This window comes from Callorhinus ursinus, unplaced genomic scaffold (assembly GCF_003265705.2).
Source record: "Callorhinus ursinus isolate GAN/ISIS: 27379988/994484 unplaced genomic scaffold, GSC_fseal_2.0 scaffold10, whole genome shotgun sequence".
In the NCBI taxonomy this organism is placed as follows: domain Eukaryota; kingdom Metazoa; phylum Chordata; class Mammalia; order Carnivora; family Otariidae; genus Callorhinus; species Callorhinus ursinus.
The window spans coordinates 73,232,075-73,806,732 of NW_027397072.1; the positions used below are offsets into that span (position 1 = coordinate 73,232,075).

Below are 574,658 nucleotides of genomic sequence, written 5' to 3' on the forward strand. Positions count from 1 at the left end.
ATCCTGCAAACTTGTGATGCCTGTTCATATGATACAGATACGAGGCGGCTGATCAGGATGCAGGTGGCGGGCATCCTCACCACGCAGCTACCCCCGCTGCCTCCTTCCGCCCACCTCTGGGCTTCAGCACCTGCCTAACCCTCTCTGCTCCACCCCCTCCCCCACTCCCACCAGTCTGTTCCTGGGCCCCTTCCTCCTTCCCACCCCTCCCCACTTGTGGACCCTGCCCCAGTGACTTCTCAGGCCTCTCTTCCTGCACCGCTCCCTCCTCACTAGGCGCTCAAAGCCTGTTCTGGGGTACACTGTTGGAGGAAATGAACACGCCGTATTCCTTCCAAGGGTCTCTTTATTCAAGACCTTTATTTCAAACTGCCCACAACTTGGCCCAACCCTCTGAGGCTTCCTCCGGAGGAGTGCTGCCAGCCGAAATGCACTCGGTGCCTGTGCTCTTCCCAGTAACTGACTACCAATCTTTGGGCACCCCGAGGCAAATCAACGGCATTTGCTTTTCTCGTTTAGTTTTTCTCTAACAGAATTTCAGAATAAAAATAGATCTTTATCAGCTATCTATATTTATACACACACACATCGAGGCAGAGATCCTTCCACCAAGCAGTGAAGGATCTGGTGTCTTCTGCAGTGTCCCTTGCGATGTGGGAAGGCCAGGAAGGGGGCAGGCCCTCTCTGGGAGGCACCCGGGGGCGCGCAGTGCTGAGCCAGTGTGGCCGAGGAGGGTGGGTCTCCAACAGCCCCTTCTCCCTGAGGAGCAGACTGGGCAATGACGAGCCAGGGCAGCCCTCACCCGGTCTCTCCGCACACCTTAAGAGGAGAGAGACGTACCAGATGGAGCTTTAAAACTAAAACCCAAAGTGCAGATAAAAAAGGAATTCCCTGATAAGGCCCCCCACCAGGGGGTGGGGGTGGAATAACTTCTTGGGGAGAATTCCAAGAGCATCATGCAGCAGGGCTAGGGGAACCATCAGGGAAGATACCCACCCACCAGCCCCAGGTCCCCTGCTGACAGGGATCTGCTCTGTCCCCTCCACTGGTCTCCAACCACAGTCCCCACTGGGCCTCAGGCAAGGCGGGGGGGGGCACCAAATGGCCTGTAGTGGAAATGGGCTGTGGGTGATGAGAAGTACTGGGGTCAGTCCCAGAGACTGCCCATCTGCATATTATTAGCCCCAGAGGGTCCTGCATTGTACCCATTGCCCAGAAACCTAAGGCCTGAAGGAGTATGTTGATGCAAGGTCCTGCTGCCATGTTTGTATCCTAGGGTCTACAGCCTCGGGCCTAAGGAGGCCGCTTGGGCTGGTGCATAGTTCCATAAGGATGAGTATGGCAGAAATGAGAGGGGAGTTGGGCTGGTGCTCACTGCCCCTGGCCAGGCACCAGAGGCCCCAAAGGCACTTGGCAGCGGAGAGGAAGAGCAGTGGGGCCCAACTGGTCTCATGGGGCAAAGAGGGGCATCCTCCAATAGCTCAAACCTGGGAGAGGGACCCAGAGATCCTATCCTTTCCCACCTGCCAGCAGAATCTTCAAGCCCTGACTGCCCGGGGCAAGCCCTGAGAGTTATCCAAAGCCCTGTCCTGACAATGGAGCTGAGACCAGGGCCCTGGAGCTTCCCGGGCACAGAGCCACAGGTAGAGGTGAAGGTCAGCTGTGAGGCTTCCCCCATCCGTGCTCTCAGGGAACAAGTCTGGTCACCAAGACTCTAAGTCACTTGGGGTTCAAGCAGACCAGCTCCCGAGGCACTGAGTTAGGAACTGGGAAAAACCCTCTTGACCTAGTCAGAGAGCAGTTTGTGGGGTTCATCTTTGGTGTTGGAGAACAGGGAGCTGAAGTTCGAGGCTAACACCAGTGCAAAGTCACTGGGAAATCCAGGATCGGGGATGTGGAGGGTGGCAGGCACAACATGGGAACTTCTAGACAGCGGGGGGGTGGTACCTAGGAGACACAGACCCTCATTGCACATTGAGATGATGCATGGACACTCTGGGGGAGATGCTCCCACGCTGGTGTGGCTTCCTAGCTACTTCCTTACTCAGAAGCGCCACCAGGGCTGTCTGAATCCCAAGGAGCAAGGGATTTGCTTTCGATGCAAATCTGGTCCACCCAGCTCCAGATGAGCAGTTCCCAGACCCAGCGGGCCCTGGAGGGAAAGCAGGGCTAGAGTGGGGGAGGCGAGGAGAACTAGGGCTGCAGCCTGCAGAAGTGTTCCCTAGAGATGTATTTCCCTGAGGCCCCACACCTCCCTGCTGCCTGCCTGCGTCTGTGCCCCGCCCCGCCCCACCCCCACCCCCCGGCCCCCTAGGGTGGCTCCCTCCCACCCCACCCCTGCAGTGCGAGGTCACAGCTCTCTGGGGATGATGGAGAAGGGCAGCACCGGGCTGCTGGCCTCCAGCTCGAGGGCAGTGAGGAAGCAGTCGACGGCAGCCTCGCTCTGGCCCTGGGCCTGCAGCACCTCGCCCAGGCCCTGCCAGGCCTCGTGGCAGGTGCTCTGCCTCTCCACGGCGTCCCGCAGCACCTTCTGGGCCAGACTCTTGTGGCCCAGGCGACTCAGCATCAGACCCTGGGGAACAAGCACAGGGTGAGGTTAGTGAGGGCGTCCTGGGGCAGGAGCATCCTGGCCATCTGGGTGAAAGGGCTCAGACTGGCGGCCTTGGGAACCGCCAAGTGACCATTCCTGTTACTCATGCAAATCCTGCCCAGCCCTGCCCTAGCCCCGCTTCTAGCCCAGCCTGCCGGGCAGCCTCCCAGGCCCAGATCACCCACCACGGGAGCTCTGTCCCCCCCGGCCCCGAGGCCCCGAGGATGGGCTTTCAAGTCAGCAGACCTGGCTTTGTGCCTCCCCATTACAGCTGGGGATCCTGGCAAGTCTCCCTGGCCTTCCGTTTCCTCAGCTCTGAGTGGGAAAGACTGCAGGACCCGCCGCTGGGGCTGTCAAGTTGGCGGGAGTCAGTACATGGAAAGCACTTGAACAGTGTCTGGCCCGTGTGAGCTCCTAGTCAGTGGGTCTGTTACCCTGAGGCCTTGCTGCTGCACCGTGGAGCTACCCGTCCCCCCCCCCGCCCTCCCCCAGGCATGTGGAGGAATGAGCGCCCTGGCTTCAGGCTCTACAACCTGAAGGCAGAACCCTAAGCTTATGGGTGGGTGGGGGCAGCTCCTTGGCCTGCATCAAGCAGTGGTCTTCCTGGGGACATCTGGGTCCTGGGACCTCCTGCCCATCCCAGGCTGGCCTGGCCCGTGAGGGTCACAGGAGGGCGGGTGCTGGGTAGAAGGACGCGCTCTGGTGAAAGGGTCAGGGGTGGCTAGGAAGCTTGGTGTTGCTGTTTGCCTCCAGCAGCCCTGCTGGCAGAGACAGGAAGTGACAGGAATCGTCTCGAAAGTTTGGGAAGTGAAACTGGGACAATGTCCCTTCTATGTCCTCTTCCACTCATACTGGGAAGGGTGCAGGGAGGTGGGAGGACAGGGTGGTGAGTAGGGGGGCGTACCAGGACCCCCCTTTGGCCTCCAGTCCCAGAAAGGCTGCTTTGCTCCATCCCACTGATCTGCTTTCCAGCCCTCAAATGATGCACGGGATGGCAGCATGGGATGGGGGGGGGCCCTCCTCTCATTCACAGATCTGAGGTAAAGCCTAACACCAGCTTCCTGGACAGGCGGGGGCTGGGGTGGGGGAGAGGAGCTGCCTTCTATGTGCCTGGAGCCCCCTCTCGGGTGCCCGCCCACTGATGGCCATGTACATTTTTAGCTGGAACATTTTCCTCCTCACCACGCTCCTCAGAGTTAGGGCCTCTGTTGCCATGGAGACCCACCGGGGAAGATGCACACGCCCGATTTCATAAAGTCCTCTGAGAGCTAGGCAAGAGTGAGAGGTGGTGCTCAGGAAGCCCGAGGCAAAGCCTCTCCCTCTCCGGAGGTGCTGACCAGTGGTCCTGTGGCTGGGGAGGGGGGCAGGAAAGGAAGGGGGGGGCTGGATTCATAGTGCCTCTTCAACCCAGGGCACCACACAGATGGGGTGGAGGACAGGGGAGCTGTGGTGGGGCCGCCCGGGACCAGAGGGCAGTGCCCGGGCTGGCCACCAGGGCCCCGGGCCAAGCTGTGCTGCCTGCATGGCCTGGGAGCTGGACCCTGAGCAGCTCCCGATGGAACAGGGCCCACAGGGAGGAGGGAAGGCAGGCGAGACGACAGGCCGCCAGACATCAAAATTAAGCACCAAAAATGGAAGGTTTGCACCCTGTGAGTGCTGCCCACGAAGGAGCAAGAGAGGACAGATGGGGAAGGCCAGCGGGGCCTCCCAGCCAGGGGGCGGGGCCGCAGTGGGGTTTCCACACTCAGTTTTCGAGATCAAGCTTCCACAGGAGATCTTGTTTGAAAAGAGGGCTCTCCCGCTAAAAAGGAGTTCGAAAACCCCTGCTCTCCAGCAGTGTGTGGGTGTTTGGGAAGGGGCCAGATATATCCGCAGGCGGAATAGGGTGCGTGCGTGTGTGCGTGTGTGCGTGTGCATGTTTGTGTGTGTGTGTCTCGAGCTCTGCTGGTTTTACTCTCAGGAAGGTTTGCAGCAGGCTCCTCCGCATGTTTCATGTAGAGAAAAAAGCCAGGGCACTCCACAGCCAGAAGACCTAGGCTGGGCTGGATTCCCAGCTTTACCACTGACAAGTGCAGCGACCATGGGCCAGTGGCCCATTTTCTCTGAGCTGTGGTTTCCTCATCTGTAAACCAGGGAACAGAATGGTACTTCCTGGTAGGCAATTGTGAAGAGTCTGCAAGGATGAATTTGAAATCATGTAGGCAGGGTGCACGGTGGGTAGACAGCAAAGGGTTAGGATGAGCAGAGGGTCCTGTCGGAGTGAGGAGTAGGGGGTGATTTCTCTACAGGGCAAGGCTCTCTGTGGGCGAAGACTGGGGACTGGGGTGGGGTTGGATCACGTCCCCCATACCCTGGGGTGCTGACCTCAGAGCCTGAAAGGAGACACCAGGCTGGGGTCAGGCTGGGGCCCCGAGGCCCAGGGCCTGTAATAGGATCTGCTGCCACCTGCCTGAGACACCAGTCTGTTCGTGTTTGGTAGCAACTCGGAGCTGTTTGCTGCCTGACAACTGGGCAGGGCCTGCCTCAGGAAGACGTGAGGTCTCACCTGCTCTGCCCCCTGCCTGGCGCTGTGTCAAGGGCCTGCCATCACCCCCCCCCCGGCACCCCCACCTCAGCCGCCCAGAGAATAGGTCTCCAGGGAGATGGTGGGAACACTGTTCTATCCAAATGTCCCCGATGACTCTTCCCCACTCTGGCCAGGGGGCACCCTGAGCCAAGAGAAACCAGACCTGCTGGTGGGTGACAGCCTCGGACCCTCACCTGGGAGATGCCATAGCCAGGTGGCCACCCGCAGCTGTTGGAAAGCAATGTGTGAGTTGCTTATGGCCGTTGAGCAATGCACTTCTGAGAGGGGGCCAAGGTTACGACCACTCAGGGAGGGCAGGGCTATGGGGGGAAGGCCCCAGAAATTCCCAACTTCATCCATTCCTCCTTCCCTCCCTTCCTGGATCTGGCCTCATCTCAACTACCCAGGACCCTGCTCCTCCAGGAAGCCTCCGAGGATAGCACCTCCTGGCCATGCCATCACCTTGAGGTTGTGCTTCATTACTGGTGGGCTCTGGCGTGCGGCCCATCCTAGGCTCAGAGGGACAGGGTCCGTGGCTCCTGTCTGCTAGGTTACTCCCCACAGGACAGCAGCACAACAGAGCTCAGGTGGGAGGGTCCTGGGTTCTGACCCAGGTGCACCAGAGGCACTTAAGGTGCGCATGCTTACCGACCTGCTTAGGGCCACAGGACAGGCAGCCTGAGGGGCCCTCTGAGGGGGACCCTCCCTGTTGGAAGACAAGGTTCTCTGTGGGGGTACAAAGGCTGCAGCCTGGGATGGGGATGAAGGAGGAGAAAGGTCCCTCCACCCCTTCCTTTTTCAGAATTGCTACTGCACACCATCTTACCTCATTAATTCAGGGCCTGACGCTGTCCCCCAGGGGGAGGGGCAGCAGAAAGGTCCGGGCTGTATATGTCTTTTTCTTCTTCTGGGGAGGGGGGAGGCCTGCCCTGGGGAAGCAGCCCCTAGCACTAGGCCAGTGGCAGGCCAGGCTGAGAGCTCCCTCCCAGTCCCTACCCTCAAGTATTTATAGAAGTTATTTTGGGAATTTTCTTTCTGAGCTCAAGGCACATTCCTGGGATTCTGTAACAGCCTTTCCAGCTGGGAAGCAGGGAATCAGCTGGAGGCTGCTGGAGCCTCCTGGTCCCAAGAGCCCTCTGCCTGGGGACCCTGGGGCTGCAGGGAGGAGCCTGGGGTGGGGCCACCTCTGAGGTTGCTCCCTTCACCCACCCGGAGGCTGACACACCCTGCGGGGGAGGCCCACATTCCAGCCCGAGCTCAGGAGCTCAGGCCCTCTCGGGATGCCAGGTTCTCCCAGGTGTTAGCCTCAACCTGTCCAACCAGACTGGGAATGAGGTGTCTCTCCAGGTTGAGAACAGAGCCCACAGATCACCACATCCCTCCTGGAGCTGGGGCAGCTCCAAGGCCCCAGACCGGTCCTACCTCTCTTTTGGGAGAAGGGGCACAAATCCTTCTAGACCCCACCCAACACCTGGTCGACAAGCTCTCCTAGGCTTTCATAGGAAGAGGCCCCTGCTGAGGGGGCTGACAGACTCACTTGGAGCCCAACAAGGTGGGGGCTTCTGGGGCAGCAGAGGTGGCCGTGCTCATGTGGCAGAACCCATTCCTCCCTTCGTGCTCCTGCCTACCCCTGCACCCCTCAGGTGAGAGGATGAACGCCAGCGGGTCTCTCGGCTGTGGTGGGAGTTGTGTGTCTTCAGAGGGCCATGGACAGACTCAAAGGTAAACACTGGCTTGAGGAGAAAGCACGTCACCTCCTGGGGGGCTCTGCCTTTTCTCCTCCCACATTCTGGGCTGGTTTCAGGTTCTGGGCCTCTGGAGGCTCTGCCCACGCTCGAGCACAGCTAGGCCGTCAGGGCTAGGTCGGGAGCCTGGACTTTGGGTGCTCCAAGTGAACACCTGTGATGGGCAGTGAGAGTGGGCGCCATCGCAGAAGCTCCCCTCTCTGGGCAGGCGGCAGAGCTGAGGGGAGGGGGCTGCTGGCCTACTGGACGAGGGGAAGGCTGGACCCTGCTGCACCCTCCAGACATGGGGAGTCTTTCAGACCATTGATTTTGGAGCTAAATTGAGCCAACAGTGATGGGGGAAACAAAGGCAGAAGAAAAATTATGAAATTTCCTTACCACCTACAGCCCATTGACAAGTCCTTGAAACAGGGACAGTCCTCTAGGGACTCAACTGCCTCGATGCTGACACTTTGCTAAGGGCAAAAGGCAATCCTAGTAAGACCCCTTCCCTCCAGGATGCTGTAAGCCTACTTTAACGTATAAAAATTCCTTTGGAAACTTCCTTTCCCTCTAAACCCCCAAGACACATGTTGGCAATCACCCCCCCAAGCATAAGGCCCACCGATATACAACTGAAGGGTCTCATGACTCAGGTTTTATCAGATGGTAATAAATGACCTTTTCCCAACAACTGCTAGCCCCTCAAGGTCCTGGAAACCTTGCTTCCAAAATTCCTTAGAGACTTAACACTATCCCAAACCCCCTCCCAACTTGAAAGTAAGTAACGCACCACTCCTCATGACCCCAGTGCAGCTCCTTCTGCCCACGGGTCCTGTCCCCTGTGCTTTAATAAAAGCACCTTTTTGCACCAAAGACATCTCAAGAGTTCTTTCTTGGCCATCGGCTTCAAACCCTAATGTTTTTCCTACATCAACAGTGCTTAACTATCGTTCCGATCAGAGCCTATGACAGGGGGCTTCCCTTCCACTTCCTCATCAGGGTTGCTGAGGACTTCAGGAGCCCACACTTAAGCCCAAGGCTTCCGGAAAGTGCTGAGCCAGAGCCAAGGGAACCCACCTTCACCTTCTCAAAGGTCTCTGAGCCTGGGCTGAGGGTGCGCAGCGTGGGCTGGGGGCCGTGCCGGCCCAAGAATGAGGTGGGTAGGCAGGGGCGCGAACCCAGGTGAGGCCCCTGCTGGGGGACGTGCCCCACACAGTGAGCCTCCAGAACTCCCTTCTCCCTCCGGCTTCACTCCACTTTCCCACCGGGGAATGCGCTCCTCAGGCAGGACTGGGGTTGGGACGAGGGAGAGAACTCACGATAAAACCACAGCACGAAGATGCCAAATGGCCAACAAGACTGTTCCTACTGAACTTTCCTGCCAAACAGAGCAATGTTCCTTGTCTACCGGAGCTGGTGGGGCAGGCGCAGATTCCGTGGACAGGGGCTGTGTGTGTGTGGGTGTTTGTGTGTGTGTAAAGGACTCAGGGTCCCCGCATGGACAGCACAACACAGCGCGAGGCTTCTGGGCCTTCCCCGTTCCTTCAGGCTGCCTGCACCCTCTAAGCCACCTGCCATAGCTCAGGAAGCCAACAAGGAGGGAGAAGCCTAGAGCAGGTGGGGTGTCCCAGACCCCGAAGCATCAGGCCCCAGGAACCACAAACCCTGCAGTTGTGTGTGCTTGCTGGCCTCATCCTGCATCAGGGAACCTTCAGGGGGCCGGGCCCTGGGTTTCACTCTTCAGCTGCTCAGGACACCTTTCCTCCTTCAAGTCAGGAAGCGGAGGCTGAAGCAGCCTGGCCCGATAGAGGCCAGAGTGGAAGGCTGAGCAGGGCCTCCCCAGAACCTGGCCCTTCCTGCTCCTCCTCCCCAGCAGCCTCGGGGCCCCAGCAGGCCCTGTCCACTGACGAGACCAGCCGCGAAATGGCTCTCGCCCTTACCTCAGACTCTGGCCCCTACTGAGCAGGCTTCTCCGGCTCTCACCTAAGTCAGCGTGGCCTTGCACTGTGGATACTCTTGTCCCAGCCACAGGGCACTTGGGGCTGGTGTCCTGCACATCTCTGCCTTGGCCAGAGTCGCCTGATGGGCTCAGTGAGGACTGAGAGGCTCCACTACAGTGACTCTCTGGGGCTTGGCTCCGGGCCTCTACTTCCCTCTGCAAACCAACAGCGTCCGAATCTGACCTGGGAGCCGTGTTTCAGCATGGAAAAGGCAAAAGTAACCGCAACTACTGGGCCATTAACTTACAGAATTAGTTAACCTAATTCTAACAGGAGACCTAGGTGTTCAGCACGGTGATTACCGTTTGCCAGACGAGGACACTGAGGTGCCAAGAGGTTGAGGAACTCGGTCATGGTGGAGCAGTGAGTACAGGCAAAGTGGGGCTCAAGTCCAGGTCAGTGAGACTCAGAGGCTGTGCTCCCACCTCCAGACACAAGCTGGCTCTGATACTGGGGCTTAAAAACCATCCCGGCCAACCAGCCCCAGGCACAACCTACAGGCAGCTCTGAGGCCCCCGGTCCCTGCCCAGCACCCCCTTCCTCAATACCCTGCTGGCAGCCCAAGGAAACCTGGACCAATGACCCCTGCCCCACGGCAGCGAGGTGGGACATCCTGGCCAAAGGTGGAGCTCAGGCTTCGGCCATCTGCCGACAAGTCTTCCACATGAATGGTGACAAAAACGCCAGATGTGCTGATTTATCTTTTCACAGTGCTTAGGTCATCTGAGCACTAAAATCCTCCCCCGGAGGTCACAAGGGCCTAAATTATTATCCCCATTAGACAGAAGCGAAAACGGAGCCAGTGAGGGGAAGTACGGGGCTTGGTAGGGCTGGTAGGGCTGGCTCAGGTGGGTCATCTCTCCAGTCCAGTACTGCCCTCCAGGATTGGGGACGGGGGTGGCGGGAGCTCTGTGCAACCAGACTTCACCTGTTTGGCCTTAGAAAGCAGAGCCCTGGTCCTGGCTGACTCAGGCCCCACCTTAGGGAGAGGCAGGGATGGTGGTGGGCCGCTTCTGGGACATGGGGGATGTCGTGGCAAGCCCCAGCCTGGGGAAAGAGGGACCAGAGGTTCTGGGGCCAAATGGGGCTGGCCACACGCTATGGCCATGCCCCTGATCCCCCAAACCCACTTGAAGAACGAGCCAGCAAGCTCCACACTAGGAGCGAGAGGGAGTGAGTGCAGGGGACTAATTCACTGCCACACTCTCATCAGGGCAGCAGATGACAGAAGCGCTGTCTTCCTATCTTTCCAGGAGCATCTGCACAAAGAAGAGGCTGGGCCATGAAGCCAGGACTGCTTCGGGAATTACATCACAGGAGCCAAAGTTCATTTAGGGCAGTTTCCCTCTGTGGCTGGGGGGCCCGGGGAGCAAAGGGTTCTGGGGAGACGGGGCAACAAAAGCCTGGAACTCTGTCCCAAGAAGAAAGCATGACCACGGGCAGGGGCCAGTGAGGAGCCGGAAGGCCTGGCCAGAGAGGTGCCAGGCAACCCCAGAGCCTGTGGCTGGGCGAGCGGGGTGGGGTGCCGCCCACAAATGCAGGGGGCAGGGAGGCAGCGTGCCTGTCCACTCGCAGCCGAGGCCCTCGGGCGGTGTCCTGCAGGGAGACAGGCTGCATCAACGCATCCGCACTCCTGGCTCTGCCAAGGGGTGGCAGGAAGAATGGTCGGTCTGTGGCCAGGGCTAGTGACCCTCCCACCATTAAAGTGAGGTGACCTCACAGTCTTCTTGGGAGGGCTCTCGGTGACTTGACCATTCCATTAGTCGCTCCGGGCTTCCTTGCCTTGCCCAGGCATCCCTGTTCCCTCGGAGATGCAGAGAGCCTCCCGGGAGGCGGCAGGGCAGAGACAGGCTCAGAGAGAGAAAGGGTGCAGACTGCCTCAGATTCCTCTCCACCAAGCCCATGGAGCCTTCTCTGAGGCACAGTGTCACCTGGGGGCCAACTCCTCTGCTGATCTTGGGAAGATCTGCCTCCTTTCTCCTGCTTCCTCAGGTCAGGCAAGGAAAGTTCAGGTTTCCCCTTCTTAACGAGATGCTTTTGCCCGTAAATTCAGGGCTGAACACCCAGGCTGAGTGAGTAGGCTCTCTGGCTACCTGGAAGGGAGGCCAAGAAAGAGCTGGTAAAGACTGTTGGGACCTGCTCCTGCTGGACCTGCTCCTGAGATTTTGCTGGGAATTTCCATCTGCAGAGAGCATGGCTTTTTCTTTCTGCCTCTGGCAGCCTCCTGAAGCGAGCTGGCCATCCATGAGCCCCGCGGAGGAGGCAGCCCACAGGGCCAGGGCCCGATGGCGCAGACTCCTCTGGGGCACTGGTGGAGCACGGCTAAGCCGCTGTCTCCGTCCCGCCTGCTGGGTGGGAAAGCCTGAACTGAGCCCAGGATGGAGCCTGAACCATGGAAACACCTCCCGTCCCCGGCAGGGCACGGGTGGCAGCAGGATGGGGAGAGTGGAGAACCCGCTTCTGGGCCAAAGTTCATTTTCTTAGAAACGCCTGAACCCTGCCTCCTAAAAGCAGTAGCCTAACACTCCCGGAGGCTTTCTCTGGCCTGTCCCCACATCTCCTGTCCCATGCGCATGGCCTCAGGGAGAGGCCGTGAGGCCAGCCTCCCCGTGTTTGATGATCCTGCCCTCAGGACTGTAAGGCTGAAGCCGGCACCCACACAGCTCACTGAGGGATCCAGAGCTCTTCCAGCCCAGGCTGTGGGTGGCTGTGCCCTCAGGGGAGGGGCGCCTCTCCTCTCCTTGCACCGATCAGAGGCTGATGTCTTCATAGAACCATGGTGGTGTGGCAAGGCCAGGATGTCCTCCTTGGGAACCTGCCTTGGCAACGACTGCACTGGGTGGGGGAGGCGGATACCAGTTCCCCTCCGTGTTCCTTTCTCTGGATAATTCTCTGAGGATGCACCAACCTCCAGAGTTCACAAAGGCTGAGACAATGGATGTGTCTCTCCCATTCTCTACTATTTTTACAATGAAACCCTTACATAAAGGCCAAGTTGACTTCCACTGCCAGGCAGTGGCTCCCCTCATGTTGCACCATGGTGAAAAAGATCCCAAGGTCACACCTGTGCTCAGTGAGAAAAAAGTGCTGTGATTGATTAGCAATGTCTGTCCCGGGTGAGGGACTGGAGAGTAGGGGCGTACATGCTGTTTTGCCTTCTCTGACATTGCACGGCAGACCTCTGGAAGCACTTTCACATGCATCACCTCCTGTGATTAGCCCTGGTCTAGGAACGACAAAGATTATTATTCATCTGCCGAAGGAGACATCAGGAACGTGGAAGTTACGTGTGTCTTCTCCTAAATCACCCTAGTGAATGACAGCCAGAGCCAGGATGAGATCCCAGGTGTCCTGAGCCTGAAGGCGGCCTAGGGATGACTACTTACATCAGGGAATGCTGGAGATCAACATGCCAAAGTGTTCCCGTGTCTTTGGGGAAAGAGTGCTTCGTGAATCTTCTCCAGACTTGAAATCTGCCGTTCTTCATGCATATGTGTAGGCTGCTGGCAGAACAGAGCCTGTGGAAAGCGAACGGGCTGCCCACGCCACAGCCAACTGCCCCTCTGCTTGCCTGTAACTTTAACAGTGGGCAGGCCTGGCTCTGACTCGCTCTCGTTTCATCACCTCAGCCGGGCACCCCGGGAAGTGAAAAGAGGCCATTTCAGAAACATCTGGAGAGAGCCACTCTGGGCTGCTATTCGGTTACCATGGAAAAACCTGCCTTTGGAACTGGCTTCAGGAAAATAGCTACCAACAATAATGAGCATAAGTGAAAAATGGTACACTGTTACTGGACTTCATCGGGTTTTAGGGACTGAGACGGCGGGCTACGATCCGCGAGCGCAGGGGAAGGCAGACATCGCTGCCTGGCCGTAGGCCTAACGACACAGCCCACATCCTCCCTCCCACCACCCTCATCAGGTTTCTGGATGTGACCTCCAGGGAGGCAGCATTTATCACAGGAGCTAATGTCTGAATTGCGGGAGGAAGGAGGATGTGCTTGCAAAAAAAACAAACATTTGCTGAGCAGACTGCAAGGCAACACACAGCCATGTGGAGGGGAACGTGGGCCAGGGTGTGACATCACCGCGTGGGCTGTCTTCAGCTGCTGCGGAATATTCACATGGGCCCAAGGTAGAGATCCTTTAAGAAATCAGGCAGCAGGAATAGTAGCTGAGCGGGGAGGCTCTAATCTGTTTTCAGGGGCTCTTGGGGTTGGGAAGGACCTTATGAAGGTGACCTGGCCCAGCTCCTCCCCCAAGCGGGGTTTCCATTCTCTTGCCGCTGTCCTCACCAGACAACTCCCGAGTTTGTTCTCGTCCTATTCTGAGGGCTGTAATGTTCCTGACACTGAGCGGAAATGGAACTCCCCGTGGCCCCTCCTTGGGAAGGAATCAGACCCCTTTTGGCAATGATAACCCTGCAGCCATTTGGAATCATTCTGCCCCCTCAGTGCTCTGCATGTGGCCGAGGTTGGTGACGTCCTCATGGGTGCTCCCCTCAGGGAGCGCTCATGGCGGGGGGCGGGGGCGTCTGAGGTGGGACCTGCACCCTGACAGGGGAAGACCGTGGCGCTAATGGGGTGCTGCTAAATTAATACTTCAAAAATCACTGTGTCGACGCGGGCCTGTACACTTTCAGAGCATTATGTTTATCCTGATAAGCTGCTCTCTGAAAGTAGCGAAGGGAGAAATAAATAGATAAAAGTAGCTAAGGAAGGAAGGGAAAAACGGTTATCTTGCCAGTCTACTCTACCAGCTGTCAGAGCAGGCATTCAATAATGGTTCCTGCACCAAAGAATCCCCATTGCACAGATAAGTCAAACCGAGGTTCAGAGAAGGGGGCCGACTTGCTCATGCTCACCAAGAAAGAGAATGGCAAGGCCGAGCCAAGAACACCAGCATCCCGCTCCCAGCCTCCAGACCTTCCCACAGAAAGTCACCGAGCTCTGGGCACCCAAGTCCTGAGTGCCACATCCCAGGACTGGGGCTGCTGGGTCCTCTTACCCACCCCCACCAGGGGCCATTTTCCATGTGTGCTCAAGTCAGGCCTGACATGACCGCCCAGCCCATGACATCTCCTGAATGCCACCAAAGAGGCACGGAGCTCCTCCAAAGTGGGAGAGGTAGCCCAGTGATCATGGAGGGCCCGGGGAATCCCAGAAAGCAGAGCATTTTGCGTAGAGTGTCCAGGGCAAGGATCCGATGAGGAACCCCTTTGGGGTTCCACTGCTTTACAGAAGCTTAGAGCAAAAGGGAAGTCACAAAGAATATCAACCCGTCCTAGATTTTTTCATCAGCTCAGGCAGGCTCTGATTGAAGGGGAATGGCCTGCCTCGACAAGCCAGTTGTCTCTCCCAGCAGAGCTGCGAGGAGGCCACCTCCCCCCCACCCCGACCAGACACCAGGGCACACGCAGTGGAGGGGGTGGGAGGGGAGGAGGGCCCCGAGGCCTTTTTCGGGGGCCAGGGGCTGACTCACCAGGCTGTGCATGATGCGCACGCCGTCGGGGTTCACCGTGAGCGCCTCCTTGTACAGCTGCTTGGCCTCCTCCGAACTGCCCTTCATCTCGGCTAGCCGGCCCCGCATGTGGAGTACCGAGTGCGAGGTGGGGAAGAGACCCGCCGCCTCCTGGATGCAGAAACCTGCTTCCTTGAGGTGTCGCTGCTCCATGAACAGCTCAGCTGCGAAACCAGAAGGACAGTGGGAGGTGATAGTGGTAGGAAAAGTCAGAGGCAGAGGCCCCCTCCCCGCATCCGACCATCAGCCCCCAGAGTTGGAGGGTCTCAGGTGATGGGAACCATCCCTGGAGTCATGGCATGGGCCCCGCTGGCTCCGGGCTGTGGGGGCAACAGCGGGTAACGGTTTCCGAGTGCCCGCTCTGTGTCAGGCACCGTGCTACCCGCTCCGCACAGACCGTGTCCGCGGACATTCCCGAGAGCCAGCACACCAAGTACTTTTATTGCCCCGCTTCAGGGAGGGTGTCAGTGGGCACAGAGACATTAGGGAAGTTGCCTAAGGCCACAGGGAGACTCAGTTGTAGGCCCGGGGTTGGCATCGGGGTGACTTCCAAGCCCGGCAGTGGGGGCACAGGTGGTATCTGTAAAGGTCAAGTGGCTTTCTGCAGTGTCTCTCCACCCGACGACCGCGAGGCTGGGAGTGGGGGATGGAGGCTGATCAGGATGAGGCAGGCGTGTGCTTCCAAACAGCCTACACTCCTGGAGATGGACAGTGCGCCAAGGCCTGCTTCTGCCAAGTGTCTTCTCTCATTTACTCCTCCCAGCAGGTGCTCTCAGGGCTCTGCACTAACAAACCAAGCTGGGGGGAGGGGGGGAACCTCACTCCAGTCCCTCCATAGAAAGAGGCAAGGCAGCGCTGGACTCCCAGTGCAGCTCCAGCCTCCCTCTGAAGCCCAGGGCTTTCTGCCACACCGAGAGAATAAGGGATGCCCATGCCTCTCACCAACAAGCTGGGAAGACCTGTCCCACAACCAGTTTGCCTTCTTCCCCCAGATCAGTGGAAAATGGGGCCATCTCTGATCCCAGGCCAGCCCACATAAGGGCACATCTCAGATCCACACTGCACAGGTACACGCCCACAGCAGGCACTTTTTAGAAACAGGCTGGCTGGGCTGGCAGCTCGGCCTCATGGCCCACTCAGCCTTCCTCTGGTGGCAGCCTTGGGGCTCGGCTGCCCCTCCCAGGGCTGGTGCCCGTGCACAGATGGGAGCACAGAAGGGCACGCAGAGCCTGGCTTGTGATTCTGCCAAGAGCTGTTCCCAGCAATGGCCAAGGGCTGAGGTCACACTAATTCAGGTTAGGTCTAGGGCGGGGTGGGTAACAGACATCCCAAAAGAAGCTCCCAGAAAGAGGCGGAGAAGCCGGACCCAGGCACCACGTCTTCCTGTTCGGACAAGCAGCAGGAAGGAAGCCTAAGGCCTTGACTACAGCACACGGCACTTGGGGCAGTCAGCATGAATGTTGCCTAAGGTTCATTGTGTAATCAAGTAGCTTGCCACATCCTACAATACTACAGAGGCCTTTTTGCGCAAGGGAACTCTTTTTCTCTAGTGGAGATGAGAATTTGGAAGAATTAAGTAAACACAGAGGAGCCAGGCCCCCATGATCAGGCCAGAGAGAAATGCAGGCTCTTGTCCCCGTAGACAGCCTGAGCGGCACAGTCCCAAGGCAGAAAGCACGGGAAGGTGAGGCCAGGAAGGGTGGGCTTCGAGCCAGGGCCTTGCAGGGAGGGCTGGCCCGCGCTCAGGGGTTTGTCTAGCTCGGCGTAGGCTCTCCTCTGCTCTGCTGTTGTGTTTCCTTCTGGAGATGCTGCTTGGGGCTCTGAGCAGGCTGCCTTCATAACAGAGGGTCCAGTGTGCAACTATTAAGTCCTGACCATGTGCCTGGCCCTCCCAGGAGAAAGAGTGGAGGTGGGGAGAGGTGGGACAGCTGAGCAACCAAACTGCAGTGAGCCAAGGCAATGGAGTGACAGGTGCCAATTCTGAAAGCTCCGGGCATTCCGAAGGGGTCAGGTCAGCTGTGCTGGTGTGGTCAGGGAAGTCTTCCTGGAGGAGGCAACATTTGAGCTGGGGCCTGAAGGTGCAGGGGCAGCTGGACTGACAGAGAGAAGGGAGTCTGTGCCAACCCAGAGGGCTGGGCTCCACCGTGGCCGAACTCCCCAGGGTCACCGGAGGCGAGGGGAGAAGCAGAAGGAAGTGTGTGGTGTGAGTGTTGGGGTAGGGAGCCCGCTTCGTCTACCACCAGGAGCTCAGCTCAGGGGCTAGGCCCTCCACTCCCCTGGCCCTTGCCCAGCAGGTCTGCCCCAGCTCTGGCCCACCTGCCGGCCTGGTCCTGCCATGGCTCATTAAGCTGTTTACAACTTGCCGGCCTGTCTTCTGAGTCTCTGTCTCTGGAGGCTGTTTCTGGTCTCTCCCTTGGGGACCCCTCACAGTGCCTTCATATCAACAGATTTCAATTACAGGGATCCCCACCTCCCTCTTTCCTCGGGGCCCTGGGCCTTGTTGGTCTGGCCACACACCAGAGAACATGCCCGGAAAAATAGGTAGGGCTGCTTTGGTCTGATGGACTTCATTACCAGTTAGGCAGGAAACCAGATGACACAGAACAGAGCCAGAGAAGTGAGGTCTCTTGAGGGCTCCTGGCTGCCTTGCACAGTCCCGGGCATGCTCAGCCTCCAGGGCGGGGCCTCTGACCTGCAGCTGGGCCCACAGGTCTGGGGGCTGCAGTTGCACCCCTTCTTCCTAGCCTCACCATCCCTGGGCAATTGTTTTACCAAACATGGTGCTCCCCAGACAGCCAGCCACGGCTACAGCAGGAGCCCTGCGTGCGGCACCGTGCCTGTCCACTACCCCAATTTCTGGATCTCCCAGTCTTCACTGCTGGGGCCCCCAGGTACCCACCCATCCCGGCCTCCTCTCCGGCCAGGGCTGGAGGCCTGCTCCCTGTTACTGGACTTTGCTTGAATTCTCACAGCCCGGGCCACCACCCCGGCAAACAGACCTTGCTGTCCCCAGTGTCGAGGGCCCCGCTCCCATCCCCTCAGCGCCTTCTCTCTCCCTCCATCCCGATTTTCCCACTTCTCTCAACTTCCCGTCTGCCTACCCGTGACCTCCCCTCCTGCCTCTGTGTCTCAGCTTTTCTCCCTCTTCCGTCCATCCCTCTCCACCCGCCCCCCTCTGCGCTTCTCTCGGCAAGCTCCAAATGGAAAACATCTGTTCCCTGGAGCTTTGCAACAGTCCCTTTTATTATTTTTTTTCTGAGGCATCCTGATCTAACCCTGCACCTAGAGCCGGTTCCAGTCTTTCTGCCAGAGCCAAGCCCCACCCCACCCCCAGGTTGGGGGATGAACTCACTCTTCATGGGCTATTTGCACGCCCTCTGGGCAGGGAGGGCCTGGCCCCGGGGGCGGGGGGGGGGGCTCCTCCTGAGCTGAGGGGCAGGATGAGGGAGGGCCCAGGGGCAGGTCTACCGTCTTTCAGGGGCCTCCCCACGTGAGAGGTGCTTCCTAGAGACCCTCCATGAGACCTCAGAAGGGAGGGGCACCCAGGCTAAAGGCAGAGCCACCTCAGGGAGAAGCTCAGGAAAGAAGTTAAGGTTAGGCCCTTAGCTAGCCTTGAACCCCAGAGGGTATCACCAAAACTGCCCCCTAAAGGACACAAGCGTCCTCCCCATGGAGCAGACCTTCAGGACATACGGACACCCAGAATAAAGGAGAAGGAAGAGAGGCAGACAAGGAAGGAGTGCGAGAGGCGGCCAGGGAACCGAGAGAGTAACAGAGGATCAGAAGGTCTAAAGGCATTCTGCAGGGGGTCTGAGACCCCCCCCCACCCTAGGGACCCAGAGAGGGGCCCGATTTTCCCCAGGCCACAAGGGAGTCCAGGCTGCAGGGCCCGGGCTCGCGACTTCCTGTCCCCGAGTGCTCTCCTCAGTGACTTGGCAGCTGGGCGGAGGGGGTGCCGGCAGAGGAGGGAAGAAGAAAAAGCCAGAGCAAGAGAAGAGGGGACGTGGGAAGAAGGCACAGAAGGCAGGAGGGAGAAGGGTGGGGAGTTGGGACAGAGGGCAGCGTGAGGAACGATAAAGAGATGAGAGACGAGCGAACGAAGCACAAAAGGAGCGCGCAGGACCGCGGGGAAGGCAAAGCTTCTCCCTTGACTGTAGTCTTTTATTTTTTTTTCTTTTGGAGGGAGAGAGAGAGAGAGAGAGAGAGAGAGAGAGAGAGAGAGAGAGAGGGAGAGGGAGAGGGGGGGGGGGGAGGGCAGAGGGAGAGGGAGAGAGAGAATCTCAAGCAGGCTCCATGCGCAGGCTGAGCTGACACGGGGCTCAGTCTCACAACCCTGAGGATCAGGACCTGAGCCGAAATCAAGAGTCGGACACTTTAATGTCTGACTGAGCCACACAGGCGCCCCTCCCTTGACTGTAATTTTATAATGAAGATGATCTTTAGACACAGCCCTGGCCACCCCATCTCAGTTCCCCCGTCTGCCCAGCTCACAGCTGGGGCAGCTTTTACCTACCTGTGCCCAGGGCCTCCTGAGGATTGTCCCCACAGGTGGTCCCCATTCTGAGATGCCTTGGGCAAAGGTGCCTATCTTACAGGCTCTCTGGGCACAGATTCAGCCTGGGCCAGGGGCTGTCCTGGCTCTTGCTTGATGCATCTGTTTAGCAGCCGGAGCTCTGTGCCCCGTGCCTAGATACTGGGAATCTGCCATTTGGGAGCTGAGACTCAGGCCAGCTTCCCCTGACTGAGTGAAAGCCCATGGCCGCCTAGGAGTCCCCTGGTCCTCCAGGGAGGGGAACCCTTCCCTACATCCATCTCCCTCCCCCCAGCACACTGTTAGCTCCCAGAGACACGAGCTGCAGTGAGAGAGGGAGGTGGGCCATCTTGCTCTTCCGAAAGGCACCTCTCAACACGCAGGATGTGGGGGCATCTGGGAGGCCTCGTGCCTCTCCCGCTGTCACACAGACCCGCTGTCAAAGAGGCAACATTCCCCGAACGCATCTCTCAAGGGGAAGCCCCCCTGTGATGCCTGTCACATCTGACCGGAATGCGCAGAGGCCTGGAGAGGACAGGGAGGAGAAGAGGAAGGGTACCATTTCCCAAACCAAGGGGGGGTCACTGATGGAGCCCCAACAGCCCGGGGTGTAATTTATCCTGAACACAAGCTGGGAGACCAGCCCCTTCCAAAATGAAAAAGGAGGATGTTCTTCCTTCCTGCACATTTGCTGCAGCTGCTGGAATCATCAGGCGGGGTGGATGGGGGTGGGGATGCTGGTGACGATACTCGCAGCCTGGGTCAGACTGGGGGTGAGGTTAGGGAGAAATTTTTGCCTCGGTGATTTGGTCCTGGCAGCCCTTCATTCAGTAAGTGCACGGCACATGCTTGCTGCTGATGCTGACGGCTTATGGTGTGCAGACTGCTCCGGAGCCCTCCCATGCTCGGAAGGGACAACCTGGGACACTTTCTTACTTCCCTTTCTGGCTGTGGTGGCTGGCCCTCAGTCTCTTCTCCCTTTCTCCGATAATGACAGAGCCCCTGATTTTTCATGAGGCATACGGACAACCAGGACAGTGACATTTCCCAGAGTCCTTTGCCGCCAGGTGTGGTCATGTGACTAAGTTCTGGCCAATGGATCATGACGGGGACTGATGTATGCAAATTTCAACATATGTCCTTACAGAGAGGGGGTGTCCCCTTCTCCCACTCTCCCTGGTTATGCCTTGGAAGGTGAACGTGATGAGGAGCCATGATGGGTCACAGGGGTGAGAGCGACACTCCATGGAGAACAGAAGCAACAAAATGGAAAGAACCTGGGTTCCTGGACCAGGGGAGCAGAGCTGTCATCCCAGTCAAGGGCGCCATCTCTGAACTGTTTCAAAAGGACAACAAAGTGTCTACCTTGCAGAAGTCACTGCCATTTTGGATCAGTCACACACACCCAAACCTGTCTCCTAATGCCACACCGCCCAACCCTCACCTGGCACCACATTCAAAGCATTCAGATTTTGTTCTCAGAGTTCTCTGGGGGCTGAATATCTAGGATAATGTCCGGAGAACAAAGGCTAATGTGCAAATTACTGAAGGGCATGTTTATACTGATAATTCCCAAGCCTGATTACAAGCTTCATGAAGGTCATGAGTTAACCATCCCTGGAGTTACCAGAACATACTAGCACCCTGAGCATAAAGCTGCATACCTGAGCAATGGAAAGCAGGCTTGTGAAATGCAAACACATGTTCATTTGCTGATGGTAGTAGACAACATGCATCAGTAAAATTAAGGCCTTGCTAGCTCCAGAGTAGGCAACGCACAACTCCAGGATCTGATCACCGCGTTACTGATACACATGGTGAAGGCCCAGTGTGGGTACAGCCTTCTATCCCAGGCACATGGAGGGGGCTGGGGCTCCAGTGTGCACCTTGGGAGCCGTGCTGGTTCCATGTGTTAGAAGAAGGGGGCTCTTTGCCTAAGGGGAGGCCTTGTTTTGTATCCCTCTGGCGTTTCAATATTCCTCTCGCTACTTAGGATGCAACAAGCTGGCTGGGGAGCAGGGCCCTCACACATCCCTAGCCTCCTGAGGGACCCTGATATGCTAACTGGGACAATGTTTGCATTATTAAAATGCTTCCCTGTTTAGCCTGTGCATCCTGATCCAATTTCTGCCCCCAGATTCAGAACCTCTGGTGGTGGTCGGGGCGGGGGGGGGGGGGGGGGTACTGCATGCTAATGGGGCCATATGTGAAATCCAGGCAGCAGGAAGCCCCAGATCCTCAGTGAACCACTTTCAGCCTCTGACTTGCAGTGTCCGCTCAGCTCAGGAACTTTCTACCTGCAGTCTCTTCTGCGTCTCCCCTGGGGGGCTGTAGGCGCCAGCCCCTGGGGAGAGATGGGCACCCATCAGGGTAACAAGAAAACAGGGGAGGGGTTTCACTGAGCACCTACTATGTGCCCCACACGGCACTGACCGCTTTACTCACGATCAGGATGGACCGTAGGGGGCTGGCATTAGAACCCAGCCCTGTGTGATCCTGAAGCTGCCTGCATCCCCAGCAGTAACTGACCCTCACATTCCACGGTGCTAAAGGTGCCAGTTACCTCTCAAGAGGGACTGTCGCCTGAACAGCCCCCTCAGTGTTACCAGCCCTCCGCCATCGCTGAACTACACCACCAGACCTCCCCTCTTCTCTAGCCATTCTGTGAGCTCTCTGGGGCTTGGGCTAGTTTTACTAACTAGTTTTATTCGGGAGAGGCTGGGCAAGAAGGACGGACAGGGCCTGTCTTTGAGACTAAGGAGGCTATCCATCTGTGTGGTCTTTCCTCAAATCTGCTTACATTTGTATTTGCTGCCAGAGAGCCTCCCTACAGGTAGGTAGGCAGGCAGGCCCTGTCGCCCTGTCGCCCTGTCCCCATGCGGTGGAGGAGGAAACCCACAGCCAGACAGATGAAGCGACTCTTCTTGGGCCAAGCAAAGAAGAAAGAGGTGGAACGAGAGCTCCAGGTTCCTGATCCCCAGGCCTTTCCGTGAGTACTGCAGTCTATGCAGGCCTTGTCAGGGGTCTTCATAGCCCCACACCACCCTCCTCCAGGGCAGGTCACAGCTCTGAGAGCCCTGCAGGCAGGTGGCTGTCACTGGGGCCAGGAAAACTCACCAGCCTGGAGCCAGATCTGTTCCAGCGTGGTCCACAGCTGCATGGGACCCTGCTTCAGGATGGAGCTGGGCACAGTCAGCTCTGACATGGCCTCCTCTAGCCGGGAGGCTGCGATGGATGATGCCCGCCGAGAGCCTGCAGAGCAAGAGGGGAGGCGGCTGAGCAGTCGCAAACCAGCTCGTGGACGCACTGGGAAGGGCCCTCCTTTGTACCCTCAGCCACGGCTGGGATGAGGAGCTTAGGAGGGGCAGCCAGGCAGCAAGCCCACTCCTAGGAGTCTATCACTGAAGAAGACAGTCCTAAATGTTGGCAAAGGTGCCTGGAGTACTGAAAACAGAAATGACCCGAATGTCCAACAAGGGGAGTGATTCAAAATACGTGCGGGTATCATCATCCAAAACCCCGCAGCCATCACACTAATGGCGCAGAAATACGGAGATGGACGCAGAAGGATGCTCACGGCACACAGGTGAAAAAAAAAAGCAAGCTGGAAAATGGTACGATCACATTTTTCTAAGAAAGAAATAGGGGCCTGGGAAAAAGGTCTGAAAGGCCATTATTAAGGTCTGGGTGGTGAGACTGGAGGATTTTTCTCTTCTCCCTTCTCTTTGCTTTGTTTTCACAGGTACATATTATTATTTCTTCCATAGGAAGTTCCCTTTTGAGGCTGCGCTGTGCTAAATCCTTGGGTAGCAGCGGCTCGGGCCGGACCCTGTGTGCTGTGGAGAACCTCCCCCGTGGCAGTTCTGGGTGACTCGGGTCCTGCTCAGGATATATAAGCCATGGACATTTATGCTTCACATGCAGGTGAAACGTGAGCACTTTTTTTTCCTCTCTCTCTCTCAGGGGCAATAAAGGCTCCAATCAACTCAGGAGACCTTGGGGCACACCACGGATGGTTTCGGTTTCTGAGCCGGGTGCATGTGGAGCCCTACTCATTTGTTCATGGTTTGTCCCCCCTTCTCTGCGAGGGTGCCATGCCCTCCTTCACCGTTCCCTCTTTGGAGTCAGCAGCTCCACAGTTAGCCCAGTGCCCTTCGGATGTGCCTGGAAGTCAGGTGCGGGGCTAGTCATGGGCAATCAGCTCCATCAGGGACGACAAAGGTGCAACCTGGCTCATGTCCACAGAAGTGGACAGAATAAGCAATGCCACCAAATACAACTCCCTCACACTCCGTTCCTGTGACTAGTTCTTCTTTCTGTGCCTTTGCTGTTCTGCTTTCATCAGTCCTCATTTGAAAGAGTCCACTCTGGGCTTAGAGTTGTAAACTGACGCTCAGCTCATTCCTTTCTAATTGACTCTGTCTACTAAGGACACTTCAGTGGTAGACCCTTAGCCTAGAGGGAGACAGTTTCTGGGCTCTACAGCTGTTCCTCCACCCTGGCTCTCCTCTCTGCACCGCCCCCCCCCACCCCCGCTTGCCTGCTTCAGCTGCTCACTTCCCACCCCAGAGCCAGGACGGGTGGGAAGGTGCCAGACAGGTGCCCAACGGCAGCTCCTTAGCTCCTCAGCACTAGGCTCTGGGGCTGCCCCTGGCTGGGAGCGGGGTGGGTTTGGCCAGGCCAGGCAGATGCCACTCTCCCCGTTCGTGCTCAGGCTGGGACAGTGGACCCACATGGACAGCTGCCCATGGGCACGTTCTTACCAGAGTCTGCGTCATGGGCATCAGGCAGAGTCAGGTGCATGCCGCTCTGCTTCTTCAAGGTGACGCCCTCGCCGAGGCTCCCATCCTTTTCCAGGCCTCTGAAAGGCAAGGGAAGGCCAGGCCCCGATGAGGTGGAGGGCTGGCAGGGAGAATAAGGGAGCCTTATGCCAGGCAGGCTCCGGAGCTGAGAGTTTAGGCCTGGGAACTGAGTCAAAGCTGGGACCACTAGGAAGGATGGAGACCATCAGAGTGGCAGAACACATCAGAACTCAGGCTTGGGGTTCTAGAATCTGGCTCACTCTAGCAGCTACAATGACATGCTGTGAATCCCCAGCATGTGTGTACACACACACACACACACACACACACACACACACACACACACACACTGCCACTGTGTGCCCGGGGGGTCATCAGTCTCCCTGCTATTCCTTAATGCCACCACATTTCATCCCCACAGCTTACATTTGCTCACGCTGCTGCCGCCAAGAATGTTCTTGCTATTCTTCTGGTCCACCCAAAACCCTCCATCCTTTACAACTCAGCCCAGTGCCCTTCACCCATCCAGACAGCCTCCGGTGGCTCCAGGACCCCTCATGGGTGCCTCCTCCCTTGCCCTCCGTCAGCATGCAGCCAGCAGCACGTGGGTTAGAAACTCTCCCTCCTCTGAAGTGTGTGATGCTAGAAGCTCCCCCAGGCCAACAGGAGGTTTCTGCTACCTTTTGCTCCCCTCACAATGTCTAGCGGAGTGCCAGGCACAGTGCTGGCACCAAGGTCTGGCTCCCAAGGAAAGCCTGGCCTTCACGGGCCACCAGAAATGCCCCCAGCCCACCCCCCAGGGAAGGAAGCCCCAGATGCCACTCTGCCTCAGGCCACCAGGGTGGCCCCAGAAGAGCCGGCGGCGGGGGGGGGGGGGGCGGCTGGGGTGGCAGATAAACAAGCATGGTAATCTCCCCAGGTCCTCGAGGCTCCCACACTGCTAGAGAGGTTCCTCTTTTCTCAGACTGGGAGGTGGGGCAGCCTCCAGCTCAGAAAGGCAGCACAGCCCCAAGCCACCCCTGCCCACTTCTGGGGTCGCCCTTGAACCTAACTGGGGAAGCTTAGAGAAGGCCAAAGTGGAAATGGCAGGAGAGAAGGCAAGCCCAGCCTGGGGCCAGAGGCTTCTTCCCTTCACCGGGGTGCCCAGACGATGGTCCCACCAAGAATGCCAGGGCCCCGTCCTTGCCCATTTAAACTCGGGCTCACACTGGCTTGGGCTGGGGCCTGCGGGTGCATGGCCATCATGCAGACATGAGAGGAAACCTTCCACAAAACACAGTGGACCCAGGCTGGTGCCTTTCCTCCCCACCCTCCTCCACTCCCGGGAGGCACCAGAGTGCAGTGCCGAGGAGCCAGAGACGCGGGCCACCCCTCCTCGGCTGTGTGACCATCAGCAAAGCTACTGAGCCAGCCATTGTAAGCCTTAGTTTTCTCATCTTGTTACTGTGTGCAGTAATCCACAGGGGAGGTCGGTCTAACGAGTTTCCGCGAGGAATACCGGAGGGAGGTGGGACAGCTTCTTGTCCCACCGGCCCTCCCAGCCCCCGACAGGGACACCCCTAGGGCTCTGGAAACAGCCCATCTCAGGGATCTTTTGCCACTTGAGTCTAGGCCAACGTACAGCATCGCTCCTGCCCTGAAGAACCCGGTGGCCAGGTGCGGAGGAGAACCCATGATGAGCCCTTAGAAAGACCTAGTTCAAGAGGGTTGAGCTGAAGCGTCAGAGGCGGGGTGACTGCAGGCTCCGCGAAGGCAGGCATCTGAGCAGGGCCAAGGGGGTGTGGCCTGGCCTGAGTGGAGCAGAGGAAGGCCCGCGGGTGGGGGTGGGGGGAATGGCAGGCCAGACCTTCAGGCTGTGGATTCTGGCCTCTGTCCTCAGCTGCCCCAAACCAGATTTCACAAGTCCTAGTTTCTGCTCTGTGGCTCCAGGTTCAGAAAGCAAGCCCCCCATTCTGTGGAAAGCCAAGAGGATATAGCATCCCGCCCTCTGGTCCTAGCAATTTCACTCCAGATAGCTGGCCCAGCTGAGCCCTACCCCGCCCTGGGTGGGGAGCTATGGGAGGTTCCCCAAAAGAGGTGCCTATGGAACCCAGGAGGAGCTCCACTGGGCCTTCATATCAGAGATGAGTGTGTGGGTGGTGACTTAAAAAGACCCCAGCGTGAACCTACAGCCCCAGCCCCTGCGAGAACAGATCTGCTGCCTGAACGGGAGGCACAGGGCGGGGGCCCACATGCCGGGAGACAGGGCCACAGCTCAGAGGGGCCCTGCCAAGACCACCTGGATGAGCAGGCAACCCGCCATCCAGCCAAGGGGAAGTCCCTGCCACCTCCAAGGACCAGCTCCTCTCCGTAAGGGGAGCCAGACTGTGGACCTGCCCGAGTGGCTGCAGCCAGTGAGCGGCTGGGCAAGGAGCATCTCAGGGCAGGTCCCCCTCACACCAGAGTCTGGGCCTCACCCCGACATCACCCAGCGGCCAGACAGCTCCCCATTCCCTTTCTGAAAAGTCCCAGAGCCTCCTTCCGGCAGCTTCCACTCACTGGGTCCTGCTCTGCCCTGGAATCTCCCAGGCCTTCCGGCAGCTTCCACTCACTGGGTCCTGCTCTGCCCTGGAATCTCCCAGGCCTTTCAGAGGCCTTCAAAGAGAGGCAGACCCTACTTTGCCCAAGGGTTTTAACCCCGTTGGATTACCCTGGGGCCTCCTCTGTAAATTTCACCATTAGAGAGGCATGCCTCTGGGGACTGTGAAAGCCTTCTGGGCTCCCAGGGTCCTGTGAAAATGCAAACACATCTACCAGAGGGGGTCTTCTGGGAGATGACACAGTTAGCAATTCCAGGGAAGGGGAGGGGGTGAGCACCAGGCGAGCAGGACGATGCGGTGCACCTGCCTGGCACAAGGCTCTTTTCTGCTTTGGGCTACAGTGTCCAAGGGGATTTGAGCAAAGACTTTCAGCAGCTTCAACTGGACAAGAATGCCTGGTCTGGCCCAGGAAAAACCTGGAGCCCAGGTTGGGGACTGTGGTGGGAGACAGGATGCATGGAGACGGTGGGTGAGTCGGGGGTGGGGTGAGGAGGTGGGGCAGGCCCTTCAGGAACTCAGCTTCCTCCTCCTCTTCTAGCTTCCAAATGAAGCCAGGAAGCAGCACCGGGCTCAGGAGGGCTGGCACTCAGGGACCCAGGTTCAAGCCCCAGCACGACCATTTACCAGGTGAGTGACTCTGGCAAATTCTAGAAGGTCTCGGAGTCTTAGTTTCCCTCCTGGGCTGAAAGTAAAGTCTGACAGCGTTTTAAGATACGAGCGGCCATCCCAGTGCCTGGCCCAGACGCTCAATAATGACTTCCTTCTTACTCCTCTGAACTTCCGCTTCCTGAGCAGGGTCCTTCTGTCCTCACAGAGGATTGTCAAAAGGTTAAAATTAGCCTACGGATGTAAAAGGCCCCAGAAGCAGCAAGTAGCACACTCTGATTCAAATACCGTCACCAGCCCCAGGCATCATGGCCATTCGGCTGTGGGCTGTTGCCTGGGCAGCCACCCCCCGCCAGTGCTGTCATCCACCCCCTGGGCAATCCCCGGGGATGACGACAGCCACTCACCCCATCTGGGAGAAGCTGTACAGGGTCTGCCACAGCCGCAGCATTTGTCTGCAGGTCACGAGGGCTTCCTCTGGGCCTTTCAGTACCTGCTCCAGCTTCACCTTGGTGAACATCAGGCTGCGGGGCGGGACAGTGGCAGTTAGCATGAGCCTGGCTTTCCTCCCAGGTTAGGACCCCAAGGGATTCTGCCCCACCATTCTGCCAGTCCCCCTCACCCACTTGGCCTCCCGTCGTAGACCCTCCTGCCCCAGCCTCTGAAGCACTGTCAAGTGTGGCTACGAGTCTTGCTTTGTTGGTTCTTCCTTCCCACACCCACAGCATGCACTGTCCTCAATGAATATGTGGCCATCCTTGTATTTCCACGCCCCACAGGGCCCCGATGGGCCCTGTATACCAGAGACAGACGCAGAAGGCAACTCTTAATCAAGGCAAGAAGCTAAGCAAGGAACTGGCAAAGAAATGTCCCCTAAAGGGCAGCACACAGTAAGTGCTCAATTAACATCTCCTCAGTTGAACTGCAGACTGTTTCCTGACCCTGGATACATGAGGACAGTCAATTCTTTATCAAAGAATTCTTCACTGGATTTCCAAAAATGGCCAGCTCCCCTTATATGTGCAATAGGATTAAAGTGCCACCAGATCCTATCTGGTCACCATTTAGAACACAGTCACTCCGCAAAGGGAGAGAGCAACCTCACAGTCTCTTTTAACTAGAAAACTGGGAGTCCTCTGAGGTCAGGATGGTGTGGGATGTGGGGATGTGGCCCTGATGGGGGCTGGGAGGAGAGGGAAGGGGCCGGCCCCACCAGAAGGCAGGACCACAGGAGGGGGGCCGACTACTTCCTCCCTCTGCCTTGGACACAGCAGAGACCATCAGAACACTGCTCATCAGAACCAGGGTGGGGGGCCTGGGCATTCTGCCGTGCCAGGTTTTGGCCCTTCAGTTGTCGGGGAGTACTGGGGTCCCAGGGGAGGGAGGGTCAATGCAGCTGGAGACACTCAGGAAATTCAAGGCAGTGGCAGTTTACTAACGGCTATGAAAGTCCTGCATTCTTTATACCGTGGGTCCTGCCAGGCGCACTGATGCACACCAGCTGCCTGGGCAGTGGTGAACTTGGCTGAGCCACTGAGGCCCAAACAAGGCTGTGACTCCGGTTCTCACCGGGTGGTGAGCAGTGAGGCCTTTTCATCCTGGCATCGCTGTTGGACAAACGCACGTGACTGCCAGGCCCTGTACTTGATCGCTGCCTGGTGGTTCTGCTGGCCCATGTGAGGTTGGCACACAGGCCCTCGCAGAGGCTGAGTCCTGCATCCACACAGCGCGCATCCTGTGATCCGAGGCTGCAGGCACCATACGGGGAGGCCAGCCTCCGACTGCGAGCTTTCCCCTCTGACCTTCTCCCTCACTCGGAGCCCCGCCCTCCAGCCTCACCTCTCCATGTTCATGCCCCCTCAAGTCTGACCTTAAATTCCACCTTCCCAGACGCTCAGGATGCCTTGTGCCCTTCTTAAAACATCTCCTAATGAATCGCCCAGCTGGCCTACAAAGTCCCAAGGGTAGAAAGCATGGTCCTCACAGCGTGGAATGCATGGGCCTGGGCAGGAATGTGGTCTCTGCATCTTGGTGGGCAGCTGCTGGGGAACACGGGCCCTGCCATCCCTACTCTCCCCTCCTGGATTCTCGAAGGGTCCCAACACCCTGTAAGTATTAGGAGCCTCTGCTTTAGGAATTTGGAGTAGAAGACACAATTTCAGCCTTCAAGGTAACCACTGGTGCTAAAAATGACAAAAGTGCCCAGATAATCAGGTGCAGATCATCAGGTGGTAATCAGGTGGATCAGATTCAGTGCAGGGAAGGTAGAGATAAGGGATCTTGCTGGGGCTGGTGTGTGATGAAAAGGAGGGTGGGGGGGGGCAGGGTTGGGAGTTGGGGGAGAGAGGTGAAGAGTTGGGAAGTGGGGGGAACCAGACGCTGGAGCAGCTGCTGCTGAGTGAAAACCCCTTCCTGCAGACATGGGGAACATCCAGGCTCAAGTCAAGTCAAGAACATCTAGGCAGGGCCACTCAGGGCTGGGCTAGGCTGCTTCCCGGGACAGTTCCCTGGGCAGCCCAGCCCGGAAGCACTCCCCTAGCACCCCATCTCCCCCGACATGCCTCCTCTTCAGCTCCTCTCTGCTAGGCCCCTTCCCCCTCCGGCTCTCTGCATCCCAGAGAGCCAGCATGAGCGGCAGACCCGACCACACCATGCGCCTAGAACAGAAGTGGCTGCAAGCTGAGCTGGCAGACAGTGACTTCTACCAACACAGGCTGTTATCCTCGCGGCTGCTGACATTCCATTAGCGTGAGTGACCCAGCATGGAATTTCTCAACCAAACCACATCCTTTCTGGGCTGGGGCAAGCGCTCCAACAGGCAGTCACCCTCTGGTCGCATCCTGGATCTGGGAGGCTCCAGATTAGCTCCTGAGATTTCCTTAGTTTCACAGCTGAGCACGCCCAAGAGGGATCTTCCTCAATAAAGAAACCTGCCCGGACTGTCCATGACATCAATCCAAATGCTTTTGTGCAGCGACCTTCCATTCCTGCCACTCCCCCCCATGCCCTTGGGTGCCCGGGTGCTGCTCATATGGGTATTAGCAGCAACCTGAACTGGGGGACAGGCTCCTGGACTCATCTGTGCCCTGCTGCACATCATCGCCCTTGCTGGGGACACACCCTTCCCCTCCAGCTTCCAGCCAGCTCCTAAGCAGAGATCACCCTCGGACTTTCTGTATGTCCCCATGGGGGCTGTACACACACCCCTCCAGGATACTCTTCACTCTGTTGGACTTGGTCATCTGCACACCTGCTGGCATGCCTCTAATTCACCACTGGGCTCCCTCCCCTCCCCTTCTCTGTTGCAGTACAGGGCTCCCTCTCTATCCTGTGTGCCGGGATGCACGGGGGGCCTGGTTCTTCCTACAACAGTACGAGAAGGCTGGCTGAGCGCTGGTGGGCCACTGTGGCTGGTGGGCGACACTTCCCAGCCCATGCAACACGCCGGAGCCTCACCGAACACGGTGCTTCCAGGCAGGGCTTTGGGGAAGCTGCTGGCCATGGGGGCTGGGGGATGCAGGGGGCGAGCCTGGGCTCCCCACCCCTTCAACCAGCCCAGCCCCTGGCAGGCCTGTCTCATATACCAAATGAATCTAAAACATCATTTGAAGAAAAGATTCCGAGACTTTAAAAAAACCCACTGTCTTAATTCAGTGGTTCTAGTCCCCCTCAGAGAAGCCCCAGCATGATCACCCCTGCCCTTCTCTGAATAGTCAGGAGTCTTTGCTTGGCATTTAATTACGTAATCTATATCTCTAGATATTATCTATTTATGTACATTATCATTATCGATATACTCATCTTTTTGCCACATAGGCTTATGAGTTTAATCACGAAGATACATTCCTATCGAGCATTTTTAAATTCAGATAATCTAGAAATAGTCTGCGACCAGCCCTGCCTACAGATGGGAAAACCACCATCTATTCTGTCCTGTGTCCTGCCATGCATCTCCACCTGGATGGCAGGGACTTGTCGGCCAGGGCCCTGCTTCCCGCCACATCAGGGTCCTCCCCGCCTCTCCAGGGCCCGGCACACAGCTGAGCACACAGTGTCTACTTAATTTTGTGAAGATATGTGTTGGTACAACCATCTGGCCACATTCGGGGTCTCGCAATCCGTTTTAAATCTGATTTCTGACACCGCCACTTCCCACTGCTGGGTCCTGCTTAGGAAGGAGGGGAGGAATCTGTTTGCTCGATGCCTCATCACTGCAGAGCGGGTTATGGTGCCTCACAATGAGCAAAGTGCCGGCCAAGTCCATTTTTAGCTGTCTGGAAGTCAAGTTTTACAGGGCCTGGGGAGGAGCAGGGAGAGTTCTGGGCAGGACGTGAAGGCGTCTGGCTCCTTAGGACTCAGGGTCTTCATTGAGGAGGACAGTCACCTGGGCAGAGCCAAAAGCACAACCAAGGAGGGTCCCTGAGACCGGAAGGCCCGGGATATGGGCCTCTATGGGCCCTCTCACGCCCGGACGAGAGCCATTCTGGGAGAGGGATGGCCACACTGCTGACCCTGCACGGTGATGTCGTTCAGAGTTGGATGCACACTGGCCCAGGAGTGAGAAACCCGAGCCAGAGTCCCAGCTCCACTGTCACCCAGCAGGGCATGTCACAGGTTCCAGTGAAATCGGAGTGACGTCTCCCACCAGATGAACTGCAATGACCTAAACGCAGCCGCTGAGAAACGCACAGCTGCACTCAGTCCTCAAGCACAGGCTGGCCCTGAGGCTGTGGGAAGGGACTCCTGCTCCCAAAGTGCAGGCCTAGCAGACCCGGCAAAGCGATTTCTAGGCCTCGTGTCTTGGAAGGCTCTCAGAAAGCCCCCGACCTCTGGGGCCTGTTTGACAAGGCAGGCGGTACTCCTCGTGGCTCCTGGGACTGAAGAAGGGTGCGGTGGAGGCGGTGGATGCAGGCCCAGCCTACTAGGTCCAGGTGAAGTGGCCGTGGCCGTAACCCCCTCTTGCGGGCACTTCCCTGTTTGTTAAGCTGTGGAGGCCCGTGTGGAATAAACACCGAGGTCTTACAGGACTGAGGGCCCTTCCCACGCCTTGCATCCGAAGGCAGATGTGAAAGTGAGTGTTCTCTCTGCAGAAGAGGAAGGAGCAAGAGTCCTTGTAAACACACCATGTGCTCTGTCCCCCCCCCCCTCCAGGGGGGAGGCTGCTAGGGCTACCGAAGGAGTCCTGGGTCCTGGATTCCACAGTCCCGCCCAATCGAAGTGGCAGGTGTGCCCTGGTCCTCGTAGGGAGGCCCAGTGAGACCACAAGGCCACTCTCCAGGAGCTCACGCCCTCCCTAAGAATGCCACCAGAGCTTGCATAGTCCACCTTGGCCACCTCATGCCCAGGCTCGGGGCTCCCTCTGCCACCACCCCCACCACACACTCATCCACCGCCGTGCTCTGGTCAAGGCGGGGACCTACCACCTCCCGTGTCACCTGCACGGTCCAGCACGCTGGGGGCACAGGCAGGCACTCAGCCCACCTGAATAGGACCAGCCCCTGCTAGACCATGAAGCACCTCAGCCTTGAGGGGTCTGTCTGCCTTTGGATGAGCCCTCCTCCTGGAGAGGGGAGAGATGGAGACCAGCGAGGCCGGCGTCTCTGGGTGTTCCCACACAGCATCTCTGCCCATCTGCCCAGCCGCTCGGGCCAGGGGCTGATGGAGGAAGTTCTTGGGGGATGCACGGTCAGCCTGGCATCTGCTGCCTTCTCCTCCTCCCTCCCTGCCTGGCCCCTGACCCTGGGGCAGGATCAGCCTGCTAATGATTTGTCAAAAGGATTACGATTTGGAGCCGTTCCCACCTGAGGCAAAGACAGATCATTTTTTCCCCCACTGCCGTAAAGAAGAGATATCTTAGGGTGAGCCTCCTCAAAACTGGGTGAACACGAGCCCTTCCAAAAAAAAAAAATATTTGTGGAAAAGAATTATTTAGTAAATAGGGGATATATTTGGGAAGATGGCTCGAGCTAAGCAAGCACTGTCCGGGGGTCACAGGTCATCTTGTCCATTTCTCCCTTTCCAGGAGCCTCGGATCATTCTCTCCTGTGTCCCCTCCCTGGCTGCCTCCCACAGCACCCGGCTCCTGGTGCTAGGGGAGTATGTGAGGAGCAGAGGCGGCTGCACGGAAGGGCCTGGGCTGTGTGGGGCGCAAGCACAATGGGTTCACATTTTGCCTTTCCTCTTCCTGGAAACGGCTCCCTATAAAATCACGCAGCACATGCAGTACACGCCCGAGCGCAGCCACCTCCGGCCCATGGCTCGCTCCCCAGCAAACGGGAGCTGGTGCTGAAACAACCGTGGGCACGGGACAAAAGCAGGTACACGCCCAGGCCCCGGCACCTTCCGGTCATGGCACCACCCAGGAAGGCCTGCTGGGAGGACGAGGGGCAACAGAGCCCTAGAGAGGCGGTCCTGACGCACAGCCACCCCACAAGCCAGGTCTCCCCGGCCCACGCCGTCACTGCGCGTCTTCCCTAGCAGACCCTGTGCCCGGCAGGGACCACGTCTTTCTTATCTTTGCACCCCCAGTGACGGACCTAACGTCACTCAACAAATCTTTTGTTGAATAACAGGAGGAGTTTGAGCCACAAGGGCTCCCGGAGGCCTGGGGAGCTGCGGGCGTTCCCGGGATCAGAGAAGTCCAAGGAAGAGAGGCTGCAGCGTCCTGTGGAACTGTCCATTCTTCCTGGTCCCACCAGGCCCATGCGTCTGGCTCCTGGCCATCGTGGGAGCCCCCCAGAGTGGGGGAGGGCATGGCGACAGGTGTGGCAAATGCACCCAAGGGGCAATTATCTCTTTACAGGACAGTAATTAGTAATTCCGCCCGATGGCTGCGCGGTGCTGTTTTAATGAAGAGTTCTATTTTTACAGAAAACACATAATTGAGTGAAAAGCAGGCTATTCTTTGAGTCAGGCGGCCACGCCTCTGGAAGGTCTAACTTCCTGGGGCTGGGAGGCCAGAGCCTGCACACCGCACGGAGAAACGCAGGGAATGGGCCATTCTTCGCGCCCCGCGTCCAGCTGGGTGCTGAGAAGCAGGCTCCACGTCGGATGACCCAAGTTCAAACCCTGGTTTCCCCTTCTTCTAGCCATGGGGCCTCCGGGGCAAGTCCTTTTACCTTCTCAGAACTTCAGTTTTGTATCCGTAAAATGGGAATGACAGTATCTGTACACCTGGGGGTGGGGGTGGGGCTGTTCTGGGGGGAAAAAATGTGCAGAAAGGCCTAGCGGGGGGGGGGGCTCGCACTTCATAAAGTGCCCAATCCAGGTTTGCCCCACTTGCCATCATTTACCCAGGCCCAATCGCGTACAGCTGCTTATTTAGGCCCTTGTTTGGAGGGGGGGGGGGGGGGGGGGGGGGGGGGGGTTGTTCTTCCTCCCCGGGTCCCTGAGAAGATGGGGACTTAATGCTTGTGGAGTGTCCAGAGCAGAACTGCCAACCGAGAGCAAGCACCGGGCGTCCTGCTCTCTTATTATTACCGAAGCTCGTGGGGTTCAGGCAGCTCAGGGCTGTTCAGCCTGCCCGCCACCTGGCTTGGGTTCTAGCCCCCGCTCTGTACCAGCTGTCTGACCTTGAGATGCCATCTAGCTTTTAGCTTTCCCAGTTTTTTCAAGTACGAGGGCTGTAAAGAGCAGAAAATAAACACACCCAAGCAAGAAAACAGGGTAAGTGGAGTGAAGGCTGCAAGAAGCCAACATCTGTGTGGGGTCCTTCCTTCCCCGCAGAGCAACGAACTAAACCACTCCCACGGTCTACCCATCGGAGGGTCTACTGGGGTGCGCTGGGTGTCCAGCCGTGGGGCCCCCGCAGGGAGCAGGCGGGGGCGGGGTGTAGGCCACAGTCTCTGCTCCAAAGGCGCTCTCACCCACAAGGGGAAGTTCAATCAGTGTATGTAAGGCAATCAGGAAACAAACCAGAAGAGAATCCAGTGCTCAATCGAGCAGTGCAGTTTTCAGTTTTGGCCAACCGGGATGAGGGGTGGGAGGCTTCTAGGCAAAGTCGAACGGGTGGGCTGGCCCAGCGGGGGTGATGGCTTGGAGCGGGTGCAGAGGCCCCACCCCTAGGACAGGATGGGGGCAGGGAAGGAGCGGGCCCTCTGGAAGGAGTCAGCCCACCCCCTCACCCCCATTCGGGCTGGAGTCACCTGGCTCCAACACCTGGCTCTACCCAGTGGCCCAGGAAGCCAGGCGGGTGCAGGGCGACACATGTCGCACACACTCCTCCAAATTCCACGCCTCTGGGAGACTCCACCAGGGAAAATAACTGGTTAAACTCACACACATGCTCTTTGAGGGTCTTATTTTAAAGTGACTCCAACAGGTGACCTCCCTGAAAGGCAGAGGGCCAGAGTGAAGCCCACCTTTCTCGCCCTCCTAGAGACTAACCCCCAACATGGAAGGGACCCTGACGGCGGCTCTTAGCCCTAAAAACCAATGATTTCCCCTTGGGTCTGGGGGCATTAACTGACCTATGTCCCCTCATCCTTTGAGGCTCACACTGATCCACCACCTTTTAATGAATTCATTCAAAATGAACTAACTTTGAAGTATGAAACATCAACAGCCAGCAAGCTTCTGCTTCCAGAAATGAGCCCCTCCTTGCTTCAAAGGCCCTGCCCCCGCCTGGAGAACAGCCTCAGGGCATTTCTGAGAGTGAGCCTGCACCTAAGCACGCCTGTGGCTGGCTGGATGGCTAAGCATTCTTATCTGTGCTGACCCACGGCTGACCCAGCAGGCCTCCAGGCCCTGCTTCCTTCAGCTGCCGCCTACCTCCAGTTATCTCCAGCTGACTCTCCAAACACAAACGCAGGATCTTGACAGATAAGAACACAAACCCTGCAGAGCCCTTCCATGACCATTCAGGAACTTCCAGAGAGAAGGTCTAGGTAGAAGAAAGGTAGGGTCCCAGCCTGGTATAAATCACCGAGAAGCAAACACCTTGGTCTTGATCTGTAACCTCTGCCCAGGGAGCAGAACCCTGGGGGACCCAAAAACCACCCACTGCAGAGGGGAGGCCAGCCCTGCCTCATGGGGCGGAAAGGCTTTGTCTTGGGGCTGGGCCGCAGTGCCTGCCTCCAGCAAATGCTGTAGGCTGGGAGATCAGGGAGTGAGGATCAGGAAACAAAGAGCTAAAATCACTTCAAAACAAATTAAGAATTCCTTTGGGGAAAAACAACAACAACAAAACAACAACAAAACACTGCAAATAATACCTTCCTTTCCTCTTCCTGAAACCAAACAAGCTGGGTCATCAACCCTCCTGTCTGAGCATAAGCAGACTGGCAGGGGGAGACCGAGGCCCCTGACTGTAGTGTCCCACAGAGCAAGATCACAGGAGGCTCCACAGAACAACCAGCAAAGGGAAATTGCTGAATGTCAAACCAGCTTAGCTGATGAGGAACTGACCTTTGGGGAAGAAAGTGCCGGTGCCAGTGATTATGCCTGGCTTAGCACTTCCCTCAGCCCCAGGGCCTGCAAGTTTAACCCCTGGCTCTTGTCCTCAAGGTGGGGGAGCTGTGCTAGCCAGAAATGTTTAATGAATCCAGCAAAGTGATAAACTATGTTTGTGTTAATACCTTTGATTCCAGCCCCCTCACTGGAGTGTGGGTGTTGGTATTTTAAGTGTCTTTTTGATCTCCTACAAGTCCTTAATAAGAGCCTTCCAATAAACACACCAGGTTTAAGTCAGAAATGTTAACACAGTCCCGGGACTCTGATCCTTCTGCCTGGTGGAATGCACCAACAGAAATAACCTGAGAAAAAGGTGAGGCAGGCCAGGTAGATCAGAGAGGTGCCCTTGAGGCCACAGTTAGCCTCAGCCAGAACCAGCCAAGGTCTGGCCCCAGCTCAGCCTAGTTATCAGCTCAAACATTTTCCAAAACAGCCTAGGTTTCCTGGGGGAGATGGCTGTGTGATAGTTTGTTTACACACGGCGAGTTCCAGCTTGTGGAGAGGGCCATATTATTCCTGCGCTGGGAGCTCGGACACACCTTCCCCTAGGATCTCCCAAGCCCCACGGGACCTGGGCTGGGCCAGGCAGAAACTCCCGAAAGGGCCTGACGGGACCCCCAGGGTGGGGCGGGAGGAGGTGGTCTTGCCAGTTGCCTCCACTGCCACCCGCCACTCTACCCATGGTCTGGGTTTTTCAAAACCCAGTCTGGCCGGCTGCCAGGTCTGGGTGGGGGCGGTGACTGACAGGCTGGTTATTGGAAAGCTCCCATCATGAAGCCTAGGAATTTTGTTTGGTTACCATGGTGACCTTCACTACAAGCGCACTGACTAAAGCACAAGGAATCTGTTACCTAAAACCAGGGCCCCTGGAGCCCCAGCTTCAGGAGCCATGCTTATCAGTGGCCTGTTCGCCTTGACCCCATACCCCTGCCCCCACCCCTCCCCAGCCGAGCCTCCCAGCTGCCTGCCGAGGCCAGGACTAGCACAGGCAGCCGGGGAGCTCACACAGGAGGCGACCACGCACATTCCGGCCCGCCCGGGCCTGGCTTGGAAACCGGCTCTAAATAGGGAGTTTGCTGCCCCCCTGAGGACCCCTGCAGGCCGGCCAGGGACGGCCCGGCCAGCACACGTGTCCAGGGCTTAGTGGGAAGCCCTCAGGATCTCAGGATGCTGCGCAGGGTGTCTGGTTGCCCCCATGCCAGGTTCACGCTGTCCCCGCGGGGCTGTCGGTCTCTGCCTCATCACGTTTCTGCCTTTTATTTATTTTTTTTTTTTTAAGATTTTATTTATTTATTTGAGAGAGAGAGAGAATGAGAGAGAGAGAGCACGAGAGGGGAGAGGGTCAGAGGGAGAAGCAGACTCCCCGCTGAGCAGGGAGCCCGATGCGGGACTCGATCCCGGGACTCCAGGATCATGACCTGAGCCGAAGGCAGTCGCCCAACCAACTGAGCCACCCAGGCGCCCACGTTTCTGCCTTTTAAACCCAAGCTCCGTTAACCAAAGGGCATCCCGCAGCACGGAAATCAAGATCCTCTTTGCTTTGCTTTCTAATGCCTGAATTTAGGGGGATTTTCAGAAGTTCAGCTCCACAGGGCTGGGTTTTTCTCCAGCAGTGTTCAGCCGGCCTGGCGGAACGGTGGCCTCCCGTGCAGCTAAGGAGCTCCCACACCTCTCACGGGGCTTGCCGCCTCTGCCTGCGCCTCCTGGGCCCGGTGCGAACGGCGCTCTCCCCCAGCTCTGCGCCCACCACGCGGCCCGCCCTCGGGTCCCCCGCTGCTGGTGCGCTGCCTTCCAGACCCCCTCCACGCTGCTGCCCTCGAACATGCTTCTGAACCCACCGCCAGACCTTCTTTTGTCTGAGTCTCGCCACAGGCCTTGGAGGCAGAGGCTAAGGTAGGACAGATGTCAGGGTGTGGCATTTGAGCAAGTCCCTGGAGGTGGCACAGGTGAGAGACAGCACGACCGGGAGGGCAGGAGCCCCACTGTGACCCTCACGTGGGGAGAAGCTCACATGGGAAGGGCTCCATTCCGCCCACTGGCCCCTTCCCCCCCGCCCCGTGCCAGACCCCCTCCTCCCTCGACACTGGCCTTTCAGCCTCTTCCTTCACTAAGACAGCCGCTGGGAGCCAACGCACGGGCAGGTTCTGCAGAGGACAAGAGCCTCTGAAAAGCCTCAGCCCCTTAGAGCAGCCTTCGGGGCCAGGGCGGGCGGGGGGGCTCCCGGTGGCATACAGACCTCGGGCTCTCACGTGGAGACCTCGCTGGGGACATGGAGGCCAGGCTGAAGGGGGATGGATTTTGTTTTGTTTTGCGGCCATGGTGTTTACTGGACCAGCTGGTGAACTATCTGCTGTGGCAACAGCTGGAGCCGCACACCGCTTGTTCCGGCGCAGGAAGCAGCTAGAGAAGCAAGGTGCAGTTGCCGTGGAAGAGCAATGACATTTTTCAGTGATCCCTGGCCGGTAACGGGCTCAGTGACATTTCCCGCTAATCCACGCGTTTCTGTACTGTGCCGTCCCATCTGTGGGGAACCAGTCGTGCCTTATTCGCAAAGAGCTGTGGTCACGCTCTATGGTCACTCCGACAGAGCTGTGCGGTCGCGGGATCTTCCACGCCCCCTCCCAACCTCCTGTATATATGTATCTTTTTTAAGGGTGGATTTTTCTTTCTTTTTTTTTTTTTAAGATAGCCGAAATGTATTGTCTCAGTTTAGGAGGCCAGATGCACCCTTTATTTATTTAATTTATTTATTTAAGTCAGTTCTGCAGCCTTTTAGGCCTGGCTTCAATCAAGACAGGGGTCCTCATGGCCCTGGAGGGGAGGGGCTCATGGTGGCTTTGAGATAAAGAATCTGCCACTGCTTCTCTATCCCTACTGTCTCCACACGGGCAGGCTTTGCAGAGCGAGGTACCACGGAGAATGGGATGCTCTGGTCCCCTTTTTGCAGTGACACAAAACAGAAGAACCCCAGGGCTGGGACTCAAACTCTTTCCCTCCTTAGGCTCGGACCTCAGAGAGGTCTCCCTGCTGCCAGCCCCATGGCCCGAGCTCCTGATGCCCTAGCAGTGACCTTGTGGTGTCTGGATGGGGCAGCTCTGTTCTCATGCAGAGCCTGCCCCTTCAGAAGGCTCCTGCTGGCAGAAATAGGGACACAGGTGACACAGTTATCCTACAAACTGACCATGAACACAGTCGGCACTGGGGAGGGGCTTGTCACCTGTTTTGGGTTTAGGGTCCCATAGAGGATCTGGTGAAAGCCATCTCCCTGGACACAGGCGCATAGGCACAGCTGTTAGGGTTCAGGTCTAGGCATTCGGGGAGGCCCAGAAGCCCACCCATGGGACTCACGAGGGGGAGTCACCAACCTCGGCAAGGACGACCTCTCCCCACCCCCCACGAAGACACTTTCAGCGAGTGAAGCATTTCCTTGTGAAGGAGTCGGCCCCTGAGTGAGGTGGGGGTGGGAGGGAGGCAGCACCCCTGAGGGGAAGGGCACCCACACTACCGACAAGGGGAGAAGGGGGCCTCCTCACCCAGCCCAGGAGCCGCTCCCCTGCGGTGGGCTGGGGGTTGAGGGAGAGCCAGAGCGCCGCCCTCCAGACCCAACACTCCCCCTCCCCGACAAGCTGTGGGCTTGTCAAAATTTTCAAAAAGCGCTGTTAGCCTCCCCACATCAGGCCAGGGGACGTGATTCTGCCAGCAGAAAGCATTTGGCCCCAAAGTTAGGAAGAGACAACGGGAGCAAGATGCCAGACGCTGGAATGGGGGGCTCCTTGCTGGGGCCGGGGGCCCGAGGAAGGGCCAGGCGGGCAGCATGAGAATGCCCTGCCCCGTTTCCGTCAGGACAGCTCTGTTCCCCTCGGCCCCCAGGTAGTCTCCACTGGCAGGTAACACTGCACCTGGGAAAAGGACTTGCTGGTCAAACAACATCTGATGGCAGGCCCAGCCTCTCTTTCTTGGGACACACACTCTGACCTGGGGTAGGCCCAGAACCCCCCCCAACGCTAGGAGTCTAAGATTTTCCTCCGCACAGTTTCTGTTCCCATCAAAGCCTAACTGACAATAGAGTAAACACACACACACACACGCACGCACGGCTGGCAGCAGACAGTGGGTCAGACTCTGCCTGACAGTCGTGAGAATGGAGCTTGGAGAAAAGAGCGGTAACTGGTAGTGGGAGGTGAGGACCTTTGTCCTGTGTATATTTTCACTAGAAGTGAAAAAAAATAAACTTCTACACAGTAGGTGTTTCTGTATTGTGCTTGGGATTAATGAGACAAGGGACTTCATCTCTTGTCCACACACACTATTTTATCTGTTTTAGTATTCCCTAAGCTACCTGCCTTTACAAGGGAACTGATTTCAACTTTAGTAATCTCCCAAATGCGGGGCTGAGGCCAAGAGTCGGGGCCATCTCCTGAGCACAAATGGGCTCTGTCGAGTTGGCCATGCATCAGCTCTGCTTACACCTGGCTGTGGGCACCTGAGTGCCCCCCGAGACAGGACGGCAGGGGGACAGGGAGGGTCAGGAGTCAGGGTGCTGTGGACAGAGGGTCCGGGTGGACTGGGAGAAGCAGGGCTGACCTGCAGAGGGAGCGCTGCCCTTGGCTTTATTCACTGGGGCCTGCTCTTCAGTGGGGCACACTGGGGAGCTTACCGTAAGGGCTCTCTGCTTCTCCCAAAACACCCTTCTTAGCCTTGGTGAGAACAAAGCCATCCTGTAAGGTCTGCAGGCAAAGCTACCCATGGCATCCTCTGAAGGAGGCCAGTGGCACAGGAAAGCCAGCTCTGTCCCCAGCGAGCTAGGGACAGACAGAGGCAGATGCCCAGGCTCCCCACATGAAGGGAACCTCCTTGGGCTAGGATAATTGCAGCTTCCCTTTATCACCTAACATGGCTGTGGGGCCCGCCAATTTCCCCTGATGCTTTGTGAGCCCGTCTCCATTGCCAGTGTGAGCCCCCCTCCAGGGAGCCAGTACCGTGCTTCCTTCTGCTCTCTGAAGCAAGACTGGCTGGCTCTAAATAGCCCTTCTTCAGACCCGAAGGGGGAATATGGCGGGAATGGGGGTGCTCAGGGGCCCCTCATCCTGGGCTCACAGGGATTAGAGAAACAAGGTCTATTATACCCAGTGTCACATGCCTTGGGGGAAGAGGGCAGAAATCCAAAGATGACCGACCTCCTCATTCCCTCCTGCAGAGCAACGCACCCTTCTGCCTCATCTGGCCCAGCACGGCTCTTGTTCCCCAGTGCCCTGGCTGGGTGGCAGTGGGTCCTCCGTGTATGGGGGGGGGCAGGAAAGTCTCATCCTGCCACACCCACCATGGCCTGGGCCAAATGCAGCGTGAACCCTGCTCTAAAGAGAGGGGCATCTGGGCAGTGTAGCCTGGTGGGGGGGATGTGGAGTTGCTGAGGATGGAGGGAGAGGCCAGGACTGCTCTAGAAGGAGAGAACCCCTTTCCTCCAATGCCCATAGCCTGCTTGCAGGCAGGGAGATGGCTCACTTGGCCCCCGCCAGCCCAGCCAGCGTTAGAAGCTCATCCTTGGCTGGCTGTGCCAGGGTTATGATTAAGTTACACAAGTTAGTGTCCCCATGAGGCTCAAATGCAGAGCCCAGGGTGGGGTGGAAGCAGCTCGAGCATGTGCATTTGAACACAGTCTCCTCTGTGGTCCACGTAGCCCCCGTGGGGCCCGCAGCTGCTGCACAGAGCCACTCCCCGCCGGCGCCTCCTGGCACTCAACGCCAGAGCCCTTCTCTGACCCCATGGGGCCTCGCCCCACCTTGACCCTCCAGCCAGGGGGTGTGCATGCAGGAGGCACTTAATCAGTGTGTGGCCGGGTGGGGGTGTGTGAGGGCACCCGTGTCTGCGGCAGGCCAGCCCCCAGCCGTGCCCACAGGGAACTCACTTGAAGTTCTCGGGATACTCCGTGATGGCCATGTTGACGACGTCCAGGGCGTGCTGGTAGTGCTTCTGGGCCGAGAAGAGGAGCGCCAGCAGGTGGAGGGCATTGGCATCATCCCGGCACACTTTCAGGACCTCCTGCAGCTGCTCCATGGCGCTAGAGATCTGCCCAAGAAGACTGCCAGCTTAGTGACCTTCTCCAAAGCCCAACCTACCCCCACCCCTCCGGAGCCTGGGGCCAGCGCTGGCCAACGAGGGCATAGCGGACTCAAGTGAGATCCTGGGCCTTGGGGGGCAGGGCTGGTGCTCTGATGAGAAAACACAGCCCTAAGTACCATGGCAAGAGGGATCTGCTGTCCCAAGTCAGGCTCGGGCAGCCAGCTGCTGCTCGGGGGTAAAGAGGAGCAGGTTTATGGTGCAGCACTGAGGATCTGGGTGGATGCGGGGCTCTAAGGAGGCCACCCAGGTCCCTGCGTGCAGACCTAGAGGTGGCCTCTCCTCTGCACCTGTGCACGCAGGGATGGAGGCCGACACACAAACGCCTCTTCCTACCCAGAGGCCCACCGTGGCCAGAGCTCCAGCTCTGGGGTCAGGTGGGGGCATGGATGCCAGCCCTGCCACCCCCTTGCTGGAGCCTTCGGGCGACCTGTCTGAGCTGTAGTTCTTAGCTACAACGTGAGGAGGACGGTCCCGCCTGTGCCAGTGGCCGCGAGGGCAAGACTACGTAGGAGAACGTTCTGCACAGTCCTGCACGTGCGCGAGATGTGCCTGTCCCTCCTCAAGCCTCCAGAGCCCAGGCAGCCACGGAGCAGTAAGACGCTCCCTTCTCATCCTGAGGGCTGTGTTCTCTCACGCCCTCGGGGCTGGAGACTGCATCGGCTCCTGCAACTCTCTCCACATCGGGGGCCCTATCCTGCCAGGAACCTCGGGAGTCTTTTCTAGAAAGTCTTGCTCCTTACCACACCTCAGACATGGGCTGCCTGTGCTCCCCAAGGGGCCTGTGGTGCAGGCGAGCTGGGGCCTTTGGTCCCTGGCGCACGGTCCCCCAGCCTCTGCGCCCGCTGTGAGGCCTAGTGCCAGGCCTGGACTCCGCCCACGGAACCTCCTTTTATGGAAAGTTCAAGGAAAGGGAAGGAAGCCAGGTTACCGTGGCCACTGGTTCAGCTTGACTGTGGTTCTGCAGGGTGAAGCCCATTATCCTGGGCCGAGCATCCAAACCCACAGCTGTCACTGCTCAGCTGTCACGTGCTTTGAGCAGGATGGGCTGGAGGCTATCAAAGACCCAGGTGGGCCAGGTCTAGCTGAGAGTCCATGCAAGGGTCCTCAGCTCCCTGAGGCTCCCAAGATCTCGGGTCCTCCAGGAAACTGGGTGCCAGGCTCCACTGGCCTGGCCCCGCCATCTCTCTGGGAGGACAGACACCATTCACCAGAGGTGGCTGAATAATTCAAGATTTTTAAAAAAATGTACCACCAAAGGTTTATCATGAAGTTGATTGGCAAGAGAAGCACCGGTGCTTATTTATAGAGGGCTAAAAATAAAGTGCTCTCAGGTATTTGCACCTGTGTTCTTTGGAACACCAGAGCAGAGTGACGTTCTTTGGGGAGAGTGGCAGAGAGGTTCCAAGGGCCTCACCCCGGACCTGGAAGTCAGGAGCCCCCTGGGGAAAGCTTGGTGGAAGGTGAGGACATAATGCTTCCTGCGGTCCCTCAGCAACTTCTCAGGAGACCGAACTCTTCAAGGGGGCCTGAGGGCAGAGAATAGTCCCTTCCTGGGTGCCCACCAAGGGCTTTACCATATTTTCTGACTTAATCCTTACCGAGTCCCTCGGAGGTGCAGTACGAAGGTGCTCACGTAACAGACAAGAAAATGGACTCAGAGAGGTCAAGTCCCTTGCAAAGGGTCACGTGGCTGGGCAAAGCAGGAGCAGCTCCGTAGCCCTCAGGGACCTGGGAGTTAGGAAATGCGACAACCCACCTGGCGGACAAGGGCCAGCTGCAGGGAAACATAGAGGATGACTTGGGGGTCACCGGGCGCCAGCTGCTGGGCTCTGTATGGGGAGAGGGGGTGACAGGTCAGTGAGCAAGGACTGAGCACCCGCTGTGTGACGTGGGCCTCCAGCTTGCCAGCCCTGTGCTGGGTGCTGCAGGGCGAAATGTCGGGGGTTCTCAGAGGGTGCCCGGTGGGGGAGGACGGCGGTGGCAGCCCGTGGGCAGCAGGCTCCAGGAGAGCTGGCTGAGGCCCTATGGTGGCCTTGTACAGAGCCTGGAGCCTGACCTCCCCACCCTAGGACAGAAGGGAACACTCCTGTGGGTGGAGGGGCTGGGAATGGCCTCTCTGGGAGAGAAGCCTTGGGAATGAATTGCTGGCCCTTGGTAGCTCAGTGGGGACTGGCCCAGATGGGACTCTGTTACCTCCCTGGGTTCAGGAATAACCTGCCCCAGAGAGGGGTTGGATGTGCTAATATGTTCCCATAAAGATGGCTCAAGGAGTCTAGGGCAGGCCCCAAGCCAGCAGCTTCCACAGCAGTATTCGGGGGGAGTAAGACCCCCAGGGCTCAGAGGGCAGAGCCCTGCGCTGGGCTAGAGGAGCGGGGGTAAGGATGCTCAGGCGGGGCCCAAGGCTATGGAGGAGGCAGGGGCTTAGCAAGGATGGGTCCGAGGGAGGGAGGGAGGGAGGGCCACCACAGCGGTGGGGCTTCTCTGGCATCCCCTTCCGTCCTTTCCTCCAGGACCCTGGCTGCCAGGAAATCTCTGCGAGGACTGGCGTGGGGGTTCCTCACAGGTCAAGTCAGAGAGGGGCTGGCAGGAGGCAAACACCAAATTTTGAGCCCCTGCTACACTTAAGGCACATATGCAAGGTGCTTTTCTAGCTTTGTCTCAGAATTCTCACACCAGTCATGGGCTCTGATTCCCACCTTGGAGCCCTGAGCTCCAGAGGGGAGGGGCTGAGCCTGGGGGCACCCTACCATCACCGAAGGGCTCAGCCTGCCCACCCAACCCCAAAGGCCTATCCCTGCTTCCCGCAGGAGCTCTCAGAGCCCTGGTTTCCTGTCAACAAAACGGGGCCAGAAACCTTCATTCGGCCTCCAGCAGAAGGTCCAGGAAGATAAAGCGCGTGAGCGTGCCACCTGGTGCCTCTGCCGGGGCCGGGGGCCCGCCTCACCTCTCCAGGGTCTGCAGTGCTTTCCGGTGCAACTCATCTTGCGTGGATTTCAGAGTCGCTGCAGGGGACAAGACGGAGACACAAGCTCTGCGGGGAGACGCCTGACGAGGGCCCTATCTGGCAAATGCTTGCACTCAAGCAGCTCCGGACTACTGCCACGCACCACCCTCGTCACTGGGGGAGGGCGTGGGTGTCGGCCTGGCCCCAGCTTCCCAGCATGTGTCTTGGAACACCAGCTCCTTCCATTCCTTTGCCTTCTTTGTACCTGAGCCTTGAGAGACAGGCTCCATGGGCTGATGCCTGCCTCCTTGGGCTTACTGACCCACAGGCCTCTTTTTTAACCATTTTTACAATTTTTCAGTGTTAGATTTTAAGGGCAGGCGTTGGAACCCTTAGCTGCACACGGAACCACCTGGTAAGCTTTAAAATGACTGTCACCCAGGTCCCAGCCCAGCCCCGGTCAGATTACTCTTCCAGGTTTAGTCTGCACGGGACCCCATCGCGCCCCTGCCTGCAAGCACACAGAAGTAGGTGGGCTGCCTCAGTGCTGGGGGGCCACGCGGCTGAGCTGGCAGGCTTCGGGAAAGAACGACAGGCTCGGGGCAGGAGGAGTGGAATCCAGCCTCCAAGCACAAGTATTTATTAAACCGACTGTGTACCCAGCACTGTGCCGTGTGTCAAGGGAAGTTTAAAAGACCCCAGAAGGGCACAGCAGTGCTGAGGGTAAGAGCAAAACAGGATAAAGACGCTGTGGGATCCGGGCAGGCAGCATAATTACAGACTGCGAGCACACAGGAGTTCCAGAGGAGGGGATCAGCTCTGCTGAGGGGCTGGGGCTGGGCCTTGAAGGGTGCATCCATGAAGAGGGCATGTGTGAGAGTGATGAAGGCTGGGTAAAAGAGTGGAAATGGGACTGAGGGGTGTGTGAGTGTGTGTACCCACCGGAGATGTGCCGGGGAGGGGGCGTTGGGCACTGGTGGGACGAGATACCCGAGAGGCCACCGGGAAGCCTGAGCCCCCCAAGCAGAGGCTCCGGACCCAGGCACTCACCGTCAGTGGCCTGCAGGCTGTATGTGAGGCCCAGTGCCAGGTAGCCCTTGGCAAGGAACTCCCCGGCTTCCTCCCCGAGGTCGATCACCACCATGGCAAAGCGCTCTGCCTCCTCCAGCTGCAAAGAGGAGAGGCACAGGTCACTGGGAGGGCTCTCCTGGCCTCGGTGTGCAGGCTGCTCAGTCACCAGCCCGGGACACTCAGAACTGCAATTCCTCATGTGTGGGCAGCGCGACCAGAGGCCAGGTGGCTTGTCTGAGACACACCGCCACTAAGTGGAAGGAATAAGGCTGTTTCCTCTGTCAGCAACTCCCTGGACCTCTTCCCTGCAACCCAAGGGCCTGGGCTCAGTGTCACAGGGTACGGCCTCTCACAGGGAAAAGCTTCCCTCTCCCCAGACAGCCTAGCTCGCTAGAGTTTACTCTGCCAAGAGCAGGGACCCAGGGCCAGGCCAGTCTGTGACAGCTCCTTTCACCATCTGGCTTCTGTCTGTGCCTGCCCTGTGCAGCAGAGAGAGGGAAGCTGGGGCTGGGGGGCAGGCAGGGCCCTGGGCCTGGGTCCTGGGGACACCGCCAACCCTGCAGAATGGACAGGCTGCCACTCTGGCTCTGTCTGTGAGCTCGCGCCTGGACACGGGGAGCTCAAACTTTTTAGGGGAAAAAGGCCCAAGGTTGTTTTTGTCCTGGGAGCAGGAAGAACTGTTCCAGTTGGAAAGGGACCAACCGATGCACGTCACGTGGGCACACACCATCACACAAGTCATGTGACATGAAGAGGGGCACGCACAAGGCAGCCCTCACAAGCCGTCTGGGGCACCCACAGTGGTCAGGCCACTCAGGGAGGCGGGAGACAGCTGGGGGGGTCTCAGCCGTGCCCACGCATGGCCCACAGGCCTCTAAGAGCCCAGGAATGCCATCCGTCCCTGACGCCTGTGACACCCACTGGCATCAGTGTCACCGAGAACAAAGACTGGCACCACCCCACAGCTAGGGGGCTGAAAGGACCATACCCAAAGCCCCACTGCCACCCAGACATCACGGGCCCCTGTGTGGGGCATCTTGCCCATGGCAGAGGCCCATCAAGGAGCTACATTGGACCAGGGAGTGAGATTCAGACCCAAGTTGGCTTCTGGCATTCACGCCAGGGCTGCTCCTGCCCGCTCTTGTCCTTGCCACCTCATCCTGGCAGGAGAGGGGCAGCTCTGTGCATCTTGTGGCCTGACCACTGGCCACAGCCGGGGCGCCGGTGGCCCCTCCATCCCTGGAATATGGAGCTGAGGCCCTGAGACAGAGGCCATCAGCAGAGGGGAGTTGGGTAAGCCTGCCCTCTGCGCACAGCCAAGGGAAGCTCCGTGCAGGAAAAGGGCTGAAGGAGCAGAGATCCCACTGTGCCCGGAAGGGAAGCAACAGAACCCAAACACAAGGAAACAGAGCATGTGAACTGACAGCCCAGACAGAGATGGCGGGAGGGGGGGCGCTGAATCCCTCTGAGGCCTGTCCACCATCCCTGCCTAAGCCGGCCTGACGCATGCTGACCAGGGCAGTGCTCCAGTCCCTTCATGGCAGTGCTCCGGCTGCTGGCTTAGGCAGCGGGCCACCTCCAGGTTGGGGGGCTGGTCACTGAGAGTAGGGAGTCTAAGGACCTAAGCTCTGACACCATCAGGCCCCAGGACTCAAGGTTTGGGGGAGGCCGTAGCTCAGGAAACCCCTCCGCTGCCTGCTGCCCAGCCTCGGCCGGCCAGGCGGGCCCACGGCTGTAGCGGCTAAGATCCGTGTCCTGCAGCACCTGGCCCAGCGGGCCCTGGGGCAGTGGGGGTGGTTTGGGGGGGGGGCCTGGGGGCCTACAGTCAGAGCCGGGTGGAGAAAAAAGCACTGAAAGATGAGCTCCCAGACACAGGCTCTGGTCCTCACCCAGCACCTGACAGCTGCGGAGCCTGGAGCAGATCACTTAGTTTCTGTGCCCTAAAGGTCCTCTTCTGCAAAATGGAGACTTGGACCCCTCCCCCTACAACTGCTCCTCAGCACAGACCTCCACCGAGGCTTCTGCAGTAGCAGGGTCTGTGATGGGCCTAACTGGGGAGCCCCGATGACAAGGGAGGGGGATGCCCGGGTGAGTTCGCATGTAATCCCCGCAGGCTGACCCCATACGACGGGGTGGCTCTTAATTAAGGCTGCACTGTGTGATGCTGGCATGGGGCTTGTGGAGCTCCAAGAGAAGGGCAATCATGTGGCTGTGGTTGTCCCAGGAAGACTAAGACTCATGGCAGACGGGGGACAGGAGTCACCAAGAAAAGGGTTAAGTAAGCAAACTGCACCTCCCCCACCCAATATCCCATTGCTGATGCAGCTCATCTCATACACTGTCTTTAGGCATCATTACGCCCCATTCAAACAGGAGCGGGCTGGTTTCTAAACGACCAAGTACAAGTTATAGAACCTAGAAACCTATTGCATCCATGTATATACAGTCTTCCCATGACCATGTCCTTCTACTGAGCAAATGCCAGCTTTTATCTCTTGTAACTCATGTAGGGAAGGTGCTGGGAACAAAGCTCAACAGTTACCGGCAAACAGGGAAAAGTCACTCTCCAGTTCATACACATCATATTCTGGGTTAGTAGAGCTCACCATACTTTAGCTTTAAAAGTGCAAATAGGGGCGCCTGGGTGGCTCAGTCGGCTAAGTATCCGACTCTCGGTTTCAGCTCAGGTCATGATCTCCGGGTCATGGGATCAAGTTCTGGGTTCGTCATGGGATCGGTCGGGTTCTGTTCTGGGTGTGGGGCCTGCTTGGGATTCTCTGTCTCCCTCTCCCTCTGCCCCTACCCAACCCCCTCTCTCTCCCTCTCTAAAAAGTGAAAATGGGCACCCTGAGTGGCTCAGTCAGTTGAGCATCTGACTCTCGGTTTTGGTTCAGGTCATGATCTCAGGGTTGTAGGATCAAGCCCCACACTGGGCTCCATGCTCAGCAGGGAGTCTGTGTGAAGATCTTCTCCCTCTGCCCCTCCCCCCCCACTTGTGCACGGTCTCTCTCAAATAAGTACATCTTAAAAAAAAGAGGTGCAATCATACATCCTTAGCTTGTCCAACTTGTGGTCCACTCTGATCCCCAGGTCAAGAGCCTTCCTCGGCCAGTACTTGCCAGCCTTGTCCATGTAGTTTAAGCACAGTGTCAGCATTTGTCTCAAATCAAACTCACAAAGCTTGAATGTACCGTGCTCGCTTTGGCAGCGCATACACAAAGCGTGAATGTACCATTTTCCTACATAGCCAACACTATTTTGGTCTCTTTTACCTACTACAAAGCAGGCTTTTTGTATGTGAAGTCACTGCAGGGATAATGAAGGAAAAAATGATCAATTCTTGTTAAGTATGACAATATACACTATGATAACATATGGTATTAATATACGTGGGTGCTCTAACTGGCCAGTGAAAGGAAAAAAATGCTATCAGAGCAAAAAAACCAAAACAACAACAACAACAACAACAAACCCAAAACAAAAACAAACTCAAAATTTACATTTATTTTAAATATACCTTAAAAATAACATATATTTTGTGTGTGTATATATTGTATACACACACAACACACACACAAATACATACACACACAATGCACTGTTCCCCTTCATCTAAGACACAGGTGGCAATCCTAAAGCCCTTGAGAATGCGGCTTTGTCATTTTTGTTCTGAAGTACTAAAAGCCCACCCAAGTCCAGAATCAGTTCTACACTTATGAGTAAGCTCTCCACGTAGACAGCAGGGCAGCCTGGAGGCTAAGAACACAGACACTGGGGCCAGACTCCCCGAGCGCAAATCCTGGTTTGGCTCCTTACTAACTGTGTGACCTTCGGCAAGTCCCCTCGCTTTGCTGTGCTTCAGTTCCCTCTCCTGTAAAATGGCGCAACAAGTGTCTGCCTCACAGACAGACATCAGTTGCTGGGAGGGCTGAATGAGGTAAGACACAGTGAATGCTCAGAGCAGTGCTTGAATAAATGTAAGCCATTCTGATTAGTTATTTAATCTCTACCTGTCATTGGTTGAATCTTCCAGAAAAGGAGACTCTACACAAGGATCAGCCCTGTGCAGTCCCCTGCGTCAGCTGGGCAGACCCTCAGACTCTCTACCCATGGGTCCAGGACACACATACACCCACTAAGCTACTCTTTGTCACAATACTCACCCCTGCTGTGGGTAACACACTTGGATATTTCTGTCCTATTCTCTGATAGCCTATTTCAATTTTTTCTTAAGAAAGAATTCTAGGGGCGCCTGGGTGGCTCAGTCGGTTAAATGTCTGACTCTTGATTTCGGCTCCGGTCATGATCTCAGGATCCTGAGATCGAGCCCGCAGTCGGGCTCTGGGCTCAGCCAGGCTCTGTGCCCAGCGTGGAGCCTGCTTGAGATCCTCTCTCTCCCTTTGCCCCTCCCCCCTTCTCACGCACGCTCTGTCTAAACAAATAAAAATAAAATCTTTAAAGAAAAAAAAGAAAGAGTTCTATTTCACAACTCACTAACAGGTCTCAACTTCCAATGTGAAAGGACAGCTCTAATCCAGTGGCTGACTGAGTTGCCCGGCGCCCGCCTGTCTCCAGCCACCCCCGTCATCTTTCTCCCCCGGACTACCTCACTTGGCCTTTCCAATCTCCAGTCACTTCCGCCGGTGGCCTCGAAAGTCAACAGCTGGTGGCTCTGAGGTTGGGACTGCTGTTTCTGCAAGATTAGCTCAGGTTACAAAGCTGAGCCCTCCTTGCTCGTCAGAACACCTCCAAGGTGACGGGTTATTTATTTATCTTTTAAAGATTTTATTTATTTGACACAGAGAGAGACACAGCGAGAGAGGGAACACAAGCAGGGGGAGTGCGAGAGGGAGAAGCAGGCTTCCCGTGGAGCAGGGAGCCCGATGCGGGGCTCGATCCCAGGACCCTGGGATCATGACCCCAGCCGAAGGCAGATGCTTAACGACTGAGCCACCCAGGTGCCCCGGTGACGGGTTTTTTAAGTTCTTTTCAACCGTGTTCCTTCTAGTGGTATACCGCTTTTTAATATCTCACCTACGGCAGCCCTGTCACTTCGCCATGAACCCTAGGTAGAGGCCCCCCCCCACCATGCCCCTGCCCTTCTAGAGCAGTTTAGTGCCTCATGGTACAGGTGTTACACAGTTGAAGGTTCTGGGGTACAGGGAGCTTAGGGGACCTATCCTATCCAAGGCCACCTGGCGAGTGAGTGACAGGATTGAGTGTCCAACCCAGGTCTCCTGAGCCTACATCTGGATCTTTCTGAGCTGCCTGAGTCACGGCCGCCCTCTGCGGTTCTTCACTTTCTTCCTCTCTGACCGTTTGGGAAAAGGATGCACGGAAGGCTCTAACGTTTGGACCCTTTGCTTGGGCTTTCCAGAAGTAAGGGCCTTGTTCCCATGACTTCACAAGTTCCGACGGCTCTCCAGGCTTCCTAATTTGGTGCCCACACAGACAGGCCTCTGGCTCGCACACGTTGCTCTTGCTCGGCTGCCTTCCACTTCCCAGGTTGCCTCATCCATCTTGCACTGGGCCGAAGAGGTTGTACCCTGGGCATTTCAGCCCCTTCCTCCCTTCCTGGGAACCGGAGAAAGTTCCTTTCTGAGCTTGCCGAGCTTGTTGAAACAGCACCTCTTGTTCTCCTCAGGCCCTTCCCCGGGGGGCCCGGGACCTGTTGCTAACCGCTGCACTGAAAATGCACTTTTCCCTTCCTGAGAGGAAGAGGACGAAATTTCCTTATTTTCACATACAGTGGCGGGATGGCTGGCATTCTTTCCTCCCTGCCTCATAAACACTCAACTCCACTTCCTGGCTCTGGCCACCCCTGGATCTGAAAAAGGAAGGTAAAAACACAAAAGCACCTCCCTTCGGAGAACCCGCTATTTCAAAGGGGCTGTCACAGGGGCGGCTGCCGTTCATCAGGTACCTACAGTGTGCTAGGCAGCGATGCTCCTCGGCTCTGGTGTTCAGATCCACCTGTACAGGGTGGGTGTGACTGCTCCCGGGGGACAGAGGAGGCACAGAGAGGGCGGATTACTCCCCTAAAGTCACACAGCTACTAGCTGGGTGGGCAGGGATTTGAACGCTATGCTCTCTGCCTCCAAAGCCTGCACTGTTTCCACCACTTCATCCTGCCCCCTCAGGGAAGAGGCCGAGAGACAGCACCACAGACCTTTCCGAAGAGGAGCATGGCCTGCTTTCCCACTTCCTAACTCCTCTCTCGTGCGGGACACGCAGCGCACATGCACACTCCTATCCTCTTAGGGAAGCCTCAACTTTTTAAATTATATACATTTTAAGTAGTTGTGTTTGGAGAGATACTAAAAAAAATATTTACAACTCTTTTCTTCCTGCCCCAAATAACTGGTTGGGGACCTTGGCAAGACAACGGCTGTGCCAAGGCAGGAGGCTGCCACGCACTGCTGTCCCTGGGTCAGAGCCTGGGATGCCCCCCCCCACCCAGGGGAGCCTCAGGCAAAGCCTCGGGGCCAGTGCCCTCCCACCTGCCCCCACTGCCTGCCCCAGGTGCAATCACCTTGCAGCAAACCCCATGTCAGCCAGCCTGTGACTGTGTAGGTCCCTCTGCCTGGTGCACCACGACCTGAGGGCCACCTTGCTTTCAGACCCAGGCTCAGCCTAGGGTGTCCCACGCTGGCTCTGGGCATGGGGACAGGATGTGCGGACAGCAGGTGCTCCACCTCTGGGCACATGACCACCCCGGCTGGTTTCACCCAGCACAGCTCGTTTTTCAGATGTCCTAGTTTCAGCCTCCCTTCCTGCAACCGGGGCCAAGTTGTCCACCCCCAGATTTCTGTCCCCTGTTCATGGAGCTTGGCTGGCTAATGGCTAGGCCTGCTGGGGCCGCTGGGAGCCAGGAGAACTGTGATGGCAAAAGACAGAGGTGGCCTCAGACGCCTTTCAGGAACCGTGCTCTGTCCCAAGCACCAGCACCCCTCTGATCGTTGAGGTCAGACCCATTCTTCCCGCTTGTGGCCCCAGAATAGAGTACTGGGCCACCCTTCTCCTGGCCTCCTTGGAGAACAGGCTGCCCTTAGCTACACACGGTCTGCTCTCTGCCCAGCGCCAACTCGGGAACCTGAGAACCACTGAACCAGAGGCAGACTTCCCGCACCCGTCCCTCCCAGCCAGCTGGGGCGAGAGTCATTCTTGAAGATATGAGTGGACATCTAACCACATGCAGGGTTCTTTGCTGGGGAGAGAGGCTCAGGGTTGCAGACATGGTAAGTAACGAAGCTCCCCAACTAGTTGGGAAGAGAAGTACCATTTAAGGCAGAATTGTTGCCGAGTGGTTATGCTCATTGGCGAGCAGGATCTATCCAATAAGCACCGGACGGGAACTCTGGGCTGGGGTTTCAACAAGGAAGACAGTTTCTGCCCTCAAGAGACACTGGGGATTATAATGTAATCTAGGTGTCCAAGGCAGGTATAAACGGGGCTTTAGGGAGGTCCAGGGGTTCCAGGTTAGGGACGGCTGCCAGGAGCCACCCCTTGTCCCTCCAGCGGGACCTGGCTTGAGCCTGGACCCAATTTAAACCCTGGCTCAAACCAGCTCCCAAAGCCATGCATGCTTCTCAGCTGAGGTTAAACAGCTCGCCCTCCTCCCCGATTCTGTGACAAGTCTGCATGTTTAAGCCTCCTTTTGGGCTTTTCTATTTATGTTGTCATTGATGACTTTGCTCCTAACTCATCTGATTTCAATTTGGACTGATTGGATCCTAATTTTATTACCATGTAATCTGAATGCATGTAATGACTGTAATTATGCCGCTGAGGGAAACAGCTCCTCCACGGCGGGAAGGCCTAAATTTAGGCTTCCTGGCAAGGGCGGCTGCTGGCGGGGTGGACACCCATAGCCACCTCAGAGCTGGTGGCCTTGGGGAGGACAGGGGCCCTCCCCTGCCGCAGCTCGGTGAGGCGGCTATCTGGGGCTTTGTGAGGCCCCTCTGAGGAGCCCTGGGAACACGAAGGAGTGTGAGCGAGGGGTCGGCGAGCCCACCCTCTCTGCGTGCCCGGGATCCCACCCCAGTCCTCTGCTGCAGTGCACAGTCTGGGTGTCTCTGCTGGCACCCGCATTCCACCCACGTCACCACAGCTCCCCACCTGTAAGATGCAGGATGCCAACAGGCCCCCTGCAGAGACGCGGGGAGCAAGGGGTTTCCCCACCAATCACGGGGTGGGGAAAGCAAGCCGTGATGGAAGAACCTACCACTGGCCTGAACCCTCCACGGTCCAAGGCTGCCTCCTCCGTGCATCTCCCGATCCGTCCAGCCTTCTACATACTTTATATCATTTACGCCACATCTGAGGAACAGACTGTTACTGTCTCCGTTTTACGACCGAGAGAAACCGAAGCACAGCAAGCTTGTGTACCAAGACCACCCCGGGATGGGCAGGGAAACTCTAACCCACCTCACGTTGCAGCCGCTTCCTAATGCCTGGAGCCTTCAGAGGTGGTTCTGCCAGATTCCCCACCCCGCCCCCCAAATAAAGCCACACTCGCGAGTCTGGGGTTCGACGCCATGCTTCCCCTTCCCCACCATTCACAGTGGCGCCACGGTGGCCAGGGGGCGCCTCAGCTACAGGAACCTGAGAACCAGGAGACAGAGGGGAGGGTGCTCTTTCCGCCCTGCTCCTCACTCTGCAGCAAAGAGAGGACAAGACCCACTGGGGCAGCGAAGCGGGGACCCAGAGAGGGTCGGGGCCTCGTGTCCAGTCCCTGGGAGACTTGGCAGGAAGGCTTAGAACATGGAGTCTCCCTTCCCAAGGCTGGATGCCCAAGGAGGGGGGAGTGGCGGCAGGAGGTGGACAAGGCTGCTGATTCGGAAGCGCCTGCTGTACGCCCCTGGGGCCTGGAACAAGCTGGGCACCCAACCATGGTGAGGGTGGGCTTGGGGGGGGTGGGAGAACAGGCAGGGGAGGCCTGTGTGTGGGAGCAGCGCCCTGTGGGGAGACGCTGGGCCTGGAGGGCAGCTGAAGGCACTGGAGCTATTTTGCCTGAAGAGAGGAAAGGTGGGTGGGGCAGGAGAGGATGCATTGGACCTCAGGAGGCTGATGTGGGCTCAAGGAAGCGGGGACCCTTGGAAAGAAAGCTCCCAGTAGGAGGAGACACCTTTGCAGAGGCTCCGCCCCAGGACACCACAGGCTCAGAGCAACCACCAAGGGAGCCTGGGGAGGGGAGGGCCCCAGGCCCAGTGCCTTTCACGGCTCCATCCTGCTGGCCTCCTCGAGGACCTCGGAGCCCAGCTGCAGGAAAGCCCGGCCCGTGGGGAGAGGGTGTACCTGACCGTTCAGCCACCTCAGCAGAGCCCTCGGCAGGAGGCTGAGCACAGGGCAGGGACCCGGGGGGCTGGAGCCGAAAGGAACAAGGGGGCCCACAGGTCCTGCCCACACAGCACTGCCCCCTGTAGTAGTGTGGAGCCTCCATCCAAATGATGGCTGGCCCAGGTGCTCTAAGTCCGGCCCACGACCGCACTGCTGGGCAGCTGGGGGGCCCCCCCTCTCCTTTTGACTCTACATCTCAAGACTGAAACATAAACCCGATACCAGCCTGAGTTGGGGGACTTACTGTTGCAGATCCGTCTGCTGGGTTTCCTCAGAAGACTCCTCCTTCCAGGCCTGTCTACCTCACAGCTCCTCATGCATCCCCCCCACCCCCAAACACACAGCAAGATGTGCATGCCCCGATCTCATGCCCACTGCCACCCTTCTGCAGGAGTCGCTGGGACCTGGGCTCTGCCCCCACAGTTCACTCACCCAGTGCAGGGACCCGATGCAGACCTTGGCGGCCATCAGGGGCACGGTGGGGTCCGAGGGCCGAAGCTTCATGCACTCCCGCAGCAGTGACACGGCGTAGGCTGACTGCAGAAGAAAGGGCAGGTGACACCATCACTGGCAGCCCTGGGTCTCGACAGACAAGGTGCCTTGTGCCTACAGTGGGGGGCATTCCCAAATAGCCAGTCCTTGCTCTTTCCTCCCAAGAGGCAGGAAGAGGGCCCAGCGGGAGAAGCCCAGGTCATGTTGGCAGACAAATCCCTCCCAGGCCTCAGATTCCGCATCTGGAGAATGGAGGCTATGAGTCTTGCCCAGGTGATGTGCCAATAGCTCATGTAACAACAGGTGGAAGCACTTCTAAAGGAATTCAAATGTGAACCACAGACATGATAGAGGCAAAAATGGGCTCTTTCAAACTTCTGAGTTCAACAGCCTTGGTTTCTAGGTGACAAGATGAGGCCGAAGCTCCACAGGACTTGGAGGCAGGGCCGTGGTAGGGAGTTGAGGGGGGTTGGACATAATGGCTGGCAGAGGAGAAGGAGAGAAGCTAAGCTGGCAGAGGCAGAGAGAACCTCCAGACAGGAATCTGGGGCCCCTCAAGGCTCCAGCGACTCAGCCACAGAGACGGGGCCGGAATGGACCTCCTGAGGATGGCCACGTGTGGAGGGAAGGCCAGTACAGGAGACCATCCACAGGCAGGCAGCAATACTACCAGTCACAATAATGAGAAAAAGAACACCAGCTAACACTTATTTAGATCTTACTATGCGCCATGCATTGTTATAAACCAGAGCTCAGCAAAACACAGCCCACGGGCCAAATGTGGCCCTCTGCCTGCTCCTGTGAATAAAGTTTGACTGGAACCCAGCCATGCCCATTCACGTATGTATTGCCTACAGCTGTTTTTCTGACAGAGTGGGGAGTTCCCACAGAGACTGTTTGGCCTGCAAAGTCAAAAATGCCTACTATCTGACCCTGTACAGAAAGTCTGTTGTCCCCTGTTCTAAGTGCTTTATAGATTTAGTTTTCCCAACTCTCCTATGAGGTAGGTGAGCCATGTCCCTATTTACAGATGAGGAAACTGAAAGGCAGAGAAGTTAAGTAGCTTGTTCAAAGCCACAGTGCCCATACATGGCTGAGCTGGGGTTTGAACAGTCTGGCCCCAGGCTCATAACCACAGCTCTACCTGGCCTCAGGGACTTGGGGCTTCCAGAACAATCTCCTGCTGCACCAGTAGTGACTACCTAGGCAGATACAGCAGCCTCGGTCTCCCTGCTACACACACACACACACACACACACACACACACACACACACACACGACACACACTCAGGGCTTCTGACTGTATCCAACACTTTCCCAAGAACTCAACAGTGACACGCCCTGCCCCCCAGGTGTGCACACTCCATACTCGTGTGACCCCAAGCTAGGGTCAATGGTAGGCAGGGGCATGTGTGTGACCACAGTTCCCAGGTACTAAGCCCTACTGTGAGCCAGGCTTCCTCATCATTAATTAGCTTTCACCCTCCCCAGCAACTCCAGATGTACCACTGAGGCAATGGGGGCTCTGGAAGGCTTAACCTGTTCAATCTCAGTGTGAGAGACTGGAAGAGAGAGAGCCGGAACCCCAGTGATCTGCGTCTACTCTGGACCCCCAGCCTTTCTCTAGCTACCCCTCCCTTCCCCACCAGCTAAGGAAAAACTCTTCTCAGCCCAGACATGACAGACTGAGGCTCTGGGCTGAGGCATATTAGGCCAGTTCCAGGGGTTTCAGCCAAGGGCTAGCTCTGTGCCCAGTGCTGGGCGGGGGTTGTGGGGTCACATGGCTCTTGCCTATCAGGTGCCTGCAGAAAGGCCTGGGGAGAAGACAAAAACTGTCGTTCCCCACTGCTCTCTCAGAAAGCGAGGGTGTGAGACCCAGCACAGGCGGGTGTCAGCAGATGACCTCTTCCAGCAGGCTGGGAGACTGCGCTGGACTGTGGGAAAGGGGGCCTCGTGAGGGGCCCAAAGGAGTTGCCAGGCGATCCTGTGAATACCACTCCCAGCCCGCCAGCCATGGCGCCCCTCCATACACCACAGCAAGCCCCAGGCTCCCCTTGGCCTCCTTCCCTGGTTGCTGACCTCTGCAGGGTTGAAGGTTCTCCAACTGTGACATGAAGGTTCTACAACCCTGATCGTCCATGTTCACTCCACACAGACCATAAAGCATTGCTATTTCAGGAGCCATCAGAGGACTCCACAGTAAGGGCAGGCAGCTTGGTTGGTTTTTTGTTTTTTTGGTTTTTTTTTTTTTTTTTTTGTCATGCTGGTTACCTAGCAACGCAGCAATGTGACTGCTGAGGAGACCAAGAGAAGGAGAGACCTAAATCATGTCATGGACCTCATCCTTTCTTCCTGCAGGCTGAGGTGTCAGATGTACACACATCCGCCCGGCCACACCTTTGGCACAAGTGTGGGGACAGAACCTTGATTCCTACCTTGGGCTTTGGCAAAGGCCAGCTCTGGCCACTCTGCTGGGGGGCGCTTCCTGGGCCAACCAGGCAGACTGAGCTGGTGTGCAGGGTTCCTGAGGGGGTGGACAGTGTGCTTCCAGAACAATCTCCTGCTGCACCAAATGCAGGCATGGGTATAACCCAATGTCTCCAGCCTGTGCAGCCTCATGTGTGAGGAACTCACTGATTGCCCCAACGCCCTACCTGTAAGCCCAGCCTCGTGCCCACCTTGCTGGTCTGTGAAGGAGCCAGGCTGGGACACCAACTCCCTGGACCCTGGGATGTGCTGGACTGCATGTAGACCTCTCTGAGCCTGGCTCTTCTCAGGAGGGAGGCTGAAGATCCCATACCTCCCAGGCTAACACCTTCTCCCTCAACTGGGGAGTTTACTGGCGCACCACCAGAGATTAAAGCTAGCTTCTGAGTATCCTACATTCTTCTGAGGAGGGCTCCCCAGCTTTTCTTGGGATCTCAAAGGGGTCTATGACTCACAGAAAGATTAGGACCACTGCCCTGGCCCTGGGCCTCTTCTCCTGGCCCATGCTCACTATTGTAAGATCAGAGGTTCTTTGTTTCCCAGAGGCAGCAAGAAGCTGTCATATGCCACTGTGAGCTGTCTGTCCAGGCTCCATGTGAGCTCCAGCCCCACCTCCTTCCCTTCCTCAGGCCTCACTCTATCTGCAGCCTGAACTCTCCCCCGGCCTTGGCAAGACCCTGCTGAGCACAGAGCCAGAGTAGACCATGTCTGTGCATTTAGGATGCTCTGGTGGGTGGTCAGCGTGATGGGGGTGGGGAAGAGCTTTGGGAAGGCCCAGTGAGGGTTGGGGGGTGGGAGGCTCCCCACTTGATTCTCACTATACTCCCCTGGCTCCTTCCCACCAATCAGGCTGCAGCACCGGCTAGTCTTCCTCTTCCCTGCCTAACCTTTGCGGGGGTGGTGCAGGCAAGCCGAGGAGGGCCCTCCTCTGAGCGGAGCTGCAGGGCTAGAAATGGCTGGTGGCACAGATGGGTGGTGGGGGGGCAGGAATTCCCTCAGCCCCACAAAAGGGCCCTGGGTGTTTACAGCTCTTGGAACGATTTGCAAGCTCCTGCCACCTTCTTTCCTGCATTCATAGCATCCTTGGCTCTAACACCCTCAGCACCCAGCTCCGGAAAGGTTTTCCTTTCATGTTACTGCCGAAAATAGAGGCTTATGTAAGTGTAATTCTCATCAGGGAAGAAACCAGGGGGTGCTGGAACAGGGCTTGGTGGGTAGAGAGCAAAGGCGGCCCCGGTGACCGGGGATAAGGCCAGTCCCCTTATGCTGGGTAGACAGAGCCTCTGTCCCAGCCACGCCCGCTGGCACAGTTCTCCCCCCAGACTCCCTTGTGGGTGCTGCTGCTCTGCTCCACCCTTCAACCCTTCCCCCTAGGCAGGTCCTTCCACGGGAAGGCCCTTTCCTGACACCACACCTGATGGGCAGGAAGAAAGCTACAGCCCAAATGAATGCGCCCCTCGCTCAGAACCCGTGTCCCATGCCTGTGGCATGCAGTTGCACTCTTCAAGTCACACGTGGAAGTGCTCTGTTGCCCCATGTGTGCACGTGTCCTAGGAGAAAAGCACCCACAGACCCACAGTTGCACACCTGTAACTCCCAGGTGAACACCAGATTCACACAGGGGTCTGTGTGTGACCCCCTGCGGGCCCTCACTCTCCCAGAGATGAAAATCCGATGCTGGAGAACATTTCTGACTCACCCCCGTGCCCTCTGCCAGGCCCCGGAAGGGACTGGAGGAGAGCAGAGGCCCCAAAGGCAGGTGTGCAACCTCCCCCACCCAACACACGCCCTGGTCTTACCTTCCCACAAGCCACCATGGAGAGGGCCACTTGGTACCAAAGGTGAAATTCTTCAAATGCAAACTTCATGGCTCGTTCCAGGCACTGAGGGGAGGGGGTCAGTCAGCACGTCGCCCCCAGGGATCCTCCCACCCCCAGCCAATCCAATACCCCCCAGGGCAATCACTGCCCAAATCACTTCTTATAGGAGGCTGCAGGAGGCCCATACTTGGTTCCTATCAGAAAACTCCAGGCATAACCTGCCCCTGCTAACGGGGCAGGTTATGCCGTGTGACCTTCTGCAAGTCTCCTACCCTCTCTGGCCCTTGGTTCCTACCTCCCTAACATGTGACTGCCTCACAGGGCGATGGGGAAAAGGGAATGAAATTGGGTCTGGGTTTTTAACATATAAACATCCCATAAAAATGGTAACTGGTATTTATTATTGTCGTGCATGGTACCACTCTCAGGTTTTTACACGTATTAACTTATTCACTCGCCCCAACAACCCTGGGAGGTGGGTTCTCCCATTATCCCCATTTCACAGATGAGGAGGCTGAGGTTTGAATGACTTCCCAGAGTCACAGGGCCAGTAAGTGGCAGAGCGGGCTGACTACAAAGCTGCCCAAGTGGAAAGGCTTTTCTCGGTTCTGCTGTTCTCTATGACGACTGAGAAAACTGACCGCCCCACCGGCCTGTCCGATCCTGGGCAGCCCCAAATCAGGGGTGGCCTGGTGAGATCCGGCAGACGCTACCAAGTGCTTCCACATGGTGGAGGCAGAAGCCAGCATGTGAGGCCACGACTTGCCATGGTCAGGCGGGGCAGGGGACAGACGTGAGGTTCCGGGACCAGACAGCATGGGCTTTAAGAGCTCAATGGCTGGGTTCACGTGCTGTCTCAGGTGCACCCCCTCCACCATCTAGGGCAAGAAACAACCTCTCTGGGCCTTGCCTTCCTCACTGGTAAACTCGAGAGAGCACCACTTCAAGAAGGTATCACCTAAAAGCACCTTGCATGGTGCCGGGTACAAGCAGGGGCTCAGCAGATGTCACCAGCTCTCCTCTCAGGGGCCCTCCTAACGGGAGGCCACATTTCCCACGGGAAAGAGAAGCTACTGCCAAAAGGCCCACTCCGTACAGGAGGGGCCCCAGAGCCACCTTTGATCCCAGCCCAGATGTGAAAACTCAAAAATGCGTGCATGCCATTCGCCTTGTGGGGAATGGAGAGAGGTGCAGTTTGGTGCCCTGGTGCCCCTGCCTTCACCCCAGAGAAGCACCACCCCGGGAGTGCTGCCCCACCAGGGTTTGCTCAATAGAATGGGCTTGCTCTATCCAGCTTGGGTGGGAGGGGGTCCAGGGCCCTGACACACACCAAGTTCAGAGCTCTACCAGCAGAGACAGTCACATCCAGTATCATCCACGTGGGAAACTGGGGGATGGATAATTTCCCCCTTGTGCTTCTCTATACAATGTCTTGTGTTCTTTCAAAAGAAAAACACATGAAAACGCTAGTAAAACAACCAAAACCAAAACCAAACCCACCCATCCTGCCAGGGAAGGGCAGCTCTCCCAGCCCTGGAGAAGGTCCTAAGCCTCATCTCCCAAGGACTGAGCTGTACCCCTTGGCGGAGGCAGGGAAGGGACAGTGGAGGAGGTCAAATGGTGGTTCCACCTGACTTCTGGGGGGGGGGTCGCTGTACCTCGGAGAGCATGACGTACTGGCCCCTCCTGCCCAGCGTGATGCTCAGGAGGTCATAGATGGCTGCAGCATTCCGCAGGCTCACCGCCCGGTCCTCCTCCTGCTCAGGTGCCCGGCTCAGCACTACATCCCGAGTAGCCTGCGGGGCGACGTGGTTGGGGAAGGAGCGAGGATGGAAAATAGGCAGCTGCCTGCCCCCAAGGCCCGGTAACCATTGTCCTTACACTGCTAACCCAGCCCGTGCTCCCAGAACCTGCCAGGGCCTTTCCGCTGTCCCCACGAAGGCACCCACGAAAGGGAGAAAACCTCTACCCATAGTCTAGGTTGGGGTGAGGGACCAGTTCCGAGGGCTCCTCGTAGTCAATGTTTTAGTCCGCAAAATCTCAAACCTATAGAAAAGTTGCCAGGGTGAGGGTACTGACCACACGTGCTTTGTTGCTCTCTAATATATGATTATAAGGATAGAGTCATGAAGGTAAGATGACCCTTGACCGCTATGTACAACCACAAGAGGAATACCAGTATTTCAGGAAACGTAAAACGGACACCTCTACTATGAGCTCACAGTCAGATCTCCCCCCTGCCCACCAATGGCCTTACTAGAAATCTTTTCGTCCCAGAACCCAACCCAGGACCTGGCCCACATTCCGGGGCCGCGTCTCTTCAGTCTCCTCTCATCCAGAAGGGCCCTGCAGCCCTCGTCTTTCAGACACTGGCATTTTTTGAAGATAGAGGCGACAGGTTCTGTGAAACAGCTCCTTGTGAGCTTGTAACTGTCCACTCACAGAGCTTCAGGTAATATCTGGAAGTGTCTAGATGACGTGGGTGGCTCTGCTGCTGGGACTCGCAGGAGGGGAGCTTGGGCTGTGGCCCCTTGCTATCCCTCTGATAAGGACCTCCTGGCCCCATACGTCCTTCCCGTCACCCCCGTGTTCAAACCAGACCTGATCCCTGACTCCTTCTCACCACAGAACTCTCCTCTCAGAGTTCCCTAAGAAACCTCTCCCATAACACATGGCCTCTGTGCTCGGTGTCCAGCGCTCAGGAGTTCAGTGTTCAGAGCTGCCAGGTAGCTGCTGGGCAGGGGGAGTGGGGGGCCTGGGGGAGCAGGTAATGGGAAAATGTGCTCTAGGAGTAGGAGATTCTGTACAGTCCGAAGCGGGGAGCTCTGTATCACCAAGCCTGAAATCTCCCCACTGGGGATTCGGGACCCTCTTATTCTGTGGCCTATGGTCCCACTCCCTCTTGTAAACCCATACTCTGGAGATAACACTCAGGCCTGGGAGTAATTCAACACGAATCGTAGGGTCCCTGAGCTGAGCAGCCACAGGGCAGTGACCAGGCTAGGAATGCTCTATGAACGAACACACACACACACACACACACACACACACACACACACACACCCGCCCACCCCGAGGGCTGTATCTGAGCTGAAGCGAAGCTCGGTTCCAGCCAGATGCTTCTCTGCTGGCTACTCCCAGTAGCCCTCTCCCTCTGTAGTAGGGGCTGAACCCCCTTTTGTGTGTTGGGACTCACCCTCTTCTACTCCCCCACACAGGACCTCAGAACCAAGGATGCTGGGATAAAAAGGAGCTGCTGGCCCTTAAAACCAATTTCTCACTGTCAGACCCAGATCATCCTTCCTGTCCACAGATGGTCTTCAAAACCTCCTTCCAGGCAGGATTACGAACCCCTCCTCCCGGTCAGGGGCTGAGGCCCCCATGGGTGAGGGGCCATAGAGGCAGAAGAAGCCCAATGGCCTTCAGACTGCAGGATCTGAATGTGTCCTGTTGTGCAGGCCTGAAGTGCGTTCCAGAGGCTTCTGGAAGCCAAGATACCTCTGAGACCCAAGGAAGTGACTCACCCACGGGGGCACTTCCGGAAGGCAGGCCAGCAGCCAGGGGCCCTGATGGGTGCCCCTCCTGCCATGGCAGGCGAGGGCTGCCACCACCCCCATGTCCATGGACCCGCCCCAGGAGAAGGCACGGGATGTCAGGGGATCCCCAGAAAGGATGAGCGCCGGTGCCAGCCTGATAAACAAGAGCTGGTCGGGAACTCTGAAGGGTTAAGGGGAGAGAAGTAGAGAGGGAAAGTGCCAGAGAAATCCCACTCCTTCCCAGTGAAATCCACCCACACAGGCACCATCAGGAAGAGAGAAGAAATTCTGAGAGGCTTGGCAGGAGCTTCCTGACAAGGCGGAGTAGGAACACAAAACTGGCCATGTACCTCCCCGCCCCTCCACTTCCAGCCCTCCCCTCCAGAACTCCCCAGCTCCGGCCCGCGAGGGTGGGGCCCCGAGAGGCGGCCCGGCCAGGCAGCCAGGACAAGGGTGGGGGCAATGAGAGGACACAAGGTCCGGTCCTCGTCCTCAGGGAGGGGGCACTGGAGCCCAGAAGCAGCCGCAGTACTTGTGCTCAGTGCAAGGGACCTAGAAACCTGGTGGGAGAGAGGGGTCCTGATGGAAAGGGGACAGCGCAGGCAGCCTGCAGCGGGGCGGTGGGGGCGCTTTTCTGTGGGGTACAGGGAGAAGCCTGGCTGGGCATATGCAGGATCTGGGAAGCTATCCGTGCAGACTGGTCTTATTCTGGGGATGGTGAGCAGCGAGCTGGGACCGCGGGCCTCAGCTCTGGTTGGCCTGTCCTTGAAGAGTAACCTATGCAGACCCCAACTCCCAGCCCCCTCCAGACTGCTCCAGCACAAAGTCAAACCTCCTTCTCTGTGGCTGCCACGAGGCCTGGCCCACCACCTGGCCAGCTTCTCTCCCAACCAGCTCACGGTCCCCCCCCCCCGCTCCACAGAACGCCCCGCAGCTCCCTCTCCGCGACAGGGACTGTCTATGCCCTCGGTCAACCTGGATGCCTCCTGGCTCCTCACAGCTCAACTCAGGTACCCGTCAACCTGACCGACCCTGCCGGGCAAGGCTGCCCCCCTTGTCCTCTCCTCGCATGGGGCACATAGCCCAGCCCCTGTATACCCAAGAGTTCCCTGGTTCTTGGGGCAGGGACATGCCTCACTGTCTCCACACCTTCCTTGGTCCATGTTTGTAGAAGGAGCGATGTTGAGCAAGATTTCTGGGCTTGGTGCGGAAACGTTCTCCTCTTGCCTTCAACCTTGACCTTTAAGACAACAGTAGTATCTCTGACTGTGTGCCTAGGGCTGGATTTCCAGCACTGGGCTGGGATTAAGTCAGAAAACCGGAACAGAAGTGAGCATGTACTCAGCCTGGGGGCTGGGCCTCCCCAGGAGGCAGACAGCAGGGAAGAGGTCTCCTGGGTGGTGGTGGGGGGGGGGGTTCCCCAGGAACTGGCCTATGTCAAGAGGGAAGCAAGGTTCCCCAAAGGAAAACCAAAAGCAGAAGTTTGCCCTGGTTGCTAGGGCTCTTGGGGAGGGCTGTGGTAAAAGGCTGTGGTGGTGTTCGCTGGGTGGGAGAAGGGGCAGAAGGAAGGAAGCTGTGGGGGCTAGTGACGCGGCAGGAATTCACGTGCAGCACTGAGGGCGGGGGCCTCAGACACTCCGGGGGCTTCGAGTTGCTGCCCACGTGCCCCGGGTGTCCTGTTCCCTCCTCCCCTGGGCTCACCACCCTCAGGCCAGCGATGCTCCCAAATTCACCAGCAGCCTGCCTTGAACTAGTCCCAGCCACTCTTTTCCTCCACCATTCAAATGGCCTCGCTAGGAAATCCCTCAGATCAAATGCAGAGAGAGAGAGATGAATGTGCCTATGACCTATAAAGCACAGACGCAGACACTGAATATTCTTCTTACCACCATCATCCTTACTCCTCTGGGAGTAATCAAGACTCTTCTCCCCTCGTTCCTCCCTGCACCATCTCCAGGCCCCCACCTCTGGGGATGCCTCGCCCTTGTTTGGACCACACATTTTGTCCTAGGCAGGGCTCCTGAGCTGTATGGCTCCTAACCCAGGCCCTCTGGCTGTCCCCCCCAAGTGCAGCCTCCTCCAAACTGAGGACACTCACCCCAGGCCCTCTGCAAGCCAAAAGAGGAAAATCCAAAAAAAAAAAAAAAAAAAAAAAAAAGGCATGCCCCTCCCTACCCCCCTCCTCTAACAGCTCATCACTGCCAGTGTGACCCATATCAGGTCTTGGGAGAAGGATCCATGAAGCAAGTCTAGGGCCTTACAGGAGGGCTGGTGGGGAACTGCCATGTCCCCAGGCTGGCCAGCCCATGTGAAAGCCAAGGCAGGCAACGCTCCCTCCAACAGCCATCCCTTATGTGTGCCGCACATTGGCTTCTGAAGGTCACATCCGTCACATCTCATCTGGACTCACAATAACCCTGCGGGGGTGCAGGAGGAAACCACGATGCCCTCTTTGCAGATGGGAAACGGAGTCCCAGAAAGTGAACTAATTGTGCGAGGTCCCCGGGAGGTAAGGCTGCACCTTCAAAGGCCAGTCCAGGATGGCTTCTACTGCCTCATGGGCCTCTCCTGGTCCCGACCCTCTGCTGACTACGAGGCCTCAGACTGCACTGACTTTCATTTCCATCCAGCCCCGTTTCTCCTTTCTAATCCTCCACACAAGCAGGGTGAGAGAAGAAAAGGGAGAACTTGTGGACTACTTTGCAAGTGGCAGCTCATAATGACCTCATGTGCTATTGTTCTATCTCACAGATGAGAAGACTGAGGCCCAGGGAAGCTCCCCCAGGCATACAGATAGGTGGGACCCAGCTTAGAACCCGGACATTCTGACTTCACCCCCAGAGGCCTCTGAAGAAGTGTCCAGTAGCCTTGTCCATGCCATCAGAGGCCCCAGGATGGCTCTGCTTATATGGTAACCAAAGCAAAACACCAGGCTGGGCCTTCCCAATCAGGGAAAAAGCCCCTTGGGCAATGTGTCCAGGGCCCTGCTCCGCCCTGTTCTTAGACACAGCTGCTCTACCTTGGCCAAGCACCCAGTCTCAGGGCCTGCTGCTGGCAACCCCCCAAATCACCCCAGAAAGGAGTTCCCCAGCAGCATCTGTGACTGGCACCTGCCCCTCTCCAGAGGGCGCCGTCATGTTCCGCTCCTGCTGTCCTGCCCCACCAGCAGACGGAATTACCATGGCTTGCAGGCTGCCAGTCCACAGAGCCAAGAAATACCATGCTCAGTGATGTGGCCCATCCACCCAGAGCCCTGGGCCAGGCCCACGCCGGCGCCCACTCTCCTGCCATATCAGGCTTCGGCGGCAGGAATCACACCCTCTGGCTCTTCCTGCCAGCAAGGGCGAGAGGATCTCCCACCTCTACTGAACCTCCTGTTCTGAGCTTTCAGCAGTAGCAGACCCTTTACCGTGGCAGCCTGCAGCAGAGCAAACGAGGTGCCAAAAGCCAGAACAATCTGTGCTCCTCTGCCGAGTCCCAAATGGAACCGAGCCCAAGAAGCACTTTTTTTTTTTTATGGTATCCTCAAACCAATTTTTCTCCCAACCTGATCCGAGCCTGATAATTCTCTAAAATGAATGAATCGGAAGCAAGCATTTATCAGGACAAACAAACCCGTGTTGAACATCTCTAATGTACCAGGCACCTGGGTGGTTTGTTTTCTGGCTTTTGCTGTGCAGAAAAGCCTTATTAGCCTCATTTTACAGATGAGAAAACTAAGGATCAGGGAGGGAAGAACCTTGCCCAGGCCCCGCAGACTGGGAATGGCAAATTCAAGGCTCAAACTGCTGGTGTGACACTGGACATGGCACAGTTCACCTGTAGGCTCCAGTCCCCAGAGGCTACCCGTCCACCCCACTCTCACTCAACAAAGGACCTTTGGGGCCTTTTAGTTCCTGAGCACCTGATACCAGTAGCAACTTCTCCACCAGCTGAATGAAACAGGGACCCAAGGACTCAGTCTGCCTCTGCATATATTTTTATGCCTAGATGAGTATTTTAGAAAGGATCAAGACTTCTGTACTTCCTGGTTCTCCAACTGTTTGAGAAAATCAGACTAGTTTTGATACAGCGTTCTTTAAAAACTAGAATATACACTTGGGGTTCAGGAGACTGGGGTGATTCCTTCTGATGTGAGGACGAGGGTTTCCTCCAGGTCCCTGGATACATCTCCAGTAGGTGGGAGTACATCTGGGACGGGGGCAATGATTGAACGAGATGGGATGGATGGACAGATGGATGGAAGGATGGATGAGCAAATGGGTGGGTGGATGAATGGCTTTTAAAATGTCCTTTTGGCCCCAAAGACTCAAAACTAGGTCCAAAACACAAATCTTCTTCAACCAGTTATCACTTGCGCACGTTGCATTTCTGTGACAGCATTTGTAAGGTTTCTATTTACCTCTTGAAACACAAGGATGTGGGGGGTTCTCTATTCATTCTGATCATGCTCGGTTAGCCTGTAACAAAAACCATATCCAAGGTAACAGCCCCACACTCAGGACTGCTCGTAGGCTACTCCTTTGAGTTCTAAACCGCAAAATAGGGGCTGACATGCTCAAGAAACCTGCACAGGTGCTCCAGCGATCCTGGAGGTGGAAAGCTTTGATGATTATGTTTCCTGGGCCTACTGTGCTGGAGTAGCTTTTACCGCAGCATAATGGATTCTGCAGGTATTAGGCAAAGCTAAGTAGCAGCCAAGGCAGCCAGCTGCTGTTCTAGAGGCTTCTCCCTATCAACTGCGGCCAAACCCAGGCAGCCCCAAAGGGAGATGAGGAAAACCCTGCAAGTACCTGGGGGCCAGGCTGAGCCCCAGGGTTCAGCGAAGGGATCAGAGCCTGGGAGGCGGGCACAGTGGTGACTACACCTGACGGAGAATGGGACCCGCAGGGAAGGAGGGTATGAAACGAGAGCAAGAGAGAAGCCAGAGGCTAACTGGTCACTCTGAGAAACAGCTCCAAGCCACTGAGGCCAGATCCAGATCCCAGGAGGAAAGCTCTGTAGAGGAGACTCCAAAGCTTTCCCCCCAATTCCTGAAGTTTCTAAACGGGTGACAGGGGTGTGAGCAAGAGGAAACAAACCAGCAGGCCCTGGAGGAGTGCCTCCTCCCGGCCCAGTGCACAACTTCCTCTGCTTTGCATGCTCAGGGAATCCCCAAGACGCCGCCTGGCAAGCCGGCCCGCACCCTGAGTCTCTGGGACAGGCCATCAAGTCACACAGCCTCCTGCAAAAGGGCAGGAGCTGCTAGGAGGGAAATCACATATTTAGGAAAATTCACCTTGGCTCCAAATGTGGGCCGCCTTTTAGTAAAAGGCCATTCTCCACTCTGAGATAGGGGGCAGCTTGAGGGTTTGGGGTGGGGGCAGGGGGGATAACCTAACGGAAAGGCATCTGAACTCTGGTCCTGGGCACCCAGATAGGGCAGAGGCCACGGAAAATGGCTGGGAGAGACAGAGTCCAGCCTCAGCCCCCCTGCCATCTCACGCCAACAGGCATGTCCCTGTCGAGAAAGCCCTCCCTGAGCCTCGTTTCATTTGAGTCTCAAAATCACCCCCTTGGCCCTTTTATAGATGAGGAAACTGAGAACCAGAGCAGCTTGGAAGTGGCAGAATCGGGACTGCGGTCCAGGGCTTAGGCTCTGTGGCCCGTGCTTTGGAAGCTATGTAGGGAGGCAGACGTGACTTGAATCACGGCTGTGAGGATTATTAGTATGTGATGTTGACCAAGACAGATACCTGTCCCGAACCTTACTTTTCTCATCTGTAAGATGGGAACATATTAGACTGAAGCGTATGAAATTGTTATCTGTCATATGGCTCAACATAAAATGCCTCCCTCTATGAGATCATCAGCTTGGACTCTGGCAGAGAAAGGACCTAAGGAATGTTTTCAGCTTTCACCTTTTTACCTCCCACCTGTAATCCTCAGCACAGGGAGAGGGATTTCCCCAGACAGGTGACTTCAGTGGAGTTGCAACTGAGGGTGTGGGTGGGGGGATGGCTCAGGTGTCGGGGGAGGGGGGCAGGGAGGGGTACCGGTCTATGTCTGATGTTCCATCGTGAGAAACCGGGGCCCAGTCTGTGGTCAGAGTGGGGGCCCATTTTCTGTGAAAAGTGCACTGTTCTCCCGTGAAAATCAAATCTGGCACTCGGTATTTCCATCCTCACCTTAGGCTAACCAGTTAGATGCCCGTCCTTGGAGCAACCACTTTCCCCCTCACCTGCATGACCCTGTAAACCTTTTAGTACCACAGCCTATAGCTGACGAAGGCTATGACCTCTCGCCACCCCAGTCCAGTGCCCCACATCCTGCCTACGTGCTGACGGGCCCACTGACGTGGAGGAAACCCGCTGACCAAAGCACTCATGGCCCCAGCTATTCAAGGGTATATTCGTTTCCATCTGTTCGGGGACCCAGCTCATGGGGGCTTGTTTCTTAAACTCCTACTTCCACACACTGCTCTCAGATGTGCCAGTTTAGCAAAGTTAGTTCTCAACCTGGGGGGGTCCCCAGCTCGCAAGCTCTGAGAGGCCCCTCAGTTAGAGGGCTCAGACCCAGCCTTGGACTCCTCTGCAGCACGCCCCCACCCCTGGCTTCTGCGGCTCCTGCACACCCCTCTCCGCCTCGCCCAGACCAGTCCCGGCCATCCTTCTTACCACTCCCTGGACCACACCCCTCTCCTTCACTGAGGCTCAGGGCCCATGCGTGCATGTGTGTGTGTATGTACATACATTGGTGCGTGCTTGGCTCATCTCCCCGCCTGCCACGGGAGGAAACGGGTCTCGTGAAAACAGCCAAAGAGCACTTCATGCAGGCTGTGTCCAGCATGCTTTACCCCTCCTCTGCTTTACTTTTTTTTTTTTTAAGATTTTATTTATTTATTTGAGAAAGAGAGAATGAGAGACAGAGAGCACGAGAGGGAAGAGGGTCAGAGGGAGAAGCAGACTTCCCGCTGAGCAGGGAGCCCGATGTGGGACTCGATCCCGCGACTCCAGGATCATGACCTGAGCCGAAGGCCGTCGCTTAACCAACTGAGCCACCCAGGTGCCCTGCTTTACTTTTCCATAGCACTCAGACACTAGGACCCTGGATAATGTAGTCGCTAATTAATTTATTGTCCACCTCCCTCACTAGAATGTAAGCTCCATGAGGGCAGAGACTTTTCTCCATTTGTTTGCTGCCGTGTTTCTGGCTTCTAGCACAGGGCCTGGCACAAAGATGGTAATAATGAACTGGGGTGTGAATGAGTGAATTCACTGAGGCTCAGAGGTTTTAGATTTGCCGGTGGCCCTCAGCTAACAGTGGTAGAACTGGAAGCACCTGCCCCTTCCACCCCCTCACATCAGTCCCAGAACCAGCACAGGGCTGCCCAATACACACTGCTGACTCACTGATAAGCGTCTTTTATAATCCTGGAAGAGATGTTGGGGACTCCCAACTCAGTCCCTACTCGGCCTCCCGAAGACAGCCTTGTGCATCAGACTCAAACCTAGGAAGTGAGCCTCACCCCTGGGGCGGGGGGGGGGGGCAGATGCAAGAACCTTGCTTCAGGGGCATCTGTGGGAGGCTGAGCTGGGCCAGGACTTGGCGGCCTGTGCCTGAGTCCCCGCAGCCCTCCTCCCACCAGGGCAGAGAGGGAAAGGCCTGGAGCTTACCATGGACTCACTGATGAGCAGCAGCAGGAGGGCTTCCTCTATATTATCCTTCGGGCAGTAGAGGCTGAAAGACACAGACGGCAGCACCACCTCCAGCACAAGCCTCCCCAAGCACAGCGGCTGGCCCGCCACCCCGGCCCTTCGGCCCCGGAGTCAGCAGCGGCCCCGGTAAGGTGATGCCCTCCTGCGTAATTCACAGACACCGGATACTACCTGCAGCTCTTTCTCAAGTCCCAGAGTTCTGCATCTGAAAGGCTGGGGTGAGCGGCGGCGGGGCCAGAAATACTGCAGATGCTCTGCGGGAAGAGATGTCCCTTCCAGAGCCCGGGGCTGCATGACACAGCCGGGGCAAGGAGCAGGGGAGAGCCGCTCAGATCCCGTTGTCAATTATTTAACAAATAAGAGAGGAGGTATATGCAGACTAACAGGGAAGGCAGGTAACCTCCAAATAATTCGACCTTTGGATGCCTTCTAGAACGCTCCTCCCAACCCCTATCCTGAGACCGTTTTCCCTGGTCTATTTGCCTCCTGCGGATAACTGAAGAGCCTGCCTGACAGTGAGCTCGGTGGCAGCCGGGGGAAAGTGCAGGGCAGAGGGAAGGGACGTCGGAGCCCCAAGTGTGGCATGAGACCGGCATGGTCCAGCAGAGCTTACTTGTCTCCTTCGTAGAGGTGAGGTTTCCGCAGGGCCTGCGTGATGAAGGAGTTCTCCTCCTTGCTCATGAACTCAGGCAGCGGGTGGGACAGGGGGCTCCAGTAGCACTCCTCACTCAAGGAGTGTAGCAGGACCCCCGCCAGATGCTTGGCCGCCATCTGGCAGAAAGGGAGGAACTCAGACCCAGAATGCCCCCCACCCACCACCCGGCCAAATCCGCCAGCCCTGCAGTGCGCTGCCCCTTCGGAGGCCGACCACTCCACTCCACTCCCAAGGAGCCCCCTTGGGGGGGCTCTCTGTTCTCTCTGTTTCCAGCACTGAGGCCACCCCACCCCTTCTGTTGGTTTTTGATGGCTTCTACTTAATCTTCTGTCCTCTGTCCTCTCCTAGACGGGAGGTACGTTTCCTCCTCCTCTGGCCCCAAGGAGCCCCCAGCACAGCTCTGAGTATTTAGCAGGCCCTTGCAGAGTGTGAAGCCACTGGCCTGGGCAGCGCTCTCAACCACATACCTTCCTGATACTTGATCAAAAATTCTAGAGTGAGAAGCAGCTGTGGCTCTGATTTGGGGTGAATTAAAGCCTAAGAAGGTAGGCCTGAATTGGGGCAGGAAAAGGAGTCCAGGTTATTTATTAAAATCATAAACAATCCCTAAGAGTTAGCCTACCACCTTGCTAGGAAGGGATGACATTGGGTTTTAACTCTGATCTAATGCTAGGGGCTCTGTGCAGTGCTGAGATAGGGATGCTGAGGGTGCTTCCCGGGCTTGGTGGGAGAGAATGCTGAGCTCGATTAAACAATGTCTGCCATGAGCACAGACAGGGAGAGGAGAAGCGTGCATGTAACATACTGTCATCGCTCATTCAGAGGCTGCCTGCTAGCGCTTCTGTTGTTTCCCACTGAAAAGTGGCCCCTGTATAAGCCAACCACAGCCAGCCCCCAGCCCCGAGGCATCGCTGTGTTACCACTTTGAAGTTCTGAGTTGCTTTGGTCTCCACGGTGCGTAGGACCTCCCGGAGCTCTCTCATCCCTTTCACGATGTTCCTGGGGGAAGACAGCAGAAGCAGGGTCATTCCCAGCCTAGTTCCCACACACATCATCATCAAACCTGCAGACTCAAGCAGGAGCCTGCCCATTTGAGCTTTACTTGAAAACACTCAACTGGAATGAAAAGGTCAGAGCTGTGACACCAGGATCCTAGGAGCCCAGGACACTGTCGATCAAAGAACAGGAAGGATCCCTCTCCTCCACAGCCCCCCAGGAACCCCGGCTTCCAGCTCACCACCAGAAGGGGACCAAGATTGAGTATTTCAAACAAGATGTCATTTGGCCCAAAAGCCTTGGCTGGTGTCAGACTGACTTGAATCCCCCTCAAATTTTCCATCTTCCCCCAGCACATCTGGTCAACGCTGGGGTCCACCCTCACCTCTCAGTCCCTGTCACCAGGGCCCTGGACCAGCCTGCATCACCTGGGGCCTGGATAACCACAAGGGCCAGTCTCACCTCCCCATCAACCCCTGCCAGCCCTCTCGGCCCCGAAATAATTTGCAAGCTTTTTTAAAGTGTGACCCAGAATAAAAAAAAAAAAAAATACATTTTAGATTGTAACGCAGTATGCACACACTTTCCTTACATAAAACGGAAGCAAGTTTCTTGACACACTACTTAGCTCTAGTGTGTGCGGGCCACTCTGGTGTTTCCAATTTGACGTCTTGCTCTGTTTTTTAAATTCTGGCTGAAGCCCACTAAACAGGTCTTGCAACCCACTGATGGGTTGTGGCCTGCAGTTTGAAACACTGCTCCACTGCCCCTGGAGGGGCCTGTATGCCTGACACACAAACGTTATCTTTTACCACACCCACACCCCCTCAAGGCTAGCCCCTCTGTCAGCACCCCCAGGGCTCACAGAATCCAGTCTAGGTCTTCACAGTGGTGTCGTGGGGCTGGCGGGTCTGCTCCTCGCCCCTCACCCATCTCGTCTCCTGCCACTCAGGTCCTTTTTGAATAACCGACCATATGACCTATGTCAAGTCTTGTCACAGACTCCTCCCACTGCCTTAAACAGCCCTTCCGCATTCATCCTCAGAAAGCCTTTCCAATAACACTTCCTCCTTGCAGCCTTCCCAGACCCTTCCCCACACTCGCGCCTCCAGCCTGCGTCCCTCTTGCACCCTGTCAATTCCTCTTTTGAAGCATGACCTTGCATGGTCGTTTTCCGTTTACGGGCTGACCCTTCGTGCACCGTGCACTCGGAGGGCAGGGCTCCTGTCTTTCTCCTGAAGCTCAGCACTAGCACAGCTCCTGGCACACAGCAGGTGCTCAGCAAATGTTTGAGCCCTGCCTTCCTCCTTTGCTCTGGGGGTTCCCTGGATCACAGCTCACAGGGGAAAGCAGAGGCCGCCAGGTTGGCAAATTTAGAAATGAAGACCACACAGACAGGAGAAAAGCCAAAGGTGGCAGCCAGGAAAGTTCCAGGTGCCCCTCCTGCATCTTTCAGGCACAGAACAGATTCCTGGGGGCTTTGGGGCCTGGAGCCATAAAAGGACAAATAGGCAGACCAAGTCCCTGCCTTCTGGGAACCTCTGGTTTCAGAGAAGAAAGCAAAGATGTGCAAACTACCAACGTTATACACACAGACCCTCGTTTGCAGGGCTGAGAATGGAGACAAAGACCACAGGGATAGAGTCAGAGGCACAATGACCTTTCCCAGTCTGTCCAGAGCTTCAGAAGAACCAGGAGGGGCTAACGGGCCAGGGAACCACAGGTGTCCTGAGAGACAGTTCAAGTGTGGGCGCGGCCACCGATGCCACGAACTGAGGACGGGCTCGCCTCCCTGGGCTGTGCACGGTCTCCTCCTCTCCCAAACCGGGCCTTCAGTGTGGACAGCGTCTCCCAGACTTCTGTCATCTGCATCCCACGGTTACAAGTTTTGCTCCTAGCTGCACGTCATCAATGTTTTTTTTATGCAACACTTTTCTTTACATCTTCTTTTTTACTTTAGGCGATGTATCTTAATCAAAAACACCTGGAATCATGGATTTGGTGTGCTAGTTTTTTTTCTTTTGCCAACAGATATTAAATATAGAAGTACTTACAAAAAGTCAGTCTGTGTATCACTCCAAACCACCTTGTGTATCACCAGAGGTACATTTTGAGAAACAATAGATTAGAACACAGGTTCTCAAAGTGTGGTCCCTGGACCAGCAGCATCAGCATCCTGGGAGCCTATTAACAATGCAAAGTCTGAAACCACCCCCCCGCCCCCACTCCAGACCCGCTAAATCAGAAACTCTTGGCTGAGCCCAGCAATCTGGTTTTTTTTTTTTTTTAATGTTGAGTAACTTCTTCTTATAATATTTTGAATGTCACATCATGTGCTCCTTTGTCCTCCAGATAATGTTGATTTCTACCTCCTCACCCCATCTTAAATTTTGAGGTAATCAAACTACAACCTGGGTACGTTTAGACCATGCATTTTATCTCCCTTTCTGTGGGTGGGATTTCTAATATCAGTTCGGTTTTCAAAGCCTTTACTATGTTGCTTTGACGAAATTCTGTGTGTGCCACTCAGGGCTTATTTTAGCAAGTGGATCATGTTTCGTATTATTATTCAGCTCCTATAACCTTTGCAGTGAATTGGGTTTGTATTGTGCATGTAACACATGCATGCAGGGGTGAGCCCTAGAACTTGTGCTGGATCACAGAATAGAGAATGCTCACCTCCATCTCTTGACTTTACAGGCCCCCCCCAACACACACACACACACGCGCGCGCGCGCACGTGCGCACGCTTCTAGGATCCACTTTTCCTTGTTCTCTTTCCAGAAAGATAGGAATTCTCCTTGAGATTCCTGCTGTCTGTGACCACTGACTAGTTCCATAACTGAGGTCATCTTCAGGTCAAAGCTAGGAAGTCACCATCCAGGAAGTCAGATGTGAGTCTTCATGGGCAGAACCCAGCGTATGCAAATCAAAAAGGGCCTCCTGGTTCAGGTTCTTCTCCAGGACCATGGTGGCTTCCATGGTGTCCAGGGTTTTGCCCCATTCATCTTGGGATAGCTTCTCTAAGTCCTTCCTTGATGTGGTCTCTTCTCTCCCTTTAGTTGTGCAGTTTGCAATGTCCAGCAATCTGGGTTTTATCAAGTTTTCAGGGGGTTCCCAAGAACCTTCAGTTTTGAAAACCACCGCTTTGGATGAGCCTCAGTGTCTTCCGGTTCTCCCATGCTAAGAAGCCAGGTTCCAGAAGGGACAACCTGACACGGAAACCCTAGCTTTGCAGCCAGATCCTAAATCTGTAATCTTGGGAAAGTGTAGCAGCCACTCCGAGTCCTCGCCTCCCTGCCCACAGGAGGAGGATTCCTCATGTGCTCCTAGTGCTGTCAGGAAGATGAACGTGTACGAAGCCCAAACACACCCAGGCATGTGGGGGAGGCGCACCAAATAGTTATTTTCCTCCCCCCTTTTACTTTGGGTCCTAAAGATCTTATTAAATTATGTTTTAATCTGCCACGTTATTTTGCTTGGCAGTCCAGGAGTGAATGAGTAGGGGGCGGAGGACCGACGTACCTGAGGGGATCTCCCAGCTTTGTGTCCACCTGTCTCCTCCCGTGACCCCTGCCCCCACAGGGGACATACACACAGGATTTCCCTGGGAGACACACCACACCCAGGGACAGACTGGGAGTCCCCAGGAACCCAAGTAAGAGGAACCTGCAGCAGAGGCCCTTCAGTCCCACTGAGGCCTCTGCCTTAGAAAAGAACCCAGTGTTAGCCGGCCGGAGGTCAGGCCAGCTGAGGCGAGAGCCCAGCACCAGCCGCCACCAGGAGGGAGCAACAAGACAGGCTGCATGGGCTTCCAGAAAAGAGAAGAAATGGCTGGCTCTGGGAAGTCTGCAGGAGAGCAATGCCCTGGCAGCTGGGCCAATGGCCACAGGCTGGGGCAAGGCTGGGCCCAGAGGCTGGACCCTGGGACTGCCCCAGAGCCGTGGGGCCCAGAGTCAGTCCTTGGTGGCTGGGACCTGTGGGTGACTTTCCATTCTGTGGGCTCCCTGCCACCTTCCTCCCTGGCAGCCCGGCTCAGGCTGCTCCCAGGAGCCCAGAGCCAAGAGGGACTACCGTCTCTTTTTCCCACTCCAGCCCAAGGACTGTCCTCTCTCTGCCTTAGCCCCCACATCATCGACACTAGGCGAGGGCCCCCAGATCGAGGCACTGGCATCGCCTGGGGGGGGGGCGGGTGCAGAGAAATGCAGACTCTCAGGGATCCTGCCCCCCCGCCCCCGATATGCACACAATGAAGGATTCAGAACTGCATTTTCTCAAGATCCCATGTCCCAAAAGTGGTGTAATTTTACTATTTTCAAACCTGTAAGGGATTCTGGCATCTAAATCAGCTCCCAGGAATCCTTTCGCAAGGCAAGTCATCACTCTCAGGCATCTTTTGGGTAAATCCCAATTTTTACGGAATGCCCATAAAGAGAAAAACCAGCACAGAGGCTCCGGTGGCCAGGGCTGTACGGGGAGAGACTTGGGCTCCCAGCTGGCCCTGACCTGTTCTGAGATGTCGGGAACAGCCCTCTGCCTCAGCTTATGCCTCCGGGAAATGGGAAATCAGATGGGGTTTCTCCCACCAGCCTGAGCGAAAGCTCCCCGTGCCAGGTAGAGCTGGGGCTCTGCCCAGCCCCGTGAAAGGGCAACTTGAAAGATCTCTTTGTTCTTGGTCTCTCGCACTGACCTTTCAGAGCGGAGCTGCCACTTTCAACAAATATCCAAACAGGGCCTCAGACCAACCCTGGCCCCTATCAGGCTGCGTGTGGAGAAGCCAGGAAGCCATTGATCCCAACTCAAGTCAAGCCTGGCTGGCCGGGAACAGAAAGACAGGTGTGCAGGCAGGGATGGGTCATCGAGGGAGGCCTCCAGGTGGGAGGCGCGAGGAGGTGGTGAGCCCCTGGCAGCCCCCTTGTCAGCAGCAGGCAGCGGGCAGATTTTCCCAGGTGCTCTGTCTCACTCCATCCTCACAGCTCCTGATGAGGCTGGTAAGGCAGGCATTGTTCTCCCAGCTACCAGCACAATGCTTGGCACAGAGAAGGCACTCAAGAAATCACTGTGGAATGAATAAACTCTCATTTTTCCAACAAGAAAATGAAAGCCTGGTACACACCCGCCTTTCCGGACTATCGCTTCCCGAGGGGAGGGGCGGGCTCGCCCCAGGCACCAAGGCTTCAGACTTTTCTCCCTTTAAACTAAAAAGATTCCCGAGAAGGACAAGGCTTGTCTTTTGACCCAGCAGGGTTACACTTTCCCTTCCTGGCTGTGTGAACTCGAGGACTCCCGGAATTCAGCTAAGTGACTAGTCTTCCCAGAGTACCTACTGTCCCCCAGTGTCTGGTTGGTCATCAGCCCTGTTGACAAGAGACATTCAACAAACACTCGCGGAGTGAACGGAGAGCAAGAATGAGGGAATGAAGTTCTCATTCGTGGCCCTGCAGGTAAGGAGCACGCGGCCTGTTAAATCAGCCACACTCTTGAATTTATTCAGAGCTTAGCAAAGTGTTTTGCATACAGTAGGTCTGCAACAAATATTGTTTTGTTTCGTTTTTTCGTTTGATCTGAAACAGAGAAAAAGAAACGGCGTGGAATTTACGGTTGAACGGAATCCAAACAGACAACTGTGGCATGGGACCCTGGCCAGAAGTCCCCATGTCAGGGCTGACACTGATTACGTAGGAGAGGTTTCTGGTCAAGGACTGAGAAGAACACAGCCAGTTGGCAGACCCCACCAGCTGGAGGGTTGAATCAGGAGGCAAGGTCAGGTGAAGTTCAAACACCTATCAAGCTGTCCCCTCCTGCCATAGACCCATAGCATCAGTTTCAAAAACTAGAGCTCTCCTCTTCACCCCAAGTCGCAGAAAAAGGTAGTGACGCTTCCCTTGCAGGGCACTGAGGACATCCGGGCAAAGAGATCTTTCCTGTCTAGCGAGGTGCGGGATGGGTAGTGAGTGGGTGCTAACAATAAATACGGGCTGTGCGTTAAGAAAGCCTGGGAGAGTATATGCTCTCCAATGGGCCTCAGGGGCTTTCCTGTGCCCCAGAGTGACACAGGTCACTAGGAGGCTCTCTGAGGCTTCCATGTTGGCGGATTCTGGCCCCTGAATCCTCCTTAGAGCACTCTGTCTCCTGCCCTCCCCAGCCCTGCAGAGAGTGGGTGGCTGTCAAGGGTAAGACAAAATTGTTGCTGACTGAAGACACCCCTCACGGGGTCATACCACACAGGAGGCCAGGCCCTCTAAGGCAGAGCCCCTTCCTCACAGCCTGCTGCTGCCCTCTCAAGTCAGCACCTAGCTGGCAGCTGCGCACCCACACACACACTCACACACACCCACAGCCCTCAGCGAGGGAGAGTGCTTTTTATAAGGCTGAACAACCTGCCAAGCCCCAGGAAACTCCCTTAGAAAGCACACACACTCCCTTCTCTATTGTTTGGTTTTGGTACAGTGAGCACGTATTGCTTAAGTAATTTAAAAAAAATTTTTTTTTTTTTTTAACACGCACAAAACATATAGCCCACCTGGTTCAGTACACATGGCTCAAGCTCACTCTCAGCCCAGAGCCAAGAAGAGGTTCTGCAGGTCTAGGTAGAAGGAAGGGGAAAAAAAAAACAAAACACTCCAAAGAGAATGGCCCCTTGCCCACTCTGGGGGAAGAAGCCTGCAGCTCATGTTCTTGTTTCTTGGGAGCTGCCCAGAGACTCGGGTCCTAGTGAGGTCAGGGCCCTGGACGGGGACAGTCAACTTTCCTGCTATTGCGTTGCCCCTGGCTTCCCTTGCACCTCACCCCTGGAGCTGCTTCATGCAAAGGAGAACCAAATCTCTCCCATAGCTAGGACTCTGGGCCCCCGCTGCCACCGTCCGAAGCCACCAGAACACATTCGAAAGGTGCCCTCTCCTGGCAGCTGGTGTCTTCGGAACTACCCGGGACAAAGCTCCGATCAGAGTCCACGGCTGCCCTCTGGTGGCAGCGAGGGGAATCGAACTGAGGGTCTCAGACCCCTGCCCTCTGGACGGGGCCTCTCTCAATTCATAATTTTCCTTTTAGGGTAAGGCCCCTAGGGGAAAAATGAATGGCCCTCAAACCTACTAAGTCTAAAATACTTAGGCCCAGGCTTAACCAAAGCCCAGAATAAGAGAAGAGCTGTCGGAGGTCAAGCAACCCCCGCACGCCCATTTTGCACAGTGGAGAACACCACACCCTTTAAATTATGTCAAATCCTCACACTGAGGGACAAGGTTGGACTCTGGGAGCAGGTACTGCTTGTGGCCTTGGGAGTGGGGCACCCCCAGTCCACCCAGGGCCCACATGGGGATGAGTGCCAGCTCTTAGATTCTGCCCAGAAGCAGATCCCACCATCTCCCCCTGCTCCTCAGGCCCCAAGGGAAGTCTTCTAAGGCCGAGAAGCTCCCTGGTCCCTGAGAGCCCACCGTATCCCAGCAGCACCCCCACCTCCCTAGCACCTAGCAATGTCTGAGGGCTACATTCAGCTCCTTGACTGCTCTGTGCTGGAATGGAAGCTCCCGAAGGAGGGGAGCTCATCCTGTTCCCAGGTTTAACCCCATGAGTCAGGTGGGGTGCCTGGTGCATGGAGGGCTCTCAGAGGCTACCTGTGAAAGGAATGCTTGGGCTATTCTCTGGGGTGTTTTTCCTTAGCCCCCCCCCCCTTACTGGGCAATGACCTCTCTTTACGTGGGGAAGGGTTTTATCACCTTCCCAAACACCCCAAGAGCCCCAGGTGAAGTGGGGGGAATTTACCAACAGGAAATGGCCCTGGAGCACCTCTAAAAACTTTTCAGAGCTGCCCTGGAGGAGAAGACCCAATGTCAGACATCGGGGTCCCAATGTACCTCCGAACCTCTGCCTCTCACACCTTAGGCTAAGGCAGTGGTTCTCAACTGGGGGTGATTTTGCCCTCCGCCACCCAAGACATTTGTCAATGTCTAGACATACTTTTGGTTGTCACACTTGGGGCAGGAAGAGCTACTGGCATCTAGTGGGCCGAGGCCAGGGATGTCGCTAAAGCCTACAACATACTGGTATCTGGCTCACAATGTTAACAGGTCAGTACCTGAGAAACCCTGGATTGAGGCGACTTTTTTTTTTTTTAACTTCCTAACAACAACAGATATATATACAAAAAACCACTGGAACTGGTGATTCACCTAGGAAGATGGAACTCTGACCTGAAGACCATAATGAGTAATTATGAAAGATCGTACCACTGTGGGTGGGGGGTAGGCAAGGCCTGGGACTGTGGGGGGACAGACCCTGCTCAGCACCAGGCTTGCTGGCTCTGGGCAAGTTACTTCTCTCCTTTCCTCAGTAAGTGGGGACATTATTAATTCTTCTTCATAGGATTCTGCCTGGCATGCAGTAAGTATTCAACAAGTATTAGCTACTGTTAAGAGAAAAGGGGGATAGAAATTCTTTAAAGTCCAGCCAAGCACATGGGGCCACAATCCCTGCTCTAAAAATAGCTGTCACATTCCCGGGCCACCTCTGGGCTGGATGCGGGCACAGGAAATGGATGAAGGGGCTGAGTTGTTGCCACATGTCCCGGGGACTGCTGCTCAACACTCAAGCTTTCAAATGTTTGGGCTGTTTGCTTGGAAAGAAATGATTCAGTTTCCATTGATCTTTATTTGGGAGGCACAGGGGCGCTGGGGGAGGGGGAGGAGAAGAGTCAGCATCCTGTCTTTCAGGACTAAAATCTGGGCTTCAGAAGGAAAAGAGGGCGCAGGGTGGGGAGCAGAGTGACAGAAACAGAATGGTAACTGGAATTACTTGGGCTCTCCTGGAGGGGTGAGGGTTGGTTAATGCCCTGTCCACTGCCGGTGGCACCACACACACACACACACACACACGCACGCACGCACATGCACAGCCAGTGTGTGCAGAACACAGACAGGGAGGAAGAGGCCCACTCGGGGAGGGGTGGGACCAGCTTTGGGAAGAGGAGCCACCTGCTGAGAATGGTGACTCAGGGTCCCAGAGGAGCAGAGAGAGCCCTGAGTCAGCATAGCCAGGATCAGCCCAACCATCACCAGGGCCGTCCTTCCCCCACACCCCCAACCACAAAACTGGAAACTACATGGGTTTCGAGGCTACTTGGATCCGAAGCTGGAATCCCAGTGTGTGAGGTGGGGTAAGTTACTCAACCTTGTTGAGGCTCTGTCCCCTCTCGAGTGACCTGGGGTCACCTGACTTCCTTCACGGGACGCTGTCCACTGAACACATGCACACAGCAGGTGTTTGATAACTGCCGGCTCTCTCCGTCCTTCCCTCCTGGCTGTCCTTGACTGTCACCTTAACCTTGTCACACCTGGAACACGTGTGGTGTGGGGAAGGGGAGCGGGCAGCCCTGAGGGGACCGCAGTGGAGCGGGGGTTCACAGCAACACCCCCTGTGCTCTGAGCTCAGTACTCAAGGTGCTTTTCATTCCTGCCTCTCCTTGGATCCTCACCGCACCCCAACCCCCCCCCCCCATGCAGGACAAACAGAAGCCCCCTGTTCGAGGAAGGAAGCGGAGATGGGGGTTGGGGGGGAGAAGAGGAACTTGCCCAGGGTTGCTGGGTGGCCTCCCACCCCTGGGCCCTGCCTTGGAGACCTCCAGATGGCCAGGGCGCCCCCTCCAAACTCTTCCAACTGGAAGCTGAGGCCACACCTACCAAGCCAGCGTGCACTTGGAGCAATCACACAGGAGGTGGGCGCACCTGGCGGCAGCAGCAGGGGCTCATTACCCCTGCCGTTTCTGCTGTGGGCAGGGCAGCCTAATGGGTAGGAGCGTCAGCTGGGTCCTGCATGTGGAGTCCTGGCTCTGCCCCGGGCAGGTCACTTATGTTCTCTGTGTCCCCACGTCCCCCCGTAGAACGGGGATGCAACAGCCCATACCACAGAGGGCTGTTGGGAGGACCAAATACACACGAGGCGAAGTGCTTAGCAAGGGTCTCCCGGAGACTCAGCCTGTATTCAGACAATGAATATCTGTTAAATGCAAGAACGAAGGAGACACTGGAATCCCAAAGGTCTACTCCTAGGGTGTGCCATACAGAAGAGCACCTCTACCCTTCGTGCCTACAGGCGGCCTTGGGAGGGAGGGCCTCTTAAACACGCAGCAGGCATCAGTCAGCACACATTTCTGTAAAGGGCCAGGGAGTAAATATTTTAGGATCTGCTCTCTATTCCAGTCTGGGTGAGAGACAGTAGGTCCACATTTCGTGTGGCTATGTTCCAATAAAACTTTATTTGTAAAAACAGGCGGCAGCAGCCCCGTGCTGCAAAGGTTCCGCCGAGGGGGCATCTCTTCACATCCCCCCTCAGCCCCGAGAGCCGCACCTGCAGACCGAAGGGTGCCCCGGGGTGGGGGCAGGGGCAGGGGCCGGGGCTGTAGCTAGGGAGAAGTAGCCAGGTGGCAGTTGCCTGGGCAGCAAAAACAGGAACCGGCCCTCTGGGCTGCTGTGTCTCTGAAACTGAAGCTCAGCAACCACAAAAGGAAAGAAGAGCACAAGCGGTGGAGGTAGAGCAGAGGCGGCATGCTTCCCAGGGTCCCTGTGATGAGCTCCGGTCCCCAACCCCCCCAGCCACACGGTGGGCTGAGCCCAGGGCTCTGCGGGCTTCCTGCTCCACACGTCCCCAACAGGGACACCCCTGCTTCCCTGGCCTGTCGCAAGAAACATTTTAAACAACAAAAACAAAAGGTGTGAAGTTCAAGCTTGGGCCAGCAGCTTACCCAGCTGGGGACTGTCATGAAAAATAATACAAATCAATGATAATAATGCTTCTGACTTTCCAAGCAGCTGGAATGGATCAGGAGCTCTGGGAGGTATTCTCCCCCGAGAGCAGGGTGACAGCCTGCCTCCTGGTAGGGACCCTTCTACCCTGTTCTTACCATTCAGAAGACAGGGACTCGAGCAGTATCCCCTTGTCTGACGGTGAGGGTAGAGCAGAGACAGAGAAGGGGCACACAGGCCTCCTCCAGGCCAGGGGTCCAGCTGGGGCAGGACTGCCCCCCTCCCCAGGTGTGTGCCTCTGCCTACCTCAGCCTGACAAGTTGGGAACACATCAGCTCCCACCGATCCTCTTGAGAGAGCACACACCAGCACACACCCAGATCAGAGAGGCCAGCCTTAATGTGACGAGCGTCAGGAGCACCCCCGGCCCAGAGAGAAACGTCCACTCCCACTCAGCTGCCAGCGACCTACCCCTTCTTCAGGTTTGTCACATAAGCGCTCTGGAGGGCAGCTTCCAGGAAGTAGGTGAGCTCATAGTCAACCGGGTGAGAGCCTTTCAGGTGCCGTGCCGTGGTGTTATTTGTGATCTGGGAAGGAGAACACAGAGAGAGCCACTGTCTCAGAGTTCTGAGTCAGAGGGGCTGGGGTGAGAGTCAGCCCCGGCAGACCCGGCGGCCCCATCACCGGCGCCCATCCCTAGCTGCCTCAGAGGCACGCCCCTCTCAGACCAAACCCAATCTAACTTGCTTTTGTTTAACATACGTCTGAAACACACTCTCCTCCTTCAAATGCTGGATGCCCACACAGCCCTGCAAAGCTGGTTTTGTCTGCATTTCATAGACATGGAAACTGAGGCTCAGAAGGTGCCTGAGGTCACAAAGCCAGCATGCACCTAAACCTCAAACTTAGGTCTGGCCAGTTACAGGCTCAGGCTATTTCTACGACTTCTTGGTTCACCCAATCAACAAACCCTTGAGTGACTACCATATACCAGGCACCGTTCCTGCCTTAGAACCATGGGATGTCAGAATAGCCCATCGGCTAAGACCCCAGGTTCCTGGAAAACCTGAGCAGCAATTGTGTTATTAACCGACCTGTCCTCAAGCCCCAGCTCTAAGAGGATCATCTAGCCCCACCAAGACAGGCCTGCCTTTCCTATGCCACCTCCCTTCCCTGATCCAAGAAACAAATCAATGAGCCATCCACCTTATCTTTAAGAGAGCTTCTCAGTTCCTTGGAGCTTGCGGCTGGGTCTTAGGAGGGACACACAGCATTCCTGAGAATGCACAGGATTCCACGGCCTGCCCTCCCTTGACCCGAGATAACCAGCTCCCAGGGCCTGTTTGTCAGCCCACTGCCACAGGGCCCTGATTCCGGCCCTGCACACCACAGCCCATCATCGCAACCCCGTTTGAAAGTTGAAAGCCTAGGCTTCTGACTGAATGGGAGACTATTTCATGAAAGTTTTCTCTACACCATATACAATTCTAACGGGAAGGGCTCCTGAAACTCTGCTGTCTAGCAGGGATCCACGTGACCTCAGCAGAGGTCAACTCAACCACGCCAAGTCTCCGAGTGGACTTCTGCCAGGGAATGTGCTCGAGTGCTGTTTTCCCTGAGTCCCTCAATCACTTCTTCCTTCCTCCTAAAATCCAATCAGGCAGAGGGGCTCTAGGGTAGTGACACTCAACAGGGGCACGATTTTACCCTCCAGGGACATTTGGCCTATCTGGAGACAGTTTTGGTTGTCACCACGTTCTGGCTGGGAGGCGGGGAGCTGTTGGCATCTGTAGAGACCAGGGATGCTCCTGAACATTTTATAATACACAGGGCAGCCCCACACAGCAAAGACTGATCTGGCCCCGATGTCCGTAGTGCTGAGGCTGAGAAACCCCGCTCTGGGGGAATCAGCCTGGCCTGAGGATGACTCCTCCAAAAAGGCCTATCACAAGACAGGTGCTGGATTGACATTTTGGCACTTGCCAAAGTAGGTGAGGCTCTGGGCTCTGACTCTCAGCTCATGACACCGACCCCAGGCGCCTCTGCCGCAGCACCTGCCTTCTAGCACCTATTAACTGTCTACTGAACGGAATGTCTAGGCATCACCCCTGAATTCTCCCCCATGAGTGATCAGAGCCACACTCCCAAGGTTCCAGTCCTGCCCATGCCGCTTAGCAACTGTCTGAACTCCTCCCCAAATCCGAGCTTCTCACTTGGGAAATAGGAACAACAGGGCCTCTCCCAGCCAGTGGGTGTGAGGGTTAAATTCGAGAATGGCTGTAAGGTACTCAGAGTACTGCCCGACACAAAAGCAGGAACTCAGTGACCATTTGTAGTATCCTTGTGAAATAGAGCTGTCTATGCTCCTCCCATTAAACCAAGAGCTCCCCAGAAGGGAAGAGCCGGGGTAACATCACAGTATACTGCTAACACCACAACTCTGGCCTGCAAACAGTTCATACAGGCCTCCCGCAAGGGGAAGTGGGGAGAAGGGGAGGCCTGAGGACTTCCAGACCCCGGCTGGCTGGCCTCTGCGGGCCTCTGAAAGGCCCGGACAATGGGCTCCAAGGCCTCCCCTCTGCCTGCCGCTCCCCCTGCTTGTGCTCTCTCTCTCTCTGTCAAATAAATAAAAATAAAATCTTATAAACAAAACAAAACCAAAAACCTCATCTACTAGATGGGGATAAATACCTGCTCCACAGAGTTGTGGTGAGGATTACGTAAGTTTAACGGGTGCAGATAGGCTGTCACATTTGGTCGTTCGAGTTGAGCTCACCCAGGAGGCTCTGGGCTCCCTGGTGCAGACTCTATTAAATCTGTCTGCTGGAGGCAAAGGGTCTCGTACTGACAGAATAGGTCTACTGCGAGGAGCTTTCCAACCACTGAGGTGGAGGGGCGCTGGAGGGGTGGAGGGTGCCTTTTCCCAATATGCACAAGGGCGATCCACGGGCTTAGTGGGGGCCTGCTGTGATAGGTGTTCCATGGAGGCAGCTAGAAGCAGAGTGCCATATTCTCAGCTCACCTTCTCCAACTCCTGCAGGAATACCTGAGCGATCCAGGAGGCCCTCTCGAAGCAGGTGATCACTTCCTCCTCCCTCTCAGTCAGGCGGTGGCGGGAAGCGATGGAGTTGGGCAGGCGTTCCAGGGAGAGGCCTGCGGGAGGAGGACAGCACCTCAGACCTGCCCTGCCCTGGCCCCCTCCCCGACCCCAGGCCCTGCTCACGGGCCCAGCGGTGGGCTCACCCCGGGGGAAACCCGGGCTCAGGGGCAGCCAGTGGGGGGCGAGGTCGGCGGCAGGGAAGGAGGAAGCTAAAGCGGTGGTATTGGTGGTGGCTGGGGTCAAGCTGCGGGCTGACAGCGGGCACCCCCAAACCCCACACGGAACCACATCGTGGCGCTCCCATGTCCAACTCCTGCCCACCCTTCCAGGCCAGCTCTTACAGGAACCATTTCCTGACCCTCCTTCCAAGTCGCTGGCCGGAGATACCCGCTGCCCGGGCCCTCGCTGTTTCTACGCTGTACTGCGGGTGCTGACACCCAGCACTTCTCTCCCCCCGTGGCTGAAAGCCCCGCGTGGGCAAACTGTGAGCCTTTCTGCACCACCTCTGCAGGCCCTACCGTCTGCCCATTGACAGAGGCTGGAGCTAGGCACCCTTCCACAGAACCAGTTTGGTCCTCGCCTAAGTTACTCACACGTGGGTCAGCCGGCAAGCAGACAGCTGCCGCCTCTACCCCCAAGGCACGCACTCCGTTATTTTTTTTTACCACAATGAATTTTTTTTTAAATAAAATAAAGTAAAACCATTGCTCTAAAGCAAAAACAAAACAAAACAAAACAAAACACCCCCCCAAAAAAGCATAAACGAACCAAAGAAAGGGTCAGAAGCCAAGAAGGGAAAGCACTGTTATGCCTGTTAGCGGTGGATGCCATAAAGGAAAACAACTATATTTGCATCAGTTTTTTTTTTTTTTAAGACAAGAAAAAGACTGAATAAATTCATGGTCATGGAGAAGAAAAGTCTAGAGTCAAGATGAGACCAGCCTGAAGAGGACAGACACTGTCTGAGCACCCTGCCCAAGGCTCTACCCCCTGAAACGTCCCAGTATATGCACCCGTTAACACCCCACCCTGTTTTGGGTCAAGTCAGTCTCAACTGTGTTTCCGTCACATGTGACTAACACACAGACCTGACTAGAGAGTGCTGTCCTGGACCGGTGCTTCCTCACGGGCAGCAGCCAGGTCTCTCTCATCTTCGTGTGCCACACTGTACTTTACATGCAACAGGTGCTTAGGATGAACTTACTGGAGAAGCTGTAGGAGTAGAACCCCCAACGCTCTGCTGCCCTGCGCCCCACGGCCAACCGATGACCGTGCCCTCAATACTTCCCTTCCCCTTCTCTGCCTCCCTTATTTTAGGCTTTACTTCTCGAGTGGATGACCACATCAGCCTCCCTGGCCTCCCTGCCTCCAGTCGTGTTCTAATGTGTCCTGCACACTGCTCCCAGGGTGATCCTTCCAGAACTCTACTGCTTCAACCCTTCAGTGGTCCCCAGTGCTACAGGGTGAGGTCCAAACTCCCGGTGCTCCATACCAGCCCCTCTAGGATTCCATCCCTGTCACCGGGCCATCCTTGGTGCTTGCCATGCGCTACAGGCTGAATGTTTGTGCCCCCAGCCTCCAGGTCCTATGTTGAAGACCTAGTGTCCAAGGTGATGGTATTAGAGGCAGGGGTCTGTGGGAGGTGATGAACAGGATTCGTAGCCTTATAAAAGAGACCCCAGAGAGCTGCCTCACCCCTTCTGCCACGTGATCACAGAGGAAGTCAGCAGCCTGCAACCCGAAAGAGGGTCCTCACCATAACCCAACCATTCTGGTGCCCTGATCTCAGACTTCCAGCCTCCAGAGCTGTGAGAAATAAACGTGTTGTGTATAAGCCACCTAGTCTGTACTTTGTTAGAGCAGCCCGAGCTAAGACACCACAGCTGCCGCACCCACACCCGACCTCCTGTTTCCAACTGCTGACCTTGTTCAAGTTTTTCCTCCTGCCGGGAATGCACCCCCGCCCCACCTAATCCCCCAGGTCCACCCCAAATCACCACTTACCTTCTGCCCCTCCAAATACTGCCTCCTCTATGGAGCCCCTCCTAATATGCCCTGGTATGACCAACCCTTCCCTCCTGGGGCCCCAGTCTATGCTTGACATACTCCTGCTCCACCATTTCTTATACTTATTTCTTCGCACGCTTGCCCAGTCAGACCGTATGCTTTTAAAGGCACAACCATCTCACGTTCATCTTTCTACCGATTGGGTGGGCACTCAGCAAGCACTGGCCGGCTGGCGGAAGACATGGCAAGCCCGATCCTGCCTGACAGAGTGCCAAGTGCCCTGCAAACACAAGGTAAGGAATTATCGTTTTGCATGGCTAGATCCCAACTCATATGGATTTAGTGACCTTGCCCTCTGCCAGGCTGGGGCATGAACGGGTCCAAAGGTTGGGGTGACTCGGCCTGGGCGAAGGCAGTCACAGAACGTGAAGGCCTTTGCTCAACACAAAGACTCAGTGACCAGGGTCACTGAGTGTCACCGTGCCTCCTGCCAAATGACTCATAACCAGGAGGGAAAAGCTCCTCACTCGCGAGCGCTAAACGGGGCGGAAGACTAGTGGGAGTCCTGGAGGAGACGCAGAAAGAAGGCACAAGGCAGGCACCACTGCTCACTGCTGGTGCTGGCCCTGCCCCTCCTCCCTAGCTGCGGGGCCTGTCCGCCCTGCAGGAAGATGGGACAAACCAACTGTTCAGAGGCCTGGCCTGGGAGACCAAGGGCAGACGGCGGAAGGACACAGACATTCCAGAAGCCCTACAGTGGATCTGTTTCAACACGGTCACTCTGTGGCTATGTGAGAGACAGGCTGCCTGTCTAGGCCGGGCCCAGACCTGGGATGGATGATGCCAGCCGCCTGGCCGGCTCAGGCTGCCTCCAGTGGGCTGGCCACTGCAAAGTGGTCAATTGAGTAACATCTGTCAGCGGAGCCTCCACTGTCCACCGTTTCATTTGTTCCTCGTGCGCCCAGCAGGGGCCTCTCTGCCATGCTCCTCTGGAAATTCTCAGTCCCGTCCTCCTGGAAAACTCGCAGCGAAACCCCCTCCTCTCTGAAGGCTTCGTAAGCCTCCTGACCTGAGAACCAGCAGCACATTTTCCCTGCATCTCCTTTGCATATGCCTTTTTCCTCCCCTGGAACCATCCTCTCTGCCCATTCCTGATTGCTCTTGGCACCCAGTGAGAGCAGGGCCTGGTGACTGGTGAGTGGATGGATGGAGCTGAATGCACCCATTCACTTATGCCGAGGAGAGAGCCCGCGGGCTTTCTCCTGCTCCACTTACAAAATGGTTTTTTGCTGAATTCATAAACAAACTGTGGCATATTTATACAATGGAACACCACTCAGACATAAACTAAAGGACAAACTCTTGATATACATACAACATGGATGAATCTCCAAGAAATCGAGTTGTGCAGAAGAAGCCAGATATCAAAAAAGTCCATGCTATAGGATTTCAGTTACATGACGTTCAAAAAAGGGCAATATGATCTGTAGTAATAGAAATGAACCAATCACCAATCATTGCCGGGGGGCTGAGGATGGGGGTAGAACGAGAACCAACTGTTAAAGGGCCTGCAGGAAACTTCTGGGGCGATGGCAATATTCTTTGTCTTTACTGGGGTATTGGTCACATGGGTATTTACACCTGTCCAACTCACCAAATTATACACCTAAGATCGATGTACCTCACTGTATGAACATTGATCAAAAATAATTGGTTAGGATGCCTTCTCTGAAGGAAGCAATTGTGAGAGCAGAGAACTGAAAGATCAAAGTACAAGAGCTATGGTCACTAAGGGGGTCGGTCCTCTGTGAAATAATCTCCAATACACATACAACCAAAAAGCTTCCTGGAGCTGGCAATGGCTTTTCCTAATGAGAGTCACAGTCTAGGCATCCAGTTCTGCCCATAAAAAGGGGCTTCTTGACCTTACATTTGTTTTTTGACTCCCACGAAGGTCCATTTTCCTGTCCACAAATATCTGATGGGAAACCCACTCCAGTACTTGGGTCCCTTCACCCTCTGCCCCATGAGCGTTTCTGCACCAGTGGCCAAACCACAACACTTGATCCAAGATGAGACGGGCTGCTCCTGAGCCCGGCCCCCAAAGGACCACACAGCCCTGTGAGTGGGCAGAAAGCCAGGGGCTGCCAGGAAGCCCAGGGCACTGCCTCACAAGTCCCACTGGCAAAGGGGCCTTTCTGTGAAAACACCCAGCTCTACAAGCCAAGGGAGGGCCCCTTTCAAGAAGAGTGCTTGCTTTTTCATTAAGTCAGAACTTTTTGGTTTGGAGGCAAGCTGATCTGGTTTAGCCCTGGGCTCAATATCCTGGCGGGTCCCTGCCTCTTCAGGCTAAGATGACTCATCACATCACAGATGGGCGTCTTTCCAAGAAGCCCCACCCTTGGAGCCCTGGGCCCTAGATGCAGAGGTGGAGAGCACAACATTTCCTCTGCAATGGAACTTTCCAGCTGGGTGGACCCCTTTACTCCCTCCTATGCAGTAGGTCCAAGGGCACAAGGCACCCACAGAAGGCTAAGCCCAGACTTAGGTACCTGGGTTGAGGAGAGGGAGAGGAAGAAATGCAAGTCATTGCTTCAGCCCTCAGGGAGGAAGCCTCATGCCAGGTAGGGAAGAACCCTTATAAATCACACTCAGAAGCAGGGCACTGTGGGAACACAAAATGGTACAGCCGCTGTGGCAAACAGTGACAGTTCCTCAAAAAATTACAAACAGGGGCACCTGGGTGGCTCAGTCGTTGAGCGTCTGCCTTCGGCTCAGGTCATGGGGATCGAGCCCCGCACTGGCCTCTCTGCTCAGCAGGAGGCCTGCTTCTCCCTCTCCCACTCCCCCTGCTTGTGTTCCCTCTCTCGCTGTGTCTCTCTCTGTCAAATAAATACATACAATCTTTAAAAAAAAAAAATTACAAACAGAATTACCTTATGAGTCCAGCAACTCTGCTTCTGGGTGTAGACCCAAAAGAACTGAAAGGAGTGTCTCAGGGAGGTATCTGTACACCCATGTGCACGCAGCATTAGTCACAACAGGCTAAAGGGAGAAGCATCCCTGGGGTACACTGATGGGATGCATGGATAATGAAAACATAATACATGCCTACAATGGGATATTACTGAGCCTTCAGAAAGAAGGAAGTCCTACCATAAGCCACATAGATAAACCTTAAGGCCATTATGCTAAGTGAAATAGGCCAGTCACCAAAAGACAAATAGTATATGATTCCACTTCTATGTAGAACCTGAAGTAGCCAATTCATGGAGACAGAACGGAGAACAGCAGATGCCAGGGGCTGCAGAGAAGGGCAAATGGGGAGATGTTCAGTGCGTACAGAGTTGGGGTTTTGCAACATAAAGAGTTCTGGAGACTGGATGCACGATGTGAATGTTTGTACCACTACTGAATTGTATGTACACTTAGAAGTGATCAAGATAGTGAATTTTATGTTACATGTATTTCACCACAATTAAAAATAAAATCTTTAAAAGTTAGTTAAGATACTCTATTTTACCAATGTTTTAAGCTACAGTCTTAACCTACAGGGTTATATTAGTTTCAGGTGTACAACACAGTGATTCAACACTTCCATACATCACCCGGGGCTCGTCACGACAACTACTCCTTATTCCCCATCACCCGTTTCCCCCAGCCCCAGTTTGTTCTCTACAGTTATGAGTCTGTTTCTTGGGTTTGTCTCTTTTTTTTTTCCCCCTTTGCTCATTCTTTTTTGTTTGTTTCTTAAATTCCACATTATGAGTGCAAGCATATGGTATTTGTCTTTCTCAGACTGACTTATTTTGCGAAGCATTATACTCTCTAGCTCCACCCACGTTGTTGCAAAGAGCAAGATTTCACTTTTTTATGGCTAACATTCCATTGTACCTATATACCACATCTTCTTTATCTATTCATCAATCAATGGGCACTTGGGTTGCTCCGTATCTTGGCTATCATGAATAATGTTGCTATAAATATAGAGGTATGTATCTCTTTGAATTAGTGTTTTTGTATCTTCCAGGTAAACACCCAGTAGTGCGATTACTGGATCATAGGGTAATTCTGTTTTTAACTTTTTTTTTTTTTTTAGATTTTATTTATTTGCGAGAGAGAGACAGAGACAGTGAGAGAGAGCACAAGTCAGGAGGAGAGGGAGAAGCAGGCTCCCCACAGAGCAAGGAGCCCGATGCGGGACTCGATCCCAGGACCCTGGGATCATGACCTGAGCCCAAGGCAGACGCTTAACCGACTGAGCCACCAGGTGCCCTCTGTTTTTAACTTTTAAGCTCCATACTGTTTTCCATACTGTTTTTCCACCAGTTTGCATTCCCACCCACAGTGTAAGAAGGTTCCTTCTTCTCCACATCCTCGCCAACACCTGTTGGTTCTTGTGTTGTTGATTTTAGCCATTCTGATGGGTGTGAGGTGCTGTTTCAATGTGGTTTTGATTTGCATTTCCCTGGTGGTCAGTGATGTTGAGCATCTTTTTATGTATCTGTATATTTTACCAATTTAAAAAAATGGAAAAAAAAAAAGGGAAAGTGGACAATTTGATTCCATGTGCCAGTCACCAAAAAGTACATATGCTTTGATCCAGTAACTCTACTTCTAGGAATTTATCACTAAAAAAATTAATGACATATGCAAAAATTTAGTTTCAAAGATATCTATGGCAGCACTGTTTATAATGGCAAAAAGATGAGATTTAACCTACAGGTCCAATAACGGGACAAGTTTGCTAAATTACAACAAAAGATTCTTACATGTGATACTATAAAGCTTTAAACAGTGATGTAGACATGTATTGGAAAATGGCTCATAAAATAATCACTTTAGAAAACAGATTATAAAATATGACTGTATGAACTTATTTTTGTTTATAAAACAACCACATATAAATCTACAGGAAAAAAGACTGGAAGGATATACTCAAAATGTTTATAGAAGCCCTAAGTCTCAGTTTCATGAAACACAAAATGGGATTACTATCAATGCCCAACTCATGGGGGACCGTGCAGTTGAAATTTGGTGGTACTATATAGATTAGAACACATGCTCTCAGAGAATGTTAAGTGAGGCTCATAATGACCTCTCTGGAAGGGATTTGGTCCTTCCCTGGGATGACAAACGAAACCTCTAATTCGAGGAGGAGAGATTCCTTCCAACACCCCTCAGTTAAAAGTGCCAGAGTCCACACTGGATCCAGGTCTTCTGGCTTCTACAATGTCTGGGTCTCCCCCTACCCGCTGTCACCCCCAGGGGTTCCCAAACGTTGGACTTCTGGCCAGCCCCTGGTAGCCCACCTTTCACATGCGTATCTGATGGCTGAGTTATAGCCGTCCACCCTGCAAGGGGACAGGCCCTCATGTCGGTGCTGGGGACTCAAATGCACCCCTCAAAGCCTGACTGCACTCCACGCCCCCAGCCCAGGAAGGCACTCAGCAAAGGCCAGGTGCACACACAAAGAACACACCTAGCCCCTTCTAAGATGCCCCAACAGCATTCCCCTCCACTTCTCTCCCTCTGGAGGCCGGGCCCTCGCTCCCAGGACTGCAGTGTGGGGGCAGGGCAGCCATAACAAGAGTGCTGACCCACTTCCCCACAAGGCCAGCGACCCACGCCCCCTTTGCAAAGGAAGCCAAAATCAACAGCTAATTCCTGCCATACCAGGACTAAACCGCGCCCCCCAGACAAAATATGCGACTGTGTCCTGCCCTAGGAGCAGCCTGGTGTCTTCATTTTCAAAGTTTCAATAAGCCACAAGTTCCCAGGTGAGAGCAGAATAGCTTGGGGTTGCACTAACCGAAAGAGAATAGAAAAACAAAAACAAAAGCTCGAGGACGGAGGAGAAGAGAATTTGTGGATCGTCATTCTCACGGTTGCTAAGTGGTTTGTGGTTTTGTGTGTGTGTGTGTGTGTGTGTGTGTGTGTGTGTGTGTTTTACATTTTTACTTTCCACAGCACCTTCACCACTTAACAGCTAGCTAGCTGTTAAGTATTTGGGGAGAACCGAGGCCATCTTTCTCCACAGCCAGGCCCGTGTTCTACCCGTCAGCTGGCGGGCAAGCCTGTCCAGAGGGTGGTCTGTGGCCTCCCTGGTGCTGGGCCGTGAGCGAGAGGGGGAGAAGGGCAGGACTCATGGCTGGGGAAATGGAGGGTCATTCCTCCTTACATGTCACCACACAGAGCTAGCGCCAGAGAAACGGAAGTGACACAGGCCCAAGGGGAGAGGCAGCCCTTTGCCATGGAACAGCCCTCCGGGAGGTGCACAGTGATAGCGCGCCTTGGGGGGCTGAGCAGGTGAGCTTGAGATGTCGACAGCGCAGGCCCTGAAGCTCTGCCTGCCCATCAAAGCATGGCTACCTAGGGCCAAAGTTCTAGAATACCAGCAAAGAGACATCCTGAGCTTTATTTATTTTTTTTTAAGATTTTATTTATTTATTTGACAGAGAGAGAGGGAACACAAGCAGGGGGAGTGGCAGAGGGAGAGGGAGAAGCAGGCTCCCTGCTGAGCAAGCAGCCTGATGTGGGGCTCCATCCCAGGACCCTGGGATCATGACCCGAGCCGAAGGCAGACGCTTAACCAACTGAGCCACCCAGGCGCCCTCACCCTGAGCTTTACTGCAAGGCTCTCAATGCCCCCTCATTTCCCAGTCAGTCCCACACCCGCCACCCCCTTTGCTCTAAGAAGGTGTGATCATGCCCCACCTCTCAATAAGTCACCTCCATTTCTCCTGGGCCTTCTCTTTGGACTCTTCCTTTACCTGGAAGGCACCTCTTCTACTCATCTGCAGATGATTCCTCCATAAATTCAGGTTCACCTCTAAGCTAACCTAGAAAAGCTCCACAACTAGCTAGGGCTCATTCACTTCCCTCTGCAACAGAGTGGTTCAATCCAACAAGTACTTTTTGGGCAGCAGGGATGGCCCCAAATGCTGGAGTCACAGGGAGCCTGAGTTCAAATCCTGACCTGGTCACTACTGGTATAACTTGAAGTGAGTCAGTGCTGCCTGAGCTCTGGGATTCTGCCCTCCATACCTCTCACCTACTTTGGTAAAAGCACCCTGATTTTCCTTTGAGGAACCATTCTTCCAACTCAGTCCATAAGATTCAGGTGGAGAAATCCCACCTCTGGCACCAACCCAGAAACCTAGTTGAGACCAAGCCAGGTCAGTGAGACACTCTCTCCTCCTGCGGTTCTAAGTGCTATGTGCCGAACCATGTAAACCTGGAGCTGTTGAGAAAGAAATCAACACAAGGAGCGCCTGGATCCAGCTATGCCTGATGCCCAACTACCTGCCTTGACTTTCTGGTTACATGGGTGCATACATTTCCAGTGCCTCCCTCCTTTTTATTGTTGCTTTTCCAGCCAGTTGGAGTTGCATTTTTGTCATTATAACCCTAAGTCTGATTATATGGAAACTGATCCCCAGAAGTATGATGTCAGAGGGGATAATTTCTGAAGTGCAAGACTGGCTGAGTTAAGGTCAGATATGAGTGAGGATTTACCATCTCCCAACTAAGAAACTGGAATTCTAGATACACAGCAGCAGTAGTGCCCATTGAAATGCAGCCTATTTTGTCTTGAGGTGAAGACTGGAGCTTTAGGGCATCTGGTAGAACATTTCAGGATATTAGCCTATGCTGGATACTTCTTAGGGTCCACACAGTAAAGCCTACAAAAAAAAAAAAGGGCAAGCTTCACTCCCGGCAATCCCTCAGGACAATGCAGCTTTGTTAAGGGGCCTGTTTTGCTTGTGGACAACAATCAGAGGTGGCTGAGGGTCAAGTCAGATAACCAGGGTTGAAAATTCCTTTTTTTTTTTAAGTAGGCTCCATGCCCAGCATGGAGTCCAACACAGGGCTTGAACTCACAACGCTGAGATCAAGACCTGACTGTTATAAGAGTTGGACACTTAACTGACTGAGCTACCCTGACACCCCAGGGTTGGAAATTCTCTGCTCCTGCTGAAGGTTGTGCCATAGGAAACGGGAAGACTAGACCCTATTGAGAGCTAAGGCTGGGGCTTGGGAAAGGCCTGATCCCCCATGATCTCACAAGGACCCCGTGCTATGGCTTTCATGTGCTACTACAGAGCCAAATGCAGCTTGCGGGCAAGAGGTGTGAGCACCCCCCCCAGCCCAGCCCACTGCTTACCCACTAAACTGAGGGCTGGGGGCTGAGAGGGGCTCTGAGGCCTGCTGCAGAGGATCTACAGCCAACGGTTTTGGTGTCAGTAAAACCTCTGGCACTAGTTTCTTAACCATGGAGATGATCTGATGCCAAATGTCCAAAGGAGAGCATTAGAGCCAGACCGACCCCAAACCTGGAAAACAAGGCCTCAGACCGCTCAACTCTTAAGGTGATCCCAGACATGTTACCCCCATTTGGAAGTGGGCTGCTAAGAAGCTGCAGCCCCAGAGGGGACTTTGCAAATGCCACAGAATAGAAGTGGGGGCAGCCCCATGGCTGGGGCACCATGGCCAGCAGGAAGTTCACTGCCCTGCCCACAGCAGGCCATAGAGATAGGCTACAGACTAGCCACCTCTGGGGTGTTTCCATTTCCTGATTTTCCCAAATGGTAGACTCCACTGACACTATGACCGGTCTGTTCAGGGACTGGACAGTTAGAGCTTGTGACTCATCAGTCTGGCCATAGCTACCTCGTACTTAGCTCCTCCTCCAGAGCAGCTGCTTCTCCCAGAGCCACATCACACCAGCAGCAGACTTTGCTCACCTCACTGCCACTCCCTCAAGGGAAGGGACCCTAACTGTTCATCTGTGCATCCCTGGCAGGTGCAGGCTGAATCAACTGGGGCAATTTTTATTTCTCCAGGAAGACATGGGCCAGGGACCATGAGGGGTACAGACACCTGGCAGGAGGAACATACTGACCGAACTGGGGAGACTGGGTCAAGGTCCAAATGAGCTTGAAGGAGGAAGAGAATGCTATAGGCTGCTGGTGGAGGGAAGCCTGCAGGTGGTGGAGGCACCTGGACTGTGCCTACAGGGAGTGTTAGGGTTATCTCTGTGCACAGTAAATAAAGAAGCGGCCTGGTGGGCATGAGCAGCGGCTCAAGAAAAGGAAAAGGGGCAGAACTCTGTAGATCACGTTGGACACCAGGAGCAGACCTCATTCAGCTGGAGCATGGATGGCTCCAGGAAGGGAGAAGAGGGAGAGAAGATGGGGGGTACAGAAAAGAGGACCACCTGTCCCCCAGGGGCTTCCAGTTCAGCAGGGAGCTAGGACTGGCAGCCGTGAGCATGCAGAATCAAACAAGCAGGCTCTGTCCAGGGCTTCACAAGGGTGGCAGACAGACCCTCTGAGAAGGGCCTCGAAACCAAATTATTCTTGATTGTTTTTTAATACAAAGTAAATGGAAGATGTTCCCCCCAAACAAATCAAGATGGTGGTGGGGCAACACCATGAAAAGTAGGTATCTACTGGGGCGCCTGGGTGGCACAGTGGGTTAAGCATCTCACTCACGGTTTCGCCTCAGGTCGTGATGTCGGGGTCGTGAGACTGAGCCTCGAGTCAGGCTGCGCGCTCAGCACGGAGTCTACTTGAGTTTCTCTTGCCCCCTCCCTCTGCCTCTCCCCCCACCCCGTGCTCACTCTGCTCTTTCTCTCTCTCTCTCTCTCAAATAAATAAATCTTAAAAATAAAATAGAAGCTGGCAGAAGTCACAAGGGGGCCGCTGCAGGGCCTGGGGAACAGGGTGGGAGAGCAGACTTGCCACTCCAGTCCCCGGTGACTGGTGTCGACCCTGAAAAGGAAGTTTTCTGACCAGCTCACGCAGCAACACCACTGCCCCAGGCTGCTTCCACGCTAAGCAGACCCAGGGAACAGTGGTACAAGGCTTCACCGGGGGCTGTGGCTCCTAGTCAACCCAGGGCTAATGGACACCAGGAGACGCTGAAGCCCCCAATCTAACCAAGGCCCAGGTAGGCTCCCTTGTGGGCCACCCTCAGGGACAGAGAAGGACAGTGCCCAGATGCATCGCCCCTCCTGGCTGGCCCCTGGGTTCTGCAGGAACTGCCGGGAACCTCTCCCGTCAGGGCTCCTGCACCACCCGTACTCTCCTTGTCTGCGTGGACCCGTCTCAGTGGTAACTGTAATCTGCTCCCCAGGTGGGTTCCTGGGTCACAGGTAGGACACAAGCTTGAAAGAGACAACCACCTGGCCATCAATCTAAGCTCTGCTACTTACAGGCTGCACGATCTTGGATAAGCCTCAGTTTCTTCATCCATACAGTGGGCATAACAATTGCGTCCCACCTCATAGAGTAGAGATGAGGATGAAACCCCTTACGGAAGCTGGAGGGTCGTGGAAGCCGCATGCAATACACACACAGATGCAGGTACCGTCTCTGCATTCCAGACGAGAGAAACTCAAGACTACTGCAAGTACCCCTTCTCCCAGATGCCTCTGTTGCTGTTCAGGGCCCTGCCTGGGACTCAGAAAGCATCTTCTGGTCTAACCCACGTCCTCTGACTTCAGAGGAAGGCCTAGTCCTTGTGAGTGATGCCTCAGAAGGACACAGGTCCTTCTGCCATGAAGGGGAAAGTGGGTGAGTTGCATGTATTTTCATGTCTTTTGGGCCCTGAGCCTGCTCCTGACTCCCCTAACAAACAGGAGCTCCACGCTGGAGACACCCATACACATGCCCCACTGAGCCTCTGGGCCTGGCCAGCTCAGGCTCCCCCATGACACACGGCCCCATCCTCCCTCCTCCAGCCAGGTGTGCCCAGAAAACCCTCTGCCCCACTGGACGGTGCCAAGGTGGAGCCACAAAGCAGAACCCAGCACAAAGTGGTAAAGGAGCTGTGGTGTAATGGCTTGGCCCAGCAGGCTCCTGGGGGCGGCCGCCTGGAGACGGACAGAGCCTGAAGCGGCGAGGCTGCCTCGGGTGGAGCATTCTAGTTCAAACACAAGCCGACCGCTGTCCTCGGTAAGTCGCTCCACTTCCATCAGCCTCGGCTTCCACGTCTGTAACAGGAGAGATTGGCCTAGACTGCTTCTATGAGCGCCCTCAGTCCAGGATTCTGAGCAGCCCTCCCAGGGGGTATCTACGAGTTCTGGCTGCCCAGGTTCAAATCCCAGCTCTGCCATTTCCAGTGAAATCCATGAGTCCCTTCACCTTGTCAACCGTAACTCCTCGTCTGTAACAAGGGAATGAAAAGAACACCTACTCAGCGTTACTGGCTGGATTCAGTGAGGACAGGACGTACCTGGCATGGAGTGAGGGATTATTCGTAACTATTATTATTCTGTGAATTCTGCGGCCTCCTGCCACCACCATCCTCTCAATGGACTGAATGTTTGCGTCTCCCCCCCAGCTCACATGTCGTACGAAGCCCAAACCCCCAATGTGACGGTGTCTGGAGATAGCGCCTTCCAGAGGTAATCAGAGTTAGATGAGGTCATGAGCGTGAAGGGATTAGTGGCTTTATAAGAAGAGGACAGAGAGAGATGGAGGAAGGGCCACGTGAGGGCACAGCGAGAAGGTGGCCATGTGCAGCCCACGCAGAGAGCCCTCCCTGAACCTGATGGGACCTTGATCTTGGACTTCCCAGCCTCCAGAACTCTGAGAAGTAAATCTCCGCTCTTGCAGCCACCCCGTCTGTGGTATTTTGTTACGGCAGCCCAGCAGATTAAGACAACCCCATGACCCGCCATCCCCATCCCCTACTCTCTGCATGGGAAAACCCACTAGGTGCCCCCAAACCCAGGAAAAATCAACATCATGCACACCCTGGAGGCCACATGCATGATCGCAAGCACACACAGGGTCAGGTAAAACTCAGCATGCCAAGCGGCAGGGTGCAGTCACTGCAACAGGACAGGGAGGACAAGCAGAGAGGAGGCAGGCAAGTGGGGGGCCACGAGCAGTCAGTGAGAGGCGGGGAGCTAGCACAGGCCATGACCGAGCAGCCCACACCGGTGGCTCTTGGCTCCTTACCTCCCCTGCAGGACCTCTGACCACCAGGACTGTGTTCCCCCAAGAAGCTGGAGGCGTGCTGGAAAGAGTAGAGAGCAGGAAACAGGGAGCAGTAGGTAGAGCCAAGTCTACAGGAAAAAGTGCTGGAAAGGGCCCCACAGAAGGGTGTTAGGTTTGGGGAGTCGGTGGCACAGTGGTTTTCAAGAGGCCCAAAAGACCCAAATGCTAAATGAAGCGCACCCCCATGACTGGCCCATACTGGGGCGCAGAAAAAGGGATGAGAGAGCAAAGGGAGAAGAACCCACATACTGGGTCATCCCACATGGGCCCCTGCCCTCCCACACGCTGCTGCTGCGTCTGTCCAGGGTGACAATCTCGGCAATCTGGGATGATGTGAACAGTCTCTCCAAAGAGAAAGGGACCCAGGGGTGGACACACAGCCCTCAAGCAAGAGCCAGGGTCAAAGGAGGCCGTGCCCTGCCCAGACGTCAGTCAACCCCCTGGGATCCTAAGGAAGACAGGGGAGGTTCCAATCCTGGTTCCACCACAGATCTCTAGGCCTCAGTTTCCCCATGTGTAAGATGGAGAGAATGTCCCTACCTGTAACAGAGAAGGTGACAAACACTCTACCATCTCAGACACCCAATCCCCCTGTGGCCATAAGCATGGCTAGACTTTTCTCTGGGGACTGGTTGGTGCTGAACTAAGGAAATGACCAAACATCTAAGACTCCTGACAACAATCTGGGCAGAGGGGCTCCTGGGACACCTCACTGCCACCAAGGGCCAGCCCTTAGGGCACAGATCTGGGGAAGGGGGAGCCTGAAGCACAAGGTCTGGGGTCAGGGTTTTACTAACATGTAACCCCTTCAGGGTCAGTTCCATGACACTAGATAGTGTCCCAAGCGAGCCACCACCCACAGCCCCGTATCATGAAATTTCTGCATCACTGACCCTGTGTGCCTCAGGCCTCACCAGAACACCCCTCACTCCGGGAACTGGTTCTGACCTGCCCATCCCTGGATGCCACCCACAGGTGCCCACAAATACCTGAGGAGGGACAGGCTGCTCTATACCATCAAGCACCCGATTGGTAGCCAATGTCAGTCACCGGCACTGGCCTGGACAATGGGATGGCCCACTGTTTAGTCGTTCTCAACCTCGTGACCCAGTCTCTTGGTTGTGGTAACCCTGTGAGGGCAGGTATCACAACTCTGTTTCACACATAAGTCAACTGAGGCCAGGAAAGGTAAAGCAGTAACTTGCCCAAGGATGTGCAGTGGGGTGACTGGTTCTTGACAGAGCCAAGGTGAGAACCTGAGTCCTCTGTCATCTGGCCTGGTGGCTGCCATCAGCCAGCGCGCACTGGCATGCCTGGTCGCCGCTGGTGTCCACCTGCTGGGTCAGCGCCAGAGCGCTGCTAGGGGTTATGTATCCTGGACACTGGCCCTGCAGGCCACTGCCAACATGGCATCTACTCCCTTACGGCCGCTACCTGCTCCTGGTACATGGGGTCAGAGTGCAAGGAGCTCAACGTGGTGGTGGGGAGCCAGGGCTGGCGTTCTCCGGGGCCCCAGCCAGGCCCACACCTACCTTTGATGACAAAGGCTTCTGCCAGCAGCCGCATCTGATACAGTGGCTTGTTCTCCATGGACATGTCATCAATCCCGGCCCGTGCATACATGCTGATGGCATCTCGGTACGAGCCCTCCACGTAGTGCAGCTTGCCCTGGATCAGCATGGCCTCACACAGGTACTGTGGCTGCAAGGACAACAAACCCATTAGCAGGCTCCTGCCTGGAAGCCCCTGCCCCACCCACACCCCATAACCTGGGAAAAACGCCTGCCTCCTCCCATGGAGCCATGCCGACTTGCCGAAGCCCCTCCTCCGGGAAGCCCTCCCGGGCCCTCAAACACGTGTGACATCTCCCTGCTCTCCACACCTGCAGTCTGTGGCCTACACTATGGCTCTCATTGAACTTCTTATGTGAGTGCCTAATTGTGTGTGTGTGTGTGTGTGTGTGTGTTTGTGTGTGTCTTATGCCCCCAACCAGACTCCAGGCAGCTTGCAGACTGGGCTCGGTGTTCTCTCTCCTGAAGCCCCAGAGGCGTCGGCCCCAGTCTGGTGCTCAGGAACTCAGGCATTGGTTCTCAACATGAGTCGGGGGTCAGGGACCCAGCCAAATGTTGTGGGGCCTGAAGCTCACATAACTGGGGGTTTTTCTTTACGTGCATATCTGTACAAATATACAGTGAGGCGAAAGGCTGTGGAAAGAGCCCATGCAGTAAGGGGCCAGCAGCTGAAGCCCCAGCCGCAACAGCAGGACCTGTGTGGGGAGAACGGCCCCATCAGCAGAGGGACAGGATGGCAGGAGAGCCAAGGCCTGCTGGGCCACTGTCCTCATCTCAAGTGCAGAATCAAGTGCCCGAATTCAAACCTGTTTTCTTCCCTCTCTTTCTCCAGTGCTGCTTATGCCCCAATCTTCACCCCAGGAAGTCTGGTCGGCCCTGCTCCAAAGTCCTGCCCCTGGACGTGCGTCCAGCCTTGCTCCCAGATCTCCCACTCTCTGTGACCACTTCTCTAGCCCTCTGCCTCCATCTCTGTGCTCAGCCGGCCCATCGCCCCTTTGGGCCGGGCTCTGGGCACGGCCCCCATCACCCACCAGCAGTTCTGTCCACAATGCTTCTTGGAGATGCAGGCTGGCCCCCAACCCAAGCCTCTGTTGCCAGCAGGAAGGTGCCACCCCTTTTTCCCTTTGGGGAGACTGGAGTCTGGGGAAAGCCTCCACTACTCCCAACTACCTACTGCCCTCTCAGAAGCCAACCAAGAGATATGGAACACACCAAAGCCAAATTCTCCTTCTGCACTGATGTTTTAGTCATTGTAAATACACATTTTTCCCTTGCCTTTGCTCACATAGCTCCCTGTCTGGAACAGTCTCCCCCTCCCTTGGGTCTATCCAGATCTCTTCCATCCTTTGGGAGCTTGCTCAGGCCCACCATTTCCTAGAAGCCTCCCTGAGCACCAGGGGACTCCTTCTGCTGCTGAACTCCTATAATGCATCTGCCAAGTGGACCCACTCAGCCCCTGTAGGCCTGACCTGCCCTGACTGTTGGTTAATTCTCCAAGGCTGAATTTTTTTTTTTAAGATTTTATTTGAGAGAGAGAATGAGATAGAGAGAGAGCATGAGAGGGGAGAGGGTCAGAGGGAGAAGCAGACTCCCTGCTGAGCAGGGAGCCCAATGCGGGACTTGATCCCGGGACTCCAGGATCATGACCTGAGCCACCCAGGCGCCCTCCAAGGCTGAATTTTTCAAGTGCATCTGCTAGTGTCCCCAAATAGGCCACCTACTCCCTCCACCAGGGCCACAAATTATGCATTCCCAGAACCTTGTGGCCCATGGTCTTCCCTAGCTGGGCAAAGATTCTGCTGTTCCCCATATTGGTTCCAAGCCACAGGCCCATTTTCTCACAGCTCGGGCTCATTTTCACCATTGGTGAGGGCGAGACAGTGACACCCACCCCTCACCTCCCATCACAGCAATGCCAAGAGCATCAGAGTAATGCAAGTCCAGAAAAGAGCTTTGAACTTTTCTTTAGAAAGGAGTTAGATAAATACAGGGCACGAGTCATTGTCATTATTATCCTGCCCCACTGTAAATGTGGAGAAGGGCAGCTGAGCTCAGAAGGACACACTTCAGGGTGTGATGACAGGGTGTAGCTCACGGTGGTTCCTGGTGGACCAATGGCAGCTCAAAACAGAGCTTCCACCAAGCTGGGGGAAAATTAAGGACAATGTGAGTGCTTCGTATGCTAAATTTACACTACTTAAAGAGCTTCCCTGAATGGGTCTACTTGGCAGATGCATTATAGGAGTTCAGCAGCAGCAGGAGTCCCCTGGTACTTCTAGGAAGCTTGGGACCCATTAATCAAGTCCAGCCCTTTTGATTGGCAGATGAGGAACTGGAGGGCCCAAGAGATCAGGGTACATGCTCCAGGTCAAACAGCTAGTTTATTTAATCCACCTTGCCCACCTCTCCCCCCATCTCATCAGGGCTACTCAGGATACTCAGCACTCCAGCCGGGGCTTCATCTGCTGCCAGGAAAGACCATCCCCCAGCCACACCCTGGCCTTCAGGCTAGGACAGAGAATCCCACAAACTACTTTTAATATTTTATTGTGCCTAATCAACATCAAGTTTTTGGCTCTGCCCTGGATAACCGTGACAATCTGAGTGCTATACCGGCGCCCGTGTATGTCTTTGATTAATAAAGCACGGTAAAATTTGTTCTCCAGAAATGTGATTTGGCATACAAATGATTTTCCTGAGAACATATGTGGACGCTATTCAGCCCATCCAAAGAATGAAGTACTGGCATGGGGAAAGCTCCAAGTGAAAGTTCTTGTCAAATATGGATCCTATGACTCTAGTAAGAAAAGAAGGCCCGATATGTGTGTATGTGTGTTCGTTAATGCACAGAGAAAGGCGCCTAGGACACACACCAAATGGTGACCAGCGCTCAACTCTGGTTGATGGGGTGGTATGGGGAAGGGGGTGGGCATGGGGGTGGCAAACAAGAACTTTTATTAGTCAAACTGCTCGTTTATTTAATGACTTGTTAACAATAAGCCTGAGTCATCTTACTGTAAAAGCAATTGTTAAATAGTTAATGGAGTCTGGAAAAGAGACAAAATTAAAAGGGGTTTTGTGGGGGGAGGGGAAGCTTGGGACCCATTAATCAAGTCCAGCCCTTTTGATTGGCAGATGAGGAACTGGAGGGCCCAAGAGGTCAGGGGACATGCTCCAGGTCAAACAGCTAGTTTATTTAATGCAATACAAAACCTCCCAGAGCTACAATAATCCCTGCTGAGGAGTCTGAAGGCAATATCCTTAACCTCCCAGTACACTTCCCCCACAGAAAAAGCCCCACACTTCTTGGCCTGGTATTGCAGTCCCCGCTCACTGGCCCCAAAGTACCTCTATAACCTAATTTCTCCCCATTCCTTTCGTTCCTGCTGATTGACATATTTAATGAAAATCTTGTAAGAGGAATCATTAAATGATATATTGCTTCCTTCTTGGAATGCCCTATCCTATCTCTACATGTTAATACCCTCCCCCTACCTTCAAGGTGTAGCCACCCCACCCCCCTGCAAAGAGTCCAATTCTAGTACTATCATCACCCTGGGTTGACTCCCCACCTCACCCCAGGGCAGTATCCCCCTTGAACTTGCCTCTTCATGTACAATACTCCTCTGGTATGTGTCATAGTCCACCTAGGACAATTTGCCAGGAGGACTTATTTTCCCAGTAAACCTGCAACCTCCCTGAGGGCAGGGTCCATGCTGGATTCATTTTTAGCATCCTCGGAGTATAATGCCTTGTGCACTCGGTCACCATAAAATTTTTTTTTTTTTAAGATTTTATTTATTTACTTGTCAGAGAGACAGAGAGAGAGAGAGAGAGCACAAGCAGGGGCAGTGGCAGACAGAGGGAGAAGCAGGCTTCCCGCTGAGCAAGGAGCCCGAGGTAGGACTCGATCCCAGCACCCTGGGATCAGGACCTGAGCCAAAGGAAGATGCTTAACTGACTGAGCCACCCAGGCGTCCCACCATAAATGTTTAAGTCAATAAATGCATTACTTTGGAACATCTTTTGAAAAATCACGTCCTCTCTGGGTCTCTAATGACATACCCAAACCTCTATTATAGCTCAGGATACACTGTAATCCAGACCCATCTCAAACTTGAATATACACAGGAAATCACCGGGAGAGCTCGTTAACATGAAGATTCTGATCCAAATTTTGCATTCCCTTGATGACACCCATACTACAGGTGGGTGGACCATGCTTGAAGCAGCAAAGGTCTGGAGAGAGCTGACTATATTTCCCTCCATACCTCCCCTTGGTGCCTTTTATAGAGTAGGTGCTCAATAAATGCACACAGACTTAAACTGGCTTGCCCTGTTCTGAGCTCTTCTGTTGCTAGCCAACTTCACGTTTCCCTGTTTCCAACTGGATCACGGGCTCACTGAGGTCTTATTTCCCTGGGACCCCCAAAGAGCCCAAAGGACCAGGCGTGTACTAGGTCAACCAAATGCTGTCTAATGGAACTATAACTTAAACCACGTGTATAATTTAAAGTTTTCTACTCACATTAAAAAAGGCAAAAATAGAGCGCCTGGGTGGCTCAGTCAGTTAAGCAACTGCCTTTGGCTCAGGTCATGATACTGGAGTCCTGGGATCAAGCCCCACGTTGGGCTCCCTGCTCAGCAGGGAGTCTGCTTCTCCCTCTCCCTCTGCCCCTCCCCCCTGCTTGTGCTCTCTCTCTCACTCTCTCTCAAATAAATAAAATCTTTAAAAAAATAAATAAAAGAAATATTTTTTAAAAATAAAATAAAAAGGCAAAAATAGATGAAATTAATGTTAATAAGATATATGATTTAACCTAGTCTATCCAAAATATTATCATCTGAACACATAATCAATATAAAGAATTAATCATCTTTAACATTCTTCATTTCGCGCTACGTCTTCGGATTCCAATGTATGTTTTACACTCACAGCACATCTCAGGTTGGACTGGCCCCATTTCAAGGGCTCGAGAACCACATGCGGCTGGTGGCCACTGTCCTAATCAGTGCAAAGCCAACCTCTAAGGGAGACTTGCTGCTCAGATGACCAATTGACTCAGGGACCCTGCTTGACAGCAGATGGGAGGCAGGAGAGAGGAGCAGAGGGGGCTGACCACTTACAGACAGCCTCCCATGGTTAAGGATACTACTCAGATGGTTTCTGGCTTCATTCATCTTCGGCTCATTCTTCTCAGGCAAAGGGATGGAGTCTTTTATCTTGGTGTGGTTCTCCTTCAAACACTGCTCCAGGAGGGCCTCGGCCAGGAGCAACTTCCCAAAGTCATCTGAAAAACAGGGCAGGGATTCCCCTGAACATGGTAGATCCCCTGAAACTAGCCCACGTCCCTGTAGCCACCCAGCCACCCCCGCCCCAGCACAGGAGCAGCCTGAGTCTGAGAAAAGAAATAAAGACCCAGTTTTCATAAAGTTAAACAGCCTTGAGAGAAAAAAAAACACAGGCATTCTATCATGCTCACAGTACAAATTGCCCCTTTGGGTTTATTTTCTACAGTTTAGTGGCTGGAGAGGCAAAGTTCCCAAGACTTGGGACAAATTCCCAGAATTTCAGGTATTAAAATGAAGGACAAAGTCACACCCAGGCCCCATTGTGGGCAATAAGTTTTTAGACCAAGAAGGAATTCTGCCCCCAAAACAACCCAAGAGGAAAAACATAGGAGATGGTTTAATGCATTTTCGTGAACTCCTAATTTCCGTGTAACCGTAGTTGGTTTTCTCCATTTTTACGGTATTTTAACATAACCAAGGCTAACCTAGCAACGTAAGCAAAGAGTTAAGGCAGGAAGCAGATGTACTGCTGTAGCAGGGCAAAGCCTTGGACATGCCTAGTCCTGGCACTTTCTGGAGTTCTCGCACATATGTCAGCCCATCGCCAGACCTCACCGCTTGGCAGGGGAGTTTGTACTGTTTGGTTCTATTTGCCACCTCCCCACACCTCCCCACACAGCACCGAAAACTCCAGGCTTGGGACCACCACATTCCTGCTACCTACAGCAGAGGTGACAGGGGAATGGGTGGGAGGCCCTGGGCTCTGAGGTCGAGTGTGGTTTCACGACCACACTTGGGTGGCTGTGCTCAGTGTGACTGGTTCACTGCCCCTCCCCTGCAACCAGGGTGAGGACCAGGCCCAGCACTCAACAGAAGTGCCCAACAAATAGCTGCCAAGTGAACTGGATCCTCTTCACGCCTGGGTGAGGAAGCCAAGAGGCTCAGGGAGTCACATGCCAACCCAAAATGCCTCCGGGAAGGTCTGCTTGGTCCCCAGCCTTCACAGAGCTCTTTCTACTTGCCAGGATGGCATTCTGAGACCCACCCAGGAATGCCACTCACTCCTTACTCTCAGGACCACTGCAGTTTGCTCACAACTCAAAGCCATGGACCCCAAATCGCGGGCCTCTGAAGAGTCTCTCCCCGGAGAGGAGATTCCCCGCAGTGAACAGCCTGAAAGCTCAGATCCCAGAGAACAGTCCCTGGAGGTTTTCCCTCTGAGGACGCCACAGCCTGTCAGCGATCCTTTGCGGTCTCCCTCATGATTTTGAAAATTAACATTTGGAGGAAATGGCCAAAAAAGTACTTTGTCCAAGCTATCATCCATCACTGGTGGAGCAGAAGTTGGTGGGACCTCTAGAAAGGGCAATTTGATGACGTATATAAAAATAATGTTTGTGCACCCCATCAACTCTGCAATCCCACTGCTACAGAGGTCTTGGCATGTGTGTAAAATGACTGATATATACGGTCACTCCTGCAGCGTTTTTTATAATAGCAGAAAATTAGAGACAACTTTTATGTCCATCACCAGGAGGCTGATTAAATAAAGCACAGCACTTCCATAAAAAGGGATAGCACTGCCATAGAAAGGAATAAGAAGCCCTGTCTGTGCTGTTAAAGAATGAACTCCAAGACAAATCAGTAAGAAAGCAGAGTGCACACAGTGGACACAAACGTGTGTTTATGTATAAACATGTGACTCAGGATACATACATATCCGATGTCCTTTCTGACTTACAGGGAAGGTGGCAGAGACAGAGGGAGGCTTTTCACTCTTTACTTTTGGGTCCCTTTGGAAGGCTGACCCATGCGAATATATCATCTAGTCAAAAATAAAATCCAAGTCAACTCAAGAATGAAAAGCAATCTTCTCCATTTCCAAATGTCAGCTAGGAGGAGGGCTGGGGTGCTGAGTGCTGGGGGACTGAGCAGCATTCCCGAGCTGTGGGCCACAGGGCAAGTGGCTCTCCCTCTCTGACCGGGTTTGCACCTGTTCAACCAGAGGTAGAGTTAGGAACCTGCTCCTTCTGAGGGAACTGAGGCCCTCCCTCCATAGTCCCTCCTGGGCTGGTTCCTCGCCCACCTGCAGCTCCCCACTGGGCCCACCCAACTGCCAACTGCGGAGCTCCCCCCAGACGCGCTGGCTCTGTTGTTCCTTTCAAGCCCAGAGAAACCAGCTTCCTTCCAAGCAACCCTGAATCTGGAAATATTCCCCAGGGCACACATCTCTCCTCAAAGGAATGGGCGTGTCCTCAGAACAGAGTTGCTCAAAGTGTGGTCGGTGGACTGGGGTGGGTCTGTGTCTGTCACCCAATTGATAATGTGACAAAATAATTTTGAATCTGCTGACTTGAATAATAATAAAAAAAAAAGAGAGGCCGCGGTTTGTATATCTTACGAAAGCATCAGAGCCCAACAAATTGGGAATTAAAAAAAAACACAACAAAACATGGAAGTCATCCTTCACCACAGATCGCTTGAGAAGCACTGCCCTGACCCCTTTTACTGCAAAAGAGGGGTCAATATTTGCTGAGGGCCTACTGAGCGCCGAGTATTTTATTATACAGTATCCTTTAATCCGCACGGCCCTAAAAGGTAGATATTACTCCCGTTTTATAGACAATAATAAAGATATGCAATATTGCTATGGTCCCAGCCCCCCAACAACATCATACCACATTCCACGACACAGCCACCGGACAGGCTGTCTCCCCTGCATCCCGTGTGGAGCAGAGCTTCTGGTCGTTTAGAAATAAAGAAGTCTAAGGGCTGTAAACCGCACGTTCAAGGGTAACAGTAATTCCAAGTAATAGGACTCTCAAATAGGAATTCCAATAGCAATTCCAAGGGCGGGGATAAGAATTGTTCCTACTGTCACATACCCGTGAGTTTCAGACTGTTCTATAAATTAACACTTCCGGTCCTTCTCAAGCCTTTTTGCACCCTGCCCCTTCACCCCCCCGACCCGGGGTCTGTGTTTGGTTTAGCAGACATTCGGTAGGTGCTGGGAACTGAACTGCTTTTCTTTTCTTCCTTGCCCACATCGCTTCCCTCTCTACTCTGCCTTCCTTCCCCTTCTTCTGGCCATCCCCCCATTCCCAACTGGCCAATCTATGGGACTGAAGACTATTTTAGAATTAAAAGTTCTAGATTTCCAGTTGTTCAAGAATCCAAGTGGATTCGAGGCTTTCTCATGCTTCCTTCTCTGAAGGTAAAACGTGGCTTTTTATCATCTTGTCTGAAACCTACTCCCTATCCTGATTTGGGTAAAGTGTTCCAGCTTCTTCCCTCCCGAGAGGCATTAGGAAGACTTTCCTGACAGTGAAACAGATTCTGGAAGCCTGAACACGGATTCGTGCAGCCCAGCCCAGTCCCCTGGCCCTGGGCAGAGGTCCAGAGGAGGCCACCACTGAATGGCCCCTCAGACTCCTGACCCACCTGGTTTTGTAGGCCTCTGGCAGCTAGCTTCCCATCTGCTCTCAGGGTGCCAGGTCACAGGGACCCACTTCAAAGATACCTGCCCCTTCCCCAGAAACCACATTTGCAGGGCGGAGCCCCCTCTCCACAGCCTGCTGATCCGCAGTCAAGAACCCTGGGGCCGGCCAGGTCTGCCCTTCCCCGTGAAGTCCGATGGGGGCACAGTGGTTTCTGCAGCTGCTTATCACACAGGACCGCAGAGGGCTGGGAGCTTCTAACCACAGAGAGAGGAGGAAGAGGCCAAAACTACTGAGAGGCCACCTGCCTCGAATACACCCCCTCTAACTCCAACTGAAGAAATGCTCAGAACGATCTCCAGTTCAGGGAAAAAAAAAAAAATCATTTCGTTAAAAAAAAAAAAAGATGGGAGTGACTACAGATTAAGAGACTCTAGATGGATGGATAAATAGAGGAGCCGACATGTGATAAAGTAAGTATAGCTTAATTCTGCTGAATGTTTGAAATTTTCATAAAAAAAATACTGGGGGAGAAAAGAGACACCCCAACTACGAGGCAAATGCAATGTGTAGGATCCCAATTGTAGCAAATGAACTGTAAAATTAAATCATTAGAATTGAGGGGCGGTGTGTGTGATAATGGCATTATGGTTTTGTTTTTTCAAAAGAGCTCTTATTTGGCCAAAAAAGAAAGGATTATACAATGGATTACATAAAAATAGAAAACTGCAAAAAAAAAAAAAAAGAGAGAGAGAGAAAGAAAGAAAGAAATTTCAACCCACTATCTAAACCATCATCCTATCTCACATAAAATCATCTTGTCCATGACATTCTGACTTACTGAAATCCTAATTTCTCTTTAGAATTCCTTTAATGTAACAGATCTCTGATCTTAATTAAGAAAAATGACTTTTTGGGGCGCCTGGGTGGCTCAGTTGGTTGAGCGACTGCCTTCGGCTCAGGTCATGATCCTGGAGTCCCGGGATCGAGTCCCACATCGGGCTCCCTGCTCAGCAGGGGGTCTGCTTCTCCCTGTGACCCTCTTCTCTCTCGTGCTCTCTCTCTCTCATTCTCTCTCTCTCAAATAAATAATAAAAATAAAATCTTTAAAAAGAAAAAAAGAAAAATGACTTTTTTTTTTAGGATCCTGCACTGGCTCCCGATGGTCACCATTTCTTTACGAATGTGCTTACACACTACTGTAAATAAATCTCTTCACAACTGAAAGAAAAAAAAGAGTTCTTATTAATAAGTACCTACTTCGGTATTCACTGCGGGGGGTGGGGATAGCTTGGGGTGTAGCTCAAACAAGATCAGTCTTGGGTCCATAATCACTGACGCTGGTTAATGGATACATGTTATTCACTGTTCTGCTTTTCTGAGGTTTTGGAAATTTTTCATAGTATTCATGTCTTTTTCTTTAACCACTTGGATGGGTTCTTTGTTTTTACATGAACCAACTCCATCACAGCCAGCCACACTCTGGGGTTCCCCTGCTCCATCCTGACCAAATCTAAACCGGATGTGTTTGAGAGAAAATGTACCAACAGTGGCAGCCATCTTCCCCCAGGGCAGGAGCAGCCTCCCCAGAGAAGAGGGGGGAAGGGCCCCTCTGCCTGAGCATCTCCTGACCTTTCACTCTCACCGGACCCCAAAGAGGACCTCCCAGTGGGTCCTCCCCTCCTGCCCCCTGGACTGAAATAGATGGTCTGGGAGTGTTTTTTAGTTTCTGTAGGAAACCCTGCAGATACAAGCAAGGCTCAGGGCCTCAGTTTGTAAAATGGGGTTCAAATGGGGTTTGTCTCCCCATCTCAATACATTCCCTCTCCTCTCCCCAAATAGGTAACTGCTGAAGCTTCTGGACACTGATTGTAAGAGTCTAATAGGCCAAGTAGTACAATAAGAATCTCCCTCCTGGGTTGAAGGGGGTCAGTGCTATACTGCTCCAAAAAAACAGGCCCTCAATCCCTCGAGTGATCAAGGAACCCTGAGGAGAGAATCAAAATAGCAGACAATCCAAAAACTGCTCTGCACATAGGTTTGGGAGTCAATTTATTTTCCTTCCTCGTGTGCATCTGTGTGTGCCTGCATGTGTGTTGGGATAGTGTATCCAGATTTAACAGTGGGAGAAAAATCATCTGCAGAACCAAACCCAAAAGTTGGCAGAAGAGACCCCACTGTACCCCTCAGTCTCCCTCCTTGTGCCAGGCAGTCCCCACAGTGAGGCCAAGCCGGGGGCCTCATGCCCCGCCCCCACCTTCCCTAGCAGTAGACTTGGTGGCGGCAACTGAGGCTTGCATACAGGCTCTGCTACATACACATTATGTGACCTCTTTGGGCCTTGCTGTCCTGATGTCTAAAATGGAGACAATAACTCCTGCTCTCCCCATAAGGTTGTTTACAAGAATTTAAAAAAAATAGGGAAAGCATTTTATATCCATACCATACCATTTATAAACTGTACCGTATCAGTGTTCCCCAATAATGCTTCAGAGAATATGGTCAAGGCAAGTTTGAGAAATGTGCTATTTATACTCCAACCTCGACTTGTATATCACAGGCAGGTGAACATATTAAAGGCTCTGAAGGGGCGCCTGGGTGGCTCAGGCGGTTAAGCGTCTGCCTTCAGTTTGTGTTGTGATCCCAGGGACCTGGGATCAAGCCCCAAATTGGGCTCCCTGCTTGGCGGGGAGTCTGCTTCTCCCTCGCCCCTTCTTCCACTCGTGCTCTCTCACTCATTCTCTCTCTCTCAAATAAATAACTAAAAATCTTAAAAAAAATAAAGAAAGAAACACAAAGACTCTGAAAAGTCCTACAGTTAAAAAAAAAAAAAAAGTCTGTTTAACACCACGGAATCTATTAGGTCCAGTTTCTTTACTTTTTGGGCTCCCTAAGTTCTTTCTTCTTGGGATACCAGTTAACTTTGTAATCTCTTTGAGACCTCTAAAAAGCAGTTTAGGAAATACAGACCCATATGAATTTGAGGAGGTCAGGTTCCTGTCTTGGCCCAGCATGTTCCTCTGTGGGGCCAACCTTACTCAGATTCCCATAACTCACCCAGGCCCCAGGGCTCTTTGTGTGGGTCCGTTTCCCATTCCCACCCTCAGAAGCCCCACCCCACTACATCACCCCTCACAGGGGACAGAAGGAGCACCTGTAATCTCTCTATTCTGCCCTGGGAGAGGAGGGTTCACCTGCTTCTCCCTTTAGCTCTGGCCTCTCCCCCTCACTGCCATGCTCAGGCTGATCTCAAAGCCCCAACCCAACTGTCCGCCGGTCTCTGTCACCCTAGCCCCCTCAGTGTCCTTCTATCCTCCCTCCCCATTGGGCAAACACACTCTGCCCTTCCCAACACCAGCCTGAGGCCAGCACACATTCCGCCGCTTCCCCAAAACTCCTTTTCCTCTGAGCTCCTTCATCTACCAGACGATTGCCCTCTGGTCACCTCTCTGCCCCCCCATCCCTTTAGGCAACTCCTCAGGCTGGGATTTTGTGCTACACATCATTAAGAGATAACAGTACCAGTGGTTAAAAGGATACACTCAGAAGCCTGGGTTCAGATCCTGCGTCTACCACCTACTGACTGGATGATCAAGTTATTTAACTGCTCAGGGTCTCTGTTTCCATTATCTGCAAGGGGGGCAAACAAGAGTGCCTGCCTCGTGGGGTTGCTAGGAGGAATTAATGAACTGACTGAAGTGCTTAGTAGGACAGTGCGTGGCACACAGTGAGTGCTGGGTAAGTGTTAGCTATGACTACTATTATTCTCATTATGATCCCACAGGCTGGGCAGTCTTTAAACCTCTAAATATCTGCATTCACTGACTCCTTGCCTCCTTCCGCAAGGCTCTAAAGGGGTGGTGCACAAAGAGGGCTCAGGGAAGGCTCCCCAGGCTGAGCTGTGGGCACCAGGAACAGGATTTGAGGCTGGAAACTGGGGCGGGGTGTTCCCCTACTGCCACATCAGGGTGCTTTCCCGCCCCAGCATAAGAGCCCAGCCCAGCCAAACCAGCCCTACTGCCAAAGCCACCGAGTGCCAGGGCTAGATGGGTCCCGAGTCCGACCACAGATGAGGAAACTGAGGCTTACCAGGCCTCTTTCCCACCTCACCACCCCACCCCCCCGCCCCGCGCGCGCTCGCCAACGCAACCCTGTCTGCTGTGGACAGAGCACCGTTGTCAACTGGACTCGGGGTGTTGTGGGGGGGGGGGAAGGGAAGGGCAAGCAGAGACAGACAGCCTTCACCTGGTGGAGTTGAGGGACCGGGGGCGGGGTGGAGGGATGGCGCAAGAGTCCAGCCCTTGCCCTGAGCTGATCCGTGGCGATACCACCATTTCACAGTAGACGGAGTTGCCCTCATGATCCCAAAGGGCAGGGAGCGAGAGCCGTTTCTCTCTCTTCCCCAAAGCGCCCAAACCTGCATGTGGTTTTTCTCCTGGGGCATAAGAACCTTCCTAATTACTCTGGCTGCTCCTACCACCAGCACTACAGGAAGGGTAATACCGAAGGCGGCCGTCGCCGACCCGGGGGGCAGTCGGGGCCCGCTTCCTGGAGGAGGCGGCGCGTTTAGCGCGCCGGGTACTCGGGAGCCAGTCGCTTCCCTCACTCACCGGTGTCCAGAGAGGTGAACACGGCGTTCGGGCTGGTTCGCCGGTTGCCTCCGCCGCCGGGCATGACCAGCGTCTGCAGCTGCCGGACCAGCTCGGGCATGCGGTCCCAGTGGCCCTCGGCGCGGCAGCGCTCCAGCTCGCTCTCCATCTTCAGGTGGGAGCCGTGCGCGCCCTTCGCAGCCATCTTCGCGCGGGCGCTGTCATGGGAGGGGCGGCCGAGAAGTGGAGACCCGGCCGGGGGCGGCGTCCCGGCTGGGGCGCACACGCGGGCGGGGGCGGCGGGGGCGCGGGAGGCGGCCGGGGCCCGGGCGGCAGCGGGGGCCCTGGCGGCGGCGGGCGGGCGGCGGCGGCGGCTGCAGCAACAGCAGTAGCGGCACCCAGCGCACCGCCCGGCGCCTCCGGGCTGGGGCTCCGGCTGCGCGGCCCGGACGCGTCCAGGAGCAGCCTCCGCCTCTGCTGCAGCAGCTCCTGGCGCTGCTGCCGCCGCCGCCGCTGCAGCTGCTGCCACAGCCCCCGCCCCGGGCCCGGGCGCCGCCAGCTGCGGACCCGCCCCTGGCCGCTGCTCCACCTCCGCGGGGGCGTGGCGCGGCCTCGGCGAGCCGGGCGCGCGGGCGGCCAGCGCGGCCACAGCAGCCAGGCGCGCGACGAGCGCTCGCGGCCGCCCCGCCGCCAGCGCCAGGCCCCCGCCGCCGCCGCCGCCGACTCGGCGCTCACTTTAATACTTCGCGGGGCCCCGGCGCCCGAGGGCGCCTCGCTCCCCGCCCTCTCCCCATCCCATCGGGGCTCTTGGCCTGGGGACCTCCCCCGCCCCGACGCCCCGGCTTTGTGTGGTGCCTGGTCACCAGCGCTGCCCCGGGCACGTCACAAATCCGGGGAGAGGCCGGCCGGCCTGTCACCCCAGTCTGCGAGAGTGAACCTCCACGGGGTGCCGGCCCTGCCGGGGCGCGCGGCCCAGCGCGCCACCCTCCGGGGTGCTCGGGGCCACGGGCGGGGGCCGGGGGCGGTGCTCAACAGGCCCGTTCGGAGCCCCTGCACTCTCTGGGCGCCGGCACCCTGAGACACTTTTCATTTTCTTTTTTAACAGCGGAGTTCCTCTTTCCAGCCTGACTCCCTCGCACGACCTGGCTGGCCTGCCCTCTGCGGACTCCCGATACCCTGGAATTCTTAAAGGTGTTAAGCTGTTTTCCAGCGTGGTATTTCTTAATTCTGGTGTCTGAAGGCTGTGATCAAAACTCAGGGCAGGGTTTAGCCTGGCGCTGTGGGGGACTAAGAAGTTCAAGGGATTACAGGGTGGCCCGAAGGAGAAGGGACTGGTTAGGGTGGCCCCGCCTCCGGAGCGGCTTGCAGTCCAGTGTGGGGGTTGAGGCCAACATGCTAGAAATCACAGCGAGACCAAAAAAACTCCCCTGTGTGTAAGTGACATGTTGCATAGTGCAGACGGAAGACTCCAAAAGGAAAGTCAGGGCAAGCTTTTAACTATAGTGTAGACCCCGAAGAGGTGTCCATCTCGACTGTGGGAATACGCTCCACCACTTTCAGTGTCAGGAGACCCCACTGCTTGGTGCTTCTGGACAAGGGTAACTGTGGTAAGGTTTCCGTCAAGCAGAGCTCAGGCTCCCGGTGCCTAGGCCCGGGATTATCTGGTGAAGGCCAATCTTCTGCTCTTCACCCCCACAACGCCCGGGTGGGTGGATACCCTCCAATCCAGGTTCCAAATGCAGCTACATTCCTTGCTGGGAGACAGCATTTCCTGACCTTGACTGCTGCACTGAGCACCCCGGGGTCTGTTCTGAACTCCCAGGGGCCAGGAAATAGACAAAGGAAAACAGGGACAACTCTGGCTGTTGGAATTTAGGGCCAGTTTACTCCATTTACACAAACACCAGGCCTATTCTTGTCACCTCCTCTAACTGGCATTTGGTTAGCCTTGGGCTGCCCTTGCTGGTCACCAGAACCAGCTTTCAGTTGGAGAGAGTTGTGCATGTCCTTTGGATGAGGGTGCCCTGAGAATACACTGTGACCTGCCCCAGGTCTGACGTGCCCCAGAGTCAGCCCTGGGGCGGGCAGGGGACAGCAGAGTTGAGGAGGGGAAGGCACCCCTGATAGAAATAAGGAAACCTCCCTTCCTCCCCTTTTTCTCCCTAATCCTTTGCCAACCCTGCCCCCAGGTTGCAGGACTCCAGGGAACTAACTGAATTGCCGCTTGTTCCTTTGAGTCTTGCTCCAAGATTTGTGTGGGTGTAGGGCATGGGAGAGAGGAACACAATATCGTGGTTAGAGCTTAAAATGAGCTGCTCCCCAACACTGCAGCCACACTCCTGATCCTTTTGTGGTTCTATTCCAGCAGAGATAAGCCCCCAGCCTGCTAGTGACCAGCATTTTTCAGGGGAGTAAGAGAACGTAGGAATGAGAGCAAAGAGCAGCCATGATTGTATTAGGAATATTTACCAGAATAAAAGGCATGTAGAAAGTGTGGTGGTTGTTTTTATTTTTTAATGATCTGAAATCTCTCAGATGAGAGTTTAGGACAAATTCTGATAAAGATTGTCATCCTTTGCCAGCTGGAAAAACTTGCTGATCAGAAGAAGCTGGGTTGATTGCTTAACAGAGTGAGGGAGGGCGCTGCCTGACAGTCTCAGCACCTCAGAGAGTATTGGAGTTCACAGGAGGTAAAGGACCTGCTAAGAAAGGTGTAATTTTAGGAAGCAACAAGGATAGTACTGAATGAGGGACTAGCCAAGCTGACAGAAGACTCCACTAGTTTGGCTGCTGCTCCTCGACAAGGTGGGGAGGCTCTTGTCACTGGATCACAGGAGAAGCTGTAGTAAGCTATGGGTCTCGATTCTCACACAGTTAAGGGCTTGGAGACGTTTCTCATGTACTTAGAAGTTGAAGGTCTATGATACTTGGTTAGGCCCAGAATGGGAGGGTACTGAAGAGCTAATCTGAATTCAGAAAATGTCTGTTCATGTTTGGGTTCCCAGGGAAAAGGTTTGGTTAGCAAGGACTTGGGCAGATCAAATTTATGGCGTGCACATTGCAGAGAAGTGGGGAATATTCTGTGTGCAGTGGCCAGTGAGACCCAAGGATCCTCATAATGTCTTAGTTATTGACCAGAAACCCTTTGCACAGCTCTTTGTCTGAGTAAGGGATTTTCCTCCTTGGGATGTCTTGTCTTGGGTAGGGTACTTCCTTGACCAATTGTTGGCTTTTCTATGGAACCCTTAATGCTGTCACTGAGCTAAAAGAGTAAACAGTAGGTGAATCAGCATCGGAGCTCGCCTCATCTTTGAACACAACAAAAGATTGTCCACCTATTGAATAAGAATACAATTACAAGGCAATGTAAGTCTCTTGAGGTTCTGGTTGAGGACTTGTGAAATGTAGGAGGGTAGCCTAGCTCAGTAAACTGAGGCATAGTGGTCATCCGGGTACTATTGTTGATTTTCCCTGGAGAGGACAAGTATTAACTTTTTATTTTTATTTTTTTATTTTTTTTAAAGATTTTATTTATTTATTTGAGAGAGAGAATGAGAGAGAGATAGCACGAGAGGGAAGAGGGCCAGAGGGAGAAGCAGACTCCCCGCTGAGCAGGGAGCCCGATGTGGGACTCGATCCTGGGACTCCAGGATCATGACCTGAGCCGAAGGCAGTCGCTTAACCAACTGAGCCACCCAGGCTCCCGACAAGTATTAACTTTTGATTTAAAGAGACACCAAAGAGGGGCACCTGGCTGGCTCAGTTGGTGGAGTGTGCGACTCTTGATTTTGGGGTTGTAAGTTCAAGCCCCATGCTGAGTGTAGAGTTTACTTAAAAATAAAATCTTAAAAAAATAGACACCAAAGAGAACACAACATGGATCCACAACTGTAAAACACATGATCTCGGTAGGCCTTGAAGATGGAATAGTACTTGAGTTTAATCCTAATGCGGAGCAGGCAGTGACTAATTGTAGCCCTGGGGTCCTAAACAAATCTGTATTCCTGCCCACTGGGTTTTTCAACGAGAGGATTAAGAGTGTCATAAAGACTGGGACAAGGTATGAGGCTCCTTTCTCTTTAAGGTGTTTGATTCTTAGTTTTATTCCTTCTTTTATTGCCTTGTCTTAGAGGCTATTAGGCAGGTTTGGGTAGAGATTGAACCTTGATGGGTTTAGCTCCAGTAGAGATCAGTAGAATTTTTGCTGATAAAAGACTTTCAATCTGCCTGGTTTACACACAGAAGTACTCATAAATCATTATCGGAATGAGCCAGGATCTTATTATGAATAAGGAAGTCCCCTGGGACGAAACCGGAAGGAAGGGGCCGTCAGGGAAAGCATTTCATATGGCAGTTCCCTTCACACAGTAAATCCCTTGCTATTAAGTTAATGAGTGTGGTGTTCCCTGGTTAAAGTTTTGAGGCTGATGGTTATGGGCTGGGGCCTGGGGAAGGCATGATGAGGATAAATGTGGGACTGGAGTAGTTTGAAGGCTCCAAGGAAAAGATTGTGCAAATGTGGTCAGCTTTAAGATTGTTACTATCCTGCCCATACCAGTAAAACATTTGTAAGGTTGTTCTTTAATTTTTAGAGAAATGTTTCCTTGTGGGTTTAAGAGTAGAATGAGAAACTGAACACCTTCACTGATATCTTCATTGTTCATTTCTTAGTTCTAGAACTTTTTTCAAAATATTCAGCAGGGTTGGGAGGTCTGGCCTTGGGGCTCTTTCCCATTCTACTTTTGCTGGCACGTTATCGCTCCTCTATTTCTGGTTCAAGGCCATTCACAAAAAGTAAGAGAGCGAGCAGGGTCACATCTGCTTCAGGATCAACTCCTGCATGCTGTTGATAGGTATTAACCTACTCCTGAGGTCTCCATCACACTTCTCCTTTTCTGGCTTGAAAAACGGAACCAAAGCACAATCTGTTTTCACAGGAAAGACAGAGGATAGCCTCCAAAAGACCCTGACCAACTCTATAGCTTTCCTAAACCAGTTCGGTTCCCTGTGCAACTGAAGGCCTATTTAGTCACCACTGGGGGTCTTCCCATTCTGACTTTTTCATTGAACTCCTTGCATCTGACGTTCCGACTCACATAGGAATGAATTGGAATATATGTGGCTGCTCTGGGCTCTAAGTTCCTCAAATGAGCCTAAATTCCTCTAATGTTTTCTCTCTGTTGTCTAGGCCCTGCAGAGTCTGTGATGATGGTTTTCAGCTGAGAATGAAATAAGAGCTTAACATCTACCATAAGAGGTTTTCTCTGTTTCGCAGGAGGTTTACTTTAAAGAGGTAAGTGAGCTCTGGGGTACCTGGCTGGCCGGGAAGGAGGGGGAAGTGGGTCAGAGGAAGAGATAGAGGGGTAGCAGGACATGGAGGAGCATAGCATGCGGGAAGAGGATAGTAGGCTTAAATTGTGGTTTGGGGGGAATCTGAAAGATTTAACTTGTTCACATTTTTCTTTTGCTTTGGCCAAGCAATCCATTAAGGGAGTAATTTTGCAATCCAGTTTCTTTTGGATGCTTCCTCGTGCTAATAAAAAATAACGAAGACCATTGGATGCTTGGAATTATGTTGCCTTTACATTCTAAGGCACCTCTTGAGTAAATAATTTTGTTCATATCAAAACTCCCTCGTGGTGGCCACTGTAATTCTAAATTATCCTTGGTGAAATGATGCTATTTGGAAAGATAAGTGCACAAATTTGGGTATAGCCTAAATACATGTAAGAAGCAAAAGTCTGGCCCAAGGAAGGCATGGACTGAGGTTAATACTGAGACAGAGCCACGAGAGCCTGGAAATGGTCAGTCAAGAGTCACTTGTGCATCCTGTGGCTCAGAGCTCCCAACGTCACAGCTAGACCTTCTCCATCTGCAACTCTGATGAATTTATACTTCCCAGCAGATGGTTTATGTGGAGAGATCTTTGTTGAACCTCAAAACAAGTCTGAGGAAAGTTCTCATAAGTGGCCCAAGAAAAAATTTGTCCCTGGGCCAGGTTAGGGACATACTTATTGGGACCCACATCTATCCTTGCCACTGTCAACCTGGCTCTTACAGATGCACAACCAAAAATGAGCAGGATGGAAATAGACAAGGAGTAGTGTCGTTTGTAATAAGGCAGATACCGACCGAGGAGAAAAGATTTTCCAGTATGGTCAGATAATCAAAGGATTCCTGAAAGGGGTTCCTTATTCCTGGAGACAAACAGACCCTGTATTTGGGGAGCTCAGGCCCAAGGCAAGACTTACATCTCTCACTGCCGTGGTCTAAAAGACTCCTGAGGGGCTCGAGGGCCTCAGAGGAGCATCCTTTCTGAGTCAGGGTCTTGACCGCAGTGGCGAGGAGGTCTCGGCAGGCCTCATAATCGAATGCCGCTTCCCAAAAACAGTGTCAAAACAATTTTGTGAGAGTGCAAAGCTGAGTTTGTTCTGATCGCAGGAAGGGAAAACACAACTCTGCCTAGTCATAGTAACGTCTGTACTGGGGGGCCACATCGGGATATTTATGAAGGGTTGGGTCTATTTTATGGCAGCTTTTCCAGTGAGGGGCTTGATTGGGACTGGGCACAAATCACAATACAGTAGGTGGGTATCGGTGGACGGCACAAGGTGAGGGTTTTGAGGCAAGGGTTTCAAAGAGTCTTAGAGAATAAAAAGTGCTTAGATGCAGTCTATTGAAAAGTTGCAAAGTTCGTTGAAAAGGTTACTTCTTGTGGCGCCTGGGTGGTTCCATCTGTTGAGCATCTGCCTTTGACTCAGGCCATGATCCCAGGATCCTCCTGCTCAGCATGGAGCCTGTTTGTCCCTCTCCCTCCGCTCCTCCCCCATCTCCTGCTCTCTCTCTCTCAAATAAATAAATAAAATCTTGAAAAGAAAAGGTTACTTCTTGAGGGGCGCCTGACTGGCTCAGCTGGTAAAACGTGCAACTCTTGGTCTCAGGGTCATGTGCGTTCAAGCCCCACATTGGGTGTAGAGATTATTAAGAAAAAAAAAAAAAGGTCACTTCTTGGAATTTCTGCAAAAAACAATAGTTGTTTACAACTTTTCTCACCCCAGGCAAGAGTTTCCTACCCTCGAAAACTCATGTCAACGTCAACAGTAAGCCGAGTGCAGGTGGTTTTTATTTTCCTGTGTACTGATGCAAAGAAGTATTATGTTTGTTTATTACCACATCCCCTTACCCCATCAAATCACTCTGGTTTATACTCATTGTGACAGTGCTGGGAGTAATTAGACCCTCCAGAGGTGGAGACATCTCCTCCCCACCTCTACTCCCCTCTTCTCTCATACTCTTGTATTTGCCATTCACCCCCCACCCCCAGAGCCTTGTGTTCCCAACAGGAACCTTGAAAACCCTATATTTCTTCATAGCTAACAGTCCTTTCATGCGCTCAGATCATCAGTGAGTGTGATACAGAGCCTGCCCTGTCTTCTGTAGTCACGTGCCCCACAGTCCTTATATTTGGACATCAGATTTCACTTATGACGGTGGTTGTTGGCTCATAGCATTTCTGGCCCATGCTGTCTCATGTCTTAACAATTAGTACTGTAGACTGACCAGCCGAACCAGCCCTCCTAGAATGTTGCCATGAAAACTCTGCTGGCTGTATGGTTGGTCTTGCCCTTTGACAACCGCCAGAAAAACTGCAGGTAACCATTAGGTGAGGGACAAGGCCCTTACAAAGGCAAGCTTCAAATCCACGACTTCTTCAAGCTTTTGCACTCCGTAATTATTTATCACGTTCATTTTAGAATCCTAGAATATTAAAAAGTTTTCTCGGGCCTGGGAGATGAGAGCTCCGGAATGTCTTCTGTCCCCAGCCCTCCTCCGTTTCATGATTGAGGTACTAGCACCTTCCCCATGCACTCACTTCCCTCCTGCTTCTCCTTGGTGCCTTCGGTGTCATCTTGCAGGACTGCCACACTGGGTACCCACCCCACTGGGCCCACACTTTCTCCTAGCCTTTGCCAGTGCTGGTTCTCTGCCCAGATTCTGCTATCTTGGAGGTGAGAAGTCAGCCCAACCCAGGAGCGCTCAGAGCCTTTCAGCTCATGTTAGCTGGTCTGATTTTAAGCTCCACCACACCTAAGGCCAACCTGAGTGTCTGCCCTTCAATGATTATAGCAGTTTTAGGCCTTAAAATGTAGCTTTGCTCTATCTACTTTTCAAATCCTTCTTTTTCAGATTTTTTTTTCTTAGTAATCTCTGTGCCCAACCTGGGGCTCAAACTCACAACCCTGAGATCAGGAGTCACATGCTCCACTGACTGAGCCAGCCAGGTGCCCCCTTTCTTTGTTTTCTACCTTTATCAAAACATTTTTGTTGTGAAAAATAACACAATTAAAGGAAAATGCATAAAATATAATTATTATGAAGCGCTTTCATTAACTACCATCTAGAAAAAAGTAGGGTTTTACCAGCATCCCAGAAGCCCCCACTATATCCCTTCCCAAATACAACCCTGTTCTTTCTAAATGTAACTACTGGCTTTTTATGGTAATTACTTCAGTGCTTTTTTTGGTAATTTTGTTCCTTTATAGTTAATTACTTTTCATTGCTTACTCCCAGCTTCCCTCTTCCCTTCCTCTCTTTCTGTCTTTCTTTCTCTCTCTCTTTCTTTCTTATTGAAGTATAATGACATACAATGTTATACAAGTTTTGGTGTACAACGCGTTGATTTTTCTCCAACCTCTGATAACGGATATCCGATTTAGAAAAATCCTTTTAATCGTAGTTTGCTAAAAGTTTTTTTTTTTTTTGTAATGATGATTGGAGTTGAATTTTATGAAATTTTTTTCTGTTTATTGAGCAGTCATATTATTTTCCTCCTTCAAATTTACTTATATGGTGAACTATTTTGACTTTCCAATGTTGAAGCATCCTTGTGTTTCTAGAATAAGATCAACTTAGTTGTATCTGTTTCCTGTTACTTCTGTAACAAATTCCCAAATACCCAGTGTCTTAAAATACCACACCTTTATTATCTTACAATTCTTGAGGTCAGAAATCCAAAGTGGGTCTTGTGGGCTAAATCAAGGTGTTGGTAGAGCTGCAGTTCTTCTGGAGGCTCTAGGGGAGAATATGTTTCCTTGCCTTTTCCTGTTTCTAGAGGCTAGTGAGTTCCTTGGCTGGTGGTCCCTTCCTCCATCTTCAAAGCCTATCACTCCAATCTCTGCTTCCATGGGTACGTCTCTCTGACTCTGACCCTCCTGCTTCCCTCTTACGAGGACTCTTGTGATTACATTGGGCTTTGCAAAGTCCCTTTTGACTTGTAAGATGACATTGTCACAAGGTTTTGAGGATTAGGAACGAAACATCTTTTGGAGCTATTATACTGTCTACCACATTGGTTATAATGTATTTTCCTTTTTATATGTTTCTTGATACAGTATTTTATTTAGAATTTTTGTATCTATGTTCATGAGTGAGATTTGGCTAAATTTTCTCTTCTGAAACTATCCTCATTGGCTTTTGGTATCATAGTTAAGCTAGCCGTATAAATGAATTGGAGTGTATACCATTTTTTTTCTATTCTCCAAAGCGTTTGTATATATATAGTAAGCATTATTTTTCCCTTAGCTATTCAAAGTTTTTAAACTTTGATTCAATTTATTTAAAAATTATAGGACTTAAAATTTCTATTTCTTCCTAGATCAATTTTCAATAAGTTGTATTTTTCTAGGACTACATTCATTTCATCTAACTTCTTGCATTTTCAACATAAATTATTCATAAAATTCTCTTAGTATCTTTTTAGTGTTTATAGAATGTATAGTGATACCTGCTTTTTTCATTGCTGGCATTAGTTATTTATGCATTCTCTCTCTTTTTAATTTTTTTCTCTCTTTTTCATTGTCTTGATAATTTCTAAGGATTTATCAGTTTTATTGGTCTTTTCAAAGACCCAGCTTTTGGTTTTGTTGATCTTCTCTATGGCACATTCTTTTCTGTTTCTTTAAGGCAGTTACCCTTATTATTTCATTTATTTTACTGCATTTGGGTTTCTTTTGTACTTCTTTTTTTGTTAAGATTTATTTATTAGAGAGAGAGAGGGTGCAATTAGCGGGGGAGGGGCAGAGGGAGGGGGAGAGAGAGAATGCTAAGCAGACTCCACGCAGAGTGCAGAGCCCGATGTAGGGCTTGATCTCATGACCCTGAGATCACGACCTGAGCCAAAACCAAGAGTCAGATGCTTAACCAATTGCGCCACGTAGTTGCCTCTTCTTTTGGACTTCTATAAGGGTTAGGATAGGATAGGTTCAGTTGAGACAACAAACAATCCTGAAAAAAACATCTCAAGGATTTCTACAACATAGTTTATGTCTCAATCATTCTACCTGTTCCGTCCAGGTTGGCTGGCTTCTTCTTCGCATCGTCTTTACCCTGGGGCTTGAGCAGCAGAACAGCCACTGTCTAGAACACTGACAGTCATCATAGCCGAGGGAAACTGAGACAGTGTGGTGAACTCGATGTTGAATCTTAAACCTTTTGTCTAGATGTGACACATCACACTCCTGTATGCATTCCATTGACTAGAGCAAGAAATAGGGCTAAGCCTGATGTGGATGCCCAGAGTTGGGTTAGTGAATTTTTGTGAATAATAATATAGTATCCCATGTCTTCTTTTTCTAACTTTTTGAGAATGAATCTTAGCTCATGAATTTTTTATCTTTCTTACTTTGTAATATATATGCATTTAAGGCTATACACTTCCCTTTGTCACCTATATCTCATGGGAATTGATACATTAAAAACTTTGTTAACATTTGGTTCAAAATATTTTCTAACTTCCTATGTAATATATTTGACCTATGTGTTATTTAGAAGTGTTTCTTTGGCGCCTGGGTGGCTTAGTCGTTAAGTGTCTGCCTTCCTCTCAGGTCATGATCCCAGGGTCCTGGGATCGAGTCCCACATTGGGCTCCCCGCTCAGTGGGAAGCCTGCTTCTCCCTCTCCCACTCCCCCTGCTTGTGTTCCCTCTCTCACTGTCTCTCTCTGTCAAATAAATAAATAAAATCTTTTAAAAAAATCTCTAAAAAATTAAATGTTTCTTAATTTCCAAATAAATGTGGAGTTTTCTAAGTTGTTTTTTTCTCATTGTAATTTCATTGTATCAGAGAATATATTTTATATAATTTTAAGTCTTAGACTTCTTTTAGACCTCACTTTAAACCACATGATCTTGTGAAGAGGACCTCAAGCCTCATATGAGACCCTAGCCCTACCCAAAACCTTGATTTCAGCTTTGTGAGTCTCTGAGCTGTGAGCCTAATTGGTCCTTACCTGGACTTCACGTCTACACAACTGTGAGAAAATAAATGGGTATTGTTTTAAGCTGCTGAGATTGTAGTAATTTATTACATAGGAATAGAAAACTAATACAGTGTTTCTTGCTAGTGGATAAATCACTCTTTTTTTTTTTTTTTGTCCCAAGGTGTCTTCTCGTGTTTACATGTGAAGGAGATTTTTAGCTGGTTGTAGAATTTTAGACTAGCAGTTTACTTTTAGCCTTTCAAGATACTACACTGTTTTCTGGTTTCCACTGTTGCTGTTGAGAAGTCAGTTGTCTGTCTGGCTGTTGCTCCTCTGCCCGTCTTTAATTTTTTTCTTTTTGTTTTGTTTTCTGCAGATTTATTTTAATGTGTCAAGAATAGATTTCTTATAATTAGTTTTGCTTGGGATTTGTTATTCTTTGTGATTCTGAACTTAAAGTCTTTCATCAGTTGTGGAAAATTATTTTATCTCTTCAAATATTATCTCAGCTCATTCTCTCTTCTCCTGGGACTCCAACTAAATAAAAGTAAGATCCTCTCACTGTATTCTCTGTGTCTCCTACCCTGGCTTTTGGATTTTCTATGTTTTCTCTCTTTATTTTAGATCGTTTCCTCTGCCGTATTATCTTTTCTTTTCTTTTCTTTTTAAGATTTATGTATTTATTTTAGAGAGAGAGCATGCAAGCAAGGGGAGCGACAGAAAGAGAGGAAGAGATCCCTCAAGCAGACTCCCCACTGAGCACGGAGCCCAATGCTGGCTTTATCCCAGGACCCTGAGATCATGACCTGAGCCTAAATCAAGAGTCGGACGCTCAACCGACTGAGCCACCCAGGCGCCCCATCCTCTGCCATATTTTCTAATTCATTGACTCTCTCTTCTCATGCATCTAAATTGTTGAACCCATCTCTGGAGTTTTTAACATCTCTTACTGTATTTCTGCATTCTCAAATTCTATTTGATTCTTTAAATAATCTGCCATTTTATCACAGAGAGAAATCTTCCTTGACTTCCCACATCCTCACCACAGGCCTGTTCGCATGCCCCCACCACATGTGCTCACATGGCAACCTGGGCTCTAACAGGCACTTACTATATTATCTTACATTCTCTCCCCAACTAGACTGAGAGTATCTTGAGGATGATGGATATCATTTACTCTGTATCTCCAGCATTTAACACTGTACTGGAATAATAGCAGTCACTCAGTGTGGTGAACTTTAACTACAACAACCTCCCTGACCACCTAACCCTGCCCCCATATAAGAAGATGGAAAACCTTCAGGAAAGTCTCCACAACTCACAACTGTTTGTGTGAGGAGATTCTCCTAAAGAGGGAATGCTAAGAGATGCTCATTTCTGCATCCAGGCTGATGAGGGGGAAAAGCGGAAAGCAAAACAGACTCAGAAATAAGAGGCTGAGGAGACCTCAGGTGAGTAAGTCTCAGAATGAGCACAAGTTATAGGGCAAACTCAACTTTTCCAGGCTGTGGAATTGGCTGGGTCTAATCCCGTTAGACCCAGACCTCCAAGGAATGAGGGGCTCCTAGTCAACATCTGGGTGGTAGTGCTATAGTGTATCTAGAAACTCAAGGCAGAGTGGCTTTTAAAAAAGGAATGTTGTACAACCAGTATGCTGAAAATGCAGGATTTATGGGTTGTGTCCACCAGAGCCACTTTATTTTTGTCTTCCACTGCTTTTAATCCCTTCCAGTGGGGGTTAGGTTGGTCTTTTCCAAGACTGTATATAAAAATCCTGCCAAGCTCATAAATTTTTCTCGGCACCCTTAGGTAAATGTCCAGGGGTCACTTTAAGTCATAAATGCAGGCTTAAGTAAGTAATTAAAAGGGTCCAGCCCAATATACTAATCAATATATAAATCTTCACTCAAAGATAAGATTTCTCTCCCAGTCCCCCAAAGCTAGGGCCTGTGGCAGGTGGGCTGTGGGCAGCCTGGGAGGGAATTGTGTTTAGCTCCTCCTCTTTCTTATTCACTTCTTCCTCCTCTTGCTGCTGTTTCTGGCCTTTTTTTTTTTTTTTTTTAAGATTTCATTTATTTGAGATAGAGTGAGCGAGCAAGAGAGAGAGCACCAGCAGAGGGAGAGGTGGAGGGAGAGGGAGAAGCAGGCTCCCTGTGAGATGCAATGTGGGGCTCCATCCCAGGACCCTGGGATCATGACCTGAGCCAAAGGCAGATGCTTAACCAGCTGAGCCACCCAGGCACCCCTGTTTCTGGCCTTTAAGGTTGAAGGGGGGAATGGTGGAGAGGGAAGGGGGCTAGTCCTGGTAAAATGGCTTTGTGGGCCCTATACCTGGGGACCCATAGGCCATAGGTCCCCTGGCAGATATTTAAAGCTGATCTTGGGGGGTTTCTCTGAGGTCCTGGGAGACTCTCCTGCTGGGTTCCTCTGACTCAGTTTCTTCTCCTGCAGCAGGGCCCCCTGCCCCCTGCTCCCTACAGCCTCAGCTAGCACTTGTCACCCAGCCTTTCACTGCTGGGACCCCCTTGTCCTCACTGGCCACTCTTGGTTGGGCTCAACCCAGGGAGACTTACCTCTGCCTCCTCCTCACCTGGTCCCCTGGACTTCTGTCTCATTTGACCTGCACCCAGAGGGTTGAGCAGTTTTCGCCCAGGCCCTTTTCTCTCAGCCAAGTCTACTTAGTCTTCCAGAACCAGCCCACACCGGGCCATTGTCCATGCCCTGCGACAGTGACCGCAGTGATCACACCTCAAGCTGCCTGAGTGGTCTGTCCTCTTGAAGCCTCTCTCACTAGACTGAAGGGGAGGGAGCAGGTGACCCTGCACATTTCCCCAGGGAAGTCCTCCTCACAAAATCCTCCCTGAATCTCCCCTCTTCTGACTCTCTTATTCCCTCTATCTGGGTGAGGGATTCCCTGGGTCGAGGACCAAGACACAACTAACCAGATTTTGAAGATTGCCTTTGAAATCTTTGTGGTCTGCTCACACCTTGCTGTGATGCTCAATAACTATCATATCTTGGCGTTTCAATCAAAACCCCACTTAACATCCTGTTGGGCTGGTTTTTTATCAGAAGGAAACATCATTATTGTTTTTTTTCTGAATATGAAATTAAGGCATGCTTCTTATAAAATTAAACCAAAACATAAATGTAAAAGACAGTAGTAGCCCAGTGCAATTTTACCTCCCAGAGATAACTCAAAGACTTTGCTTTATATCTTTCCAGACCTTTTTTCTTTGACACACTTTGACACACTTGCACTTTTATTTATTTATTTATTTATTTATTTATTTTTTAAAGATTTTTTATTTATTTATTTGACGGAGAGATAGAAGGACTAGTAGGCAGAGAGGCATGCAGAGGGAGAAGCCGGCTCCCCGCTGAGCAGGGAGCCCGATGCGGGGCTCGATCCCAGGACCCCGGGATCGTGACCCGAGCCGAAGGCAGCCGCTTAACCGACTGAGCCACCCAGGCGCCCCTTATTTATTTTTTAAAAGAGATTTTGTTTATTTATTTGAGCGAGAGAGCACAAGTGGGGAGAAGGGCAGAAGAAGAGGGGGCAGAGAGAAGCAGACTCCCCACCGGGCAGGGAGCCCGATGCTGGGCTTGATCCCAGGACCCTGGTATCATGACCTGAGCTGAAGGCAGACACTTAACCGACTGAGCCACCCAGGTGCCCCTTGCACTTTTATTTTAATAGTGGAAATGGGATTGTACCATATATAAACTCCAGAGAGTCTTTTCCCTACTGCCATAGGATATGTAAGCCCTCCCATCCCCTATATACCTAAACCTATGTTAAAGTGGAAGAATTGATGAGAGCCTGGGCAGTTACCCTGACAGACTGAGTACCTAAATGGTCAGTTTATATATTGAATTAAACTGGGTTTTAGTCGTGTGGACTAAATTTAGTTTCCTCTCACTTCCTATCAAGATGGGTGCTTTGGAGAAAGTAAGATGAATCATAGAAAATTAAAGGGCTATATTTATTTCACATGAGGAGTACATATTAAATTCCACATTACAAATGAAATTGTTAGGTTGGAAGGTGTAGCCCTTTTCAAGGCTTTTGATCTGCATTTCCACGGTGCATCAGAGGACATTTTTCCCTATATATATTTTCACAACACTGGATATTTACATTTTTCCAAGTCTCATAGGCCAGATATAATAATTAAGCCTTTCCTTGTTTTTTAATAAGGTTGAGCAAATTTTGCATTAGGATAGGACACTTACTTATTGCCAGGGCTCCCTTTGCCCAAGTGTCCATTTTGATATCCCAATAAAATCTTAGTAAGTTTTCCCCAGGCTCAGGTTTTAAAGAATCCAGACTAAAACAAATGGGCTCCAGAGTGGACTGAAAGAGGCCTATCCCTAGTTGGCCATAGGGGAGTAAAGGCGGAAGGAGATACTTCCCAAGGGACTCCTGGAGGCCACCATCCATGCTGCTTTAGGCCTGATCTGTCACCTTCCCCATGTTCACAGAATCTAGATGACTCCCGCATACCCCCAAAGCCTCATTGCATACCTGTCCCTGTAGACACTAGTGATCACAGACCAAAGCTCTTGCCCCAAGGGAGACCGGGCTACCCATGGACCAATTAATTAGCTGTTTCAGATGGCTTGGCACTAAAAGATGGGCTCAACCAGAGCCTTCTTTCTGGGGATTTCAACTAAGAAACTTGGAAAGAATGTGCTTGTAAGCAGTGGGGATGATAAGAGAGTGAGTTGAGCCCTGGGCAAGCCCAAGCCAGGCTGAGTCAGCAGGGAGAGAAAGATGTGCAGAGTCAAGGAGCTGTTCCCCTGGACACAGGGACCTCTCCCTGGCTGGCGGCACTGCTGGCCTCCTGCAGCTAGGGATGCAGCCCCTGTGCCTGGCTCTGAGAGCCTCAGCCCTCCAGCCCTCTGCTGCCTGCCCCCTGCAGCACCTTCAGCTCTGCCCCACGCTCCCGATTACCTTGTACACGGCCCCAGCAATCACACAGATGTTGTGTATGCCCACCGCAGTTCATAGCTGTAGATAGAAGATGTTCCTGATAGACTCTGCGCTGGGCTTTTCAAGCCACCCAGAACATCAGGGGGAACGTTTTGCTTATAAAGGATAAAGGCTATGTGAGCTTTTTCAGAAACGTTTTGAGCAGATATAGAGCAAATTTATGTGGACCTTGTGAGAAAAAGAAGACAAAGTGTTTTACACTAAATTCTCTCATTGAACTTGGATGCAAGAGGGTTGTTTGCTTTAGGCCTGATCTTGGCAATCCTGGTAATATATTATTATTAATAATATTATTGTATATAATAATATATTATATCTAAAATGACCTACTTTATCCTCCACTTCCTCTGTTCTACCTCCATACAGTAGAGGATGAGCCATCAATCAGTATGGAGAGGCTCATTTAAATACTCTGGAAGGTTCTGCGAATATATGGCAATTACTAAAATATTCTTCCAGAAGGATCCATTTCTGTCATTAAAATTTTACCCTTCTTTGAAAAAGAATGCTCTACCAAAAGAAGTCCCTTTTCATTTTAATTTTCTCCATGTCAGGCGTGGTCCTTGAGTGTACCACGGGCCCTGAGAACCCTTCTCCTAGTCACTTACAAAGAATAATGAACCACTTGATGACTAAACAAAGGATTTGAGCTAATTCTTGGAGTAAACACTGGCTGGAAAAACTCCAGAAAGATTAACTACTTCTGATCGTACAGTGACTATGAATCTGAAAAGTTAAATGCCAATTAAAGTTTTATAAATTAAATCTTATTAGGAGGGCAGAAATGATCACCATAGAAAATGTCCTCTATATGAAGAGATTTTTTATAATGTGAGTAGCCAGACTGCAGTCTATAGTTTATTGCATGTGTTTAGTTAATGACCTGTATGGATCCCAGTTTCATGAGTCAACACCAGTTGCTCAGCCCAGCTCCCACCTACGGTGTGGAGCCTTCCCCTACCAGTCGGGTTCATGTTCATTCGTCTATGAACTCAGTTTTAACTTGGTCTGTGTCTTACAGTTCTACTCTTTTCAGTTTCAATATTCAATTTCTGCAAGGCTTTTTTTTTTTCTTAAAGAGATACAGTACTCAATACATTTTAAAATGTCTCTCATGCTTCTTCCCTTCTTTTCTGTTTGTTGTGATCTTCAGTATATTTGTAATAATCAGAATTCAAGATAGAGACACAGTAGGTGTCACTGATGGATAAGTGAATGAATTGTTTAACTGATCCATCACTCATCCATCCCTTCATTTACTATTAAAACTGAGGTTAGATGTTGGGTAGAGAAGGGAAAACAACTATTAATGTTGCTTAGAGAAGAGCAAAACATAATGGTGGGGGCTTGGGGGTAATATGGGAGAGAAGTCAGGAATAGGTTTGTGAATTGCCTTTTCCTACCTTTCATACTACATTTATATATGAATATATGCCATACATGGTCTCTTTCTTGGAAAACATCTTGGAATCCTGGTAAAATAAGCTTTTTTTTTTTTTTTAATTAAGCTTTCAGTTGATGAGAGAGCTAAGCTCATAGAAGGTAGGGAACATTCTCAGTGGTCAAAAATTAAGAGGGAGCTCAGTTGAGGGGAGGGGCAGAGGGAATGTTGGATGAGCTGATGTGGAGCCCACCCAACCCCAGGAGTTTACTGGTCTCAAGAACCAAGGCATTTTTTAATGGACCTGTAGCAACAAAAGAAGAGACCTTGATTAACAAAAGTAAAGAGATAGACTTGAGACTTCCACATAAAACTAGGACTCTCAAAGGGCTATACCTTTGGTGAAAGTATGAACCAAAAATGAAATGTGCAGAGACGTACAGAGAAACTATGAAGCTGTGTCTCTTAGCCTCACCTCTTGTTTGGGGAAAAAATGTTCCCCTGAGAAGTTATAATATCAGTCTGCTCTTGTTCAGGTCTAGAGTACAGTCTTACACCGCCTGGAGAAACTAGGGGCCCAGTGGGTTGAAAAATTAACTTAAAAAATGGATACCAAACAGACAGAAGCAAACATAAAATCTCTCTGAAGAAACACACCCTCCAGCCTGGCCACGCAGGATTCCCATATACAAAGCCCCACTAAAGATGAGCTCATCATCTAAAATTACAAAATGCAGGAGGATATAATCACCATGAGTGAGAGCTAAGAAATTCTCAGGAGGGAAATGGTATAGACCTGATCTTACATAGCATCAGCCTGGCATGAATATTCCACAATTAAAATCTCCAACTCATCAGAAGAATCTGTCAGTAGCTCAAACTTTCTTTTGTTTTCCCCAGACAGCTTGTTTAAGAGCACACATCACAGACTAGACCCTGCCAGATATCAGCTGAGCCATTAGCCGCTCCCCAACCCAAAGAGCAAACCAAAAAATCTGAACACTTACTGTTCCTTGACTGTCGAGTTTTTTTTCCCTCTCTCTCTCTTTTAAATCCCTTCTTGTTAACAGTCTAACCGAGTCTAGAGTCTAAGAGTCTAATTTCTCTTTAAAATAAGTGAGTATGCCATTTGCATGCAGGTATCTAAATGTCTCTGAGTTATACTTTGACAGAGTCAAATGAATAGACATAGCAGCAGGACTGGACCACAATAACTTCAGATGATAAAGTTCCCAGACTATGAAAAAAGAGTATACTTAAAATAATGAAAGACTTATCCCTAAGTATTTTATATTTTGGGATGCTGTTGTAATGATATTTTTAAAATTTCGTTTTCCAGGTATTCATTGCTAATATATGAACAGACCATTGATTATTGTGTATTGACCTGTAGCCCGTGGCCTTGCTAAATTCATTTAATTCTAGGAGCTTTTTTCTAGATTCCTTAGGATTTCCAATGTGCATGATCATGTTGTTTGTGAACAAGGCCTGTTTTACTTCTTCCTTAACAATCTGTATGCCTTGCGTATCTTTTCCTGCAGTTTCTTGAAGCTCTAGGGTAATGGTGAATAGAGAGTTGAAGGTGGATATCCTTGCTTTGTTCCTGATGTTAGGGGAAGAGCACTCAGTCTTCTACTATAAAAACATTAACTGAGGGTTTTGTTTTGTTTCGTTTTAATTTTTTATTGTTATGTTAATCACCATACATTACATCATTAGTTTTTGATGTAGTGTTCCATGATTCACTGTTTGTGCATAACACCCAGTGCTCCACGCAGAACGTGCCCTCTTTAATACCCATCACCAGGCTAACCCATCCCCCCACCCCCCTCCCCTCTAGAACCCTCAGTTTGTTTTTCAGAGTCCATCATCTCTCATGGTTCGCTCCCCCTCCGATTTACCCCCCTTCATTCTTCCCCTCCTGCTATCTTCTTCTTTTTTTTTTTTCTTAACATATATTGCATTATTTGTTTCAGAGGTACAGATCTGTGATTCAACAGTCTTGCACAGTTCACAGCGCTCACCATAGCACATACCCTCCCCAATGTCTATCACCCCGCCACCCCATCCCTCCCACCCCCCACCACTCCAGCAACCCTCAGTTTGTTTCCTGAGATTAAGAATTCCTCATATCAGTGAGGTCATATGATACATGTCTTTCTCTGATTGACTTATTTCACTCAGCATAACACCCTCCAGTTCCATCCACGTCGTTGCAAATGGCAAGATCTCATTCCTTTTGATGGCTGCATAATATTCCATCGTGTATATATCCCACATCTTCTTTATCCATTCATCTGTCAATGGACATCTTGGCTTTTTCCACAGTTTGGCTATTGTGGACATTGCTGCTATAAACATTGGGGTGCACGTACCCCTTCGGGTCCCTACATTTGTATCTTTGTGGTAAATACCCAGTAGTGCAATTGCTGGATCGTATGGTTAACTGAGTGTTTTGAATAGATGCCCTTTTTAAAAAAGATTTTATTTATTTATTTATTTATTTATTTATTTATTTATTTATTTATTTGAGAGAGAGAGAGAGCATGGGGGGGAGGGTCAGAGGGAGAAGCAGACTCCCCGCTGAGCAGGGAGCCCGATGTGGGACTCCATCCCAGGACTCCAGGATCATGACCTGAGCCGAAGGCAGTCGCTTAACCAACTGAGCCACCCAGGCACCCTGAATAGATGCCCTTTATCAGTTCAAGACTACCCTTCTATTCTTAGTTTGCTGAAAATTTTGTGGGTTTTTTTTTTATCATGAATGGGTATCGATTGCCTTTTCCCTCATCTTTTTAGAGGGTCATATGGTTTTTCTTATGATCATGTATTTATTTAAGTACTAAAGGAAAAGAACTATGAACCTTAAATTTTATACACAGCCTAATTTTCATTTCAATGAGAGAGAGTAATAAAAATGTTCTCAGGCATGTTATGAGAAGTTTGCCACATAAAAAGCCACAGTTGAAAATACCTTTAATGGAAGTGTTCAAGTAAGAGAAACAAACCCAGGACAACCTTCAAGAGATATGGGATGTCAGGGTGATCTAATATTTTGATAAATATACTGCTGTTAAAAACAAAAGTCTAAGATTGAAGAAAAGAGAATTTTTTTTAAAGGTATTTAATTTTTCATTTGACAGAGAGAGAGAGAGAGAGTACAAGCAGGGGGAGCGGCAGGCAGAGGGAGAGGGAGAAGCAGGCTCCCTGCTCAGCAGGGAGCCCAATGTGGCTCAATCCCAGGACCCCAGGATCATGACCTGAGCCGAAGGCAGACGCTTAACGACTGAGCCCCCAGGCGCCCCGAAAAGAGAATGTTTATCCAGAATAACTAATGTCAAAAATTCCAAACAAGAACAACATGATGGCGGAAGAGAGGAGATAAAAGGGATATTAAGAAATGCTAACGTGTTTTACTTAGTAGGGGGAAGGTATGTCTGCTTCGAAGTTTAAGAAGTCAACAGTCATGGGATTTTTCACCAGAAGCCATGAGTTCTTTGATAATAGTCAGGGATGGAAGAAGCAAAGTCATTAAACCCAGATGGCCATCATTTCCACCACCCCCATGTACAGTATGTCTGAATTCAGAACATCCAATAGAAGCCCAAACTCCACTGTGTTTCACTCTTATCAGAAATAAGAATAAGAGGAGAAATATGAAGCCCTACCCCATTGCCTTGAGTAAAGTAGGTTTTAGTGGCATGAGTTGTTTGAATTGCCCCTTTTGTGGTTATCTTGAGCTTTGTGTATCCGGGGACAGTGCATCTTGGTAAAATGCAGGGGGCATTTAACTGTATAAAGTAGGGAAGGGAGCGTGATCGCTAAAAGGGAGGCTGGAAAAGAGAAGTAGCTTCATGTTCTAAGGCAGGTCGTTGTCGGGCAGGTCAATTTTAGCAAAGACTGCATGTATGAAAACAGAGGGCCTGGAAAGTAATCTTTAAAACTACCCATGCCTGGGCACCCCTTGGAACGTCTGCATGTACTCTGGGAGGTACTCATGCTTCTTGGGAAGAGTGACAGGTCATTGTGACGGAATGAGGAACACAAAGAATGTAAGATAGGCTGGCTGGCTGGTTCTGATGGCTTTAAGCATAAGAGAGCTTTAAAAAAATTAGGGGTGCCTGGCTGGCTCAGTTGGTAGAGCATGTGACTCTTGATCTCAGGGTTGTGAGTTCAAGCCCCATGTTAAGCATGGAGCCTGCTTAAAAAAAAAAAAAAAGGTTAAACTGAAAAAAATCACAGACCCAGAATTTTAAATTCTTAGCTCAAACCACAGAGCCTCTAGGAATGTCTTAAAAAAAAAGTCTCTTTTCTCTTAGAGCTGCTGAACATAAGCAGCTAAAATCCACATGCAGTGTCTGATACCGTGGGAACCTATATCACAACCTAAGATGAATTTATAAACCAGTCATGTCCTTCGTGAGAAAGTTAAGGCATTGACTAAAAACATATGGGACCTTGGGAATTAGAATGGGGGAATCAATGAATCTGAGTACCTGGAATTCATAAAAGTCACTGGACTCAAATGTGAACTAAATTTTGAAGGTGAGGTCACCGGGGCTTATTGCTAGTGGCAGCAGCTTCTTTCTCCCTTCTATCCTCGGATCCCTTCCTGGTGTCCTCTGTTAGCTGAGCCAGCAGAAGGCAGCTGACCGGAGAGGCTAGGGAATGCCGTTTGCTGGGGCTAGCCCCCTTGTGATGCAAAACACAGTACAGAAGATGGAGGAATGGCTCTGAAGACAAGTGTGCCCAGGACAGTCACCCACTGTGCTTTCTGCATGTACCACGAATGTCAGAAGCCTTGCCGTGGCCTCTTCTTGTCACATAGGGTGTACTTTGCATTCTCCTCATCCCTGTCCCAAGCTCTCACCTGGTTTGCTTTGCTATTACACCTGGCCCCTGGGAGCACTTGGGAATCCTTGCCTCCTTTTTGCTGAACCATGCTGGGGACTGGGGACTCCTGAAGGATGCTCTTAGGCCCTAGACATCACCCTCAGTATTGCTTCTCGTTGTTCAGATCCCATATTGGGCTCCCGGGGCTTGCTGTCTCCTGGAAAACACCTGCGGAAGGTAGGGACACTGCCCTGGGCTCTTCTCAAATCCCACCCAAGGCATGAGTCCTTGAACCAGCTCGGGATCATCTCTAAAGGGATCCTGCCCAAAAGGGTATCTGCTGGAGTGCTACGGAAAGCAGATACTGAGAGAGGACCAGGAGCTTTCTGAAGGGGAAGTGTTGAGGGAACTGTAGTGAGGGTCCCAGCTGGGAAGCCACAGTATCAAATGGGAAAGGGGAGGAGCCAACTTACTGTACCAGTCAGGTGGGCACTTCCTTATCCCCCACCACTCTCCAGTCCTTCCCCCACTTGGCCCTGGTGTGGTCACTAATGGCAGCTAGCCAGAGGAGAAAGAGCTGGGGATTGAGAGAGAGAGAGGGGATTTATTTATTTATTTATTTATTCATTCATTCATTCATTCATTCATTCATTCAACTATAAGATATTCTTTTTTTTTTAAAGATTTTCTTTATTTGTCAGAGAGAGAGAGACTGAGAGCACACAAACAGGGGAAGGGCAGGCAGAGCAGGCAGAGGGAGAAGCAGGCTCCCCACTGAGCAAGGAGCCTGACATGGGGCTCGATCCCAGGACTCTGGGATCATGACCTGAGCTGAAGGCAGACGTTTAACGGACTGAGCCACCCAGGTGCCCCTCTTTTTTTTTTTTCTAAGATGTTATTTATTTATTAGAGTGCACAAGTCAGGGGAGGGACAGAAGAAAAAGGGAGAAGCAGACTCCCTACTGAGCAGGGACCCAACATGGGGCTCCATCCCAGGACCCCGGGATTACAACCCAAACTGAAGGCAGACACCCAACCTACTGAGCCACCCTGGCACCCTAATTTCCAATTACAACTAGACCGTCAATTCAGGCCAGAAAGCCTTCAGTTTGCTTTCCCAGTTACACCATGATAATTTCAAACTTTAACCTGCTCAGTCTCCTTGCCCCTCCTCCAATCACAGCACTGTCAGAAGATAGCCATGCCTCCCAAATCTCCGGCTAGTGCCCATCTGGGCTGTGGATCCTCTCTCTCCTGCCTCCTTAGTAACCTTATCCTTTCAATTTTGTCCACTCTGCTGTCTCTTCAAGCTCATCTTTGCTGGTTCCTTTCCAAAAGGATGTAGGCATACACGTGGCACTCCATCTCAAAGACGACCCTTCCTGAATCCTGTGTCCCCTCTAGCTACTTTCCTTTCCCTTCACAGCCAGTGCTTGGAAGACTTGCCCGTATTTGCTGTACCCAGGGCTTACCTACCCACTGTTTTTCGGGCACTGCAATCTGGCTGCTCCCCAGTCTTCCACATTAGCTGGTCCCTGAGCCCCCCCGCTGACCTCACTTTGATCAGTTCAGTTGAGCCCACATCTCCCTTGGCCTCTGTATCACTTAGGCCTGCTTTGGAATGCAAGTGATGGTCTTAGAGTAGCTTAAGCAAACAGGAGTTCTCCTCACTTAAAAGGTATCTGGCGGCAGGCAGCTGCCGGTGCTGACTCAGCAGCCCCAGAGCATTGGGGTAGCCTTTCTGAAATTCTCCCTGACTTCCTTCACCGTTGACGATGACTGCTGAGGGGGTACATCCGGATCCACTCGGGGCTGGAAGAAGGGGAAAGGTCTGCACCAGTCACTTAGCTCTTTTATCAGAACTGCAGAAGATTTCCCAGGTTTCCCTGTGTCTCACTGCCAGAACTCTGTCACATGCCCATCTAGCTGCCAAAAAGACGAAAAAGTGAGTATTTAATGTTCTTTAGCCTTTATTGTGGAGACTGACAGGAGGAAGAGGGTGGACAGCTGAAACTGGGTACCACCCAGTCTAACTCATCAGAGTCGGCGTGGTGCAGCTCTTTGGTTACCTACAACCCACTCACACCCCTTTCCCATATACACATTTTGCATGGAACATACTTACTCTTCCATAAAGGAGATGATCCTGAAGTTTCACCCAGCTCCTACAGATAGCATGGAGTCCAGGTCCTCTGTGTGCAGGCCCCTCTTTCAGGTCCAAATGTGGTTTCTCATGGCCTGATGACTCAAACTAAAGGTTAAGTTCTCCGCTAAAATGACAAAGACAGTACCAGGTGTTGGGAGAATGGGGAACAACAGAACTGTCCCATGCTCTTGCTGGTGTATAAGTTGTCGCAGCCGCTTGGGAAAACTTACGGCAGTGTCTGATAACGCCGAACATCTGTGTTCCCTATGAGAGCAGTTTCTATTCCGAGGTAGATACCTGATGGAGATGTGAACAGATGTGCAACAAAAGAAATGTTCCATAACATTCAAAGCAGCATTATTTGTAAGCGCCTCAAACCCAGATGTGCAGAGACAGTAGAAGAGAATAGCGTACAGAAATGAGAATGATCTGCACACACTAGAGATGAGTCTCAAAATGATGTTGAGTCAAAGGAGCCAGACACAAAAGAGTATGTACTGTGTGATTCCATTTATAGAAAATACAAAAACAGGTAAAACGGCTCTGTGCCGTTACAAGTCAGGATAGCAGTTCCTTTTGGGGAGAGGGTGGTACTTGGAAGGGAACACAAGGGGGGATGCCAGAGTGTTGGTAATGTTCTGTTTCTCAATCTGGGTGCTGGTTATATAGGTGTGTTCCATGTCTGAAAATTTGTTGAGTTGTATGCTTTTCTATATGTGTACTTTCTTTGTGTATACTATTGTGAATTAATACAAAATATATATGCTGGTCTCTGCCCTTGGTTCCTGGCACAGAGCTCCTAAAACCTCTATGATTTCCCAAGTGATAAGAACACTAGGAACATCTTTTGTTCTAATATTTGATCTTTGACCCTGGTTCCTGACTGGTTCCTGACACAGTTTCTAAAGCCCTTGGAATTTCCTGGGTGATAGGAGTGTCTTTTGTTCTAATGAGGTGACTCTTGGTGGGCTCCTGGATAGCTTCACCATGGCGGCTGGACACCAGAAAGCCCACACCATGATTAGAAGCTTGGAACTTTCAGTCCCACTCCCCATCCTCCGGGAAGGGGAGAGGGATTGGGGATTGACCTATTAATAATAATCAATCATGCTTATGTCAGGAAGCCTCCATAAAAATCCCAATAGTACAGGATTTGGAGAGCTTCTGGGTTGTGACCATGTGTTGGGGAGGGTGGTATACCCCAACTCAGCGGGGACAGGCGCTCCTGCACTTGGGATCCTTCCAGACCTCACTCTCTGTATTACCAAATCTGGCTATTCATCTCTATCTTTTATAATATAATAAACTGGCAAACATAAGCATTTCCCTGAGTTCCGGCAACTATTCTCGCAAATGATCAAGTCCAAGGAGGGGGTTGTGGGAACTTCCAATTTGTAGCCAGGTCAGACAGAACTTGTAGGTAACCTGGGGACCTACTAATTGTGACTGTCATCTGAAGTGGGGTAACAGTCTTATGGATTGAGCCCTTAAACTGTGGGGTCTGCACTAAGTCCAGTTAGTGTCAGAATTGAATTGCATTATATACTCAGCTGGTGTTGCAGAGAATTGCTTGTTGTGGGGAGAAAAATCCACATACCTGGTGTCAGAGGTTATCGTGTTTCTGAGTAAAGGGAAACAGGAGTGTGTCTCTCCTCTACAACTGTACAACAATAAAATGTATAAAAACACTTTCAAGCACAGTGTGAAGAAACAATGAAAGCTTCCTTTTGGGGAAAAAAAAAAGAATGGAAAGCATAATATACGCCCTTCAGTAACCCACATCACTTGCTGCTAGACAGATAAGAGCAAGGGATCTCTTCCGTGGCAGTGCGTTAAGTTTTTCATTGGGGAATCTGGTGGCTCCTCACTTCTGTCTCGTGGTTGTGAGGAATGCACAGTGTTCGTATCCTACTCTCTGTTGGAGGGAACTCAGGAATCCAGGGATTGCCCTAAAAGTTAAACAGTAACAGACGAATGTTGACCAGGCTTGAGACTTTAGGGACACAAATGATTCCCTCAATCATTTGTTAGGCTTCTGGTCAATTCCATGCATGAGTAATCACAACCAAATAACTTAGGTAGTTTTTAAGTGGTTTTCTAATTAAAGATTAAAAAAATTTATTTTCTAAACAGGTAACATTTTTTTTTGGTTAAAAAAAGAAAAAGTAATACAAAAAGAAATAAATTAAGGTCTTATTCTCACCTCTGTTCTCTTTTATTAGTTTCTTGTGTATATACCTCAAGTGTTTATTTTTGCAAAACCAGCAAACCCAGTATTAGAATATTTAAGTCTTCGAGGGGCTTCTTTTTTGTGTGCTCACTTATAGTTGAGACAATTCAAAACAACTGCTGCAGGGAGAGATGCCACCTTGAGTCCATTTTTGCTACCTTGGGCCTCAATCTCATCTCCTGATAAAGCTGCCCCTTCCCTGTTTCCACTTGTGCTGGCTTCAGCTTGGGCATACAAAGAAAATTATTTCAGACCAGTGAGGCTCCAAGTTGTGGGACTTGGCCAATTTAGGTTGTAAGCTGCCAGTAAGGGGTTCCTCTCTTACCAAGGCCTTATTTTTAATCTCTGCCTTCAAATCACATATCTCTAATCTAGATTTGTCACTCTCTTGAAGGACTTTGCTGAAAGCTACTAAAGGAAAAAAAAAAAAAAGCCACCACCACTAAAGTTTTATACTGTTCCTGAGATTTCTCCTGCAATACTACGTTGGTTGGCACGCAGTCTGTATCCAAGGCACAGCAAGTGACAGCAGTTTGACAGTTTCACTACGGCTTAACAAGTTGGTCACCAACTTTCCAATTTGCAATAGAGAGTCTTCACCACTGGCTATCATAACCTAATTCCACATTTTAGTGTCTGTTTTTAAGGGTCCTACTTACGGTACCGAATTGTTTGCCTGTTAGGAATGGGTTCAGCTACAAGTTACAGAATATTCACCTATAAATGGCTTAAGTTAATGTGTGTCCTCACTCATGGACTAGAATGAGGACAAGAAAGGCATGCGGGAAGATCAGTTAGGAAGCTCTCCCAGTAGTCCAGATAGCAGATGATGGTTTCATGGATACCAGCCATACTTCAGTAGAGCTGGGGGAAAACAAGAATAGCTCCTAGGATTTTGGCTTGAACAAATAAATGGATGGCACTGATATTCACTAACATGGACAAAACAGAAAGGTACACGTTTGGGGGGTGAAAATTAATTTGGCGAGAGGCCACGTTAAGTTTTGAGATGCCAGTTAGACATTCATGTAAAGATGTCAAGTATGCAGTTTTTTGAGGAATTAGGAATTACAGGGAGAGGTCACCATTAGAGAAAAATTTGAAGTCAACCTGCTTGTAAATGGCACCTAAATCCATAGGACTAGATGAAATCATATAAGGAGAGTAGGTAGATCGAAAAAGGGACTCAGGATAGAACCCTGGGTGCTTTGATATTTATCAGTTGAGCAGAATATAAGCCAGTGAAAAGAACCCAAGAAAGAATAGCCAGTGAGGTCGGAGGACTAAGAGTGCATGATGTTAGAAAACCAGAGAAGAAAGTGTTTCAAAGTGGGAGTGGTTGACTGTGTTGAATAGGACTGAGAGGGCAAGTTAGAACAGAGAAGGGACCACTGGATTTGCATGGAGGTAGTAGTTTCAGTAGCATGGTGGGGAGGAAACCAGAGAGCAAGCTTATATGATGATGGGAATTCTATTAGAGAGAGAGCAGTTGGTAATTCAAGAGAGAGACGATAGAGGCTCAGATCCACAGAGAAAGTGGAAGCATTGGGCAAACGGAATGAGAGCACAAGACCATGTCTTATTTGTGTATCTAGTAGCTTCTAGCACAGTGTCTAGTACATAAGTAGTACTCAAGAAATGTTACTGAATCAATGAATAAATGAGCAAATGGAAGAATGGATGGACGGCAGATGCAGGGCTGAAGAATGAATTAGGTCAGACAACTTCAGAGTAAAGAAAGAAGGGGGCCTTGAATTAACAGGGTTTCTTCAGGGACTTTGGGACCCTGGGCTTTTTCTCTGGAAGAGGATTGACAGATTTCAATCTCAGATGAAGATGGGAGAAGGAATGAGGCACTGTCGATGGCAGTTACCTTGGCCAAATTTCAAGGCCCTGATCTGCTAAAGCAGAATGCAGGGAGGGTTCTGGGATCATCTACTTAACCTCTTTTTTTCTCTCCCAGTCTCTCCCTCTCTGGATCGAGATTAATATGAAAGATTATTATGTATCTGTATGAACACAAGTGGGACAGGGGATTTAAAAAAGGACAGTTCCACATTCATTTACCCATCTGGTCAATGGATATTCATGGAACAACAGTCTTGTATAGGGGAAAGTTGTAAAAGCAGCATTATGCGGGGCTTTTCTTTTGTTTGTGCATCTCTTTTTTTCTTGAAGCGCTTTGTCTTCTACTAAGATAGCAGGTGATTCCACGAACTACCCAAGTTAGGTGGTATTTGAACTGAGCTGCCCATAAAATCTTGGTGGGACTCGTATAATACGAGTGAAAGGTATCGAAGATGATGAGGCTTGTGGAATACAACAAGCAAAGGCTGTCAGTCGGCCAATCTTGGAATCGCAGGATCCGTGGATGGCTCCAGCGTCTTCTAGGCGTTTCATGAGGAAAGGAATTAGGATTCCTATGATCTTTCTTCCCAACCTGCAGTCGGAGGAACCGAGGAACCTGCAAAGGTGGAGGCGGACTGGAAGCCAGCTCTAGCGTCCGACTCATCCGCATTAACCATCCTACGTCCCACGCCGGACTACATTCCTCCATTCCCAGCAACCTGCTGACACCCTGAAGGCTCAGGTAGCCCAACCCGGACCCGAGCCGACTGTCGCTCTAGGGAAGGCAGGCAAAGGAACTGCATCTCCCTGGCCCTTGCTGGGCTCAAGCCCTTTACACGTGGAATCACCCCAGCGGTCCACACAGCGGGTCTCCGGGCAGGGGCGGGGCTCTTTGGCGCCAACGGGCGGGCAGAAGGGGGCGCGCGTGCGCACGGCGAGTCGGGTCGGGGGCGGGGCCAATAAAAGCAGTCTGAGGACGGGGGCTGGCGAGGGTCATGCTGGAAGGCTTCGCGTCTGGGGAGAACTGCTTGGAAACGGGGCAGTGAGGGTGAGTGAACCCGAGAACACCTGATGCCCGGGCTTCGGCCTACGAGGCCCGTGACCCAACCCTAGGTAATGAGGCCGGTGGGGCAGCACGCAGGGGTCCGTAGCACGGCGGGATCCCGGCGCCCCTCTTCTGGGCTCGGGGCCTCGGGCTCAGGTCCCGGGGGGGGGGGGGGGGGGGGGGGGGGGGGGGCGGGAACGGTCTGGGTGGGGGTCGCTGCCTCCGGAAGCTTAGCCGGCTGGGAGCAGATCGTCTCTCCTGGAACAGGGCCGCCGGGGCCATTGAAGCCAGATGGGTCCGGCCGGGGCCAAGTCCCTGCCTTCTTGGGCGACCTGCACGGAGGCCTGGGGCGTTAATCTCCGTGTCCTGCCGGTACCCAGGTCTCGGTCCGGGCGAGACAACAAACAGGTCCTGGGCCGGGCGAATGGAGGGCAGGGGAAGTCGACCTCCTCTTGTATTCTCTATCTGGGCATGGCACCGCCAAGCGGCCGGCGCCCAAACCAGAAACCTGGACGTCATTCTCCCTTCCGGCACGGCACTCCTTTACCCACTCAATCGAATCCGTCGAACATCTCATCTTAGGTATTTCCACTTCGTCCCTGATCCACAGTCCCTCTGTTGCAGCTGGTTCAGGCCACCATTGCCCCTGGACTACTTCAGTAGCCTCCTGACTGCACCTCTTGATCCTCTGTAGTTTGTTATGTACTGGAAAGCCAGAGTGAGATCTTAAAACAGATCTGATCGTGTCACCAGACGCCTTCTTCCCCCATTCCCTTTCCCGCCTTCAGTGGATTCTCATTGTTCTTCCAAGCTGTAAAACAGAGCTTATATAGGCCTTTCATGAACTGTCTTTTTACTCTTTTTTGCCTTACTCTAGTTCTCTTCCCAACTCTGCTCCAATGGATTAGGTCCCCTGGCCAAACAACCCTCCTTATCAAATGGACCAGGTACAGTTTCTGCTTATCCTAGAGTACCAGATTTCAGTTCCCTGCCAACCTGCGGAATTATTCATACAAGCTAATCATATCCTTCCATCTGCCTCTACTGTGTCTTCAACCTTGCTGAGCCTTTTTTTAGTTCCTGGATTGGACCAAGTTTCTTATAGGCTTAGGTGCTGGTTACATTATTTTCATTCTGCCTGAAGTACTACACTGTAGTTGAAAAAATCCTTATCCTTCATGTGTTACTCCAGGTGTGGGTTGGGGTTTCTGTGGTACTCCATGGGTGTCTGTTTACTGGTCTCCCTTTTCCACCAGGCTGTAATTAGTGTGACAGGAGCCCATCTGGGTCAGTGTTCTGTCCTCAGTACTTTGTGTGGCACCAGGCTGTTAGTAAAGAGTGTGTTGGTTGAATGCATAAATGAAGCATGGCCACTCCATGGACTCCCCAAATAAACATATAGATCAGGTTATTAAATTCCCTGCTCTTCAGAACCAATTCTCAACCCCCCCACCCCACCCATGTAGCAATTTCTTTGGCCTGGGAACCTCGTTCTATTCTTGTCTTCAGTCCAGGACCATAGCAGTGGTAAATGGGAAGTATTGTTCAGAGTTTTTCTTTGGCACTGATTTTGGGTACAGGGTGTCTGGGTATTGGTGAGTGTGAATTAACTGAGGGCCACTGGCATGAGAGAAAAGCTGCTAACAGCCGCTGCCATCTTTATGGGAGGAAGGCTGGCTCCAAACTCTTACATGCAGTTGGGGCTAATGACAATGGGAGGAGAGGGTGGGCCAAGCTGGCCAGGCCAGCCCTAGTGGGAGGGCTCCAAAGGGAAGTTATTTTTCTAACTTAGGCCAGATCTTCTGTGGTAGGGAACAACACATCTGGGTGCCAGAGCCCACTGCCCTGAATCAGATGTGAAGGTGTGCTATTCCCGGGCAGCTTAGCACTTTTGTGATTGGTTGGAGTAAGGGATAGGCTCCTGGCCCTCACAGAGGGAGGGAAAGGGAACAGTATGTGACTATGTTGTGAGAGGCTGCAGACTCAGGAGGGAGGAGAGAATGACTGGTGTGGCTGTAAGAATCCCCCGATGACGTGTGAAAGGGCCTGGATGGGAGAGGGAGGTTGGATTAATGGAACAGTGGGAGCAAAGGTTCTGGGCCTGGAAGAGGCTGCTGGATCAGTGAGGGGAGCCCTGTTACACTCCAGGCACTGCAAAAGACCCACCACTGAGCATGGTCTGGCACTCTCCTCCCGGGACTGAGGCTCCTCCTTGTGAGGGATGTCTCAAAGCATGGGTTGGGTTCTGAAGTTGCCTTCAGAAGTCTCTCCTCTGGATTTTTTTCCAGTCTGGCCTTTATAATTTCTCAGAGAAGGCAGTGAGCCCGGGAACTGTTGGAGCTTATCTCCTGTTTGCTCATGGCCTTGAACTAAGTCATTGGAGTATGGGTGATGCAACATGTTCTTCAGGCAAAGGGGAGTTGCTTATGTTTCTTTTGGAATGTGACAGTTTATTTGGTTAGGTGACAGTCAGATTCCCTGTTTTTGTTGTAGCACTTGGAGGGGGAGTTTCTCCTCTGTGTTTGTAGATTGGGCTTTTGTTGTGTTCTGTTAGAAACCTGCTATAGCGAGCCAAGATAGGACATGTTCAAAACCAGTGGTTCTTGGCCCTTATTTTGCTTCTCTTGAAAAAGGGATAATGTGGACCCATAGTTACTGTACTACTTATCACTTGGTTGCTTTTTGGTGTTATTTAAATAGAACCTGTCCCTCCTACACACACACACACACACACACACACACACACACACACACACGCACGATCTGATATATTAAGCCTCCAACCATATAGTTATAGGAAATGGTGCTATGGGTTCATTGATCACTCAACTGTCTGATAGATATCTCAAAAAAAAAAAAGGTTTTATGCTCAGTTACACTGACATCAAAACTTGGCAGTATATCTGTGAAGACAGGAATCCTCCCAACCCTTAAGGACCATGGCACACAGGCTGAGAACTGCCAGCCTTTGTGCGAGGCACTGTGCCTGATGCTGGGAATGTGAATTCAGTCCCTGCCCTCATAAAGCTCAGTCCAGCAGGGAGCACTTACAAGTAATCAGGCAGTTCTCAGGGTGGCATTCACAGCAGTTGTCAGGACCCTTCTGAAGGGATGCACTGGGGAGCATATGGGAAGAATGCCTAAGCCAGACTCGGAATTGAAGAGGGCTTGCTGGAGAAAGAGATGCCTACTGTGCATGAGTCTACGAGGTTTGGTTGGAACTGGCTTCCCTCTCTGGTCTCTCCTGTCCCAGAACTTTTAAGATACCTGGTTAGACCAAGCTGCTCTGCTCTGGCCTGGGAAGTTACAGCTGGGAGTAACTTGAGACCTTGTTTTCGGGTACCAGGTACGGTGGCAGTGGCCTTGTCAGGGTCAGGACAGTTTTATTTGATAAAACTGGAAATGTAGTTTCTGTACCTGAATTATTTTCTAGAGATGAGAATTAAATGAAAGCCCCCTTTTTTATTCCATCCATATATATTGGAACAAAATTATGGGGTAAATTACATTAAATACATATTTATAAAGAAAGAACATGTTTTTAGTAGACACTTTAGAATTCATAGAGAAGTAAAAAGAAGAAAAATCAGAATCACACCTCGTAATTCAGAAAATAATATTTAAAACTTTTTAGTCATTGTTCTGTGTATGAAATATGCATACACTTTTTTTTTCTTACAAAATTACTCTTTACAGACTTTGGCAATCTGCTCTTTTTTATTAAAAGATATTTAAAATCTTTTTTTCTTTAAAGATTTTATTTATTTATTTGAGAGAGAGATAGAACAAGAGAGCACAAGTTGGGAGGAGAGATAGAGGGAGCAGCAGGCTCCCGCCGAGCAGGGAGCCCGATGCAGGGCTCAATCCCAGGACCCTGGGATCATGACCTGAGCGAAGGCAGATGCTTAACCGATTGAGCTGCCCAGGTGCCCCTAAAAATCTTTTCTTATTGTTAAGTATGACATTGCATTATGATGTCCCTGTATGGTAGTAAGATTAGATGCTGCTTTTTGGCCCTCTGGAAGTTAATATCCCAGTGGTGGTTGTTCCCTTAGGGAGAGGATTGTTGGAGGGGGTACTGCTGATAGGCAAAATGGGTTTGGGAAATATTCCCAAACATTGTAGGGATGACATTCTCCCAGAGTCCCACCTTTTGGGATGGGTAAGGGGGCTGCAACACGGCTACTTCTCAGCCTCAGGTGCAGGGAGTAGAGGTAGCAGCAGCTTTGGAGTGAGCTCTGTGTGAGGTGGGTGCACGGGAATGATTAGTACCTTAAGCTTTCTTTTTACTGTGTCAGTTTGGGGTTGTGGTTACAGTGGGCCCATTAGAAATCACTGGCCTTGTTACCAGCAGAATCTGCGCTGCCTTTTGGGAGGTGAAAGTGTAGTCTTTGTGTTGGTGTGGAGGTCTCTTGGCCGTCCTTCACCTTCCTTTCTGAGGTCAGTCTGTAAGCCCCCGGAAGGACTGGGAATTTCAATTTAACACACAGTTAGTAGAGGCCTGCCTGAGCCTTGGTGGGGAATGCTGGGAACGAAGCACTCCTGCCCTCAGGAGCTTGCAGTGGTGCTGTCTTGTTGACCACAGTTCTAGTCTAACCAAACTCCAGGAGTACTTGATGGCCTCCTAATGTCTATGTAATTCTTCTTTCCAGTGATCTTTCACAGTGGTTGGGTTACCTGCCTCTGCCACTGTCCTGGGAGATGGACGAGGCAGGGGTTAATGTGCTTTTCTCAGTGTCCCCAACCGCAGGCCTTCATGTGACCTGCCTCATCGCTTTCCTTAACTACCACATTCCTGTCTCTGGTCTTGCTCCATTAAATAGTGCACCCCCCGCCCCCTCCCCCCGCATGCTGCTGGATGAGCCATTCTGAAACCTGGCTCTCATCTCCTCTCCCATTCATAAATCCTCAGGGGCTCCCCGTTCGTCCTCCAGAAATTTCAGCCTCCCTGGCCTAGTGTGCAAAGCCGTATCCCATACGGCCTGGTCAATCTCTGTGTCATTTGTCCACTGTTCTGCCTGCTTCATAGCCTCTAGGCTCCCCCCAACTGAACCACTTGGAGTTTCTTTCCCACTTGTCTGACCTGCTTCTCGCTTACACCATTGCCTTAGTCCTTCAGTCCCTGCACGTCCAGTGTGTGCTTGTCCATACAGGCCCAGAAGTGTCCCCAGGTCCTTCAGCCTTCCCTGATTTTCCCTCACGCAGAGGAAATTTCTTCCTCTAAACTTTCAGTTTTGTTTTTCTTTAGGACACCTCACTTTGTGCCTTTTTTACTGTTCTCCATAGGAAGTATTTTACCAGACTGTGAGCTTCTTGTAGGCAGGAAAAATCTTTAAATCCCTTTAAGCTCTCATGAGTTGCTTGGCATTCTGAAGGAACTTTAGGAAATGTCATGGAGTCTTCCCACCCCTGATCTGAAAGATGGGGACTTGGCATGCCCAAGGTCACCCTGCAGTCTAGCGGAAGAGCTGGCCTTAGGCCCAGTCTTCTGCAGTCTTGTTCCTTTCACTGAGTTCCTTCCCCGGGAGCACACTGTGTCACGTTTTGAAAGAACCTTCGCTCTGGTGTTTTCACCTGCAACCTTCTATGTTCCCCACCTCCCAGGTACTGGCGACCATGAGATCTCTGCGGCTGCTCAGAACCCCCTTCCTGTGTGGCCTGCTCTGGGCCTTTTGTGCTCCAGGTGCCGGGGCTGAGGAACCTGGGGCCAGCTTCTCCCATCCTGGCAGCGTGGGCCTGGATAAGAACACAGTGCACGACCAAGAGTACGTATTCAGCCAGGGCTGGGGTCCCAGGGCCTCCCCTCTGCAGCTGCAGCCTATGGCCGGCTGCCTGGCTGCGGTGGCTCCCTCCATCCGCTCTTCCCTCTATTATTTGTACAACTCCTTGACATTTTTCAAGAACAATACTTAACTCCTTATAGCTACCTGTAAATCAGGCAGTCGTTTTTCGATCATCGTTTCATAAATGGAGGATCTGGAGGCCCAGATGGGATAAATGACTTGCCTGAATTCATTCTCTCTCTCTCTTTCACCAAAGACAGACCTAGAGACCTCCCCCAACACACACATTCGTACTCATGTATGCGTGCACATTCTCACACACGTACACACAAGTAGTAGTGGCAGAACCCAGGATAGAACTAAGGTTTCTTGACTGATCAGACAGTTTTCTTTTTTTATTGGCACATTTAAACATTGAATTATTTGTTGCAACTTTTGTCCTGGGCCAGTTAGTCTCACACATTTTTTGTTATCCTTAAATTGGTTCAAAAACATTTTTTTAGTTGCTAGCCCCCAAAGGTTTTATAACAGCATTCTAACAATAAAGAGGGAAAAATACCCATAGTCTTGCCAGCTTAACAGGTGAACTGTTTGACTTTTCCCCTGCCCCTTTCATGGCCTTGCCCGTGTCTCTCATCCTTGAGTGTGCTCTGCCACTCTTTCTGTTTGTTTTTCTGGGATGGGTGAACTTTAAGATCTTGAACTTTCCAGTCCTTAAAGTTTTGTCATGATCCTGGGGTTGCTGCCGAGTGGTCTGAGTCTAACTATTGGTTTTTAGGCATATCATGGAGCATCTAGAAGGTGTCATCAACAAACCAGAAGCAGAGATGTCCCCACAGGAACTGCAGCTCCATTATTTCAAAATGCATGATTATGATGGCAATAATTTGCTCGATGGCCTAGAACTCTCCACAGCCATCACTCACGTCCATAAGGAGGTAGGTCAGCCGAGGCGCAGTGGACAGCGTCTTGGAAAGCCTCCCCCCATCCCCACCCCGGCAGTTTGGTCCCCATTCTTGATGACCTGTGCTGTCCTTGTACAACGGTATTGCTGCATCTCCTTTTCCTGCTCACCACTCCATTCTGCCTTTTCCTGTTCAGAGACCCTTCTCGCAAAGGGCAACCTACTGAGGCAGAAGTCCCAGGGCCTTGTATCTCTGACAAGTGCTACAGGCATTTCTGCTGCACCCTGGAGTTTGAGAACCAGCGCCTAAAGGACAGACCACATTAAAATGCAGAGCAGGGGAGAAGTTGTTTTCTTTGAGAAGAGAGGCAAACCAAGGGACCAAGGGGTCAAGGGAGTCAGCAGTAATTGAGGGTTTGTGTGATATTATACAGTTCTCCATATGAAGCCGTTCACAGAGCACTTTCACGTGGGTTAGAGAGCTCATTCGATCTTTGCAACAGCCTGTGAGTAGGCAGGGCAGGCACTGTTACTACCCCCAGTTTAGAGGTGAGGGAACTGAAATCAAGATGTTATGTCTCCAGGTCTAGTGGCTGTCCTACTCTGCCACACCGCAGTCTGTAGAGAGGAGGAGAGGCAGAGCTGGGGATGTGAGTGTGCTCCCATTGGCTGCCGGGAGAGCAGACTTGGGTCTCCTTGGAAGGCAGTGGGGAGCGCTAATGGCTTTGTGCGGCAGAATGGCAGTGTCACTGGAAGATCTTTGGCTGTGGAAGGCAGACTGATGGACGTGGGGAGAGACTTGCAGCAGGGAGAGAACCTGGGATTCAGCAGTCCTGGCAGGCCAGGCTGTTGGTGGTGGTAGGAGAGCAAAGGATGCACACAGGAGAGGTAGCAAAGGAAGAATCAAGGACGTGAACAGCGTTAGCTTAGCACTCGGCACAGTGAGCCCTGCTATATCTGCTGCTGGAGCAGGGCCAATACCTTCACCTCAAAAGATTGTAACAGGTTCTCCTGGTTGGCAGTGCCTTCCTCTTCTTGTTCTGACCCCAAGATGCTGTCCAATGCAGACTGCTTGCACTTTCCAAGGGCATGTTGCGCCCAGAGATGACCCTCAGGAGAGCCTGGGTTGTGAGCTTTTCTCTAAGATGAGTTTGTGGGTTTGGGGGAATTAGGAACCTCATAATTCTGTGTAAGCCAGACCTAGGTTTCTACAGCGAACGTGTATTACTTTTGTAATTAGAAAAGAAAGAAAAGTAATTTTTAAAACAAATAAGCAAGGGCCTGCTTTGATTGCATCTTTCTTTTTAACTGGCAAATACATAAATCTAAATTGCATTGTTGTGAATTGACTCTATCTGATATATGGTTTGTGGATTCTTAGAAGTAGCCACATGCTACACTGGAGGAGCTTTTGGACACATGAGCCACGGACATTTTAGACATTAGCTAAGCACTTCCAGTAAAATGTGCAACTCATCATTTTCTAATTTGTATTTTGTAGGAAGGGAATGAACAGGCCCCACCACTGAGTGAAGCTGAACTGATTAACTTAATAGATGGTGTTCTGAGAGACGATGACAAGAACAATGATGGATACATTGACTATGCTGAATTTGCAAAATCACTGCAGTAGACATTGTTTGGCCATCTAGTTATATGCAAATGTGACCCGTTACAATGTGATTGAACACTTTTGGTAATGCAAAACAACTCATTTCCAACTACTGCTACAGTATTTTGGTAAAAACCTGTAGCAGTTTATTACACTGGGGTGAGAAAGAGAGATCAAGAGAAACATAAGAGAAATGGGACATACCGCAGTCCCCAAGTACCCAATCTCCTACTGGACAAGGGCTTGATTAAAGAATCCTTTTAAGAGTATTGGATAATTGGAGCGTAGTACTCAGGAACTTGACTGTAGAATACTGCTAGTCTCGGTTTTCATTCATGGTACCTGAAAAGTAAGACAAGCTTTGCCAAGTGGACACACTTTTCATTAACAGTGAAGGAATAGCATAAATGCCAAATGTTTCCCCTGGTAGAACCTGTCTCTTCAGGTAAACGTGGTCAGTATTCTGCAAAGTTCCCTGCCCCGCCACCCCCCCCAATGATGACATGACGTGCCCCTGGGCGAGGGAGTATTAGGCTATTTCAAAGCCACTGCGTAAGAAGGAGGCCAGATACTGAGTTCAGCTAGCCTTAGCGTCTAAGATTCTGTATCTTCTGGCACTTTGGAAATGATAACGCCACTGACCTATGTGATTAACATTTTTTAGTTTTTCAGTATTTTACATAACTACTGCCACATCCTTTCTTTTATATCTTCTTCAATTTAGGAGAGACCTTGAATTTAAAAGTGTTCTTTCTTATCATTAGCAAATGTTTTAGCTTTCTTACTGTTTTGAGGGTTTGTTTTTGAGGTTTAGAAACTATATGGAATACAATGATTGTATCCCTCCTGCTTGGTGCAGTGCAGGATAAAGCTACTAGCTGGTCTTGCCTAAGTGAGGAGATCACCAAGCACCAATTGCTACAAGCTATATTTAGAAGGAATGGTGTTTAAATTACCCCTTCTCGCTTAAGTGTGTGAATTCCTTCAGATCAGGAAAGATTAGAAAAAGAAGCCTAAAAACTCTTAACAGTGTGAATCTCAGTAATGGTTGAAAATGAGAAGTAGCAGCAGACTGTAGTTTGGTTCATTGGATGTGATGGACGTGCCGGGATGGAAAACCCAAAGTGGTGGTTGAATGGGGCAAAAAACTGCATAGGATTTGCTGTAAGACGTATAGACTTATTTTCTTTATTAGAGTATTCTTATAAGAAAACATATGTATTTGTAAAAATGGTTTCCTGTGTCAAGTATTTGTGCAATCAGAGCTGAATTGTAAACTATTCTTGTAATATCTAGTTATTTTGAAAGAGTTATATAATGAATCCTGGATATATGACCAATAAAACTGATAAACAAAACAAAAAGCAGTTGATTTTGTCCACATAGGGGTCTTCTCCTCCCACATGCAGGTTTTGTGTATTTAATACGGATGTTTACACGTGCCTACCCCATCACAGGCCCTACGACCCTCCCTGGCTGTGCCCTGTTCCTTTTGGCAGGGGTGGATTCCCAGTCATCTTTGATGCATTTCTTCCTCTAATGAAATCACTTTTTGGACTTTTCTTCCCTGGCCACGTTCAGATTATGATAGCATTGTCTAGCTTAGGAAAATACTGTGTTTTCTCCTGGAGCCTGGCGACTGTTTTTTCTTTGCCAGAAAATTTAATTAGGTAGCATTTTTGAAAGCCTCCCAGGCCCAAGCAAAAAGCACAGTCTCCCCTGGTGTTTTGAGAATAACGCTTTGTTCTGCCATTTGAAAAGGAAAGAAGGAAAGAAAGAGGGAGGGGAGGAAGGAGGGAGGATAGGAAGGAAGGAAGTTAACCATTGCCTTCTCTCTCCCTTGGATCTTGCACTGACCCTTCTTCATCCAGAGCTGTCCCTCTGGATGGATCTAACGAGTGGCTCATGGTTGGAAGAACTTCATACTGTTGGCAGCTAGGAAGGGACTGAGCAGCTGGAGAGGGAGAGAAGCAGATCATCAGAAGGCAGAGTCACCCCATTAAATAGACAAGACGGACACCTCCTTCCTCCATAGCTGGTTTCTCTTTGTAATTATTTCATGCTGGCCTTTGTGGTCCTGTTTAGCAAATGTCCCTGGCGGGAGGAGCCTGTGATACTGGGGACACAGAGACATTCCTTGCATACCCCCTCTTGACCTCTTCTCTCCTACACAATACCTTGGCCTTCTCATAGCCCACCTCAAGGATTTTTCAGGATGTATAAGGAACATCTCTGTACTTCAGTTTCCTTATCTCTAAAATGGAGATAAATCTACCCAAGAGAGGCAGCCTTATATGAGCACAAGCTTTGATCTCAGGCAGACCTGGGTCAGAATCCCAGGCCTGCTACTCCACAGCCATGAACTTAACATTTAGTTTCTCATATATATTCAAAAAACTACAATAAAACTTACTGAGAGGTTAAGAGGATTAACAAAATGAGAGAAAATGTAGAAAGCATCTAGTAAGTGCCTGACAATAGTACTAAACACTGAGTCACCCATTCCTCACTCTGGCTGGAGAGCCTGGGCCCCTTCCTCATTGCAGTGGGGGCTGGTGGGGCTGTAAAGGGATTGATGACTCCTCAGGGGCAGGGTTCGAAAGATCTCAGTTATTCCATTGGATGGATAGATCATGAATATCAATCCATTTATCTGTCGAACTACAGAACAAGTTAGGATGTTCTGTGTGGTACAATTAATGTGATGTCTGTCCATAAAGTCTTTAAGGTACTCTTACTTCTTGAGGAAATTGAATTACTGCAGTTTGAACAATCTTAAGCCTTAGTAAGTACTGCTAAATTGCTGTCCAGAAGAGTTGGACTAATTAATACTTCATCTCTATTGTATATGAAGAATCTACTTCCTTTAGCTAGACCCATAACATAACCTGACAAGTTTCCTTAAACACAGAGCGATGAAACATTAGTGCTTTTAATTTTTGGCTAGTCCTGCATTTGTTCATTTGTTGATTCATTCATTGTTTATCGTATGTTTGCCATGTAACCTCTCTGATCTAGATTCTGGATTTCAATTCCTTCTAGAGAGGAGAAAAAGAAAAAAACCTTTTTGTCATATTCCAGAGTGCCCAGAAGGTGTTATCATCAGAGGACGCAAATATTCTTACATAACATCCCTGATAAAAACAAGAACTAAATCACATTTCTACCTCAAGAGAAAATCCATTTTATCAAGGACCCAACCAAAGATCTAACATTTCAAGTAGGAAATTAGTAGCAGAAACTATGAACATTATGTCTGAACTTTTGGATGTTAAAAACAAACAAAACCCAGGATCTCTCCTTTTGGGAAGATGGACTAGATAGACTTCTATTTCTCTAATGAAGTACAACAAAACCCTGGGAAATTATATATAAAGCAAACATAAGACTCTGAAAGGTGGAGAGAACAAGGCGGACTGGTTAGGGACATTGGGATGTAAGCAAATACACGGTGGTGAGTTCCGTCTTGTGTTTGTTTTTTGTTGTTGTTGGTTTTTTGTTTTTTGGTTTTTTTTGTCAAATATATCCCAGACTTGGAGCTAAGGAAGCTGGCAACTGAGAAATTCCAAAAGGAGCATGCATAAAAAAGCCCCAACAAAAACCGCTCTCTCTAGCCAGGGAATGAAGAAGAGGGCAATCTCACAAGACAGAAAACTTTCAGACAATAACGGCTCTATTCCAGCCAAACACGACAGGGAAGACAGTGGCCCTGCCAGCAAAGGCCGAGCAGGGAGCCTGGGCTTCCATCCTTGCCAGGCTGTAATGAGGTGTCCCCTTCCTTTATGTACCTGAGGTGATGCCAGAGGAGGCCAGGTAGGGAGCCGGGACTTTCATTCCTCCCACTCCCTGGGCAGTAACAAGGCCCCCCTCCTGCCCACGGGGTCAGTGGAGAACACGCCTCGATCCTGGCCCTGGAGCTCCACCCCCAACTGGCTGGAGTGAGATTGCCCTCCCTCTTCCTGCCGGGTGTATCTGAGGAGGCCTGGTGGAGGGTCAGGACTTTCACCACCCAGTGATAACAGCACCACCTCTACCTCCTGTCAGTAGAGACCCCGTGGGGAATCCAAACTCGCAACCCCACCCAGAAGGAGGAGCTGTTGGCCTTGTGTACTGATGGAGGCTGAGTGGGGAGTAGACGTCTCCCTTCACCTGTCAGGAAGGAGGCAGCCCCTGCCCTTCCCCTGCCACAGTGGTGTCATGGAAAACCAGTTAAAACAGGTTTAAATAAGATCCAGTCTCATTACATAATACAAAAATGCCCAGGTGTCAAATGAAAATCACTCATCACACCAAGAGCCAGGAAGATCTCAAATGGAAGGAGAAAAGATGCCCGCACTCGAAGCAGGTGTTAGAATTATCCGACAAGGGTTTTAAAGCAGCCATGTGAAGAATACTTAAACGAACAATTAGGAACAGGAAACCAATGAAAAAGCCAAGTCTCAGCAAAGAAATAGAAGATACAAAGGGTAGCCAAATGGAAATTTGGGAACTAAAAAGTATAGTAACCACAACAAACACCTCAAACAGCAGAATGGAGGGCATAGAAGAAAGAACCATTGGATCGGAAGATAGAACAATCTATGCTGGGGCGCCTGGGTGGCTCAATCGTTAAGCGTCTGCCCTCAGCTCAGGTCATGATCCCAGGGTCCTGGGATCGAGCCCCACATCGGGCTCCCTGCTCCACGGGAAGCCTGCTTCTCCCTCTCCCACTCCCCGTTCTTGTGTTTCCTCTCTCACTGTGTCTCTCTGTCAAATAAAGAAATAAAATCTTTAAAAAAAACCAATCTATGTTACCCAATCTGACCAACCCAGAGAAAACAGACTCAAAAAAAAAAAAAAAATTGCATGGACTTCAGGGACCTGTGGGATCATAACAAAAGACCTTATGTTCTTTCTGTCATCAGCCCCAGAAGAAGAGGAAAGAGGTTGGAGCTGAAGATGTACTCAGAGAAATAATGGCTGAAAACTTTGTAGATTTGACAAAAGACAAGGATCTAGAGATGTATGAGCTGAGCAAACCCCAAAGAGAACAAGCCCAAAGAAACTTACTGAGACTCATCATAGTCAAACTTCTGAAAACTAAAGACAAAAAAAAAAAAAATCTCAAAAGCAACGAGAGAGAAACAACAGCTTACCTATAAAGGGAAAACAGCTTGAATGATGGCATATTTCCCATCAGAACCTATGGGAGCCAGAAAGAAGAGGCACAGTAATTTTCAGGTACCAAAGGAAAGAACTCTCCATCCAGTATTCTAGATCTTGTGAAAATATCCTATGAGAATGAAGGGGAAATCAAGATAATTCTCAAAGGAAAACAAAGAGCATTTGTCACCAGCAGAACTGCCCTAATAGAATGGCTAAGGAAGTTTTTTAAAAAGAAAGGACACAGTAAAAGAAGGAAATTTAGAACATCAGGGAGGAAGAAAGATCATGGAAAACAAAAAATATGGATACATACAATAGACTTTCCTTCTCTCAAAGTTTGCAAATTCTGCTTAATAGTCAAAGCAAAAATTACAGCACAGTCTGATGTGGTTCAAAATGTATGTGGAGGAGATATTTAAGACAATTATATTGCAAATGGAGGAGAGTAGAATAATAGAAAGAAAAGCAAGTTTTCTGTTTTTTTTTACTCTAACAAAATTTTCTTTTTTAATTTAATTTTATTATGTTATGCTAGTCACCATACAATACATCATTAGTTTTTGATGTGGTGGTCCACGATCCATTGTTCTATTCTTCACTTGAACTAGTAAACTGTAAAATGGAACAGCCACCCTGGAAAACAGTTTGGCAGCTTCTTAAAAAAAAAGAAGCATGTAACTACCATGTGACTCAGCAGTTGCATTCCTGGGCATTTATGTTTGCACAAAACCCTGCACACCGAGGTTCAGGGCAGCTTTATTTATAGTAGCTGAAAATCAGAGACAACCCAGATATCCTTCGACAGGTGAATAGTCCTGCCCAGCTAGCCAAAGGAACAAACTGTTGATAATGGGCAACCACCTGGAAGACTCTGCAGAGAATTATGCTGAGTGAGGATTCCTGAAGTGACAAAAATCGCAGGAACGGATTAAGGAGGGAGTGGGAGCAGGCAAGAAGTGGGCATGGCTATAAAAAGGCAACATGAGGAGTCCTTGTGGTGAAATGATCTGTATCTTGACTAAATCAGTGCTGATATCCTGGTTCGGATATTGTGTTACGGTTTGGGAAGATGCTACCATTGGGGGGTGGGAACTGGGTCAAGGATGCACAGGATCTCTCTTATTTTTTACAGCTGCACGTGAATTATCTACAGTTATCTCAAGATAAAGCTTCAAGAAATCGTATTGAAAGACACGGTCTTCCCACCACCACAGTGGCCATTTTGAACTTGGGACCCCGGGACAGTGTCGGAACAGGCCTGTTTTGCTTAGTGTCTGAGCCCCGGGGCTATGTTGGCAGTGCTCACGATTATATAGTCTTCTTTCAGGAGCTTTCAGAGAATTTGCTCTGCTCTGCCAGAGTTGAAAGGAAACAGTGCACTGGGCATTCTCTGTCCATGACTTTCTAATTGCCTTCCCGCTGGGTGGCTGGGGAAGGACAAGCAGGCATGCCTGCCAAGGCTAACAGGCCCTGCTGCCCAGAGAGGGGAGGGAAAGTGTGAAGAGGTGCTCGTGTCCTGGTAGCTGGCCGTAGTGGAGGCTGGACTAAAGCAGGCTGAGCGCCCTTGTCCCTGGCTGTGGCTACAGCCAAAGGCAGGAGAGTGTGGGGAGGTGTGGCCATAGTTGCGAATCTGAGAGAAGTGATCCAGCAGGTGTCCAAATTGAGATCTAGGGGAGTAGCCTTGAACTTCATGGATGTTAGAGAATCAGAATGCAGGAAATAGGGAGGGCTTCTCTATGAGACAGGCTTTGGTGTCCATAGCCAAGTTCCGTGGGCTCTGTGGGGCAGGAGATGGGACTAAGGTGACCATATCCGAAGGGACAACAGTGCTAAGCAACACCTGGGGAAGGCGGTATAAATGCCCGACCGCAGGCCCCGCCCCACATCAGCTGAGTCAGAACCTGCTCTTTATTACTATTTTTTATTTTTTAAAAGATTTTATTTATTTGACAGAGAGAGACACAGCGAGAGAGGGAACACAAGCAGGGGGAGTGGGAGAGGGAGAAGCAGGCCTCCCGCCGAGGAGGGAGCCCGATGCGGGGCTCGATCCCAGGACCCTGGGACCATGACCTGAGCGGAAGGCAGACGCTTAACGACTGAGCCACCCAGGCGCCCCAGAACCTGCTCTCTAATAGAACCCCGGTGAACTGCATGCTCATTCAAATTGGACAAGCACTGCTCTGGAAAGAAGGTTCTAGACTCCTATTGCCAAGAGGCCTGAGCTGCCCAGTTCCTGCTGCTCTGAGAAGGGTAGCTTTACTTTTTTGGGATTCCAGTAGCCTCCCGTTGAATTGCCTTTTTCTAAGTCTGGCCAACTTGGTTTCTGTGTCGTTTATAACCAAGAGAATCTTACTAATGCATAGGGGCAACCCCGGGGGGACACCCATCCCCTTGCCCATCCCCACCCAAATCATCAGCCAGTTTGCCTCACCAACTGAATCCTGTCAACATAGGGTCAGTCCTCTATGTTTGTAGATGCTTTGAGTCTTGTTAAATGAAAATCCTCCTGAAATGAAAATGTTTTCTGTCACTTTCCTTTTAGTATCAAGGGTTTTCTCAGATGCTTTTCAAAGGGACCGTTTGCTGGGTTGAGCATAGAAGTCATAGAAACCCTCCCATGTTTACATTTCGGCAAAGCCTGTCTCTGTTTCCCCAGATAGAGTGAGTATTGAAATTTCTCCGTGGGGCCCCTTTTAGTAAAATGCAAAGGAGACATCCATCCCTTCTCCTCTGAGAAGCTCTTTCTGGCTAGTCCAGCTCAGGGTCACCTGTCCCTTCTCTAAGCCTCTACCGCAGTGGTCCTTGACCTTCTGTGTGTCATGGGCTCCTTTACAGAATGATGTTTTCATATGCATAAGATAAAAAACAAAACATTTTCTAAAAAGTTTATATTTTAATAATCTGTCCCTCATCACGACAAGTGTCCGCCTTAATCTCCATCACCTATTTCACCCATTCCCTCCCCCACCTCCCTTCTGGAAACCCTTGCTTTATTCTCTATAGTGAAGAGTCTGTTTCGTGGTTTCTCTCTTTCTCTTTTCCCTTTGCTCATTTGTTTTGTTTCTTAAATTCCACATGAGTGAAATCATATGGTATTTGTCTTTCTTTGACTTATTTCTTACTCTAGCTCCATCCATGTTGTTGCAAATGGAAAGATTTCATTCTTTTTTATGGCTGAGTAATATTCCATTGCATAATATATGACACATCTTCTTTTTTATCCCTTCCTCTATCGATGGGCACTTGGGCTGCTTCCATAATGTGACTATTGTAGATAATGCTGCTATAAACATCAGGGTGCATGTATCCCTTTGAATTAGTGTTTTTGTGTTCTTTGGGTAAATACCCAGTAGTGGGATTGCTGGATCACGGGGTAGTTGTATTTTTTAGCTTTTTGAGGAACCTCCATACTGTTTTCCACAGTGGCTGCACCAGTTTGCATTCCCATCAGCAGTGCGAGAGGGTCCCTTCTTCTCCACACCCTCGCCAACACTTGTTGTTTCTTGTGTTGTTGATTTTAGCCATTCTGACAGGTGTGAGGTGATACCACATTGTAGTTTTGACATTTCCCTGTGATGAGTAATGGTGAACAAACGTCTTTTCATGTGTCTCTGGCCATCTGGATGTCTTCTTTGGAAAAACGTCTGTTCATGTCTTCTGCCCATTTTTAATTGTATTTGTTTTTTTGGGTGTTGAGTTTTATAAGTTCTTCATATATTTTGGATACTAACCCTTTATCAGATATATCATTTACAAATATCTTCTCCCATTCTGTAGGTTCCCTTTTAGTTTTATTGATGGTTTCTTTCGCTGTGCAGAAGCTTTTTATTTTAATGTAGTCCCAATAGTTTTTTGTTTTGGGTTTTTTGTTTGTTTGTTTGACATATCTAGAAAAAAGTTGCTATGGTCAATGTCAGAGAAATTACTGCCTGTGTTCTTTTCTAGGACTTTTATGGTTTCAGGTCTCACATTTAGGTCTTCATCCATTTTGAATTTATGTTTGTTTATGGTGTAAGAAAGTGGTCCAGTTTCATTCTTTTGCATGTAGCTAGCTGTCCAGTTTTCCCAACACTAGATGTTGAAGAGACTGTCTTTTTCTCATTGGATAGTCTTTCCTGCTTTCTCAAAAATGAATTGACCATGTAATAGGGGGTTTATTTTTGGGTTTTCTGTTCTGTTCCATTGATCTATGTGTCTATTTTTGTGCCAGTACCATACTGTCTTGGTGACTACGGCTTTGTAATATAACTTGAAGCCCAGAATTGTGATGCCTCCAGCTTTGCTTTTCTTTTTCAAGATTGCTTTGGCTATTTGGGGTCTTTTGTCATTCCATACAAATTTTTAAGATCGTTCTAGTTCTGTGACAAATGCTGGTGGTATTTTGATGGGGATTGTAATAACATGTAGGTTGCTTTGCATAGTACAAACATTTGAACAGTGTTTGTTCTTCCAATCCATGAACATGGAATGTCTTTCCATTTCTTTGTGTCATCTTCAATTTCTTTCATCAGTGAAAAAGCAAAGCATTTTGAAGAAGCCAATTATGTTGAAATACAAATACCAAAATATTTTAAAAGGTGAGTGATTTAGTAATATATGCTTTTTAATTAAGATCCAGCAGCAGATCTAATAATCACCATAATTTCAAAGTAGTGATGAATAAATAGAGATATCTGCAATAATTGTACTGTGATAGGAAAATATTTTATAATTTCTATGAGTAATGAAGTCACAGGTTCTGCTAATAACCCTCACGGTTTGTTGCTTGATTCATAATCAAAGAAAATGCTAAATTTCAGTTCAAGTTTCATGAAATTTAAGCTGTAATTTTTTCCCGCCCAAGTTCGTGGGTCCCCTGATGTGTATCTAGGAAGGGTCAGTGGACCTGAGGTTAAGAGTCCTTGCCCTAGGGAAACGTGGTCAGTAATATGCAATAAATTCATTATAACCACTGAAGTAAGAAGTGTTTTTATTTTATTTATTTATTTATTTATTTATTAAGATTTTATTTATTTATTTGAGGAGAGAGAATGAGAGATAGAGACCACGAGAGGGAAGAGGGTCAGAGGGAGAAGCAGACTCCCTGCCGAGCAGGGAGCCCGACGTGGGACTCGATCCCTGGACTCCAGGATCCTGACCTGAGCCGAAGGCAGTCGCTTAACCCACAGAGCCACCCAGGCGCCCAGTAAGAAGTATCTTTAAAAACACAAGCCAAACAGTTGTATATGAAGTGAGATTCCAGTCCCCTGCCCTCCACCAGAGTCTGCTCCTCTTCTGTAGGATATTGTTTTGGCGGTGGACCAGACGCTATCTTCTCTTGTCCCCTGGACTACCAGCCCCACACCAGTGCACGGCAGGGGCTGGGCCCAGAAGCATTTGTTGACTCTGTCTGTGATGACTCTTTGAATGCCAATTTTTGAAGATTCTGAGATTTTTATTACCCTGTTGAACCCCTCAGGTCTAATACAAAACTTGTCATTTGCACATATACCACTAGATGGCAGCAGCGTTCCACAGACCGTCCTTTCCCTGCTCTTAGTATCCCATCCAGGGGCTGTTTATTTTTTAAAGACTCAGTGCGGTTTCAGTCCTGGAAAAATTCAAGCTCACTCCCCTTCCTGCTTCCGCCCACCCCCATGGATTTCCCAGACAGGATTATCACTGTATTGTTTTGTTCCTCCAGTAAGGAGGCTGTGGAAGAGCATGGGTAGTTATGCAGACCGTTCAAGGTCACGTACAAAAAATGATCTGACTGGTCTGCATGGGAAATTTGATCCCTCCCAGCATCTACAGAGCACCTACTATGTGTCAGACCTAATGCTACGCTTCACTTACATGGATACACTGTCTCTGTCACAGGTGCGTGACCACATACTAAGAACGGAGGGAAGGAGCAGCTGGGTCTTTGGGGGAGTGGAAGGGTTTAGGGCTGCAACAGAGAAGCATTGCTGGTGTGAGCAGTAATGTTCTCACTGAGCTGTTCACTCCACCTGGAACATTTAAGTTAGACTGTGATCGCAGTGAAGCTAAAATTTGTACGCGGATGAAACCCAAAGGCAACACACAAACGTGAAATCAGAAGTTGGGGTGCAATTGAAGAATGACGGTCTATAGGAAACGTTCTTTACACAAACTGCTCTATCATATTGCTCTTAAATAATTTTCAAAATGTAAACACTAAGAAACATATAATTAATGATGCTAGTAAGAAGTAGACCTTGGGCGCCTGGGTGGCTCAGTCGGTTAAGCGACTGCCTTCGGCTCTGGTCGTGATCCTGGAGTCCCGGGATCGAGTCCCGCATCGGGCTCCCCGCTCGGCGGGGAGTCTGCTTCTCCCTCTGACCCTCCTCCCTCTCGTGCTCTCTGTCTCTCATTCTCTCTCGCGCAAATAAATAAAATCTTTAAAAAATTGAAAAAAAAAAAAGAAGTAGACCTTAAGCTAGCCCTTAAAGTATTGCCCATGCTCTTAGTAGACGAATCAGGTTTGGTGAGACCTTTGAGTAGGTGGTGTTTGGGTCGCTGAAATTGGCGGGAACACACAGGGCTTCTGTGTGGAGTCGACCGCTGTGCTCCAAGGTAGAACACAACAGCCTTTTAATCTTCAAATTCAAGAGGCAGGCTGGCTGCCAGCGGAGCGGCAGAGCCGAATCACAGGGTCTCTTTAATCGGATGGCACCTTCCCTCCCTTCCACGGGATCCTTCACCTGGGCAGAAAGATGGGCTGGCTCCTCTTCAAATCTCCCTGTATCCAATGGCCACCAGAAGACCCCCACAGAACACTCACATACAACTATGACAAAAACACACGTGTGCACACACTATAAACAACAGCAAAACCGTTCAGAAGAAGCGAGAACTTGAAAAGAGTAAAACTGGCGTAGACTGAACTACTTTGGGGAAAGGCATGATTAAGCTGGCCCAAACCATGGAAGAGATGCCCAGGAGGAGGAGGGGCCGTGGTGGCGCTGCGGACCCAGTAAACTCTGAACCGGCCAAGGCAGTGTGTGCCTACACCTTGGTGAAGCAACCGAGGCTTTTTCAACCTCTGTCCTGCTTTCTTCTCCTAATACAAATGCCTTCCCAAGGATCCCCACCTGGTTGCAGCTGAGCCAAGGAGCACAGGGATTTCCCCACACTCTCATTAGGATGGCTCTCCAGGGAGGCAAGGCTGCCCAAGGTGGTAGCAGCAGGGGGGTGGGGGTGGAGAGGCATGGGGGCTGATGAGGCACAACTGGGTTTGGAAAACGGTGGATTGAAAGAACCAAACCCCAAGGGAGGGGTAGGGGGGAGCTCCGTCAGTGCCTTGCACCCTGGAGTTTACATCCTCACATTAATCCTAAAGGTTTGATTCCAGCAAACCCTCCAGATGTTACCAAAACTCCGAAAATCCACCTGCCTGTTTCTCTTCAAAAATTCTAAGAAAGCTGAAACGCCAACAGAAGTGAGAAAACTTTGCTTTTAAAAATGTTACCCATCCTTTTGCAGCATAAGCACCAAAGAGAAATCAAATTGTTTTATTTACTGTCAAGCCTTGAAGAAAAGACTAAGGTAGGAGTGCTCTATGGTTCGGTTCAGTGAACTTTTTTTTTTTTTTTTTTGAGAGAGTGCCCAACCCAGTGCTCGATCTCATGACCCTGAGATCATGACCTGAGCGGAAATCAAGAGTCGGACACTTAACTAACCGAGTCACCCAGTTGCCCCTTGGTGAACATTTTTTAGCATCCTCGAGGAGCCGGTATTGTGAATGCAGTCAGGTCTAAGTCTCAGACCTGGGGTTTCCGTCGCGGGTGGGATTCTTAGGAGTTATGTGACCTTGGCAGATACTCAGTGACCTCCTCTGTAAAGTGGGAAAAACCTGGTGCCTATTTCATAAGACTGTTGTGAAGATTAAATGTAACATGCTTGGTGCAGAGCCTGGGGCATTTACTGATAACTGATCAATAAATTGGGGATAATGATATGCTGCGAGGCATGTATTCATTCAGCCAAGCCTGATGGATTGCAGAGGACAAAAATAAGGAGTGAGACCCGACCTCATCGTCAAAGAACAGACTATTGAATGAACGTGTGTGTGAATGTACGTACACCGCATAGATCATATTTCATTGATTCTAAAATGTACTTTTTCGGGGCGCCTGGGTGGCTCAGTTGGTTAAGCGTCTGCCTTCGGCTCAGGTCATGATCCTGGGGTCCTGGGATCGAGCCCCGCATCGGGCTCCCTGCTCAGCGGGGAGCCTGCTTCTCCCTCTCCCTCTGCCTCTTCCCACTGCTTGTGCACTCTTGCTCTCTCTCTCAAATAAAATCTTTTGAAAATGTACTTTTTCATATTTTAAAATAATGTGGCATTGCTTTTTCTTTCTTGGTGGCAAATGAAATAATGGTGTGGCTTGCAATCAGTGGAACCTTAGATTTGGTGAAAACAGATAATCATAAAGACAGAGCCATGAGCTCTCCACCATGATCCAGCCCCTACACGGACACCCAGGCCAGAATCCTAGTCTGGGTCACAGGGGACGCTGTTGTCTCTCTCCTCAGATATGTGGGCTCCCACTGCCTTTGGGAGACAGGCGTGGGAGGGGGCCTTTGGGGTGACTGGACTGATTACCTTCTTGGCAGCTGAAGGCTGGGTGGTCTCCAAACTCCAGGGCACATACAGGTCCGTGTTTAGAATGCAGGTTTCCAGGCCCTGCCCCAGAGGGTCTGGTTGGGTGGGTGTGGGAGTGGAGCCCCAGCTGACTTAGCCAGCCCTGGTTCCTCCCTAGTGCCGGAGAATTCTCTGCTTACGGGCAGCATGTCCATTGTGGGTGCAGGAAATGATCCTTACCTGAAACTGGGAAGGTGGAGTTGGCTTCCGGATGCGACCGGTCAAGTGGTGTGCTGAGGCGGGCTAATCCTGGTTCGTGTGAAATTAGTCATGGTGGCAGTACCTACACCACAGTCATCGGCAAGCCCTACCAGTCCAGGCTGCTTTTTTTTCCTTCACAGAGTCAGTTTACCAGCACACCAGGGGGACTCCTCCTTAGCTGGGTGACCTCAGGGTGACCTTGAGGAAGGATATCACTGAAAATCATCCTGAGCCTCTGTCTTCCCATCTGAAAGGGGACAATAATATTTCTCACCTCACAGCACTGCGGTGGAATAATGAGTCTCCGCGAGAAAGCGTCTAGCCCAGTGCAATGCTCTTATCAATTTGCAGTTTATTCTTTTGCTTCAGAAGTGTCCTATAATGTTTTCTTCCGGGGAACTTGCCAGGAAGAGAATGAAATGAATGTTCTTCGTGATACAATTCAAGTCTCCATGTGGATAATTAGCACTGAACAGTAAGGATAATAATAAATAACTTCATAGAACCCTCTACAGTTTAACAAACTGTATTTAATGTGGCATAACCTCCCAAGGCAGACACGGCTGTCCCCATTTTTCAGGTGGGGAAACCAAGACTCAGAGAAGCTAAGTGTCATGTGACTTATAAGTGAGGCAGTAACCACAATCCTCCCCCCCCCATCCCCCCGCTTCTCATCACAGCGGAGCCCGTGTGAGGAGCTCTGGGCGGGTGGGTGAGACTGAAACAACCCCAAGCCCCACAGGTTTCCTGCTTAAATCTTAAAGTTTAGTTGGAAAACTTAAACACCCTCAAGGGAATCACTGGGGAGTGATGAGCAAGAAAAGTCACAGAAGGTGCCATCAGCAGATGGTGTCGTGAATTCACTTACACACACACATGGAAGGCGGTGCTTGGCTCCAAGCCCTCAAACTAGCAAAACGGCCCAGATGTTCCCCCTGACTGTGTTTCTTAACTGCATTATGATTCTTCTACCATCCTTCCTGTGTGTGCAGGGGAAGCAGAGCTCAGGGCTGAGGTGGCATTTCTTTCTCTTTCCCTTGGCTGCAGTGAGGCTCGCGGTTTTCTCCCAAGACAAACACTAAATTCTTGAAAGCTGAGACCGTCCACCCCGGGTGTGAATGCGGATGGTGATTTAGTCTTTGGTCTCTTGCAAGTATGAACTTTATTGCCCACGCTGCTTATTGACTTATGAGCTGATTAAAAGGAAGGAAAAAAACCTCTCCCACCTAAAGACACGCACCAGACTTTTCCAAAGTTTAAATAAAGTTGAAATTCAGCAGCAGGTTGGCTGCAGTTGAGAGAAGGGGGTTTGAGCCAAATTCAGCCTTCGAATTAAGAAGGTGTCAAAAGATCCAGCCTTGCAGCTCCAAGGAGTACAATATCTTCCCTTAAAAAAAGGGGGAAAGTTAGCTTCCAAAGTTGATTCCCTCAATCTTGGGTTTTGCTGAAAAGATAGAAGCAATTATTCAAATAATTCAGGAAGCTAGAGGGAGCAGGGGAGACCTGTCTACTGGTTTCTGGAGATGGTGCAGCATCATGGTCATGATCAGCTGTCCTGATCACATCATCCACCGGCCACCTGGGCACACAAGCCCTCCGGGTCTCCGACATCTCTCAGTGCATGGGGTGGGGGGGCGGTGTGTGAGGGGCGGCTTTTCACATGGAGAGCTGGGGCTGACTCTTGCACAAATGGGTCTAGCCAGCACAGGGTTTTGACTCCTCTGCCCCTCTCTTCCCCTTCCCCTTCCACTCCCCTCCCCTTCTCTTCCCTTCCCACAATGTGCAAGCCATCAAGAGGGCTGTGCCTCTACGATTCATCATTCCTACCATTTCCTGATTTTTATACCTATTTCACACACCCACAGAATAGGAGCCTGTTAAGGACTCTTGCAGCTTTAAAGATTCTGTGACTAAGATATTTGTGATTCATTCACATTTTGAAATACTAAAATCATTTGGCTGAAAAATATTCATTGATATGTGAAAATATTCACAATGTAATGCTAAGTATATTAATAATATGCTGATACCAGAAAGTCAGGTACTAAAATGGGAACCATGGGAATCTCTGGGCTTTGAGATGGTGGGTGATTTGTGTTTTTTCTTTCTTCAGCAAGTGACATCATAATTATTAGTTTCTATCTGACACCCTGGTGAGCTATAAGCTCTGAGTGCAGTCTGTGTCTAATGTGTTTCTTGATGTATCTATAGTGCCAAGAACCATGTCAGGTATGCAGAAAGCCCTGGATAAATATTCGTTGAATGAATTACTGAATGCGTTTCTGGGCTGTATGAGTTGTTGTCCAATAAGCGTATATTACTTTTTTTTTTTAAAGATTTTATTTATTTAGAGAGAGAGCAGGAGCGGGAGGAGGGGCAGAAGGAGAGGGAGAGAGAGAATCTTAAACAGGGCTCATTGTCACTACTCTGACTTTTATCATTACTGAAGGGTAGGGAAAGCAACAAATGTTAATGTAAAAAAAATAAGCTGTACTCTGATGAAAATGCATATCCTTAAAACAAACAACACCAACAACCCATAGAAATTTGAATATTGGTTGAGTAAGTAGCCAAATGTTGAACAGGGCTTATGCTGTTGTGTCATTTTAGGAGACATTGTGGGACGCCTGGGTGGCTCAGTAGGTTAAGTGTCTGCTTTCAGCTCAGGTCATGATCTCAGGGTCCTGGGATCGAGCCCCGTGTCTCCCTGCTCAGTGGGGAGCCTGCTTCTCCCTCTCCCTCGGCCTGCTGCTCTGCCTACTTGTGCTCTCTCTTTCTCTGTCAAATAAATAAAATCTTTAGAAGTAGACATTGTCAGTTCCAGGGACTCCCAGCCATGGGGAGTCTCTCCGAGCATGGAATCTTCCCTGAGAGTCAGTGTGGAATACCAGACACACCCAAGAACCCTGAGCCACCTCAGGGCTGAGCTGACCCAGGCAGAGGGGAGGACAGACATCTAAATTGGGTGAGAGTTTGCCGTTTTGGTATTCAATTGAACTAGACCTTCTTATTACAGAATATGGGATTATTTATTAATACTCAAAAATAGATAGAAAGCTGTGGAATCTGCCTTTTGTTGGAAGAACGGGAGTTGCTAGAGGCTCTTCTGAGCCTCTGCTCACACCCTCCTGACGTAGCTCGTCAAACGAATGGATTCCACTTGTTAAGTGATAAGTACTGCTGTGTCCTTGAGGGAGCCTTGTTGACTCCTGTGTCCCCACTTCCTCGTAGCCCACTGCCCTGGTGCTCGTTCTGTGCCTGAGGTGGCCAGCAAATGTTTGTAAGGAGAACGACAGGGGATCTTTGGGCAGCTGGGTCTGCGGCACTAGCGACACGCAGGGAAGGGCAGAGGAGCAAGAAAGCAAGACCAAGGGGATGTGTGCGTGTGTGACAACAGCAGAGAAGGGCACTGGTTGTGTGCATTGGTGGGAGCCCCCAAACGGGGCCAGCCCCAAGGTATTCTATGCGGCACACCTCCTCCCAGGGATCTGTTACCCATGGGGTGGAAGGTCGACAATATGGCTTCGCGTAAATGAGCCTGGAAAGAAACTGTGTTCTATTTCTGGTTCCCCCACCAGCTTGCTCTTGCTGAAAGCTTGCCATTGGATTCATTGATTGGCAGGGCAGGGCAAAGTCAATTTGGCTCTCAACCTTGGCTGTACATCAGAATCACCTAGAGGGCTTTTACAGCTCCCAGCGCCCAGGCTCCACCCAGACCAATTACATCAGAACCTCTGCGGGTGCCCGGGCAGCTGGACCTTTTAAAACAGCCCCCCTCCCTTTCCTCACCAGAAACCAAGGCTGGGAGCCAGAGATGTACCTGAACTCTGGCCCTTCCTGCTTCCTGCCCTGGTCTAATCCTGGCTGACCCCTGAGCGCTCCCCAAGAACTCTGTCCTGGGGCTTAATGAGCTGGTGAGAGGCTCAGGATGATCCCCCGCCTCTGCGAGCCTGCCTCTGTCTGTGCCTCTGGATGTAACCATGGTCACCAGCCGCTCAGGCTGGGATTTACGAGGCAAAAATTTCTCTCTTCATAAAAATGTCCTATGTTCCTGTCATGAAGGGTAATGGAGGCTTTTAGCTTCTGTGTCACAGTCATCTCCCATCTCCTAGTGCTCCTGGTGGCATCGCCCACGGGGAATTAAGTCATAGTCTCCGGCAGTGAGTAACGGAGGCTGCGAAGTGGCCCCCCAGGCCCAGTGAGTCAGCGGGGACCCGGGTCCCTGGAGAACTGCTCCTCCCACCCCCGGCCCTCGCTCCCCCAGACTGTGCCCAGGGGCCCGCATCGAAGCAGAAGTTCGGCACGACTTCTGCCTCCTGGTCTGCAAAACGAGGCGACTGCATTCACTTCCTGGGGGTCACGGAATTTGAAAACCTGGTGACCGCCGCTTCTGGTTCCACCGTCCGCCCTTCCGCTGCGGGCCCCACGCGCTCGCACAAGCTCGGTCCTACCTGCGGCAGGAGCCAAGGCGACCCCGGGAGCTGAATTCCACACAGCTGTGAGCTGGGGCCCAGGCTGACACCGCTGGGGGACCGGAGGCCCATCCCCTTTACCTGCCAGGACGCCCCGTTCTCCGGGAGCGCCCAGTCCCGCCGGAGGGCTGCTGCCGTCTTAGGTCCACGAGGCCGCCCTCGCTCGCAGCTACTCCCTGCTCCGTGAATGGGGATTCTGGGTTTCTCGGTCCCGGGCCGGGGGGCGGGGGGCGGTGGTGGGGGTGCTGTAGAGTCCGTGTCTCCAGATGCCCCTCCCACAATTCCACTCTGTCCCTGGCCCAGCTCTGCCTCATCAAGGTGGACAACAGAGACAGGGTTCAGGTTTCAATCTCATCAGGTGTTGAGGGCATTTCGTGAGGACTCTTCCTATATTTGTGTGGTGATATCTGATCTGGGTGAAGTGTATTATTTTTGTTTTAATTTACATGTGTTCCAGTTCTAACCCCACCACTCTGTTTTGTTTTCCTTCTAATCTCAACCCAGAGCCATACATAATTTTGACTAGCATGTGATGAGCTTTATAGTTTACAAAGCACCCTCACATATAAGAGCTAATGCAGTCCTCCCATCCAGAAGATGGGGTTTGCTTATTGTTCCCACTTCCGGCATATGGGAAGTGGGGCTAATGACGTTAAAATGACCTGCCTGAGATGCAAGTGGGCTGGAATACAGATCTAGTGTCCCAGCCTGTGCTATTCTAGCCACCAAAATACCTTTCCTCCTGACTTTTTTTTTTTTAAGATTTATTTATTTATTTGGGGGGAGGGGACAGAGGGGGAGGAGAGAATCCCTGAGCAGACTCCCCGCTGAGTGCAGAGCCCAACACGGGGCTCGAACCCAGGAACCTGAGATCATGACCTGAGCTGAAATCAAGAGTTGGCCACTTAACTAACTGAGTCACCCAGGTGCCCCCCTCCTGACTTCTAATATGGCTCTGCAAACCTACACATTTTAAATTCTTCTTTTACTTAATATTATTTCAGGAATATGGTTACCTATTTTTTACACTGTCATCCTGGTTATCATTTGAATAGCTGCATAATATAACATTTTACCATTAATTTACTCATCAGCCTCGGGTCATTGCTCACTTAGGCCATTCTGGTTTGCTATATTAGAAGCAATGCTGCTGCAACCTTTTGGGGTTAGAGCAATTTTCTTCCTCTGAATTATTTTCTTAGAGCAAATTCTCAAGAATGGGATTAAGGACTAGATGAGTATGAACATCTTTGTGATCTTGATTCACCTTGGTATTATTGACCTCCAAAGGAACCAAACATATTTACTCATTATCCATCATTATATGCATTCATTGATTAGTTGAGCCACCCACCCATCCCTCCATCCCTCCATCCCTCCATCCATCCATCCATCCAACTATCTGTCTGTCCATTGGTCCAACCATCCATCCATCCATCCATCCATCTATCCATCTGTCCAACCATCCTTCCATCCTTCCATCCATCCATCCATCCATCCATCCATCCATCCATCCATCATTTCCTCTATAAATCTTAAGTACATTGCATGAGTCCCAGAAAGAGCATGTTCTGGTATATGTGTGTGGATGTGGGTATAGGGGGGAAGGTCCCTGTTTCTACCCTTTTCTTAGACCAGCCCTTGCTGCTGCTTTCCTGGCTCCCCCTGAGCAACATGTTCCCAGGCCCTGTCCCCTACTTGCTGCCCTCAACTGACTCCCTCGTTGATGCTGGCAGTCTTGGCTCCCTCAGCTTCCCTTTGCTTATTTTGGAAGGCCTGGCCATTTAGCTGCAGCTGCTGGAGTCATTTGGGTCCAGCTGTTTCCCCAGGGCCTGGCTGGTTGAGGGTTTGTGCCAGAGACAGCTGGCCTGAGTTGGGGGAGGTTAGGTCTCTAGGGGAGAGAAAGGCCAGCAGTAGCTCTGGGATGTCCTCAAAGGCTAGTGTCCTCTTGTGGGAGACTTGACTGTGGGTGAACGTGGCCCCAGCTTCCCCTTGGAAGGTCACAAGATGCTTCTGAGATGCTGTGCTCCCTCCCACCAACAGCCTGTGGCCCACCAACCCCAGGTTATCACAGTGTGTAAGCATGTGAGTGTGCGTGCATGTGTGTGTGTGTGTGTGTATTTGGGGACATTGGTGGGGACTCTTTTCTTCAAGAGAATCTTGACAATGAATTTTGTTTTAATTAAAAAATCATCTGTTTCTTTATTAAATGAGTAAAATCTTGCTGTAGTAGAAAGTACAGATAAGCAATAAAAAAAATCCCTGATTCCACCATCTTGCAGTGCTAACATAGGGTGTATCCCCTTTGGAGGGGACTGGTGTGGCTAAAGCATGGGGACTTGACCAGGGCAAGGATGGGATGAGGCTGGAAGGTCTGGGTCAGGGCCACATTGTTCTGTGTCTCCAGGAGCCATAAGGAGGGAGATCATGGGCCTTGTCCTCAGACCTAGGGTTAGAGCCTGACTCTGGCCACTTCCTGGGTATATGATCTCAGCCAAGTCACCCAACTTCTCTGAACTTTCACTTGCTCATCTGTCAAATGGGAACAGTAGTGTCTACTTTGTGGGATTAAATGAGAATGATCATGTCTCATGCCTGGCATATGGTAGAAGCTGTTAGATAGGTATCAGGCCCTCTCCAGTGAGTTTGGATTTTCTCCTGTGAAGCTATATTTTAAGCAGGGAAGGGAAGAATTTCTTTTTCTTTTTCTTTCTTTCTTTCTTTCTTTCTTTCTTTCTTTCTTTCTTTCTTTCTTTCTTTCTTTCTTTTCTTTCTCTCTTTTTTTTTTTTTCTTTTTATATTTTTTATTTATTTTAGAGTGAGAGAGAGAGAGAGAGAGAAACTACATGCACAAGCAGGGGGAGTGGCAGAGGGAGAGAGAGAATCTCAAGCAGACTCCCCCATTGAGCAAGGAGGCTGACATGGGGCTCAATCTCATGACCCTGAGATCATGACCTGAGCTGATATCAAGAGTCAGACACTCAACTGACTGAGCCACCCAGGAGCCCCAGGAAGAATTTATTTCTTATGACTGATTGCTGTAAAGCCATATTTTAAGCAGGGAAGGGGAAAAATTGATTTCTTATGGCTGATGGACTTTTTGAAAACCATTTGCAGGATCATGGGAGTGGTAAGGTGTGAGGGAATATCACTCTTAAAGACTGCTGGAGAGGGGGAGTCTCATTGGTACAACCTTTGCTTGGAGAGCAGTTGGGTGTTATGCAACAGAAAACTTTAAAAAACCCTAATGCCTACCATTTAGTGCAACAATGCTGTTGTAAATAACTTATCTGGTGTAGATTATCAGTCAGGATGCATGTACAAGGGTACTCATTCATAGTGTTATTTCCGATGTAAAAATGACAGATAAGCTAAATGTCCAACATGCATCTAACCCTGACACGTCCTTAGGATGGGAACACTACCAACAATGAATGAAGTCTTAGATCTAGCCTTATTAGCACGAAAAAATGTTTGCAGTACACTGTTGAATGAAAATAACAGGTTACAAAAGAGTGGATCTACAGTTCAATTTCATATTTGTAAAAATGTGTAGGTACCCACATGTGTGTAGAAAATGATGGGAGAGATTTCTAAGACCCTCATCCTCGGTTTAAGACACCAATGATTCCTGGGGCACCGGGGGTGGCTCAGTTGGTTAAGTGTCTGACTCTTGATTTGGCTCAGGTCATGATCTCAGTTGTGAGATGAAGCCCCGTGTTGGGTTCTGCACTGGGTGTAGAGTCTGCTTAAGATTCTCTCTCCCTCTCCCTCTGACCCTCTGTGCTCTCTCTCTCTCAAAAAAAATAAAAATAAAAAAAAGGACACCATTGATTCCTTAAATGGAGCTCGCTGAAGCCAGCCCCAAGGGACGTTAGTTACTGATGGCCAAACGCCACAGGACCAATTCAGAAACAAGCCCATCAACCTGCAGGGTTCGTGTTCTTCAGAATGCTTCCTGGATCAGAAAACAGACACTTTCCTGCCTCGGTTTCCCCAGGGTAGGGTGGGAGCAAGCATCTGAAAGAGACCGGCTGCTCTCAACCCTGTGAGCTGAGGAGAATTCAGGCTTCCTAGAGGCAGAAGACACCAAGGTTAAACCCCACTCTCTTCACTCACTTGTGGGAACTGAGAGAGTCAAGGTCAACCCTGGCCTTGGGACACCCCTGTTATGTGCGACGCAGTAAACTAGGTGTACAGAGATAAACGAGCCACAGTTCTTGCCCATAAGGAGCGCAGCTGGGGTGGGGAGAACGAAACTACCCATTGGAAGTGAAGGGGTGTCTCAGAGTAGGAAGGGAGTACCCTGCTTGGGGGACTCGGGAAAGGCCTCACTGAAGAGGTGACCCTGAGCTGGCCTTGTAGGGTGAGGACAGGTGTGGGTAGGCACCAGGCATCGGACTGGGGAAGCGGCATGTGTGGGGCAGAGGCACCGAAGGGCTGTGTGTCTCAGAAAGCCTCCCCTCCTCTCGGCTGCTCGGGGCACCTGCTTCCTCCTCTCCAGCAGCCGCTTTCTTTGCTTTCCAGCCTGCGGGGTGGGGAACACAGCCACTCACTGCCCCAGCTAGGCTTCCGGTAAGGGAGACAATGGGACCGAAGCTGGAATCTCAGTCTGCGTTCCCATTTCCCGAGTCCTGTGCCCACCCCTGGCTTTGTGCATTGTGTCGGGGGGCAGGAACTGGGGGCACCTGTTTGGACAAAGTTGACCCATGCTGGGCAGAGGGCAGTTCCCAGAAGGAGGGTCTGCAGTGTTGAGGGGACAGGGCCCACATCCCCCCTGTACCACTAAGGGGTGGTTCCAGAGGCTGATGCCGGTAGAGCCCACGGCCCTGCAAGCTTTAAGACACAAGCTTATGATTGAAGGACGTTCTTACCCCAGATGTGTGGGGAAATCGCCATTTTCCAGGTACGTGCTGCCCTACATGCACTCAGGGGGGTCGAGGCACACGCGTCCACACAGGCACGCACACACGGAACCTCACAGACCCAGAGCAAGAGGAGAAAAGTCAGCTTCTGCAGTCTGACTGCTTCCTCCCAGGATCATCAGCACACACAATGCACGGTGACTCATTGCCCGTGACTCACAGCGCTGTGGGGCCTGAGGTCCTGCCGGCAAAGGGCAAACGGCTCATTATTTGTCCTTTATGTTCTCTGAGATGGAGGATTCCCCCAGCCTGGCCTGCACCCCCGTCCCGAGTGAGCCTGGTGGGGAGCAGCTCATGATTTTAGGAGGCGGAGGAGCACCCTAGGGAAGCTCACCTGGCCTGTGCTGTGGGGGCGGCGGCTGGGGTGTTACTTTATGAAACGATTTACAGAAGATGTATTTCAACACAGCATTCCCCACTGGGCATTCACAACAGGGTATGATTTCCCAAAACCCAATTTCCTGGCATCCTTTCAGGAATCCGCTGCTTGTGCAAAGTGAAGTTGGTGTGTTGGGGGTGGGGTGGGGAGGAATATCTCGGTGGGGGGTGGAGGGATAGAAATTTCCAGTTGAAAGGAAGGGCCAGAGAGGGTCCTGGACTGTTTGGGGCCACATCCTACCACCATCTTGGGCACAGTAGCATTGCTGGCCCCTGCCAGCCCCCTTTCCTCTCTGCCCCACCCTCACCTTCCTCCTCACCTGGCCCCGGCTCTTGGCCGGACACTGCGGGAGAAGCTGCTCTGGTACTTGTTGGCAGCCTGAGTCTCTTCAGCTGTGCGCGAGAGCCTGGCTCCAGGGGATCAGATTCCTTCCCCACCATCAGTGTCTATCCCACATTCACTGCGGGCCCTGTGATGTTCAAGGGTGATGGGGACATGCCACAGGCTGGCTGTTTAGCCAGGAGCCAAGAGTCCCAGGTAGAGTGCCTCGGGAAGGAGGGCTTTAAATTCTTAATCCTGGGCTGGAGGTGCAGGGGAAGGCAGCCATTTGGGGGCCAAGCTTTCATTTAGAAAAGATGTTGCTGCATCCTAGAGCAGGCTTGCACGGTTTTGGGCAGCCAGATACCCACGTGTGAGGTCAGCTGTCACGCATGGTCCTGGGAGAAGGTATGGCTGGGTATTTTGCTCCATCTGGGCCTGAGTCCAGCCCTGTGGGCACATGGAGCTGAGCTGTGGCCAGAGAGAGAAGGAGCTTGGCAGTTGCTTGATGAAGTGGGGGTGGCTATGGTGGTAGGGCCGCGGTGGCTAATTGTGCATACTGAGCCTATGGCCCTTTTAGGAGAGTGAAGATCTGCTCTTGAGCCCTTCTCTCTGAGGGTTTAAGTTACTGAAACAAATCGGGGTATACCAGATAGTCCTGGGACTGAGACCCAGCAGCACGGGAGGACTGAGGTATCTCTGACATAAAAGTCGTTGTAAGGATAAAAGGAGACAAAAGTAGTGGGCTTGCCAGGTTGACCAAGGGGGACAAGTGCCCTCTGGACTGAGGTCTATGTAATGAAAGAACTTCAGAACCAGGAGATCAAGTCCAGCCTGGCATGAACCCCATGGCCTACAGTGACTCTGGAGAAGGTCCCCTATGTAGCTGGAGGACCGACGGCCCAGCCAGCAGATTTAAGGATCAAATTTTGTATAATTTGAATGAAAACTATAAGGAACCATGCACTTATTCTGTATCTCAAGCTGGTCAAGTGGTTGTTCATCCCACGTACCAATGAAGATAGGCTAGATTATGCTACAGTGGCAAACAGCTCTAAAAGTCTTAGTGGTTTAAAACAACAAATAAACAACAAAGTTTATTTTTTGCTCACAACAACGCCATCACAGGTCTGTAGGGGCTCAGTCTACTGTGAGTCAGGGACTTGGGCTGCTATTATTGGGAACTTTTGACAGTTGTCATGGAAAAGCACATATCGACTTTAAAACTGTCTTGCTGGAAGTGACACCTGTCATTTCCACTCACACAGCAAGTCACACAACTCCACCTGGATTCGGGTGGCTGGGGATGTATACCCTTTCCAAGTGTCCAGGAGGAGAAAGAGCCAGAGCATTTGAGAACAGCCCCAGTGACTTCCACACACAACCAGAGGGCATGGCTTGCAGCACGTTTCTGGTACAGATTCCATTTGCCCAGGAATTCTGAGAAGGCGGTGGCGGGGGCGGGGGGGGGGGGGGGGGGCTCGCACGCGGGGGGGGGGGGGGTGTGCGCAACACCATGGCAGGAATCAGGGAAGTCTTCCTGGAGGAGGTGGGATCTGAGGTTAGCTTTGAAGGACAACCTATCTTCAGACCTACTGATCTAGACATGAGGAGGAGGAGATCAGAGGGAGCAGCCCGAAACAGCAGATTTGGAAGGTGACCCCGTCTGCTGGCCACAGGGGTCCTGTACTCACGTCTCCTTCCCGACCCTGTTTTCTCCAAGCTTTAGGACTCATGGGGAGGAGGAACAAAAGAAAAAGCTGGGCTGGGGTCAAGCAGAGATGAAAATTCTGGGAGCTGCTGACCAGAGGAGGAGAGGAGACAGGGCAGAGTCCCCTCTTGTCTTGTGCTTAGCTGCAGGCCCGGCACCTGGCACTGTGTGAGCCCTGCCACCGCCATGCTCATCTCTGGACATGGAGGAGGTGCCAGAGGGAGGGGGTCTGGCCAGATTTGCGGCTGTGCTATTTGTCCCTCAGTGACTCCTCCAGCCGATGGGCCCCAGAACCCCACAGTCAGGTCATCCCTTGAACCAAATAAAGGGCCTTATTTGAGAGAAGGATACAGAGGGGGAGATGAGTCCTAGGTTGCCCCGCCCACCAGTCAGCCAGAAAAAGCAGCGGCTGAGGGGCTCTTGTGTAATTCTGCAGTGAGCGGCGTGAGGCATCTGGAGAAGGGAAGATAGGGCCTTGCTGGGAGATGTTCCAGCCTGGAGGAAGTGTGGCCCTTACCTCTGAAGTAGCCACAGGCAATGCCTTCGGGGCATCTCTTGTCTGAAATGGGGGACATTCCATCCTCTTTCCCATCCTTCATAGCAGTTAATTAATGCTGGCAACGGGAACCCTAGGTGGGCAGAGAAGTCTGGGACTTCATTTGACTCCCAAGTGGGGCCACTCACAAGAGACGCCTTCAACCTGGCCTATCTCTAACTGCCAGGTTGCTGCAAGGAATAAATGAGCCCTTTGATGAAAAATGCTAAATCACATGAACAACATTAATTATAGATAATTTAAAAACCAGGGACTACCTACAGCTTCCTTGGCTTGATGTCAAGGCCCCATGAGTGGTCTAAAGACTGGACCTCTCCCTCCCCAAGGCATGGTCACCCAGGGCCAATACCCTGGGAGCAGGTAGTCTCCTGCAGGCCAGCTTCTGGGGAGTGAGGAATAAAGGAAACGTAGCAGACCCCTGTGCTGAGGAAGGGTGGGCAGGGTGCGGATGGACGGGAGCCCCAGGAATTGGGAAAGAGGCATAGGGCACAGCGCCTCCTGGGGCAAAGCTGATGGAAGGGACTCAGAACTGTGTCCTGGGGTGGGAAGCAAGAGAACAAAATGAGGATACTGGTGGTAGAAATGCTAAATGTTGACTGCTGAGGATCATGGCAGGAGAATGAACTTGCAGTGGAAAGGGACAGCAGAGGGGGAAAAATGGACAACATGGCAGCCTGGGCAGAAGGCTGGCCTCCTTAGCCTCAGACCAGGGGTGCCCCCGCCCCTGTGCCCAGAGTCAGGCTCGCAATTCTCTGAGGGGCTTCAGGTGTGGTGATGGCAAACGTAGGGCTGGGGCAGGAGAGGGGTTGGCCTGGGGAACAAGAGACCAGGGATTGGGCAGTGGACCAGACACAAGGGCCAGGCTTTGGCACCCCCCCACCCCTGTAACTGCACGTTTACAGCAAAGAGCCATTTGACTCTTCCTCAGAGTGGTGCCTATGCCCACAAAACTGTCCCCTACCTTATCTCATCCAGTCAGTATCAGACACACACTGGGCCGTGAGTAGGGGAGGCTGGCTTTGCATCTATAGGGAAGGGGGATGGTCTTCACCCCTGCACAGACCCTCTGGTGGGCCAAAGGGCAGGACTGCCTGCCCAGACTTCATAAGGAAGCCTAATGCACCCAATGACAATGATAGCTACTCACTATTAGCTAGCACTCGACTCTGCTCCGGGGACTCTGCAGCTGGAAGTCTTCACCACAGCCCTGCCGTTAGCACCCCCATTACCCAGGTGGGAGGACAGGTGGCAGTACTTGCCGGAGGCCACAGGGCAGGAGGGGGCAGCTGGATTCCCAGCCTGACTGTCCAGCTCTCTCAGGCCTGCCTCCAGCCCCAGCAGGAACTTATCTTCTGGAGCTTTTCCCTTGTAGCAACAAGTCCTTAACTTTGCCTCCGTGCCTTTGCATATTCTATTCCCCCTCTGCCTACAGGTGTTTGTTTGTTTTTTGCGGTTTGGTTTGCCTGTTGAACTCCTATTCATCCTTCAAAACCCAGTGTAGAGCCATCTCCTCCAAACTTTCCCTGATCTCCTTGGCCCAGGAAAGTGTTTTCTTCCCTGACCTGCTCTCTTACCCTTACCTTGGTGAGGTTTTCTTGTCTGTCTCCCCTATTAGACTAAGAATTCCTGGAGGGAAGTTCCTTGAGCTCAGTGATGCTTAGCACAGAGCCAGGCACATGGCATGGCCCAGAAAATGTTTAGTGAGTTGAATTTAATTCAGAGGCAGGAGATTCAGGTCCCATTAGAAAGGCACAGGCCTTTCCTCAGGAAGGTCTGACTTGCTGAGGGAGAAGCGTTGCCCTTTCTTACCATGGGAGCTTGTAGGACACCCAAATATAAACCAATGTAGGAATACACATCAAGTATTAATGTGGCACCAGCTGGTTCCAAAGTGGAACTCTAGAACCTTGAAGTTGAAAGGGGCCCTGAGATCTAATATTCTTGTTTACATGCAAGGAAACTGAGGCCCAAGAAGTACACGCACCTTCCCCCCAACACATCCAGGTAGTGAATGACTCAGATGGGACAAGAAGACAGGTCCCTGCAATCCCAGTTTGGGGACTGTGCCACTTGAAAAGGAAGCCCGGCCCTCTGAGGAGTGGCCCGGGGCTCAGCCTCTGTCCGTCACCTCCGGGTGCTCATCTCTGCAAGGTGAACATAGCCTCTGCCGCCAGGGGAGTCAAGGTGGGTGTCCTGCAGCACCGGGCCCACAGTAGATCTTCACAGAGGCAAGGCCCCCTCATGTTCTGCACGAGGAAGATGCCAGCCCCGAGACCATGCAGTTCAGAATAAGGAAGTTTCTCGGAGGCCAGGAGCCAGTTTGTGTAACAGGAACTGCGGTTTCCTGAGAACACTGTGTTCCCGGAGGCCTCCCCTCCTCTCTCCAGAGTGCCGTCCACCCTCGCGCCCCCTCCACGTAGGCACCCATCACTGCAGGTCTAGTCTCTGCTCCCAGTTCTCCAGCCCCAGCCACAACCTCCCTCCTGGGACCCATTCCCACTGGCCAACTGGACCTTGACCTTGGCTATCACATCCTCACCCCAAAGACCAAAGGTCTGAAGTCATGCTCTGCTCTTCTGTGTGTCACCCAGGTGGTTTGTCAGAGCGGCCTTGTTGGGAGAGCTGGTGTTCTAGGGCAGGAGAGGGTCTGATCTAAGTCCAGGTGCCTGTTAGCTCCACGGGGCCCAAGACACACTCTCTCTGTCCGCCTCTCCACTGCAGCAGCTCCCCCCTCCCCTGCTCCATTCTCTGTCCTCCAGCCTCCAGTTCTCTTGGCCTTGTCTCCCTACTGAGTTAAATGCCGTTAGGGTTGTGGGTCACGTGTCAGGACATGCATGGGCATTCTAGCTGCAAACTCCCGAGGGCCAAAGACACAACTTTTTTATCTTCAGAGATTCAAGGACACAGCGGACCCTCCCTTTTCTTTCTTTCTTTTTTTTTTGTTTTCCTTTTAGCAGTATAGCTCCCACCACCCACTCTAGATGGCTTGGTGAGATGGAGATGGCCATAAGATGGGTGTTAGATCAGAGGACCCAGAAGTACTCAGGTCGTTCCCAACCTCCTGGCCACTCACAGAGAAAGGTGAAGGGAAGTAATAGAATACTTTGTTCCTGGCTGGAGCTTTGGCCCCAGACTCAGGCAGCAAGACCAAATGACCTTTTTCCTTAGGGAGTCAGGCCCCAGAGCCTTGGACCCAAGGGCCCTTTCCCCCTAAAGCCACAGCCGAGTCTCAGATGAGCAGAGGCCAGCCCAGAAGCAGTGGGGGCCCTGGCCGGGGGTGGGGGGGACCCTTCCAGGAACAAAGGCAGGCTCACCTTGTCTGAAGGGAGCAGGTGGGGCTGAGGAAGAAGACAGTGTGAGAAGGAGCTGTCTAGGGCTACTTGCAACAAGTGGGGTGAGGGCACACACAGAGAAACACCTGTTTGAAGGGGGCTTGTCCCCCTATCCATGGGCCTGTCCTCTTTGGTCTGAGCCCCGGGCTCAACACCGCTCTGGCTTGGCCTGCAAGGGGCCCCAGCCCTAGGGCACGAGGTCTTTTAAATAGGCACAGTGACCCCAACCCACTAGCACATTGGCCCAAATGACATCCTTGAATTGGCCTAAGAGGGCAGTGGGAAGGGACAGAGAGAACTTTTTCCCTCCCCAGGGCCAAGGGCCACATCTGTATCTCCCCTCTGCCCTAACATGCCTGCCAGGCTTTTTTCTTTTTTCTTTTTCTTTCTTTTTTTTTGCTTGTTTTTATGTTGTTGTTTTGTTTGTTTGTCTGGCAGACTGCTTCCATGAAGGCCCTGGAGGCTCTTTTCTTTTTACCAAGTTGTTTAGGCTCATTGTGGAGAATCAGGTGGCAGATGGGGAAGGTCTAGAAGGTTCTGCAGTGCCTGCCTTCTTAGAGGAGGTCCAGGATGCCCCGTGACCTCTGGAACCGTGGCATGGTATCCTAACTGAGTGATGTTCTTTCCCCACATCTCAGATTTCTCCAGTCTCTCCAAATTCACCCTCCCCCCCCCCGGAAATATATATGTGTATTACTTAGATAAAATGGAGTTGCGAGGCAGTTGGTGTCGTGGAAAAGTGGCGGCTCTGGGCTACAGTCTCTGTTTTCTCACTTCCTGGCTATGAGAGCTTGGACAAGTTCCTAGCTCCTTAGGCCTGGGTTTGCTCATTTGCAAGACAGGGGCGTTGTCTTCCCGGGTGGTTGTGAGAATCACTGTGATGCCGTGTGGGGACAACCTGGGTTGTGCCCAGCAGCATTAGATGCTCAGTGAGAGGTAACAGTTACTCTAGATTCGAAAAGAAACGCAAATAAAAGTAATAATAAAAACTGACAGGGAGAGAACACTACATGTCAGACACTAAACCAAGGATTTACATTTAATCCTACTCAATCCAAGAATAGCTCTGTAAGGTAGGGACTATCATTAGCCCCATTTTACAGAAGGAACCCAGGACACAGAGAGGCAAGTCACTTGTTCAAGAAGTAGAGTCAGGATTCAAACCCAGAGACCCTGACTCCGGAGTGGTTATTTTAGGAAGGGGAGGCAAAAAGGGGCAGAAGTGAAGCTGGGGTACGTATCACACATGGCCTAGAGATTTGTCTGTTCTTAGAGATGGGAACCCTCTGAAGCATTTGGTGAAGATGGGGAGGTCGTGCCCCTCCCCCACCCCACCCCCGCTTGGCTGCCTGAGCCATCCCACGTGCATGCTGGGTAGGGAGAGGAGCCTCTCCTATCTTTCAGAGTCTCTGTTGAAAGAGATGATTCAGCTTCTCGGCCAACTCTGATGCGTCCCAGGCAGCCCAGACCCAGCCAGTTGCGGGCGGGGGTGGCAGGCGGGGAGTGGTGGGCGGGGCCTCGTATCTCAGAATGCGGGGGTTCGAGAGGAGCTGGGATGCACTGCTGACTTGCAAAAGATAGCTGTTGGCATGTGGACAGAGTGAAGGAAAGCTTGTAATTGTAGCCATAAATTAAATGCGGACAGAGGAAAAACCGTCAGACTTTTTGCAGTTATTTTGTACAGAAGAGGTGGAAAAACACAGCTGTGGTGTGAGAGCTGGGCTGGCTGGATGTTGGCAGAGGTGGGACTTGTGGGTTCGCCACGGAGTGGGGTGGGGGGGGTCCCCTGCCCCAGAAAGCTATTGCAATGGCCCTCACATTCAGGATGACAAAATAGCCCGTTCCCAGAGAAGGAGGGCCCTTCCTCTTGGGGGCTGTCCTGGCGGATACCTGAACAAGCCCAGTGTATCTTTAGCACTCTTGCTTGCCTCTTTGTGAGTTTCGAGTTTGGGCTCTGCGACTTAGAGCCCTGTGCCCTTTGGCAAGCCACTTAAAAGTAAAGGACTGTAAGCATCTGGTGCCTGCCATATGTCAGCTCCTGGGGTTGGCCTTCTCAGCTGGAGTGTAGCTTCTTCCTCACTAATACACCTGATTTAATTCAAGCATCCACTCCCTGCCCCCCTCCCCCCCCCACCCCCCAGCCTCCTGCTTCAGCCCAGGTTGGGCCCATCCCTAGCTTCAGAGGGTGGGTCCTGATTGGCTCCAGCCAGTCATGGTGGTCCCATTCCGTTTGTTTGTGATGGGGTTAGGCATGGCTATGTAACCCCATCCTAGCCAATGGATATATAAGGGGAAGTCCATTGGGGGTGCTCCAGGGGGAGGTTTCTCATCTCTTACTCCTAGGAGGAGATGGTCTCTTACACTTCTGGATATTGTGTCCACAGCCACCGTGAGCATCTAGCTCCCAGAGGCTGGCAACAGCAATGAGGATAACAGAGCAGAGAGGTGGAAGGAACTGGGGCCTCGAGCTGCTATGTTAACCATTGCTGGGGCCAGCCTACCTTGTGCTGTTGTTGTCTAAGCCATTTTGAGTTGGGTTTTCTGTTAATGGCAGTTACGTGTTCCTACCACTTCTTGCCTCACCGAAAAATGGGTAGGTTCTAGGAGTATGTTCTTTTCCCCAAGTCAGAGGGTCCCGAGCTGGGTTACTTGGTCCCAGTGGTGTCATTCTCTTTTAGCTTTTCGGATAACAAGGCACCCCCTCAGATGCAAACACATCCCTAAGGTGGGTTCAAATAACAACCACTTTGACGCCCCAACATTCAGGCCATTTTGCTGGAGAGGGCTCATCACGGCAGGTGTGTTCTCTCAGGCAGACAGAAAATGATCTTAGCCTCACTGCTTTATATTATGGGCGCCTTGCATCAGAATGTGCTATTAATTGGAATGAGATATTTTTATATGCAATGTGGTGAATTATTAAGCACCCACTGTCTGGTTTTGCCTCCGAATGTCTTGTGCTCCCTGAATGTATGCAAGTCGCGGACTAGAAACTCCATGATGCCTGCTGGAGATCTCTGGCTTTCTAATAAGGGATCCTGGAGAATCTATTCCATCTGGGAGTCTCCCACCTCAGCTCTTTGCCTGGGGGAGGAGGTTATTAATGTGGGACCGTCAGTTCCCTCTGTCAAGAGAGAAAGAGTAAAGGCCTACATCCCTCCCTCTCCTTCCACCCGCACCACACACACCTCCAAGCCAGACAGCTGGGACCACTGAGATGCATGTCCCTTTTCTGAGATGCGAGGGGACCAGGCGGTGGTCAGGGAGGAGTCCGTTTCTGCTGGAGAAGACTCCTAACCTGTGTCCCATATTTGACTAACGCACCCTAACCAAGTAGGCCTCTGCTTAATATCCTGGGAGTCAAGTGCTCAAGTCAAACAACCCCAGGGAGGTCAAGGGAGACGGGGCATGCACTGTCCCTGCTCTTACTAACAGTTAGTGCCTGCTGTGGGGCTCTGTAAGGCCCGGGTTGAATCTGTGAGTGAATCCTTGGGGGAGGGCAGGGCACAGGAGTCCTGAGCCCAGCTGAGTCCCAGTGAGGTCAGGACGATCTGGTCTCATCAGCCTGGGGACGGAGGTGGACCCCAGCCAGGAGAAGGCAGGGAGCACCTCAAGACTTCGTGTGCTCTGTCCCATTGTCCTCACGGGGGCTTCTCTTTGCTCACGGGAATGGAGCTTGTTCTCTTGGAGGCAGTGAGTACTTTCCCTGCTACCTTCAGTGAGGAGGAAACTGAGGCCAGTGACTCCTAACACAGCCTTAGAGTCTCCCTGGGTTCAACTCCTGGCTGTGCCATTACTATTTGTGTGACTGTGCTAGTTTTGTGACCACTGCGTCCTGCTGTCCTTATCCACGGGGTGGGGAGAAGCACAGCAGCCCTCTCACGGGGTGGTCGGCCATGCTACGAGAGTCGGCACAGGGCGAGCACTCAAAGCAGGCTCATGGTAGGTGTCTGAAAGATATGAGCTGCTATCATGACCTGAGTCATCCGGTAAGTGAGCATGACCTGGAGTCATCCGGTAAGTGAGGCCTTCCGCTGGGTCCTCTCCCAGAGTTCTTTGTTATCTCACCGTAATCCCCCCGCTTGTCAGACATGCTTGTATGCCACAGTTCTGAAAATGGTCCCGATTCTCATTCAGCCTGCACGTTGGCCCTGTGAGCGAGGTGGTCCTGTGTTCCTGGGCCCGTTTGATCGATCACCAGAAGGTAAGGGAGCTCCAGGAGGAGCGGAGCATGTGTCAGCTTGTGTGAGGGGGACATCGGTTTTCAGAGGCCCTCCATCTAGGCCAGCCAGAGGTCTCCCCGGGGAGTCACAGTGAGGACAATCAGCATCTCCTAATCTAGAAAATCAGGGATTAGAGGACCTGCGGCTGAGACAGAAAAGGGCCAGCTGGGAGGGCCAGCTGGGAGGCGATCCTGGCGTGCTGGCTTGAGGGCTCTGGTCATGGAAGGGGGAAGGGCTGAGGTGGGCAGCTAGTGGCCTGTCCTGTCTCACCTAGTTGGGAGGCCGCTCGTGGTGCTGACGGACCTCCGGGAGGACCCCGGGCAAAGCCATGAATGGTAGCTCCCCAGGACTTTGGGGCAGAAATGAGAGGTTGAGGGGCATTCAGGGCAGCTCCCCTAAATGTTTTTGCTTCTCTCTGAGCTGTGTTCTGAGTGTGTCCCATGTGGAGATGGAGTCCAGGGCTGAGGGAATGACCTGTCATATGCAAGTAGGGGGCTGATGCTCACAAAGGACCTGGACACCTCTCTTCTGGTGGCATTTAAAATATCTTAAGGAGGGGAGCACCTGGGTGGCTCAGTTGGTTTAAGCGTCCAATTCTTGATCTCAGCTCAGGTCTTGATCTGAGGGTCATGAGTTCAAGCCCTGTGTTGTGTGGAGCCTATCTAAAATAAAAAATATTTCAAGGGGGCTGCCTTCCCTTATCCACCACACTTCTGCCCCTGTGGACTCCCTCCCACTCGCCTACAGCGGTTCCCCAAGCTAGATTAAGCTGTTTCTTCTGAGAAGTCTGCCTCTGGATTCTCTCTTTTTAGTCTGAACACAACCTGACCATATCAATAAAGAAAAGTTAAAAAAAAAAAATCAGCCACATAACTGCCAAACATTTTACTTTTCCTATTTTTTCCAATCTTGGCCCAAGTGCTGGCCTGTTTTCACCCCACCATCCTGTGTCCTACTTGTAAACCTGGCATCAGAAGACTCAGTTGCCCATTCTTATGATACATTAAATTGGCTCAATGCCCCTTCCAGGTATGTGGGTTCCCTTTGTCTGTCTGTCTGCCCCTCTAGGTCTACTCTCCACTGTGTCCAGCCTGCTTTGGCCCTGGGGGAGGGGCACACCCCTGGTGTCTCTTTGTGTATTTAAATTTCAGTTCCCTCCTAATCACCTCTGTAAAGGCCCTGTCCCTCAATACAGTCACATTCTGAGGTACTGGGCGTTAGGGCTCGAACACGGTTTGGGGGAGTCACAATTCAGTCCATAATGTCATTCCCCGCCCCCCACCCCGCTCCCTCCCTGTGGGCTCACTGGGGGCCTGGCTGCGCCCTCCACAGAAGGTCACAGCTCTTGTCAGTCTTGTCAGACAGCCCCCAGCTGGTTCTCTCTGGTCCCCCCTCAGGCCTAGTGGAGCTAATAGTGTGGGGCTGTTCCCAGCATTTGGGGTGTCCACACGCACACGCCCTGCCCTCACCTTTGTAAATGGTCCTTTTATTCTACTCTCTCTCATTATCCTTGGTGAGCATGCCATCTGTTCCCTGCTGGGCCTCTGCTGGTTATGCCAGGGATGGTGGCAGACCCAACAGGGCTCCCAGCAGCTCTGAGGATTTCTGGGGCTGCCGCCCAGCTTCAGCTTGCCCGTTCCGTCTTTCCTTGGTGTTGGGGTATGCTGCCTTAGTCACGTGTTAGAGACAAGAGGGGAGAGAGGGACATAACCTCATGTGGCGATAGAGCAAATGCCTTACAGAGAATGTTACACACCCCCGGAGACTCCCTGCCCTGAGGAATCCTGACGGCCCTTCCTTCACACAGATATGCGTTGAATGTCTGAATGTTCCACTTGGCAGCTCCTCTCTTTCCTCCAGCTGCCAGCCCCAACTCTCAAATTACTGTTATTTCTTTTGTATTATCCAATTCAGTGGGCCCCCCTCCACACGTTCAGCCCATCCAGGCCGTTCCCTGGGGGCTCCACATTTCACACCCAAAGACATCGCCTGGTACTGGGCCAACTATAGGGGCTCCCTGAAGACTCTGCCACCATTTGTAAACTAACAATGTCCTCTTCTGCATTACAGCCTCTTTCCACTTAATACTGTAGCAGGACAATCTTTCCGTGTGTTATGCACACTCGTGCTGTCCCAAAGAGGCGGCGTGCCTCCATTTACCTGACCGTTCCCCTGTGGTTGGATAGTTACGGCATCTATACGTCATTAAACAAATCCATAGACCCAGTTCCTTCTTTCTTCATTCTCCCAATCGAAGGGATATGGAAGTGGTCTCTGACCATGTTTTCATCACCTTGCCACACTGAAAGCTTTGACTTCCCCTGAGTTCTCTTGAGCTGGTGGTGGTCGGTGGTTCTCAGGACCACCACCGAGAGGGACTCATGAAGACCAGAAAAGCTGTAGACCTTGGAGCTCATCTGAAAGGGAACATTTGGCAAGCCTGTTGAATGGAGAGCCCATGTTGAAGGAATTATGGCAAGAAGAGCTTTGCCACCAAACATTTTAATAGCTGCTACTGTTTCTACAGACTTGTGTAATGAGCCAATGAGAACAGTTGCTTTTTATGATGAGCCTAACAACTGCAGAATTTCCCAGAGTCTAGGCCATGGAACACTGGTCACATGGCATCCTCTGAGAAGAGAAGAATGTTGAGTGGTTAAGAAGGTTTGGAAAACACTCTCTCCACTTCTAATGCATTTAGTAAAGTCTCAGAATCAGGCAATAATAAAAAAAAACACATTCATTTTTAAAACCCATTATTTCCCAAAGTTATTAGACTTTTTTTTTATTATTACATAACATCATTTAACATCTCACAAAACTTGAGGTTCATGGAAGAGACTTCAGGAAACATTGCCCAAAGGAACATTACCTGCAAGGCTCTTCTGAATAAAGACGAAAGGTAGAATGATCAAAGATGGTCAGCTTTATAATCCTGTGAAGATTGCTGATACAGACATGGCAGCTAACGGGCGTGCGGGACAACGACATCCTTCGGTCAGGCTAACCAGTGGCAGGCCTGGGGTATGTTGAGCGGCCCCGGAAGAAGGTATGAGTTAGGTCAAGGAAGGTTCGGGGTCGGTCTGGAGTCCTAGGGAGCGTCATCACAAACATACGAAGAAGTTAGGCATATTTGGGACATATTGTGAATCTTTTGAAGAAAAATCCTACTGTTGTCCTAAACCATTCTTAACTACTCTTTTGAAGACTGGGTTCTGAGCTGGGGGATGGGGGCTCTGTTCTTAGACTTCCCAGCAACCTGGCGTGGTCCTGTTTGGGCAACACAGGGACAGCTAGAGGGCAGGTACCTGGGCTCAAACCCATCTTCCCATCCTCTTTAGAAGACTCCCTGTGAAGTGGGGTGGGTCCTAACTCTGCCATTTTAGTGCCATTTAGTCTTGCCCGAGGGGCTTTCCTAGGGCCTCAAGAAGCCATCAACTGTGACCTTACCTGCCCCCCGCTCCCATGCCCTAAGGCTGTCCAGCCTCCCCGCAAGATCAGCGTGGAGCCCAGGAGGGAGAGAGACTGCTGGGGGTGCAGGCCCAGGAGCCCCTGAGTTCTCCGCAAACCCTGGCCTGGAGCTGCAGCAAGAGAGGGGTCGTCTGCTTGCCAAGAGGGACAAAACTGCCCCAGAGACATGGAGAGAAAAGGGAGAGGAGGCGGCGAGGTCTGCCACGCAAAGAGAAGGGGTCCAAAAGGTCATTCGTTGTGTGGCTGGTCTGGGCGCCCCCTTCTGCGTTCCCAGCCAGAGGACAGGCTTTTAAGTTACCTGGTGGGCTCCTTGTCCGAGAGGCTGTCGGTGTGCCTTTGGGGTTCCTTGCAAAGCTGTCCACGAGGGTGCTGGGGGTCACGGGGATATGTGGCTTTCTCCGGTTCCTGCCCGCCCCCCCCCCCAGTGAGGGATAGGATAGCAGTGGCCCCAAAGCAGAGGGTTGCCAAGACCACGTGGCTTATGGGGAGGGGCAGGAGTGCAGTACCCTCAGAGCTGATGGTGCCACTGAAAGAACCCCATAAGAATAATAATATCGACGGCAAAAATGAGCACAATACCGACAATGAGGGCAATAGCAACAACAGAAATGATAATAGTTCATGCCTTATTCATGTAACTAGTATTCACTGGGTCCCTCCTAGGCGCCGGCCCCAGCCAGGCACCCGGAATGGAAGTGGACAAGGTCCCGGCCCTCCTGGCATTTCCAGTCCACCGTGGAATCAAGCTGAGCTTCCCAGTACCTAGTGACACCATGATCATGGCAGCGTTTCTTGAGAGCTTCCCAGGTACCAAGCATCGTTCTCTTTACCTGTTTCACCTCTTGTAGTCCTCACAACGAATCTGCATGGCTAGTGCTTGTATCAGCCCATTTTACAGATGAAGAAAAGGAGGCTCAGAGAGGTGAGGTGCCATGCCTTCGGACATGCAGTATGAGCCTGAACTCGGCCAGGGAGGGACCCAGACTGGTCAACCGCCTTTCTTGCTCTTGGAGGGGTGGCTAAGTCTGACGCAAAGTGAGGAGGGCACATTATGCCTGTGGAGGTGAGGTGGATGATGGTACGGCAGGGCCACGCGTCGAGCGGCCGCATGCAGAATGCCAGGCGCTGGGCCTCTGCGGCTGAGGCTGATGAGATAAATGGGACCTAGGTGCTTTTGGTCCCGTTGCCCCATCTGGGGGCTGGGGACCTGCTCTCTGCACCTGCGAAAGTGCAGGTCAGCGGATACCCACTGAGCCGTGCGATGACAAGGGGATTTCCTGGCAGGAACATATGCATTCCCTGGAAGCTGCGAAGACTTTGTGTGTCTTGTGGGGCAGGGGATGTTTGGGTGTGAGCTTGAGTCTGGATGTAGGCATGGGCGGGGCATGTAGGCGGGGGCGGGGCAGGCCGGTGGGGCAGGGTCCGTGTGCATCAGGGAGAGGGAGGAGAAGGCTGGGGGAAGGTCGGGCGTGACTCTTAGTGCCAGCATGAGGCCCGTGACTTTGCCCTGTGGCTGAGGGAGCCATGGGTGGTGGCAGAGGGGCGCCGGGGCAGGCGTGTGTTGGGATGGGAGAGAGGCTTGGCCTGGGGGCATCTGAGCTTCCCTGGGGGCTGCCTGTCGGAGAGTCTTCTGCCCTGTCCTCTGACAGGTCCACCGGTCAGCTCTTTGGCGCTGCCAATCTTCCCTTCAGGGAGTTGCTGTCTCTTGGGCTTTTTGCAACCCGAGTGAGAGGGGGAAATTCTCAGGCTCCCTGGAGAACCAGATTGAACCCGGAATTCGAGGAAATGGCTAACAAGCCTGTGAGAATTAGGGGGGCATCAACGACTGGAATTATCTGCCTGGTGTAAAATGGCGCTAGACCCTCCAACCAGCAGGGTCTCCTCATTGGCTGCACATTGGAATCACCTGGGAAGCCTAAAAAAAAAAAAATACTGACCTGTGGGCCCCAGAGGTTCTGATTTAGTCGGTCTGGGGTGTGACCCGGGCGTCAGGATTTTAAAGCTCCGCAGAGGACTCCAGCCTGTGACCAGAGCTGGGCACCACTGCCCTGCAGCATTCGGAGGCTCTTCAGTCAGCAGGGACACTGAAACCACGGGCCCCCTCAAATCAAAGTCCTGTCTGGACACCCAGGGGCTGGCTCTCCCTAGGGTGACTGTAGCACTAGATTTCTTGAAATGCCCTGAGGTCCTGAGAGGAGACGTCTCGATTCTCAGTGGAACCTCCTGAGGCCTGACACCAAGAGGGCCCTGTCGCTAGCGCTTGTCTCTTTCTGTCCCTTGTAACTATTCTTTCCTGCCCTGAGGCAGGATCCCCACCCCAATCTGCCTCAAAAACCAAATTTTCTTTTGACAACCATTAAAGATAAAATTTAAAAAATCATCTAAGAAGACATGTGTAACCCACTGGAAATTTCAGGGCAGTGAGTCATTGTGCTCCCGGGCCCCTCAGATTCTTATGTAAGGTTGAGTCACTTTTTGTGAAGTCCATGCATAGCAGAAAAAAATGGGGAGGCTCTCAAGATATGTGTGTGTGTGTGTGTGTGTGAGAGAGAGAGAGAGAGAGAGAGAGAGAGCAAGAGAGAGAGAGAGAGAGAGAGAAACAGAGAGAAAGCAAGAGAGAGAGAAAGTGAGCCAGAGAGCAAAAGAGTCTTGTCATTTGTAGCTTTCAGACACTGGTGGTAACTCTGAAGTAACTTCAGAGATTCCTCATCCCCTATACTTGTTCTCCATTCCCTGTACTTCATTTTCCATCCAAATTTTACCCCTTCATAGAAGTGAAGGTATGCAGATCCCATCATCCAGCTCCTCGGGCTCAGACACGGCTGTCCCTGGATCCCCAGGACAGGGAGAGTGGGGTGGGTGGGATGCCTCTGTTCTGCTCATCCTCGGGGGTGGGGCGGGCGGGGGCTACACCCCTGCTATGTGCAGGCCCCAGAGCCCGAGAGGTGGATAAGACATGTCTGGGCCCAGTTCTGGGTCTGGGTCCTTTACTTCTGGATTTCTCAAAAAAACACAGAGGGTGTGGAGCAAGATCCAGGAGAAAAAAGAATTGCAGCCACTTCAAGGGAACAAAATGAGGGAGCCCATTCCCTGGGGAATAAGGTTGCTTTTTGGGAGTTTGACCATAAAACTGATACACAGACATGGAGCAGACAGAAGCAAAGTCAAAAAGAGAGGGAATGGGCCCAGGCTGGCAAAACTGATTTGGGTGTTAAAGGGAAAGATGCCCGTCTGAAGGGGCCAGGTCTGCCATGGGGGTGTCGAAAAGAGCCAGGTGAGCCAGGCCCCAGAACATGGACATACGTGGCTCCCACTGCCTCACAGAGGGAGAGGGAGTCTGGCTACATCCTCCCAGGGATGGGCATGCCTGCTGGGGGTTGGGCTGGGGTGCTCACACTGGTGCTGCCTGAGATTTCCAGCCTATACCCAGTAAGGACTGGCCCTGGTTTTGCATCCAGACTCCCCAGGACTGGCTCTCCAAGAAGTATGCCCTGGGAAAGGGGTGCCATTACATCTACAGGCGAGAGAGTAACCAGGTAGTGATCATCTTCCTTGTGAATGAACAAATCCCCCTTTGGGGTTGACAGAACAGTCCTGTGAGCTTGCCCCATGTCACTCCTTCCCTCCATCACCAAGAGACACAGATGAAAGATCATCAGGAGAGCCCCTGGAGGTGGCCAAGTCAATAGTAAATGGAACCCGCTGGCCTCCCCAGGAGGGTCCCCAGTGCCTCACCCCTTTCTTTTCCTCCCGAGCCACGCTGTTCAGTGAGGTAGTCACTAGCCTCCTGTGGCTGTAATTTTGTAGGGACGCCTGGCTGGCTCAGTCGGTGGAGCATGCGACTCTTGATCTCAGGGTGGTGAGTTTGAGCCCCACGTTGGGTGGAGAGATGACTTGAAAATAAAATCTTTTTAAAAAATTATAATTTTCTACATTGATTACATGTAGAAATAATAGTATCTTAGATATATTGGATTAAAGAAAGTGTCATTAAGAGTCATCTCTCTGGTTTCTTTTTACTGTAGCTCCTGCCTCAAGCACCTCCAAAATGAAAATAAAAGGACAAAGACAACAGAAGAACAGACAACAGCCACAGAATCTTGGAAACCAAAATCGGATGGGTGAGGGGTCATGGACTTCAGTGATCAGATACAGTTGAATTCAACATTGGTGTACTGGGTCAGGTAGTGTCCCCCTAAAATTCACATCCACCTAGAACCTCACAGGGTGACCTTATTTGGAAATAGCGTTTTGCAGATGTAATTAGTTATGTGGAAATGAGATTTTACTAGATTAGGGAGGGCCCTCAGGCCACACGAAGATACAGAGACACACAGAAAGAAGCCCCTGCTGGCTGCAGGCAGTACGGGGGTGGGGTGGGATGGGTCTCAGGGTTACCCAAACAACTCACTGGCTCCCATGGGTGGGGGCAGGGGAAAGGAAGGTGGGGGGAGAAGCCACCTGGCTTAACCAGCCCGGGCTCCTGTTTTCCTTGGCTGGAGCTGGGATTCCTCTTAAGGTTCCTGCCCCCAGAGAACAGCCTGGCTGGACCGGGTAGTGGCCAGATGCCTTGTTTCATTCTGCCTTGTTTCATCCAGGCTGAGAGAAGGACCAAAGATCATCCGTGGAATGTGTGAGGGATGAAGAGCTAGCGGGGGCTGTGGGATTGTCTTTAGAGGTGGGAGTTCAAGGGCCCGGGATTCAAAGAGGGTCTGACCCAGAACCCTGAAACAGCCCACACTTTTGGGGGGCTTCTTGAGTTGCAGGGAAGCAGGCTGGACTGTTCTGGTTATTCCTAAAGTTTCCAAGGGGTCCCAGAGGTGACCTTGAAACCACTGTCTGGAGCCTCTGTTAGAAGAGACTCCCTCCTCTGCACACTGTAGTACCTAGTATTATTGTTATTTTTGTTATTGTTGAATGACTTTCCTAGAAACACTCAGATAGGTCAAGAGCTCAGGTCATCTGATTTTTACCATGCAGGCCACCTGCACCTAACCAAGGCCCTCCGTGTATTTTTTAAAAGATTTTATTTATTTGACAGAGAGAGACTCAGTGAAAGAAGGAACACAAGCAGGGGGAGTGGGAGAGGGAGAAGCAGGCTTCCCGCGGAGCAGAGAGCCCGATGTGGGGCTCGATCCCAGGACCCCGGGATCATGACCTGAGCCCAAGGCAGACGCTTAGCGACTGAGCCACCCAGGCGACCAAGCCCCTCCAAGCCCAATGCCTGGTTGTCCTTTCTGCCTCTGAGATGCCATCCCTGGGGCATTGGTCACAGCTCAAATAGGAGCAGTAATACAGCACGTCATTCTTTCTACAGATATTTACCGAGTGCCCTCAGGCCATGTGTCTGCCTGCTTCCAAGCACTAGGTGATTAGATTAGCTCTCACAGCCGCTTCCTGGGCAGCTCCGCAGGAGTTCCCTGGGCCTGCAGGCAGTGTCTAAAGCTCAGACTGCTCAGGGGAGCACAGATTCTGACCAGAAATCACGGGCCAGGCCAAGGACCCTGACTCGGCACAGTATCAAAGTGAGGGTGAGCTCCGGCGGGGGACTGGGTGCCTCTGGCTCACTCAACAGGGAGCCTGCTTCCCTCCCTGGGCCTGACTCCAGCTCTCAGGCCTCTCCTCCAGCCTGCTTCTTATCTCTATTGCCCGTGTTTCGAAAACGTCCTCCTGAGTGGCCAGGGCTGTGAGCTGCTGAGAGCAGGGAGAGATTTGCTGCAGGGTGATGGGGGTCCCCCCGGGGCCTGGTTTCGGCGCTCAGAGCTTGTCAGAGCTGGGGGGCTGCCAGAGGCCGGCCACTCCTGCCAGACACCCGCTCCCTGGCCCCACCAGCCCACCTCTCCCTCACCTTGGGAAGGTTGAGATTTGTGGTTTTGATAGATGGGGGAGGGAATGAGATGGTTTCTCTAGACTCCAACTCCCCCCCCCCCCCCCGCCCAACACACACACACCAGCACTTTTTAAACAGGAAATCCAGGGACACCCACTCTGTTTTTCTTGGTCTGCACAAGACCAGAAGACCGAGCCCATGTGCTTAGGAAGAAGCCCTTTCAGCAGCCATGTGCAGACGGCAGGCCTGCTGGGGCAGGGGACAGCAAGGCCGGCGGGGCAGCCCGCCTCTGGGCCTTGCCCTTTCATGCTGGCAGTGCAGGCTTCCAGGACTCAGTGTCCTGGGGTGACAGAGCCCCCCACCCTGCCTTCCTTCGGATTATAAGGACTCCAGTCACTAGTGCTTCTAGTCTCTTGGCCATTTTCCAGTTCCCACGAGGACCGAAAAGAAGAAATGGACATTAGTTCCAGCGATGGGGATGTGGATAAACTGAGGGAGGGGGGCGCGTCTTGAGACTGGGGGCCCCCAGACTGCTGATAGAGCTGCCCCTGGCAGGTTATTCACAGACCAACCCCTGCCCATGGGCTTTGGTGTACACCTAGTGGAGGTACAACCAGGAGACAGATGTTTTCTCCAGATCTTTCCAACCTTACGGCTTTTATAATTAGACCTGGAAAAACATCTTTTCCTTTCTTCGTTTTCTTTGAAAAAGCAAGATTGGCTTAAACACAAAGTGATCATCGGGGCCTTTTTGAAAGTAGAAAAACTAAAGAGATGACCTTTTGAGAATAATGCTTCATTTCCTCGTTCTGCCTCCCCATCTCTCCCCCATGGCTCCTCCCCCTGCCTCGGTGAAGAAAACGCCCCTGCTGTGGCTTTGACTAGAGGGGATGGAAGACCAGATAACGGCCCCGTGTTTCGAAGCCATTTTCCCCAAGGGCCCAACTGCTTGCAAAGCCTCTGAAAAAACCTTGGCCAACCTCCTGGCCCAGCTGCTGGCCTTGAAACCGAGGCTGCTTGGCCTGTCCAGGAAGCCCGTAAATCCCCAAGTCGGCAAGAAACTGCACTCTGGAGCTTGCCTCTTTGCGCAGATGCCTGGCTGCAGGCCCTGGACTGTCTTCGGCCAGTCTAGAAGCTGGTGTAAATAAGCACATTTATCTGAGGTAGACCTCATTTTTCTGAGGAATTGTATCCCCTCAGGGGCATCAGCAATCAGAAAGTTCATTGTTCCCTTTGGGAGCCATAGCTCTTTCCCACCTGACAGTTGATATTTAATTGATGGCTGTTGTCCTTCATAGGGTTTCTAGCACATCACATGGTATTAGTAAAATTCCAGTTAAATGTGAACTCCTTTGCTTCTGAGGCGGAGAGTGGTGGCTCTCTTAACACCTATTTAACCTGTTATGAGCCCCGAAAGGGATAGTTGCACATATAGGTCAAAATTCAAAAGTCTTGCATTCCCGGAGGCCCGAACCCAGCACAGCTTGCAGATGATAGTTCCTGGGAGTTGAGGCAAGCTGTGAGGGGAGCAGTACTCAGGATTGCTTCAAGTCTGGGAGAAAAGAAGGACCCTTTCTCTCAAGGGTGGAAGAACTGGGGAAACAGTCTGGAAGCCTCAAGGACATGGGATGTCAACATTAGAGAGGCACAAGACGGCCAGCAGGCAGAATGTGGGACCTCACCAGGGCCGTGCCGCTGATTCGTGGCAGTTGAAGCTAAACAGCTCATGAAGTAAATCTTCAGGCACCGGCCATGGCGGTGGGCTCCAGCTGAAAGCAGGGGAGCCCTAGATACAGCCCAGGCTGTCCTCGAAGCTCAAGAGCCTCAGGAGGGAGGCTGCCAGCCAGACTGGCTGCCACAGGCCTATCTTCTACCCATCCTGGCTCCTCAATGGCTTGATGGTGCTACTGAAGGAGAGGGTGGGGACGCAAAGACTGTGGGAAATGCTTAGTACAGGGAAGGAGCCGAGTGAGGAGGGGTGACCGCTGTGGGGACCACCGGCCACATCGTGCCAGCTCAGTTCCATCCTGGGCCTGGGAGCCAGCAGGCTTTATAACCGCCAGCGATCTTGAGATGGCTCTTGAACCACAGCGCTCAACAGGCGGGCAGTCCTGGGCCCCTCACGGGCACACAGCCGAGTCTCTGCTGGCTGGGAGCAATCTGCCCCCTGGGCTCGTCTCGGGAGCTCTTGGTGGGCTGACAGTGCCCCGAGAGATCCTGGCCAGCCCTCTCCCCCTCTCCCCAGTCCTTCCTGCTTGGGTGTTTGGGATTAACATGCATCCCTTGAACTTGTTCATTTTTCTACCCAGATGGAAACTTGGCCGGCCACCAGGCCTGGATGTGCTCGCGGTATGGCTGGGCTCAGGCCAAGCCCACGGTAATTATAATCACATGTGAGGCGCCCGCTGGCTCGCTGGGCGCAGGGGGCCAGGGGAGAGCCTGGCTGCCAGTGGGGAGGGCCTGGGCTGAGCGCTGGGCTCCAGGCTCCCGGCTCTGGGCAAGTGTGCAGACAGCAGGACCTTGGGCTCCTGCCCTTACCTCTCTGACCCTCAGTTTCCTTGATTAAATGAAGGGATTGGCTTACAGACCATGGGAGGGCCCTCTGTATGCTCTGGAAGTCCCAGAGAGCATCAGATGTGGACCGGCTCTCATGTGGACCGACCCCCTGTGGTCTTCCCAGCCCTGGCCTGGCCTTCCACATACACAGAGTGGGACCTGAGCCTGCCCTGCTTCATTGATCTAGATGATTTCTCTCAAGACACAGCGCCAGGGCGTATCGAGACTGTCATTATCCCAGCGGGAGGGGGAGGTGTAGGATACCAGGGTGGGGTTGGGGGTGCTTAGGGAAGAGTCTGGAAGGAGGGGCAGAAGAGTGTCCACGACAGCCTTCCCCAGCTGCCCTGTGGCACTAGGGCAAACACGATCCCATGTGCATTAGCCCAGGGGCGGGAGCTGCCCCTCCGCTTGATTCCGTCTCTTTTACAGTGTGCCATTATTCTGAGCAGGGAGGCGGCAGCCCCAAGAATTCTTTACCCGGGGGATTGTTGTGGCTTTTCCCATTCACTTTGGAATCTCAGAAGGCTGGAGGATGAGGAGCTGTTGAAGAGCTGTGAGCAGGGGTTCGCTGGCCAACGGGTGCGGCCGTGGGCACGGTCACCTTCTCCAGCACACAGTCTGCGTAGAGGTGACGGAGAGGAGAGTTTCTGCAACTTCTCAGAACTCTCGCAGGTTTCGCCCCCTCTCCCCGCTTTCCAGCTGCGTGTGTATCTCCCCGCACTTCTTCCTTGGTCTCTCGGGTCCTCCTTCCCGGCTTTTCTCATTCCTTCTTGTTCTTTCTTCCTCCTTTCTAGTCAGAGGAGCCAAATGATGTGGTGGAAAGAGAATGGCCTAGGGGTCAGGCAGCTTTGACCTCTGAGCCTCAGGCTTCTAGTCTACAAAATGGGATGGCAGGCAGGGTTAATGATAACCTAAGCCCGGCATTGTTGATAAGATTAAGTAGGATAGGGGGCGCCTGGGTGGCTCACTCTGTTAAGCTTCCGCCCTCAGCTGGAGTCGTGATCCCAGGGTCCTGGGATCGAGCCCCGTGTCGGGCTCCCTGCTCGGCGGGAAGCTGCTTCTCCCTCTGCCGCTCCCTCCTGCTTGTGTGCTCCTTCTCGAATAAATAAATCAAATCATTAAAAAATTAAGTAGGATAATATATACAAAGCTTTAGGCAGGACAGAGAAAAGTGTCGATAAAATGCAGCATTATTTATCCAAAATATCAACTGAAATCTGTCTTCAAAGATTAGTTATACTTAACATTTGTTCCCATCCTTAATAAAAATCAGGTAATTCAAACTTTTTTCTTCCTTGCTCTTAGAAAACAGAATGACCATATTCAGACGGATGGCTCTTTACTGCCTGTGGCTTCTGGTTTTCCTGCCCGAATGGACCTTGGAGCCAGGCTGCCCAGGGGCCCCCCATGTGCCCCTGGAGGCCAAGGCCGTGCAGAGGTAAGGAGGGGTGCCGCGGTCCAGCCAGGCTGGATGACCAGCGCCCCTCAGGTCATCCTTACCGTCTGCTCAGCAAAGCAGCCGCCTCACTTCCTCGGCTGTGCTTGGTGGGAACAAGGGTTCAGAAGCCACGATGTCCTGGGAAGAAGGAAGGGGGCATGGGAATGAGAAGTAGAAGAGACGTTTTACCACGTGTTGAGACGTGAATAAAGGCAAAATATTTGTCTCTGCCCAGGGCTCCGCGTGGAGTACCGGACACATAAGGGGACAGGGTTCGAGGCGGTGAACAGAGACCCCTGTGGGGGGCGCTGGTAAGTCATTCCTCCCTCTGCCTTCTGCCTCTTTGTCTCAGGGAGGGACTAAACACAAAGGTCCCTTCTGGTCCTAACCTCCCATGACTCTGATCTGTGTGAGCTGAAGTCTGGTGTGCTGGGCATGAAGGATGGGACTCTTCAGGCCTCCTCTCCGTCCCTGGATCCTTCCCCCAGCCTGTGAAAGGCCGCTCAGGTCTCTGCTCCCTCAGACATGGATGACCAAGCACGACACTTCCCAGGATCCTATGACCCTCTGGTGAACTACTGTTCCACCTTGCTCCCTCCTTTTACTCCCGAGGCCAATCGGAAGCGTTTGGGTGTTAATGTAGAGGTAGTATGCTGGGGTGCAGGCCCGCTTGCCTTGCACTCTCGGGCCCTGGGGGGAAAGGGCAGAGGGTCTACACACTGATAGGGGAAGGAGGTCTGCCCTGTACGGTTGCATGGTCTTCTCAGGGAAATTGCCTTATTCCGGGTTCTGCTCCCACGTGGCTGGCTTTTGAGCAATGAGCCTCTTTTCGTTCCCTAGAGCTGCTGTAACAATTGACCACAATTTGGTGACCTAAAATAACAGAAATTTATTCTCTCACGGTTTGGGAGGCTAGAATTTAAGGTGTTGTCAGGGCTACACTCAGGTGAAATCAAGGTATTTTCAGGGCCACACGCCCTCCAGAGGCTCTGGGGGGAGCATCGTTCCTCATGCCCTCTAGCTTCTGGTGGCTCCCAGGGACCCTCGGTTTGTGGCTGCATAATTCCACTCCCTGCCTCCACCTTCACATGGCTTTCCTCTGTGTCTGTCTTTTCCTCCATATGTTTCTTGTAAGGACGCTTGTTATTGGATTTAGGGCCCACCGGAATAATCCAGGATGATTTCATTTCAAGATCCTCAGTCACATCTGCAGAGTCCCTTTCTCCATAGAAGTTCCCATTCACAGGTTCCAAGGATCAGGACATGGACATATCTTTGCCGGGGGTGGGGGGACACTATGCCACCCACTAGGGTGCCCCCTCCCTTCCCCCCCCCCCCCCCAGGTTACTGGATGAGCTGTGGGCATCTGAGCTCCAGACACAGGCTCAGCTCCACTCCACAGGCTGGCCTGCCACCCGTCATGGGGTGGACTGAAGAGACGAGCTGGCCAGTGGTAGGGCTACTTTCTGGAATTGGGAAACGGGGAACGGGGCCCAGCTAACAACAGGACCAGAAGGGGAAAGGGTGCTGGAGGCTGACAGGAGTAAAGCAACCCACAGAGAGGAAAATGGAGCAGGCATAGAGGGGAAAGAGGTGCCACGAGGGAGACCTCGCAGCTCACCAGAGACAGGGAAGCAATTCCTACTTCCGGTGACTGCCTTGGTTCCTGGCAGCTCTTCAGACACAGGGCAAGGTCATATGTACTCTGAGAAAAAAAGAAGAACCCGTTCCCCGAGGCTCTGGAGAGCCTTTTTTGGGGGGCTCCGAGAGCCTGCACGAGCAAAGAAAGACGTTCCTTGTTCTCTGGGTGGAGCCTGAGGCCACCTCCGAAGACTCTTCGTGCAGATGTTATGACTAATCCCTCCCGTGTGCCTTAGCAATGTCGCTTTACTGCTCTTCCCATCAAGAGGTGAAGTTGTCTCTCCTCCCATGAATCCAAGCTTGGCAACGTGACTTATTTTGGCCAATGGGGCTTTAGCAAATGTCAGCAGAGGCTTAAAACCCACCTGGGGATTGCCCTCTCTTTGGCCACGGTGGGAAGGCAGAGACCGTGATGTGGGTGGCCCTGAGCTGGCTGCTGAAGAGGCCACATGGAGAGCAGAGGTCTGTCAGCCTTAAGCTTGCCGACTGCTGGACACGTGAGCGAGAACGTGCTGGACTGTCCAGCGCTAATCAAACCATCAGGTGACTACGGCGGCATGCATGACCCCAGACAAGACCAGTGGAAGAACCGGCAACTGAGCCCAGCCAAACTGCTCACCTACAAACCATGAGCCGAGACCATGCTTCTGTTTTGAGCCGCAGGTTTTGGGGGTGGTTTGCTACTGTACCTGATACAGTCCCCACGTAGGCGGGCCTCCAACGCCCCCACATTTAGAGTCAGGCCCTGGAGGGAGACTCTGGTGGCTCTCAGGGGAATGTGGCAGAAACTCTGATCCCCCAGGAGCCATCCTTCCCCTTTTTCTTTTTAGGAATGGAACTTTTTAGTAACGGCACAAGTCCAACCAACTAGGGACTCTGTTTTGCAGCTAAGTATGATGACATTTTTACGGATGGAATGGAATGAAAGGGATGCGTGCAACTTCTGTGTTACTTCTTTAAAAGGAATTTGCTTGCCCTACACTTCCTCCGTCCCCCCTTCCTGCAGGCTGGAATGCAGAGCTGGGGCCGGGAGCGTGGACAACTGTGGCAGGGAGGCAGGACCTCGTAAGATGTTGCCTCACACAGCTGAGTGTGACAGGGCTGACCCCCACAGAAGGGGGGCTACTGTGAAGGCAAGCGCTGGGCAGACAGGAATGTGTCCACCAGGCTCCCAGCTCTCTCTCAACCCCTTTCTCTTGTTCCTCTGCCTCCTCAGTACATTCCCTCTAGCTCCTAGAGCAGGAACAGAGCAAAAAGGGGGAGAGCAGAGGAAGCAGCATGTGCAAAGTCCAGAGGGGAAAGAGGTCCTGCTACATTTGGTGCACGGAGAGCAGCTTGGGATGGTGGGCCGAGGGGAGGGAGGATGTGGGGGGGGGGGGCAGGAAGATGTGAGGCTGAGACCATGTCCTGAAAGGGGTTGGTGGGTGGGGAGTCCCCAGCTGGCTGTAACTTAAATAGGTGACTCTGACTACTGTGTAGAGCACCGGAACATTGAAAGGGGACCAGGTGGAGGCAGGGAGGCCAGTTAGGAGGCTGTAGGAGCCGTCCAAGCAACAGATGGAGGAGAACGGTGGTGCAGAGGAACAAGACAAGTATATTCAGAAACATTTAGGAGGAAAACCCGACTGGATTTGTAGATAAGTCTGTTGTGGGGGATATGGAAGAGGGAAGGTTCCAGGCTGCCTTGTGGGGATGCAGATGCTATCTGCTAGGACAAGGGACACAGGCAGAGAAGTGGTGTGGGGAAGGTGAAGCCAGCTGGCTTCTGTCTTGGACATGCTGGGTTGGAGGTGCCACTGGAACATTCAGATTATTGATGCTTTTTGCATAGACCATTTTTGGAGTCTCTTAATTGGTTGCTCTCCATTCCCCCCCCACCCCACCTTTTTAAATGAAATTAAATCCAACCAGATTAATGTCCCAGATGATAGCACTGCCCTGATCACAACTTTCAGTGCTTTCCTGCTTTCTCGATGTCAGTCGGAGCTCTCTATCCTGGCATCTGAGGTCCGATGCCCACCCTCCTCCTCCCACATAGGCCACAGCTCCTCTTCCTGGGTCTCTGTTCTGGCCACACGGAACCACTAAATTTCCCCATTTATAGTCTGCTGCCTTCACACCTTGGGTCAGCCTGGAGTGCTCCCTTCTCATGGTTACATATAAAAAATTTCACTCATCCATCAAAGTCAAGTTCGTATGCTACTTCCTCCATTAGTTGGTCCTTGATTCCCTCTACGGAAAGATAATCCCCCTTCTGAATTTCCACAGTATTTTCTCGGTCATATTCTATATGCATTATATATGTAAGATAAGACAGTGATTGATAGGCCTGGTACCAAAGGATGTAGGGACACGGGTTATTTTGGTTGGTTTATGAGGCATCTGTTCTCCTGCCTCTGCACCAGCACCTCAGTTTTCCTTTAGGAGCCACCTTTTCCCCTGCTCTCAGTCCTTGAGCTTTGGACAGGGCTGACCCCCAACCCACTCATGAGTCAAGGCTAAGTCAGGACTCATCAACCCAGTAGGAACCCAGGCAGGGCTTCTGAGGGAAAAGGGCAGAGGGAGCCTTGGCAGGGAGAGTCAGGGCTGGGGAGGAAAAGCTCACTGTCCATGGGGTGTTGAACTGGAAGATGAGATCCTGGGGCCATCAGCAGCCATTTGCCTTCACGAAGGGAACAGTCCCTCAAGAAAGGAGCTAACCAGAGCAAGACTGGTCTGAGAGGGAAATTCCTGATGATGCTGTTTGCACACCTGGATCAAGCCACCCTTGTCCATTTTTAGTTACTTTAGCCAACAAATTCCCTTTTATGCTTGAGCCAGTTTAAATTAGGTTCCTATTACTGGCAGACAAAGATGGTTTAACTAATACAGGAGGCTCAAACAACCTGTTGAGTGAATGAATGAATGAATGAATGCATGCATGAGCAGGTATGACTAAAAGTCTCTCCCCTCCTACTGCAGGAATACTCCTTGTGGAGTCAAATCTCATAGTGTTATTTGGGTGGATTTCTTCAAGGAGTGATCCATTAAAACACAGAGTCATTCATGATTTATAGGTGCCTCCCTGTATGAGGCAGAGAAAGCTTTAGAAGAAGAAGCCAGGCATATTTCTGGCCTCGAGGAGACAGACATGCATTGCTTTCTGTAATGTATTTGTTTGTCCTCTCTCCTCCCACCCGCTCCAGGAAGGCGGCAATGCTGTCCTGTTCATAGCTGTATTGAACATCTTTTCATGTGCTCCTTGGCCATTTGCAGATCTTTGGAGAAATGTCTGTTTTGCTCATTTTTATATTGGGTTGTCTTTTTATTGAATTATAAGTGTTCTTTATATACTCTAGATCCAGGTCCCTGATCAGATAGATGATTTGCAAATATTTTATTCCATTCAGTGGGTTGTCTTTTCACCTTCTTGATGGTATCATTTGCAGCACAAATATTTTAAATTTTAGCATATTAAAAAAACTGCTTTATTGAGGTATAATTTGTGTACCATAAATTTCACCCATTTGAAATGCTGCATTCAATGATTTTTTTCATACGTGTACAGAGTTGTGCATCACCATAACCATCATCATAATCTAGTGTTAGAACATTTCCATCACTCCCCCCAAAGAACTACTGTGGCCATTTGCTGTCCACTCCTGTTACACAGTCCACCCCAGGCAGCCACTCTGGATGTGCCTGTTTGGGACACGTCCTGTAGATGGAATCCTACAGCATGGAGTCTTTCACTTCTGGCTTCTTTCACTTAGCGTAATGTATTTGAGGTTTATCTGTGTTATAGCATGTGTCAGTAGTTTCTTTCTTTTTAATTGCTGATTAGTATTCCATTGTGTATCTGTTCACTAGCTGATGACATTTGAGTAATTTCTAGTTTGGTGCTATTATGAATAGAGCCGCCCTGATTCAGTGTCACTGGCTTAAACAACAGTTATTTCTCACAGTTCTGGAGGCTGGAAGTCCAAGATCCAGGTGGGGGCCCCTTCAGTTCCTCTTCCTGGCTGGTAGATAGCTGCCTTTATCTCTTCCTTCTCGTGGGGCAGGGAGAGAACTTTGGTTTCCCTCTATTTATGGAGACACTAATCCCATCATGGAGGCCCCACCCTCATGACCTCATCTAAATCCAATTGCCTCCAGAAGGCGCCACCTCCAAATACCATCACATTGGGAGGTAGGGGTTCAACATGTGGATCCTGGGGGACACAAGCATTCAGTCCGTACTAGTAATTACTGATATAATTGGATTTACATCTACCTTTTTGATATGTCTCATGTCTGTTTTGTTCCTGTTTCTCCTTTCCTGACTCCTTTTGTATTAAGTAGCTACCATTTTAATTTCTTTGTTGGTTTTTCAACTGTGTTTGTTATTTTCTTAGTGGTTGTTCTAGGGATGACAATAGGCCTCTTAACTCATCACAAGGTAAGAGGATATTTGACATTTTATGTGACAGTTTGTTAGCTTGAATTAGTCAATAATTTAATATTTAATAAATATTTCAAATTTACATTCAATTTATATTAACGCAAATTATTAGTTATTAAATTAACTTCATAACTATTTCATAATTATTTCTTTAACATTTAGGCATTTGGTATGTGGTCTCTGTCTGTAACCCCACCCCGGGGTCTGAGAGTGTTGGGGGCAGACGTGCCTTTCTCATATTTGCATGGGTGTATTTTTTCCCATAGCTATAGTCATAGTACGAATTATATATTATGAATACTCCAAGTATTTATCCTGGTTTTTATTTTATTTGTGTATTTATTTACCAGCTTTTTAAACTTAACATTTTGTTATAGGCATTTTTATTTGCCATAAGTCTCTGTGAACTTCTTTTATAAAAGCTGCGTTGGATTTCCTTGACTGGGTGGGGCAAAGTTCAGTTAGCCATTTTCAATTTTAAGCTTGTTTCCTAATGTTGCAGTGGGCATCTTTGTGCACCTCATGCTTTCCCCATCTTAGAATCTTCGGCAAAAATCCCCAGTGGTAAGATTACTCTGTTGAAGAGAAGAAATATTTTTGTAGTTCTCGGTGCCTATCAACATGTGATTTTCCTCAAGAATGGTGGGGTGTAATTGTGATCACACTCATATGTGCTAACTGGGTGCCAATTGAAATGTTTGTTTTTTTTTTTTCTATTTGATGTTGCCTTTCTTTGGTGATTAGCTAGGCTGGATATTTTTCTGTAAATCTGTTCACTGGTTATAATTTGTTTTATGTAAGTGGCTTCTTCATGCCCCTGCCTATCTATCTATAAGGCTCTTTGTTGGTTTTTAAACTTTCAGTTTATATGAGCTCTTTATGTAATATACCCTCCTCACGACTGTTTAGGAAGGAGGCAGAATATAAATACATAAATACATAAAACCAGATAGTTTTATCTCCCTTATTTGCTTCCAATATTTCTCCCCACTTGTCCCTTTTCAGTCATTTGTTTAATGCAGAAAATTTATACTTTTCTGTAGTCAAACCCGCTAATCGCTCCTTTGTGATTTTTATCAGTGATTTCCAAGTTTAATAAAAGACATTCTCCCTCTAGAGATTTGATGAATGTTTAAGTCTCTCTTCTTCTAGTTTTCCTAGGTTATTAAAAAGTATGGAACTCTTTAATCCCTATAAAATTTCTCTGTGAAGACTCCCTCTAGTCTGAGGAAGGGGATGATTTCAAAGTATAAGTTTCTCAAATTCAGCAGTTTCCTTCCCTGATTTCTTTGCCTGTGATGGTACCTGGAGCTGAGCCTGACCACGTCCTGCAGGCTGTCTGTCCCTCTATCTGTATGGACGGAGGGGATAAACTTGCCTCTTGAGCTACACCCACATCCAAGGGGAAGCACAGGGTAGTGGAAGGACATAACTTGGAACTGAGTTTGGCCCCTGTGTGTGGACTCTCAGCCTCTCATTCTCGCTCTGCAAAATGGGGCCAAGAGTGGCTGACAGACAGGGCTGTTGTGAGGATGATAGGAGAGGAAATACAGAAAGTTCTAGAACACCACTTGGCCTGTCATGGATCTCTCAGGGCCCTGCCTTTGCACTGACTTGACTCCTGGGTCCCACCTCATGACCAAAGGTGTCCCTGAGCCTCCCTCACCACAGAGTGTGGGCAGGTCTACCAGAGCAGTTAAGAGTATTTACTTTTTTAGGTGAGAAAATTGAGGGTTAGAAAGTTTAAATGGCGTGCTCGCTTTGGCAGCACACAGACTACAACTGGAACCATACAGAGAAAGTTAGCATGGCCCCTGTGCAAGGAGGACACACACAAATTCGTGAAGTATTCCATATTTTTTTTTTAAAGGCAGTTTAAATGTCCGAGCAGCAGATGCTCTTGATTGCTCTGACACATGGCATCCTCCAGCCCCACTTTGCCTCATCGAGCCTCAGCTCCTCAGCATCCGCAATGTGAAATGGGGCTAATTGTCCTCATCGGTCTCCACTGCTGAGGGGTTATTGAGTGATCAAATGAAAGGCTCTGAAAAAGGCCACGGAAAAATCCAGAGGCAAGGTAGCGTCCCCATGGGCGGCTCAGTCCACTCCTCCCTCAGCCTGGACACAGATGAGGCCTTGTGTTAGGCCTGCGAGGCTCCCTGCCTCCCCGCCCCTGCTCCCCAGGAGAACCACGCAGAGACTCTGTGAAGGCCCCTTGTGTCTGCTGCTCGCTGGGCAAGAGGCCCAGGGCTTGGCGGAATCCCCAGGAGGCAGAGCCTGGAGGTGAGCCGCACTCAGACCCCACTGTGTTCAGTTTGGAGTGGCTTCTGAAGTCTCAGAGAGCCAGGGTGAGGAGGAACGTGGGGTCACCCAGGCCTCCCCCATTTTACAGATGTGGAAACTCAGGCTCAGAGGGGCAGCCATTTAGTGGTCATGTCAGAACTTGGGCCGGGGGGATCCTGGCTCCCAAGTCCAGTGCACTTTCCCCTTGGCTCTGCTGCTGCAGTGGCCCCCCTGGGAAGGGTTCCTGTGGCCCTTCTGGAAAATTCTTTGCAATTTGATGACATTTGAACAAAACTGCATGATGTTGGAGGATCAGAGCGCTTTGACAAGCATAGCAAAGCACTAAGAACAAGATGCATCCACAGTTAGGAGGAAGTTTCCCGGGAATAGAATTTTCCAGAAAGGGAAAGAAGCCTTTTGAGTCGGAGCTTGAATTTATTGAAGCAGATGGAAGAATGTGGGGGCAGTGGCTGGAGGCAAGCAAAGGTAGTGCGGACATTTCACACCACCACCCCACCCTGGCATTCTGGCATTTAAAAATAAAGTTGTTTTCTCTTTTAGCACTTTTTTTTTTTTTTTTTTAAACAGAAGCCAGACTGCTCCCATTGAAGTTTGAGAGTCTAGCAATGGTCCTGAACCCTGGCTGCACATTAGAATCCCCTGGGTGCTTTCAGAATCCCAATGCCCAGATCAAACCCCAAAGCAAGCATACGGGAGTCTTTTGGGGGAGGACCCAGGCCTCAGTAGTTCCTAAAGCTGCTCAGGTAATTCTAATGAGCCATCAGGTTTGCTCAGAGGACCACCAGTCCCTGCATTACTTTGCCATCTGGTTTGTGACTCTAAATACATAAACACGTGGGGCAAATGTGTAATTCTGTTCACCACGCACACTTTTTCCCCCAAAGATTTTATTTATTTGACAGAGAGAGAACACAAGCAGGGGGAGTGGGAGAAGTAGAAGCAGGCTCCCCGCTGAGCGGGAAGCCCGATGCGGGGCTCGATCCCAGGACGCTTGGGATCATGACCTGACCTGAAGGCAGATGTTTAACCGACTGAGCCATATGGCGCCCTCACCATGCACACTTTTTCGGGCCTTCTTCTCAGGAACACCACGGGGAGAAATTTCACTCCTCTCCCCCCCCAGTTCAATCTTACTGTTGGGGCCCTGCCCCAGGCCTACCTCCTCTAAGAGGCAGTCCCAAATCAGGATTATTCTTCTACTGAGTTATACTGTGCCTCTGATTTAACTAGGAGCCCATGGCCAACATGTGAATCTTCCCTGTGGCTTTACCCGATGTGGGTTGTCATTTCTGTTTTCAGCCATGTGCATATTCTCTGCCCAACCAGATGGTAAACCCTCTGAGGGCAAGACCCCCCATCCTTTCCATTCCCAGAGGCCCGGGGATGCCCAGGAGCCTTCAATTAAGACTTGTTGTCCAGGAGCTGAATGAAGTCATTGGATCCACTTGGGTTTTACTCCACACATTTAACTCTGACAATGACTGGGAAATTGGGACAGTATTATTATTACTTTCTATCTCCATTTTATGATGAAAATGAAGCTCAGCTCAAAAGTTTGTGTAAGGTCCCACAGATCAAGGAGGTGGCAATACACCAGGCCTGTCGGGCTTCCTTCGCCACCACACAGCTTTCTGCTAACAGTAGACATGTCCCCAGAGCAGGCAGGACCTTGTTGGGGGCCAAGCCAGGAGGCCTGTTTCTCCTTGAGACCCTTCGCTGACCGGGCAGTCAGGGGGGCGGTCTAGGAAGAGCTGTTTGGTCTCCAGCTCCTCAGGTCTGAGGAGGTGGTGAAACAGGGTGGAAGTTTCTGCTGAGAGCTTAAGATGATAGGTATCGGTTCCCAGAGTCACTGGAAACAAACGGCCAATTTTATAAGGAAACATTTCTAAGCTTGTTTTACAAATCTTACAGCCCTTTTTTGGGGTGGAGGGTCAGTTTGTTGAAGAATCTGGGGAAAGGGTTTATTTATTGAATGCCAGTTTCCTCCTCTGTGAGGAAGAGGCGTGGAAGGTGCCTGCCTCTCACATCAAGCCCAAGAGGGGGCTTCGTTGGAGCTTCTCAGGGAGATGAGGATGGGATTCCGGCACTATGCACTATGGGGTGATGGACTGGTGCTTGACTCCCACTTGAGAAACCCAAAGGGCTAGAGATGGCTGGCCCGCTGCCCAGTGAACGAACCAAAGGAGAGTTTGCTGTGCTGAGATCAGCCTGCCATTCCTGAATCTTCTGGGAGAAAGGATGCATGGATGTATCCCACAGAAGAGTAGAAAGGGTCTGTTGTGCGTTGAGTTGTGTCCCAGGACCCAGAAATGATGGCTGGTGACCCTGCATCAGGGACAGAGCCACAGGGAAATGCAGCCTCAGGTGGGCACAGGGGGCAAGGAATGGACTCGGGGGGCTTGCCCTGCCTCTGGGTCTCTGTCCTCTCGCCTAACTGTGGAGCCCGGCAGCGAGGGTGGTTCTGCACCTGGGGAAGCCTTTCTTGATCCCATTGGCCCTCCTGGGGACTCTGTGCACAGCAGTCCCCTCTCTAGCGCTGCATCATAACTGCTTATGGACCATCCCTCTTCCGGGAGAGTGCGTGTGTTTTGTCTGCACAGCTCGGCTCAGCGGGGTACAGTTTTCTGGGTTCACACAACATGGGGCTCAGCAAACTTTTTCTTCAAAGGCCAGATGATGCTTTCAGGTTTGCAGAGCCGCACAGCCCCTGCTGCAGCAATCCAACTCTGCTGTCCTGGTGTGAAAGCAGCCACAGACCCGACATAGACAAGTGGGTGTCCTTGTGTCCAGTAACGCTCTATGTGCAGAAACAGGCCGCTGGCCAGAGGGCTGTGGTTGGCCAGCCCCAGACCTGGGGTTCCTCATGGGCAAAATCACACGTGAGCAAAAGTGAAACCTCATGGCAGTCGTATGGGAACACGTGTGTATCTTCAGAACGAGCGTTAAGGCAGAACAGTCTGAACGATGGGGCTGTTAGGAGGGGTGAGCGGACTGGGGCTTGTAAAGTCCTTACTGAGCCATCGATGGGTCCATGGTCAATAGATGGTAGTGATCGTGATGAGCTGTGGTAGAGGCTGTTGTTGGGATCGCAATGGATTCTGCATGTCACGTACTTAGAACAGGGCTTGAAACTTAGTTTTGAGTAAGATTTGATGAAAATGGTAGCAGCCTAAGGCATACTTTTAATTTTTATTTTATTATTTTTTTAAGATTTCATTTATTTGTCAGAGAGCGAGCACAAGCAGGGGGAGCAGCAGACAGAGGGAGAAGCAGACTCCCCACTGAGCAGGGAACCTGATGTGGGACACGATCCCAGGGTCCTGGGATTGGGCCCCACATCGGGCTCCTTGCTCGGTGGGAAGCCTGCTTCTCCCTCTCCCACTCTCCCTGCTTGTGTTCCTTCTCTCACTGTGTCTCTCTCTGTCAAATAAATAAATAAAATATTTAAAAAAAATTATGGTAAAACACACATAAAATAAAATTTACAATTTTAATCATTTTCAAGTGTACAATCCAGCAGCATTTAATACATCCACAATGTGTGCAGCCATCCACATTGTCTAGTGCTGGAACATGTTCATCACCCCGGAAGGAAGCCCCACGCACGCTGAGCAGCCATTCCCCATTCCTCTCTCCTCCAGGCTCTGGAAGACATACATTGTTTTTTTTCTCTTTTTTCCTTCACGTCTTCACAGCCCTGAGACCCAGCTGTGCTTACAGCCAAGGGTCTTAGGATCACTGCTTCTCAGATGACAGTCCCACATCGGTGTCACTGGGTGTGAGCATAAACTCGGCCGTAGCTCTTTGGTAAGAGTTTTGTGCGTTCTTGGGCATTTTATCTGTTGAGTTTAACTGCCATCCAAACTGCCTTCAAGGATGCTAAGATTCAACAGAGAAATGAAAAAGTTGTTGAGTAGGAAGAAAGATACGAAACAGAGCAGCAGGGCATAAATTTGATATTAATGAAGCAAATGTTCATCAGAGGAATAACCACAGTCTGCGCTCCCTCCAAAGCAACAACAACGTGCTTTATGGGAGAGGAAAGGAAGCTATCAATGGTTAAAGCTGGGCTATATTTTATTACTGAGATCTGTCTAGAAGATGGATTGTCACATAGGAAGCAAGGCAACTGGAGCCCGGAGAAATTGTGAAAACCCTTAGGGTAGATAATAAACAATTTCAAAGTAATGAGAGGTTGGTGTGACTGGTTCATGTGTCACATGGGACTATTATTAAGACATCATGTCTCAGTTTCATGGCAGTATTATTTTTCTTGATGGTACATAAAAAACAGTGTTTCTTACAATTGATGGCATCTTAAAATGACGATACAGTATTATTACCATCACGTTGTATGGTTATTTCCATTTGCTTGTTTCCCCCACTAGATTGTCAGTGTTTGGAAGGCAAGTTTATGTTACTGCTGAATCCTCAAGGCCTTGCCCAGTGTCTAGCATGTAGCAGGAACCAACAAATGGTGTGGAATGAACAAAACTCATTTGGGAGCTGTAGTTCAAATTAATTAATTAGTATTAGCACCCAGCTTTAAGGTTGCTGTGAAAACTAAGTGAAAACCAGCTTAAAAAATCCTGACTTGTCCTGTGCTTGGCACAAAGTAAGTGCTCCACAAGCACTTACTTGATGGGGGTTTTGGTACCAGGAAGGACTGTGTTTGGCGAAAGTGGTATGACATCCCAAACAGCAGTGGCCTAAACAGGATGGAAACCGATTACTGCCTCAGATAAGCAAAGTGTGGAAGTTAAGGGCCCAGGGATGGTGGCGCAGCAACAGGACCATCAGGTTCTCAAGTTACTTTGGTCATGACGCAGTGCCATCCTTACACATGGTATCCACCTTTAAGGTCTAAAATGGCTGCTCGAGCTCCAGACATCGTGTTCACATTCCAGCTGGCAGGAAGTAGGAAAGGAGGTCAGAAAAATGAATATGAATACTTCCCCAGAGTCATAAATGCCACTCCACTTATACTCCGTCGGCTAGAACTTGGCTACGTCTAACCACATAGGGCCCGGGCAGCCACGTACCCCACTAAAATTCAGGGGTTCCATTCCTGAGGAAGAAGGGGAGAATGAATGTTGAGGGACAAATAGCAGGCTCTGCCACAGCTGTGAAGCTCCGTGGTGTTGCTTCTGCATGCAACACAGTAAGTAGGCTTGTTCTCTGCTGGTGCTGGAAGGCTTTCCAGTGGCAGAAGGGCATGAGCCGGGCTGCGAACGACAAGCATGATTTAAAGGAGCAGAAAGGAGGGGTAAGGGCATTTCTAGCAGGAGAATGGCCACGCAAGAGCTCAAAGGCAAGAAGGCACAAGGTGTCCCTGGGGGTTAGTAGGGCATCCTTGGCCAAGCAGGGGCCGTGTGTCAGGAGACAGCTAGCCGGTTCACAGCCCCGGAGCAGGGGGCCAGTGCTGTGCTGAGCGTAATAAGCCCCAGAGCCTTGGTGTCCTTTGTAAAACAGACACAGAGACCATCCTGTTGTGAGGATTCAGTGAAATGCGGTAGGAGGAAGCCCTTTGTAAACTGTAAGCTCCTATACCCTTTAGATGATCAAAATCAATAGCCATTGGGGCACCTGGGTGGCTCAGCCAGTTAAGCGTCTGCCTTTGGCTCAGGTCATGATCCCGGGGTCCTGGGATCGAGCCCCGCATCAGACTCCTTGCACAGCAGGGAGCCTCCTTCTCCCTCTGCCTGCCCCTCCCCCTGCTTGTGCTTGCTCTCTGACAAATAAATAAATAAATCTTAAAACCCAAACCAACAGCCACTGTCATGATGACATAGGTTCAGCCTTGGAATGCAGGAGGAATTTGCACCCACACCCCCTCCCCGGGCAGCTCCCTACTCGCAGTGCCCCTGTGCAGGTGTGAGACGTGAGTGGGGAGTGGAGGGCATGCAGGCAGCCAGGTGGACAGGAGCCTTTAGTGGGGCAGAGAGGGGCACAGAGAGGCTCCTGGACCGTTAAGACAGTGTGCGGGAGAATGCAGGGAGAGTCGGCCTGGACTCTCCTCGTGCCTGTTGCCCTACTCTCCCCCCTCAAGGAGCCCAGTGGATCAGGGTCCTGTGTTAGCCAGGGGTCCAGTCTGGGTCCCCCGGGCCCACGCAGGCTCCTGGGTTGGGGGCCAGCACTCAGGCGGGCCAGCCGTGGGGGCAGGTAGCCTCCTTTCCATCCCTGTGGGAGCCCCTGTGGCAGAAGCCAGAGGCCACCAAAGCTGAAGGTGAGGGTGGAGAGTGCTGCGGGGGGCCGGCCTTGGTCCAGCTTGGGCCTGGAGGTCTGACCAGGCCGCTGCCTCTCCACAGAGGGGCCACCGGGGATGGAAGAGCGGCTTCGTCAGCTAGGGCTGCCGTTACAGAGTCCCCTAGACTGGGCGGCTTGAACAACAGACGCTGATCCCTCAGAGCTCTGGAGGTGGGGAAGTCTAAGATGTAGGTGCTGGCTGATTCGTTCTCGGTGAGAGTCTCCTCCTGGCTTTCCGCTGGCCACCTTCTTGCTGTGTCCTCACATGGCAAAGAGAGAGAGCTCTCGTCTCTCCCTCTTCCAACAAGAACGCTCATCCTATTATGCGGGGGCCACCTTCATGACCTCAATAACTGAACCCAATAACTTCCCAAAGGCCCCACCTCCAAATCCTGTTGCATGGGGGTTTAGAGCCTCAGTGTAGGAAGGAATACAAACCTTTGTGAAGGAACACAAACACTGAATCCACAATAAACACCTAACCGCTGTTGGAAAACTGCCCTGGGCCCTGTGGGGTCCCGCTCTGCCCCCACGCTTGGCCGTGCCTCCGGGGCACGCATCCCGGCTGCCCGTGTTTCTGTCTGGCCTGATGGAAGAGTCAGGTGGGAGCTCGGGAGCCGCTTCTGCCTGCTGACGTGCAGGGAGGGCACAGATGTCCTGGACGCAGGGGGGCCACAGCAGGGAGGTGGGCAGGCCTGCAGCCACATTCCGAGGCCACCAGGGTTTCATTATGTTGATGAAAACCAAACTCTGCCTTTTCTTTCTTTCCTTTTTTTTTTTTTCCCCTTCATGAGATTTCTGCAAAGTAGGTTACAGAGCCCGTAGTGATGAGTGCAGAGGGCAGGACTGGAGGGGAAAGGGAGTTGGAGAACCGCCAGGGAGAAGCACCAACCAGGTCAGAGACACGGAGGGGAGAGATGGGGAGGGGACGATGTGAAGACACGGAGGTGGGGACCTGCAAAGAAAGACGCAGGACGAGAGGGAGCCAGAGCGAGAGAGAAGTCAGAGGACGAAGTGGCCAAGGTCCTGAGAGATGCATGGGAAACGGGGTGTGTTAGAAGATAACAGGGGAGCCGAGTGACAGGGGGGCTGATCGGTTGGGTCCAGTGCGGCCAGGCCTGTAGGCTGGGGGTGGGGATGGTGACCTCTAGGGAACCTCTTAGTCCCAGGGCCCACTGGACAGCAGCAGGCTGTGGAGGTGCTGGGAGGGAGAGGAAATCAAACTCCAGCGCTGAAGGGGGAGGTGGAGAGAGAAAGAACATCACACATTCGGGTCATTAGCTGCGAGTTGTCTTCCCTTCCAGAGAGTGTGGTCTTCCCGAACCAGATGGTTGTGAATCATGCCCATCCCCAAAGCACAGCCAGACCTTTCCCTGACAGCAAATCCCAGCAAGCTAGGGCCCCGTCTGACCCTGGCAGGAAGTGGGGAGGCAGCTTTCCTAGAAAAGAATTCCGTGGACCTCTCCCGGCACCCATGGGGGAGCTCCAGACCCTAGGAGTTTGGTTCAAGACCCAAGACCAGGCTCCGCCAGAGTGGCCAGCAGGGCAGGGAACAGACAGCCTGTGTGCGTGTGTGTGTGTGTGTGTGTGTGTGTGTGAGAGTGTGTGCTGGGTACGAGGAGCTGGCTGTCAGGAATCTGAGACCAGGGCAGGAAAACCCACCTAGGGACAGGGTGTGGCAGGAGGGAAGGAAACAGGGCACGCTCAGGCCTGGGGGGCAGCAGAAGGGCAGGACCTGCCTTGTTCCCTCTGCCCAGGGCTCCCCACAGTGTCCAGACAAAGGCCCTTGGCAGGGGCTCTGAGTTGTCATGAGGAACAATGTAGAAGCAATTGGCAGCACTTCCCCCAGAAAGAATCCCTTAAGAAGGGTGAAACAGCAGGGTCGTTCTTCAAAAACAGGGCGCTGAGAGAGACTCGAACTGCAAAAGGCATTCTAGACTGGCTGGTCCCCCGCCTCAGGACACAGAAGGGGGCAGGAACTTGCCCAAGGCCACACAGCCAGACCATCGTGTTTGCATGTCTGCTTGTTATTAAAGTATAGTTGACGTGCAAGGTTATATTAACTTCGGGTGTACAACATCGTGACTACTCATGGTCACCATGCAATATTACATTATTGTTGACTACATTCCCTATGTTGTACTTTTCATCCCATGACTTATTTATTTTATAACTGGAAGTTTGTCTTTTTTTAAAGCAGGCTGCATGCCCAACGTGGGGCTTGAACTCAGGACTCTGAGATCAAAAGTCGCATGCTCTACCAACTGAGCCAGCCAGGCACCCCTGCAAGTTTGTACTTCTTAATCCCCTTCACCTCCTTCACCTATTCCCTACCCCCATCCTCTTGGGCAACCACCAGTTTTGTTCTCTGTATTTATGAGTCTGTTTCTGGTTCTTTTGTTTGTTTGTTTTGTTTTTTGGATTCCACATATAAGTGAGATCATATGGTATCTGTCTTTCTCTCTCTGACTTACTTTACTTAGCATAATACCCTCTAGGTCCAACCATATTGTCATGAATGGCAAAATTTCATTTTTTAATGGCTAGCATTTGATTGTATACATATACCATGTTTTTGTTTTTTTTTTTTTGAGAGAGAGAGATTGAGAGAGAGAAGGTGGAGAGGGGCAGAGGGAGACAGAGAGAATCTTAAGCAGACTCCACGCCCAGCATGGAGCCCAACTCGGGGCTCCATCTCACAACCCTAAGATCATGACCTGAGCCGAAACCAAGAGTCAGGTGCTTAATCAACTGAGCCCCCCAGGAGCCTCTATACCATATTTTCTTTAGCCATCTTTTGATGTTCTGTTCACAACCCTTCCAGTGTCCTGCATCTAACTTGCCTGCATCATTCGGGTCTTACCTCGGTGAGGCTAACAACAGCCCTGCTTTGTAGGTAGGATTATTCCCATTTTACCAGTAGGGAAACTGAGGTCCTGTGGGTGAGTTGCCACAAGGCCGGTCCCAGGCTAGAACTGAGAGGGGCCTGGGCTCCCAGCTCAGGGCTGTCGTCCTCTGCTGTGACAAGGCAGCTCATCTTCCACAAGGGCGGGAGGGTGGCCTGCGCCACACTGACCATTAGGCCACCTTCCCACCCAAGCAAGCGCATCCTGTTTTGGCAAAGAAGGTGGTCCCCTGAGTGGAGCTCTCATTCTGTGGCCCTGACTAGACTGGTCCATCCCTGTCTAAGGGATTGGTTTGTTTGGTGAAGTCTTCTCTTCCTGGGGCCACTCTTTTAAATCGATGCCCCCTTCCTCGTCCTCAGTTGCTCAGTGTGGGTGCATGTGTCAGCCACTGTGCTGGGTCGGAGGCTTTGGGGCAGCGACAGCACCGTGACACATGGTTTGATGTGGGCTGGGAATATTTTAAATCTGAGTTATCCTTCAGAGCTGGAAACATGTGGTTTCCAGAAGTCCGAGGGCACCGGTTCCCTGGAGGGGGAAGGGAAGTGAGGAGAAAGCGTCCAAAGGGTAGGGGGGTGTGGGGGGAACCGGACTGACCTCGCACAACTCCAGCCTTCCAAGTGTGGGCCTGGGAAGGAGGCTGTCTGCCGACAAGCGTGGGTCGGTCCCTCTAGACCCTGGGAGCAGCCCCACCCCCACCCCCTTGGGACCCCTGCGCCCAGCACGTTTGCTGCAGCATCAGCAGCATGTTTCTGTGTTTTCTCAGTCTCCCTGGTGCACCACTCCTTCCACCTCACCAGAGTGAGCCTGTGTGCCAAATGCTGCCCCTCTGTCACATTTTCCTGGTCCCCCATGCCCCAGGCAGGGGGAGGCTGGGGACACAGGACAGCAGGGCTCCAAACTCATCAACCGATGTGCCCGTTTGGGTTTGGTGCAGCGGATGCAGGTCGCCTCCTGCCCGCGACCAGCTGGGCCAGGCCGGGGCCAGGGAGCCACACCTGGCCCCGCTCGAGGGGCCCCCCCCCCCCCAGCGGAGTGGCCTGTGGGGTGGGGTAGGGGGCCGCCAGAGGAGGAGAGAGGCACCAAGGACGGCTGCCCTCGCCTGTGATGCAGCCTCTTTAGTTTGCTTGGAAGAGACAGATGGAGATGCCCTCAGTCTGGAGGCGTGGGAAGGCGGGAGGGACTCTGCTTCCAACAGCTCCGGGACTGGGCTGGACAGCCACCTTTCCCGGAAGCCTCCGTGAGACTCAGCAGCCTTTAGGACCCTCTTCCCCCAAAGCTACGTGATTGGCCCGCTAGCCACCATCCTGTATCGAGTCCCGGGATTGGGTCCCCGGATTGGGGGAATCTCTGGGCGAGGCATCAGAGCAGAGGCGAGCCTCCCTCCCACCAGCCTGGGCTGTGGGTCCAATCCCTGGTCCAGTCTGTGCAGCAGGTTGAGAAAGGGGCTTTGCTGAACTTCGTGCGGAAGGAACTATTTGTGGCCATTATCCTCCAGGGGCCTCTAGGAGAGGCAGGCACATAGAGCTGCCTGGAGGGACCCCCCCCACCCCCATCATTAGTTCCTTCATTTACTCCTGAGAGTGCCTACTCGGTGCCAGGCTGGGGATATAGACTCCCCACCCACATGGCGCTTTTATTTTATTTTTTTAAAGATTTTTATTTATTTGAGAGAGACAGCATGAGCAGGGAGGAAGGGCAGAGGCAGAAGCAGGCTCCCCGCTGAGCAGGGAGCCCCATGTGGGACTCGATCCCAGGACCCTGGGATCATGACCTGAGCCGAAGGCAGACGCTTAATGACTGAACCACCCAGGCACTTCCACATGGTGCTTTTGGAGGCAGGTGGGGAAGCACAGAAGCAAGCCATGATCACGGTCAAATGTGACGCATACACTGATAGGGGAGGTTAGGGTGTCTGGGACCCTCACTTAGATTTGGGGGTCAAGGAAGCTCTTCATGGAACATGGACACCTAAGATGATGCCTGAAGATGTTAAAGTGAGTGGTGGGGGTGGGGTTAGGGATGAGCTTTCCAGGTTGAGGGGACAGTGGGGGCAAAGGTGAGAGGAATGATCGTATTTTCCAGAAGCGACTCCCAGAGCAGGGGGTGGAGGAGGAGGGGGCTGTAGAGATAAGCAGAGGCCACTCACAAAGGACCTTGCATGTCTTAAGTTTTTATACCTTTCTTGAATCTTCAGCCAGAATTTTTCTCAGCCTCCAACTGTAGCAGGAAACCCAGTGGGAAATAAAGACTTCCTGCCCTCCCAGAGAAGGAAAACCCCAGTAACTTCTGCCTAGCCCCAGAATGGCAAAAGTTGACTCATGCTTAGGGTAGCATAGATGATGGGAGTTTTTGCTTTTAAAAACAGTGCTTATTGCTTTTCTATTTATGAAGGCAATGCGTGCTCAATGTAGAAAAGTATAAAGATCACATATAATCCTTTCATAGGAGATCATCAACGTTTTGCATTTTTCCTTCCAGCCTTTTTTTTTTTTAAACATGAGTCTTTTTGGTTACATAGTTGAGGTAGAACTAAATATAAATTTCCTTATCTGCTTCGTACCCTTGATAAAACAGAAGTATGTTCCCTTGTTAAAAAATGCTTCATCTGTAAGGGCTGCATCAGATGGTGTCTCTCCCGTTTCTCAGCGGACCCCAGGCCTCAGCATCTTTGAGAAAAGTGGTGCCCGAGCCAGCCGAGCATCACTAGCACCTGGGGTCCCTGGGGACCAGCCACGCTTTGCGCATCAGAATCCAGCACGTGAGGCTGGAGAATCTGCGTGTTTAGCAAGCCCTCCAGGTGCCCCGTGGCCATGCAGGCGTAGCGTGTAAACCTTCTGGGCTACAGAGCTCCTAGGAACTCACCGAGTTGAGATGTCTCATTTTAAATCAGACACAATTATGTCTACCTTGTGGAATTGTCAGGAAAAAAACATATTACTCTGGGAGCTCGGGCTCTGGCAGATAGATGGTAGGTGCTCAAAAATACAGTAACTGCTGTTAACGCTGTTGCCCAGTAGACAGACACTCTGTGTCTACACCCGCTGGAGGTGTATGGCCACAGGTGATCTGGGAAGGCCTGGGGGTGGCGGAGGTGGGGAGGATTCTAAACACCTGGTGCGGGGCGTGGCTGTCGCCTGTGCAGTCACTGGTTGCTGAGGAGAGAAGCCCAGAGATGGAGAATAAACACACATTTTTATGGCAATTTGATGTTGCTACAATATCCAAGTGCGCGATCATCTGTTCTAGTAATTCCTTTTTGCTGTACATTACAAAAGCATTGGTCTGTGGCCGACTGAATGTTTACAAAATTGGTCTGGTCTCGAGACCGATATATGGTATCCTCTTTATTCCTCAAACAGCCTCTGCAGGGTCTTGAATTAGGGGGGTCCTTTCTCCTCCCTTTGTCTCCTGCAGCGAGCTAAACGCGTCCCCGCGTTTGCCAGCTAAGCTTCGGCTGTTCCCGATCTCCTGACCCACCCCAGCCACGAGGCAGGGGCAAGACTCCTGAAGAAGACCCCAGAATCTGGGGGTTCCCCAGTTTCCGCAGGAGATGGGGGCATTCCCTTAGGACGGGCTGACACAGGGGGTTGCCATGTTCCCGGGGTGTCACAGGAAGGAAATTGCCCAGATAAGCATCTGCCCTTCATTTGCCATCATGGGAGCTTTCCTTCCAGTCCACGCCAGTTCCGCTGCTGTAGCCACTGTCCTGAGCTTGCCTTCAACTAATTGCCAAGCCCCTGCTGCATGCTGAGATGGGGACTTTGCTCTGGGGATACCAAATGAAGATATTTTTGGTAAGCACTTACTCTGATTAACTCATTTAATTTTCACGACAACCACATGGGAGAGGTCCTATTTTTACCTTCATTACACAGGAGAATCTCAAGTAGGTTAAGGGACGGGCTTAAAAATCACACAGCTAATAAGTGGCAGGTTTGGGGGTTGCTTCAAGGCTGCCCTATTCTTGGCCCTGGGCTCTTCAGTTTGATGCCGTGGACCTGCCCTGGGGAGGGGTGCTTGCTGTCTAGTGGGGTCTCTGAGACCCCTGGAGAATCCTAGAAGAGTCAGACGGTCCTGACTTACGGCCAAGGGAGGGAGGGATGGTGGGTGGAGGCCATGGGGGACTTTGGCGAGGGAAACAGCCATTCTTAAGGCCCTGCTCCTCAGCTCCCTCGTGCTCCCCTGGGAGCATACTCATATCCTGTGTCCTTGCCCCCTCCCTCCCCAGACATGATCTCACTCCTTCTCACCCCTGGAGGCCCCAGAAAAGAGACTATTGTTTCCTCCCACACACGAGAACTTGGAGACCCGCAAGTCCCCTCTCCCCTTTAGGGCAGCCCCGGTTCCCTGCAACGCAGGGATGGGCGGCTCTTGGTACCCCCATGCTCCTCAGCCCCTCCCCAATTTCTCCCATAAGCTCTTTGCCTTCAAGCTGTATCTTTCGTACTTTCTTGCCTGTGAGAAGGATATGCACTTGGAATCCCAGAGGGAAGAGCCCTGCCGGGAGTCTTTCTGCCTTCCCTCCCTGGTACCTTCCGCTCTGTGGAGAGGCGAGGGGCAGTGTGGGGCAGAGTGGGACCACAGCAGCTGGCATCAGGAGGTCCAAGCTAGTGTCTGGCTGCCTTAATCTCCCAGCAGCCAGTCACTTCAACTCTCAGCATCCTCATCCTAGAAAATCAGGGTGCTTGGGAAGATTAAATGGGAAATCGCTGTGGGAGCTCGCTGCCAGAGCTTTGGCTTCCCCTCCAGCTCTCGGCTTACTCGCTCTTGCCCACCCTTCAAAGCTTGCCTCCAGCCCACCACCTCCAGGAAGACCTCCCTAAGTACGCCAGTCTGGCCCGAGTCTTTGGCCTGAAGGGGTCATCATCCATACTTGGTGATCTACTGCGTGTTCCCGCAGCTCTAGAGAGACACGTGAACAGCAGGACCACGTGTTGGAGTCAGCCATGCTGCCCCGCCCCCCGACTCCGGCCCAGAGCCAGACCCAGAGCAAGCTCAGGCGTGCTCTACTGCAGAACTTGTGTCTTAGGACTTCTCATCTTCCGACTGTTTTTACCGGGGTGGCCAGATTTGAGGGTTCACTTAACAACCCCGTGTGGTCGGGGGGGCGGTTCTGGGGAGAGATTTTTGTTATCCTCCCTATCCTGGTATAAGGGCAGCGAGGCCAAAAAAGCCCAAGAGCCAGCCGAGGTCACAGGATTGGGTAGTTGATTGCAGAGTCAGGGTTCAAACCCGAGTTCTGATGCTTCCTATACCCCCTAGGCGCCACAGTTGCTCGGGGCCTGAATCAAGCCAAACCAGGCACCAGAAGTGTGTGCATTTGCGGCTCATATGACCTCTGGAGTGGGCTTTTGCTTTTTCTTTGCTTCCCCCCATTCCCACCCCCCGACATTCCTCCCAGAGGTCGACCCTCAGCCCCCCAGGGAGCCAGCCCAGGCGGGGGCAAGGCCTAGAGCGGGAGGAGCCCTAGACCAGGCCCCCCAACACCGCACGCGGATCTTTGCTCTCGGCTGCACCAACAGTCCGGGTTCTGAGGAGCCCCGGAGGCTGGGAGAGGGTTTTAAATAGCCAGTGACAAGCCCATTTGTGAGGCCTGGTTTAAATTAGTTGTCAGTGTCTGATTGAATCAGGTTTAATTGTTGGTTGGTGCTGAAGTGATGAACGAGGTGTGGCTTTAAATAGGAACGTGTGTTTCAGCCTCGACCCGGGCAGGAACTGCGAGCGCAGATCTGCTCTCCTCCTATTCAGCTCGGTGGACTGAGCTGGGCTGGCCTGGGCTGCTTCCCCTGTTCGCCAGGGGGTTATTATTCCAGCAGAGAAATCCGAAAAGAGCCTGATGGGGGCTCTGGGACACTAAGTCTTGATGATTCGATCAAACAACCCATCAGTCACTTTCCTCACGGCCCTTTGACTGGGCCTGCTTATTTCCATCTGTGCCTTGCAGCTGTCCCCAGACCTGTCTTCCCAGAGTCGCAGAGGGAGAGGGGGGCTCTGTGCGTGGGAGCCGGGAGCCTGCATTCAGGCGTCCCTCTGCCCTTCTCAGCTCTCGGAGCCTGCTTCCTCATCTGTAACCTAAGATGAAGCTTGCCCCAGCCACCTCCTTCTAGGAGTTGCTGTGGGATCAAGGGGCTCCTGTGGAGAAGGAGCCCTGAAAACTGTCATCTGTGCTGGTACTGCTGGGGAATCCGAGCCCCTGCCCCCCGTCTGGCCCTGGGCTGCCAAGCTGGGGGGGGCGCGGTTCAGATGCGGATATGTAGGTGGGGAGAGGGAACCTCAGTTTGCCCCTGTGGCCCAAGGGCTCTTCCCACCCACAGGGCACCACCGACTCTGTGCCTTGGTGTCTTTCTCACGGTTGCTGGGCCTTTCCAGTTCTTTGGGCCAACATAGGAGTCCCCATCCACCCCCCCCCCCTTGCCTGGGGCTGGCCTGGCATCCTCACCTGGCTGGACCTTTCACCCTAAGCCTCCCCTAATTTCCACCTGGAGCCGAGTGTAGCAGTTACAAGAGAGGGCAAGAGAAGCCTCACAGGGCCAGGGTCTCGGCTGCCGGGGTCCTTGGGAGAGCACCCATACCAGACCCACAGCCACGCCAGTCCGAGGGCAAGAATAGGGATGATCGAGGGTCATCTGGGGCCATCTTCCCATCTCTGAAGAACAGGTATGGCCCAGGGTGGAGATGTGGATTTCCTCCCTTTGCCTGGAGTCAGACTGAGGATTTCTGGGGCCTGTGGGAGAAAGTAACAGGGAAGCAGTTTCTAACTCAACCTGGGAAAGCCTAGAGACGAGGCTTTCACAGGGAACACCAGCGGAGCTCAGACAACGCGTGGATGAAACTTCTATTGAGAGTGCTGTGGAAGGGACGCCTCCCAGGCTGGGACAGGCCCAGCGACGCCAGAGCTGGAAGGCCACAACCTGCTTCCCCAACTTGACCCAACTGCCTCATGGCCCCCTGAGCCTCGGGCCCTGGGTTAGTGAAACAGGGAAGTGAGGCCTTCCTTAGAGAGGGTGGTGTGAGGATTTGGAAATAGAAGCCAACAGATGGGAAAGCCCTCCTTGCTTGGCCCCGGGCTGGCTGGCAGGTACCACAGCACCTGGTCCTTGGATTGACATCCTTTTCTGCAGGCGGACTCTGGAGGGGGTTGGGGAGAAACCTAGGACCTCGTTTCCTTCCCCGAGCTACATGTGACGGCTGTAACTGTGCCGGGGATGTGCTGGGAGGCCAGCAGGCACTGACAGGGCCTGGGCCACATTCCCTAGGTCCTCTTCCCACAGAGGCGCCCAGGGGGGTGGACTCGGGCCCTCTTGGCGGTGCCAAAATAAACTTGCCATGTTTCCAGCAACACAAGAGGCCTCAGCAAAGCAGCTTTTGCCAAACCCTATAAGGAAGCCAGGGAAGGGAGGGGAGCCTGGAATGAGAGATGCCCCTTCCCCCACCCACCTCCCTAGCTTTCTCTTGACTTCCAGAAAACTCCATGCAGGCAAGCCCTAAAGCAAATACCAGTGGGCACTGTGGGAATCTGGGCATTTAGGGGAAAAAGAAGGGACTGGAACTCCCATTTGTTGAATGTTTGCCAAGTGCTACTTACTTTGCTTATAAAGATAGTCATGTTCATGGGCTGGGGGTACACACAGAGCTGGGTTCAAATTCTGACGCTGTCGTTTTGCTAAACTGTGTGGTTCGGGCAAGGAAACAGCTTCTCTGGGCTTGTCTCTTCCTAGGTAAAATGGAGCTCATGACACTACACTTCAGAGTGTCGTGCTGAAGATTCACTTTTAGTTAGCACCATGCGTGGCACATAAAATACACTTAATATTAGTTGTCATTACTATTAGATAGTTGCTATTAGTAATTATAATAGCATTATTATTAATAATATTATTTTCAAACTTCATGACAATGCCGAGAGGTAAGTGCTGTATGTAACTATTCCAAGTATGGGAACTGAGGCTTAAGAGGGATTGAGGCCCTCTTTCAGGGCCTGACAGATAATGAGTGGCGAGCTCAGGAGTCAAGCTTGAGTCTGCCTGGTTCCAAGGCCCGCATTTGTCACGCCTGCATCTGAGATGGGGGCCGACTGGATTTCCTGATACAGGTTACTCTGAGGCTTGGACGCTGGAAAGGAACAAGACCAAAGCCTGCCAGGCATCACTGTCATGGCCCAACTGCTCCCTGGACCTCATAGGCTCGGCCACCATTCAGCCAGGCCTGGCTGACCACCAAAGCCCCAGGGTTGCCCTTGCCAGGCTGCAGGGCTCCTCTGTCCTTAGAGTGTCCATCCAAAGCGAGTGTCTGCACAGTTGGAGCCCAGGCCGCACAGCCGGCTTCCCATTCCTGCACGGACAGCTTGTTGGAACTGAGCCAAAGCAGCCTGGGATTTTAATTTTGGCTCTGTTGCTCACTAGCTGGGTGACGTTGGGCTTGTTCCTTGCTTCCTCTGAGCTTCGGTTTTCTCATCTGCAATGATAGCGCAACGGTACCAGGCTCTGGGTCCCTATGAGAATTACACGAGCCAATGAACATGACAGGGAGTGTCTGGAAGGTGTTTAACCCCCCGCCCCCCAACCTCCTGCCTTTCCCTGTGTCTTGAGACAGGTGCTCCCTGGGACTGTGGGGCCCCAGGCCAGGACCTATTTTTCCTACTTAGATATGGACTCTCCGCATGTCATCCTTAATGAAAAACGAGTAACTCATGTGTTCATTTCATTAAATGCTGCCCCCACAAAAGTGTGGGCTTGTGCAATTCTCTAAAGACTGTCAACTGGAAGATATCTCAGAATTCCTCATAAATCAAAAGGTTTCATTTTGCTGCCAAGACAGTCAATTTTCTCTGCCTTGAGTCAGGCCGAGGGGCGGTGCTGGGCTGGGATCCGAGTCAAGAGACCTGCCTGCTGGTCCGGACTCTGCAGATGATCAACGCAGGACGGGAGCAAATCGCTTCTTGTCTCTGAAGCCTCAGTTTCCTCCTCTGAAAAATGGGTGGTATGTGTGTTGGAGCAGCCTGCTGGAGGGTCTTCTATCTCCTCCTCCAGTTCTAAAATGCTGGGAACTTGATCTTTTCCTTCTCCCTCTGCTTCCCTCTACCCTCCCAGACTCCACCTCTCCAGCCCCCTTCCTGCCCTGCCCCCCTCGCCCCGTCCTGTCTACCTCTCCTGTCAATCAGACCGGATCAGCCCAGAGCAGGCACTGGAGGAAAAACGTCTAATGCATTCCTGGTAGACGACAATTTTCTAATGCCCTTATTGCAAAAGCAGCCCTTCTTTGGGGTGAAAAGAAGGGCAGCCAAAATCTGTGTTCATTTCTATTATGGGGTCCAGAAGGGGGGGGCGTTCACTCTTGGAGCTAAGGGTGGATACATTTAGAAGTAAGAGATGGCCCCTGCTCTGGTTTTGGGAAGGGGTCCTGGGCCAGCCCCGGTGGGCTTTGTGGTTGCCTGGTGGAGCAGGTTCCAGGCCACACAGAGGGGTCCACGGCCTGCAGGGGAGTGGGGTGGAGAGTACACAGGGCAAAAGGGCCCCGAGGGAATTCAGCCTCCTAAGAACTGCAGTCTGAGCTGGTCTCTTGGGGAGGAGAGGGGAGAATAGCGAACGTGTTTGGGTTTCTTCGCCACTGGGTCCATCTGACTGACAGAGGGAGATAGAAACAGAGGACTAGAAAGATTGCCCAGTGAAGGGGCTGGGAGGGAGAGGAAAGCCGGAGAGAGGGGGAGGGGACAACAGAGAAGCAAAGAAGGGAAAGAGGAAGAGAGAAGGGAAGGAGGGAGCAAAGCAGGCAGGCAGGAAGGAAAAAGGGAGGAAAGCGAGCGAGAAGGGAAAATGTCCCCCTAGCCGTGTCACTGGAGTGCTCACCCTCTAAGACTGAGGGGCGGGGCAGGCACGAGGAGGAAACAGCCCCTTGGGGGGGGGCAGCTTTCCCACCATCCATCCCCCTACTGGGGTCCCCCGCTCTGCCCATCCCTCAGGGCCTCACCAGCAAAGGCCAGTTCTGAGCTTCCTCATTGCTCCTCCCTGCGAGTCCTATTTACCCCAAACACAAAGTGAGTAATTGCCCCCGAGCCCTGCAAGGAAGTAGAAGGCCCTGTGTGGCTGGCAAGTCCTAGCAGCAGAATTAGATGGGCACATAAATGAGGATTCAAAATCCAGAACGAACTGTCCCACTCACTAAATCACTAAATAGACTTTCGTCTGTTTTTACCGTACTAGCACATTTGCACGTATAAACCCACTCTATTCCCCATGTTTGGCTTTAAAAATCTCTCCCCCCTTCATGTGCTCTCTCTCTCTCATTCTCTCTCTCAAATAAATAAATAAATAAATAAAATCTTTAAAAAAAAAATCTCTCCACTCGTTCTGAAAATAAAATCCCCTCAAAGACCTGCAAGTATTATGAGCTCTCTCTTTCCATCTACCTATCCATCCATCCATTCATCTAGAGTCTGCCCTTTCAAGGACTTTTAATTGAGTATCTACAGTGTGCCGGGCACTCTGCTTTTATGGGGGTCAACCATAAAAACTCAGGCCTTGCCCTCAAGGGGCACACTTCCTGTTGGGTAAACGCACATAAATAATTTATTAGAATATATCATTATTAATGGAATAATAACAATGTTGGCAATTGTTAGCTAGGAAAAACAAAATGAGACAAATCAGCTGTGCCCGGCGACTGTTACAGGTCACCTGTAATGTGGGCCCCCCCGCTTCCGGCAGGAGGCGCCCTGCTCTCTGCCCCCCACCCGGAGATAGATGACTTGTTTGGCTAGAGCACACGGATTCAGAACTGGCATCTACTTTTCAAAAGAAAATATTCTTTTTTAAATGCATAAAACTTATTCAGAGTTTAAAGAGTACATATAAAGCAAATATCTCCGTAACCACCCATGAGATCAAGAAATAGACTAGAACATCTCCAGTATCTGTGAAGTGCCCCCCCACTCCGCACCTCTCCTGATCAAATCTCCCTCCCTTCTCCACAGAGGTGACATGATCCTGACTTTTCTGGTCATCGTTACCTTCTTTATGGTTTTACCCTCTGTGTACGCACCCTGAAAATATTAGGGTTAAATGTAGGAGACAAAGTGGTTGGATGATAGCAATTTCATACAGTTTAAGCTAGTTGTATAGTTGATCTTTAGGCTTGGGAAGTAAGTACTTACTGTATGCATTCTTTTTTTTTTTTAATTGAGATATAATTGACTCTGTGTAGCCCGCTGTGCTGCCCTCTTCTAGGATGCGATCATAATAAATCCTTTCATTTCATTTGCCTCTCCAAGTGCAACGTCCGTGCATGTTGGAGTGATCAGTAAAGACCCCACAAGGGTCTTACCCTCCTTTTAACACATTTCCCCACCACTCTTTTTTTTTTTAACTCATTGTCTTTTTAAATGACTCATTCTTGTTAAACTTTTCATTTTATTTTATTTTCTAAGATTTTATTTATTTATTTGACAAAGAGAGAGCACAAGCAGGGGGAGTGGCAGGCAGAGAGAGAGGAAGAAGCAGGCTCCCTGCTGAGCAAGGAGCCCAATGCAGGGCTCAATCCCAGGACCCTGGGATCATGACCTGAGCTGAAGGCCGACGCTTAACCAACTCAGCCACCCAGTTGCCCCCCACCACTTTTTTTTTTTCCAGCATCATTTTTTTAAAGTCTGTTTCTTTTTCCCCACTGCTCTGTAATCCAACTTCTATTACATATCAAGTATCCCTATACATGTGGATCTGTTCCTGGGCTCTCTCTTCTGTTTCACTGATCTATTTCTCTATGCCTGTGATCATGACACACTGTCTGAATTACTATGACTTTACGGTAAGTCATAATCCCTGGTCGGACAGTTCTGTCGCTTTGTTTTTCTTCTTATTGCACTCTCATATGAATTTTACAATAAGCTTAACAAATCCTACATGCAATAATGTGTTGGGATTTTGATTGGAATGCACTGAATGCACATATAAATTTGTGGAAAATGACATCTTTACAATGTGACTCATCCCTTCATGAATATAGTATGCCTCTGTGTTTTTTAGAGCATCCTTTAATGTCTCTCAATAAAGTTTAATAATTTTTTATAGAAGTCTAGCAAACAGGCCCTTGGAGCCCCATGCTGCAGCCATGTCTTCTGGGGCCAGCGTGAATGCCCTGCAGTGCCTGATGGAGCCGCTCCAACTGGAGGCCGGATTGGAGAGATTCAAGGTCTTGCAGGCAGCTGCAGAGCTTCAACAGTACTGTATGCAGAATGCCTGCTGGTAGGTGTTCTGGCTGGAAGCAACACCTTCCAGCGGCCCAGATCCTATGCTTTATCCTAAAGGCTGGGAAGAAGTTTGCTGAGGAATGCTTTTAAGCCTAAAGTGATGAATGACTGCCTCCAAGTCTCAAGAAAACACTTCTCCAGCCAAATGACTTAGATATTTCCGACCTTTCCTGTGGCCAAAATTCTACAGAAAGTGATGTTTCCTATTCAGATAAGGAAACTGAGTGAAGGAGGAGACTTTAAATAATAATGGCCTGATTCTTTGGGGAAAGTGCTTTTATATTTAAGACCAACAAAAATGTTGCCACCAAATACATACTTTCATAAGCAAATTACTAGTGTTTCTAGACCTGGAATATTATGCCTGTTGTATTAACTGGACGCTTGCATTTTGGGAAGAGAAACATTTTTGTTTGTTAAAAACTTGAGTATTTCGGGGCACCTGGGTGGTGTAGTCCGTTAAGCATCTGACTTGATTTTGGCTCAGGTCATGATCTCATTGTCCTGGGATCCACTTCCAAGTCAGGCTCTATGCTCAGCAGGGAGTCTGCTTCTCCCTCTCCCTCTGCTCCTACCCCCACTTGTGCTCCCTCTTTCTCTCTCAAATAAATAAATAAATCTTAATTTTAAAAAAATTGGGTATTTCATTAATTTGTTGTTCCTAAGATTTTTATCCCATAACAAAACTTGTTCTTTTCTTGTGAATTTAAGTTTCTAAATGAAAACAAGCAAGTATAAAACTGGGGGAAGAATGGGCTTTATTAATCAAATGATGTTCTGATTTTTCTAAATGAGAAGATTGTTTTATTTGTAACACTAAGCATGGGAGCTGTTTCTTAGCAAACTTGTTTGGAAAGATTCCTGTTGCGTTGTGTATTAGATTGCCCCATCCTGTGTATGAAGCTGATTTGGTTTTTGTCCTCTTAAGTTCCTCTACTTTATAGTTGTGGTTGTACTTAAAAAAACAAAAAACAAACTACATTATTTCATGTCTTTAAAAAAGATGTTTAAATTTGATCTTCAGAACACTGCAAATGATTAAAAACAAAATAATGGAAAATACTACAACCTAAATGAATTCTTAATGTCACAAGTATTTTACTTTGATGATGTGCCTTTGATTTAATTTGGGACACTTTTAAAAGGATACTTTATTTGTGTTTGTAATAATCTTTGACGAGTTTGGAAACAAAATTTCTGCTTAATTCATCATTTTCTTAAAAAAAAGTAACATTTTGTTAGAATCATTCATAAATACCTCATTTTTGTTGCAAATGTAAATGATCACTTTTTTAAAATTTCATTTTCTCTTGCTTATTGTCCATATATTGAAAAAAACTCATTTTAGGTATGTTAATTTTATACCCAGCCATCTTGCAAAACTCTCCTACTAGTCTAATAATATTAGTAGACCCTTGGAGCGTGATCCACATAATTATGATAATAATTTGATAATAAAACATTCATTATGATGTTATTAGTACAAATTCAAAGTATTGTTTCTCTTTTTTTCAATCTTAGCTCTTGTATTGTTCATTTTTTTTCCTTTATTGAAATGGGTAGGACTTCCAGTACAATGTTGATAGAAGTGGTGACAGTGACCATCCTTGTCTTGTTCTCCATCTCAGTGGAGGCAGTGGTTGGACAAGATGATCTCTTTAAAATGTTCAGTTTTTGTTTTTTGTTTTTTGTTTTTAAGATTTTACTTATTTGTTTGACGGAGAGAGAGAGAGAGCAGGAACACAATCAGGGGGAATGGGAGAGGGAGAAGCAGGCTTCCCGCTGAGCAGGGAGCCTGATACGGGGCTTGATACCAGGACCCTGGGACCATGACCTGAGCTGAAGGCAGATGCTTAACCAACTGAGCCACCCAGGTGCCCCAGGATGATCTCTTGAGTGCCTTCCAACCCAAAGATCTTGATTTTCCTCATGATCATGTTCTTTCTGGATAAGGCAGCTACTCAGCCTTCTGGAGTCTTTTTCCTGGTCCAGAGTAAGAGTCATGATTTGTATCCAGACCTTTAACAGTTGCCTATGTCCAGCCTGAATCTAGAAGATCCTAGAGTTTGCTCTCTTATTCTTCAACATATCATACTTATTGAAATCATTTCCTCCCAAAAGTCAGTTCCTCCCCGAACTCTCAAATCGTTTCTGGTTCACATTTTGAATCATGATTAATATTCAAAAAAAAAAAAGCTGTTATGGATGAGAGGTTGGCTGTGTGTTCTTCCTTTTTTAAAACTCAACCTGTTCTCCTTCAAGGAGGGAGAGGAGGATAGTGACTTTGCTTCCCAGTCTAAACGCTGTCTGAAAGACCAGTCATGCTGTGCTGTGCTATCTTCTCTGGGATGTCTAAGCTGCATCCAGTGGTGAGAACACCAGGTACAATACAACTGGACTCACCTGATTAGCCCTCTTTCACCAGAAATGCCTCATATTCTACTTTTATGAAGGTGATAAAACAAATAGCTGTTGGAAGACGGTTTGCAAAATAAGCATTGAGGCTCGTGTTCAGTATGTTGTTCAATCTTCCTTGTACAGGAAGGAGGCACAGAATATAGTAGACTTTTAAACAATTGGGGGTTAGGGGTGCCAATCCCCCATGCAGTCAAAAATTCACAAACAACTTTTGATTACCCAAAACTTAACTACCAATAGCCTACTATTGACTGTTAGCCTTACTGGTAACATAAACAGTCAATTAACACATATTTTGTATGCTATATGTAATATGCACTGCATTTTTATAATAAAGTAAGCTAGAGAAAAGAAAACGTTATTAAGAGAATCGTAAGATGGGGTACCTGGGTGGCTCAGTTAGGTGCCTGCCTTCGGCTCGGGTCATGATCCCAGGGTCCCTGCTCAGTGGGGAGTCTGCTTCTCCCTCTGCCTCTCCCCTCACTCATGCTCTCTCTCTCTCTCAAATAAATAAATAAAATAAAATCATAAGAGAAAATACATTTACAGTACCATGTCATAAAAAGTCCACATATAAGTGGACCCATGCAGTTCCACCCCTGTTGTTCAAGGGTCAACTGTGCATTTCTTTTGAAATTTAATATTGGCATAGTTGGTTTCTCCTCTTGAACTGTTAGGTTTCTGCAATGGGGTTAACACTTTTAGATGAGTTTTCATATCCTGGAAATCTTGTTGTTCTGGGGTTTCTTGTCCACTGAAGCAATGTTTGGGGCACAAGGTGAGAGGGAAGCATATAAAATACCAGCTCAACTCATTCAGATGAGATTTTTGTCTGCATCTATAGCAAGATTCTTGGATGGAATGTAGTCATTGTTAAGAGAAAGGTTTTTCTAAATTCCTTTAACTATCATTTAAGAGTTGGGTCTGCCTGACTAGTTCTGAGAAAATGAAGCAGGAACACCTGCTCCTTCTATTCTGATAGACTGTGAGAAGGACAAGGGGCTAGAGAACAGGTAGATCAGGCACCAAAGCTTTTCTCTGCCGCTACCATTCTTTCCCCCACCACCTTCCCCACACACAACCTGGCACTCAGGGAGTTTCTGAAGCATCCAGAAAAGTATGAAGGAGACAGTTAGTGTCTGGGCCAGGGGTGCCCTGATCCATGCATGTGGGGGAAGACCACAAGTCCAGGAGAAGCAGCCACGTGATGGCATGGAAGTACAGCAGGAAGTGGTAGGTAGGGAAGCCTGAGACAGCACCAGGTGCCGAGAGAGAGCCAGCAGAGTGGCAGGGGACAGGCCTGACCACTCGGGCAATCAGCAGGGACCACGGGTTCCAGTCTTGCAACCCGGCATAGTACCCCAGAGAGCCAGATGGGGTCCATCCCACTGCGGTGGTCATCAGTGCAGGGAGCAGGCTAGTCCAGCCTCTTGTGGAGGAGAGCAGCGAGGAGCCACAGGGACTCAAGGACCCTCTCTGGCTGCCACGAGGATCTGGTCAGAACCATTGGCCACACTGGGTTCCGGAAGCAGAGAAAGCCATCTCCCAAAGGTTGAGATTCACCCGAGTCATCCAAGTTACTTAAAAAAGATCAGTTTAGTTACTGAGTCAGATTGGAAGTTTACCAATTTAGACAGAATTTAGTTTCTACCTCCCCACCTCCAGCCCTGGGCCAGATCCCTAGTGGAACTGATAAGAAAGCGTGGATTAGTTCTAAAGAAAATAAGAAAACTACATTTTTCCCCTTACGATCACATTGTAAAGTGAGCACATGTGTCTCACTACACATCTTTTTTATGAAACTGAGAATTATTTATCTCCTCGTGGTCTCTTTTTGGTTTTAGAGTTGAGTTGCACGTTATGCTCAAAGACGGCAAATATTCTCAGTTAGGCTTGGCAAGAGCACAGGTTTGGAGTCGGGCAGTCTGGAGTTTGTGGCCCAGGGCTGCATTACTTTTTGGGGTCCTCGGCACTTTTACATTTGTGGGCCCCTTCCTCCATTAAAAAAGTAAAAACTGATGTTGGTATAAAGAATACATTGATATAACATATTAAAACATTTTCTTCGAGCCAAGCTTTCTTCTTCTTCTTCTTCTGATTTTAAAACATTTTCATGGTCTTCTAAAAGTAACATGGACTCCGGGTGCCATGCCTGTCACACCTGCACTTGCCCTGGGCATGCGTCTTTGTTCTTGTCTTTCTCATCCGTAAAATGGGGGTGCTGGATTACATGATGGAATGCACGCAAGACCTTGGCGCATGGTGGTAACGCTGATTTCTTTTCTTATTTCCATGGACTTGATATTCTATTTTAGTGATCTTGCTGCATATGTGGTTTTCATTGTGAGTCACCTTCAAGTTCTCTTTGGAAGTAGAGGGGGTATAACTTACAAATAAAAATTCCTTTTTACTTCCTCAGCACTTAGCACAATGCCTTGCTTTATATCCTCAATCCTTGTTTATTGATGGTGCCGGTAAATGGCTCTCTCCCTTCCCAGCCTCCACCCACCACCCTGTCCCACTCAGGCCCTGACATAATCCAAAAGCAACCTTCCTCCCTTTCTTTTTCCTCTTCTCTCTCTCTCAAAATTCTTCTTTCCTCAGTGGCCTGTGCTCAGCGGGCCATGAAGAGTGAGGAAGGCTCCATTGAACCGGCTGATCTCCTCACAGCCCTGCTCTGTCAACGAGGAAGCCATGGCGCAGAAAGAAAGGAACTCACTCAACGAATGCTGGGACAAGGGTCTGAACCCTGGTTTCTTTGACCATGACATGGCATGATGGGTGAAGCCTCCACGATTTACAGTTTTTACAGAGGACTACTTAGGGAGGTAACCCGAAGAACGCCTTTCCAGTGGTGGGGGAGATGTTTGTAGATGCTTTGTGGGGTTTTCTTCACGCTGCTCAGATCAAACGTCTAAGTCCCCTCAGGTGTGTGCTAGGCTCTATCACTGTCACCCGTGCCCTGCCATTCACCAAGTTGAAAGTCTGGGCTGAAACCCCCTTCCTGAATGTCAGAGGTCAGGGATGCCAGAAGTAAGGGGGAACAATAAGGAGCCATGGAGATCAAGCTGGGGGGTTAAAACGTTGTGTCCATCAAGAGGGACTGAACACATTTCCTTCAGAAGCTAGACATTTGAGTGCTTTTCCTCTCCCGGCATGGAGACTTTAAGATGGTATCAGCGCATCCAATGAGTGAGCGGGCGTGAGGCCTTAGAACAAGCAGCACCTGGCATAAATGTTGGCCCAACAGAACCCAACGCGCCACCACACATTGAGCACCTACTGTGCTGCGTGCTGGGGAGAGACGCGTGAATAAAATGTCTTCCCGCTGATTCAAGAGAAGACAAGGCAAAATTTGCCCTGTGACAGGATAAAATCTGCAATTCAAAAAAAAGCGAGGCATGTGAAAGTTTATTTATGTCTTATTACACAAGCTCCTCCATTCTCTGCCTCCACCCCCACCCCCAATCTGTCACATTCAGGGATCTAGGGCTCCCAGCATTAGAATGAATTAAATAGATTCAGTGGCATGATGGGGCTGGGAGGCGGAGGAAAGAAGGTAGAAGAATGGGATGTGGAGGGACAAGTTAAAAAAAGAGCGGATATTGGAAGTCAATACACAGATCTCCCAGAGAAGAGACTGGGGGTCAGAGGGACACCTGACATGATCCAGCTGGAACATCATGTTCTTAATAATAGTGACAAAGTCTCACATTTCCTGAATGCATCCACTGCCAGGCACCCTTCTAAGCCTTTTACACATATTAGCACACGTCATGTTCCCAATTACTTTGGGAGGTAGCTTCTATCGCAAACCCCGTATTACTGATGAGAAGCTGGAGAGGGCCAGTGACTTGAGCGAGTCTTGCCGCCAAGAGGCGGCCTCCCACCTGAGCCTGCACGCGCATCCGGGGCCTCTGCACAGGTGCCTCTGGGACTGTGGGACAGGTGAGGTCTGGTGGGTTGTGTGTTACTGCCCCCCGCCCAGAAGGGTTTGGAGCAGAAAGTGGGGAGTGGGACCGCACCCTGGCTCACCGCTGCTGACCCTGTGGCCTTAGGCAAGTTCCTCGCCCTTTTCATGTCTCCAGTTCCTCGTACATTAAATGAAGATCAGTGATGATGGTGGTGGTGGCACACTTCATAGGGTGGTTGAGGTGGTTTAGTAAGATTCCGCACAAAAGGGGTTTAGCACAGTGCCTGGCCCGAGTGCTCGGTGAATGGCAGGCGTCCCCGAGACTACACGTCACTTCCTAGGAGAGCTCCCACCATCCCATCGGGCTTTGTGGACCCCCTGCGGACTCCCGGTCACTCAGCACCAGTATCCAGAGGCAGCCTTCCGCACTCAAACAGCTCCGTCACAACTCGCAGTGGGACCACAGAGAGACAAAAGACTGATGATAAGCAGCCCTGCCCGTGGAGTCTGGCCCCAAACCCATGGCCGTGTTGGGAAATAGGGATGACTGTGCCGGACCGGTGGGAACAGCTTAGACATGGGTGGCCTGTGACAGGCCACGGGGATACTGGAGGACACCAGCTGGTTCCTACCTCCGAGGGGGCATGGTCTGGCTGCGGGCACATGGCTCTCCCACAAGAACCAATTAGTGGACCAGGCAGGATTTCCCCAGTGCCCCACAAGTCCTGAACTCAGAGAGCAGGTGTGAACAGAGCAGAGAGGGAGAAGGCCATGGGGCAGCACAAAGTGATGTGTGTGTGTGTGTGTGTGTGTGTGTGTGTGAGAGAGAGAGAGAGAGAGAGAGCGAGAGATGCGACTTGGCTACCCCAAGGGCTTTGGCCGATGTCCACACTTTTGACCAGGCATGTATGATTTTCTTTTTCCTTTTTGTAAGGGGCAACACTGTGGCCATAGGTGAGGCACAGCCAAGGCGGAGGGCCTCCTTCCCGGGGCTGCTCTGGGTTGGGCTGACACTGCAGTTTGATCGTGCAGGGCTCACGCTGCAGTATGACCAATAAACGGGCCAATAAAAAGAAGCCCTTCAGAGATGTGCTCATGCAGATGATTCTATCCCACCTGTCAACGAGAGAGGCCTGGCAACCATCTGTTAGATTCTTTATCCCCACCCCTCCCCTTTCATTTTTAACCACAGATTTTCACAGTTTGCATTATTTATTTAAATCTGTTATTTAAAAAAACATGTATTGCTAAGTAAGGTGATGGCAGGTTTTGCCCATTGAAGCCTGTTCTTTCCATTCTCCGTGGCCGGCTGTGGCCCCATGGGAGACCCTCATGTGCAAGCCTGCCTGTCCTCTGACCGGGCTGGATTTATGATTCAGGATTTAGGACATGATGCTCTGTACTTGAGTTGGGGGAGGGGCACACAGAGCCAGAATTACAGCCTTGGGGCTTTGTGCTGACTCTCCTGGTCCCTTACTGTGAAATTTAATGGGACACAACCTTAAGACTAACAACGAGCCCTGGGTTTCTTGATCTCTACCATGGGGGTTGTCGATCCCTACTTTAACCCAGGGATGACACTGCATGTTTAAATTCAATGCTCTTCAAGTCATGCGGCACAGCCAGGCCACGATTCAGTTATTCAGCACCGGCTGCATATCAGACACTGGGTGCCAGGTATCAGCACCATCTTGGGGTGAGAGACGAAGTCCCTATTCTCATGGGACGGACACTTCAGTGGGGGAGAGACAGAGAGAAAACCCAGTGAGGACAACTGGGGTCAGTGCTGTGAGAGAAACAAATGGGACCAAATAGAGAAGGAAGGGTGAGAGGCAGGAGCGGTCCTGCCCACAGAGGGCAAGTGGGCCCAGACTCGCTGAGGTACAAAGAGCCTGACATATTTGAAGGGCAGGGGAATAATCTGGCCCTGGGGTTCCTTCCCACGCCCTAACCTCAAGACGCTGGATCTCCTCCCGGCCATCTCTGTCTTCGGAGCTCCTCAGGAGTGGGAAGGACCAGACCCTGTGCTTCTGTCATTCCCGCAGAGCACCCTGGGGGCGGGGGCTGGCCTCCCTGCTTACCCTGTGGGTCCAGGCACTCCTGTGCCTGCACCTAGCCAGAGGCCCAGGGGAGATCTGAAACCTCTTCTCCCCAACATGGGCTTGTATCCCGCCCCGCTCCACCCCAGCCACCAGCTCATGGGCCCTACCCTCTTCCTGAGTCTCCATTCCCTGCCCTACAGCCTCATCACCCTGCTTCGCTTTTGCTGTGGCCACAGAGCACCACTCACTGCTCCTGTCCAAACCCTTCAGCCTTCTGCGCACTGCCAGGAGGGCGCTACTACCCATGGGCCTTTCCTCCTGGAGACATCTGATCGTTTCTTCAAGGTCTCTTCAAATGCCACTCCCTTCCACACCGCCCGCCCCCAGATGCCTGCCTTCCTCCCTCCTCCCCCTATGTTCTTGGCGCTTCACTATAACACTTGCCCATTGCTAATGTTTGAGTCTCTCTCTTCAGTTTCTCAAGGACAAGGTCCGAAGCACTTTTATATTTTCCTTCCTAATACCTGATGCAGAGGAGATTATCAATAAAGGTCTGTTGAATGAATATACCTCATGAGCCCCTTAGAATAATAACCTCCTTCATTTATTCAGCATTTATCCAAGCTCTTTCAAAACTGTCCCATTCTCTGCTCATAACACTCTATAAGAGCAGGTGATGACCCACAGCACAGGTAGGGAAATGGAGAAAGGTTATTTAACTCCAGATCACACACAAATTGGTGGCAGGGCTGGGACCCAGGCCTGATGTCCTTACCCCTAGTCCAGAGCTCTTCAGCAGCCTCAGAGCACCCAAAACCTGGAGCCAGAGAAACCGAAAATTTCTCATGACAAACATTGAAATATTGGTTGAATGTACACAGTGCAGCCCAGTTATGACACAAACTTTTTAAAAAGTGCATCTTAAGATATGAGCTAATACGGCCTCTCAGCATTCATGCAAGGAGCATTTATTGAGCACCTATTATATACTGGGCTCTGTACTCTGGGAGACACCAAGGAATTACAAGCCTCTCCTTCATAGAATTTACAATTATTCAGGGGAAAGGACCCAGAGTGACACAACAAATCAAGGATGGGAGTCAGTATAAGGTGATACACAATCAGATAGGTACAGAAGCTCTGGACGGCACTGGGTTATTCCAGAAAGGCCCTTGGAGAAGGCTCTAGGAGGTCATCCCCATGGGAGGTGAGGAGGGAGAGTGGAGAGGAAGAGTGGAATGAAGAGCAGGGACAGAAAGTCACAGTGGAAATAAGGGCAGCCCAGGGACTGGCTGGAATGAGGAGCTTCATGGGGACACCTGTGGGAGTGTTGCTTCTGGGAACCAGAAGAGAATCTTGAGATGGTTTTCCTGGATGTCCTCTCCACAAGCATTTCTCTGCTTCAGTTGCCAGAAGCAGTTTTAAGGAAAACTAACTCAATCTCTGCACAGAATAGATGCCTTGTTCCAGGGGATTCTAAGAGGGTAGTATCTATCTTCTAATTCTACTTAGCTCAGCTCAGCTCCCCTCAATTCAACTCTACTCAGCTCAGCTCTACTCAATTCAGCCCAGCTCAACTCAACTCAGCTCAACTCACCTCAACTCCACTTAACTTAGCTCCGCTCAATTCAGCTCAGCTCCACGCAACTCAGCTCAGTAAACTCAACTCTGTTCAACTCAGCTCAGCTTAGCTCAGTTCAACTCAACTCAGCTCCACTCAGCTCAGTTCAACTCAACTCACGTCAACTCAGCTCAGCTTAGCTCAGCTCAGTTCCACTCAACTCAGCTCCACTCAATTCTGCTCAGCTCAGCTCAGCCCAGCTCAGTTTAACCTCTCTCTTCACATTACTTGCCAGTCATAGGTCAGCACTTCCTATCTTCAGCTGCCACAGACAAAACTGGTAATGTGGGTAAGACACAGAAATAGAGAAAATTTCTTTCTCTTTTCTGTCCCAACCTCAATCATGACACATCATGCCCTTTTACCCCTCCCTTATCCCCTCCCAAGCTCTCCTAATAAGAAGCAAGAGCCCAGCTCCTTTTGTGAATGTGGGCCCTGGGGGGTGGCTGGCAGTCTCCAGCCATTATGGGAAAGCCCCTGGAGGACACAGTCCAGCTAAGAGTGTGACTCTTCTTCTCCCCTTGCGAATGGAGCCCATGGTGAAATGGGCAGGAAGACAGAAGGTCATTGGCTTACAGTGACCCCACCTGACCTGAGGTCCAGCACATTGAGGTTGTGCTGGAATCCTAGTGAGGCTCCGGAGTGTCCCTAGGTTGGCTTTAAAGGTTATAAGAAGGTTCCTGAAAGACCCAGTACATGTGAGTTGCATGGGAAAGCAGTTTTGGTGGGGCCCTTCTCTATTCCTTCATTCAGAGCCAAGCATCAGGGCTGGTTGGGCAGTACGCAGGGCTCTACATCCTTTCATTTTGTTCTTGAGCAGTGCTAATGCATTTTAGCAACTCTTTAACCTCAAAGACCTGTGGGTCGCTGTGGAGCAGATCACATGCATCTCCGGCTGAGTCCACTGGCCTTATCAAAATGTCCTTGAGCTGTTGTTCATGCCCTATAGAGGCCATCAAGTGAAAAGTCAGATAGTCCCACATTGCTCCTCATGGGTCAACACAGGAGATAGTCACTGATGAAAACATCTATTGTATTCCAACAGATTTCTTGGGGAAAGTTTCCTTGTCTTTTTTCATAACTTCTCTCAAGGTTTGATATCCCTTGATCAGCTCTAACCTGAATTTAATCTCCTACTATAATATAAGCCAGTTCTTTTGGTCTGATCCTCAGAGACTGCCCATTGAGGAAGAAACTCCAGGCTCTGCACCATTATACTGGGAGTGCAATGGCCAGGAAAAAGAAACAAAAGAAGAGGGGAAATTCCTACAGCCATTTCAAAACAAGAGGAATTGTGGTAGATGCTATAATAACTGATCGCTACTGTTTATTGAGCACTCCCTCTGTAGTAGGTACCTTTTATGGACTTTACAACCATCCCATTTGAGCATCACATAGAGCTATCCTACATTAGCTATCCTACAAATGAGGAAACTAGAGCCTCAGAGATGCAATCACTTGCCTGATGTCATAGTAGTCGAGGGCAAAGCTTGTATGTAAGTAAAGGCTTATGATTTCAACCTTATAATATTCATGTATTAAAAAAAATTTGTGGAGTATCTACTACATGCCAGTCACTGTTGTAGGCATTGAGAACATGGACAAATACAAATACAAATATCTCTGCCTCATCCATTTCAGAGACATTCACAGAATCACAGCTGCAATGGAGATATAACTAATTGGTACAGACGAGTGAGAGAGGCCCAAAGACACTGAGTGGCATGCTCTTGGTCACTTAGGATGTCTAAAGGAAGAACCAGGTGTCCTGACTCTTGCCCTCTCCTTGCTATTTCCCCCATCTTTGGAAGTGAACTTTTACCAGACACTCATAAGGCCTTTGATTTCTTGGATTCCTTGCCTGCGAAGTCCTCCTCCATGATTGGAGGGCCTTCCCTTGCCCAGGACCTCTAGGCTTAAGGCCTGGGGACCCTGGTGGGTCAGCCCCCTGGTGTGTAGAGCTGTCTAGGTGCCTGCTGCTTGCAGGCTCCTTGTCCTAGACCTTCATCTTTTGGAAGTACATAAATGCATGGCATTAATTTTTTTTTAATGCATGGTATTTTTGAATTTTCCCCCCCTGGGGCCACACCATGTTCTGAAATGTGAACATGGCAAGCAGGATGGATACATTTTTAGATCAGTAAGTACAACCAGATGTGTGGATGGGGCTGAAGAAACACAGCAAACTTTTGTGAGGTATGAAGAGCCCTTAGATGTGGCCTGTTTCTCTCGTCTGGTCTCTGGGGAAATGAGTTCATGACTGACAAAAAATGCACAGGTCTGAGTGCTCTCCAAATGAGTACCAGCTTCATGTACATATCCCTGGCCAGGCAGGGGGCCTGGTCCTGCATTCGTCCACCCGGCTCTCAGTGATAGCAGATAATAGCCAGGTGCCTGACACAGTTCTCTCTCATCTCAATCCAACACACACAATCATGAAACTGATGAGGAAAATGCCGGTCAGTCTGGCTCAGTAACTTGGCCAGAGTCACACAGGTAGGCAGCAGGCAGGGCTGAGATTCACAGCAGGGTGACTGGACTCCAAAGTCCATTTTCCTAAGACCACCACATCATCTCTCTAGACCAGTCTCTCGTCCCCAGGAGTGCACTGGTGAGGGGTGGGAGACCTGCAGGGCTCCAGCAAGCTGGGGAGGCTCCATCCCAGGTAACAGACAATGGGAAATACCGCCTGGCAGTGTTGGAGCAGGCAGTGATAAGGACACAGGGGTTAAAAAGGTAGAAGTCAGCCCTGAGGAATTCAAAACCAACAGTGAGGCAAGACACAGGTGTATCTATAAGTTGTGAATGGCACATTTCAATACACAACCACGCTTCACTCTGCTTTTGGGGGAAGCACTTAAAGCGAGTGCTTTAAGAGTTCTGAACTGTGACCTAGAGTAATGTAGGAAGCATTCTGGTGGAGGGATTTAAGCCGCATCTTGAAGGCCAGGAGGAATTTGGGAGAGGGAGAGGGTGTGAAAAGTGTAAGAGGCTGAGAGTGTGTAAAAAGGCAGCAGCACAGGAGGGGATTAAAGCAGGAGGACTGGGGAGATGAGAAATTAGACGTATTAGGCACTGATTGTGTGCCACCAACGGTGCTGGGGGACTTGTATGTATTAGCTCATGTATTTAAGTCAATTATATTCAGTTTTAATTTACGTGTAAGAAAATGCATACATTTTAAGTGTACAGCATAGCCTCAGTGACCTGTGCAATAATATCAAACAGGTTTGTGTCCATGAAATTGGAATTCCAGAAAGATGGAAGAGAGGAGGAAACAGAAAAAAAAAGTGTTTGAAGAAATTATGGCCACATTTTCCCTCCAAATTTGATGAGAACTATAAACGTACAAATCCAAACGTGTTACCCAATATGATTGAGTTTCTGAAAAACAGTGACAAAGAGAACATCTTTAAAGCACCCAGAGAAAAAAGACACATTTTGTCAAAGGAACAGAGAAAATTAATCACAGACTTATTAGAAACTATGCACTCCAGAAGACAGTGGAATGCATCTTAAAGTGTTGAAAGAAAAAAAAATGTCAACCCAGAATTTTAAATCTAGCAAAAATATAATTCAAAAATGAAGGTGAAATGATGACTTTTTCAGACAGATGAAAAGATGAGGGCATTTGTTGCCAGTAGGCCTGAACTTAAAAAATATTACAGTTCTTCAGGCAGTAGGAAAATGGTGCCAAATGGAAACTTGGATCAACACAAAGGACTGGAGAGACCAGGAAATGGTAAATATGTGGATAAAAATAAAAGATCTTTTTTCCCCCCTTTTAAAATTTTTGCAAAAAAAATAATGATTTAAAGCAAAAGAATGTACTGTGGTGTTAATAACACATGCAGCAGTAAAATGTATGACAACAATAGTACAAAGAACAGAGGGAAAATGCAAGTTATGTGAGGTTGGGAGATTCTGATATTATACATGAAGTAGTATAATATTATTTGAAGGTAGGTTGTGATGTATTTATTTTAAGCCCTAGAGAAACCACTAAAAAAGTAAAACAAAGTGATACAGTTAGCAAGTCAATAACGGAGATAAAATGGAATACTAAAAATCGCAGAATTAATGCAAAAGAAGACAAAAAGAATAAAAAGGGAACAAAGAACAGATGGGACAAACAGAAAATAAGTAGCAAGATAGTAGATATAAACCAGACTATCAATAATTACATTAAATGTAAATGATCTAAACTCTTTCTCTTGATGAGCAGATAGATTTCAGAAAAAGACTCCCCCGCCTCGAGGTGGCTCAGGAAAGGGGGTTTAGTGCAAGGATCTATGTGGAAGGGTTGGGAGCCTTGAACTCAACTGGCTCTTGTGGGAGCTGGGACCTGAGACGGACAATCTATCCCAAGCTAAGGCCATACTCCCCATTTTTTCCAGGAACTAGGGCCTCTAGCTGTTGTTGTTGCCTGAGTGTCTGTTCCCCTGGCTCTTTCAGGCCCTCAGCCCACATGTGACCATCATGGTAAGCACACACTTCTCTCCCCTTTCTGCACCACAACCTTCTGCTTTGGTTCCCATTTCCAAATGTCAGCAGCCTCTCAGTTTCCCATACTTACATCCTGAAATCTTAGAATGGCCTGGATCATCTTTTTTATCAGGCCACAGCTCAGGAGAGGTAACCTTAGGTCAGAAGCCCATGCTGGTAGGTAGTTGTACCTGAAATGGGAGGAGGGGCAGATTCTCATGGGAGTGGGCTATTGGATAGTGAACAAGATTGGCCTTATATTATAGAATTCACAGAAAAAGTTTCATGTGGCAATAGCCAGCCTCAGACCTTGAAGGCCTAAAGAGGAGCTAAAAGAACATTAGTTCTCATTGTCCTCCTTGCCCTCTTGGAGAACTGGGCATAACAGCATAGCATCCATAACTGACTCTCTTATTAAAGATCCTCCTTTATACTTTATATATGGTTCCAGCAGAGGAGTCTCATAATTTGCTTGGCTAAATCCTCACCTTCCTGGTGGGAGGGGACAGAAGTTTAGAGTGAAATGCTGGTCAAGACAGGTTGCAATTCCCTACAGGTGTTGCACATGACAAACTGGCAGGTGTTCATGTAGAAAGAGCATTGATCAACCTCCCCACCCCCAATGAGGAGGGCCCAGGCCACCTCTGGGATTCTGAGTTCTCCCATCCATAGCGCGGGCCCTGCTCCACTGGGGGCTGAGCAGCAAGGCCAGGCCCAGAAGGATCTGGAGTCAGCAGAGTTGGGCCAGGGCCCCTGTTTCCAGCACCACAGAAAGCCCTGCCAGGATGGTTTGGAGCTGCTCCCTGACCTGGGACCACCCGGGCATCAGAACTGCTGGAAGGGTCACAGAATTCTGCCAGAGCTGAAGCTGACATGGCCCCAGAGCAGCCCACCAAACCCAGGGTCAGGAGAGCAGGAAGCCCAGCCCTGCTCAACACAGCCTCCAAGTGACCACACTTTCTTATTCCTGCTTTCATCATATTAACACAGGAATAACAAGTGTTTTCAAAATCCTAAATCACATATTTGGAAGCTGTAGCAGGCTAGAAAAACACAAAACCTACAGAGTTGGCCACTTGGTCCAAGTTTTAAGATGTTCAAATTGCCTTGAGACCTGTCACACTTGATCCTGAATTCTGCCCCACGTCACCAGGTTGTCCTGTCTCAGCAAGGCCAGACACTGTGGTTGGCCTTGCTAAGACACCAGGCAAGTTCCAGTGTTCTATCCAAATGTCGCCATCTCCAGAACCACTTGCAAGAACTTGGACTTGGAAATAAGCTTGGTAAAGAGAGCTTGACAGTAGAAATCTGGCGAGCTATAGTGGGGGGCCGTGTAATCAGGGTGGGCAGGACTGCCTCGGGCCTCAGGTGGCTGCATCTAGGTGCTTGATCGCTGCACCCCGGGGGGACAGCACTGTCCACTGTTGAAGTAGTTCAGACTGGCCCCAGCTGAGGGGCCACACGCATGGGGTCCTGCAGACCTCCCTGATTCCAGCAATGCATAGGAATGCTGAATGAAGCCACATGCCAGCCTCTGGGGGAGCTCCCCACCCACTCTGGTAGGGTGCTGCCTCCTATAGTTCGGTCACCTTGGGCACATGAGCCAGCATCTCAGAAATGGGAATACGACCCCCCCCCTTGCCTTGCTCACTGCACCAGACTATTAGATCAGTGCAAAACGGAAGAGCTGTGCAAACAGCCAGGCACTGAAAAAATGTAATGGTAGCACCTACTGGAAAGATATTTAACCTGGAGGCCATATTTTATTACCCACAGCGTTTGCCTGCAAAAAAGTCAAGCGGGATCTCCTTTCTCCTTTTGCTGTACTAGACACCAAATGATATGCCTTCCCCCTCACTTTGTGGAAACTGCCTCCCACCAACTCATTTGGTAAAAGCAATCGGCCCTGGTAGCTACTCTGTGCAATAACTCACGGTTGTGGTTATGGTTATGGTTAATTGTTTCAGGGGTGGGCTAACCGCCCAGAAATTTAGCATATGAACTTAGCAAGAGAGCAGTTGGATGGTCTCTAGGTGGCTGGATGGGTAACATAAACTCAAGAGCTGGAGAGTTGCAAGAGGGGCCAACGTTTTCTACCCCGCCCTGGACCCGACCCTGGGGCACAGAGCCCACGCAGGCTCTGCCAAGGGGGTCCTCTAAACTCGCTCCAGTGGCCTCGTCTGCTCCTTCCTTGTCTTCTCCCCAGCAGTGGTTTCAGTTTTCCTTGAGCAGTTTTGGTTAGATTTATTCCTAGGTTCCTGATGTTTTTTAAAATTCTATTGTAAGCGGCATTTAGTTTTAACAGATAGACGTTGGCCATTTGGGAAGCTAGCAGTCTTGTCTCTGACTTCTGAGGCCAACTTGGGCCCCCAGAGGAAGCGGGCTCTCGGGCCGCCTAGCTACTCTTTCTGCTTCATTCCTTTCTGGTGATTTGAGTTTCATTCTGATATCATTTCCTTCTGTCTGGAAAAAAAAAAAAAAACACACAACTGCCTTTAGCATTTCTTTGTGCTGGTGTCAAAATCTCTTAGTTTTCTTTCATTGCAAATGTCCTTATGTTGCCTACATTCATGAGGGATATTTTGGCCCGCTATAAATGTTTGGGCTGATAGATTTCCTTTTAGCTCTTCGGAACTCTTCTTGTCCTCTCTCCTGGCCTTCATAGTTTCTAATGAGAAGTCAGCTCCTTATTGAAGTGTTGTTCCCCGGACGTAAAATGGGGTTCTTTCCTTGCTACCTCTGCAAGGTTTGTCCTTGCTGTTTGGCTTCCGATAGTTTGACCCTAATATGCTTTAGCACAGCCTGCTTGATGTTCTCTGAATACTCTGAAGCTATAAATTTATGCTTTCATCAAATCTGGGAAATTTCCAGTCATTAGTTCTTCAAGTATTTTTTTTTCTGTCCTATTTTCTCTCTCCTTTCCTTTTGGAATTTCAATGACACGTATTTTAGGCTGATACTATCTGAGAGATCTCTGAGGCTCCATTTATGTTGTCAATCTTTAAAAAAAAACAACAAAACTCTGTGTTTCCTATCGGATAATTTCTATTGATCTATCTTCAGGTTCTCTTACTTTTCCCTCTGTCTCCATTCTGCTGTTAAATTTATCCAGTAGATTTTTCTAAGTCCAGTAGATCGAGGAGTATCTATTTGTGTTTCTATTTACCTGCTGAAATTTCCTGTCTTGATTCATTGTGAGCATATTTTCTTTTACTTCTTTGAGGATAGTTACAATGATAACTGCTTTAAAGTTCTTGTCTGCTAATTCCACATCCAGTTCAGCTCAGGGTTTTTTGTTTTTTGTCTTTTGTTTTCTTGCTATTAATATTCTTTTCTCTTGAGAATGTGTTCCATATTCCTGGTTCTTGGTACGTTGGGTACTTTTAGATTCCTGGACATTATGAAGGGTAAAGTATAGAGACTCTGGATTCTGGATTATGTTATTTTATCCTGATGAGTCTTTATTTTTAAAAAATTTTTTTTCCTTCCTTTCTTCTTTTTCTCTTTTAAAGAGGACACGTATCTTTGTTGGACTCCAGCTGCAACTGACTCTTTCCTGGCCAGCACTTCTGAGCTCAGTTGAGCTCCTCTGTCCTCTGCAGGGCTGCTTGGCTTTGCTCCACACATGTGTGATGCAGGGGTTGGTAGAGACGGAGGCAGGCAGAATCTGGGGATCCTCCCCCAGCATGTGTGCTTCCCCTGCACTCAGGCTTCCACATCCTGGAAGGACAGCTCTTCTTCTACCAGCACCCCCAGCACCCCATGCCAGTCGAGGGCCAGGAAGCTGTGCAAATGGACCCTCATTCCACACAACTCCCCTCCCACAGGCATGGCCTCCTCACCACGATCTGCCTGCTTCTGATCACTCACCAGTGCCTTCAGATAGTTGTCTTTTACTTTAGTTTAGAATCGTCTGTATTCTGTTCAGAGTTTCCAGTTACCATCTGCAGGGGCAAGGGGTGGTCTGGGAGGGTCTTTCTCAGGTAATACCAGAAGTGCAAATTCTTGAGTTTAAGTTTCAGCTTCACCAATTTCTAGCTCTGTGACCTCAGACTAGCTGCTTCACTTCCCCAAGCCTCAGTGTACACATCTGTAAACTGGGATAATAAGAGCACTCACCCTAGAGGGTTGTGTTGAGGGTAAGAAGAGATAACAAGTATGTCTGGTGCAAGAGCGAGAGTGATAAGAGGCAGCTCTTGCCAGACTCTCCATGCTGTTGCATGGGGGGGGGGGGAGTCAGCTTCAGTCTTCCCATCCAACTAGATGCTCATCTAATGAGCAGCGACTATGTGCCCAGCATAAGAGATGGAGGAGATAGTGAAGACCTTGCTGTCAAGGAGCTCACATCCTAGCTGAAACCCAGCGGGCAGAGCATAGTGGCACAGGGCCTTGGGAAGCACAGATGCTAAGTGCTGAGGAGAGGCGGCGGCAGGGGCTCACACATGAGTACATGGTCTTCCTCAAGAGCTGCGCAAAGCTCTTTTTTCTGCTTCAGCAGGCAATTTCACCATGATGTTTTCAATAACAGGCGCTTGCGGTATGAATTTAACAATTTCATAGGCTGGCAGCAAATACATTTTTGCCTGATGAGCTTCTCAGATACATTTTTCCACACCTCTTGTGTTTCCCAGTCCTAGTGGAAGGCCTCCCCTTGGGCCTGCCCTGCAGCCCCCCGGGCAAGTCAGACATCAATCATACCTGTGAAACCTGCAGGTGAGGGAAACTCTACCAACGTCAGCTCATACCAGCACTCAACCCCACCTTCCCAGGGTTTCCTTCTACCCTTTAGTGTCCTATATGGATACCTTCGAAAATGCTTTAGCTGGGCAAAGAGCTGAGATCATCCCTTTTTTATCCTCTGGGAGCCATATTTAGCCAGGTCTATAAGCAGGAGGACCCCTGATTTGGTCCGTTCAGGCTGCTATAACAACATACCACAGACTGGGTAACTGACAAAACAGTAGACATTATTGCTCACTGTCTGAGGCTGGAAGTCAGATCAGGGTGCTAGCATGGTTGGGTGAGGGCCCTCTTCTGGGTCGCGGACTTCTGGTTGTATTTCCACATGACGGAAGATGCTAGGAGGCTTCTGGAGCTTCTTTTATAAGGCGCTACTCCTGTGTCTGAGGATTCCACTCTCATGACTTGAGCACCTCCTAAAGGCCCCACCTCCGAATACCATCACCTTTGCCTGTTAGATTTCAACACAGGAATTTGGGGGGTGGGGTACCGACATTTAGACTGCCCCCTCCCCACATGCTGTGACTTGAGGGCATTGAGAGACCCATTTTTCCCTCCCCCGTGTCTCTTCTCACTCTCCTGAAATTGCTGCTAATGGGTTAGAAAGGAAAGGCAGAGTATTGCCAGTTAGTAGGGGCTCTATTCCTTATTTCAGTGAAGTCGTACTACTTACAGATGCTGAGCATTGTGGTTGGCATATGATTTGTCTGGAAAGCACTCTGGACTTCTCCCATTTGTTGGGGATGCTTTGACCAGAAGGAAAGACATCAAAATAAGTAAACAAAATAGGACATAAGAAGTTCGTTCAGTAGGGTTGGAGCATGTGTGTGGGGGTGGGGCAGGGAAGCCATTCATTCAACTTCCTACATGCTGACCATGTGTCAGGCACTGAGACAGGGCCGGTGACTCAAAGGTGAACTAGATACAGTTCCTGCTCTTCAGGCACTCACAACCGGCTGAAGTGTCTGGAATAAAAAATCAATAGGCTCTAATGTTACGATGGAGGAATAGCCAGAAGACAAAGGGAACCCGGCGTGGGTGGTAGGTGTCAGAGAAAACAACAGAGGAGGCAATGGGGCCTGGGGCTGAGCAGTGCTTTGCCAGACAGATGGGGCCCGAGTGGACAGGGGAAGGGCGGGTCAAGGACAAAGAACAGTAGGCAAGGAGGCGGGGCTGAGGGGTGAGTAGGTGTTCAGGGTTGTGAGAATCCCAGAGCGGTTGGCGCGCCGAGCGCCTTGTGGGGGAGAGTGGCCAGAGTGGGGCAGGAAGGTGGTCAGTGGTCAGACCACAGAGGCTGTGGTGGGTCAGTTTAAGGGATCCGGATTGCATTTCGTGGCCCTGGGGAGTCAGTGGAGCAGTGGCCTATGGAAGTGATACCCAGGAGCTGAGGTGAGAGAGCAGGCTGGGGGGAGGGCAGGCCTGAGTAACCAGGCCAGGGCAAGGACAGGAGAGGTGGGAAGAACATTGGCCGTGGCCTCCGCCTGCCTCACAGTCAAGCCCAGTGTTGTCCCCCAACCTGAGGGTCCATGAAAGGTAATGCTTATTTCTCGGGATGAATTTTAGGGGTGTTACATTTGCTTGTTGTTTTACACAAAAAGCCTTGCCTAAAATAAAACACAAAAATCACCATTTTGATCTACTTATCAGGACCCAAAATAACCTATGTGGCAAAACAGCACAGGCTTAGGGACCCTCTCGTCCAACTCCTGATTTGATGGAGGGTCTTTCAGAAAAGGCTTGACCTGGCCAGAGTTCCCTGCAAACAGATCCATGCAATCCGACCAGCTCGTCTGCCCACGACGTGGAAGGACAGAGTGTGTCTGTTGAGAAAGTGGCTTTCAACCTTCCATATAGCACAGTTTTGAAGTTTCGAATGGAATACATTCCATTCTTGCCAAGAACTACTCATATTTGTGATTAACACTACTGAGGCCAAAACAATGATGCTGGGTGCAGGGATCTGAAGCCCAGTATCTGTCCTGTGGGTCCCGTTTTAAGCAAGCAGCATCCCGCCTCCTGATCAGGTTTGGAGAGCCTGGTGCCAACATTCACAGTTGTGACACTGCAAGTGGCGGCTAATGTCCACAGTGATCAGTAAGTTAGCCGATGGCATCTGTTTATGTCTTGCCCTGCTATTCTGAACAAATGATGTGTATTGAGGATTTTAATACCCCAAAACTGGGCAAAAAATGACATTGGGATAAATGGGAAAAATAAAACACTTTGCCATTATAAATTTCTTTTTGGTAACAAAGATCTGCATTAGAGGAAAAAATAGCTGTATTTAGAATAAATAAGCCAACAGGTTGAAAAACACAATTTGCTGATTATTGGTGGACAGTATACTATTGAATGGAGGAAAGTAATTAATAAATATTATATGTACCCATAAGCATATATCCATATACATAAACACACATACACACACGCGCATATAGGTATTCAGCTCCGGATGACAGAATGTCACAGGTTAGATTTCCCAGAATCAGATACTGAGGCAGGACTTGGGGTGCAAGGTACTCTTAGGAATTCACACTTGTGATGGGAAGAGGGAGAAAGGATGGGACAAAGGGAGAAGCTGCAGGGCAGTGAGGTGTTGGCCAATCAGCAGGGAGCTCTGAAGCAAAATACCATCCCCCAGAGTCGTCTAAAATAGCTCTGCCTTTTTTTTTTTTAAAGTAAACTCTACACCCGACGTGGGGCTTGAACTTGCGAACCTGAGATCAAAAGTTGCATGCTCCACCAACTGAGCCAGCCAGATGCCCCAGTTTTTTTTTGGTTTACTTCAAGAAATAATTAAAAAAAAATTAAAATAGCTGCCTGTGCCTTTACATTCCTGCCTCTCCGTTACCGATTGGAAGGGCATGGCCTCGACGTGGCAGCTCCTTGCCGCTGAGGCCGACCCTGAAGGAGCTGGCCCCCGGGAAGCCGACTACTGCCCACGCTGCCCCTAGATGGGCAGCAGGTTCCGTCTGGGATCTAGCTGGTGCATCTCGTCTACCACAGACCATGGTACCCTTATATTCTTGGTCATTGCATTTCAACTATCTTTTTTGGCTGTTACTCACTCTGCATTTCCTTCCCACCTCCCTGTGCTGCCTCCCCCGTTTCTCTCAGTTCCCTTTCTATCCTCCTTGCTCAACTAAAGGCAGTTTGAGGGTAGGAAGGTGAAGAAGAAATTCCAGCCCTTTCCCTCCACCTCTCCACTGCTGGATGTGGCTGTGTGCAAATATTTATAGCCCCACTGACCTCCAATCCCTCAGCCTTGGCTTCAGCTTCCAGCTTCAGTGCCTTTGTCCAAATCATGAATCCCCTGAAACAGGCCCTCCACCCAGCCTCTATTTATCACCTTTTTTGCAAAACCCCAAATCCCTATTCTCACTGCTCATAACCTACATTTGGGGCAACACTTACATATTTTCTTTAATCCTTTGTTTTATATACAAGACTTTGCAAAAATTAATAATTGAGGAGTAGGGATATGTACATTTTTTTATTCCCTGAAGTGCCTAGATAGTATTGGGTGCTTGGTATGTACTCACGTATTTTGTATTGAACCAAAGGAAATTTCCTTTAAAAGTTCGGTTCAATATATAAAGCGGTTAAATTCCAGCCACATACAGACATTTGTGGCTGCTACTGTTTCCTACCTGAAGGAAAATTAGTGCTTGTGGAGGGATCTAGAGGAGCGAAATGTGGGAATTTAAGTTCATTCACGTTCCAGCCAGCAAGGCAGCGATTTCTAGCTACTGAATGGGCTCCCGGAGTCATATTGCAAAGGTGGAAGGAGTCACTGGATCCAAGTTAGAATCCACCACTCTTGAACTGTTAACCTCGGGAGCCACCAGTCATTTTATTCAAAGCATCAGCAACTCCTGTGATCCAATTTTAGGCTCTACAGGTGCATCAAACAAGGGAAAAGCAGCATACTCCCCACCCCTCGACCCCACTTGGCATATTTAAGATAATTTAAACTCATTCAAAACAGTCGGCTTCCTAGAGTGTAGTGTGGGAGTTCCTGAGGGGGGCTCGAAGACCTTTTCAGGGGGTCTGTGGGGTCTAAACTATTTCATAATAATATTAGGACATTATTTGCTTTTTGTTCTTTCTCTCATGAGTATATAGTGGAGTTTTCCAGAGGACATGTGGTGTATAATGACATTGCTCTGGCAAGTAATGGAATCCGTGTTTTGTGTTTTCTAGAACTTTCTAAGGTGGTAGGTTGAGGGTATAAATATGCGTATTTTCAGACATTAACCCAGCTTGTTTGCAGTACTTGGACTATGCTTTCACTATCTTTCCTTATACATGCTATAATTTCTACAATCTCATTATTGTCCAGTGCATTGTTTTGAAATCCCAAAGTTTTCCTTGCATCTCTTTGTAAACTCAGCAAGAAATGAGTATACTTTATTGTTATTTTTTTGCAATAATTTTAATTTTTTTCAGAAACTTTTCAAATTTAAAAAATTGTATCTAAAATGTTTCTTTAGATTTCCTTATTCAAAAATAAAAAAAATCAGAGGTTATTTTTATTATCTGTATGGATGGGTCAGTGGCTTGAGAACAAAGAGACAAGAAGACTCACTCTTTCAATCCAGCCCTGCGGCATCTATGTCCAAAGTAAGAAAATAGAACTGAAGAATATCCACAATTATTTGAAAAGGCTATTAAATTCCTCCTCTCCTTTTCCAACTACATATCTACATGAGGCCAGATTTTCTTCATATATTTTAACCAAAGCAACATATTGCAACAGACTGAATGCAGAGGCAGGTAAGAGTAGCTGGCTGTCTTCTATTAAGCCAGATATTGAAGAGACTTTAAAAAATTACAACAATGCAGCTCTTCTCACTAAATTTCTACAAAACATATTTATTTTTCCAAAAAATGTTACTTACATTGAGGTATGATGGGTTAATTATTTTCAAAATAACAAATATATGGGTGCCTGGGTGGCTGAGTCGTTAAGCGTCTGCCTTCGGCTCAGGTCATGATCCCAGGGTCCTGGGATCAAGTCCCGTATCAGGCTCTCTGCTCTGCGGGAAGCCTGCTTCTCCCTCTCCTGCTCCCCCTGCTTGTGTTCCTGCTCTCACTATCTCTCTCCCTGTCAAATAAATAAATAAAATCTTTGGAATATATATATATTTTTAAAATTTGTCTTAATTTCTAAAATAATAAGCATTATTTTAGATAAATCAACAAATAAAAGGTTTGGGGGTCATCAATACTTTTACAGAGTGTATTAGAGTCTTGAGACCAAAACGTTTGGGAGCTACTGCCCTAAACTGAGAGGAACCTAGGATTTTAGGGAAATGGGCTCAAGTGACCTAAGGCATGCATCAGTTAGAGGAGGGAGGTGGTTCTTCTAATTAATTCCAGAAAGGGAAAAGAGAACATAGCACAGATAAAAGCCACAGAATTGCTATACCTGAGTGTCTGACGGGACTAGAGCAGAGCTTTTATAAGGGCTGGGCCATGTCTTTTCTTGAAGGAGTCATTTTTTGGACAGAGAGACCTCCTAAGTAGAGAGATATTCTTTTTCCAAGTTTTTTGTTTTTAGTCACTTAATATATTTAACCAAAAAATTCAAGTTACGTGTATCTTGGGTCACTCAATGTTATCCTTTTACATTCAATCACAGAATAAAATTATCAGGATCAAACACTATAAAGTTTTTTACCTGAAAGAACTGGAACTATTCTTTGGGGAACTATTCTCTCTTCAGAATTTTTCTGGTTTGACTGTATAAAAAAATGTGGTATTAGCTTTCTTGTACTCAAAGAAGAATCCAATGATTTAAGGTGGAATTGAGCTTCAATTCTTAGAATTCCAGTCCAAGTAGTTTGTTTTGGAATACCCTCCATTCACCTTGACCTTCCTTCCCGTGTTGACAGGCTTGGGAGAAGTACGGCCCCCTGCTCTGAAGAGCATACACAGTGCTTCCCAGGCCAGGATGCAAGCACAAGATGGACACTGGAAGTCAAAATACCACTTTCTTTGGCTTAATCTGAATTATGGTGTTCAGAGACATGCCTCAAAAGTGTACTATAGTTTCCAGAACATTCCATTAGAAACTGCTCCAGTGTGGGTCCCAAGGACAAGATTCTAAACATCTTGCCTTAAAAGAATGAAAGCACTACTCTGGACGGCCATACCCAGAAACATGCAGGAGTGACAGCTATGCAGTCCTTCACTTATGTCCCACCGTCTCTGGTCTCTTTTTTTAGGAAAAACTTTGGTAATGAGGTAGAAGCACTTCCCTCTTTTTATGGCTACACTAGAGGTCCTATGAGCCCCACTTCTCAACAAATGGCGGCACTTCAAACTAGCGTCTTCTAAACCTCTAGCATTTCTAGAATCAGAAGATGTGAATGCGGTCTTTTTATGTTTTTTTGTTTAAGATTTACTTATTAATTTGAGGGGGGGGAGGGGGGAGGGGCGAGGGGAGAGAGTCTCAAGCAGATTCCGTGCTAAATGCAGAGCCCAACACGGGGCTCGATCTCAAGACCCTGAAATCACGACCTGAGCCGAAACCAAGAGTCAGATGCTTAACGAACTGAGCCACCCAAGTGCCCTAGTCTCTTGATGGTTTAAAGGGGGCATATAATCAGTAGAATGATGCAATAAGGCCTAAAAAGTTTGAGTCTCAATTTCAAAGTTAACAAAATCAGAGACTTTTTACTATAAGGCAGTCAGCTAATTAATTAAGTCATAAGGCTAGAATAAAGCACAATGACTTTTTATTGATGTTTTTGACATAAGGCAAGGTAAAACTAGAAGTTACACAATGCCATCTTGTTCTTCAACTCTTTCAAATTGAAGAGAATAAAATTTTAGGGCAAAAGACCATGTTTTATACTTTTAAAATATATGCACAATGATACTTAAATTATTTTTGAAAATTAATTCACTCTTTCAACAAATATTTACTGAGTGTCTGCCATGAGCCAAGTAGTGAGCTGGGCACTAGGCATACAGCTGGGAAACATAATGGTAAGGTCTTTGCCCTCAAGAAGGCCACAGTAACCACTAGCAATGATTCCATGTGTAAAATGTGGAGGTGCCAAACTAATTAGATGAAAGGGGACACTAGGGAATTTTTCCAGAAATCTCAATCATGAAAGGAGCCACATTCGTTTTCAAAGTTCCAGGCAGCAAGTGATAACAGTGTGGATTTCCCACAGGATGACAGTTGTGATCATTTGTGTTGGTGGTACAAGATGGCTGCAATACGTCTTGGGGCATATGGGAGTCACTGCCCATGCCCTGCGTGTGTGTGTGTGTGTGTGTGTGTGTGTGTGTGTGTGTGTGTCTGGGTCCTATAGTCACAGCCAAGATTATAACACGGAATGGTGCATTTGGAGAAAAAGAATTAATGAAACTTTTCTATGTGTACTGCCACATTTCTACCAGAATGTAAAAACATGAACTAAATTTATAATAACTATACTTCTATTAAATCCAAGGATAATTCTTTTGCTTTATGGAAGACTGGAACATCTTATGAGCATTGAAATAAAATCTGAACAGAATTATAGTCGGCTTTATTCTATCTGCTTCCCAGTAATTTTCCGTGCAAGAAGTTTTATAGATTTTCTTCCCTGTGAAGATTTAGAGATCACGTTTCAACATTTTGACCGTGTCCTTCAATAAAACCCCACATTAAACCAACAGTATACAGAAGAACTACTGGCTGAATTTACATTTTAGTCCAGCCTTCAGCAGAAAAAAGACAGACCAATTTGGTAAGGCGCTCTAGGTTTCAGCTCTGTATTTCTACTAATGGAATAATAATGATGGATGTAAGGATAAAGAGAACAATCACAACATTTATTGAGCACTTACTCCATGGCGGGCACTATGCTGTGGACTTCTCAAGGACCATTCAGCATAGTATTTCTACACCACGATAAGGTAGGTGGATAAGGTAGATGAAGAAGCCAAGCCTGAGAAGTCAAGAAGCTTACCTGTTTAGTATTGGGTAGTTGAGCTGAGGCACAACCCCAAAAATCTGACAATAGCTACACAGCTCTGAAATAAATGTGAATTCTTTAGAAGAAAAATGCTATCTAAAGAACTTCTTTCAAGAAGGCCACAGTGTTTTGTTCATGACAAGAAGCAGCAAAGGCCAAGAGAAACGGACTTGACCAAGATGACACGCTCCTGAACCTGAATGCTGGTCTTTCCAACCCCACCACCAACTCCCTAAAATCTCATCAAATCTCATACAAGGTTTCAAGAGCACTGTTTTCCTTCTTATTTGAGAGAGAGAGAGAGAGAGAGAGAGAGAGAGCACACAAGCAAGGGGAGGGGCAGAGGGAGAAGCAGACTCCCCGCTGAGCAGGGAGCCCAAAGCAGAGCTCAATCCCAGGACCCCAGGAAGGGGTCTGCTGAAGGCCGACGCTTAACCAACTGAGCCACCCAGGCGCCCTCTACCTTTTTCTTTTTTTAATGACTTTTAGTACCATGTAACCAGGGTCTGTATTTTCACCTACAGTTACCTCCGACTCCATGATTGTTGTCTTTGTGTTTCCAGCGTTCATCTGTCCTGGGTCTTACTCATGGGTTTCCCCATTCATCACAGCAAGGCCATCAGGTTATTTTCTTGTCTCTTTTTTAAAGCTACCTGGATGGACAGCTTTGTGCCCAAACCATGAGAGAACACAGTCTCTGCATTTCTTCCATTCAAACGTGAACTTCTGAGTCCCCTTGAATCTCTTCACTCAGTTCATAAGGACTGAAGGACTAGTGATCCTGCATCAGTCCACTAGAGGTTTGGTTCAGTGAACTGAGACTAACCACAATCCACTTGAAAACACCACACCATACTTGGAATGTTTCTCCATTTCCAAAGCAGCATTCTTTTGTGGCTTCACTGGAGTTCTAAATAGCTTTGAGGTGTTAGTATAAAAGCACTTATTTTTTGTACTTATTTTATGTATACACCTTCTTTGTATTGGAATTCACTAGAAGCTACCCAAAAAACTGAAAGAAAAAAAAACATGCATGCTTAAAAAAGTCTCAACATATGCAGGAGGAAGATGATTTGGACACTAAGTATGAAGACAAGATTAGGGAAACAAATGAAGGAGGGGGGAGTAGAGATGTGTCTATTTGATTTTATCACTCACAGGGCCCTGTATTCTGAATATTCAGGCAGAAAACACAATCTACATTTTTTGTATCTATACTATTTGTATTATACTCGGAAACAACTTTTTAAAGTTTCAGATTTGGTGTATTTCCAAATTTTTCCTTTAATGAATGATCTTCCTCTGCCTTCCTTTAAGTATTTAGTTGTACTTTTAGCATTTATTACAGTGGTGCACTGCGTCTTAAAGGGCAAGCTTTTCAAGAGGAACTATTTTAGAGTCACCTGTTTTTGCTACACAACTATGGCACACTTAAAGACGATCCAAGTGCATTGGGAAAGATACCCAACCTACTACTAGGAAAGTATTTTGATTTAAACACATACACACAGTTTTAGTTACACATGAGATAAGTAGATGATAAATGAAGGAACAGTCAGTGGTATAATGTTAATGGATGATGGGAAAGCTCAGTTATCCGATTCCTATTACACTTTGCCTTTTTTGAAAAAGGCAGAACAAATGCTGGCAAGAAGGCACTCATGGTCCAAATGGGTGAAAAGATTCTAGAAAACACAGCTGCTATAAATATGTTCAAATAGCCTGGCCTAGGTTAATTTTTTTCCCAGAGAACTAAGTCTCCAAATAAGGTCTCTGAAGGCTGAGGCATCAGAGGTGCTGAGGAAAACGGAAGGCACGCTGGAATACCAGAGAAAGGAGATTCCCGTCTTTAAAAAAGGGGAAACAGGTGGTTCCACAAACTGCAGACCAATGAACTTGACATAATCCTGGGCAACATTCTGGGATGGATTACTAAATGTAGGGCCCATGAGAACTTAGAAAGGAAAGTGGTAATCTCCAGGAACCTGCACGGGCTCACCAAGAACAATTCATGTCAGATTAACTTTACCTTCTCTCATATTACAAAGTAACTTAAAAGATTATGTAAACAGGTTGAGCAATCTAGATTTTAGAAGGACATGCAATAAGGTTTTCATGATATTTTGGTCAGTAAAGTGGAGAAATAAATACAAGTGGATTGTTAATTCATTCACTCATTTAACAAATATTAAGTTTCTACTCTGTGTTAAGCACTCTGCTAGGCACTGAGGATGGAACAGCAAACAAAACAGACATGGTCTCTGTTCTCAGAATTTCTCAAGAGGGAGAGTCAAAACCCCAAAACTCAAAATGTATTCAAGTTTTTGTAATAAAGACTATGAAGAAACAAAGGCAGGGCAGAGATAGAGAACAATATGAGGGAAGTCTTTAAATGGCATGATCAGGTCTCTCTGAGGAGGTGACATTTAAGCTTAGGTGTAAAGAATAAAAAGAATCTATCTTGTTATGTGGAAGAATGGGGAGATGAGAATTTCAGGAGGGAGCAACATGCGCAAAGGCACTGAGGTAGGAAAGAGACTGGAGTGTTTGAGCCATCATGTGACAGGAAAGCAGTGAGCAAAGTAGTGCTAGAAAAGGTTGGAGAAACAGGCAGATATCCCCAGATAACGAACTGGAGAATAGGAATAAGGAGACTCTCGTGGCCTGTTCTTTCAACACTTTTACCAATGGTTTAGAATCTATTTTTATCAGTTGTTGGAAATCTACTGTCTGTCCTCTTGAGATGTCAATAAAAAAAATGAGTGTTGGAAGAAACATCAATTTGGCTGACCAGATTAGTATCCAAAAAGTATAGCAGCTAAGGGCTTCTGTTCTGGCCTCCGACCTGTGTTTCCATCTAGCTCTGACATTCACTCTCTCTGTGACCTTGGACAAGTTACTTAACCCCTCTAGGTCAGGTATAAAAGACACGTAGAGGATTAGACACAGGCAGCTCAGGTAAATCTATGTCCTACAGAATAATCGATCTGCTGCACCAGGTTATATATGGTTTGCTAGGCCTGGAAGCTCTTCTGGCAGCTTTCCCTCCAGTATTCAGCGCATCACCCAGCCTCTGACATAAGTGTTTATAGATCAAATGTGGACCCTTACATTTGTTTTGCTCATGTCACCAATTAACGATACTGCCTCTCAGACTGATTGTTGGAAGGATGAGGAATTTAGCACAGCCAAATTTTAGAAATCAACTGGCCTTCTAATCATCATTCAGGAAGAGACTGCTATTAAGACAATGTTTTAAAGATAGGATTTGCAAATTTATATCATCCACAATGTTGGAACTACTACACCAAAATATTTCTCTATTCCTGTAATGTCGTTAAAATTCAGTACTGTCTCGATTGCACCCAAGGGTACCTACAAAATCTTTATAGAATTAGATGATGAAGTTTTAAATAATTATTACTGTTCAATTCGAAAAGTATCTTAAGGGGTTTAAGAAAAGCCCTATAAATTTCAAATAATTCATCCTAAAAATAGGAGCAATGAAAGGTAGGAGTAAGGGCCTAATTATAAGTACTTTAAAACAGATGAGAAAAGATTAAACCATTTAGTGTAATGATAAATTTACCTGAAGTTAAAAAAATTCCCTAAAATCTTGGGTTTACAGTTAGAAAGGGATGCTTACTAAACACTTAGAGAAAGAAATGTTGGGTGGTAATATTATACATTCCTACATGTAATCTTGACTATGAAATAAACATCCAATGCAGCTTTCACTTACTAAAATTAACAAAAAATCCTACATCAGTCACGATAGTGTGTGGGGGTTAAATTCACTAACTCCCTCTTCAATCTCACCTTGCCATCCTTTTAGCATTTTTGTCAGATAAAATTTGATGTTCCTTTAGATTTTACTTAATTTCCCCATTTTCTCTATGAAAGTGCATCTAGGAGTGATGAAGTTTTCCTTATTTGATCAAATATTTATTCATCTTTTGCATTAAAAATGTGCCTTTCAAAAATATACTCTCCATATTTTGCTTAATTTAAAAACAGATAGGATGCAGATTATATTAAATGGGAGATACTAGCTTGGCTTCCGTATGATTTGCTTGAATTTGGAGAAACTATGACAAATTTAACTCAAAATCTCCTAGGCAAGCAAATTGCTTGCCTTTCTTTACCACAAGATATGTTTTTTTTTTTTTCTTTCCCTCTTGCAACTGCTCTCAGATGCACTCCTCAGTTTAATTCCAGTGCTAGCAATCTGATCGAGGCAAATTTCACAGGGCTTCCTGCCTCCAATCTCTCCTGGTTATAATCCATTTTACAGCTGCTGGCAGATTTCTAATACCATCTTGCAGTATTAGATTCAGACATTCAAATGTCACAAACAACAGATCTTTCTACCTCAGTACTGCCCCTCATCAGTTGCTAGTGACCACTACACTTTCCACACCTGGCCTCTCCACCCCCCCCCCCCCCGGCTAAGTCCAATTATTAGACATTCTTGTGATCAAACAGACCTGACACCAAATCACCCTGCCTCCACTTGGGTCATTTCTCTGTTTTTCCTTATCAAGCATGTAAGCAGGTTTTGTCTAATTACTTTTTGCTTGGTCTATTTCCAATATATTCTTATCATTACACATTTCTGTATTTGTCTGTGTACCCTCCTAGTTTATAAGTTCCACAAGGCAAGGGATTTCCTACTGAAATCTTATTTTAAGAGACCATCAGTGACTGGGCCTTTGCACTGTCAGTTACTCTAACCATTGAACGATCTGCCTCAAAAGTTGAAGGCACATAAGAAGCCTAGGTCCCTGCTGAATCAGGTAAGGAGTAGAATCTGGAACACATCTGTATACCGTCTCAAAGTAATTTGAGGCCTACGACTCTCTTCCTTTTTCTTTATGTTAGCATCTATCTGTATCTATATAAACTTTCAAACCTTTCGCTGTAAAAACTCATGAAAAAATAATGGAAGGGAACATAATAAATGTTAACAGCAGTCACCTCTTGGAAGATTACAAAAATGGAAGTCAGGAGCAGCAGGGTTGGGGTTGGTGATGGGAAATGATAGAGAAAATGATAATATGGACTGTTTCTTAAATTTTGGGGGGCACTGATTCTTTATAATCTTCAGTACTTCCTAAACATTCCATAACGAACTTGCATTTCTCACGTAAAAATCTACACTAAGATACACAAGCTAACTTGACATGGGAAGCATGACAAATTTGGCATGGATAAAATTTTAAAATTGAGTGCAAGATTTATGATTTCAGTATTTAAACTTTTTGAAAGGCAAAATCCTCTACCTCTACCAAATCCTTTAGATTTTCAAAAATATCTAATGATAAAGAATCGTGAATTGACAAACTAAGATAAATGTTGCCATAACTCTCTCCCCCAGAAGAAATACTTAATCCCATGTAAAATTCCTAGCTGTTGCTGTCCTGTCTCTGGTTTGAAATACTATCCATATGGTGACTCCCCCCACCTCCCAATTCTACATTCATATATCCAACTGCCTGCTCAATGTCTCTGTTGGGGTAATTATCTCAAAACCCAACATATCCAAGGCAGAATTCAATTTACACCCTCCAATTTGCTCCTCTACTGGTTTTCTGAAATCTCAACTAATGGCATCACCACCTTTGCTCAAAATTGGTCATTGTTTCTTTCTTCCCATCTAATCCATCACCAAATTGTCAGCTTCACCACCAATAAAGGTCTCTTGAATCCGACTTCTTCCTACAACTACCATCCCAGTCCAGGCTCTCACCATCTCTCACCTAGATGACTGCAATAGTCTCCCTTATTTTATCCCACTATAGCCTATTCTCCATCTACTAAATGCAGACCATGTCACTGCCTTGCTTAAAACCGTCCAAGGGCTTACCATCACATTCAGAATAAAATCCAAATCCCTTTCTATGGGCTCATAGTCCAAAGCATTCAGGCCCTTGCCACTCTACTTTATCACCTGCCATTCCCCACCACACTCACGGGACTCTGGTCTTACTCTGTTCTCTCTCGTCCTATAAGCTCATTCCTGCTTTGAGACTTTGTTTTCTTGTTCATCAAAATGCTTTTCTTTGATCTTGGTGATTTTCTTCTCATCATTCAAGGTCATTATTCCCCAATGACTATAACTTTGTCTTGTACCCCAATGTATAACCTAAGATGGTGACTGGCACATGGGTCTTCAATAAATACCTGTGAATGAGTGGTTGAAAAGAATCTAAATATTCATTCAAGCTTCCTGGGCATGAAAGCAGTTGTTCTGAATGATCCATACTTTTTACAATGACAACTCCTCCACTCCACCCTCCTCAAAAAAACCCCAACAACCAAGTACCTCCCACAAAAACTCCAACCCCAAATCTTCTTAGAACATACCACATTTTAAAAGTCTATGTTCTGTATCAGCTGTTGCAAAAATATGTAACAAAGCCTGAGCCTCATAGCTACGTGGTGTTTATGTATACACACACTAAGCATTACTGTCCCTTTTGGAGGCTTTTCACCTTGAAGTCAGCCCTTTGTGTGCCTGTGCTGGGCTACAGAGTAAGTGGAGGAACTGGTGTGAGTTTCCCTGTGTTAACACACTCCCACAGATGGCCCTAGAGTGCTGACTCACTCTCAGCCTTTGTGCCTCTACCAAAATGCAGCTTTATAGCGTTCTTTGCTACAAAAATAAAGGATTAGTCCACTAAGACCAATCTCAATAAACCTGACCAAACTAGTGTTTAGTGCCAGCTAGCCAAGGAAACTTGAGATAAAAATGAATAGCAACCAGATCAAAATGTCAAGTAAAAAGGCTCATAAACTCTGAATTTTGTCAAAGTGAAGCACAGAATTCAAGTTTCAATTTTTATGGCTCAAGCCATTATAAATCTTATATAAACCTTCCAATGGACCATAAGAACAGAGAGCAGTTTGTGGAGTATGATTATTTGGGCTCAATTTTTGTTGAGAAGAAATATACATTTAACAATGTCTCTTAATAACTATTTTAAACCAAGCTGTTTCTTCCTCAAAAATTTTTTACGTGTTTAGCCAGAAAATACTGACGCATGCTTTCTTGTTGTAAGGTGACTATATTACAAACAAGACTGTATCGGCAAAACTAAACTTTAGGTGTGGATAACCAAATTTGAATGGCACAAGGATAGTATATATCTATAGAATAAGGCCTTTAAATGATTTTAAATCAGATGGCAATATTGTTTAAAGTAATATGAACATCGTAAATGTATAAATGTATGTGTATATATATATGTGTGTGCATGTGTGTATGTGCATATACACAGAGAGAGAAAGAGAGAGAGAGAATGAATGAATGAATGAATGCAAGAAAGAATGAGAATGGATAGGAATCAGACCAACCTTTCCTTGGGTTAATTACTTTACTATGAAGATGTGTCCAAACTTCTAAAGAATTTCCTGGTTTGTATTAAAATGCACTTCAAAAAGACCATGAAAACAAATATTTAGTTGACAGGCTACAATGGGATTCAGAAAAAGACACAGTGAATATAGACTAAGGTGCAATTTCATGCTGGTGATTTTTCTTTTTTAAAACATAAGCCACTAATTTTTTAAGAAAAAAATTTTAAACCAAAGGTTGCATATTAATATTACACACAAACTGAAACATGTGACTTTTAGCACAGTGTATACATGCTTACATAAAACTCAAATATTTACACATTTAAAACAATTTCCATTTAACATATGAAAGTTCTGAAATACATAAAAGCATTAATATTTTCTATAAAACTACAATTAGAACATCAATTTGCTACAAGCATATAAAACATCAAGTGCTTTCTTGGAGTTTCAAGTTTCCTCTTTAAAACAAGATCTTGCTTGCATATATAATCTTTCTCCAATAATCAATAAGAACTTTTTTTCCCCAAGAGATTATTTTCCAGATACATTATCAAGAAAACGGACCCAACAATTATGCAATATAATTACGTCATAACAACTTAATTGCACATAATGCTTTAAAGTAGGTTTGGATGACGTTCTCGAACACTTTGGTATATGTTCTTCAGGGACTTCTATTAGAAATAACAGGAATTATAAGTCCCCTCAATCCCCATTTTGCTTTAAAAATGGACAAGTCTTTGGTTAAAGTTCTACATTTTGGGCATTTATGATTAATAAAAATGGTCCCCAAACCAATAAATGGTGCTGATGGATTATCAGTTCACAAGACTTCATTTGACTTGTTTCTGATGAAGTGGAAGGCTAAAGATATTCATTTATTATAACATGTCATTGATGGTTTCAAGCTTCCACTTATAAGCAGAGAAATCAATAGGTTAGTCAGTATTTCTCTGTTCGTTTTGTGTTATAATCCAAACTGTACAGTAATTTGCAGTAACTAGAGATACTGTTCCACAGTATATGTGATTACGATTGGAAAGATGAGTAGCATTAAATTTAGAGTTAGCTTACCGAGAATAAGTCAATATTAAACTGTACAGTAATTCTGCATTAACTATAGTAGGTTGTCAGGTAATGCTCATTTAAAAACCCCATACCATTCCATTTACAAGAGAAATTGTTGCAAATGTATAAAACAGCAGATATACAAGGAGAACACCAAACATACTTTATTAGCACAAAAAAGCAGCCATAACAAGGCACAGCAAGCAGAAACGTACATTAGCAGTCAAAGGGTTAGTGTTGCATACAAATATAGCTTTTCTTTTTTGTAGCCTTGGCAACAGCCATCAAGATGTAAAAGAACTTTCTGTAGCAGCAGGTAAGGAGACCAAGGAGCACTCACCAGTGGTACAGAGCACATTAACAAAAAGACACAAGAATGGATTTGACTAGTGCAAAATGTCTAGGACAGAACTGTAAATTCAGCTCAATACTAAGAAGCAAACACTAGGACTTGGTATTACTTCCAAAATAGCTCACTCAAGTAGTATTGCATACTATTCTAAGTGACAAAAAGGTGCTAAGTAAAGTTATTTACAGATACAACGGTTGTACAGTACCTTTTAAATCTGCAATTAGGGTTTCAGATTTTCTATTAGAAATTAACTGCACTGAAATTCTATAAATTGTATTTAAGCGATTCAGCTATGAGCGTTTACAACAAAGAGCTAAATAGTGCCATCCAAATTGTTCACTGCAGTTTAACAATCATCTCAACATCAGCATACCACTGCTGCTATCACTGGACTTGTCTGGGCATCTTCTAGTCTCACTTTCTTCATGGTTCACAAACGCATCATGGGCACAGGAAAAGATCCAACTTTAACTAATCAACGAGTAGACCGCACGTACTAACTTAAGAAATCACACACAGGACTACATTGCAGCTCTTCCCAATGTGTTTTAAGTTAAAGCACTCATTCAAAAAAATTAATACCTAAGGCCTTGAAATAAAATTCTACTACCAACTTTGTAAGCCTGAACTTTTAAGAGCAACTATTTAGAAAACCTGGTTGGCTTAACAGTACCTTTTGCAGAAGAGACAGACTGACTATAAACTATATCAACACTTAAGTGAACTGCACTCTGCCCTTGTGGCCAGAAAATTGCATTTTTCTTTTTTCTCCAAGGAAGGCAGTCTTTATTTTTTGGACTTCCAAAGCTTGATTTATAGTAACTACAAACAGCACTACTTTTGGAAGGTTATAGAAAAATTCTTAGAAAAAATAACAATTTCAAACATTAGTCATACTGTTGAAATACTCATCCAATATTAATAATTTGTTCTTCAGTAAGAAATAGAATTCTTCATAGCAAATGCCCCCGAGTTGCTTCACTCAATTACAATAGTCATTACAAATCAAACCGTTCGCTCAACTGACAAAATGCCTTTGTAGCCTTACTGAACACCTGTAGCTCTGCCCTCTGTTGTCTCAATAGGCACCACGTTTATCTGAGGAAGTGACAGCAGATCGCATCTGACAGATACTAACACTAAGCCTACATACTGCACTGAGAAACACCTAACACTGATACGTGTGCTTGCTATAGGTGTACTGTCTGATGCACAGAAAAGCAGATCGAGTTAACGCCCACTGGGGGCGGGAGAGTTTACTTTGCCTTGACTGGTTCTCGTTCTAACCAGCGAACTCTAACTTTTTGCTTATAATGATACTCTTTCAAAAAATCCTGCAACATTGATGGTAAAGGGAGCCCATCAATTCCATCATATGTAGTGCATCTACAGATTACTGCACGGCAGATATACTGCAGGCTAAAAGGGAAAGTCCTGTTTAGTGATATAGTAAGCAATGGTTCAAAAAACATGCAAGAACTGGGATCTTTATAATGTTCCAAAAGTCCTGTTACAGTGGAGGAGTGAAATACACATGGGTCGTGGGCATCAAAACTAAAGTTGTGATTCCACTGTTCAATTCGGGCATGCAGGGATCTGTTGTAGCGACGGAAGCTCACAGAGAAGAGGTAGTCCTCTTGCGCAGAGTCCCTGAGCAAGAATGTGCCTTCAGGTTTCCCTTCGAGGAGGGCTTCTGCTTCGTAACGGTCCATCACTCCCCAGTAACAGGGATTCCCTGTAATCTGAAGCAAGTCGGGCACAAGGCAGTGTATGTAATCAATCTGCGTATGGACTTTCCAAGCTCCCTGTCTGCTAACATGGGTATGGCTGTCTCCAGACACCTGACGTTGCTTCTGCCTACGTGACTGCAGACACAAGGTGGTAGTGTCCTCTTCTGAGTCACAATTAGCTTGTGGAATTGCAGTACTGTCCCCACTTACTTCAGTCATTCCAGGAGCTAACTTTGGTCCCAGTTTATATAACGGATTAACCTGTGCGGTGGCTTCAAATGTATGTATTTGTGCATTGGGAGGAGGGTCAACCCCCTCTTCAATACTGAGCCGCCTTCTCTCTCGAAGCCTATCTTCTTCATCTTCCGTAGAAACCAAGGATGGATCAAACGTATCGAAAAATGTTGAGTGTGGGCTCACAGGGGCTGTATGCTGTTTAATCAAATGCCATTTTTGGGCTAAATCTGAGCCAGCAGGAAAAGGGCATTTCTCAAGCATTAATTCAGAAAGGTGTATTTTCCTTTTATTAGAAAAGAGGGGTTTTGACTGCTTGCTGTAAGTTCTCGTGGGAAAACACAAGCCCACAGTGTCTCGCAACCTCTGTCTCAGAGAGCGGCTTCCCACTGCTCTGCTGGACACGCTGTCCGTGTCGTGCGCGGAGCTTACACCACACCGCCTCTCTCTCCTCGGAAGTCCGCTTCGAGTTCTACCAAACTTTTTATCGGTATCCAATGAACTCTGTGTCTTGGTAGAACAGGAATGTTTTTTCTTCCCACCCCACGGTGCATGCCGAGAGTAGGAATCTCTTCTTGCAAGTCTTGCTCCTGGGGTGACACACGAATCATTATCCTTGTCAATGCTTATTTCAACAATCGGAGGAATTTCAGCGGCGCAGTTTTGGTTTCTCCTTGAAGGATTCTTGGAAGGGCTTAATCCCAGTTGTAAGGCAACGTTTTCTCTTAAGGGACTGCTTTGTTGCTGAGGAGCCAAGTCTCCTATACTGATGTTTCTCTCTTTCACAGACAAACATCTGCTGGAGTTCATGTCCACATTTTCACTACGGCTCCCTCCCTCGTGACCGAAGAGATTCTGACATCTGTATTTGAAGTTATTCCACATCTTCCCCACTTTATCCATTGATCATAAGATCTAAAGACAAAATAGGAAGAGGAGAAACTGAAGTTAAGGTGGTGTGTGCAAACAAAACGGGCAGTACCCCCCCACACACACACACATTGGAAATTTCAGTGGCGCTGGTCACAGTCTTAAGGTTGCCGGTCCTCTGGTCTCTCGCAGCACTCAGGGCATCATTAGTCAGGCCAGTCCTCACTCCCCATTTCCTTTCAGATGGAATACTCAGATCTCATGGGAAAGGAAACAAACCCTCTCAATTAAACCCTGGGTTCTTTTCCCCACGCATCAACCTGCTTTCATTATGACACTGATTTCTGTCTCCTTACGACAAATAATTCAGGCACTGCCTCAAGTATTACCAAGGGAAAATATGTTCTGTATTGCTGAAACGTATCTGTATTCCACTGCTCCAAAGTTGAAATCAGGACATTTGTGTGACACATTAAAATTAGTTCAAAAATCTTTAAGTAGTGATCTTCCCAATTTCACTTACTGCTATATTCCACTCATCTGGAAATCTAAAGCTTACAGATCAATCATCACTTGGGAAAACTCAGTATCTTTCCTCCCTACTCTGCAATGTACTGAATTTTTTTCTGTGATTTTAAAGAAGCAGTTTGAGTGGAAAGGCAAATAGGAGGAAAGAAAGAAAATATTTAGATTTAAATGGGTGACTATTGAAATAAAGCAAGTCAAATGCATTTTCTGGTTTCCCAGTGCACAGAAAAGTTACATTTACACTACACTGTAGTCTAAGTGTGCAACAATGTACATACCTTATTAAAAAATACTTTATTGCTAAAAAATGCTAACCAGTTTTCAGTAAGTTGTAATCACTGATCACAGATCAGCATAACAAATACAATAATAATAACAATGATAATGAAAAAGCTTGAAATATTGCAAGAATTACCAAATGGGGCACAGAGACATGAAGTGGGCAAACGCTGTTGGAAAAACAGCACCAACAGACATGCTCAACAGAGGGCTGCCTTAGACCTTCAAACTAAAATACACAGTATCTGTGAGGCGCAACGAAGGAAAGAAGGAAAGTGAGATAAAACATAAAACAAAACATAAAACGACGTAAGCCTGTCGTCTTAAAGTACAAGGCTCATAACAAACAGTAGCACTGCCGGCCACTCCTTTCTATCTTTGATTCTACTCCCAGGGAATCAAGGAAAATAAATCCATTATCCCAGCAACTCCCAGTCTCCTGTCATGTGACCTGTTTTTATTTTGTAGGAAGTTGTAGCTGCTTCTCTTTATCCTTAGCCTGAGCCTTTTTTACATTCACTGTGTCCTTTCCATGTCCTGCACACTGCCTCTGGCCCTCCCTCCTGAAAGTCCTTTTGTTAACAGTAGACCTCTTAGATTCATCTTCTGATTGTATAGATTTTTTCTTTCTTTTTTTTTAAGATTTTACTTATTTATTTGTGAGAGAGAGAGAGAGAGAGAGCACAAGCAGGGGGAGCACCAGGCAGAGGGAGAAACAGACTCCCCACAAAGTGCAGAGGCTGACTCAGGACTCCACCCCAGGACCCTGGGATCATGACCTGAGCTGAAGGCAGATGCTTAACCAACTGAGCCACCCAGGTATCCCATGATTGTACAGATTTTCTTTTCAATATCACATTTCTTTTCCTTTTCTACTGTCTGGAAGATTTTTTTGGTATCACTATGCAACACTTCTATTGCAGTTAGAATGTTTCCTATCACAGCTTTAATTTCTAAGACTTTTCTTATTCTCTGAATGTTCTTTTTAATAACATCCTATTCTAGTTTCTTGGATGAATATCACATTTCTCAGAGGATACAAATTTTTCAAATGCTTTCTTCTGTTTTTTTTTTTTTGAAGATTTTAAATATTTTTATCTGTTTCTTCCTCTTTTCTCCTTAAATCTTTAGGTCTTTTTTTTTTTTTTTAATTTTATAGGCTTTCCACAAGGGTCTGATGAGCCCCAGCTGTCCATCACAGTTGATGTGGCCACTACCATGCTGATCAGAAGCTCTGTGTGCATGGTGGTGCAGGTGGTTGGGTAAGGTACTTGTCAACTGGTTGGCTTTCCCACAAGGTAATGAGAGGCAGTGAGTTGCTTTTTTACTAGGAAATTCAGGAAAGTCAAGATCTGTAAGTCTCATCTCCTGGTTGTTCTTGTTTTTTTAAGATTTTATTTATTCATCTCTTTCTCTCTCTCTCAAATAAATAAATCTTAAAAAAAAAAAGAGGGGGTCCCTGGGTGGCTCAGCCAGTTAAGTGGTTCGGGTCATGATCCCAGGATTCTGGGATCGAGCCCCACATCAGGCTCTCTGCTCAGCGGGTAGTCTGCTTCTCCTCTCACTCTTCCTCTATCTTCTCCTTCTCTCTCTCTCTCAAATAAATTTTAAAATAAATTTCAAAATAAAGATTTTGTTTATTTATTCATGAGAGACAGAGACAGACAGAGAGGCAGAGGGAGAAGAAGCAGGCTCCCTGCTGAGCAAGGAGCCTGATGTGGGACTCGATCCCAGGACCGTGGGATCATGACCCGAGCCGAAGTCAGACGCTTAACGACAGCCAATCAGGCACCCCTCTCCTGGCTGTTTATCCCAGAGAGAAATGTTCCAATTTCATCTCTGGGGCATACAGCTGACTACCATGTTCTGAGAACAGGGCAAGAGGAATGGTAGGGTTTTAACCACAACATTTCAGGCTTCTGCTTAGTCTCTATTTTTTAAAAGGTGTCCTTATTTTCAAAAGATACCCCACCTCAAGCTCTGACTGACCGTCTTAGAAAATTTCTCCAAACTCTAACCTCTAGTTTTATCTAAGGTAAAAGAGCAACAATCTCATGAGCATATAGACTTTCAACCATTCCAGTGTTCAGCTTTATACTTCACCCTTACCTTCTGAACTAACTAGTTGCTCTAATTTCTGAGCCAGCAGTATAAACTGCTTTGCTTCTTTTTAACATCCTTATTTGCAGGCATTTATATAATTTTCTCCATTCTGTTAATTTCTAGCTACTGCTTCTACCAAAAAGTTGTTAACCAATCAGGCTTACTTATTGTGGGCTTATGCCTTATACTTTTTTTATTCCTTTAATTTTAGTGGAGTTCCAGGAATGAGTAGTTAAAATGCCAATGTTCAATCTGACATATTTAACTGGAAAGTCCCCTTTTCAGTGTTAAAGAGAGTGAATAGTACACCACACAGAAGACCCCCTGCCCAGATGAGTGATTCTTTCCAAATGGAAAAATAGCAGTTTTTTTCCCCCCCTGGGGGAGAGATCCACACAATAAACACTGGCTACATAATATAATCACCTGGAGAGCTTTTGAAACTACATGATACACAAGCCCCCTCCCAAGAGATTGTGATTTCATTGGTCTGGAGATGGGCCTGGACACTGCTGTTTTTTTTTTTTTTTAATAAGCTCTCTGGGTGATTCTTCAGTAGAGAAGAAAAACCACTGACCGAGGATACTCCAGCCACGGGCTCCAATGGTAGCTCTGAAAGAGGTAAGTAAAAAGGACCCTGCTCTGGGGCAGTTGGCAGGGTGTGAGAGGTTCTAAATAACCTACCTACCACAATCTCCTCACTGTTTCTCTTGGTTTTATTTTTGCCATGTACACAAGAGGCCTGCAGAGTCTTAGGAAAGACTGTCTACAGCAGTGCCTCTTCAACCATCCAGAATGAAGAGGCAGTGCAGACCGATTCTTTTTAAGATAAGAATAAATTATTAGGAAAAATGAAATGTAAAAAAAGACCTATGAAATACAAGTGCCAGTTTTCTTATTAGACAGAATAGGCATAAAAGAACTATCAAATAGCTATAAAATATTTTAAATGTTTACTTTTAATTCCCATACCTAATTTGTTAGAGACTGGTAACAAACTACAAGTTCATGGCCCTTATTCTGAGTAGCTCTCCTCTGCAGCGTGCTATCTAATACATGTGGTCACTGAGCCCCTGAAATGTGGCCTGTGCTACATACTGAAATGACTAATAGTTTGTATATAATTAGCTAAATATATTATTAAAATTAATTTCATCTGCTTTTTGCTTTTTAAATGTGGCTACTAAAAGATTAAAAATTACATGTATGGTTCAAATTGTATTTCTATTGGACAGCACTGATCTAGAACAGGGGTCAGCAAACCATAGCCCAAGTGGCCAAATCTGGCTTATGGCCTGTTTCTGTAGGGACCCTAGCTAAGAATGGTTTTTACATTTTTAAAGCGGTAAAAAAGCCAAAAACAAGCAACCCACAAAGAATATTCGACAGAGACCACATGTAGCCTGCAAAGCCTAAAATATTTTCTATCTGGCCTCTTACAGAGAAAGTTTGCTGACGCTGGTCTAGAGTATGTAAGTTTATAAACCATACCGCTGTGGACACCAGAAGAGCAATATTCAAGAAGTCCAAAAGTCTCTCTTCTTCACATTTATAAGATAAATTCTATAGCAATCTACAGATGTTTCTTTGACAAGCAAATTATACCTGAAAGATGACTGTCCATTTTAGAGAGCAACCCAACTTAAAACCACTTATCTTCCTTATACATTTCTGCAGAAGTTGTATGAACAAGTGGGACCTGCAGAAAACACGCATACATGCCAGGTTACAGAAGGCAGTTTCTAACTCTGAGCTTGTGGTTCAGTTTCATAGAGCATGAAATTTCGTGTATTCTCCATTCCTCATCTGGAGACTGTTGTGAGATTGCATCGTGATAAAATATTCTAATTTAAAGAAAGACTATTATGCTTCCACATCCCTTGGCGATAGAAAGTGGACTTTTCTTGACATGGGGAATGCTGTGTGGGCGGCTGTAATACTGCAAAAAAGAACACATTGATAGTGATTCACAGAAGAGTCCATGTAAGAAGAATCAGGAAGGCACTTCGACTACCTTAATATTTACAATGTTAGTTTTGAGGTTCTTTGGTTTGTTATTAAATTTTTGGAAATGTATTTAGCTGTAACCTTTTGAGACCTAACTTATAAGTCTATTACTTTAGGGTTTTATATGAAGTCACACAGGACTAAAAAAGTGTTAAATTTCAAACGTACTGATTCTAGAATACCAATGTATCATCCATTGCAAGCTTTCACATTTCTACACCGGCATAGCTATCCTTAAAACTATCCAAAACAAATTTCTAAAAAGTCATTCCTTCCTCCAAGGACTATCATAATTTGTAACTGGTTTTATAACTGTTATAAGTTGAAGAGTTTTTGTTGAAAAATGATACCTAACAGGATAAGCTATAAGTCAAAATTATGGAAAATTAGAGGTCAAATTCCATTGCTACAAAAATTTACATATATAAAAAAAAAAGAACTATAGGCAATGGCCCTCTTCATGCCAAGTAGTATCTGTTACAAAATTTCCACAAAACGAAATAACTGAAACAGCTCCTGGGGTTCATTTCAATGGGACTTAATCCATACGTTATTAGAAATAAATTAAATTCAACAAGTTTTAAGACTACACGGCCTGCCACAGTGGGTAAAGAGGAGGACTATAACCCAACCCATACCTCTCCTCTCCTGCTGAGGCCATCTAGACTACTTAGTCATGGTTAATACCTGCCCAGTGAAAAGTCTTTCCGTCACAGAGACACATGGACTGATTAAAGTATTTCTGTGCCAACTTCAGGTATGAAAGGCAGTTTAGGAGATACAAGTTTTGATTGATATTTTGGTGGCACTTTTGATAATTTTTAGAAAGGGATAACACAATGTTTTAATATTAAGAGTGAACCAGAAATCCAGGAATGCATGGCTGTCATAGCTATAGTCTCCTAAAGAATCTGAGAACCATTTGGGCTTTTTAAAATGTTATTTATTTATTTTATTTGTTTGTTTGTTTGGGAGGGTAAAGAGAGGGAGAGAGAAGGGAGGGGAGGGGCAGAGGGAGAGAGAGAATCTCAAGAAGGCTCCACGTGCAGCGCAGAGCCCGACATGGAGCTTGATCTGACCACCCTGAGATCATGACCTGAGCTGAAATCAGGAGTCGGACACTTCACTGACTGAGCCACCCAGGTGCCCCCAAAATGTTATTTTTTAACTGTTATTTATACACTCTATTGTGACATGGACTATATTATCTAACTGGATGCCTATTTATCTTTTACACTGCTATTTATGTTCAACTGTATAAAATTACTGTCTGGTAATAAATGGTCATATAAATTCAAACTCATATAGTTTATACTTTTACAAGACACAATATATTAATACAGTAGACCATGTATATGTGCACTCAAAAAATGTGAGGCCCAATGATCTACTACACCTAGATATTCCTGTTCCCACAGGTTGAGTTATACTTTTACTGAGTTAGTTATGTTAGCTTCCAAAACAGTTCATGTTATTTATACTTATTATTGTAATTATGTGATTTGTTAATCAACCTAATGAAATGTGGAGGAGTGGGAAGACTGAGTTGAATGACTTTGAAATAGTGAATAAAAGGGAGATACCCATTATATGTTAATAATAAAAAATAAAATAAGAGAAAAAAAGGAAGGTACCACTGTTGAATTAGGTATAAGAAAACAGTAAAAAAAAGAAATCAGAAAAAATATTGCAAGGAATAATATAAGGAATTGTAAAGTCAGAATGCATCATAAGAGTTTGAATTTTTGTTCTACTTAAAAAACCCAAACTGGAAATCTTAGATGATATATTGTGGGTATGGTTTCTACAAGGAAATCGATATGGAACTGCAACTAGTGAACCTACTCTCAAAGAAAAGATCTTGGCTCCTTAATAAAAAATCTGACAAATGAACATGTAGTCTTATTCTTAAAGTTAGAGTAAAATATTTAAGGTATATATCCCTTTTTATATAACCCTTCTTGCTTTATTAGACTGTGTAGCCTACTGGTCTTAATTTGAATCAGATAAGAGGTCTTCCTCAATAACCATTTAATTAAAATTTAAAGTAGTGCCAGCAGGGTATAGTACAAAGTCCTAAAATGACAGAGACATGACCTAGTTTAAGGGATGGTGAGCAAAGATGACCTCTCTCTGAGGGGGTGATATTTCAAAATTCTGTCCTGAAGGATGAATTAGGACTGTGTTCTACAGGCAGAGGGAACAGCATTTGCAAACATCTCAAAGCAGGAGTGAGCACGGCCTGAATAATGGCTAAATGAGCAGAGACTAGCAAGTGAATGGAAGAGTGCACAGGTAAGGCTGAAGAGGTAAGCTCTGGAATCCATGATCAGAGAACAAGACAGAATGTTAATGCTGTACTGAAGACTACTGCAGCATATACACAAGAGCTCGGCTGGATGGTGAAAGTAAAGATGGATATGGAATGTTAAGAAGTCAAATCTATAGGATTAATGATTGACTGGAAATTGGGGAATGAAGAAGAGACAGTCAAAAAAAACCCCTGCCAAGTCTCTGGCCTGGGGAAATGGGAGGATGAAGATGCTATTTCAGAGACAGGAAACACAACAGACAGAGCAGTTTGGCAAGTGAGGGGTTGGAGAGAGTAATTATTTCAAGTTAGGAAATGCTGCAGTTGAGACTGTCATTGAGATATCTAAGTGAAGCCTCACTGGTCCATTAATGTAGATTCATATAATGTATTACTATATAGCAGGCATGATCACCTACAGCTGTTTGCATCTACATGTGAATCTCAAAAACAAAATGCTTAGAGAAAGAAACAATATAGATGATACCTACATTATGAATCAATTTACCTTTTTTTTTAAAAAAAGGATTTTATTTGAGAGAAAGAGCATGAGCAGGGGGAGAGGCGGGGGGGGAGGAAAGGGGGGGAGGGAGAGAGAGAGAGAGAGAGAGAGAGAGAGAGAGAGAGAGAGACAAGCGGACCCCCTCACTGAGCAGGAAGCCCCAAGGGGCTCGATCCCATGACCCAGAGATCATGACCTACGCTGAAGTCAGATGCTTAACTGACTGAGCCACACCCAGGCGCCCCTGAATCAAGTTAACTTTTAATCAGGCAAACCACTGTATTTAGGCATATATGGATATATAATAAAAATGTAAAAACCAAGGAAATGGCTCCCTATTGAAGGGAAGGATACAGAATTAGGAAGAGGAACTCAGGAAGCTTCTAAAACTCTGAGTGGGGCATTGCACCTGGCTGGCTCAGTAGGTAGAGCATACAACTCTTGATCTCAGGGTCATGAGTTTAAAACCCTGTGTTGGACATGGAGCCTACTTAAAAAAATAAAAGAATAAATAAAAATAAAAAAATAAAACACTGGTAATTTTCTGTTTCTTAGCCTGGGTGATGGGTACATGGTTTTACTTACTAACTATTCTTTAGACTGCACTTACATTTTATTCATTCTTTCCTATGCATGATACATTGCATAATAAGAAAAATTTAAATTATGCAGGCCACATTTTGACCACAGTGGGAATAATAACCAAATATTAAACAAAACAACCACTAGGAAAATATAAAGCTCGTAACTCTTAAGTAAAAGAGGGATCCAAAACTGAAAAGTATAGGCCATTTAGAAAACAGCATATTCATATATTGGGGATTTTTTTCTTCATGTCAATTGGATGATATCAAAATGCTCTTATTTTTAACTTAGCAATTGCATATTCTAGACTAGATGGTTACCCGAAAGCAGGCAAAGTTAAAACAACAACAACACAAAAACCCAACAGCAGAACAAAATTTTAAACAAATTTCTCCAATGTAGTACAGGGGTCAGCAATCTTTTTCTGAAAAGGGCCATATAACAACTAAGTGTTTTAGGCTTTCCAGGCCATTTGTTCTCTATGGCAACTACTGAACTCTGCCATTATAGCCTGAACACAGCCACAGAAAATAAGTACATGAGTAAGTATGACTGCATGTCAATAAAACTTTGTGGTTTGTGAAATTCAAATTTCATGTAATTTTCACTTGTTACAAAATTCCTTTTCTTCTGATTTTTTTTTCAACCATTTAAAAATGTAAAATTTATCCTTATCTCACAGGCTGTACAAAAACAAGTGGCAAGCCAGATCTGGCCTCTAGGTCATTGTTTGCCAGCTTCTGATAGAACACATTATAACAGCTTTGATATGACATTTACTAAAACTAATGGTCATTCATTCTATGGAACAATTTAGGGAAACAACAGTCTAAGAAGATCATCTTAAGTATGTAATGATAAAGGTATATGAATGGTTCCTAGAGCATAACAGTGAAAAAAGTACAAACAATTTCTTGCAAAAATGAAACACATACATATTATGGAAGAATTAAAACACTATATAAACTAAACTACTGAAAAAAGTCTAACCTCACCTACAGCTCCCCCCCTCCCAGAGATAACCACTGTTATCTCTGTATGTGTTCTCTCTCTTTTTTTTTGTTAAGATTTTATTTATTTGAGAGAGAAAGTGAGAGAGCGAGTGAGCACGAGCAGGGGGAAAGGCAGAGGGAAAGGGAGAAGCAGCCTCCCTGGTGAGCAGGGAGCCTGATGCAGGCTCCATCCCAGGACCCCGGGATCATGACCTGTTCCCAAGGCAGATGCTTAACCAACTGAGCCACTCAGGCTCCCTAGTATGTGTTCTCTTTTATGCAAGAAGCCGTACATAAGATTATTTTACAATTAAAAAAACTTCTTCGTGTTTGTGGCTATATCCCTTCTCATTTCCTGAAAAATGTATTTTTTTAAAATTAGCTATGCCAGAGATAGGCTCAGACAAGTAAAGGAGAAAAATGTCCGGCAGCTACGTTTTTTAAACTGACAAATCCAAGAGTCTTTGAAGTAAGCAATAAAACATTAAAAAACATAAAAAAAAAACCAAAACCAACAGGCAAACATCTAGAAACCTGAAAACAATAATAATGATGATGACACTGATGGCTGAGGATATGATTTCCATTGTTGAATGCTAACCATGTGCCAGGCACTGATATAAAAATTTTACTTCTCCTGACAACCCCGTGAGTAAAAATGCTCTCAATTTATAGATGTAGACATTAATACAACTGAGAGATTAGCAATATCCTAGAGGTGAGTTTCTTCCATTGTTATCAGACTGTTCAGGTTTTCTATCTCAAATACAGCTTAGAACTGTACACTAACAGCTCTAAGTCCAAGAAGTGTCATTACAAAACCTTTGTAAAACTTCAAGGAATACATCATTTCTCTATTTTTATAACTATTATAGAGCAAGGAAAGTATGAAACTGGTATTAAAAGTTGACAAAGCTAGCAATACATACTCAAAAGAAAATTACTAGCTGTTCCATTTTAGTTGTAATGAGTGAAACAATACTCTGACCAAAAGAATGCAGAGTAAAAGGTATATTCATAGGCTTGCTGTGAATGTTTTCTTGTCTACTCTATGCCTATCAACTATGAGAGCCCTACCCCTTTGGGTAGGTTTGTATGCTACTCAGAAATGTTTTGACATTATTAAAACTAATGGGTCTAGGTAAATAAGTTCTACTTCTTAACGAGAATACTAGTAATGGTCAGTTAAGAATATGTTTGAAACCACATGCCTAATTTCAAGGGATGAAGCTTAAGAAGTTCTTATACTTTTTTTTCTGCATGTTAACAGAAATACAATAGTCCATTTAAAAAAAGAAGAAAAAAGGGGACATCAAATTAAGAATCAAGTCACAGTGTTAGACTGCATTAATACCTTCCCCCAAAAGATAATTTAAGGGCTATTTCTAATAAAAAAAAGAGTAAATAAAATTTGCATCTCCGTTTCTCAAATTTGACTCACACAACTCTAACTTCCGGTGTAGGAGGGTACTCCAGGCCGTCAAAATCCGATTCTTAAACCAAATCACTTGCAGAAACATTGCCTGCCTTTTGCTTCCAGCGGCAAGGGCACAGGCATGAGATAGTCTAAGCGGGAATGGGGGAGGACAGGAGGTTCGTTTCCAGCTTTACCACTTCAGAATGCTGTGAACTTGGATGTATTCATACTTGGATGTCCAATTTCTGAACCAAATTTCCCTCTTGGTAAAATGAGGATAACGACACCTACCTCTTGGGTTGGGTATGAGGATTCGAAACCACATCTATAAAAGCCTTTGGCATAGGACACACTCAAAAGACAGGAGCCTTCAAAAATGTTACCAGTAGTATCTAGCATAAAGCTTTAGCTTTTCTTTCTTTTAAAAAATAATTACCCCATTCAGTCCTGGGTCATGACAAAATGTCAGTATCTTCCGATGTACAATAGCTGTCAGACTGCAAATTCTATTAACCATTTAAACTTCTACATGATTTCCTAGGAAACACTACGGGGATTTCAATGTTCCATAGCAGCTGAAGCTGTAGTTCCTCTACAGCTTAAACAAAGCATAGTTAATCTGCATAGTGCTGGGCAAGGCCCAGGAACATAGTCCTCATTCTTTTTTTTTTGCTCCCAAATTCTTTTTTAGTCTATAAAAAGAGTGCCCCAATTTAAATTTTACCATATAGATACTGCACACTAGAGAAGCATAAAATCCTAGTAAGTTATACTTCATTTTCTATGGAGAAAGTATCTTATGTAATAAACTAACAAATACACCATTCACTGAAACATTCTTATCTGGCCAGCATTATTGGCAGAGTGTGGTGGAACACAAGGAACATATGCTTTAGCTTCAGAGAGCCTGAAAATCAAATTCAAGCACTCTGCTAGCTGTGTGAAATCTAAGTCTCAGCATTTCCATCTAAAAATAGGCACAATTACCTTCTTCTACAAGGGTTTCTAAGAGGAAGACATCATATAAGGTAAGTAGAGCTGAGTATATCATAGGGGCTCAAAAATGGTAGCTTCTGTTTTACAACCAATCCCAGGCAGGAGAAGGTACATGTCGGTGATAGCAACAAAAAGCAAAGCTGTTTTATGTCTAGCGAGAGGTGATTGGTGAGTTAGTCTTGCCTTTATCTCTCTCCTTTCAAGGGAGGCCGCCTCAGTTAGGCAAACCAGGCACCTCCCCTAAGCACTGTTAACAGTGTGTGTTAGTAGCTTAGTAGCTTAGATGCCCCTCTACAGACGGGCATCCACACCCCCGCTCCGCATCTCCCATAACGCCAAAAGGCAGCTACAAACAAACAAACAAAACCCAACAAAGCAAAACAACTCTCAGCTGAGGGACTGAGTGGAGCAAGGGACTACACCGGCTAGCCTTAATCCAGAAAAGAATCTCTGATTTGGGGAAGTGCTTAACAATGAGCTCATTGTGATCCTGCTAATAATTTACAAAGAATATTCAGTTACTAATGGTAAGTGAGCAATTGTAATCTGGGCCATTTCCTTCTCTAATAAGGGTAACCACTTTTATAAACCCTGCAGTTTAGTCTCATCAGAAATACAAAGACTCTAAGGACTAAAACAAGATGATTTTTTGGATAACAACACTTTACTTTTATCCTTTTATTTTCTATCTAAAACCACTTAGAATACATTTATCCTCCTTGTACAAACTTAAAGGGCACTATTCTATAAATTTTAGGCCTGTAGAAAACTAAGGGTCTTCAAATAATTTGATAGCTCGTAATGAATCCAAGAAAGAAAACAAACATAATTAGGACAGCATCAATGTTTTTGATCTAGATTCTCTACCAGCTTAAAAAAAAAAAGAAAATTTAAACATTTTGAAATTAGTCTATTCTTTAGAAAGGTGGCTGGGAGGGGTCTTGGGAGAAGTAAAGGCAAATAAGGATACCTTTTAACCACTTAAGAAAACTAACGCCAAAAGGAACATTTTGACCAAAATTATAGATTAGGAACTCCAAGTAATACACCCCAGGTTTGTGTTATGTATTACCACACGACATACAATTTCATTTTTTAAAAAATGGGACAATTAAAAACCTTTAGCTCATTAACAGAACTGAAATAAAACCTCACCTATCAAAAGCTGAGAAATGAGTAAGCTGAAAAATGATTAAAAAAATTAAGTGGCTGCCTTCAGCCCAGGTCATGATCCCAGGATCCTGGAATCGAGTCCCACATCGGGCTCCTTGCTCAGCAGGGAACCTGCTTCTCCCTCTCTCTCTGTCAAAAAAAAAAAAAAAAAATCTTAAAAAAAAAGTAGCAACATTTGCATGCTATTTAAAAAAACAAAATAAAAAAATACTCATTTTAACATTTACTGATACCACATGTGGAAGACATCATAATAAAATTCAAGTTCTCAGATGAGAATACTCAAAGCCCTTGCTCTACCCATATTTACTCCAAGCCGACCCACAATTTAAACAAACAATATATTCTCTGGACACCAAGTGCATGGCAGCATAGAAACTGCAAGTTAGAAATGGGGCGGGGGTTCGAGAGAAGAGAGGTGCTGTATGCCTGCACACTGACCAGACCAAGAGAAGACCAAAACCCTGAGAAAGCACAATAGTCTAGGGTCACAAACTACAGGGATACCTATTGTAAGACATAAAAAAGGGAACAAATAGAGATATAAAATAAAGATTTAAAAGATAAAAGGCCATTATGAACAACTTAAGCCAATACATTTAAAAAATTAGAAGACATGGCTAGATTTTTTGAAAAATATAAATTTCCTAAACTGACTCAAGGAGAAATTAAAAAATCAATAGCCCATACCTCTTAAAAACTTGGAATCTGTAATTAAAAATCTTTGCACAGGAAAACGCCAACCCAGGCAGGCATTCCAGGCAGAAGTCAGCCTGTCTAGCAACTGTGATTTCTAATCACTGTTGGCCAGAGCGAGAGCTCCAGGGTCAAAGGAGAAGCGACAGGCAGCATAATAATAAAGCAAGAAGAAGAAATAAATGCATACTAATTGGAAAGGAAGTAAAACTGTCCATTCTCAGAGGACCATGATAGTCCACATGGAAAATGCTAAGGAATCTAAAAAGAGGAAGAAAGGAAGGAAGGAAGGAAGGAAGGACGGAAGGAAGGGAGGGAGGGAGGGAGGAAAGAAGGAGGAAAAATGGAACACCCTAGAACTAACACAAGTAAGTTCTCAGCAGGGTCACAGGATACAAGATCAACACACAAATCAAATCATATACTAACCACAGACAGTGGAAACTGAAATTAAATGTCTTGCGACAAAGAAAATGACCTTAAAGGGCAAGAAAACAGACTGATATTTCTGTGAAATAATTCCTTTAGCCAAAGTCCTAACTTCTATATGCTTCAGAAGGATGAGATTAAAATGGAAGGGGGAAAATATGCTAGATGTCCTGAAGTTGCCACTGCCTTTGTACTTCCCCTACGGAGCGGTGAGGAAGAACGTGGTCTACAGTCCAGCCCATAGCCGTGCCAGGTCCATGCCTTCTATCTCTACTGCCCTCTCCCAGGCTCAGGCTTCAGCATCATTTGCATGACTGAGTTGTAACAGCTGCCCAGCAGAGCCTACCTTCCTCCACTCACTGCCCTCTGGAACATCTTCCATTATATTGATCCCATGATTTCAAGCAGCTAAGAAAAAAGTCAAGGAACTCGGTGTCTGGCTACTTCCTCCACACTTTAAGAACTATGCACAAAAGGATCAACAAAACAATAGTTCTCAGTATCGTAACTTAGGAAAAAAGGTAACTAACATACCTGAAATTACATCACTTGGAGAAAAAACGTGACGAAATGGTTTTTATGTGTATAAAGAATCTTTCTCTAAAAAGGAGAATTGCTTAGAAACTCTTAGAAAAAAAATTAATATTACAAATAGTTAAAAACATAAACAAACAACCAAAAGAGATTTGTGAGGAGTCTTTCATGGGAGATGTTAAAGAGGATAAGCAACCCTCTGTCTCTAGCCAGCCCAGGTAGTCTTTCCTCTACAAGCAACTGAACTAACTAACCTCAAGGCACTGATTTTTTTTTAATGTTAGAATTTAAAAAAAAATAAGCATAGCATTCCACAAACAGCCCCATTATTTAAGATCTAGCAGTAGTACAGCAGTTACAGCTCTGATTCCTGATCACACTACTGTCCGATTAAACTAAAGTATAATCCTAACATCCAGCATACTAAGTTATCTGAAGTCTCATACTCTACAGCTAGTCGTGTTTCAGTTAGGTGCTGATTTAATACTCAATTTAAATATGACAAGTCAGTGCCAGCTGTAAAAATACCTAATAAAAGTCACACTGTTCTGTCAATACAACCCACCTCCCCCGCCCCGAGAAGGCTGGTCTCCCCCATAAAAGCCTTCATACAGTTTAAGGAATAGTTACTTCCCATAAACATAACTTAAAATGGTTGTGTTTTTTGTTTTTTACAAATAGAGAAAAATAAGCTTAAATAGTTTCAAAGATGAACTGAGCACTTTAAAGTACAGTTAATTCTCATATTCTTTGATAACTAAGGAAAAACTACTTCATGAAAACTCAAAAATTTCATAGGCATTGTCAGATTTGAAATGGATTAAGATTTACTATTTATTTAAATAGTTCACATTATAATTGTTTGAAGTATAGCAGGTAAAAATAGTCTGTTATTGCTTGCAAGTAATCCAGGAAACTCACTTATATTAAAGAATTCTCCACTTTGTCAAATAATTATAATAGACTCTAATTTTCCCAATAAAATGTCAAACTTGCCAGTTAAATACTTGGATCTAATGTAGAGTGAACCACTCCACAATTGCTGTTTCTAATTGCTGATCATAAATATACAAAAATCAAAATGTGATTTTTTAGAAATCTTATTATGTTAAAAGAGCTAGTTTAAGGAATAGCTAACCATCCACAAAGATTTTCTATGCTCTCTACCTGATTAAATTACTTCAAATACGTGGTGTGCATTACTTTGACTCCCTACAGATATACTTTACTGGAATTACAGCTTAATATTATGCCCTCAACTTTTATTAAGAATTTATAAAATGGAGTGCCTGACTGGCTCAGTCAGAAGAGCATGTGCCTCTTGATCTTGGGGTTGTGAGTTTGCACCCCACATTGTGTAGAGATTACTAAAAAATAAATAAATAAACAAACTTATAAAAAAAAATTTCTAAAATAAATGGCCGGTATTATTTCATGTTCTAAAAAATGGTATCAAAGATATCATCCCTCATATAAAGACCCACACATAAAACTCCTTTTTGGCTTTACCGCCAAGATTTCTCAATTAAAAAAAAAAAATCAATATGTTTCCTTTAAGCAGACAATGAAAAACATAAGTCAAGTGTTCCTCCTCTTTTCTGCTATTACCAACAGGAAACCCAAATGGAAGACCTTAAGGTTATAAATTTGTGATAGATTTGGAAATCCCCCTCCCACTCCCTTATGTAAGTCTAGGTCAAGTATCATTATACTAAATGTGCAAGTATAGGTTTATTTTTTTTTTAAAGATTTTATTTATTTATTTGACAGAGAGAGAGACACCGAGAGAGGGAACACGAGCAGGGGGAGTGGGAGAGGGAGAAGCAGGCTTCCCACCGAGCAGGGAGCCCGATGCGGGGGCTCGATCCCAGGACCCTGGGATCATGATCTGAGCCGAAAGCAGACCCTTAACGACTGAGCCACCCAAGCGCCCCCCCCCAAGTATAGGTTTATTGCTAATCATCTTTTTTAAACAGATTTTATTTATTTATTTGACAGAGAGCACAAGCAGAGGGAGAGGGAGAAGCAGACCCCCTACTGAGCAGGGAGCCCAACGTGGGGCTTGATCCCAGGACTCCAGGACCATGACCCAAGCTGAAGGCAGACACTTAACAGATTGAGCCACCCGGGCACCCTTCCTAATCATCTTTTTTTCTTATGTTTGGAAGTAGATGGGAATAAAAATACAGTTAACAGTCAAATTTTCTGAAACTTGACAACTATACTTTTGGGTCTAAAATTTAGTAATCTCAAATGTTCCTGAAAGAGGAATGGGTAAGAATTTCAATGGATTGTAAAAAGAGATAAACCCACTACAAAAAAAAGTAGTAAGTAAAAGAAACCATATGACCTCTCAAAGAGAAGATGGGAAAGCCTACTTAAAAACAAAACGCTGAAGAAAGAAACCAAAAGGAAATCAAAATACTTAATGACATAAAACTTTAAACTCTGGATGTCAAAAAATATGCCATGAACAAAATCCAAGGACAAATGATATACTGTACCTTTAGACCGAAGTTTTCACAACTAGAAATTTATTTCAAGAAAATAGTCAGGTAAGGACAGAGATTTAGGACAGAGATAGTCCTCATAGTATTATCTTAGCAAAAAAACTGGCCATAACTGTATTTTTTAGTCAACAGAGAACTGTGGTACTTTCATATGCTGAAATAATAGACATTGAAAATGATGTCTCTGGAGTATTTAATATTCTGGAAATATTCATGATATTAAATGAATATGACTATAAAACAGTACATCTAAATTGACCTCAACACAAACATATACATATAAACATATTTAATAAAAAGATTATGGATAGGAAGTACTACTGTGGTTATCTTGGGTGGTCTGTGATTATTGTAATTTCATTTTTTCCCCTTTTTTGTATTTTCTAAAACATTACATTTAAAGGTATTAATTTCTGGTCGCCTGGGTGGCTCAGTCGTTAAGCGTCTGCATTCAGCTCAGGTCATGATCCCAGGGTCCTGGGATCGAGCCCCCGCATCGGGCTCCCCACTCGGCGGGAAGCCTGCTTCTCCCTCTCCCACTCCCCCTGCTTGTGTTCCCTCTCTCACTGTGTCTCTCTCTGTCAAATAAATAAATAAAATCTTAAAAAAAAAATAAAGGTATTAATTTCCTAGTTGGAAAAAAATGCTATTAAAAAAAAGGTATTCAGAAAGGAAATAGATCTTGAAAAAGACCACTCTGATTTCATATTATAAGCCCAAAATTATTTGTAAAATGTAGAAGAAATAAACAATGAAGTATTAAAAACTCACTTTTAAAGAAAAGGTGGGGTAACTGTGAGGAAGGAAAATGACACAAAGACATAGTGGGGTGAGAGGGGCGGGTGAACCAAATCAATGAAAAAAGGAATAACACAATACAGAGATCTCCACAAAGCCAGCCTGATTTTCTCAAACAGTACTAGGGATCAGTAGTAAGTAACACTGGATTGGGAAATATAAAATACCCTTTCCAAAGGAGTACCGATAACAAGTAATGTGCATTGTTTTTTGTATATGGAGATACTATTTATAGGATAACCAACAGAAATAGATTATGTGATGACATATAACAGTACCACTTTTAGTACAACTGAGCTTAGAAGCAGAGTTTCCAAAATGTAATCAAAAAGAGGGAGTAAGCAGTGTTAGGAAGGATGCATATTCTGGTGTCATAAAAACATTTTCTAGTTGTTAATCAAAAAAGTAGCATTCTGATATGACTTCAACTCTTTCCTTACGTATCAGTCTCTTCTGGTTGCAGAGTACTGACATTCACTCAGGCTGGCAAACATAGTTGGGCAAGGCGGGGGACAATAACTGGTTCTAAGCATCAATGTGAGGGTAAGGGAAATAAGACTTCTCACAGAAATCCAAGAACAAAACCAGTAACACACGTCGAGTAGGCCTCAAGGACACTGGAACGGAAAATGTGGTCTAGTCCCAAGGTTGCCTGAGGGGACCGTGCGGCAGGAGTTTGTGGATCTTGGGTCCAGCATTCTGGCCATTGCTGTGACTCGGAACTCCCCGGGGTACTAGGCTTTTGGTATCTGATTTGCCTCCAACCACCAGCTGCTCTCTCTGCTCCTATACTCTAATTTTTTTTTAACCCCAAAGCTGTCACTTGGTCATACCTTTGGCTAATTCTTGATGCATCACAGGTCCCTCCTATCTCCTTTTCTTGACTTTTCCTCAAATTCTGCCCCCTTCCACTGCTTAGCTGCAAAATCTATGACTTTTTTAAGTTCTGTGATCCACATCATCATGTGTACTCCTACAGTAACCACCACTCCCTGCTACTTGTCTATCCTGAGTATATCCAGACAGAAAATTAAAAGCAGCAAGAACTAGATTTCTTTAACCAGCCAAGATCTGTGGGAACCTGACTGGTTCGGCTTGTTCCTATCTGGACAGAACTCTTTGTGCTAGTGCACCTGGTTGGCCAGTGGCTGACCTATGACTGGTGCCTTTGATTTGGCACCTGCACCAGTCCAAGCACCTACAGCCAAGTAAGAGAAGGTCATTTATAATGTAAAGTATAGCTGCCTCAGCTTACTCCCTCAGCAAATGTTCCCCTTAGACATGACTGGGGGAATAGCAGGAGCTGAAATTGCTCTGTGACAACACACAGTAATATGGAGATGTTTAATACTCCAGAGTTTCATAAATCATGTTCCCTGGAATATTAGTATGCTATAAAATATTAAGAAGTATTCTACAGGTAAAGTTTGCAGTTTAAATAAGGTAATGCCTAAGCCCTCTGAGAGAAGAAACCCTCCTAGGCATACAGACTTATTTGACAAAGGCAACCTTATTAAGGTTTCACAGGACACTAATACTCTGTGGATCAGTTTGGAAAATGCTGTCCTATAGCACTGCAACTTTGCCCACAATCCAGAATCCACTACAGTGTTAGTTTCAAGAAAGCAGGGACTTTGTTTTGTGTCATGCTTGGTATGTATCAGATACTCAATATATGAATGTTTGTGAACATCATTAATGTGGAAGCTGAAGGAAAAACAGGAAATAGGAGGCTAAGTAGGAAAAAAAAATCAAGAGGATACCATATCTGGTAATGACAGACTAAGATTTTTCTGACCAACCCTCCTGCTGAAAACAATTAAAAATTCCTAGATACAAAAAAAACCCCCAAAACACAAAAACCAAAAACGTCTTAAAATAAAAAGTTGACAACATGGTAGGAAACTGCCAGATAAATTCTAGGGTCAACTGGGACCCCAGAGAGGTAGGAGGACCCCCTGAAGACATTGGCCCTGACGGCACTTGCAGACAGAACACAGCAAATTAGGGTGCCTGGATGGCTAAGTGTCTGCCTTCAGCTCAGGTTGTGATCCTGAGGTCCTGGGATGGAGACCGTCATCAGGCTCCATGATCATCGGCGAGTCTGCTTTTCCCTCTGCCCCTCCCCGCTGCTTGTGTGCGCTCTCTCTCTCAAATAAATAAATAAAATCTTAAAGAAAAAAAAAGAACACAACAAATTAGGTCTTTGGTTTCAATGGCCTCACTGAAGGGAACAAATATCAATGCAAAAATTCCTCAAAAGATGGAGAGTACAGGGAACTCTTCCCCACGTTCAACTGGGACCACAAAGGGCTATAACCTCAGGTAAAGGTAAACTATAACAAAACCTAAACTCTAATCCCACCCCTGGGGGACTGCAGGGAAGTAGTTTTAGCCCAGAGAGAAGCAAGAGAAAAAAAGCCGGGTGGGTAGGATATCCATGATATAGGTTCCTAAGAAGTTTGTTTGCCCCAGACAGGGGTTTGCAGTCTGGGTTTGCATGGCATATGCATGTGGTGGAAAAGAATGGGTACAAAGGATCAGAGAAATAAAAATGTCATATATATAACACATGGACGAATGGCACAAAAATAAGTCCGACAAAAAAAAAGATTACATATTGACATACATATATATATATGTCTGCATATATGTGTAGAAAAGGGCAAAAGTAAACTACATCATTTAGGGATGTACACATAGGTGGTCAACTTTAAAGAGGAAGAAAAAATTATTATCACCAAAGTAAGAATCTGGTAACTTGTGGGGGGTGGGATGGGGTAGAGACAGCTGGGGAGGGGCACAAAGCAGGCTTCTGGTATACTGGCAGTGTTCTCTTTCTTAATCTGGGTGGTGTGCTTTATAATTACTCACTGAACCATACCTTTATATTTTATTCATTGTCCAATATATATATATGTATGTTATATTTCACCATAAAAAGTGAAAATAAAGAGCAAAAAGGAAGCATACGCAAGAGAGAACAAAGAAAGCAGAAAGCAGTATTTGTTATAGGCAACTAGCAAAGTGCTACTGACAACCACCTCAGGAATCTGTAGTGAAACCCAAATAGTCCTCCTCTATACTAATCATTTCCCTGACTGGATTACCTTTATCAGTACTTTAACGTATATCTTAAGACAATTTCTAATCTAATTACAAGAGAAACACTCCTTTGCCAAGTTTTTTTTCCGACTTGACTCCATATGGTTATATATGTTTTGCTATATACACAAAGAGCCATTCCGAGAGAGAAAGCCATAAACATTTGGCACAGCAGATCCAACAAAATGTTCCACTAAAGAAAAACATGAAACATTCAATTACATACTGGCAGATTACTTCCAATGTTATGAAATTAAACTACATGTTAAATGTTAATTCAATAACTTAACTTACAATATTTAAGAACATAACTCTCCTTGATTTGACAGTATTCTGCCATAATGTCTATTTATTCTAAGATGTTCTTTATGAAAGAATCTAAGTTCTTGCCCCTGTTCTGCATCTCACTAGCCATGTACAAGCAATCTGGATTCCACTTTCTTATTTAACAGTGTGGGGAAACTTCAGTTTCCTGAATGTAGTTTATGAATGTCATCTACTGAACTAACTTAACTTAGTCCCTTTGGTTGAAATGAAGCTAATGGAAACAACTGTATTTGATTTTAAGAGTTTTTACATCTATGTAGAAGCTATGAGAACATACGTTCTTGCCTTTACAGGGACAGTAAGGTATTTCTAGGCCCGAGTCCTACCTCCTCAACACAGCTGGCGGTGTGGGGAGCGTACTTCCAGGCCACACACTCCACCCACTTTTCAATCCTAATAGCTTAAGAAGTCTCTCAATTTGGCTATTCCCAATCATACCTCAGATTTCCTGTATCTAAAATGATCTTAAGATTTCTCCCCAGATTGGGATATCAGTACCTGTTTTCTATAGAAAACACCCTTATAGTTAATGGGTGTTTATATTTACCCTTATATTTAACGTTACCTAACTGAACAGTTTCTTTTTCCAGAACGGCTCTCAGATTTACCTTTTCTCTGTCACTGCCAGTAACCCTGTCCAGATTTCTACTGCCCTTTCCTAGAGTTCCACAACACCACAGTCTCTCCTTCCTTCCTAGCATCAGAACACCGCCAGACTCATTTCCTTTCAGGAACAATCCGCAGTCACATGCAGCACCTCGTACCTGACTTTCACTCACTGCCATCTGTCATTGGGCCCCGTTTCACCTGCACTGAATTCTCCTTCCTCTGAAACCCCTTCACTACTCTGTCCTTCACAATTCAATTCCATGTTTGTCTAAACCAAGCTCTAATTTCTCAAAAAGGGTTACTGCTAACATCACAATGTGTTCTTTCCTGCTCAGATGATTGCAGGCGGATTAATCTTACCTCTCCAATGGTACTGTCAGATTCAAAAACAAGGAAATCTTATGCTTCTTGTAACTCAAAACACCTAGGGGAGGCATGGGAATTTACAGCCAGATGTTTCTGGAAAAGACAGAAAGGTATCAGAACCAAGTGCTTTTTGGTGCTTCAGTCTTGGCTCAAGTAACTGAGTAAAACCAACTGCTGGCCTGTGAGTTGGCTAGTCAAGTCTGACTCACCATTTTGCCAAACTGACCCAACAATCAGCAGCAACAGGAAAGTGTTTGAGATTCTGTTTAAATTACTGGACATGTACTCTATTTACATTATTTGAAAGCTTGATCTGAGAATTTTAGTAAAAGAACCAGATTGCTAATTTGGACTATGTGCCCAGTGGGATAGAGGCCAAAACCCAGAATTTTCTAGGCATCAGTCGTATTACTGGCAATCAAATATCCAATCATTATTGTCACTATTGGCTATTCCCAATCATACCTCATTTCCACCTAGTAACGAAGGGGGTCAGGTGATAGGAGTGGAGCTAATTTTCCTTACTCTACCCACTCATAACCCTTTCCTCTTCAATGCCAGAGAATTTCATAAAGCAAAACCACCAAGCTACAGCCATAATTTATAATTTCTTTCTCATAGTCCAGTGACAGCAAAATCTCCATATTTTATTTTATTTTATTTTGGGGGGGCGCAGAGGGAAAGGGAAAGAGGGAGGATCTTAGGCAGGCTTCATGCCCAACGCGGAACCCAATGCGGGGCTCAATCTCACAACCCTGAGATCATGACCAGAGCTGAAATCAGGGTTGGACACTTAATTGACTGAGCCACCCAGGCGCCCCTCCATATTTTATTTTTTTTTATAATTTTTTTATTGTTATGTTAATCACCATATATTACATCATTAGTTTTTGGTGCAGTGTTCCATGATTCATTGTTTGTTCATAACACCCAGTGCTCCATGCAGAACGTGCCCTCCTCAATACCCATCACCAGGATAACCCATCCCCCTCCCCCCCTCCCCTCTAGAACCCTCAGTTTGTTTTTCAGAGTCCATCATCTCTTCCATATTTTATTTTTTAAAAAAATTTATTTTTATTATTATTTTTAAAGATTTTATTTATTTATTTATTTGACAGAGAGAGAGAGAGAGCACAAGCAGAGGGAGCAGGAGAGGGAGAGGGAGAAGCAGGCTCCCCACTGAGCAGGCAGGGAGCCTGATGCAGGGCTCGATGCCAGGACCCCGGAATCATAACCTGAGCCAAGGGCAGCCACTTAACCGACTGAGCCACCCAGGCAACCTTATTTATTTTAAATAATCGCTACACTCAATGTAGATCCTGAGATCAAGAGTTGCATGCTCCTCTGAGCCAGCCAGGTGCCCCTAACATCTCCATATTTAAAAATGATAGGGACTCACAAGTTGTACTCTCCTGTGGCTTTACCAAGTAATCAAGAGACTCTTAATTAAAATAAAATCTAATCTTTTCTTGGGCAAGGCCCCTTATATTTCTTTCTAATTCTACTCTTGTACCCATTTTCCAGACTTCCCACCAGGTTAATGTTTTTCATAATTTTATTCTTTAGTTTATACTTGAGAAACCGTGATTGCGAGAGGAGATTACTTCCTATAAAACTATTTCTAATATAGATGATTGTTTTCCTCTTCTTTTCTTAAATTTCCTTTTAAGAAGGTATATAATTATGTGCTTTGGGTTTGGGGGTAGTGGTGGTGAAATTACAATAGAACAAGACTCTCTCTCGAGGACATTTGTAAAAAACAAAAATCTCACAGAAAAGTGTAATATAGCAACCCACGCATCCATTGACAAATGAAAGGATAAATAAAAGGTGGTACATATAGATGAAATATATTCCGCCTTATAAAGGAAAGAAATTCTGACATAGGCTGCAACACGGATGAACCCTGAAGACATTCTGCTAAGTGAAAGAAGCCAGTCACAACGGATGAATGTTAAACGATCCCACGTATCTGACGTTCCCAGAGTAGTCAACTTCACAGAGACAGCATGCAGAACGGTGGCTGCCAGGGCTGGACGGAGAGGAGAACACGGAGTCAGGGTTTCAGGGGGCAGAGTTTCAGTTGGGAAAGATAGAAAAGTTCGGGTGATGGATGGTGATGGATGCACGACAATGTGGATGTACTTCGTGCTACAGAATTGTATATTTAAAAATGGTTAAAACGGTTAACTTTCATGTATTTTACCATAGTCTAAAAAGCCTGTATAACCCAGAGAAGAATATACACCCTTGTAAGTCACTCTGTGTTCTGTGTGGTCAGTCAGTTCAGAGGCACTACTGAAAAGGAGAAGCCATGCCCTCTAACTGTTGGCAGTATCCTTCTCTCCATGTAATGGAGAAAATGGAAAAAAAATTAAATCTAAGAAATTAAGGTCCACATAAGCAATTCCCCTGTTCACATGGGTATTGAAATATCACCGGCTGCTATGTCTCTGATAATTCTGCTGTAATCTTCCTGAATGTCTATCCATTCATTCAACACTTTATGAGCGGGGACTATGTGCTAAACTTTATGTCAGGTGCTAGAGATTTCAAGAGAGAGAAAGACAAACATACTCAGTCTGAGAAGTCCACAATCTGGTGGAGAAGGCAAACAAATTACAACACAACCTAAATTCTAATTAATTCTAATCAGTGCTCTGGGAGCACAAGGCGCGCGGCAACTACTGCTAGCTGGGGACTGTGGCACTCTGCTAGTTGTACCCCATACCTGTTCTCCCCTTCTTCCAGAATAAGAGCCACCAAGAATGAAGACTGTATTTCTCAGCCTTCTTTTGTGCCAATGAGGTGCAAGCAGATACGTAGTGTGCAAGACCCAGGGAGACTTTTAAGAGAGAGTTCACATACGCCCTTAGTCCCTTTTTTGTTCCTTCCTATGTCTGGCTGCTTAAAACAGATACCTCAATTTTGGACCATGAGGACAAGGGTCAAATCTGAGAGATTCTGAAGCCCTGAGCTGAAAATTACTTCCTTAATGACTTTGTGGAGAAGAGCAGTCATTTCAGCCCTACCCTGCAAATTCTAAACTTTTATAGGAGAGAAAGAAATTCTTGTTTTTAGGCCTGTTATTTTGGAGGTTCTGTTATTTTCCACTGTACCTAATCCTAGCTAATGCAGGGGATCAGGGAAGGCCTGACAGAAGAGGTGACTTTGACCTGGGTTTTGAAGAATGACGTTACCTACCCAAGTGGAGAAAGGCATTTCAAGCACAGATCATGCAAAGGCACAGACTCAGGAAAGGGTCTAGCTTTCTATAAGAGGAGTGGTTCAGATGCTAAAGTACAGGGCAGGTAGAATGAAGTAAAAGAATAAGCAACCTGAAAAGCTGGGGAAAACAGACTTTAAAGGGTATTGCATGCCATGCTAAAAAAAGTACTTTTATTCCTGTACTTGGCCACATTAAATGACTATGACTTCATACATGATTCTCTGCACGTTCTAGAAGAGCCAAACGGCTCAGTCAGAAAACAATCACAACTGTATGGATTATAGTATGGTGAGGACAGGGGTTAGGCAGGAAAAGAAAATCTTATTTCTGTAAGAGAAAGGCACACTAGTATTTCTGTAAATGTTGAGGACTAGAAGAAATAAATACCTGGCACAAGGAAAAGATTAGGACTCCTGAGAGAGTTAAGGGAGAAGAATATGGACAATATAGAAAAGAGGGAACATATATACATAATTTGCCAATGTGTGGACCTCGTAAAGATCAGAATACCTGCCCCCACCTCAGTGAACTGAGGTCAATGAATTACACTGTAACTATGCGCATCTGATTATAATACATTTTATTTTTATTATATGCTTATACCCATGGTTTCCTTTCACAAGTAGCTATCATAAGTTAGTAATAGCCAAAGAGCACTAGTCTATAGAAGGAATTTGGTTATTTGATGATCACATACCTTTTCCTATCAAAGGAGAGTTATAAATATGAGTGAAGGAGAAAAAAAAGTCAGTGTTCTTTAAGGTTATAAAGAGTTTGAATTTTTATTCAAGCAAGTAGTATTCTTCCACATTTCTGCAAAAATCATGTATTATTGTTCTAAATTTTTAGTTTTGTAATTTAAAAACAAACACCAATGCGTCATCAAAAAAATTTAAATAAGGTGACTATTACCTCACAGAAGCATCAGGGACAAATTATTGAGAGTATATGGCTTCTGTGAATCCACAGTCCATTAATTATATTCTCCAATTTCAAAGATCAGAAAATTCTAAAAAAAAAGGTATTACAATGTTTCCATTATTTTTGTCTTTAGCTCTCCCTAAATTTATGTACTACATTTTAGCCTTTTAACAAATATTTACTCTATGCTGATCATAAAAAAGACTGTGTGGGATACCAGAGTTTATTAACTAGAAAATTGTAGGACATGTTTTTTTATGCTTTACCTTGATGTTCTTGTTTTCAATTCATTATAGAAAGGGTCTTTGCTACCTTAATCAGATTATGAGTTTTATCAATATCCTACTCTGATAATAGTCATCAAAACACTTGCTAAGGAACACTAAGAAAAAGGAATTAATTTTTTAAAGGTGGGGGAGATGGCTTTCTCAATTTAGACCTGTAATTCGTATCATTTATGTCTAACTTTTGCTTGAAAGAATGCAGTTATAGCACTTATTAACCCCTGAATTTCTGCTGATATTTATTCATCCCTTATAATGGCTATTCTATCTGATAAAATAATTGAGGCAAAAATAGGAATCCAGTGGGCAGAGATCTTTCACCCAAGTATTTATTTCTCAATGAATGCACATTACAATAAAAAAACTTCTCCAATCATGAGTCACCACACCATTTTTAAACACTGGAAAAATAAGTCTAATAGTCAAACTAGCTGTTGTGAAAGCTGGTTATAAAGTCACCTGATTCATTACCATAGAGAAGACTCTATGGCCCTAGTCCTTAAACTCAAGAAACAGGAGTAGAGTAATAGTGATTTCTAGGAACACACAAAGGGCACAGTTGCTAGTAAGCATCTACAGCTTTTGAAGTATTCTCAAAGGAGTCAAGGCCGTCAAAGATCCACCCTGGCTCCTACTCACCTCACTGGAGTCCCAGATTCCAGTTGGGTGTCCTTCAATCTGCCCTTCACACTGTCACCAGGGAAAGCCATATAAAGCAGTCTCAGAAAATATAATTCTCCATCCAAAATGTTTCAGTGTTCTCTACCCCACTGATGGCTAAAATGCAAATTCTTTCAAGGGAAGTACCTGCCACTGAGAAAATGGCCCCTACCTTTTAGATATTATGTTTCAGTGTTTCCTTTTCTTCTCCCTTCCCTGTTCTAACCCTCTCTTTTAATACTGAACTATGTATGAGTTTCCTAAACACATTAGGCTTCCACTTGCATGCTTTCTCATGTTGCTGTTCCCCTTGCCTGGAATGCCCTCCCCCCTACTTTTACCACACCTGGTAAAACACTACACTCATTCCTCACGTCTCAGTTCAATTGCCATCTTCTCATCAAGTCCTCCAAGACTCCTCCAGGCGACCCCAAGGGCTCCTTCTCCCTGGTGTGTTGGTAAACTAGCTCTCAGAAGGGGAAAAAAAGCCCTGATACAGTCACTTCGGCTATAACATTTGTTTTGGAAAACTCAAATTTGTGTCAGTGTGCTTGTTACATTAGGGAACAACACAAGCACAACAAGAATCCCATTTGCTTGTGTGCCTTGAAATGCTAGATGAATGCAGAGCACTGCCCCCAGCTGCCCCAGTCCTGTGCACCCACCTCCAACATCTCCCAGCTACCTCAGGCAGCCTCCTGTGTCAGGGCCATCCCTGTCCACATCTGGTGGCAACTTTCCCTCAGACTTCAGACACCTATTTCTACCACTTCACAGTAACTCACAAGAGGCAACCTTTCCTATGCCCACCTCCAAAGGCCGACTTCAAGTCTTATTTACAGCAAAGCACAATATTTATTATTATATCTATGTTCTTCTGAATCATTTTAACATGTACAATTCTGCTGTCCTTTTTATTCAGTTCCTACCTTTTAAAAAAAAATGTGTTACTGAGGAAGTTTTTGAGTGTTATGTCCCATTTTTCCCTAAGCTTGGTGATTTTTAGGAATGCACATGTCCCGTGACAGCAGAACTGACTGTCCGTATGTAGCATTTGCTAATTTCTGTGGTGTACACACCACCACAGATGATTTCAAATACTAACAGTTGGGCTCCCGTGTCCAGTTTGGCTCCAACACAACGTACCCATAGTCTGTACAAGTCTTTATCACAGCAATCATTGTTTTGCATAACAAATGTTTTCCTGTTTAAAGACAGTAAGCTTTAAAAAGGGTCTTCTTCACCTTAATACCAACATTCCCTAAATAGTACCCGGCTGTTAGTAGGTGTCCTGCTAATGTAGACACCAGAGGGGGTAACAAGACTGAAGATCTAATATAAATAATGCTAACTATAAAATCTACTTCTACAATGGAAAATTAATATCTGCTCTGCTCCAAACCCCAGTCACCCTATTAGTAACTGGAGAGACGGGATTCAAACAGTGTTTCTAACTCAAAAGTTTATCACAAAGACAATGCTGCATAACCAACCTACTAATCTGCATGTGGATTACAGACTAATTTAAAAAACAGATTCTAGAGATGTGGTCTAATGGATTTTTTTTGGTGACTGATTATTTATATAAGATGTCTTACAAGAAGGGCACCTGGGTGGCTCAGTCGGTTAAGTGTCTGCCTTCAGCTCAGATCATGATCCCAGGGTCCTGGGATTGAGCCCCACAGGGCTCCCTGCTCAGCGGGGAGCCTGTTTCTCTCTCTTTCTGTACCTGCCGCTCCCCTTGCTTGTGTGCTATCTCTCTCTGTCAGATAAATATATAAAATCTTAAAAAAAAAGATGTCTTACAAGAGTATGCAAATTTAACTTATATATTTAATCTTTTGTGAAAAAGATAAAATTACACAAAATAGGACCTACCCCCAAATATGGGCCATTTTATCTAATCCAATCTTAATCTAAGCCAGTATCAAAAGTTACCCTGAAATCTAAGACAAACAGCATTAATATATACTAAAATTGAAAATACAGAGCATTATATAGCATAGCAATTACCAGTGATTTATTGGCCAAAAACCACATAAGTTGATTTCTTTACATACATATGCACACACATGTACACACGTTTAAAATCTTAAAATTCATAGTATTTATTTCTTAACTACTGCTTCCTTGATAATACAGAAAAGTATAATCTCAAAGCTATATATAATGATTTTAGTAAAAAAAAATTAGTTCTTTCTCAGCATACTACTGTATGTCTCAAACAATGGTGAAAAGTTACTTCAGCTTCTTATATTCAAGTTTTGCTAAGAAACTAAAACATACTTAGTGCCTGTGAATCCAACAGCACAGAGAACTGCTGCTCACATTTAGCACGCATCAGGACAATCCAGGCTTATGGAAACAAGTTACTGGGCCTCACTCTTAGAATTCTGATTCAGTAGGTCTGAATTTGGGGCTAGAGATTTTGCATTTCTAACAATTCTCAAGTGATTCTGATACTGTTGGTACTGGAACCACAACTTGGGGTCAGAAATACCTGTGTTCAAATCCCAGCCTGTCACTTAATATCTTTGTTCTCTGGACATAAGTCTAAAAGTTCTACCCCTCAATTTTCCCATGCCTAAAAGGCAGAGAGTTACCAGAAAATTAAGCAAATAATATATTTAAAGTACCCAGCACAGGGTGAGGACTCAAATGATAACTACCTATGTTGGCTGAATAAATGAATGCCATACTTAAAAGTACACACTACAAATGCTGGCTAAGATGGAGTAAAAACACTCCACACCCTGTCTCTCCAACTGAATACAGCTATAAAATCTAAATACAGTGAACAGAGCAGCTATTTAAAGAATCTGAAAAGTAAATGGTAGCAGCCAGATTGAGGAAGAAGACCAGAATTCAAAGTATCATAGAAGCAGTGTGGGTTTACTGCCCTCCCCACCCCCATCCTGTTGCCTAGACTGGGGAAAACCTGGAGTGGCATCAACATAGGCAGTGTTCCAGTAGAAGCCCTTTAGTTCTGGATGAGGAAGGAAAGGGATCTCCTGGCAATAACAGCAGGGGGCCCATAGGTACCCTAAAAGTCTGAGGAAAGTCTCCAATCCCCGGCTGTGGTTTCAAGAGGGTGTTGCAAACCTCTCTCCCAACCCCCTCCACCCATGCTCCCACCACCCTCCCTGATGTGTGTGCAAATGCAAGAAGTCAGCAGAGTAGACAAAGCTTTCTGGCTAGAGGACCAAAAAGGCGAGCCCCCAGGGAGGTAGGAAGTATAAGGGAAATTGCTGAATGGGTGGAACTCAAAAAAGCAACTCCATGACGTTGATTATGACCTCCTGGGCTCACTCCAGAGCAGAACATGGCATGGATCTCATCCTAAACAACAAACCAGAACCTCTGAGAATTGAACAGAGATAGAAAGTCACCTATCTCCAACTGGCCAATGGGCAGTACGCACAGGACAGATCCAAACAGCAAAGCGCTATAGGCTTTGAAAACGGAACTGACAGAAAGCTGGCTGCAACTCGCATGCTGAACCCAACAGGAGTGACTGCATACTAAAATACAAAATGAACATTCCCCATAGAATTTAAAACAAGACCCATGGCCTTATAATACTGAAGAATGCAATTCAAAATTGCATAGGAATATCTCATCTTGCGTGGGACAATAAACAGACACTGATATTGAGATGACACCAAATGTTGGAATTATCTGACAAAGACTTTAAAGCATTATTATAAAAATGCTCCAAGAAGGGTGAACACTCTTGAAATGAACAGAAGTTCTCAGCAAAGAAACAGAATCAAATGGAAATTTTAGAACTGAAAAATACAGTAACTGAAATAATTCCCTGGATGGGCTTAATAAGTAAAATGGAGATGACAAAAGAAAGCCAGTGAACTTGAGACAGACTGATAAAAAATACCTAGTCTGCACAACAAAACAAAAAAATGAACAGCGCGCCAAGGACCTTTAGGATACCAAAAGGACTAACATTAGCATCACTGGCATCCTAAAAGGAGAGTGAGAGTGTAGTGCAGAAAACTATTTGAGAAAACAAAGGCTGAAAACTTTACAAACTTGGTGAAAGACACAATGTATATACACATTTGAGAAGCTCAGAGAATCTAAAGAGAATAAACCCCTGAGAAATCCATGCTTAGACACATCATGGTCAAACTGATAAAAACTAAAAATAGTGAAAAAATTTGAAAGTAGCCAGAAAAAGAAAGTGATGCATTGCTTATAGGGGAACGGCAACTTGAATGAATGTGAATTTCTCACCAGAAGCCATGAAGTCCAGAAGAAAATGGCATATTTTTTAAGGGGCTGAAACAAAAGAACTGTCAACACAGAATTTCTATATCCAGAGATAATATCCTTCAGGAATGAAGGCAAAATAAAGACATTCTCAAGTGAAGGTAAGACTAAGAGAATTCACTGCCAGCAGATCTGTTCTAGAAGAATCACTAAATGGCAGAAGGGAAGAGATGCCCACGGAAAAATAGAACATTAGTAATGAAGAAATAACAAAGAAATGATAACCATCTGGGTAAATATAATAAACTCTTTTTCTCTTCCTGAAATCCTTAAAATACATTTGGCAGTTGAAATCAAAAACATTAACACTGTCTGCATTTTCTGTGTATGTAAATATAATATATAAGACATTACCACAAAAAAGAGGAGAATAAAGAGACACATATAGTGTTAAGGTTTCTACATCCCACTTAAGTGGAAAAATATTCTAAGTAGACTATAAAAATTTAACTACAGGCATACCTCAGAGATACTGCAGGTTCAGTTCCAGACCACTGCAATAAAGCAAATATCACAATAAAGTGATTTAAATGAATTTTTGGCTTCCCAGAGCATATAAAAGTTATGTTTATACTATCTTTAGTCTCTTAAGTGTGCAATAACAGTATGTCTGAAAAAACAATGTACATACCTTAATTAAAAAAAAACTTTATTGCTAAAAAATGCTATCATCTGAGCTTTCAGTGAGTCATAGTCACTGAACACAGATTATCAAATATAATAATATTAAATCAAATTACATTGAAATATTGTGAGAACTACCAAAATGTGACAGAGAGACATGATGTCAGCAATTGATGTTGGAAAAATGGCACCAATAGAATTGCTTGACACAGGGCTGCTTCACACAGCTTCAATCAGTAAAAAAAATGCAGTATATATGAAGTGAGATAAAGCGAGGTATGCCTGAATGTATATTATAATCCCTAGACCAACCACACACACACACACACACACACACACACACACACACACACACACACACAGAATGAGATATAGGAAACAAACAAACAAACCAAAGAACCCACAATAGGTAAGTTAAAATGGAATACCAAAAACTGTTCAAATAACCCAAAAGAAGACAAGGGAAAAAGATAAACAAAAAACCAAAAGAATGGAAAGCAAATAATAAAATAGTAGCACTAAATCCAAACACATAAGTAATTATAATAAATGTAAAACATCTAAACATACCAATTAAAGACAAAGATTGTCAGAATAATTTTTAAAAAAGATGATCCAATTATATGGCACCTACAAGAAATTTATTTCAAATATGATGATATGGGTAGGTTAGACGTAAAAGGATGGAAAAAGGTGTATCATGGAAATATTAATCAAAAGACAGCTGGAGGGGCTATATTAATATCAAATACAGCAAACTTCAAAGCAAAGAAAATTAACAGGCATAAAAGGATCACTATATAACCATATAACCACAAAAGGGTCAATTACCAAGAAGATACCAAATATTAATCAAAAGACAGCTGGAGGGGCTATATTAATATCAAATATAGCAAACTTCAAAGCAAAGAAAATTAACAGGCATAAAAGGGTCACTATATAAACATATAACCATAAAAGGGTCAATTACCAAGAAGAAAATATTATATATATTCTAAGTTAGGTGTATGCACCTAACAAGAGAACTTCAAAATACATGAAGCAAAAACTGACCAAACTGGAAGGAGAAATCAATAAACCTCCAATTATAGTTGGAGACTTCAACACTCTTATCTCAGTAATCTATATAACTAGTAGACAAAAAAAATCAACAGGGATATAGAACGGAACAATCCCATCAACCAACTGGATCTGACATTTATAGAACATTCCACCCAACAGGAGTAGAGTACATTTTCTTTTCAAATGCACAGAGAATATTCACTGAGACCATAACTTGGGTCATAAAACAAATCTGACAAATTGAAAAGAACTGAAGTAACACAAAATATGTTCTATGGCCATAATGAATTACACTAGAAACCATTAACAGCAAGAAAACAGAAAAATCTCTAAAAACTTGGAAATTTAGTGATGCACTTATAAATAATCCACAGGTCAGAGAAGAAGTCTCAAGGGAAATTAGAAAATATTTTTAACTGAAACAAGATAAAAATACATCAGAATTTGTACAATGTAGTTAAGCAATGTCCAGATGAAAATAGTTCTTAAAAAAAAGGAAATACAGAGGTACATATCTAGCAAAACATGCAAAAAAGCTGTATGCTGAAAATTACAACACTATTAAAAAAAAAACAAAACAAAGAAAACCTAAATAAATGGGAAGACTTACCACTTTCATGGACTGAAGTTCAACATAGTCAAGGTGTCAATTCTTCCCATTTCATCTACAGCTTAATACACTTCTAATCAAACCACTGCCCCACAAAATATAGACCAACTTATCTTAAAATCAAAAGCAAAGGAACTAAATAGCCTAACAACTTTGAAGAAGAATAAAATTAAGCAAGTCATACCAACTGGTTTTAAAACTTACTCTAAAGCTACAGTAACTAAGACAGTATGGTACTGCAGAATAAACCAGTTTCAAAAGGTTATATACTGAATAATTTCATTTATATAACATCAGTGGTTGTCAGGGATTAAGGGTGTGATACAGAGGGACAGCATGAGGAAATTTTGGGGGTGATGGCACTATGCTGTATTCTGATTGTGGTGGTGGTTACATGGATCTATATAGGAGTTAAAATTTATAGAACTGTGCATCCCCCCCAAAATCAATTTTACTGTATATTAGGTTAAGAATTTTTTAAGTTTTAAAAATATATACTATGTTATCTTAGGACTTTCTAATTTTTACGAATTAAGGTTCTAAAGTAAATGTTTTGAGTATGTGTACATCAGTACAATGGGAACATGCAGAGGCAGGAGAATTCAATTTTTAAAAATTACAAAAATATGGCATAGGTATAAATTCTAGACTCAGGTATAAATTCAACTATATCCCTCAACCAACCACAGAGGCTATTCATACCTAATATCAACTAAACACATATTTAATATTGCCTTGTAAAAATTTGAGACAAAACAAACACAGCATATATCAAATCCAAAGGAAGTCTGACTGAAGATTCCACATTCATACTAGCTATTACTTTGGTCCTTGGGATGGAAATGACATTGTTATCCATTATCAATACGGTACGTACCTTGTTTTTTCTAATAGCAGCTAAAGATTTACAACGGTTTATCCGTATTTTTCTCATCTGATTCCACTTGACACAAAAAACACGCACTTTCAAGAATGTTGACTGGATGAAGAAAATGACATATATAAATGAAGTTTTATTCAGCTACAAAAAAAGGAGGAAGTCCTACCATTTGCAACATGATGAACCTAAAGAACATTAAGCTAAGTGACATAAGCCAGACACAGAAAGACAAGTACTGTATGATTTCACTAGTATGCAGAATCAATAAAAGTTGAATTCACAGAAGCAGAGTAGAATGGTGGTTGCCAAGGGCTCGGGGGTGAGGGAAATGGGAGAAATGTTGGTCAAAGGGTATGAACTTTCAGTTATAAGATGAATAATTTCTGGGGATAAAATATACACCATGGTGACTACGGTCAATATTACTGTATTGCATACATCAAATTTGCTGAGAGTAAATCCTGAATGTTCTCACCAAAAAAAGGGGGTGTGTGTAACTATTGGAGGCAATAATGTGTAAATTACCCTGATTGTGGTAATCATTTCAGAATGTATATATTTATCAAATCATCACACTGTACACCTTAAATATATACAATTTCTGTTTCTCAATTATATCTCAATAAAGCTGGTGAGGGTTGGGGGGGGGCAAGAATGCTGACTGGAACCAAGCATAATTGCACCAATCTATAACGCATCCTAAGAAGACATGAAACTTTTTTTTTTCCCTAAGAAATAAAGTCATAGCAAATGAGCCCATCAAAACACACAGAAGATTATAATTCAAGATAGCTATTCTCTATAACCTTACATAGTTTTGGATGACTACCATAAAAGTTAGGTTTTCTCAGATTGTGATTTTAAAAAACAAAAACACAACTACATGACCAAAATCATTTAAATAAGTGAGCAACCTCACTGTCACTAACTTTTCCTAGTTCTTAAAGCATTCAGTGTAAATTATTTGTGGAAGAACTCGATTTCTTTCAAATGACAAGAGCACTTTTATAACTCTTTTTAATTTAAAATCTTCTCAGGATATGAGCTTTAAATAGCAAATCCAGCTCTTACAAGAGCCGAAAGGATGTTAAAATGTAGTTTGGTGCAATTAAAAAACTGACAACAAATATTTACCTATTGATTGACAAATTGATTACAGAATGCTTAAAATATTTCAATTCCTAGGAGTAATACAAAAAGAGATCACAATGATATCAGTCCTCAAGGACTTAGCTGAGTAGATGATACGGACCCATGAGATAATTAGATACCACAACTGTAAACAAGAAAGTACTATATAGAACAATTAGAGATAACATCTAAATAGATGTCAAAACATTCTTTAGTAAATCTCCCATACAAGTCAAGTAGTAATTCAGAAGAGAAAATAAATTTGGCTGACGTAGGGAGGCCCTGGAATCCAGTGAAGAGAAGCGTGTACCGGGGCCAGAGGCTTGCCTCAGCTCTGCCATGAAAAACTCCTGGCCAAGTCCCAACTGCTCTACGGTGCCTAGTGAGCAAACATGGTACTTGACACTCACACGAAAGGACATTTGCTCATTCACCTCTGATTTGGATATGGCTAAGCATGAAAGGAAGGGCAGGCCAGGGGCTTCTTCTAGAAGAAACTCAGAATATCTGTAACTCAGGGCTACGGCAAGCTCACTGCTTGAATTCAATACTCCCTTCTCACAAACATGTGCAAGAAAGGGTGCTGACACCAAAAGGAGCCGGTTGCTCTCCTGGCCTCCTACAGAGCAAAAACTCTTATACCAAGGGTCTCACTGTCCTGGGCCCGGCTGCACTGGCACTTCACAGTCCCAGGAACCCCCTAAGATGCATCAGCTCTCTGGCTTAGTTTCAGTCTGGTTCCCTGGGTCTCAGTAAGTTCATCTCAAAGAGAAGGAACTGGATCAGGTCCTCTACAACATCACAATCTATGAATATAATAAATTAGAAATATGAATCATACAATATAAACCTTACTAAGTTGTCAGCTATGAGTAAGAACAGCTTATTAAATTTGTTATCTGGACTTTGTTTTACAAGAAATATCAAACCATTTGAGAAATGCCAAATCAGACAAGCAAACACTACAGAAGTCCTATGATTCTTACCTTAGTCTCAAGGTATCAAAATGGTTAGATCTCACAGTAGAATATAACCTATGTTATGTGCAAAGACTCGTTATAGTTCTTCACTAGATTGAATAATTTCAGAACAATATTCTTATAAATCAAGTAGTGTTAGTACCTCTACAACTCCAAGCATATCAGAATTCCCAGCAATGTCTGCAGGGAACAAGAAAAGATTACTTTTCTTAACTGCCAGAACTCAAATTCAGAAGTAGAAAAAAAGCAAGTCATCTTAACAACTACCAAATGGCAACCAGGAGCTAGGTATGTGCTGGTCACTTTACATAGATTACCTTATTTACTTCCTGCAATAATCCTATGAGGTAGCTAGTTATTACCATTTTAATGATGAGAAAATTGAGATTCAGGAGGTTGAGAAATTTGCCTAGAGCTACAGAGCCCTTGACAAAGCTTAAAAGTGAGGTGATCAAAGAAGAATGTACCACTGTCTCAAGTGTGTTCAGGGAAACACTGATCAGCAGACCCAATTGTTCACATCCCTTTGGTAGACATAGCCATCAAACAACCATGGCTTCATATTATTTCTTAATGTCAATTAAGAAATTAATGTTGTTTTCCAAATGAGTCTTCAGTAGATTTGCTTAGCATGAAATCACTTCCCCTGACCAAAATGACTTTCTGGATCTACAAATGCTGAGGAACAGACATCAGACTACTCAAGTTAAGGTCATTCTCTGAGGTCTGGTATGAATGGCACCTCCCCGGAGGACGTGTCTATTTCTTTTTTTCATTAACCACAACATTCCTTTGTCTCTTCTTCTGAATATTAACCTTCTCTGTTGGATTTCTAACGTGTTCTATATATAGCAAAAAATGTGAAGCTGAGTCACTACAGTGAGTTCCTGAAGAGCACCAGGTCCATATGCTCAAGATGCCAGGGAGAGAAATGGCAAATATAATATTTTATTGAGAAAACTGAAGACTGTAACTTCTCTTTTAACATAAGGACATCTACATCTGCAAGGAGGTAGGCAGTAACAATAACACAAAATGTCTTTAAAAAACAAAAAGCTCTGGGAAACAGAAAAAAAGCAAGCAAGCAAGCAATATTCAACCTCTTCAAGTGTACAAAGAAGTGCTTGATAGAAACCCATAATTTTAAACTATAAAACATGTGAGATTGCCTTATAGAAAAAAAGTTTGGAATATATACTACACTAGATTTATACTGATAAAGCTCAAGCTACAGAATCTGCAAAAAATGGAAAAGAGGCATGATCAAGAGGAGAAGAACTAAAAATCATGCATCTTCCTTCATCCTCCCAATCATTAATTTTAACACAATTTTAAAAACTAAAGCAAGCTGTTTTTTGGATGATTATTAACATCGTAGTACATGCTTATTGTAGAAAATGTGAAAAACATTAAATAGTGTATGAGATGACTGAAAAATAACCCATAATCTAACTACTCACAGTTAGAATATTTTATATCCTCTTTTAAATAAAGATTTCCTTTATAAAAAACTCAAAAGTATCACTCTACTTTTTTTGTTTACTGCATTATGAACATTTTCTTATACCTTACACCCTCAAACATCCTAAAGCTCATGATTTTTATCACTTATCAATCATTTTTAGTATACTAAACAAAAATTTTAAAGAACATGATTTATAATGGTTTTATAGTATTTGGTCATACAGTAGCATAATCTAACCATTTCAGAGGCTTCCCATTTTTTAACATTATAAATAGCATTGTAATGAATAAGTAATATATACCCACACATACATTTATATGCATCTCTTATTTCCTTATAATAAATTCCTGAAGATGGAATTTGGGGGCAAGAGTATGAACAATTTTAAGGATTCTGAATATTACCAAATTACCACTGTAATGGACTGTTTGCGTACCCCCAAATCCACGTGTCGAAATCTAATTAATCCCTAATGTGATGGTATTTGAAAATGGTACCTTTGGGAGGTAATTAGATCATGAGGGTGGAGCCCTCATGAATGGGATTAGTGCCCTTGTAAGAGGCCAGAGAGCTAGCTAGCTCTCTTTCTACCACTTGAGGAAACAGAAAGTCTGCAGTCTACAATCCTAAAAAAAGGTTCACTAGAACCCAACCATGCTGGCACCCTACCTAGGACTTCTAGCCTCCAGAACCGTGAGAAACAAATTCTACTGTTTATAAGCCCCCTGTTGTTTATAATACCCTAAGTTAATGGTATTTTGTTCTAGCAGCCTGAGCTAGGGCAGATACAATTTAGAAAGTTGTATCAATTTGTGCTCCTACCAAAAGAAGGAATTTGCCAACACATGATTCTTTTAATATGCCAGACCTATTAAAGCATGCAACCTATGACATAATGATTCTAACCTCTTAAGCTTTTTCCATAAGTTTATTTCAGAAGCTTAGAGGAAAATATTTTGTAGTAAAAATTTCTTACCTGTGATTAAGCAGTTTTTCCAGTGTTGTTTTTTAAACAAATTTATCTCTATTAAATTAGTTAACTGAAATAGTATGAATTGCATAAAGTCATTTAAAAACTAAGGTTATTCTTCTATGTGTATATTTGCAATAAGAGATGTCTGAAATAATGAAGATGACCACAGTAAACTTTGGGTTTTGAGATACTGAACTAGCTTTCTTTCTTTCTATGTTATTTTAAAATTTTTATTTTTAATTTTCAAAATTAAAAAAAATTTTAAATATTTTCTTTCTATCTCTCTGGTATGGCTTGAAAATTAAAATATTAGCTAACACTCTTTATAATGAAGCCATAGTCCAAAAAGTACAATATATCAAAAATTATGAAGTTTTTTCAAAAGAAAAGTAAAAATCCTACACATCTATTTACAGTTATGATGGTACTGGGCTAGAACTCCTGCTGTAAATGACCATAAAACTGAACAATATTCATAAAATATTATTTGCAGACATTGGGCAGTGCAGGTCTGTGATTCCTGAGCGAAGGGAAACAAAGATTCTTGAATGCCCTGACTTTCTGCTTATGCCACAGGGAAGGGAAACCTAAAAAGAGCACAGAGATCTCACTGAGTTGAGGAAACAGAACTTGAAGTTTGAAGCCAATGAAGTCACTGGAATTTAAGGGGCAGATACAAGAAAGAAGGGAGCTGGGGAGAGAAAAAGTTTCAGAAATCTGCAAAGAGATCTCCTAATTCTTTGCCTGGAGACTAACCTGCACATGCACAAGGCAAGGTCTCCATGAGACCAAAGAATAAAATCTGGGGGAAAAACAACTAGAGAGTGTGAGGTGAACAATTATTTGAGCTTGCAAAGGTCTGGGAAACATTCAAATTCCTGGCAGAGTAGAGACAGCTCACTGAATATCACATGCATTTGATAGACACCCCAGAAAGGCCATACCTCTGTATCAGGGCAAAGCTAGTCCCGGAATCAATAAAATGCTGAAAGCCAAAGATAAAGAGAGAAAGAGAGAAACTTTAAAGCAGCCAGAAAAGCAAAAAAAGACACACTACACCAAAAGAACAATGGTAAAAATAATTACTAACTTACCAGAAAAATTTAAGCTAGAAGATATTTAAATGATGACTTTAAAGTGCTACAAGGGGAAAAAATGCTATCAACTTAAATTCTATATCCAGCATAAATATAAATAAAACAAGCTCCAGAATTGTCCTCCTGCCATAAACAAGTAGAAAACTAGTCAAAATATGAAACAACTGTTTCCAGATAGTAGACAACAGGGCGTATGGGAACACGATCCTTGAAAGAAGGGAAACAAACGAGGTGAGCCCAAAGACTTGTCCCAGCTTTCTGTGTGGACTACAGCACATGCAAGGGGAACCCAAGTAGGCATATATTACCACAAAGGAAGAAACTAAATATAAATGCTCCAAAAACCCGCAAAAAGGGTATCCTTGAATTTCTGGCTAAATACCAATCTGCGTATGTGTTGTATGAAAATCTATGAGGCTAGACAGAGAAAAACTTCCAAAAAAATAACAAATGCTGGGGAGCTCTAACCCAAACAACTCTCAAAGTTCACATAGGGCCAGGATCATTCAGCTTCCGCCAACCCAGGGTGAATAAACCTTGATAAAAACATGAGGCAATCAAGGGAGACACAAGAAAGGGCATGCCTCAGTAATGGGCCCAAACTAGCCCTGCACTGAAAGCTATTCTAGTACTGCCAAAACCCAAACCCAAAAAACCCTGAAAACAAAACTCAAAAGATCAAGCTGATCCACAAATAAATTAATTGCCTGCCAGAACAAAACTTAATACTCAAGAAAGAAAAAAAAAAATCAAGACACTCAACATAACTCCATAAGAAATTACCAGACATAGGAAAAAATAAGAAATGGTAACTTATAATCAGGATCTAGAAGTGGTAGGGATTAGGAGAACTTTTAATATAAAGGCTTTACTTTTTATTTTTTTAAAGATTTATTTGAGGGGTGGGGGGAGAATGTGTGTGCGTGAGTTGGGGGAGGGACAGAGAGAGACAGAATCTCAAGCAGACCCTTTATTGAGTGCGGAGCCCAATGAGGGGCTCGATCCCATGACCCAGAGACCATGACCTGAGCCAAAATCAAGAGTCGGATGCCTAACCTAACCAACTGAGCCACCCAGGTGCCCTGAGAACTTTTAATATAAGGACTTTAAAATAGTATTTAGAAAAAAATTTAAAAAGCTTAACGAAAAACATGAACAAAAGATAAAAATTTCAACAGAGAAATGGAAATTATTTTTTAGAAAAACAGTGGTAATTCTAGAACTATAAAAAAGTATATCTGACATAAATAATTAACTGGATAGAAATAAAAGCATATTAGACAAAGGAGACTTAAAAAAAATCAGTGTACTTGAAGACAGGGCAACAGAAACTTTTCAAACTGAAGGAAAAGAAAAAAGGACTGGAAGAAAAATGGACAGAGCTTCAGTGACCTGCCAAAAAACACATGTAGGACTAAAGTCTGAGGAGAAAAGAAACACTTGGGAATTTAAAATTTTGAAGAGAGATGGCTAAAAATTTTACAAATATGATGAAAACAATACACCCACAGATCTAAGAAGCTCAATAAGCCCCAAGGATAAACACAAATGAAACCACACCAAGGAGTATCATTATCAAAGTTGTTGAAATCCAGTCAGAGAAAAAAATCTTAGGAGCAACCAAAGGGTAAAGGCATATTACCTATAGGAAAACAAATATAAAAATCACCACAGAATTCCTGTCAGAAGTTATGCAACTAAAATAGTAAAGAAAAAAGAAAAAGAAATACCTTTAAAGTGCTAAAAGGAGGGAAAAAAGACCCTGAAAACCTGGAATTCTACATCCACTGACAATAGCTTTCAAAATTGAAAGCAAAATAAGGGGGTGGGGAGGCTGCACTGTAAGAAATGTAAAGGGACGTTTTCAAACAAAAGGAATAGGATACCTGACACAAACTTGGATCTACACAAAGAAATAAATATCTAAAGAAATGGTTAAAATGAAGGTAAATACTAAAGACATTTTTCTCATTTTTTAAAAGATTTTATTTATTTGAGAGAGAGAGGGTGCACGAGTGGGGGGGTGGGCAGAGGAAGAGGGAGAAGCAGACTCCCCACGGAGCAGGGAGCCCAACCTGGGGCTCGATCCCAGGGCCCTAGGATTATGACCTGAGCCGAAGGCAGGAGCTTAACCGACTGAGCCACCCAGGTGTCCCCATTTTTCTCATTTTTAATTGCTCTAAAAAGTAAGTGCCTAACAAAAGCAAAAACTAGCAATGGTGTTTAAAGCCCACATAAAATCAAAATATATGACAAAAAAAAAAATGCCCAAAAGATGAGAGGAATTGGTAGTATATCATTATGTAAAATTTTTGCATTATACATGAAGTGGCATATTATTTGAGGGCAAACTGTTATTAAAAATAACCCATCCAAAAGCAGATAGAAAACCAACGAAAAAAGAAAAAACAGTAAACAAATGATAAGACAGTACGTTTTAATCCAACCATATCAATAACTGTATTAAATGTAAATGGTCTAAACTAGTGGTTGGCAAACTTTTTCTGTAAAGAACCAGAAAATGTTTGGGGCTTTAAGGACTATATGGTCTCTATCCCAACTACTAAACCTTGACATCATAGCATAAAAGCAGCCATAGATAGTACGTAAATGAATGGGCATGACTGTGTCCCAATAAAACATTCACATAAACAGGTGGCAGGCCAGATTTGGTCTACCAGCCATAGTTTTGCCAACTCAAGTCTAATCATACCAAATTTATAAAGATGTAGACTGGATAAAAAAACAAGACCCAACTACATGCTGCATACCAAAAAAAAAAAAAAATACATATGTATAAATGACATAAAGAGGTTAAAAGTAAGTGGATGGAAAAAGATACACCATGCAAATATTAATCAAAAGAAATTTTAGTGTCAGACACAGAGACTTCAGAACAAGAGAAATTAGCAATAAAAAGGGTATTTCATGATGACAGAGCAGTCAATTCATCAACAAGACTTAATCCTAAATGTGCTGTAACACATGTTAACAATGCTTAAACATGAAACAAATCTGAAGGAACTGAAAGGAGAAACAGATAAATCTAAACTTGTAGGTGAAAACGTCAAGTCTTTTCACGATAGAACAATAGCAAATTGGTAAAAATATAAGAATATATACAAAGGCCAACCTAACTTAACCGACATTTATGGAAAACAGCACCCAGTAAGAGAAAATACATTCTTCTCAAGTACACATTGAACATTAACCAAGATATACCACATGTTGGGACATAAACCAATCAAAAGGTTTAAATGGATTGAATTATTAAGAATATGTTCTCTGACCAAAATGGCATTAAATGAAAACACAGTAACAAAATGCCTGGAAAATCCCAAATATTTGGAAATTATTTTTTTTAATAAATTTTTTAAAAGATTTTATTTATTCATTTGAGACACAGAGAGAAAGAGCACAAGCACGGGGACAGGCAGAGGGAGAGGGAGAAGCAGGCTTCCCACTGAACCAGGAGCCTGATGCGGGGCTCAATCCCAGGACCCTGGGATCATGACCTGAGCTGAAGGCAGACGCTCAACCATCTGAGCCACCCAGGTGCCCCCTGGAAATTATTTGACAACACTTCAGAACAATCCATAGGTCAAAGAAAAAAATTACAAGTGAAAAAAGAAAATATTTTGAATGAAATGATAATGAAAATTTATGGCTTTAAAAGTTGATAACTTTTTAAATAAAGTCTTAATTCAATGATCTAAACTTTCACCTTAAAAGCTAGAAAAAGTATAACAAAGTAAGGCGGAGGTAAGGAATTAATGAAAGCCCAACTCATGAACTAGAAAACTGATAAACCACAGAGAAAATCAACAAAACCAAAAGTTTATTTTTGAAAGGACTGATAAATTGATAAGCCCTAGCTGGACTAATCATGAGAGGAAAGGTGAAATGGACAAATGCCTAAAGACACAAATGACCAAAACAGGAATAAAAAGAAGTAGAATAGTCTTATATCTATTCATTTAAAAATTGAATCCTTAATTAAGAACCTTTCCACAAAAAACAAAGACACACAACTCTCCAGGCTCAGACAGCTTCATTGGTGAATTCTATCAAACATTAAAGGAAGAACATCAATTGTACCCAAACTCTTTTATAAAAGAAATGAAGAGGGGACCTTGTTAGTGGGAGTATAAAATGGTAAACCCACCTTGGAAACTGTTCTGTCAGTTTCTCATAATGTTAAATGTACACCCATCCTATAACCCTGCAATTCGATGTCTAGGTAGTCACCCACAAGTAAGGAAAATTCATGTCACAAAAGCCTTGTACATAGGAGCATTAGTCCTAGCAGTCGAAGACCAGAAACAACCCTTTCCCACTGTAATAATAGTTAAATTATAGTACATCCATACAATGGAATGCTACTCAGCAACTAAAAGGAACTAACTACTGTTACATGTAACACGGATGAATCTGTATTTTAAACAAGAGCTTCATATAAATTTTATGCCCTGGCAAGTCTGAGAACCACTGTTACAGAAGCACACACATAATAACAAAAAGGGAAAATATAAGAGATTTAGGTAATTCATAAATTAATCAGTGCCACATACATCATAAACTATATATCAGTTGTCATTTTTCATAGATGCTTAATTGTTATTTCAATTATGGTTACTATAGTCCTCTGTTTGTGTTCAAATTTCTACTTATGTCCTTCATGGACTTCCAGTTCCAAATTTTAGTCTTTGATTCTCTATTCTAATTTCTCATTAATTCCAAATTAAACTATGCATTTTAGATAAGGAATCCTGTTGACCAGTTCCTTTTCTTTTTTTCTTAATGTTCCACTTCCTTAGTACAGTTTCCTCGACCTCTTAGTAGTGGTATTCTTACTGTTTGCTGCACAGCCTTGACTTTTCTACCTCCTTTAAAACTGAACCAAAAACTCATCTTTTCCACTAAGTGCTAAACCACCTCAGATTTTTTCCAAATTCCCTCAGCACTTGAAGATCTTCCTAATAGACAGGCTATTTATTTTACTGAGTTTGGACACCTCCTCTTCATGACTCACCAACTCCATCCCCTGGCTTAGAGAGTAGAAACTTTGGAAGCAAACTGAAAAGATTACAGTTCTCTTCAAGGTTCTTTCTCTTGCGATATTCCATCTTGGAATGCATTCTATTTGCCAGAGCCTTAAGCTCTATAATGCTAAAGGGTAGGAGAGAAAGAGAGGCAGAGATGGTTGATTAGGACTGCTCTGGACTGGATTTTAAAGAAGGTGAAAAAAGCCTTCAGGCTTCAGTATCTGTTCAGACTACCTCACCAGCCCAAGGAAACAAACAAGATTCCAAAGAGAGTTTCAGTGAGGAATGAGAAAGTGCATTTGTTATGAATGTACTGTGGTACACTGTTCCAAGGACACTAAAATATTTCTGGCAGCAAATGTTTCTACATATTCTTTGTAAGGTTAGGTGGTGGTGCGGGGGGGGGGGAGGTTGAGTTGAGGGTGCAAAAGGTAAATATTAAAAAAGTGTCTACACTCTTGAACTAAGTGCCAGTTTTGGCAGTTACTTTTTGTTCTGCATACATTATTATTTAGGAATTATGGTCATTACCCACTTAATTTCACAAGTTTCAACTCTATAAACTTTTTGCCTTCCAAATCCTATCTATAAACCTGGCCACACTTCTGAGCTAGACCCATATTTACAGCTGATGTTTTGGTCATGTTATTACTTATTTAAAAAGTGTAACTACTTACCTGGAAACAACTCCAGTATTCCCCCTCTCAAACTTGCACGTTATTCAACTGCCAAGTTAGGAACCTTAGACATCCTCAGCTTCTCTCTATCACCTCCAAATACTAACCAAGTCCAGAGGGTTTCAACTCCCATATATCTGTGGTATCAGTGCTCTTCTTTCTATCCCCACTACAAATTCCTTAATTCAGACCACCAAAATCTCTTTCCTGAACTAGGGCAGACCTTAAATGGCACCCCCTACCTATTGGAGGCCAGAGAGAATGCCTCATTCACTTACTCTGCCATACGTATTACTTAGTGAATAAATATCTCCAATCTCTATTCCTCCAGACTATTCTCTTTATTACTGCTATAACCAGTTTTCTACAACAACAAACTGTGTCACTTCCCCACCTACAAAACAAAATAAAAACCCAAACTCCTTGTATGGCATATGAGACCATTAACAACTTGTTCCCATTCTACCTTGATTCTAGTCTGATTTCCTAATTTTCTTTTGTACTCTTTTTGACAGATCAAACTTCACCTTTCTCCTTAAACATAATATACCCTTTCATTTTTAATAATCTAGGATAAACAGAAACTCAATCCAACTTGCTTTATTTTTATGATCACCTTTATACTATTTAAAGCCATTAGCTAAACCTGTACAGAAGTGATGAGTGAACAAACCATCAGAAGATACAGCCAACTGTTAGCTTATTGTCATATTCTTATTAACATGGTCAGCATAGACTAAATGGAAAAGTGAGTAAAATATTTCAACTGCTTGCTGAGCTTCTTCCTTACCGTAAATGTTAGAAGTCTTCAGTTATAGACTTACTACCCTACTTTTGATTGAGAGGCACAAAGAGAACTATAATTCAAATTTCTTCGCATCCATCCTTTTCCTTCATCTTTAACACCTCCCTTTCCCATTTCTGCTGTTTCTCCTCTTGTACTTTCCTTCCCCTGCTACTACCTAAGTCTTCCTAACACCCTCTTTGTCCACCCTTTACAAGGACATCAGTATTCCTCTATCACTCTTCTTGGTAGAGCACCTAAAATCTTATGAAGTACTTTCACATATACTTATGTGATTCTTGCAACCTCATTTTTTGGGATTCCAAAATCAACAAATATCAAGGATGTGGGGGGGGGGGTAGCGGTTTATTCTGTGAAAATTAAAAGGAAACAAGGAAATCTCATTTAGAAAGGAGCCAGGAGGCCAGCAGGGAGAGCTCTCATGCCCTATCACTTCTATCACCATCGTCAATTGCAGACCCAACAGGAAGAGAGGTACCTTGCAAGTTAGTACTCCTTTAGCTACTACTTTACTATTCCAGAGGAGGGGCAACAGCCCAGCCAATGAGAGACTGTCACAACTCAGCCAATGTAGTTTTTTTGTTGTTGTTTTGTTTAAGATTTTATTTATTTGACAGAGAGAGACGCAGCGAGAGAGGGAACACAAGCAGGGGGAGTGGGAGAAGGAGAAGCAGGCTTCCCGCCGAGCAGGGTGCCCAATGTGGGGCTCAATCCCAGGTCCCTGGGATCATGACCTGAGCCAAAGGCAGATGCTTAACGACTGAGCCACGCAGGCGCCCCACAACTGCGAGTTTAATCCAATGAACTTTTTGTTTATAACAGCCCTCCCACCTTCTCTCTCTCCTCTGTGAAAGAGAGGTCCTCCCCTTTGTTCTCTAGATTTGCTTGTGGTTTTGCCATAGCTTGCTTGTTCAGGATTGCAATTCTCTATTTCCAGGTAAACCCATCTTTGCTGGTAAATAGCTGACAGTTTTATTTCTAAGGTTAACAATATACAGCAGATGCTGCTCACCTAAGTAAAATTTAAGATACTTATATTTTAACTCGTTTGAGGAAACTGCAGTTTAAAAAAGTTATTATTCATCTAACATACTGCTATTCCCTCTGCCTAGAACTCCACAATCTCTCTTCACCTGCTCATCTCTCAAGACACATCTCAAGCTTTCCCCTGTTCCCAGAGCAAGCATATTACACCTACTTCAATGCTATCCTAATGTTTTTCACACCACTTATTTCATACCACTGGAAGAATCCAGGTATCTGGACTCTTAATGTCTTTTCTACCAAATAAGATTTTCCTTATTAACTAATGTTACCTTAATACCCATTAATGATTCAACATTTCATAGTAAAGAGGAGAAACATTTTATGGATGGCCTGTGTTATTTTCCAATCTCTAGGGTAAAACTGTACACCAAAAAATCCCTTACCTTTCTTTAAAAATCAGGAATTTAAGGAATGTCTCCAAATCCTCTCAAAATATATAGATATGATCTCTCCTGGTAATGGCATCAAAAGCTGCCACAGCAAAGGAGAAAAACAGCATTTCATAAACCCTAAATTAAACTACTGTAAGTTTTAAAAGATGTCTGTTAATATCTTGGGAAACATTTAGGATTAACAATCAAAAGATGAGGGCCTTGGTTCTGACTCTATCACATGTTGGGTGACTCGGAAAAGTCACTTAACCTCCCTGAGCCAAATTTCCTTTTTTGAGAAAACTGGACAATACCACTTATCTTCCAGAATTGTTCAGAGAATTCAATGGGGGAAAAAAAAAGACTGCAAATCACTTAGCCTGGAACATAATAGTCAAAAAAAAAAAAAGGTAATCTCTTTAATAATTATTTTCACATACATCATTTTTGTCTTCAGAACTATGCCCAACAACCCTCAACACATTCCAGGACTTTGTGGCCCAGCAACAACTACAATAAATGCCCTCAAAGAAGCTATCTCCATGACTTCTGGATCCCCTTCCTGGGTCACAACTCAGGTCCTGTAAATATAATTTGGAGTATCTGCACAGAAACTCATCAAAGGATGTTCCTGTAGCTTCTCCTTGTTGGCTTGGCTGTCAACTACCTGGAACAGCACACAGAGTCAGCTGCAAATCTGGCAAACTTTCACTGCCAGTCTGTCTTTTAAATCATTTATAAAAAAGAAAAAAATATTAAATAAAATTAGTCCCAGCACTGATCACCTGAAGGGTAATGAGACTGGACTATTGTCTCATGTTAATAACCAAAGTCAAAGACTAAATAATTAGATAAATAAGCTCCCCTTTGGGGGCGCCTGGGTGGCTCAGTCATCAAGCATCTGCCTTTGGCTCAGGTCATCATCCCAGGGTCTTGGGATCGAGCCCTGCATCAGGCTCCCTGCTCAGCGGGGAAGCCTGCTTCTCCCTCTCCCACTCCCCCTGCTTGTGTTCCCGCTCTTGCTGTCTCTCTCTCTCTCTCTCTCTCTCTAATATATAAATACATAAATAAAATCTTTAAAAAATAAATAAATAAGCTCCCCTTTAGCTATGTGCATATTTTAACCCCTAAAAAAAATACCGGGACTTCTTCCAATAGATTTTATTTAATGTTTAGTAAGTTTATTCTTAAGCTTTGGAATATTTCACTGTTTTCCTTATACAAAGAAACTAATCTGCAGAACCCAGGGTCTACGTTAGGGCTAAACTCCTACAAAATCCTGGTTTTCCTCCACATTTCTCTCTTTCCAACCTCCAATTCTTCACTCCCCTTTCTCTGACTACCCACTATATATGAAGGCTTGTAGTTCAGATCCCAAATCATTCCTGTTCCATCATTCTACCTTTCATGTTCCATTTTAAGTATATATATATATATATATATATATTATTTAAGTAAGCTTCTGTCCTTTTTACTTACTTGAAATACAGTGTATCAATACTTGATTACCACCCCTAACTGAAGAATCTTGCCCAGAATAGAAAGACTGGATCTTATTCCTATTATAGGAGTCTTCAAATAAAATAAGGAAGTCGTAATTTGAAGACAATCCTAGACCAATAAGCCTATTTCAAAAAATTTTTTTTTCAAAATTACCTTCCTCACTGCTTATTATTAGCTTTGATAAAAGATTATTGTATGACATCTCATCAAAGCAAAGGTAAATTTAATTTTGGTGTTAAACATCACATGAGCAAAAGGCTTATGGACTTTTTAGAGAAAATCTTACTCTACTGTACTTGGCAATAAGTATCATGATTATGGTCTCTCTCAAATCATTCCTTAGGATTTTTCACCTACATGTACAATAAAGACTAATACTCAGTTAAACTACTCAGATGTAAATTTACCCAACATTAACATGAATCAACAGTCCAGCCAGTTACCAGTCCAGATTACCAGATTCAAAAGCCCTCTCTCCATTACCCACTAACAAGTAAGACAGTTGGCTAACTCAGAAAAATAATTTATTGAGTAAGGAAAATGATTCATATTTTCCTTCAGTCATTCTCTAACATCTACATTGAAGCTAAGAAAGTAGTGTGCATGGTCCATACCTACTCAGTCCTTGTATCCATGAATTTTAAATATGAGTAACTGGCAATTCACAACACCATAATTATTTTTAAACATATAAAAAATTGCAACTTAATGAATTGAATAATAATTGGTTATATTTTATTATAACATGGTACTTCTAATGTCTCTTGAAACCATACTTATTTTATTCACATAATTAGATTATGTAATTGATTGAAAGAAAAGATCTGCATGTCTAAGTTCTACAAAATTCCTAAAAGCATTTCATGATTCCAAAAATATCCAATAAATTGTAATAATTTCGTAGTCCTTATTATAATATAGTTAATCAAAAGAAGATTAGGAGTTGGTCACTCTCAAACATTAAAATTCTGTATCAGTGAAGGAAAAATATGATCCTGAAAGCTTTTGATAGCTCCATGTAATGCTTACTTCAGATTAAAGGGATGACCCATGTAGTTATCACCTTAAGTACCTACCAAAAGAATGCCTGCCTGAGATCTGAAACAAAATAGCACTACTCTACTACTAACATAATAAAAATGCTTTTGAGCTACGCTTGTTTCTGATTTTAATCTCTAACCTGTAAAATGGACTCGATTCAATGAAACTCTAAAAATAAGGGCAATTAAAAATATGTGATATACATTTTTTAAATAATTGAAATTCATGTTTAAAAAGAGGCATAAAAAAGTACGCTCATGTATGACAGTAAGAAGTTACATGTTGTGACAGTAGGTAAACGTTTGTGACAGTAGGTAAAGGTGCATGAGAACCAAAGTTAAGGGGACTACAAGCAGAAGAGCTGTTATAAAACCAATAGAGGGGCGCCTGGGTGGCTCAGCCGGTTAAGCGACTGCCTTCGGCTCAGGTCGTGATCCTGGAGTCCCGGGATCGAGTCCCACATCGGGCTCCCTGCTCAGCGGGGAGTCTGCTTCTCCTTCTGACCCTCTTCCCTCTCGTGCTATCTCTCATTCTCTCTCTCTCAAATAAATAAATAAAATCTTTAAAAAAAAAAAAAAAACCAATAGAAGAACCTGATAAGGCAGAACCAAAGAATATGTAGGAAAAGTCCACCACGGTCATTTAAAAAACATTTGCTAAACCACATGTTCGTAACACTTAATTAGACCTGGGTTACAGCAAAGTAAAAAGAACAGAATGTTACAAAATTGGAATTACACAAATTTTATCACTAAAACCTAACAGTATAATGAATGAAGTCATCAAAACATTCACTTAATAGAAAACAAGGTTCAAGGATTTTCTCATGGCTTCATTGATAGAAAGGGATTGTAATGAAAAACATCTTATAAATTCCTGATTTCCTCACCTAAGCTTACCCAGTAAGCCTTTGGAACTCACTGCGTTTTTACTAGGATACCTGCAGATCAATTACTGGCATTTTGATTCTAGAATAATGTCATTGCAACAAGGGTCTCCAGATGACATTGAGAAAAATAGACTCACTCGCTCTAACTTGATATGCATACCTAATTAAAGGTCCAAGATGAGCCGAGGAAGGAGAAAACAAAAAACAAACAAACATGAGGGCATCATCTGCACTAAGAGCCTTGTAAGACAGGCTATTATGTGATCATGTATTTATCTAGGAATTTTTTGTAGCCTCAAAGTGACTTCATTAATAGCAAAGAAACAAATGGGCACACAAGTGTCTGTATACATCTAATGAGCCATAAAGAACAGTGTCCAATATCTGTTGCACCCTTACTGTGTGCTAAAGAAAGAAACACTTTGAATCCTCACCACTCTCCTATGAGGTAGGTACTTTTATTACCCTCACTCTACAGATGAGGAAACCTAAAGTACACAGTGGTTAAATCACTTGCCAGACATCATAATTTTATTAAGTGGCTGAGATACAAAGTCAGTTGTTCTCTATTACAACTATGATAGAAATTATGTTTTCATAATTATCATGTAATTCTACTATTGCTCTTATTTTTAAAGGTACTAAAACCCATTTTATCATAACAAAACTCCCACACTTACTGAGAATAATACTTTTCATATAATTTACTTTGAAAGTACAGGAGCCTTTGGATTCTGGAGATCTTATAAGCAATTAATTTTTAGCATAAAAATGACAGAACACTAGCCTGCTCTAAGCTCATCTAATATTTTAATCTAGATGACATGACAGTTTGTCTCTTTCCAATGAGAGAGAAATATCAGCACTTCCACTAACAATGAAGCATACTGTTTAAAACTTTTCAATAAAAGCTCATCCAGTTCTACATCATTTCATGTATAAATGTAGTCAACTCAAACTTCCCCATCCTTAGAAGTGAACAACATCACAAATAATCCAAAAAACCATTTATAGTTGGCACTGCGACTCTTTAGTAATAAACAATGTGAATGTGATAATGTAGAAAAACCCTGGACTAGAGTCCAGAGACCTGCCCACCGATCCTGGCTCTGTCACTAACTAGCAATTTAGTCCCTTCCACTGCTCTGGGCATTGGTTTCCTGATCTGCAAAATAATCATCTCCATGGCCTACTCTCCCAGCTCTAAAACAAATGTGACTCTTGTACATACATCTTTTTTCCAAGCTTCCCATTCTCATTCTATTTAGTTATTATCATCAATTTGCAGGCATTAAACATTATTTTTCCTTGGTTCTACAAATGGAGGAAACAGCCCATTTTTAACTAAGGTGATAAGGGAAAGCCTTCAGGACCACTAGTTTACCATAGATGAGTCTCAAGGTGAATAATGTAGAAGCTATTATAATGCTAAAAGGTGTTAGGTTTCAATATTTTAGGCTACTGTTTTGTGTGCCAGTACATTCTCCCTACGGACAAATACTAAAATTCAAGGACAATAGGCAGAAAAAAATGTAATTATCCATCAGTTATTGAAAAACTAAAAAGGTGCCAAATGAAAATATTAGTACTTTTTTGCAGAACATTTTTCTCTGATGAATTACATTACAGTGCAACATATCATCTACAAATTTTCTCAAGTATGTTTTAAGTATTTCCTAAAAAAAAAAGAGGCCTTCCTTTTTTAAACTGTGAGGAATTAGTAAGATAACATACATATGATTAAGAAAAGATTTAAAAGAGGAAAAGATCTAGCTGTGTAATTCTTAGCTTCCTCTTCTCAATGCCATGAAGAACCTCAAAGGGGTGCCAGAGGTAGAATCTGTGGACTGCCACCGCCTGACCCTGGTATGCATTTTCTGTGTTCCTAACCCAGTCTCAAGAGTGTTATGCAAATACAAGGTTATTGAAATTAAACTAAGCATCTGACATTAACAATTCAACTGTTAGAAAGCTCAACTGATTTTAGTATTGCTTTCTAGAGCTGCTACCTTACCAGCATCTTCCCAGTACAATACTCAAAGTTGACCTTGTAAAAACAATTAAAAGCAAGGGAAAGAAAGCATGCGAATTACTTAATAATATTGTAGACTAAAAGTAAGTAGCAAATTCTAATAGCACAGTCAGTCCACTCTAAATGTTAAGTCAGGAAGAAGTAAGCCACAGCTCTAGACTGAGAGACCTGAAGAAAGGATATTCAGCAGATGTAGAGGCGGCTACAAGAATTTAAAGGTACAGTTATGAGCATTTCCAGCAAAACTAGTAACTGGTAAAACACCATCAAACGTGTACGTACATTTTAAAATAAAGGAGAACTGACAAGTTCCAGCAGCAAGCCTCCTCTTGGTTGGAATGCCAAAATAAAATGTCAAAAATCACCTCGTGAATCCAATCCCCCAGCCTTTCAAAGTTCGGAACCAAACCGACATGTGTACTTAAACTGCTTCTTAGCATCCTTCTTTAAATGCAACTCCCTCTCCAGAGAGTCAGTTCGCTTCGGCTACTTGAATGCCCAAATCCCAGCACCAAAGAATCGTAGGAGTCCAAGTAGTTGCAGAAGGGTCTTCCAGCGGCCGCCTGCGCATCCCTTTCCACCTCGGGTTAAACCCCCGGAGGTGCTCCGGTCACTTCCCCATCCAAGCTCCCCAGTTCTCTCATCTCCCAGTGGACCGCTTCTCGTCGACCTTGAAGACCCCCGGAACGGAGCCGTAGAGCGCAAGTGACTTGGCCGGTTGGCCCCTTCCCCGCAGCGCGCGTTAACTGCCCCCCGGTCTCCGGTGGCCTCCCTCCGACCCCTATCACGAATGCCCTCCTACCGGCTGCGAACGACCCCCTTCCCCTTAGGCGCTCCACCTCCCTCCAACCAGAAAAATAATTCCTCAGAAATGCATCGAGAGCCTACTAAGCGCAAGCCCCCACTACGCGCAGCGCGGTCTGCCCAGGGCTCGCGGCCCGGACTCGCCGTCCCCCGCCCGCCGTCTCCTCCCGGCCCGAGGGCCGGCGCTGCCTCTGCCCGGGGTGTGGAGGCGCCGGCCGGAGGCGGACTGCGCCGGGCGCGGACACTGGAGGCCCGGCAGGCGGCCGCTAACGGCGACGCGGGGGCCCGGGAACGGGCGCTGACCGGGCCGGGCGCGGGCCGCGGGGACACTCACCGGTCGGGGCGCGCTGGGCGGCCTCATCCACGGGCACCTGCGGCCAGGCGGACGGGCCCGGACGGCGCAGTCACTGAGAGGGCGAGTCCTCCCGCTCGCCCGCCAGTCCCGTCCCGTCCCCTCCGACTGCCCGATCGAGCGCAGTCCCGTTTCCTCTGGACGGAGCCTGGGGACCCCAGCTCTGCCGGATGCCCCCGCCAGGCCCCCACCCCCTTCCCCGGCCGCCTCCCCCCCTTTCCCCTTTCCCCTCCCCCCCTCCCCCCAACCCCCACCGGAATGGAAAATACCTCCCGGGGCGGGGGGCGGCGGGGGCACGCCTCTCTGAAGGGCAGCCTACCGTGACCAATAGCAGGCGGGGCTCTGGAGGGGCGGGATTCCTAGCGGCCAATCCGGAGGCGTGTAGGTGAAGGCCGAAGGAAGGAGGCAGGGAGCGAGAAGGGGGTGGCCCGGGAGTCGGGGAGGTCCGGCCGCTCGGGTGCGCGCTGTGCGCGGCTGCCATTTTGGAGCCGGGCAGCTGAGACGGCGGCCGGGTCCGGCCCGGGGGAAAGGGAGGAGCCAGTGAGGTAGGAAAGAGGCTGTCACGTGGGATGGAGGGGCGGGGTAAAGCGGCTGTAGCCGGAGGGGAGGGGTCGGAGGCGGCGAGTCACGGGGGCTGAGGGGGGTCACGTGGTCGGAGAAGGGCCCGCGGTGGGCTTGGGGGCGGAAGGTCAACCTGAGGTGGGAGAAGGAAGAAAGCTTTGTGCCTGGTTTCAACTCTGTTAGGGAAAAGGAAAGGAAAAATGATGAATGGAGGGTGTGGGTGGCGGGTCGGAAAATGTGAATGAGTCTCCCTAGCTCCCTCCAGCATGGAGCCACCCAGTCACTAAATTGCAAGATGCACGAGAAACTGGGCACTTCATTTAATTCAGGTAGTCCCATCGCTACTCCTTGCTGTCGCAAACGTGACTCACAGATCTGATGGAGGGGTGATTGTCCTCCACTTTTTGCCTGCACTTTATGTGGAAGGGCCCCCGCCCTAGAAATGGCTGAAAGGGTAAAAGCATAGTTGAGGCATTGTGACGCCAGCAGGACTCTTTACATCTGGCGTTTTAGAAACTGTGTCGTCATTCACAAATTTCCTGGCCACTTCTGTGTTGGACATACCATGATCATGTTCCAATTCCAACGCTTCCAAACTTAAACAAAAACAAAACAAAACAAAAAACAACTTGCCCGTGAGCCCCTGCCTAGCGCTCATCTGTACTTCAATTCATCCTTCAATACAGGCTAAATTAAACTCCCTACTAGTACACTGAAAGTGCTCCTCTTAAGGCTACAGGTGACAGCCATGTGACCAAGTTCAAGGGTCACTTTTTAGTTCTTATTTGATCTCTATTGCAGTAAACTTGATGGACTACATCCCTCTTTAAGCTTTTTCTCCTCCCCGGTGCACCCCTCACCCAGTTTCCCTGAGACTATAAACACTCAGATTGTTAATCTTACTAGATCTGTTTATCTCTTGGCTCTTTAAAAGCTGATCCCCAGTCCTCTCCTCAGTAGGTACATAGTCATTCTACCGCACACTACGTGATCTAACCACTTTGGTGGCTGAGTGTACCTTTAATGAGGTCCAGATCTGCATATGTAAGTGTTTTTGGATTATCTGCACTTGAACCTCATTATCACCTATCCAAATCAGAACTCAAATACACTCAGAAGTCCACAAAACTTGTTCTTTCTCCTCTGTTCCTTATCTTCTTTGGTAATGTCACCATCCACTCACCAAAATCCAGAACCAGGAACCTGGGTGTAATCCTCCATGCTTCTCCCTCACTGCTGTAAATACCTCCCTTACCCTTTCTAACTTTGTCTTGTTGGTTATATTTACTAGATGCCCTTTCCTCTCCAGTTCTACATCCACTGCCTCACCTGGGTCACTTATTCATTAAGCCACTGAGCACTTGTTTGAGAGCTCAGGATACCGTGGTGAACCAAAGCGACAAGGTTCCTGAATGGGGTGAGATAAACAGTATATGAGTAAACTAATAAATGAACAACATAACTCAGGGGGTAATAAGTGCTATGAAGCCAAAAAAAAAAAAAAAAAAAAAACCCGCCACCACCACCAGCAACAACAACCAGGGAAACCTGTAAAAACCTACATTGTTGCCTATCTCTTCACTTCAGATCCTCCCCACCCTCACCCCATATCTTCTCATCCTTTCTTTTTATTCTTGAAGAGGGAATGGCCCTGAGCCTTTCACCTGGAGTCTTAATTTCATTCCCTTTCATCTGCCGTGACTTCCCTCTATATTACAGCTGCCTGAATATGAATCCCTCAACTAGAAGATAAGCTACTTTGAGGGCAGGGATGTACCTTATACATCTTTGTGCCTCCACAGTGCCTTGGCTCAGAATAGGTGCTCACAAAATGAGTGTTAAATGGTGAATTCCCTGACACCTGAATCAGGCTGCCACAAAAGCATCTCCAGCCCAAATCAGAATGGGAAGGTCAGTGAACTTAGCTACGAGAGTGTAGTGGCAGGGGTGGGGTTATGAATGAGGTCACCTCCTTTGGTACCCTCCAGGCCTGGGCTTCCAAGATGATGTGCCCCGTGAGTGGCAGTAGTTGCTTCATAAACACTGTTTTACTTGACAGTGCCAAGTGCATGTGGGCAATTTAAAAGTACTCTTTGTTTCTGATGATGAGCCTTAAACCCAGAGCATTCTGGGTAAATTGCCAGGATAGGCCCTGCAGGAGAAGGTTGCAGTTGCCACTTCACTTTGTATTTCCAGGCCCTTGGGTGTTGCACCCCAACAGGGAGCGAGATGTTGCCAGTTCTGTCATAGTCATTATAATTAAATCCAAGTTCTGGCAAAGGGCAGTGCATAATTATGAAGTATTATTATGGTTTTTATCATTATTAGGCACCCAGCTGCCCAGCCCAGGAAACCACAGTAGTAAAACACTGAGAAGCCAAGCTTCTCTCCCAGCTGGCATGAATCAAGACCAGGTGTATTGGCACACAGTCTTGCAGCTCAGCTCATCAAGATGAGACCTTCTGTCCCCTCTTTTTGGCAAGATACAAATTTAAATGAATGGAAAGAGGAAATGTGAAGAAGGACCTTTGCCACCACCTCTGAATCAAGTTCCTTTCTTCCCATCTCACCAGAACGGTCTCATCTATGATTTATTGTGTAAATCTTTTTCAGCTTTATCCTTGACCTGCCAGCTTCCTAAACATCATTCCCCAAGGTCTACTGAGGATGTATTAGTTAGGGTGGGATATAGAAAGCAGAAAATTTTTACTTTCAAGAAATTTATGATATGGACTAACTGAGAAAGTATAGTCAGGCTTGACAAGACATCTGCCTTTTATTGAGCACCTACTCAACACCATACTCAGCACTTTCACATATGCTATCTGACCTAATTCCTACCACCCCGCAAAATGGATTTTATTATCCTCATTTTCTTCAAGGTCTCAAAGACTTAGTGTATAACAAAACTGAGATTCCAACATAAATATACAGTTTTGGTGATTGTATACTCATGGTGGATGTGTCCACACTGGTAGATGAATATAGATGTCAGACTTCCCCTCTTTCTACTGAATTAAAAATGGGTACTTTGTACAAAGTAAATTTTAAGCTGAGCACTGAAAGGACAATTCAGAAGTGATGCTGAGAGAATGGTGCCAAATGAGGAAGCCAAATTGGCCATAAGCCTAAAATCAATCAATAAGGACAGATTTCTTGTTCAGCAATGTCATATTATATTCTTCAAGTACCTTTATTGTCTTAGCTACTCCAAATGGGGAAGTCACCCCAGGTGTTACAAGGGTGGGTTGGCGATGGAGGAGGGTGGTTTAGGGAGGGAATATGGTTTTGAATGGAAAACTCCCAAATGGCCCATAAACTGGCACATCTAGCACTGGTTTCTGGAACAGCCAAAACCATGGCAGCTTTCCCTGCTGCCAATCACTTGTTTTTAACTAACACGTGTAGAACAATTTTCCATTCTCTTTTTTTCTAAAACAATTGATTAATAATTTTTTAAAGATTTTATTTATTTATTTGAGAGAGAGCATGAGCAGCGGGGGAGAGGCAGAGGGAGAGGGAGAAGCAGGGAGCCCGACTCGGGGCTCAATACCAGGACCCCGAGATCATGACCTGAGCCGAAGGCAGACACTTAACCAACTGAGCCACCCAGGGGCCCCTGATTAACAATTTTTAAAGACAATTTGTTTAGAACTTACTGTGTCATACAAGGCAGTTCACTTTTATTTTTAGTGCTTTTTAAGAGATTTAAGATTTAAAAAAAAATGCAGTCATTTTAAGTGTATAGTCTGATCTGTTCGGAGACATGTATGCCCTTGTAACCTATCATAATTGTGAAATAGAAATTTCCATCAACTCAAAAAAGTTCCTTTGTGCCTCTTTTGCATAGGAATTTTAATACAATTTGTATTTTTTTCTTTTTTTTTTTAAGATTTTATTTATTTACTGGAGAGAGAGATCACAAGCAGGGGAGAAGGGTAGAGGGAGAAGCAGACTCTCCGCTGAGCAGGGAGCCCGATGAGGGGCTTGATCCCAGGACCCTGGGATCATGACCTGAGCCAAAGGCAGACGCTTAACCAACTGAGCCACCCAGGTACCCCTACAATTTGTATTTTAATGACTCCAAAATTTAGATCTCCAGTCAACCTTGCTTTCAAAGTCTAGGCCCATGTTTTCAGCTACCTACTTGACGTATCCACCTGGATGTTGCAAACAGGCACCTCAAACCAAGCATTTCTGAAAGATGAAGCAGAAGGTGCTTTATCTTTGCTACAAGAAAACCCCTACCTCCAATTCCCTTCTGAAATCATGTTTCTGTATTCTTCAGTTTGGTTGAGATAATCAACATCTACCAAGTCATATAAGCTAGAAATTTTTAAAAATAATCTTTACCTCTCCCTCTCTTAGACCTCCCCAGAAGTGAGTCTTACTCACACATTTTTAAATCAGCCCTTTGCATTTCCAGTATCCTCATTCAGACACTTATCTTGCTTGCACGATCACCAAAAAACCAAAAAAAAAAAACCTTCCTAACTTGTTTCTTCATGCTCCAGTTCATCCACCAATCTGCCACTTTAATTTTCTTTTGAAAACCCAGATTTGACTTTCAATCTTTTGCTTTCAGGGACTGCTCAACTGCCTAAAAATGGCACTGAAAATCTTTGATGGTATGACCCAACCTTCCCATCTGGACTCCTCTGCTACCTGCCACATACAGCAGGCTATCCATTTTCACCCCTCTATGCTTTTCATCAGATATCGATCTGAAATGTGCCTTGTACTCCACCTGAAAACTCTTGCTTCCCTTTCATGGCCCCATTTATAAGACTTTTCTTCATGAAGCCTTCCCAGACCTCTCCAGATACAGAGTCTCTCTCTGCTACACTTGACCCCTATACCATGTTGCACATACATTTATCACACTGAATAGACATAATGGTGAAATGGAACAGGAGAGCTGAGTCAGAAGATCTGAGTCTAACTTAAAAATCTCATTCATTGCTTGCTGTGTTAGCCAAAGCAAATGACATAAGTTCTCTGAGCCTCAGTTATTTAATCTATGAGATGGTACTAACAATAGCTATAATAATACCCTACCTCATAGGACTCTTGTGATCAAACAAGTAATTATGAACATGAACGCAGTTTGCTGTATATAGATATTAGATGTTATAATTGCAAAGCTGTATCTTCTGATAGGTTTTGAACTTCTTGAGTGCAAAACCAACATCTGGCCATCCACTGGACATGGTGTCTGGACCTACTCCTTGCCTAGATTGGTTTATGACAGAAGTTACCATTTTTGGTAGGCTCATGTTCTCTCAATTAACTCCCTTAATACTATTTTCTACTACGTTTCTTCAAAAGCCAATCATGACATCCTCGCTTCTTTTTATAATTGTTTATTGCCTTTTCAATTAAATAGCTACTTTAAAAGGTCTCTAAGGAAAGGAAATAAATATTCTATCCATGATTAATTTTAAGCACCTTCATTTATTTGACAAAAACTTTTTAGAGCCATTATGTGCCCAGCCCTGTTCTAAGCCCAGGTCATACAGTGGCAAACAAGAGATTTCACAGAACTTATGTTATCATGGGGACAATAAGCACAAAGCAGCAAGTAAAGATGTTCATCTATACAGTTAAAGGTGCTACAAACAGAGCAATATGGAGGGCGGGGCAGATGTAACTGGAGTGGTCAGGGAAAGCCTCTCTGAGAAAGCATTGTAGAGCATCAGTGATGACACAAGGAGGCAAGCATACAAAAAGAAGGCGGGATAGCCTTGCAGGTCAAAGGAAGAGCACAGAGACCCTGAGACGGGAGCAGACGGAGTCGATATAAGGAACTGAAAGGCTGTCTGTGTGGAGTAGAGGAAGTGAAGGGCAGTGGTATGAGGCTAAGTCAAAGAAGCAGACAGGGGCCAGATCTCATAGGGCTTGGAAGTTCAGGTAAAGAGTTAAATGTTTATTCTAATTGTGATAGGAAACCACCGAAGGTTTTTAAGCAGGAGTGTGATATAATTTGATTTTTTTTTAAGATTTTATTTATTTGTTTGTCAGAGAGAGAGAGAGCACAAGCAGGGGGAGTGACAGGCAGAGGGAGAAGCAGGCTCCCCACCAAGCAAGGAGCCCAATGCGGGACTCAATCCCAGAACCCCGGAATCATGACCTGAGCCGAAGGCAGACGCTTAGCCGACTGAGTCACCCAGGCATCCCTGATTTGGTTTTTAAAAGATCACTCTAACTGCATTTGGAGAATATATTCTGGGGGCAGTAGGAGAGTGGATTAGAAGGTAGACTGGTTGTTTTGGGCCAGACCAGAGATGTTGGTGGTCTGAATTAGGGAGGTGCTAAGGATGGTAAAGAGTAGTAGGTTTGGGGTATGTTTGGCAGTAGGACTGACAGGACTTACTGACGGGTTTAGTGACAGCGAGGGAAGGACATTAAAAAGGGCTCAGGCGGCTCCTGGGTGGCTCAGTCGTTGGGCGTCTGCCTTCGGCTCGGGTCGTGATCCCAGGGTCCTGGGATCGAGCCCCACATCGGGCTCCATGCTCCGCGGGAAGCCTGCTTCTCCCTCTCTCACTCCCACTGCTTGTGTTCCCTTTCTCACTGTGTCTCTCTCTGTCAAATAAATAAATAAAAATCTTTAAAAAAAATAAAGGGGCTCAGGATTATGGTCTAAGCCATTAGGTGGATAAAAGTTCAGTTTACTGAGTTCACACAGTACCTGTGGAGGCTTTGTGCTAGGCTCTGAGAATACAAAGGCCAGTGAATAAGACAGAGACCTTGGCCTCAAAAGCTCACAGTCTAGTGGGGAGGACTGCCTCCTACCCTTGGTGGCTTCTGTAGGAGGTTTTTTTTTTTTTAAGATTATATTTATTTATTTATTTAGAGAGTGAGAGGGTGGGGAGGAAGAGGGAGAGGGAAAATCTCAAGCAGACTCCGCGCTGAGTGCAAAGCCCAACATGGGGCTCCATCTCAGGACTCTGAGATTATGACCTGAGCAGAAATCAAGAGTTGGACACTTAACCGACTGAGCCACCCAGGTGCCCTGCTGTAGGAGGCTTTAAGCACAATTACAGAGCTACGTATAGGTTATGAGAGGATCAAGAAGGATTTCCTAGCCCAGTCTAGCCAAACGAGCCAGGAGTCCTGCCTTCTTGGGAAGATAACTAGACTTTCTCAACACCTGTGAAATGTGTGCAGTAATCCACACTCTAGTTTAACTTAACTCTTTATAAATAAAGTATAATAGCTGTCAGCAGCATCTTCCAGGGTCTCTGCTTTGTTACTTCTTTTAAGAGGGGAGGAAAAGGGTGCCTGGGTGGCTCAGTCAGTTAGGTGTCTGCCTTCAGCTCAGGTCATGATCCCAGGGTTGAGCCCTGCATCCCTTTCCCTCTGCCTGCCACTCCCCTTGCTTGTGCTCTCTCTCTCTCTGTCAAATAAATAAGTAAAATCTTAAAAAAAAAATAAGAGGAGAGAAAAGAATGCTACAGAGAAAGAGTCAGGATGCTTAAAAGAGTCAGGATGGATAGGCAAGGTACTCAGCTAATAGAATGGAAGTCAGTAGGGTCTGGGCTTCTGCTGCAGCCCTCTGCTCAAAACCTACCAACAGTATGCCCTTGGTTGAGGATGGATTCAGGGTATTTTGTTTTGTTTCACTTTAATTGCAGCTGCAACTTCTTTGAAGTTACCATATGACTCCTGAATAACTTCTCTCAAACTTTTTTTTTTTTGGTATTTATTTAATAACTTCTATTTGACCAGCTGATACATTCACATTTCAAAAATCCAAATAAGAAAGGATATAATGACAAGTCTTATCTTTTCTTGCTCCTTCACCCAGTTCTCTACCCCACCCACCTCGATAGGTAGCGATAACTATACCGATTTTTTCTGTGTATCTTCTAGTGTTTCTTCACACAGATACGAGCAGTTCTTATATTTCTTCTCTTCCTGCTTCTTACACAAGAGGTAGCCTACTTTATCCCCTGATCTGGATCTTGTTTTCCCTCTAACAATGTATCTTGGAGATCTTTCCTACCAGTACTAGGAGAGCTTCCTCATTCTTTTAAACAGCTGCATAGTATTACACTGTAGGATCTGCCATAGTTCATTTAACTATTTCCCTATTGATGAATCCTTGGGCTGTGTCCAGTCTTGGCTACTTATTACAAACAATCCTATAGTGTATAACCCAGCACATATGTCTGCAGGTATAGCCTTAGGATAAATCCTCAAGAGTCTTATAAATCCTTTAATAAAATCTTCGAAAGGAATGTTCTGAGATAGTGTGACTAGGTTTCCAAATTAGAACCTCAGCTTTCCAGGCATTAACTCTCACATTCCATCAAGAGTAGTTCCTCATTTTTCCAGCCTGTCAATTATGCCTTTATATTTTTTCCAGTAAGGAATTTAAAAAATATTTAATCTGTATTTCCTGCAACCAACCATAGTTGGCATGCTGTTTCAAAAAAGAAGAAGAAAAAAGATTAAAATGCAGTTGAATTGTGCTCCGGTTAATGAATTGCAGGCTCTAGAAAATTTTCGATTTTTCTTCATTCAACATATAGAAGCATCTCTAGAGTGAAGTCTCAGGTGGGGATGACGGGTTAGAAGGTGACGACTGTAGGGTGTACCCTGCCCCAGCCAGCTCATAGTGCTACCCCGTACTCGGGGCCAAATACTCCTTGGCCATTTTTGTTAGCATCTCTTTTCATTTCTCTTAGTAATTCTTCATTTTCCCATAGTTGCTTTTGGAAAATAGGTTTATAGTTTTGGTGAAACAGGCTTTGGTAAGTGTGCTTTATAACCAGGCCATGTATAGTAAGTGTGCTATTTTTATATTATCCCCCCCAAAGACTTTTTCTTTCTTTTTTTTTTTAATTTTTTATTGTTATGTTAATCACCATATATTACATCATTAGTTTTTGATGCAGTGTTCCATGATTCATTGTTTGTTCATAACACCCAGTGCACCATGCAAAACGTGCCCTCCTCAATACCCATCACCAGGCTAACCCATCCCCCCACCCCCCTACCCTCTAGAACCCTCAGTTTGTTCTTCAGAGTCCATCATCTCTCATGGTTCGTCTCCCCCTCTGACATACTCCCCTTTTCTTCCTCTCCTGTTATCTTCTTCTTTTCCTTTTTTCTTAAAATATGTTGCGTTATTTGTTTCAGAAGTACAGATCTGTGATTCAACAGTCTTGCACAATTCACAGCGCTCACCGTAGCACATACCCTCCCCAATGTCTATCACCCAGCCATCCCATCCCTCCCACCCCCAACCACTCCAGTAACACTCAGTTTGTTTCCTGAGATTAAGAATTCCTCATATCAGTGAGGTCATGTGATACATGTCTTTCTCTGATTGACTTATTTCACTCAGCATAACACCCTCCAGTTCCATCCACGTCGTTGCAAATGGCAAGATCTCATTCCTTTTGATGGCTGCATAATATTCCATTGTGTATATATACCACATCTTCTTTATCCATTCATCTGTCGATGGGCATCTTGGCTCTTTCCACAGTTTGGCTCTTGTGGACATTGCTGCTATAAACATTGGGGTACATGTACCCCTTCGGGTCCCTACATTTGTATCTTTGTGGTAAATACCCAGTAGTGCAATTGCTGGATCGAACGGTAGCTCTAATTTCAACTGTTTGAGGAACCTCCATACTGTTTTCCAGAGGGGTTGCACCAGCTTGCACTCCCACCAACAGTGTAGGAGGGTTCCCCTTTCTCCACATCCCCGCCAACATCTGTCGTTCCCTGACTTGTTAATTTTAGCCATTCTGACTGGTGTGAGGTGGTATCTCATTGAGGTTTTGATTTGGATTTCCCTGATGCCGAGTGATGTGGAGCACTTTTTCATGTGCCTGTTGGCCATTTGGATGTCTTCTTTGGAGAAATGTCTGTTCATGTCTTCTGCCCATTTCTTGATTGGATTATTTGTTCTTTGGGTGTTGAGTTTGATAAGTTCTTTATAGATTTTGGATACTAGCCCTTTATCTGATATGTCGTTTGCAAATATTTTCTCCCATTCTGTCGGTTGTCTTTTGGTTTTGTGGACTGTTTCTTTTGCTGTGCAAAAGCTTTTTATCTTGATGAAATCCCAATAGTTCATTTTTGCCCGGGCTTCCCGTGCCTTTGGCGATGTTTCTAGGAAGAAGTTGCTGCGGCTAAGGTCGAAAAGGTTGCTACCTGTGTTCTCCTTTAGGATTTGGATGGACTCCTGTCTCACGTTTAGGTCTTTCAACCATTTGGAGTCTATTCTTGTGTGTGGTGTAAGGAAATGGTCCAGTTTCATTCTTCTGCATGTGGCTGTCCAATTTTCCCAACACCATTTGTTGAAGAGACTGTCTTTTTGCCATTGGACATTCTTTCCTGCTTTGTCAAAGATAAGTTGACCATAGAGTTGAGGGTCCATTTCTGGGCTCTCGATTCTGTTCCATTGATCTATGCGTCTGTTTTTGTGCCAGTACCATACTGTCTTGATGATGACAGCTTTGTAATAGAGCTGGAAGTCCGGAATTGTGATGCCGCCAGCTTTGCTTTTCTTTTTCAGTATTCCTCTGGCTATTCGGGGTCTCTTCTGGTTCCATACAAATTTTAGGATTATTTGTTCCATTTCTCCCCCAAAGACTTTTTCTTATTTATTATATTCCAGGTATATGAGACCAGGATGGAAAAATCCTAGGGCACTTAATTTACATGAGATGTCGGGAGAACATTTACTGATGCAGAAATATGCACAAGTGATGTGGCAGTGAAAAGTGCCATTGAAGAAAACAAATATATATATCTGAAGAAGGTACCCCAGCCATAAAATTATCTCTCCACATAGTACTTCTCTTTAGTTTGGCTCCATGTAGGTGGAGGTGTTTTGTTTTTGTTTTGTTTTATTTATTTTTTTTATAATTATAGCATGAGAGAAAGTATTAAAAATAAACCATGAAGTTGACAAGAGACAGCAAATAGCCATCCAGAAAGCTTTTCTTAGCTCTAAAGCTCTCTTCCTTGGGAATAACAAAAACTACAAATTGTAGAACTGTCTAATCTCTGTAAAGAGTGTCTAGTCCCAGCTCAAGTTGAAATTATCTTATATTTTTAATTTAATTTTATTTAAAAAATTTTTTTAACATTTTTATTTATTTATTTGACAGGAAGAGGGAGAGCACAAGTAGGGGGAGCAGCAGAGGGAGAGGGAGAAGCAGGCTCCTTGCTGAGCATGGGAGCCTGATGTGGGGCTCGATTCCAGGACCCTGGGATTATGACCAGAGCCGAAGGCAGACACTTAACTGACTGAGCCACCCAGGCGCCCCTATCTTACATTTTTAAAATGTCTCACATAAAGACTCTACAGTCTTCCTCTGGCCATTACTTTTTTCCCCCCTTAGCTGGCAAGACTTGGACTCTCTCTTTAGGATATAGTCAGAATTATTCCTCCCTCCCCCCCTTTCCCTCCTCCCTCTCCTTCCCCTTCCCCTTCCCCTCCTCCTCCTCCTTTATTTTTTATTTATTCTTCCATAAGAGAGTTAGAACAATTGTTTTTAAAAACTTCTCTTTGGATTTTGGTTGGCACTGGACTTTCCAGGTAGACAGTTTATCATCTGTAAATAATAGTAAATCTTATTCATATTTTTGTTCTTTTTATATCAGAATTCCTTATTGAATGAAAAATAATACTTGCTGAAATTATTTGTTCATCCAATCCCTGAGTATCTGTAGAGAACATCCATTCTGCTGACTACACTCTCCTTTTGTTCTGGGGACTATGGTCCTCCCTTACTCTCAGTCCCTGGGCTTGGGGAAAAGACTGATGTCTACACCCTCCTGCTTCAGGGGTGAAACATATGGCCTTAGTCTAGGTCATCTAGTATATCCTATTCCTCTAGCCACAGTAATCCATTCTAGACCTACTAGAAAGTTGGTTCTGAATTTGAACCTAGAGGCAAGTACTCCGTGGAGTGGCTTGCAACCATATTGGGTACGTGAAGACGTTGCCTAAGAATGGAGCCAATAGCTGGGTGATGGACACTGGGGAGAGTATGTGCTATGGTGAGCACTGTGAATTGTGTAAGACTGATAAATCACAGACCTGTACCTCTGAAACAAATACTACATTATATGTTAAAAAAAACAAGATAGTAGGAAGGGAAAGATGAAGGGGGGGCAATCGGAGGGGGAGATGAACCATGAGAGACTATGGACTCTGAGAAACAAGCGGAGGGTTTTAGAGGGGAGGGGGGGTGGAGGGATGGGTTAACCCAGTGATGGGTATTAAGGAGGGCACGTATCGCATGGAGTACTGGGTGTTTTACGCAAACAATGAATCATGAAACACTACATCAAAAACTAATGGTGTAATGTATGGTGACTAACATAATAAAATAAAATGAATTAAAAAAATTTAAAAAAAGAATGGAGCCAATACTGAAGATGCTGAATTTAGAAAAGAAGAGAGAGAAATCAAGCCCTAGGTCACCCGGTTTGAGCCCTAGATCAAACTTCATCTGAACCAGATCCTCTAAATTATTCAGTTACATGAACCAATAAATTTACCTTTTTAATTAAGTTAGTTTGGATTACATTTTTCATCTTTGGCATGCAAAGGACTTTTAGTTGATGCAATGTCTTCTAACAAAATTAGGCAAATTCAACTCATGTTGTTCCCATGGTTTGACAAATTACATGATTTCCCCAGCTAATCCCCAGACTCCTCTCTTCTGTGCATGCACTTGGAGTGACTCTACCATTGCAGCATACCCGTCTAAATACCAAGCCAGAGTCCTCCTCCCTTTCCCCCAAGGACTCCTCCAGTTCTTTGCTTAAACCCAGCCCACTGGTGAAGTTAAAGAAGGAAGGGAACAGATGGCAACCTGATTCATATTGCTCTTACAGGGAATTAAGCCAATTTATTTTGGGGGTCAGTTCCAGTTCAGTTTCAGCAGTGAATGAAAGTTGTTTGAATCCCTTTCTTGTTCAGGTCTGTAATCATCTGCAGTAATCCAAAGTTCTTCACAAGGGAAAAATATTTGGGGGGGGGTTAATATTTGTTCCAGTTTGAGAAAACTATGTAACATGGAATCAAGTTGCACCTGTCTTATTAGGACTTCTGTGCTAAAATAGGTAGCATATGGGCAGGACAGGGAGGCGATTACTAGTATACTTAATACTAAAATAATCAGCCTAGACAGCCTCCATAATAAGCAGTGTTATAAAATCTACTCCTTGGATTTGCTTTTAATATTTCCAGTCCACATCAGAACACACTTTGAAATATCATATCACATAGTATTGACCAAATTATTAAAATATAAGTTGAACATTTTTTTGAAAATTTTGCCTCCTTTAGAGGAACACATATTTTATAGGTGAAATATTTATGGTCTCTGAATTAGTGTGACATTATGCCAGTGTCTTAAGGTGCTAAAACTTAACAGTTTTCTGGAAAAATGTATTGAAGATCTAGGCTCAGCTTAGGGAATGTTGTCAATGGTATTGTAATAGCATTGTATGGTGACAGATGGTAGCTATACTTGTGGGGAGTGAAACGTAATGTATAGACTTGTTAAATCACTGTGTTGCACCCCTGAAACTAATGTAACATTGTGTGCCAACTATGCTTCAATTTTTAAAAAAAATCTAGGCTCAAAATATTCATAGGACCATTTTTAAATTGCTTCAGGTCATCTAATGGATATGTTCTGACAGGAAGCATTTTTTGTTTCATTGCTTTCATTACATATATATTTATAGGTAAAAAATATAAATTAAATAAGTAAATAGAATTTCAAGACACAAAATGCTCAGCTTGTTCCAAAATACTTTTTGTTAGTGGGTTGTGTGCAAACAAAAAGAATGACAGATGCCATCCATATACTTTACGAAAACACCTCCTGCTTATGCATGTGTAAAGAGGACGTTGGATTTGACAAGGTGCAAAGAGATGTCTTACAGATGGTACACTTGAGGCCCATCAGGACAGGTCTTCCCAAACTAATGGGGCTGTAAAAGCAGTTGTCATGTGCACGTCTGTCACACCTGTTCTACAGAGAAATCCCTACTTGTAAATATGGTCTTCAAAATCAGAGCACAAGGCTGGCTGAGCTTAATTTAGTTTTCTGTTAGTTTGAGAGAGACTATGACCACCAACATGGATTTCATACCTTTTTGTGACTCTTCTAAGACTTTTACATTTTCCCTGGCATTGTGTTATTTAAAGTTAAAGATTAAAATTCTTTTACTTAGTCCTTGAAGAAATAACCATAATTTATCTTATAACATTAAATTCATTGGCAATGTGCTTTGGAGGGAATAAATTTGTGTTCTGCAAAAGGGCTTGGATATACAGAATTTCAATGCCTCAAATGATGTAATTTTCTATAATATTTAGCCTGCCATTTTTAGTTTGGTGTTTGTATAATAGGAGATTTCGAAGAAAAAGCTAAAGAGAGGCTAATTTGCTTGGTAGTGCTTCTGTTCTTTTGTTCTTTTAGAATCTAAAATTAACCAACATCTGCAGTGTCAACAAGGACTCCATATGGCATTCAAGTTTGTACTTTTCCTAAATAATGCGTTTGAGGCAATATAATCTGAGAGGAATTCTGAGGTGATAATGAGTGGAATACCTCATATTGTATAGCACTTTATAGTTTCAAAATGGTTTAACAACTAGGACCTTGTTTGATCCTCACAACAGTGTTAAGAGATAGGGGGTTCAGGTATTTCTTATTCTTGTTGAACAGATGAGAAGATGGAGGTTCAAAGTATTGAAGAGAAATGGCCATTGTCACAAACCTGGTGAGTAGCAGCATGAGAAGGCAACCCAAGCCATCTGGTATCTAATCACCCTTTCTACCATTTTACTAGGATCAAGTTGTTGACAAACCATTGTTAAAATAGCATGTTTTCAAAATAATAAATCCCACAACAACTCTGTAGGAAAAATTTTAAAAATTACTAGAAACTAAATAACAAATGTGTGTTTGGTTTTCTAGAGTTTAATGCAGTTCATTTGTTCAATTAAGTTAACAGATGATTTCCACAGAAAGTCATCTATTTATTTAACTCTTGTGATTTCCTATTTTACTTACAAAAAAGAGTTCCTACCAAAATGCTTTTTCTCCTTGTGAAATCATACCTCATAAATCTTTGTCATATCTAGAAAATCTCAAAACTTTCCCTTAAGAGATGTTACAACTGAGAGTGTTTTCTTCACAGTAATACATTGTCATTTAAGTCTACCTGAGTTTTGAAACATTTCATTTCAGTTCAAACTTCTGTGATTTTCTGCAGCAGAGCAATCAATCAGAGTTTCTGGGCTAAGAAAAAAAAGTAGGTTGAAGTTAAAGAATGTACTGGAAGCATAGCTTGTGACTGAGATACAGGCATAAATTTAGTAGGAACCCATTTTTGAAAGCATAAATAATGTTATTATTGCCAATCCATACTTTACGGAAATTTCTAGCTAGGTAACATTACCATTTCTACTTTAAAACACAGAGAAATTAAATTGCTTCCATTTCTTGAAAGTTTGAGGCTTAAAAATTATGAATGCTGGCATTCTTGAAGAGGAACACTGTGAGTTTGTAATATCGAAGAGGCACTGGCGTTGTCTTACATTGACAGGCAGCTATATTTCCAACAAGTGGAGACACTGGACTCTGCCGGCATAAGGAGCAGCCAGCAAGAATTTTAATCAGGATTTGGCTCAGTCTGTGCTGGTTCTGACTTCACGAAAGTGCATCTTCAGGAAGTACCTTCTACCAAGTGGATGGCAACATGCAGCGTTAGAGGTTGCTGACACCAAAGCAACCAGAGCTCACGCAAAACGTAAACTTTTGTCTCCCCATTAGTTGCCTGGATATGTCTCAAAGAACCACACACAGAAAAGCAAGATTTAAACTTCATATTATCCAAAACATTCTTGTGACTCTAATCTCCTACCTCCTCTATGTCCAGGATTAGTGGAAATACACCAAACATTTTTGAAAAGATCATCTAACCTAAGTAGGAGAGTGTTATCTTTCCGCGCACGAGCATAGTCGGGCAGCAGGCCGTGAAAAGGAGATACGGGGACAAAAGGAGGAGAGGGGCCCCATGGAACATACTTTGCCGGAAGCAAGTAATGGGGGGAATTAGGGGTAGTTGGGGGATTTGGGTGGGAAAGCCTTAGAGAGGGGAGGGCTAAGTCACTGGCGTTGGTAGTAACTCCATCTGGCTAGTTGTGGGAATCTGGAAGGAGGGGCCCAAGTGTGCCAGAGGACCAGACTCACGATGGGAGCATTCCGTTAATGTGACAGTGGAGAACTGCAGTGTAGAGGCCGGGAGAAGGCCACAGTATGAGGAAGGGAAGTGCCCAAGGGACCGTGAGGACCCCAGCTACAGTTCTTTTTGCGTATTCAATCAGATCCAGTTATCTTCCCCCTTCCCATCTCCACACTCCTGCCCCCTCCATCCTCAACACCCCACCCCCGCCACAAGAAGAATCTGTGTTGACTGGCCCAAGTTTGTTTAACTGAGTCCTCCTTCACCCAGTGAATGATTTGTGGAGACTGGGGCTGGTAATCATTATTTAGCAGTGACTTCAGCATTAATCAATCAGAACTGGAATGATACAACTCTGCTCCCACTCAGCCCATTCACAACCACAACCTTTTTGTGCTGCAGTGAAGTAACGTGGTCCCTTGGCTATCTTGCTGCTGATTAATGGACCGTTGGAAGGGGAAGGGCCAGTACAACTCCCACAATAGGTCTAGTGCTTTTCTGCCGGACTGGCTTAAAAAAAAAAGAGGCAGCCGGTCATGTCAAACCATGTTAGCCAACACCTGTATTGTCTGTCTGAATTATAAGGCACAACAGTACATCTCGTTCTCTGCAATTCATTATTAGAAGAAAGAATATGAGGAAGTATTAGACCATGCTTGTATCATATGACATAGCTGGACAATCCTGCACACTCCTGCACCGCCCACTGGAACATGTCATTTGTGCACTGATACAGTCACGATTACTCTCAAAATCTCTCTTCCCCTCCTTGCCTGGATGCAGCTGAACAGTGACTCTCAGAGGAGGTGGGAGGACATGGCCTGGCCAGCTGATGCTAAGGACCCAAGACTTAACTACATACAAATAACTCATTAACCTGTCCCTCCCAAATCACCTGCTCCACATACATCATTGCCATGAAAGGGATCGGGTTCCCCAAAGTTACCCTAAGGGTGTCTGTGGACTTTGACTTCCTCCCTCCACAGACACTGTTAGGATGGCCTTTTGAGGCCTTTGTGCTCCTGGGAAGCTGATTTCTCCTGTGTGCAAACATCAAGAGCCAGGAAGAATGGAACACTACATGATTTATCCCTGAATCCTTCATCCTGCTGGATATGCCCCAAGGTGGAGTTATTCTTGCTGTCACAAATAATTTAGCCCTGAGTGGATCAACATGTTTAAAAGAAGTTTCCAAATATGTCTAAAACTCTAGGTGCAGAAACACAAGTGCCAACTAACAAGAGCAATTTCAAATAGAACAGAGGTTGGAAATTAGAAAAACAAAGAAGCACAGGATATAGCAGAAGGCCAGCTCTGTCAGTAACTGGTTGTATGCTCTCAGTCATTATGCCCCTGTCCCAGTTTCCTCAACTCCAAAATAGACACTAAGATGAAAGGAATTTGGTGAGAGACACTTTTGAGAAATGTCGATTTATGTTCTCTCTCCATATTTTTCCCTTTCCCTTTCCCTTTCCCATTTTGTCTGGCTTACATGTCTTTACCTCAGGAAAGACTTGGGGATTGGACTTCCAAGCTTTAGTTCCAAATAAACCCACGAGGAGAATTTGAGGTAACTTGTATTTTCCAGACTAAAGAGATCTGTTCTCCCAGAAGCAGCAAGGATGTCATCCTACTTCTTGGCAGTACCCTCACTATGTATGCCTCGGGGAGGCTGCATCTTTGCTGAACATCCCCTCTTTTCTAGAAACGCAGTTTGGGACTTACTCATGTGGAGTAATGATGGCAAGGGCCTCCAGAGATCCTGGTGATTCTTAAGATGCCTGGTCCCTGCCAGAGCCCTCAGCGAGTGTGTAAAAGATACTTCACACTTACCCGAGGTGGATTTCCTGTCTGCCCTACAGCACAGGGCCTCCAAGTTTAGATTGAATTACTCTAAAGACTCTTAAGGAATCATCAATGGTAAGATGGCCACTCGTTTAATTTGTGTCTCTTTATCATTTATTAAAACTAAGCCTAAACAAGTCTTTCCTTATACTGTAGGAAATCCACTTTCTTGGGGCTGAATTCACTGAGGGTTTACTTTTGCCAGCCCTCCTTATCATTGCCTTTCCTGCACCTGCCCTTGCTGGCCTCCATGTCTTCTCGTTTGGGATGTTTGACTGAGAAAGGCTGGTGGCACCTTGAAAAGCCTCATTTGCTTTCTCCCAAATCCCTGCATATTTTCTTTAAAGTCAGAAAGGAGTGTCTTTCATCCCTAAGTATACACATTTAAGTTGTCTGTGTTGCCCTGAGAAGCAACTTCAAGTAACACCATATAGCTAGAGGACCAAGTCTTTGGTCAGCTTCTCTGGGGGCCGCGTACCTTCTTGAAGTTGTTAATAAAACAAACAAAACAAAACAAATAAAATTTTTAAAGATCTTTTATGCAATTGTCTTTGTTGTTACTGCCATTGTTGGGTGAAGAATACGTTTATTGCTTCAGGGCTGTGCCATATTTAGAAAGAGGTAGAATATCAGGGCAAGGGAAAACTTTTCAGGAAAGGGGGCAAGCTTTTGGGATACCTGAAGGCACCTATTGGACATAATCTCATGTGTGTTTTTCTCGGTAGCAGATGTAAATTGCCATGTTCTTCTAAGGCCATTTTTCTGCTATGGCTTGCTTTTCTCTTTAAATATTTTAGGAGGAAAAGTAATGTATTTTCTGTTTTGTGGTGGTGGTGATGATGATGATGATTTGTAATTTAGAGAGTATATATTCTTGATTCAGTCAAAATAATCTTTGAGTCATTTCAATACTTCACTCCAAACAGTCTTTCTCAGAACCTGAAAAACAAAGTAAAATGGTACCCCAAATGTTCCCTTCCCTCTTATCTTTATAAATCCTTCCATATAGCCCCAAATTGCCATTCTGGGGGTTGGGGGAGGAAGCCTCCTAAATCCGAATTACCTATGCTATTCAAAGAACTAAGTATTTTGAAAGTTCTAGAAACAATAATGCAAACATTCTTCTCAATAGAAACTACTAAAAGTAGTCATACGGTCTATCTCTTAAAGTGGAATTTTTCCTTCCATCTTAATTAAATGACAAATAAAAGGAAGTCATGCACAAGCTTTCGGAACAAAGACTGTAATATAAGAAATGTAGTTCCAGTCAAAAAAGAAAAGAAAAGGATGTTGAAATATGGGAGCAAAATGAGGTCTTACTCAAGTAGATTCTTATGCTTCAACCAAAAGCTGGAAGAATTAACAAAAGCTCTAAAAAAAGGTAAAGGAATGCAGACAGTGGAGAAAAGCAGAGGAGTGCAGAAAACAATTAATAAGTGTATAAAGGAATAAATCGAAGTCTGGGATGATTCTTAACTAAAGTACTTGCAAATAAAATATAGATTGAAAAAATTCATTTCCAGAAAAGGTGACAAAATCAATGTGTAAAAAAAGCCCTTAGTGAACTAAGAGCCTTCAGAGACAAGGTCAGCTCACTGGAGAGGAGCTGAAACAAAGCAAAGCAGGACAGAGCAGTGCTTTCACTAAAAACCACCACGGCTTTACTCTGTCCACCCTGTGTGACATGGGGGTAGAGCTCCGGGGTAGAGTATTTGACTGCACCCTGTGTGATAGACAATGCTCTCAAAGGCAAATGTCTTGACCTTATGTGGTCTACTTCCAAAGGAAGATGAGGTTTAGTCAACCATATTAGTTACTTATTGCTGTGTAACAAACATCTCAAAACTCAGAGCTCAGAATGACCACACTCGAAGTTTCTTTCTGTCAGGAATCCAGGTGCAGTTTAGCTGTGTTCTCCTGCTAAGGGCCTCTGTCTTTTACAAGACTGCAATCAAGACCTCTGCTAGAGGGGCTGAGGATCCATCTCCCAGCTTACTCAGTGCCATTGGATTGAGGACCTTAGTTCCTCACTGTGTGTTGGACAGAGATTCTCAGTTTGGTGCTGTGTGTGTGCTATGTGATCCTCTCTACAGTTCCCAATGCATTGCCACTGACTTCCTTCAGAGCCAGTATGGGAGAGAATGCCAAGAGAATGTGCAAGGAAGATGGTAGTCAGTCTTTTGTAATCTAGTCTCGGAACTGACTCTTGCAGTAATTTATTTATTAGAATCAAGTCACTAAGACCAGGTCACACTCAAGGGGAGGGGAATACCAGGAAGCAGTATCATTGGGAGCCATCTTAAGAGCTGTCAACCACTTTAACTTAGTTTATTCTTCCCTTACTTTTATAGCATAGAAATAAGAGGATGTCATCTTCAGGACCAAAAATACATTCTTTGGAGAAAAGTGCTCCAGAAATCTGTATGTCCGTGGTCTCTTTTATTTCTCAGCAAATGGCTTTATTTGTTTACATCATTTATATGGCAATAAATAGCCCAGATGATCTTAGCCAATAGGCAAACTATTTGAATAAATGAAGGAAATATTCATTTACATGTTTCATTGGGATGTAAGCTCTATGAGGGCAGGGGTTTTATCTGTCTTGTTCTCTGTTGTATCCCCAGTGCATATCACAGGGGCTTAACATATAGTTTTCAACAAATAATTGTTGGATGAATGGCTTCAAGTGTATTTACCATGGATCTGTTATGATATATCAGGCACTTGACTTCACTTGTTTAGAAACTGAGCATCAGAAATACTTGCATTTGTACCCAAGAGTGGAAAGAAGAGATTTTTATCCCTTGGGATTTTCAAAAGCAGCCCCAGTCAGTGACCATCTTTGTTCACAATTCAGAGAGTCAACTGAAAGAAAGGCCCACTCCATTTTCTCATAAAGGGAGAATGTGGCCTTTTCTTGTTAACAGGTCTTACTTGTGGCCTATCACTCATTGTTTGAGATGACAATAAAGGACCAATGTTTAAAAAACTTAAACTAGGTTTTAAAAAAAATCATGAAAATAAAATATGCACATACTTTAAAAACATATAAAAGCATATAAAATGACAAATTCTCACCCTTTGATTCCATCCCTCATCCCACTCAACTTCAAAAGTAAGGAGTTTAACTATTTCTTAAATATTATTACAAGTATTTTCAACACAAATACAATGTGTGTGTGTGTGTGTGTGTGTGTGTGCGCGCGCGCGCATATAAATATGGGATCATCATAATATTGTTCTACACCTTGCCTTTTTTTCACTTAGTGATATGTCTGGGAACCTATATAGACCTATCTTAATTTTTTTCTTGGCTGCATAATATTCCACTGTAGGGATGTGCCATAATTTATTCAATGAGTCCCTACCTAATAGATATTCATTTCCACCACCACCCCAAACTTTTTACCTACTAGAAACAGTGCTGCAATGGACATATCTATACATATATCTTTGCATATTTTGGTGAGTTTATCTTAAAGACAAATTCCTAGCAGTGGAATTGCTAGGCCAAAAGATATGTGCATTTAAAATCTTTAAAGCCTCTTTTTATTATGAAATAAATCACAAATACAGAAAACCAAACCAGTTACAGAGCTTAATGGATTGTTATAAGACAAGTACCCTTTTAACTATCACCCAGATCAAGAAACAGACTGTCACCAACATCAGGAGCCCTCCAAATGGTCTGTGATCACAACTGCCTCCTTCTCTGAAACTAACTGTGGTACTTACTGACTTCTGTAGAAATAACTTTCTTCTATTTTTTTTTATGGCTTTACTACCCAAGTGGCATCCATAAACATGATACTTTAATTTTGCCTATTTAAAAAAAAAAACCCTGATATGTCTTCTATACCTCTTTAAATTTGCAGTTTTTGCCTCCAAACTTTTCTTTTCCATACAATTTCTCTATTGAATAACTCAGCATTTGACCAGTGGAGTTTCCTACAGTCTGGATGTTGCCAACTATGTACTCTTGATGTAGTTCAGCATGTTCCCCTGTCCTCCAACTTCCTGCAAACTGATGGCTGGATTTGGAGGCTTGATGAGACTCAGGTTTGACTCCTTTGGCAAGATGATGAGTGGTACATCAGGAGCTACATAATGGCTAGTTGTCTCTCTGTGACTTTAGCAATTACTGATGTTCAGTGCTTAGATCCATTCATTTATTGTGGGCTGCAGAATATTCTAATTATGTTATTTCTTTTTCACTTACTAGTTAGAATATTTATGGAAGACATTTCCTCTCTTCTATTATTTGCTTGTACCCAGTGGTATAATTCAGATAGGAAAAGCAAAGTTCTTTCCCATTACTTAACAGTTCCAAGATAATGAATGTTCTCTACCATTATCCTACAAAGGTGACTTTTTATTTTAGTTATCATGAATTCATGTGTTCATACATGTCTTCAGCTTATCTTATGGGTTTCAAGTCATTGCAATCATTATCTTTACTGCAGCTCAATTTGTTCCATCTTTGGCCAGTGAGAGCCTCTTCCATCTGTACTTGAATCCTTTTAATATAGCCCTAGTGGTCTTTGATAGCTTCCTTGCTGTCTGATATGACAAGATACTCTAGCCTCATTTTGTATGTCTATTGCCCCAGACTTGGAATCTGCCATTTCTCCAACAAGCCCTGTTTTTTTGTTTTTGTTTTTTAAAGCAGGAAATGGTATTTCAAAACCACAGTCTAGGCACAAATTGTATTCATCATTACTGTGTTGGTCCCAGTTTCTAAGATTTTTCAGTGGACAGAGCTAGGAAATAGCTGTATGGTTTTTTTGTTTAAGATTTATTTATTTATTTCAGAGTTGGGGGAGGGGCAGAGGGAGAGAGACCCTCAAGCAGACTCCCCGCTGAGTGCAGAGCCCAATGAGGGGCTTGATCCCACAACCCTGAGATCATGACCCAAGCCGAAATTAAGAGTCAGACACTCAACCTACTGAGCCACCTACACACCCCAACAGCTGTATGTTTTTAAAGATAAAATACTTCATGAGCTTATTTAGATACTTCCAATTTGAATTTAGTACCAAAGGTTTTTACAAACATAAGAGGCTCAGAACAATAGTACTAGTACTACCACCACCAATATGATCACCAGAAGTTACATTAAAAAAAAAAAGTCAGTCTTTCTTTTTATTTATTTATTTTAAGTAAGTTCTACTCCTAATGTGGGGCTTGAACTCAGGACCCTAAGGTAAAGAGCTGCATGCTCCATAGACTGAGCCAGTCAGGAACATCCAAAGTTACATTTTTTCATTCGCTCTTTTCTTTTGCCTCTGTTGTATATCTACATTGTCAGAATATATAGCCATTGCATACAATACTCACTCCCATTTACCCCTCACTTAAACTTGATTCTTCAAGTAGCTAAGTATTTAACACTTACCACTACTCTTGGTACTGATATGTCTCCAGTCAGTCTGGGGCTTGTTTACTAGTAGATACACAGGAAGTGTTCACAGGAACAATATCTCCTGAGTTCTTACATGGCCATAACACTTTGTGTCCTTTGTACCTGAAAGTCAGTTTTTCTAGATATAAAATCATCCTCTCACATTTAATTATGAATCTTAAATACATTACTCCATTTCTTTGGACATAAGTATTGCTGAAACATCTGATGTTAACCTAATTTTCTTTCCCTTGTAAGTCATTGTCTTTGAAAAACTGTATGTCCAAAGAGCTTTTTCTCTTTAAAATTCAGTAACTGTTAGAATATGTCTTGGTTCATCATTCTGAATCAATATGCTCAGGTACATGGTATATTTTTTTTATATGTAGTTCTATATATTTTTTTCTTTTTTAATTTCAAGAAAGTTCCTTGAATATTTCAAAAAGAAATATTTGTTCTTTGGGTCTCTTCTCCAGGGACTCCCATTATTGTATGTTGGGTCTTCTTTGTCTACTGCCAATATTGGTCACTTTCTCTTGAACCTTTTTCTTTTTTTCTTCATTTCATATAGATTTTAGAGATTTTTCCCCTCATTTTTACCTTATACTCATTTTAAGGTATTATTTGTTATATTTATTGGCTATTGTGTTCCTTGTAATTTCATTTTTACTTCTTTTTTTTAAATTTCAAGTTTTTATTTAAATTCTAATTAGTTAGCATATAGTGTAATATTAGTTTCTAGAGTAGAATTTAGTGATTCATCCCTTACATATAATACCCATTGCTCATCATAAGTGCCCTCCTTAATGCCCATCCCCCATCTAGCCCATCCCCCACCCACCTCCCCTCCAGCAACCCTCAGTTTGTTCTTTGTAGTTAAGAGTCTCTTATGGTTTGCCTCCCTCTTTTTTTTCCCTTTCCCCTATGTTCATCTGTTTTGTTTCTTAAATTCCACATATAAATGACATCATGTGGTATTTGCCTTTTTCTGACTGACTTATTTTGCTAAGCATTATATATTCTAGCTCCATCCATGTCTTTGCAAATGGCAAGATTTCATTCTTTTTGATGGCTGAGTAATATTCCACTGTGTGTGTGTGTGTGTGTGTGTGTGTGTGTGTACATACATCAGTTCTTTATCTATTCATCAGTCGATGGACATTTGGGTTCTTTCCATTTTGGGTTATTGCTGATAATGCTGCTATAAACATTGGGGTACATGTGCCCCTTCCAATCAGTATCTTTGTATCCTTTGGATAAATACCTAGTAGTGCAATTGCTGTGTTGTAAGGTAGTTCTATTTTTAACTTTTTGAGGAGCCTCCATACTGTTTTCCACAGTGGCTGCACCAGTTTGCATTCCCACCAACAGTGTAAGAGAGTTCCCCTTTCTCTGCATCCTTACCAACATCTCTTGTTTCTTGTGTTGTTAATTTTAGCTATTCTGACAGGTGTGAGGTGGTATCTCATTGTAGTTTTGATTTGTATTTCCCTGATGATGAGTGACGTTGAACATCTCTTCATGTATGTTAGCCATCTATATGTCTTCTTTGTAAAAATGTCCATTCATGTCTTCTGCCCATTTCTTAATGGATTGTTTTTTGGGGTGTTGAGTTTGGTAAGTTCTTTATAGATTTTGGATACTACCCCTTTATCAGATATGTCATTTGCAAATATCTTCTCCCATTCTGTAGGTTGCCTTTTCGTTTTGTTGATTGTGTCCTTCACTGTGCTTTTTATCTTGATGAAGTCCCAATAGTTCATTTTTGCTTTTGTTTCTCTTGCCTCTGGAGATGTGTCTAGTAAAAAGTTGCTATGGCCAATGTCAAAGAAGTTACTGCCTGTGCTCTCTTCTAGGATTTTTATGGTTTCCTGTCTCACATTTAGGTCTTTCATCCATTTTGAATTTATTTTTGTGTATGGTGTGAGAAAGTCATCCAGTTTCATTCTTCTGCATGTGGCTGTCCAATTTTCCCCAACACCATTTGTTGAAGAGACTGTCTTTTTTCCATTGGATATTCTTTGCTGCTTTGTCTGAGATTAGTTGACCATATAGTTGTGGGTCCATTTCTGGATTTTCTCTTCTGTTCTATTCATCTATTTGTCTGTTTTTGTGCCAGTACAGTCCTCTCTTGATGACTACGGCTTTGTAATAATACTTGAAGTGCGGAATTGTGATACTACCAGCTTTGCTTTTCTTTTTTCTTTTTCAAGACTGCTTTTGGCTATTTGGGGTCTTTTGTGGTTCCACACAAATTTTAGGATTGTTTGTTTTCGTTCTGTGAAAAATGCTGGTGCTATTTGATAGGGGTTGAATTAAATGTGTGGATTGCTTTGGGTAGTATAGACATTTTAACAATATTTTTCTTCCAATCCATGAGCATGGAATGTTTTTCCATTTCTTTGTGTCCTCTTCAATTTCTTTCATCAGTGTTTTATAATTTTCAGAGTATAGATCTTTTACCTCTTCAGTTAAGTTTATTCCTAGGTATCTTATGGCTTTTGGTGCAATTGTAAATGGGATTGAGGAATTGATCTCATTTTTACTTCTGAAATAAATTTTTCTTTTATTTCTAATTCTCTTCTGAGTTCTGTCTCCTCATTTCTGATTTTTTCCTAATTTTGATTTGTTATCCTTTCATGTATAACTTTCCTAATCTCTTTCACTTCATTTTGAAATAGTGGGTTACTGTTCTGATCCTGTTTAAAAACTTGCCTTTCTGAAGTGATTTTATTGTCTGTAGGAGTATCATTCTGCCCTTCATTTCTTTTTTCTAATAATGTTTGTATGAAATTTGAACTTCATCCTTTTCAGTTATTCATTTCTATGTAAAATCAGATTTCCTGAACTTTTAGAAAGAGGTATGGTTTAGTTAAAGGCATGACTGAGAAGTTAGGAAAACTGACTTCATGGAGGTCCCTCTTGTTTTTGTGAAGTGTTCAAAAACAAGGTGGCTGGCTGTGTTCTTCTCCCCATTTTTATCTGAAATTTCTCTTCCTTTGTCTCTCTTGTCCTAGTCCAACTCAATTTTGGTTCTGCTCCCACAATTTCCTCCTCAGTGTGGGCCCTCTAGGAAAAATGCCCTGCCTGGTCAGTCTAAAGAGTTCATAGTTCAACCCCTTCAGTCCTTCTTACTGCAGGCTCCGTGCAATCAACCACTATGAAGCACAAAATTCTAGATTTAGCTGTTTTTATCATGTTGACCCACTGTACTTTCCAGTGAATACCTGTTGGCTATTGTTGAGCTTCCCTGCTCTCAGAGCTTCTTGATACACAGTGCCTTCCCTTGGCTTCTTCTTACATAGGTGCTGATAATTTGCAGGTCTTGTGGCTATCCCTTTCTGCTTATGTTTTGAAGTTCATGGGGATACTTTGTCACCTAGCTTTCCTATAAATATTTTCAAGGGGTTTTGGTTTTGCTGTCTAGTTTTTCTGTTTGTGAAGGGACCTGGGGAGATTCAAAGCTATGCTGCTGTTTCATCTTCCCCTAGGTCTCTCCCCACTTTAAAATTTGGTATTACCAAATTACTTGAAGGATGTTGCATGTTCTGTGGACACTTGCTTTAAATTAATAAGCTTCTGGGGCTCCTGGGTGGCTCAGTGAGTTAAGCGTCTGCCTTTTGCTCAGGTCATGATCCCAGGGTCCTGGGATTGAGCCCCACATCGGGCTCCCTGCTCAGTGGGGAGCCTGCCTCTCCCTCTCCCTCTGTCCCTCCCCCTGCTTGTGCTCTCTCATTCTCTCTCTCAAATAAATAAATAAATAAAATATTTTAAAAAATTAATAAACTTCCTATTTCTAAACAGCAAAAGGAAAACAGTGAACATTCTGGGAGGCTGTATATCCTAAGCATTTTCATTCTGAACCATAAACCTGTGAATAGGTGTCAAAGAGCTTTGTAAATAAGAGCTGGTGGGATCTTAAATTCTGTAAAAGATTTACAGAACCTGTGTGGACTGCTCTGAGATGATCAGTGCCCCTGGAGGACCTACTGCCTTTCAGAGGCCCCGTCAGGAAGAAGGTGCATATGCCATAGCATCCTTGGAGCAGAAAATGAAGATCTTTGCAGGATCAAGCTTGAATATAAATATGTTGGAGGAATTCATTTGGGCTTCTCTCAAGCCACAGGTCACATGTCTGTGTTTTTTCGGTCTCTTCAAAAATTAAGTCAGCTGGGAAGGACAGTTGGTTTTTATTATATTCTTCTATTCCAACAGTCTTCTCATTAACAACAGGCAGCTTCTGACAGGGACTTTTAGTTATGTTCTAAAAAAACTAGCTTTTTTGGACCTCATATTTAGTTTATGTCTATACTGTAGAAACAAGTCCAAACCCTCTAAAATTAGCAACTGGCATGGTACTTTCTAGTCAGCTAGTGCAGATATTTAAGGTAGAAAAAGAAAACATTCTGTATTTGACTTATCTTTCCAGACTGATGTGTGGATGAGTTCCTAGCCATTGACTAATTCCATATTTTAGGATATTAGACTTGGCAATCCTCATCCCTGTGCTTGAGTCAACATTTGTCCCTGTGAATTTTGTGTTCACTCCCAATTCAGTGAAATATGAGACCACCTGCTTAGTGGCCTGATCATGTAAGCGCAAAGATCCCACCTACATCTTCAGATAGCCCAACTGGCACTGAAAGTGTCATTAGAAAACTCAAGATGAAAACCCACTAGAGGCTTTCTTTGGGGAGTCTCAAGGCCAGTGATGGTTCTCTAAACTAGACAAAAAGTATTTAGAGTTGACAACAGTTCAGTGAAAGATTGAAGAAACACTGGAGCACCTGTACTACTGATTTTCATCTGCTTTTTTATTAAAGCTTTTCCTGAGTGCATGGGTACAATGCTGCCTTTTTTGAAGATCCAGTGAAGAAACACTTAAAAGCATCAGTTTCTAGAACTAATTAATTTTTTTAAGTATGCTGCTGTCATATTCATATTCATTCTACAGAATACTAGACCACAGGCTATCTAGATGGTCCCAAAGGGAATATTACCTCCTGAAAACCTGAAACCTATACACTCTATCCATTTCTCATCAGTCCACCACATGATTTCCATTCATCCATCAAAAACATTCACAGAGTTAACTAAACTTCCACCAGACATCTGCATTAAGAAGTATAACCTGCAAGATAGTGCAATATTTCTCATGTAATTATTAGAGTAAAGCCTCATCAATTATTTATCATCCATTTCCTACATGCAAGGTGCCATGCTAAATCATATCCAGTGTTGTAGAGTCTAGTTTTAAAGCAGTTATTTACCTAAATGCAACTTTCACAATTGACATTTGTGAAGTATGAAATGCCCAAAGCTGTATTTTTAAGTTCCATGTGCAGAAGACACTGTTAATTGCTAAAATTTATTTGGCTTGTGAGACCCATTTTCTCCTCACTGTACTGGCTACACATTAGCTGGAGAATGAGAAGTCTTTTCTTTTTGTTGTGTTTTTAACATGTATGCTGTGAAAAAAAGATGAGAAAGAACCACTATAGCACAGAAGGGAAAATGGAGTTTAGTGAGGGAGTAGAAATATGTTAAAGAGAATAAGGAAATGCATGGGGAATAAGGAGAGGGTTTGTTGTTTGGTATTTTGCAGGAGGACAGGAGGGATATATTGGTTTTTGTTTTGTCTTGTTTGTTTGTTTGCTTTGAGCACATAGATGAGTGCTTAAGTGTAGATAGAAAACCAAAATCAGAGAAGAGAATGCAGCAGCAAGACAATGAGTTTTAAAGGAATGTTCTATACAGGTGTTTGCTGCAGTAGGGCTGTTTTGTTTATTTGTTTTTTGCAGTAAGGACGTTCAGACAGCGAGGCAATGTCTGGATAGGAAACATGGATTGATGACAAATGATTGTGTGAGATACTGGCTTGTTTATTATTAAAGAATTATGTAGGCATCAACCTGGACATATATAGAATCACAGTAGCCTACACCTCACCCACTTATTGCCCACTCTTGGAAACCATACACATCAATACAAACATGAAGAACCAGGAAAGTTCCAGAAGGGCCTCAGAAATGACTTGAGGACTAGTGACCTACTGCTGGGGTAAAGCACTTTGAAAAGAAGACTGAACGGGAACATGATTAAATTTTATGAAAATATGAAGTTCATATACCGTGTAATCAGGAATGACTCATTAGATTATCCAACACTAAAACTAAAGGGGGAGAAGGAGCCCTTGAACTTTGAAAGATGTAATTTTAGAACATGTAAGAGGAAATTGTACTTTACCCTTTGAGTTATAAATTGGTCATACCAATAAGTGATACAGACATGAACAAAATAAATGCAATAGGAATTTAGGTAACTGCATGGAGAAAGAACTTATCATGAGTTCTTTAAAGGGAGCTATAGCTATTTAGGATATGTCTATAATTTTATAAAAACAATGTCCTGAAGATCGGTTTTATCTTTCCACAAAAACATCTCTTGGCTTGTCTATCAGAGTAGTCTTCTGAATGAATGATACTTGGCCTTACCAACAGGGACATCCAGTACCTAGCGCAGTGCCTGGTAGGAAGTAGGCTGTTGGTCTTTGCTTGATTTGTTGAATCTCTTTTGTACTTCAAAGATGTATGGCCTTCAGAAAACTGATGTTGTTTATTATCTAATATCCTAATATTTAATTTGAATGTGGAAGTCATTTGAGCAATGCAGATAATTGTCACTAATAAATAAACAAGTGGTATGAATTGCTATTAACAATGGGATGTTAATGCATAGGATGAAAGACTGGGCTCCATTGTGGTTTCTGCTACTGCCCAAGGAGTGGTCCATTCATTCCCCCAGATAAGTAAAATGACACAGATAAACAAGACTAGACTGAGGCAGACAGCTACCTCCATGGGCCAATCTGGTATTGCTTCAAACCCAGATTCTTTAAATATGTGCTTCATATTTACTTAAAGACAGCCTGACAACCACAGGTGAAAGAGGATAGGATCAGTCTCTTTTCTATTGGCTTGGATAATTTAGTTCTGACCCAAACTTGTACCCTGTGCTCCACAGAAGAAGAGCTCCACTGTTAACTCCACCCCAATCCTCTTTGATGGCAGGTGAGTGAACTTCTTTTGTTCTTTGAGCAGCCCCCTAGGGAGCCTCAGCAGTGTCTTGGAAATCTCCCACCCCGAGCAGCTTCCTGAGATGTTCTGAGTAAGCATAATTGTCTCTATTTTATTACATTTTGGCATTCAGATTGAGTTTACATGTCATTTACAGAATGATGCCCAGAGTTCTACTCTTAATTCAACTCTTCAGATAAAATAAGAGTGAGAAACATTGTCTAGTAAATTTAAGATTTTGCTTAAATTATTTACAGTAGCCATAGATGGTTACTAGATTGGCATCCCATGAGGATAGAGATTTTGTGTTATTTCTGTACCCATGTCATCGAGCGCAGCATGGGCAAACAGAGGGTGCTTAGTCAATGCTGATAGAGAAGTACGCAGATGACAGAAAGATGACGATGCTGGGTCACCCTCTCACCCTCTGCTTCATGTGGTCCATGGAGGCACCTTAATGACCACCATATTTCATGCTCACATTGACTCAAGGTGAGAATCAGTTCAAGTTTATGAAAGGAGGAGGCATCTTTGGGAGAGGGATACTCATTTCATGCTAGAAATAGCACAGGAAGTTCAGTTTTTCAAGCTCAACCACTTAAACTATTCTGTTCTTTCTGAGCAGTGCAGTATGCTTTGTGTTAGATTGAGTTGTATGAATAGCTGGTTTGCAACCATTTTTGACCCGCAGAAAAGCTCATCACAGTGGAAATCATGTTGCTTTCAGCACGACATGGTAGAAAGAACATGAGGACCAGATTCTGGAGTTCTGAATTCAAGTCCCAATACTGTGAAACCCTGAAGAAACCATTTAACGTCCCCATGTCTCACTCATTCAGTAAATACTGAGCTTCTATTATATGCAAGACACTGTGGGGAACATAGTTTCTGCCTCCTCTGGGCCCACAGTTTACTTGGGGAGATAAAATTCACTTGCAAAAAATTATAATCCAAAGCAGTATATGACAGCCTCAAAGTTGCTTTTTTTAAATTAACGGCATCTCCAGCAAGAACAATTATTTCCTGCTGTAATAATCAGAAGGACAATATAGAACAGAGGACAGTTGAGCTTGGACTGAAAGGATGATTAAGTTTCACTAAACACAGAATTGGAGGAGGGCCGTTCAAGCAAGTGACACGGCAGGAGCAAAGGTGCCAAGGCAGAAAGCACGACGCTGTTTTGGTGTGGCTGGACAGATGGTTTGTGTGGGCGGGCTGTGGGAGAGAAGACTAAAAACCTGTTTCTTCCATGGCATGTGCTAGGAACTTTTTCATTTTAGTTGCTACACTGAATAAATAAATTAAGGAAGGTTGGTAGAAAGAACCCCAGAAGGAAAGGCAGGAAACCAGACATCAGCTTTGTCACCAATTTTCTGGAGTCCTTCAAACGAATCACTATGGGGCTGTGTTGTCCTCAGGTGTCTAATGGAGGTAACTGGGCTAGTCCCTACATGGTCCTAAGGGCTACCAGGGTGAAATGAACAATCAGAAAGAAAATTCCCCCTAACATGAATTGTTATGGATTAAAGTAAATTTAGATATTCCTGGTTACAGCAAATGTGTGTACTTTCTTCCTAGAGTACGTTTCAGGGTAATCTCACGTCTTATTTACAAGTGAAAGAAACTGTATGAGTGGGGGAGGGGAAGCTCAGACTGTGATCATTTGGGTCAGCTAGCAATACATACAAAAAAGTCTCCTGGACAGAGGCAGTGTGGAGATAGCTGCTCAGTGTCACACGAGAGACCCATCGTGGCACCTGAAGAGAAGCCAGGGGAGCAAGCCTTCTGGAAGTAGGAGACTGGATGGAAGAATTAATTGAGCCCAGGAATATCATCAGATTGCAAAAGCCTCCTGGTGTCCTTCAAATTCTACACCATGACCTTGCTCCAGCAGCTCATGACCCGTGCATAGGTTGCTGATGCAGAACAGGAAGAAGTGCTCTTTGCCAGTGACTCACCTGGTGCCAATCTGCTTTGGCAGCCAGCCACCAGGCCAGGATGGGTGTGCCTCCACCACAGCTTCTTGGATGAATCTTGCTGCTTTCAGCCAGCTTTCCTCAGCTCTGAGGTTCCAGGATGGACTCTCTACCAGGTCGGAGTCTAAGAACAGCTACCCATTTCTCAAATGGGATTTGGTTTAACAGATTCTTTACTGACTCAAATCAGGTCAAGATGACCATGGAGACATCCCCTATGCAGATCCCAGGGAGTGTGGCTTCTTTTGATGTTTACATTCTGGGGATATGAGAAGGTTACTGGTGGACAGACCCATCCATGTGGCACTGCCACCAAAGCCGCAAAGGAGTTGCTGTCTTCTGGGAGTTTTCCTTGGCACCCTTGACCAGAGTCATTGCCATCTGTCAGGTCAGTGACCAGATGAGCTCATTTCCCCCAGTGCGGTGAGTTATCCTAGAAAATCTAGACCAAGCACCTATGAAGCAGAGCCTCAAGGGCTCCAGTTTTCATCACAGGTATCTTCCTAAGCAAACACTGGAGCGGCCATCTCGGGTAGCACCCACGGGCAGTTCTAGGAAAGGAAGTGAGGACTGGGTGGCCATGAGTTTGGGGCTGGGCTGAGATGCACTGCACCTATATATTCTGTTCCCTAGGCAAGCTAATTTGGGGCCAGTATCAGGTGTCTCTGACTGGGAGAATCCTGGGCTCCCTCATTCAACTTGGGCAATGCCACACAGGAGTCCCAGAGGAGAGGTGCAAACATAGTGGGAAAGGACCTAAGTGTGCAGAAGAGCAATGTCACCAATCACCACGTATGGACAAGATGAGAACAACTAACATCGCTCCATGTAGAGAATTAGAGCAACACTTGTCAGAATCCTTTTTTTTTTTAAAGACTTCTTTGTTTATTTGAGAGAGTGAGAGAGAGAGAGAGAAAACACGAGCAGGGGGAGGGGCAGAGGGAGCAGCAGGGACCCCGACGAGGGGCTCGATCCTAGGACTCCAGGATCATGACCTGAGCCAGAGGCTGGCACTCAACCAACTGAGCCACCCAGGTGCCCCTTGCCTGCATCCTTTGAGAAAGTTTCTCTTCAAATTCAAGTGAGCAAGAAACATTCATTCTGGGGAAGTTCTCCATCACGTAAGTCTCCTGGTCTGGGAAATGATACCAAAACACCTCCGTTTAAATCTGGAAGTAAAAATGCCTGTCATTTTTTGTGTGCCTACCACTTATATCAATATTATTTTGGAGGGATTGGCTGGTACATGTGACGTGTCTGCACTACCATGAGGTGGATAAGTGTCAGAAAAATATTGTTTATGGCATTTAAGAGTCTGTCAGTGTCCTAGTGCTGTAAATGAAGACAAAGGTTAGACCTGAGGTACAACTCCAAGAAGACAAGCACAGAGCCCGATGGCAAGCTATGAACAGGACTGGCATTTCACAGCAGAGCTGCCATGAGCGAGATCAACCTTAACTAATTACACCTTGGCATACAGCAGGGAGTTGCTTGGCAGCCCAGAAAAGCCCTGTCAAGACAGGTGAGGGTCTGAGCCTCAAGGTTTTAGATTTGCATGCTGAGCCATCCAGACAGACCAGGGTCAAATGAGGTCTCTGAATCATGGGGTTAACCACACTTTTGCCTGAGTCTTGAGGACCTGGTACGAGTGAGCCATTAAGAGCATGTGGGGGTGTGTTGCTGCAAGTCTGCAGCATATAGATTTATATTTCTGATTATTCATGGCTTATTTTTGTATAATGACATGTATTTACAATAGACATTTATGTACCAAATGTCATTATTTTCTCCCAACTTGGAGTAGGCTAAAAATTTTACGAAACCTGTCTTTACCATCACATGTAGTTCACAGAGTTGGGACATATATGTAGAAGATGTTTCCACTCCTCAAACAAGGTGGCTTTGGGAGATTCATTGAATGTGTAAGATTTTCATTCTCTGATACCTACCTTCTGGAAGTGTGTCCAAAATAGTTTCACGAAAGCACAGTTCCAAAGGCAGCAGAACGGACATTGGAGTGGTTGGGGATCTGTGCCTGGGCTTCCTCTGTGTGTGACTATTGCACTGAAAAGGGTTTGCTTTCTTTTCTCTTTAAATTTTTTTTTATTTGAGTACAGATATGTACTCAAGGGTGAAGGGTGAAGGGTATTCTCTTTGAGCAACTTTTCTCAAGAAGTAGAATAACCCCAACTTGTTCTGCTCACTCCTTCACTGTGTCCCCTCAATATTTACGGACTCCTTTCCCTTGGAATTGTTTGCTGCATGTTGCTCTGTGATAATTCTTGTCTAGTAAGCCAGAAGCTCCCCAGCCCTGGGACCTGCTACCTCATAGCCAGGATTTCTCCAGAGCAGGGCCTGGTTCTCTCCCATCCAGCCTTGCATACTCATGGGGCAGAAGCACACGCCTCACCTTCTGTCTCCTCCCTGGGGCTGTTGCGTTGGCCCTTGACCTCAGGTTGCTGTCCAACCACATGGCTGCAACAGGACCATGGGCAAATAGGCCTCCTCTTCACAGTAAAACATGCAATCATGGCTGCAGCTGATTCAGAGACCATGGAGTCTGGGAATTTCTGGGAATTCTCAGGTGGCTGGTGGAGGTCTGCTCCTTCTCTCCATTCTCGTGCGCTCTCCCTTTTCCTTTCCTTCCTTTCTCTTTGTCTCATGCTAATTTTCTGTACCCTAGTCTGAAAGCCTTGTACGTGCAAGAAAATTTTCTGCATCAGCCTGTATGTTTTGCACAAGCTAAAATAAAAAACAAACCCAAAAGGTGAAATATACTGCAAAGCCCTGGCATTGCCCTTGAGTGTTTGCGGTTGGTGGTGTCATTGCTCATGAGCTGGTGAAGCTGCGAAGTGGGGGGGGGGGGGGCAGTTAGATGCCATTAGAGAGTTTTGGAACCCCTTCTCTGAGCTTCACCATACCATCCAAATTATTTGGATCCATTTTGGGGCAACTGCTTGGCCTGAAATTGTCTTCCAAGTTTGTTCTGTCTTTTCTTTTCTTTTTCTTTCTTTTTCTTTCTTTCTTTCTTTCTTTCTTTCTCTCTCTCTCTTTCTCTTTCTTTCTTTCTTTCTTTCTTTCTTTCTTTCTTTCTTTCTTCTTTCTCTTTCTTTCTTTCTTTCTTTCTTTCTTTCTTTCTTTCTTTCTTTCTTTCTTTCTTCTTTCTTTTTTCATGAATTGGCTGCATTTAGCAGAGTAGAGTTAGTGTTTTTAATGGCCTGAAAAATGATATCCAGATGCTCCACACAAAGGAGGGGCCCTTCCCTCTAATTGTGAGCCTGCCACAGTGATCCTGAGCCTGGTCCCTCCCAGCTGGACAGTTGCCCTGAGCTCCCAGGGGGTCTACCTTGGGAGACCGCCCGGGAGCTCCAACTGGCCCCAAACCCAAGGAAGGAAGGCAAACCATCTGGAATGCATCGTCCAGATCGGCTCCACACTGCCCAGGCACTCTGACAGCTTTTTGGGACTGCTCGAGGCTTGGATTTAATCCATCAGGCTCTCCAGTCTGAGGCCTCCAGACCTCTCTGTCTCCTTCCAGAATTTGGATCCCACAGAAGCACCATTAGGCCTGCTAGCCACTTCCAAGTTTGGCTTACTCAGGAAAAGGACCAAGGTGTGCTCTGAGAGACACTTTCCAGCAGCTCTTGGACTAGGAACAAATAAAGGAAAGGGCCTGGTTTCAGCAAGAGCCTTTCCCTTTCCACCCCTTCTATTCCCACTGCCATATCCTGACCATCCACTCCAGCCCTGATGATTGACGCTTATTTGGAGAGGAGAAAGAAAATTTGTCCATTCCAGGATGCTTTGGGGAGCCTTTAAAAAGGACAACCTGGCTTTCCATAGCATCTCTTCCCCATGCAAAGGCTGCTTGAGAGAAATAAAGGGATAAACTCTACAGGGGAGGGAGTGGTTAGAAAGAGGTTTAGAACTATTCTCAAACCAAATTGTAGGAAAAGGATTGAGGGTTTAAAATATTTTTTCTCTGAAACCATAAACCCCTACAAACTATCAATGTATTTATTGCCAAGTATTTTTTTCCTAGAGCAATAAATATTTTGTTAGAATGCAAGACTAAACTGTTCCTTTATAAAGGCTAAACATCCTTCTTACCATTTTTTCCTCTACTTCTGATTTGTTTCTTCATAGACAAGAAGAAGACAATTCCCCCCAAATCCCTGACCATGGGAGCACAGATTCCAAGTTAATTGGATCAAAATTTAGCAGAATCTAGTATGTCTCGAATCAGGCTAGTTCACCCAAGTGGTTAGAGTGTAGCAGCAGTGAATCCCAGAGTAACCCAGAACCCCCACCCAAGAGTTGCCGCTGAAGCCTCCAGTATGTTTGGCAATGGGATATGTTTCATGTTCCTGCCTGAGTCGTCCACCTGGCAGTTGTTTCTGTGTCGAGTACTCGTCCCTGCTTCTTCCAGCCCCACTTTTAGTCTCTGCTCACCCCTCTGGTGTTGGCCACCCGGAACCCAGCAGATTACACCCTGGAATCAAGATGGAGTGCTGCCAGCGACACAGGAGTCTCAGCAGAAGTGAGTGGAGAAGGCCATGCTTATGGATACTGTCCCACTCTCTCCCCGGGGTCACCTTCACAAAGGCTGCGTAGGTGTATCAACATTTGGAGCAAGGAGGAGGTCTTACTGACCCACAGCAGACAAACTAGAGTAGCAGAAGTCCTCTGGCTACTCCACATAGGGAACCTCTAACTGGCTACTCTCCCCTAGGTTCCAGCGTCCTGTGGTGTCACTCAATCTACGCCAGCCTTGTCCAGCATCTTCTCTTGTATTTGCTCCCTCTCCTCAAGTATCTACCAATTCTTTATGCAGAATAATTTAGCCAACTGTTGTCTTCTTCCAGGCAATGCCTTTGGAGCATCACTTCTGAATGAAAAGAGGCCTCAAGGTACCATGGTGGATGGGTCACTGTATCCCTTCCCCATGCTGAGGGTAAACTGTGAAGCACTTGCCCTCTTTAGGCCGTCTTTGTGCTGGGTCTCACAGGGCAGATGAAGAAATGCGGCTTGGGTGGGATGGGGCTGGGGAACTAATTCAGTGCTGAAACTGGCCCTGGGAATGCCAGTGATAGGTAGACAAGCCTCCCAAGGCCATGAAAATCTCAGATTTGATTTCATACCAACTCAAGCCTAGGATTTCCAATCTGTCAGGCAAAGCCTCAGAAGACCTCTGGAGGAGCAGATATGATGTAGGAGATTTGAAGAATCTCCAGCGACCAGGTTTGGGTATAGGCCAACACTCCAGCCCAGGAAGGGGATCAATGGAAGCATAGTCCTCCACCCTTGGATGGTTAGTCAGAGTGGAGCTCCAGCCTCAGAAGGGGACTTAGGTGCTAGGCAGGATAAAGGGGGTTACAATCAAAGCTCTGGTGAACATGGAAGATATACGCAGAGCTATAACTCAGAGCCAACATGCATGACCAGTGGTTGCCACAGAGGCCTCAGATCTGCGGCATATTGACCAGCAAAGATACAAGGGGATTAAAATAAGCACTAGGGTTGTAGAAGTGGGCACCTGGCCTTGGGAACAGAACCTAATCCTAAATCCCACTGAATGGTAGGATGAGTGGGCTGGGCTGGGCTATTTATGTACTAAGCCAGCAGGGCCAGTGAGGTTGGGCTGGGGGAAGGTAGAGGAAGAGGAAGCAACGAAGAGACTGGTCATCTTCAGCCATAAAGGAGAACATGTTTATTATTAGAACAACACCTCCCCGACACTCTGGCCATGTACCAGCCTGAAGAGGTGGCGAAAGCACCAGATTAGGAGGCAGGAGTCTGTTCTAGTCTGGTTCTAGTCAATAGCCAGTTGTGGGCTCTTGGACATTTATTTTCATTATCTGTTGGGCTTCAACGTCCTCATCTGTAACATTAGGAGATGGGGTTAAATCAGCGATTCTCAGAGTCTAGTCTTCTGACTAGCAGCATCAGCATCACTTTGTGGCTTATAAGAAATGCAAATTCTCAGGCCCCACCCCAGAACTATTGAGTCAGAAACTCTGCCAAGGGAACCTAGCACTCTGAGCTTTTAGCAAGCCTCCAGATGATTCTGATGTACAACAAAGTTTGAGACGCACTAGGCTAAAAAATTTCTAAGTCCCTGCATGCTCATATGCCTTTTGGAACTGTTAGGACAGATGAAATAAATGTCTCTGTCTCTGTTTCTCTCTCTCTCCCCTCCCCTGCCCCTCTCTCTCACACACACACTACAAGCCACATATAACTTGGCCAGTAAAATACCAGTCTTCTGATGTGGTAGTTAAAAGCTCTGTGAGCAGGTCTGCACTCTATGTTCCAGAAACCCAGCCCACATTCTCTTTCTCATTAGCCTGTCACTAAAATCAGAGCCTGCCTCTACAATGGATACATTACAGTTCTAGTCAGCAGGTGGCAAATTGTACAATAAATTGTTGTCTCCTCTACCTCCTGCCCAATTAGCTGGAGATAAGATAGGAAGATTTACTCTTTTCCACAAGCAAGGTCACAACCTGAAGTCGAAATAGAAGCCAGTTTCCATCCTGGCTCTCCTGAGGCTGCTGCAGCGGATTGGCTAGGAGGCAGGTGGATCTGCCTGGTAGCAGGGATTTAACAGGCAAAACGGTGCAGGGAGGAGAACCAAAAGGGAAGAATAGCAGTGCTAAGCCTGTTGCCTTCTAGTTAAAAAAAAAAAATTTATAGATCTATTTATAACCTGTCTTGCTCCACAAAGGATTTGAGGCACTGCCTTCTTGTTGGAAAACCCTTGATGCCAATACTTGGTATTTGATACCGTGGAGTGTTCTGAGCTGACGCAAAGGGCGAAGTCTTGTTCACACAGCCTCTGTGGAAGGCATAGTGGCTACTCTAAGCAGTGTGTTCTAGAATACCCTCTTCCTGCTCATCGCCTTCCTTCCATCTGCTTCCACAGAGAAAATGTGGTCACCATGGTCCTATTCCTTTTTTGTTTTTAAACTGCATAACCTGACTCCTGGCTTTACATTTTCCCAGTTCGGTCCAATAAACAAGATCCACTAGGAAATGTTCAAAAGATCAGTTTGAGGAGTGGTTGTCAAAGGTCTGTACACGCAGGGAACTCTTCAGCTTCCCTCAGGGGTCTGTTCCTTGTGGGAATGTGCCAGCTGATGGATCATCGGTTAGCTGCTTACTCTGAATTGATTTGGGTCAGGGGAGGGGGCAGGATTTAAATCAACTAATACCCAGTAAATGCCTAGAAGAGAGCCAGGCCCATGGTAAATACTCAATAAGTGTTACTTAAAAAACCAACCAACCAACCCACCCACCCAGTAGTGGACTCAGATTTGTACTGGAACTATCTAGATTCTCTTTGGGAGAAAATGGGCCAGGGCCATGCTTTCAACTAGGTTTATTTCTTTGTGGCACTAATTGACCCCCGTGATTCTGAGTCCCCAGTTCTGGCCTCTTTTTCCACTTTCCCTTATCTGCTTAGCCTGGAACAGTACTCAACACCTGAGTCACTCCTAGTTTTTCATAATAAATAATTCCAGTTCCTTAATAAACCCCTTCAAAGGAGATTTATAAGAGAGATTTAGTACCTATACAATGTCCCTGGGCCACTGGACCGATAAAAACAAGTAGGGACAGGGGCGCCTGGGTGACTCAGTCAGCGAAGCGTCTGCCTTCAGCTCAGGTCATGATCTCAGGGTCCTGGGATCTAAGCCCACGTCAGTCTACCAACTCGGCAGGGAGCCTGCTTCTCCCTCTCCCTCTGTCCCTTCGCCCCGCTCATGCTCCCTCTCTCGAATAAAAAAATCTTAAAAACAAACAAACAAAACAAAAACACTAAGTAGGGACTGCCTCACATCATTTTTTGACATTGGGGAGCTTCCCCATACCAGATGGTCTTGCCTGGGGCCCCGGAGGCCTTGGCCCCTGGACTTCAGATATGGTCAGGTCACTGGTACCACCTTGCATTGTTTAGACCCTGCTCTACCCCCAGTGGCCCTCAGTGTTCTGCATGTATATGTTCCTCCCCTCTTCCATTTATCCATGACACTGCCTACTAGGGTTCTTTCTGGAACTTGACAAACCATTTACAAATTTTTATAGGGAAGAGACAAGAGCAAAGAATAGATAAGACTTTTTTTTTTAGGATTTTATTTATTTATTTGACACAGAGAGAGTGAGCACAAGTAGGCAGAGTGGTAGACAGAGGGAGAGGGAGAAGCAGGCTCCCTGCTGAGCAGAGAGCCCGACGTAGGGCTCAATCCCAGGACCCTGCCTGCGATCATGACCTGAGCTGAAGGCAGATGCCCAACTGACTAAGCCACCCAGGTGCCCCAGATAAAACACTTCTAAAAAAGAAAAGATACCCTACCAGATATCAAGACTTATTATTAAGCAATAGAAATTAGAACTGTGTTATTGGTGCAAGGCTATAAAAATATACCAGCAGGATAGAAGAAAGAAGCTAGGAACAGACCCACATGCATATACAAATATGACAGAGAAGGTATGACAGATAGGCAAGGTTGATGGCGGTCCATTCCATCAATGGTACTGAAAAATTGGTGTCCATTAATATGGAAAAAAAAAAAGAAAATGGACCCTTACTACAAACAAAGATGAATTTTGTAAGATTATTTATTTGAGAGAGAGAGAGAGAGAGCATGGGGGTGGGGAGGGCAGAAGGAGAGGAAGAAGCAGATTCCCCGCTGAGCAGGGAGCCTGATGCCGCCTTTCCCAGGACCCTGGGATCACGACTGGAGCCAAAGGTGGACGCTTAACCGACTGAGCCACCCAGGTGCCACAAAGATGAATTTCTGATAGAATAAAAATTTAATTGTAAAAGGCACAATTTTAAAAATCTTTTAGAAGAAACTATGGAGTAAGTTTATGAACTCAGAGTAAGAAAGAGTATCTCCAATAAGCCGCAATAGGCAGAAACCATAAAGGAAATTTTTTAAAGATTTTATTTATTTATTTGAGAGAGAGAGAATGAGAGATAGAAAGCACAAGAGGGAAGAGGGTCAGAGGGAGAAGCAGACTCCCCGCTGAGCAGGGAGCCCGATGCGGGACTCGATCCCAGGACTCCAGGATCATGACCTGAGCCAAAGGCAGTCGCTTAACCAACTGAGCCACCCAGGCACCCATAAAGGAAATTTTAATGCAAATGTCTACATTAAAATTGTAAACTTCTGCTCATTAGAATTCACCTTAACAAGAGTGAAAAGGCAAGCCACAGTCTGGGAAAAAATATTTGCAACATATGTTAACTGGCAGAGGATTACGGTCTAGAATATATGAAAGACACAAATGGATCAAGAAGAAAGAGAAACACCCTAATAGTAAAAGAGACAAAAGAGATAAATAGGCATTCACAAATGGACAATAAACAAGTGAAAAATGCTCAACCTTTGATTTACAAAATGCAAATCAAATCTATCTGATTCATATCCACTAGGTAGGCAAAAGTTAAAAAGTCCAACAATAACAAATACTGGGAATAATGTGGAACAACCAGAACTCATATCTTATCAGTGTGAGTATAAATTGGTCCCAGTATAGGAAAACAATCTGGCATTTCATTGTAAGGGGCAAGGTAAGCACACCTGCGTTTTCACCCAGCAATTCTACACCCAAGTATATACTCTAGAGTCAGTCAGTTTCCCTCTCTCTCTCTCTCTCTCTCTCTCTCTCTCTCCCTTTCTCTCTCCTTCTCTCTCTCCTCGTATCTGTATCATATCCACATTTATGTCTCTATGCCTGGAGACATTATACAAGAATGTTTCATGCCACATATTCAGAATAACCCACCTAAATATCCACCAACACTAAATGAACATGTAAGTTTCGTTATGTTCATTCAGCGAACGACTCTACAGCAGTGAAAATGAACAATAGGTACACACATGAGAATGGATGGATCAGTAAGTGCCTGGCTGAAGCCCCACCCGCCCCTCCAGGATGTCCTCCCTTTGGCCCCAGCACAGTGTCTCCCTAGTCCCTTACACACAGAAGCTTTCATCAAATTCAGTTGGGACTATTATTGATCAATTCCTTGAAAAAACGAGTTAGAGCAGATAAGACAATGAAATACTCCAGGCTTAAACATCTTATTTTAACTTAAAACATACAAATATGGGTTCATTTGCCAGTCTTTTGATGAGAAGTTTAGGCTTTTCATTTGGGCATGAGTTCCTCATCATCTTCCTTGCATCATTCCAGCTTTCCAAGGTGGAGCAAGAACACAGTCCCTTGAGAAGCCCAAGATCACAGGGCTTGCAACAGACCTGGTACCAGAACGACTTTGTGTTTCTCAGCACAGTGCTGAGCGGAAGAGTGGCCTATAAATTCAGTTGAACTGCACAGAGCTATTTGGAAGGGGGCCTGACAAGGGTTGGGATGGGGACAAAGAGAGTAAGCTGTAAGACGCAGGCAGGTGCCAAAGAAAACTTGACTTAAATTATCACGTTGCCTCTGGCGGTCATCCCCAGAGCAAGTACTGGGCACAGCTACGTGCACACACACAAAGCTTCACACAGTGTCTGTCTCTTTTACCCGACAGCTCACTCTGGGACTTAATGCTCCTTTGGTGTGTGTGTTGGGGGAGTGGATTGGGGAGGCTGGGGAGGGGAGGAGGACACGGATGGTGAGGAGCAGGCCTTGGCTTCCCTCCTGAGCTCAGCTTCCCCGGCATCCCTGGGCCCTTCTTTGTCCAGTCTGTGCTCCGAGGTCACAATCAAGTTTACACATATTTAAAAGTCTGCACTTGACCCTGGAATACTGGCAAGCTCCAGAGGAATTAGAGTTCATAAGTACAGTTTCCTAGGGCTGTTGATGCTTTGTGTGAGAGCTTAGCAAGTGCCAAGGAGACAGTCAATATACATGTGTATGTGTGTGTGCATATGTGTGTATATATGTGTGTGTGTGTGTGTGTGTGCCCCCTCACACGTGATCTTTCCCCGACCTAGGCCAGGCAAGTACAGATTGCACAGGGAGTCAGGAAATACCCTTCCACTTCATGGCTCCTAGAATTTTAAGGTGCAAATGCTGCTGTAGATTTTATTGTTCCCCATAAATATTATCTTGTTTCCCCGCACATGGGCTGTGCTCTCCCAGGCTTTGCAGGGGAGGCCATGCAAGTCCGGCCTGTTTGTTTTGGCCGGGACTGCTGAGGGATAAAGCAGGGCCGGCACTGGCCCTTCCCTGGCCCTTCCCTGTCCCTTCCCGGCGTGCTGGCAGCCAGCTGTGGGGGAACACGCAGCTGCACGGGGAGCGGGGGGAGATGGCCGGGTCCAGGCACAGCGGCTACAGAGGCTGGAGCAGGAGGTGGGGGGAGTGGTGAAGTAGAAACCCTTTAGCACTGTGTTTTCTCATCCTCCTGCCCACTCAGAGATCCTGGTTTCAGAGAGCTGGAGCGTGGCTGTACAACTGCTGCCTGGCAGGAAAAAGGGTGGAAATTCCTGAAGTACTCCTGATTAGTACTCCATAAGTATTAATCATTTATTTCCTGTTAGTATAATTTAGGTTCTTGAGAGATTTGGGCTGGGCAGGAGGAAGACGTTCTTTGAGAACAAGGGTATTTAAAGCCTGGGTCAGAGGCTCAGATCCCTCTAGACCAGCCTCCCGATTTTATAGATATTCAAACTATAGCCCAGAGAGGTTTGCCGACTTGCCACAGGTCACACAGCTCATTTGATGGTACATATCATGAAGACTTTTTTTTTAAAGTTTTTATTTTAATTCCAGTTAATTAACTTACAGTGTTATATTAGTTTCAGGTGTACAATACAGTAATTCAACACTTCCATAATCACCCTGTTTCAAACCATTAGTTTGTTCTCTATGATTAAGAGTCTGTTTCTTGCTTTCTCTCTCTCTTATTTTTTTCCCTTTGTTTTGTTTCTTAAATTCCACATATGAGTGCAAGCTTATGGTATTTGTCTTTCTCTGACTGACTTATTTTGCTAAGCATTATACTCTCTAGCTCCATCCATGTTGTCTCAAATGGCAGAATTTCATTCTTTTTTATGGCTGAATAATATTCCATTATATATATCTCACATCTTCTTTATCCATTCATCAATCGATGGGCACTTGGGCTGCTTCCAGGTATTCGATATTGTAGATAATGCTGCTGCAGACATCAGGGTGCATGTATCCCTTTGAATTAGTGTTTTTGTATTCTTTGGGTAAATACCTAGTAGTGCAATTGCTGGATCATAAGGTAGTTCTATTTTTAACTTTTTGAGGAGCCTCCATACTGTTCTCCACAGTGGCTGCACCAGTTTGCATTTCCACCAACAGTGCAAGAGGGTTCCTTTTTCTCCGCATCCTCTCCAACACTTACTGTTTCTTGTGTTGTTGATTTTAGCCATTTTCACAGGTGTGAGGTTATCTTATTGTGGTTTTGATTTGCATTTCCCTGATGGTAAGTGATGTTGAGCATCTTTTCATGTTCTTTTGGCCATCTGGATGTCTTCTTTGGAAAAATGTCTATTCATGGCTTCTGCCCATTTCTTAACTGGATTATTTGTTTTTTGGGTGTGGAGTTTGGTAAGTTCTTTATAGATTTTGGATAACCCTTTATCAGATATGTCATTTGCAGATATTTTCTCCCAATCTGTAGGTTGCCTTTTCATTTTGTTGAGTGTTTCCTTAGCTGTGCAGAAACTTTATATTTTGATGAAGTCCGAGTAGTTCATTTTTGCTTTTGTTTCCCTTGCCTCAGGAGACACATCTAGAAAGAAGTTGCTACAGTTGATGTCAAAGAAGCTACTGCCTGTGCTCTCTTCTAGGATTTTTATGGTTTCCTGTCTCACATTTAGGTCTTTATTCCATTTTGAATTTATTTTTGTGTATGGTGTAAGAAAGTCACCCAGTTTCATTCTTCTGCATGTAACTGTCCAGTTTTCCCAACACCATTTGTTGAAGAGACTGTTTTTTTCCCACTGGATATTTTTTCCTGCCTTGTTGAAGATTAATTGACCATATAATTGTGGGTTTATTTATGGATTTTCTATTCTGTTCTATTGATCTATGTGTTTGTTTTTATGCCAGTACCATACTGTCTTGATGACTACAGCTTTGTAATATAACTTGAAGCCCAGAATTGTGATGCCTCCAGCTCTGCTTTTCTTTTTCAAGATTGCTTTAGCTTTTGGGGGTCTTTTGTGGTTCCATACAAGTTTTAAGATTGTTCGTTCTAGTTCTGTGAAAAATGCTGGTGGTATTTTGATAGGGGTTGAGTTAAATGTGTGGATTGCTTTGGGTAGTATAGACATTTTAAGAGTATTTTTCTTCCAATCCATGAGCATGGAATGCCTTTTCATTTCTTTGTGTTGTCTTCAATTTCTTTAATCAGTGTTGGATAGTTTTCAGAGTACAGGCTCTCACCTCTTTGGTTAGGTTTTTTCCTAGGTATCCTTTTATTTTTGGTGCAATGGTAAATGGGATTATTTTCTTAATTTCTCTTTCTGCTGCTTCATTATTGGTATATAGAAACAACAGATTTCTGTATATTAATTTTGTATCCCGTGAATTTTTTTAAGATTTGTTTATTTGAGAGAGAGAGAAAGAGAGAGAGAGAGAGAGTGTGTGTGTGTATGGGAAGGGGCAGAGGGAGAGAATCTTCAAGCAGATTCACCACTGAGTGAGGAGCTGGATGCAGGGCCTGATTTCAAGAGCATGCAGTCCTGACCTGAGCCAAAACCAAGAGTTTGGCCGCTTAACCAACTGAGCCACGCAGGTACCCTTGTATCCTGTGACTTTACTGAATGCATTTATCAGTTTTAGTTTTTTGGTGGTCTTTCGGGTTTTCTACATAGAGTAGAATTTTGTCTGCAAATACTGAAAGTTTTACTTCTTCCTTACTGATATGGATTCCTTTTATTTCTTTTTGTTGTCTGATTGCTGTGGCTAGGACTTCCAGCGGTGTGTTGAATAAACGTGGTGAGAGTGGACATTCTTGTCTTGTTCCTGACCTTAGGGGAAAAGCTCTCAACTTTTCCCCATTAAGGATAATGTAGCTGTGAGTTTTTTGTAAGTGGCCTTTATATGTCGAGGTGTGTTCGCTCTAAACCTACTTTGTTGAGGGTTTTTATCATGAATCGATGTTGAACTTTGTCAAATGCTTTTTCTGCATTTATTGAAATGATCATATGGTTCTCATCCTTTCTCTTATTGATGTGATGTATCGCATTGATTTGCAAATATTGAACCACCCTTGCAAGCCAGGAATAAATCCCATTTGATCATGGTGAATGATTTTTTAAATATATTGTTGAATATTGAATAGTGAATATCGGTTTGCTAGTATTTCGTTGAGAATTTTTGTTCATCAGGGATATTGGTCTGTAGTTCTCATTTTTAGTGGAGTCTTTATCTGGCTTTGGTATCAGGGTAATGCTGGCCTCAGAGAATGAATTTGGAAGTTTTCCTTCCTTTTCTCTTTTTTGGAATAGTTTAAGAAGAGTAAGTATTAATTTTTCTTTAAATATTTGATAGAATTTACCTGTAAATCCATCTGGTCCTGGACTTTTGTTTGTTGGCAGTTTTTTGATTACTGACTCAATTTCTTTGCTGGTTATTGGTCTGTAAAAAATTTTCTACTTCTCCCTATTTCAGTTTTGGGCAGTTTATATGTCTGTGGGAATTAATCCATTTCTTCCAGGTTGTCCCAATCTGTTGGCATATAGATTTTCATAATATTCTCTTATGATTGTTTGTAGAAGTCTCTTTTTTTTAAAGGACTGACTCATTCAGAAAATTTTCACACTAAATGAAAAGCAATTAGCAACTGACTTCTCTGTTTACTAGCTCTGGTCCTTTATGCAAGTCATTTTCCTTCCATGTCCTCCTCTATAAAATGGGACAAATAACACCTTTCAAGACCATTGAACGGATGAATAAGTTGACACGTGTTTGCAATCAATATCAAGCTCTCTCAGGGCTCAGTAAATGCTAGTTCCCTTTTGCTTCCTTCAGTATTCATTTTTTTTCCTTCCTGCCCTTTAAAATCCTTGTAAGAAAAAATAAAATAAATTCACACCTTATTTCATGGACAGGCTTAGCTCAAATCCCTATGGTAAGGCAATGTCAACAGAAATGTCCCAGGCAGCCCAGATATGTCAGTGGCATTGTGAATGGCATCCTGGGAAGGACCTGAGAGCAGAAGCTGAAGTGGGCCTGGGAAGTGGGGAGGGGAGTGGATTTACCGAGGGGAAAGGCTTCCAGATGGAAGGTCAGAAGAGACTCTCTTCCCAGTTAAAAGAAGAAATGTGCTAAAGGAGGGGAGGCGTCTGGGAGATGACAGTGACCACAAGAGAAGAGTAAGATGCTCTTCTCCCGAGAGGACTGGAACGCCATCTGTGGGCGTTGAATTAAGTAAGGAGGCCAGTGACGACTGAATAGCCCACAGATCCCAGGAGGGCAGCAAGCAGGGCAAGTCAGTGCTCCAGGGCAGGAATGGGAGTGTCAGAAAGGTGGGGGCTGCCTGGGGATGAAGTCCAAGGAGAGACACCTCCCCCCACCCCCTGCAACATCGTGAGCTGAGGAAGGACATGCCCAGCCCAGGCAGTGTTTGGCGGCATTGGCAGAGAGGGGCTTGCCAGCTTCATATACCAGCCACCAAATTAGGGATTCTAAAAACTGTTTTATGTTCATTACACTTCTTCTTACAGCTCCTGAGCCAGAGATGCTTGGCAATGGGAAGCAGACTACTTGATTTGCGTAATAGATATTTTCACATACAGCATACATAAAAAACAAAAACAAAAGTGTCATAAAATTTTAATCTGGTCTTTTTGTAGCAGCAGTGGGAAGCACAGAGTTTTCATCATCATGCTATCTCCTGTAGGATCTGTGGAACAAAACAGAACGTTCGCGGAAAAAGAACGTGTTACTGTTAAGCAAAATTGGACCGGGCGACCAAAGAATGCAGACTCGAAGCACCTAGTGGGTGGCCCACCCCTCAAGCCCCATTGGAGCCTAATTCCAGTCTTGGAAGCTTTCCTAGCAGAAAGCTAGGTGGTGACTTTAGCGAAGTCTCCCCAGGCCACATCAGTTTGTGGAAGAGGATGCCATCGCCTTTGACCAGCAGGATCGCTAGATGCTCCTTTCCTCTCACAGATCAGCCCTGGGTAGTCTCCCTATTGTTGTGCGCCTCTCCGCCATGGGGTGGCTCCACTCTGCAGCTTCCTGCCCACCACCCGAGACCCCAGAAGCCAGAGTTGAAATGCTAGGCACCAAGGTGGCACAGCCATCACCCAAATGCCCCCCACACTGACAAGGGGCTCCGAGGTACCAGCCCAGGGCAGGGGTTAGCTTCCACCCAAAGGCGAGAGACGGATTTGCCAATTCTGGTTGCCAAGGATTTGAGGAGGGCAGCATCCAGTGGACAGATGGAAATGCAAACCAGGTACCATCCAACCCAGCCGTCTATGTGAAAGGGCACAGGACAGACAGAGGATCCATCTGGGGGCAAAGCAGCACAGCTGGGAAGAATTCCCCGAGCCCAAGAGCACCGCTCCAACCACTTTTTAAGAGGTGGGAGAAGGAGAGATGAATGTGATTTGGCTGGACAGCCCGTGTCCATTCAATGTTTACTGCCCTTGGCACTCACCCTAGATGAGAGTTCTTGTTCTCTCACTGATGCTACATACAACTCTTACTAGGGTTCCAAAACGAAGTTTAACATACTCTCTGATGAAGAACTTGGATGAGTTCCTAGGACTCTACTAGGAGTCTAGGGCTATTTGTATGTAACATCACCACATCTCTTATCAGAGAAACTTGTCCTCGCCTCGCCCATCCCTGGCCGCCCTCTCTGCCTCAGGGTCCCCCTGCTTGGGGCAGATGGGCATGTGTCCTCCCTGCAATCAGGCGAGCAAATAAAAAACAGAGCAGGTGAAGGGACAGGGCTGTGTTCTGTGAGCCAAAGATGAGGGTTGAGAAGGAGGAAGCCAGGGAGGTAATCCCAGGATAACAGTGGCTTCAGGCTGGCAAGCAGGGGTATGGTCATGAGAGAAATCTGGAACATGGGCTGGAGCCATGACCCTACCCAAGCTTTCCACAGTGGGAGGCAAGAAGAGTCTGCATGTATGGGCCTCCCTGGCCAGGCAAGCCCCAGGTGTGGGCCTCTCCAGATACCTCAGCTTTCCTATCTGGGGCTTCTGGGACTTCTTTCCAGAAGTGAGAACTTATTTAGCGTCCTTCTTAGTTCACGAAAGTAAAGCCTGGAGTTTGGGGACCAGTCATCAATCCTTAAAGTCCTTTTTGCCACTTCTCCCCAGAGGCCTATGAGGTCTGTCGTGCAAATAGGATCTTTAGGCTTCCCTCTTGTTCCTAAGTTCAGGATTTGGGATGTACCTTGCCCCACCCCAGACTTTTATTATTTGACCATGTGGCCATTTTCTTAAACTGCCAGTTAAATTTTTGATAACTATGGCATATAATATAGGTATTGTCACTCCAATTAAGTAGTAAGGCACTTTGTGTTTAAGTATTGAGTGCTTACTATGTTCTAGACCCTTTGCTAACTGCTTTATATAGCTGATGGCATCACATCTACATAACAGCCCTATGAAGTAGGTACCATCATTTGTTATCCCCACTTTTCTGGGGGGACGAGGTGAACAGAAATGTCAATAAAACTAGCCCAAGTTTCTGGCTCCTTGTGTGAGTTGAGCAAATCATAACCTCTCTGTGCCTTAGTCCCCTCATCTGTAAAATGGGATGAATATCAGTTCCTACCTGATAAGACTGCTATGAGAATTAACGGCAGTTATATTTAAAGTGGCCAGGACAGTGCCTGGCCCACACGTGTTCGTTAAATAACAAGTGAACATCTAAATAGCAGAGCTGGATGTAACCCTGGTGGTACGATTTCAGAGCACACATTCCTAACCACTACCCATGTTCTTGTTGATTGTGTCCTGTTCTGTTTCTTCTGAAAAGTTTGGCAGGGCTTTTGGTTTCCACTTTACAAAGACAGGGAAACTGAACTATGGAAGTTCAGGGCTACATGTGAACTTCTCTTCTGGAGAATTCCATGGTGACAGGTCATGTATTCTCATAGGCCAGGTACTGTTCTGAGCACTTTACACATATTAGGTCTTGTACTTCATGTACGGTCTTAGGAGGTAGGTACTGTTATCCATCCCATTTTATAGATGAGGAAACTAAGGCACAGACCAGCCTGCTGTCATATCTATCCTCTACCTGAGACCAACCAGTTCTGCTCCCAGGTCCTGGAGCAGGAGTTCTGGGCTGGTAACCCAGGGACTCAGCACAAAGATATCCCGCTGAGGGACCTACACCACCCCTGTCTCCCCTATTCTGCCTTGGACTATGACAAAGCCTTCCACTGGACCCGAGGTTTCAATAACTGCCCTGGCCTACCATCCATGGGTATATCAGACCTCCCCAGTCTGGTCCATTTCTCGGGTGACCAGCAGTCATTGTTTGCCCAGGAATGCCCCAGTTTTCAAGCTGAAAGTCCTGTATTATGGGAAACTTTTCAGTCCTGGGCAAACCAGGTTGGTTGGTTACCCTGCACACTGCGTAAGCCGGTAGCCACTCTCTGACCCAGTGAAGCTTTGCTCTTGGTGCTTGGTAACCTATGCAGCTTCCTATAGGTCTCCAGAGAATAACCTCTCCTCTCCAAATGATCCCTCAAATTGTCTTAATTTAGCAACAGCTGCATCACATTTTAAATCAAAAGAGCATAAGGTATAATAGGAGATCTTATTTTCCAGATGGAGGAGCTCCCTCAGGTTTACTTTTCTAAAACACACTGATGGACCATAAGCCAGCAGTTTCCTCTGCGCCCTTCACACTTGTCCTACAAAGCTATTATTTTATTTTCCCTCCATGTTTCCATTCTCCCCAAACACTTCTTCTAATGATTTCCTTTCAGCCCAAAGCAAGCGGCAGAATAAAGAGACCTGGGCTTGGCATTAGGGAGACCACATGAGTAGAAGAAAGGACGTGGGCTTTGGAGGCAGAAAGACTAGGTATGGATCCTGTCTCTGACCTGTCATTTTATGTCTTTATGCAAGTTACTTGATCCCCCTGAATATCGTCTGTAAAAGGATCACATGAGAAGATCAGCGATGACGTCTGCAGAGTGACTCACAGGGAGTGGGATGATGGACGCTGAATGGCTGATGGAAGATGCCACAGCTCAAGCCTGGAGGCCCCCATGGACTGGCAGAATCCTGGTCCTAAATCCGAGTTGAGGCACCCAGAGATGCTGCTGGACGACTGATACGTGCCTGATGTGGTCTCTTCGCCAGCTTCTTTTTACCTTTAATGGCAATTCCCTAGGGAAGCCATATTACAAAGTCTCAGGATCCTGTACTCCTTCATACTGCTTTTAACAATCTGAATTCAAAATTTAATTTCTGTCTTCCTCACCTGACCACAAAGTCCCTAAAGGCAGGGACCATGTCTGTCTTGTTCACTGTTGTATATTCAGCAGCCAAATCAGTGCCCAGCACACAGTGGGCGTTCAATAAATGCGTGTTGCGTGAAATGAAGGAATGAATCAAATGACCATCCAAGGTACTGGGGAAAGACCGAATTCTGTAAGGAGGGTTAGGCAGCAATGCGCCACTAGATGGCGCTGTTACCCTGCGTGTGAACTATCCAGCGGGTTTTCTCACACCAAGTATGGGTGGCAGCCTCAATTTCCATTTTGAATTGAAACGATTATGCTGGATTATAACATCTGTCTTTTTTCTCTTTTAAGATTTTATTTTTATTTATTTGACAGAGAGAGACAGACACAGCAAGAGAGGGAACACAAGCAGGGCGGAGTGGGAGAGAGAGAAGCAGGCTTCCCGCGGAGCAGGGAGCCTGATGCGGGGCTCGATCCCAGAACTCTGGCATCATGACCTGAGCAGAAGGCAGACGCTCAATGACTGAGCCACCCAGGTGCCCCTATAATATCTGTCTTTTATTGAGCATCACGGCAGGCAATTTTACAATATATTTTCTACAGTTCTGACAATAACCACAGGATAGAGTATCTCATTTTACCGATGAAGAAATGAATTCCCAGTAATTTTAAGTAACTTTTCTAAAGATCCACAGCTGAAGGCCCTGATGTGTTTGGCCTCCAAGCCTGTGTTCTTTTCAGTTTACCCCCACGGCTTCCCCTCCAGCAGTCTGATGTAACCAATGAATAGCCTTCCCACTGTGATAGGTACCCACCCTTCCCCCCCTTTTGTCCTCACAGCTGGTGGTTTGTCACATATCCGATCACTTTCCACACAGCCTTTGCTTTCTAAAAGGTCAATTTACAGGGAGGGGAGATGACCCAGCAGAACAGACTCAATGTTTCTTAGACCAGAGGTTTGATTTAAGTCTTGAGCTCATGGATGGGTTAGGTGTAATGTTCTGAGGAAGGAGGAAATAACCTTCAATTTATCAATCAGTCATCAATAGTTCTTCACTCAGCATCTGTGTTGCACACACAGGGTTACGATCTGGTTGGGCGTATAAGACATGCATGTATGGGACGTAATACACTGCCATACGCAGGTGCCTTGTGGAGATATATGCAATAAGAGCACTAGGCATTCAGAGGCCAGAAGGATTCCTGTGACTGGGGTGGTCACAGATCTCAAAGTCAGGCTTGACCTTCACAGGAAATGCATTTTGGGAGATAGGGGGCAAGTAAACTGGTCTCTCTCTACAAAAGGTGTGGACCAAGGACCAGCGGGTTTGACACCACCTAGAGCTTGTTAGAAATGCAGAATCTCCGATCTGGCTTCAGATCTCATGAACCAGAATCTGCATTTTAACAGGCTCGCCAGATGATTTGCACACATTAAAGACTTTGGGGGACCAAGTATTTGTATTTATATGTTCCTTTAAAATGAAGTAATACTCTAAAACACTCTTTAATTTCACTGTTTAGTTTTAATTTTGGACTTAGCTTTTCTCCTACAAGAATGGTACTAAATATTCTTAAACTTCTGCCATTCCTCTCTACAAGAACCTATGGAGATTCCTACTAGCTAAATTTTCTGGGGCCTGGTGATTTACTAACTGGAAGGAAAGTTCTTATCCAAAGCACTTTTCCAAGTATTTGTGCAATGAGAATTGCTCAAGAAACTAGGCCTTGAAAAATCCTAAAGGATTTTTTGAATCAAATCACTAAAGGAAGTTTACCTTATGTTCAATGCAATTTTGGTACATTCTAGTTCTTTGCAGTTGGTTAACCTGTGTATGGCATATGATGAAACCATCATACTGGATCAAGTCTCATCAGGCCACTCCCTACCCCCTTTCACCTATCATTCTGTGTAAATGAAAGTTGTCAGAATGTAGAATCCGTGATAACTGTGATAAAGTTAGAACTTAGACACTAGCATATTGACAATACTTGAGTTCCCATCTCAATAAGAAGTGATGATGCCCCGTGTCTAATTGTGGCCCTATTTCTCTTCTTCACTTGTGGAAGTTGGGTGAGTCCATTCAGAAAGGCAGCCTGGTATATAGAAAAAGAGCATGAGACAGCTAGGTGAGACCACATGGGCTCTGGTCTGACATGCATGAGCTGTGTAGTGTCACCTCTTTAGGTGTCTCTTCCCCGGGCGCCTGGGTGGCTCAGTTGGTTAAGTGACTGCCTTTGGCTCAGGTCATGATCCTGGAGTCCCGGGATCGAGTCCCGCATTGGGCTCCCTGCTCAGCAGGGAGTCTGCTTCTCCCTCTGACCCTCTTCCCTCTCGCGCTATCTCTCATTCTCTCTCTCTCAAATAAATAAATAAAATCTTTGAAAAAAAATAAATAGGTGTCTCTTCCCCATCTATCCCCTAGGAGGTGGAACCAGGTAATTGCTAAGATTCCTTCCTGGTTTAGCATTATATGAGCCTAGTTAACTAGGAGTTAGAGCATGGGTAGTTATTCATTAAACTCAGATTATATATCCCCAAATAGAAATGGCCCACGTTGTCTTTACTTACAGATATAAAAGTTGAGAAGGCTGGTTACCATAGCAATTCACCTTCACGGAGTCATTTTATAAGTTCGATTCTGTAAAGTGACAATATTATGTACTGGCACCTGCAAACTCCCTAATGTTTCCCTTGCTTCCATTCTTGCTCCGGGCTATGGTGCCAAGAGTTGTCCTAATCTGGAGAAGCAATCAGAGTTCTCAAGCTGCCTTTCGGTCTGCTAGAACAGAAGGTGCTGACAGGGTGGGAGGAAAGGCAGGCCTCCTTTCAGTTTACTAATTCTGCAGCCGCCCTTCACAAACGCCAGCAAATATTTTGCGATGTTGCAAGGTGTTACGAGAAGTGAAAAGCAAGCTGTGATTCAGCTGGTATGAAGACTTCGCAAATAAAAAAGAGTGATCTGTTTTGCAGCAAACTATTATTTCTGCCAGAGCCCACAGACTGGAATACTAAAAGAGGTATTTCTGCAAGACACTGCCATCATACATAGTGGGTTTTCCAAATAAGACCAATTTCAAATTCATTGGCTCAGCAGGCCCCCCCACCTGTGGCCCTCAGACCCCTGGGAGCTGTGGGATTACCTCAAGGGGTGTGCATGTTCTTTCTGTAGACTGGAAATATGCTCATCCACATGGATTGTGTCTCAAATATGCGTCAATGTTGTAATGAATAAAAGAAATTAACTTACAATGTTACTAAATATATCTTAGCCTTTTGTTATGTAGTTTCTTAATCAACTGACGTTAAAATTAGCGTTAGTTTCATGTTTAACTTTAAGAAAAAAATTTTTCTTGGTGTTGAAATACAGCTTCACACTTGTCAGATCACTTGACTTGATCCTGGTTCAGAGAATATGGACACCTTACCAGTAGGAGAGACCCTTTCCTCCAGTTATTGGCTTCAGTCTCAAGACGTATGTGGATAATATATTCACAATTTGGTTTCTAAAACCTGAGAACCTGTTAGGAAGCCATTTAAATGGTTAGTTGAGCACTGCTCCTCTCAGAAATGTCATCTGAGAATATAAGCTATAAGCAGTGGGTACATTTCTTAGGCCACAAATTTATAATAAGAAATATAAGCTAATTTTTATTTCTAGCTGCCATCTCTCTGCATTATCAGAAATTTAATCTGAGTGAGCCTGTAGATTTTCACCTCTTCTTTTCCTGGGATTGTGTCTAGTTTCTGGGAGGGCCTTATGAGGTGCCACAGTATGCAGTGATGTTGGCGGGGAGGCAGTGGAGGCAGTAAGGAACCTGGTCCCCATGTCATCCTTCCACACCGGTATCTATTGAACCATACTGTTTCGTGACCTCTTCAGGTCCAAGAGCACCGTCCGTTTCTCCAGCGTCCTCTTAGGCACAAGGAGATGTGCTTCCATGTGGCCTTGAAGAATTTGCAAGCCTGCGAAGGGGCCCTTCAGTGGGGGCCCACCATGTACCCATTTCTTTTCTGAAGTCTTTTTTTTTTTTTTTAAGATTTTATTTACTTGCCAGAGAAAGAAAGAGAGCACAAGCAGGGGGAGCATCAGACAGAGGGAGAAGCAGGCTCCCCACTGAACAAGGAGCCTGATGCAGGACTTGATCCCAGGACCCTGGGATCATGACCTGAGCCAAAGGCAGAGACTTAACTGACTGAACCACCCGGGGCGCATCCCATCTTTTCTGAAGTCTTGCAACCTTCCTGAGGCTCTGCTGAGGATACAAGAAACATGTCTTCTCTATTCCCAGACCCCATAAAAACATCTGGGATTGCACCACCTTCCCTAGGTGAGCCTGTGGAGTAACACACAGGACCCAGCTTTGATGTCTTTGCTCTTGGTATTTGCCCAGGAATTTACTTCATCCCCCTCCAGGCACAGGGAACTCTTTTCTATCCTCATTAGCTTTTCCTCCAAATATTTTGTCTATGCTGCTAGGTTTTTTCTTCTTCTTTCTCCTAAGGGCAGTTTCTGGAATCAAAAGCCAGGAAGACACGCTTCTTTCTCTGCCTCTTGCTGTCACATCCCTCCTCTGAGATAAGAACCTTGAACTAGGCCAGCGGCCTGAAGGGGGAGAGTAAATACAGGGTAAGGGATCCGCTGATATTATGCTGCCACATCAATAAATTAATAGAGCTTTCATGGGTCCAGGGCCTGCAAGAGAGGAAGTCAGCCCTAAATGAAATCAGATACTGAGCAAAAAGTGAACTTTGATAGAATAATTAAAATAAGACCTCCAGCACCAGAGCAGTTTTTCTATAGGCTCTTCACATCTTGTGCAGGGTGGAAGCCAGAACTAAGTGACCTTTAGACATGATATTGAAATATAAAGGGATCTTCTTTAAGGATGGGGTGAACGATGAACTCCACAGTGGCACCAGTCCAACCGGGGTGTTGGGAGAGGAAGGGTAGGCTAGGAAGAAAGGGGCAGCAGCTGCACACCTTGAGGCTCTCTCACTCATGCCCTTTCTAGAACTTTCCTGCCTCTGGAGCTGTTGGTAAGGCAGTTGTCTCTGACTCCGGTGTTCCTGCTCCAAGCAGATCTGAAGTCCCTTCATTCACTCAAAACCATTGACTTCCTACGCTGAGCTGCATGCTGGGGAACAAGTAATCCTATTTTGGTCTTGGTGAATTTATCTAAGTCTCTTATTGAACAACAAAAAAGACATGGCCTCTGGACTTAAGGATCTCATAGTTTATTTGGGGGAGGGAGTTGCCCAGGGAAAGACAAGCAAAGGGGCGATCTCTCGCTGAGGTGTCAGAGGAGGCTTCTGAGTAGGGCAGGAAGGTAGAACTTGAGAGGAACCTCAGGGCTCTGGGGCAGGGCAAGCTGTGACAGGTGCCGCTTACACGCTTACATGGGAGGAGGCCAGGGGAGTCCCGCTGGTCTGGCTCAGACACAGCCCCAAATTTCCAGAAGCAGTGATGGCTATACATTTCAAATTTGGTAATTATGAACACACATTTTTTCTCATTCAAAAGAGCTAACTGCTGCATGACTAGGTAGGAAGATTCTATTTCCCTGTTTCTCAACCCGTGCTGTTTGAATTAGGAGCCTAGGGGAGGAACACAGGGGGTGGAGGTTCCTTCACAATGCAAAAGCCACAAACGCCCTCCCCCTCTCCTCTTGGAGAGAGAGTGGCAGCTGACTCTAAAGATCCTATATTGCAGGCAAAAAAGAGTTTGTTGGCAAACCACGTAGGAGGCACCAGAGTGATAAATCAGAGCTTTTGCAGCAATGTATTTTTATCACTGCTTGGCTAAAGCTCACTTGTTCCAAGTGGGCTGATTAGCTAAGTATGCTCCTCTGAGTATGGAGTGAGCTCCTTGAAAATACAGGCTTGTTGCAAATGATTCATAAAGATACCAGGTTAACATTTATTTTATAAAAGGAGGATAGTGTAAGAAGGTAGGAGGCTCTTTGGCCCACTAACTCATGAAATAGGATTCTGTTTCTCCAGCTGTGAAGAGTGAAAATTAATATCCCATTTGAGGAAACTCAATCACATCATCTAAAGGCTAACTCCATGTTATGGTAACAAATTAAAAGGCTGCATTTGGAGAAAGGTCCCGACATTCCAGATCACACAGGAAATAATTATATAGTATTATTTTTGAGTGCATGTAGCAAGAAAATATAATCCTTGAGTAAATAACCAGAACAGGTTGAAGACGTGTGTGTGTGTGTGTGTGTGTAACTGTAAACAACGATCAAATTACTTAATTGTTTAGTTCATAAATGTATACTAATATGTGCTTTTGCTTATGCCAATAAGATAATCTTTAGAGATGTCTGAGTGACTTCTGGCCTGAAATTTAGTCCACAAAGTGATTATGGAATTAAGGAACAATAGAAATGGCTTGGGAAAGCATGGTCTGATTACTGTGTAGCCACTAATCTTTTACATCAACCTGAGGTTTTCAAAAAAAACGCAGATCATTTCTAGAGCTATCTAGAACAGGGGTCAGCCGACTCTTTCTTAAAGGGACAGACGGTAAATATTTTAGGCTTGTCACTCTGCCATTGTGCACAGAAGCGACCACAGACAACCTGTTAATGAACGGCTCTGGGTGGGTTCCAATAAAACTTTCTATATAAAAATAGGTGACCGGCCGTAGGGCCAGGGTTTGCTGACCTTTCATCTCGAACAACCGCAGAGATGTTGAAAAACTGAGTTCATTTGGGAAAGCTAGGAGTTCCGTGGAGCTCCACAGCAGACCGATTCCTGTGGGGATGTGAGGTGAGGCCGGCCAACTGTGCCCCTTACCGATAAACACTGCATAAGGAGGCCCGGAGGAGGACTGCCTGGTGCAGTCAGAAAGGCCAGCTGACTCGTAGGCAGCGCCCTGGTGCTGGATTCAGGAAGAGTTGCTAGTCTGTGTGCAAACTACGTACACAGATGGAGCACGCGCACTCGGCCAATCCCACAGTCTTCACACTTTACCCCCCACAGCGGCTCTGTGAGGTAGCAAGAGGGTTCTGGAGCTGACCACACCTTCAGAAGGTAAGATTAGACCCCAAAGAGTTCCAGCTTCTCTTCCAGTTCAGAGTCATTAAGACAACTGTTTCATTTGGGCAGGTCAGTTCTCCTGCCATATTCCTTGTTGCTGCTGAAAGAATATCACTGTGTAACCACTCTGTTCCTGACCCGGCCTCTGTCACAGCTGGTGGCTCGGGTATGGGCAACTTGTGCCCTGGCTTGAAAGGTGGAGCTGGCTCCTAATTCTCTTCCATACCTTCGAATTGAGACCAGAGGGAAGATGCCCTTGGTGGCAGGGATGTAGCCAGAAAGCTTATATGGGGCTCAGAGGCTGGAAGGGCCCCATGTGGGCCTTGTACAGGATAAAGAAAGGGTTTCAGCTTCTTTCCAGTTCTGTGATCCACAAGGCCTGTCTGTTCATCAGGAATCCTATTCCAGTGAGGCCGCTCTGTGGATTTATAATCGCCTCCCTTTCCCTTTTCTTGAGTTGCATTCATTGGATCTTTTCTCAATAAATCACACGGTGCTCTAGGAGGCACGTTTCCTGCCACACCTAAAGCTGTATGTAACACATTTTAGGTCTGCCATCCATGAATGTAAGAGTCTATGGGTTCTATACCAGCTGCCAGTAACAAATAACAATCAAATTCTTCTTATCAACAACTTTTCAATCTGTCCTTTCCATTCCCATCCCTCCACTGTGGCCTTGTACTTATCACTCTTATCTGGATTTCGGCCCCAGTCTCCTAGAAAGCTCCTTTGCCTCTACTCATTCCATAATCTTTTTTTTTTTTTAAGATTTTATTTATTTATTTGACAGAGAGAGAGACACACAGCGAGAGAGGAAACACAAGCAGCGGGGAGAGGCAGAGGGAGAAGCAGGCTTCCCACGGAGCAGGGAGCCCGATGCGGGGCTCGATCCCAGGACTCCGGGATCATGACCTGAGCTGAAGGCAGACGCTTAACAACTGAGCCACCCAGGTGCCCCTCATTCCATATTCTTGTCCATCTGTTGTCAGAGCTGTTAGATTAATTTTTACAAACCTACTTTCATCCATCACGTCTCAGATGAAAAGTTTAAAGTGCTTCCTTACTGCCTTCTGGATTTGGTCTGATCTCTTCAAACCAATATTTTAGGCTTCCTAATCTGGCCCCACTTTATTTATTATATTCATATCTCTCATACCCTTCAACATGAACTTCAATTTCAGCCAGGTCAATCACACTCTTCATTCTCACTTCTATGACTTTGCTTATTTTTGTCCCCACCACTTCTCCTATTAATTAGAATATCTCCTCCCTGTATCAAAATCTAATTATATTATCTCTAACAAATAGAAATCTAATATTATCTGTAAGAGAAGGGAAGGGGTGGGAAGGAAATGAGGCTGCATCTGTCCCCTTCCACCTGATAGCCACATTCCAAAGTAATAGTTAACGTCTGGTGACCATTAGAAACATGACAAAACTATCAGAAGTATGTGAAATTGAAGCTTCCAGATAAGGATGACAGAATGAAATACACATCTAATTTTTATCATTTTCAACCTCCCCATGTAAAACTACATTAACAGTATTTGGGGGGGTGGCATAAATCCCAAGGATAAAGAGTGAAAGATGATACCAAAGGAATTAAATTTTAGAGGGTAGAAAGCAGACAGATGGTAATGGACTTGGCAGACTTGAAAGACCAAACTGTAAACTGACATTAAGTAAAGATAAAAACAAATTCAATATGCACTCCAGAATCCTCAAAAGACTCAAGGATCAATGGCACCTGTGAAAGGGCGTGAAGTGGGATGTTAAATTAAGGAAGACTGGTTGAATGGAGGCTGAGGATCAGGAAGAGTCTCAGATCTGCCCTTCCCCCATTCCATATCACTAGTTGATTGCTCCTCCCACGCGCTGGCCAAAGTCTGGAGGTTTAGGTTCCAGAGATGGGAAAACAGATGGTTTCTAAATGAAGGAACACCAGTCACAGCTGAGGGTGGGTGTGAAGTGTTTCAAACAGGAGAGTATTGAAGGCTCCCTGCTCTCTTTCCACTTTATCCTTCAGGCCAAAGAAATTGAAGGACAATTCTGTGGAGAATATGACGATCCCAAGAGGAAATATCTAAAGATACTGACTTTAAGAGTCCCCTCTCAAACAACCTAGAGAGGTCATCCTACATTAGTGATTCTCAACTAGAGACATATGGCAATGTCTGGAAATAGTTTTGATTGTCACAAACCTGGTGGCAGGGGTGCTATCGGCATCTCGTGGGTAGAGCCCAGGGGTGTTGCTACAATGCACCATAAAGCCTCCCACAACAGAGAATTAGCCAGTGCAAAATGTCAGTGGTGCCACTGTTGATAAACTCTGCCCTACATGAAATTCATGGTCAACTTGCAATCAACACAAGCAACGTTTCCAAAGTCTCCTACTCTATTATGAGAACAGAAAACAAAAACAATGGCCAGACAACTGAGGAAGACTTCTAACAAGGAAGATAGGGATGTAAACAAACAGATAAAAGCAACTGGAAAAAGGGGGGCCTGGGTGGCTCAGTTGGTTGTGTCTGACCCTTGATCTCAGCTCAGGCCTGATGTCAGGGTTGTGAGTTCAAGCCCCTCCTCACTGGGGCCCAGCGTAGAGCCTACTTAAGACAAACAAAAAAAGCAACTGGAAAAAGGGACTCTATAGGAAGAAGAAAACTCTAAAAAACTGTATTTGATTTCCACTTATGACCATGATTAGTCAGGACCAGATTTACCTTCCTGCTCTAAACAACTAGAAAACTGGACAAGATTTAGAAAACTGTTTTCCAGTATTGGCTAACAGGCAACTCAGGACTTCCTTTCACATCTAAGTTCTGGATTTGACTTTTTTTTTTAAATTAAGTTTTTTATTTTAATTTGAGTATAGTTAACAGTGTTATATTAGTTTCAGATGTACAATATAGTGATTCAACAATTCTATATATTATTCAGTGCTCATCATGATAAGTGTCCTCTTTCTGGATTTGACTTGTGTATAGGGATCCAGTTTGAATTTACTGAAGAATTTCCCCACTGATTTACAATGCCACCTTTCCATACAGGGATTCATCTACTCCTGGTCTGTTTCTGTCTTTGTGCTGGTGTCATACTGCATTAATTCTTCACAATGTTGTTGGAAATTCAAATCCAACTGTCTGATCTTTAAGTTGCTAAAACTACAAATCTATCAGCATGACAGAAAATTAAAAACCAAGAACACTATTGCCATCTGGTGGAGAGATCTACCATTACCACATCTAAATGAGACTGCCGTGACTCATCTCCTCACTCCCCCATTTAGTCGCCGAGTCTGAAAAATCTTCCTTTATCAGTTCTTTCTAATCTGTCCCTTCACTTCCATTCTCCTGGTATCTACACCTTAGTCTACTTCCTACTTTGCTAGGATTGTTGCTTTTGCACCAGCCCCTCTCTTTAGTCACTATTCTTTCAATACTTTTCTTGTTCCTATTGTCACACCTTATAATTTACATTAAGTTGATGGGTCACTTATCAAGTTCTTGCTTACAAGAAAACATTTTGGAACCAGTAACAGCAGTCTGATTAGGGACAGACAGAGAGAACAAAGTAGAGGCTCGATAAATATTAGCTGAATTGAAAAAAGTTATTTAGTACCATTTGCTCATTTGCCAAATTTATTTGGGAGGTGGCATAGGCACGTTTCCAACCTTTCTTTTTCCTTCTATAATACCAGACTGATGAAAAATTCGCATGTGTAATTTTTCTGTGGGCTTACCTAAAAAAATTAGTTTTAATTGCAAAATGCATGACCCATATAAAAAAATTCAGAGTTCTGCAAATGAGTGACTCTATGGATGATGTTGGGAGCCAGGGTTCTCACTGAGGAAGAAGATACAAGTATGGAATGGGGGAAGACAAGGAAGAACCCAGTGGGGCTGAACTGGAGTTGGAGGTATTAGTAAAACTTGTGGTTTCTAGTATCTGTGTTTCTTAGCTCTTTCTGTTGAAGGGGCCTAGACTCAATGGCAACCCAGCAGAGCCCAGACCTTAGCACCCAAACACCATTCTCCATTAAGAGAAACTAGGGATTGTTGGAGAAATGGCTGCTCCCAGGGCTGGGTAGGAAAAAATATACGATAAACTTGAAACATCTTGTGCTAGAAAGTAAGGAATTCTTCAAAAAAGGATGAGAACATGTCTTAAAGACCCAGGAGCCGCCTTGAAAGGTCTCCCACTGGTCAAATGTGGGATAACTTTACATCAAAACAAGTGAGAGTAACAGAACTGAATAAAATAGCAATCCATGAATTCATGCTAAGTTGGAAAATGAAAGCTTTTCCTTACAGCAGTATGCCAACTAATAAATGTAAAAGGAATGGTAGAATTGGAAAGCCATTTGGCAACTCTCAGGGGTAACAATTCATCCAAGAAACATCACTGGATGCTAAAATTAGTATGTGAAAGTTTGCTGAGAAACAGAATATGTAGTCTCAAAGTATCTCCTTACAAATTGCTTAACTTAATGGAAAAAAAAAATTAACTTTACAGTGAAGAAATCTAGCAGACACCCCCTAAAACCAGAGATCCAAATCAACTCCTGGTAATGGAACAACCGACACCATGGTAAGATGCGCTGAAAAAGACATAGCATCACTTCTATGATATTCCTGCCAACAATGTGTGAACTCAATCTAATTGTGAAGGAATATCAGAAATAACTCAGATTAAGGGAGAATTTATAAAATAATTGACCGATGTGTTTCATGACCTTGACACTTGTGAAACACAGATTGAAGAATTGTTCTAGATTAGAGGGAGACTACAGACATGGCAACTAAATGTACTGTGTTATCCTGATTTGGACCCTGGGCTTGTTTTTTGTTTTAACAAAGGCCATTACTGGGACAACTAGCGAAATATGGAAAAGATTAGGTAATAGTATTGTATTAATGTTAATTTTCTGTTTTTGGTAATTGTGCTATGGTTATGTAGGAAAATATCCTGGTTCTTAGGAAATACACAAGTATTTGTGGTAAAAGGGCATCGTATCTGTAACTAACACTCCAATGGCCAGAAAAAAAGCATTTGTTCTATACAGATATCTGTGCTGATAAAGGGAAATCTCTCCCTTATTGTCGGATGACAGTTAATACAGAGAGAATGATGTAGTTAGAAAATCACAGTTTTGTAAACATCACAGTAAAAAATGTTTTCAGATAAGAATCATCAAAGGATGCTAAATCTGTAAGGGGCAGGTTTATGAGGAATAGAGTATCAACAGGGTCTCAAGTTTCTCCTCACAAATTATCTACTAATTGCAAAAGGAAAATTAGTAACTATACAGTGGAGAAATTGGATGACTTCTTACTCAGTTGATCAAAATGGACATCAATATGGGGCAAAGGGATATTGCTGAGTCTGGATGTGATGCTGGGAGGCCAAGATCACTCATAGCATTCTAGCTCATACTGCATAACCCAAATCTAACCACAAGGAAACAACACAAATACCCAAACTGAAGGAAAATCTTTATTTTACCTGTCCTGTATTCTTCAATAGATCAATACTACAAAAGACAAAGGCTGAAGAACCGTTCTAGATGACAGAATCATGAGAATCTAACATATGATCCTGGACTAGATTCTGTAGCTGAAAAAAAAAATTACCAATGGAACTACTGAATTGGAATAGGGGCTGTAGATGAAAATTCTATCACTGTTAAATGCCTGAATTTGAGAACTGTACCTCGTGTGCTTGTTTTTGTGAAGAACATCTGTAACATTAAAGGTGAAAAGGTAGGTCTGCAATTTACTCTCAGACGGGTCAAGAAAAAATATATAACAAGAGATAGAAGATGGTAAACCAAACAGAGAAACATTAAAAAAGAAGTAAAAATGCAGAACAATGTAGGCTTCTTCTACTTAAAATTCTCAGAACATATACATGTATGTGCATTAAATACATATATTTCTAGGACACTATAATTAGTAGTCCCTTGCTCCCCCATGTAAGGGAAATAGGAGCTAAAATATATTGGGTGGTTGGCATGAGGGCAAAATGGTTAAGTCTTCTTTTCGCAACCTTCAGTTCCATTCCACGGAGAAGTTTTTTCTTATATGTGCACACAAGCTTCTGCACATGTGTAATTCTTACATCATTTTGATGGTTGCATAGTCTATGAATGAATGTACTTAAAGGTGTTCTATTGGTATTTGTTTCTAATATGTATATTTTAAATACGATCACATTTTAAAAAATGTTTTCATTTTTATATTTACTTTGATAAAAGCTATTTGGCCTTAATTCTGTTATAGTTTTTTGTTTTTGTTTTTTTAGAGGCGGGGAGAGAGAGAGAGAGAGAGATGGGGGAGGGGCAGAGGGAGAGGGAGAATCTTAAGCAGGCTCCACCCCCAGCACAGAGCAGTCTCAGGGCTCTATCTCATGAGGCTGAGATCATGACCTGAGCCAAAACCAAGAGTTGGACACTTAACCGACTGCGCCACCCAGGCATACCTTATAGTTTGTTTTTATGCCTTCTTTTAAAAAATATTTTATGTTCATGTTTTATTTGGGGATTTTCCTTCTCATTTGCAACTTTTATTCAATTTATGCCATATTATTATTTCAATAATATAAAGATTTATAATGCTTAGAGTCTATCCTGAGTATAATACTAGTGAAAATCTTCATGGAGGAACTTGAGTCTGGCCAGTAGATCATTTCTGGAAGGAAGTTATGCAAGGCATGAATATGAAATGTGAGTTGTGGAAGTCTAAATCCCAGCTGATACCTGAGAAATGTACTTTCCTAAAGTCAACCAACCCAACTTTTAACAGATCTGGACCACTCTCTAAGTGGATCCTATTATGGGTTCCTTGTGTTGATTTTAATGAAAAATCCTTAATCGATTAAAGTGCGAGGAGATACTCTCTGCTTTCAGAGCTATTTTTGTTATATTTTGCATCATCCTTATGATCTTTCTGGGTAAGAGTAACAATGTATCCCAGAGAAATACTATTTTAAAAACCTTACAGATAACAGTTAAAACTTTACATACTTTCCATAATAATTTTAAAATAGAAATGTAGTATCTATACAATGTGTATCATCATGTTATCTATCCTACATTTATTTTAAAAGATTTTATTTATTTATTTGACAGAGACAGAGAGAGCACAAGTAGGCAGAGTGGCAGGCAGAGGCAGAGGGAGAAGCAGGCTCTCCGCTGAGTGGGGGAAGCCCGATGCGGGGCTCGATCCCAGGACCCTGGGATCATGACCTGAGCCGAAGGCAGCCGCTTAACCGACTGAGCCACTCAGGCGCCCCATCCTACATATTTTATAGTGATATGTATTTATACATACTGCACTTGCAATAGGAAATACGTTTTTGGTTTCCATAGTAGGCTGTAATATTCAAAAGCAGAAGTCCTAAACCTCTAAAGGCAGCATAAGAAAAATCTTTCTTTGAACCTCAAAGTTGTCTTTTAGCAGTCTGTGTCATATATAAAAGAAGAGTCAAAATGTTGGTTTTGTTCTATTTATTTTTGGTGGGTGGGGAGGGGCGGTAAAAAAAAAAAAAAAGCTTGGTTTTTGCTTCAAGGAGCTTTCCTAAAGAGTAGTAACTCATTCATTACACATTCCCATGGATGACATGTTTTCTTGGCTTTCATGACAGTTTGAATTCAAGGTAATGTGCATAAAATGTATTTTTCTGAAATTCAGTGTATTCATTTAGACACACATGGGGTGACCCTTGTGTTCTCATTCTCATACAAAAGGTATTGGCACTTTGGCTTCAAGAACAAATAAAAAGTATCATAAATACAACTTGTGATTTGGGTCTGGGCTAATGACTAAGGAACTATTCAGCTATAATGGTCTTGGATATTTCAATGCCCTGTGAACCTACAGTTAATAAAGAGACTGCTGATTCTAAAAACTATGCCAACAAGGGAATGAAGGAAGAGTTATAAGTCTGATGCAAAGTTCAGAGCAAAATATCAATCAATAATCTCCTCACTTTTGCGATATCAATAACATAGAAAGTGAGGATAAGAATTACATGAATAGTGATAAATAAAAAGCATCTACAGAAATGGGAAAATATTTTTCATTAAATTTGCCACTTATTCTAGTTCAATAAGATGCTTGTGAGGAAAAGAAATAAGGCAGGAAACTAGTTATGTTGTTTAGAACTTCTTAAGAGCAAAAAATGAATACCAATCAACTTTCTTGGTTTAATATTGTCTTAAAACGTGTCATTTTGGAACTTGAACACCTATGTTATGGCTTGAAAATTCAAAGCAAAAAGTAAAATCACGTAGAAAGCCAGAAATGTCATCAACACATCTACACAGACGTTTGCTTGTAGTTTTTGGTATCCAAAACCTTTTTTCCACACATTGCACAGATGCCTAAAACAAACAAACAAAACATGTAAGCAATCAAATCATAATACCAACTAATAATACCAATCAAATACCGAATACCAACAGTTTGCTTTATTTAAGTCACTCCTGAGGCTTAAAACATAAATTAACAGCATGAGAGAAGAAAAAAAGAAAGCACAGACCAGTAACTACAAACAAGTTCTAAGTTTTATCTTGCTTTAGAAAAAAGAGCACTTGATGAACAGCATCTATGAAAGGCTACTCCTTTCTTGTGTTATCTAAGTCAGTACCAAGAGTAGGCTAGATATGAATAGAAAAACGGTACTGAAAGAAACTTACCCTTTTTGTAGGCACAGCCCTGGCAGTAATGAGAACCTGGTTGGTGCACAGAACTTTTACAAATTCTGCAAGTGGAGAACTTATTCTTTCCATATGGATCGAATCTAGAGTTTTTTTTTTTTTTTTTTAAAAAAGAAAAAAAATGTATAATAGAATAGAAACACTTAAATGATCTCCTTTTAGCAACAAATGGGATCAATCCATGCTCTTTGTTCTGTGTCACACTGTCCAATTAACAGGCACGGCATGCTTGCAGCTAGCTCCTCTCCCCGCGCTTGCACACCCCTGCCCCTTCTATGTGACTTGTATGCTGGTGAACAGTCAGTTCCTTAATCCCAAACCTGTTTCTACAAGTTGTATTTGCCAATCTGTGTGTGTGATATAGTTTAATATTATGGAAACTGATGAAATGTGGGTACAAAAAGAGTGACCAATTCTATTAAAAACTATGAGAATGCTTTAGGATGGCTGGGTCAGTGAGAATCACTGAACTGCCACTGAATTAGGTGAGACAGCTTCAAAATAGTGGCAAGATCGTAAGTGGAAGGACTTGCCACTTTGCAAGTCTATCAGTTTTGGCTCCACTTTAAACATACTGGAGATGTGCATTCTGGTTATGATTTATGTGAGGAAAATGATGAAGAACTCTTATCAGTAGACTCGTACTCAAAAAGCCTGTCTCAGTGCCAAAGGACTGATGAATGCATGTGCGGTTATGTGCTGTGACTTTTAAGAAAGTATGTGTATGTTTTAATAATCGCCTCCTTTAACTGACATTTTCCATTAATTGATCCAATCCCTTTGCATAAAAGAGTTTCTACTACATAAAAGTGCCACTTTATAGTGACTGGAGTAGAAAATAATTCTCCCAAAATTGGCCATAACTTTCGTAACAATACTCATATACCGAATGCCAACACTGTCCTAGACCTAGTTTCTTCTCCTGGGGTAGTGTAATACAATAGCTCATTTTCAAAGTTTTAATTTCTCCAAACCCAAAAGAATGTCACTGTACTCTGCACAAGGGAAGATAGACGCTATTCCTCTTTTTAATAAGCTCGATTTGTGTGCATCCATATACTTACTTTTGCTTCAAACCGTATTTTATTCTAAGATGCACATTTTAGTATGTCTGAAATCTTACAATGAATTAGCAGAGCTTTTTCTTTCTTAAAGCAATGATACATCTTCTAAGTGTTGGTATCTTAGATTCAATGCAATACAATAGTACACTTTCCAATGTGAGACATTTGGAGTATCCAAAGTAACAGCTACTTATTAATGATACTGGAGTGAGGTTGGGAGCATAAAGAAACTGGCAGTATCTAAAACTGTACAATTTGTAAAAATTACAACTTAGTTAATAATAACTGAACGGTCTTAGAAGACTTCAATAAGTCAGAGCAACACTTAGTGTGACGCTCCACTGAAGATTAAGTCTCTTATGCTGTTTTATATCCATTATTTAAAAAGTACCATTATGTACTTATGGTAGCCAGGCACTACAGGTAGTAAAAGCTTTATTATTATTATTATTATTATTATTTCTAATCCTTGGGATAATGCCATGAAACATGTGTTTATTCATTCAGCAAATACTTGGTGAGTACCTACTATGTGCCTGTCACTGTTTTACATACCAGAGATGAAACCTGACAGACAAAGCCTCTGTCCTCAAGCTGACATTCTAGTAAGACAATAGGTAAAGGGCAGACAGTAAGTAAAGGAATAAGCATGTTTTTCAGACGGTGATACACGTTGAGGAGAAAAGTCAAACAGGATATTGTGGCAGACATGAGGGGAAGGAGGGAAGCTATTAATTCAAATGCTGGTTAGGGACCCACTCTGAGGAAGTGACATTTCAACTGAGATCCTAGTAACAAGAAGGTGCCAGCTACGTAAGCTCTGCGGAACGAGCTCTAGGAGGAAGGAAGCTGTAAGCACAAACCTCTTCCAATGGGAGTGGGCTTGGTCTATCTGAGGCAGGAGTTGCTGCAACAGGGAGTCAGAGAGGTGGGAGGGGCCAGATCATGTTAAGAAGGTCCGGGGGGGGGGGGGGGGGTTAGATTATATTCTACGTGAAAAGAAAAGCAATGCAGGGTTCTGAGAAAAGCACTTCTGTGCCCTTTAAAGGACCACTCTGGCTACTATGAGACTGAACCATAAAGAACTAGAGAGGAAGCAGAAAGATGGAGTTATTATGGCATCTAAGTAAGAAATACCAGTGGTTTGGAAGAGGGTAATAGCAGTGAGATGGACAAAAGCAGGTGGATTCAGGTTATATGTTGGTGGCAGAGCTAAAGAACTTGCTGATGAAAGGGGAGTGAGGAAAAGGGAGGGGTCGGTGCGGAATTCTAGCTCTTAGGCTCGCAAGGCTGGACTGGGGGGGTGCGATGATGAGACTCGGATCAGAAGCCTGCAGGAACAAGAGGTGGCCTGGTAGACGCCCAAATGGTAAGTCAAGTAGGCAGCTGGGTACATCTGTGGAGCTCAAAAGAGAAGTCAGGACAGGGGGTATAAATCTGGGAGTCATTAACATACAGTTTGGGGGCGCCTGGGTGGCTCAGTCGGTTAAGCGTCTGCCTTCGGCTCAGGTCGTGGTCCCAGGGTCCTGGGATCGAGCCCCGCATCGGGCTGCCTGCCCAGCGGGAAGCCTGCTTCTCCCTCTCCCACTCCCCCTGCTTGTGTTCCCTCTCTCGCTGTGTCTCTCTCTGTCAAATGAAATCTTAAAAAAAAACAACAAAAACCATACAGTTTGAATTTAAAGCCTTTGGACTAAAGTCACTTGAGGAGAGATTATACATTTATAAATAGAAAAAAAAGGGAAAGGTCTAGGATTGAGTCCAGAGGCACCTTGACTGAGAAGGAACGGTGAGTTGGGAGGAAAAAAAGAGTATGGTACCCAACAGCCCAGAGAACAGAAGGCTGCAGAGGAGTCAGGTTGGCTCAGTCAGTGAAGCAAGCGACTCTGGATCTCGGGGCTGTGGGTTCAGGCCCCACATTGAGGGTAGAGCTTACTTTAAAAAAAGAAAGAGAACAGAAGGTTGCAAAAATGAGAGCTGTTAAAAGGTTAAGTAAGGTAAGACCAGAGAAGTCCATCAGGTGTGATCCCTCTGAGAGCAGCTGCAGGGGTTTGGTGGGGCTGAAGTCGCGAATCGGACTTACACTGAGAAAGCGTCTGAATAAGGCTTTTGGAAACTTTTGCTGTGAAGGGAAGCAAGGCAATGGGGTGGCAGCTGGAAGGGTTCATGGCATTTTTAAGACTGGAAATAAAGTGTGGTGTCAAAAAAAAATGATTTTTAGGGTGGGAGACACTTTTATCTCCATTCTTAGATGAAAAAGTAAAGTTCAGAAAACTGGCTTAATTTCCTGAAGGCCCCAGAGCTAGACAGGAACAGAGTCCAAATTCAAATTTAGGGCTGATTCCAGAGCTTCTGATCTGTCCACATCCTTCTATTACCTCTGATTTGTATGAGAATTAAGAACCAGATAAAATAACCTAGAGTAAATCCAAACCAGGCAATATTATTCCAAAACTAGTTCTATAAAACATAGCACACTGAAGCACCTGAGTGAAACTGCAAAGTAGTTTTAGGGATAAGAAATCATAGTTTTCAAAAGAAAAAAAATGAGATAAAATAAAAGTAATGTTTTCTGGTGAAATTATATATATAAAAAATAGCACTAATATCTTCATATATTGATACACTGAGGACGAGTAGGGTGAAACCAGCAGGCTGTAACAGACAGCTTGGCTTTGCATGCTAGGAACTACTGAACTCTGTTTTATTCACGATAGAATGATGCACACCAAATTCACTCCAGCATGTCTAAGACCAAAGAGAGTGGAAAGTTATATGCCTGAGGAGTGGCTGCTCCTATTACCTACCTTGCTTTTTTTGAAGTCAAAGCTTTATTTTCGTTCAGCTTTCTTCCGCCACTTTCTAAATCAAAACATACATGTATTTTAGCAGGTTATTTCTGCATATTTCACTATAACATATACATTTAACATTTAACAGTTAGTTAAAAAGTTCATTCTTTGGCCTCCTACCAGTAGACGAGTCTGGATCAAAATTTTCAAAAATCCCCAGTTAATACCCAGGTTTTTAAGACACTACTTAAAAAGGAAAGATTTATTATGAAGCAATAAAATTGTGGATAATCATTTTATTTCTCAGACTCAAAACAGGACTTTAGGGATGGGTCTACACTTAATTTATCTAGTGTAAAATCTTAAAGCCACTACTTCGGTGCCATAGACCCTGAATACAGTACAAGTGTTTCTTTTCCTTCCCTTTGGAAACACCTCAACTGTATATAATGATATGAAGGTGAAAATGTAAATGTGTAAATGATTTGTTCAAGAATATAAAAGTCAGGTGAAGAGAGGGGGAATTAAATGCAGACTTTAATAAAGTGGAATCAAATCAGTTACTATCATCTACTCATTGGTTGAAAATCATTTAATGATTTTGCTATCTTTTGCCTGACAGATGAGGAACCCTTAACATGTAACCCAGAGAACTAAAAAAAGGTATTAAATTGTTGGGGGATCTGGAATTCTTTAATAGTTAAGAGATGAAATACACAAATACACAAAAGATTTCTTTTTACAAATGATATAAAGCTAAAACATTCATCACAGGAAGCATGGGATTCAACTTCTCTTTTCCAAATGGAAAAATACCTGTGGTATTCCTTGCACCATCTTTCCATGTGTCTGGAGTGATAACAGTACCAAGTTTCTTCTCACCTGTTGTAACAAGATAGTAAAAGTAAGGGGAATTTGGATTTAACTATCTAATAAATACACTACATGGAGCTTAAAATTCAGTGATATCAACCACTGTCTTACAGTAGGAGCCTTTTCATGCCGGGGTAGGGACTGTGAAATGAGACTGAAGATACTAACTGTGGGTAATGGGTAACTGAGGAATTCCACGGAGAAAGAAATAACCTTAGCTGGGGAAATCCAGGAAAGCCTGTGGAGAAGGCAGGAAGAGGGTCTGGCTCTGGCAGTGGGGTTGTAAAGAAAGAGGAGGAGAGATGATGAAGGCAAACTAGAGAAAGGCTATATCCTGAAGAAAGGCATGGAAAGCTCAGGGTACACACAAAGTAGATTGGTTTGGCCAAAGAGTGAGGGTAAGAGTAAGTGAAAATAAAGTTGGAAAGATAAGCTGGGCCCTCATTGTGGAGGGTCATCCTGAATGCCAGGTTCTAAATATAGAAACCCCAAATTATTTTTTGCACATTGAGAATTTATTAAAGGTTTTAAATCCAGGAAACGATAGAATGCACTTATATTTAGGTTCAATGCACATATCTGTTGTGATTACTCTAAACCACGTCCTGGCATGATGATGACGGATGATAAGACAAAGTCTTTACCCTTTGGTTCTACTGTATAGCACTTGGTAGGAATGTAATACTTGTTGCATGAATGAAAAGGTGACAAGATGCAAGAATGAAAGGTGGAGTCAGGGTCTAATTGAGCATTTTTACATGGAAGGGGAGCTGATAAAGATTCCAAAGGATATAGAGACAAAGAGGTAGAGAGGAATGGCAACAAGGACATGAGTAGAATTTTCCTTGAAAAAAGGGAAAGAAGTAAATGAGCATGGATGCAGATCTGTTTATGGGTATGGCAAAAGAAATAAAAGAAGTTGAGAACGTTCCCATGTAATTACCTTGCTTTTCTTATACCTCTAAGGAGGTATTTGTCAACAGAGGATGAGGTAGGTGAAGGTGTGGACGTTTAAGGGACCAGAGAGCTTGGAATAGTCACTAGCGACAAAGGGCAAGGGGACTGACTAAAATTAAGTTAAAAAGACTGATGAATAGTATTAAAGATCTTGCAGATTAGGAATTGTACACTTTTAGTGGTACCAACTGGTTCATTTGTACAGTTTTGCCCCAGTTTAGGGAGAGAAGAGCCAAAGGCAGGGAGAACACAGTTTGAAGGGAAAGGGGCTGGTAGGGGATCACATTAGTCTAACTCGAGTGATGGGGACTTCAGCTAGGGTATTTGAGGGGTCAATGAGAGGCTAGGGAAAATAGGAGCTATTGAATGGAAGTAAAAACAGCAGGACATGCAAGTGTTTGGATGCAGGATCACAAAGGGATAGGGGAATGCATGAGAGATGATTAGGGCTTTGTGAATGGGTGACTGGGAGGACTGCAATGCCTTTAAATGATGGAAGAGAAGGTACAGATTTGTGAAGTAGGATGACAAATTCAGTCTTGAAAGTACTACACTACTATGTAACAACCAGATGGAGGTTCCCAGTATTGTCCGGAGAAAATTCTTCTATTGGTCTTAGTTTAGAGAGAAGTCAGCTGGAGATGTGGATTAGACATTCACTGGCATGGATATGCTACTTGAAGCCAGATATTTCCAAAACAGTCAAAAGAAGGTCAGATACAGATCACTGGGAAACATCTACTTTAAGGGAGAAGGAGAATAAGAAAACTTGGAGACTATAATGGTAAAGAAGCACAGGGAGAAGTAAATTCAAAGAGAATCGAGACCAAGTTTCAAAGTCACAGAGTAGAAAAGGGCTGAAAGAAAGGTCTTTGAATTAAGAGTCTATTTTTATTTGAGGAATAAGATGCTATAGAAGGCAGAAAGGTATTAGAGCAAAGAAATAATACACAGACTTTCAGAAGTGCAGAGAAGTAAAAAGCAAATGACCTTTTAGGACACATATCACGTCCCAGAACCAACTATGTGTACTTATTTTAATACCACATTAGATCTTGGGGTCTCAAAATTTTTATGTATCTTAGGAAGTTAACTCTCACAATGTGCCCAGTATCCTCAATTTCCCTGAGAAAAAGCACTTATGGTGTAAAGAACATCACACAAAACAAGTTAAACCAGGCAGAATACCAGTCGTCTAAAGTTAAAATATACAGAATTAACACAAATTACATAGAAGGCTAAATTTACATGTTTAGGAACTATACTACATAAGAGAGAAGACATGAAGGAAGGTGCATAACCTAAATATATGTAAGTCATATTTCCTCAAAGAGGCAAAACCAAAAAACTTAAGTACTGGATGGAGTAGAGTTAAAGGACATCAATGTCAGAAAACTTAATGTGCTTTTTGGAGTGATGAAAATGTTCTAAAATTGATTGTGGTGATGGTTGCACAACCCTGTGAATATACTGAAAATAACAGAATGGTACATTTTAAATGGGTGACTTGTACCCATGTCAATTACATTGCAATAATTTTTTAAAAGCTTAATGTGAGACGATGATATAAAGCATAGAAAAATGGAAATATTCGTTCCACTCTACCCCTCATAAAACGAGGCAGAGTTCAATTCTGAGAGCCACATATTGGGGGTTATGATAGAAATAACCAGTTTTAGAGTATACACTAAGGCACTTTTAAATCAGGCTTTACCTGCATTATCTAATTCTCACAAAACCCGTAAGTTATGTATTCTTCTCATTTTTCAGATGAGAAAACTGGGGCCAAGAAATATTCGATAATTTGCCCATAAGTTATTCTTTTACCTAATGTAAAAACTGTGATTCAAACTCATGGGTGCCTGTGTTCAAAAGTTTATCTACTGTGTGTGGGAGGAGGTATAAACAAAATGGATTATGTTAATGTTAATCCAGATAAGAGGACTTGAAACCTTGTCTCAGAAGAGCCAGAAATGTCTAGCCTGAGGAAAAAGAGACTTAGGGATATGACAGCCGTTTTAAAGCAAATAGTCTGTGACATCAAAAAATCCTATTTTCTAGAAACCTCAAGAGTTTATATTAGAATCACTGATGGCAACAATAGGGAGGAAGGACTTTTCTAAAAGTGAGTGACATCGATACAGACTCTGAAGGTGGTGAGACTTTTTAAACCCTGCCTCAATACCACAGGTATTCATGCAAAGAGCATTTAAGCCATTGGATAGGCTGCTAACTTAGGGCTGCTGGTTAAAATACAGGATGCCCGGTTAAATTCAAATTTCAAACAATGAATGGCGTTTTAGTACTGTCACGTCCTAAAAGTAAGTCCAGTGCACTTTCAGTAGTAAAGAGCAGCAAGCAAAGACAAGTCTCAAATATTGCACGGGACCTACTTCTCCTAATAAAAAGTGTTCATTTTTTTTCAATGTCTGCTAAATCTGGAAACTCTAGATATTGTATAAGTTACTTTTAAGATCCATTCCAACCCTGAGGGTCTGTGAGGCGAAGGAGCCAGTCAAGAGCTGTATGAGATCTCGGGTCGGGCATAGGGGAGGCAAAGGAAATAGACAAATGAGTGCAAAACTGAGACCACTCTGAATGCAAAACGACTATACGGTCCTGGGGGAGGGAAGGAATGGTCAAAGGGGTAGAAGGACAATGGCTGGCATCGGAGACCTGTGGCCGAAAGAAAAACAAAGAAAAGGCAAAGTACCCGAACAGCTCCAGTTAGCTTCTCCTAGCCTCCTTCTCCCAAAGATGTGGCCCCTTAACTCACATTTTTCGCACACCATCCTTCCCCTCCGGTTCCCTTGGCCGCAGAAACAGCAGCAGCTCCAAAATGTCAACACAACAGCCAGGAAAGGATTCCCCTTCCGGGTTACGACAACCCACTTCCGGCCCTTCCGCCCTCCGCCCCGCCCATCCCACACCTGAGAAGCCGCGGGAGGAATTAAACGCGAGCTGGAAGGCGGGGCTGCTCCCATTGCCCGCCCCTCCGCTTCTGCAATTGGCTGCGCGGTCTTGGGTCTCCGCCCCACAGGCCTGCGCCTGCGCGATGGCCAGGGCGGCGAATCGTACCTGATGGTGGGAGGTAGTAACCCCCGCTTCTCTTCCGCTGGCGGGAGAGTTAGGTAAGCCCAGCCGAACCATCCCGGCACGCGGGCCTCCCGGGAGTGCAAGCAGCCCCCACCAACTGCCCATATGACCGAGAGAGTCTGTGCCCAGAGCCCGCCCGCGCCCGCCGTCCGTCCGAGTGCCACCCTTCCGGCGTGACCCAGGGGCTGCCCTGATGGACCCGGCCCTCTTTCGGAGCAGTCTTTCTGTGTGGCCTTCGTTTCTCCTGGTCTCCGCGCCCGTGCTCTTTGATTATGCCTCTCAGCGCGTCCCCCGCTGCTCACACTCGCCCTGGGTGAGGCTTGGGCAGAGTCCCGAGCGACCGAGTTTGGGGTGGGGCTGCCGAGACAGGTCCTGCGATTTGCGCGGAGGCTCCTCTGCGAGCCTCAGTGCCTGCGAACCCGGGCTTAGGTCAGACGGCGGACGCCAGGGCCGTGGCAGCGGGTGGGGCGCCCGACTGTGTGCTCGCCAGGGCCCACCCTCTTTCCTTCGTTCGTTCATTCATTCATTCATTAAGCATTTGAGTTTGGGTACTGCTCACTGTATTAGATCCAAATCTGGTCATGTCACTTGGGATTCTGAGAGGGGCCCAGAAAAATAATCCGAAGAGGTGTCGGTTGAGACAGTGTAGCCCGGATCCTCCGCCTCGCCCCTCCCCTCCGTCCGCGGAGGATAGGACCTGCGAGAAACTTTTCTTTTCTCCCTTCTTGCAGTTTGTTCTTTTCTCAACTCCTGATGTGTATCTTTATATCAAAGAGGCGAGGCTTTGACGTGGCTTTCGTGCTTGGGAGCTTGGGACCTTGGACATGTCCCCATAACGTGTCTTATCCTGTTTCCTTATCAGTAGAATATTTGCATTGGAAAATTGTAGTGTGAATTAGCTCAGAGCTGTTAGGATAAGGCCTGGACTTCCCCTTTTGTTTTTCTGGAATATTCACCACGGTGTAACATGTGGATTGTTACTTTAAATTAATAAGGTCCTACTTAACATTAGTCAGTACTATGTGTTAAGTAATTTATAAATAAACATATACATACAATGTGTATTTTATAGAGAGAAAGTAGACTTTTTTCTCTTATTTCTCTACTTTTGATTGGAACTTAGCACATGAAACAGACATTGTCATTTTGGTATTTCTGGAGCATTGGGATCCCTTAGTTTAGCATAATGTTCTTTGAACTGTCTTGATTACATTGGCCACCATTTGAGTATTCAAGTGTGCACTTGGTGTCACTTGTCATCTGCCAGAAGATGTGAACTACTGTGATGTTAGACAAGGATCCACAGTGGTTAAAAAAAAAAAAAGCCAACATTTTGGCCAAAGTGTATTCATGGGGTTTCTAGAATGCATAGATTATATTTCCAACAAGAGTAAATCATTAATCCATGCATGTTGTTTTCACCTCTGTGATTTTGGCAAAAAACAGAAAAAGAAAAGAAAACGAATCCCTTAATTGGACCTAATACATGACCCTTTTACAGAAACCAGTTATAAATATTTAAGAAATTAGTAAATTTGTCCTCTTCAAGCTCTGAGACCTTTTTGAACCATATTAGTCTACATGTTCATTTATACATATGCATCTTCCCATATTCTGAAACTAATACATTATTGTGCATAGAAAATTGACTTGTTCATGCTTACTTTTAGGTGTTGGAGCATTTAGACAATGGAAAAAATCATTACTGGATATGCTCTTTTCTTAATTTATTTTTCATTAGATAGCCTCTCAAGAAAACACCATGAAAGATACTGATATCAAGAGACTACTGTATACCCATCTTTTATGCATATTTTCAATTATTCTAAGCATCTTCATTCCATCATTCTTCTTGGAGAACTTCTCAATATTGGAAACACACTTGACATGGTTGTGCATCTGTTCTGTTTTTGTAACTGCCGTCAATCTACTATTATATTTAGTAGTGAAACCAAATGCATCCTCTAAAAGAAGTTCATTATCATACAAGGTAAGGCTTATTTCTTGATAACTGATTTTTAGATAGAGGTAGTGTTTCTTTTAATGAAAGAATAAAGTATTAGTCAAGTACTCATGGGGTTATTTACAATGAGTAAAGAGAACCTGATTTTTTTTTCCCCAAGTCAATACCCTATTATTGCTGGAAGGCTGCCCACAATGTTCGATAGACCCTTGCCAAGCATCAGTTGTGGAATTAGGATGTCTTCAGTGGATATGACAGCATTGTAAACCTAGATAGTCATGTTTTAAGTCACCATTGCAGATAAATGCATGATGTAGCAGTCATATCTTTAAACTTTATAAAACATTTTAGTTTATTTTCATTTATTTTTTCCATTTCTGAGAGAAACTTAATGGATTTTTCAGAAATTACCAAATAAGCCTCTGAGGTAGCTTTGTTTTGAACATGACCTTCCTCGACTAAACAGTGTTAAAAGTTTTCAAATATCACAATCTATTTTCTAGAATATTCACTATCGTGTAACACTTGACTATTACTTTAAATTAATAAAGTTCCCCCTTAACATTACCCAATATTATGTGTAGCTTTCTTAGATAATTTAAAATGCATTTACTCCCCTACAATTAAAAAACTCACTCTGTGTCTTATAATTAGATCTTCTTAAGCTCCAAATCAAGTAGATCCCACACTGATTTGCAGACATGCAGGTCTTTTATCATATGCATCATATAATCACATGAATATGATTTGGGGAATTATTTAGTATTGTGCTCTTTTGGTACAATTTTCCTAGGAATTTTGTTTTTAAATGAAAAAAAAACTGTAGTCCTTATTTTCTGCAAAGATTTCATGCATCACATAATAAGGACTGTGCGTTTTTTTGTATCATAGTGTTCTGTTGTTGGTAAATATTTTATAAATACTGACTAGTAACATAGCTCAGTGCATACTGTAGGAACAGAAATGCTTTTTGATTCTAGTGCTGATTGGGTGGGTGGAACATGGGTGGTGATTTGTGACTTGTAGGCTGTTTTGTGGGGCTGTCAGGAGGTCCGTGCACCTGACTGTGCACAGGAGATGGAATCTTACTTCAGGCTACCCGAAGTAAAGAACATTCAACTGTTGCACACATGGGAATAAGTTGTATTTGTAGATAAAGTGGAAGCATTTGCTGTCCTCTAGGCATTGTCTTGAGCCTTCAAATCATTCTCATTTCTTTTTTAGGTAACCAGGTTTTTGAAATGCTGTATCTACTTTCTTATGTCATGTTTCTTCTTTCATGTAATTTTTGTTCTATATGGAGCACCACTCATAGAGTAAGTCTGAAATTTTTGCCTTAAGGCAATAATATTTTAAAACACTTGTTTACTAAACAAAGCACTAATTCTGTTGGTGATGAATGAAAAACCATGGTGTGTTTAATTACCAGATCACAGAAGGATACTGACATCATTGTCCTTTCTTAGTAATGATATTCTTTTAACATTACTTCATAATGAGAATAACTTAATTCATTAAATGCTTCTATTACCTAGCCTTTTATTGCCGCATTGCATGTGGGGGGTGGGGAGGTAGATGAGAAACTATACCAATAAATGTGTGGCCCTTAGAACCTCTAAGGGAACTTACTATAATGATATGTATAAATTAGTTACAATTAGCATAGCAGTTAGTAAATATGATTCTGAAGTGCTTGAAAGAAGTTTTTCTTAAGAAAAGTCAATAGATTCCTGTATTTAATTATTTAATAACCTAATGTTGATAGTTTAAAGGCAAAATTTAACTCAACACTTTTTCAAAGCTGACCAATTTTTAAAAAAAACTAAATTCATGAATATTTCTTATATAATGTTCATCACAGACTGGGAAACTTCATCGAGTAGTGATTAATGATCACGGTGAGAGGGGTGCCTGGGTGGCTCAGTTGTTTAAGTGTCTGCCTTCGGCTCAGGTCATGGTCCCAGGGTCCTGGCATCAAGCCCTGCATCGGGCTCCCTGCTCGGCGGGAAGCCTGCTTCTCCCTCTCCCACTACCCCTGCTTGTGTACTCTCTCTCGCTGTGTCTCTCTCTGTCAGATAAATAAATAAAATCTTCAAAAAAAAAAAAAGATCACGGTGAGACAAGTTGTGACACACACATATAGCTATGTATGTGGTTTTATATATATTTACACATAGTTGTATATATACACACACACTAAATTAATAGGTAGTTCTTTTCTAGAGAGGGGAGGACAAGACCTTTGTAATGGGAAATGGTAGTTTCTATTTAATCCATTGTAGAGTAAAATGAATGTCTTGAGCAGTGGTTCTAAAACTGGCATCAGCATTTTATCAAAAGCAAATTCTCAGGCTGCAGAAACTCTAGGGGTGCAGCCCCCCAATCTTTATCTCACTTTCCAAGTGGCTCCAATATAAGCTACAGTTGAACCAGTGGTTGCAGAGAAAGTTCCAGAGACTATTCAGGAAGAAAGTTAATTATCTAAAAATGGGGTTGCTTGCAGTGGAGAGTCACATATGGATCAGAGGGTATTTAACACTTCTGAACTCTATCATTAAAGTCTGATATTTGGGATGCTTAGGTGGCTCCCTTGGTTGAGCATCTGCCTTCAGCTCAGGTCATGATCCCGGAGTCCCGGGATCAAGTCCCACATCGGGCTCCTTGCTTAGCCGGGAGTCTGCTTCTCCCTCTGCCTGCCACTCCCCCTGCTTGTTCTCTTTCTCTCTCTCTCTCTCTCTCTCTGACAAATAAATAAGTAAAATCTTTAAAAAAAATAAAGCCAGGTATTTGCTAGATTGTTTTTTATTGCTTGTATTTCAGTAGTAAAATTTTTTATAGTTATCATTTTGGTAGGACTCCTGTTACCTTTCAAAGTAAAGTATAAGAAAATGTTTTTATGTTAAATCTATTTAAATAACCAAGATTATGTAGGGTACATGCACCTTTAATGCTTTAAAAAAATTAATAAAGCTTTTTTTTTCTAGGTTGGTGTTGGAAACATTTTTATTTGCAGTTATTTTGTCTACCTTTACTACTGTACCTTGTTTGTGTTTGTTAGGACCAAACATCAAAGCATGGCTAAGAGTTTTCAGTAGAAATGGGTAAGTTTTAATTTTATGTTTTAGTGGTGTTTGAAATTTAAAAAAAATTAATGTAGTATTTTTCTATTCATGGCAGCTTTCTGATTATTCTATGAGCGTTTTTCCAGACTGTGGTTCTCAGGGATGCCTTAAGGGCCCACCGTGGTTGGGGATTGGGGATAGGGAAGGGGTTGTATACATCTGAGGGGGGACTCAAGCAGGTAGAACTCTAGGCTCCTCCTTCCACTTTAGCAAGATCAGCTCTGCTTTTTTTCTGTATGGGGGGATTCCACTTCGCCTTTTGTTTGAAAAAAGGTTTCTGCTACCAAAAGAAGGCTTTGAGAACCACTCCTCAGGAATGATTTGTCACTGTGATAAAATTGCTACAGATAAAATTGCTTCCATACATCTTACAATGTAGAATTGGGGTCCAAAATCTAAAAATGCATAGTGTAACAACTATAATTTCCTGTTTAGCCTCTTTTATGGTAAGACTTCTGAGTGCAAGTTTCATAGGATTTTATTTCCTTAGCAGCCATATATAAATTCAGCACAGCTAAGTTAAAATTTTAGCTTCTTCAAAGGCATTGAAATGGTTCCGATCAGAAATGGTTAAATTGTACTAAGAAAGCTGTGAAGTTATTTGGTGCCCGTGATTTTGTCCTATTTAACACCCAATAGCAAAAATCTCTTGAGTTCTTACTCTGTGCTCCATGCTGTGAAGCTTTGTGTGGGTTCTGAAGTATTTGCCATGATTCTCTTGCTGAGAAGTTGTATGGTCAAGGGACAAGAATAAAATGAACAAACAATATGAGATTAAAATTGTGTCAATCAGATAGTAAATGCTATTGGAACTCAGAGGGGTAGGAGACCACTGAAGAATGAGCTGGAAGGGGGAATGATCTGTAAAGGATTTGGATCAGGAGTGTGAGATTTGGTGAGATGAAGGGAAAAGGGAAGGATATCCATGCTAGGGTAATGATTGAAACCATAGAAACTGAAGTGAAAGTGGCAATTTTTGTAATTTGGAAGGGAACAGCACAAGTAGTACAGAGGATGCATGCTGGCTAGTAGCTAGGCTCCATAAATTATTGACGTTTTCCTTTTGAAATGAATATTGTTTCCCTGCAGAACTGTCTTCTGGTGTCAATAAGGTCTCTAGAAAACAAAAGCGTAATCATTGAAAACTTTCCCACATTGTTGCCATAGTATCCCTAATGGCATTCATTTCTTCTAGCATTTTAGTTTGAAATTTTTAAGCAGTAAAAAACGGTTGAAACACTATAGGTTTGGATTGGTGATTTACCCAGCTTTGAACTGTGTTTCTAATAATGGTATATTTGGGGGAGACGTTGTCATCTGATTCTGCAGTTAGTTCTGTCATAGTATGGCATATGCATCCCTAGAAATCCCTGCACTATGCAAAATTGGGTACTAAAAAACACAGAGCTTATGGGAAAGGCAGGATTGAGGCATAACACTCGAAAACTCTTGACAATAATACATAAAAAAGATAGGAACTTAATAAAAATGGTAGTATAGTTTTATACATGTTAAATAGTTAAGTTGATAAACATTATAATGAATATGGTCCTTTTCTTTGGGGAAAAAACCCCTGAAATTTGCTTTCTGGAAGTAGCGTGGGAAGAGTTGCCACTTGTAAGTTATTATGAAGTGGTAAAGGAAGGTTGTTGTTAAATCTGATGGGAAGTTAAGGACCAGATGTGGAAGGTCTGACTCATACACATGAGGGAAACTAAGAGAGCTGGGAGTTGGGGTTTGTTTTGTTTTGTTTTTGTTTTTGTTGTTTTATGTTTCAAATTTTTATTTAAATTCATTAGTTAACATATAGTATAATATTAGTTTCAGGAATAGAATTTAGTGATTCATCACTTATGTACAGCACCCAGTGCTCATCCCAACAAGTGCCCTCCTTAATGCCCATCACCCATTTATACCATCCCCCCCACCTGCCCTCCAGCAACCCAGGAAGATGGGTTTTTTTTTTAGTAGTATTGAGATATAATTCAAATACCATACGCTTTGCCTATTTAAAGTGTACAATTCAGTGGTTTTTAGTATATTCACAAGAGTTTTGCAGCTATCATCACAGTCAAGTTTAGAACATTTTCATCACCTCAAAAAAGAAACTCCATACCCTTTAGGTATCTCTTCCTTACCCCTGCTCCCCTAGCCCTAAGCAACCACTAATCTCTTCACTGCTTCTATAGATTTGCCAATTCTGGACATTCATAAAAGTGTTTTCATATAAAATGTGATCTTTTGTGATTAGCTTCTTTCACTTACCCATAATATTTTCAAAGTTCATCTGTGCAGTAGTTTATTCCTTTTTATAGTCGAGTAACGTTCCATTGTGCGTTTGTATACCACATTTTGTTTACCCACTCATCAGCTGATGGACATCTGCGTTGTTTCTACTTTTTGCTGTTATGACTAAGCAGCTGGAAGCATTTGTATACAGGTTTTTGTATGGACATAATGTTTTTATTTTTTTGAGTATATACCTAGGAGTGGAATTGCTGGGTCTTATGATAACGTGTTTAATTGTTTGAGGAACTGCCAGACTCTTAAGGTGGCTGCACCATTTTACATTCCCACAGCAGGGTATGAAGGCTCCAGTTCTCCTCCTGCATCCTTGCCAACAGTTGTTATTATCTGCCTTTATGATTATCACCATCCTAATGGGTGTAAATTGTTATTTCCTTGGGTTTTTTTATTTGCATTTCCCTACTGGCTAATGATGTCAAGCATCTTTTCATGTGCCTGTTAGCAATTATATATTCTTCTTGGAGAAATATCTCTTCAGATCCTTTGGTCATTTTTGAATTGGGTTATTTGTCTTTTTTACTATTAATTTGTAAGAGTTCTTTATATATTCTAAATACAAATCCTTTATCGTATACATGACTTGCACATTCTTTCTTTCTGTGGGTTATCTTTTCAGTCTCTTCATTGTGTCCTTTGAAGCACAAAAGATTTTAATTTTGATGAAATCTAATTAATCAATGTTTGTCTTTTGTTGCTGTGCATTTTTTCGGGTCATCTAAGAATCCATTGCCAAATCCAAGGTCATAAAGATTTACTCCAATGTTTTCTTATAAGAGTTTTATAATTTTAGGTTTTACATTTGGGTCTTTGGTCCATTTTGTATAAGTTTTTGTATACAGTGTGAGTTAGGGGCCTACCTTCATTCTTTTGCATGTGGCCCACCAGTTGTCTTGGCACCTTTTGTTGAAAAGGCTATTTTCCCCCTTTGAGTGATTTTGGCACCCTTGTCAAAAATCAGTTGATCATAAACACATGATCTTAGTTGTTTTTCCATTGACCTATATATCTATCCTTATGTCAGTACCCCACTGTTTTGATTATGTGATAGATGTTTGGGGGATGTGCACGTTCTGTGTATTCATACACTGCTCGGTGCCAATGGGTGCAGTTTTTATGTGTTTACTTAGTGTTTCTCAGATGAAGTTGCTCATATTGTTCCCTAATATATCAGTCAAATTGGAACAAATTTGCATGTTCAAAATAAGCATAATAGCAGAATTGACTATATATTTATAAGTTCCTAAAATTTTAAAATTGAAAAAAAAATCAAACTTCAAAACTTAAGGGAAACAGAGAAACTACCCTTAATTTCTCTTAGTAACTTACCACAAATTTAGTATGTATATATTTTCTAATTCTGCTTTAACCCTATTTCTACATTTAGCCTGAACTATACCTTGCAGCTTGCCTATTATTTTCTGCTAGGTTGAAAAGAGCTTTTTAAAAATTTATTATAAAATTCGACTTTTGAGTATTTTGAGGTTTGCAGAGTTAATTTGTTGTCACCTTGTTTTTGTACCTATCGGCACTTTATCCCTTCTCAGAAAGATCTATAACAAAGTAAAACTGAAAATTAGAGGAAGGGGAATACCATTTTCTGGCTAGCAAGCAAACTGACAAAGCTCTGTAAGTTTCATAATACATAGTGTTAAAGGTTTGGGGAGGTAAGTGCCAATGGGAATATAAATTGGTTCAAGCTCTGTGAAGGGCAGTTCGGTAATATCTGTAAAAATTAAAAATACCCATCTTTTGACCTAGCAGTTCCACTTCTAGGATTTTATGCACTAGATATATTTTCATACCTACAAAATATTCAGTGAGTAAGATTACTCACTGTAGCTTTGAAACAGCTTAAATGTCCTTTAATAAGGGGTGGATTAAGTTAAATTTAATGCAGCTAAAAAACAACAACAACAACCCAACCCCTTCTTTATTTACTGATACACTGTTAAGTGGAAAAAAGCAAGGTGAAGAAATGTATGTAGGATGCTACCATTTACGTAAAAAGTGAGCAGGAGAGAATAGATACACTTGTGTATCTTGGGAAGAATACATGAGATACTGATAAAAATGTTGGTTGTCTCTGGGGAGGGGGTCTGAGAAGCTAGGGGACCAGCTCAGAAGACTTTGCACCAACTAATACCCTTTGGTGTCTTTTGAAATTTAAACCATAGTAATATACTACCTAGTCAAAATGAAGATTATAATGGGTTAGGTTTTGCCAATATTAAACTTATTTGGGGGTATTGAAAATTAGGCCTGAATCAAGTTTTTAGATTTCTTTTATGCCACCTAAACCTCGGTAGACTGCAGAAATATCCTTCGAAAATTTCTAACATACAACAAGATAATAGCTCAGTTACTGGAGGTCTATAGCTAAAAATAATCAATTTGTAATATGAAACAGTTAACGTCGCACAGGGCAGGGCATGAAATAGTAATAGGCAAAAGTAACTTTTAAAGCATGGTCCTGTGTCTTAGAGCATTTAAATCTCACAGCAGTCTGGTGAGATACTCCTGTTTTCACTGTTTTCTAGGTGAAGATGCTAGAAAGCTGACAGGTTAAGTGATTTGCCCAAGCCCTGGAATAGCCAGTAAGCAGTAGAGCTGGGACTTGAATGCAGATCATCTGATAAGGACAGAAGGGTTTTAGATGACCACACTGAGGGTCAGAAAATGAGTTCCTGCCTTCTCTTCACTACGTAGTGGCCAAGTGATCTTAGAGAAGCTATTTACCTTCAGAGATCCTCATGTGTAATACTGTTAGAAGAATGCTAATAAGCTCTTTGCAGGGTTATTATCAGAACTGAGTGAGATAAATGAAATCAAATAGCAAATGCTTAAGAAATGTTTGTCAAGTGGATTAACAAATGTCAGGGAGCATTTTTATATTTCATACTTCCAGTCCTGGCTGCTGTTTGTCTTAGTACCTCTTCCTGGTTTAGGTCGCAGACCAAGGAGTGTAGGGCGTGGACAACCATGGAGAAGGAGGAAGTTTTTTCAGTTGGTTTAATGTAAAATTAATTTGAACTTTGTCATGAGAGGGCAACTTAAGTCTTCATGTCTCCACCATCCCTTAGCGATAGTTCAGTTTCTTTCCTGGCATTTTTATCCCACTTTAAGAATTTAGCATAAAAAGCATGTCAGATTTTCATTGGGGAGGGTATGTGCTATGGTGAGCGCTGTGAATTGTGCAAGACTGTTGAATCACAGATATGTACCTCTGAAACAAATAATGCAACATATGTTAAGAAAAAAGAAAAAGAAGAAGATAGCAGGAGGGGAAGAATGAAGGGGAGTTAAGTTGGAGGGGGAGACGAACCATGAGAGACGATGGACTCTGAGAAACAAACTGAGGGTTCTAGAGGGGAGGAGGGTAGGGGGATGGGTTAGCCCGGTGATGGGTATTAAAGAGGGCACATTCTGCGTGGAGCACTGGGTGTTAGGCACAAACAATGAATCATGGAACACTACATCAAGAACTAATGATGTAATGTATGGTGATTAACATAACAATAAAAAATTTTAAAAAAAGCATGTCAAATTTTGAATGAAATAAGGGAACAGTTAATTTGATAGATTAACTTGTTTAACGTTAGAGTTGGCCTTCTTAAATGTTCACTGTAAGGTGAAAATATTTTAAAAATGCAAAGATCTGGTGGTTCTGAAGAGATAATATGAAATACCCACAAGAACAACTTATATGTTATTTCAGAATTGTCCTAGTATACAATTAGCATTATTTACATTGAGTCACAACTTTTGTTTCAGAGAATTCCAGTATTATTTAGGGAGGTTATACTAACATGAAAATACATTTTTCTTTCTACCCAATAATTATTTACAACAGAAATTAAAGTTCTGATTTGAAGTTCTTATGCTGTAGTTCTAATTCATTAAAAGTGCATAAAATACTTTCTTGATTGAAGATTTTAGAGCTTTAAATCTTTTTATTATTTATCCTGTGTCTTAGCATATAAAACACGGAAGAGTTTTTTGTTTTGTTTTAGTATTATTGAAATATGACTAAAATGTTCAGAAAGAACAGGCCAGTTTTGAATTGGGCTGACACCTCACTCAGTATGGAATCAGTATAAATGTTTTATACTATTCTATGCAAAGTAAGTACTATATCTAAATTGTTAATGTATTTATTTGCATGCTTAATATTGAGTAGATGATAACCAGATGAAGACTGAGAAACATAAAAGCCTTGATCCTGAGAACTGTGTAGGAATTATATCCCAAGAGTAAAGGACCAGTTCTGTTACTATTGAGATTTGATACTTAACTAAATGACATAAATGATACTATTTTAACAAGACTTTTCCTTAAAGTAAATGTGAAGTTATTCTAGATTAAAAAAATACAAAGGAATGCTATTTTACAGAGCTTGAACCAATTTATATTCCCATTGGCACTTACCTCCCCAAACCTTTAACACTGTGTATTATGAAACTTACAGATCTTTGTCAGTTTGCTTGCTAGCCGGAAAATGGTATTCCCCTTAAGGAATGCTATTTTAAAGAAACTTGAAGGTAGAAAAATAATTTGGTTTCTTAACTTCTGCCAACTTCTCTTTGGTATTTATTACTGAGCATACTCAATGTGTACTAGTATAATTCAATTTGTTGCCTTGCTGTGATCATTATTGTGGGGGTTTTTGTTTGTTTGTTTGTTTTGTAGACTTTCTTATAAAAGAAAGTAATATTCCGACTACCTTAAGCCTATATTTTCCATTGAAGTTGGCTTTTTGATTTATCAGTTCTTTTATGCTGTTATTCTCATGTTTTTAAATCAGGATCTGACCACTTTTGGTGAACTGAAAAACTTGAATGTCTGAATAGGTTCCTGAATTTGTGGTTATCTTGCCAAGGTAAAGATAGTAAGACCTGTTTGTGTAGACAAAGAATAGCAGACGTTTTTGGTCATCTTTGCATGGAAATTGATTTTATACTGAAAAAACCACCAAGGAACATTTAACAGTAAAAAGATAGTGAATGACCAAAAATGTATACATTGTAGAAAGTAGGTAATTTAGCCTTGATAAGGGTATGAAAATTTAGTGGCAAAGAGGCACTGGTTTTAATAGTCATTCAGTAGGGGAGTAAAATTCTGTAAAATGTCTTTAGCCACCAGGAGGAGTTAGTTGTGTGTGGTCTCCTTTTTAGATGAAGAGCTCAGTAGTTAAAAAGATCCGCTCATTTAAAGAAGCACTGTTTTGATGACAGCCTGTCTAAGCCACAGTGCTCTGTTAGCTACCCCAGGCACCCAGTACAGTGTCTGAAACATAGTAAGCATTCCACATGGTCTATTTATTTCAATTAATGTTTGGTATGTATGAATTTCAATGGAGGCAAATAATATGGACAGTTACTTGGAGCTCATTGTCATGAGGATTGGTCTGTAATATTGTTTTAGTTACTTTTTAAGTTTGTTCACAGAATGGTGAGCCATTTATTATATTCTCAGCCCTCTTGACTATGTGTATACATTCCTTAACTGTGAAAAAATTAACCCCAAACCATAGAGTTCAGATGACTTTATTATGGAAACTTATAGAAGGGTAGTAAACGAATGTCAGTGCTGCTATAAATTAGTTAATAGAAAGGAATTTATTTTTATCTTGTTGATTACAAAATAATATATAATGTAAAAATACAAATAATAGAAAAATATAGAAAGTTAAAGATCCTAGTAATCCTATCAAAGAAGCAGCCATTACAACAGTTTTTAGTCTAAGTTCGTCCACGCCTATCACATATTTGCAATTTAAAAACAAAAATGGTTATATTATCACTGCTTGATAACTTACTTTTTTAACTTATTAGGAACATCTTTAACTGTATGTGTGTATAATCTACCTCTTCTTTTTTTTTTTTTTAAAGATTTATTTATTTATTTTGAGAGAGTGAGAATGAGAGAGAGAGAGTACATGGGAGCGGGGAGGGTTAGAGGGAGAAGCAGGCCCCTCGCCGAGCAGGGAGCCCGATGCGGGACTCGATCCCGGGACTCCAGGATCATGACCTGAGCCGAAGGCAGTTGCTTAACCAACTGAGCCACCCAGGCGCCCCTAATCTACCTCTTCTTGCATAATGTCCTTAGTATATCTTCTTCCTTAAGTAAGAATACTTCTGTTTACATTGTTTGAACAATTGGGGAAACTGATCATCTGACATAGCAGAGATTGTATGGTTCTAGATACAGATAGATAGTCAAGGTGTAGCTGTGCTTCTCACTGATTCTCCTGGTTCTTAGCCTCCCCTCCTTTGAGTCTTCCTAAGCTAATCACTGAGAGAGAGGATGGGATCCCCATGATTTAATTAGTCTGATCCTCAGGGATGAGATGAATGTTGGGCAAGCGTTCCATGTACCGTGGTTTATTTAATTTCCTATTGAAGATTATTTTCAAGTTTTCAAGATTATAAATAACGTTGTTATGACGTCTCTGTACCATATAATTTTATGTACTTGTACAACAGTTTCTGTAGACTAGATTCCTGGGGTAGAATTCCTAGATCAAAAGAAGTTGACAGAGACTGCCCAATTAAAGTTCTGATTTGAAGAGTATGAACTTACCTGCCAATAGATGGCTGTTTCCCTAAATCCCAATCAGGGCTGTTTACTTTTTATCCATTTATGAGGGCTGCTGCCTCCTGGGCTCTGCCAAGGGGACAGACTGCTACCCCTGTAGTAGCTTCATCTGATTTCTAATGGGACGCATAAGCCCTGGTCAGAAATTTTTGAAAGGTTGATCTGTCGAACCATTTATTAAATGTCAACAGAATATTACTGATTAAATTGCAGGGATAGCATTTCCCTTATGCTGCCTCCCTGCCTCCCTTCTTTTCTTCTGCCTCAGGTTACAGAAAACTGGGTAGAAAATAACATCCAGTCCTCAAAATGCAGCTTCAAGACAGGAAAAATTGGTGCTAGTTAAGATGGGAAGACAGTTTTAAAGATAATTCACTCATTGTATCTGAGCAAATATGTAGTCTGCCCATGCAAAGTGTGAGCAAGATGAAAAGAAATGGCATGGCAACCCTAAAAACACATTATAGAATAATAAGAAAAAGGCCTGTGGAAGACAAAAGAATCCAGTCTGGAAGAAAATAGTACCCAAGGAATAAAAACCAACTCTACACAGTTTATCATGGAAAAATGTTATTAAGAGCATAAATTCAATCAAAGCTCAAAGATAAGATGATGATAAAAAAATCAGGTGGAGAAGGAGATTGCAGAATTAATGAAATAAAATGAGAATCCAAACCACACCACCACAGGTCATAAATTAAAAACATAGACAAGTTAGGAAATCAGGTTCTAGCTTGGAAGAAAGGTTTGAGCCAATCAGAATGAATGAGAGGAAGGGAAGAGTAGAGCACTTAGAAAAGAAATGGTAAATGCAGAGAACAAAGGAGATGAGCTTAAGACCCGCTAGTGTCCCTAAAATAACAAAGCAGAAGGTAATTCAAAATTAGATGGAAGACAGTTTCCCCAAATGAAGGAATCGTGCGGTTTGCACATTAAGGGGACTCTCACTACATTAAAAAAGTAGTTGCAGTTTAGGGTTACAGTGAACAGAATATAAACACCATAAAAATAATATAAGCAATAAAAGTTACACAGTGGGGGAAGGGAAGATGGAGCAAATCCAACTGAACCCCCAGCTACTCTGGCTGACCCTGTTTGGTACAATCTCTTCAGGGAGTAAGGATTAAATGAAATTCTGTGTATTGAATGATGAATCCTCACCTGTCTCGTCCTTTTCACTCGCTTGGCCCAGAATACTGACAGCCAGGCTTATGCCATCGAGGCAGGGTATAGAAATACTTCTTTCAGGGAACCAAATGGCACAAAAGAAAAACCTACAGATACTGACATTTGGGGGGGTCTCTAAAAGACAGGTTCCTATTCGCTCCCTGGTACAGTGAAGCCGACCCGGTGAATCGTGCTACTCATGCACAGTGAACATCTAGTCATCTGTTTAGTGTGTTTCTTTTTTGTTGGTTTTTAAAAACGTACCTTTATTGAGATATAACTTCATACCATAAAACCCACCATTTCAAGTGTACAATTCGGTGGTTTTTAAGTATGGACACAACTTTGTAACCATCACCACAATCTAATTTTAGAACATCTTACCCTGCCAAAAAGAAACTCTGCCCATTAGCAGTCCCCCTCCTTCCCACCCTTGTGCTCCCCCTCACTCCCTTTCCAGGCAACCCCTAAAATACTTGCTGTCTCTCTAGATTTGCCTGTTCTGAACATTTCACATAAAGTATTTTACTCTTAAGTAGAACGAGAAATGAACAGTCAATGGGCATTTCAGGAACACCTCTAAAGTGAAACGCAGAAATGAAAACAAAAAAGAAACTCAGTGGAAACAAAGGCGATATAAAAACCAGAAGGTAACTTTAAAAAATGTCTATTGTTTTATATCCATAAAACATGAACAGAGACAGTCAAAAGGAATATTCGGAGAATAAGAAAGCTCTTGGAAATTAAAAAAATATGAGAGAAGAAAATTCAACAGAAGTAGAGACAAAAAGTTAAAAAGTTCCCTTAGTCAAATAGAAAAGGCAAAAATATGGAAAATGGATTAAAAGGTAAAAAAAAAAAAATCAGAGGGCTAATTCCAAATGGTAGTATTCCCAGCAAAAGACTAAGAAAAAGAAAATCTTAAGGATCTGGGCAGAAAAAGCAAGTCTTTAAAAAGGAAATGCCAAGAACCAAAAGACTTGACATTGTAGATTAAGAAGACCCGTCCGTTTCCAGCGTCATGGCTGAACAGATACCCACTCCAAGACATAGGAGTGTGAAATTTTAGATAACCAAGAATAAAGAGAAGATTCCAAAGGCTTCCAGAGAGGGCAGTGGTGGGGAGGACATCTTACCTAGAAAGGACTGGGAGCCAGAATGTCTGAACTTTTCAGGTGGGAAACAGAAAATAATGGAGCAATGCCTCCAAAATTCTGAGGCAAAATGATTTCCAACAGTTACGGTAAAGTCCTTTTTAGACTTTAAACAATCTTTAAAATCTATTTTACCCTTTCTCAGGAATCTTCTGAAGAAGGTACTTAAAAAAAAAAAGAAAGAAAGAAAAAGGAAACTATGAGAAAGTCTTGGAATCTAGGAAGCAGGACACCCAAAAGCATTGAAAAAGGCAAAGGGAATTCACAGGATGGTGGTGTAGGGAAGTTAGGAGGACAGCAGCTGTGCCTCAGGCTTCGAGAGCAGCCAGACCAGCTCAGAGCAGGGCAGGTGGCTCCAAAAAGAAAGACAGAAGGAGAACAGAGAGCACAAACAAGTAGTCAGAGGTGATGTTTAGTTTCTTTGGAATATTTGAGGATGGTTTAGTGACAGGTACATAAGCAAATGGAGGATAAAATGAGGCAGTTCTTAACATCCAAAGAACATGAAAAATGTACTATAAAAAAGGAAATGTGACTGTGGTTTACTTGTGTGGTTCAGCTGTGATGAGCATTTTCATAACCATAATGTAGATACTGTGCTATTGATTCAGCCGAGAGGAGAGGATGTTACCACGGAGGAGGGAATGGTGAGTCAGAAATAAGTATGTGGCAGTGGGAGGCTTGTGGGAAAAGGCTACTAAGTCCTCTTCTTCTAGTGTAGAAAGCAGGGAGTAACTGCGTCTTGAAAAGTCTATACCTAATGTATGCTCTTTAAATTTTGAGGTACATGGAAGAAACGGTGAAGAGTTTACAGTGTCTGCCTTGGGAGCAGAAATCAGAGTGGAGAGGGATGCAGGGAAGGATTGGTAGTAGGCATCATCTTCTAATTGTGATCTGGGACCTTGAAGGTGTTGATGTATATTATGATTTTGATGAATATTAAATTTTAATTTTACAAAGATAGGCTACACAGTTTTTCTATTTTTAAAACTAGGTCCTAGTTCCATTTTTTTTCCTATATTTATTATGTGTTAAGATCATAAACCCCTTTGGATACATCAAACAAAATAGAGGACAACCTCCTACATGTTTGCACATTTTGTAACCAATGGCCTCAGTGTGCTATAAAAATGAAAAATGTGAAGACATGGATCTTGCCCCTTGGCCCAAGGAACTTGGAGCTTAGAGGTTAGACAAGCCATGTACATAACCCTTGTTGAGACATAGCTCTGATCGTATCTGCCTTGATTTAAAACCTTCAGTGGCTCCTTTAGTGTGACTTTTCAGATTTTTCTAAAATCCTAACCCTAAATCTACCACAGTGAGATACTGCCTCACACCCACTAAGATGGCTGTGATCAATGATAACAAGTATTAGCAAGGATGGGGAGAAATTGGAATTCTCACACATTGCGAGTGGCAATGTAAGATGGCTCAGCTGCTTTGGAAAACAGTTTGGCAGTTCCTTTAAAAGGTTTAACAAAGTTATATGACCCAGCAATTCCATTTCTTACTATATCCCCAAGAAAAATGAGAACATATGTGCACACAAAACTTGTACATGACTATTATAGTAGCATTATGCATAGTAGCCAAAAAGTCAAAACAACTCTAATGTCCCAGGAACTGATGCCTGTGATATATATCCGTACAACAAAATATTATTTGAAGATAAAAAAGGAAGTATGCTACAAAATGGATGGATCTCGAAAACATTATGCTAAGTGAAAGAAGCCAGTCACAAAAGAGCACATGTTGAATGATTCCATGTATACGAATGTTCAGAATAGGCGAATCCATAGAGCCAGATAGTAGATTAATGGTTGCTTAGGGCTGGAGGGAAGGGGAAATGGGGAGTGATTGCTAATGGGTAAAAGGGTGTCATTTTGGGATGATGGTTGCACAGCTCTAAATATACTAAAAAAACACTGGGTTGTGCACTTTAGATGAGTGAATTATATGGCTGGGAAAGGGCTATCTGGGGCAGCTTTTCACTGTACTCAACGAAGGCATTATTTGTGAAAATCCTAACTCTAACTTACTTTTCCAGCCTTATTTCCCATTCTTCCACTCAGCCTCGACCGATTTTCCTTGCGTCCTTTCTACCCACAGTGTGGGTCTTTCTCCAGTTCATCAAGCCCACCTGCCACCCATTCTTCCAGTTCTGGCGGAACTTCCTCTTTCATAAAACGGAAGAAGTAAACCCCTCTCCGCAGAAAGTGAACCTTGCTTTCATCCTCTTCCAGACTTCATGTCTCTGGACACATCACTTTATGTATTGCAACAAATAGGAGTTATGTGTTAAGCGAAAATCAGCCAACATTTGACAGCCACAGATAGTCAAAAATTAACCTTAAAAAATCCTTGAAACCGCCTGAACAGTATAGTTACCTCTTTAGGTTAAACTCATCATTTTTTTTTTCCCTCCAAGATTGGGACAGAACTCTGTCTTGTTGAACTCTAGCTGAAGAAATTGAGTTACATTTTTAGGTGTTAAAATAAAAAAGAACAATAACAGCAACAATTGCCTAGAGAATAACACGAATTTGGATCTATGGCGATTGGCTCCAACCTTCTTCCAGGCCCAATTTTCAATCGAATTCAAAGCTAAAGCTCTAATCTTGTGTAGGGTGAGGTTGGGGCAGTGATGAGAGGGACAGGTGACAGCGGTTGGCTAATTAACTGACTTGTCATTTGGGGCTACTTTAATTCAGTGTATATTTTGTGTGTATGGCCTGTTTCTAATGAAAGAAATCCTCTAACAAAACAGATGTCTTCAGTTACTCCCACACTGGCTGGAAGAAACTGCTTTTCATAAACTTTGTAATAAGTCAACCTTGCATTTTAAACAACTGAATATTTGGAACCCTACTTACTGCATTGTGGTGGGGTTTTACTCTACTGTAACCAGACTCATGCTCCACCCAGCTGAGTGGTCACACTCTGAGGGGCAGGCTGAAAGCAAGACCTACTCAGAGAATGGCAGAATTATGTCTTTTCACCTTTATATTCTAAGATATATACTTAATAAATAAGAATGGTGGGTGAAATTGCTGGATCTTTTGAAATCTTTTGTTCTTGTTCTCTACTCCTCCCCCACCAAATAAGTAAAGTTGATTTGTTTAAATAAAATGTGCCCTAGGGGCGCCTAGGTGGCTCAGTCATTAAGTGTCTGCTCTCGGCTCAGGTCATGGTCCCAGGGTCCTGGGATCGAGCCCCGCATCGGGCTCCCTGTTCTGCGGGAAGCCTGCTTCTCCCTCTCCCACTCCCCCTGCTTGTGTTCCCTCTCTCGCTGTCTCTTTCTCTGCCAAATAAATAGATAAAATCTTCTAAAAAATAAAAAAGTAAATAAATGAAATGTGCCCTAGGAAGGACTAGCTGACTAAGTGATGGTACCTCCGTGCAGTGGAATACTAGTATAGCTGTTAACAAGGCAAACAAAACAGTAAAACTGGGTTTATAACATGCATTTGAGTTTTGATAAAGGATGTATACATCTATGCATATATCATTCCAAACATATTTGTGCATGCATAAAACATTTCTGGAAGAATATGTACTCTGTTGGTAATAGCAGCTGCTGCTGGGGAGAGCAACCAGAGTTGATAAGAGTGGGAGGAAGACTTAGCTTTCATTGCAAATGCTCTTTCCAATTGTTTGACTCTCACCGTGTGCACATATTACCTTTCCAACCGAAAAGCATGTATCATCTTACTAATTAGTTGTTAATAGTTCAGGGTAAATAGGTATCAATTCGAGATGGTTGTTAAATGAACAGAACCTGTATGTGTGGTGTTATTGGCACTACTGTTTGATTCTCTAGCAGCTAAGAGAGATACCACCGGTGATTTACCTATTTGTGTTTTACAGAGTTACATCCATTTGGGAGAACAGCCTTCAGATCACTACAATTTCTAGCTTTATAGGAACATGGCTGGGAGCCTTTCCTATTCCACTCGATTGGGAAAGACCTTGGCAGGTTGGTTTCAGCTGCTTAAAGCACCAAAAGAAACGGACAGTGATGGTAAAACTGAAGAAGCTAACCAGTATGTCTGTATAAATTGTGTTGTTGTCCAGTTAAGTAGGGATGCCAGTTCCCTCTGTCACCGTAACCTGGGCGATTTCTTATTGGTCCCAGGGCCCGTGGCATCCGGATCAGCCCGGTTCTGTCTTCCAGGCACTGTGTTTTCTACATGTATAGGTGAATAAATAAGCTTAGTTTGTGAATATTTATAGGAGTCTTTAAAAAACAGGGTAGAAGTTGCAGGAATTTCCCGTTTTCAACTTTGATACTCATTGCCTTTGTGGTCTTAGATTCATATCTTCTTAATTTGATTTATGGCCAAGTTGAGTGTTGATTTTGAAATACTTTTTAAAAGCATATAGCAAAGCCAGTTTTGAAATAGGGGTACGTGATATTGGAGGAAACTTGTGAACATCAGGTTTTTTGTTTCTGACCACAATAGGATATAGCTAATAAGCTAGGTAAAGCACTGTGAGGTAAGTGTTCTTTTTATTCCCATTTTACAGATGAGGAAACTGATTCCTAGAGGATATGTAATATTTCCAAGGTCACTGAGCTAGTAATGAATATATCTTTGTCTTCATTTGTGGTGGCTTCTGTAGTATGCCGTTACATAGTTATCCCCAAATTTATTTAACAGGTTCACTCCTGATCTTTTAGGTTATTGCCAGTATTTCACTATTACACAGTGCTGGGATAAACACCTTTGAATCTTTATTTTCTTGCATTTTCCAATTATTTTCTCAAGATAATTTCTCCCAAATGGAATCGTAGTATTAAAAACTAAATATACTTTCTTTTTTCAACACAAAGAGAATGGTTTTCCTATTACGAAGACAGTACATATTTATTTAGAGAATTTAAGTAATATTAGTAATTATAAAGAAGAAAGTAAAAATTATCAAGTATCCAACCACCCAGAGGCAACCCTCATTTCATTTGTATTTTGGTGATAATTTGTGCAGTTCTTTCTCCATGTGTATAACTATAATATATATGTCTTTTTTTTAAACCACTCTGTCCACAGTCACTTTATTGCTAAATCAAAGAAAGACTTCTTAGACCTTACTGTAGGGGCTTTTCTGAGCATTAACTCACTGGAAACACACTCTTTCCCTGCTTGAAACTCTTTTCTTGACTTTCTGCAACAGCTGTGTCCAGTGCTTTTCCTTCTCCTTTTCTGGTTTCTCCTTCTCAGTCTCCCTGCAAGCTTCTTTCAGATTGACTCCTCCTAAAACACCAGTATTTCCGTGATTTCCAGTATCTTTGTTCTCCCACTCTCCCTGCATGACCTCCCCCATTGGCCATGATTGCAATTAAAATATGGATACTGAATCCCAAAACCTTATCTCCTGCCCAGACATGGCCCAGACTCATAAATGCAGCAGGATGTTCCTCTTGAGGTTCCATAGGCACCCTGAACTTAACATCCTCAAAATCCAGCTTTTTCTTTCTCCCCCTGTAATGTAAGTAGCACTCAACATCCTTAAAATCCAGCTTTTTCTTTCTCCCCCTGTAATGTAAGTAGCACTATCATTCACCCATTTGCTTGGGTCAGAAACCTACCGAGTCATCCTTGATACCACCTTCTCCTTAACAGCTCAGGTTGAACTGGTCACTGGCCCTTTTGATTTTAGTGTTTTGTGGGGTTTTTTTTGTAACATCTCTTGGATCTGTCTTCTCCCCATTTACATTTAATTCTCTGACTTGTACAAGTGTCTCTCATCTCGTCTATGTCTGCCCTACAAACCACTCTTTACATAGCAAAATACTTGATCCTGTCATTTCTCCTGCTGAAAAATCTTCCAGCGGCTTCCTCGCTGCTTGCCTTGAATAAAGCCAGAGTCCTTTGGCATAACTTATAAGGGCCTCTATGATCTTGTTTCTACTTGGGTGTGTAGTACATGTTCTTCAGATCCCAACTCTTCCATTTACTATGTGATTTGAACAAGTTAACTGTAAAATGGAGGTAATAGTAGTTGTGAGGATTAAATGAGATCATTTGTAAGAAATGTTAGCTATTAAATTACAATTACCATTCTTATTTGTAAGTCTTTGGAAAATAGTATTATCATTTCCTTAAGATAAATTCTTAAAGTAGAATTGCTGGATATGCATTTTTTAAGTCATTTTATTTTTTTTCATCATGACAAATGTGCTCTTTAAAGAGCACACTCCTATTTCCACATCTCCTGTTTCCCCCATCCTCCTCCCCTGTGGTAACCATCAGTTTGTTCTCTGTAGTTGAGTCTGTTTCTTGGTTTGTCTTTCTCTCTTTTTTCCCCTTTGTTTGTTTTGTTTCTTAAATTCCACGTATGAGTGAAATCATATGGTATTTGTCTTTCTCTGACTTACTTCACTCAGCATTATACACTGTAGCTCTAGCCATGTTGTTGCAAATGGCAAGATTTCATTCTTTTTTATGACTGAATAATATTCCTGCGTGTGTGTGTGTGCGCGTGTGTGCTATGTATATACCACATCTTCTTTATCCACTCCTCTGTGGATGGACACGCGGGATGCTTCCATAATGTGGCTATTATTAGTAATGCTATAAACATAGGGGTGCATGTATCCCTTTGAATTCGTGTTTTTGTATTTTTAGATAAATACCCAGTAGTGTGATTCCCGGATCATAGGGTAGCGCTATTTTTAATTTTGGGGGGAACCTCCATACTGTTTTCCATTGGCTGCACCAGTTTGCATTCCCACCCACACTGCATAAGGGTTCCTTTTTCTCCACATCCTCACCAGTCCCTGTTATTTCCTGTGTTGATTTTAGTCATTGTGACAGGTGTGAGGTGATACCTCTTTGTAGCTTTTTTGCATTTCCCTGATGATGAGTGATGTATATGTCATTTTTAATCTTTTTTTTCCATCAGCAGTATGTTATGGAGCTCATTCCTTGTCATTAAAAATTTACATACAAGTAATGTTCCATTATTTGAGTAAAATCATGTATCAGTTTCTTATCAATGAACATTTGGAATGTTTATAGTTTCACATTTATTGATTTACTATTACTAATTATGGTGATTATCATATTTAAACAGACATCTTTGCATATTTGTCCAGTTTTCTCTAGTATAATTCCTAGATGATAGCTGGGTTAAATCTTTGATATGTATCTCACTTTCCAAAGGCTTATTTTAAGGGATTTGGATTATATGTCTTGCACCTAAATGCCTACTTTTAAGTCCATTCTTTGTTCTATTAGATGTCATGTCTCCTGGAGAGACAGGTTGTTCTTCTACATTCAATAAGTCTGGTGGGTTTGCCCTTCCCTGTAATATTCCTCTATTGTATATTATAGAAATCCTTGGGGGCTTGGGGTGTCACTGATGCCCTTCTCAAGGTTTTAGTACTGATAAAGGTATCTTTTATACGGGGAGATGGAGATCCATTTGTACTCAAGTTACCATCTTACAGAACTTAATTTCATTCAATAGTGTCAGTGATTTCTAAATTGGAGCAGGATAATCAGAATCATTAGAAACTATATACAGAAAATTGTGTTTCAACTTGCATTGGATTCAGTACTTTCAAATACATGCAATTAAGTCTAAATACAAAGTATTGGTACATAAAGCACCATGGGCTGCTGCTTTAGTGAGTTGGTAAGGTAATGTATGATTAACATGTCAGTTTGCATGTAGATGGAATATTTCAGAGTGTAAATGTTTGATATTTTACACTTGGCTAAATCATAAGTTTATAAGACTATGTAGAAGTAGAAACTGAATTATGGGGAGTAGATGTGCCCAAATCTGGGTTTAGGTTTGCATAGAAAATATATGTGTTAATGATTTACAATCCATTTATCTATTTTGGATTGTTCAGGCTTTTAGCTACTTTTCTACCTCAGTGCTTGTTTACAGTAAGAGGTAAGCTGGATCCAAATTGATGGGTTCACTTTTTTAAATTAATGTGAAGTTTCCATTTGAATTACTTTTTCTAAAAAAAGTATTTTCTAGCTAGCTAATTTATGTAACCAGTGTTTGTCTTCATTTAGAATGTTTGATTCGATTGGACTATTTATTACTGGTACTTTAATTGTCTTTACTATTGGGTTGTTTTCAGAGTGTTCCTAGTTAAGGACCTATTTACTCACTATAATCTTTTAAAAATTATGATACATGCTATTGGTGGCATGATAGAACTAATGTATAAATTAATCATCTTTATTCATCTAATAATCATCTGCCCCTCTCTCTTTCAGCAGTTATTTACTGATAAACTAGGGAAATGATGAGACTTGTTTTCTTTCACTTTTTAATTTCAGCAAACAAGGTGTTTTGTTTTGCTCTGTTCTTCATAAGTAACTACCTAGAGTCGGTACTCAGTGTGGCTCACGATACTGACAGAATCTGCCAGAATAACGATAAACTTGAGAAAGGAATATGGCATTACCTCAAAATGGAGATTTTTCTAGAGCAAAATTTCATGGGAAGAGACTACTGTATACACTTAATATTATCTAAAATATAACATGTATAGGAGTGCCTGGGTGGCTCAGTTGTTAAGCATCTGCCTTCGGCTCAGGTCATGGTCCCAGGGTCCTGGGATCAAGCCCCGCATCGGGCTCCCTGTTCTGCGGGAAGCCTGCTTCTCCCTCTCCCACTCCGCCTGCTTGTGTTCCCTCTCTCGCTGTCTCTCTCTCTGCCAAGTAAATAAATAAGATCTAAAAAAAAAAATAAAAAGAAATACAACATGTGTAAAGAAGAGATTTTAGTTCTCTGTGCCTTGTAGCCCATTACAGATAGGATATGTTTGTGATAAAGCAAGCTTTTCTGGATTGTGATCTCGTTTTCAGAGAAACAAGCCTATCCAGTTAAGCAAAGATCTCTTCTTTAAAAACACACACACGTACAACCTCCCAAAAACTCTTAACATGTATTAGTTCAGTTTTCTCTACTTTGAACTCAAATCTGACTCTGTATAAAGTTCCAGAGGCCAAACATAAACTTAGAATGACATGAATTCTGTATTGAGCAGTTTCAAGCTTATTTTTGTTTTTCTATCATTTCATCACCAAATGACTGGAAAGGCCCATTGAAAATACGTAATCTCAGCGAAAAGAAGTTTTTTCATTTAGTAATAGGAATGTTAAATAATTTTAAGTAATGACAAGTGACAAAAGATAGTAGGCATCTTTATAGTTGGAGGAAGCCTTCCCTTTGTAGGAGGCAGCAAGAGGATTTGATTAAAGAGAATATGGTAGGGTGGCTACCCACACCTTGTTGGTCATTTTTGTTGTCTTTTAAAAAAATATTTGCAAGACATCTCTTCCCTGCCTTAATTATCTGCCTTAAAATCAGCAAGAAAATAAACATTTAAATTGCCCATAACCCAGACAGCCTTCTTCACTCCCAGAAGATGCTGATGGTTTTATAGTTACTGACAAAATAAACATTTTGACTGTGGAAAACCTCTGTACATTATAACTATTTGCTGTAAGTAACTAAATAGCTAATTTTAAGTATTTAAGTTCTTACTCTGTACAAAGCATATATTCAATGTAAGTATAACAGGTATTTAAATATTATACAGGACTGGAATTTAATTATTTGGTAACAATAATTTAGGTTCAGATTTAATATGCTCTAAATATTTTATAGAATAGTTATGAGCTTTTCATCTGGAAAAATGGTATAATTCTTCCTTTATCAGAAATAGGCCAGTATTGGGCGCCTGGGTGGCTCAGTTGGTTAAGCGACTGCCTTCGGCTCAGGTCATGATCCTGGAGTCCTGGGATCGAGTCCCACATCGGGCTCCCTGCTCAGCAGGGAGTCTGCTTCTCCCTCTGACCCTCTTCCCTCTCGTGCTTTCTATCTCTCATTCTCTCTCTCTCAAATAAATAAATAAAATCTTTAAAAAAAAATAGGCCAGTATTACATGTTGATAAAAAAAAATGGAAGTTTAAGAAATGTTGTTGGTTATTCTGAGCAAAGGAAATTTGCCATAAAGTTTTTAAACCGACTTGTTTCATTACTAGGTAGACAGATAACACGATGATTAAGAGCTCTGGCATCAGATTACTAGGTTCAAATCCTGGCTCTGCCACTTACTAGTGAGGATTAAATAATACAATCCTTCTAAAGTACTTAGTTCAGAACTTGACACATAGTTACTGCTTAATGTTATAGGCATTTGTGACTATAAAAGGAGTCGTTTAATGACTATTTTTAGCATTACAAAAAAAATGCAAATTCCATTATTTGGGTTCTCAAAGTGTTAGAGAGTGCATTGATTGCCACCTTGTGTTATTTATTTATTCTGCCCGCCAGTCCTTCAGTTGGTAGAGTGGATTGTTTAATTCATCTTTTTGTTCTTTGGTATTTAAGGTATTTGGATTTCACATACTTTTCAATTCTGTCTGACATTTCAGATGGCAATAGAAAGAAAATATAAAATGTGTAGATCTCTCTATGTATGTACCAGGCATGGGGCTTCGCACTGTCCACAGGTAACTTAATCCTAACAAGTGTAGTGCGAGGTGGGTTTCATTCCCTTTTTCACACATAAGAATGTCAAAGTGTGAGGAGAGGGGTACACATCTTGCTCAACATTACTGGGTGGATAAAAGGAAGCCTAAGGATCCAAACCTGATTCTCTTCCTTGCTGGGGACTCTGAAACGTAACCTTTCTTCTTCCTTTCCCTTTTCCTTCCTTCCTTCTCTCCTTTCTTCCTTTCCTTTCCTGATTTCCTTCTCTCTCTCTCTCACTCTTTTTTTTAAAGGCCATAGTTTAGATATTTTTGGAAAAGCTTGAGTAGTCATTGTATTGCATTTCTTCCCACACCTAAGAAGTTCATATAAAATGCCATGACCACTGTGGTGCATGTATTTTAGACCATAAAATTTAATACGTTTGTAGGAGAGAATTTGAAGTTAGTATGCAAAGCTTTTGTGCCTAGTAAACCCACAACTGCCTTTAAACCCTGGACTGGAGTGCTGCTGCCTCTAAAATGGAATTGAACCAGATAATCACATCTCTGTTGAGTATACTTATTTTCTATAAAGTTAAAAAGCAAAATTGATTTAAGACTTTTTTAAAGCAATTTAAAATTGTTTAAAAATATTTGTACTTATTCCCATAACAGATAATTAAGGCATCGTTGTATGTTAAAATCTTTGTTTTCTCTAGTTTTATCAGGTTACAAATGTAATATTTGTGAAAATGTATATTCATTTTCTAAAGTCACAGATGCTAGATAATTCTTCCCTAAATTGAAGCTGGAGATCATAAGGATTACTGGAAATACTGTTAGAGCGAGGGATAAAAATTCAATTATTGAAGGAGTGGCATGTTTTTAGGTTAATTGGTGTTTCTTTTATCAAAGGCATTATACAGTGTTATAGACAGACCAAAATAAAATAATTAATTTATATGAATAGGATTTATGTTTCAAGCATGGAAAAAAGCCTGTAATACTTAACTGACAGAAAATGGGTTTTGTATTTAAAAGGTGGGTTATATGGTGATCATGCTGATAATGCTGTGCTGGCAGGACTTTCATGTGAGAAAGAATAGTGCTAGCCAGGTTAACTTACTTGTATGATCTTGACCATGTAGTGTTACTTTTACAAGAACTTCCGGATTGGAGACCACACACCTCTCTGCAAATAGCTCTTCCTAAATCTGTGCTCTTGGTCATGGGAGAGTGGGTAGAGTACACCTGGATTGGTGCAGATTTACAACCAGAGAAGTGTGTCCAGATGAGTAGATTCATCTATAAAGTATTCCTACATCAGACAATAGCACTTACGTTAAGATCGAGAAAAACACCTCACTTATAATCTAGTACAGAGGAAAATATAAATCACCATTTAAAGCCAGTAGAAATGTCAGCAGGCTTTGAAAGATAAATTCTGTCATGCAACACACATTTGTGATAACCACAGTAAACATTAAAAAGTAGCTTGTGAGAAGTGTAGAATTAGCTGCCTAGAACTAGCTTCCTTTTTTTATCCGAAAGAGCCAGTAATCCTAATGACTGTGAGTTGTTCTCCTTCTAGGTTTTCTGATCTGCAGACAGATCAGTTTCCCTGTGATATCTGTGACATCCTATATCTTTCCAAAAATTATATCACAGCACTTATTTTTTAGGAATTTGTTGTTAAAATTAAATAATCCAAAATCAAATAATCTTAGTTTCAGTTTAACTGCTTCGTTTATAGTAGGGGCTCAATAGGTTTTGAATGAATGGAGTCATTCATATGAGACTATTAAAAATGATACAAATGTCTACCAAGTGGTTGGTTTAAAATCAGTTTTTGTACTACACTTCTTAAAATCTATGAAAAATAACAGCGAGGAGCAGGAAATGCCCTTCTATTTCTGAGGCGAGGCTACGTATGGTTCATATAATGCAGTGTGTTGTGTGGCTTTTGAGAGTTTTCTCCTAAGCTTTATACTCCCCAGACATTTCATGTGAAGAATGGCATGTATTAAAGAGGATTACCAGGACAAGGGAATAGTTCCTACAGCACAATATGACATTACTCATGAACTATTTTATTTGTTCTAAACCGCCACTTCTGATTATCACCTGGTAGTGTCCATTACCTAAGAAATACTTACATCAATGATCACGTAAGTTTAGTTTTTTCAAGCTAAAACATATACAAAATAATACAAATGCATGGTACTTTACAGCTTTCACGACAAACTCTAAAATAATACAGTAGCCCCACGTTTGAAGTACAAGAGGGACTACTATCCCTGTTTTGCACATTGGGAAACTGAGGCTCCGTTGGTAAGTGATCTGGCCAAGGCTGCACAGTCCGTAAGTGGCTGGCCTGGCTCTGCAGCTCAGCTCATTCTCACTCCACTGACTCTGCTACTTCCCAGAAAAGCAACGTAAAGCTCTTAAGTGAAATAGGAAGTATTTTTAAAAGTAGCCTAATGTTTTTATACAATTATTTTAAAACTTTTGTTGAATATCTGAAACTAACTTCAGAAGAAATCATCTAATTTCAAATACCTGATCATCATTTTAAGAAACCTGCAATAGCTCATAAACTGCCATACTCAGTGACATACCAAACTAGCTGTTCCGTGGTAGTATCAAAAACCTGTGGATATCATTTCAGTGACAGTACAAGATTAAAAATCTACTTGCATTTCATATATATTAAAGGAACCTAAGTGTGCAGATTATAATTAAAATAGATTTAAGCCTTTTACTCTTAAATCACATAACAACAAATAAATGCCATCTGTTACTGAAATTGATCCTTAAAATTCTGAACCAAAATGTAGAGGGTCACTGTATTACTTTGACCAACCAGCACAGTTAATAAAAGTACTTGTTAGGGTTGAGTGATGAAGAATACAGGGATTCTTTTTTTTTTTTTTTAAGATTTATTTATTTATTTATTTATTTGACAGAGAGAGAGAGACAGTGCAGCAAGAGAGGGAACACAAGTAGGGGGAGTGGGAGAGGGAGAAGCAGGCTTCCTGCCGAGCAGGAGCCCGATGCGGGGCTCCATCCCAGGAACCTGGAACCATGACCTGAGCCGAAGGCAGACGCTTAACAACTGAGCCACCCAGGTGCCCCAAGAATACAGGGATTCTTAACCAGGAGTCTATAGATGGGGGTCTTTGAGCCCCTCAGATGGTATGATATATACATATAAAATCTGTTTGACAAGAAGGAAACATGGATCCTGTTAAATATAGTTTTTATTTATTTATTTTTTAGAGGGGGGGGGATGGGGCAGAGGGAGACAGAGAATCTTAAGCAGGCTCACAGGGTTTGATCTCAGGACCCTGAGATCATGACCTTAGCCGAAATCAAGAGATGGACGCTTAAGCGACTGAGCCACCCAGGCGCCCCTAGATACAGTTTTTTAAACTACAATTTAAAATTTGGGGAGGAATTTTTTAATAGCTTTAGAGATGGTGTATTTGTGGAATAATGGTGTTCTAGATTGTAATGACAACTTATCTGTCTGTTAGGAATATGGACTAAAACTTATCAATTTATAGCTCACATGTACCATGTGCCAGATACTGTTATAGGAATGGTTCTCAGAGCTGCTTAGTGTATTATCTCATTACCTCATTTAATCAGTACAGCAACTCCGTGAGGTGGGTTTTCTGATGCTCCTCATTTCACAGATGAGAAACCAAGGTACAGAGAGGATGGGTGACTTGCGCCAGGGTCACGTATTTATAAAAAATGGCAGAGCTGAAACTCAGATCCAATCTCATACAAAAAGTAGTATTATTAAATCACTATTCTGTACTACTCAGAACATGTTTTGAAAAGTCCCAGCACGACATAAATATATCAGTAATGCTTGATGAGAAGAGAGCAGTGTGGTCTTCAGGTGGGAATAAGCTTGTATAATTTTGAAATGTCTTTCAACCAGCAATAACATGGATTTGTTTAACAGAGAAAACATACAAAGTTAAATCTATGTATTTAAAATGAGAAATTGGTTTTTAGCTTATTAGGGTGAAATTGTTTTATTTCTGAGAGAAACATAACCTACTGCTGGTACCAGGTACCCAGACCCTATAATATTAGGCCTTTCTTAATGCTGAGTATTTGAAGAGAAAACTGACCTTTTTTGGTTTAAGTGATGAAAAAACAATGTTGTTAAGGAGTCATTTGGTTTAGAGAAAGGATAATAGTACTCTAAGCAAGACACTTTGTTCATGTGACGTAGCTGTTCATTTTTTAAAATAGGTTTTTTAACAGTAATTGTAATAATTTTACCCACTTGCATGATAAATTATCTTTTGTCATGCAACGGGGTTTTTTTCCCCTTCCATTTAGTGGTTAAAAATTTTTTAACTTATAAAAAACTAGATAAGAAGACGACAGTAATTTTGGTGGCAAACACTTGTGAATGACTTCCTTTACGTGAATGTCTTTGAGTTTTCTATTTTCCTTAAACAAAACAAGATAATTATATATAGCCATCTCAGATGACCGTAATTTGGAGAAATGTTTGTGGCATTGCTGTTGGATTGTCTGTTCAGTAGATGATACCAGTTGTTTTTGTTTCTTAAGCCTATTTGTGGCATGAAGAATGTTAAATAGAAACATCTCTATGTGTAAGACAAGTACCTAGTTTTAAATGGAAAACCCCAAGATCTCAGTATGAAAATGCGAGATGAAGCTAACATGGTTCGATAAGTCAATATGAGAACTGTTGCCATTGTGTAGTTTTAAATTTTTTAAAGCATTTGTAAGAAGGTCAGTAGGAAATTCAATCATGAGAACCTTAGAGGAAAGTTGATTTAGTGGGCAGCCTCCCCCAGCTCCCTTCGGCTGCTCCTTTTGCCATTCCCTATCCTGGGAATAAAAAAGGTTGCCTGTACATGAAGAAATTCTCCTTTAACAAAATGTGTCACAGTTAAGGGCTCCTTATTCCAGGAAAGTCAAGCAGGAAAGCCTGATTCATGACTAGCAAATAGTCTTCAAAGCCAGTCCAACATTTTAACTTGCTGATGGCATGGATTTCTTAAGAACTGAATAAATAGCAAGTGTTCTAAGCCTCAACCCCTCATTAGACACAACTTTTAAACTACTAGCTCATCTTGGCATACCACTGGAGGTGCAGTACGGCGGCTGTTTCAGGAACGTGCGTGGGACTGTGTATGTGTGTATGTTTGGAAACGAAGAGCCATACTGAAATTACAAAGTGACTCAAGTAGAATTTAGTGACCCAAATTGGAATTTGGCTAGGATTCATGAGGGATTATTATTCTCTCTACACTCTGACAATGTGCTTTTTTAACAAAGTGCAGGTGTTCACACTTGGCTGGTGATAAGACTCACAGCATGAGAAACAGGAATGAGTATTATCCCAAACGTTTACATAGGGTGTTAAATAAAAACTAAGGTAAGAAGTTCAATGCTTTACATAGATAGTAAACTATGCATATTATTTTATTTATAACCCCATGTGTTAAGATGGGACACTGTTAAAAATCTTAACAATCACTTAAAAAACAACAACCAACAAACCAGTTATTTAATTTGGTACTTAAGAGTAATAAAAATCAAATGGAAGCAACACCTAAAGTAACTAATTCACAATAAAAACCATTAATTCAGGCTCTACTTACTGGAAATAAGATCATTCAACATGGGCTAACCTAAAATGTATCTGTAGAAACAGAATAAGGGTACAAGTTAGCAAAGTATTAGAAATAAGATTTCAGGGAGCCCCTAAAATTATTTTTAAGAACTTCAGAACTGATTATATGCAAAAAAAAAAAAAATAACTGTACGTTAAGTTCATTCATACATGACCTTATTTGAAGCAATGTATTTGCATTGACTAGCAAAATTCATGTCAGTTATTTTTGAAGTATTTTATTTCCCAGATATTTTACTACTTTGAACTAGTTGTTCCAGTGATTAGTCTCAATTTCTGCTGAAACTTAAGTCTTTAATGAGGACGTGCTTCTGAAAATAAGGCAATTTTTCTACAATCTGCTCATGAATAGAAAACAAATCTTTGGTTTTTATAGGGTGGCAGGAAGGATTGAGTGCAAAAAGAAATACTAAGGAATCAAAGCAATGAAAAGGCTCTTAATAAGCAATGGGAAACTCCAAACCCCATCAAGGTCAATAGAGTACCTAAGGCACCTCAGGTTCAGATGATACAATCATCTTTGCTTAGAGTTCTAATAATCTATATACAGGATTTTTACCATCTTAAGAATGTGCAGCTGAAAAGGTAATGTCCAACAATGAATATTGTGAGTAAGAAAGAAGAGAATCATAAGAGTTGATAAATGGGAGAGATGTTGGAGGTCCTCTCTTTCTACCTCCCATGTTTATAGATGAAGAAACTGAGGCCCAGGCAGGAAACAGTGACACCAGAGTTTATGTTTCCGGATTCCTAGTCCATTTCTCGTAGGGCATATCAAATTCTAGACTTTAATTGGCTAGTAAACCAAGTATGAAAAGTTTCAGAGGTGAACTGAAGGAAAAAAAAGTCCCCATCAAATCCCCAAAGGCCAGTTGGAAACGTATACTACTTTACTGTCTTAATTCCTTTATACCATGTGTTGGACAACTTAGTTAATATACTAATTGATTTATGCAATTCCTTTCAGTTGTATCTAAAAATAGCTAATAATCAACCCAAATTAAATGAGAAAGTTACATAAAGATTCTGTTTGAACACACATAAGGCCATGGTACTTAATATGAACCATCACTTTTTGGGAGAAGGAAGATATCCACTGTCCAGTTCGGAGAGAAAGATCCTGACTAGTTATCCAGTAGACTTTCCACTCTTCCATGGGGAAGATGATGCTTATATTTTTAAAAATCTCTACAAAGCTCACATACAAGACAGTACATCCTAGATTTGTGACTGATATGAGCATTTAAGGCTGTCATTTTCAAGTATAAAAGTTTAGTGTTCCATTACCCAATCTGTGCAGTAGACAAAAGCGATTAGCTCAAGTCATGGAAATTAACAGAAGCGCACCAAAGACATAAATAAATCACAATTTAGTCAACAGCAAGTTTAAATGTAGGAAAGGCTGGAGAAAAATTTATGGGTTAGATTATGCTTCTCTAACTGCATTAATTTGTTCACACTGAAACTTTGTCTAACACTGTTGTCTGTTGCATGGCATTTGGAACAAGGCAGATCCAGTAGCAGACCAAACAAGGAAGCTTAATTAGGTTACAGAACTAGTGATTAAGATGGGTCACCTCTAACACAGTTCTATGGCCTGATCCCCCAGAGAAAGATTAGAAAAGGCTCCAGTATACCAAATAAGCTTCACAGATGAACATAATTTTTTTTTTTTTTTTTTTAAAGCAGGGCCTTTCACCTAGAGACTAGCATGCACTGCCTGTGGATGAAAGAAATCAACATTATTTACTTCTGGCTTGCTTGATGTAATATTGCAAAATGTAATATGGCTGGAGAAAATGGGTATTTAGAAGCCAGTATTTCATTTAACTGACACTCTAGTTGTGTACATAAGTTATAGTTCTAGAACTTCTGCTATGGTTCCAATACCTGTGTCTGAAAGGTAACATCAGGATTACTATGGAAGCAGTTGCTTTGTTATAAATTCCATGTAACATGCTCGAACTCTAGGTCTGTTCTCTTTAGCACTATTTAAAGTTTCTTGTAGTTTGGTCAGCATACACACGTCTCATGTCATCTGATTATATAAGCCAAGGTGGAAATTAAAAGACTAAATTGCCAGCTACTTCAGACAGCTATATCGAGTCCAGGATTATGACAAAGTCTGACCCAGAATTTTAATTTGTAATTTTAGGGTGTATCTCATGCAGTTTGGGGAGCATCAAACTAAATCTACAGTCGCCAGAAGCCTTGTTACAGTCGAATGTACATTAACTAGAATGTGTACATTTTTAGTGTTCATGATAAATGCAGTTATGACCTTATTACACTTTTGGCATTCTTTAAGAAAGCACATTAAGCTTTAATATAGAAATATTTAGGTTACACTTAACTTGTGCTCAAGTAATAATAAAACAGTTATTCTTTTTTGATCTCATACATTCTCTCCTCAGGTATGGCCCATCTCCTGTACGCTTGGAGCGACCTTTGGCTACGTGGCTGGCCTTGTGATTTCACCACTCTGGATATACTGGAATAGAAAGCAACTTACATACAAGAACCATTAATTGGAGCAAAGGGAGAAGATACTTCGTTGTGCAGATTCCATAAAGACTGTGCAGAAATGTACATGGTCTAAGCCAGGCAGTTCCATTTACAGCACTGTTTTTTATGTAGTTACAACATGGTATGATTGTAGCTTTTTAAACTATGAAACCCCTGAGAGATTGTACCTTCTAGTTGAAATAAAGTATTTATAGTAGATTGTGGCTTCAGATGCTGTTTGCTGCTTCTTGGACCTTTAAGAAACATTCTTAATGAATTTTATAGAATTCTGAGGACAGGTTTTGTTTGTTTTTTTTTTCAAGTTTTAAACTGCTTCATTATTTATAAGAGGTCTGGGTATAGCTGTAGCATTTCATATGCTTTTTGAGAGAAATGGACAGTTTCCTTGGCCACTGAAGCTGTTTCTCACGTAATCAAACAACAGTTTATACATCTTGATCCTATTCTTTTTTTTACCATGTGTTTCTTTGGAGTTAAAATGGCTATGATAGCCTCATCGAAAACAGTCTTCAATCCCTTCTGGGTTAAAGCCGAACATTCCACATAGCAGCATGCTCCTATCTGGGAGGGAGAAAAAGAAATCACAAACGTATAAAATCTTTTTTTACACAGTTGGTATGACACAACACATCATTATAAGGAAAATGAGAAAACACAGCTATGCAGAAGGAATGAAATCATCATCCATATTCATAAAAACCCAGAGACAGCCAACTAAAAACTAAGTGTATATCCTTCCACACTTATTCTATGAAAATTAATGTCATTCATCAAGTATTTACTGGTTACCTACCATATGCCAAGCACTGTTTTAGGGGCTGGAGATAATGTCAAAGAACTGAACAAAAGACCAAAGTCCCTGCTGTGTGATGCTTACATTTGCTTAAATCCTACTGGGGGAGGGGCCCACCAAGGGAACAGAGAGCAGATGGTGGTGAGCACTTCAGAGCACAGAGCGGGGGAGACGGGGAGTGCCCAGGACACAGGTGGGAAAGCGTCTCAACAAAGTGGTGTGAGCAGCGAGGGCCACGAAGGAGAAGAGTCTCCAGGCAGACAGAGCCCTAGGTGGGAAGGCGCTGATGCGGGAGCATGAGTGGAGTGTTCAGGGAATGGTAAGGAAGCCAGAACCGCAGGAGAGAGGGTACAGCAAGCCGTGAGGCGGGTGGCGAGGCAGCCCTGAGGCCGGGGTACGGACTTTGGCTTCTACTCTAGGAGAGGCTCCATTCATCCATTCACTGGAAATCGAGCATTCTTATTTTGCCAAATGAGCGAATACAGCAGGGAACAAAATTAAGTCTCCCCAACTCTCAGGAAGCTTACATTTTAGAGAGAGAAGACCACCGCGAGCTACTAGAGGTAGAATGTCAGAAGGGAATACGTGGTCTAGGGAAGGAAGACGGAGTGGGGACAAGATCAGGCAAGGTCTCCCTGAGAAAGTGATATCTGAGCAGAGACCTGGACGGAGTGAGAAAAAATGGTTCCATAGGGAAGAACACTCCAGGCAGAGGGAGGGGCAGAAGTACAAAGACCCCGAGGTACGAGACTCTGGGGACACAGCAAGGAGGCCACGTGCATAGACTAGGATCAGTGAGGGCGGGACATAGCAGGGGTCTCTAGGTCCCGGTAGGGGCTCTGGCCCTCTGCGACTGGCTGGGGAACAGAGCAGTGACCTGATGGAGCTTGTATTTTTAAAGACTCACTCAGGCTGCTGTGTTGAGAACAGACTGACATGGGGTCACAGACAGAAGCAGAAAGGTGAGGCAGAGCTGTTCCGATAATCCAGGCCAGAGAGAGAGGGGCCTGACCAGACTGTTAGAGGAGCGGATGGCGAGGAGCCTGTGAGTGCTGGACGGATTCTGAAGGTAGGACAAGAGCTTTTGCGGCAGGGTTGCCTGCACAGGAGGAGAGCGAGAGCAAAGTCGGGTGTGACTTCAGGGTTTTTGAGCTGAGTAACTGGGAGGACAGGCACGGAAGGTAAGATCCGGAATTCTGTTTCGGACATGTTAATTTTTAGATGCTTAGCCACCCAGATGGACATGTTGGGTGAACAGCTGGATAACCGAGTCTAGAGTTTAGGGAAGCGGTCAGGCTGGAGATAGAAACTTGGGAATCTTCAGTGGCAGACTTTTTAAACCACAAGACCGACCAGCTCACCTGGGCCTAGTGAGGGTGGCTGCAGAAGAGATGTTCCAGAAGCCGCGTGCTGATCCATGGGCATCCAGCATGCAGAGACAGGGACTTGAGACACGGAGGAGAGGCCATTGCCAGGGGACAGAACCAGGAGAGGGCAAGCAAGGGGGCCGGGTGAAAGTATTTTAAGAAGGAACCCAGGAACCCACTGCCCCAAATGCTGCCCACAGGCCTCCAAGTGGGATCCTAGTGTTTTGCAACCACTTTTTTCCCCCTTAAACTACATAATAAATATAAACATCTCAATAGCTGTGTTAGTATACATTTTTAATAGATGTGGGGGCTTTTTTTTTTTGCCTTTATAAACAATGCAACTTTGTAGCCATCTCTTTAAGCACATCTGTAATAATTATTTTAAGATAAATTCCTACATACGGAATTGCCTGATCAAAAGTGTGCATGACTTTAAGGCTTTTGCCTATTATCAAGGTGGCTTTTACTCAATGATCAACGATACGAGAGAGTGCCCATTTCCTTGCACCCCTGGAACAGTGGCTATTATAATTAATTTCTCTTTTTTTTTTGCCAATTTTATAGGCGGAAATTGAACTTGCATTTGACAACGAAGGACTTAGAACATACTTCCTATATTCAATGGCAATCTGTATTTTTGGTAAGTTTTCCATTAATGTTCTTAGCCCATTTTTCTATTGGGGTATATATGTCTTTTTCTGATTAATTTATATGTAAGGAACTCCTATATACTAAGATATTAACCCATTTTTTCAGCCACACATGTCAAGTTTGTTTTATGACTTTCAGCTGTATCTCTGGCATTTGATGTATCAAATTTTTATGTAGTTAAATCACCAATATTTTCATTTACCAATTTTACCTCTATGACATTTTAGAAATCCCTTTCTCTCCCTGAGATTATGAAACGGAATGCATGGAATTTCTAAAGCGATTTGTTAGTGAAGCTATTTGTCTTGTTTTAGGAAAAACTGTTCTCCAAAAAGTTTTCTCACTTTCTTCTGCCTCCTGATAGTACATTTAGAAAGACCTTATTAGATTCTGTTTCCACAAAAGTCCTATTAAAGTCACATCTAAAAAAATAGAATCCAATAATGTTAGGGGCAGAGCGAAAAGTAAGCCTAGCTTTAGGGCGAGGGAGAACAGAAGTTAAAAGTTTTATGCACGTCACAGTGGTGTATTTTTTAGAATGCTAATATTTTCTATCTTTCATAAAAGGATTGGAAGAAAATTCAACACATTTCTTTTCAAGCCTAGCCATCATTTTTTGGTTTTAGCTGCAGATTTAAACTCATCCTATATGCCATTCCGCCACCTACTCCATGAGTCTTCACTGAAGACAGAGTCTGCTTTGGCACAGTATAAACCTTTAAGAGATTTAAAAGGGCTTTTTCTGATGCCTCTTTCTACAGGTAACTGAAGAGGAAAATATTGTTGGCAGTATCACGCAGGTGTGCGTGCCTGGGCTCTGCAGTCAGGTCTTCCCTGCAACCCAGCTCTGCCATTTATTATGGACGGGACCTGACAAGTTATCTGACATCGCCAAGCCCTCGTTTGTTGTAGTCAGACCCACGCGAGTAGGTGAAAGGATTAAATGAGACAATGCATGTACAGCACTCAGCACAATGCCTGGCAGGGAGTAAATGCACAATAAATGTCAGCTTCTATTATTACCCAAGCTGCTTTTACATTTATTTTTATATTCTGTTAAGGTTCCATTACCTCTTTTGCTAGTTTCTGTCCTTGTTCCACACAAATGGGTTTTTCTTTCATATCGTTCAGTCTTGCTAAAGTTTTGGGGTCATCTCGGAGATCAATCTAATCAAGAAAGGTCAATAATGTCCCATAATGTTACAAGTCTTTAAAGATAAATCAAAGCATGTAGTCCCATTTAATCCCCCATACGCAAAAAAAGATTAAACAGATGAACTTCACTTTCAAAACCAGTTTTGGCACTACTTTTACCAAATAATTATTTTTCTATAATAAATAGAATTTATTATAATTTGCAACTGAGATTAAAAATGCATATTGTTTGCTAAAACTTAAGACTGTGTGTCTGAAAGCAACACCACAAGATGGGCCAAAGAGACTATTCTTAAAAATGGGTGAAATTAAAGCAGACGTACCTGAGTTCCTATTAATAAAAAGGGTACATTTGGTGCGTATTCCTTAAGTTCCGGTACCCACTCCTCTTTCACATTTTGAAATGAGGCTGGATTTACCACAGAGAAGCATATAAGGAAGACATCAGTCATTGGATAAGATAAAGGCCTCAGACGATCATAGTCTTCCTAAGGAAGAGAGAAAAACCTCATTATTCCCATCTCTTTAGTTGACTAATAACAGGTGTGTAAGGTTACGTGGTTGAAGAAGCAAAGTCAAGAGAATGCCACAAACAGAACGTGCGGCACTCTACATGAAACAAGATAATTCCATTTGCATTTGTTATTCTTCCTTTTGAGGTTACCAGGGGGCTAAGAGTATGACAATACCATTCACGACCACAAGGGAACCTGGAGAAAACACATCGTGATTACTAAAGCTGTCACTAGAAACATTTTAAACCGAGACGTTTACACAAAGAATTGATTAAAGCTGGAAGTTATCTGACTATTCTAATTTATAATGACTAACGGATGCTGAATGTTTGCTGTGTGCCGGGTCCTGATCCAGACGCTCTCCCCTGCATTCCTTATTTCATCCTAACAGCTACATGACATAAGTACTATTATCCCTGTTTTCCGCTGGAGGAAAAGGAAGCACAGAAGTTAAATAACCGGTGTAAGGATGTACAGCCAGTAAAAGGAGACGGGACTCGAACCCTGACCGTTTTACTCCAGAACCTACACCTTAACCACTACACATTGCACGGAGACCTTAAATCGCTGCTTTCCCTGTTGATATTGTTTTAATTACGCGTGCGTGCGTGCCAGTTTAAAGATAAAAACATAAAGAGTAAATGCACAAAAATCCCCCTTTCCTCTTCAATTTCCATTCCCTTCCCCAGATGTAGGTCTTTTCAGGTGTACCTGTCCAGTTCTTTTTCTTTGCATCTGTAAGCCTATAACTGTACATATTCAAACATCTATACATAGAAGAGATCAAGCGATCCATGTTGTTTTGCACCCCTCAGTATCTCCTGGAGAGCTTTCCAAACGAGAATATGTTAGACTACTATCTAATTTTATCTTTTTTTTAAAGATGTATTCATTTTAGAGAGGGGGGGGAGGGGCAGAGGGAGAGAGAGAGAAGCCGACTGCCCCCTGAGCGCAGAGCCCAACTGCGGGCTCGATCTCACGACCCTGAGATCATGACCTGAGCTGAAACCAAGAGTCGGACGCTTCACCGACTGAGCCGCCCAGGCGCCCCTGGCTTACTATATAATTTTAAACTGCTGCTTTGAATTCCACAGAAGGGCGTCCTATCGATGACTGTTTCAGGATCTCTCCATCACAAAAGGCAAAAGATTCTATTTTGCTTAGATTACTTTCTATGACACAAATATTCTGCTTATTTCCATTCTGGTGAGTGAATAGTCAGGACTCCCATTTTTCTCGTGGTTAGATTCTCCTCTGGTTTCAGGGAAGCTTTATTCTTCGCCTTGGGCCCCCACCCCTTCACAACTAAAACTGCATGAATGCAGAACTGAAGGAGTATTAAAAACACCTTCTGCTCACGGGTTAGCTGTAGCATTTCCCTCACGGGACAATTTTCCTTTCATGTCATCTTCCGACATTTTTTTTTTTTTAAGATTTTATTTATTTAAGAGAGAGAGAGAAAGAGAGAGCATGAGTGGGCTAGGAGCAGAGGGAGAGGGAGAAGCAGACTCCCCAAGAAGCAGTGAGCCCGATGCGGGGCTCGATCCCAGGACCCCGGGACCATGACCTGAGCCGAAGGCAGACGCTTAACGACTGAGCCACCCAGGCGCCCCCGCCCTCTATTTTTAAACCAGGGGCCCTCTAACTGGTTTTGAAGAAAGCAGTGTTCTGGCTTTAATGAATGGCGTTAATTAATGAAGAAATCAGATAGCGTGGGTGTAGAACACATTGTACCCCAGACAGTTACTTGAAGAGGGCTACCATGAAAAAATATAACACGTTTTTACAATTTAGTGTGAGTGTTATGCAGTAGGATGGGCGCGTGGAATAAATAATGGCCATGAGGGGAAGCAGGGACAGCACCCATCTTAGCATTCTACCTGGCAACTCTAGGTTCCTGAGCAAATGTGTGCTCAGCGTGGCCAGGCAATGAATAGGTGGGTGCTCTTGTTAAAAATCTCTCCTCATCCATATTTAGATAGCCCATTTTCACAGAATGAGAAATGAGGATACTATCCCATAGGATTCTGAGGAATAAATGAAATCATGCAACAAAAGCATTCGGCATTGTGCCAGGCACATGCAAAGAATTCTCCCAGTGCTTAAACATAAATCCTTCATCCCACAGGAAACTGATTCTCTTTTTCCTCTGCAAATCCCCGCAGGGTCCTCTCTGCCTCACACCAGGGCTGGCTTCGCAGCTGTCTCCCACCACAGAGAAGAAACTCTTTTGTGAGAAATAACATTTTCTCCACTGGCATCAAAATACACCAATCAAACTGAGGTCTCTTGAGGACAGTATCATTTTCAGATCAATGAAAGAGAATGCTATATTATCATTGTACTAATTAGTCATTTTGGAACTCAAGCGCCTGAAGACTATTGAAAATGTAACCAATAAATAAATAAATAATCAAATTAGATTTTTTAATGAAAATTTACTTTTCAAGCAAATTTACCTCATCGGGGAAATAGAATGTGCACTCTTTTTCTAGAAGGGGATTACAAGAAATAAAGAGTAAGTGAATGCAAAGCCTCTAGAAATGCTTAATAACATTAACACTAATATTCCATAGAACATAGGTCTGTTGTACACATCCCTTTCATAACCATAACTCACATAGACTTTCCTCAATGAAAGACATGTGGACACATAGGAAGGAAATTGGACCAGTCATTTCTAGACACTTGTAAAATTGCAGATTTTGTTGGAATAATTAAACTGTGATGGACTGAGGTTATAAAACAAAGACAAGTATATTTAGAACTCCTTGGAAGGCAGTGTTACTTCTTATATTTAAACTATTGAAAATGAACTTCTGCCTCTCATCTGCGGCTAAATAATTGGCAGTTATTATACGAAGGAGACCTTTCTGCTTCTATTCAGCCTGAGTAATTAGAAGTCCAATCATAGATAGCAAAGTAAAAAAAAATAAATTATCCCCTGTGCATGCTGTACCCTGCGTCACTGTATGACACTGTTTATGACCACCGTGCGGGATCCTGGGTGAACTTAAGGTGCAACGAAGATTTGGGGGGATAAATAGGCTGAAGCATTCAGCACCTTTCACCTCCACCTTTACTTCTGAAATGTGGCGACACAAAGAAAGTTGAATACGGAACAACAGCCCTTACTTTTATTTTTTTAATTTTTTTTTTAAGATTTTATTTATTTGACAGAGAGACAGCGAGAGAGGGAACACAAGCAGGGGGAGTGGGAGAGGGGTAGAAGCAGGCTTTCCGCTGAGCAGGGAGCCCGATGTGGGGCTCGATCCCAGGACCCTGGGACCATGACCTGAGCCGAAGGCGTCTCAGAGCTACGAATTTTTCAAAACTGTGTTCTGAGAGCTTCATGATTAGGCTCTCCATTCTTGTTAAGAGTCTTTGATCTGTGATGATGACAACCTTAACCCCTGAAAACTATCACACACTTACAACCTGACCAGAGTCTGCCAACAAGAAGAACCTGAAGAAACAGGCCCTGACAGAAAACAGGGAACTGCAGCAAACGCCCATCGGTCGGGAGACCCCTCTTCACAGACAGCTTGGCCGCCGGTGCCTATGAGCGCCTCTACTTCTGCACCACCTCGGTCCGCTTCCTGTGGACCTGGGTGCTCCCTCCTCCTTTTGTGAATTCTGTGTAAAATACATGTTTTTAGGATGTGTATGCCTATTTAAAATACATATCCAAAACATACAGCTGAAGCAAAACCACCCACAGTGGACGGGGTAGTTCTGGCCACACTTTGTTAGCTGGCGTGCTACCACACACTGATCCTTTCAACTCAACCAGTGAAGGTTCGCGGAGCCCATACCGCACGGGAGATGTTCCAAGGAGACACACATGCACAAAAAAAGGAAATAACGGTCCCCTCTGGAGCCTGTGGTTCTGTGAGAAATTTAGGATGTATACAGAGAAAATGATAGTCATAGAGTGCCTGGCTGGCTCAGTCGGTGGAGCACCGGACGCTTGATCTCAGGGTTGTGAGTTCGAGCCCCACGTTGGGTGTAGAGATTACTGAAAAATAAAATCTTTAAAAAAAAGAGATAGTCATATATGATAAAAGAAAGAAAAGTATAAACTAGAGTAGATGGAATATATAAATGCTTCATCCAAGAAACATTAATAAGCACTACTGTGTGCCCACAATGGTGCTAAGTGCAATCATCAGGGCAATGAAGGACGAGATTCAGATTATATCTGATTTGTAAGACACCTTATTACATGCACAAAGCTCTCTCATAACATATCTGTACGTCCAAAACAAGGCAACAAGCTCACGTGGGCAGTGGTATGCATGACGTGCCTGTGGGCCTCACCGGTGCTTTGTGGCCCTCAAGGCCACAGCCTAGAAGACGTCAGGCTGCTGGTGTGGCCACACGCAGAAGTCTAGCCCCGAAGAGGAAGAATCTGAGAGGTGGGGAAGGACACAAACATTTCTAACAGTCTCTGCTCAGGGGGGTTTATGGTAAGAGAGACAAACATATGCGAACACTTTATCACAAGTCAGAACGGGGTAAATACTAAGACTTACAGTAATGAGGGGATGCTAAGAAAAGACTCGGAAGAGGCAGTATCTAGTCATGCCTTACTGAATAGAAAGGTACAGACAAGGCCTGCCAACCACGTGGCTTTGGTCAACTCACTTCTTTCTTAGAGGTTTAGTGTCTCTGCCACAAACTGGGAGAATGTCAGGGACAAATGCTTTGAAGGCTATGAAGTACTCTAAGAATGTCTTAACACTGCCAAAGAATCCAGGATGTTAGTTCCATTGAGGAAATAGTCATTTATCAAAACCTATGAGAGTCTTCCTCTGTACACAACCTATGATCAGAAAAAGCGGGACCAGAGCAGAGAATTCTTTAACAGACAAGCCCCAGGGGGCGCCTGGGTGGCTCAGTCAGTTAAGCGGCTGCCTTCGGCTCACTCGGGTCATGATGCCAGGGCCCTGGGATCGAGTCCTGCATCGGGCTCCTTGCTCAGCGGGGAGCCTGCTTCTCCCTCTCTCTCCCTCTGCTTGTGCTCTCTCTGTCAAATAAATAAAATCTTAAAAAAACCAAAAAAACAGACAAGCCCCAGATGTCCGAAGTCTAGACCAGCTTCTGACTCCTTTACGAAGTTAAGACAACCAAGTAAGAATGGCCCTTACGACGGGTGGCTTATGGAACGTGAACGGGCAACTCTGTCACTCCAAAGTGCACAGTAGCAATCTCTATCTGAACATCTGTTTCTACTAAGAAGCCCAAAATAGGTATCAGGCATGGCTCTGGGAACACTCCACCCCGCAAAGGGCGCTCTCCCAAATCCAAGAGGCCATGTGCACTGCAGGCTAGCTTCTGAAGATGAGAAGTGTTTTGTCAGAAATCCAACTTAGAACCACTTCTGCGGTAACTCTCCGTAATAGTAGTCTGTGAAGTCCCGTCCCCTTTGTGTAGTTTTTGGGTCACCTTTTGAGCTCATTTTGCATTTAACTCTGTGAAATGAAAACATCATTTTTTAGCCCCCCCCCCACTCCGAAAATAACTGTTTTTCAAGGGAGCTGGGCTGGGTCCCTTTGGGGAGCATTTTGTTAAGTTGGTTCAACAAGCATCGGTGATGAGTTTATCGAATTTGTCCCCCTCTCCTTCAATTAAAGAGCACTGGGGAAGGAGAAAGAATTTTGTTAAAGGGCTATAAATTCCTAAGAGGTCAATGTTTTCAAAAGGTTTCCAAATATTTGGCTTTATTATTAATATTTTTTGATCTTTAGTTCAGTTGTGAAGTGGTATAATTTATAAGATCACTGGCCTGAGTAGCTGTTAGTGAAAAAATTCTTGAAATGGAAGGTTTAGCTTCTAATTTTTGGCAACTGTCATCTTCATGCACTTTCATGTGTAACAAGTCAGTCTTCCAATTAGTTTAACGATTATTTGAGAGCTAGTGAACCGGGTCTTTGGCCTCTCTTCCATCACTATCTTCCTTTTGACCGCCTGACTGATCCTAAGTCCTGTTCGGACGGGCTGGAGAAACAGGAGAGAAAATGAGGCGTGGGGTAGCAGAAGGACAGTGTGCTCTGTCTGCCCGCGTCCTTACGAACCAACACTTCCTCATCTCCAAAAGGAGAGGCCTGCACTGGATGGCCACATCACACGGTTCAAAGTGCTCAACCTAACACTGTTCACCCCCGGGAGCAGCCCTAGTAACAGATTTAATGTGCGAGGAGGTTTCAACTACTAGCTAACAATCAAGCTCTAGGATTCTGTTTTATCTGCACTGACCCCACAAGGCAGAGGATCAAGACTTGGCTAAATATGGCCCTTCGGCGAGCTTCATTTCCCCATCTGTGAAGGGAGAATAAATATAGCACACACATGTTAAGCTAAATGAGAGAGCTGGTCAAGTGTTTTGAGCTCTTCAACACACACGCCTGACTTTCCAAAAAAAGACAAACCACAACTTCAGAGCCGGTGCAATTTCTTTTGTGCACAGCGAGGTGACTTCCCTTGTTGTAAAGGATTTAGAGCTGAAATTCTACATCGTCGGCGGCTATAATTACACGTCTCTTTCACTGAAACGGAGGTCAGCTGGCGTAAGGCATGCAGAAAGAAGGTAAATGTCAGGGCACACTCCCATGCAGGATACTCCTTTTCGGGTTTTCTCAGCACAAAGTTCATGGCGGTGGAATATTTGTTCATTCATTTATCCCACCAAGTATCCAGCAGCTAGGTGCTGGGCACTGTGTAGGCTACGGTGAAAAACAGACAGGGCCCCGGCCCTCATGAGCTCACAGGATAACAGAGGGAAGGCAAGTGCCTCTCAGCTCGGGCAGTACTGCTCCACGTCGGGGGATCTTTTGGAGACGCGGGGGGTGTTTCTATGGTCAACACCAATGGGGGACCTCTACGGGCATTTAGGGATGGGAGCCAGTGTGCTATATCACCTGTGTAATGAAAAACGGTCCCAAGGCCCACAGGATTGGTGAGTGTACTGCCAGGCGTTGATGAACATGAAAGACCCTTGTATAATTACCTGAATCCAGGTCCTAACTCTGTTGTATATAAAAGCACAAAGTATCTGTTGCACGGTTTTCATGAATTTTGTAGAAAGGTAATTTCAGTGCAAATTGAAGGAGAAAGGTAGACTGTACTTTATTTCGCTCAAAACATTATAGGAGCTGCTTACCATTGTAGAAAACTGCACGCCCCTGGCAATCTCACTCTTAGCGCGGAACCACCAATAAAACACAATTATATTCGTCAACCTCGATAGCTGGGCATTCATGGTAATTCCACCTGTAGGTGTAGGCATCTGACTACTTCATTGTGATTTGTGGATCACTCAGCCCTGGGAACTTAGGAATTTAATGCTGAAATAAATATTTTTATTGTGAATTACTTTCCTTTTATTCTTCTTCATATCATGTTACCTTGATTTAAAATGATGTGTAGAGAGCACACCTCCTGTAGATTTCATCCGAGGATGAGGAAAGGAGACACGTTTGTTATAACAAGGGGAGATGGGTCTGGTACAGTGGAGGCACTGAGACAGGCGTTTAACAAAACGAGACCGAAGTGACGAGAAATGCAAATCGGGATAGTTGCTCTGAGACACAAGGAGCCAGGTACTGGGAGAGAGAATAACCAGGGAGGCCAGATTTAGTCTGGGGGGTCAGGAAAGACCTCTTGGAGGGAGAGACATCCAACCTGAGATCGGGGTGGGGGGGCAGTTTAAGGAGCCAGAGAGAGGACAGTGTGTGCAAAAGCCCTGAGGCAGAACCACCCTGACAGACAACTGAGGTCCTGGGAAAAGGCCACAGTGACAGACAAGGTAGGGCTGGAGAGGGAGCCATCCTGGACCATCAGAGCCTACTGCAATGGAAAGTTATGGAAAAGCTCGGGGGGAAAAAAAGTCATGTAATTTGTTTTTTTAAAAAGGCAACTCAGGCTGCTTTGTGGAGAATGAATTAGAGGTGGACAGGAGAACCGAAGAAAGGCCGTTACAGTAATTCAAGCAAGAGAAAATGATACAGCTAGAGAAATGGGGGATTCTAGATCTACCCCGGAAATGGACTCAGGCTCAGGCGAGGGGCTGGATGTGGGGCTGAAGGTCAGGGAGGTCTCTGGAAGAATCCAGGGTTCAGCTTGTATAGCTGGATGGATGGTCTTGGACAGGGATGACGAAGCCTGTGGGTGGAGAAGCACATGAGGGAGAAAACTCGAGGCCAGTGTTGGACGTGTTAAGCTTGAGATGTCAAGTACACAGTCAGAAAAGTGTATGTGGAGGCGCTCTCTGCCTTCTGAGTGTCAGACCTAGCTCTGGACGCTTCCTTTTAGCTGAATCAGAAGCATCCCAAATTTGACATTTCTGCACTACAATCATTTCTTCTCCCTCAAATGTGCAACTCCTCCTGTGTTCCTCATCTCAGTAAAAGATACCACCATGCAATCAGGCCCGAGCCAGACCCCGAGACGACCCAATACCCAGTAAGACAGCCCCTGCCCAGCCCCTCACTGTCCTTCCCCTCCCAGACTTCTTTACCTGGGCGGCTCCTACTCATCTTCCAAGTTCTGGTCTAAAAATCTCTGCATCCAACAAACCTTCTCTGAACCCACAATTCCGATTAAGCACCCACTGCTCTGTGCTTCCGGGGCACCCTGGGCCCCTCCCGCCATTGTGCTAGAACTGGACTGCCTCCCTCCTTATCTGTATCCTCCACAGACCCCCTGAGGGCAGGGGACAGTTCAAGGCGTGGCTTATAGTAGCTGCTTATTCAATTCCTGTTGAATGAACGAGGGTGCTGTGTGGGAAAGCCAAGTCCAAAAGGTCCACTGCAGCCAGATCGTGGCTGGCTTGCACTGGGCTGGCTACAAAGCTGGAGAAGGTGGATCAAGGGTCTGAATTCTCCAGCAACATTGCTGGCACCGCCCTCAGCCAAGAATCAAACCGCCTCCTGCGAGCAGGGCGATTTTCCTGTGATGCACCGAGGGCTCCAACCCACCCCCCGGAACAACGGAGTTCTGACGTAGCAGGGCCTCAGACCGAGATACTTTCAGCATGTTAGGCCCGCTACTGCTCTTCACCGCGGCCTTTTTTTCATTGTCTGGACATTTGTTTTACATAGGTAAGGGGGGTATTGTTGACTGCCTACCCAGCATCCTTCTACTTCCTCCCTTCCTAAAACTGATTTAGCTCCGACCCGTATCTCCTCCACCCCGACGCATGCCTCCAGGGCCTCGGCGTCCTCAGCGAGAATTATTCCTGGTTAGACTCAGCCAATCATGGAGTTCCATTCGCCACGGTCTACCACGGCCATTGGTTCCTGAGTGGGCACCTGACCTAAGTTGTCCAATCAGAATGAAGTAGCCCCTGGATTTTCCAAGGGGCTCATTCCCTGCCCCCAGGGTCGTGGTCACTGATATTTGGATGGGTACAGGACCTAAGAAGTCTGATCGGAATGACTTATTCCCTAGATTATACAAGGTAGCTACCCCCTCCTCCGTCTTCTGCTGCTCATCTTCGTCTTTCTCTCCCTCCTCCCATCCACCCCCATCACTATATAAGGATTTGCCACTCACTGGCCCCATCTCTGCAGCTCATAGAGACTATCTGGAGACTCCCCTCTACATCAGCCAGTGCTGTGGTCCCTGTCTCACACTAGAGGAGGTGCTACCCCGGGACTAGCCACACAGAGGGAGACATATGTGAGTATCAGGACTAACACTGCCAGGGGCCCATCGACATCTGGGCTACAGGTCACCTGGGCTTCCCACAGCGGGGTTTCGGAGGACCACACATGGGGCACAGATAGCCAACACAGAACTGGGAGTTAGAGACGAGCCAAATCCAGGGGAAGCACAATCTTCCTCAGCTGTGGACTAACACCTGCCGTTCTCTGCCTCTGAGGCCAGGGAAGACGCTTGCGATGAAGCCTGAAGACACTCATTGACATATATACTTACTCCTGGGCTTTTAATGTACTAGAAAACAAGCAGCCAAGCAGCAAGAGAAGACCCCAGGAACTACACTCCGATTAAGCCTGAAATGCTGGTTTTCTCCATGTCCAGAATGAGGCAGCCAAACTGCACGGAGGAGTTAAACCATGACTAACAGGCCCATTTGGAATCTGAGTACTTGAACCACACGCTCCTTGGCCAAACAGACGGTGCAATCTGCCATCTGAGACGAGGAAGACTTCTGGGTGGGCAGTTAAAGCAAGACAACCTAATGTAGTTCACAAATACACTTTCACCGAACAGACCCTTGAAAAAACACACGCAATTTACGTTAGGGTGATGAACAGTTTTGCAACTAGATCGAGGTGCTGATTATGCAACACTGTGAATGTACTAAATGCCACTGGATTGTGCACTTTAAAATGAGTAGCTTTATGTTCTATCAACTTCACTTTAATTTCAGAAAAATACACACAGGTCCACAAGTATGCAAAGCGGGGCCCTTGTGCCTACGTGCACACACACACACTCTCAAAGAGATTTCTTTGAAATTCAGAGACGTGCTGCACAGGGCAAAAACACCCAATGCATCAACTCCTCGGGACCTGAGTTAGATCACCACTACACTCCTCCACCGTGTTGAGCACGGCTTACCCCCCACTCTACCTGTCCTGCGTCACTTCCTTCACCTGCCCCCCTCCAGCTCTGGGCTACGGAAGGTTCCCAAAAAGAGTATGTCAGGCCCGTAGCACATAACCGCACCACCTTGCTCCAGCTTTATTTCACTTCCCAGCCCTGAGAAGCGCTGCTTGCTCCCACTTTCACGCCAGCTCCAGCTCTCCACTGACCCTGCACCACTAGCCTATGAGATAGGGCAGCTCCCACTTGACAGAGGAAGCCGAGCCTCGGAGAAGCTTATCCCGCCTCCAGAGGCCCAGGAGAGGGGGGCAGAAGTGAGGCAGGACTGCCGTCCTAACAACTACTTTAGGCCCCTCCTGGCCCCTTTGTTTTGACCAGGCTGTAGATCATAGGCTTTGGACACAGACTTTTTGAATCTGAATCACAGGCTTCCTAGCTGTGTTACTTCCCACTTCTTTCCTTTACCTACAGAATGGACTAAGCGTAGGGAAGGCTGAATGAGAATGAGCTACATACAGTAGGAAAGGCTCCCGGCAGACGTGGTGGCTGCTAGCTTATGGCCATGCCCAGTGGTGCTCCTTCTGCGCTCAGTTTCAGTCACTTTGGGGCAGAGGAATATACAGGTGGCCAAGGAGGGCTCAGGGTCAATCGACTTTGTGAAAAGCACACTGAGAAGTGTTGCTGGTTTCATAAATGCGTATGTTAGTGGCAGGCAAGGACTGAAGTCAGGCATTTTATTGAAACTGTACTGCACGTGGACTGTGGCACGGCCGCCGGCGCCTTGTAGGCTGGCGGTGCGCACAGCTGCGGGCAGTTTTCGGCGGCTGGCTATGAAATGGTAACCGGAAGCACGTTTGCACCAGCAAGCCCGTGTGTTCCGAGAGGCTCGGCCAATCCAGAAGCAGGCGCTCCCACTCTACAGAACCTGGCTGGGCAGCTGGGGCGTGTGCGGAAGCAAACTGGGAGCCGGGGAAACGAAATTAAAGAGACGGAGTGCTCCAGGCCGACCAGGAAGCTGGCAACAGCGAAACTTGGGGAGAAAAGCACCAGGTACGTGGTCATTCCCGAGGTTCCATGTGTCCATTCTCTTTCGGCTATCCTCACGGAACCCTGGAGGCAGCGCGGGGACAGGTGTTGTGACCCTGCCCTCCCTGGGCACCGAGGACAGCCGCTGCGCCCAGGGCACCATCTGAAGTGGTGGGGCAGTCGGGTGGGGCGGGGGGCTGGCGGGGAGCGGGGGGGCTGGCTCGTGGGTTGGTGGGGGTGAGGAGCGTGGTTTTCAGTCTTAGAGGTGTGGGCCCTACGGTCTGGTCAGACTGCACAGGGACCTGCGCGATGCCTGCTCCGAGCCCACCGGGTGCTCCCCACTCAGGTGAGTCCTGTCGGAGCCCCCAGTCTGGCACGTCAGCTCCTTCACTGCATGTGTCATGTGCTGCCTGGAAAATCAAAGCACGCCTCGCCCTTCAGGGAGACACCGGTTGACTTAGGCGATCTAGTAAGAAACTGGCAGCAGGGGGAAGACCCTAGAAAACTGAATTACAGACGTGGAGCCACAGGGCCTGGTCTGAGGCCCAGCGTTGCAGCTCATGGGCCGTGCGTGTAACCTGTAAGAGTTCTTTCAGTGTCTCTGGGTGTGTTTTCTCATCCATTAAAAAAAAAAAAAAAAAAAAAAAAAAAGACAGGAAGAAAATATCACCTACCTCATAAGGTGGTGGTTGTGGCTAAATGGGATCAACAAGTCCAAAGAAGGCCTCAAATGTAGGCACAGAATTAATGACAGGAGACACATGTGCTAAGGGGCACAGGAATTCAGAGGAGAGAGGAATCGTCCACCCTTGAGGACTAGAAAAGGCTGCATGGAAAAATCCACACGACCTAATGTTTCTCTCTTAGTCTCCCACCATGGCATAGACCTTCAGAAGACTTCCCTGGCCCCCCACGGCACCCCTTAGAAAATCCAAGCCTTTCAGCCTGGTGTTGGAGGCTAGCCACGGTGGACGTCTAATTCCCTCCTAACTTACGTCTACTGGCTTCCCTGGTGACCACCCAGTGGAGGCAGTCTGCTTCTTTCCTGTGCGTCTCCCTCTGTGTTTTTTCTTGGCCTGGGGTACCTCGTCCTACCTGTGTCCCCTCCTCACCGCAAACCCATACACAGGTGTCATCTTCTAAGAAAACTGCCTGTCCCCAGAGCTGGAAGTGCTCCTGCCCGCCTCCCACTGTCATTAATACCTGTAGGTACGGTGAATAAATCAAGGGGAACTATGGTAGGACACCCTAATAATCGGACATAAGGCTGCATTTTGAGAATTAGATTAATGAAAATCAAACCGTAACTGTTATTAGTCATCTGCAGTATGGGTCACACCAGAAAACACCCAAATCTAATCAAGGGGACTAGAAGGTAACTAAGGAAAGCTGTAACCTCATACAGTGTGTTTTGGCCTGGCTGAAAAATAGGTTAGCTGAAAAGCCGTAGTCTACACAGACTCTACACAGAGTCCAGCAAAGGAGAGACTGCATAATCAGAATCTCAGGGTCCACCTAGCTCTGCCGACGGTAAGACACCAGCTGTGGTGGACGCACAGAGCCCGGTCACTAGAAAGCCACACTCTCGTGTGGAAGGAAAAGTTCACCACTGGGTTCTAGGGCCCGGATAAAATATACATTTCCTCTAAGATTTCTAATTCTGTGTGCTCCACAGCCTCCATCCCAAGCAAGCCTCTTCTGAATTCATTTTCCCAAAGCTACAATGGATAGCAGGCACTGGAAAGAATATCCATCACTATAACTTTGTTCTTCATATTTCTGTTTTCTAGTTGTATAAAAAAAAAAAAACAAAAAAAACGGGATGACTTTAGTTAAATCCCAGCCAACTGAACACATGCATTTATCTCTGATTGCTCCCAAATCCTCTAACATTATGGTAATTAAAAAAAAAAAAAAAAAAAAGAAAGAAAGGAAAAGCATAAAAGCCACAGGGACAAAAGCAAACAGGAAAGGAGACAAGAGCAAAGCAATTCTAGAAGCTGGAGGTAGGAGAACAAGTGAGACTTAGCAGACTCAGAAGGGCAGCCATGAGGGGAAAGGTAGGAAGCCCCTAAAAACAGAACCGCCTGAAGGTGTGGGAACTGCAGCGGCCTGTTCGCCTGCAGGCGGGCTGCAGCCGGAGCCACTACGAGGGGATGAAGTGAGTCTGCTTACGCAGCGCTTAAACCTCAGGTTCCACGCTCTACCGTGGTGCACACTGTCCCGAAACCCCGACAAAAGGCAGGCGTAGTTAGTGTCTGGAGAGGGTTCCCTGGATCGGGGTGGCGGGGGGGGGACACAAAGTCCAGTTGAACATACCGAACACAAGGTCAGGACACATGCTAAAAATTAAAGACCCCTATTTTGCTTCCAGCACTCCCTTCCCAGAACAGTGGTGGCCGTGCGTGAACCCCTCAGACAGGAGAGAGGAAGATTCCTTTCTAAGGAATCTTAGAATTCTTAGAATTCATGAGTAGCCCAAGGGGAGAGACCAAAATCTGATGTTAAAGATTCCCCACTGAAAAGGCCCTGACAGATCGCCGCTGGCACTAGTTCTCAACTGCGGGTGTCAGGGGTAGTGAGGGGTGATGGTGGCCCAAGGGAACATTCAGTAATGTCTGGAGACATGTTTGACGGTCATGACTGGGGTGGGATGCCACAGGCACCTCCCTAGTGGGAAGAGGCCAGGGATGCTGGTACAGTACACACGACAGCTCCCCACAACAAAGAATTTTCCAGCCCAAAATATCGAGAGTGCTGAGGTGGGGGAAACCCTGACCTTCAGTAAGGACCAGAGTCAGCCAGCTTTGCTCACACACAGAGCTTCCCACATGCCCCAGTTCCATCTCTTAAGAACGAGTGGACCACTGAGGAACGACCATGAAAGACAGATAAAAATGTGATACTATGCAGGGAACAAAAGTTTTGAGTAACTATTATTAATATCCTCAGAGAAATTGGAAAAGACAATCAAAAAAGCAAAACAAACCAGACTTAGAAGATGCCAAAGGGGAAAAAAAGGAACGTCTATAAAGAACAGGAAAAGCTCTTAAAAATTAAAATAGAATCACATTTAAAGAAACAATAGAAGGGGTGGATGATAAAATTGAGGAACTCTCCCCAAAACAGAGCAAAAACTGGGGACAAATATTAAAAAAAAAAAAAAAATTAGAGGACCAGCCTAAGAACTCCCACATTTAAATACTGGGAGTTGTAGTGTAATAGAAAAGATCAACTGGAAATGAAGAGATCAAAGAAATAAACCAAGAAAATTTCTCAGAACCAAAGGACATGAGTTCCAGATTGAAAGGGTCCAAGACAGCCAGCCAGACCCTACTCCAAAACCCATGATTGTGAAATTTCAGGGAGCCCGATGTGGGGCTCGATCCCAGGACCCTGGGATCATGGCCTGAGCTGAAGACAGACGCTTAACAACTGAGCCACCCAGGTGCCCCGAGAAGTAAATTTCTAAATATATTCAATATCACCACCTAGAGCCAAACACTAATATTTTGACAGTTTTGTTCCCATTTTTTTCTTCACATATGACATCCATGGGTATTTTTCAAAGTTGTAATCATGCTATATATATATATATATATATATATATATATATATATATATATATAGTGTGTGTGTGTATATATATATATAGTTTTAATCCCTGCTTTTTCACACATAACACATTAGCCTTTTTACCATCTTTAAGTATTTGTTGAAAGGTTTTTTTTTTTAAGATTTTATTTATTTATTTGAGAGAGAGAGAATCTGAAGCAGACTCCCCTTCCCGAGCACGGAGCCTGATGTGGGGCTTGATCCCACGATGGCAAGATCATGACCTGAACCAAAACCGAGAGTCGGACGCTTAAGCAACTGAGCCACCCAGGCACCCCTTGGAAGCAGTTTTTAATGGCTGTGATTATCCTAATACACATCATGCTAATATTTAACAAATCCCTTTGTACTATGCATTGATGTGTGCAAAATTTATCACCATTATAAAATTCATTGTAAAAAAAAATAGTTTTATGTAAATCTCTGTGTACTCTGAATGCTTCCTGCATGTAAATTCGTAGAAATGGTCACTGAAGTGATCTTTGCCAAATTAACCCTCAACAGTTTGCGTCCGTTTTTACTCCCAACAGTGGTGCACAGAGCATCAGCTTCCCTCCCTAACTCCTGGGTATCGATTTTTCCCATCTTGTCCAACTTGACAGGTAAAATAAAAAGGTTTTATTTGTGTCTCTCTCCATATTGTATGTTCACTGGCTATCATAGTCCCCGCTTATCCATGGGGATACATTCCAAGACCCCCAGTGGATGCCTGAAACTGCAGATAGTGCTGAACCCTGTACTAGACCTATACACACATACCTATGATCAAGTTTATTTCTAAATTAGGTAGAGTAAGAAATTAACAATAACCAATAATAAAATAAAACTATATACCATAATGAAAGTTATATGAAGTGGTCTCTCTCTCAAAATACCTTACTGTGCCGTACCTGCCCTCCTCCTTGGGATGCTGTGAGATGCACAGCCCACATGATGAGATGCAGCAAGGTGAGGACGTAAGTAAGCACTGTGTCGGAGCGTTAGGATATTACTGCCCTTCTGATGGTATGTCAGGAGGAGGCTGCTTCCGGACTGCAGTTGACCACAGTGACTGAAGCTTCAGGAAGCAAACACGCGGACGGTGGAGGGGGGCGGCGGGGAGGGACTCCTATATGCTTTGCTTCTTTTGTGAGCTTTTGGTTTATGTCTTATGTCTATTTTCCCACCGAGACCACATGGTAAATTAATCCTTTGGCAACTTCGTTTATATCTGGATCTCTTATGAGTTAACACAAATCAGACCCATGGACCCAGTGATCCGTGAGTGCCTGGATTGTGTTTCTGAATCTCAATGGCCCCACTATCTGTGAGGCTCTGTGCCAAGACACCTTTATGTCATCCCTCACGTTCTACCATTTCCACCTTCTCATGGCACATCACGCTGCTTGCTTCTTTCTTTTCTTTCTTTCTCTCTCTCTCTTTTCTATCACATTTCTACTTGTGTTTTGGTCATCTGTATATATCTCTTCCTACTGGACTCTAAATGCTATCTGATGGGTCTTTATTCCTCACCTCACCTGTGTTTAACAGATACTCTTAGATCTGGTGAATAAAGTTATAAAGGTGTGGGTGGGGGTTGGGAGACTATGAACAGAGGTACGGATGGAGCCAGCGCCTGGAAGGGGAGACGGAAGACCAGCTCCACCCCTCCCTGAGGCAAAGGTGAAGACAGCGTGAGGGGTGCACGTGCAACAGAGTTTGACTTTCTGCCTTGGCACCCAAAAACGGGTTCCCAGAGCCTGGGGCACAGTGCCCCTGTAATAAAGGCTGACAAAAAGGAGTAAAAAGAAAAGACAAGGATTATTCAGCCATAAAAAGGAATGAACTACCGATACATTCTATAATATGGATGAACTTTGAAAACATTACACCAAGGGAAGAAGGCTGACAGAAAAGGCTGCACAGGGCATGATTCCATTTCTATGAAATGTCTGGAATAGGCAAGTCCATAGAGACAGTAGTTTTGCGGTTGCCAGGGGCTGGGGGGGACAGGAGAATGGACAGTGACTGCTAATGGGTATAGGGTTTCTTTGGGGCATGACGAGAATGTTCTGGAATTAAATAGTGGTGATGGTTGCACAACTTTGTCAATATGTATGTGAGTTATATCTCAATTTTTGAGAAGGAGAAGTAAAACTTATACACCCAACGGTTTGGTCCACGAGGAATTTCTGAGGAATCCCCTGCTTTGTTAACACCAGCTTGCCCAGGCTGTGATGCTTCCACACTGCTCTGTGAGGTGGGGCCGCAGGGGAGCAGGCAGCATGCGTGTGTCCCCTCCCCTCCAGGCCGAGCTGAACAAGTCAACCCACTCGCTCTCCCCTCCCCCTGCGGCTAACAGAGTGCCACAGGACACACTCTGGAGGGACACCTGACCTAAAACACACCGCAGGACTCGTATAGATCCAGATTTGCTGGAGAACGGTTCACATCCTGGTCAATATTTTATCCAAATAGACCTGGCAGCCTTACTGCTAATGAGCTCTATGAGTTAAGAAATTAGTTCTACTATGCTTAAATGGGCAATGCTTTAGAATGACCACCGATAATCTGATTTTAAAGACCTTCCGTAATGTCCAGACAGATCAGAGCCATTCTCACTGGAAAGGTTCTTTCCGTAATAATCTTTCCAACGGAGTCCCCTAAATCTCACGCTCACCTAGCTCCTGCTGGGATCCCCCAACCTCGTGCCAAGTGCTGAGCACCACAGGTAGTCCCCCTCTGGGGGCTTGTAATCTGGGTGCCGAGGAAAGAGTCCTACATGAATGAATAAGACCAAATGCTAGACTATGGCCTTTAGACAATTTCTCCACTGAAATTCAAAGAAAGGGTTCATCTGCAAGATGGCTGGAATCACAGAGGAGGAAGGAGGTCATAGGGTGCATCAACCTCAGAAGGACCTTCTCACTTTCTGCAGGCTGCACAAAGACCTGGATGAAGGCTTCGGTCTTTACACACCCCCACCCTGGGTCTGAAGGAAGCAGGGACCCTGCCACCTTTCTCGCCTCTTGCTCCTCACATTCAGCATCCCTCCAGAGCCAGAGCCCACTAGAAACACCTGAAGGTAACAAATGTGAGCCCTGAGCCAGCTCACTGGGGAGGACAGCCCTTTGAAAAGTAAGCTGGGTTAAGCTGGGAAAAGTGCCTTTTCAAAGACAGCTCTTTGAAAAGTAAGCTGAAAAGTAAGCTTCCATTTTAATTGACCTGGACAATCAGGAGTAAATGTTCTCCCTCTCTCTCCCTGGCAGCACTTAGAGGGGGCATAATTTGAGCCAACCCATTTATAATCCCAACCATTATGCCATGTGAAACAGGATGGTTTTTCTATACTGAAACAAGTTTGGAAAAAAAAAAAGAAAGAGGAGGAGGAGGGAGGGGAGGGAGGGGAGGGAGGAAGGGAGGGAGGGAGGGAGGAAGGAAGGAAAGGAAGGAAGGAAGGAAGGAAAGGAAGGAAGGAAGGAAGGAAAGGAAGGAAGGAAAGGAAGGAAGGAAGGAAGGAAGGAAGGAATGTAGGCCGGCCAGGAGAATGGAAGCGGACACTTACACAGAAAGCTTTGGTCAGCCAGACTAATTACGGCCGAGATGCCTGTCTGAGTAACAGCCCTTCCTCCAACCGCTCCTGGTGACCTGCCTGAGGAGTTTTAATACAAAAGAACGTCATAGCCCATCTGTTGCTTTGGAACTAATTTAGCACACACCAAACTGGCATAGTCTTCGGGGGCAGGTCTGTCACCACCTGGAGTGCTAACCTCAGCTACCGTGAACACAGGAGGGCCCAGGCCCCAATCTGTCTAGCCACTTAATGCACAGGAGACAAAATGCCTTGGCACTCAGACCTCATCAAGGAATACCAGTGGGGCCTACTATGTGCACAGTCCTGGGCCAGACAGCACATCAATGGAGTCAAGGGCAGCTTAGGAAGTTCTGTTTCAAATTTCTTCTGATAGTGCCCTTGGCCCCATCTGCACCAGACAAGCTAAGTAGGTAGCTGCGATTCATCCCAACAAATATGGAGAGTCCCAGCCATGTGTAAAGAACTAGAAATAGGGCGTGTGGAGGTGTATTTGGTGGGGTGGGGGTTAAAAAGTGAATAAATTATGTTCTCTGTACTCCAGGGACAGCGTATGAGGTGGGGGTGCGTGTGTGTGATGCCTCTGTGTGTGTATGTGTATGGTGTATATATGGCATGTGTATGTGGTGTGCATGTGTGTGGTATGTGTGAGGTGTGTGTGGTGTGCATGTAGTGTATGTATGTGTGTGGTGTATATGTGGTGTGTGGGGCGTTGTGTGTGGTGTGTATGTGTGTGTGGTGTGCATGTGTGTGGTATATATGTGGTGTGGGGGGACAGCGGAGGGGCGGAGGGGAGGCGGCTTGTTATGAGGGGACAGTAAGTACACCAACATTCATTAACTCAGTGGCTCTGACTTTTGAGCCCGCATCAGAATCACCCGGAGGGTCTGCTGTAACAGAGCTGTCCGAGTTTCCGATTCAGGAGGTCTGCGGTGGAGCCTAAGAAACCGGATTTCTAACAAGTTCCTGCGAGATGGGTTTCGGTTCGAGGAGCACATTTGGGAACCAGGGCAGTCATTCAAACTTTTGCTGAGCATCTAGTACATGGAAGAATTCAATCTGGGCACTTTCTGCACCAACGAATCAACTTGGAGAACCCCTATGGAGCTGAGCTCCCAGGAGCAGCTGGTCTCCTATGGACAGAGCTGGGCCCCCCAGGCCCCCCCCCCCCCGCCCCGTGAACAGGCAGCGGCTCCCCTCCCATCACTGGGTGTGGGCCCTACCCCTTCACTGAACTGGGAGCTCCTCCTCGGGGCAGGGCCTATGCCTGGCCTCTCCGGTAAGCCCTGCCCCTCACCGGGTCCCCATCCAGCTGCGGTTCTCGGGGACTGTTTGCTGACGGACTGCATGAAGGTTTTCAGCTCGTCCTGACAGCCATGGGGGGGCTACCGCAGGGGCAGGAGGAAAGCGGGTCCCTGCAGACCTGCTGTCAATGGGGACAGCTCAGGAAGGCAAGCAAAATGAGCAGGGGTGGGAGAGGCAGCCTCGGGAATATTCAGTTGTAATTGGGACAGATTGGAAATGCTTCACTTGGAAACAGTTTTCACCTAAATAGGAACTCTCAGAGGGAGGAAAGGAAGGCCTAGGGCAGCCCCTATGGGGACAGAAAAGGCACCTTGGCAGGCCAAAGCTGCCCGGCCCGGCAGCCCCCAGATAGCAAGCTCATGTCAAGTCAAGGCTAGCAGGCCAAAAACAAGGGTGAAGACGCAAAGAGCTGGGGAGGAAGGAGTCAGCTTAAGTCAACGTAGAACTTTGCCGGTCCCCCCTTCCCTGTGCGCCAACAGCACTGAGCTGCTTCCGGACCCTCATGGGCAGCAGCCACCTGCACCACCCAGGGGAAGGCCTCTTTTGAAGCAGGAGTGTACGTTAATGAACACACTGACAAAATACCCTTAACTTCCGGGGGGCGGTGTTTAGGGGGGCCATGTTAGCAGGAGCCCCTACCAGTCCACCTACAGACAATTCCATCAGCTCTTCTATCTAGAAAAGCGATGTGCTTGGGATGTCCTTCTTGCAGGAAACGTTCAACAACGGAATACAGGCGATGTAAAAGAGACGTTTAACACCATCGAGCTGATTAGCACAAGTAATTTAACATAAAGAACCCAGGGCTTGGAGAGGGGCAGCCTGCTGTTGCCTTCCAGCAGCTTTGTGGCCTGGAACGTTTCGCTTAACCTCCCTGACCCCACAAATGGAGGCAAACCCACTTGCTTCCTTTCCTCACACAGCAGGTAGGAGGCCTCTGGGAGGCACCAAATGCAACATGCTGTGCACTCTGTGAAAATGCCACTCGGCAGGGAGGGTGTCAGTAGTAAACCCCAGATTCTACCCCAAGTCTGGGCAGGGCTGGCAAGTCTGGGGATCGGGAGAGAGAGGCAGCTGGTTCCCTACTCCCACCAGTCACTCGACAAGAAGACAGTGAGAACAATAAAGTCCCTTCCCCCCCACTTTCTGTTCTTTCTATTAAAATCAACAAGCAACACAGCACCAGATTAATATCTCTCTAATTACTAAGTTGTCAGTTACCGGGTGAAACACTCCATAATTTAATGATCAGCCCTGCTCCACAAGTCGACATGATACGGGATCTGGGGTCCATACAGAAACATTCGGGACACCCCCCTGTGCCTGTGCTCCCCACGCTCTTCCCCCCCCCCCCCAGAATACGAGCTCCCTGTGACCCTCTGCCCGCGTGACCTCATTTAATCCAATGCTCTGTCCCCGTCTCACTTCACGGGACAGGGAGGAGATCATGAGTTGTGCACACGGTGGGGTGGAGGGGCCAGCAGTGAAGTGGCTGAGGTGGGATGGCTCCCCCTGGAAGGGACAGCCCAAACCCGGGGCTGCCTGTCCCAGGCCCTACCCAACCACCTTGCGCCCGAGAGCTGGGAAGCTCTGGGTTGATCCAATGACTCTGTGAAGAGGTACATCTACCATCCCCATGTGACAGATGAGAACACTGAATTTCCAAGCTGAAGACCTCGCTGGGAAGTGGGCCCTGGTAATGCAGCGTGGGGGCTCACAGCGACCACCAGTATACTCTAGTCTCTCCCACCTCTTCCTGCAAGCCCACGCCCTCCACAAAGCGCAGCCCTGCCACCTCTTCTGAGGTGGGACCACGAAGCACTTGGTTTCACAGGATGAGCTTTCCCAGCTGTGTAGGCAATCAGACCCCTCCTGTCCGCTCCCACAGAACACGGAGCAGACACTGCATCAACAGCGCCTGAGCTGAACAGGTGTGGGCCCCCAACGCTGGCCTGGACCATCGCTCTCAGCCACCATGCACGGTGACTACAGACACCATCTCTAATCCTTACTGCAACCCCGGGAGGCAGACATTACCTCCCCAGTGCGCAGGGAGGGAGGAGCCGGCTGGCCCATGGCCTTCCAGCCACGGAGAAGAGGAGCCGGGATTCAGAGCTGGTCTGAAGAATCCCAAACCCACACTTCCGTGGCCCAGCGGCCTCCTCCTCAGGGGACCTAGACATGAGAGGCCTCAGGAAAGTTGCAAAGGCCTGAGCCTGAGAGACAGTATTGGGGGACAGGCCCACTGGAGACCACAAAGCCCCCAGGCTCTCAGTGGGAGTATAACGGATACCAGCTGCATCCCTCGGAGCCTGGGATTCCTTTGACCCTTGGAGACTTCAACTGTATTAAAGCTGTTTTCCAAGCAACGGGTTGTGCCTGAAGCTATCATCTAACGGCTCTCACCTTAGTCTTGGGTTAACCTTTTTGCAGAAATGAGCTGACAGCCAAAGAAAAATCAGCTCGGTCTGAGAAATATTTGTTGTATGCCTTCCATGCCCCAGGTACCTGACTAAGTGCTGGAATCAGGGAGGAGAAAAAGCCAGCCAGTCCTCACGGAGCTCAGAGGGAGCAAGAAGCGGCCCCAGAGGGCCCGGCAGGCAGTGGATCTGGGAGAACTCTCCTCAGGGAGCCCCGGGAGAGCTCCCGTGAACCGGCCGCAGCTGCCACACAGCCTCCCTGGCCGGCCTCCCCGCGCTTCCTCGGACGAAGCAGCGGCCTGCCAGAAACTAAAAGAGGAACAGCAAACTGCTGAGGGCAAGGAAAGCTGCTCCTTGATCCAAGCTTGCCAAATTAGGGCAAAACCAAGCCCCTCCGAGTGAAAGGAAATCCAGCTGAGATTCACCAATTTCATTTTTAAAGACATGTGTGGTCTTGGGTTTCATTTCGTTGTAACATCTTCTCTTCCCTCCTCCTTGCAGTTTGTTATTCTGTATCGGTGGCCTCTTGGTAGTGCCCACTGCTGCCAACACGTGTGTCCTTGCTAGAAACTGATACCCCCATGGAAAGCTGCTTTGTTCTGTCTTGTTTTAATACCACTAGGTCTCGTCTCTGAAACCCTAAATTCCACAACAAAACCACAAACACCCAGCTCCCCATAAGGCCTCCGACCCATGAGCTGTGAAATAATGCTGCCCACCTTTTTCATACCGTGGCACACACAGAAATGACAACATATGCCCAGGCCCCTTGAGGCTGTACACAGTCCCCTGCCCCTCCCAGAGCTGAGAGGATGGGATCTGAGCACACCTGTAACACCTGCTTCGGATACATCTGCTGGGAAGCTTTGGTTCCCAGCGGATAAATGTCAGTAAACCTCAAGACAATCATGACAGACGTGGAAGAGCCAGGCAGATCAGAGGAAGGGGACAGGGCCCATGTGCACACAAACAGAAAACCAACAAGAGCTGACGGAGACTGCTCCCACCCTGGGGCTCCTGCCTACACGACCATGGTCTGAGCTGACATAGCCCAAACCCACATCAGAGTGACAACAAGGGGAGCATAGGGCATTCAGTCACTGCAGAGGCTTTGGAGCCAACAAAGGCCATCCACCTTCCCAATGCAGAGGAGGAAACCAGAATTCTGTGTAATGTGGTGCAGGCTGGAGATATAAATAGCTTCTAAAAAGGTTAGGGAAAATGCACAGACGACAAATCTACAGTAGGTTACTAAGGGAAACCAGGATGCTTAGGGCCAGCGGCTCACCTGTTGAAGCTGTGTTGGGGAGGAACTCTGGGGCTCCTTCCAAACTCTGCTCTCCGGGCTCTTCGGGAGGCAATGTGGGCTGCTTGCCCCTGGAGCCTGCGTAATGCGAGTGGGTGCTTCCTAAGCCCTACCGATGTGCCCTGCAGGCCCCCTCCAAAGGAAGGAAGACCTTTTTCTTAACTACATCTCTGTCTAGTTTCCATAAGCCTATTCACTCTCAATTCCCTCATCTGGCAAGAGTACCTCCTCAGGTGCTGGGAGGACGCCTGCCTGAAGGCAGGAGGAGCCTGATGAGTGGCAAACCGTGGCCCTCCCCCTGGCCCCTTCCCATTCTACAAGGCCCTTAGGTGCCTGCCACCCCAAGAAACCCAGAAGGTGGGGCATTCCAAGGCTGCCTTCCCTGGAGATTCCCTTCTGGAGGGAAAGTACTTCCCCGGTTTCCCAGAGGCCTTGGAGGGCAGCCACAGCTGCTGGGCTATGTCAGGTAAGAAACAGATCTCACTTGTCACTGAAAAGCCAACCCCAGGGACACCTAAGTTAAAGATATTTATAGCTCTCATGTATGCATCCTTGAACCTGTGTGTGTTTCAGCCAACAGACGTAGCAACACCACCCCTAAAAGCATACATACGGACTTCCACACACTGAGGCAGTGGCTAAATCTGGAACTTTAGGGAACCCAAACGCATCCCCAACACACACCCTCCTGAGAGCGGGTATTCTGGAACCTGGGATAAACTGGGCGCCCGTCCTTCCCCCTTTAGGGTATCAAGTTCTGCCCTCCTGCCAAGGATTAAGAGATCAGCCTGGAACCCGTCGCTCAAGAGCAGCTTGCCAGGCTGCTCCCCAGCAGCTCATCTACACAGAGAGCAAGAGCTCTCCCCACTTCCCCTGAGCTCCAAACAGCACAGAGGCAGAAGGGAAAATATTGCCTGTCCCGTCCCTCCCCGGTGGGCAATGGGGCTGCTGCAGAACCCACACTGAAGTCCTGAGAGGCGGGCAAGAAAGGTGAAGCTCCACCAAGGCCCAGGCCGGAAGCCAGACCCCTCCACCAGGCCCCGGGGTGGAGGAAACCACCACGGCCCTCAACTTCCACTCCAAAATGCTGGGCAGTCAAAATGTCAGGGCCACTCCTGGGCTTGGCCAAGAGAGGGGGGGGGCTTCCCTTCGGCCAAGTGTGTTGGGGATGTTGAGGGATGTGCCCAGGAAGAGCACATGATGGGGACTAAAGCTGCCCAACATACTCACATTCATATTCATTCATCCTCTCGCTCTCCCCCTCTGCCAACAGCCACAGAGGCCAAGGGGGAAGCGACCTCCTCCGGAAGGCCAAAGGTCATCTATGACAGTCATCTTTTATGTTCCCTAATGTGTAAATTGGGCTAATGTTACCTATGGCTCTGAACCTGACTGGGGTCAAAGAGGATACCAAGAGCAAGCACAAAGACTAGAAGTTTCCACCCAAGGCAGGCACGATTTCTGTTATTCAAATACAGTGAGTGACCATTCTGAGCCAAGATTATGGAGAGAAAGTGACGTTTTCCAGGGCTGTGCGCTTCCTCCTTAGCCCTTCCTACCTCCCAAAATAGAGTCAACTGAAACCTACAGACCTCACTTGTTTCTCCGAGTGTACACTGGACTCCTAGCTCTTCTAAGTTTTTCTCCCGTCACTGGGCACACAGGCTCTGATGGAGAAAGGTGACCATCTGATACCACAGGGCATTTAGAGAAGGGAGCACTGGACTGCGTCCATGGGTCCAGTGAGGGGGACTGTGGGACTCCTGAAGTATGAGCTGGCTCCATACCTCCGGGTGAGAAGGTACAAGCATCTGGCATCTCGTGGAATTTCTGTCAACTGCAGACATAATATACTATTCTCTTCCACCCGTGGCCCCCTGCCCCCAACAAAACTGCCCAGAGTGCAGTACGATCATTTCTTGTAATATTTATACCCATCTTCTATGAGCGAAGAACAGTGCCAGCCACTTTTACATACCTTAAACACTTTAGGCCAGTCTACGACACTGCAGCATAGTTTTGAATTACCCACGTTTTTACTAGATCACAAAGGTTAGGTAAGCCAGAATCACATGACTAGGGTAGCAAGCTGGAGATCTGAGCCCAGGCCTCTTTGGTTCCAAAGCCCATGGGCTTTTCTCTGCTGTCTGTGAGGCTTCAAAATGTCTCTCTGTATGTACACGTGTGAGTATGCATGTCTATGTGTTTACTGACCATTACTGTTATCGTAAGATTAATCTGATGCTGATTCATAGAGGCATGAATTCTTAATGACCAAGAACAACACAGGAATCTCCTATTTAACACACATGAACAGATATCTGGTTCAGATACTTCTCTCTACGTTATCATCAGCCGTGGCAGATCCCTGTCTTAAATTTATTCTTTTGTAATCCCCAGGTGCTTAGCACCGTGCTAGGTATACACTGGACACTCCTCATTTAATCTCCTTGATGATTACATTGCTAAGATTGCTTATTAGTAATAAACCCGTTAAGTGCTGAAAGATGAATTATCACTAACTTTTATCTAAAAGGAAAAGTTCCAGACACTGGGAAAAACACCAAGGGGCCTTAAAACACATCTTGGTCAACAGAGTAGGTGTCCCACCACTGGGTGAAAACAGTAATATCTGAACCTTTCTAATAGTTTGATCCCATTTGGTATGTGTCTTACAATCTCCACGGGACACAGCAATCATGAGGACTTATGGGAAGCCCTGGTTTTGTGAGTGGGTCCAACTTCGGGTGATGATTTGGATCTGGGTTCTCTCCTCTGCAGCGACAGCACACAACCCCCATTCAGAGAATGGCTGTCCAGATTCCAGGTACCATGCCTACAGACCCACAAGGAATCCATTCAACCCAGGTGGCATCTCAGCCTCTCCTGTGGCTTCCTGTGTGTATAACCACCTCAAACTGGGGCAAATTCAGACCAATGTCCTAATCCCAACAATACTCGTCAGTAGCTGTGTGACCTGAGGTCAGCTACCTAGGTTCTCTGAGCCCCAGTTCCCCCATGTGCAGAGCTAGAATACCACTTAGCTCATGGGGTTGTTTTGTGGAGAAAAGAATATTTGCATGTGGCCGCCCCATGCCTGATACGCAGAAGGAACTCAGTAAATACTAGTTGGGTTTGAAGGTGCACAGAACAGGTCTGACATACACACATCCTGTTGAATAGGGCTCGTGGTCAAATGAATGGTCATGGTGACAAGTTAAAGGAGAAAAGGGAAGAGGTGGTAGTGAGAGAAGTTAAAATTAGAGATGATATTTAAAAACCGGTCTCCGTTTCAACCAACGATAAATGTTATTCATCAACCGTGCGGCTCAAAAGTTGGTTTTACTTCATGGACTGTGTTCTGCCTCTTGCCCTCCATATGTTCCGAGAGAATAAGTAACAGCTACGAGGCAGGCACCCGAAGGCGCCCTGGCAAGCTAAGGACTGGTTGTACTGACTTGGGTCGGTTTGGTGAACGGGGACAGCCTCTGGCACCTTGCGCTGCCAACAGTTTCTCTATCCTCAGAAGCTGCTCTAACTTAACAGTTTAGAAACCAGAAGCCCCATCAAGACACCCTCCATAAGGCATTTCTCAGAATCCAACCTGGAACCACAATTCTGAAATCCAAATCTAGAAAAGCTACAAAGAATAGCTCCCCTTTATTGAGCACCTACCCGAGTGTGCCAGACTCAGGGCTAAGCATCTGGCATATAATATACGATACGAACAGGGCATGTTTTGAAACCCATCGTATGGATAAGGGAACTGTACTACCGGACATCCGCCAGAGCACTCTCTAAGCCCCCTCAGCTGTTCACGTCCTCAAGCACTCAAGTCTGCATGCCACGTGGAAACTTCTGCCCATGTCTAATCACAGGGCTGGATTCTGCAAAACTTCATCACACGCAATCATCCCGGCCCCACAGCAAAAGTGGGTCTGGCAAGAGGGACAGAGACAGACAGGAGAGCCACCTCTGATTTGCTAAGTCAGAAGCTGCCAGGAGGATTGTGCATTTTCTTTCTGCACAGTAATCTCTCCCAAAGAAAACCCAGACAAAGTCACCTGGCCTTCCTGGGGCGGGGGCGGGGGGAAGGTCTTCCTCCAAGACTCATACTGAACTCCTAACCCTTCCTCCTCCTCCCTACCCCAGGGAGTGGCTGGATGATTGTTGTTTCATTTCTTTTTCTTCCCTGTGGTCCTCTGGTAACACCACAAATTACGTTTGCAGGGACTCGAGTCCCAGAGTGCAATGATGTTGTAATAAACATAACCAGGACCAAATGCCTTCCCATCATATTAGATGATGCCATTTCGCACCAATCAGGCTCCTCCGGCAGGCAGACCACTCACCAATGAGGGACCAGACAGAGGCTGTGAGGGGGAGACCTGGTCATCTGCAACTAAAAATAAGGGCGCTTCATGATTGGCCGCTGCCACTTTGCAACAGGAGTTGGGACCCACACACCAGGCACCTTACAGAAAGCACACACAGGCAAAAACTTTCATAGCTCAGGGGTTCTCATGGGGTGGGCTGGGATGGGTTTGTTGTTGGGTTGTGTGGGTTTTGTTTTTTCCTTTTCCTAATTTGCTGACTTGAAGAAAGAAATAAAGACTTGATCCACAGGGGCCCCTCGAAGACACACCCTCCCTCCTAGACATCTGTTTCCAAAGGCCATGTACAGCCACCCCGAATTAAGGAAAGGCAAGGGGGTGTCGGCCAGGGGCCAAGACACTCACCTGTCCGGCCGTGTCATAGAGTCCCAGGAGGTACTGCTTGCCCCCTACGGTGACGCTGACTGCAAGGGCAGAAGTGGGGGCGGGGAGAGAAGCTCGATTATCTAGGGTCTGGGGCAATCTGCCTCCCCATCAGGACCTGCTTATGCCAACCCAGCCGGAGGCATGCGGGCGCTCCCCGGGAGATGTCACCCCTTTTCCGTTGTGCCGAGCTCACTGTTAAGTGGCAGTGAGGCCGGGGTGTGATGTGGCCCCACTTGCCCACTCCCTTCTCCCAAGTCCCCTGGCCACGTCTCGCCCAGTGCCCCAAGTGTTTCCCCGGGGGATCTGGGGCAGTAGGGAGAAGGCCGTGGGAAGGTCAAGGAGGTCGGCCCAGGGCGTCCGAGGGCTGGGAAGTGCGGGGAGCCGGGACTGGGCCGGGATGGGGCGGGGTAGGAAGACTGGTCTCCTCTGCCCGCGACAAGGAGGGCCGGAGGGGAGGCCTGGGGGTGGGGCCGGGAGCCCCGCGTAGGGCCAGGCGGGGGAGAGGGTGGGGAGCGCGCTCGGGGGAGGCGGCGAGGGGGCTCCGCGAAAGTTGCTCCAAAGTTCCCGGCCGAGGGAGCGGCCCCTTAGTCAGCAGTTCCGAGGCTTACCTGCGTAGTGGTCGAAGACGGTGGGCACGTACTCCTCCGGGAAGGCGTCGTTGGCATAGCTCATGAGTAGGCACGTCTTGCCCACCGCCCCGTCGCCGACCACCACGCACTTGAGCATCAGCGCGCCGGGCCCGTGAGCCATGCTGCGGCCGGCCGGCCTCCGGGCATGGTCCCCCCGGAGCCCCCGCCCCGGCCCCGGGCTCAGCCCCAGCCCGCCTGGGGGGTCCGCCGCCGCCGCCGCCGCCGCTCCGCGCAGCAGGGCCGCCCCCCCGGCCCCATGCAGCGGCTCCCCCCGCCCGAGGGGAGGGGGCGGCGGGCCCGGGGCGCTGCCGCCGCCTCGGTCGCTGCCCGGATCCCCGCCCGGGCCCCGGTCGCCGCGCCCGCCCGCTGCCCCCGCCGATCGGCGCCCGCGCCCTCTCCCCGGCCCGGCCTCCCCAGGAGGATCCGCCGGATCATAAGACTGGCGGGCCCCGGGGGAGACAGCAACTTTGGGGAGGGCAGCGGAGGGGAGGGGCCAGGCGGCTCTCCCCGCCCCGCGCCGGCCCAGGCCCCCTCCCGGCTGGGCCCCGGAGGAGGGCGGGCCCAGGCGCCTCCCCGAGAGCCGGCCGCCCGCCCCGCGCCCCCGCCCGCCGGGTCCGCGCTCCGCGCCGGGCGCCCCGCCCGAGGCCGCCGCTCGGCCCTGCCCGCTCACCCTAGCTTGACTCCCCGCGAGGGCTGGGGAGGGGGCGAGGGGGAGGAGCCGCGGAGCTGCTGGGAGCGGGGGCGGGGGCGGGGGGGGGAAGGTGAGGCTGGGGGAGGGGGCCGAAAGGGAAGCGCTCGCGAGGAGCCGAGGGCTCCTCGCGCAAGTGCCCGCAGCGCCCGGAAGCGTCCAAAGGCCCCGGTGCTGGAAGAAGCCGCGGAGGCCTCTTGGGGAACCACGACGACTTCAACGATGACGCAATAGTCATGCAAAATTATACACATATATTTAAACTCCACCCGGAAGACAGGATCCATCCTATCGGCCTCTAAGTGCACAACAGACCTAGCAATCGGGGAAGGAAGAAAGGCCAAGAGGTTTAAAAAAACAATTTTTTTTTAAGGTGCGCGGGGTGGTGGGGGAGGGTGGTGGTGGTCCCACAGCTGTAGAGTAGGGACTCCCGGCTTATTGCTTGGTTCCCCACCCCACCACCGCCACCCCAGGCTGTGTTCACTGCACGGAGCTTGAATCATTTACTTTGAAGCTGGTGACTAAGGGAGTTACAGCATCTTCAACCTTTGAAGCAACCCCCAGCCAGCCATTAGAGGGAGACCCTATGGGCTCCGGGCTCCGGATGCGGCAAATGGACCCGTGCTTCCTCTGGAGGCAGCATTCTCGGAGGTCCCCTTGCAGTCTCGAGTGTCCTTCGAAGGTGTTAAGGTTGTGATCCCTGAGGAGTGATACTCTTGCTCTAAGACCTGGCCGGTGATCCAGGGAGCAACCCCTGACCCCTGCCTGGGCAAAGCTCGGAAACACCATCTGGCCGGGTCCTGTTCACTGGCCTCTTGACCATTAGGCGCCCGGCGCAGGGCAGGGGAGAGTGGGTACGCTCCACACTGACACCACACACCCTACCCCCTGCTCACATGGAGAAATCGCTTTCTTTCATTGATTCACAAGACTGGAAAATGTTATATTGAGAGGCTGTGTGGAGGTCAACTGGACCGTCTCCCTTAGCTCTCCCTGAGGTTGTAGGTAAGCAAACAGACCTAGGGAGGCAAAGTGGTTATCCCGAAGGCTCCCAGCTAATTCCGGCAGTCAAAGAAGGAGCACACTTTGGGGGAATGTCCCCATGCCTCACTTCCCAGGCCTCTACTCTCAAACCCCTAATCAGATTTCTACTGTCCCGGAAAGACTTCCTAGATTATTGGAAGGTCCTTGTGGAGTCACACTGAACATCTCATGAGACCTCTCCATTTGGGTCAAAGTGTGGGTATTGCCATTGTCCCACTGCTTTAGGTTATGTGGTGAATCTGGAAGATAGTTTGTGTGTACTGAATGACAGGTTAAGGAAGGCAGTACAGTGCCTTGAAGTCAGATCTTGGTTCAAGGCTGGTCTCTGCCACTTCCAGGAGGACTAGTCCCCTTTGCCTGCAGGACCATTTCTTCAGGCAGCGTGTATAGAGACTGGTGTCCTAAAAGGAAGGTCTATCAGAAGAGGTTAAGGAGCTCCCAGAGTCATCCCAGGGATGATGAGGTCTGTCCTGGGGCTGCAGGAGAGAGGCTTCTCAGAGGTTTCCCCCGTCCAGGACTCTTTCCTCTCAGTTCTTACAGTACTTCTCAAAGGGGCAGATACTTAACTAAGGATCCAGGGAGCTGGAGGATCAGCTCCAGAACCTTGAAAAATGGCAGGGACCCCAGGTTCTGGATGCTCTGGGAGAAGCTCTGGGAATGTCAGAGCACTGCAATGGGGTGCTGATGGATGTCGGATGAATCATGCAGTGGTGACTTCACTGGCCATGGTGACCTCATCCCTTTGGCCCATAGAAAAACCAAAACTGACTGCCAGAAATACTTAGAGCTCTGGGCTGATTCCACCAGTGTGTGTGTGGAGTGTAGTTGGGGGTGGGGGTGGGGAACTTCTCCTGGGTGCCCCAGGTCAGCCCAAGCCCACACATGGGTGAGCTGGAAGGACCAAACGGATCTCAACAGGAAGCTTACTTTCCTATGAGCAAAGAAGATAATGCCTCAAGTGGTTAAAACAAAATCAAACCACACACACACACACACACACACACACACACACACACACACCCAAACCAAAACAAAACACCAAAAAACAGTTTTCCAACAGGATTGGAGGGACAAGAGGCAACTTTGTTTCTAAGCATCCCATAGACTCCGTGCTTGCGTTTGTGCCTTTGTGATTGCAAATGTCAAAACACACACAGGTCTGTGTGAGAATGACATCTGTCCTTAGCCTTCCCTGCTTTTCCCTCTACTTCCTCCTCTTCATTGATTCATCCAGTGTTTCATTTCACAAGTATTTACTGAGGTCCACTAGATGCCAGGCTTTATTCCTGGACGTGAGACGAAGAGCTGGAAAGCCACAGTCGCCAGAAAGGGGGGTGGAAACAAGCTGATGAGCAAACAGGTAATTACTATATAATGCCGTCAGTGCTATCCTGGAGGCTAAGGAACAGCCTTCTGGAAGTGCAGAGAAGGTTGTTAGCACCTAGCTATATGTCTGCTGAGGAAGGATTTACAGAAAGGGACCAGGGCCTAGGGTTTAAGAGGCTTAATAGGAGTAAGATAAGAATGGCTAGGAAAGGCAGCCCTGCACAGGGTAGGAAGACACAGCACACAATTTTTTTGGAATTGGTGAACCATCTAGAGTGGACAGAGTAGAGGATTAGTGGTGCAGGGAAACTGGTTTGTATTCAACTGGGAACTTAATTGAGAATTTATGGAGCTGTGTATTGTGCCCAGATATTGTGTGGGTACTTGGTACTCATCTATGTGGGTCTTCTTCTTTGGCCCCCAAAACAACCACACGAGATAAAAATTTGTAGAGAACATCTCTTGGGTTGTCTGCCTATCCAGAGCAGACCATTTGCTTCTGCTAAATGTTCTCTCTCCTTTATTCTCTGTGATCATGTGGTTTAAATAGAAGCTGCTATCTTACACATCCTGCTCCTGACCCCTGTTGATTAGCCCTGGCTGGGTGCTTGATCCAAGATGGGACAGTCAGAGCCCTTCCTGAAAGATTTGAATTTGGGATTCAAAACAGGAGTCTCCCCTGTTTTGCTAACTAAACTAGAAGATGTGAGCCTGGAAGCTGTTGGTCATTCATGTTTCGTGTTTCATGTTTCAGCCATTCACGAAATATCCAATCCAAGAAAATAAAGCTAAAATGCAGAGAGCAACAAAAATGGAAATACAAATCCTCCCTCACCACCACCCCTCAAAAAGGCAGAGACAATACAGGCTATTTGTGAGTTCTGCTTCTAGTTAATCCCTGAGACCCTGTTGTACTATTGTTCTTAAGTTGGTCACTTGAGTTCATGAGTTTTTCCTCCTCTTTTGCCTAATGAGTATAGGGTCATTTTCTGTCACTGGTAACCAAAGGAATCCTGCCTATAGCTGAGATTGGTGATGTACAGAGAAATGAAGAAATTTGCCCAAAGCCACACAGCTGGTAAGTGGCAGAGATAGATTTCAAAATGATCTGTCTTCAAAGCTCAGCTATTTCCCACGTTCCACAGGAGGGAGCCATCAAAAGTTTTTCAATAGGAGAACGACAAGTTTAGAGCTCTGTTTTGAGAAGATCACTCTGGTGGTGGTGTAGAAGATAAATTTGGAGGGCATGAGAGTGAAGGCAGAGAGCATGAGAAGGAGAGAGGTCATGAAGGTCTGAACTGAGCATCGCTGTGAAAATAAAGAGGAGGCCCTGGGGATCAGGGCTATGTAGATGACAGAATCCACTGGGCTTGGTAACACAGCATGCAGAAGAGGAGGCTAACTCTGTTTGAACTGACCTTCTCCCTCTCTTTTGCTTTTTAAACTCCTGTTTTTATTTTCTCTACTCCTTCATTGGGCTTCTTGCTCACTTTTCAATACTTTCCCATCTCCTGTTCCTAACCTTGCAACTAACTGCTTAAACCAAGCTCAGAGTAGAACTCCAGAAGGACAGTAAGGCTCTAAAATATATTCATTTTTTAGACATTTCGTTTGTGTCCCCTCACATCTACCCCAGAAACAGAAAAATGAATTCCAATAGATCATTTGGTCTCTAGGCTAGGATGCTTTGGGTTGCAAGAAATGGAAAAGTCAACCCAATTGGCTTCACCAGCAAAGGAAGTATATGGACTTCTTTAGTCAAAACATCCATCCAGAAGTCACTCGAGCTTCAGACATGGCTTGATCAAAACTCTGGCTCTATTTTTACACCACACTGCCCAGGAGGAGAGAGAGTTTCTCTTGACTCACTCGTTGCACAGAAGTTTGGATTTCCTCTGATCAGATCAGCTTGGTTTATCCCTGAACCAGTCATGGTGACCAACAGGATGTCAGACAGTTGTTGCCTTACACCTGGGCTACTGCCCATCCCGGAAACCATCGTTGTGACAAGGGGTTGGGACTCCCCTGATCGGGCCTATCGGGGCCCACCCAAGGCCAGAGCTTTGCTCCCACTCAGATTCTGTGGTTCCCCCACAGTGGGTGGCAGGTATGGGGGGGATGTGCGCTGGGGAGGCAACTAGCAATTCCATTCCATCAGGATTATCATGTACCAAGGTTCCTAGGCCTCCCCAAGCTATACTAGAAATAAAGAACTTTAGCAGAAGCAAAATTCGAGGGAGGGAGAAGTGAGAAGGATCCAAGTCAAACCCATTATTTGTTCCAAATTTCAGTGAGTTGGTTTGTCAATACCTAAATTTGTGCTCACTCTGAATCCCTAATTCTTGGCCTATAGTAGGTACTCTTCTCCACCCTCTGAACCTCTTTCTTAGAATTATTGGTAAGGAGGTAGAATGGTTATCATCATTTCCCTGGGCTGTCCTGTCTTCTGTTGTGCTTCTTTCCTCCACACATGCCCAGTATTTTCAGATGGAAGCCTCTTCTCTCTCTAGGGCTCTCCTGCTTCCCAGACTCTACTTGGCCCACCTTCATAGCATCATGCCATATACTATACCCACTACTCTTTTCTTTAAAACCTCCTGTCAGCACCCTTTTTTCTTAGGACTCAGACATGATGTAACTTGCATACTTTTTTTTAGCTCAGATGTTAGTAATGGCTTAAACATTGTAGCATTTCTTAAAGGTCAATGGTCCAGGGGCGCCTGGGTGGCTCAGTCATTAAGTGTCTGCCTTCGGCTCAGGTCATGATCCCAGGTTCTGGGATCAAGCCCCGCATGGGGCTCCCTGCTCAGCGAAAAGCTTGCTTCTCCCTCTCCCACTCCGCCTGCTTGTGTTCCCTCTCTCGCTGTGTCTCTCTCTGTCAAATAATAAATAAAATCTTTAAAACATTTTTTTAAATTTTTGAAAAACATCAATGGCCCTTAATGATCGGAACAATAAATAGATCCAGTAAGATTGGCTCACTTGGTTTTCATTTCTCATTATACTTCTAGAATATAGCCAGATCCCTTTTTTCCAGTTCATTACATACCAGAAACTCAGAAGTATGACCCAGCCTCTGAGAATTTTGGCTCAAGAACCATGAATAATATTTTGCCATCTTAATTCCTGTCTTCTTCTGCAATCTGAGGTCAGAAGACCAGTCATTATAACTGATGGTGTTGCTACCAGTTGCTGACCTATAGAAAAGGATGCTTCCCTCGAGGTTGTTGGCATGGAATACTCATATGATCTAGGAGCAACCCCTTCTCATAAGCTCCAAAGGAGACTGGATCACAGATCCCTCTTCCAGGAATGAAATCAGTGATTTTATTCCATGCTTCAGTACTAAGAGTGCCAGAAAGCCATCCAAGACTCACTAATGGAAGTTCCTCCATGTGGATGTTTTAGCCACTCAGCATCACGATGACATTTTGAATGGTGGGACTCTTCCCCTTCATGAGTCTTGGTGGGAAGAAAAGATCATCCCTTATGGAGGCTGAAGATTACAGACTCTTGCTTTCCCTGTCAGACTCTAGAGCTAGGGCAACTAGAGTTAAACACAGGGCACAGTCTGTGTGGGGACTGCAGCTTTAGCGGTGGGTACGCAATCTAGTTCCTGACAGGAAGTGGCACCTAAGGGTAGGCGGTAGTGGTGGTGCCTGTGGTATATTTAAGTTTCTGGTGCAGAAGTGACAGCTTTACACACTGACTGTCCAGAGTTTGGTGGCAGCAATGGTACCAGAAGTGGTTTTTCTCATCAGAATAGTGTCTGAGGCATGTGTCGGGCATGGTTCCTATAAAGACAGTCTTGAGCAGCTTCTCTGGCCCTTCCGCAATCCTGTGAGCTACCATGATCCTTTGAGGTTCCTTGTCTGTTCAATCAGCCACAGACAGCTTCTGTTCCTTGCAAGGCAGCCTCTTGAGAAGGGGCTGGAAGAGCACATCACTGTATTGACCGCGCTTCATGCAGAGGGACTGGAGATTCCCATTTCTACCATACCCAAGTACAGACTACCTTTTGTCTTAGTCCATTCAGGCTGCTATACCAAAATACCACAGACTGGTAGGTTATAAGCAACAGAAACTTAATTCTCACAGTTCTAGGGGCTGGGAGTTTGGGATCAGTTTACCAGCACGGTTGGGTGAGGGCCCTCTTCTGGGTTGCAGACTTCTTGTTGTATCCTCACATGGAGGAAGGGGAGAGAGAGCTCTGCTGGGCCTCTTTTATAAGGGCACTACTCTCACTCATGAGGGCTCTTCCCTCATGACTAATCACTTCCTAAAGACCCCACCTATTAACCCCATCACATTAGGCATTAGGGGGGATACATTCCACCTATAATACCTTCTGAATGTAAGAAACTGGAAAATTGCACAAAATATATGATATCACTGTTTTCAGATATTGGACAGCACCTAGCAAAGGACTATGATTCCTGAAAGAAAGAAACAAATGGGACAAGCTCTGCTGTCACCCTAAATTTCTGGTGGAAGTACCTTTTGAATTGCAGCCAATGAGGGGGAACCTAAAGACAATAGCGGTCTTACCGAGTTGAGGAGACAGACGGCTGAGAAGACTTTTCAAGGCAGAGTGTCAGAGAGGAGGGACTATGACAGCAACAAAGACTCCAGAACTACCCTTCTGAGAGTGTTGCTAATACTAAGTTGCACATACATACCGTGAAACCCCTCAGTGCTAGCTAAGGGACAGCCAGGGAGCATGGGCTGGTTCCCAGGACTCACACACAGCTGGGACGTGTTTGACTTTCAACCAGCCAATGTGGAGAGATCTTGTTCAATGTCCAGAAAATTCAGAGAAACTCCAGAAAAGTTATCCGTGAGTAGAAGGGCTAAATTAGCCCTAGAATAAAAGTACCTGTAGATGTCCCCTCAACAAAGTTTATAAGCAAGCCTCAAAAAGCTAAGTTCGCCCACTATGATCATGACTGCCAGCCGAAACAAATTTCATGACTCTTTAAAGGACAACAACAAAATACAGACATTCAACAACACAAAATTCAGAATGTCAAGAATTACCAGACATGCAAAAGAGTAAGGAAATGTAATTGGCAGAAGAATCAGTCAATGGAAACAAACCCAGAAATGACAGAGATAGTGAAATTAGCAGATAAGGACCTAAAGAGGCATTATAATTATATACGAGGATTTAAAGGAAAATGTGAACATGGGGAGGAAGGGAACAGAAGATAGAGAGAGAGAACCAAATTGAACTTCTAGAGTTGAAGACTACAATACCTGAAATGAAAATTTCACAGGTGGCACATGGTAGAGGAAAGTACCTGTCACATTGAAGACATGGCACTGGAAACAATGCAGACAAAACACAGAGACCAAAAGACTGAGGAAATAAAACAGAGCATGCAACACAGCAGCTGAGTCCTAAACTGTGGGCTCTGGAGCCCTTCAGTGAAGGCTGGGAATTTCCAGTAGTTTCCATAGGGGCAGGGCTCACCTTCCACCCCTTCGGCCCAATAGGTTGTAAAGTTCTGAAATAATGCATGTTGGTTGGTAAATGCTGCCCGGCCCTGAATGCCCCGACCTTGCCCCCATCACTCCAGGCCTTTTCCTGGCTCCTTCTGACCTTCTGATTCAACATCTAAAGAGTTAATGCCTGACAGAGCAGAGGTCTTTCAAGACCCTGTTCCAACTGAGGCAGGATCGCTCTGGTGGGTTAGTCTTAATTATACCGAGGGTCATCCCTGATTGGGGAATGGGTTAGGATTGTGGGAGCCTGCCTGGGCCTTCTAGTCACCAATCTGAGTAGAAGAAACTCAACCAGAGGGCCCTGGACAAACTCATTTAAACAAGTTACATTTTAAAAGTTCTTATTGAGCTTTGTGTTCCAGGAATGTGGACAGGATACAAGGAGGTGTCCGTCTGGGGCAGGCCACCGCAGACCCTTTTCCCAACCTCACATGCCTCTGTCTTTTGTTTGAAAGAGGGTTGCAAATCCTGTGGTTGTGACAATCTATAGGGGAGACAATGTCCTCATCACCTATCATTCATCTACGGGTCCAACAAATAATTATTGTCACTCTACTGCTTGTGGGAAGGGTTAAGATGAGTATGGGGGAGGGTTCAGAAATAGTACTTTCTCCAACAGGGTCATCGTGGAAGTCTCTGTGCATGGTGAGGGACAGAGTTGGATGGATACGTTCTCTTCCTGGCAAGCCACACCCTTCCCTGGGTCAGGGCTTGAGCTGTGTCTCGCAGCAGAGCTGAGGCCAGTCAGGACCTGCAACAGTGAGACTTAAATCAATATTAAAGCAGCGCTTGCCATCTGAATGTGTCCCCTGAGCTGAGGAGTACTGGCAAACATTGTTCCTGTGTGTTTCTGAGCAAGCAGAGCACCTGCACTCTCTTGAGACTGTCCCTGACCATAGCTCACAGGCTGGAGCCTTGGCCAGCCAGCTCCCTCCAAGTGTTTGTGCCCCTGGGCTTCTCGCTGACCTCATACTCACCCTCAGCCCCTGGGGAGGCTTTCCGGGGCAAAAAGGCGGCCTGTGCCCGCCTCCCCACAGGCAGCTCAAGGAGTGTGATTCTAGGAAGAAAGGGTGACAGGGGCCCTTTAGCCAGAGGTGGAACGGAAGGGCTTCTCTTTTGGGGGGAAACCATCACTGAAAACCTTTTAGCTATGCAACTTTGAAGCAGATTCCTCCTGGGGAGAAGATGGCTGCTTTGAAGAAACCTTCCTGCAGATGTTTGAAAAGGAGAAATTAAGCTGTGAATTCGTAATGTAAAGTATTTGGGGAGGAACGTTTCTGACCCTGCCTGGTTCTCTCGTTCATATGACCTGCCGGGCTCCTGTTCGCATTCGCTTTCTCTGGCCCCAACCAAAGCCTGCTTTGCCACTGGGATGGAGTTCCTGGATAAAACTGTATGTGGCCCATCAGTCCCCAGCCACTGAAACAGAGCTAAAGCTTTATGGCCACTTCGGATTTTCTCTCTGGGTGTCTCCTTTTATTTTCGGATGAAATGAACTCTCTGACTTTTGCTTTCTCCGCCTCCCCCCCTCCCCCCAGCTTGCTTCAGAGAGAGCTGCAGGTAGAATGGCCCCTCTCCCGCATCTTTACCCTGAGCTGAGCCGCTTGGTCCTGTGCACAGAGCTGCAGCCAGTGCCTCCAGGGGCCAGCCCCTGCGCCATCAAAGCTGCCGGCTCTTCGGCCACATCTCCTCCCATCCCAGACCTTCCTCCCTGTGTTCTTGTCTAGGTGCTCATCCGTGCAGTCTCGACCCGGCATTTGGCTTACAGCCAGACTCTCCTTGCCTCTGTCACCACCAGGCTAACCTTCCTAAATCCAGGTTTGGCCAAGTTACAGCTCTGCTCAGAAGCCTTTGATGAGTCTCCTTTACCCAGTGCTCCAGCTCTCAGTCATGGGCATTTCACACCTTCCCCAGCTGACTTCCAACCTTCTTTCTGGACATGGCTCACTCCCACTGCCACCGTGGGCCTGTCTGCTTCTGCCCAAACCAGTCCTCCTGCACATGCCCACCATCATGCCTTTGCCCACAGCATTCCCTCTCTGGACTAGCTCACTCTTTCTGTCCATCGAAAGGGGCCACCCTTCATGCCCATCTTGACCTCTCCCTCCTGGATGAGCCCTTGCTCGCCGGACTGCTCCTTCAGCTGAAGCTGCAGCCTGCTTCTTTTCCTGGCTGCCATCCCAACCTATTTTGGGTGCCAGGCACCTCTCTACATTTCTGAGCCAAGGACCTCTCTGGAAACTCGAAGGTGTTGCTTAGAGTAGGATGTCCATGAAGACTTGAGCGATTCTTGTCTATTTGGATAAATTCTCCTTAATGAATTCTACCAACTCACTATCTTGTCTGGGGCACCTGCCTTCAAAGTGAGGTGTCTGTTGTCACTGATGGTATGTCTCAGACCACCCATTACCCAGCTTACCTGTCCAAAGGGCGAAACATTATAGAAGAGCGCATGATGATCTTGGAAGGGGCCTTAGGGATTACATCCCTTCATTCACTTAACTTTCTGGCAACTGCTGGTTCCTAACACACCAGACTGTAAGGCGAAGACCTACTTACCTGTTCCTTTTCCCTATTACATTGTGGGCTTGGGAGATGGGGCTGGCGTCTGCCTTGTTCTTGATCTCCAGTGCCTGGCACATAATAGGTATTCAACCCATATTTGTTGAATGAAAAAAAAGGGGATGCCCCCTTCCCACGTATTTAGTATTTGAAATTCCCCCAAAGGAGTCATTTTTCTTCTAAATTTCCTCACCCACTTCCTGGGCTCTGCAAATTACCCTGTGCTCCAAGCTCTGGAAAGCCCCTTTCCTCCCTCACTCTGTCATCTCTATGTGTCTGGAGGCCCACGTTCAGCGCTTCCTTTCTTTTGGCTAGGGTAGGGAGCCCACACACAGACATGTCTGCCCTCAGACTTGCTTACAAACCCCAGCTGGAATGAAGAACAGTTGCTGCAGGGTCTGGGCACGGCTCCAGATGGACAGACAGAGTTTGCCCACCAGGCACTCCTGCCTCCCCTCTCTGTCATGGTGCTGGGGATGCTGCACTTTGCAGGGTACACACAGGCCAACAGAAGCGAGGTCCAGAGAAGAGAGATTTCCAAGTGTACACACATCCTCGAAGGACCCCTCCTATGCCCATGGATGCCGAGGCAGCAGTTTTGAAAACGTCTCCTTCCCCAAGGTCATAAGGAGGGATTTTGGGGGTGTTAGCATGGTTCTATTGCTTGACCTGGGTGATGGTTACAGGGTACTTGTCTCATAATAATTCATTAAGCCATACATTTATGTTTGAGATGCTTTTTTGAATGTGTGTTATATTTCACAATAAAAAAGATGAGAAAAAAAAAGAAAAAAGAAGGAAGCTCCCCCCGCCCGCCCCCCCCGCCGCCCTCCTCCAGCCCTGTACTCCCAAGCCCTTAATCCAATCGATCCATGTTTAACCAGTTCCTATCTCCATCCAGCCCCTGCTAGGGAAGGAACTCTTTGTCCTCAAGGAATTTCCTAGAGGAAGCAAAATACCTGGAGCAACAAAAGACATGGACTCCAGCTCTGAATTATATCTAGAAAATAGACCATGCTGTCTTATTTTGAGGAGTCCAGAGGTCGAGGAGGTGGTGGGGCTCAAACTGGGCCTCGAAGATACAGTGGGATTTAGGTAAGCAGAGGGAAGCAGAGGAGGGCTTTTTAGCCAAGAGAATGGCGTGATCCAAAAAAGCCGTTGGGTGGGACTGAGCCTGATGTGTTGGGGGGGGGGGAGGCAGACAATGCAGGGACCCTGGTGCTGAATAGTTCACGAGAATAGGACTGGCTTGGAGAGCCCTGGATGATGCCCCCAGCCCCAAGCAAGGGCAAGGTGGGTGCCATTCCAGTGGGAGCCTGCCTCATTGGCACGGAGGGGTCTGTGGCCTCAGCAAGAGCATACATGTGCGTTTCACATTTCTTGGTTTGTTTTGTTCTTTTGCTCAAGCCCCAGGACCATGTGGGCTCATAAATCCCCATCCCAGACAGACTGGAAGTTCTATCTGCCAGACACATTACGCGGCACCCGCATTCCAGCAGAGACACTTGCTCAGTCCCTGACTTTAGCCCTGCCCCACCCTGCAGCTGCTGTCAGGTCCAGTGCTGACAAGCTCTTTTGAGGCGGGAGTGCAGTAGGAGGTGGGAACTCAGGACATCAGGTTCAGGGACGGTCCTGAGTGCCAGTCTGTGAGATGACATCTCAGCCCACCACCCCCCGCCCAAGTGCCCTGGAATTCAGGACTTCACCCGCCATTGCCAAGGATGTGGCTGGTCACCTGAGGCCGTGGGTAAGGGGGCCACAGAGTGTGGGGAGGTTCCCAAGCTCCGGGCAGGGCTACGAAGTTTCATACCAGGAGGCAAGACCCGGGTGTGTTTCCACTTACTTTGGGAGTGGAAATCAAATCAGTCATAAATACTCTATACACACAAAGAGTGACTGTGACGGGCATACAGGCTAAAGCAGAGAAGAGCTGGTAGTAATAGTAGTAGAAAGGAGAACCACCACCAACAGGCGTGAAGAGGAACGCTGCAGAAGGCATGATGCTGAACATTCGCTCCTTCTATCTGATCCTCATGATGATCCCACCAGGTGGGTGCTATGGGTATGCCTGCAAGACGAGAGCCCGGAGGCTTTTGAGGTGTGAACTGCTTTCCAAAAGTCATGGAAATGGTCAATGCAGAACTGGGATCTGATTCCAGAAGCCTGACTCCAGCACCCATGTCGTGGAAGCCGACGATGCCCACACAAGCCCTATTTGGTCTTAGGAAGGAGGTCTTCACCGACCAGACGGGAGCGGAGCAGCCCCTGGGTTGGGCGTGGCACTCTTGAAGAGCATCTGGCAAATTTTGCTTGCTCTGGTTTCTTATGAAACAACCTTTGAATTTGGCTTCCCGTGCAACCCACGTACAGGGAAAGAAGGTCATGATCTGCCAACATGACAGCTGTATTTTTCATTAGTCAATTAACAAGCTGGCTGCCTGGGTTCACACACAGATCTGTTTCTGAGGGCTTGGAGAAAACGAGCCCACCCCAGAGCTGAAGCCCGCCTTGTGCCCACTTCATTGCCATTCCGAGTATGCAAGGGTAGCCCCCAGCCTGGCCTGTGTGCCAAGGAAATCCCTCTTGGCCTCCTTTTGGCAGGCTTGGCCAGCCTTCCCCAGTGACAGCCTGGCTCTTTGGACTTGAGTCGCCTGGTCAGACGGTGAAGGTCTCTCTGCAGAGAGAAGGCAGTAACAGTGCCAGGCTCCGGTGCGCGTTCCAAGTTCCACATTCCGTGCGCAGACTCCTAGCGCCAGAGCGAAGGCTGACCCTTGGCAGGACACTGGGTAAGGGTTCGTCGGGTACATTGTTTCCTCTACAACATAACCTAGGGCTTCCTGCATCTCCCACTCTCTCTGCTTTCGTTCGTAGCGGCTCCCAAAGCTGTTGACCAACCAGGGTTACCCAGGAAGACTTAAAAAAAACCATTTAATTGTCTCAGTTAGGAGCAGAGAATGTAGTTCTCTGTTTACAAAAGTGCAGTTTTTTTTTTTTTTTAATTACATCCTAAAACAATGGGACAGTTTGTAAGACTTCCAACCCTAAGTCTTGGTCTTCTTCACAAATGCTGGGTTGTTTTACCACCAAACTTGGTGAGTAGTGTGCATCTTTCTGGGATGGCATTCTATCTTTTCTTTTTTAATTGTGGTAAAAAAACACATAACATGAGACCTACCCTCTTAACAAATTTTTAAGTGCATAGTACAGTATTGTTACTTGTATCTGCATTGTTACACGACAGATATCTAGACCTGCATGACTGAAACTCTATTCCCATTGAATAGCAGTTGCCCATTTTCCCTATCCCCAGTCCTGGACAACCAGCATTCTACTTTCTGCTTCTGAGTTTGACTACTTTAGACACCTCATGCAAATAGAATTATGCAGTATTTGTCCTTCTGTGATTGACTTATTTCACTTAGCATAATAGCCTCAAGATTCATCCACGTTGCAACATCCATAGGATTTTCTTTTTCTTTTAAAGGTTGAATGATATTCCATTCTATGTATATACCACATGTTCTTTATCCATTCATTGGTGATGGAAGCACATTTAGATTGTTTCCATCTCATGGCTATTGTGAATAGTGCTACAGTGAACATGAAAGTGCTAATGTCTCTTCAAGATCCTGATTTTAATTCTTCTGGATAAATCCCCGGAAGTGGGAATCCTGGATCATACGGCAGTCCTATTTTTAACTGTTTGAGGAATCTCTGTGCTATTTTCCATAAGTGCTACACCATTTTACATTCCCAGCAATAGCGCACAAAGGTTTCAGTCTCTCCACATCCTTGCTGACACTTGTTTTTTTGTTGTTTGTTGTTGTTGTTTGTTTTTTGTTTTTTTGACAATGGCCATCCTAACAGGTGTAAGGTAGCATCTCATTTTGGCTTTTATTTGCAGATCCGTGATGTTAGTGATGTTGAGCATTTTTTTCACATGCTTTCTGGGAATTTGTATGTCTTCCTTGGAGAAATGTCTAATCCCTTGCCCATTAAAATTTTTTTCTTTTTTCTTTGCTATTGAGTTGTAGGAGTTTCTTGTATATTTTAGATATTAACCCCTTATCAGATATATGGTTTGCAAAATTTTCTCCCATTCTATAGATTGCCTCATCACTGTGTTTCCTGTGCTGTGCAGATTTTGAGTCTGATGTGGTCCCGTTTGTCTATTTTGCTTTTATTGCCTGAGCTTGGTGTCATGCCAAGAAATCATTGCCAAGACCAATATTATGAAGATTTTACCCTATGTTTTCTTCTGGGAGTTTTATGGGTTTCAGGTCTTATGTATAAGTCTTTAATCCATTTTGAGTTGGTTTTTGTGTGTGGTAGAAGATAAAGGTCCAATTTTATTCTTTTGCTTGCTGATATCCAATTTCTCCAGCACCATTTGTTGAAAAGACTGTCCTTTCCCCATTGTGTAGTCTTGGTCCTTTGTCAAAGATCACATTATGATATATGTGTGAGTTTATTTCCAGGCTCTCTATTCTGCTCCATTGGTCTATATTTCTGTCTTTATGCCAGTACCATACTGTTTTAATTACCATAGGTTTGTAATATGTTTTGAAGTCATGAGTGTGAGGCCTTCAGCTTTGTTCTCTTTCAAGATCATTTTGGCTATTCAGGGTCCTTCGTGGTTCCATATGAATTTTAGAATTGTTTTTTCTATTTCTTCAAAAAATGCTGTTGGGACTTTGATAGAGACTGCTCTGAATTTGTAGATCGCTTTGGTTAGTATGAATATCTTGATATTAATTCTTCTAATCTATGAACATAGCCTGTCTTTCCATTTATTTGCATCTTATTTAGTTTCCTGCAGCAGTGTTTTGAGCTTTTAGTGTACAAGCATTTAGCATCCTTGTTTAAGTTTATTCCTAGTATTTTTTTTGATGATATTATACATGGGATTGTTTTCTTTTCTTTCTCTTCTTTTTTTAGTAATACAAATAATATCAACACTTATTATGTGCCAAGGCATTGTTCTAAGCACTTTACATAATCAACTCACTTAATTTTTTTCTTCAAGTATAATTAACACAGTGTTATATTAATTTCAGGTGTACAATATAATGATTTAACAATTCTATACATTTCTCAGTGCTCATTACTCTCAATTCCTTTTATTTCACCCAACCCCCCACCAACCTCTCCTCTAGCAACAACCACTTTGTTCTCTGTATTTAAGAGTCTGGTTGTTTTGTCTCTTGTTTCTTTGTTTATTCACTTGTTTTCTTTCTTAAATTCCACATATGATGGGTGCCTGGGTGGCTCAGTTGGTTAAGCGACTGCCTTCGGCTCAGGTCATGATCCTCGAGTCCTGGGATCGAGTCCTGCATCGGGCTCCCTGCTCAGTGGGGAGTCCCTCTGACCCTCTTCCCTCTTGTGCTCTCTATCTCTAATTCTCTCTCTTTCAAATAAATAAATAAAATCTTTAAAAAAAATTCCACATATGAGTGAAATCATACGGTGTTTGTCTTTCTCGAACTGACTTATTTCACTTAGCATCATATCGAATAGGATTGTTTTCTTAATTTCCTTTTTGCATTACTCATTATTAGTCAGAAACACAACTGATTTTTGTATGTTGATTTCACATCCTGCAAACTTGCTGAATTTTTTTATTAGTTCCAACTGGGTTTTTTTTTTTTGTAGAATCATTAGGGTTTTCTAGATATAAGATGTAAGATATGAGATAATTTTACCTCTTTTTTTCTGATTTGAAAACCTTTTATTTCTTTCTCTTGTCTAATTGCTATAGCTAAGACTGCCAATAATATGTTGAATAAAAGTGGCAAGAGTGGGCATCCTTGTTTTGTTCCTGATCTTAGAAGAAAGACAGATCTTTCTTAGAGGAAAGACTTAGATCTTTCTGATTTTCACTGTTGAGTATGATGTTAGCTGTGGGCTTTTCATATATGGCCTGTCTTTTTTTTTTTTTAAGATTTTATTTATTTATTTGACAGAGAGATAGAGAGAGAGCACAAGTAGGCAGAGCGGCAGGCAGAGGGAGAGGAAGAAGCAGGCCCCCCGCTGAGCTGGGAGACCCATGAGGGACTCGATCCCAGGACCCTGGGATCATGCCCTGAGCCGAAGGCAGACGCTTAACAACTGAGCCACCCAGGTGCCCTGGCCTGTCTTATACTGAGGTAATTTCCTTCTATTCCTAGTTTTTTTTGAGTGTTTTTATCATGAAAGGATGTTGAATTTTGTTAAATGCTTTTCTGCATCTATTGAAATGATCATGTGATTTGATCCTTCATTCTGTTAATGTGGTGTATCACATTGATAGATTTTTGTATGTTGAACTATCCTTGCATCACAGGGATAATACCACTTGGCTATGGTGTAAGATTCTTTCTATGTGCTGTTCAATTGGGTTTGCTAGTATTTGTTGAGGATTTTGCACCTATTTTCATTAGGAATACTGGCCTGTGGTCATCTTTTCTTGCAGTGTCTTTCACATTTGGTATAATGCCAGCCTCATGAAATGACTTTGGAAGTGTTTCCCATTCTTCAATTTTTTGGAAGAGTTTGAGAAAGATTAGCATTAATCTTTAAATTTTTGGTAGAATTCTCCAATGAAGCCATCTGGTCTGGGCTTTTGTTTCTTGGGAAGCTTTTGATTACTGATCTGATCTCACCAGTTATAGAAATGTTCCGATTTTCAGTTTCTTCATAATTCAGTCTTGGTGGGTTGTATGTTTCTAGGAATTTATTTCTTCTGGGTTTTTCACTTTGTCAGTATGTAACTGTTTATGATAGTCTTTTATAGTCCTTTTTTATTTTCATGGCTGCAGTAGTACTCATTTTTCATTTCTGATTTTATTTGAGTTTTTTTTTTAGTCTAGCTAAATGTTTGCCAGTTTTATCTTTTCAAAAACCAAGTTTTAGTATTATTGCTTTTTTCCCATTTTTGTTTCATTTATTTCTGCTCTAATCTTTATTTTTTTAAAATATTTATTTATTTATTTAGAGCGAGTGAGAAGGGTAGAGGGAGAGGGACAGAGAGAATCCCAAGTAGGTTCCATGCCCAGTGTGAAGTCTGACTCGGGGCTCAATCCCACAAACCCGAGATCACGACCCAAGCCGAAATGAAGAGTCAGACACTCATCTGACTGAGCCAACCAAGAGTCCCACTAATCTTTATTATTTCCTTTATTTTGCTAATTCTGGGCTTAGTTTATTCTTCTTTTTCTAGATCCTTGAAGTGTAGAGTCAGGTTGTTTGAGATCTTTCTTCTTTTTTTAATGTAGGCATTGGCTGCTATAAACTTCCCTCTCAGTACTGCTATTGCTACATACCATAAGTTTCAGTATGTTGTTTTTCATTTCATTTTTGTTTGGCTCAAGATATTTTCTAATTTCTCTTTTGATTTCTTCTTTGACTCATTGTTTATTCCAAGAGTGTGTTGTTTAATTTCCACATATTTGTGAATTTTCGTATTCCTTCCGCTATTGATTTCCAGTTTCATTCCATTGTGATCAGAAAAATACTTGGTATGATTTCAATCTTCTTACATTTGTTAAGACTTGTTTTATGACCTAATGTGACCTACGCTGGAAAATGTTCCACATGTGTTTGAGAAGAATGTGTATTCTGTTGCTGTTGGGTCGACTGTTCTGGATAGGTCTATATTTGTTAAGTCCATTTGTTCTATAATTTTTTCAAGCACCTGTGTTTCCTTGTTGATCTGTCTGAATATTCTATGCATTATTGAAATGGGATATTAAAATCTCCTAATATTATTGCATTGCTGTCTATTACTCCCTTCAGTTCTGACATTTGCTTCATATATTTGGGTGCTCTGATATTGGGTACATATACATATATTTATAATTGTTATATCTTTCTGATCAATTGAACTTTCATCATTATATGTCTTTTTTTTTCCCCCCTTGTGACAGTTTTTGACTTACAGTCTATTTTGTATGACATAAGTATGACCACTCCTGCTCTCTTTTGGTTACCATTGGCACAGAATATCTTTTTCCATCCTTTCACTTTCAGCCTATGTGTGTCCTTAAATCTAAAGTGAGTATCTTATAGACAGCGTATATTTGAGTCTTTAAAAAAACATGTATCTATTCAGCCACTCTAGGGGGTTTAATCCATTTGCATTTAAAGTAATTACTGATAGGGAAGAACATGATATTGCCATTTTGTTAACTGTTTGCTGTATGTCTTGTAGCTTTTTTGCCCCTCTTCCTCTCTTGCTGCCTTACTTGGTATTTTGTTGACTGGTTTTATTGACATGACTTGATTCCTTTCTCATTTTCATTTGTGAACCTGGATGTCCATTTCCTTGCTCAGACTTGGGGAGTGTTTGGCCATTATTTTTCAAATACGCTTTCTGTCACTGGAACTCCCATATTGCATATATTAATTCACTTAATGATATCCCATATGTCCCTAGGTTTTCTTAACTTTTTTTTTTTTTTTTTGAATGTGTGTCTCTGGCTGGATAATTTCAAATGAACTGTCTTTGAATTTACTGGTTCATTCTTCTCCAAATTAAGTTATATTCTTTAGCTCCAAAATTTGTTTGGTTCTTTTTAAAATATTTTCTCTTTGCTGCTGCTGCTAGTCTTATTTTATTCATGTATCATTTTCCTGAGTTCATTAAGCATCCCAGGGAAGCTTTTTAAGATATGGATTCTCAGACCCTATTGGCAGAGATTCTAATTCAGTCGTCCATAGTGGAGCCTGGAAATCTGTATTTCTGAGTTTCCCTAGGTGATTTAGATGTACTTCTAGGTTTGGAAAACACTGCCAATGAAAAGACTACCTTCAACCCTTCCCACCTCCCACTTCTCTCCAAGATGCCACCATCTGTCTACCAGTATTCTGCCTCTGTATTATTTGAGGGATCTTGAACGCTTTCTGCCTCCAGGCAGCCTTCCTGGATTGACTCCTGTCCGACCACGAGTTTCTTAGAATTCTCCCCAGCCTTCTCCAACCCAAAATGGGCCTACACTTCCTATTTCTGTATTAATTTGGCATTTCCTCCCTTCAATTTGCTATATTGAGTCTTAAGCCATCACTGTCTAAAAAACTTCTGGACTCAGTCTACCCTAATTTTTTTTATTATTTAATGACAAGGAAGTGGTGAATGTAGTAGAGGTAGAACTCTGAGAACCCGGGTTCACATCTCTGTTCTTATCGGGTATGACCTGGGATAGGTTTATTTTCCTTTCTGGGCCTCGGTTTCCTCATCTGTGAAATGAGCATTGAACAGATAGTCTCCATGATCCTTCCTTTTGGACTCTGACTCTCCTTCCTTCTCTTTTGCACTCCATAGCTGAGGAAGTCGAATTCTGAAGTCATTCCTGAAACTCTGCCCTAAATCAAAGGAACCAGCAGGCCTGCAAGTTTTCTCTCTACCTCCCTTTCCAGGAGCAACCATGGCCCTGAGTGATGTCGATGTGCAGAAGCAGATTAAGCACATGATGGCTTTCATTGAGCAGGAAGCCAATGAGAAGGCAGAAGAAATAGATGCCAAGTCTGAGGAAGAGTTCAACATTGAGAAAGGACGCCTTGTGCAAACCCAACGACTGAAGATTATGGAGTATTATGAGAAGAAGGAGAAGCAGATAGAACAGCAGAAGAAAATCCAGATGTCCACCATGAGGAATCAGGCAAGGCTGAAAGTCCTGAGAGCCCGAGATGACCTCGTCTCAGAGTTGCTGAATGATGCAAAGCTGAGACTCAGCAGGATTGTGGCCGACCCAGAAATCTACCAGGGACTGCTGGATAAACTAGTGCTTCAGGGTCTGCTCCGACTGCTGGAGCCCATGGTAATCGTACGCTGCAGGCCACAGGACATCCTCCTGGTGGAGGCTGCAGTGCAAAAAGCCATCCCCGAGTACATGATGGTCTCCCAAAAATGTGTGGATGTCCAAGTTGATCAAGAGGTGCACCTGGCTATGAATGCAGCTGGAGGTGTGGAGGTCTACAGTGGCAATCAGAGAATAAAGATTTCCAATACCCTAGAAAGTCGACTGGATCTCTTAGCCCAACAAAAGATGCCTGAAATACGAAAAGCCTTGTTTGGAGCCAATGCCAACAGAAAGTTTTTCATATAAGCCTCTGCCAAATGAAGCTCATGTTGAATTGCTAAGCCATTAAAAGCATACGTTATTAGGGCAAAGGAAACTAGTCAGGTTTCCTCTTCTTTGTTGCTTTGATAGGATTCTATCTTCTTACATGAAATACCCTTTTAATAGCTAAAGGCATTATATTTTGCAATGAAACTTGGAAATGCTTAGAAATCTAATTCTGGTTTATCCATACATGCCGCATCTTCTGGTCAGTTCGATAGTCTAGGTTGAAGGGAGTAAAGACATCTGCTCTTTAGCTTGTCCTTCAGTTGAGATGTGAATGATATTAATGGTTTGTGGGTCTGAGTACTCTAAAATTCTTTAATATTATCTGAAGTGTGTTTTCTTTCTTTTGCTTCAGCTTTCTGTATTTATGTTATTTAATGAAGTTTAGCGATCTTTTTTTGTGTGTATAGGGCCAACTTCATGGGCATGTGACCAAAATAGTCACATAGGGTTCCATGCGCAAAAGAACCCAGTGCTTGGGGTTTAATGCTCTACAGCATTGACTTGAAAGTCTTAATTTTATCTTTGAAAATGTGTTTTGTAAGTGAAGACTGATGGGACTTTGGAGCATGTGCCAAGGGCTTGGAGCCTTAGCTCATGCACGGTACCAAATACCAAAGCCTACCCTCCTCCCTGGGATGGATTCTTGGCCGCTCATTTCCCAGCTTACTGGTGCCCTGAGACCCAGCCTTCCCCTCCCTCACCCAGTCAACATTGCTGCTTTCTGCTTTTTGTGAGGTCTGGGTGTGCATGCAGGGAGGGTCAGAGCATGTGTGCATGCTCTGCAGAGTCTTAGAGCTGGACCCAGTGGTGGCTGTCTCTGTCCAAGAATGGTAGCTCCATGGCACATTCAGCAAGTGACTTGGTGAGGGTGAGTTTCTTGCCTCCCACATGCTGAGCACATCCTGGTGTGGAGGTTTAAAGACCCTGGGATTCACCTGTCTGCTATGAGTGGGGTCAGCTGGTCTACTGGAATGGGAGCTATTTGGCTTGACTTCCCTGACCCCAGCCAGGGCATAGCACATAGATGTGAGGGCTGGTGGGAAGGAGGACCCAGCTGTTGTCAAGCTTGCTGGGCCTGGGTCTCAGGTTGGGAACATCAGGACCTTATGAGGAAAGTATCCCAGTCCCTCAGACAGCTCAGTGTCTAGGGGGACTTATGCTCATTTCTTTGGCCAGTTTGAGACATCCTCCAACAGAAGCCAAGAAATACAGATTGTATAATTCTGGTGATTCTCCATACGGGTATTTCACAATATAAAGATAAATGGTAAAATTCATGTTGATGATTTAAAATTTTTATTTTTATTTACTTAGCCATTAAATAGCAAATAAATACAATGACAAGTCAAAAGAGAGACTGTAGAAGAAAGGAAAAAGCTTTATCTTTTAGGACTTTTCACTGTACTTTTTGAACAAAGGATTCCCACATTTTCTTTTTGCATTGGGCCCTGTAAATTATAGGTTGCTAGTTCTGCATGTGTATGCTGATTTACAGTCTAATCTATGCCCGTCTGGTTTATGTATTAAAATAAAGGTTTTTTGAAGAAAAGAAACCCCAAGCCACTCTGCCAAGGACAAAGTTTGTCTTATGTGGTCAGGAACAGAAATGTTGTAAAGCTCAAACACAAAGTAGGAGACAGGTTATTAGAAATCAGGGTGTCTCACAAAGCCTGGGTACAGGAATCTCTTATGGTCTCAGGAGAGGGTTGGACCGGGGACTCAGAAAGCCATCTGAAATCCTCTATCTGGTTGCTTCATCTTTCTTTAGGAGTCACTTTCTCTACTGCACAGTTTCAACAGTAGAGTATACATGCTTCATAAATTTACATTCTAAGGTTTACATGGTATAGTTCCAGACATAAACTTCTTCTCTTACAATTCCACTTTTCTGAGAAGAAATCCATTTGGCCCAGCTCAGGTCAGATGTTCACGTTTGGTCCAGTTGACATCTGGGGGCACTTCTCAGAGAAAGGGGGTCCATGTCAGCTAGATAATCTCTGCAAAGGGTATCTTCTGTGTGGGTCTTTTTGAGCTGTGAGTCCAGTCATTTACTGAACATTTTCTGAATGCCAGTAATGAGTGAGGCCCTTTGCTAGCTGCTGGGCTGCAAAGAATACAATCGGGTCCTGTCCTTTAGTTATTGACACATAAACAGATGAGGATCCTGTAATGGTAATGATACAAGGTGCAGGTACCCGCCTAGAGCTGTATAAGAGGTACTGTGAGAATACGGTACAGGAAGAGAAGGTCACAGAAGGCTTTTGGGGTGCTGGCAGTTGAGCCAAAGAAAGCACTTTAGGCAAAGGAGGTGGGGGAGGCATATGCAAAGGCCCTGAGGTGTGAAAAAGCAAGTTGTGTTAGAGGAACTGCGCATGGTTCAGTGTGATAGAGTATGAGGGATGTGGGGGGCATGACCACAGATGAAGCTAGAAAATGGATGGAGCCTGATTATGAGGTACAGTGGGCCTGGCTCTGGAGTTAGGCTAATTCTGCTGCGTGGGTGATGAGGGCTCACTGAAGGACTTTAAATAGGAGTGAAACTATGAGAGCTGGACTTTTAAAAGATTATCCTGGTGTCACTGTGTGTGGAAAACACATTGGAGGGACAGAGAGGTTGGAGGCAGGAGCCCTGTTGGGGCTTATTTACCAGCCCAAGTGAGAGATGATAAATAACCAATGCAGCTCTTTTGCGAGATAGGTCGGATTCTTTAACACACAGGCTGGAAGAGACTAGACTTAGTGACTTATGTCTTACCCCCCTCCCCCACCCTGCCCCCCAGAAAATTCTTTCCCTCATCCAGGCTTGAGGCTTTCTGTCAGTTTTGCTTCATCTTAACAGTTTTTGCTTATAAGAGTGTGCTTCCCCTCAGAGTCTTCCCCCTTCTCTCATTCCAGGCCCAGCAAAGCACTCCCTCCGCAGCTGCCTGAGCCCTCAGCCGCCTCCCTTCCTGGGAAGCCAGACCCCACTTCCTGCTGTAATCCAGGAGTAACTGAAGCCCCTTGGCTTGCCCAGTTCTGGCCTTCTGAGCTGCCCTCAATTCATTACTGGGGCCCGTGACATTAATTTGTCTCCAAAACAGCTGACAGGTAGATTTTATGAAGGTTTTTATGGGAAGTTGAGGAGAGCTTTAGACAGTGCCTGTGGGGCCCAATTACTCTAAGCCTCATTTATTTTATTTTATTTTTTTAAAGATCTTATTTATTTGAGAGCGCCAACACAAGTGGTGGGGGGAGGGCAGGGGGAGAGGGAGAACAGGCTCCCCCCTGAGCGGGGAGAGCCTGACAGGAGGCTCTCATCCCAGAGCCCTGGGATCCTGACCTGAGCAGAAGGCAGACGCTTAGCCCACTGAACCACCCAGGCGCCGCTCCCTAAGTTCCATTTAAACATCTCTCTGTTTTTCCAAACTTTTCTCTCGCCCAGGGCTGCCAGATTCTTTCTCTTTCTCCTCAAACTTCTCCTCCTCAGCCTCTCAACGCCTGGGCTCCAGTCTCCTCCGTCATAATGTCCCCTCAGCAAAACAAAAGCTGGTGGCTAAGGGAGCCCTGCCCTCCCACAGTCCCTGGCTGCGAGGACTCTACAGTTCCCTGTGAGGACTCTTCATGCACCACCTTTATTTACTGTTAGCTGCTTTTTCTACTCAGCCCATCTTTTTAAACATCGCTCCTTGTGGGTCGGGACAGTGGGACAGTGTTTTGATTCTTCCTTCTTGCATTTTCTGCTGCCTTGTTATTTTAGTGCTGATCTTGGGCGAACGCAGCACACGTAAGTAGGTTCTGAACAAACATCTGCAGCGGTTGCATTCTTTCCCGGCCTGGCTCTGGTTCCTAGATGGAGACCTCCAGGGTCTTTTTCCTCTTTGACCCGTAGATTGGGCCATAGCAAGAGGCAAGTATGTGAGATGGGGACCAAGGGAAGAGTGCCAGGACTATAATCCAGGGATGGTGCTTGACAAGGAAATCCTGCAAGATGGGCGGAGCCTGAGCTCCAGCAGGACGCCCCCCGCCCCCCCAACTCCCTTCAGTCAGGCTTTGGTTACCTCCCAAAGGCAGCTGTGGGGTTATTGCTTTGCTTCCCTCCCCAGGAAACAAATGGGAGGGGCTTTGCCTTGGGCCTGGGGGCAAAGAGGGACTGTGGAGGGGCTGGGTCCTCCTTGGGGGCCTCAGCCATGGGAAAGGCAAGCCTTAGCCTTCAACACTAGCCCTGACCTGTGGGGTAGGCTGCTTGTCACCATTCTGACACCTGCACTCCTGCAGGGGTCTTTGCTTTAGAAATGCTTGCATGGGGCACTTCTGGTTAGTTGACTGGTACAAACAGGGGTGCCTGGCTGCCTTGGTCAGTGGAGCATGAAGCTCTTGATCTTGGGGTTGTGAGTTCGAGCCCCACATTGGGTGTAGAGATTACTTAAAAAAATAAAATAAAATCTTAAAAAGAACTAAAACCAAAAACAAAAGTACACACTTTATTAGCATGAGCTGTCCTACTCTCAAGAAGGCATGTACCTCCTGTAAGTTCCTCGGTCCCTATGAGCCAAAAGGAGCAAACTGTTTGAACCACAGGCAGGCATAACCCTTCCCCCCTAGAACCACAGGCAGGCGCAACCCTTCCCCAGGGCGCTCCTCATTAACACCTTCTCCCGAGGTGCAAGGGAAGCTGTTTGCTGCTGGAGACAGAGGCTGTGCACAGGGGCGGGGCGAGCAGTGCTGCTTCTGCATGCTCCTTCCCTGCTGGGGGAAGCTGAGTGCCCACCAGAGCCAGGCCCTAGGGACCCAAGAATCCTGTTGCTAGGGGTCACATGGTGGAGGGAGAGCCTACGTTTAATTCCAATCCTGAGTTGCCTGGACAGGCAGAAATGGAGGGGATGTTTGAACATGTGCTAGAACCCCAGAGGAGGCAAGGAAAGCAGACCAGCAGATTAGAACATGCTGCAGGGCTTCCTCTTTGATTCTAGGGTCCCAGGACCCCCGGAAGTAGGTCAGCAGATCTATTCTGGGCCAACCACAACTCCCCACGCCTCTGGGGAGCGAGTTCAGCCCTTCGCTGAGCTCCCCTGGGAAATTGCTCAAGGCTTTGCCCCCTTCCTCTGTACTCCTCTGTGTCCTTCCCTGTACCCTCCCCGTCTATTACCTCATTTCTGAAGTCATGCCTGTATTGATGGCGCTGGGACCTCTCCCTGAGCTCTCTCCTCCCGCCCCCACCTCCCTAAATTCGATTCCAAAGCATGATAGACCCTCACTGTCAAAGCACCCCATGCGCTGTCAGAGCACCCCCATGCTCCCGTACAATCCCACAGCTCACCTGGTGGCCGTTTCTGCAGGACAGCATCCCTTTCCCTGGGCGGCAGGCTACTGACTGCACTTCTCCCTACAGACAAGAGGGATCCCAGCTCTGAGAGACTGTCCTGGCAGACCCTGGGCTCAGCTCACCACACCCTCCCACACAGCCTGGAATGATGGGACTGAGCACATTCTTTTGTCACTGGGAGATGAGCCCATAGAGGGTGATGTTTGACACATGGATTCATGTGCTGGTGCTTAGGGAAGGTTTAGAACTCGAAGGATCCAGAGACGCAGATGCACAGTTGCATCTGAAGCTCGGGGGGAGCAAGGAACAGTCCAGGGTCATAATCAGCTGATAAGACTCCTGGGACTGCAAAGAAAACACGGGAAAAGACAAGGTTGTTGTTGTTCATTTTATGAAAAACTTGCTGTATACAGGCTCCAGAACTTTGACTCCCTCTAGGACAAACATGTTAGCAAACGCAGGGCCATAGCTGCTTTCTTGAAGGATCCTTCCTTTCTCCGCCCCGGGGTGATCTGACCCCAGGGCTCTGTCACAGTGAAAGTCCACAGAGAAGGGGTAGCAGTGGGTGACTGCACAAAGCATGTAACTTGAGGGGGCCCAGGGAAAGACTGGGGGTCTGGGGGCATGCTGGGGATCAGAGCGGGGGGAAGGTGGGTCCATCACACAGCACCTAGCCCCAGAGCTGGCACAGACCAGCTGTTAATGGACTTCTGTGGAAGCAAGGAGGGGAGGGAGAGAGGGAGGAGAGGAAAAAGTAGAAGCAAAATGCACCGGCACTCAACTGGAAAAGGGGGAACAACAGGGAATATTGGAAGATTCTTGTCTTTCCTCATTTGGAATTTGAATCCTGCGTTTTCTTTCAGTCAAATTCAAATCAGTAGACCTCTTATTCATTCATTCATTCATTCATTCGTTCCACAAATATTTACTGAATGGTTAACAAATGTCAGGCACTCTGCCAGGCACAGCATCCCTTGCAGTGACTGCCCCAGCTTTCACAAAGGAACATTCCAGAACATTCTAATGTGGCTGGTAGGTCCACAAGTGGGAGGGGTCAGGGCTTGGGAAGGGACACCAAACAAGCAGACAACTAGTGATTTCCAGGTGATCCAAGTGCCATAAAGAAGTCAAGGGTTTTGGACAGTGAGGCCTTCTGTGATCTCTGCTCAGGTAGCACCCTGGGCACCTACAGCATGAGAAGAAGCCAGCCCTACCTACAGCAGAGAGGAAGCGTGGGCAGAAGGGAAGGGCATTCTGAGCAGAGGGGACCACAAGTGTAAGGCACCGGGCAGAAAAAGCTCTCCTGGTTTGAGGAGTAGAGAGGAGGCCAGTAGGGCTTCTCTCTAAGTGAGTGAAAGGGAGAGAGAAGGGTCAGTGTCAGATCATACTGGGTCTTGTGGGTGACATTTGAGGAATTTGGATTTATTCTAAGTACAATGGGAGGTCATTCAGGGCTTGCAAGCATAGAAGACACATGACCTCTTTTTTTTTTTTTAACAAGAAGTTTATTTAAACATCAAGATACTTGACTTGAAAGGAAACTATCTAGGACTTATTTCTTTTAGAATAATTTATCCCTACTTAAAGACAGGTTGCCCCACAGGTAACAGCGATATACAAAAAATATTTAAAAATTATAATTTATAAAATTTCTAAAATTATAAAATTATCCTTGGTTGTTCAATGATAAATGAAAAACATTAAAATTCTCCAGTCGGAGAAAGTATGTAAGAATTTCCATATTGTTCTTTCTTTGTCCAACAATGAGAACAAACTAACTTCCTGGGAGATAAAGGTAAGAGCTGAAGGAGCATGCCACTAATGGAAAAAGGGGCTATTTTCATAGAATCAGCATTTTTCCCCACCTCATCTCCATTTGCTGTCGATCAAAACATACCACTGGCCACTTAGTTAAAAAAAAAAAACACGCAATATGCTTGTGCACATACACACTTGATGTTCAGGAAAGGAATGGGGAAGGGAAATGGAAGACTAGAGAAAGCTATACTGTAGAGGTCAGGATGTGATGGACCCAAATCACAGTTTTTAACTGCAAATGTGTTCTTGGCCTGGAGAATCAGAGTTCTGGAGTAGATCGGCCGGTTCCCTTTTTAGGAGACACCTCCCGTTTGCTGCTGGGACACAGCCAATGTATATTCCTCCTCTGTTTCCAATCCACAGGTGCAGGCTTGTCTGTTTTCTTAATTGGCTGCTTGTCAAATCAGAATTTGATCTGCCTCATTGACAAGCCCTGTCGTTTGCGAAAGGCTTTCATTAGTTTACTAAGTGCTGTATATGCCTCTTAATCTTACAGTGCGCCATGGAACCGTCCTGCTGGCCACCTTTGCATTAATGTGATGGTGGTTCTCAGTCTTGACTCCTTCCTGGGGCTTTTCCTTGGCCATGGGGAGCGTGGAGTCTCCTCGGCTGCCGCTTCACAAAAGGGGTACCAGGTTTGCAGTGAGAGAGCCCACAAGCAGCGCCAGGAGCAGCAGAAGCAGGACAGGAGCTCATTTAACTGTGTAAAATGCACCAGCTTTTCCCTTAGGTCCCCAGGACAGCACATGACCCTCCCCTTCTTTGTTTCAAAGAAACTGCTCGGACCCCACAGAAATAGGAAAGCAAGTACCCAGTCATCAGCCAGTTCAGACAGCTGGACAGGTCTCTTTCTAGGCAGCACTTTTTATTTTTCTTTCTCCCGAAAATCTCCCTGTAGCATTCCGGGGCCAATGACATCCCCTTTCCTTACAGAAAGTACCGTTAATGTCACCTTTGTCTTCAGCAGCCAGAAGTTAAATGTATTATTTGCACACATTGCCCTATCCAAATTCCCGCCTCCCTTTCTCCTTATCAGGGACGCTTCCCTGCCACAGGGTCTGCGAAACCTGGGCTTAGCCCCACTTCTTAGCACTTTGTGCTGTCACCATACTTAAAGAATCTTCCGATTTTCTCTTGGCTCTTTACAGCATGTCCCTCTTCTAGACCACTCAAACCCTGTCTCTTCCTGACTCCTCCTGCCTTCTGGAACCTTTCTTTGCCCACTGGGCTCTGGAGTCCTCGAACTTGGACACACCCTTGGACTCTCACCCCTTTGGTTTGTCTCATGTATTTTGGAGACTGGGTTTGTTTTCCTGAGAAGGGAGCTGCCCCCTCTCTTGTGACTTGCCAGATTTTTCCCACCTTGAGCCATGAGGGTCAACTGACCCCCATGGGGGGTGGAATTGGAGATAAGATACTGACTCTGGCCCTATAAGAACAGAAAGTTCTGGTAAGCAGGGATGGCACTGGATATATCTTGAATGAATAAAGCCTGGCTCTATGGAATCATAGCCTGGTCTTCCACTGAGTCCCTTGGGCTTTGGATTAGACTCACTCCTACTCTCTCTGGTTGTTGTGTGACCCGCCAGGGTCACATCTCCATCTGTTAAGTGAAGAACCAGGGCCTGATGACCAAGTTCCCTGGGACTCCTCAGACCCCCAGCTTCCCACTGCTGGCTTCATCCACTCTTGCCGACCTTTGATCTCCTCTGATCTCTCTTTCCAGGCTTCCTTCTCGTGCCTACCTGGTGCCACACATGCTAGCCTCTGGGATCCCTGCCCCTCTTATGGGGCCATGGGCAGGGCTGTACCTTAAAGGGCATGGGAGAGGATAAACTGCAAATCTACTGGTCTCTCTCCAACCAAGGGCAAGGCATGTTTCTAGCCTGCATTTGCAGACCAGGCTGGGTGGGTGGTGTGGGTGTGGGTGGAAGGGTTTGGAGAGTGGTAGGAGAAAGCTTAGGCCTTAGGCAGTCCCACTTGGGACACAGAGAGCATCAATAAGGCATCATGCTTCCTGTCTTCAGGCTCTTGCCCACTGGAGACAATCCAGACTTGGATCTCAGTTTGGGGTCTTAATAATAGTGGTTTCTATTCTCTACACAGCACCATGCAGTCCTTCCATAAGGGAATCCAGGTGGGAGATTGCAGGCCTGGGTTCTATTTTCAGGGTTGCCCTTCATTGGCTAGGTTAGCAAAGTAACTCACCTTTTCTTTTAAGATTTTATTTATTTATTTGACAGATAGAGACACAGAGAGAGAGGGAACTCAAGCAGGGGGAATGGGAGCGGGAGAAGCAGGCTTCCCGCTGAGCAAGGAGCCTGATGCGGGGCTCGATCCCAGGACCCTGGGATCATGACCTGAGCCGAAGGCAGACACTTAATGACTGAGCCACCCAGGCGCCCCAAAGTAACTCACCTTTTCTATGCCTTAATTTTCCAATCAGTAAAATGGTAGAGAAAATGCCTATTCTCATAGGGGTGTTTTGGCAATGAATTGAAATAAAGGCAAAAGAGATGCCCATGTGTCCCATGCTAATTTTAATGACTGAACTTTAACTCAGTGAAAAATTTTTATTATACAAGAAATAGAAAAAGTTATAGAAGTCAAAATTTTTTATAAATCACATATAATTTTACTATCCTGATACAGTTTTCTTTTTTTCATATTTCACAGTGATATTCAAGTAATTTTGCATGATATGCCTACCATTTTGCTCCTCATGTATAGAATTGCTTGGTCTTTATAAACCTTATTTTCAGTGCCTACAGATTATTTTACCTAATATGTTTTATAATTGATTTTAACTATTCAAACAGTAATTGACATTTGAGTTATTTTCAAGTTTTTATTATAATAAACAGTGCTGCAATTAGCACATGGCTTTTTAGTGGAATCAATCTGTAGATAGCATTTTGTCTACTTGTTAAATTAATACACACATTTCGTTGAAAAATTTAAAGATCCAGAGTGGTATAAAGCAAATTTAAATCACAGGTAATTGTTCCACTGAGAGATACCATTGTGAAAACGTAGAGTCTGTCCTTCCATTATTTTTCTGTGCATATATTGTGGGGGGAGGGGCACACGTGTGTGCATACACATTACTGGCCTATTGGTGCATGCACAGAGTTGTGGCCTGATTCCTTTCTACTGTGGCAGGTGGTTAAGAGCATGGGAGTTGAGGCTGGAGGCCCGGTTCAGAGTCCCTGAGTTTAAATCCTGTTTCTGCCACTTACTCAGTTAAGCCCTTTGGATAAACTCTATACCTCAATTTTCACACTTTATTTGCTAGTCAACCTTAGGCAAGTTCCTCCGCCAGGCCACAGTTTTTAGAAGAAGGATAATAACAGAATCTGTCTCGTATGGGTGTAAGAATCAATCTGTATAAACCATTTAGCATAACATCTGGCACATAGTAAGTGCTCAACAAATATTCCCCATGGTCATTTTTTCATGCATTTTCCATGCCATGACAAATTCTTGAAAAATCACCATTTTAAACACCTGAATACTGTTCTTTTATACCCTAATCTATTCACGTTCATCATATATATTTTTTAGTTTCTGTAACAAGGCAGTGATTTTTGCGTACCTAAACCTTAGCTCCAGTTTATGTTATTTCCATAGGCAAGCATCCTAGAACTGGAATTAAGGGATTAAGAATATGACGATGTTTAAACGACTCTTTAATACCTATGCCAAATTGCTTTGGCAGAAAAGATTTTAAAGAACGGGGTTTTAAGCATGGTTTTAGATCTCGGATTCTTTTTTCCCCATTCCCTTCCTTTCTTTCTTTCCCAGCCCTTAAATCACAGCATTTGAAGCCGTACCCTTCAGGGTCCTGGACTTTTGACACGGTCCCTTGGTGTGAAAGGGGCCGGCGTACGCGAGAAGGAGGAGGAGAGAAAATTGGTTTGAAAGTCACACGCCCCGACTGTCTTAGTAAGTGTACCAAAGTGACAGATGCGAGAGGGTCATGTGACCCGAGCGTGACCGCAGAGCTCCCGGCTCCCCGCGCCGCCGGGGGCGGACCCGCGGTGGCAGGAGGCGGAGGGCGTCTTCATCGCGCCTGCTTGGCAGGTTACCTAAAGGAGCCCTGGGGATTTGGAAACGCTCCTTGGTTCCCTGGGCGCCAAGAAGGGGGACGCTAGGAAGCCCAGACTTCCTCGCACGTTTAGCTAGTATTTGCTGAATGCTACTGGGTGCCCAGTTCTGGCTGCAGGCCAGGCTTGGTGCCAGGCGCTGTACACATTTCATCTACCTTACTTATTATGCCCATCTTACTGGAGACCCAGATAAGAGAACTCACGGCCGTGCTGGGAGTGAGGACGAGCCCAGAGCCACAGAGACCTGGAGGAAGCAGTGGCGGGGGGCTGGAGGGGGGTGTGTGCAGGCGCGCAAAGTGTGCCCATCAGAGTGGGCGTGGGGGCTGGGGTGGCGCTCCGGGAGAAACCCACCGGTGGGGGCAGCAGGGGCAAACCAGGGCTCACACCGACCTGACAGGGCATCTGGAGTGGAGGGAATGGCATTTTAGAGAAATACTTAAAACGAGAAAACAAAAAAGACAGGAGGAAAGTATTGATTGGATGGAGGGAGATCTCCTTGGCCCATTTCCCACCAACCCAGCGCCAGGGAGAGCCCCCCAACTTTGAGAATGCCCTCAAGTCTCCCAAGATTTAGGAGCATATTCAAAGTTGTTGGTTTCGCATTCATTCTAGGCACCCGTTCCTTGGAGGCAAAAGCCAGGCTTGGGGGCCCTTGTGGCGGGGGTGGGGGGGGTGGGGGGGTGTCTAAAGTTTTTCTTGCAGACTCCTGAAAGAATTGTGGAAATCCAGGTACCCCCCCCAGCACATTTGTAGGAGCAAACATTCAATTTATTTTTCATAGTATAGTTACATAGGGTGTGCTCTCTGGTGTGTGCAAATATTGACATTGAAAAATAAAACTGTTTTAGAACTCTGAAAAATATTTCCAAATGAAATACTATAGCAATTGGATACCCACTGCCATCCTTTTAGAAAACACGTGAAGTTCCTAACAGTAGGAACGATGCCATCTTTCCTTTTTCTCCTCCAGTTTATATTTTCATTCTACTTTCCCTACAGAAATTTATCCTCATATATTTTTATGATTGAATGACTTTTATGTATCACCTTATCATACTTCCCTCCAAAAGCTATGTATATAAAATGAATTTTTTTTTATGCTTCCTGTGACCACAGATTCTAAATGTTAGAGAACATTTTGTCTGGATTTGTACCATGACTACTAGTATATGATTAATCAAAAAAAATGCTATTAGGAATTTTAATAGATACTAAGGAAACATAAAAAATAAAGCTTAATTGGAAATACATTTCTTAATGAGATGAAGATCTTTTCCTGCCCCAATTAGTTCCTATATCCATGGATGAATATTACTCATTGCTAGATGAGGTCAGGGTTCAGCATTAATTCATTTGTGTGTGTGTGTTTTAATAGATGTGAGAGCTGAGCTCAGAAGCCTTTTCACATACATAAGTACAAAGGAATAGAAGGAGTTTGTCAATCAATTTTATAAATTCCTTTTGAGTTATATGTCAAAGATCATATGGGTGGGTCATTAAAAGTCTATCTGCTGACAATAGAAGAGATCCTTCACTTTGAATGAAAGCAGAGAATTGGAAGCTCATGGATTTGCCCAGTCATTAGTCATTCCTTTCCTCAACATGGATACCAGGATTTAGACTGTAGCTTTGTTGAACCATACATTTTTTCCCCCAAATTAATGCACTATGGTAAGATTTGGGATGGGTGAGGGGTGTGCCTTTCTTCTGAGAGGTGGGAGAAGGGTGGTTGTGAAATGGGAAGTAGGAGGGGAACCAGCCGCATCCCTGGACCATGATCTCCGACCTCTGTGAGCTCAGGCAGGACACTTGCAGGGGAAAGCCCTTGTGGAAGTTGAGGGCTCCTCCTGTGAGGCTCTTAAAATGACCCACACGCAAATACGCGCCCTGTGACGATCTTCGGGTATCCCCAAGACCTCCTGCGCCCTGGTTTGTACTGGCCCACGGCTGGATGGATGGGCAAAAGAAGGGAAGCAGATGGGGGCAAGGGGATCCTGGAGGTTCTGAAAGTCTCTTTGCAGGAGGGGGCGGGGCTCTGGGCAGAGGGTCCTCCCTGAGGGGTGGTCGTCTATCTGCAGGGCCTTTCTGTGGAGGGGCAGCAACAGCAGTGGTCCGGACTCAGGCACACTGGCTGCAGTCCGTCTTCAGGTCCAGGCTCTTCTCTCAGAGCTTTTCTTCTCCTTTTGGTTCAGCCTCGTTTGAGCTGTTGAAAGAACTTCCTTCTCATTCTTCCATGCAGGGCCTCTGCAGGCCGGGGCGGGGGGGGGTCCTCACAGACCAGTCAGAGTGGAGAGGAGTGCCGTGCGGCCAACCAGGGCCAGAGAAAGCGAGAGCCCCAGACAGAGTGCTGGCTACTTGGCTGGCTTGCCTCTCCTCTCCATCCGGGCATTGTCCTTCTAGCTCGATTAGCCAAATCCTACCCAACCTTTGTGGCCCAGTTCAGATGCCACCTCCTCCTCCTCCAAGAACCAGGCTCCTCCGGCCCACTGTCATCTCTCCCATCTCTCCCATCTCTCTGGCTTCCCATCATGCCTTAGTCTGTAGACATTGATCATACTGGAGATGGTGGGCCGGGGTTTACACTAGAGCAGTGGTTCTCAACTGGGGGCGATTTGGATCCCCATGGGATGTTTGGCCATGTCTGGAGACATTTATTATTGTCACGACCAAAACAGGGAGCCGGTTACTGTGGGTAGAGGCCAGTGAGGCTGCTAAATATCCTGCAATGCACAGGACAGCCCCCTACCCCCCACTCCCCATCAAGCAAAGAATTATCTGGCTCAAAATGTCCACAGTGCCAAGGGAAACTCTGGACAAGATGCCCCAACCCCTCAGGGTGCCAGAGCAGGGCTGTTTTCCCTCAAGAAAACTCCTGCTGAGTTTGTGTACATGAGAACACCTCGCGCCATGTCTCCCAAACTCCACCTAAACTGGTTTAGGTTCATCTCCACATCTTTCTCCACAGACAGGCTGGGAGCAGATGCCATGATATTTCCTCCATTAGCTATTGCCAATCCCAGGTTCCAATTTATATAATCCTCTTTTCTTTAGCCAAATGGGAAAGCCCTTGTGTGATTCAGAACACTTGGCTCCAAGTGACAGATACCCATTTCAAATCAACGTTAACAGCAACTGAAAAGCTTTAGGGATGTCTCTTATTTCCGGTAGATCCAGAGGCTCGAATCATGCCAACAAGGATTCGCTTTCTCTTTCCTTCTCTTTCCCACCCGTCTCTCCCTGTCAGTGTCTTCTTATCTCTTCTTGGCTCTGCTTTTCTCTTTGTAGACTTTATTCTCACTCAGGTTTTCCCCTAGTGGAACAAGATGGCCAGCAGCCACTGTGCATATACAGTCTACTCGCTCAGAGCTTATCTTCCCAGGAGCTCTAGCAAAAGCCCCAGGTTTGGAGACCCATTGGTCAGGCTTGGGTCACGTGTCCACACAGAAACTAATCATTCGGACCAGGAGACGGAATGCTCTGATTGGCTGGTCTGGGTCTTGGGCCAACCCTTGATCAGAAAGCAGCCCCCTTGAACTTCACTAAGATTAGGGAACACGGAGCTCCCCCAAAAGAAAATCAAGGGGAAATGAATACTGCACATACACAGTGCATATCACTGGAGCCATCCTATGAACTGGCCCGTCTGGGGTCTGCCCCACTAGTTTATGGTATCTGTTCAGTGATGTCTGAACCCTACTGGTGGACATGCCTTGGCTGGAGCGGAGATCCCTGCTCCGTGTGATAAATTCATTCCTTAGGCGAGTCTAGAAATCAGTATCCAGGCTGTTAGCCTTCCTAATGAGGGATTGTAATGGAACATGAACAAATCCTTATCCAAGAAGCGTTGCCCTGAAGATGGAATTACAGGCTTTAGGGCAGGACAGTGGAGAACATATTTTTATCTCTGCCAGGGGTGAGCCAAATCGGGTGGCGGAGGTATAAGAGGGGAGCCATAGACAAGGAGTCATAGACAAGGTGCCTGGTGGAGAGGAGAGAGCTGGTTGTAGGCAGCAGCCCGACATAGCTCTTCTCTGAGATCCCCCTCAGTCTTTCTCCCCCTTTCCTGACTCCTCGGTCGCCATGGCAACTAATGATGCTCCCTCCCCCTCTTCCCCTCTCTAGCTGGTTCTGCTCCCCAGGCTCCACCACTCTGTCTGACCAACCTCACAGAGCTGTTGCTTGCCTCCCTCCACCCCGCTCAGCCTGGACACCCAGCTTTGCCCTCCACCCCTAACACACTCTCCTGCCTCATTTCCCCGCTTCCAGGCCGCTGCATCGCCCCTGCTTTAGTCCTGATCCAGGCTTGAGCCAAATTCCCATCTTCCTTCAAAAAGTTGTAGGGAAATTAGATTTTTGCCACTCTAACTGGATTTGAAATGCATTAAGAGATCTGTCTCTTGAAAACACCTCAAGGCAAGACAGTTGTGGAGGGCAGAAGGATCCCTCACTGCTGCTTCCGTGCTTAAACACTGCTGGAGTGAATCACGTTCTATTTTTGTACCAGGAGAGCTTTCTGTTTAAAGAAATCCCCTAGCTTGTCTCTGAGTGAAACAGAGACTCTACCATAAAGGAAATCACATCGCAGGTTCAGAGGTTGTGAGCCAGTGGGCCCATGGACTTTTGTTAGGTCCACAGTATGGCTAAAACAATTTATTTTTTTTTAAAGATTTTATTTATTTATTTGACAGAGAGAGACACACAGCGAGAGAGGGAACACAAGCAGGCGGAGTGGGAGAGGGAGAAGCAGGCTTCCCCGAAAGGCAGGGAGCCCGATGCGGGGTTCGATCCCAGGACCCTGGGATCATGACCTGAGCTGAAGGCAGACGCTTAACGACTGAGCCACCCAGGCGCCCCTGGCTAAAAAAAAATTAAAAAAAAAAAAAAGGAACCAACTCACTTCGCTATCAGCAGGTATCACATAAAAAGAGTGGATTCCTGGCTGTCCTTGAACTGGACACAGGGTCGGCATCCTGACAGGGTGAAGATGCGTGAGAGGGAGACGAGTAAGGGGCGGCCTCCGCACTGGCTCATCATTTCCAGTTAGCCACACCTGGCCAGCTTCCCTGCTTTACCTGCCCCACGTGGGCCCCCCGGGCATCCCAGGTTTTGACTCGTGCCCTAGCTGATCTGTTTTGAGAATCAGGATTGTCCTGCACTGTGTGGTTTGCTTAGGGCAATTATCTGGAGTTCCTCTGAAGGTAGGCCAATAGCTGAAAGCAGGTGAGCTTTCTATACTTTGCTATGCTTCCAGAGTCTTCCAGCCAAAGGTCATCATTTTCTAGGAACCCACTCAGTCAGGTTCTGAAATGGGCTGGGTGGGGGAGTTGGGAGGGTGCTTTGTGTTTGTGAGGATACAAATATCACCCAGAAGTGAACGTCAGTGAGAGTGAACGCTAAGCTTTCTCTCTGGGTCTGACCACCTCCCTCGTCTTTCGTACACCTGCCATGGTATCCTGGTCTTCACAGAGCCAAGCATGGCTGATTGAAGAGAGAAGACCCCCCAGGCCAGCTGCAGGCTCCCTCACCTGACTTGGGGGACCCAGTAGATGTTGGGTGGGGTCCAGAGGAAGCTCTCCAGGGCTTTGAGCATGGATGTCCCACTCACCTCTCAAGAAAATGGTGGGTATGAGTGGAATAGGTGGGCCAGTGAGTGAGGACTTCCATTCTTGTTCCCCCTCAAAGACATTTCCCTCCACAGCCTTTGGTGGGAGGAAATGAGAGACTGGGTAGAATTAAAAGGTAGCTTTTTAAGCCAATACCTTTCTTTGAAGCTGCTACCCCTAGGTATACATACTTGGAGAGACCCAGTGGGTCCACACCATGCCGTTTGAAATACAGTGACAGCATTCTTCATGTATGGTATCCAAGCAGCTCTGAATCTTCATCCACAAACCCAAGTACACAAGACATAGATTTTTTTTTTTTTTACATCAACTTTCGGCTCCTCCGCGCCACACGTGGTCTCTGCCACCTTCTGGCTGAGTTAGCTCAGGCAACTCCTGAACCTCTCTGAGTGGGTTTTCCCGGATGCAAAGTGGGGATGGTAATAGTACTCCCTGGGGAGTGGCCACTGGATGAAATGCGATGACACAGAGTGCACTGGACAGGGCAGAGTCCCCAGGGGGTACTGAGTGTGTGCGCCCCTCCCCCCTCTCCTGGAAGCCTTCGCAGAATGCTTTAGCTCACGGAGCCTTTCTCAGGTCGCCCGCTGCATCCTTTCCTTCACTGGCTTGTTCATTTATTTGTTAAGCACTGGTATGTCTCCAGCAGTGGGGGGCTCCCCGCAGCCACACTATTAGCCAGCGACCGAAGCTTGGGCGGGGTACCGGGGAGAAGAGCAGCTCCACTTTTGGGAGGTCCCTCACTGGCCCTTTCTGGGCTGGAGAGCAGCTCCTGAAACACCCCGCCCCAGCACCCCCCTTTCTCAATCCAGGGTTGCCTTGCTCAGCACTTTCTGCACGGCTTCCTGGTGGCCCTCTTCCAAGGCCTGCTCTCTGTCCCAGGACCCTACAAAGGCTCCTTTGATGAGACGTTTGAGGGAAAGCGACTGTGTCATTTGATACAAGAGAGGCTCATAGGGGTAAAAAGTGTAACTTTATTCTCTTATTTTGGGATTTTCTAGCCCAGAGAAAAATGATCGGCTGAATGGGGCTGGGGGCAGAGGCCAGGAGGGGTACTGCCCTAGAGTCAGAGTCGGAAAGCCTGAGGTTTCCTCAGCCCTGTGATTTGCAGCTGCGAGCCTGGAGCAGGGCCTGCCAGCCTGGGGCCACCTTCTGCTCAGTCAGACTCGGCTTCTAGAGCTGGCGGTTGGACAAGGGGCCCACTTGGCCCGGGAGAAGGCCTGTCCTCCCCACAGATCACCAGATGCAGCCTCCTCCACCCCTGGGTCTGCTCCAGGGGTCCCCACACCTTTTCAAAGGGCACAGAACCCTCTGCCCTCCCTCTGGCCGATAGGGTAGCCAGGGATATATTCTCTCTCGGGCGAGATGGAGAGGCATCACAAAAGGGTCTCCTCCATCTACCTCCAGGGCTGGCCTCACGGGCCAACCACTGGGGCTGTGGCACCAGCTGTGCTCAGGGGGGCCCCGGCCATCGTGGGGGCGGGGGGCACATTTGGTTTCAGGCTCTGCTGCCGCAGCCTTGAAATTCTTAATAGGTTTTGAACAGGGGACCTGGCATTGTCCTTTTGCACTGGGCCCCACAAATCGGGGGCCTGTCCTCTCCACTTCACCTGGCTCTTCGGGTCTGGTGGTGATCTCTACCCATTCCCTGCTCCTCTCTTTACTAGCACCTCTCACTTGTATGGCTCTCTATTTACTTACCTGTCACGACAGCTCTGTGACGGGGCTCACCCCACCGACTCGGGGCTGAGGAGAAGGCTTCTGCGGGCACTTGTCCTGTGACCGCACACCCTTTGATGCCACCCCTTTGTTCTCCTTGAGAAACAAAAATGCTACCTGCTGGCAGGATCTGTAACCCCTCCTGCTTAAGTGTGGGAAATGTGCGAGTCCAAAGCTGATCCTGCTCTTTGCTCTAAAGAGCTCCCAAACCCTTTGAGGGTGCTTAATAAATACTGACTAGTGAACCTCAGCTGCTGCCCCTTTGGCTAATTAAATCTAAATAAGTCACAGACTTTAAATTATGCAACAAGGCTTGGCCAAAACAGCTTAAAAATGCGGGAGCCCTAGCTTTCCGCTGTGCCCTGTGGAAAAATCCCATCTTTTAATCATGCTTAACCTTCCTGAAGGAACAGTGGCAACCTTTAAATAATGAATGAATGCATATTAGAAAGATTCTCCCAAGCTACAAAGGAGCTAGATCAAAAAAGGGACAGAGGCAGAGACAGGCCTGGGGGGATTCCGGAAGTTTCTGGTAAATCCCTGAGTGCTGGGAGAAATCATTTGGTTCCTCAGAAGCCCAGAGCAAGGGCTCCTGAAGGCACAGAGGGAGGAGGGGCAGACGCCAGGCCACCCTGGGCTGTGCCAGATGTTGGGAGAGGCTCCCAGAGCCTTCGTGGGGCTCCAGACTCAGTTGTCCTCTCTCTCCTTCCCATCTGGCCTCCACACGCCCCTGCTGGAAGATCCTCCAGGCCAAGAGTAGTATCTTCACAACAGAGGACAGGCTGAATTGAAGAGTCCCTGGGGAGATTGTCACATGTGGCTGTAACAGTGGGTTGGGGCCGGCAAGCCTGGGATGCTACATTTCTAAGATGCCCCAGGCAATGCTGAAGTGCTGGTCTTCGGATCCCCAGTAGCAAGGATTTAGGTTTTGTAATGCAGCTGCACTTTGCAATCAGCTCAGGCACTTTTGAAGTGACTGAACCATAGATCAGGTCAATTAAATTAGAATTTCTGAAGTCAGACCCTAGGCTTTGGTCCCATCTACCTCACCACCCACCCCCCCACCCCCGAGTTAGAGTTTAATTTACAGGTCATCCAAGTGAAGCCTGGAAACCTTAACCAACTTGCTGGCAGTCACCTGCTAAGGTGGGATTAGAAACAGACAGGGCTGAGAAGTGGCCCTTGGAGCCAAGCCTGTCCCCTCTTCCCTCCTGCAGATACCAGCAGTCTCCAGGACTCTCATATTGTCCTCGGGCTTGGGGTTACAACCTGTGTGATTCCATCTGGGGAGCAGGAAATGTTCTTCCATCTTTTCCTCCCTAAGCCTGCCTGAAACTTTACTATTGGTGTTTGATGGTCAGGCCTGAAGCTGAGTGGATCTTTGTAATGCGCAGGATCTGTCACACCCTCAATCTTTAGCAGCTCGATGTGCATGGGCTGACCAGAGAGATGGGGGTGGGGGGCACTGGGCTCTGTTCTGTGGACTCTGGGAGGGATGGGGAGGGACTTTAGGAGCAAATTTGCCTCTTGCAGCTTTGCTGAGGGCACTCAGCACAGAGGGGCGTACCCTTGTAGTCCCCAGGCCCCAGGCCGGGCTGCTACCTGGATGTGTAAGATCCTGGGGCCTCGGGGCACCTGGGTGGCTCAGTCGTTAAGCGTGTGCCTTCGGCTCGGGTCGGGATCCCAGGGTGCTGGGATGGAGTCCTGTATGGGGCTCCCTGCTCTGCAGGAAGCCTGCTTCTCCCTCTCCCACTCCCCCTGCTTGTGTTCCCTCTCTCGCTGTGTTTCTTTCTGTTAAATAAATTAAAGAAAAAAAAAAAAAGATCCTGGGGCCTCAGGCAGAGGTCAGGATGAAGGCAAAGCTGTTCCAGTCATGAGTCCAGAGAAAACCATGGCCTTCCTGCTGTGGTAAATGAAGCCTTAGGGCAGTAGTGCCGCAGTGGGCCAGGCCTGGATTGGCTCCACCCGTGCTCCACCCTGTGTCTTACCTCCACCAAGACTGGTGCAGGGCTGGGGGAGTGCAAGCTAGGTCTAAGCCTACCATGTTAGACATAGTTATTCATTTATTCAATATCCATCCCTCTCTCTCCCCACACTGTCAGAATCCCAATTTTGTTCAAGGCTGCAACAGTGCCCAGGTGAAAAACTTACCCCGTCAGATGCCCTGCAGCTAGGAGCGGCCCCATGACCCAATCTGACCAATGAGATGTCAGCTGAAGTCTCTAAGTGAGTCTTTCTGGAAAGCTTTTAAAAAGCAGCCCCTTCTTTTCCCTCTCTTTTCTGACCTGGAGTTGTAGATTTGATACCTGGAGCTACAGCAGCCATTGTCATGAGGCTGAAGGCCATGTGTGAGGAGAATAAAAGCCGAGTGCTAAGAAAGTGGAGCAAAAAGCAGCCTGGGTCTTCTCTGATTTCCTAGAGCAATTTCACCAGTCAGGGACTGCCTTAATTGGGACTTCTTGGTATGTGAGAAACATAAACCTCTATCTGGTTAAGCCGCCGTGCTTGGATTTCTTTTACTGCTGAATGCAATCCTCACACTCAGGACCTTAGAATGTTCACAGATTGGAAATGGAAAGAGGAGGTCAAGGCAAGAACAAGGCCCCCATGAAAGGAAAGGAGGTATTTTTTTCCTTTTTTGGGAGGTAGTAGAGGGAGTTACTATCTCACTCTATGATCTTCAGGGATTCTGTTTCCCAAGGGATTAAGCTCATATTCCTCAGACCAACATTCAAGACTATAAAATTTGGCCCCATATCAATTTTCCAGGCCCGTTACCCTTCACACCATTTATCGGAGCAGGGATGCTCCTTCTCTTTCTCCTGCATCCTTTGCATACACGCCCACACTGCTCTTAGTCTGTGAGTGCCCTGTCCTTCTTTCCACCTGCCCCAGGCTTATCTGCTCTTATAGGTTGTTCTTTTGAGAAGTCTTCTTATCACCCTGGGCTCCGGGGATCTCTCCTTCTTTGATTTCCTTCATCCCCGAGGTCTGTATGCTGATAGGGTCTACCTTTTCATGTATGGTAACCTCATCTTGCCAGCAAGGCTGTGAAATCCTTCAAGGCAGGATCTTGGGAGCATGGTTGTATAGCCAGCTCATGTGTTTAGGAGTCAGACTTAAGATCCAAGATGACCTTGGGTAAGCCATTTGACCTCTCCGAGCTTTAGTACCCTCATCTGTGATACGGAGATAATATGCATGTCCTCCTCTTAGGGTTTTGGGGAAGATTGTCTTCATAAAGATTTAGCAGAGTGCTTGGCACGTTGAAGGTGCTCCAGAAGTGCTTGGATGTTGACTTGTTGTCTGCTTGGTAACCCCTCGGCTGTGCCTTCTTCCTATCCTGTGTAACTCTCTCCACCTTGGTCTCTCTCCCTTCTGATTTTCTGCTCTGAATTTGAGCCGGGAGAATTCTGCCAAGTTTGGGGAGTGACTATGAGCTGTCTTCATTTTCCCAGAGGGCATGTCTTAGGCTACTGGCTTCAGTCTTCGGTCACAGTAGGAGGACTAGGAGGGACATTTCATGCCCATTGCCAAGGATGTGATGCTAGCTTAGCTGTTCAAGGGAGTTAAGTCTTTCTCTGAAGATTTGTAAGGAAAATGGATGCCTCTAAGTCCAGTTTACCTGGCAACGGAGTGATGAACTAGATGGATTTATGCACTTGGTATTTTTTACAAACTCCCGAATCCATCTGCTATAACAAGTCAAATACTTGGGCCTTAATCTTTTTGATATCCTGATTTCCCCTTCCTCTTACCTCAATCCCACTCCAGGAACCCAGATCAAATACGATGACTGTGAGAAATGACCCATAGCAAAAACTCCTATGGTTCAAAGTCTAACGAGAAGTGACAGCTTTGTTACTTTCAGGTAAATATCGGTCACGGGCAGCTATAAATGGGGGTGGATGTGCTGAACTGGGTGGAAAACAAGAATCACCATAGACTTCCATGGCACGATCGTGTGTACTGACATCGAATGCCAGCTCGATCTTCTTTTCGTGTGTTTTCACGGAGTCTCACTCACAGAACCCAATGAGACAGAAGCTTATTTTGTTCCTCTTAAGGCCCAGCTCTATGCCCCAGAAGAGGAGGGGTCATTACAGACTTGACTGATTACACAACTGCGTCTACCCTCCTTCGCTTGGCTGCATTACCCCCAGGGCCTTCTGTTGCCGGAGCCAGGTGCCAGTCCTCCTTCCTGGGCCGGCTGGTGAGGTCAGAGTAGCTGATGACCAGCTAGCAGTGGTGTGTGTGTCTTAGAGGAGGGGTCGTGGCGTCGGTGATGGGGGAGTTGAACTCCTCATTACATACATACCAGGCACTTCATTTTGTGCCTACTCTGAACCCTCTAGTGTTCAAAGTCTGTTCCTTTTCATTGCCGCTGCCTGTTTATTTGGGGGTGGGGGGTTGTGTACATCTCTGCTGTGGACAACGGTTTATTTGCTGTGCATCTGCGTGTGTGTGCGCGTGCGTGCGTGTGCGCGTTTGGGATTTGAGGGTTGGGCTGTGTGGTCTGTTTTTGTTTTTCTCCTCCTACTTTCCACTAATGCAGTCCTGCTGTCTTGCTCTGGTCCCAGTCAGGCGTTTGAGCCCTCCTTCCCCAGCCCCCTGGGAACAGGCCGGGATTTGCCTCACCGCCTCACCCAGGTGCACAATGCTCGGTGGAAGGGATAGCCTTTGCCCATCTCACTCCGATAGGCCTGTCCTGGGCTCCCTGGAGCTTCAGCAGCTCTCTTTGAACTGCCTGCTGCCTGAGGGCGGGCTCCTAGCCTACACGACTGACCATACGGTCCCGCTCAGGCCCAGTGCTAAATGGCCTCTTGTCCGTGGCCTGGTGCTGCCATCTTGACATGTTTGCAGAGCTGGGAAGAGCCTGGGGAGGCTTGGCTCCTGTATGAGTTTCCTGTTACTGCTGTAACACAGTACTACACAGTGGCTTAAAGCAGCTCAGATTTCTTCTCTTACAGTTTTGGTGGTCACATGTCTAAAACGAGTGGACCGGAGCTGCATTCTTTCTGGAGGCTCTAGAACATTCATTTCTGTGCCTTCTCTAAAGACTGCCTGCACTACTTGGCTCATCCCAGTTTCTGCTTCCGTGGCCACATTGCCTTCCTTCTCTGACTCTCGTCCTCCTGCCTCCCTCTCGTGAAAACCCTTGTGATGACCATTGGGCCCTGTAGAATAATCCAGGCTCATCTCCCCGTTGTAAGGTCTTTAACTTAATCACCTTTTCAAGTCTCTTTTGCTATGTAAGGTAATATATTCACAGGTTCCGGGCATTGGGAGGTGCACATCTTTGGGGGGGCTTACCCCCAAGCCTACCACAGCACCCCACGCCTCAGAGGAGATCTGTGCAAGTGAGTAGGTGTGGTGGATCCTAAACCAACCTGGTCATGATACGATTTCTGTGATTCTAGAAACCCCAAACCACTTCTCCCTCTAGATACCTCCCTAGCTTGGTCACTTCTGAAAGCCTCCCCTCAGGGCACAAAGCATCTTCATCCACACTGAGAACTCAGGCTTTGTACAAGGCCTGAACACGTTTCTTCCCACTGAAGTGTAAATGGTTGACAACAGAGCCTTTCCAAACCGCAAGCTCTGATTGGAGGGAGGCTCGTGTGAGGGAAGGAGGAGGGACAGAGGCTGGGGGCTAACTTGGATGGTGTCCTAGTGACCCGCTAGCTTGGGGGTTCCCAGTGATGGAGGGAGCAAAAGCACCTAGAAGTATGACCATAGAGTTTTAATCAAACAGAGCAAAATGGCCGCGATGCAGAACAGGTAGTGCTTGGAGAAGAGAAAGAAGATCATCTCCTTGGTGACATAGATTATGTGTATAAAGATGAAGCAGTACAGGAACATGGCAAACTGGTTCTGGGGGAGCAGGAGGTCCTGGAGGCCTCCCGAGAACTGTGGGGGAAAGAAGAGAGTGCCGCTGGCCAAACCGCACTGCTCGGCGGCCAGGCGGGTCTGGGTGTCAGGCCTGCTCCTGTCCCTTCTGGCACGTGACCTTGGGCAGGTCATCCTCCTCACCTGAGGGAAGGGTCACCATGCCCCCCTCACAGACTATGGGAGGAAGAGTGGGCCAAGAATGGAAAGGTTCCTAGCAAGGTCACAGGCACATAGAGGGACCGCATGGGTTTTCACTTCTTCAGTCTGCCCTTATCCCTCCTGACTCTGGCACCAGGCGACACCGTCCTTTCTCCGCGTTCTCTGCTGCCTCCTAGTCACGTAGGTGGCAGACTCTCTCTGACTCTGAGATCCCCAGATCTGCACGCCGGGTCTCGGCAATGTTCTCTGGACGGCTTGCTCTGACATTCAGCCTTGTTCTCTGCATGGTGGCACAATGACAGGGTGTCCCTTGGGCACAGTGCCTGTTTCAGAATCTCTTGTCCTGGCAAATGTCTCACGGGGTCTGTCTGTGGTCTACTGGCCTGAGGTTGGGTCTCCCTGGGGGACGGGTGGTCAGAGACAGGTGATAGGGCCCCCCTGAAGCCTCCCAGTATCGAGCCCGGGGAAAGCAGCTTGAGTTGTCTGGCTGATTCTGCCTGCGTATTGCTCATTTCTGGAATCTATATAATTGAGGTCCAACAAGCCCCCATTTTAACTGTGGAAAGCATCAACATGTAAGCATAGCAAAAGCTGACGTAACTATTTTGATCTGTAGTTAAGAAGGCATCACCCATGGTTTATTCTTTAAAATATCTTTTAAAATAATGCCATGCTTTTTGTAAGCAGGCAGATGGCAGGGACCGGGATGCCCTAAGCTAGCCAGAAACATACTCACAGAGGTAGTGTTTTCAAGACAGTGAAATCTCTCTACCCACCCATTCATTCAGAAAAAGAGAGAGTAGGGAGGGTCTTAAACATCAAGTCAGCTTTCCACCTGCCAGTAAATGGACAAAACATAAAACACTTTGTAAACGATTACCAAAGACCGGGGTTGTGGACACACCATTGTTTGCACAACTACAGAGAATGTGAGGGCAAATCAATAAACCCGAGGGGGCAGAAAATGACTTCAGTGGTGCCATTTCTAAAGTGAATAGCAAGGCAGGTTGAAGACCAGAGGAAGAAACCCAGGGTTCTAGCGGGGGGGGGGGGGGGGGCGGGGGGCGGGGGGCTTGGTGCTGAGCGGGTGGTCTGCAGACCCGCTATGGCTCTGGGTCTGTGGACTTCTGCCGCCCAAAGCAGCCAGCATGTGTTTTTAGTCTGAAATGCTCATGGGTGATAACTATGATTTTGACAACCAAACAGGCATTTGTGAGACCTTTTAGACTTTCCACAACATTTTCAATGGTCTATCTTTTGAGCAGAAGACAGACAGCAGATAAGACTATACACCAAAGGCTTCCAGCTCATCCAACAAGAGTAAGATTTTCAAACTAAAAAAAGGGAAAACAAATATGGTTAGAAGGAGGCATAGAGCAAAGGCATAGTATCTTAACCACAGGTGCTTTAAGGATTTTCACGTTTGAACTCGGGAGACATTTTATCCCACGATACTGAGAACAAAACCCCAAGCTTGGAAATAGAACTTATGAGTGAGAAATAAAAAAAAAAACTCAGGAAATGTGCCAGAATCTTAAAGACAAGCAAATATTTTCTAGATTTTTAAAAGGAGGGGAAAAAAGATGGATTCCGGAGATCCCAGTTCAATAAGCTTGACTTGGCTCAGCAAAACCATTCAGTGTACAATTAAGCAGGTATTTTGTGAGCAAGAAAAAAAAAAAAGATAATTGTTAAAACCCAGCATGTGTTCACTGAAAACAAATCATGCAAAACCAATCTCCTTTTCTTAAAAAAAAAAAAAAAAAAGGACCAGTCAATTAGGGAAATGCTATAGGTAGTGTAGTATCTTAATTCTGGGAAACCATCTGACAGTGTGTCTCAAGATAGTTTTTTGGACAAGGTAGAGAAATGTGAGCTGGATAAAATGTAACCCAAGGGTGCTGATTAATGGAACATTGCTAACCTGTAGGGAGATCTTTTAGTGGTATTTACTTTAGGTCATATCCTCCTCAACAATTATAGCAATGACTTGGATAAAGACAGAAGGCAAGTTTCTCAGAAGTGAGGATGACTCAGAGCTGGGAAGCATAGCTAATACATTACATCCCAATAAAATTGAAAAGTGATGAATGTAAGTTGGTGCATTTGGGTCAAGAAGTGAATTGCATGAGTACATAAAAATGGTAATAGCTAACATTTATTGAGTGCTTACCTAATGTGCCAGGCTCATCACAAAGTGCCTCACACGCATGCTCTCCTTCACTCCTCGCTAGGGCCCTATGAGGCAGGGACTACTTTCTAGACGAGCAAACCTAGGCTCAAGGAGGATTCGTAACTTGCCCAATATCACGCGGTTTACACGTGGTAGAGCCAGAGTTTTAAGCCGGGACTGATTTTAAAGCCCAGGCAACATGCTTTCAACAATGGCATCTTTTCGTTATTTAGGACTTAGAGTGGCCCCGTCTCACAGGGCTAAGCCTTTCCCATCCCATTTGACCGAAACTAGGCTTTCTCATCCCCCATTTAATACAGATCAGGGGAGAGTGGTCCATTTCCTGGCTAGAGATGTCGAAGTTTTAGATGGCAGCAAGACAGAGCAATCCAACAGAACAAATGCAGCTCTGATAAGGGCGGGGCGGGGGGGGGGTGATGGTTTTATCAAAATCCCTGGGCAGACTGCCGTAGGGCTCCCCCATCTCTTAAACGAGATGCAGAGAGGACTAGAGAATGGAGGAAGTCCAGTCACAGGAAACGTGGAGGACTTTTCCCTGAGAAGGAAAGAGGTCCGCAGGGCAGGCGGGTGGGCGGGTGGTTCCGGGGCCCCTCCCAGGGTCAGCTCTCCTTAAAGAGTTGATCTCAGCTCAGCAGGAACCTCTGAAACAGCCGGCAGCCCATCTCTTCGCCCCTCTGGGAGGGATGCAGGGGCGAAGCAGGTCAGTGGGCTCCCCCTGCAGGGCAGGGACGGGTCCCGCTGACCCTCGGGTTGCCTACTTCCCAGTCACCTACCAGGCGGGGCGTCACCTGCTGCTGCAGCTGCTCCATCACCTCCTCGTGCTGCCGCTGGCGCTCGTTCTCCTGATGCAGGTACTTGAGCCGCGTGAGCTCGAACTCCATGCGCACTTTCTCCAGCTCCATCTCGGTGTTGCGCTCGGTCCGCGGGGTCTCCCGGGCGGCCGCCGCGGGGGACAGCTCCCCGAGTTCAGGTCCGTCGCCCGCCTGGCCCTTGGTGGTGGAGCTGGCCTTGGAGGACGGTGACTTGGGTGGCCCTGGGCAGCCTCCGTCCTCGGAAGCTTCCACCTCCTCCAGGTGGTCGTGGGAAGAGTCTGGCTTCGGGGACTCTGCCTCCTGGAGCAGTGAAGGGGCGATTCAGGGGACAGTGAAGAGTGGGCCTGGGGCTGTCCCTGTAAGGATCTAGGCTGAGTTCTACCCAGAGGTGCACTCACCCGGAGTTATAGGGAAGGGGAGGGCGCCCTGACACGAAGGAAGAGTGCCCTCAAGTTGCAAGGGGTGGCTTGAGGAGTTGAGGCAGAAGTCTATTTTCCTGGTAACTTTCCCACCCCTACTCTATCTAACTTTGAGACAATTAGACACCCAGTCCTCCTGGGGCTACAGAAGGAGGAACCTAAATGTAGGGGACCAACACAAGGGCTATGGGGGAGCCAGGTCCCTTTCACAGAGGGAGGACAGGGTCCTGAATGGGACCAGCCTCGAGTGACTTCACAATCTTATTAAGGGCTACCTGGTCCCTGGTGACAGCCAGGGGCCAGTTGTGGGGGTGGGGTGCACATGGCTTGCTCTTCTTCGCAGCTCTCTGGGATCGCCCAGCCCTCAGCTCCTCTCACATGTCCCCACGATACTCTCCTCCCCATGTAGGGACAGGCGGGGGCAGTGAAACGAGGATCTCCCCCCCCCCTTACCAAAGAAGCCCTTGATTTCCCTTCAGACATGAGGTCATCAGGCACCGCCTTGGGGAAAGGTGGGCAGCTTTCTCCTGCTCCCCGGGCTTCCATCATTTCTCAGTCCTCTGCTGCCATCCAGAAAACCACAATGCTGCCAACTGGGGCCAAAGGACATCTCTTAAGGTACTAACATTTGGTCTCACCAGATTCCACAGCTGGGCCACCATCACAATCCCCTGTCCTCATAATAACCCACATTCTACTAGTTGCTAGGTCCCCTCTGGCAGAGGCTATGACACACCTTGAGGCCCATTATTAGGAACTGCAGGATGGGCCTTTGCCACCCTAGGGACTGCTTTAGACACTAGAATTCCACCACCTGCAATCCAGAGTTCTATCATTGGAAATCTCCTCCCTTGGGTCCCTCTTTTAAAGGCAGACTGTATTGGGATGCGTTACAGTTAGCTCCTCAAATCCTGTTATAGGCTGAATCGTGTCTGCCCCCAAATTCATATGTTGAAGCCCTAACACCCAGTACCTTAGAATGTGACCTTATCTAGAGTTAGGGCCTTTCTCGAAGTGACTAAGTTAAAATGAGGTCATTAGGGTAGGTTCTAATCCAATAGGACTGATGTGCTTGCAAGAAGAGGAAATTTGGGCATGGACATGCACAAAGGAAGATGGAGTGAACATACGGGACAAGACCACCTACAAACCAAGGAGAGAGGTGTTGTTTTATTAGTGTTCTCCAGAGAAACAGAACATATATATATGATTTATTATAAGAAATTGGCTCATGTGATTGTAGAGGCTGAGCAGAAGTGGCATGGTCTGCTGTCTGTGAGTGGGAGCCCCAGGAAACCTGGTGGTGTAAATTCCAGTCCTATTCCAGTAAAGTCTAATAGGCAGGAGCAGCGCAGGTTTAGGTCCCAGTCCCTGGCCAGGAGAAGACTGATAGCTCAGCTCACGCAGTCAGGCAGAGAGAACCAAGTGGGCGTGGGAAGGGGCAGAGGGGGAAAGAGAGGAGAGGGAGAAGGTATCTGAAGCGGGCTCCACACTGAGTGCTGAGCCCGACTCAGGGCTCGATCCCACGACTGCGAGATCATGACCTGAGCCGGTATCAAGAATCAGATGCTCAACTGACCGAGCCACCCAGGTGCCCCTCTCCCAGCGTTTTATTCTATTTAGGCCCTCAAAGGATTATATGATGCCCATCCACAATGGGTGGGGCCATCCACTTTATTCAGCCCACCAATTCCAATGCTAATCTCTTCCAGAGATACCCTCACACACACTACACACCGAGAAGTAGTTTGGGCACCCACGGCCCAGTCAGGTTGAGACAAAATTACCCACCGCAGGGCTGGAACAGACCCTTCCCTCAGAGCCTTTGGAAGGAACCAACTCTGCTGACACCTTGAGTTGGCCCATCCAGCCTCCAGAACTGTGAGAAAATACATTTCTGTTGTTTAAGCCCCCCCGTCCGTGGTGCTTTGTACTTTGTTGTGGAAGCCCTGGGACATAAATACAACTCCCCTAGGATTCGCAGAGTGGATTGAGTGGGACCAACAAAGAAACCGGGAGGCTGTGGGATATACTTTGCCATCTTCACATTTGTGAAAATGACAGAACACCTTTTCAGTAGTTGGAGGCAAAATTACATTATGGAAAAAGAAAGGAGTGCATCTGAGTTTTAGCTCTACTACGTTCACTAGCTGTGTGGCCAAGGGAAGGTTATTCTACCCATCTGGGGCGCCGTGTCCTCGTTTATAAATGGGGGCAAGATTTACCACTTCACTGCACTGTAGCCCTGATATGAAAACAAGAGAGTGTATTTGCCTGCTACCTGCCTATACCGGGGCTAAGAAATCATCATCATCATCACCATCATTGTAAGGGGTGGGGTTGTCACTGGAGAAAAGAGAGTGCTTATGATCTACCATCTTGCAAATCTTACAATTTGAAAACCATGGCTTTTGCCTCCCACCATTACGATGATGACCAGGGGAACCGGCTCACAGTTACTGAGTGAGATGTTGATACTTGCCTCAAGCACTGGAAGTAGGATTGCTAGAGAAACACGGGATGCCCAGTTAAATTTGGATTGCAAGTAGATGTTTTTTTTTGTATAAATATGTTCTAAAAATTGCATGGGATGTTCTTATAGTAAAAAAGTATTCCTTGTTTTTCTGAAACTCAAATTTAAGTGGAGATCCTGTATTTTTATTTGCTAAATCTGGTGTTAACTAGGAGAGACCTACCCAAAGAAACAATGATGTATGATCAAATAATGAACTGTCATTAAAAATCACCAAGTACTGAAAAGCATAAGAAGTACAATGGGTAGTTGTACCAGCTATCTATCAAACAACCATAGAATCTCAGTAATATAAAACAATAAACATTGATGTAGCTCAGGCATCTAAGAGTTGGCTGATCTAAGCTGGGCTCAACTAGGGGGCTTGTCCCAGGCAACTTTGTTCCACATGTCCCTCATCCTCTTCTTGGGAACAGTGGGTTAGCCTGGGGATGCTCTTTTCATGGCAATGGAAGGAGCACAAGAGGCCTTGGGGACTGGTACACCATCACCTCCATCTTATACCATTGGCTTTGGCCAGTGATCTAGCCAAACCCAAAGTCAAAGGTTGGAGAAATGTATTCTGCCTTTTTAGTGGAAAGAACTGAAAAGCCACAGGGTAAATGGTATGGCTACAGGGCAGGACGATGAAGTGTTGGGGCCCATCAGGCAATGCAGTCAGTCACTGTAGTTAAGAAGACCAGTGCTGATATGGCTGAAGCAGCTGGGAAGGGGTTAGTGGAAGAGGAGATATGAAGGGTGGGTGGAATTTGGGCAAGAGGGAAGGACCTGCATGAGGAAAATCTCAACCGCTCATTCTTATCCATTTTCCTCTCCACTTCTGCTCTTTGCCCCTCCCCACCCTGACCTTTTCCCAGGAGGCTGACCTCCACGAAACCACATTAATTCATTAAGCAAAGTTGTATGTTCCAAAGCAAAATAGAATCTAGGACTCTCATTTCTCCTGCCCCAAGGTAAGATCCTCACACACCCATCCTTTAGGGGACTCTGCAGGAAGCTGAGGACATGGGTCACAGGAGCCTTGGGTTGGTTTGGCACGCCTGGCAGCATGAAGAGGGTCTCCCCTCCTCCACCGGGCCCAGAGAAAGGCAGGATGTAGTAAAGCCACATGAAGGAGCAAAGGAGACAGGATCACACCGGAGCCCCCACAGGGCCGTTCCGTGCTGGGCTCAGCTACACCTGTCCTGTTGCTGCTATAACGTGCTGGTTCTGGTGGTTCTGTGTCTCTGTGTCCTTTCACTTCTCACCAGCATCCACCACGTTTTCTCTGCGTCATAGCTTCAGTGTATTTGGGGTATCTGCTTCCTCTCAATTTCAGCTTACTGGTAACTGCAGCTTCGAATGGCCCATCGGGGACGTGACTGCGTGGCCTCTCTCTGCATCTTCTGTCTTGTGCTTCTCCTAACTACCTTAGTCACTCTTGACTTCCTAGTAGACTTTTCCAAAGGCAAGAGTCAGAATGACTTGGTTTATCTCTATTTGGACAGAGCTCCTCATTCAAGCCACTGGGAAGCCTATGGTGCTCCCAGCGTGCTCAGCCAGGTTCAGCGCGGAGGTGGAGAAGTAGAGGTCAGGGAAGGCAGGGATGTATAAGCAGCCTCCAGTGGTCCATAAGCAGGAGCCGTGGGTGGGGGGGGGGGGTAGGTTTCCTTTAGAAGGGGTACTGGGTGCGGCCGGCACCATGTTATTTATGGGCACATTCATAGAGCAACACATCAATTCGAGGTTTAGCTAATAACCAGATGAGAGACTTGGGTATTAGCACAGCGCTCAAAAGCTTTCATGTACATTGTCTCATTTGATTCTCAGAATGCCCTGGTGAGGCAATTTTAAAGCAGGTACAGTTATTGCCTGGCGAGCAAGGAACCTGAGTCACACAGGGAGGTGAAGAGATTGGTGTCTGAGGGGAAAGGACATCATTGGCGGAGACAGGACTGGAATGCAGGTTTCCCATCTCCTTCCCCAGTGTTTTTATATTAGATCATAAGGACAGTCATTGGGGCTCCAACTCTAAGAGGTGAGAGGATTTTTTTACCTCGTGAAAATAAAGAAGTCAGTATGTACAATAGATATTTATGACATCATTGTTTATGGTAGGAAAAGACTGCGGAAAAAGTTAAATTTCCCCCAGAAGATCTCTGGTTAAATAATTTGTGCTCCACTCATGACAAGAATGCTATGCACATTTAGGGGCACCTGGGTGGCTCAGTCGGTTAAGCGTCTGCCATCGGCTCAGGTCATGATCCCGGGGTCCTGGGATCGAGCCCCGCATTGGGCTCCCTGCTCCTTGGGAGCCTGCTTCTCCCTCTCCCACTCCCTCTGCCTCTTCCCTGCGCTCATGCTCTCTCTCAGATAAATAAAATCTTAAAAAAAAAAAGAATACTACGCATACTTAAAAAAGAATAAGACTTAGGAAAAAAATGAATAAGGGAGAGGCATCAGCACAAATATGGAATGCTCTCCAAGATATATTATTCAGTGAAAAAGCAAAAACAGGACTCCCATATGTATTAAAAGATGAAAACACATTATACTTGGGTATGCCTAAAATATGCCCGGACAAATACATAGTAAATTGGTTCATGGTGGCTGTCTCTGAGGTGGGAATGCTGAGGGGTTGGGGGTTTGGGGTGAGAGGGAGACAGTCTGAACTGTATAGCATTTTTGTACTCTGACGTTTTAAAAAAATCGTGTGCCTATATTACCTTGTCAATTAAAAATTTTAAAAGGAATCTGGATGAGAGAGCTTTGCTCAGTGTAGGTGAAGGACGTTTAGGGTACATAACTTGGTCTAACTGAGGACAGGCAGGGATGTTGGAGCCACTGGGTCATATCCACCCTACACACCTCATCCCCCCCTGCTCTGACCCCCTCCCCAGTCTGCAGTAGTCTTTACTTCGGTCCAGGATGGAAGGCTTCCTGCTGAAATGTCTTCTTCCCTTCCTGGCTGCCTCAGATCCAGTGTTGTGGCTTTGGGACCCTCCAGCTTAGGTGTGCTGGTGCATTTAGAGGGTCATAATCATCACACCAACAAGAGCTTACATTTCTTGGGCACTAACCACATACCATGCACGGAGAACTTTTCCTGGACTATTTTACGTCATTTTTCAGAAGTGCCACATGAGTTAGGTGCCATTGGAATCTCTATCTTTCTAGAAGTGGTAACTGAGTTGCAGAGAGGCCAAGTCCCCTGCCCGCAGTGACAGTTAGGAACAGGGGGAGCCTGTTAAACACCAAAGTCCCTGTATTAAATTCCTTCCTGCTGGAAATATTTGGAATGGTTCCTGTTTTCCTGACTGAACCCTGGTTGCCACAGGGGGTATCCAAGAGGAGGAGGCACCTCGAGATGCGCAGAGGGTTCTGGGGGCGGGGATCCACCTGAGGAGGGAGCAAGGAGCTGCTTGAGGAGGGCGCCTCCGAAGAGGACGCGGGGAAGTGTGTGAAGGCATGTGGAGGAGCATTTTATCAGCCAGGGCCTAATCAGGAGACAGAAGCCACATGGTAGTTCCAACAGGGAGGGCAGCCGGTAAAGAACTATTACTAGTGACCCGAGAACGACTACTCAGGGGTAAAGAGAACTCCAAAAAATGCAGGAAGGAATAAAGTGGGGAGAGATGCCCCTCTGAGGCTGAGGTTCAGGTCTCACTGGAGAGGTCTCACTGGAGCCCCTGAACAGTTTAAAAGTTTACTAAAGCCAAGGTCAAGCACATCAAGGCTGGACAGCGGGGAAACTACCCAATGGGGGACCAACAAAACTCACCAGGCAGCTGCCTGGGGTTTGGTGTTGAACTTAGCAGGAAGTCACTGGAGAGAACATCAGCTTGTCGTGAAGCTGCCCCTAAGGTGCCCCTGAGACTCTCGGAAGCTTCGTGTCACTGGATGTCTCCGCCAAGCATTGCAGCGTCCAGGGAGTAAGCAGGGGAGGACGCGCCTTCCTCCTGTGATGGCTCTCTGGCGCCCTCTACCGACAAAGGGTAACATCGCGCTCTGGCAGGAGGAATGTTTCTAGGCTCTGGCTTCAGCACGCGGGCGGGGGCAATGAAGGCTAGATTTGCAGCCGGGAGGCATTGAATTGGTAACTGGCATAGTGTGTGTATACCAGGGATTCCGTTCCCTTTCAACATACCTGCCCCACGTGCTCTGGGGGAACGTCCTGTTTTTTGAGAAGTTCACCCGAAAGAAGAACGCACCCGGTTCCTGACCCTGTGTTAGGTACAGATGAGAACACCCCGGATCATCAGATGCAACTCTTCTCTTTAATAATCAGGATGGAGAGAGAAGGAGTGCTTCTGGATGTTCCCTAAGTACACCCTAGCCTGCCTGCCTTCCGGGCTCTTTGTTGGCAGTGTCCTTAGCCCACAAAACCTTCTCTCCCTTTATCTCCAACTATGAAAGTCCCCTCCAACCTTTGGGGTCCATCCCGGCGACTGCCACCTGTGAAACTGTGGGCTTTGTGTCTCTGGTGTTAAATGATCTGGTGCTTGTCTCATCTCTCCCGCTAGATGAGAGGCTGGGTGGGGCCGGGCACGCTGCCTTGCTCACAGTGGGTGCCAGTAAGGGGTTGGCTCAGCCAATGGCCCCGGACAGGCTGTAGCTCCCTTCTGGCTAGTGTCACACAGGCAGGCAGGCCAGAGGGCCGAAGAGCTAATGCCTTCTCCTCTTTGTCTTTACACACCCAGCAGAACCGGAGGCCTCACTTCCTACCTACTTTCCTTGTTTGACCACTCTACTTTGATGTGGGTGAATTAGCAGCCTATGAATTTCCATACAGCTGGGTGTAAAGTAAACTCTTAGATGTGTGACTCTATTTTAAGTGCTTGGGAAGTAGGGCGATGGGTGTGGGGAACTTTGCTATTTAAAAGACTTTTGTGCATAATTTCACAAAGCTGCTTTCCTCCCATCTATCATGAAGGCAAATCCAATGGCCATTCATATCCTGGGCTTGTTCAAGAAGAGCCCACTTGTGGTCACCTCGGAGAAGGCAGGATATAGGCGCCCTGAAGCTCTCGCCAGGTTGGAGCTCTTGATGGGAGGAATATTCCAATGAAGAGCCTTCTTAAGGCTGAGATTCTGGATTTTCATCACTCACAGCTGGAGGGGGCTGTGGAGGCTACAGCCTGGGCCACAGTGGCCCTCCGTAACCACTTCTGACTCATTCATTTGGGGTCAGAGAAGGGGACGAGGGGAGTGCTGCAGAGAATGTTCTGCACTGGTGATAAGGGTCCCGGGGTTGTGGCCCAAGCTCTGCCACTAGCTAAAACCCCAAACCTTGGCAAGTCATCAAAACCCTCCCAGGGTGCAGCTTCTGTGTGTAAAGCCGGGGCAATTAAGACTGCCCTGCGTCCTACAGGCCTGCCATGGTGGTGTTCCTTCTACAGGCAGAGGTGCACCTGCTATCAGAGCCGCCCCCAGCTGGCCTTTTGGAGTGTGCGGGAGGAGGTAATGGAAGGTCTCCCCTGACATGTTGCCCTCAAAAAAAACCTCCTTGAATGTTTCATCTCACCCTCTTCTTTCATTCCATGGGAGTTACCATAAAATAAACGTATTCCAGGAAAGAGCTTTTCTCTCCTCACCTTTGTGCTGCTGCCTCCTCCTCCTCCCCCCCCAAACAGTAAGAAAGTAACCAACTCCGTGAAGCAGCTGTTGGCCAATACTGCCCCCTTGTGGCCCAGCTTGTCCTCACCGGGAGGAGTTCAGCCCGGGAGTTTTTCAGATTCCTAATCCTGACCCTTTGCAGAATTATCAGAAGGCCACCCAGAAAAGCGGACCCACAAGACGCTTGGAAGGGGTTCCAGATCCACAGAATGCCTGGTGGAAACTCAGATCTTTAGCACTGGCTCTGTGGATGTCTGTGTTCCCGGGAGGAGATTAAGGTGGGGAGGAATACGTCATAAACGAATACCCTGGGGGGTGTGGGGGTGCCTCTGGGAAGGGGTGAGCACAGACCGTACAGAACCGCACCAGGACCTTGGCTCCACGTGCTGACACCAGCACAGCCATTGATGAAGGCCTGGGTGTGTCAGGCCCGCGCTGGGGCTCCTCATGCCCTGCTGCATTTAACTTCCCTCTGGAGGGATTACCGTCACCCCTCTGTGTGCGGGAAGAAAACGGTGGCTCGCAGAGGTTGCATGATTTGCCCATGTCACAGCTGTGAAGGGGCAAACTGAGATCCAAACCCAATCTGGTGTTTTACTCCCTCCTGGCCGCAGCACTCACTGTCCCACACCTGCGGGCTGGCCAGGGGCCCGACAGCCCCCACAAGACGTCTTCAACCAGATCCCATGACCCTGCTTCTCCCCCCTTCTCTAGACGCCCCGCCAGGTTTCCAGTGAAGTGTTGCTGAGCACGATGGGGAGTGAAGGCAGTAGTGGGACTCAGCAAGACTTACCTGAGCCTTCTTGGCTCTCCCTTTTTGTTGCTTCCCCCCAAATCTCACCTTCTCTGTTCCCGTGGGACCATTTCCCCTCTCTGCCCCAAGCAGATTTTTCCTTTTGGGGGTCTTGTGGGATGTGGTACATCTCCCTCGTGACACTAATCACCTTGAAATGGCTAATGGCTCTCACATGTTTCTGGACTTAACCTCAGGCTTTTTTTTTTTAATTTAATTTTTTTGAGACATTTTAGGTTCATAGAAAAAGACTTTAGGCTTTTCTTTCTTTCTTTTTTTTAGGACAAAGACTGACTCATCTCTCCCCCCGCACCTAGCATGGCATCTGACACATAGTAGCTGCACAACCACGTGCTTATTGAGTGACGAGGAAGGCAAGACACATTGGAGATGGTTAAAACGCAACAACGAAGTATGTCGTTCAATGCAGCTTAGCTGTAGCACGTGAAATCGATTTCTGCTTTCTCTGCAGTTAAAAGTGATTTTTTTCACGGCCCGCCCCTGGTTGATTTTCATTGTGTTCAGAAGCCTCTGCCCAAAGAAGAGGCCTCTCCGTGGAGGCAGTTCCGCTTTTGTCCAGAAGATGGCGGGCGAGGCCAGCAGAAAAGCCTTGCAGCCCTCAGGGCCAGGCCCGCGTAGTTGACCCCTTTTTGTAAAAGATGCGGGAACCTGAAACCTATTTGCCGACCCTACAAATGCGCGTGGATGATAAGAACTGGCTTTCGAGGTGGGTTCTCTGGCTGATCCCTGAGAAAAGGAGCTTTTAGGAAAATGTCTTTAAAAGGGAAAATATGACAGCAGGAAAATATGAGGGGGCTGCTCCTCATAAACCCTGTTTGAGTAGAGTTTCTCGAACACCGTGGAAAATGAACTTAATATAAAGCAGACACGGTCCTCAAACTCTAAATGACAGAGGACAACTTTTTTTTTTTTTTGCCTCGTGAAGCTCATTTCTTTGGAAATCCTTCCCAGCCCTATGGCCACCTGTCTGGTTGACTGCAAGCTTTTCTCCGGTCCCATCTCTGCACGGGTCTGCACACTCGAAAGAGGTAAGTAATGACTTTCTGACTTGAGCTGACGGGAGAGAGGGGACAGCCTCACAAAATGGCCTGGGGACTTGCACGATGGCTATTTGTCAAACAGCTTTTTATTTTTTATTTTTTTTCAGGGCTAATCAGGCCTACAGATATTTTCTCCTCAGAGTCAGTCACTGAGTACGAAGGTAAGGCCAGGCCTCCCCTGCTCCCTGCTCCAGGGGACCAGGGTGTGACCGTGGGAAGAGGGAAACCGCTCCCTAATCTTGTGCTAAAACAGATTTTAAGGCTGCAGTCACCCCCACCCCCATTTTCCTTCTGACCTAAATCCTCCCCCGAAGCCGAGCTGGGCTCTGGGCCAGGGTGTCAGCTGTGGACAAAGGAGCCCTGTTTCGTAGGCCTGGCTACTGTTTCCCTACACCGTCTGACAAACGGTGCGCAACTCCCCCAAGTCAACGTGATCACGCAGAAATCCGCAAAGATGGCGGTTGCCTGAGTGGGTGCTGCCTCCCCGGGGACCCAGAAACACTGCCCCCTCGTGTTTCTACCACAGGGCACTGCGCTGTTTACACGGAGCCGCCCACTCCTCCGGCCTAGGTGTGGCTGCTCACGAGGAGGGCGCTGGGCGGGAGGCCCCCCTCGAGCTGAGTGAGCGTGCCCTATTTTTTCTGGCCTACTGGGGAGCCAACCGTTATTCACTGTTATTCACTGTGGACTTCTCCTCAGGGTCTTTGGAGCGTGAGTGCCCTCCCCCCTCCTCCCACCTCTTTCTCCTCCTCTCAGCACCCTGGGGTAGCCGGGGAGGGCTGGGCTGGAGACCAGGACTAGTTGTGCTGAAAGGACCCATTGCTATGCGGACTCGAGGGGACAGATCTTTTACCTCCTGAGGCACAGCTTCCGCTTTGCAAAATGGGCATGACAACACGTGTCATGCCACCTATGTAGAGATGGTGCGTATGACAAATGGGGTGTGCATTCAGGAAGGACAGGGCTCTCTCTGGGCCTGGAAGGAGGACCAAGGTAGAAGGAGAGAGCGTCAGAAGGATGAGAGGGATTTAGGTGCATGCACATGATGGGGGAAGGTGTGCCAGGTGGGGAAATGGTGAGAACAATAGCACAGTGGCAGGACCCCCATGGAACATTTCCTGGGAACAGTGAGTACATCATTCTGGCTTCATCAAAAATGTGTGTGTGTGTACGCTCAGGAAAGTATGCCTGTAACAGGGAGGCAAGTCTGGAAACGTGGTATGAGATCTAATTATGGAAGGCCTTGAAGTCCCGGCTCATTACTTTGGGGAATGTTGCAAGTTTATGAGCAAGGATCACATGCAAAGTCATGGGAGGAAGATTGATGTGGCCATTCGTGTACGAGGGAGGGTTGGAGAGACCGAGGGTCGCCGTTTAGGAGACTGTTGTAAGTTCTGGGACAGAGAGGAGGGCATGTGAGGGCAAGGTGGTGCCCAAGGGACCACTAGAAAAGCCATTATGCATGAAGATCAATAGGACTTGGCTGAGTTGAGGCCTGAGACAAGAGGATAGTGGTACCGTGGCAGAAACCGCCAAGGCCCTGGAGGAAAGCCTGGTGTGGGGAGAAAGTTAGCTTTAAGGTCTTCCACCCGAGGTGACTGGGTTCATTTGGCCAAATGTAAGCAGTAACTGGTGAGAAGGAGAGCCGAAGCTCCCGACTGACGGGTCTCCTCCAACAAGCTCTCCCCACCACTCTGGGCTCCTTGTCCTTTCAGAATGTGCTCTCCACCCTGACCCTGCGTCGGGACTCGGCCTCCAGCTACCAGCTTGAGAAACTGGGCTGACTGGCCTGGCTTTCTGCTGAGATCTGACCTTGGCCTAGGTGGAAAGATCCCTGGCAAGGGCTGGGCTGAGCCAAGCCTCAGCTGTTGTTGCTGGGTTGGTAGAAAGTCTAGCCACATTTGGCAGGCCTCTATGGGAAGTAGAGGCCAGGAGTTCTGCCAAAGAAGGAAGAGAGAGACAACAAGGGTGGTAGGTCATTTTGTGGGGAAAAAACAAAAGGCAGCAGGGAGGGCATTTTGTTTCTGCAGTTTAGGCCCTTTCAACAGCTGCTCAGATGATGGATGGAGACATTTATTTGCAGCAGTTTTCTTGGAATCCCTAATCTCTAGTGCTCAGCACCCTGCAGGAGAACACTGCTAGCATTGTGAGGTATCCATTTCGATTGTAAGAGAGTCGCAGATGCAGGCAGGACATTGATGAAATGTAGTAGTGGCCAGAGGGGCGAGGTGTGAACGCCCACAAGGAGGAGTCTGGTGGGGGAGGGAGGGCCCAGCGCTGCGGCTCCCTCCCTCCAGACCTCAAGTCTTCTCATCTGTCAAGTGACGGTACTGGGCTGGAGGATCTCCAAGCCCCTTTCATACCCTGACATTTTTGTCACTTATTTTGTGTCTCAGTCCCAGCCTGGACCTGGGCTCTGGGGGTGATGCTGGAGAAAAACGCACAGACTTCGCTATCTGGAAAGACCACATCAACACTGGCCATCTCCGGCCTCTCAAAAGCTTTTGAATCAGCCTTGGTCGGCGGAACAGAACTCTGGTCTTGTGAGCCGGTATCGAGCCTCACATTGCCCACTGTTTGTCTCCTACCACAAGCTGGTTGTAAGAAATACTTTTTACGAGAGATGGTCAAAGACTCATCTTCAAACATTTAAAACAATTAAATGCCCCTTTTTTCCTAAGGGAATTTTATGTGGACTTAAGATAAAAACTGACTGTTCTGGTAGAAGGGGCTTCGAGTCCCCAGGCTCCTCTGCAAACCCACAGGCTGACCTAGGGGCTGAGCAGTCTAATGACAGATACAGAGACAAGTGAGGTCCTAATCCATGTCCATGTTCTGCCTTTGCATTTTAGCCAAAGCCACTTTAAGAGCCAGCCGTGAACACTCCCCTGTATCTACTCTCAAGCTTCCATTGAGCACACAGCCCTTGACATCACACAACATCCGCTAAGGAATGCCTCCACGTGAGAAAGGTCTTTCAGCAGTTCGTAGTAGGAAAAGCTTTATCTTTTCCCCAGGAACTAAAATGTCCTTTAGTTCTTTGTTCTAGAACAAACAACCAACAAGCAAACAATCACGCTGTCTCCCCTGAGAGGAACTTTGCCATAATAAGATGTGTATCATTTCATGCATTTCCCTCTCTGTGCTGTGTGGTGGGTTGGCACTTGGCATCCATTTCGGACTCCTTCCATGTGCCTTCCTGTACCTGAGAGGCTGGAAAGCTAAAAATGGCATTTCCCGGATTCCCCTGCTCCTAGGGTTCCGGATTTAAGGTGGTTTCTGTCGTTAGATGGACTCATGAAATGTCTGGAGGTGGAATGGAGGCTGGCAACCAGCACAGTTTGGGGGTGTGGATGTTTCTGCAGCTGTGATTTGATGCCCAGCCACGAGCTCCACGCGTGTCTTGGCACATTGGTGGGTGGTGGTGTCTCCCCGACCCAGGGATTGGAGATTTGGTGGTGTGTTTTTGATTTCAGCGATTCTGTGTGATGGGCTTTGATTCTCTGTCATTGTGATTACGGTAGAGGTGGCAGCTCCCTTGGCAGGCAAGTTGTGTGGCAGGATTCTGCTCATCCTTTCTGACAGCCCAGGCTAGAGCACTTTCCTCCTGCTCCTTGCACCATCTGTTCCGTAAGCACAAATTCCTTATGTTACACTGCTTTTGTGTGACAAATGAGCAAGAGTGGTTTCTGTTTCCTATTTTTGATCTCTGAGGGAAACTCCTCAGTCACCAGGATATGCTGGGATCCAAGTCATCATGCTTCTTGCTCCCCGGTGAAGCTTGAAGGGTCTCTGAGCCTCAGTTTCCACATCTATAGCTCCGTGATAGTAGTAATCTCACCGTATTGTAATCATATCCTTGCCTCCCTCCCTGTGGGGCTCCTATCTCCTTTCGTGACTAGTATCTGTTTGAGGTTTCGCAGCTTATCAAGACTTTCCCCTGTTATCACAACCACTGTGGGAGGTCAGTAGGGAATGTTGTTAGAATTACAAAACCACAAGGTAATTGCCATGGCACGGACAGAATGTGGTTCAAAGATGGGTGGAATGCTTCGGGTTGCTTGGGGCAATCGGATGAGGCTGGAGGAGGGCATGGTGCCTGAGTGAACTCTGAAGAATGAGATGTCTAAAGACAGGTAGGGGCAGGACTTTACCAGCAGAGGGAAGAGCATGTGCAAAGGCTGGGGGGACACATTCAGGGGAGTCTGTGAATGTGAGTTCAGGACAGACAGAGTAGAAAATGGGAGGGGCGGGAGATAAGGCAGGGGTGGAGGGCCTGTATGAACAGCTTGGCATTTCTGCCTGGAAAGAGTTTCAATTTACCCTGTAGATGGCTGAGAAGCAGGGGAAGCACCTCACGAGTGACCATGCTGGCACAACATGGAGGATGGGCTAAAGGGGTGAGACCAGTGGGGGTGGAAACAAGGGGACTGGTGAGTGATCTGATGTGGGGTACGAGAGAGGGACAGAGTGACGTGGGTTCCTACCAGCTTCTGGCTTGGGCAGACAATGCTCACGGAGAGAGGGAACTCTAGAAGAGGAGCAGATTTGGACATACCGAATTTGAGATTATCTGGTAACCAGCTAGTTACATAGGTCTGAAACTTGGGGGCGAGAGGTCTGTCCGAAGGTACAAATTTTAGATGAGTCAGTCAATGTTAAGGTGGTGGTCAAAACCTTGAGTGGATGACCTTGTTTAAGGAGAATAAGAGGCCTAGGGAGGAGGGAGGATTGAAGATAGAGCTGGGAGGACCACTGATCCTTAATGGAAAAGAAACCTATAAATAGGCAGGGATGAGTGGCCAGAGATGAGAGACTGAAAGAGTGGTTCAAGAAAGATGCAGTGGTCAACGGTGTCACAATTGAAGAGCGATCCAAAAAGGTGAGGACTGGAAAGTTCTCTCTGGGTTTGGCAGAAATTCACTGGTGACCTTGATAATTCAGTTCATTTTTAACCAATACTTACTGAATGCTTACTATATGGCAGGCACTGTTCTTAGAGTTTGGGGTATATCAGTGAATAATCTCATTCAAGTGAGGGGAGACAGCTATTAAAGAATGAACATAGCAACTAAGTATTTTTAAAGCATGGTGGAAGGTGGTAAGTGCTATAAAGGGAAAAAGTTGAACATTATAAGGGGGCAAATCAGGAATGCTGGGCAGAGGTTGCAATTTTAAAAAAAGATGACAGAAAGTTATATGGGAGCAAAGACTTTGAGAGTGGGGAGAAGTTGACCATGTGACTATCTGGGGCGAAAGTATTTCAGATAAAAGGCATAGCCAGTGAAAAGGCCTTAAGGTAGGATGTGCCTGGCATGTTCCAGGAATAGCGAGGAAGCCAGTGTGGCTGGAGGGGAGCGAGTGAGGGGAAAATAGTGGGAGATCCCATCAAGGAGGTAAGGTGGAGGGTAGGGGCTTGGTAGGCCACGGGAAGGGCTTTGACTTTGCGGAGCCACTGGAGACTTTTGAGCCAAGAATGACACGGTCTAACTTACACTTTAAAAAAGCTTATTTTGGCTACTGCATTGATAATAGACTGTAGGGAGGGGAGGGGAGCAGCAGGGAGACCTGTTGCAGTGATCCAGGCAAGAGATGATGGCATCTGGAGTCAGGAAGGTGGCACTGGCAGTGGTCAGAAGGCTCAAATTCTGGATATGTTTTGAAGGTAGAACCAACAGAATTCCTGATGGATTGGGCTGTGGTGTATGAGACAAAGAAAAGGACCACTTCAAATTTCTTGTCCTCTTCACAGTTGCTCATGCTGTTTCCCTCAGCTGAGATGGTGGGAACTGTGGGTGAAGAAGGTTTGGGTTCAAAGATCGGAAGTTTAGTGTAGGGCACGTGGAGTAGGCACTGTCCATTAGACATCCAAATATCGATGTTGAGTGGGCGTTCTCAGTGATATGGGAGAGGGGAATGCCAGAGTGTCCCTGTTGGGGAGTGGATTGGAGGTGAGAAAGTTGAGACTGGAATGTAGACCGTATGTCCTAGAAGCCCGGCTGTGGGAGGGAAGGGTACCATGTGTGAAAGTGAGGGGAGGGTTGGGTTGAAGAATCTTTGAAAAGAAGACATACAAGTTTGTCTGTAGAAGTGAAGAACCCAGTGAGAACCCCGAGGTCGACAATTCTAGAAGAGAAATTGTTCCTGATGGCACCAAGTCCTTAAAGAAGTCAGTGAGAACAGATACATCTGAACATCCGGAATGCCTTTTCTTCTGAGGTGGGGTAATGTGGAGCAGATGACACTTTCTAGGAAATGTCAATGGAGGGGCAGGAAGTTGAGAGACTTTATGTTTCTGCAAAAGAAGAATTAGGATCAACGAAGAGAGGAGGCTCGACCAAGAGTTGAGCTGGGAACTTGGGGAAGAACAGGAAAGTCGGGAAAAGACCCTGAGGGTAATGGGAGAAGTTGTGGAAGGATTGCTGAGCGTGATGAGGGTATAGCTGATGCTGTAAATTGGTGGGGCACCATTCTTCCTTGTGGTGAGATTTTCTCCATCAGTCCCAGGTATAGGGACCCAGGTATAGAAGGTGGATAATCTTGGCTTAGGATTTTATGGAGTACAAGCGCTAAAAAGACAAGCAGATGATGGAGCTGAGGTGGCTGTCAAGAGAACTGTTGAAGTGAAACCCTGTAGGGTCTTGGCTAGATGGGGGTGGAAATGAGGTCAGGAGATGCTCACAGATATGGAGAACCAGGTAGAGTCAGGAGCTCAGAGGTCAAGGTGAGGTCAGAGAGTAGGTGTGGTAGGAGGACCTGAGTGAGAGCTAGAGGAATCAGATTGTGACCTGGGAGTGGAGCACTGAGGTTAGGGACTTCAAAGATGAAGTGGTTCTCAGCGGTTGTAATCTAGAAAGGTGGATCCTCCAGGGGGATGGGCAGCCCAACAGAGATAGGAGGTGAAGGTCAATGGGACTGAGAAGGTTAAGGACCTGGAGATGGGGATGTTAAATATCATTCACGCAGATTCAAAATTCTCCTGAGATGATGCTGGGAATTGGAGTGAAAAGGAAATCAGTGGTCTGGATGATAAATTTCTCAATCTAAGTTGGGGAGAGTTCAGGTGGTCCCTAAAGAATCATGATAATGGAGAGTTGGGGGTCAGTGCAATGCTTGGCTTAGTACCAAGGAGCGGGGGTGGGGGTGGGGGGGGCTGCCCAAAAGCTGAAGAGGAATGACCGGGTAAGTTTGTTCCTCTTTTTGAAGTTCCTCTGCCCATTTTTTGCACTTCTGTGCTAGGCTATGTTTCATGTAGCCTCCTGCTATTACCTCTCTCAGTATCTTTGTTTCACAATATTGTTAGATCCTTGGGAACAGGTATAAGGTACTCTCACACTGAAGGTACTTAATAAATGTTGGTTTTTAAAATGGAGAGTTGGCCAGATGGGGACTTGTGCTGGGTACATTACCTGGAACAAATGGGTGACAGCTGTATTTTTTCTCCACCACTTTGTGTTTTCTTTTTTCTTCTTTAAGATTTATTTATTTATTTGATTATTTTTTTTAAAAGAAGCTTTGTTTATTTGAGAGAGAGTGAGCGTAAGTGGAGCAATGGGGGCGGGAGGAGAGGCAGAGGGAAAGAATATCAAGCAGACTCTCTGCTGAGCAAGGAGCCCCACGCCGGCCTCAACACGGGGCTTGATCTCAGCACCCTGAGATCGTGACCTGAGCCAAAACCAAGAATTGGATGCTCAACCGATGGAGCCACCCATGTGCCCCCCAATTTGTGGTTTCAGTGAGAATGCCCCACCCCCCAAATTTAAGGTCTGAGGATGGCTCTGGCCTCACCTGGAAAATACCAGAAATAGTCAGTTCCCGTGTGTGTCACCTCCTGGGACCTTAGGGTCTGGAAGCGTCCCTGAAACCTGAATGTGCTCAGGCTCCTGGTGACCTGACACCTACTGGGAAACACAAGGAAGTGGAAAGGAAGCCAAATTGAGAAGTGGCTGCTGGAAACCAGAGACTCGAGCAGAAGAGGGGCTGTACAATGAACAGCAAACTGTATACAAAGGCAAATATTTAATTTGAGGTGGAGCTTTATTTTCCTTATATCAGAATAATGCAGACCTTGGATCAAAGCCTCTGGGACTAATGACAAGAAAATTAAATTAAGTGTAATTACATGCCACTCAAAGACTCCTGGGAAGCCATTCAAATATGCAAGAGTCCTTTGTGCAAGGTGGTGTTAGTTCTTCCTGATTGAGAAGGGCGCCCTGAAGAGGAGGTCGGTTGAGTAGAGGTAATTACGTTTGGTAAACTCAATTATCACTTCTCAGCAGTGATAATGGGTTCTGCTCAAACAATGGAAAAATGATTATGTATCCTAGCCCTTTGATGATCCAAGTGAATAAAAGAAGACCTAACAGAGTTTCTAGAACCTGGCGACTTCAAGGCAAGACCAGATCCTAAATTGTGAAAGATACTTCAGGACTCATTAGGACACGGTGGACTGACCCATTTAGCCCGCGGGTCCATGGCAGGTATTTGATGCCAGGGACGGAGGGATGTTGGTAGCCCCTGAAGGCAGGTACCGTCTTGAACACTCTGCTATTCTCGTGCACATGGCTCAGGCATTGGCCATAGCTGGTTTGGGAATGCTCTGTTTTGTTGCCCTGGATAAGGAGGACTTGCTGTTTTGTGTTTTGATACAGTTGGCTATGTAGTTTCCCCTTTTGCGGTGGTTGTGAAAGGCAGGGTGAGTTGTCACGTTGGTTCTACCTTAGCCCTTAGAGATTTAGATCTGTAAAAATTCATAAAACAAAAGCTAGATTTAGCCACAAACTACTTAGGAGTTGAACTGGGTTAACAATATTCTTTACATATCACTATGAGTGCCCCCCCAAATGTTCTGCCTTCCCAATTTTTTCACCCCATCTTCGCTGTACCCCTCTGACCCACGTGTCCAGGGGTTTAGGGACAAGCTCTCCACACGTACTTCAGAGTCTGTCCTTCCCTCCTCCTCCTCCACCTTGCCCTTCTCCACTCTGTCCCCTGCTGTCCTCCCCCAGCACCCCTGCCCAAGTCCTCATGGAGACCTGGCGTCCCCCTCCTCTCCCAGCCTGTCCAAAGGTGACTTTCCAATTTGTCCTCTGCCAACTTTAGTGTCTGTCCTCTTCTCTTCAACTCCCTTGACCCAGTCCCAACTGCTTCCCTTGGTACCCGTCACATCAGTGGGGGCAGCCACTTCCCAGCTGGCTGGAATACTCTTTGGAAACCAAGGCGAACAGAACACAGAGGGAGCACTCTGCCTAGGGCCTAAGGGTGGAGGACAGAGACTCTGGATTGAGAGGCCCAGCTCTCCCGTGTTCTGGCTGTGAAACTTACTCTTAAAAGCAGGACTAAAAATGATCCCTATTTCAGAGGGTTATTGTGACCATTCCATGAGCAAACCTTTCCTGGCTAAGAAAATGAAGCTGGAGGCTTATTGCCGTTTTATGAAGCTTCTCACCTGCGTGTCCACCTCAGAGTGAGCAGGCTCTGGAACTTCAGGTAAAAATCAGATTAACGAGATCAGCCCCAGTTAATACATGAGTGTGTCTTGAGGGAAGGAAACTGGCTTTCAATAGGTGTACTAGAGGGGCACCTGCGTGGCTTGGTCGGTGGAGTGTCTGCCTTCGGCTCAGGTCATGATCCCAGAGTCCTGGGATTGAGCCCCAACTTTGGGCTCCTTGCTCAGCAGGGACCCTGCTTCTCCCTCTGCTTGTGCTCTCTCTCTCTCAAATAAATAAAATCTTTAAAAAAAAGTAATGTTAAAATGATTAAGTCATTACTTGCCATGCAAACAATTTCAAGATATTAATGAAAATTTAAAATACAGGCCAATGAAGGGAGAGGGTAAACGGAGAATCTGCCCTTCATATGAGGCTCTGCCGAGATCATTTTCAACAATTTGTCCTAAATAGTTTTTGTATCATTGTGCGTGCACATGCACATATTTGTTAGGGTTATGAGCCAACAGTGTGTATAGTGTTGCCACCTCACTGTGGTATCTTTACGTGTAGCTTCGTGGCTCTTCAATGATTCTTGCTCAGGGCTGCATAATATTGCCATGCATGGGCAGTTCATAGTTGAACAAAATTGTCTCTTGTTGGAAAGCTCGGTTGTCTCTCTTTCAATTTGACATGGTGACACTGGTGATGATTTCTTGAAGAGGAGTGTCTTGGGTGCACATTAGGGGACAGGTTATGGAAGGAAAGCTAAGCTAAGGACGCCTGCCCGGTGTGAGCACTGAGCTGCTGTGTGAAAGGGACTGGGTTTTATTCATCTCTGTACTGCAGGGAAAGGGTGGGTCTCTCTCTCTCTAGCAGTCTGATCTGAAAAATCCAAACTTCCAACATTTTTCACTTTGCATAGGGATAATTGACATTGTGAAACCTGTAACTAACGATCCCTGTCGCGTCTAAAATGTTTTATTCCTGATCACATTGGTGGGACTTCTGATTGGGGAAAGGAAAGGGAAGTTAGGGGGACTTTAAACCAAAACCCTCTCCCCTTAAAGATTGATGGAAAAGTGGTAAGTACAAACCTATAGCACAGAATTCTGTTTGGAAGAATTCAGACATGTTTAAAAACAAAACAAAACAAAACAAAAACCCAAAAAACAGAAAGTTGCTAAACTCCAGAGTCCCCTCTGGTAGAATCCTAGGATCTCAGCCTTAGAAAGGACACCTGCCCCTTCCCCTGCTGAATGTATGCTCTCTGAGGTCTCTCTCTCTCTCTTTTTAAAGATTTTATTTATTTGTTGGAGAGAGCACAAGCAGGGGAGTGGCAGGCAGAGGGAGAAACAGGCTCTCTGATGAGGAGGGAGCCCGATGTGGGACTCGACCCCCGGACCCTGGAATCATGACCTGAGCCAAAGGCAGACGCTTAACCGACGGAGCCACCCAGGCGCCCCTCTCTGAGGTCTCTTCACAGATGGGCATGGAGCCTTTGGGGCTAGAACATTTGCTGGGGCAGGGAGGTCGCCACCCCCATGAGATCGTCTTGGATGCTCTAATTGCAGGTGAGCAATTGTGGTGAAATCATCTCCCGCCTTCCTTGGAGCTTCCTTTGGTGGCCCTTTGGTTCCACCCTGTGGAGCAACTCCTATCAGAGTTATAGGATATACCTATCCTCTCTGTCCACCTTCCAGCTGCTTGTGGCTGTCATGCTGCTTCTCTGGAGTCTGCTCCTGTCCAGTCCAAGTACCCTCAGTCCTACTTGCTCCTCAGCAGACAAGGTTCCCAAACCCTTGCCATTCTGGCCTGTCTCTTCTGGGCAAAGGCCAGCCTGTCAATGTCTAGCAAAGCTGTAGTACCCAGATGGGGTTTCTGGGATTTGGACTTGAGTAATCCCACTTCAAGCCTCATTGGGTAGAGGAAGCCATCCTGCAGTGATTTTTTTTTCTTCTTCTTTGTGGGCCACCGAAAGTGATAAAAAGGAAAAACCTGCAGATTCCACCCAAATTTAGTTATTCATTGGCTCTCTAACAATGGGTCCAGTTACTTCTCTGGGTTACCTAGGGGTCATGAGGGGGAGAAAGGTGTATCAGAAAAGAAGAGCGGGCTTGATCTGTTTCTTCCCAGAACAGAAATTGGATCTCTTTGATTTGTGGTTCCAGAATGTAAGAGCTGCAAGATTCTTAGAGGTTGCATCCACCAACTCCTGATGTCCATGTAACAAAACTGATGCCAGAGAGGTTAAATGATCTGTCCAAGGTCACAGGGAGATTTAATGACAGGCGCCAAGCTAGAGAGCCTGGATCTCTAGGACACTTTCCATCAATTTCTGCTGCCTCTAAGTCTCTCCTCTACCTGCTTTCCCACTCTATCTTTGCGGACAATCCCCCAGCCCTAAAACCTCTTTGTCCCTCTGACCAGTATTCTTATCTGAAAACTTCATTTTGAAAAAACAAGCACCAAAGTCAGAAGATGCCTTGGCACCTTTTTTTTTTTTTCCCATGAGAATCTTTTGCACTGTGGTTTGTGGAGGAAGCTGACTTTAGCAATCTAGGTGACGTGGTGGTTATCAAGAGAGAACAGTGGCCGTTGAGATAATGTATGTGTCTAAATATGTCAGCAGGTGCAAGAGCTGTCTTGTCCCACTGGGGCTACAGGAAATGTATACACCCAAATATTCAGGTCACAGATAGGTCAGAGAGATAGCATTGTACCAGGGGGTCAAACCAGCCACAGTGTGGTTTCCATAGACTCATGGCTTCCCTAAGGCTGGAGAAACAGAAATGCCCATCTCTAGAAAATGCCTGAATGTTCAAATGGGCACCCACAGGGAGAAAACTCGTTTAAACAAAATTTCTGCAGAGTTCAGGGCCATCTTTAATGTTAATCTCTGGTCTATCGCTGCCTACTTGCACCTTCCAATTTGTTCTTTTGTTTCTCCATGCTTTTCATTCATTTACTCATCCAGTAATTATTTCAAGCAAATCCTTTAAGATTCACCTGGAATCCCATGCCCTTTGGGATCCCTCTGTTGTCCACTCCAGCCCTCAGGACACTTCCTCTGCCCTTGGCATTGCCTATACCCTCATCTGCTTTGGTCACGTAATGCTCTCATGGGTAGGCTTGGTCTTACCAACTGGATAAACAAACCAGACATTTGTTTAGCCATTGACAGCCAGTCAAGTTCATGTGTATCTTCACATTTCATTGCCAGATACTAGGTAGATATTACTATGATTCTCATTGCAAAAGTGAGACTACTGAGGGCTCAGAGAGATGGAGAAACTTGCTTGTCACATGGCTGGAAGTAATGGTGCAAGACTCAAAACTCAGCTTTGTCCGGCTGAAATCTACTTTTCTATTTAATTAACCACACCATGTTTGTCTTTTTAAAGAATACGTTTTAGACACTTTTATTGTGAAATATACACTGAAAGAAGTGCATAAAATTCATCTTTATACAGTTTAATTGTTGCAGCGTGAATCTCCATGTAATGAAATGGCCAACATCCTAGACACCTCTGTGTGTCCTTTTCTAATCTAATCCCCTCCCATCCCCCACAGATGATCATTAGCCTGACTTTTTGTGTATATGAGCCTAGACAAAAAATTAGTCTCCTTGTTTCTGAGCTTTATTTAAGTAAAATTAAACTATATGTATTCTTTTTAGTCTTGCTCAGCATCACATCAGGAATATTTTTCCATGGTCGTGTATAGTTGCGGCTTGCTTGTTTTCACTGCTTTATAATATTCCCTTGCGTGAATATAGTAAAAGAAATTCATTCACACTCTACTTGTCTTAAACTTCCTTTTTTTTCTGTCAATGCTTGCACATTGTCAGTACTCAACTATATTCCCACCGATTGAATTGCTCTGATGTTTTTCTACTCCAGTTTGATAGTTAGAGAAGGACATATTCACTTGGAAACCGTCACAGAAATATGGAAATGTTGGATTGTGTTGTGGCCATTTTTGTTTCTGGTGTTATCCTAATTGCTTGGGCTAAGGCTAGCAGAAGATGAAATATATTACATGGCCATTATAAAGCAACTTGTTAGTACACAGCTATCATATTATGTCCTACCCTCCAAAACTGAGGTCGATTTCTGGGGTAGAGGAGAAGAGGGCATTTGAGTCAGCCTAAACAGAACAGATGACTTGATATCTGAGATCTAGTGAAATCCCTCTTTTCAGTTAAGTGTGTTAGCATCCGTATCAACTCAGTTCAAGTTAAATTGGGAGTTTGGTTTTGTTTGCCTCTTGGTTTGTTTTGTTCTTTTTTTAAGATTTATTTTTAATTAGTTAATTTTTATTATGTTAGTCACCATACAGTACTTTATTAATTTTTGATGTAGTGTTCCATGATTCATTGTTTGCATAAACACCCAGTGCTCATTGCAGTACATGCCCTCTTTGATACCCATCACTGGACCAACCCATCCCCCAACCCCCCCTGCCCTCTGAAACCCTCAGTTTGTTTCCCTGGAGTCCATAGTCTCTCATGGTTCGTCTCCCCCTCTGATTTCCAACCCCTTCATTTTTCCCTTCCTTCTCCTAACGTCCTCCATGCTGTTCCTTATGTTCCACAAATAAGTGAGACCATATGATCATTGACTTTCTCTGCTTGACTTATTTCACTTAGCATCATCCCCTCCAGTCCCATCCATGTTGATGTAAAAGTTGGGTATTCATCCTTTCTGATGGCTGAGTGATATTCCATTGTATATATGGACCACATCTTCTTTATCCATTCATCTGCTGAAGGGCATCTCGGCTCCTTCCACAGTTTGGCTATTGCAGACATTGCCGCTAGGAACGTTGGGGTGCATGTGGCCCTTCTTTTCACCACATCTGTATCTTTGGGGTAAATACCCAGGAGTGCAATGGCTGGGTCATAGGGTAGCTCTATTTTTAACTTTTTGAGGAACCTCCATACTGTTTTCCAAAGTGGCTGTACCAACTTGCATTCCCACCAACAGGGTAAGAGGGTTCCCCTTTCTCCACAACCTCTCCAACATTTGTTGTTTCCTGCCTTGTTAATTTTTGCTATTCCAACTCGTGTAAGGTGGTATCTCAGTGTGGTTTTGATTTGAATTTCCCTGATGGCTAGTGATGTTGAACATATTTTCATGTGTCTGTTAGCCATTCCTATGTCTTCTTTGGAGAAGTGTCTGTCCAGGTCTTCTGCCCGTTTTTTCACTTGGTTATTTGTTTTTTGGGTGTTGAATTTGAGCAGTTCTTTATAGATCTTGGATACCAGCCCTTTATCTGTAGTGTTATTTGCAAATATCTTCTCCCCTTCTGTGGGTTGCCTCTTTGCTTTGTTGACTGTTTCCTTTGCTGTGCAAAAGCTTTTTATCTTGATGAAGTCCCCAAAGTTCATTTTTCCTTTTGTTTCACTAGCCTTTGGAGATGTATCTTGAAAGAAGTTGCTGTGGCCGATGTTGAAGAGGTTACTGCCTGTGTTCTATTCTAGGATTTTGATGGATTCCTGTCTCACATTGAGGTCTTTCATCCATTTTGAGTTTATCTTTGTGTATGGTGTTAGAGAATGGTCAAGTTTCATTCTTCTGCAGGTGGCTGTCCAATTTTTCCCAGCACCATTTATTGAAGAGACGGTCTTTTTTCCATTGGATGTTTTTTCCTGTTTTGTCAGAGATTAGTTGGCCATAGAGTTGAGGCTCCATATCTGGGCTCTCTGTTCTGTTCCATTGATCGATGTGTCTGTTTTTGTGCCAGTACCATGCTGTTTTGGTGATCACAGCTTTGTAATATTATTTATTTTAGAGACAGAGTGCAAGAGAGGGGAGGAGCAGAGGGAGAGGGAGGGGAAAGAATCTCAAGCAGACTCCACAGGGAGCCTGATGCTGGGCTCAATCTCACTACCCTGAGATCATGACCTGAGTGGAAAACACGAGTGGGATGCTTAACTGACTGCTAAAATGGGCTCTGGTTGGTCTTTAGCATGAACTTGAGAACTGAGTTCCATCTTCTTAATTAAAAATTATGTTATCAAATTAGTAAGAGCCCTTCCTATACCAGGTGCCAGACTGATCTGTTTATATAGGCAGTCTTGCTAACTGTGAATGAGGATTGTTTCTTTTTTCCCCCAATCTGTATATTTTTTTATTTCCTTTTCTTGTCTTACTGCAGTAGCTAGGACTTCCAGTGTGATTGTGAATAGGAATGATGAGCGTGGACATCTCTGCCTTGTTCCTGAACTTAGGGGGAAAGTAGCCCATTTCTCACCACTAAACGCGATGTTAGCTGTAGGTTTTTTGTAGATGTTCTGTATCAAGCTGATGAAGTTCCCCTCTATTCCTAGTTTGCTGAGGTTTTTTTGTTTTTTTGTTTTTTTTTAACCACAAACGGGTTGAATTCTGTTAAATGCCTTTTCTGAATCAATTAATATGATTATATGACTTTTCTTCTTTAGCCTGGTGACTGTGAGTTACATTGATTTTTGAATGTTGAACCAGCCTTGCCTACCTGGGATAAATTCTGCTGCATCATGGTGTATAATTCTTGTTATACGTTTTTGAATTATCTTTGTTAATGTTTTATTGAGTATTCAGCTTGATCTACTTAAGCCCCAGCCATGAATAAATCACTCCCTTGTTCAAAAGCCTCAAGGGCTCTCAGGTTCAATCAGTTAAAATCCAGAATCCTTACTCCTTCAAAGCCCTCTATAATCTGGCCTCGTATTATCTGTCTGTGCTTTTCTCCCACTACTTTCTGTGATATACCCTCTATTTCTGTAAACATTTTCTATGCTTTCTTACGATCCTGTGTTGAATATCCCGTTCCCTGCATTTGGGACGAGGCATAACATTCAACTCTTTTCCACTCCCATTTTCTGGATTCCTATTTTTCTTCAATGTCCTGCTCAAATTACATCGGGAATTGTGTCTTTTCATCTCTGTACCTCCTGAAAAACAGTGTCTCCTACCTAAGGTGCTTAGGAAAGGATCGTGGGACTCCATTGTGGCTTCATTTCTCAGAATCTGACTTCCAGTCTTTGTTTTTTTGATTTCTGATATTGAGATCATCTAGGTCAGCATTTCAAGCGAAGTAGTAATCCCTGTCCGTATTAACTCAGAAAAGTCATTTCTGAATGACTGATGAAGCATTCACTACCTTATGGTCAGTTCTCTCGCTGGACTTTGTAACTGTTAGAAAGTTTACATGGTGTTGAGCCAAGTTTTGCCTGCCTCTGATTTCTGTCATTGGCTCAACAGTCACTGGAGGAGTTTGTAGCTTTCACGAAGTGTTTTTAGGAAGACGGCTCAGGGGAGTGCAAAGAGTTTAAGCTTTAGTGTTGGGTAGTCTTGGGATCCAAGTCCACTTTGCTGCTTATTAGCTGTATTGTCTTGGATGAGTCGGTGGATTTGCCAGAGCCTCTGTTTCCCCATCTTTAAAATGGGGATAGTATGTTGTTAGAATGAATGACAAAATGTCTGTGTGAAATTATGTAAAGCTCCAAGCACAGCACCTGGAATAAAGTATCCACCAATTCTACTTCTACAGTGTACACAATACAAGGTGTCATGGGGAATCAAACAAACAATCTTCCCCACTTAAGGCTAATTTGAATTAAAATTTGTCTCAAATTTGTCGCTTCAGATGAGTAAACAGGAGGACCTTAATTGCTTCACTTGCCTGTGGGACAAGGCCATCTTGGTAGATGAGGGTTGTGACTTCTGATGGGGACAATGCCATAGTTTCTTGGCAGCAGGACTAGCCTCCTAGAATTAACTGGTATGTGATCAGGTTAGTTGAAATTGCCAGTGGCGGTTTAGAAAGGCCAGACTGTGGTGTGATGCTTGTGCGGGAAGGAAAAAGTGAAACAGACCCTCAGGGTGTTTTGGTGAGTTGAGTGAGCTGTGGACAGTTGGGCAAGGGAGGGGGGAGGGACAAATGAGAATTCCTTAGAACTTTCTTTTCATGTCACCAGAAGACTTTGTGGTGACAAGTATCTATTTTCATAGACCATAATTCATAGTGATGTCCAAACCTTTTTTTCTTCTTAGCCTTGGTATACTCTTCCCCCTTCTTTCTCACGCTAGCTCTCTCTCTCTCTCTCTCTCTCTCTCTCTTTTTTTTAATGACTTGTAAAGATAACTGTTTATAGTTCATTTTGGTTAGATTCTGCAGTATTTCTTTTTAATCCATGAATTAGTATTAAGATTCTAAGTGACCTGGGCACTTTATTTAAATGTTTTGTGGTCTTAATGGGCAATTGGTAATAGCCGCTTAGAACATTTCCTGTGCTAACGTGCTAGTAGCTGATCTCTATGACATACAGCTTTTGGGACCTTGCCCCCACGTTGGAGTAGATGCAGAACTAATTCCTGTGGGAAACTTTGCTGCTCATCTTGGCCCTGTTCTGGGTGGAGGTTCAGTGGATTTTCACGCTGGCTCCCATCCTGATTAGGCTCCTTAACTTGGCAAAAGAGGACATTGGTTCCACCCTCCACTTGGCTGATGGCCAAAGCCTTTAATAGGAAAAATAAAGCTTTTGCCTGATGGTATAACTTCAGCAGCTCAATTCTTATCAGAAGCTCATTTTTCAGAAACAATGTTTAGGGAGGATTGCTTGAAGGATAAGCCATTCATTTGTTTCTCTATATTCTTCAATATTATCTTTGGGTCAAAGGTTATCTTCAGGTGGCTACAGACTTGGACTGTATTGTCCTGGTGTTTCAAATAATTCATTTTGATGAGTTGACCTTTGACCTGTGCCACTAGTTTGTACTGAAGTGTGTGCCATTTGTCTGTACTGACCCTTGAACCCTGCTGTTTTCACTGGGGGTCCTTACTGAAGGTGGAATTCATTCCAACCAACTCCCTTGGGGCAGGGAGAAAAATCCTCGCTGGTTTCAGTGCTAGTATAAGTTGTGCTTCACCTAGGCACCTATTTCTTTTCTGTCAGAAACCGGGGAACTTGAGGGGCCCCTGGGTGGCTCAGTCGGTTAAGCATCTGCCTTCAGTTCAGGTCATGATCTCAGGGTCCTGGGGTTGAACCCCATGACAGGCTCCCTGCTCAGCGGGAGCCTGCTTCTCCCTCTCCCTCTGCTGCTCCCTCTCCCCTCCCACTCATGCGCTCTCTCTCTCTCTCTCAAATAAGTAAATAAAATCTTAAAAACAAAACAACAAAAAAAACCCCCCAAACCCAGGAAACTTGCAACTAATGTTATCCTCTGTGTATTTGCCCTGGGGTGTATACTGTCAAATTTGTGGTCCTCTCTCTACCTAGTGTTGCTAGGTTGCTTTATCTCTTTTGCCTACTTTATTTTTCCTTCAGGCCAATTTTCTCATTGAAACAAAACTCTAATTGTGCTGTATGGAGGTCTGTAACTGGCACAAGAACCTCTATGAACAGGTCAGGGCACGTCTCCATCTATGAAAGACTCCTGTCCTTTGATGAAGGTCAGTGTGGCATGTGGGAAATTCCAGAGGCAAGAGCAAAAAGCAGCTCTTTCCTTGGAGAACAGAGGTCAGCGTCCGTCTGACTCTCCTCTCTCCTCTCCCTTGTCACCTGCCGTACACTGAGGCCACAAGGTTCAGCTTTCTCAGGAAATCGTGGAGATGAGGCAGAAATGGAAGTCTGGGCCCACTGACTAGAAATGCAGTCCTACTGGGTGGATGATTGGGGTCACAACCCAAACCAAGCACACCCTTTGTCAGGCCCCCACAGCTGCAGTTGGCCTCTCCTCTGGGGTGACGAGAGGCTGCTGTGAACAGCCCCCTACCCCTGCGTGGTGGAGCCCCCAGAGCTCCAGGTATCTGTATGACCACTTGCATCTGCAGGCCTCTGATTAATCATCTTTCCTTTACCCACCAAAGAGACAGATGGGCCAGGGAGCTCTGCACAATCCTGGCTAAGAGGTAGAGGGACTTGGGATGACCCCCCCAAGGAAGTCACAGACTCCTTAAGCTGAGAATGTCTTCTTCAGCCATAGCCTCTTTCCTTGAGATGCCCTCACTGCTGTGCTCCGTGCCCTTTGCTCAGGCTGCTCTAGGCCCTGCTCTGCATGCGTGTGCTATGGCCTCCTTCACGGTCCGCTCAAGTCCCTTACGTTCTCTCCACACCTGGAACGACTCCAGCCTTAGGTCAGGAGCCTGCCCTGGCCCTTACTTGCTGCTGTTCCTGTGGCTAGGCCATTTCATTTGTCCATGGCTCCACTCCAACTAGATCTTAAACATCTAGAGGGCAGCGTGTATATCCTAACCTTAGTCTTCTATTTCTCACAGACCTTAACACGATTGGAAACACCAAGAGGTACTCAAAGTTGCTCCTCCTTTCCTCCCGCTGTTCTGCCTTCCTGTGCCTCCCGCTTCTCCTTCTGTTTGTAGGGCTCTGTAGGGACAGTTCTGCTGTGGTAACAAGGAATCCCTGGACCTCAGTGGGACATAGACTTGTTTCTGTGTCATGAAAGCCACTCTGGGTCAGCTGTGGCTCCGCAACCCGTGTCTTCTCTTCTGGGACTCCTGCTGAAGGGAAGCCCTCATTTGAGACAAGCCAGGGCTGAAGGAAAGAGCAAGAGAACTGGAAGAAACTCCCCTTGTCCTTAAGGCTTTTTCTGTCCCTCCCAGTCCCATCCCATTGGCCTAAGCCAAGTTATGTGGCCAAACCTGACGTCAGTGGGGTGTATGGTCATCTTTCAAGGAAGAGAGCCAAGAGTTGGGAACAATGAAGCCTGTTACTGTAGACTCCTTGAAGGTGCCTGGCTTTGCTGGGAGCATCACATAAAGCATGTACGATTCTCTCCAGGTAGAGTAGTTTTAAGGCCTGTGACAGTTTTAGCCCTGTTTTATAACAAGGAAACAAAGGCTCAGGAAATTTATTTAAGCAGCTTTTGAATGAATGAATGAATGAATGAATGATTGTCTGCATTTCTTCCAGCTTCTCTTGCCAGCCCCTAATGCCCAGGCTCCATCAGCGCTTTTCTTCTCCAGATAGGGCTACCAGTATCACTCTTAGAGTTTTCCGTGTGATCCTATAGAAGGGCATCCAGTAGGCCTTAAGAGGTTCTTTAATATTGCTCCAGATTAAGGTATTTACATTTTAGTGGGGACTTCTGAAGATGCCTCAGTCCCCAGTAGTGAGTCTAACGGTGCAAACTTCAAGCCCCAGCCACATGTGGGACTAAGGGAACCTTGTTGGTAATACGTGTTAAGCCTCTCTCTCGTGTTTTTAAAGTTCTTATTTAAATTCCAGTTAGTTAACATACAGTGTAATATTAGTTTCAGGTGTGCAATGTAATGATTCAACACTTCCGTACGTTGCCCGGTGCTCATCACAACAATTGCCCTCCTTGATCCCCATCGCCTATTTCACCCATCCCCCACCCACCTCTCCTCTGATAACCATCTGTTTGTTCGCTATAGTTTTAAAGAGTCTGTTTCTTGGTTTGCCTATTTTCCCCCTTTGCTCATTCGTTTCTTAAATTCCACATATGCATGAAATCATGGTATTTGTCTGTCTTTGACTTAATTCACTTAGCATAATACTCTCTAGATCCATTCATGTTGTTGCAAATGGCAAGATTTCATTCTTTTTTATGGCTGAATAATACTCCAGTGTGTGTGTGTGTGTGTGTGTGTGTGTGTGTGTGTGTGTGTAATCACCTCTTCTTTATCCATTCATCAGTTGATGGACCCTTGGGCTATTTCCCTAATTTGTCTGTAGTAGATAATGCTGCTATAAACATCAGGGCGCGTGTATCCCTTTGAATTAAAGTTTTTGTATTCTTTGGGTAAATACCTAGTAGTACAATTGCTGGATTGTGGGGTAGTTCTATTTTTAACTCCATACTGTTTTCCACAGTGGCTACACCAGTTTGCATTCCATCAATATTGCAAGAGGGTTCCCCTTTCTCCACATCCTCACCAACATCTGTTGTTTCTTGTGTTGTTGATTTTAGCCATTCTGACAGGTGTGAGGTGATATTTCATTGTGGTTTTGATTTGCATTTCCCTGATGATCAGTGATGTTGACCATCTTTTCATTTGTCTATTGGCCGTCTGGATGTCTTCTTTGGAAAAATGTCTATTCATGTCTCCTGCCCACTTTTCCTCTCTTAGTAAATGTTCCAAATTGTTGGTCTCAAACCATTGGTGGGTCTTGACTTGAAATCAGTTTCATGGGTCATCAAAAATGTATTTTAAAAAATGAAATAGGGTGTCTGCATGGCTCAGTCCATGAAGCATCTGCCTTCAGCTCAGGTCATGATCTCAGGGTCCTGGGATTGAGCACCACTTCTGGGCTCCCTGCTCAGCGGGGAGTCTGTCTCTCCCTCTGCCCCTACCCCCACTCATGCATGTGCATGTGCACTCTCTGTCTCTCAAATAAACAAAAATGAAATAAAATAGAATGGGATAAAGAGTATCGGACTGCATCCCATGTAGTAAGGTTAGGTTTCATCACATTTCTGTGTGAGTTACATGTGTATGTGTCATATGTATACAGAATTGCAATGTAAAATGTGTTTTTTGTTGTTGTTGAGTTTATATCCAAAAAGCTTTGAAAGCCATTGCTCTACACAATATCTTTTTCAGTTAATTCACTGGGTCTGTCCTTTCTAAGATCCGGTTCAATGAATACCCTTCAAGGCCAGAGTCCACCTGCACTCTTCCATCTCACCATGGAGGCTGACAAGCGTGGCTCCTCCCTCTCTCCAAGATATCCAGAACCTAACCTAGGACTAGGGTACTGTAGGCTTCCCCAGAAATGTGTTTGTTATGTTACCTTATGTCTACAAGAATGAAGTGGTTGATCAAGGCGCTCTTAAAGACCCCTTTCAGCTACCCCGAATCCTACCGCTTTTTTTTGCAGAAAAAAAGCACGCCACCAAAATATTTCATTATACTTTGATAATGTGACACCCAAAACATTTTCTGTCTTTTGGACTCTGTCCTCCTACCTCACTCCTATGCCTGTGTCACGAGATGTTTTCAAGTACCCAAATGTTCACCAGCTCATGCGGATGGTGGGTATTTGTGGTTTTTGTCTACCCCCCTTTCCTGCCAGTTCTGCTCCTATTTTCTATTACCAGCATTCAATCATGGCAGTTAGACCAGTGGATAAGAATGTGGCCCAAACAAAGCCAGTCAGAAACCGTTCTTAGATTTTTCTCTCATGAGGTGGAGATAGCGTTCTCTTTTTCTGGACTCACAGAAGGATACTCAGAATGCTGTTAAGCCCAGAGCCTTTTGTGCCTCTTCCGTCCCCCATGGGCATGAGGAGGTTGTATGCAGTAAGGGATGAGGGCCATGTTCAGAGACTGGGTATGGGATGCTGGTTTGAGAGTGGAAGACTGAGGAATCACAGAGCATCCAGGGTTGGAGAGAACATGGTGTGAGCTCTTGGATCCATCTGACCTCATGCCAGATCTCTGCCTTTTTTTTTCTGGCTCTCATGTACCAATATATTTCTTTTTTGTGTATAAACTAGTTTCAGTTTGGTTCTGTCCCTTGCATCAGAAGGGGTCTGGATCAACGCAGTAGATTATGACATTTGGATGATTTTCTAAAAATACCAGTTTTGATCCAATCTGTTCACATAGCTTTTGTTAAAAATTCTTCTTTCCAAAAGTATTTAGGCATTAAAAAATGTGCTGGACACAGTGTTCGATCTAGATAGTAACAGTTGCTACTCCTATCTGTAGCAAGTTGTGTTTCACCTTTTTTCCCCCAATTTTTGTTGCAAAAAATGACATGGGGCGCCTGGGTGGCTCAGCTTGTGAATTGTCTGACTCTTGATTTCAGTTCAGGTCATGATCTCAGGGTCATGAGATCGAGCCCCACGTCTGGCTCCACGCTGGGCATGGAGCCTGCTTAAGATTCTCCCATTCCCTCTCCCCCTTTTCCCCCTCTCTAAAAAAAATAAATAAATAACATGACGTGGTTCAAGAGAACCTTTCAGAGAGTCAGATTTATCTCTGTTTCCACTAAAGTATTTTTTCTGTTTTCCATCTTTCCATGTAGTGTTCCCTCCTATGCAAGATGGTTTTCCATGGTAAAAATTATGGTGTACCCAAAATTTAGATTTCTATTTTTTCTCTTGACATAAAATATAGTCTTCATATTAATAATTTCTATAAAACGGAGTTTCTCGCCCTCTGCACTACTGACGTTCGGGGGCCTGTCCTATGCATTGTGGCATGTTTAGCGGCCCCTCGGGCCTTTCTTGCTTAGATGCCCGTAGAACCCCTCCTCCTCCCTCTCCCCACTGGAACAACCAAAAATGTCTTCAGACACTGCCAAATGTCTCTTGGCGGGGAAAAATTGTTGCTACTTGAGAAGCATTGCTGTACAATATTCCTTTGACTCGATACCATAATCTTCTTAACTAGTCTCCTATATTTGGACATTGAGATTACTGCCTATTAATTGCTGTTATAAATGACCCAGAAATGTATTCCTCGGACCTGCGCCTTTTTCTATAATAAAATTGATTTCCTGAAAATAAATTCATCAAGATCAAGTGGTAAGAACACTTTTAGGGGCTTGGTACTTATTGCCAAGTTGCTTTTCAAAATACTTCCACCAGTATGTACCTTCCCATATGAGGTACAATACGAGTGAAAGCACGTAATTCTTTCCCTGCCATCTTGCCAGTGTATAGTCTAATAAGTCCTGCGGCTGCTGTTTGGGTTTTTCAGAGGAATTGCTGAATGGACCAGAAAGCTGGTTTGAGCCCATAATAGCAGGACTGTTGCTGATGAAAGTAACAGAAATATGGTGTCACAACTTGAAGCAAAAAGAAAATACTGCTATCGGTGGTTCCTCAAAAAGTTGAAAAGAATTACTGTATGAGGGGCACCTGGGTGGCTCAGTTGGTTAAGCATCTGCCTTTGGCTCGGGCTCAGGTCATGATCCCCAGATCAGCCCTGTGTATCATTTGAGCTCCTTGCTCAGAAGGGTGTCTGTTTCTCCCTCGCTCTCTGCCGCTTCCCCTGCTGTGCTCTCTCTCTCTGTCTCAAATAAATAAATAAAATCTTAAAAAAAAAAATCACTATATGACCCAGCAATTCTACTCCTAAGTATATACCTCCCCCAAAAGTGAAAATAGAGACCGAAGAAAAACTTGTACATGCATGCTCCTAGCAGCACTACCCATGTAGGCAAAAGCTGGAAGCAACTCCAGTGTCCATCAGTGGGTGAGTGGATACACAAATTGTGGTGCATGCATATAATGGAATGTGATCCAGCCACAAAAAGGAATTCTAACGCATGCTACAACATGGATGAATCTTGAAGACCTTAGCTAACTGAAGAAGCCAGAGACAAAGGTCCGGGGGTAGGTCTATTTATAGGAAATGTCCAGGGTAGGTCCATCCCTAGAGACAGAAATGAGATCAGTGGTTGCTAGGGGTGGCGGGAAGGATGGGAAGTGACTACTTAATGGTATGGTGTTTTTCTTTTGGGATGATGAAAGTGTTTTTGGAATTAGCAATATGCTTGCACAACATGGTGAATGTGCTAACTGCCATGAAATTGTCCAGTTTAAAGTGATTACTTTTATGCCGTGTGAATTTCACCTCATTAAGTGTCTACTCTCACAGCCTCAAGAAGGGCAGGCCCATGGTTGGTCCTCAGGAATGGCCAGAAGCAGGGGTTCCAAGGCCTCTGGGAGGCTTCCCTCTGGCTTTCGGTGTGTCCTCTGTCATGCTCACTCCTTACGGAGGGAACGTGGCAGTGGATAATTCCAAGGTGTTGCGGGGCCTCCGAGATTCTCAGTCTGTATGACAGCGTTCTCTTATTGGCCCAGCACTGATCATCTGCCCACTTCTGGGTCATTCAGATGCAGCAGGGATAGGATCACAAAAGGCTTCAGGGAATGGGGGACGGTGTAGAGCTGGCCGGCGATGCTGGTAGAAGTCAACTCTGGGGCCCTTGCACAGATTCGATTTCCAAGGGAGAATCTCACCAAACTAAGTCCACCTTGGAAATTTGATACAGAAGTTCAAAGTAAATGCCGCCTTCTGAGGAGCACCCCCTCCCCAAGCCCTATGTCCAATATACATCCTGATTCCCTGTACTCTCTCCCCGCCGGGAGGTCCTAACTAGCGCCCTCGCTTCTGCCGTCACCTCTCTAGAGTCTCTTCTCCACAAATCATCAACAGCCGATCAGGTCACACTTTTCCCTAAAACTGTCCGTGCCTTCCCACTGCATTTTAAAATACATGCTAATCCTTGGGGTGTGTAACTCCTTACTCAGGTGGCTCTTAACCTTGCCTTCACTTTTGAATCACCTGGTATGGTTTTTAAAAATACTGATGCTTGGCTTTCCACAGACCAATTGAATCAGAACCTCAGAGTAAAGAGATGGATGGCTGTGCATGAGTATTTTCTTTCCTTCTTTCCTCCCTCCCTCCTTCCCTCTTTCTTCCTTCCTTTTTTTTTTTTTTTTTTTTTAAAGATTCCTTTATTTTAGAGAGAATTTCCAGCAGACTCCCCGCTGAGCGCAGAACTGACCTGGGGCTGGATCCTTCTTCTGTGACCCATGTGCTCATGACCTGAGCCCAAACCAAGAGTTGGATGCTCAACCAACTGAGCCCTCCAGGTGCCCCACGGGCATGAATATTTTCTAGAAGGTGTAGAGCTGGTTCTCTGTTGCAGCTAGAATTGAGAGCTACTGCCTTACACAGTCTGGTAGCTAGCTGCCTGCCTTTCTGACTTCTCTCTTATCACTGTCCCCTTCATTCCCACACTCTTGCCACATTGGCCTTCTTTCTGCTGTGCAAGTCCAGACAAGCTTATCCTGACCCCAGGGCATTTGCACTGACTCTTCGGCTTGGAATGTCTCACCCTCAGGTCTTCACTCCACTGGCTTCTTCTTGCTTCTCAGACCTGTGCTCAAATTTCACCTTCTGACCCTTGGCCCGTTTTATCTGAAGTCGTTTCTACCTTTTCCTCTTCAGTTGCTTTCTGTCAAGTTACCCTTTTTCCTGTTTTTCACAGTACCTGTCACCGTCTGAAGTAAACTTAAAAGGGAATCTGTTCATGTCCTGTGTCTCATACAGGAATGTCAACTTTGTGAGAAAAGGATAAACTCAGTCTATAACCGTGCCTGGCATTTAATATATGACTGAACTCTTGCATCTCAAATTCTACATCATTTATTTTATTTTATTTTATTTTATTTTTTTAAAGATTTTATTTATTTGACAGACACAGCGAGAGAGGGAACACAAGCAGAGGGAGTGGGGGAGGGAGAAGCAGGCTTCTGCAGAAGTGGGAGAGGGAGAAGCAGACCCTGGGATCATGACCTGAGCCGAAGGCAGATGCTTAATGACTGAGCCACCCAGGCACCCCCTGAATTCACCATCATTTAGACATGGGTTATCCACATGGCTATTGAACACTTGATATGTGGCTAGTTTGAAGGAGAATAAATGTAAAAATACACACTAAATGTTAAAGACTTAGTATAAAAAATGTGAAGTACCTTGGTAATAGTTTATCATTTCAACATGTAACAAGTCTTCAATATTTTTGATAAATTGAGTTAACTAAAATGTGAAAATTAATCTCACCTGTTTCTTTTTCCTTTTTGTAATGTGCTTATTAGCAAACTTTAAATTACATGCGGGTCAGATTAAATTTCTGTTGGCCTGCTAAGGAGTTGAAAGGGCAGGTCACTCTGTCCAGGATGCATCCCTACCGGCCCCACAATTTCACAGCCCTGTACTTGGAGTTCCGGTTCCAGGAAGGTTTGGTGGCCCTCACAGGTTTATGGTTTCTGCAGACAATGCCCATGGAGTTGCCGGCTAAGGACTTTTATCACCTTGGTTTGAACCGCACCCCACCCCCCAACCCCGGTGTTTCTTCCCTTGCTCACCATCCGTCCCTCATTGGATTCTTCTTGAGTTTTTCCTATAATTTCTTCCATCAACAATGGCTGCTATGCTGTTTGGCCATCATGCTTTCTGTTTTTCATTATATCTTTAAAAGGGCCACAAAAACCAGTCGAAAAGAACCAGAGAGTTGTGAGTTGGATGGGACCATAGGGAACATTTTATAAATTATGAGACCCTACCTAAGAGTAGCTTTGCTTAAGGTCACCTGGGAGGTCATCATGGAGTCCAAACTCAAGTGCAGAGGGTAATAAGGTGTGTAATAAGAAGTGATGGACAAGCTGCAGCCCCTGTGCTCTGGAGACCTGTGGTCCAGGTGGGCAGACAGGTGTGAGCAGATGATGACATACAACACAATACCTCTGCTCCAGGACATGAGAGGAGGGAGCCCTCCCAGGGGGCCAAGGCCTGGGGCTGGGGCACGAGGAGCCTTCATAACAGGGAGGAGCTCGAGGGATGGATGACATTTACTTAAAGCAACTAATCTGGCTCTTTACGAAGCCCCATTTTGACCCTGGCCACGGGACAGTGCTTTGCCCGGTTTAGACAGCTCTCTGAGGAAGTCCATTATCTTAGTGTCCAGAGGTTTCTGAGGATATGAACCAAGTCTGGTATTTAAAATCCTTACTTTGTCAGGCTGATTGGACTTCTAAGTCTATAGAAAACCACGAAATAAACCCATTTATTCACTCATTCCACAAGAACACTTGGAGAAGCTACTATGTGTTAGGCACTGCGAAGACAGAGTTGACTAAGAGGTGGTCACTTGGAACCACAAAGAAGGTCATCTGAGAACAAGGTAGTGGAGAGACGGAGAGAACCTGGGTCCTCAGTGGTCCTCTGGCTTCTTCTGAATAAGCCGATGCCGCAGTTTGCACCATGTCTGGATCTTATTTTAAGGCATGGTTAGTCCAGCTTTCTTGTTGCTTGCAGCAGCAGGTGTCCTAATTGATAGGACCATTGTTCCGGAGGTGACATTTCTACTGGCTGTGTCCCCGGGAGGCTTCATCATCTCTCCTCTAGATCCCCATTGCCTCTGAGGGAGATAAGGGATAAAAGGGTACAGAATTAAATGAGAAAGAAGGAAAGACATGATTTTCCTTGGGACATCCACTTTCCACTGATCCCTTTTCTAGCTCGCAGCTCACCAGTGCCCGCATCCCCCTTTGTCTATTTATCCAGCTTGGACACTGCCCCCTGTAGCTTTGGGACCACTCTTGCCTGTTCCCTAATACCCCGCCTGCACGTTTTCCCGTCCGCTGACTTGTAATTACACACTTTGCAATCTCAAATAGACACTCGGGACTGCTCAGCAGTTACACCCTGCTTCTCTCATCAACTCCTTTTCTCACACCCCCCAAGGACTACTTTAAAACCCTTTATTTCTGCCAAGGTCCGTGTCACTCTTGAGTATCTCCTACATTGCTAAGAAAATTGGAGTTATCAGTTGGGAGTTCACTTCAACTCCCACACCATACCTACAAGCCAACCTGCATTTACACCCACCGCTTCTTTCTGCCTTTCTGTTCTTATAAATTCCCTTTTCTTTCTAAAGCCGCCCATTCCACTTTGCTTGGATCTTACCCCTTGTATAAATCATCAATCTTGTCTCACTTTTGTAAGCATTTAAAATTTTCTCCCATCTTAAAGAAAACTCATTCCTTGATCCCCTGACCTAGCTATCACCTTATTTTTCACTGCCTTCCCCCCCCAAACAAGCAAACTTCTAGAAAGCATTGTCTGCACTTTCTATAAGACTGTGTGGATTTTGATTTGGATTGCACTGAATCTATAGATCAATATGGGGAGAAATAATATCTTTGAAATACTGTCTTGAAATCTATGAATGTGGTAAAATCTTTCATTTGTTTTCATCTTTAGTTTTTCTCATGATTTTATACTTTGTGAAGCTCTTACAGAATTTTTAAGTCCTAGATACTTCATATTTTTTCTTCTGTAAATGGCATTTAAAATTTTTTACCTTCTGTTTCTTGCTTCTATCTAGAAATATAGCTGAAACTTGTTTGTTGACCCTGGGCCCGCAATCTTGCCCAATTCACTTATTAACTATGATAATGTACCTGTAGATACCTTTGGATTTTTGCATGTACACTGTTACATCACCTGCAAATAATACTGGTTTCTTGCTTTCCAGTCCTTGCTGACTTATATTCTTGCTTAGTACCTCTGGTGCAATGAATAGAAATAGTGATAGTGTGAAAACTTGTCTCATGTTTTACTTTTTTAAATTGAAGTATAATTGACATACAATATTGTGTTAGTTTCAGGTGTATAACCTAGTGATTCAACATTTATCTACATTATCAAATATATCTAGTTACCATCTGCCACCATACATACTTACTACAGTATTATTGACTGTATTTCCTACATTGTAATTTACATCCCCATGACTCATTTATTTTTATAACTGGACATTTGTAGCTCTTAATCCCTTTCACCTATTTTGCCCATTCCTCTCCCACCCTCCCCTCTGGTAGCCACCAGTGTGTTATCTGTATGAGTGTGTTTCTGTTTTTGCTCATTTGTTTTGTTTTTTTTTTTTTTTAGATCCCCCATACAAGTGAAATCATATGGTATTTGTCTTTCTCTGACTTATTTCACTTAGCATAATACCCTTGATGTCCATCCGCATTGTTGCCGGTGGCAAGATTTTATTTTATTTTATTTTTTTATGGCTGAGTAGTATTGATTGTGTATATCTATACAGTAAATGTCCATTCATCTGTCAAGGGACAACTTACTTCCATATCTTGGCTATTTTTAATAATGCTGCAATGAACATAGGCATGCCTATATCTTTTTCAAATTGGTGTTTTCACTTTGGATGAATACCCAGAAGTGAAATTACTGGATCATAGGGTAGTTCTATTTTTAATTTTTTGAGGAAGAGCCATACTGTTTTCCATAGTGGCTGCACCAATTTACTTTCCCACCAAGAGAGCACAAAGGTTCCCTTTACTCTTCATCCTCACCAACACCTGCAATTTCTTGTCTTTTTGGTAATAGCCATACCGACAGTGTATGGTGATATCTCATTGTGGGTTTGATTTGCATTTCCCTGATGATTAGTGATGTTGAACATCTTTTCATGTCTGTTCGTCATCTGTATGTCTTCTTTGTAATAATGTCTGTTCGGGTTCTCTGCCCATTTTTAAAATAAATTTGTGGGTTTTTTGGTGTTGAATTGTATGAGTTCTTTATATATATATATTTTGTATATTAAGTCCTTATTGGAGGTATTATTTGCAAATATCTTCTTCCATTCAGTACGTTGCCTTTTCACTTTGTTGATGGTTTCCTTCATTGTACAAAATACTTTTTAGTTTGATATAGTTCCATTTGTTTATTTTTGCTTTTGCCTTTGCCTGAGGAGATCCAAAAAATTATTGCTAAGATCGACATCCAAGAGTTTACTGCCTGTTTTCTTTGAGGAGTTTTATGGTTTCAGATCTTACATTTAGGTCTTTAGTCCATGTTGATTTTATTTTCACATATGGTATAAGAAAATTGTCCTGTTACATTCTTTTGCATGTACCTGCCCAGTTTTTCCAACACCATTTATTGAAGAGATGGTCTTTTCCCCATTGTATACTCTTGCCTCCTTTGACCTAGAGTAATTGACCATGTAAGTGTGTGTTTGTTTGTTTGTTTCTTTTTTTTGCTCATGTTATCTATTTTATTTTATTATGTTAATCACCATACATTACATCATTAGTTTTTGTTTTAAAGATTTTATTTATTTATTCATTTGAGAGAGCGAGAATGAGAGAGAGAGAGAGAGAGAGCACATAAGAGGGGGGAGGATCACAGAGGGAGAAGCAGATTCCCTGCTGAGCAGGGAGCCCGATGCGGGACTCGATCCCAGGACTCCAGAATCATGACCTGAGCTGAAGGCAGTCGCTTAACCAACTGAGCCACCCAGGCGCCCCTACATCATTAGTTTTTGATGTGGTGTTCCATGATTCATTGTTTGCATATAACACCCAGTGCTCCATTCAATATGTGCCCTCTTTAATACCCATCACCAGGCTAACCCATCCCTCCACCCCCCCTCCCCTCTAGAACCCTCGGTTTGTTTCTCAGAGTCCATAGTCTCTCATGGTTCGTCTCCCCCTCCGAATTCCCCCTCTTCATTTTTCCTTTCCTACTATCTTCTTTTTTTTTTCTTTAACATATAATGTATTATTTGTTTCAGAGGTACAGATCTGTGATTCGACAGTCTTGCACACTTCACAGCACTCACCATAGCACATACCCTGCCCAATGTCCATCACCCAGCCAGCCCATCCCTCCCACCCCCCACCATCCAGCAACCCGCAGTTTGTTTCCTGAGATTAAGAATTCCTCATATCAGTGAGCTCATATGATACATGTCTTTCTCTGATTGGCTTATTTTGCTCAGCATAGTACTGTTTTCTTTCTGGGCTTTCTATTCTGTTCCATTGATCTGAATTTCTATTTTTGTGTCAGCATCATACCTTTGGATTACTATAGTTTTGAGTATAGTTTAAAATCAGGGACCGTGATACCTCCAGCTGTGTTCTTCTTTAAGATTACTTTGGCTATTCAGGGCTTTTGTGGTTCCAGAAAATTTTAGGACTATTTGTTATAGTTCTGTGGAAAGTGCTATTGATATTTTGGTAGGGATTGCATTAAATCTGTAGATTGTTTTGGGTGTATGGACATTTTAGCAACATTCTTCCAATCCGTGACCATGGAATATCTTTCCATTTATTTATATCATCTTCAGTTTCTTTCATCAATGTCTTAGTTTTCAGAGTACTGGTGTTTAATCTCCTAGCTTACTTAAATTTATTCCTAGGTATTGTATTTTTTTCAATGCAGTTGGATTATTTTCTTAATTTCTCTTTCTGCTAGTTTGTTATTAGTGTATGGAAACACACCAGACTTCTTTCTTTTTTTTTTTTTATTGAAGCATAGTTGACATGCAAGATTACATTACGTGTGTATGATTTGACAAGTCTATACATCATGCGATGCTCACCACAAGTGTTAGCTACTATCTGTCACCATACAACGCTATTATAATGCCATTAACTATATTCCGTATGCTGTAACTTTCATCTCTGTGACTTAATCATCCCATAACTGGAAGTCGGTATCTCCCGCTCCTATTTATTCATTTTGCCTGTACCTGCCTCCTCTTTGGCAACTATCTGTTCTCTGTATTATGGGTCTGTTTCTGCTTTTGTTTGTTTCCCCTTTTAGATTCCACATAAAAGTGAAAATCGTATGATATTTGTCTTGCTCTGAGTTACTTCACTTAGTGTAATACCCTTGATGTCCATCCATTTTATTGCAATGGCAAGATCTCATCCTTTTTTATGACTAATATTCCATTATATATATCTGTATACGCGCACACACACCCCCCCACACACACACATACACATACCCCAAATCCTCATCCATTCATATACTGATGAACACTTGGACTGCTTTCATATCTTGACTATTGTAAATAATGCTGCAATAAACATAGGGGTGCATATATCTTTCCAGATTAGTGTTGTTTTCTTTGGGCAAATACCTAGTAGTGGAATTACTGGATCATATGCTATTTCTATTTTATTTGAGGAAACTCCATACTGGTTTCCACAGTGGCAACATCAATTGACATTCCCATCAACAGTGCATGATGGTTCCTTTTTTTCTGCATCCTCACCAATACTTGTTCTTTCTTGTGTTTTTGATTCTAGCCATTCTGATATATGTAAAGTGATATCTCATTTTGATTTTGATTTGCATTTCCCTGATGATTAGTGATATTGAACATCTTTTCATGTGTCTATTGGCCATCTGGATGTCGTCTTTGAAAAAATGTCTATTAAGTTCCTCTGCCCATTTTTTAGTTGTATTATTTATTTTCTGGTGTTCAGTTGCATAAGTTCTTTACATATTTCGGATATCAGCCCCTTACTGGATATATCATTTGCAATATCTTCTCCCATTCAGTAGATTGCCTTTTCATTTTGTTGATGGTCTCCTTTACTGTGTGAAAGCTTTTTATTTTGGTGTAGTCTCAGTATTTATTTTTGCTTTGGTTTCCCTTGCTTGAGGAGAGGTAGCCATAAATATATTGCTAACACTGATGTTAAAGAGATTACTGCCTATGTTTTCTTCTAGGAGTTTTATGATTTCAAGTCTTACATTTAGGTCTTTTATCCATTTTAAGTTTACTTTTGTGTATGGTATAAGAAAGTCAGTTTCATTCTTTTGCATGGAGCTATCCAATTTTTCCAACACCATTTGTTGAAGACCTGTCTTTTCCCCATTGTATATTCTTGCCTCCTTTGTCATAGATTAATTGACCATATAAGCTTGGGTTTGTTTCTGGGCTTTCTATTCTGTTCCATTGATTATGTGTCTATTTTTGTGCCAGTAACATACTATTTTGATATTATAGCTTTGTAGTGTATCTTGAAATCGGGAATGGTGATACCTTGAGCTTTGTTCTTTCTCAAGATTGCTTTGGTTATTCAGGGTCTTTTGGGATTCCATACAGATTTTAGTATTCTAGTTCTGTGAAAAATGCTCTTGGTATTTTGATAGGGATTACATTGCTTTGGGTAGTATGGACATTTTAGCAACATTAATTTTTCCAGTCCATGAACATGGAATATCTTTCCATTTGTGCGATCTTCAATTTCTTTCATCAGTGTTTTATAAAAGTTTTCAGAGAATAGGTCTCTCACCTCCTTGGTTAAGTTTATTCCTAGGTATTTTATTCTTTTTGGTTCACTTGTAAATGGAATTGGTTTCTTATTTTTCTCTTTCTGATAGTTTGTTATTAGCAGATAGAAATACTACAGATTTCTGTATATTAACTGGATATCCTGCAACTTGACTGAATTCATTTATTACTTCTAATCATTTTTTTTGGTGGAGACTAGGGTTTTCTGTGTATGGTAGTATCATGTCATCTGTAAATAGTGATAGTCTAACTTCTTCCTTACCAATTTGAATGTCTTTTCTTTTTCTTCTCTTATAACTGTGGCCAGGACTGCCACTACTGTGTTGAATAAAAGTGGTGTGAGTCAACATTCTTGTCTTGTTCCTGATCTTAGAAAAGAAGCTCTCAGTTTTTCACCATTGAGTATGGTGTTAGTGTGGGTTTGTCATATATAACATTTATTACATTCCCTCTATAACCATTTTGTTGAGAGTTTTTATAGTGAGTGGATGTTGAATTTTGTTAAGTGCTCTTTCTGCATCTGTTGAGACAATATGACTTTTATCCTTCTTTTTTTAATGTATATCATGTTTGATTTGTGGATATTGAAACGTCCTTGCATCCCTGGAATAAATCCCACTTGATCATGGTGAATGATTCCTTTAATGTACTGTTGAATTTGACTTGCTAATATTTGGTTGAGGATTTTTACGTCTATGTTCATCAGGGATATTGACCTGTAGTTTTCTTTTTTTCGTAGTGTCTTTGTCCAGTTTTGGTATCAGGGCAATGCTGGCCTCATATAATGAGCTTGTAAGCATTCCTTCCTTTTCAATGTTTTGGAATAGTTTGAGATGGTTAGATATTAACTCTTTAAATCTTTGATGGAATTCACCTGCAAAGCCATCTGGTCCTGGACTTCTGTTTGTTGGGAGTTTTTTGATTACTGATTCAGTTGTGTTACTAGTAATTTGTTCAGATTTTCTATTTCTTCCTGATTCAGTTTTGATGTTTCTAGAAATTTATCCATTTCTTCTTTTAGGTTGTCCAATTTGTTGGCATATGTTGTTCATAGTAGTCCCTTATAATCTATTGTATTTCTGTGGTGGTGGTTGCTACTTCTCCTCTTTTGTTTCTGATTTTATTTATTTGGGTCCTCTTTTTTCCTTGACAAGTCTGGATACAGGTCTTTCAATTTTGCTTATCTTTCCAAAGAACCAGCTTTTGGTTTTATTGATCTATTGTGGTTTTTTTTTTTTTTCAGTCTCTATGTCATTTACTTCTGCTCTGATCTTTATTATTTCCTTCCTTTTACTAAACTTGGACTCTGTTCTTTTTCTAGTTCCTTTAGGTGTAAGGTTAGATTGTTTATTTGAACTTTTCTTGTTTCTTGAGGTAGGTCTGTATTGGTATAAATTTCCCTCTTAGAATTGCTTCTGTTATGTTCCAAAGATTTTGGACTATTGTGTTTTCATTTTCATTTGTCTCAAGGTATTTTTTTTTATTTCTCTTTGAGTTCTTCATTGACCCATTGGTTGTTTAGTAGCATGCTGTTTAGCATTCATGTGCTTTCAGTTTTTTCTTGTGATTTTTAATTTCATACCATTGTGGCCGGAAATGATACATGATATGATTTTAGTCTTCTTAAATTTATTGAGACTTGTTTTGTGGCCTAACATGTGGTCGATCCTAGAAAATGTTCTATGTGCAGTTGGAAAGAATGTGTGTTCTGTTTGTGCATGGAATGTTCTGTATTTGCCTAGTAAGTCCATTTTGTCTAATGTGTCATTTAAAAACAGTTTCCTTATTGATTTTCTGTCTGGATGATCTATCTTTTGGTGTAAGTGAAGTGTTAAAGTCTCATTATTGTATTACTGTCAATTTCTTCTTTGTGTCTCTTAATATTTGCTTTATGTATTTAAGTGCTCCAATGTTGGGTGCATAGATATTTACAATTATTAAATCCTCTTACTGAATTGATCCCTTTATCATTGTGTAATGTCTTTCTTTGCCTCTTATTTCAAGGTTTGTTTTAAAGTCTTTTTTGTCTGATAGAAGAATTGCTAACCTTTTTTTTTTTCACTTCGATTTGCATGGGATATCGTTTTCCATCCTTTCACTTTCACTCTGTTTGTGTCTTTAAGTCTGAAGTGAATCTCTTGTAGGCAGCATATAGATGGGTCTTGGTTTTTTTTTTTTTTTTTTAATCCATTCTGCTATTCTATGTCTTATGATTGGAGTGTTCAGACCATTTATACTTAAAGTAATTATCAATAAGTATGTACTTATTGCCATTTTGTTACTTGTTTTCTGGTTGTTTTGTAGTTCTGTTTCTTCTCTTGCTTTTTTCCCTTGTGACTGGTGTTATGCTTGGCTTTTCTTTTCTTCTTCTTCTTCTTTTTTTTTTTTTTTTGGTGTGTGTGTGTGTGTGTGTGTGTTTATCTATTACAGGTTTTGTTTTTGTGGTTACCATGAAGTTCATATATAACATCCTAAGTACATAGCAGTCTAAATTAAGTCGAAGGTCACTTAAGTTCAAACACATTCAAAGAGAGCCTTTTAATTCTCTGCCTCCACATTTTATGTATATGACATGATACGCTACATATTTTTATTTATGTGTTTCCTACTTACGGCTTTTTGTTTTTTTCCACTTAAAGAAGTCCCTTTAACATTCTTGTAAGGCTGATTTAGTGGTGATGAACTCCTTTAACTTTTGTTTGTCTTGGAAACCCTTTATCTCTCCTTTATTCTGAAAGATAATCTTGCTGGATAGAATATTCTTGGTTGTAGATTTTTCTCCTTTCTGCACTTTGAATATATCATGCCACTCTCTTCTGGCCTGCAAAGTTTCTGCTGAAAAATTAGTGGATAGCCTCATGGGGTTTCCCTTATACCTAACTATTTGCTTCCCTCTTAGTGCATTTAAAATTCTTCATCTTTAATTTTTGACATTTTAATTATCATGTGTTGTGGTATGGATTTCTTTGGGTTCATCTTGTTTGGAACTCTGTTTCCCTCCCTGAGATGGGGACATTTTCAGCTGCTATTTCTTTAATATGATTTCTGTCCGTTTTTCTCTTCTCTTTCTGGGACCCCTATAATGTGAAAGTTCACTTAATGTTTTCCAAGAGGTCCCTTAACTTATTCCCAGTTTTTAAAAATTCTTTTTTCTTTTTGATGTTTAGCTTCGGTGCTTTCCATTACCCTCTGTTCCATGTCACTGCACTCTTCTGCATCTGCTAATCTGTATATTCCCTCTAGTGTATTTTCATTTCATTAATTATATTCTTCAACTCTGATTAGGGCTTTCTTATATTTTCTCTTTGTTAAAATTCCCACTGAGTTCTTCCACTCTTCTGTTCAGTACAGTGAGCATCTTTATGGTCATTATTTAAACACTTTATCAGGCACATTGTGTATCTCCATTTCCTCCATTTCATGTAGTTCTTTTTTGGAGTTTTTGTCTTGTTCTTTCATTTGGAGCATATTCCCCTGTCTCCTCATTTTGCTTGACTTTCTGTATTTGTTTCTATGAATCAGGCCATATTGCTACTTCTCCTAAACTTGGAAGAATAATCTTAGGTATGCTTTTCCCCTGTGTAGCCTGTGTGTGTCTGGTGACTTTGGCTGGCTGGCTGGAGCTATGGCTGGTGTAGGCTGGGGGTCCTGGGCCCCTCTGCACTGGGGCTGCCCTGGTGGGATGGTCGGAGCTGAAATGGGCATAAGGCAGGGTGGTCCTGGGGCTTTCCATTCAGAGTGCTCTGGGGGGACAGCTGCAGCTGAAGTGGGTACCAACCACAGGGTCTCAAGGTTCTCTGTGTAAAGGGTGTTCTGGCAGGACAGCTAAAGCTGAAGTGGGTGTGGGTTGGGTAGATTCTGGGCTCTCCACACAGAGGGTGACTTGGCAGGACAGCTGAACTTGAAGTGGGTACAGGACGGGATATCCTGGGGCTCTCTGCCTAGGGGACACCCTGGTGGGGCAGCTGGAGCTGACTAAGGCATAAGAAGGGGTGGGGATCTGTGTAGGGGGTACCCTGTTTGGCAGCTGGGGCTGAGGTGGGGTGGATCTTTGGCTCTCCCCCTCCCCCACCCCTGGGTAGCTCTCTCCCTTCTGCTACCCTGCTGTGTAAACTCCAGCTACCAGGGGCTCCCCAGACTCCCACCTCTGTCTTTTCAACTCAGAGACTGCCAGGCTCCGCCTGGGTCCCCCACTATGCACTGTGCCCTGAAAAAGCTTGGGCAATAATAGGGCTCACCTTGTTTGTTTCCCATCTCTCAGGGATCCCTGTTATGCATTGCTTGATATCTGAAAACTATAATTTCCTTTCTTCCTCCCAGTTTTTTTTTTTTTTTAATTGTTGAAGATGGGAGGATAAACCTAGCGTGCATCACTCTATCTGGGCCAGAAACAGAAGCTCAACTAGATTTTAAGGCCTCAAAATACTAACCACTCTCCTTTGAACTCAATGGATATTGCCATTCTACTTCCTTCAATGAATTGTCCCAAACTTAGCCCAATACTCTAAACAACATACAGTAATTTGAGCTAAAGCTTATTTTTAAATTTTCATTGTCTTTAAAGCTATCGGTACAATAGATCCTACTGGATCTCCTAAATATGCTGTTAGATTAATTCAGTATTGATTGCTTGCCTGCTGTGCAACAGGCCCTATTCTCAGTACTGGGAATACAGCAGTGAATAAGTCATATGAGAATTCTTGCCCTTCTGGAACTTACATTCCAGCAAAGATTGTTAGATTTGACCATGTAATAGCTAACATTTATTGAGTGATAGCTATGTGCCAGGAACTATCTGGGTTATTTATACATATAAATGTATTCTATCCTTAAAACAACCCTTTGTGGTAGGTGGTATTATACCCATTTTATAAAGAAATAGAGAGGTCAGTTACATGCCCAGAGTGGCAAAGTTAAGAGAGGTTAGAGCTGGGAGCAAATTCTTGCTGTCTGTTTCAGAGGCCAGCAAAGCACCTGCCGCACTACCTCTCTGTGTATGGTAAATCAGATGATTTCTGGGGTCAACTCATCTCGGTTATGATTTTTGAGCTCAGGCCTCCATTAACATACAGCTTTACCAAATCAAGGTCCATTGCTTCAAATTATGCAGAACTCAGGCCAATCTCTAATTGTTCTCTGTTTTCTTGCTAGTCAATATGATGTCATCTTGAGACGATGTCTTGTCCCAAAGCCATTTAAAAGCTACTCCGAATGTTAGGGATCTAATCTCTCCTTGCCTTTATTGTCTCTGTGGGGAGTCCTAACTGGTGCCATCTTGTCCCTTTTTAGAAGGGCAACTCTCCACCCCCTTAAAGTATTAAGTGGGCTGAGTGAGCATTCCTTCCAAAATAAATGCCAATTTTTGTGCAACAAATTATAAGCTAGGGCTTCTTGGTCCATTGTTTTACAAGAGGTGCAGGCAGGCTCCAGGCACAGCTCTTCCATGTGAGACAGCCATTGTCACACCTTGGGGTAAGTCAGGGCAAGAGTATTAAAAATGGGGTCCTTGTGCTCGCTTCGGCAGCACATATACTAAAATTGGAACGATACAGAGAAGATTAGCATGGCCTCTGCGCAAGGATGACACGCAAATTCGTGAAGCGTTCCATATTTTTTATTGAGGAGGGCACGTTCTGCATGGAGCACTGGGTGTTATGAACGAACAATGAATCATGGAACACTGCATCAAAAACTAATGATGTAATATATGGTGATTAACATAACAATAAAAAAATTAAAAAAAAATAGTTGGAATCCATTGAGCCCAACATGGGTCACTTAGGAATCACCCAGAATTGTTTCCATTTTCATCCCGGTGACTTGCAGTCAGTGACACACGTTTTAGGATGAATTCAGGCATACCAACTGTCACTTTGCTGGACGTAATGCTGTGTTTGAAATATCCCAAATCCTTCATAAATTGGGAAATTGACTCAAGATCAATACTGCTGCAATTAATCCCTTTGTACATGCTGATATATTAAATAAGTGTTCATTATTCTCATTTAAAAAAAATAAAAAATAAAAAAATAAAAATGGGGTCCTTGACATTTGGTTCTGGACAGGAATCAGTTATGTTAGGCTGAGCTGCTAACCACAATTGAAGAAAGATACCACTTGAATTATTCAACTGACAACTTTAAGGCTATGGGTCCCGTGCTGTATTTTATTTTGCTTGGTCTACCTGATTTTGGAGCACAAGTTTCTTGCGAGACAAATCCAATCAGTATTCAGTTAAGGAGAATTCCAGGAAAGGGTACCTTCCATATTTTCTGCCCTGTACATTACTATAACTGGTCCATTCTTGTTGGTTTCTACTGGCTGTTTAAAAATCCTAAATCTGAAAACATAAATAATTAAACACTATTTGATTATAAATTATATATAAATCACATAGTTATAACCCAGTTAAAATTAAAATACTAAAGATAGTAAAACTATTTTGGACACTATTGTCAACATAATGTGATGTGTTGGTCTGATGGTTTATTTTATGAAATGTCAAAATAACTTTTGGGCTCAGAAAGTCACTCTAAATCTGTAACTTTTGTTTGAGAATTGTAATTTTAATGGCTGTATATGACTAAGCACAGCCTTTGGCCAATAACCACAAGTCTTTCCCTTCCCAAGTCTGGATATTTTAGCCCAGCCTTAAAGGAAATATCAATATTTGGCTGGGGAGTAAGGTTTGGTCTATTATTTGCACAGTGAGCATATTTTTAAAAATTTATATGTTTTAAATCAGGAGCATGAGAACTCTTGGGTTTATTTCTTACTGCCCTCTTTGGGCTATTCATTCTTGTGCTTAGGGGAAAGAACTTGGAGAACTAGCTGCCCCAATGTGTGGTTCCTTGGGTCTGCCAGGGCTGGGCACGTAGCAGGTGCTCCCAGGACATCCACAGGTTGTTTGGGGGGAGTGGTTTGTGAGGGTGGGGGCAGGGGCCCACCCTGTCTAGACATTGCACTAGCATCGTTCCCACTGTCCAGCTGGCTCCAGCCACCTGGGCCAGTCCAGATCTTTCCAGTTCTCTGCGACAGATGCTGCCTGATGGTGACATGTGGGGCCCATAGTTGCCCCTAAAACTTGGAGAGGCAGGAAACTAGGTCACAGGCAGTGCTGTGCAGCCTGCGGAGCCCTGAGGAGGCGCGAGGGGCATGTGCTCTGGGGTATCTCCAGGAATAGATGTCGGGTTAGGCTCCCAGGCATTTTAGCCTCTTCCAGTCCTTGCCTGGAGTCTGTGGGTTGTAGGGACAAGAGCTCTGCATGCACATTAAACACCTTGGATTCTGTCCCTAACTCGCCATTGGACAAATAGTTTCCTCCTCTATAAACAAGAGGGTTAAGCTAATGAATGATCTGTAAGGTCCTTTGAGGACACACATTCTATGTTCTATGATTTCCCACTTCTCGGTGTTTTTTCTTTCTTTCCTGTCCCCACTCTGGGGGCCAAGCGTCGGTGCCCCGTGTGATTGGACACAGAGTGGGGGGTGGATGAAGGGTGGGGAGCAGCCCCTCCCTCTCTTGGCTCTCCCTCTCCCTCTTTTCCCATCCTCTCCCTTTCTCCAGGGTTGGAAGCGTTGCAGAAACCTCACAACTTGCAACATCCCTCAGCAATTTCTGAAGCTCGTTATGTGAATTAGTGAACTAGGCAAGGCTCTTCTCCCCTGACAGCTCTCAGTTAGATACCTGGTGGGGTGTCCAGGGAAGTTCCAGGCGCTGCAGGTAAATTTGGCTGGGACTGTGGTGACTCAGGACTCAGGGAGCTGGCTCCTGGGGAGGGAGAGGGGTGTGTGTGTGTGTGTGTGTGTGTGTGTGTGTGTGTGTGTCCGCCCCCCCCCCCGCCCCCCCCCCGCATCTGAGCCAGTGACACAGCCTACCAGGACCTGGGCCTGAGGCCAACCACTGTTGGGGCTGAGGTAAACACCTCGAGACACTTTGTCAACAGAGCCTAAGCCCTGTCCGCGTGTGGACTGGGAGACAGAATCGGGCCTCACAATAGCCCAGGGAGGGCGGACTCTTCTCCACTGAGAGAGTACTTCGAGAGTACTTCGTTTTGTCTCCAAAAGCTGAGCCTAAGCCTTTTAGCCCTGGCCTCTCGATGCCTCCAGGGGAGGAAGGTAATGCTATCCTTGCCTCCCTAGGCTTAGTGAGGTTATGCAACTGGTTCCAGGCTCCAGAAGAGGGCCAGGCCCACCTGTGTTCTCTCTGGGCAGGGAGGGAGGGAGGGAGGGAGGGAGGGAGGGAGGGAGGGAGGGAGGGGCGTGCCTGCTGGATCCTCTTGGGGAGCTTCCTAGCTGGCTGGACACCTTCCCCCAGGCCCCCTGCATGCCAGAGCCCCTCTCCACATCCGGTCCCGCCCTTCTTCCTTATTCTCACACATTCTCAGAGGAGCTCATCGCCCCATGGCTCCCAGTATACCTTGCTTCCAGCCCAGGCCTCTCTGCTGGGCTCTAGACACACCACCTCCTCTTGGGTGTTTCAAGGTCAGTGTGGGGCAGAGAGGTTAAGGACAAGGATTCAGGCTTTGAAAACTACATCATGGCTCTGATGATAATTTTCAGTCACTCCACCTCATTTCTCAGCTGGAGATGGGGATGGTAACAGCACCCTCCTCAAAGGGTCAGTGTGAGTTTCATGGAAAGCTCCTTAGATCAGTGCCCAGCAGCTGGTACTTTCTCTTCTTTACCTCCCCTCCCCTCCAGCCTGACCCTGCCCCGTCTTCCTGGTGCTGTGGAATGGCTCTGTGGTGACCCAGTCTTCCTGGACTGTGCATCTGCCTCCCCTGCATCCGGTTGCCTCCAGGCCCCAGCGACTCCCCACCTCTCCATTCTTGGTGCCACTGTGTTAGTGTAGGACCCTATACTTCTTTCTTTTCTCGGGCTCAGGCTGCCAGCCGGGCTCCATACCTCCCACCTGACTTCTTCTAGTCCAGTGCAACCACCAAATCTGATCATTTCCATATCTGGCAGCTACAGGACCGAGCCCCGTCCCCCCCCCCCCCCCCCCCCGTCCCCTGCCCGGTGCACACGGCCCGCCAACGTCTGGCCTTGGCCTACCTTTCTGGCTGCATTTCAGCACATGCTCCCCCAGAGCGACCATGTCAAACCGCGACCTATGCTTCCACCCCCCACCCCATTTATGTGGTTCCTTCTTCCTGGAACCCCTTCCCTATGCCCTCCCTCATCTGCCAAATGCCTGCTATTCCTTCAAGACCACGATACTGCCAAATACATTTACTGAACCTATTAGCTGACATTGTTCTAAACGTGCTTTAAGTGTCTTAATTCAGTGAATCTTTTTAACAACCTTATGAGGTAGGTACCATCTACAGAGGAAACTGAGACACAGAAGTTGACTGAGCTCCAGAAGTAGGAACTGGCAGAGCCTGGGTGCGGACCGACGCAGCCAGCTCTGGGAGGTGTGCCTGACCAGCTCAGCACGCTTCAGGACCCTACGGGCACCGCCTTCCATGGAAGCCTCCGGCCTCTCCAGGCCTCCTTTGGTGCTCCGTCTTCCGGGCTGATGACTGCTGTACCTTTGTCATGGCCTTGGTCCCATTGCTTTCTCTTGTGAACCTCTGGACAGAAAAGACCCTATTCCATTCATTTCTGCATCCCTGCTCCCATAGTGCTTGGCAGTGGGCAGGCGCCCCCCCCCCCCCATACATCTTTATTACATAAAAACGAAAGATCTGATGGGTGAAGGGTCATCTGTAGGGATGCCTTCCTGTTTCCACCAAACTTTGGCCCTGCATTCCCAAGTCTTATCTGGGACTTGCCTCCTCCAAGAAGCCTCACCCACTCTCCCGCTCTTTGGTTTGAAGTATTCCTCTCCCTTGCCCAGGACCGTGTGTGCGGTCAGCTCTTGATTAGGTCGGCTGACTGCAGGGGGGCCACAAGGAGCCAGCAGACTCGGGAAAGGCTCTGATTTCTCTTCGGTTGGGGAAGAGGAAGCTGGGTGGCTTTGGGTCACATCGTGCCCAGCTAAGAGGACAGCAGAGTGAAGAAGGGTGTGGGGCCGAAGGCAGGAGACAGACCAGTAGTAGTGGGTTCTATTAGGATGTCCCTCCACCGCCGCAGTCACCCCAACTCAGATGACTGGGTAACAGGGAATCCAAATGTAGAACCAGGGGCCATCCTGCCGCTGTACACCTAGAATCAAGGAATCTTACAGAATAAAGGAGATGTCTTTCTCATAGTATTTTCTGAAACCAAAACTGAGAGTCGGGTCAGGCAGAGCGTTTTGAGGCTGATTCAAAGTTGCCACAGACCCCAGAAGCTTCCCTCAGCCCAGCAGCCTGTTTCAGGGGTGCTGACGGGTCGCAGTGTGGCAGCAGGACCACCAATGAACGGGATCTTTCTATGTGCCAGGTACTGGGCTGGCCACCCCCACACCGTCCTCACTGAGACTCTAGGAACGGGGGGTCCTGCCCTTTGTGGAGAGGCAACTGAGTCAGGAACCAGGTTGCTCACCCCCAAGTTGTCCGTCTCTAAGGCCAGTCACTCAAGATTTGGACGTATCTCTTTCCTTCAGTCTGTCCACCAAGCGGGACG

At 46.5% G+C, this 574,658-nt stretch overlaps 8 protein-coding genes, 3 long non-coding RNA genes, 3 other non-coding genes and 1 pseudogene across 35 annotated transcripts; 8 read left to right on the forward strand and 7 right to left on the reverse strand.

Moving 5' to 3' along the window:
• Positions 1–328: 328 nt before the first annotated feature.
• Positions 329–116,598, reverse strand: TTC7A (tetratricopeptide repeat domain 7A). 3 transcript variants are annotated; one of them, XM_025868873.2, is made up of 20 exons: positions 116,293–116,598; positions 108,081–108,244; positions 102,915–103,083; positions 87,287–87,417; positions 84,736–84,851; positions 73,453–73,531; positions 72,491–72,648; positions 71,836–71,899; positions 62,303–62,440; positions 60,624–60,707; positions 56,277–56,381; positions 46,485–46,602; positions 45,435–45,492; positions 44,247–44,319; positions 42,276–42,436; positions 27,328–27,444; positions 23,697–23,794; positions 22,051–22,185; positions 14,364–14,566; positions 329–2,572 (listed from the first exon to the last, which is right to left on the reverse strand). In XM_025868873.2, exons 1-20 carry the CDS (start codon positions 116,474–116,476, stop codon positions 2,351–2,353), a joined length of 2,577 nt encoding a protein of 858 aa, XP_025724658.1. In that variant the 5' UTR covers positions 116,477–116,598; the 3' UTR covers positions 329–2,350. The 3 variants fall into 3 exon arrangements, with proteins under 3 accessions (XP_025724658.1, XP_025724660.1, XP_025724661.1); XM_025868875.2 differs by lacking the exons at positions 84,736–84,851; positions 87,287–87,417; positions 102,915–103,083; positions 108,081–108,244; positions 116,293–116,598 and adding an exon at positions 74,394–74,511; XM_025868876.2 differs by lacking the exons at positions 84,736–84,851; positions 87,287–87,417; positions 102,915–103,083; positions 108,081–108,244; positions 116,293–116,598 and adding an exon at positions 74,121–74,380.
• MCFD2 (multiple coagulation factor deficiency 2, ER cargo receptor complex subunit) lies at positions 116,306–155,678 on the forward strand. Of its 5 annotated transcripts, XM_073897761.1 has the most exons (6): positions 116,306–116,446; positions 117,377–117,462; positions 121,460–121,564; positions 151,611–151,771; positions 152,568–152,727; positions 154,195–155,678. In XM_073897761.1, exons 4-6 carry the CDS (start codon positions 151,623–151,625, stop codon positions 154,324–154,326), a joined length of 441 nt encoding a protein of 146 aa, XP_073753862.1. In that variant the 5' UTR covers positions 116,306–116,446; positions 117,377–117,462; positions 121,460–121,564; positions 151,611–151,622; the 3' UTR covers positions 154,327–155,678. The 5 variants fall into 5 exon arrangements, with proteins under 5 accessions (XP_073753862.1, XP_025724666.1, XP_025724669.1 ...); XM_025868881.2 differs by lacking the exon at positions 117,377–117,462 and having other exon boundaries at positions 116,312–116,446; XM_025868884.2 differs by lacking the exons at positions 116,306–116,446; positions 117,377–117,462; positions 121,460–121,564 and adding an exon at positions 145,863–146,009.
• A 36,566-nt stretch (positions 155,679–192,244) lies between these two features.
• LOC112821606 (guanine nucleotide-binding protein G(I)/G(S)/G(O) subunit gamma-10 pseudogene) lies at positions 192,245–232,378 on the forward strand (annotated as a pseudogene).
• LOC112821744 (U6 spliceosomal RNA) lies at positions 209,323–209,431 on the forward strand. The gene has a single exon (XR_003207525.1). It is a non-coding gene; the product is annotated as a U6 spliceosomal RNA (small nuclear RNA).
• On the reverse strand, positions 213,351–326,067 carry SOCS5 (suppressor of cytokine signaling 5). 8 transcript variants are annotated; one of them, XR_012379832.1, is made up of 4 exons: positions 325,097–325,326; positions 258,991–270,123; positions 251,160–251,232; positions 213,351–213,753 (listed from the first exon to the last, which is right to left on the reverse strand). XR_012379832.1 is itself a non-coding variant. In XM_073897753.1 (3 exons), the coding sequence occupies exon 3, from the start codon at positions 270,109–270,111 to the stop codon at positions 268,501–268,503; it is 1,611 nt and encodes a 536-aa protein (XP_073753854.1). In that variant the 5' UTR covers positions 270,112–270,123; positions 302,189–302,220; positions 325,097–325,327; the 3' UTR covers positions 258,768–268,500. The 8 variants fall into 8 exon arrangements, 6 of the variants coding, with proteins under 6 accessions (XP_073753854.1, XP_073753856.1, XP_025724665.1 ...); XR_012379831.1 differs by lacking the exon at positions 251,160–251,232; XM_073897753.1 differs by lacking the exons at positions 213,351–213,753; positions 251,160–251,232 and adding an exon at positions 302,189–302,220 and having other exon boundaries at positions 258,768–270,123; positions 325,097–325,327.
• TRNAK-UUU (transfer RNA lysine (anticodon UUU)) lies at positions 218,327–218,399 on the reverse strand. Its single transcript has one exon. It is a non-coding gene; the product is annotated as a tRNA-Lys (tRNA).
• On the forward strand, positions 325,543–379,932 carry LOC112821610 (uncharacterized). Its single transcript, XR_003207487.2, has 3 exons — positions 325,543–325,659; positions 340,393–340,447; positions 377,250–379,932. It is a non-coding gene; the product is annotated as an uncharacterized lncRNA (long non-coding RNA).
• LOC112821607 (uncharacterized) lies at positions 373,964–377,353 on the reverse strand. Its single transcript, XR_003207485.2, has 2 exons — positions 377,225–377,353; positions 373,964–374,050 (listed from the first exon to the last, which is right to left on the reverse strand). It is a non-coding gene; the product is annotated as an uncharacterized lncRNA (long non-coding RNA).
• Positions 379,933–392,136: 12,204 nt separating the features above from the next.
• On the reverse strand, positions 392,137–401,938 carry CRIPT (CXXC repeat containing interactor of PDZ3 domain). Its single transcript, XM_025868885.2, has 5 exons — positions 401,823–401,938; positions 398,033–398,098; positions 397,232–397,286; positions 393,343–393,446; positions 392,137–393,027 (listed from the first exon to the last, which is right to left on the reverse strand). The coding sequence occupies exons 1-5, from the start codon at positions 401,836–401,838 to the stop codon at positions 392,963–392,965; spliced, it is 306 nt and encodes a 101-aa protein (XP_025724670.1). The 5' UTR covers positions 401,839–401,938; the 3' UTR covers positions 392,137–392,962.
• A 52-nt stretch (positions 401,939–401,990) lies between these two features.
• PIGF (phosphatidylinositol glycan anchor biosynthesis class F) lies at positions 401,991–437,321 on the forward strand. 7 transcript variants are annotated; one of them, XR_012379833.1, is made up of 8 exons: positions 402,184–402,455; positions 403,884–404,132; positions 405,330–405,421; positions 407,090–407,206; positions 422,320–422,428; positions 428,862–428,939; positions 434,240–434,334; positions 437,007–437,123. XR_012379833.1 is itself a non-coding variant. In XM_073897759.1 (7 exons), the coding sequence occupies exons 2-7, from the start codon at positions 403,905–403,907 to the stop codon at positions 437,118–437,120; spliced, it is 738 nt and encodes a 245-aa protein (XP_073753860.1). In that variant the 5' UTR covers positions 401,991–402,177; positions 403,813–403,904; the 3' UTR covers positions 437,121–437,321. The 7 variants fall into 7 exon arrangements, 5 of the variants coding, with proteins under 5 accessions (XP_073753860.1, XP_073753859.1, XP_073753857.1 ...); XM_073897759.1 differs by lacking the exons at positions 402,184–402,455; positions 434,240–434,334 and adding an exon at positions 401,991–402,177 and having other exon boundaries at positions 403,813–404,132; positions 437,007–437,321; XM_073897758.1 differs by lacking the exons at positions 402,184–402,455; positions 434,240–434,334 and adding an exon at positions 401,993–402,177 and having other exon boundaries at positions 437,007–437,321.
• On the reverse strand, positions 434,348–471,211 carry RHOQ (ras homolog family member Q). The gene is made up of 5 exons (XM_025868893.2): positions 470,786–471,211; positions 470,157–470,215; positions 441,411–441,575; positions 441,004–441,099; positions 434,348–437,679 (listed from the first exon to the last, which is right to left on the reverse strand). Exons 1-5 carry the CDS (start codon positions 470,925–470,927, stop codon positions 437,524–437,526), a joined length of 618 nt encoding a protein of 205 aa, XP_025724678.1. The 5' UTR covers positions 470,928–471,211; the 3' UTR covers positions 434,348–437,523.
• A 13,459-nt stretch (positions 471,212–484,670) lies between these two features.
• On the forward strand, positions 484,671–492,086 carry ATP6V1E2 (ATPase H+ transporting V1 subunit E2). 3 transcript variants are annotated; one of them, XM_025868750.2, is made up of 2 exons: positions 484,671–484,717; positions 491,230–492,086. In XM_025868750.2, the coding sequence occupies exon 2, from the start codon at positions 491,333–491,335 to the stop codon at positions 492,011–492,013; it is 681 nt and encodes a 226-aa protein (XP_025724535.1). In that variant the 5' UTR covers positions 484,671–484,717; positions 491,230–491,332; the 3' UTR covers positions 492,014–492,086. The 3 variants fall into 3 exon arrangements, with proteins under 3 accessions (XP_025724535.1, XP_025724537.1, XP_073752981.1); XM_025868752.2 differs by having other exon boundaries at positions 484,677–484,717; positions 491,325–492,086; XM_073896880.1 differs by lacking the exon at positions 484,671–484,717 and adding an exon at positions 487,938–488,077.
• Positions 492,087–516,327: 24,241 nt separating this feature from the next.
• On the reverse strand, positions 516,328–520,742 carry TMEM247 (transmembrane protein 247). The gene is made up of 3 exons (XM_025868783.2): positions 520,536–520,742; positions 519,625–519,963; positions 516,328–516,516 (listed from the first exon to the last, which is right to left on the reverse strand). The coding sequence occupies exons 1-3, from the start codon at positions 520,629–520,631 to the stop codon at positions 516,328–516,330; spliced, it is 624 nt and encodes a 207-aa protein (XP_025724568.1). The 5' UTR covers positions 520,632–520,742.
• A 6,485-nt stretch (positions 520,743–527,227) lies between these two features.
• Positions 527,228–528,160, forward strand: LOC141373524 (uncharacterized). Its single transcript, XR_012379588.1, has 3 exons — positions 527,228–527,351; positions 527,528–527,628; positions 527,994–528,160. It is a non-coding gene; the product is annotated as an uncharacterized lncRNA (long non-coding RNA).
• A 41,452-nt stretch (positions 528,161–569,612) lies between these two features.
• LOC112821741 (U6 spliceosomal RNA) lies at positions 569,613–569,719 on the forward strand. The gene has a single exon (XR_003207522.1). It is a non-coding gene; the product is annotated as a U6 spliceosomal RNA (small nuclear RNA).
• The last annotated feature ends 4,939 nt before the right edge of the window (positions 569,720–574,658 follow it).

Excerpts from the sequence above, each read along its gene's own strand:
- PIGF (XM_073897756.1), top strand. The coding sequence starts at position 402,336 with ATGGACCCGGCCCTCTTTCGGAGCAGTCTTTCTGTGTGGCCTTCGTTT. Across the intron at positions 405,422-407,089 it reads TATGGAGCACCACTCATAGA|GTTGGTGTTGGAAACATTTT; the intron begins GTAAGTCTGAAA and ends TTTTTTTTCTAG. Across the intron at positions 407,207-422,319 it reads AGAGTTTTCAGTAGAAATGG|AGTTACATCCATTTGGGAGA; the intron begins GTAAGTTTTAAT and ends TGTGTTTTACAG.
- TMEM247 (XM_025868783.2), bottom strand. The coding sequence starts at position 520,631 with ATGATGGAAGCCCGGGGAGCAGGAGAAAGCTGCCCACCTTTCCCCAAG. Across the intron at positions 519,964-520,535 it reads GGAAATCAAGGGCTTCTTTG|GAGGCAGAGTCCCCGAAGCC; the intron begins GTAAGGGGGGGG and ends TCACTGCTCCAG. Across the intron at positions 516,517-519,624 it reads AGCAGGTGACGCCCCGCCTG|TTCTCGGGAGGCCTCCAGGA; the intron begins GTAGGTGACTGG and ends TTTCCCCCACAG.
- RHOQ (XM_025868893.2), bottom strand. The coding sequence starts at position 470,927 with ATGGCTCACGGGCCCGGCGCGCTGATGCTCAAGTGCGTGGTGGTCGGC. Across the intron at positions 470,216-470,785 it reads CGTCTTCGACCACTACGCAG|TCAGCGTCACCGTAGGGGGC; the intron begins GTAAGCCTCGGA and ends CTGCCCTTGCAG. Across the intron at positions 441,100-441,410 it reads TTTTATTAATAGGAACTCAG|ATTGATCTCCGAGATGACCC; the intron begins GTACGTCTGCTT and ends TTTCTTGATTAG.
- MCFD2 (XM_073897761.1), top strand. The coding sequence starts at position 151,623 with ATGAGATCTCTGCGGCTGCTCAGAACCCCCTTCCTGTGTGGCCTGCTC. Across the intron at positions 151,772-152,567 it reads AACACAGTGCACGACCAAGA|GCATATCATGGAGCATCTAG; the intron begins GTACGTATTCAG and ends ATTGGTTTTTAG. Across the intron at positions 152,728-154,194 it reads TCACTCACGTCCATAAGGAG|GAAGGGAATGAACAGGCCCC; the intron begins GTAGGTCAGCCG and ends TGTATTTTGTAG.
- SOCS5 (XM_073897755.1), bottom strand. The coding sequence starts at position 270,111 with ATGGATAAAGTGGGGAAGATGTGGAATAACTTCAAATACAGATGTCAG.
- ATP6V1E2 (XM_025868750.2), top strand. The coding sequence starts at position 491,333 with ATGGCCCTGAGTGATGTCGATGTGCAGAAGCAGATTAAGCACATGATG.
- TTC7A (XM_025868873.2), bottom strand. The coding sequence starts at position 116,476 with ATGGCTGCGAAGGGCGCGCACGGCTCCCACCTGAAGATGGAGAGCGAG. Across the intron at positions 73,532-84,735 it reads GTGACAAACCTGAAGAAGGG|GAACATCGTGAAAGGGATGA; the intron begins GTAGGTCGCTGG and ends GTCTTCCCCCAG. Across the intron at positions 14,567-22,050 it reads ACAGATCTGGCTCCAGGCTG|CTGAGCTGTTCATGGAGCAG; the intron begins GTGAGTTTTCCT and ends CTGGTTTCGCAG.
- CRIPT (XM_025868885.2), bottom strand. Across the intron at positions 393,447-397,231 it reads TTGACTTCAAAAAAAGCAAG|ATTCGATCCATATGGAAAGA; the intron begins GTAGGTAATAGG and ends AAAAAACTCTAG. Across the intron at positions 393,028-393,342 it reads GGGCTGTGCCTACAAAAAGG|GCATCTGTGCAATGTGTGGA; the intron begins GTAAGTTTCTTT and ends TGTTTGTTTTAG.